At 50.4% G+C, this 526,772-nt stretch overlaps 13 protein-coding genes and 2 long non-coding RNA genes across 69 annotated transcripts; 7 read left to right on the top strand and 8 right to left on the bottom strand.

The window, feature by feature from the left end:
- Nucleotides 1-12,480: 12,480 nt before the first annotated feature.
- Nucleotides 12,481-14,650, bottom strand: LOC138847435 (uncharacterized). 2 transcript variants are annotated; one of them, XR_011385261.1, is made up of 3 exons: nucleotides 14,479-14,650; nucleotides 14,233-14,342; nucleotides 12,481-12,618 (listed from the first exon to the last, which is right to left on the bottom strand). It is a non-coding gene; the product is annotated as an uncharacterized lncRNA (long non-coding RNA). The 2 variants fall into 2 exon arrangements; XR_011385262.1 differs by lacking the exon at nucleotides 12,481-12,618 and adding an exon at nucleotides 13,606-13,742 and having other exon boundaries at nucleotides 14,479-14,612.
- A 387-nt stretch (nucleotides 14,651-15,037) lies between these two features.
- Nucleotides 15,038-42,879, top strand: BCL7A (BAF chromatin remodeling complex subunit BCL7A). Its single transcript, XM_002722735.5, has 6 exons — nucleotides 15,038-15,564; nucleotides 23,212-23,293; nucleotides 26,546-26,642; nucleotides 30,549-30,716; nucleotides 36,441-36,562; nucleotides 40,290-42,879. The coding sequence occupies exons 1-6, from the start codon at nucleotides 15,473-15,475 to the stop codon at nucleotides 40,359-40,361; spliced, it is 633 nt and encodes a 210-aa protein (XP_002722781.1). The 5' UTR covers nucleotides 15,038-15,472; the 3' UTR covers nucleotides 40,362-42,879.
- A 14,520-nt stretch (nucleotides 42,880-57,399) lies between these two features.
- On the top strand, nucleotides 57,400-121,754 carry MLXIP (MLX interacting protein). The gene is made up of 17 exons (XM_002722734.5): nucleotides 57,400-57,932; nucleotides 104,535-104,641; nucleotides 105,230-105,315; nucleotides 108,620-108,709; nucleotides 109,072-109,113; nucleotides 109,427-109,598; nucleotides 110,226-110,315; nucleotides 110,778-110,869; nucleotides 111,634-112,288; nucleotides 112,540-112,661; nucleotides 112,753-112,933; nucleotides 114,322-114,443; nucleotides 115,010-115,111; nucleotides 115,209-115,336; nucleotides 115,522-115,645; nucleotides 116,728-116,857; nucleotides 117,756-121,754. The coding sequence occupies exons 1-17, from the start codon at nucleotides 57,520-57,522 to the stop codon at nucleotides 117,875-117,877; spliced, it is 2,778 nt and encodes a 925-aa protein (XP_002722780.1). The 5' UTR covers nucleotides 57,400-57,519; the 3' UTR covers nucleotides 117,878-121,754.
- A 15,440-nt stretch (nucleotides 121,755-137,194) lies between these two features.
- On the top strand, nucleotides 137,195-166,537 carry LRRC43 (leucine rich repeat containing 43). Of its 4 annotated transcripts, none has more exons than XM_051837776.2 (12): nucleotides 137,195-137,330; nucleotides 151,205-151,316; nucleotides 155,331-155,570; nucleotides 156,421-156,531; nucleotides 157,785-157,927; nucleotides 158,537-158,775; nucleotides 159,216-159,403; nucleotides 159,634-159,869; nucleotides 161,885-162,026; nucleotides 162,151-162,258; nucleotides 162,341-162,541; nucleotides 162,764-163,168. In XM_051837776.2, the coding sequence occupies exons 3-12, from the start codon at nucleotides 155,364-155,366 to the stop codon at nucleotides 163,040-163,042; spliced, it is 1,854 nt and encodes a 617-aa protein (XP_051693736.1). In that variant the 5' UTR covers nucleotides 137,195-137,330; nucleotides 151,205-151,316; nucleotides 155,331-155,363; the 3' UTR covers nucleotides 163,043-163,168. The 4 variants fall into 4 exon arrangements, with proteins under 4 accessions (XP_051693736.1, XP_069922249.1, XP_051693734.1 ...); XM_051837775.2 differs by lacking the exons at nucleotides 137,195-137,330; nucleotides 151,205-151,316 and adding exons at nucleotides 153,301-153,515; nucleotides 166,318-166,537 and having other exon boundaries at nucleotides 162,764-162,797; XM_070066148.1 differs by lacking the exon at nucleotides 137,195-137,330 and having other exon boundaries at nucleotides 151,198-151,316.
- IL31 (interleukin 31) lies at nucleotides 142,568-144,766 on the bottom strand. Its single transcript, XM_070066154.1, has 3 exons — nucleotides 144,677-144,766; nucleotides 144,155-144,297; nucleotides 142,568-143,175 (listed from the first exon to the last, which is right to left on the bottom strand). Exons 2-3 carry the CDS (start codon nucleotides 144,209-144,211, stop codon nucleotides 142,792-142,794), a joined length of 441 nt encoding a protein of 146 aa, XP_069922255.1. The 5' UTR covers nucleotides 144,212-144,297; nucleotides 144,677-144,766; the 3' UTR covers nucleotides 142,568-142,791.
- A 1,506-nt stretch (nucleotides 166,538-168,043) lies between the features above and the next one.
- On the top strand, nucleotides 168,044-169,570 carry B3GNT4 (UDP-GlcNAc:betaGal beta-1,3-N-acetylglucosaminyltransferase 4). The gene has a single exon (XM_008250565.4). The coding sequence runs from the start codon at nucleotides 168,244-168,246 to the stop codon at nucleotides 169,303-169,305; it is 1,062 nt and encodes a 353-aa protein (XP_008248787.3). The 5' UTR covers nucleotides 168,044-168,243; the 3' UTR covers nucleotides 169,306-169,570.
- A 116-nt stretch (nucleotides 169,571-169,686) lies between these two features.
- Nucleotides 169,687-186,806, bottom strand: DIABLO (diablo IAP-binding mitochondrial protein). Of its 4 annotated transcripts, XM_008250551.4 has the most exons (6): nucleotides 186,511-186,806; nucleotides 185,975-186,101; nucleotides 177,951-178,082; nucleotides 177,143-177,253; nucleotides 176,360-176,456; nucleotides 169,687-170,147 (listed from the first exon to the last, which is right to left on the bottom strand). In XM_008250551.4, exons 1-6 carry the CDS (start codon nucleotides 186,558-186,560, stop codon nucleotides 169,945-169,947), a joined length of 720 nt encoding a protein of 239 aa, XP_008248773.2. In that variant the 5' UTR covers nucleotides 186,561-186,806; the 3' UTR covers nucleotides 169,687-169,944. The 4 variants fall into 4 exon arrangements, with proteins under 4 accessions (XP_008248773.2, XP_008248774.1, XP_017194163.1 ...); XM_008250552.4 differs by lacking the exon at nucleotides 185,975-186,101 and having other exon boundaries at nucleotides 186,511-186,637; XM_017338674.2 differs by lacking the exons at nucleotides 185,975-186,101; nucleotides 186,511-186,806 and adding an exon at nucleotides 185,388-185,521.
- Nucleotides 186,807-186,950: 144 nt separating this feature from the next.
- Nucleotides 186,951-187,825, bottom strand: LOC138847433 (uncharacterized). Its single transcript, XM_070066155.1, has 2 exons — nucleotides 187,697-187,825; nucleotides 186,951-187,089 (listed from the first exon to the last, which is right to left on the bottom strand). Exon 2 carries the CDS (start codon nucleotides 187,083-187,085, stop codon nucleotides 186,951-186,953), a length of 135 nt encoding a protein of 44 aa, XP_069922256.1. The 5' UTR covers nucleotides 187,086-187,089; nucleotides 187,697-187,825.
- On the top strand, nucleotides 187,066-191,072 carry LOC138847431 (uncharacterized). The gene is made up of 2 exons (XM_070066153.1): nucleotides 187,066-187,467; nucleotides 190,609-191,072. The coding sequence occupies exons 1-2, from the start codon at nucleotides 187,066-187,068 to the stop codon at nucleotides 190,861-190,863; spliced, it is 657 nt and encodes a 218-aa protein (XP_069922254.1). The 3' UTR covers nucleotides 190,864-191,072.
- On the bottom strand, nucleotides 190,574-221,837 carry VPS33A (VPS33A core subunit of CORVET and HOPS complexes). Of its 2 annotated transcripts, XR_515473.4 has the most exons (14): nucleotides 221,651-221,837; nucleotides 220,083-220,148; nucleotides 217,729-217,856; nucleotides 216,835-217,021; nucleotides 211,701-211,817; nucleotides 210,756-210,930; nucleotides 207,444-207,634; nucleotides 202,202-202,328; nucleotides 200,897-200,964; nucleotides 200,128-200,265; nucleotides 197,036-197,173; nucleotides 193,633-193,801; nucleotides 192,262-192,630; nucleotides 190,574-190,838 (listed from the first exon to the last, which is right to left on the bottom strand). XR_515473.4 is itself a non-coding variant. In XM_002722732.5 (13 exons), the coding sequence occupies exons 1-13, from the start codon at nucleotides 221,750-221,752 to the stop codon at nucleotides 192,449-192,451; spliced, it is 1,788 nt and encodes a 595-aa protein (XP_002722778.1). In that variant the 5' UTR covers nucleotides 221,753-221,837; the 3' UTR covers nucleotides 190,574-192,448. The 2 variants fall into 2 exon arrangements, 1 of the variants encoding a protein (XP_002722778.1); XM_002722732.5 differs by having other exon boundaries at nucleotides 190,574-192,630.
- Nucleotides 221,838-223,920: 2,083 nt separating this feature from the next.
- CLIP1 (CAP-Gly domain containing linker protein 1) lies at nucleotides 223,921-360,570 on the bottom strand. 37 transcript variants are annotated; one of them, XM_070066123.1, is made up of 29 exons: nucleotides 360,431-360,516; nucleotides 354,970-355,089; nucleotides 318,091-318,283; nucleotides 315,442-316,001; nucleotides 306,435-306,559; nucleotides 303,836-304,058; nucleotides 296,964-297,161; nucleotides 296,344-296,447; nucleotides 292,502-292,562; nucleotides 291,323-291,355; nucleotides 288,121-288,225; nucleotides 280,463-281,407; nucleotides 277,779-277,895; nucleotides 275,377-275,434; nucleotides 274,519-274,602; nucleotides 273,633-273,789; nucleotides 268,444-268,609; nucleotides 268,128-268,343; nucleotides 263,126-265,381; nucleotides 261,909-262,025; nucleotides 258,723-258,829; nucleotides 256,911-257,003; nucleotides 254,241-254,361; nucleotides 236,173-236,225; nucleotides 229,964-230,081; nucleotides 229,729-229,879; nucleotides 229,154-229,203; nucleotides 226,182-226,306; nucleotides 223,921-225,568 (listed from the first exon to the last, which is right to left on the bottom strand). In XM_070066123.1, the coding sequence occupies exons 3-29, from the start codon at nucleotides 318,173-318,175 to the stop codon at nucleotides 225,343-225,345; spliced, it is 6,654 nt and encodes a 2,217-aa protein (XP_069922224.1). In that variant the 5' UTR covers nucleotides 318,176-318,283; nucleotides 354,970-355,089; nucleotides 360,431-360,516; the 3' UTR covers nucleotides 223,921-225,342. The 37 variants fall into 37 exon arrangements, 35 of the variants coding, with proteins under 35 accessions (XP_069922224.1, XP_069922223.1, XP_069922234.1 ...); XM_070066122.1 differs by lacking the exon at nucleotides 354,970-355,089 and having other exon boundaries at nucleotides 360,431-360,570; XM_070066133.1 differs by lacking the exon at nucleotides 354,970-355,089 and having other exon boundaries at nucleotides 280,691-281,407; nucleotides 360,431-360,570.
- An 18,148-nt stretch (nucleotides 360,571-378,718) lies between these two features.
- Nucleotides 378,719-409,512, bottom strand: ZCCHC8 (zinc finger CCHC-type containing 8). 2 transcript variants are annotated; one of them, XM_070066147.1, is made up of 14 exons: nucleotides 409,178-409,512; nucleotides 408,205-408,247; nucleotides 405,087-405,161; nucleotides 403,580-403,685; nucleotides 402,135-402,212; nucleotides 398,573-398,676; nucleotides 398,391-398,456; nucleotides 397,775-397,835; nucleotides 397,178-397,320; nucleotides 396,769-396,911; nucleotides 393,146-393,267; nucleotides 391,602-391,688; nucleotides 390,583-390,700; nucleotides 378,719-384,127 (listed from the first exon to the last, which is right to left on the bottom strand). In XM_070066147.1, exons 1-14 carry the CDS (start codon nucleotides 409,377-409,379, stop codon nucleotides 383,364-383,366), a joined length of 2,112 nt encoding a protein of 703 aa, XP_069922248.1. In that variant the 5' UTR covers nucleotides 409,380-409,512; the 3' UTR covers nucleotides 378,719-383,363. The 2 variants fall into 2 exon arrangements, with proteins under 2 accessions (XP_069922248.1, XP_051693733.2); XM_051837773.2 differs by lacking the exons at nucleotides 398,391-398,456; nucleotides 398,573-398,676 and having other exon boundaries at nucleotides 409,178-409,435.
- A 52-nt stretch (nucleotides 409,513-409,564) lies between these two features.
- On the top strand, nucleotides 409,565-411,862 carry LOC138847434 (uncharacterized). 2 transcript variants are annotated; one of them, XR_011385259.1, is made up of 3 exons: nucleotides 409,565-409,854; nucleotides 410,369-410,545; nucleotides 411,507-411,862. It is a non-coding gene; the product is annotated as an uncharacterized lncRNA (long non-coding RNA). The 2 variants fall into 2 exon arrangements; XR_011385260.1 differs by having other exon boundaries at nucleotides 409,586-409,837; nucleotides 411,507-411,809.
- Nucleotides 411,863-412,302: 440 nt separating this feature from the next.
- Nucleotides 412,303-431,571, bottom strand: RSRC2 (arginine and serine rich coiled-coil 2). 7 transcript variants are annotated; one of them, XM_070066151.1, is made up of 12 exons: nucleotides 431,295-431,431; nucleotides 430,142-430,279; nucleotides 426,683-426,839; nucleotides 425,025-425,068; nucleotides 424,160-424,237; nucleotides 422,486-422,698; nucleotides 421,137-421,340; nucleotides 418,757-418,879; nucleotides 416,125-416,204; nucleotides 414,555-414,787; nucleotides 414,058-414,147; nucleotides 412,303-413,272 (listed from the first exon to the last, which is right to left on the bottom strand). In XM_070066151.1, the coding sequence occupies exons 5-12, from the start codon at nucleotides 424,165-424,167 to the stop codon at nucleotides 413,093-413,095; spliced, it is 1,131 nt and encodes a 376-aa protein (XP_069922252.1). In that variant the 5' UTR covers nucleotides 424,168-424,237; nucleotides 425,025-425,068; nucleotides 426,683-426,839; nucleotides 430,142-430,279; nucleotides 431,295-431,431; the 3' UTR covers nucleotides 412,303-413,092. The 7 variants fall into 7 exon arrangements, with proteins under 7 accessions (XP_069922252.1, XP_069922251.1, XP_017194168.1 ...); XM_070066150.1 differs by lacking the exon at nucleotides 430,142-430,279 and having other exon boundaries at nucleotides 431,295-431,457; XM_017338679.3 differs by lacking the exon at nucleotides 424,160-424,237.
- A 94-nt stretch (nucleotides 431,572-431,665) lies between these two features.
- KNTC1 (kinetochore associated 1) lies at nucleotides 431,666-525,146 on the top strand. 3 transcript variants are annotated; one of them, XM_008250528.4, is made up of 64 exons: nucleotides 431,666-431,803; nucleotides 435,192-435,362; nucleotides 439,457-439,577; nucleotides 442,403-442,518; nucleotides 443,168-443,246; nucleotides 445,547-445,624; nucleotides 447,251-447,285; nucleotides 447,528-447,638; nucleotides 450,867-450,960; nucleotides 451,548-451,600; nucleotides 451,783-451,898; nucleotides 452,260-452,314; nucleotides 453,826-453,924; nucleotides 454,929-454,972; nucleotides 455,065-455,130; nucleotides 455,227-455,302; nucleotides 460,100-460,225; nucleotides 460,316-460,405; nucleotides 463,084-463,137; nucleotides 464,103-464,164; nucleotides 467,062-467,173; nucleotides 467,881-468,024; nucleotides 468,203-468,259; nucleotides 468,352-468,453; nucleotides 470,927-471,046; nucleotides 471,131-471,274; nucleotides 472,333-472,431; nucleotides 473,155-473,258; nucleotides 473,402-473,501; nucleotides 473,865-473,999; nucleotides 475,208-475,327; nucleotides 478,324-478,396; nucleotides 479,305-479,372; nucleotides 484,316-484,557; nucleotides 485,302-485,474; nucleotides 486,556-486,653; nucleotides 487,404-487,542; nucleotides 488,003-488,059; nucleotides 489,214-489,377; nucleotides 491,874-491,978; nucleotides 492,377-492,505; nucleotides 493,409-493,525; nucleotides 494,342-494,451; nucleotides 497,466-497,673; nucleotides 500,393-500,482; nucleotides 501,787-501,958; nucleotides 502,046-502,104; nucleotides 502,219-502,435; nucleotides 505,611-505,684; nucleotides 506,177-506,387; nucleotides 506,834-506,943; nucleotides 510,040-510,086; nucleotides 511,967-512,045; nucleotides 514,263-514,381; nucleotides 514,742-514,877; nucleotides 515,961-516,056; nucleotides 516,443-516,499; nucleotides 518,110-518,164; nucleotides 518,245-518,308; nucleotides 519,698-519,827; nucleotides 520,784-520,873; nucleotides 522,345-522,490; nucleotides 523,205-523,292; nucleotides 524,226-525,146. In XM_008250528.4, exons 2-64 carry the CDS (start codon nucleotides 435,234-435,236, stop codon nucleotides 524,244-524,246), a joined length of 6,585 nt encoding a protein of 2,194 aa, XP_008248750.2. In that variant the 5' UTR covers nucleotides 431,666-431,803; nucleotides 435,192-435,233; the 3' UTR covers nucleotides 524,247-525,146. The 3 variants fall into 3 exon arrangements, with proteins under 3 accessions (XP_008248750.2, XP_008248751.2, XP_051693703.2); XM_008250529.4 differs by having other exon boundaries at nucleotides 510,043-510,086; nucleotides 524,226-524,910; XM_051837743.2 differs by lacking the exons at nucleotides 431,666-431,803; nucleotides 435,192-435,362; nucleotides 439,457-439,577; nucleotides 443,168-443,246.
- The last annotated feature ends 1,626 nt before the right edge of the window (nucleotides 525,147-526,772 follow it).

Genomic DNA, 526,772 nt, shown 5'->3' with positions numbered 1-526,772 from the left:
GGAGCTGGGTCAGGCCGAAGCCAGGAGCCTACAACTCAACCCAAGTCTCCCACATGGGTTCCAGGGACCCAAGTGCTTGAGCCATCACCTGCTGCCTCCCACAATGTGCATTAGCAGGGATCTGGGTTGGAAGCAGGGCTTGGACTTGACCCAGGCACTCTGATTTGGCACATGAGCCATGCACTGACCACAAGGCCTGATTTTAGAGGCAGTATCCCCAGATGCTCCCTCTAGAGCATGCCCTACCCACAGCAGGAACTTCCCCCAAGGAACCAGCATCTGCAGTGACATTCCTGATCTGCTTTACCTTCTTTCTCTCAATGAGAGTCTGTGAAACAGAGCAGCTGCCACTCACTGGGGCACAAGCCCTCTCTGCTGTGCAGAGTCCAGGTGGAAACTTGGAAACTTGGCACAGTGATGGTCACTGGAACACCCAGGGACACGCAGCAGAACCGTCTCCCCCAGGCCAGGCTGTCATGGCAACCCCAGGGCAGCCAGCCCGAGCCCAGGATCTGCAGCTCATCGGATCATGCCACCAGGGCTCTGCAACCTAGCTTACATCTTGTTCTTACAGGCACAAAAGGAAAAACAAGCGCTGTGGACCAATTTTGCAGCTGCTCAGGGCTCAGGAGCTACATTAGCAAGCCAGTTAAAAAGTTCTTGGGGACATCGAGGGAACAGGAAGCTCTCAAGTGACTTACTTTTTATTCTTTTCAAAATATAACTTGGAGTTGGTTGTGGCCTGGACACCAGTCAGGGACTTTTTTCATCATCTCTAGCATCCTTTGGTTTTGTGCTTATCAATGCATTCACTGGAAGTGTTTTCCTCGGCAGAACTGACCACTGACCAGTGAGGCAGTGAGCTGGGGCCACCGTCAGGCGTGGGCTGAACCAGTACTGTGTGTGTGTGCATGGATGGGGTCCTGCTAAAGACCCCAGGAGCCACCACCAGCGGGCTGGTGTCCGTGGCATCCCCCCCATTCACTTTGGTGACCCCTGTCCTGCAGGTGCTTGCGTTGTCTCTCATACTGCTTGACAAAGACAAGGTGTACCTGAGGTACCCCGTCCAGTCCCAGGAGGGCCCTGTACCTCTCCCCAGTGTAGGCCCAGCCTGCTAAGTGCTTGTGGAAGAGAAGAGGTTGGCGTTATTGCCCCATCTGGGGCAGAGGGTGGGGGTGGTGCACAAAGCTCACGCTCCCTGACAGCAACAACAAAGAGACAGAGACAGTGGCATACAATTTGTGCATCAGGACTTGGGATGGGGGTGGGCACTGTGATGCAGTGGGTTGAGCCACCACTAGGGATACCTGCATCCCATATTAGAGTGCCTAGGATGGAGTTTGCCTCTACTTCTGACCCAGCTTCCTGCTAACGTGCTTGAGAAACAGCAGGTGATGACTGAATGAAGTTCTTGGGTCCCTGCCACCCATAAAGGGAAACCCAAATGGAGTTCCAGGTTACTGGCTTCGACCTGGCCCAGCCCTGGCTGTTGAAGACATTTGGGAAATGAAGCAGCCAATGGAAAAGCTCTCTTGCTCTGCCTTTCAAGTAGGGAAACATAAATGAATAGATTCTTAAATGCCAGTTAAGATGCCCACATCCCATATGAGGGTGCCTGGGTTCAATTCCCGGTCGCAGCAACAGATTCCAGCCTCTTGCCAGGGCAGACTGTGGGAGTCAGTGGTGATGGCTCAGGTAGTTGGGTTTCTGCCACCCACGTGGGAGACCTAGATGGTGTCCTGGACCCTGTCTCAGGCCCCAGCCCAGTCCTGGGCTTTATAACCATTTTGGGAGCAAACCAGTGAATGGAAGCTCTGTCTGTTAATAATTTTCTAAAGAAGTATTTGTGTATTTGAAAAGCTGAGTTTACAGACAGCGAGAGGGAGAGACAGAGAAATGAATCTTGCATCTGCTGGTTCACTCCCCAGATGGTTGCAACAGCCAGAGCTGAGCCGACTCGAAGCAGGAGCCTCTTTGGGTGTACCACATGTTGCAGGGGCCTGAGGACTTGGACCATTTTCCGCTGCTTTCCCAGGTACATTAGCAGTGAGCTGGATTGGAAGTGGAGTTCCTGGGTCTTGAACCAGCATGCATATAGGATGCCAGCATTGCGGTAGTGGCTTAACCTGCTATGCCACAATGCTGGCCCCTAAGTAACTTTTTTTAAAGATTTATATATTTGGGAGCCAGCATTGTGGTGTAGCAGGTAAAGCCACCACCTGTAATGCTGGCAACCCATATGGGCACCAGTTCAAGTCCTTGCTGCTCCACTTCTGATCCAGTTCCCTGCTAATGGCCTAGGAAAGCAGTACAGGATTGCCCAAGTTCTTGGGTCCCTACATCCACATGGGAAACCTGGAAGCAGCTCCTGGCTTCTGGCTTTGGTCTGACCCAGCCCTGGTCATTGTGGCCATTTTGGGGAGATGAACTAGCGGATGGAAGATTTCTCTATCGGTAACTCTGCCTTTCAAACAAATAATAATAAAACTTTTATTTGAAAGGCAGAGTGACAGGGACAGAGATCTTCCATAGGCTGGTTCACTGTCCCAAATGCCTGCAAGTCAAAGCTCCTGCCAAGTCAAAGCCAGGAGCCCAGAGTTCCATCTGAGTCTTCCACATGGATGGCAGGGCCCCAGGTATTTAAGGCATCCTCCCCTGCCTTCCCAGGCACATTAGCAAAGGGCTGGATCAGAAGCTGAGCAGCTAAAACTCGAACTGGTGGTATGATATTGGATGCTGGTATCACAGGCAGCAGATTAATCCATTGTGCCACAACATGGGCCCTAAAATTTTTTTTAATTGTTAAAAAAAAAAAGACTTGTGGCATGATAGATTCCATCCTATATCAGAGTGCCAGTTCAAGTCCTAGCTACTCTGCTTCTATCCAGCTTTCTGATAACTCAGCCTCAAGAACTTGAGTCCCTGTTGTGTACGAGAGAGATCCAGATAGAATTCTTGGCTCCTGGCTTTGGTCTGACTCAACCCCTGCTGTTGTGGGTGTTTGGGGAATGAACCAGGAGATGGGAGATCTCTCTCTCTTTCCCTCTTTCTCTCTGCCTTTCAAGTAGATGTAAATAAATAAACATTAAAAAAAGAGAGAGACTTAGAGTCAGAATACTGAGGACCACAACGTGCTTTGAAAGAACACTCCTTCAGATGGGGCATGGGGCCAGCTGACCTGTGCAGCATTCTGGTGTTTTACCGCGGGATCAGGGACGTGCAGAGTGGTGTGGGTTTCCAGAAGCAGCTGAGAGCCAGCCCAGCCCAGCCCAGAGCCTCACTGAAGATGCCTAGGCCCCTCCTGAGGATGGTGAGCATCTATGTGCACTATGCATTCTCTGCTTCTGCCATTTAATGGCTACCTGTGTGCCCTTGGGTGTGACTCAGCTCTTAAACCTCAGTTTCCTCCTGAACAACTCCTGGGGCAGTTGTGAGGATTAAAAGAGATCACACAAGTAAAGCATTACTGGCACAGGGCGGCTCTTAAAATGTGATAGCAGCTGTTATTATCACTGGCAGGAGCTGTACCCGAGAATTGGGAAGACATTTGGTGGGAATTAACCTCTTCCAGTCCTGAGTTTGGGTGTCACTTGACACTTGCTTGAACAGGAGTCTCTGCTGGATTTGACTGCGTCCTCAGTAAATATTTGGAGGCTGCCTGAAGGAATGAACTTGAAGCTTCAGTGCTGTCTGAACTGGCTTCAGAGTCAGGGGAGGGCCAGGTCCTCTGAATCTCAGGGCCTTGTTCATCAGGGTGTGCAAAGCATCTTTCTGAAGGGTCGGCGTGCACTCTGTGAGGGCTCTGGGGTCCTGCTGCTCTGGCACAGGTACGGGCGGCTCTGGCTGCCTTCCAACCAGACCCATTATGTGCTCTGAAACTCAGATTTCATAATAATTCAATGTCAAGAAACAGTCTTCCTGGGATTTTTTTCCAACCATTCAAAAACAAAAAACAACAACAACAACAAAAAAACGTGAAAACCACTCTGAGCTTGTGGACTGCACTCAAGTGGGCAGCAGCCTGGGTTTGCCCCGCAGGCTATGGTGTGCAGATCCCACCGACCTGCTTCCCAGGCCAGGGTCACTCCTCCTGGCTGACTCTTAGAAATACAAAAACAGGCCAGCGCCGGGGCTCACTGGGTTCATCCTCCGCCTGCGGCACCGGCATCCCATATGGGCCCGGGTTCTAATCCTGGTTGCTCCTCTTCCATCCAGCTCTCTGCTGTGGCCCAGGAAGGCAGTGGAGGATGGCCCAAGTGCTTGGACCCTACACCCGCATGGGAGACCAGGAGAAGCACCTGGCTCCTGGCTTTGGATAGGCACAACGTTAGCCGTGGCAGCCATTTGGGGAGTGAACCAACAGAAGACCTTTCTCTCTGTCTCTCTCTCTCACTGTCTATAACTCAACCTGTCAAATTAAAACAAATTAAAAAAAAAAAAAAAAAAAAAAAAAAAACAAGAACAACACAACAGGCCCAGTCTCTCCAAACCACATGATTATGATGGACAAGAAAAGACTGAGAAACTCCCTGGACTAAGGAGACCCAGTGTAGCATGGGCACCTGGGTCAGCTCCTGAAACACAGGGCGTTGGTGGAAAAATTGGTGGAACCCATGTAAAGTCTAGTGGCTGGTGCCACACAGGGCATGCTTCTAACCCAGCTGTGTGACACTGGTTGTTAAGACACCAGCATCCCGTGTCAGAGGACCTGAACTTGATGCAGACCCCGGGAGGCAGCAGGTGCTGGCTCAGGTGTTGAGTTCCTGCCACCCCTGTGGGGGACCTGGATGGAGTTCTGGCTCCTGGTTTCAGGCATCTTTTCTGTCTGCCTTTGTCTCTCAGATAAATAAATATGCATTAAAAAAAATCAAGTATGACAGCAATGGTGACATCTTGGTTTGATAACTATATCATGGCTCCGTAAGGTACATTAGGGAAGCTATGTGAAAGGTCCCTGGGAGCTCTCTCTGCGGTCTTCCCAACTCTTCTGCAGATCTAAACCAGTTTCAAAATGTAGAGTTTTTCACAGTGAAGTCTGCACTGTCTTTCTGACCGCCACGCCTGGATCATGCCCCTGAGCCACTCCTGTGCCTTTCAGTCCTCAGGTCCCCTCTCTCATCACCTGTGCTGGCGCCCTGGGCTTCTGCTAGGCGTCAAGATGAAACCAATAAAAAGCATCTGAGCTTTAAACTCCTGGTTCCTCCAGCTGCAGCTGCCCCAGGCAGGCTGTGCCAGGCTTGAGCATGTTCCGTCGGAGTTTGGCCAGCAGTGCCCCTACAGGCAGCTGTTCATGTGTCACAAGACCACCCCTGTGGCTTAGCTTAAGGACTGCCGAGGGAGGGAAGAGACAAGAAAGAGGCTGGTCTCTGAGACCCCCTTCAGGGGCACAGCTTCAAGTGAGGGGCCGGCAGCAGGCCATGGGGCCATCAAATCATGTTTTCCTGAGTGTGCCTGTGTGTGTGTGTGTGTGTGGGGTCCCTGCCTTTGGCCAATAACAAAATGGTGTTTGTCAATCCCCAGGAGAGGGCCATGAGGCCGAGGCAGATCACTGCCTGCCGCTGGAACCACTTCCGTCCGAAATGCCTGAAACTGTTGGCAGTGCTGTGAGGCAGAGGTGGGGAAGTTGAGTACCAGAGTCAGCACCCCACCCTGCAGAGGGGCAAAGCCATCATCTGTCTCCCTGCTCCCATGCTCTTGTTTTGTTGAACAGAGGTGATAAAACATAGGTGTGCGGGCTTCCTTTGGGAGGCGAGTTCAGCTGCCCCTCACAAACAATTCACACGGCAAGGCGGTAAAGTGCTGTGGAAGGTGGAGTCACCCCCAGCCGCCAGCCAGTGTGTGTGTCCCGGAGCAGACTCTGAGTGGGGAGGACACGCCAGGCGTGTCCCGGGAGAGGTGGCCACTGCCCTCTCTCCTCTGGGAGTGTCTCATTTCCTCCTCTGTAACAGGAGAGAGATGGGCTTCATTCACTCCTCTGCACCTGAGCTCAGTGGATGTTTGCTGCATGCCGGGCCCTGTGTTAGTCCTGACTGCCCAGCACGGACAGTCGTGGCAAACAAGCACAGAAAAGTGCATTTACCGTCACACCGAGAGTCGTGCAGGGAAGCTGGGGTCCTAGGTGGGGAATGAGCTATAGACGAGGTGGCCAGAGAGTGCCATGCAGAGAGGGGAGTACTGCAGAGGGGACAGTACACCCACGCCAGGAGCTGCCAAGGTCTGTAGGGTCAGACCCTTGGGAGGACCCTGCTCAAGGTGAGGCCCTCAGGAGTCCACATGGTTTCTGCTGTTCTCTTACTGCTGCCGTTATGTGCTGCTTCCTTGGAACTCTGAAGAGCAATGCTTTCCTGTAGGAAATAGATGGCGGGAGGAACAGGGGGCAGCCAAGTGTGTCAAGTGACAGCCAGACAGTCTGCTGTGGGTCAGGCTGTCACACTGAGGATCCCAGGAAAGACCAGAAGTAAGCACAGGAGGCACCAGCCCCAAGCTGCACTGTTCTTTAGTCACAGTGGGTTTCAGTCCCTGGTATCTTATTTTTTCTTTATTTTTTAAAAAGATTTTATTTATTTGAGAGGTAGAGTTACAGACAGTGAGAGGGAGAGACAGAGAAAGGTCTTTTCCACTGGTTCCCCCACCCCAAAGGGCTGCAACCACCAGAGCTGTGCCAATTTGAAGCCAGGAGCGAGGTGATTCTTCCCAGTCTCCCATGTGGGTGCAGGGGCCCAAAGACCTGGGCCATCTTCTACAGCTTTCCCAGGCCACAGCAGAGAGCTGGATTGGAAGAGGAGCAGCTGGGACTAGAACGTGTGTCCATATGGGATGCCAGCGCCACAGACAGAGGATTAACCCACTGCGCCACGGCGCTGGCCCCAAGTCCCTTTTTTTTGACAGGCAGAGTGGACAGAGAGAGAGAGACAGAGAGAAAGGTCTTCCTTTTTGCCGTTGGTTCACCCTCCAATGGCTGCCGCGGCCGGCGCACTGCGGCCGGCGCACCACGCTGATCCAAATCAGGAGCCAGGTGCTTCTCCTGGTCTCCCATGGGGTGCAGGGCCCAAGCACTTGGACCATCCTCCACTGCACTTCCCTGGCCACAGCAGAGAGCTGGCCTGGAAGAGGGGCAACCGGGACAGAATCCGGCGCCCCGACCGGGACTAGAACCCGGTGTGCCAGCGCCGCAAGGCGAAGGATTAGCCTAGTGAGCCGCGGCGCCGGCCTACAGCTTTTTTAAAGATGTGTTTTATTTACTTGAAAGGCAGAGTTATGGAGGGGGGCGGGGGAGAGAGAAGAGAGAGAGAGACTGAATGAATGAATCTTCACCTGCTGTTTCACTCCCCAAATAGCCGCAGTAGCTAGGGCTGGGCCCGGCTGAAGCCAGGAGCCAGGAGCTTCATCCAGGGCTGCCACATGGGTACAGGGGGCAGGGACTTGGGCCATCTTCCACTGCTTTCCCAGGTGCATTAGCAGGGAGCTTGATTGGGAAGTGGAGCAGCCAGGACTCAAAACCAGTGCCCATATGGATGCTGGCATTGCAGGTTGGGGCTTTAACCCATCACGCCACAGTGCTGGCCCCATAGCTTTTTTTTTTTTTTTTTTTAATGGAGTCAGTCCCCCTTCTGGAGATCCTTGTGCTTTCTGTAAATCTCCCCCACGTGGCTGCTCATACCAGAAGGCAGCAGAACACAAGTGGCTTCCGCAGGTGCCCAACGTGCTGTCAGCACCTCTGCCTTTTCCAGCTTCCCAGGGTGAGTGACACAATGTCAGCACCAGATCCTCCATCTAACGGTGGTGCCAGTGCCGCCGTGTGTGCTTCCTCCCGGCCCGCTGAGCCCTGAGCTGCGAGTGGCACAGAGCGTGGTGCCTGCTCTGGAGACGCAGCAAGGGAGGCAGCCTCACCAATAGGAAGTACAGTGTCTGGTGATGCGACACCACAGGGAGGGCTTCTAGGGCCTCAGGCCGTACGATGGGAAGGAGAAATTCCAGAAATGAAGACACACCCCAGGCACAAGTCTTTTGAGGAACCCAAGCCAATGTGAGGGGTCGCACAGAGGGGTGGGGCAATGCAGAGGAGGCAGTGGTCACAGCCCAGGGGCTAATTCAGAGGTTGGAGCTGGACTAAAGCAAAAGGGAAGAGGTGGGATCCAGTCTGTATCCTGGAGGCAGGGGACAGTGAGGTGCACCTGCGGTGGGTGGCTGGGGAAGGCTGGTTCCAGAAAAGCCAGGGCCTGCAGCAGGGGCGGCTGGCAGGAAGTGTGGAGAAGCAGAGGGGAAGAGGAAGCTGCAGTCACTGTCCTTGGTGTGCAGTGCAGAGAGCAGCGCTGTGTGGCGCAGGTGGGGAGGGTTCCTGTAATGACCTTCAGGCAGCTCAGGGTCAGGGGCCAGACCAGAGAGGCAAGCTCTGAAAATAAGCAGGAGCCAGAGAGGGCCAGGCCGCTGACGGCTTTGCCACCATGGCCCACTTGACCTCAGATCCCCATGGGCCCTCCAGGGACTACTTCTGCTGCAAGTCACTTTTCCACTGCCACATTGTCCCTCAGAAACCGCAGCCAAGGAGCCAGCCGTGGGTGCCCTGGGTTAAGTTGCCACTTGCCATGCTGGCATCTGTATCAGAGTGCAGGTCTGAGTGCTGCTCCCAATCCAGCTTCCTGCTAACGTGCCTGGGAAGGCTGTGCAAGATGGCCCGAATAGTTAGGTCCCTGCCACCCACGTGGGAGACCAGGATGCAGTTCCTGGTTCCTGGCCTTGGCCCGGCACTGGCCCGGCACAGACCCAGCTGTTGCAGCCATTTGGAGAGTGCACTAGCAGAATAAAGCTCACTTTCTGTTGCTATGCTTTTCAAATAAATATTTTTAAAAACCACAGTAACAAACTACAGTGAGATAGGACTTCACTTCCACTGGCGTGGTTAAGATAAAAAAGAACAATCATAGCAAGTGTTGGCGATGACGTGGGAAGGCGGGGACCCTCAAATGTTGGTGAGAGTGTAGGATGGCGCAGCTGCTCGGCAGCAGGACAGTCGCTCCACGTGTTAAATACAGAGTCACCGCAGGACCCAGAAACCTCCCCAGGTGCAGGAGCAAGGGGAGGGGAAACCTGTGCACGGATGTTCACAGCATCCTTACTCACAAGAGCCAAAGGGCAGACACAACCCAGTGTCTGCTGGTGCCTGGACGGAGGGACCAGCTGTGTTCTCTCCATATAACGTGATGTGTTCAGCCAGAGGAGGGAATGAAACGTTAGTACACGCCGCAACATGGGCAAACCTTGACCGTGTGCTAAGGAAAAGAAACCAGACCCAAAAGGCCACGTATTGACATGAGATGTGCGGAACAGGAAATGCCTGGAGACAGGAGATAGGTGGTTGCCAGGGCTGGGGGATGGAGAGAGTGACTGTTTAATGGGTACAGCGTTTATTTTCAACTTGATGAAAATGTTCTAAAATTGATTGTGGTAATGGTTACGCCGCTCTGTAAATACTCTAAAAACCACAGAATTATATACTTCAGAAGGGTGAATTTTATGGTATATGAATTATAAAACATTTAAAAAAAATCAGCCAGCTAGCCCATCCATCCATGGGCAAGGCTGGGACCCACGCCCAGGCCTGAACTGCGTGGGTGCAGAGAGAAGTTGCCTTGAGCTTCTGGTGCCAGCAGCTGCTTCCACCCTCAAAGTCTCACCCTGAAAACTAGGAGGGGCTTTCAGATGCTGGAGAGCCCAGGCCACAGTTCCGAGGACGGGCAGTTTTCCGGGTTCCTGCCTTCAGAAGCCACCATGCCGGCATGGAGGGATCCAGCTTGACCGCCGCTTCCCGGGGCCTCCCCAGACCTTCTGTGTTTCTATCGTTGCACTTAGAAGAACACATGGATTGCAGTATCTTCCCCTGGAACGCCTTCAGATTTCAAAGCACAGGGGCCTTTGCTGTGGCGCAGTAGGTTAACACCCTGGCCTAAAGCACCGGCATCTCATATGAGCCCAGGTTCAAGACCCGGCTATTCCTCTTCCAATCCAGCTCTCTGCTATGGCCGGGGAAAGCAGTAGAAGATGACCCAAATCCTTGGACCCCTGCACCCACATGGGAGACCTGGAAGAGGCTCCTGGCTCCTAGCTCTGGGTCGGTGCAGCTCCGGCCACTATGGCCATTTGGGGAGTGAACCAACAGATGGAAGACCTCTCTCTCTCTCTCTCTAACTCTTTCAAATAAATAAATAAATAAATCTTTTAAAAAATTTCAAAGCACTTCATATCTCTCATCTACTTTTTTTTTTTTCTAGAGCTCCCATCTATTGGTTTGCTCCCCAAATGCTGCAGTGGTCAGGACTGGTTGAAGCTGGGTGGCAAAAACTTAATCCCCTACATGGGTGGCAGGAACCCAGGTACTTAATCCATTACCTACTGCCTCTCAGGGAGCGCTTTGGCAGGAGGCTGGAATCTGGAGCCAGAGCCCGGAATTAAACCCAGGTACTCTGATGGGGAATGCAGGCATCCTGACTGGCATCTTAACTGCTAGGCCAGATGCCCACCCCTAAATCATTAATGATTTATTTTGTGTTCATGGAGCAGGCACAGTGGTTAAGTCACTACCTGGTGTACCCCTACTGGAGTGCCTGGTTAGGGTCCTGGTTACTCTGCTTCTGATCCAGCTTTCTCCTGCACACACCCTGGGAGGCAGCAGGTGATGGCTCAAGTATTTAGGTCTCCCCACCACCAGCTGTGTGTGAGATCTGGGTTGAATTCCAGGCTCCTGGCTTTGTATTTAGGGGGTGAAGCAGATCTTCTCTCATCTATATATCTGTGTCTATCTCTCGCTCTCTCTGCCTTTCAAATAATGTTTGTAAAAAGTTAAATTTAATAACCAGGGAAAAGGGAGTAGTTTGGTTTCAGTATCTAGCCAGGGGTCACAATGGTGCAGCAGCAGCACAGGTCCTTTAGGTACAGATACGGCCTAGTACATCTGTCTGCACCCACAGTGCTCTGAGTGCAAACGCTGCATTTAGTCCTCATGACAATCCTGTGAAATCGGTGGTACTATTTTCATACCCATTCTACCTGTGAAGCAAACAGAGGTTAAGATATTTGACAGGCCAGTGCCGCGGCTCAGTAGGCTAATCCTTTGCCTTGCAGTGCTGGCACACTGGGTTCTAGTCCTGGTTGGGGCGCCGGATTCTGTCCCGGTTGCCCCTCTTCCGGGCCAGCTCTCTGCTGTGGCCAGGGAGTGCAGTGGAGGATGGCCCAAGTGCTTGGGCCCTGCACCCCATGGGAGACCAGGAGAAGCACCTGGCTCCTGCCTTCGGATAGGCGTGGTGCGCCGGCTGCAGCGTGCCGGCCGCAGCGGCCATTGGAGGGTGAACCAACGGCAAAAAGGGAGACCTTTCTCTCTGTCTCTCTCTCACACTGTCCACTCTACCTGTAAAAAAAAAAAAAAGATATTTGACACAAGTGGTAATCGACTTCTTTAATCCTGGGATCATTCTTTCACTCTTAACATGTCTAGAATAATAACTAACATTTGTAGAGTGCTTGAATTGTAGTTTCTGGTCAATAGTTATTAAGACTGTCAAGCTGAAGGACACTAAAAATGCTTGGAAAAGTTTTTTTTTTTTTTTTAATTTATTTATTTGAAAGACAGGGAGCAGACAGACAGAAATGAACAGAGAAATGAACAGAGACAGATAGACAGAAAGGGATCAGCCAAAGCCCGGAGTGTGGAACTCAGTCTAAGTCTCATGGTGGGAGAGACCCAACTAGTTGAGCCATCACCTGCTGCCACCCAGGGTGCGTGTTAACAGAGTGCTGGAATCAGAAGCAGAGCTGGGACCCAAACCAGGCACTCCCGTATGGGACGTGGGCATCCCAAGCGTGGCACAAACACCCACCCCTAGGGAAAGTATTTGAAACACTGTATGTTGACAGTATAGTAAGGAAGTAGCAGGGCAAGATGGGAGGAAAAAATTGCAGCTGGAGAATCCAGTGAGGACACTACTTTTGCCCTGCTGACAGTTGCCACCCCTGGCACATTTGAACTTGAGTCTGAGGGCCGCACCAACACCAACTGGGAGATGTACGTTGGTAAATGTTTCATACGAGCTCTGGGTGGGCTTGGGGAAGGCGAGTCCTGATGCGTGTGGCATTTGCCGATTTCCAGGGGGTAAACACCCTGCATGGTTGATTTCAAACTCATAGGAGGAGCCACAGAACCCAGGGGGGAAGCAGGAGCCTGCAAGCCAGCTGCAGCACATACCAGATGCAGAGTATGAAAAGTGGACCAGCCTTGCACAGTCACTCAGCCAGTGTTTTTGTCACTGCTGGGCAGGGAACCCAAGTCCTGAACTTGGATGAAGGTAGTCTTGGACATGCAGTGACAGCAGAACCTGGCAGAAACAAATGGAAATCATCTCTAGGGGAAATACATTTTAAATACAATTTGGGCATATAACAAGTAAGTATGACACCATGAGCGAGAACTAGGAAAACAGACCCTTAGATCCTTCATGTATTAGAATCATCAGGGGCTGGTGCTGTGGCATAACGGGTAAATCCACCTCCTGCAGTGCTGGCGGTCCATACAGGTGTCCGTTTGAGTCCCAGCTTCTTCACTTCCAATCCAGATCCCTGCTTATGTGCCTGGGAAAGCAGTGGAGGATGGCCCAAGTCCTTGGGCCCCTGTACCCACATGGGAGACCTGGAGGAAGTTCTAGGCTCCTGGCTTCAGATCAGCCCAGATTTGGCTGTTGTCTCTGCTTCTCTGTAACTCTACCTTTCAAATAAATCTTTTTTTTTTTTTTTAAATCATCAGACACAGATTATAAAACAACTGTACTTTGAACAAAAGTTTGAAAGATATAGAGGACAGGGAACTCTTAAAATGACATGATATTTATAAAGAACATTTGTAGAAAGCTTTATGCTTTAATCAGGGATTAAAAACACAAATGCCTTCAGGGAGCAGACAGGTAACACCAATGAGCCAATAGGCTGTGTGGGCACACGGTGCACTGGACAGCTCTGTGTGAGGCCGAGCTCCTCGGCTAAGGCTGTTTGTGCTACGTGACATCAGTCACCCAGGCTGCAGACCTGTTCTCTACAGAAGTTTGGTGTTTGGGTTCCTTTTTAAGGTGGTCAAATGCACATAGCATAAAACTGATCTTCATAGCCATTTTATTTTTTATTTGATGCACACAAACACACACGGAGCTCCCACCCAGCGGTTCACTCCCCAAGTGCCTGCAATGGCTAGGGTGCGGCCAAGCTGAAGCCAGGAACTGGAAGCTCAGGGAGAGCTCCCACCTGAGTGTCAGGAACCCAACTTGAGCTGTCACTGCTGCCTCCTAGAATACACTGGCAGGAAGCTGGAGTCGGGAGCTAGAGCCAGAGCCAAGAATCAAACCCAGGCATCCAACGTGTGACCTGGCATCTCACCTGCCAGGCTAAGTGCAGCCATGTCGAGGTATGCGATTCAGCAGCATTGAGTACCTTCACTGTCATGCAACTCTTACTGCTACTCTGTTCCAGAACCATTTTACCACCCACAAAATGAACCCCCAGGCCCGTAGCTGTCCCTCCCCATTGCCCCCTCCCTTCAGCATCTCCCCCCCCCCCCCCGTTTGCTGTTGCAGTGTTCGTGAGCAGTAAGTGGAATCAGATAATACTCATCCTTTGGGGCTGGCGCTTTCACTTGGCATGTCTTCACATGTCGCCATGGAGCATGGGGCCACGTTCCTTTCAGCGTGGATTCTTTCCCTCTATGGCTGAATAGTTTGCCACCATGTGGAAATACACACCCATTTCATCAGTTGATGCTTGGGTTTCTGACATGGTATCTTTCTATTTTAGTTTCAAACACATATTTCAAAGCTCTGCATGGCCCAAAGCACGTATCTGTTGGCCACATTTGTCAGGGGGCCTCTGACTTAGGACCTGCCCTTACATACATGTATTTTCCCATATAATTCTCAGGATGACTTGAGGTCATAAGCAGCTATATTTCAGGATGCTAAGAAGAAATGCCCAAGAAACGGCCTGCAGTCTCTCACCCCATTTCCCAAGTAGCTCGCCCCCCACAAATAAACTGGGAGCAGAGTGGATTGGGGGGGCAGCGGGTTGAGCCACCACTTGCTACACCCACATCCCTTCCGAGTGCTGGTGCAAGTCCTGGCTGCCTCCCTGAGCGATCCAGCGCCCTTCTAATGTGCCTGGGAGAGCAGAGGAAGACGATCCCAGTACTTGGAGCCCGGGTACCTGCGGTGAGACCCGGATGGAGTTCCAGGTTCCTGGCTTCCTTGTGGCCATCTGGGGAGTGAACCAGTGGGGGAAGATCCCTCTCTCCTTCTTCCTCGCTCTCGCGAACTCTGCATTTCAAACAAATATTTTTTTAAAACGGAGGAAACTCGAGTTTCCCATACTATAGTACCTACGGCTGCAACCTTGAACTTCTCCAGGACTCGGTGTCCCGCGTGCGAAGTGCGTGACGCTGGGCGGGTTTACCTCCAGCCAGCACTGGGGCCACTCGGTCTCCCGGACCGGCAGACTTTACATCTGGTCCAGGGAGCATCGCCGCATCCGAACACCTGGGTGACCCTGATCCGTGTCGTCCACAGCGCTCCGTTCTTCCGGATGGGGAGGGAACTCCGCTCGCAAGTCCTTGTAGGTGGGACCAGTCCATGTTTACCCGCTAGGGTCACTGGAGCGGCCGCTGCGGCGGGCCCGAGCCTGGTCCTACCTGCAGGAGGGCGACTTGTGGCCCCTCGCCCTGTTACGCCAGGGCCACTTCTCCCCGAGGGAAAGGAAGAGTCCCTGCTACCAGGAACCTTTTTTTTTTTTTTTTTTTTTTTTTAAACAAGCCTCGTTTTCCAAAAGGGCGCAGCACGGGGAGGCGCCGGCCCGAGGCCGCGCGTTAAACAGGGCAGCGGCTGCACAGAGACCCGCGCTTCCCGACTCTCTCCAGGATCACCGCGCGTACGGAACCGCTGCCGCAACTCCAAGAAGTCAGGAGCCCCACAGGAAAACTTGCATTACTGCACCCGCTGCCACGCACCCGGGCCCGGACCGGGCCGCCCCGCGGGCTCCGCAGGAATGCGCCGTCTCCGGGGGTCCCCGCCCGCACCTGCGGCCTCCCACGGAGCGACCGCGCGCCCCCGCGAGCCCGGAGCCCGGGACCACTGGGAGCCTCCGGCCTTCTCCCGGGGAGAGGCCCGGCGCCTCCCCGGGTGGAAGGCGGCTGCGGCGGCGCCTGGAGGCCGCGCTGCTCCCCCGCTCGGTGCAGCTGCCGCCCGGCGCGTGCGCACTGGGCCCGGCGCGGCGGCGGCGGCGGCGGCGGCGGCGGCGGCGGCTTTGTGTGCGCGCGTGTGTGTGCGCGGGCGCGCGGGTGTGTGAGCGCCGTGTGTGCCGGCGGCCGCGGGCGGGCGCGAGTGTGGCCGCCGCCGAGCGCCAGCAGGACCCGGCGGGCGCGCTCCCCAGCCTCTCCGTCCCCGCCAGAACCATGTCGGGCAGGTCGGTTCGAGCTGAGACCAGGAGCCGGGCCAAAGATGATATCAAGAGGGTCATGGCGGCTATCGAGAAAGTGCGCAAATGGTAAGCAGAGGCGCCGTCTCGCCCGCTCGCGGCTCGGCGCCGCAGCCTCCGGGAGCCCGGAGCCGGCGCGGAGAGCCGCGGGCGCAGCGCCCCGGGCCGCCCGGCCGGCCGCGGGCCCGCGAGTTGGCGAGGGCGGGCGGCGCGCGAGCCGGGTCACCTGCGCCCGGCGGGGGCCGCGGCCGCTGCCCAGGTGCGCTCGCGCCTGTCGCCCACCTGGCGGCGGCAGCCTGAGGGCGGCGGGCGCCCCGGGCCGGGCGGCCAGAGCGGCGGGCAGCCCCCCGCCGCGGCGCCCGGCCGCCGGGAGGGGGGCTCGGGGCCGGCCCCAGAAGCCATTTCGTTTTGTGCAAGTCACATGAAAGCGGCTTCCCGCGCGCCGGGGCCGCGATGCCGGCGGCTGCGTTGGGGAGAGCGCGAGCTCCATTGTGCAGGCACCGAGCGGGCCGCCGCCGCCTCCCCGCGCGCCCCGGCCCGCGCCGGGCCTCCCGCCCCGCCGCCCGCCCAGGCCCGGCGCCCTCGAGTCTGCGGAGTTTGCAGAGCGCGAGCCGTTTAAATTTAGCGCTTTGGGCTGCCTGGAGCTAGGGCTGCGGCGGGGCGGCAGGACGGGGGCGAGCGCCGGGCGCCCGCTCTCCGGGGCCGGGGCCGGATCCCGGGCCGCGTCCGCCGCTGCCCCGCGGCTCGCGTCTGTTTTGCGGAGGGAGCCGTTGTTTTGTTCTCCGCGCGGGGGGCGGCGAGGGTCGCCGTGGGCCGGGAGTGCTCCCCAGGCTCGGATTCGGCCCGGCGCGGCCAGGCCCGCTTGTCACGGGGCAGGATCGTGCGTTCTGCCGGCCTCGTGGGGGTCCGCTTTGCGGCCCCGGGGCCAGGCCCCGGGCGCCAGGTTGGGTCGGACTTGTTGGAAACTCCCAGCTCCCCGATTGCAACTTTATCGTTTTTTTTTTTTCCCACGGCTTCACCCGGGTCCGGGAGGGAGAGGAGCAGCAGTGTCAGCGCCCCCGGGGCCAGTAGTCCTTACCCGCAACCCCCCTCCACCTTTTTTAAAAGTCCAGAGCCTGAGCAGGCCCCACCGAGGTGCGCTCCCACTTGGGGGGTGTTATTTCTGGAGCCAGCCTGGGGCTCTGCAGCAGCACTGGGGCCAGCCCCGGCTCTGAGGGTGTCACAAGTTAGCCGTCCTTTCTGAGTCAAATCCAACAAAAAGGCAAGAGGGAAATCAATAAAGTCCACGTGCTCCCGGGCCTCCTATGGAAGGGCTGCGGCGCGGATGGCCGAGTGCCCGGCCGTGGGCTGGGCTTGGCTGCAGTGGGACAAAGAATTTTCAGAACCGTGAGAAGGGGAGGTTCTCCAAAGTTGAGATCCAAGCCGTGGGTGCCACAGGGGCTCCCCTGGCCCGCAGGGCACCTGGTGCCGTTGAAACGGTGGCAGAAACAGCTGCAGGCCAGAAGGCAAACCCCGGGAAACCACCACAGCCCCCCCTCTCCTTAGAAGTCCCAGGGGGAGGCTGGAGGTGTCCCCCTCCCCGTCTCAGCCCCTGTGCCTGGCGCTCCTTCTGTGCGCAGCCTGAGGTTAGGAGGGGGTCGTGCCAGCTGCCTCTCTGCTCAGGGAGGCGTGGTGGGGCCTCCTGCCCCAGGTTCCCAGCCGGGCAGACTCCTGCACCCTGACAGCTGCGCCCAGGCTGCCAGCTGCTCTTCGGCGCGGGCAGACGGAGGAGGGAGGGGGCCAGAGCAGTGGCCTGCAAGCTTCTGTCTTGCCCAGGCCACTGTGGGCCAGGCCTGGGGTTGGGAGGGGGCGGCTGCCCCCTTGCCTGTCCCTGGAGACCTCAGGCTTCCTTGCTGTGACCTTGGGTGCACCATGCAGCTTCTCTCACGGACCAGAAGGCCCGCGGCTTCCTCTGGCTGTTGGGAACCAGTGAGGTCACATGTCCAGCCACACCTGGCCCTGTGCACTGGAGTACCTGGTAAACGTTATCTGAGGTGCACTTTGGAGAAACTTGGCTCCCTCCCCCCCTTTTTTTGTTTTGATTTTTATTTATTTGAAAGGCAGTGAGACAGATTTTCCATCCTCTGATTCACTCCCCAAATGCCCACGGCACCCAGGGATGGGCCATGCCGAAGCCAAGAGCCAGGGATTCAATCCAGGTCTCGCACATGGGCGGCAGGGACCCAAGTGCTTGAGCCATCACCTGCTGCCTCCCAGGGTGTGCATCAGCAGGAAGCAGGATTGGAAGCAGAGCTAGAACTCAACCCTGGGACTGCAAACGTCCTAAGTGGCGGCACCAAATGTCTGCCCATTTTTTTCCCCTTTTAGGCAAAAAGCCTTGTCTTTATTGTGTGGTTCTCCCGCCCCTGAGTGGCCAGTCTGGCAATCAGTGGCCACTGTGCCTTCTGAATGGGCCATCGTGTCAGCCCTGGGGCTTTTGGGTTGTTTATTAACAGCACGCTTTTCCCCTGGGGCTGGGTTCCCCAGTCCCTGAGGTTGCCCAATTTAGCAGACAAAAATACAAGACACCCAGGTAAATGTGAATTTCAAATGAATAACAAAATGACTTTTAGAAATAGATGTGTTTTTTTTTAGCATAAGTATGTCCCATGCAGTATTTGGGACATACTCAGACTAAAAGAAGCACGTCCTGTGTCCCACCAAGAGGCGAGCTGGGAGGTCTGGCAGGCTGTGAGCCTAGGCTGTTGTTTCTGCACAGCCCCAGGGAACCCTAAAGCTACCCTTCTGCTGCCCCTCCCTGTTCACTGCCCCAGGAAACAGCCGGCAGCCAGCTGTGTGCTCCCTGAGTCGAGCTTTAGGCCTGAGCTGGTGGAGAGTCAGGTGGCCGGAAGATGGCTGGGGGACAGACAGGATGTTGGGCCCCCTCTGGACCACTGGGCAGGGTTGGAGAAGAGAAGGAAGTGCGGGAGTTGTCGGCTGGGACATAAGGGCTTCAGCTGTGAAGGGAGCTGGGCTGTAGTCCCGGGGTCCCGGGAGAGGCCTGCTCCCAGGGGACTCTGGGGGAGGTGGACGTTGGACTGTGCCTGGGGTTTTGCCTCCACTTCTCCAGGGGCTCCTTCCTCCCAGGCCCGTGCAGGTACCGTGGACCTGGGCCTGCGCCGGGCCTCCTGAGGAGTCAGGGACTCCCCTGGACAGAGGAACTCAGGCCTTTCTTTTTGAAATTGTCTATTTATTCTCATCTACTTGAGAGGCAGAGTGGCAGAGAAGTAACCTTCCATCTGCTGGTTCACTCCCCAAATGCACGGAACAGCCAGGATGAGCCCTGTTTTAGCAGAAGCCAGAAGCCAGGAGCTCCATCCAGGTCTCCACGTGGTGGCCACACCCAAGCACTTGAGCCAAGGCAGAAGACCTGCTGGCTCCCAGGATGCATTAGCTGGGAGCTGGGTCAGACGCACAGGGCTAGGGCTTGAACCGGCGCTTGGTATGGGACGTAGACATTTCAGGCAGTGGCTTAACCTGCTTCACCACAATGCCTGCTCTCCTGAGTTCTCGTTGAGGGGCTCCTCAGGGTTCCCTTGGGTGGTAGATGACTCCAAAACAGTCTCCTTGCTTGGCCTTTGGACCTGAAGCCAGGAGAACACTGGAAGTTGGACTTGGCCTGGAGAACCTGGGATGGGTACTTGTAGTTTATGTAGGAGCCCGTGCTGGGACTGTGTGCCTGGAGCTGGGACCCAATTTCATTCTTTTGTCCCAGGCACTCAGTTCTGAGAGGGACCAAAACCAAGCTGGCTACCGTGGCTACCAGTGGCCATCAAGGCAGAAGGGACCAGGGCCACCCAGGGCAGCTTTGTGGCAAATTGGGGGACAGCTTGATGGTTTGGGTGAATCCCAGCCCCGCGCCTGCAGGCCGTGAGCGTGGAGGAGTCTGGGGGAGCCATGGGGTCCTACCTGGAGCACGCGGCCACTCCACAGGGCATGTGGGCCCAGAGTGTTTCTGAGCATAGCCAAACATGGATTTTTATGTGGGGTTCAATTTATGTGTTTACGTTTAGCAGTTGATTCAACTAAATCTTTTTCTTTCTTTTTTTTTTTTTTTTTTACTTATTTGAGAGGGAGAGGAAGGAGAGGAAGAATGTGTGCCCATCTGCTGGTTTACTCCTCCGTGTCTGCAGTGTTCAGGGCTGGGCCAGGCTGAGGCTGGGAGACAGGAACCCGACCCAGGTCTCCCACGTGGGTGGCCGGAACTCCGTCACTGAGGCATTGCCTGCTGCCTCCAGGGTCTGCCTTAGCAGGGAGCTGGAGCCGGGGACCAGAGCCAGAATAGAAACCCAGTCCCCTGGTGCGGAATGCGGGCATCTTATCTGGCGTGTTCACTGCTTTTAAAAAAGTGCTGTGCAGGCCAAACAAAGCACCTGTTAGCCGCCTGTTCGCCACCCAGGAGGGTTCGGTTTACTGCCCTCGTTGGGGGCAGTGGGCTCTGGGGTGACCACTGTGGGGGAGTCATAGGAAGCCTCAGCGGCTCCCCTGAGCCCGTGCCCATGTGTCAATGAAACCCCGTTTCATTCTCCCAGGTGCTTGCTCAGTGACATACCTGAGTCCCGTCCCCTCTCCCAAAGTGGGCCCCGGGCCAGGCCTGAGATCGGTTTAAAACATTCTTGCCTATGGCCAGTGCCACGGCTCACTTGGCTAATCCTCCGCCTGTGGCACCGGCACCCTGGGTTCTAGTTCCAGTTGGGGCACCGGATTCTGTCCCGGTTGCTCCTCTTCCAGGCCAGCTCTCTGCTGTGGCCCGGGAGTGCAGTGGAGGATGGCCCAAGTGCTTGGGCCCTGCACCCCATGGGAGACCAGGAGGAAGCACTTGGCTCCTGGCTTTGGATTGGTCTAGCGCCCCGGCCATGGCAGCCATTTGGGGGGGTAAACCAACAGAAAGGAAGACCTTCCTCTGTCTCTCTCTCACTGTCTAACTCTGCCTGTCAAAAAAAAAAAAAAAAAAAAAAATCTTGCCTCTATCCCAAAGACCCCTGGTGTCAGCAGTTGCAAGTCTTGGGAGTGGCTCAAGGATGAAGGGGTCGCTGGCTGGGGCAGAGGGAGGCACGAGAGCTGGGCCATTGTGGCCCGAGACGTCTCTGGGCAGCCTTGGTGACGCCAGACTGCGCCTTGACCCGCCTGGTCTCTGCCCACTGGGTGGTTTGAAAGGTGCCCTGTGTGCTGCAAGTCAAACCCCCCCCCCTTTTTTTTTTAACACCATCAAGCCCTGAATTTGTTGATTTACTGGGGCCCAGGCCAGGGAAGCCGGTTCAGGGCGGCAGTAGGGAGGGCTTTGGACACTGGCACAGGATTCTCTTGCGGCTCTGTGCCCTCAGGTACCCACGTGCCCCTGAGGCGGGGCTCTTGCTTTGCATGGGCCCGAGGCAGAGGAGGGGCCCCGGGGTCAGAGCCCACGGCCAGCCTCGGTTCAGCTGCCCATCGGCTGTGTGCCGTGGTGACAGCAGCACTCCCTTGGCCCCTGGCTCTCTCTGAAGAAAGAGGGCCCTCGGCACACAACGGCCATGGTGACTGTGCCTGTCCCGTCGCCGACGCCATTCCTGCGACTGTCCCTGTTCCGTCCAGCACCTTCCAATCCTTCAGAGCAGAGGCGGTGAGAGGCCCGGCTTGTGGCTGGTCCATTCCACCTCCAGGAGGTAGGAGATGGGCGGGCAGTGACGCCAGCGCCTGCCTTCATTCTTTCTGGGCTGAACGGGAGGGCCCAGAGAGGCTGCCAAGAAACAGTGCAGCATCCAGGATGTGAATCCTGGCTCTGGCAAGAGTGCGTTTGCCACCCCATGCCTCGGTTTCTTTGTTGAGTGGGGAAGAGTGTGGTGCTGTGGCTCAGCGGGTAAAGCCGCCACGTGCAGTGCCGCCATCCCATACGGGCTCCAGTTTCAGTCCTGGCTGCTCCACTTCTGCTAATGGTCTGGGAAAGCAGCAGCAGGTGGCCCAAGTGCTTGGACCCCTGCCTCCCACATGGGAGACCCAGATGAAGCTCCTAGCTCCTGGCTATGGCCTGGCCCAGCCCTGACCGTTGCAGCCATCTGGGGGGTGAACCAGCGGATGGAAGATGTCTCTCTCTGAGTCTCTCTCTCTCTCTCCCTCTCTCTCTCTCTCTCTCTCTAACTCTGCCTTTCAAATAGATAAATAATTAAAAAAAAAAAAAAACAGGGAAGTGACATTTTCTCCCATACACAGTTACAAAGACCGCAGCCTGCACTGCAGGTGTTGGGGTGCCCCTGTCCCCTTTGAGACCACTTAGGATCGAGCCCCAAGTCTGGCTCCTGAATCCAGTTTCCTGCTCATGCAGATCCTGGGAGGCAGCAGGGGAAGGCTCCATCCTTGGGTCCCTTCCGCCACGTTGGAGACCTGGATTGCTTTCCTGGCTCCTGGCTCCTGGCTCCCGTCAACCCAGCCCTGGCCATTGGGGGTATTTGGAGTGAACCAGTAGATGGGAGCTTGCTCCGTCTGTCAAGTTTATACACGCACACACACACACACATACACAATGTGGTTGGACCAAGAGTATATAGTGCTGAGCACGCGGAAGCCACTGGGAACGGCCAGAATATGCTAATAAACACCAGGCCCCAGGGAACACGTGGGACCTGAGCAGGCAGCTTGGGGTGGGGGTGTCTGTGGTCCCGGTGGCAGGACCCCAGGCTGAGTTTGGGCCGAGGAGGGGCCAGAGAAGGTGCCGGCAGCTGGCGAGCAGAACAGAGGTCCCCGTGCCTCACGCAAGCCTCCGTCCTGTCGTGAGATCGCTGAGCCTTCCTAGTAGCGGCTCTGCCATCCGTGCCAGGTGCGCCTCTGGCCCCCGCATCCTCCTGAGGGTCCCCGAAGTAGCCTGTTTCCCAGCGAGCGGTCAGCAGCTTCCCCGTGGCCCCCGCTTCTCCGTACAAGGAGCCTGGGCTCTGGCGCCCAAGCTGTCGGGGTTCAGACCGCAGCTCTGCCTCTCGGGTCCAGAGCCTCAGCACCCCAGGCGTGTGTGGCCCCTGAGCATTTGGGGCAGGAAGTGAGAGGGCCGGGCGCAGCGTAACCTGCAGTGTTGATGGCCTGGGGCAGATACGTAGAGGCCTCGGTGAACGTGGACAAACCAGGCACCCCCTCCTTCATACTGCCTGTCAGTTTCTCTCCCGTGAGCCTGTGTCTGTCTGCCAGGAGCTGAGGGGTGCGGTAGGATTCAGGGTCTTCCCTTGCCCAGCCCCTCAGTGTCAGCCCTGGAGTGGAGTGCCCCCAGGGCGTCCTTGGTGAGGCCCCCCGTGCTCTGCAGCCTGCCCGGCTGCCCCTGGGGGCACAGGTGGGCCCGTTTGCAGGCTGCACGCCCCGAGCCGGACGGGGACTTGGCCCTAGTCTGTCTGTCCCTTCCTCTCGAGCCCTATCCCCGCCCTTGACCCTGTCAGCGTTCCCTTCCAATGGAAGCCCACAGAGGCAGACAACCCTGTGTGGTTTAACAGCTGGGGAAGCTGGGACCTGGGTCGGTGATGTGACTTTCCCAGGACCCCCCAGCGAGTGGGACTGGCACCGGAATCCCCACCTGCACCGATGTGACCCGAGTTCGTGCTCAGCCCCAGTGCCAGGCAGGTACCGGGCACGGCTGTCCCAAGGGAGCGCTGCCTGTACTGGTCCCTGAGGTGAGCAGGTCCTGCCCTGGAGGCCCCCAGTGATGGACTCTGCCTCGTCCCACAGGGAGAAGAAGTGGGTGACCGTTGGCGACACGTCCCTGCGAATCTACAAGTGGGTCCCTGTGACGGAGCCGAAGGTTGACGAGGTGAGTGCTTGGTGCTGGCCCCGGGGGCTGCTCCTCCACACTCCTCCCACCACAGGGAGAGGTGCCGAGTTCTGCCTCCTGCCACCTGGGACCCTGCAGTCACGGCTGCCCGCGGAGCAGAAGGCCCAAGTTGAAGCCTGCAGAGGCCGCTGGACTGTGTCGCTGCCCCTCGCAGAGCTAGGGGCTGTCCTTGGCAAAGTGTGTCTTCCGGGCCCAGAGATGCCAGTGGGGATGTGCCTCCGTGCAGAGGAGCCCCCTCCCCTGGCTCGGGACACCGTGGGTGGGCCCACAGACAGGCAGCCCGCCCTCATCCCCGTGCTGTGCTCCCGAGCCCTTGTGCATTTACCAGGCCCGGAGGGAATGCCTTTTGTGGCTCCTCTCACGTATTTCTCATCTGCAGTGTGTGCACTTGATATTTCGGGACGTGGGCCACTTCCCCAGAGTCTACAGCTGAGGGTGCGATCAAGAGTCAGGCCTCCGTCTCTCGCCTGCACACCCTGCGTGCTCTTGGAGAGACTTCTGGTGGTGCGGCTGCTGCTCCCAGGCGGCCCACCCTTGAGACTGTGGGCCCATCCGGACTGCGGCCACTAGAGGGCGCTGGAGCGGCTGCGCTGGTCGCAGGGAGACGTTGAGCAGGCACAGACAGGCTTGGTGGCCTCAGGCCAGCTCCCTGCAAAGACCGGGGTCGGCTCCTCTGATGTTCAGGGGAAATCCAGAGCAGTGGCATCTGTAGACCTGTGCGCGGCTGTCCCCCTGCCTCCCCTGTTCACCCGGACTCACTCGTCTCCTCCAGGAAGTTGGCTCAGACCAGCTCACAGGGCTCAAGCCACTCAGGGCTGTCAGGTGGTCATGCCTGGTGAGTTTTGGGAGGGGAAATCAGCTTCCTCCCTCCCCCACCTCTGTGACCTGCCCCGAGCCTTGGGGCCTCGGGCAGGGCACAGGCTCCGTTCTTGACCCCTGATTGCAGCTCACCTCGCCAGGGCCTCTGTTATCCATTCGGGTTCCAGCCTTGGCTCCTGACGCACTAGGGCCGCTGTCCCCTGGGGGACCAAGGCTCAGTCCATCTCTGTGCATCTGCAGGAAGAGCAGAGAAGCCAGGCTCTGGAAGGCAGCTCCCCGACGTGGCCCCTGCTCTCAAGGAATTCCTAATCTCATTGGGGAAGATAATTATAGCATGGCATGGAACAGACACCAGGGCCAAACAGAACACGCCCAAGGAGAAAGCGTAGCGTGCGGGCCGTCGGGAGGACAGGGCAGCGCCAGGCTGGACAGCCAGTGCCTGGATTTGGAGTCGGACAGGTGACCCACTCAGCCAGGCCTCAGCTCCTCTCTTGTGCAGAGGGTCAGTGGACATGGCTCATGGGGTTCCTGTACCAGGGCCAAGGCCACACAGCACTGGGAGGACACATCGCAAGTGCTGGCCACACAAAGCGGGCCGAGTGCTGAGTCCCTGCTCAGCTCAGAGCTGTGTGTGTCACACGCCGCCTCCCCCCTCTTCTCTCCCCACCGGGCAGTAGTTCCCAGCCCGGCTGAGCATCTGGTAAAATGCAGGTTCCCAGGGGCAGGCAGTGGTTGGGACCACTGTGCCCCACGTCGGAGTACCTGGCTTGGATGCCCAGCTCCGGGCCTGGCTCCGCCTTCTTGTCTTTTTTTTTTTTTTTAAAGATTTATTTATTTATTATTTGAAAGGCAGAGTTAGAGGCAGAGGCAGAGAGAGAGAAAGAGAGGTCTTCCATCAGTTGGTTCGCTCCCCAAATGGCCACAACGGCAGGGCTGGGGCTGATCTGAAGCCAGGAGCTAGGAGCTTCTTCTGTATCTCCCATGCGAGGGCAGGGGCCCAAAGAGTGGGGCCATCTTCTGCTTCTTCCCCAGGCCATAGCAGAGAGCTGGGTTGGAAGAGGAGCAGCTCATATGCGATGCCGGCACTGCAGGCGGCAGCTTTACCCGCTATGCCACTGCGCCGGCCCCCACCTTCCTGTTAATACTCCACTGGGAGGCAGCATTGATGGCCCAAGTAACTGGGTTCCTGCCACCCACATGGGACCCTGGATTGGGTTCCTGATCGTAGGCATTTGAGCAGTGAACCAGGAGATGGGCAATCTCCCATTCTGTCCTTGCTTCTCAAATAAATAAAAACTAAAAGGGGAATGCAGGTTCCCAGACCCCACCCCTGAATCTGAATCCCTGAGGACCAGGCTGGGAGTCTGCAGTTTGGAGAGACAGGAACACCCGATTCGTAGACGTTTACACCATGTTCTGTGCTTTAGAATGCTTGAAAATGTCCTTTCAAATAGGCAAAACCTGTTAGAAAGATTCAGACGTTACTTTCAAAACACTACTTCGGAGGCTCTCCATGTGCCATAAAATGCAGTCTGGACGTGTGCGATCGGAGCGTGTCCGCGTTCACTGCTCATGTGCGATTCTCGATTCCGAGCGTTCGCGGCCCGGGAAGAGCTCGTCCCGCAGCAGCCGTCGCGGCCTGTCCCCGTGCCCCTCTTCTCCCGTAAGCGTCTCTCCGCGGGTCTGCTTCTCAGCCGTCTTCTCTGGAGCAGCACCAGGTGCCCACCTCTGTTTATCCTCCCCGAGGGAGCCTGCACGGGCGCCTGCGCGTGCGTGGCCTTGGTGCACCCACTCTTGCTGCTCTCGCAGATCGCCCCGCACTCGTGTGCAGAGCTAGAGCTGCCTCGTGGAGTCACGTCACAGTGAATGAGTGCACTGTCCTCTGCTTAACGAGCCTTACCCACCGACAGGTCAGGCTGTTTCAAACACCATTCTATAATTCCCATTTAGAAAAGCCTGGAAAAGCACCCGAAAACCTTCCCTTCACCACTCCCTCCTCCTGGGGCCTCTCCTTAACTCTTCCTCCATTTTGGTGCTGGAAGCCAGCTGCCTGCTTTTGGAGAAAGGCTCGCTGGGGCCTGAGCAGAGCAGGTGGAGGTGGTAACCACCCCTTCCCTGGCTCACTGGCGTCACCCTGCACCTGCTCCGGGCTGACGCTGCCCCTGGCTTTTCTCTAGTCACTCCCTAGAGGTGGCGGCTGTTCCTGCCAGCCAGGGGATTGTGCACCTGCTCATGACGGCCCCGCCGGCAGGTGGGATTATTTCTCAGGGTGCTTGAGCTGGGCCAGGCGCAGTGCAGCCTCCAGAGGCAGTGGACGGAGCAGAGCATTCACTTCACACCACCCCCGGGGCCTCGCGCCCCGGGCACACACGCGATTCGCTGACTTGGTTTCTGCTCCGTTTTCCCCCGCAGAAAAACAAGAATAAGAAAAAAGGCAAAGATGAGAAGTGTGGCTCGGAGGTGACCACTCCGGAGAACAGCTCCTCGCCGGGGATGATGGACATGCACGGTGAGCTCCCGGCCGCCCTGGGCCCTGGCACAGCCTCGGTTGTGTTTCTGTTTCTCAGGCAGGTTTGTTCACATTCCAGGCCAGGGGTGGGAGGGCTGGGCAGCAGCAGGTGGCCTCTGTGCCAAGGGGAAGGCTGGGGAGGAGAGCAGGTTTCTCTTCCCAGCGCCCCCAAGCCAAGAAACACAAAGTAAACCAGAAACAGAGCCCCTCTTCTCAGCCAGTGACAGAGCCTGGCTCCCGTGTGCCCAGGAAGGCTCTGGGGACGCCCTCTTCTTTCTCTCTCGTCGTCCTGGATGTCATACGAAGACCAGATTCTCCATCTCCCATTTTTTCTTAGGCTGCTGGAATGGTCGCACACAGATTTCTGACTGCATGGCAGTGGCTCAAGGACCCCAGCCCGGACGTCCCCCGCCCACGCCCCCACGGGCTCCAGGCTGCCTGCCGCTGTCTCGCGGTGCTCGGGCTCCGTGAAGTGCTCACAGGCTGCACACGCCCAGGAGGCCCAGCCCAGATTAAAACACCATGGCCCCGCCAGTCCCCAGCCACCCTGCTCATCCCCTCTGTGTCCCTACTTGTCCTAGGAAGAGCGACTCAGGGACTCAAAACCCAAGGCTTTAAAAAAAACTGGGTGAGCCCCCAGGACTGCCGAGGCAGGACGTCCGCATTGTTGCTGTCCTGAGAACCCAGGTCTGGCAGCCTCTGGTGGCGGTCCCCTAGGGGGCTGGGCCCTCAGCCCACCTGGCTCACCTGTGCCTCCCCTTCCCGGGCCACAGGGACAGGCACTTGCTGCTCCTGCCTCCTCCATCTCTCCTCCCCCCCCCCTTCAAAGAGTTAATTATTTATTTAAAAGGCAGAGTGGCGGAGTGAGAGTGAAAGAGATTTTTTTCATCCACTGCTTCACTCCCCAAAAGGCCACAACAGCCAGGGCAGGGCCAGGTTAAGTCAGGAGCCAGAAGCTTCTTCTGGGTCTCCCACGTGAGTACAGGGACCGAAGCACCTGGGCCATCTTCTGGTTTCTCAGTCACCGTTAGCAGGGAGCTGGATCGGATGTGGGGCAGCCAGGATATCAACTGACACCATATAGGATGCTGGCACCGCAGGCAACAGCTTAGCCCATGACACCACAGGGCCGGCCTCTAAATTATTTTTTTTTTTAAAGAAAAAATCTTAGGGGCCGGCGCCATGGCACGGTAGGTTAATCCTCTGCCTGTAGCACCGGCATCCCATATGGGCACCGTTTCTATTCCCAGCTGCTCCTCTTCCGATCCAGCCCTCTGCTGTGGCCTGAGAAAGCAGTGGAGGATGGCCCAAATCCTTGGGCCCCTGCATTCATGTGGGAGACTGGGAAGAAGCACCTGACTCCTGGCTTTGGATCGGTGTAGTTCCGGCCACTGCAGCCATTTGGGGAGTGAACCAGTGGATTGAAGACCTTTATCTCTGTTTCTCCCTCTCACTGTCTGTAACTCTACCTCTCAAATAAATAAATAAAATCTTTAAAAATAAAAAATAAAGAAAAAAGAAAGGAAGAAAGAGAAAAAAAAATCTCGGCTCTCCAAGGATCTTGGGCTGTTATCTCATCTCTGGCCTTCAAGTCTGCTTCGTTTCCACCTGTAGAGTGCGGACAGTAATGCCTCCTGCATGAAGTCATCTGAGGATAAAATAGGCCGGTTCCTCAACAGCCGGGGCACGCCGACAGCGGGTGTGTGCAGCGCTGCCTCAGGGTGCCAGGCACCGTGGGGATGCTCCTCTTGCATTGTCTCCTTTGACTCCCACAACAAAGTCACTCAGGCTTAGAAAGGGGAGTGACCTGTCCAGTGAGGACGATGGGACTTCTGGTGCCAGTGCTCGTATTTGAGGCTCTGGGAGGATGGAATCCAGGTTTTCTGACCAGTAGCCAGGGCTCAGCGCTGCAGAAAAACTGAAAACGCCGAACGTACCAAGTGCCCGGGCACAGCGGCCATGTTTACCTTTCCTGTTTAGAGCAGGTGCAGCCAGAACCGAGTCCCACAGAGCGTCTGCGCACGAAGCGGGTGTGGGTCGGCACAGAGCATCTGCGCACGAAGGGGGTGTGGGTCGGCACAGGTAGAGGACGGGCACAGCCGGAGGTGAGGAGCGGGGAGCAGGCTCCGCCTTCCGCTTGTTGGTCTGCGGCTCCAGTGGGGTCACCTGTTACCTGGTTACCAGGCTGCACTCAGGCAGCCAACTCGTTACACATTAGGGCTTGCTGTCACTAATTAACACCGCCCCAGGCTGGAGCCCAGCGGCTGAGCTGCTTACACGCGCACACGCCTGTCTTGAGTAGGAGAGAAGTTCAGATTTTCTTAGGGAAGATCAGGAGCCTGCATTTTTTTTTAAGCCCCTGAATTCACAAGAGGATGCTTTTGTGTAACCAGCACTCCCCTAGACTGCTTAAAATAAGACCAGATTCATCAGGAAGGACGCGTGGCTGCCTGTGCTTCATCAGGTGGGGAGCCGAGCAGCCCGGCCTCCGTCTACCCGTCTGTAAAGTGAATGTGTGAGCATTCCCGGTGGTTTTTTGGGAAGGTCCGATGGAGTTACTGTAGATGCTCGCGCCTGGTGCCTGCTGGGCTGTCTGGCTTTCTCGCTCACTTTTACAAAAATTGCTTTGTTCCCAGGTGCAGCATGGCCCAGAAAGTCAGCGTCAGATTGCGGTGTTATTTTTGAAATCTTGACTTGGCTCTGCAGTCTGAAGTGACCCTGTGTACTGCAGGACATGGGGTGGGGTCCCCTGCACCCCAGCCCTGCCAGCACCAATGCTGCTACCACGTTAGCTTTCCTCCCTCTCCTCCATTTATTATGAAAACTTGTGTAAAGAGTGGCAGAGAGAGAGAGTGGGACAGAGCCCCAGATGCCCACCACCTGGGTTTTCATGAAACAGGGCGCTCTGTTTGCCTCCTTTTTTCCTTTTAATGTGCTAAGGTTTTTCACAGGAGTGGAATTTACCTAGAAGAATCCATAGCTCTTGAGTGTGAAGTTCAGGGGGTTCTGACGGTTGTTTGCAACCTGTGCCTGAGGCGTTTTAAAGAAATTTCCCTGTATTATGATATTGAAGTCTGTCCCTAAACACTAAAACCTGCATTGCTAAAAAACACCATTCTGGGGTCACCACTGTGGCGTAGCCGGTTAAGCTGCCACCTGAGATGCTGGCATCCCATATGGGATCTGGCTGCTCTAATTCCAATCCAGCTCCCTGCGAATGTGCCTGGGAAAGCAGCAGAAGTTGGCGCAAGTCCTTGGGCCTCTGCAGTCATATGGGAGACCCAGGTGGAGTTTCAGGCTCCAGGCTTTGGCCTGGCCCAGCCCTGGCAGTTGCGGCCATTTGGGGGCTGTACTAGTGGAAGCAAGATCTCCCTCTCTAACTCTACCTTTCAAATAAATAAATAAATAAATCTTCACAAGGAAACTAAAAAATGGCCACCCACTGCGCCAGCATCACCTGGAACTGACAATAATTCCTAAATAGCTGCTGAAATCCAGACCCTATTCAAATTCCCCAGTTGTTCCAACACGTGTCACGGCTGGCACGGTCAGAGCAGGGTCCTCTCCGTCTCTGGTTTCCTTCTCGGGCAGCAGCCCACCCTGCTGCTCCCCTGCCTCCTGCGGCGTGGAAGAGGTGGCCACGCGGCTGCCCACCCCGGACATCAGCCCTGGGGCTCCGTGGAACCACGTTCCCGCGCCAGGTGCCCGGGGTCTTGGCCCAGCATCCCCGGAAGCGTTTGAACGTGTTAGGCCAGCGAAGGCAGGCGGCTGCCGTCGACGCAGCCTCTCCTAAGGAGGACCCATGGGGCGGTCCCCGTGGGGTCAGCTGTCCTGCGGGGCTCCCGGCCTCCGGCCACCGGGAGCCGCCGCAGGGTCTCATCCTGTGGCTTTGTTCCCCTCACACAGACGACAACAGCAACCAGAGCTCCATTGCGGACGCCTCCCCCATCAAGCAGGAGAACAGCAGCAACTCGAGCCCGGCCCCAGAGCCCAGCTCCGCCGTGCCGGGGGACGGCCCCGAAGCCAAGGCGGACGAGGCGCAAGCCGACGGGAAGGAGCATCCGGGGACTGAAGGTAGGGGCGTGGCGGGGCTCGGGGCACCGCCTCCAGTTGGCGCGCGGCCAATCAGGGGGCGTATGGGGAAGGGGGCCGCCCCGGAAGGTGACAGAGGGGACATGGCGCCTGTGTTCTCATGGAGCGTGGAAACAGCGCGCGCTGTGGCCGGCCTTGCGGAGTAGCAGTTTTGTTTTGTACTTTTAAGATTTATTTATTTATTTATTTATTTTGAAAGAGAGAGAGGTCTTGCATCCGCTGGTTCACTCCCCAAATGGCCGCAGCGGCCAGCGCTGGGCCCGGCCGAAGTGTAGCCAGGAACTCCGCCCTGGTCTCCCACAGGGTGCAGGGGCCAAGCTCCTGGACCGTCTTCCGCCGCTTTCCCAAGCCTAGCAGGGAGCTGGATCGGAAGTGGAGCAGCCCGCACTGGAGCTGGCGCCCATGTGGGGTGCGGCCCCGTGACTCCTGCCCCGCCGCAGCGCCGGCCCCGCGGTGTTTCTTTAGACTTGCTTTGTGAAGCACACTTGACCCACTTATGACGTTGCCTGATCCCTGAGGGGACTTGAATTCCCAGTCACTGCTATGACAGATGCAGAGAAAAAAGAAAGGAGCCCGGGGCTCTCCATGCAGACCAAGTGGAGGAAATGCTGTCTGCCTGGGCTTGGGGGCAGAGCAGGTGTTAAGAAGGGGATGGCGTCCCGGGCAGAAGTGTGACAGGTGCAAGGAGTGTGGGGAGAGGAGGCTGCAGACACCAGGGACTGAAAGCCTCCCTGGTCTGCAGGGCCAGCGATCGCCCCTCTGGCTGGCCTGGGGAAAGTGTGGCCCGCACCCCGGGCCCTGCCTAGGGGTGAACGGGTTGTGGCCCCGCGGCAGGGGTCTCTGGCTGTCAAGGTGGCCGCCCCTTCCCAAACCTGTGAGGAGGGTTTGTACTGCTGGGTTGGCTCCTGGGCAGGTGTGTGTGTGTTGGGGGGGGTCTTGTCCCCCACCCCAGGCCCCCCGAGACCTCTCCCCCTGCCTCAGAGGAGAGAGCCCAAGTACCCAGAATCGTGTAAATGAGAATAAACCAGCTCTTGTGGAAGTGGTCGCCATGGAGCCCCCTTAGCAGCCTCTCCCAATTCACTAGCTCATTCAGGCGGCCCCACGGATGGTCGTGGGGCGTTTCCCACACACAGGGTCCCTCGGGGAGCCTCACCCACGTCTCTGTGTCTTTGCCCAGGTCAGGGTGGAGCTGCAGAGTCAGGGCCTGTGGCTCATCCTCCAGGGAGTCCTCGGGGAGAACAGCTTCACCCTGGGGCAGGGGCGCTCAGCCCTGGCTCTGCCCATCGGGTCGAGTCTGCATGGGGCCCGTGCTGTGCGTCGCAGGCTGTTGGGCAGTGTCCCTGGTCGCTGGAAGACCCCTTACCCCTGGGTGTGACCCCAACATTTTTCTAGACATTGCTCCGTCTCTGAAAGGATTGTAGCCGGGTGGGAACCAGTATCCTAACGGCTTTGCCTCAGCCTTCAGCGTACATCCAGCCCAGGGTCCCCACAGCCACGGCACGCCCACCAGCACCTTCCTGGGGGGTGGGAGTTGTGGTTACACCCAGGCTGGTGTCGGCTGGCTGTGAGGGCTTGGACAGGCAGTGTCACCTCTCACACCTTCCTGTTTATTTATGAAGTGGGCAAGTGGCCCCTGTCCGGCCGCTGTGAGGGTGAAGGCCGCAGCAAAGCACTCGCCCTGGAGGCCGCGAGGAGGAAGGGCCTGGGCGCTGAGGTGGGCGTGGGCCACATCGGTAGCCACGACCTGGCATCTTCCCCACGCTGGCTGCTCTCTGCCCGTGGCCTTGCTTCTTCCGTGTGTGGGGTCTGCGGCGTTGTTGCCCTGGAGGACTGGTCAGGGCTTGGCACTACAATTTGATTTGGGGTTAATGTTTCCCTAACTGCTGCATTTCGCTAACTGCCGCCTCCACCCACCCTCCCCAAACCCTGTGTATCCAGGTAAGGACCACACAAGGGTTCCCCTCCTGGTCTGCTTGGGCCACTGGGCCTGCACCCACCTGCCCACCACCCCAGGGCCTGCCCAGGTGGGTGCCAGCTGCCTGCTGGGACAGTGTGGCTTGGCCAACAGCTGTTGACCTTGCTTTGAACTTGTTTACTGCTAAATGAGTTCAGGGAGTGACATAATGTCCAAGTTCCCCGGACTAAAATTAGGCCCCAGGAAAATAATTTCCCCTGGGTGAGTTCCAGCATCACCACGCTCGGAGGACTGCTGCTGCCCCAGCACCTCGCGAGCTCCGGGCCCAGTTCCCGCCAGGCTGCCGGGGACCCTCTGGCTGGGGCAGCTCCAGGCAGGGGGCTGCTGCCCTCTCCGTTTCTTCTTTTTTTTTTCCCTTTTTAGATAAATATTTTAAACTTTTTTTTAATTTGAAGTGCAGAATTATAGAGAGAGTGGGGCAAGACAGAGAGAGAGAGCAAGCAGGCACCTTTGTCTGCTGGTTTACTCCCCAGATGGTCACAGCAGCAGGGTCTGGGCCAGGCAGAAGCCCAGAGTCAGGAACTCTGTCTGGATCTCCCACGTGGGTGACAGGGGCCCAGGCACCTGAGCCTCATCATCTGCCTCCAAGCGCATTAGCAGGCGGCTGGATTGGAAGTTGAAGTGGGACCCAGGCACAGGCACTCAGATATTGGGTGCAGTGTCCCAGGTGGCAGCGTAACCCCCTGTGCCACAGTGCACAGTAAAAAGTGTAAATGAAGCCAGACATATGCATTATGCAGAGAATATAGTATTAACATGGGGATAAAATTTATGGAGATGAAATTTACCTTTTAAAAACATTTTTTTAGAGAGATTTATTTGAAGGGCTGGGCAGTTGGCACAGTGGTTAAGATGCCATTGGGGGTACTGGCGCCATGGCACAATAGGTTAATCCTCTGCCTGCAGTGCCGGCATCCCATTTGGGCACCGGTTCTAGTCCCAGCTGCTCCTCTTCCAATCCAGCTCTCTACTGGGAAAGCAGTGGAGGATGACCCAAGTGCTTGGGCCCTGCACCCAAGTGGGAGACCGGGAACAAGCACCTGGCTCCTGGCTTCGGATCAGTGTAGCTCCAGCCATTGAGGCCATTTGGGGAGTGAACCAACAGAAGGAAGACCTTTCTCTCTGTCTCTCCTGTTGGTAACTCTACCTCTCAAATAAATAAATAAAATCTTTAAAAAAAAAATTGCCACTGGGGGGCCAGCGCTGTGGCATAGCCGGGAGCTGCAATGCCAGCCATCCCATATGGGCACCGGTTCCAGTCCCAGCTGCACAATTCCGATCCACCTCTCTGCTATGGCCTGGAAAGGTAGTGGAGGATGGCCCAAGTGCTTGGTTCCCTGCACCCGCGTGGGAGGCTGGAGGAAGCTCCTGGCTCCTGGCTTTGGATAGGCTCAGCTCCAGCCATTGCAGCCATTTGGGGAGTGAACCATTGGATGGAAGACCTCGCTCTCTCTTTCTCTCTGCCTCTGCTCTCTGTAACTCTGCCTTTCAAATCTTTTTAAAAAAATAAATAACAGATGCCACTTGGGCTCCCCCATGGCATGTTGGGTGGAACGCCTGGGTTGGGTGTCAGCTCTCCTGGGGACCGTGGACCAGGCTGCAGGTGCTCAGCCTCCCTGTCCGAGGACGTTGAGCTGTTGGCTGCCCTTTCCCAGACACTGCTGATTGCCAGCTGCTTGCTTGCTATGAATTTGTTCTGCTGCACCAGCACTGTGGCTGCTGCATGCAACGCCAGCATCCCATGTCACAGTGCTTGTCTGAGTTGGTGCTGCTCTGCTCCGATCCAGCTCCCTGCTAGTGCACCTGGGAAGGCAGCAGAAGACGGCCTAAGCACTTGGGCCCCTACTGTGTGTAGAAGACACAGCCCAATGCGTCACTGCCTCCTCTCCTCAGATGGGGACCACCTGCGATCTCAGAAATATGAGCCGACAAGATGTCTACACAGCATTCTGCCGCCCAATCACTTGTCAAAAGAATCCGCTGGAGTGGAGTTCCAGGCTCCTGGCTTTGGCCTGGGCCAGCCCCGACTGTTGTGGCCATTTGGGGAATGAACCTCCTCTCTCTCTCTCTGCCTTTCAAATAAATGAAAAAAAAATCTTTAAAAACGAATAAGTCAATCCACTTCTGGATGTTTTCCCTTTAGTTCTCTGCCTTGGGGACCCCAGGGAGTAAGCCTGGGTTGTTAGTCATTCTTTAGTACTAGTTTAGTGTACTTTTTAAGAGTCAGGGTCACCTGTTACTGGGCCGTGTGTGCAACAAAGGAGCCCCCAGGTGGGATTTTTTTTTTTTTTTTTTTTTGAAAGAAGACTCTTGCATCTGCTAGTTCACTCTCTAGACTCCCACAACAGCTGGATCTGGGCCAGGCCAAAGGCAGGAGCCAGGAACTCTTCTGGGTCTCCCACATGCGTGGCAGTGACCTCCAAGTACCTGCTGCCTCCCAGGGTGTGCATTAGCAGGAAGTTGAAATCAGAGCCTGGGGACCAGAACCCAGGTGGCCCCACGTGGGAAGTGGCTGTCCCAGCTGGCGTCTTCACTGCTTCACCGGGCTGTGCCTGCCCCTGGGGGACTGTGTTCTTCCCCCGTAAGTCTGCTCCGTGCCCTGTAAGCCCTAGGTGTAAGCTCTCACCTCCTTGACTTTCAGCTGCACTGAGAAACTCAGACTGGGGCAGTGGGGAAACTGAGGCCCGAGAAATGATCCAAATAAGCGGATTCTTTCGACAAGTGATTGGGTGGCAGAATGCTGTGTAGACATCTTGTTGGCTCATAATTCTGAGATCGCAGGTGGTCCCCGTCTGAGGAGAGGAGGCAGTGACGCATTGGGCTGCTGGCCTTGGAATCTGGGTGTCAGCCCTGTGACGTGTTGGTGGGGGCTGTCTCTGGCTGGCCTGGAATAACGGATGATTTGTACTTTATTTTTCCTTAATTCTGTGTCCTGTTATTCATTGCTGGGACAGCCAGAAACCCCCGTGTGTTTAAGAGCGCTATTCATAAAGGTGCAGTCCAGTCCCTCTGCCCCCGTACAGGGAAGTGCAGACCGAAAGGAACTGCCAGTCACCCTGGCTGCCTTCTCCCTGCTGGCGAGAGGAATTGACAGCCATGCTTGTCCTGGTGCATTGGGCCCACCAGAGGGCACCAGCTGCACGCAGCACGCTGTGGCATCCTTTAGTTCTTCCTGGAGCACTGGGCAGCTAACGGATGTGGGGAGGGCGGGAGACCATGGGGCTGGTGTGTAGCCTGGCTGCTTTTTTTTTTTGAAGGGGGGTAAGATTTATTGATTTGTTTGAAAGAGTCAGAGGGAGAAAGATCTTCCATCTGTTGGTTCATTCCCCAGATGGCCGCAGTGGCGAGGGCTGGGGGCCAGGCTGAAGCCAGGAGCTTCTTCCAGGCCTCCCACATGGGTAGCAGGGCCCCAGACCATGTTCCGCTGCTTCTCCCAGGCCATTAACAGGGAGATGGATGAGAAGTGGAGCAGCCGGAACATGAACCGGTGCCCACATGGGATGCTGTGTCACAGGCGGTGGCTTTACCCCCTATGTCGCAATGCTGGCCCCGCCCGATTGCTTAAAGCAACGTCACTGAAATGATAAACAAGAGACTTCCCAAGCCGCTGCCCTATCGCAGTCCTGAAAGATCCCGGGCCACAGAGCTACCCGGTATTTTTAGTCCTGGGCCCATCTGGCTCCAAATATCACGTGTCTGAAAACAGCTTCTGTTGTCTGCTTTTCCCTCAGATGCTTCTGACGAGCAGAATTCTCAGTCTCCGGTGGAAAACGCCATGAACAGCTCAGAGAAAGGAGAACGGCAACCTTCCGGGGACTCGGGTCTGGCCGCCGAGTCATCAGCAATCTCTCAGGTACCTCGATCAAGGCCTCGGGGCCAGCGCTAGTGGCCAGGCCCACTGGGTTGTCAGGAATGGTGGAATGGTGTTCTTGTATTGGAGCAGCACCCATGAGTATGGTCCTGTGTCCTGGCCTGGGTGCCAGGGCCATGGCCTCGGGGTGCCTCTGGGGGAAGAGGAGGAGGAGGAGGGGCCCTTCATCTCAGCCTCACCTTCACTTTATTTATTTATTTATTTTTTTGACAGGCAGAGTTAGTGAAAGAGAGACAGAGAGAAAGGTCTTCCTTCTGTTGGTTCACCCCCCAAATGGCCACTACAGCCAGCGCACTGTGCCGATCCGAAGCCAGGAGCCAGGTGCCTCCTCCTGGTCTCCCATGCGGATGCAGGGCCCAAGCAATTGGGCCATCCTCCACTGCCTTCCCGGGCCAGAGCAGAGAGCTGGACTGGAAGAGGAGCAACCAGGACAGAACCCGGTGCCCCAACCGGGACTAGAACCCAGAGTGCCAGCGCCGCAGGCAGAGGATTAGCCTAGTGAGCCGTGGCACTGGCCACCTTCTTCACTTTAAAAAAAAAATATTTATTTTAAGGGCTGACATTGTGGCATAGCAGGTTGAGCCGTGGCCTGCAGGGCTGGCATCCCATATGGGTTCTGGTTCATGTCCCGGCTATTTTTTTTTCCCCAAGATTTATTTGTTTGTTTGAAAGGTAGAGTTACAAGGCCGGCGCTGCGGCTCAATAGGCTAATCCTCTGCCTGCAGCGCCGGCACCCTGGGTTCTAGTCCCGGTCGGGGCGCCGGATTCTGTCCCGGTTGCCCCTCTTCCAGGCCAGCTCTCTGCTGTGGCCAGGGAGTGCAGTGGAGGATGGCCCAAGTGCTTGGGCCCTGCACCCCATGGGAGACCAGGAGAAGCACCTGGCTCCTGGCTTTGGATCAGCGTGGTGCACTGGCCGCAGCACGCCGGCCATGGCGGCCATTGGAGAGTGAACCAATGGAAAAGGAAGACCTTTCTCTCTGTCTCTCACTGTCCACTCTGCCTGTCAAAAAAAAAAAAAAAAAAAAAAAAAAGAAAGAAAGAGTTACAGGGAAGCAGAGGCAGAGAGAGAGTGATCTTCCATCCAGTGATTCACTCCCCCAGATGGCCACAATGGCCAGAACTGTGCCTATCCAAAGCCAGGAGCCAGGAGCTTCCTCTGGGTCTCCCACGTGGGTAGAGGGGCCCAAGGACTTGGGCCATACCGCTCTCCCAAGCCATGGCAGAGAGCGGGATCAGAAGTAGAGCATCTCGGGCTTGAATTGGTGCCCATGTTTTTTAAAATATTTATTTATAAATATAATACAAATAAGTATTTTTAAAAAGTATTTATTTGTAAAGATTTATTTGAAAGAGTACAGAGAGAGATGGAGACAGAGAGGTTGATCTTCTGTCAGCTGGTTTGTTCCTCAAATGCCTGCATCAGCCAGGTCTGGGCCAGGCCATGGATGTGAGCCCAGAGCTCCCTGGTCTCCCCATGAGTGGCAGGGAGCCAAGTTCTTGGGCCATTTTTTTGCTGCCTTCCCAGAAGCCTTTGCAGGAAGCTGGATGGATGCGGAGCAGCTGGGGCTTGACCCTGCACTCCCATGTGAGATGCCGGTGTTGCAGACTGTGTCTTACCCCTCTGTATTGCAGCGCCTGCCCCAGCCTCTTCATTTTCATTTCTTTGAATCCACAAAAGCCTTGCAAGCGTCCTCTGGAGCTGGGACGCCAGGGCGTCGCTGGGAATTGTGCAGCCAAGCCCCTCTCTGAGGCGTCATGGGGCGTCCTCCTCCGGGCCAGTCGCTGCAGATGTAGGGCCGGTGATGAGGTTAGGCGTCCCAGAGTCAGACCCCGGTTCCAGTGCCAGCTCCATCTCTGGCCAGCGCCTGGAGAGTTCCAAATTGGCATCCCAAAGCTGTGTGAGGGCGTCCCTGAGGACGACCCAAACCTCAAAGCTGAAACCGGGCCTCTCCCCTTGCTCCCCACCTCCACCCGAGCTCAGGATGTGAGCAGGAGGTGGGAGAGGTCCAGTCGAACAGACAGCCTGGCGTTCTGAGCAACACTTCAGGCCACACGTCTGTCTCCTGCTCTCTCCTCCTGACTCAGGGCCGTCAGCTCTCTGGGCCTGCCCGCAGGTCACTCACCATCACTTCGTAGTGGCCAGGCGCTCGGCCAGAGGGCCCTGCCCCTCACAGGGACTCTCCTAGGACACTGTGGAGCTTGTAGTCCTTTCAAAGTAGGGAAAGAAGGCAGACGTCTGGCTCAGCTGTTAGGATGCACCTGGGGCACCCACATCGCACGTCAGTCTGCCTGGGGCTGAGTCCCAGCCCTGCTTCCTGCTGATGGGTGCCCTGGGAGGCAGCCGGTGATGGTTCCACCCTGCTCCCCGCACGGGAGGCCTGGATTGAGTTCCTGGCTCCTGGCTTTCATCTGCCTCAGCCCTGGCTGCTGCAGATATTTGGGGAGTGAGCCAACAGATGGAAGATCTCTCTCTATCTCTCTTTCCTTCTCTCTGTCACTCTTTCAAATAATGAAAATAATGAGAGCAAGCTCTCCCTAGCTTCCTAACCCCTGCCTCCAGGGACTCAGAAACAGCTCACGTAGGCTTCTCTCCAAGGCTGACGCCACATCCCACCTCCAGGCCAGGGGCCTGTCTCACATCCCACACGGAGCGCCTTCACTGCCTACCAGGCGCTGTGCCTGGGTGACTCAGGCAGAGCGGCCCCTCCCCTCCCTCCTGGGGCTGACGGTGAGGCACAACCAGGAAATGGCAGGTGCCAGTGGGTGCGCGTCCCAGTGCTGCGAGAGGAGGACAGGGCCTCGGTGCCATCGCTGGCTGGAGAACAGACTGCACAGAGTCTGAAGCATGGGCTCAGGGCGAGCAGGGCAGGCTCCCTGGGCAGGCAGCCTGCGGTGCACGGGCTCCACACGGCCGCCGGCCCCAGTGGAGGCGGGTGGACAGCACAAGGCCGTACGACGAGGAGGTTGCCCAGGCGGGTCCCCGGGGGGTGGGATTTTGTTCTGGAGTCAGGGGGTTTTGTCTCCTGTGCACGGCTCATCATTTAGGAGGATGGCACAGGCTGTGTGGGGAGGCCACGCAGTGGTGGTGCAGCGACAGGTGGGCTGGGGAGCAGGTGTGCGTGGAACCTGCCAACTGGTCTGGAGGGGCAGGGGAAGGGGCTGTGGGCTGCCGTGCAGGCTCGGGCTTGGGCAGCATACTCAGGGAAGCAGCAGCACTGGTCAGGGCCCGGGGGAATTTGGTCGCAGGTGATGGGAACCTCCCAGATGCCTCAGGTGGTGGGGGCATGGAAAAGTGAGTGAAGGCATCACGTATTTGGGGGTCTTGGAACTTCTTGGAATTTGGGGACAACTAGAGACTCCTCCCCCAGAGTAACAAACAGGTATGGTCCGCATACACGCTGGGGGAGGGACAGCCTGTCTCCGTGCAGCAACCTTAGAGCTTGAGAGCTCAGCCCGACAGGTGCACGAATGACCGCTTCAGCCAGGGATTCGCAGGAGGGCTGCAGGGCAGAGGGAGCGTGCGGGGAGCCGTCCTGGGCTGGCCCTGCGCAGCCAGGGAGCTTTCAGACCCCGGGAGGAAGTCTCTGTCGCTCTGTGGACCCCCGGGTCCTCACGAGGGCACAGCTCCGAGTGGCACAGACGCTCACTCTTGCTTCCTTCCTCTGCCCCCATACTCACCGGCGCCTCTCGTTTTCCTTCTGCACTGCAGGATTTGGAGGGAGCACCGCCCTCTAAAAAGATGAAACTAGAGGTCTCCCAGCAAAACTCGGAAGAGATGTAGGCGCCCCCGGAACGCCTCCGACCCCCGTTTCCTGGAAGGCGCGTCAGCAGGCTTCATCCTAGGGCAGCGTGGCCCGAGCAATTGCTCTTGGGTGCGAACACAACTAAGAACGTTTTCAAGTTTACCAAGTGCAAATCCAAGACCGCCTAGACCGGCATCCCTTCGCAGACCCTGAAGAACTGCGCTGTGGAGCGGACATCGGACCTTGCAGTGGCCGTGCTCGGGAAGCGGGCGACAGCTCAGGAGTGACTGCACACTGTCTCGGAAGCCAAGAGTACACTTGTGTTGCTGCTGTATTTTTTCTTCCACTTCTCTATTTAACGAGATAAGCTATTCGAGGGTGGAACCGATCAGGAAGTCACTTTTCGTCGGAGGCTTTTCACTGTTCAATCGATTCCTTCTGCTTTCTTTTTTTGTGCCTTGTGCCCTTGAGGTGACCTCTGGCATGTTTCCTGGTTGTTTTGCATCTCCCTTTGCAAAGTGCCCTCTTGGTTTGGTTCAGGCAGCAGCTGCCACCATGTTGGCCTCTCTCCAGCCCGCCCAGGACTCCGAGGGAACAGGCAGGACGGAGCCACGGCTGCAGAGGGGTCGGTGCTCCTCGCCCACCTGACTTCCCGGTGAGGGGGCTTGGTGGGTGTGCCCCGAGCCCTGGGTGGGGTCAGCACCAGCCTCCGGGGTCCGAGGAGTCACAGGAATCAGGACACAGCCCCCGGGAGCTGGCCTCCTCCGGCCCCCGACAGGCCCCGCGGATGCACAGAGCCCTTGGATATTCCTGGCACTTGCACCCCATCGCCCCCTCCATCACCACACCACTTTGTCCCAGACCTCCGAAGAAGAGTCGGCTTCCCCGGCGGACTGCAGGGTGGTCTCCGTGAGACGGTGACAGGGCCGGGGAGGCCGAGAGCTGGCGGCAGGCAGAGCTGGTGCTGAACTCTCTCCCATAGGATGTTGCTTGGATTTCAAATCCACGGTAACCTGCTGCCCTCTGCCTCCCCCTTGCCCGCCCCCGCCCGAGGCAAGGTTGGTGGAAGTCCACTCAGCCCTCAGAGCCCGAGGCTGGGCCGAGGGTCATTCCCAGGACGTGCCTGTGGGGCCTTGAAGGCCGCGGAAGAGGCACCAGGGAATCGGGAAGATTTGCACACGCTCCGGACGGGAGGCCCCGGGCGGACCTGGCACGGCGTGGCCCTCCGAGGCCGGGCCTGCTCCTTGTTAATCTACACACTCCTCAGACCTTAAACCCCTTCCCAGCTTTCTGGGCCGCACTGGAGTTGTGTGTCGGGGGTGGGGCCGCGGGTCTTGTTCTCTTTGGCTAATCGGTGCATCTCCGGTACCACCTGTGCTGTGAGGCGCTCTCTCCTGACCACCGTGAGAAGTGTCTGCAGATCCTGTTTTTTTCTAAGAGTTTCTGAGGGTGAGGCTCCTGCTTTTTTCAAGGGAGCTTACTTCCTGCACTTCAAGAAGAATCAAAATGTTCCTGAATCTCAAATACCTCATGCAAAACGTCTCCTGAAATAAGGGAAGAAAAAAAAAAACTTTGGAAAGAAATCTCCATGTTGAAGTTGGCGATGCCGAAAGGTTTGTCTTCAACACACAATCCTCGGGCTCGCCCGCGCCCCTCGGGCGGCTGGTGCTGCTGCGGCCGGCGGGTCCCGGGCACGCTGAGCTCTGCAGCGAGACTCCGCGTCGGTGAGACATGAATTTGTGTATTTATTTCCTTTTCTTTTTTTGGGAAACGAGAGGTTACGACCCTGACAGCTGAAGGAACTCCAGCGCACACGTGGGAACGCAGGGTAGGGGGCTGCGGTGGCGGCCAGGCTGCCGGGGCGGGGGGCCGGAGCTGACGTCCACAGTGCCCGGGCTGTCATTTGTTTTTCTCTGAAGTGCCTGAAGGTAGGACTGGGCCGGCGGCCAGGAGCTCCGGCCCCGCCGCGCCCACGCCAGGCAACGTGCCAGCAGCCCTGCGCACCACGCTGGCCACGGAGGCCTTCCCCGGGGATAGTCAGACTGCAGAAATCGACGTGCTTCCTTCGCCGCCGCGGCTGCCCCCTTCCGCCCTGCGCCCCTCGCCCTCGCCCCCCGACAGACCTGTAACCGGGCTGGCCTGGGCGGGGGCCCTACGCGAATGCCTTCCGTGGACATCCGGCCCCGTGGCCTAAAGGGCTCCCAGGGCAGACTTACTCCCCCCAGAACTTGAAGCTGGGGAAGCTGCGGCTACACATTCCACAAAGTGCTGGCACTTAACACCCATCACCCGGAAGGCTGTTGACCGACTCACCCAGGGTGCCCTCCCATCCTCCGGCGGTGTCGTGGTTTGGAGTGTCCATTCTCGCCCAGGACCTGGTTAGAGGTATAAAGACCTTTTTTCACCGTCACCCAATTTTTTTTCCCTCTTACGATTTTTTTTTGGTGTGTTGTACAGCAGTATAATTTTTCACTTATTTATTCCATCAGTAGATATGGTTTGTACAATGTACAATGGTTCCATTTCAGAAAATTAAAAAAAATTTCAAATCATGAATGCCGTGTGGTTTTGTGGCATCCTCAGAGACAGTGAAACCAGGTCGGGGGGTGCTGTTCCTCACAGGCTACCGTGGCCTCTGCGGCGTGGTGGGGTGGCCCTGAGCGCACAGGGTGGGGTGAGCTGCTGGTAGGTCGCAGGAGTAGCCAGCTGGGCTGCTAGATGCTCCCTTGTGTGGGCAGGTGTGGTTGGCTGCCTTGTGCAGGTGAGCGATCGGGACTGTCCCTTGCCTCGCTTGTGTGGCCGCTCAGAGCCCCACCTGAGCCACCCCAGGCCCGGAGAGCACAGGGTTAGCCTCTCCCTCGACTTCAGGGGCGGTGGGCCCTCCCTTGGCATCTTAGCCGGGAGCCAGAGCCTCCCGGGACTCTGCGCTCGGCCCAGCCTCCCTCCCCTCTGTCCGTCTTCCAGCTGAAGTTCAGCCGTGGCCCTGGGTTAGCTGCCCAGAGGGGACAGGGCCGAGTCTCCCCGAGGACCGCCTAGAGACCGCCCTCTCCCCCTGGGGTCTTGTTTGCCCCCCTCCCGCCCCAGTCCTTTCCAACACACTCCCGTGTTTGTACCGGCGTTGGTTGTGTTCAGCGAAGTCAACTCCTGAAGTGGAAAGTTCAGCTCAACGAAACACAAATCACGGAGGCCTTGTTTGCTTGACAAAGCAAACTGCAGGAGCTGGCACCCTCTCATGCCCTCCCTTCTGTCCCCACGTGGCTGTGGCCTGGCCCCCGCTGCCCTGTGAACGTCCACTCCTCCCAGGCTCTGAAGCTTGCCCTTCCTCTGTGTGGCCTGGTCCCAGGCCCCTGGTCTCAGGCCTCTCACTGCTGTCTTGCTCTGTCTGGCTCGCTTTCCCATCTCCCTCATCAAGGAGTTGTGCACAAGAGCTGGAAGTCTGAGCTTTGTAGGCATTCATTCATTCCTTCATTGAGCACCGTGTGTGTGCTGGGCACTGGGCAGCCAGTGTTGAAACCCGACCGTTGGCCGGCGCCGCGGCTCACTAGGCTAATCCTCTGCCTGTGGCGCCGGCACACCGGGTTCTAGTCCCAGTTAGAGCTCCAGTTCTCTCCTGGTTGCTCCTCCTCCAGGCCAGCTCTCTGCTGTGGTCAGGGAGTGCAGTGGAGGATGGCCCAAGTGCTTGGGCCCTGCACCCACATGGGAGACCAGGAGGAGGCTCCTAGCTCCTGGTTTCAGATTGGCGCAGCGCGCCGGCCATAGTGACCATTTTTGGGGGTGAACCAATGGAAAAGGAAGACCTTTCTCTCTCTCACTGAAAAAAAAAAAAAAAAAAGAAACGCCGTCCAGGCAGGTAAGTGAGCCCGCCGCCCTCAGCAGGCTGCCTGACACGGTGTGGGATCAGAGGGGATGTGTATCCTGATGGCAGGGGTCAGGGCGGCTCCTGGGCTGGTGGAGGAACCCCAGCCGTGGCTCTGGTGGACCAGGGCGGGTGCTGCCTGTGAATAGCATGGATTGGAAAAGGCCAGCCTGGCGGCGTGGTTAGGGGAGGGGGACAGTAAGCAGACAGGAGGCCAGCCCTTGGCAGAAGGCCTGAGTCTCTCCAGGAGGGAACAGGTGGGCTGGGGAAGGCAGGCGGAGAAAGCTCGGGTCCAAGCGGATGCCAAGCCGACTGCCATGGGGGTCCGCGGTGGGGCAGAGCATGGACCGCAGACCCTGACGGCCCCTTTCTGAGCGCATTTTTCGCTCCAGACCAACTCTGGCACAGCCCCCGGCACATTCCCCTCTTCGTCCACTGGGGGTCGCCATCCCCCAGGCCCGTCCAACCAGCGCGGTCTGTCTCCCTCGCTGCTGTCATTGGTTCAGGGGTGGGCACATGACTCGAGATGGGCCAATGGGAGTCAGCCCTGGGATTTCTGCGGGAAATGGCGGGAAAGCCACAGCGGGAGCCTCGGCTGCGCTGGGAAGGAGCTGCGGGGCCGTTGTGGCTTCCACACGGGAAGAAACCTGCCTGAGTTGACCCAGCACAGGGAGGAGTTGTTGGACGGTGAGCCCGCGCTTCCGGTCGAGCTCTCGCTGCCAGCCAGGCCCGAGGCCAGCGCGGTCCCCGAGCTTCGCGGCTTAGCCTTTGGACGCCCGCGCGGGCTCGGGTACGTTCCCCTCAGCCTCTCAGAGCCTCGCCCCAACGAGAGCCCTCGCCCCGCCGTGCTAGACCGTGGGGAGTGCCCGCAAACCCAGAGGGCCTCCTGACCCCCGAGTGGGCGCCTCCACGTGACAAGGCCTCAGTCACGGGGACCTGGTTCTGAGCACCAAGGCCGCCAGGCCGGGGCTGTGTGGTCGCAGCATGTGCCTTGGCCTCTCTGAGCTCTGGGGCCCTTACCTGCTACGTGGGACGGCGGAAAAGCGTGCCCACTCGCGTTGTCGTGTCGGGGATTTAGGGGATTTAGGCGAGGGGATGTGACCGTGGTCAATCTGAATGTTAGCGTTGTCGTTGGTTATCCTCAGCGCGGCTACACCCCGGGCCAGCCTCTAGCGCCCGAGGCACAGGGGAAGGAGAGAACTGCCCACCCGCAGGCCCCCGCCCTTGACCGCCAAACTACACTTTACTCTCTCAAGGACCCTACTCTTCCCCAGTTGATGGACGCCGGAGGGAGCCTGGCATGATGCACAGCTGAGTTGGCTGGGGCCGAGCAGAAGCCCCCCACCCCCGGATGGGGGGGAATCGGGCGGAAGAGGAGACAGGGCCCCCTGGGCTAGGGGCTGGAGCACGCGATGCTCTCCCGGGGCCCCAGCAGGGAGCCGAGCGCCCCGGGTCTCAGAGACCAGCCCGCCGTGTAATGCTGAGTGGTGGCTTCGAGCAGGGACCGGGCCTGTCCATCACTCGGCAGGCACAACTGAGCCCAGCCTGTCTTCCACTGTGCTGGGGGTCAGGAACCCGGCCTGCTGCTCCCGACGTGGGAAATACGTAGGACCCGGCCCTTTACAGAGAGTGCCTGTCCCCGCCCCCGCCCTGCCGAAAGACTCTGGTTAGAATCGCCATCATGACGACTGGGCACCAGGCAAGGCTTTTCTGGATTTTTCTATCGACACAGAAGGGTGCAGCCCAACGAATCTTCACCCACTGAACACACCTGTGTAACCAGCACCCGACCAAGTAACAGGATGATCCTGGGAGGCTGTCATCACCGCTTCCCTGGCCTTCGCCTGCAGACAGATTTGAACTTGACATTCACGGACTCGCAGGCACAGTGTGTGCCTTTTGTGCCTTGCTGCTTCTGCTCAACACTGTGCGTGAGGATGCGTGACGCTGTCGCGTGCCCTCGGAGCCATTCTCGCTGCTGGAGAACGCTGGCGGCTGAGGCTCCTGGGTGGTGCTTATCCGTTCTCCTGCTGCTCTGTGTTCCCAGGTTGTGGGGGGCAGGAGGCCATTGCGAAGACTCCGTGGTCTCACTCCACCCTGGGTTGCAGCCTGGGAAGGGGTAAGAGCAGTGCAGGATGCCACGTGGGCCACCTGCGTCGCGTTGCACAGTGCCTGGGTTTGTTTGTGTTCTGCTCATGCCTGAGTCCAGCTTCCTGCTAACGTGCACGCTGGCAGGCACCAAGTGGTGGCTCCAGTACTTGGGTTCCTGCCCCCCGTGTGGGAGACCTGGATGGAGGCCCTGGCTCCTGGCTTCAGCCTGGCCCAGTCCTGGCTGTTGTGGGCCTTTGAGGAGTGAACCAGCAAAGTCTCTCTGCCCCTCTGGGTTTCAAATAAAATGAAAATATGTAAGTAAACTTGTTTTCTTTTTTTTTAACCTTAAGATTTATTTTATTTATTTGAAAGACAGTTACAGAGAGTGGTAGAGGCAGAAAGAGGTCTTCCATCCGCTGGGTCACTCCCCAGATGACCACAATGGCCGGAGCTGAGCTGATCTGAAGCCAGGGGCCAGGAGCTTCCTCCAGGTCTCCCACACAGGTGCAGGGGCCCAAGGACTTGGGCCATCTTCCACTGCTTTCCTAGGCCATAGCAGAGAACTGGATCGGAAGTGGAGCAGCCAGGTCTCGAACCAGCATCCATATGGGATGCCAGCACTGCAGGCAGCGGCTTGACCCGCTATGCCACAGCGCCGGCCCCTATGCCACAGTGCTGGCGCCAACTTGCTTTTTAGACGTGGAAACCGAGGTTTGATCCGGTGCTTCCTGAGGAAGGTGTGCTTTCTGTCCCCCTCTCGGAGTCTGGTGGGAAACCGGCTGCTGCCGCTGCAGGATTCTGCCGTTGCCAGGAGGTGCAGTTTCTAGATAGAAAGCCGAGCCTGGGCCGCCAGGAGCCAGAAGCAGGGACTCACCGCGGTGTGTGATGCGAATCTTCTCCGACTGGACTGTGGGCCGATGACTCAACCGTGTGAACTTGTCACAGCGCGTGGGGTTGCGCACTGACGGTGGGGGGTTTGATGGCGACGTTGGTTACACCTCGGAGCAGCTGTGGGCAGATCCTGTTTCTTCACCCACATGTGCCTCAGTTTCTCTGACTGTAAGCCGGGGGCAACCGGCCCCCCTTCGGGGTTGTGTGGGGACCCCTGAGACCGGGGCGTGTTAGGAAGGCCCTGCAGACTGCTCAGGGCTGGGGGCTCCCCCTGTGACTGGGTGCTGGCTGGGAAAGCCCCTGGGTCACTGCGGCCAGGGGTGACAGCCGAGGCAATCTTGGGATCCTGTTTGGCTCTGCTGCCGCATCCGACCTGCCGCCGGCGGGCAGGGGAGCCACGCGCGGCGGATGCACCGGCCCTGAACTCCTTCTCCGAGTGGTCCCCAGAGGGAGCCGCTGCCTTTCAGTTTCGGCGCTTGTTTATTTTCAAAGGGAGGTTGCCAGACCGCGGGGCCACCCCTGCCCTTTCATGGTTTGTTTTACGCAGGAGGCTTCAGGAAGAGAGAGAAGAGGTAACGAGAGCAGAAACAGAATCTTGAGCCAGCAGAGAACCGTAACAGACTCCAGCTGTTAGGTTTGGGGGGCACGCGGGGCAGGGGCTCAACTACAAAGCAGGGCCTCACATCCCACTACCCCAGCACCCTGAGGATGCTGAGAGCAGTACTCTTTTTTTTTTTTTTTTTTTAAGATTTATTTATTTATTTGAAAGTCAGAGTTACCCAGAGAGAGGAGAGGCAGAGAGAGAGACAGAGAGAGAGAGAGAGAGGTCCTCCATTCACTGGCTCACTTCCCAGTTGGCTGCAACAGTTGGAGCTGCGCTGATTTGAAGCCAGGAGCCAGGAGCTTCTTCTGAATCTCCCACGTGGGTGCAGGGGCCCAAGGACTTGGGCCATCTTCTACTGCTTTCCCAGGCCACAGCAGAGAGCTGGATCGGAAGTGGAGTAGCCAGGACTCGAACTAGTATCCATATGGGATGCCAGCATTGCAGGCGGTAGCCTTACCCACTACACCACAGCGCCAGCCCCAGAGAGCAGTACTCTTCATTGCAAAGGTTCCACACAGGATGCTGGGATGACCCAGCATCTGCTGGTCCACTCCCCAGGTGGCTGCAACAGCCGGAGCTGCGCCGATCCGAAGCCAGGAGCTTCTTCGGGGTCTCCCAAGTGGGTGCAGGGGCCCAAGGACTTGGGCCATCTTCCACTGCTTTCCCGGGCCATAGCAGAGAGCCAGACAGGAAGTGGAGCAGCCAGGTCTCGAACTGGTGCCCATATGGGATGCCGGCACTTCAGGCCAGGGTGTTAACCCACTGTGCCACAGCACCGGCCCCAATAAATAAATCTTAAAAAAAAAAAAAAAAAAAAAAAGGCAAAATGGTTGCCTGGACATTTCTTCATGGAATATGTCTGGAAGACGAATGAGTGCATGAAGATGCTGACCTACAGTGGTTGCTAGGAAGATGCAGATTTCAGCCATGCGTTTTCCACAGACTTCTGGAACACCCTGCAGTGTGCATGGATTTCAAAACTTTCCTTGCACCCAAATAAGTTACCTGTTAGTTCGGTTTTCCCCAGGCTTCTTGAAGTCCCTTCATAGTGGCTCATTCACCCTGTGAAGCAGGTGTGAAGGTCTCCCATGGGAAGGCTTTGTCCAGAGCCCTCTCACCTTCAATTCCCTCCTCCCTCAATCTGGCTCCCAGGCCCCGCCCCCGCTTCTGCAACCCTCGCTCTCCTGAACTGCTCTGTCTCCCACAACAAGGAGGAAAAGTTTCCATTAATTTGTTCCACTGAGGGACACACAGCTGATAAGAAGGCTTAGCAGGGATCTCCCACTCAAGAGCCTGCAGGAGCCAGAGAGGTAAATAAGCAAAGCAGCCTGGGTGATAGGGAGGGGCTGGGACTGGGAAGCTGGGCTGTGCTGTCCCTCCTGAGCTCCTGTGTGGACACAAGGACCTAGCCTTGTCGGATCTTCTGAGAGTCTGATAAACCCAAACATTCTAATGTTTATATAAAACATCATGCTTTGGGGTATGTGCTGTGGTGTAGTGGACAAAGCTGCTGCCTGCGAAGCCAGCATCCCATATGGGCGCCAGCTCGTGTCCTGGCTGCTCCACTTCCAATCCAGCTTTCTGCTGATGGACCTGGGAGAGGCAGAAGAAGATAGCCCAAGTGCCTGGGCTCCTGCACCCACGTGGGAGCTCCTGGCTTCTGGCTTTGGCAGTTCGAAGATCTCTCTCTCTGCCTTTCAAATAAATAAAATAAATCTTAAAAAAAAAAAAGTCATGCTTTATGAAATGTTAGCCAAGAGGGCTGGCGTTGTGCAGCTGGGTAAGCTGCTGCCTCTGATGCCGGCCTCTTTTATTGGAGCACCAGTTCAGTCCCAGCTACTCCACTCACAATCTAGCCCCCTGCTAATGGGCCTGGGAAAGTAGCAGATGACAGCTCAAATACTTGGGCCCCTGCCATCTACATGGGAGACCCGGATGGAGTTCTGTGCTCCTGGCTTTGGCTTGGCCCAGCCCAGGTTGTTGAGGCCATTTGATTTGTGAACCAGCAGATGGGAGTTTCTCTCTCTCTCTCTCTCTCTCTCTCTCTCTCTCTCTCTATATATATATATATATATATATATAAAACTGCCTTTCAAATAAATAAATAAAGTCTTTAAAAAATGCTAGCCAAAGCCAGCGCCACATCTCAATAGGCTAATCCCCTGCCTGTGGCACTGGCACACCAGTTTCTAGTCCTGGTCGGGGCGCCGGATTCTGTCCCGGTTGCCCCTCTTCCAGTTCAGCTCTCTGCTGTGGCCCGGGAGTGCAGTGGAGGATGGCCCAAGTGCTTGGGCCCTGCACCCCATGGGAGACCAGGAGAAGCACCTGGCTCCTAGTTTTGGATCAGCGCAGTGCGCCGCCGCAGCGGCCATTGCGGGGTGAACCAACGGAAAAGGAAGACCTTTCTTTCTCTCTCACTCACTGTCCATTCTGCCTGTCAAAAAAAAAAAAATGTTAGCCAAATAAATCAGATTTTTTAAAAAATTTATTTTGGTGTTAGTTTTTACTGCGGTAAACACATTTACCCCTTACTTTTTCTCTGTTACCCCCAAAGTACAAGAGAACAAGAAAGAAGCAGAGAACCTGCATTTAGTGAACCAAGGCCCTTTCTGCAGCCCCAGACCACAAGGCAAAAGTGGAACGGAGGATGGAGAGCATGAAGGAGCTTCGCAAGCCGAGGAGGAGCGGAAGAGCCGGCTGGTCCCTCCCAAGACCCCAGAAACGTGCAGGAGTCAGACGCAGCAGGTGGGGCAGAGGCAGGGCGCTGCAGGGAGGTGTGGCTGGAAGCCTGTGCACAGGACCTCCAGGTTCCCGCCCCATCCTGGGCAGGTTCATTGGCCCTGCTGCTCACTGCAGGTTTAGCTTCTGGAGAAATTAAACCAGCCCAGCTCCAGAACTGGAGATAGCAGTGTGGAGAGCAGGCAGGGTGGAGTTGCCAGAGACTGAGAGCAGGGAGACTTAGTGGCAGTGGGCAGAGCGGGCAGCAAGACCACACAGGCCCTTCCTGGCCGCTGGACCCACCCACAGAAAAGACGCCAGACAGTGTCACTGAGCCAGGGGCCACCTGCAGCTGCACCAGTCGGGGGCCATGGTGCTGTCCATAGCGTACTCTGACACTGTGAGTCTCCCAATGGATTGCATTCCAGAAAGGAAACCTTCCAACCTGAAGAGAGTTCAGAATGAACCAATAGAAAAAGAAACAGAATGCCACCAGCGGAAGATAACTTCAGATGAACGCAGTGTTTCTGAGGGGGAGGTGAGAGACAAGATTGCATCCATGAAACCAGAACAGGGTGCTCCATTAAAAAAAAAAAAGTAACACTTGGGAAATAAGAAAGACAAGGAATTTTTTGAATGAGGTATAATTTAAAATGTTAGTAAAATTTCCTTAAAAGTAGGTCAGAAAGACAAAAATCAGCAAATGTAATAAAAAATAGAGTGTTGATTCAACAAGTCCAACAACTAACAGACGTTCCAGAAAGACAAAACAGAAAAGATGAAAGGGAGAAAATGATAGTGTAAGAAAACGCCCCTCAACCAAGGACAGGAGCTTCCAGGTTAGAAGAGCCCACAGAGCAGGCATCTGGAGCAGCAGGTAAAATGCCGGGAGGGCCTGGGTTCAAGTCATCTCTCTGTTTCTGAGTCCAGCTTCCTGCTAATGTGTACCCTCGGAGGCAGCAGGTGGTGGCTCAAATTCTTGGGTTTCTGCCACCCACGTGGGAGACCTGGATGGAGTTCTTGGCTCCTTCAGCCTGGCCCAGCCCTGGCTCTTTCCAGCATTTGGGGGGTAAACAAGCAGAGGAAAGATTCTCTCTCTCTCTCTCTGCTTTCAAATAAAAATAAATTTTAAAAACTTTTAAAAAGAGCTCACAGGGGCTAAATCTCATTTAATTTTAAAAAGACCCATTCATGAATATCAATGATAAATAGGAAATTCTAAGTCTCAGGGGGTGAGGGGTGGGAACAGGTCACACAGAAAGGATCCAACATCAGAATCCCAAGAGCAGTACGGCCACGGAGCAGTTCTTTCAAATTCAGAAGACAAATGAGTTCCAGTTCATGTCCTCTACTTATCCAAACCAGTAAACAAGCGTGCAAGCAGATGCAAGCACTTTGAGTTGTGTGAGGTCTCAGAAGTTCTTCCCCTGACTTTCTGAAAAGGCTACTGAAGGATGTACTTCTGGGAAATAAGGAAGTACAGCAAGGACAAAGAAATGGCAGACTGGACACAGAAATGAGATGAGTTCCCAGGGTGATTAAGGGGCTCCCAGGACAACAGCTGTGCTCCTTTAGTTCAGCAGAGGGACAAAGCTCAAAGTTGGGGTAGGGGGACAGAACTGGACAGTGCTGACTGTGAAAATTATATTGAGAGTTTGTTTTTTTTTTAAGTTTTATTGCTGTATTTGAAAAGCCGAACACAGAGAGAGGAGTCTGTATCTGTTGGTTCATTTCCTAAAGGGCTGGGCCAGGCTGGAACTAGGAGCCAGGAGCTCCATCCTGGTCTTCCATGGGGGTGGCCGAAGTGCATGTACTTGAGCCACCAGCCAGGAACTGGATCTGAAGCTGAGCAGCCGGGACTTGACTGGCACTCAGATACAGGATGTCAGCTTCGCAAGCAGCGGCTTAACCTGCTGTGCCACAGTGCCCGCCCCATCTTTGTGGTTTTCAGCCGTTGAGTCTTGGGAGCAGTTTGTTACCACAGCACAACTAGTCTATATTTACAGATATAGCAGGTGTGTGTGCTAAGCACTGAGAACCTTTTCTTTTTTTTAAGATTTATTTATTTACATTAAAAGAGTGACAGAGGGGACCGGCACTGTGGCGTAGGGAGTAAAGTTACCGCCTGCAGTGCTGGCATCCCATATGGGTGCCAGTTCAAGTCCCGGCTGCTCCACATCCGATCAGCTCTCTTCTGTGGCCTGGAAAAGCAGTGGAAGATGGCCCAAGCCCTTGGGCCCCTGGACCCACGTGGGAGACCCGGAAGGAGCTCCTGGCTCCTGGCTTCAGCCTGGCCCAATCCCGGCTGTTGCAGCCATTTGGGGAGTGAACCATTGGACGGAAGACCTCTCTCTCTCTCTTTGCCTCTGCCTCTCTGTAACTCTCTGCCTTTCAAATAAATAAATAAATCTTTTTTTTTTTTTTTAAAGTTACAGAGGGAGAAACAGATAGAGAGCGAGCATCTGGTTCACTCCCCAGATGGCCACAGTGGAGCCAGGAACTTCATCTGGGCCATCTGCTGCTGCTTTCCCGGGTGCATCAGCAGGGAGCTGTATTGGAAGTGCAGCAGCTGGGACTCGAACTGGTGCTCATATGGGATGTTGGTGCTGCAGCCAGCTGCTTAACCCACTGTACCACAGTGCCAGCCAGAGCTGTACCGGTCCAAAGTCAGGAGCCAGGAGCTTCTTCCTGGTCTCCCATGCGGGTGCAGGGGCCCAAGGTCTTGGGCCATCTTCTACTGCTTTCCCAGGCCATTAGCAGAGAGCTGGATCAGAAGTGGAGCAGCCGGGACTTGAACCAGCACCCATATGGGATGTGGGCACTGCAGGCTGCGGCTTTACCCGCTATGCCATAGCGCCAGCATGGGAAATTTTCTTTTAATGCTGCTTTGGTTATTTCTTGTTTCTTCCTCTCTTGTCCATTGTCTTCTTTCTGGAACTGGGACTTTTGGATGTATGCTTCCTGTCACAACGTTGTTTTGGATGTTTTCTTGGAGAAATCATCAGTTTGATTTTGGAGCACATTTTGTTTGTTTGGTTTTTCAGTCTCACTTATTTGCTATTCTGCTAAACCCTTATTTGAGATCATAGGTTTGTATTTGTTTCCAACGACGTCTATTTGCTTCTTTTCCAGAATGGATTGTGGCTCCATAGGTACAGAATTCTGTGTATTCTTTCTAGGACTATAAAAGTTATTTTTCAAGCCTTCCGATTGTTACCTTTCCCTCCCTTGTTACTTGCTGACTGGCTGACTCTTGCTGTTCTGCCACTCTTTGTGTTTGGAATTCCTACTCCTCTGATTACTGATTTGGTGTCAACAGGGCGTTTCTTCTGATTTTTGGAGAAGAGATGGTTTACCTTATTAGGTTCTGTTTGCTTGTGGTTTGCCTGGATATGGGAAGTGCTCGTTAGCTCCCCTGGGCACTGCCTTGCAAGTCTGCCCTCTGTACACTTGCTGCCCCAGCAGGAGGGGAGCGCGGACCAGCAGCCCAGAGCCTCTGCAAGCATTCATGGTTCCCTGAAAACTGCCCCTCAGACCTCCTCTCTCTCCTTGGAGCCACTGGGCCTGAGCTTGGAGCGGCCTCCGTTACTGGGCCTCATTCCCAGTGGTCCACTGCTGCTGGCATTAAAAAAAAAAATCATTTATTTGAAAGGCAGAGGCAGAGACAGAGGGAGTCAGACAGACCTCTCATTCACTGGTTCACTCCCTAAATGCCCACAACAGATGGGGCTGGGCCAGGCTGAAGCCAGGAGCCAGGAACTTCACCCAGGCCTCCCACGTGGGAGAGAGAGGGCCAAGCACTTGAGCTATCCTCCGCTGTCTTCCCCAAGGCACATTCGCAGGAAGCACAATAGCTAAACATCTGGGATGTTTTTGTCATTAGCAGCAACTTAACCTGATGTGCCACACTTCCCAAGTAAGCTTATTTTCGTGCAAATTTTTATGATAAGCATTTTCTATGTCTTATGAACAAAATTAGAAAAAAATTATTTGGAAGGCAGAAAGACAAATCTTCCATCTGGTTTACTCACCAGTTGCTCACAATAGCCCGCGCTGGGCTGAAGCCAGGAGCCCAGAATTCAATCTGGGTCTTCCACATGGATGCCAGGAACCCAGCACTTGAGGTACACCCTCCTGCCTCCAGTGCACCAGCAGGAAGTTGGATCTGAAGCTGCGAGGTGGGAACTTGGACCAGGCACTTTGATATTGGGGAACTGACCAGCGGCAAATGCCTGCTTCTAATTTTTTAAATTAATATATAGATACCATTAATTCCTGTTTATTTTGGAAATTAGAAAAGATAGATAAACATAAAGAGGAAAACAGGAGTCACTCCACCTGTGTGGCCTGGTTTCCCCACTATCTGGTGACAGTTCCACTCTGAAGGATTATCATTTTTCCAAGAGAGGCAAGACCTTTTACCCTTCTTGAAATCAAATGACACATCCTGAAGGCACGCCGACACCAACCTCAGTGATGGGGTATGAAGAGCCCAGGGAAACGGGCCAAACTGACAGCACAGTCCGTGACCGAACACGGCACATCCCCAGAAGCAGTTTCCCAAATGGCCCGGCAGACACTGCACTCCCCAGGACACTGGGCAGTTCTGGGCGCCATCGAGTGGCCAGCAAGGAAGCAGAGGCTTTTCTCTGCAGCGGAGCCTGGGCAGCTGACGGCTGCAGGGCAGTCGCGGTGAGCTGTGTCTCGAGGGCACGGAGGGCACGAGAATCTTGAGCCCCACAGGACGTATCATCCTGGCTTCCAGATATCACCCGTGGGAGGAGAAGTCTGGATCCCAGACTATCTCTTCTGCAGACAGGTGCCCAGCTGTTAATGTTGCTGTGAAGCTGGGGGCCTGCTTGTTCTGTCAGCCCTTCGGTCCAGGGATAGCTCGAGTTACAGAAAGAGGAAAAAAGTCTCACGGGACCAGCGATAGAGGGCTCCCTTATCTGAGTAACTGTTGTCGTCCAGGCTGCTCTGCTTCTGATCTGGCTGCCTGCTAATGCACCTGGGGAGGAAGCGGAAGCTGGTGCAGGCACTTGGGCCCCTGCCATACACAAAGGAGACCTGGATGGAGTTCCAGGCTCCTGGCTTCATCCTGGCCCAGCCCTGGCTTTTGTGGCCATTTGAGAAGTGAACCAGTAGATGGAAGATCTCCCTCTCTGTCTCTCCTTCTCTTCAAACAAATCTCTTAAAAAACATAAAGTTCAAAATGGAGTTAGTGCTGCCAAAGTACAGTCTTGTTAATCATAATTGAAATGCCAACTTAATCGACTCACAGAAATCGGAACACAGCACAGCACCAATCCCATTTTGCTGCACTTTGTGACACACACAAAGACATGGACCTTTACAAATCAGCATCAACTTACTGATACCCTTTTTTCTCCACCCAGCACTCCGTCAAGGACATCCTCCTATGTCAGTACAATCAACTCAACATACAGTGCTGGGGCTCTCACATTCAGCGGAGTCCCTCTTGGTAGGGACTAGTGTTCACTGCCACAAATGATGCTACACTCCACTTGTACACAGCTCCTTGAACGAACTTCTAGAAGTGGAACTGCTGCATCAAATGTGGCCTCGCAGAAAAGCCGCTGCCAAGACTGCACTGGTTCGAGTCCCGGCTGCTCCACTTACCATCCAGCTCTCCGCTAATGTCCTGGGAAAAGCAGTGGAAGATGGCCCAAGTGCTCCAGCCCCTGCCACTCACGTGGGAGACCGGGAAGAAGCTCCTGGCTTTGGCCTGGCCCAGGGCTGGCCATTGCAGCCATCTGGAGAGTGAACCAGCAGAGGGAAGATCTCTCTCTCTCTCTCTCTCTCTCGGGTTCTCTGTAACTCTTTCAGTATAAATAAAAGCATCTTTAAATGTTGGTTGGGCATGGAAGAGCTTACCAAGGAGAAGCTAACTCCAAGGTGGACTTCAGACATCTGTAGCTGGTGTCGGGGCGTGGTGCTTTGGGCCAGGGGGAAACCTGGACTCACCCCAGGAAGCTGGGCATCCGGCCCACCCCTCCTGGCACACACACGGCCCGGCCAGCACGGCCATCTCGTCCCTGTCACTCTGCTCGCCCTCCCTCGGCTGCAGGGCACCCGGCCCTGGGGAGGCACGAGGGGGCCAGGGTGGATGCGTCGCGCCCCGGGAACCTGGCCAGGTTTCTGGCAGTGTGGGCTCTTAGGCGGAATCAGGAAGGTCCGGGCGGGGTTGAGCCGGTAGCAACCTGCGGACCCCTGGGCCGGTGCCACCCCCACCCTCTCCGCCCCCCGTACGTGGGTCTGGCTCCCACTCGGTGCCCGGCAGCTCGCCCAGCTCGGTGCTCCACAGGCGCGGCGACCCCTGCCCAGGGGAATTTCCGCTTGCGGAACGGTCCCGAGCGGCGAGGGCGCCGGCCGGGCTGCGCGCGGCCCGCGCCAGGCCACACAGGCTCGGCCAGAGGCGCTCGCGATCTCGGTCTCTCAGGAGGAAAATCCCCGCGCAGTGCGGCGACCCCCGTCTCCCTTCTCGTCCGCACGACGGCCACGGCCGACCCAGTTCCGGGCCCCCACCCCCACCCACCACGTGGAGCGCGCGCCCCGCCCGCGGCCGGGCCGGGGGACAGTCCCCGAGCGCGGGGCGGGCCGGGGGCGGGACCTGCGGGCCCCGCTCGGCCCACGCCTCTCTAGGACACAGCCCCGTGTGGGGCGCGGCCCTGCCTCCGCGCCCCTCATTCCCGGGGCTGCGCGTCGGAAAGGGAGTGAAAAGGGGGCGGGGCCTGGGCGGGGCCTTGGTTCCTGTTTTTTTTTTTTTTGTCTGGCTAGAAATGGAAAGGTTCCCCTGCGCCTTTAAGAGGCCGACGCGGGCAGCCGATTGGCCGAGACGCGCCGGTGACGTCACGCCGGGGCCGGCGCCGAGGCGGCCCGGTCGGCCCGCACCCTCCCCCTCCCGCCCCGCCGCGCGCTCGCGGACAGTCGGCGCGCGGGCCGGGCCGGCGGCCCTCAGCTTTGGTCCTCCGCGTCGCCCAGGGCCCCGGGGGATGCCCCCGGCCGGGTCCCCCTCATGGCCGCAGACGTCTTCATGTACTCGCCGCGCCGGCCCCGCAGCCGGGTGCGCTCGGTACTGCTCAAGCCCCAAGTGCCCGAGGACGACGACGACTCGGACACGGATGAGCCGTCCCCTCCGCCCGCGTCCGGCGCGGCCACCCCGGCCCGGGCCCACGCGAGCGCTGCGCCGCCGCCGTCCCGGGCCGGGTCGGGCCGCGAGGAGCCCCCGCGCCGCCAGCAGATCATCCACAGCGGCCACTTCATGGTGTCGTCGCCGCACCGCGAGCACCCGCCCAAGAAGGGCTACGATTTCGACACGGTCAACAAGCAGACGTGCCAGACCTACAGCTTCGGCAAGACCAGCTCCTGCCACCTGTCCATCGACGCCTCCCTCACCAAGCTCTTCGAGTGCATGACCCTGGCCTACAGGTAGGACCCGGGAGGCCGCGGTCGAGCCCCGCCTGGCCGGGGCGGGGGGGGGGGCTGCCTCTGACGGAGGGGACCTCCGGGTCCGCGCACCCCCTCTGGGTTTCACCCCTTCGGGAGGGCTTCTGGCTCTGCGGGCCCCGCCGTCGCGAGGGGCCCCGGCGTGCTGGCCTCGTCCCTGGTCGCCAGTGCGGATCTTCCGGCTTCAAGCGCCCCATCCTGGCCCTCCCCTCCGCCGCCCCAGGCCGGCGAGCTTGGACGTGAACGAGGCGTGGGTCCGGGCCGCACCTTCTGTTACCTGGCCCTGGCTTTGTGTGCTCCGGGCTGTGCCCAGCCGCGGCGAAGACCACCTGTCCGGGGAGGCTGGGGCGCTGGCTCGCCCCCCATTCGGGCTGCGGTGGTGGGGGTAGAGCGAGTTGGGTGAAGTGCTGACAGCCTGCCGTGGCGCTACCTTTCCTATTGTCCCTGGGCCGGGAAGCCGGGCCGGACCGTCCTGCCGGCAGGCCCTCCCCCATCTTGGAAGGGCCCTGGGTGCCTCCCAGGAAGACTTCTGGAGCCACAGCTGTCGGAGCCGCAGCCTGCCCTCCTGGCGAGTTGCAGGGTTTTCTGGCTGAAACACTAGATGAGGGGGCAGGCTGCGTGCAGGGCGGACACCCCAGACTGCCCGCGGACTCTGGGTGCTCTGGGTGCTGTCTCGGAGGTGCCCGGCTCTGTCTTCCCCGGCGTGTGGCGAGGTAATGGATCCAGGCGCTTTTCTTGCTGGCAGCAGAACTTCTGGGAGCCGCCGCCGTGGTGGGGTCGCTGCGGCCTGGCTCCTTTGCCTTAGTCACTGCCCCGGGGCAGGGGCGTCTTCGGTCTGCTTGGGCTCACAGGACGGGCTTCCTAGGGGACTCCAGAGAGAGTGAGGAGAGGGGGTTGTGCCCGCTCCTTTTTTGGAGGAGTGAGCTCTGGCAGGATGCCGTTACCTGAGTGGCATTTCCCCCTCTGATGAGCAGGTTCCTTTGTTAGTTCCTGACGTGCACCCCAGTCCCATTTCCCTGGTGATTTCTTCCCATAGTGCTTCCTCCCATCCCCGTTTGGGGCACGCTGGTCAGTCAGTCTCCGATTCTCTGGTTTTACCAGTTTCAGCTGGCACTGGGCTGGTGAAGATATTAAAAAAATAATAATAATAAAGTGGTCCTGAGGTTGCAGCCCTGTGCACCCCCAGCCCAGCCACCAGGGCATATGCTGGGCTCTGAGAGCCTTTAAACATAGCCAGAGGTGAGGGACTGGAATGTGCTTTATTAAGATAACTTAATCCTCTTTTTTCTTTAATATAAACTTCCACACGGACAGGGGACAGGGCGAGAGTGGATGAGTGAGTCACAGGAGGCAGGGACTGGGAAGGCCTCGCCTCGGGGAGCTCTGCCGGAGGAGAAATAAACCAGTCTCCCCTGGGCCTTCTGGTGGGATAATCTAAAGCCTTATAAATAGCACCAGAGAATTTTAGTAATGGCTTTTTTTTTCCATTTCTTTCAAAAATATTTGGCAGCTGGCCATTGCTCAATTAATTTTCTTAATTGCAAAATGCGCCATTAGTTTGGTACAGGACGCTTACCTGGCTCCTAGGGCTCCTCTCCAGGCTCACGCTCCCCCTTTTCCTGATGTTCCCGGTGCCTGCGCTGGGCTGCCGCCTGAGCTCTCCCGTGGAAGGAAGGGCCCCAGGTGGGATTTGCTGGTCGATTTCCCCTGAAGATGCTTTTTGTCTCCGCGTGAGGCTGGCTTGGCAGGCCCTGGATTTGGTTGGCAGTATGGAATTTTGGTACAGATGGACACAGAATGACTCAAAACCAGTTGTCTGGGCTGCAGCCTTTGGCCCTGCAGGAAGCTGGAGAAAAGTGAATTTCTGACCTCAGCTCTCCCACCACGACCGATCGCCAGAGCCGGGGCTGGGCGGGGGAAGACTCAGCCGTCTCAGCCAGTTGGAGTGTTCGTGGTGCTTTGCAGGGTTCTCCCCCTGCCCGGGCTGAGAGGAAGGCCAGCTGGGTCTCCTCTGTGAGTGTTTCTGGCCACTTCCTGTCTGTCGCCTGGCCTGTTCCTTCTAGCTGCCTAACTCTCCCTGGTACACTCTGTGCTTTTCTTTTTCTTTTGGTTTGGTTTCCTGTTAACTGCTGCCTCCCAGCTGTTTCCAGATGAGGTTCAACAGCTCTTTGGGGAGAAACTAAGTGCAGGGAAGTTGGGGTTATTTTTTCCCGTCTGCAAGGTGGTCCAGGATTCTGAACACGATGTGTTCCTGCCCAGGACTGTTGAGGGCCTGACTGTGTGAGTGTGCCCAGGGGCCTGCCTCGTGAGCGACTGGGCAGAGGGGCTTCCCATCCTGTGATGCCAAGTAGCCCGGTGGCAAGACGTCTTGATGATGGGACCTCTGGGAGCGGAGGAGGTGACAGGGCACAAGCCTGCCTGTCTGCGCCCCGGGGGGAGGGAGTGGGCTTACCCGAGATGACGGGAGTGTGTCTGGCACAGGAGGAGGGCTCCCGCTTGAGCCTGCAGGTGGGTTCCGTGAACCGAAGGAAACAGCGCAGCTCTCAGTGCCTGTGTGACAAGTCCCACACAGAAGCTTTGTTGATTAGGCAGGTCCTTTCTAAAGCCCACAATGGAGCTATGTACTCCAGAACATAGTTCATGGTGCTTGCCCTCTTAACATTTTAAGGAATGTCACACATGTGCATCCCCCACACAGACTCTGAACACATCTAGTGTGTAGCTTTTTTTTTTTTTTTAATATTTATGTGCTTTACTTATTTGAAAGGCAGAGAGAGAGACTGAGATCAAGATCTCCCATCCACTGGTTCACTTCCCAGATGCATGCAACAGCCAGGACTGGGCTGAAACAGGGAGCCAGGAACATAACCTGATTCTCCCCTCTGGGTGGCAGGGACCTAACCACTTGAGTCATCCAGCTGCTTCCCAGGGTAGGCATTAGCACCAGGCTGGAATCCAGAGCGAACCCAGGCATTCTGACCTGGGAAGTGTATCCCACTGGGTGCCTTAACAGCTTCATCACTTCCTGCTCCAAACGCCTGCCTCTGGTGTGTAGCTTTTTGTGGTTGATTTGAGTTTCACTTCTCTGCTTTTTAAAGTAGCTCCTTATCAGGGAGACTTGTGGTGAGTGCCTCTGTGGGTGAGAGATGGTCCTTTAGTGGGTATTTGAGAAGACGTTTTAAAATAGGAGCTATAGAGGTTGGCACTGTGGCGTAGGGGGTAAAGCCGTCACCTTCAGGGTTGGCATCACATATGGGTGCTGGTCCGAATCCCGGCTGCTCCACTTCCCATCCAGCTCTCTGCTATGGCCTGGGAAAGCAGTAGAAGATGGCCCAAGTCCTTGGGTCCCTGCACCTGCCTCTGCCTCTCTGTAACTCTGCCTGTCAAATTATATATATATATATATATACACACACACACACATATATATATATATACACACACTCTGCCTGTCTATATATATATATAGACAGGCAGAGTGTGTGTATATATATATATATATATATATATAATTTGAAAGGCAGAGTGGACAGTGAGAGAGAGAGACAGAGAGAAAGGTCTTCCTTTGCTGTTGGTTCACCCTCCAATGGCCTCCGCGGCCGGCGCACCGTGCTGATCCGATGGCAGGAGCCAGGTGCTTCTCCTGGTCTCCCATGGGGTGCAGGACCCAAGTACTTGGGCCATCCTCCACTGCACTCCCGGGCCACAGCAGAGAGCTGGCCTGGAAGAGGGGCAATGGGGACAGAATCTGGCGCCCCGACCGGGACTAGAACCCGGTGTGCCGGCGCCGCAAGGCGGAGGATTAGCCTAGTGAGCCGTGGCGCCGTTTTAAATAAATAAATCTTAAAAAAAAAAAAAAAAAAAAAAAAGTAGGAGCTATAAGATAGCCTTGGTATATCAGTGTATAGGATATGGCCACTAAACATATGCCCTGTAGAGTAACCCTTTCATGACTCCATGGGAGTCTGTCCCAGGCTCTTGGATTAGCGAGCACTAGGGGTTTAGCGCTGTCATTTATTGTGTCCTGTGAATTTAAAGTTTTCAACAGAGGCACCTTCAGGCTAGGCACTGTGATTAGTTGTAAGTGAAAGCCATTCGCACCAATGACTAAATTGGTTTTATTCTTTTATATCCACACTGATGATAAGAGTTTTCTTCTCGTGGTGTGCTATTAAAGGGTGTGCCGGAGGTGGGGCCCCAGAGGTGAAAAGGAAGTCTGTCTCCTGCTGGAGCTCACACACTGGGGTGGGGGAGGGGGACAGGTGCACAGACAGTTCTAGGCCTGAGTCAGGGCTGTGGTGGGGAGCAGCCCCAGGTCTGTGGCAGGATTGAAGGTTGTGTCTGCAGTAGACAGGGTGTGTGGTGTTGACACAGTACCTGTATGGGCCGCTTCCCTGACATCAGGATCCAATGTTAACCATCAGGAACTATGGATCCCAGTTCCCAGTAGGAAACCTCAGTGTTCTTTTTATTCTCTTAACACACTTGTGTTCTTTTTAGATTTATTTTATTTGAAATGTGGGAAAACAGAAAGATCTTCCATCCTCTAGTTCACTCCCCAAATGCCGACACACCCTGGATTGGGCCAGGCAGAAGCCAGGAGCCCAGAACTCAGCTTGGATCTCCCAGTGTGTCAGGGACCAAGGTACTTGAGCCATCATCTGCTTCCCAAGTGGTATGTATCAGTGGGAAGCTGGATCAGAAGTGGAGTAACCAGGACTCAAGCTAGGCACTCCCATGTGCAGTGGAGGTGTTTGAAGTGGCAACTTTTTAACTCTCTCTCTTTTTTTTTTTTTTTTTTAAGATTTATTTAAATCTTAAAAGGCAGAACAACAGAAAGAGAGCCAGAGATAAATAGAGAGATCTTCCATTTGCTGGTTCACTCCCCAAGTGGCCACAACAGTCGGGAGTGGGCCAGGATGAAGCCAGCAGGCAGGAGCTTCATCCAGATCTCCCACGTGGATGCAGGGGCCCAGGCATTTGGGCCATCTTCTGTTACCTTCCCAAGTGCATTAACAGGGAGATGGACTCGAAGTGGAGCAGCCAGGTCTTGAACCGGTGCCCATATGGGATGCTGGTGTTGCAGGTGGTGGCTTTACCTGCTATGCCACAACATCAGCCCCTCAGAATTCTTAGAATAAGTCACATCTTTACATACAGATAAAATTGCCAGAAACATGTAATTGTATGTAAACACCCAGAAACATGGAGGAGTGCTTCTCCGCAAGCCCTGTGTACTCCTGTGCCTATGTGCAGCGTTTGGAGACGGCATAGGGGCTTCCTGGCTTCTCTGTGGTAGCCCAGGACCTGTTGCCCATCCTAGATGGGGCTGACTGGGACATTGCCAACCCGACAGAAGGGTGAGGCAGGGCTGATGGAGTCGGGAAAGGAGACTCTCGTGGGCGGGGGGGGGGGGGGGTTGCAGGGAGGTGGTGTGCTCTGCTGGGAGGAGAGAGAATTCACTTGAGCATTCGCTTGAGTGGTTACTGTGTTCCACGGTCTGAAGCATCCCTCACATTAAGCCTCTAGGCACATGCTGGTGGGATCCTCATTTTCCCAACTGAGAAGGAAGGAAGGAAGGAGGGAGGGAGGGAAGAAAACTTGAGTTTCTTAAAGGTGGTTCGCTCTGTCGGAAGGGGCTCGGCAGCTGTCCAAGGACAGTCTCCTAAACTGAAAGGTCACCTCCCTCAGGCTTAGGAGGCCTGAAATCCAGCTGGAGAGGAAGTGAGAGTGCTGGTTCCTCTCAGTGTGAGCAGCCGAGATGGGGGCAACGAATGCCTGGGCCGCTCCACCTGCTGCCCTCCCCGCAGCTGAGATCCTACGCTCCCTTCAGGACTGAGCTCAAGCCCCAAGCCTGGGAAGCCTTCCTGGGTGGGGAGGGAGTGAACATCCCCTTCCTCCGTCAAGCCCGGCCCTGATTCAGTTCAGCTGCCGTTACGTGGCCTAACCTACCAGGGTCCACACTGCGTTCACCCTTGACTTCCCCATGGAGCTTAACTGGATCTAGCACTGATGGGCTGGCATTGTGGTGCCGTGAGTTAAGCCACCACCACCTGCCGTGCTGGCATCCCAGTGAGTGCCAGTTCAAGTCCTGGCTGCCCCACTTCCAATCCAGCTCCCTGCTGATGTGTCCGGAAAAGCAGTGGAAGATGACTCATGTACCCGGGTCCCCACTACCCATGTGGGAGACCCGGATGGAGTTCCAGGCTTCCAGCTTTGGCCTGTGCCAGCCCCAGCCATTGCCACTGTTTGGAGAGTAAACCAGTGGATAGAAGATCTCTGTCTCTGTCTCTGTCCTCTCTCTGAAACTCAGTTTTTCAAATAAATAAATAAACATTAAAAAGAAGAAGAAAAGGAAGAAATACATGTAGAACTCAGAAGGGATACTCAGGGACTTAGAAGCTAACTTGATAAATTTACCTTTAGCAAAGCTTATTTATTTATTTATTTAAAATATTTATTTATTTATTTGAAAAGCAGACTTACAGAGAGGGAGAGACAGAGAGAGAGAGAGAGAGAGAGAGAGAGCGAGCTCTTTCATCCATAAGTTCACTCCCTAAAATGGCTCCAATGGCTGGGGCTGGGCCAGGCTGAAGCCAGGAGTCAGGAACTCCATCCTGGTCTCCCACACAGGTGACAAAGGTCCAAGCATTCAGACCATTTTCCACTGGCTTTTCAGGCACATTAGCAGGGAGCTGGATTGCAGGTGAAGCGGCCAGAACCCAAACCAGGGCCCATATGGGATGCTGGCGTGAGTCACAGATGGCGGTTTAACCCATTGTGCTATAACACCTTCCCCACCAGATGCTTTAAGATAAAGATTGGGGGGCCAGCGTAGTGGTGTAGCCGGTAAGACTACATACCACCTGTGATGCCAGCATCTCATATGGGCACCTGTTTGTGTCCCTGCTGTTCTATTATCAATCCAGCTCTCTGCTAATGGTCTGGGAAGGCAGTGGGAGATGGCCCAGATGCTTGGACCCCTGCACCCACGTGGGAGACCAGGAGAAAACTCCTGGCTCCTGGCTGCAGCCTGGCCCAGCCCTGGCTGTTGCAGCCATTTGGGAAGTGAACCAGTGGATGGAAGATCGATCTCTCTCTCTTTCTTTCTCTTTCTCTAACTCTGACTTGCAAATAAATGAACCTTTAATAAAATAATACAAGAAAATAAAATAAAAAGATTATTCTGGATTATCTCTGTGGGCCCAGTGTGAGCACTGGGTCCCTACAAGAAGAGGACTCAGAACCAGAGCGTATGCTGAGGGAGGAGCCCACCGGCCTGTGTCACTGACTGGGCTGAAGAGGCGGAGCTTCCAGGAGGAGCACGGCCCGTGAGAGCCAGTTCACGCTTGTGAGCTCCGGGCTGGAGGACGATACGTTTGTGCTGTGGGCCTCTCCGCTGTGGGAATTCCTTACAGCAACAATAGGCGCCTCATACAAACCGGGTTCAACAGCCCCTTGAGACGCTGATTTTACACATGCTGCCCTGGCACAGAAGTCCTTCTTACCCTCCTTCCCTGCCCAGGGGTGATGTGAGTTCTGTGGGTGTATAAAGTGCTGGATATGGGATCTAGGAAAGTGGACCCTCCCCTTGTTTTCTGGCATCGTTGCCATAATGAGGTGTTACAGAAAGCATTTGACTGATGTGTAAGGCTCCCGTAATGAGTGATGAAAAGTTCAGAATGAGAGCTCCCATTGCTGTGAATTGAATCACTTCTTGGGTATAAAATGTGCAGCCTGGACAGCCAGTGTCTTGGGAGGTTATTTTCTATCTTGCTGGAATTCTCATGCCTGTAGTTAGAATTACAGGTCAAAGGGACCTGTGATTCAGGCAGCCCTTTTGGCTGCATGGTGGCAGCCCGGGGGGTAAGGGTTTGTTGCAAGGATCAGGCAGGATGCTGGTCATTTCACGCTAACTTCAGGATCTCAGCTGGGGAGATGCCCCTCTCTGCTGCTAGAGCACATGAAGGGCCAGCATTGTGGCATAGCTGATTAAGCCTCCGCCTGCGATGCCAGCATCTCATATGGATCAGTTTGTGTCCTGGCTGCTCCACTTCTGATCCACCTCCTTGCTAATGGCCTGGGAAAGCAGTGGAGGATGGCCCAAGTCCTTGGGCCCATGCCACCCATGTGGGAAACCCAGAAAAAGCTCTGGCCTCCTGGCTTTGGCCTGGCCCAGCTCCAGCCATTGTGGTCATTTGGGGAATGAACCAGCAGATGGAAGATTCTCTTTCTCTTTCTGTAGTTCTGCCTTTCAAATAAATAAATCTAAAACAAACAAACAAACAAAAACAAGAAAACAAGACCACGACCACTGTGAAGTGACTCAGCCCCTTCTCTCTGGCTCCACTTTTTTTTGCTCTCTCTTCCCCTGACTACTGGCCATCACCTGCTCACTGTCTGGTTGCTTCCTGTGGGAGCTCCTGTGTGCCCACCTTGAGCTTGCTATGGCTATGGCCTGTGTTTCACACATGGGCCTAGTTTAGATTTTCTTCTTCTTCCTCTTCTTCCTCTTCCTCCTCCTTCTCCTTCATATTCATCTTCATTTATTTATTATTTATTTGAAAGGCAGAGTTCCAGAGAGGCAAAGAGAGAAAGGTCTTCCATCTACTGGTTCACTCCCCAGATGGCCTCAACGGCCAGAGCTGGGCCTATCTGAAACTAGGACAGAACTTCTTCTGGGTCTCCCACGTGGTGCAGGGGCCCAAGCCCGTGGGCCATCTTCTACTGCTTTCCCAGGCCATAGCAGAGAGCTGGATCAGAAGTAGAGCAGCCAGGAATCGAACTGGCACCCATATGGGATGCCTGCCCTGCAGGCAGTGGCTTTACCAGCTATCATAGCGCTTGCCCTTAATTTTTCTTCTTATCTTCAGTGCTTCTTGCCAGTTCTTTAAATGAGCCCCGTGATGTCTAATGCAGATGTTTTTAACATCTAGGCTTAAGCTGGGAGCTAGGAACTTAATCCAGGTCTCCTAAGAAGGCAAGACAAATAGTGGGTGGCAGAGACCCAAGTACTTGAGGCATCATTTACTGCTTCCCCAGGTCTGCATAAGCAGGAAGTCAGAGGCAGGTAGCAAACCCAAGCACTGCAATGTAAGACACAGCTATGCTGACCACTAGGCCAAATGCCTACCCTGTATTTTTTTTTTTTTTTTTTAGATTTATATATTTTAAAGGCATAGCAAGAAAGAAAGTGAGACACACATACATGCATAGGGATATCTTCCATCCTCCGGTTCACTCCCCTAATGGCTATAACAACCAGGGCTTGGCCAGGCTGAAACTAGGACCCAGGAATTCTATCCAGGTCTCCCACATGGGTGACAGGGGCCTAAGCACTTGGACCATCATCCACAGCCTTCCCAGGCACATTACCAGGAGGCTAGATTGGAAACAGAGCAGCCAGGACTCGAATCAGCACACTGATATTGCATGCCAGCATTGCAAGTGACAGCTTAACTTGCTATGCCATGATGCCTCTACCCTACCCATGTTTTAAATTTTTATTTATTTGAGTCAGAGAGATAGAAAGAGCTCCCATCTGCTGGTTCACTCCTCAGATGTCTGCATTCTGCAGGGCCAGGAACAGAATCCAGATCTCTCGTGTGGGTGGCAGGAACCCAATTACTCGAGCTGTCCACTTCCTTCCAGAGTCTGCACCAGCAGGAAGCTGGAATCTAGAGCTGGAGGTGGGCGTCTGACTCAGGCACTCACTGTGGGGCCAAGTGCCCGTCCCAGTTCCGATGTTCAGAAGGGAGCCTGACCAGTCCTCCAGCTGAGTGAAACAGTGCCGCCTGGCTGTGCTCTTGGCCTGGCCACCCCACGCACAAGTGCTTCTTCCCTCGAGATGTGTATCACTTCTGCCGTGTGCCGGGCACGAGGGATTAGCCCTGACCTTCTCGGCGTTTACGTTCTCTCGGGCAGTCAGTAAGCAGAAGGGGCCTTGTGTCGGAAGCGCAGCGAGGAACATGAAGCAGGCTGGAGGAGGTGCGGGCAGAGATTCCTTCTGAGGAGGGCACAACCCTGAGCGGTGGGTACAAGCTAGGCAGTGCAGGGGGCCCAGGCCGAGCTGGGGTGGAGTGAGCTTGGCACATTCCTGGGGTGGGGAGAGGCCACCGTGGCTAGAACGGTGAGGGCGGTGGTAGGAGCCGCCCGGGGCCTCCAGGAAGATAGGACATCCTCCAGGCCAGCCTGTGATGGCGTTCTGTGGAGGCCGGGGTCTCGCAGCCTGGTCCTCAGGGGCCAGAGTGGAGGCTCCTTCTTAGACCAGAGTGCTGGCCGGTGGTGAGAAGCCGGTGGTCTTTGCACTTTCTGTGAGTTGGGCATGGGAGTTCAAGAAGGCAAGCAGTCAGCAATGACTGGGGTTTTGGGTCCCAGCGTGTGCGGCATTACTGAGGTGAGGGAGCGCGGGCAGGCCAGTGAGCTGTGTCTGCTGCTCTGCCCAGCACCCTGAGGTCACCTGGGCTGTTTCCCTGAGGCGGAGCTGAGGGGCTGGCAGCCGGCAGTGGGGAGCCCCTGGGTGTCCACTTGGCCCTGCCCAGTCCAGGAGCCTGGGTTTTCTTTGGTCCCTGCTGCTCCATTGGCTCTTTGAACCCTGCTGTGCCTGTGGAGGGTCTGGGGCTCAGAGACTGTGTTCTGAGAGGTCGTGTTTTCCCGTGAGCCTGTGTGCTGAGTGGTCGTGTTTTCCCATGAGCCTGTGTGCTGAGTGGTCGTGTTTCCCCGTGAGCCTGTGTTCTGAGTGGTCGTGTTTTCCCATGAGCCTGTGTGCTGAGTGGTCGTGTTTTCCCGTGAGCCTGTGTGCTGAGTGGTCATGTTTCCTCGTGAGCCTGTGTTCTGAGTGGTCGTGTTTTCCCATGAGCCTGTGTGCTGAGAGGTCGTGTTTCCCCGTGAGCCTGTGTGCTGAGTGGTCGTGTTTCCCCGTGAGCCTGTGTGCTGAGTGGTCGTGTTTCCCCGTGAGATATCTGCTGCCACCTAGCCTTCCTGTTACTGTTACTCAGGTGCACTGGTCATGGTTCTCCAGAACTGGTGCTCTGGTTCATTTGGGGTTAGATAGCAATATCCAAAGGGTCTTCTTGAAGGAGACAGGGTGATATCGGTAGCTCCGGAAGGGGGTCCAAGGTCTGGAGAAATAATTTTAGAAAGATTTCTTGTCATGAGGCTCTGGGTCTCCAAGGGGAGCATGAAGGACCCCCCGAGCAAGTGGGACAGAGTGGAAGCTGAGGAGAGAGCAGGCGGGTGCAGAAAATGCTTTGGGGGAATTTTCCCACTTTGGAGGGAAACCCTGGAGATTTGGGGGTACAGCTTCACTGTTGAGGAATATTCTAGAGGCAGATTACTATTCCTGCCTCCTGAGACTTGGAGGTAGGGGGGGTCACGAAGCACAGCTTCACATGTAGAAAATATGGGAACCGACCTGGTGTTCAGCTATCCCTGTAATCCTTTCTTTTTTTTTTTTTTTTTTTTTTTTTTTTTTGACAGGCAGAGTGGATGGTGAGAGAGAGACAGAGAGAAAGGTCTTCCTTTGCCGTTGGTTCACCCTCCAATGGCCGCCGCGGCTGGCACGCTGCAGCCGGTGCATCGCGCTGATCCGAAGGCAGGAGCCAGGTGCTTCTCCTGGTCTCCCATGGGGTGCAGGGCCCAAGCACTTGGGCCATCCTCCACTGCCTTCCTGGAAAACAGCAGAGAGCTGGCCTGGAAGAGGGGCAACCGGGACAGAATCCGGCGCCCTGACCGGAACTAGAACCTGGTGTGCCGGTGCCGCAAGGCGGAGGATTAGCCTATTGAGCAGCGGCGCCGGCCCCCCCTAATCCTTTTGAAAGAACACCCTGAAGATGGTCTTGATTTGCCCGTGTGGTTGCTGGCCCCTGTGCACATGGATCACTTCCTTTTAAGACTGGTGTTGGAGAGCCAGTGCTGTGGTGTAGCCGCTAAAGCCGCCATCTGCAGGTGGGTGCCAGTTCATGCTCCACTTCCAATCCGGCTCCCTACTAATGCACCCAGGAAAGCAGCAGAAGATGGCCCAAGTAATTGGTCCCTGCACTCACATGGGAGACCCAGAAGAAGCTCCTGGCTTCTGACCAGCCTAGTTCCGGCCATTGTGGCCATTTGTAGAATGAACCAGTAGATGGAAAAATCTTTCTGTCTGTCTGTCTCTCTCTCTCTGTAATTCTTTCAAAGTCTGGTGTTTGGGACCTGCTCAGAGAGCTCAGGACTGCTTTTACAGGAAGTTAAGTCTTTCACTATTTGTGTGTGTGTGCAACTTAAAAAAAAAATTATTTAAGGGGCCGGTGCTATGGTGTAGCGGGTAAAGCCGTCTCCTGCAGTGCCGGCATCCCATATGGGCCCTGGTTTGAAACCCAGCTGCTCCACTTCTGATCGAGCTCTCTGCTATGACCCTGGAAAGCAGTAGAAGGTGGCCCAAGTCCTTGGGCTCCTGCACCTGCATGGGAGACCCGGAAGAAGCTCCTGGCTTTGGATCTGCGTAGTTCCGGCCATTGCAGCTAATTGAGGAGTGAATCAGTGGATAGAAGATCTCTCTCTCTCTCTCTCTCTTTCTCTCTCTCTCTCCACTTCCCCCTCTCCCCCTCTCCCCCTCTCTCCTTCTTGCTCTGTATAACTCTGACTTTCAAATACTACTCTTGATCTTAGCCAAAGGCCAAGAAGCAATCTGACTTTCAAATAAATAAGTAAATCTTTAAAAAAATTTATTTAAGGAATACAAACTTCATGCATTTAAAATATACTAATTTGGGAACATGGTGATTCTTTTCCCAATCTCTCTCTCTTTCTCTCTTTTTTTTTTTAAGTTTTATTTTATTTATTTGAAAGTCAGAGTTACAGAGAAAGGTAGAGACAGAGAGAGAGGTCTTCGATCCGTTGGTTCACTCCCCAGATGGCTGCAATGGCCGGAGCTGTGCTCCGATCCAAAGCCAGGAGCCAGGAGTTTCTTCCAGGTCTCCCACGTGGGTGCAAGGGCCCAAGGACGTGGGCCATCTTCTACTGCTTTCCCAGGCCACAGCAGAGAGCTGGATCGGAAGAGGAGCAGCCAGGACTAGAACCGGTACCCATATGGAACACCAGCGCTTCAGGCCAGGGCTTTAACCAACTGCGCCACAATGCCGGCGCCTCTCCAATCTCTTTCACTTTTTAAAATGAAAACTTTCAGGCCGGCGCTGCGGCTCACTAGGCTAATCCTCCGCCTAGCGGCGCCGGCACACCAGGTTCTAGTCCCGGTTGGGGCGCCAGATTCTGTCCCGGTTGCCCCTCTTCCAGGCCAGCTCTCTGCTGTGGCCAGGGAGTGCAGTGGAGGATGGCCCAGGTGCTTGGGCCCTGCACCCCATGGGAGACCAGGAAAAGCACCTGGCTCCTGGCTCCTGCCATCGGATCAGCGCGGTGCGCCGGCCGCAGCGCGCCGACCGCGGCGGCCATTGGAGGGTGAACCAACGGCAAAGGAAGACCTTTCTCTCTGTCTCTCTCTCTCACTGTCCACTCTGCCTGTCAAAAAATAAAAAAAAAAAAAAAAAAGAAAACTTTCAGTGCATTCCTGAGACAGCATAATTACCTTAATTACTGTAGCTTACTGTTTTAAACAAGTGTTTTTTTTTTCTTTTTTTTTTTAAATATATTTATTTATTTGAAAGAGTGACACAGAGGGAGAAGGAAAGGCAGAAAGAGAGAGAGAGAGAGAGAGAGGTCTTCCATCCGCTGGTTCACTCCCCAGTTGGCTGCAACGGCCGGAGCTGCGCTGATCACAAGCCAGGAGCTTCCTCTGGGCCTCCCACGTGGGTGCGGGGGTCCAAGGACTTGGGCCATCTTCTACTGCTTTCCCAGGCCACAGCAGAGAGCTGGATCGGAAGTGAAGCAGCTGGGACTTGAACCAGCACCCATATGTGATGCCAGCCCTGAAGGTGACAGCTTTACCCGTTTTGCCACAGTGCCGGCCCCTACAAGTGTTTTCTACTTGAGTGGGTGTGTTTTCTAAATCGCTTCCTTTGTTCTTGAGATTATCAAGCAGACCTAGAAAGCACTCCTTGGAGCAGGATTCTGCCATCCATTTGTAGTCAGACAAGTCCCCCCCCCCCCCTTTTTTTTAAAGGAGCTCTTTTTTGGTAAGATTTATTTATTTATTTGAAAAAGAGAGTGACACAGAGAAGGATAGATTGAGAGAGGGAGAGAGAGAAAACAACATTTTCCATCTACTGTTTCACTATCCAAATGGCCAAGACTGGGGCTGGGCCAGGCAGAAGCTAGGAACTCCATGTGGTCTGCTACGTAGTGGCAGGGACCAAGCACTTGAGCCGTCGTCTGGTGCCTCCCAGCTGCAAGAGCAGGGACGGGATTGGTAGTGGAGTAGCCAGGACCCAAGCTGGGCTCTGTAGGGAATGTGGGTGTCCTAAATAATGCCCGCCCCAGACGCGTTTTCTTTTTGAGCAAGGTTATTAGGGCATAATTTACATACCTTAAAATATACCCACTTTAATGTACAGTTCAGCACTTTTTCAGCCATCATCACAATACGTTTTTGGGACATTCTGTCACCTCAGGAAGACCCCTGTGCCCTTTTACATTTAATCTCGGCAGCTGCCTCAGCCCCAGATAGCAGTGGTCCTCCCCTGCCTTACACTTTTGCTTTCTCTGAACATTGTGTACGCATGGGATCCTACAATATGTGGCTTTTTTTCTTTGACCTAGCATCATGTTTTCAAAGGTTATCTGGTCATAGTACACGCCAGGTGTTTTGGTTCTTTGGATTGCTGAGTTGTATTCTGTGGTGCGCGTATACTGCGTTGTGTTCATCTGTCACTGACAGACATGTTTTGTGAGGACTCCTAGTACCTTTGTTATCTGGGCAATGACTTTCCATTTCCTAGAATAACGTCTCTGTAGAGTCAGAGGAACTTCCTTCCAGGCCAAGAATAAGGAAGTGGCTGGGAAGCACGTGGTAGGATGATTGGGTTGGAAACCATGGGCCAGTGAGGCCAGTGATTAGCAAAATACCACTTGGCTCTTCTAAGTCATAGTGTCTATAGGAAAAAAAGCAAGAGAGATTGGAATGTTGGTTAGAACCTTATGGATCTTTTGTTGTTGTTGTTTTTAAGATTTATTTGTTTACTTGAAAGTCAGTGTTACAGAGACAGATGGAGAGATGGAGAGAAGTCTTCTATCTGCTGGTTCACTCCCCAAGTGGCCGCAATGGCCAGGGCTGAGCCGGGCTGGAGCCAGGAGCCAGGAGCTTCATCTGGGTCTCCCTTATGGGTAGCATGAGAACTTTCAGTGTGGTGCTGATAAGGGGTTATGTATGCATTGGTCAGGATTTCTTGAGTAGGACAGTTAAGATTTATGCATTTTATTTTATTTATTTAAAAGATTTATTTATTTATTTGAAAGAGTTACAGAGAGGCAGAGAGGCAGAGAGAGAGAGAGAGAGAGAGAGAGAGAGGTCTTCTATCTACTGGTTCACTCCCCAAATGGCCACAATGGCTGGATCTGGGCTGATCTGAAGCCAGGAGGAGCTAGAAGCATCCTCCAGGTCTCCCATGCAGGTGCAGGGACTCCACCACTTAGGCCATCTTCTACAGCTTTCCCAGGCCATAGCAGAGAACTGGATCGGAAATGGAGCAGCCAGGACTCAAATTGGTACCCATATGGCTATACCACAGCGCCAGTCCCTGTGGATTTTATTGTATGTAATTCCTATTAAAGCAAAGAGAACCATCAACAGATACTAAGCTGTTCTGGCACACATGCTGAGGGGTTAGGGACGAAGGGTCTGCTACCTGCATCCTGCTTTGAAAGGCTTTCTCAGACTTTCTGGTTGTAGGGCCACTTTACTCTGCAGTGTTGAGAACCCCAGAGAGCTCCTGTTATGTGAGTTCTCTCTGTTGATGTTTACTGTATTAGGAATGAGAACAGAAAAGTCTGAAGTGTTTAATAAAGTTTTTAAGAAATAAAAAACCCACCTTTTGTGGAAATAACTTTTCCAAACCTGTTTGAGAAGAGTGACATTGTTTTATACGTTGCAGATCTCTTTAGAGTTTGGCTAACGTTTGGTGAGGTGGCTGGATGCCACATCTGCCGGGTAGTTGTGATGTCACGTGTCTGGAAAGCTTCACCGTGAGCTCTTGAGAGTGTGAGAGTGAAAAAGGCAAAATAATCTCTTAGTATTATTCTGAAAGTAGTTTTGATATCATGCTTCCGCCTCACCCCCAAAAGGGCCTTGGGTTCCTTGAGAACCATACTATGAGAACCACAGCTTTGAAAGGAAATTAGATTGGGGCTGGTGTTGTGGTGTAACAGGTTAAGCTCCCACCTACAATGCCAGTTCGAGTCCCAGCCGCTCTGCTTCCTATCCAGCTCCTTGCTATGGCCTGGGAAAAGCAGTGGAAGATGGCCCAAGTCTTTGGGTCCCTATACCATGTGGGAGACCAGATGAAGCTCCTGGATTTGGCCTGGCCCAGCCCTAGATGTTGAGGCCATGTGGGCAGTGAATAGCAGATGGAAGATCTCTCTCTCTCTTTTTCTCTGTATCTCCCTCTCTATTTCTGTAATGCCACCTTTCAAATAAAAAAAAAATCATAAAAAAAATTGATTGATGGAGAGATGGAATTATGATGAGGTAAATAAATTAAAATGTTAATTGTAGAATCCAGGTGGTAGGTACAGTTATTTCAACTTTCCTGAGTGTTTGGAGGTTTCATAATAAAATGTTAGAAAAAAATGAAAAAAGTTACATTTATTTAAAGAATGATCATTGTGACTTTGTCCTGGGCAAATAAATGCTTTTTTTTTTTTTTTTTAAAGATTTATTTTATTTATTTGAAAGACAGGGTTACAGAGAGAGTTTCATAGAGACAGAGAAAGAGAGGTCTTCCATCTACTGGTTCACTCCCCAAATGGCTGGAACGTCTGGCGCTGAGCCGATCTGAAGCCAGGAGCCAGGAGCTGCTTCTGGGTCTCCCACGTGGGTGCAGGGTCCCAAGCACTTGGGCCATCCTCTGCTGCTTCCCCAGGTGTATTAGCAGGGAGCTGGATCAGAAGTGGAGTTGTTAGGGCTCAAACTGGCCCACATATGGGATGCCGGCACTGCAGGCCCGTGCTTTAACCTGCTCACCACAGTGCCAGTGCACAAATAAATACTTTAAAAGATATTGGGGCTGGTGTTGTGGCACAGCAGGTTAAGCCACCACTTGTGACACTGGCATGCTATATCAGAGTAGCAGTTCAAGTCCCAGCTGCTCTGCTTCCAATCCAGTTCCCCACTAATGTGCCTAGAAAGCAGCGGAAGATGGCCCAGGTGCTTGGGCCCCTGCCTCTGGGAGACCCAGATGGAGCGTTTGGCTTCTGGCTTCAGCCTGGCCCAACTCCAGCTGTTGCAGCCATTTGAGAAATGGACCAGCAGATAGATGATCTTCCTCTTTTCTCTCCCTCTGTCACTCTGCCTTTGAAATGAACAAATCTTTAAATAAATAACAAAATTGAAAGCTTTTGGAATGAAGTGCTAATACAGGCTGCAACAAGGACGAATCCTGGAAACGTTGCACTGAGTGAAAGCAGCCACACAGAAGAGCCACATACAGTGACCCTGTTGGTAGGAAAGATCAGGGGAGGCAAATCAGAAACAGCAGCGCTGTGGTTGCCGGGGAAGAGGGATGAGGGATGGTCCCGACTGTTCACTGACTGGTGTTTTGGAGGGGAGGATGAAAATGTTCTAAAATTAGAGTGGCGATGGTTGCACAACTCTGAATACAAAAGGGCCACAAACACTCTCCAAGGATGAATTCTATGGTATGTAAATTGTCTCGCTAACTTTGTTATTTTTTTAAAACAGTTACGATTTTCAACATTATCTTTAGGTGTCTGACTTAGAAAGCACAGGATCTCGTGACTCTAACCCTAGGCTTGCCAGTGTCCAGAAATTCTTCCCATGTCCAGGAAATAAAGGCATAGTGGTTTCTCTGGTTGCCACATCACCCTGTGAAGACTTTTTTTCTCTAGCATGTTTATTGGGGATCAGACTTCCTGCAAGGACTATAGAATGGGTGCCTGTAAGGCCAAGGGCTCTTTTTTTATTTTTTAATTTTCCCCTTCTTATAAAATCATGGTAACAGAGAAATATTTCTTCTTTGTGAAAACCGTGTAAACATAAGCTGCAACTGGTTTGGCCTTGGTGCTGGGAAGACAGTAGAAAGTGGTGGAGACTGTGGTGAGCTCTGGTGTTCACTGAGGGGCAGCTGCCGTCAACTCCAGGTGATTCTTGCTGTCTGAGGATGTGATCCCAGTGTTAGGAGATCTGGAATATTTGAAAAAGTAGGAAAAATCTGGATAAAAAATATTTTTAGGATTTATTTATTTGAGAGTCAGAGTTACAGACAGAGAGGGAGAGGTCTTCCCTCCACCGGTTCTCTCCCCAATTTCCTGCAATGGCTGGAGCTGGGCTGATCTGAAGCCAGGAGCCAGGAGCTCCTCCCAGGTCTCCCATGTGGGTGTAGGGGCCCAAGCACTTGGGCCACCTTTCACTGCTTTCCCAGGCCATAGCAGAGAGCTGGATCAGAAGAGGACAAGCTAGGACTTGAACCGGCACCCATATGGGATGCTGGCGCCACAGGTGGAGCCTTAACCTACTATGTATGCCACAGTACCTGCCCCCAAAAGCTGAATTTTTCTATGAACTGTACTTTGACATTTGGGCTTAATTTATAATTTAAGATCTGAGTTTAGGAATTACTGTTTTTGGTTTTGTTTTTTTTTGTTTTTTTTTTTTTTTTGTTTTGTTTTTTTGTTTTTTTGACAGGCAGAGTGGACAGTGAGAGAGAGAGAGACAGAGAGAAAGGTCTTCCTTTGCCGTTGGTTCACCCTCCAATGGCCGCCGCGGCCGGCGCGCTGTGGCCGGCGCACCGCACCGATCCGATGGCAGGAGCCAGGAGCCAGGTGCTTTTCCTGGTCTCCCATGGGGTGCAGGGCCCAAGCACCTGGGCCATCCTCCACTGCACTCGCGGGCCACAGCAGAGGGCTGGCCTGGAAGAGGGGCAACCGGGACAGAATCCGGTGCCCCGACCGGGACTAGAACCCGGTGTGCCGGCGCCGCTAGGCGGAGGATTAGCCTAGTGAGCCGCGGCGCCGGCCAGGAATTACTGTTAATCTGGCTTGAAGCTATCTTAGAAATGAGTGCTGGCTAAGAGATGAAGGTGGTGTGTTGTTTGCCAGTGGACAATCTTTAGGCCTTCTTGCTGTTCTTTGTCCTTTTGCCCCTGCTCTATTTAAAGTCACAGGACCATAATCCTATGCCCCAAATCTAGGTCTCTCTGATGCCCTAGTGCCAATGCGTGTTCCTAGGAGATGCTCCTTTGAGTTATGAGGAGCTAAGGAAGTCGTTTTAATAATTTTATCCTAGATATGGAGGTTGATTATTTTATTCTGTGAGAGACATAGAGACAGAAAAATCCTGCATCACTGGTCTGCTCTCCAAATGCCTGCAACAGATAGGTCTGGGCCAGGCTGAAGCCAGGAGCCAGGAACTCCATCCTGGTCTCCTGTGGGTGCCAGGGACCCAAGCACTTGGGCCATCATCCACTGCCTTCCCAATCACATTAGCAGGAAGCTGGATTGGAAGCAGAGCAGCTGGGACTCCAACCAGCTCCCTACCACGGGATGCTGGAGCCAAAGGCGGCTTAACCGGTTGCACCACAACGTGGCATTGTGCCCACCTCAGAGCCCTGCACACATTCCCGTGCGCAGATAGGACCTGTGCAGCCTCCTCACATGAATTTCCTTAGATTTCTTGCTCTGTTTCTCTGTTTTTTATCTGATTTGTAAAGGTGTTGGCAGTTACCTTTATGGTTCTTAAATGCTGTAAGTTCTACCTCTAATCCGGATTAAAAGAGAATTTGTATTTCTCAGAGATGTGGCGCTGCCTCTGCCAGGACATGTTCACTGACGTGTTGGGAATTCTTCTCAGCTTAGGACCTTACTTTTTGGAATTTGGCCACGTTTTCCAGGCCTCCTTCTAGATTTTACTCATCATTTCTCTCTGTCTGTTTTTTCTTTTACATTTTAACATTAAAGTTAACCTTTTAAACTGCATTTTTATATTGTAGAAAAACTAGGAAAATATGGGTAAAACTCAAGGGAAAAGTAAAAATCTCCAGACTCAGAGATAACCTGCCAGTGTCCGTGGTGTTCATCCTTCCAGCACTTGTTTTTAAATTTTCTTTGGCATGGTGAGTGTATTTTTTTCCATTTAATAGATTGTGAACATCTTTCCAAGCCCTGAAATAGCCATCTGCAGTGTTTCTGAGCGGCCGAACGGTGCTGGTGTTTATGGAATCCCTCCCTGTATCTCATGTGTCTCTGTCCCTCTATGTTGCCAGACCCCAGGCGACTCCTTTCTCCAGTTTCTCTGCACCACCTGCTTCCTGACAGGTCCTTGACCCGGAGAACCTTTCAGGGCCGGAGAGGGACAGAGAGCACTCTGCACGCTAGGCACACCCACCCCGACCTGGGCACCAGCCCCCCTGATAGTTCAGGGGTGTGTGGAGGAATGGTGTTAGCCGTCCGCAGCTCTAAGGAGGCCTTTGTTTGGTGCTCTGGGCTGCCTGTCTGAAAGCTCCCAGCAGCCTGCAGAGGGGCAGGAGACACCTAGATGGGCAGCAGCATGCCAGCAGGACTGAGTGACCCTGAGATAGTGACGGCAGTGACCGTCACAGTGAAAACTGATCCTTGGCTTTGCTTCTTTGTTTGAGAGACAGAGACAGACACAGAGAGAGCTCCAATCCACTGGTGCACTCCCCTGGTGCAGTGGTTCGGGGCTGAAGCCAAGAGCTGGGAGCTCATTCCAGGGCTCTCATGGGTGGTGGGGACATAGCTACTTGGGCCTTCACTTGCTGTCTGGCGAGGTCTGCTGTAGCAGAAAGCTGCAGTGAGGAGCCCAAGGGAGGAATTGAACCAGGTGCAGTGGTGTGGGAGGTGGGTCTCTTAACCACCAGGTCATACGCCTACCCCACCTTGACTCTCATCGCTGCAGGGGTGGGGAGGAGGAGAGCACTCAGTGTGAGTGTGCAGGGTGGCCGAGCGCTGTGGATGCAGCTTCCTGTGAGTTAGAGTGGGGCTGCCGGGACCATGGAAGGAAGAGCTGACTTGGTTCCCTGAAACACAGCTTAAGTACTTGTTGTCAGGTTGTGGAGTCCAGGGATGATGATCTCTGGTCTAGCTTGGCAGCCTTATTGGTCAGCTCACTCCCTTGTGGAGCTTTAGGGGTTCCCCTTACACTGTCAATAGAGTGCTGGACAGAGGGCTGGTGATAGAAGAAGTTTGGTTACACTTTAAGAATTGATCAGGGGATTGGTGTTTTGGTGCAGCAGGTTAAGCTGCTACTTGCAACACCCATATCCATATCTGAGCACTGGTTGGAGTCCCTGCTCCACTTCTCATCCAGCTCCCTGTTAATATGCCTGGGAAAACAGCAGAGGATGGCCCAAGTGCTTGGACCACTCCCACCCATGTAGGAAACCCAGATGCAGTTCCAGGCTTTTGGCTTTGGCCTGGCCCAGTGTTTAACTGTTGGGGCCTTTTGGAGGGTGAACCAGTGGGTGGAAGAGTGCTGTGTGTGTGTGTGTGTGTGTGTGTATAACTTTACCTTTCAACTAAATAAATCTTAAGAAAAAAAAAAATTGTGGAGGAGGGGCCCAGTGGGGTACCCTGTGGTGTTTTGATCTTCCTGCTGTCTTCTAGTTCAGGCTCACTCGCTCGCGCGCGCGCTCTATTTATTTATTTGATTGAAAAGCAGAGTTACAGAGAGGCAGAGGCAGGGAGAAGAGAGGTCTTCCCATCTGCTGGTTCACTCCCCAGATGGCTCCAGTAGCTGGAGCTGGGCCAGTCCGAAGCCAGGAGCCAAGAGCTTCTTCCTGGTCTCCCACTGGGTGCAGGGGCACAAAGACTTGGGCCATCTTCCACTGCTTTCCCAGGCCACAGCAGAGCTGGATTGGAAGAGGAGCAGCTGGGACTAGAACCGATGTCCATATGCAGGCAGCGGCTTCACCTGCTAGGCCATAGCATCGGCCCCTAGCTCAGGCTCTTTACTGAGAGCCCAAAGGGACTGGCTCCCGGCTGCTAGTTCTTTCAAGCTGGTCCTCTGTCTGTTGTACCATTCTCTGTTTTCCTTCAGTTTGGGAATTCTGGTGAGAAACCTGGCAAAAGACTTGTTTTGCATAGGAAGCCTGCCCTCACCAAAGTTAAGAACCCTGTTAGCAGCTCAGCTCCAGCTTGACCTTGACCTTGTCTTTGCACAATGTCTGAGAGCCAGAAGGCAGGTGAGGGTCACCTGTGCTGTGCATGGCCTCCTTCAGATCCTTCTCAGAGTAGCCCACTGGAGACTGGTAGATTAGAGCTGAGCTCCTGGCCCTGTGCAAGCTAGCTGCACTTCGTCTGATAAGTTTGTTTGCTTATCTTTGTTTTTGTGCTGGTTGCTGACTCCTTGGAGCAATGGGTGTGTTTGTGTAGTGTAGGAGATTATTGCCGCTGATTATTGGTAAACCGGGGATGAAGTGAGTGGAGCAGAGTGAGAAATGTTGTCATCTGCTCTTCCCCGGCCCTGCAGAGGGACTTTCCTTCTCTTTGGTGCCCTGGAGGGCCTGGGGTAGCAGCTTGTAGGCTCTCATGAAAATGGGGGCAGCCGTCCCCCGTAGCTCACACTGAGATCTTGGGGGTGCTTGGAGCGTGGACACTGGTGTTTCAGCGTTGTTCTCATCAGTCCACGAGCCCTGACTGTGTCCTGGGTGGGAGATCACAGCTCAGCCCTGCAGCTGGCAGCCGGCTCTTGCGTCACGTGGATTTACTGATGTTGGTGTATGTCTGTAATTCTTCACCTCCTTTTTAATGTGGTGTCTTGAAGTCATGGGGGACTAGTGGGTAGGGATGGGGAGGGGAGAGCTGGTTTCTTGGCTGGCCCTGTTGCGTCTCCTGACAAAGCCACCATTGTTTGAATAAGGTGCCAGTTGGTTTGGTTTGAATTGGTCCGGTGCTCTGCAACTGGCTCCTTTTCTTCCACCTCTGCGGCTGCTCCTGGGGGAGACGGGAGAGGACAGCCAGCGCTGGAGGGGAGAAGCCTCCCCTTTGGCCTCTCTGCTCAGCAGCTTGGAGTGATCTGTGAAGCATTCTAGAGCAACAGCCTGTCTCCTGAGCCAGCAGGAATCCCAGGGCCATCCTGGACCCCAGCTAGGTAGCAGCATTACCCCTTGGTAATGCCCCAGGAGCATTGAGTTTCCAGGAATCATGCTGCCTGCTGGTGGCCTTGGCCGGCTCCGTGCACGGGATCACCTGCTCTGAGCAGGTTCATTGTCTGCTGTCTGTCGCACCAGCTGACCTCTGCCGACCTTTATGGCCCGGCATCTGTCCCTATCATGTGTTTGATGCTTTGAGCTACAGATTTAATCTGCAAGAGTGAATAATTCCTCAGGCTAAGCTCCCTAAAGACTGGGAGCAGAGCCTCAGGGTGTCATCTCCCCACCCCTGTCAATGTCATATTTGTATGTTCAAGTGATCGTATGTATCTGGGTGGCTCTGGAGTCCCAGCCCTGAAGGGTAAGGACTGCAGGAACTCCCGTGGCTACGGCCATCACTTGTATAGGATGACCTTCATAGGAGATTGAGGTGCTATTTTCAGGAACTTTGCTTCTCTCAGTTGAATTAATAGCTGTCCAGATGCAGTACAGTTACAGTCTGACATTTGAAGTGCTTGGAAACAGAAAGTGCATAGTGCAAAAAATTTTTTAAATAAAATGTTTAATTTCTTAATCCTGAAAATGTCATATTTTCATTTAAAAAAAAGAATTTTTTTTTTATTTGAAAGGCTGAGTTAGAGAAGGGAGAGATCTTCGTTCCCTAAATGGCCACAGTGAGTCTCTGCCACCTATGTGGGAGACCTGGACAGAATGTTCCAGGCTCCTGTCCGTGGCCTGGTCCAGCCCCAGCCGTTGTAGCTGTTTGGGGAGTGAACCAACGGATAGAAGTCTCTCCTCTTTCTGTCACTCTGGCTATGAAATAAGTATGATAAATCTTTTTTTAAAAATGAAGCTGTGAAAGTGGGAGGAAATAGTCCATGATGGACAGGTCTCCCAGAGCCTCATGGTAGGGGGATATGGAGGAGCTTGTCCAGAGGGCTGGTGCTTATCCACAGATGGGCTGGGAGCCCCTGCACAGGAGGATCTGAGTGGATCTAAGGTGATTGTTGTAGGTCAGTCCTTTGAGTATTGTAGCATTGAAGTCAGCTTGCTATTAAAATATGTGGGCAAAAAGTACCTCCTTTATCTGCCCTGTTAAAGGAATGTACTTCTTTTGATATAAGCCAGTTTCCCAGATCTCTCTTGTCTATTTCATTAATCATCTCTTTTATAAAATTAAGTACTTTAAGTGGGAAGTGGATATTGCTCTCAAATGCATGATAATTCACTGTGTTCCTCAACACATTGAGTATAACTCGTGCTTTTTTTAGAAGCCTACTTCTGAGTGCTATTTTTTGTTGCTGAGGTGGCTTTGTGAAGGTGTGTTTGCTTCTCCCTCACGATCGTCCCCTCCGGGGTCAATCCCACTGGCTCTGCAGTGGCTTCCCCACTGCCTTCCTTTTTGTCTGGTGTCTCCCATTTTCCATTGCCTTGCAAAACTTATTAAATTGAGTGTAAAATAAGAGTAATTGACTTAGCGAGGGGTTAGGGGTTGTTCTGGGTCAAGTATGCAGACTTTTATTATCTCTCTCGGATTACTTTTGCTTACTTCTGGGTAGCTGAGTGAAGCTGATGAAGCCACAGTCTTTGGGACATGATGGTATCCTTGTAAGCTACTTTTCCCAAATAATCGGAAGCCATTCTTATCCAGACAATCACTGCACACTGATGAACTCATGTGCACGCTGGAAACTGTCTGCAAGTCAGGTGAAAGGGGAACGGTGCGAAGCTCTGGAAAAGCGTTCTGTGTTCTAGCTTACGGGGTGTGGCGAAGGAAACACCCGCTCGACAGGCGAGCTGCGGCCCCGGCGCCCTGAGTTCTATATTGTGTTCACTGTGAGACGGACACTCACCTTTCCCCTGACTCGCTTATTTTTTAAAAAAGATTTATTTTATTTATTTGAAAAGCAGAATTAGAGAGAGAAAGAGAGAGAGAGATTTTCCATCTGCTGGTTCACTCCCCAGATGGTCTCAACGACCCAGGCTGGGCCAGGCTGAAGCCAGGAGCCTGGGACTCCATCTGGGTCTCCCACGTGACGCAGAGGCCCAGGCGCACTGTCCATCTCCCACTGCTTTCCCAGGGGCATTAGCAGGGGGCTGGATCGGAAGTGGAGCAGCCGGGACTGGAACCGGCACCCATATGGGAGGCGTGACAACGGCCCCATCCCTGCTTTTCAAACAGAAACTGTTTCCAGGAGATTCCTCCTCTACCCCCACTCATGTACTCAGCTGTTGACTTGGGAAGTCAGGTGTTTCAGAAAACAGAAAGCAACAGGATCCTCTGAAATCCCCTCTTGGAGTAACCCTTATTATTCTGTCACAGTACCCTTTTGCTTTTTTTTCTGAGCCTATGTAGGTTAAGCTAGACCTGAACCAACACTTTAAGTTGTCCTGAAAAGCAAGTTTTTTTAAAAAAAAATTTATTTATTTATTTGAAAGAGTTAACACAGAAAGAGAAGGAGAGGCAGAGAGAAAGAGAGGTCTTCCATCCACTGGTTCATTCCCCAGTTGGCCGCAACAGCCAGAGCTGCGCCGACCCAAAGCCAGGAGCCAGGAGCTTCTTCCAGGTCTCCCAAATGGGTGCAGGGGCCCAAGGACTTAGGCCATCTTCTGCTGTTTTCTCAGGCCATAACAGAGAGCTGGATCAAAAGTGGAGCAGCCGGGACTAGAACTGGCTCCCATATGGGATGCCGACACTGTGGCATCAACCTGCTTTGCCACAGTGCCAGCCCTGAAGAGCAAGTTTTTAACTTTGATGAAGTCCAGTACTCATGTATCTCTGTGTTCTTTAATAGTTCATGCTTTTTATATCTTATTTTAAGGTATCTTTGCCAAACCCAAGGTCTAAGATATCCTTAGGACTATGATTCCATTTTGAGTTGATTTTTTTTTTTTTTTTTGACAGGCAGAGTGGATAGTGAGAGAGAGAGACAGAGAGAAAGGTCTTCCTTTGCCGTTGGTTCACCCTCCAATGGCCGCCGCGGCCGGCGCGCTGCGGCCGGCGCACCGCGCTGATCCGATGGCAGGAGCCAGGAGCTAGGTGCTTTTCCTGGTCTCCCATGGGGTGCAGGGCCCAAGCACCTGGGCCATCCTCCACTGCACTCCCGGGCCACAGCAGAGGGCTGGCCTGGAAGAGGGGCAACCGGGACAGAATCCGGCGCCCCGACCGGGACTAGAACCCGGTGTGCCGGCGCCGCTAGGCGGAGGATTAGCCTAGTGAGCCGCGGCGCCGGCCTTGAGTTGATTTTTAAAAAATGCTTTATTCAGGGACTGGCATTGTGGCACAGTGGGTTTAGCTGCCTCTTGTAATGCCAACATCCCATTTGAGCACCAGTTAAGTCCAAGCTACTCCACTTCTGATCCAGTTCCCTGCTAATACACCTAGGAAAGCAGCAGAAGATGGCCCAAATGTTAGGGTCCCTGCTACTCACGTGGGAGACCCAGATACAGCTCTTAGCTCCTGGCTTCAGCCTGGTTCATGCAGCCATTTGGGGAGTGAACTAGTGAATGAGGCCGATGCTGTGGCATAGTAGGCTCCCATATGTGCGCCGGTTCGATTCCCAGCTGCTCCTCTTCCAATCCAGCTCTCTGCTTTTGGCCTGGGAATGCAGTAGAAGATGGTCCAAGTCCTTGGGCCCCTGCATCCCTGCGGGAGACCCGGAAGAAGCTCCTAGCTCCTGGTTTCAGGTTGGCCCAGCTCTGGCCATTGGCAGCCATTTGCAGAGTGAACCAGGGAATGGAAGACCTTTCTCTCTGTCTCTCCTCTCTGACTGTAAGTTTGCCTCTCAAATAAATAAATAAATAAATAAATCCTTTTTTTTTAAAAAAATGATCTGTCTCTCACTCTCTCTCTCTCTGTACTCTGCCAGCTGGCCATGTCTAAAACCGGAAGCCAGGAGCTTCATTTGGGTCTCCCATGTAGGTACAGGGTCCCAAGGATGTGGGCCATCTTCTGCTGCTTTCCCAGGCTCATTAGCAGGGAGCTGGATCAGAAGTGGAGCAACTGGGACTTGATCTGGTGCCCATATGGGATGCTGGTGCTGCAATTGACAGCCTAACCCGCCATGCCACAGCGAAAGCCCCAATAAATACATCTTAGAAAAAAGAAAAATTTTCAGTTTTTTTGACAGGCAGATTTAGACAGACAGAGAGAGAGAGAGAGAGAGAGAGAGACAGAGAGAAAGGTCTTCCTTTCTGTTGGTTCACCCCCCAAACGGCCGCTATGGCCAGTGCACTGCGGCTGGCGCACTGCGCCGATCTGAATCCAGGAGCCAGGTGCTTCCTCCTGGTCTCCCATGTGGGTGCAGGGCCCACGAACCTGGGCCATCCTCCACTGCCTTCCCGGGCCATAGCAGAGAGCTGGACTGGAAGAGGAGCAACCGGGACAGAATCTGGCGCCCCGACCGGGACTAGAACCCGGGGTGCCAGCGCCACAGGCGAAGGATTAGCCAAGTGAGCTGCAGCGCCGGCCATCAGAGTGTGTTTCGTAACGAGTTTTTATTAGGCCCAATCCAGGCATGTGCTTTTCATTTAGTTTCTGTCGCTTTAGTCTCTCTTAACCTGGAATGACCGTCGTCTGTTCCTCGGGCATTGACTGCTGGAAGCGGGGGTCCAGTTGTCCCCCGGGTGCCACACATACTGGAGCTGCCTTCTGTGGTGGTGCTCACCCTTCCTTGTTCTCACGGTAGTCACATGCGAGGCCCGAGAGGCTGAGAGTCAGGCTGAGCGTTTTTGGAGGACGGTTCACAGTGGTCACAGGCAAGCATGCGTCACCTGGCTGTCCTGCTGCGAGTGACACTCAGTGTGGTCGTTTGGCTCGGCTCTCGACAGCCAGACAGCAGAAGGTGTCTTTCTCTACATTCAGTTCATAATCTGGAGAGTCTACCTGCTGTGTAGAGCTCCTCACATAGTAAAGACTGACTTTTTCCCCCCGATTCTTCCTCGGTTTGACACGTAGGTTTTAACTTTGCTTATTGAAGTTTGGTTTAAGAGACAGTCAGACTACCAGTGGCACAGCAGAGGTCTTGCTCCTTTGCTGCCCTCCCTCCTTCTCATTCTGCTTACTTTAATGGCTGGTGTGGCAGGCTAGCCCATTTGTCCTGGCACCACTCTGGGCTGTAGGTGCAGATCATTACACTTCACCTAAAGGTGAGAGGTGGCCAAACTGACTTTCTCACAGCCCTCTCTTCTTGTTCCAGGAACTACACTGTTGAAAGGAGCAACAGTGAGACTGAGACTTTGATCCTTAAGGCTCCAAACAATCCAAGGTGTTACCTGAATGCCCCTCTTTATGGTGCTGATAGTGGAGGGAGGGAGGGGAGAGGGCCAGAAGCCCAGTCTGTTGCATCTGGGGGGAGGCCTCTCCGTTCCTTTTGACCAGAAGCCCCTTCTCTCCTTCCCCTGTCCCTGGGTAGCTGTTGCCTGTCCTTGGAGACACATCTGGGGCATCCTTCTGAAGGGGCATGCCTTGGGCTGCACCCCCCACGTTTGCATTTCTTCTGTGATGCCTTGCCCCCACCCCCATACACCTTGTATTTGCATTGATTCCATGTGTGCCTCGCCAGCTCTGCCTTTCCTATTAGCTTGTCAGGTCCTGAGGACAGAGCGGGGACTGGCTTTGCCCCCAGCTCCCAGCACGTCGCCTGCCTGTGCCAGCTCCTGTGCGGCTTGCCAGGGTCCCTCACTTCCTCCTTATGATAAGGCTGCCCTTGATGCCCAGTGGTGAAAGCAAGATGGAGTCACAGGCACTTTTTAATCAAAACATGTTATTATCTGTGCCTTATAAACAGTTGAGGAATTAAGCCCCTTTGGCCTTTCCCTGGTAACTCCTGCCACTGCCCTAAAGCAGGCTTCTCAGCATTCGAGGGCAGCCACTTCTTTTATTACTGTTGGTTCCTGGAGGTCCATCGTGCTGAAAGCAACATAGCATAGCAATCAGCCGCACGGCCAGCAGCATGAGAGCCCAGGCCTGTCCACTGCCTCACAGCCTGGTCAGTGCTGGCCAGCCCAGCTATGTCTACTTGCCGTCCTCCTCGCAGGCCCAGCTGTGTCTAGCTCTGGGGGGATAGCAGGGCTGTGGCCACAGAGCTGGGGTGGGGACTGATCAACCTTTTTTTTTGCGCCATGTTCTTGCCTAGAGGCTAGGACAGGTCCTGGAGAGCAGAGGTTGGGGTAGCAGGAGCCCCCACCACAGTCCCCACTGAAGGAACGTCAGTGCCTCTTGCGCTGTGTGGATGCTCTCCTGTGGGGGGAGGGAAGTAGTGCTAAGGAAACAGAGAGAGCAGTGCTGCGTGGGCCGCCCGTCCTGGGTGTGGGGAGGTTCCCATTTCCCTGGTGGCTCCCAGCACTCCCGGACTTTGCTCATCGCTCCCAGCAGTCCCCTCCCTGCTGTGTCCGGGGTGGCAAGGGCTGGGCTGCTATGACCCAGAGCAGGCCTTTGCTTGTGCCTGCTCCAGGAGCACAGAGCCAGAGGAGGCATCAGCCGAATCGTAAATCCCTTTCAGTGAGGACTCCTGGGCTCTAGGTAGGACTGTCTGTCGGGGCCAGTGTTTGCAGTGGCTGGGGTGCTGCCTCCCGTGTCGCAGTACCTGTGTCGAGTCGCGGTTCAGCTTCCAGCCTCCTGATAACGCACATGCTGGGAAGCACTTCGAGTCCCAGACTGAGTCCTGCTTCCCGGATTCGGCCTGTCCCAGCCTCACCATTGTGAGCCGTGGGAGGTGAACACGTGGATGGAAGCTCTCTGGCTCTTTCTCTTTTAAATAAGCAGATACCTGACTTTATTTCATTCTTCCCATAGCTCTGTTAAGTAGCTTTCTTTTTTTCCCAAAGAGGAGTTGAGAGCAGCCAAGAGCAGCCACAGAGCTGGCACCTGGGGACACTGCCCCCTCCCTGCTCTCTTCTGGTTGGCAGGTGGCAGGGTGATTCTGAGAGTGACTTTCTGATAGAAAAAACTGCCCTTGGTCCTCAGCGTTGCCATGATTGGAAGGCACACTGTGTTTCCACCATGAAGGGTACCCTGGCCCAAGACTCTGCTGATAGATGGCGTGGATTTTTATGATTCCTGGAAGAGGGGCAACCGGGACAGAATCCCCACCAGTGTTTTTAAGTTTAATTGTGATGAGCCGGCGCTGTGGTGTAGCAGATAAAGCTGCCGTCTGTAGTGCCGGCATCCCATACGTGCGCCAGTTTGAGTCCTGGCTGTTCCACTTCCGAGCTAGCTTTCTGCTGTGGCCTGGGAAAGCAGTGGAAGATGGCCCAAGTCCTTGGGCCCCTGCACCCTCATGGGAGATCTGGAAGAAGCTCCTGGCTCCTGGCGTCGAATTGGCCCAGCTCTGGCTGTTGCGGCCAATTGGAGACCTCTCTGTCTCTCTCCTGTCTCTCATTCTCTCTCTCTGTATAACTCTGGTTTTCAAATAAATAAATAAATCTTTAAAAAATTAGTTTAATTGTGAATTACAAATTCTTGCTTTTGACAGGGAGGACTTAGTGGAAATGGTATGTCCTGAAGAAAGCGGTGTAGGTACGTGGCATTCCAGCAGAGCTGTAGCTGTTTCTATGTATGGGAGGCAGGAGCAGAAGAGCTCTGTGCCTCACTTGGGCTCAGCTGTGGGGTCACAGCGCGGAAGCCTGCTGAGGATGCATCGCTTGCCACTTCCGATGATGGGCGAGCGCCCACTCTGCCTACCCCCAGCTCCTCTGTTGCTTGGAAAGTTAACAGATTGATTAAAAGACACGCATGGGGGGCTGGCATTGTGGCATAGCAGGTTAAGCTGCCACCTGCAAAGCCCACACCCATATCTGAGTGTTGGTTCAAGACCTGGTTACTTTGCTTCCTGCTAATGCATGTGGGAAGACAATGGATGACAGCCCAAGAACCTGGGCCACTGGATGGAGTTCTTAGCTCTTAGCTTCAGCCTGGCCAACCCTGGCTGTTGTAGCCATGTGGGGGAATGAATGAGATGAAATATCTTTCTGTCTCTGTCTGTCTCTCTGCTTTTCAAATAAATAAATAAATCTTAAAAAGGAGAAACATGTGCATAGGAGAAGCAAGAAGAGAGGGAGAGATGTAGAATGGCCCTGACTCCCGATAGCAGATGTAAGGGAGGGCGTCCTTAGCAGGCATGGGGAGGACAGGTATTGTTTTGGAAGTTCTCTCCTGTGAGGAAGGCAGTGTAGAGTCATTTGTTTGCATGCCCCCCCCCCTTTTTAATATGGTGAAAAAGCATATATTTAGAATGAGCCAGCTGGACTCCGTTCAGATGATCCCAGTTTTGTTGGCAGCGTCCAGAGCATCCTAGTCGGGAGCCAGCACACACACGCCTTCTTCTCTCCGTCAGTCTGGTCAGGTGTTGACTTCGGCCACGTCAGTCATAAGTTTCTTCACAGCTGGTTTGATCTGGTGCTTGTTGGCCTTGACATCCACAATGAACACCAGTGTGTTGTTGTCTTCTGTCTTCATGGCCGACTCCGTGGTCGGGGGGAGCTTGATGATGGCATAGTGGTCAAGCTTGTTTCTCCTGGGGGCGCTCTTCCGAGGGTATTTGGGCTGCCGTCGGAGGCGTAGTGTCTTGGGCCGCCAGAAGGTGGGGGACGTGCGGATCCTCACTTTCTTGTGGCTGTGGACGCCTTTCAGCACCGCCTTCTTGACCTTCAAGATCTTTGCTTTGGCTTTGACTTTAGGAGGGGCAGGAGCTAAGAGAGAAGAAAACGAAGCTGCGTGATTTAGCCCTGCAGCAGGCGCCTCATCCACATATGCATCATGCATGCCCTTTCGAAGTCCCCTCTTATTATTATTATTTTTTTAAGATTTATTTATTTATTTTGAAAGAGTGACAGAGAGAGAGGATCTTCCATCCATTTGTTCATGCCCCAGATGGCCACAACAGTCAGGGCTCGATCAGGCTGAAGCCAGGAGCTTCTTCTGGGTCTTCCACGTGGGTGGCAGGGGCCCAAGCACTTAGGCCATCTTCTGCCGCTTTTCCCAGGCCATCAGCAAGGAACTAGATCAGAAGTAGAGCAGCCAGGACACACAAAGTGGCGCTCATGTGGAGTGCCAGCATTGTGGGCGATGACTACCCATTACATTACAACACTGCCCCTTGAATCCCTCTTCACTGCTAGGCCCAGAGTCATCCGTTGTCGAGGGCCGTAGACCCATCTGTGCTTTCTTGGGCCTAACGGTAGCTGGTGTGACCCAGCACACCCCACTCTGAGCACCTCTCATTGCTGTTTGGTGGGGCCAGCATCTCTCTCTGGGAAGAGGTGTGGTACTCGATCCTCAGAACTGGGAAGGGATTTGGAATTCTCTCTCATCTAAAAAAGGGAAAGGTCTATTTGAAGCCTATTTTTAGGTCTTGGCTACCTAGAGAGTGTTACCTTATCCTTTGAAGTGCATCAGACAGCTCGGATGTCTTGACTTTTAAGTAGGTTATGCAGCTGGCAGTGCCTCGGTGGGGACTGAGGGTGGTGAGAACAACACCTGTTAGTTGCTCAGACTCGTTTGCCCCTGTGATCCGTTTCTGGTGCTTCTCTGGTAGCCAGTTTCTAGTCTCAGCCCCAGGTAGGTACTCAGGCCACAGGACTGTTGATTTACTTTCTCTTTAAGCCAGATGCCCACAACTGGAGGGGAGATTTTAATTCTTTACCTAAAAATCCTACCTTGGTGAACATTTGAACGCACCTGTTCTTATCTACACAGATGGATAAGGGTACTAGGGAAAAGCTATGTCCTTTGGGAGAAGTTATTCCCAGTACAGAATGTAATAGAAGCTGTTCATTGTATCTGGAGCTGAGCCACTTGGTCAGGGGAAAGGTGGAAGTGGCTGTGTCAGCTGGGTGGGGCTCTTCTGAGTACAATGAAATACAGACAGTACTGGTATTTGGCTGGTGTAACTGTGTGACTGCATGGTTTGGTTTCTCTTTCTAAATTTTGTTTTTATGTTCTTTAAAAATATAGTAAGTATTACCATCAGAAATGTGAAGGACATATATAGAGAGAATAATAGAAAACCAGAGAGTTTCAAATTTCTGTTATTTTGTAGAAGGAGAAGTAGAGAATCACACCTGGGTCTGATCTGGGATGGAGAAGGCCCCGTTGCACAAGCAGGACAACAGTAATCAGATGCTGGGTGCAAGTGGGGTTGGCGTGGTGGTGAAGTTGGCCCTTGGGATGCCGCATCCCATATTACTGTACCTGGATTCAGGTCCATGTTCTGCTCCTGATTGCAGCTTCCTGCCAGTGCACACCCTGCGTGAGAGCAGCGCTGGCTTACGTAGTTGGGTTCCTGGCTCCCAGCTTCAGCCTGACTTAGCCCTCAACTGTTGAAGGTATCTGAGGGCTGAATCAGCAAATGAGATCTCTCTTTCTGTCTCTCTCTGTTTCTCTGCCTTTCTAAATGAAACAAACAAACCAAGGTAGTTTTCTTTTAAGATTTGACAGCCTGATTGGATAGTTCACATGGAAGAATAAATAGACAAGAATTATAATTAAAAAAAAAAATGACAGGGACTAGCCTCCCTAGATAGTAAAATATTTCACAAGATTGTGATTACTAAGTCGGTGTGATACCAGCCTAGGGTTGGACGAGAGCCAGTGAGACCCGGCCCAGACAGACTCTGGTGTGTGTTATGACTTTGCCTGTTACTGGAAGTGTCATGAATTAACTGGAGAGGATGGGGTGATCAGATAGCTAATTGGAATTTGTTTTGGTGAGCTGTGTAAAGAACTAAATCGGTTTCCCCCCAGATGGGTCGGAGTTAGATGTGAAAAGTAAAATCATTATAAACATATGCTCAAACCCCCTTATGAAATAGAGCATTCAGAGGGTCCCTTGTCTACAGGCGGCCAGATGGTGTGTGATGACGTGGAATGTCAGTCTAACAGGGCAGAGACGCACCATTTCGTCAATGAGATGGGGGAGCCCTGGCTAAAGCATCATCCCTGCCTCACGCATTCCACCAGAACAAATCCCAGGTGGAGTAAACTGTCGAATGTAAACAATAATCTGTGGGGGCCGGCGCTGTGGCGTGAGTAAAGCCGCTGCCTGCAGTGCTGGCATCCCAAATGGGTGGTTGGTTCAAGTCCCTGCTGCTCCACTTCTGACCCAGCTCTTTGCTGAGCCAGACTGAAGCCAGGAGCCCAGAGCTCTATCCCAGTCTCCCAAGTGGGTATCAGAGGCCCAAGTACTTGGGCCATCCTCTGCTGTCTTCCCTGGCACACCAGCAGGGAGCTGGATCGGAAGTGGAATAGCTGGGACTTGGCGCTTAGCTCACTGCACCACAACACTGGCCCAAGGAAAGTTTTCTTAACTGTGACATACACACAGACAGAACCATGGGAAGTAGATGGTTAGTCTAGCAGTTCAGATGCCTTGTCTAACATCAGAATGCCTAGGTTTAATTCCTGGTTTCAGCTCCTGATTCTACCTTCCTGCCCATGCAGACCCTGGGAGGCAACAGTGATGGCTTAAAGAACTGGATTCAGGCCACCCAGCTGGTCAACTTGGATTGTGTCCTCACTTTCAGCTTCAGTCGCAGCCCAGCCCTGGCCATTGTGGGCATTTAGAGAATAAATCAGCAGATGGGATGCCTCTCTTTCTCTGCTTCTCTTACAAATTAAAAATTTAGAAACACCAAAACTATAAAAAAGGACTTTTGAATTTTGACTACATTAATGAAAAATTTCTGCTATAAGTGACAAAAACAAAAACCCACCTTATATTAAAAAGTTAAGTAGCTTTTGCCCTGTGGGTTAACGCCCTGGCCTGAAGCACCGGCATCCCACATGGGTGCCAGCTTGAGACCTGGCTGCTCCACTTCTGATCCAGCTCTCTGCTATGACCCTGGAAAGCAGCAGAAGATGGCTCAAGGCCTTGGGCCACTGCACCTCCATGGGAAACTTGGAAGAAGCTCCTGGCTCCTGGCTTCAGATCGGCGCAGTTCCGGCCATTGGGGAGTGAACCATTGGATGGAAGACCTCTCTCTCTCTCTCTCTCTTTCTCTCTCTCTCTCTGCGCCTCTCCTCTCTCTGTGTAACTCTGACTTTCAAATAAATAAATATATCTTTTTTTAAAAAAAGTTAAGTAATGTAAAAAGTGAAACACTCCATAAATTGTCAAGACAGGTAACTAGGACAGAGTATAATGACTTTGCCAGGTGTTCCATCAGAATAAGCGCTCTCAGACCAACAGAGAAGCAAAACAAGCAAAAGATACGTAGCCATTCACTGTAGAAGATCCAAGAGGACCAGGCAGTTAGCCCAGGGTTTTGGAGGCCTGTGTCCCATATCAGAATAGCTGGGTTTGATTCCTGGCTCTGTCTCCTGGCTCCATTCCTGCAATGCAGACCCTGGGAGGCCTTGTGATGGCTCAGGGGATTGGGTCCCCGACTCCAGCCTCAGCCCAACCCCAGCCCTTGAGGGCATTTGGAGTGAACAAGCAGGTGGGAATGCACTCTCTCTCGGACTCTCAAATAATAATAATAATAATAATAATAAATACAACGGTTAATAAACCCAGAAAAATCCTGGTAAGTGAGAATCACAAGATCAGTGAACTAAAAACTTTCTTGTCTGATTAGCAAATATTGATAAAGATTAACATGAATAATAGTTTGGGGAAATAGAACTGTTCACTGCTGTTGGAAGTGTAAATTAGTATAAAAGTTGAAAGATTGTATTATTATGACAAAATTGCAAATGTGCTAGCTTTTTGTCACCATGGCGAATACCTGAGTGAAGCTACTTTGGAGGGAAGATTTGTTTTGTCTCATATTTTGGGAGGTTCACAGTCCAAGGTCGGGGGGGGGGGGGGCATTGGTCTAGTGTCTGAGTGCAGTGGCTGGTGGGACAGGTGCTAGGGAGGAGCCCACGATGAACAGGAAACAGGGAGACAGGAGCAGGCATAGCTTATGTGAACACCACTCCCTCCAGGCCTTAGGGAACTGCTTTCCAGGGCAGGCCCCTGGTGACCTGAGGGTTTCCCACTAGGCCCCCTTCCCACATGACACAGTCAGATCAAGCCTTCACTCTATTATTGTCATCGATCCATAGCTTTGGGACTTAACTGAATGATCCAGGGAGCCAAATCCTATCATAACTATCACAATAAATACTGTCCGATCACTTTTCTCTTTCTAGGAATATTCTTACAGAAAGTTGTGCAGTTGCCCAAAGATCTAAGCACTAGGGTGTTCATCACAGCACCGTTTATAACAGTGAAAAACTGAAGCATATGTCTGTTAATATAAATGTTTGTTGATGGTGAAATGGTTGATTATGATAAGTATGTACAGTGGAATATTCTCAGGTCAATGAAATTAATATAAAACTTACCAGAGTTAGAAGGTGTCCATGACAAACAACTGAAAAATGGGTTAAAAAGGGGCCAGCCCTGTGGCAAAGTGGGTAAAGCCATGGTGTGCAACACTGGCATCCCATATGGGCTATGGTTTATGTCCCAGCTGCTCCACTTCTGATCCAACTCCCTGCTTAATGGCCTGGGAAAAGCAGTGGAAGATGGCCCAAGTGTTTGGGCCCCTGCCACCCATGTGGGAGACCTGGATGGAGTTCCTGGCTCCTGGTTTCAGTTTTATCCAGCCCTGTGTTAGAGATATTTGGGGAGTGAATCAGTGGATGGAAGATCTTGCTCTCTTTCCCTCTCTCTCTCTGTTACTCTGCCTTTTAGATAGATAGATAGATCGATCAATCGATCTTTTTTTAAAAATGTGGGCTCGTGTGTTTAAACATTTTATTCATCTATTTATACCTTTATCTGTATACGTGTAGTCAGATAAATTGTATTTTGAAAACTTGAGGACCAACTCCAAAGTTGAATGGAGCAGTCCCTGTGATGCTTTGACTTGCGACACTGATTACAAGGTTCCTGAAGCTATCCTTAGCTTCAGTAATTCACTCAAAGGTCTTAGAACACGCTGAAACCTGTTACACTTGAGGTTATCATTTATCACAGAGGAAAGATTCAAGCTAGAATTGGCTGAGGGCGATGTTGTCAGGGCTGCCTCCGTCCTGCTTGTGTGGCTGACCTTCAGCGGGAGACGCTCCCAGAGGCCTGGCTGATGACGTTCGTCATCACTTCCTCTGGGGGCTGGCACTGTGCACCTGTATTCCAGAGCCCCACCCAGATCACGTTAGACTGTCCTGTGGCCCAAGCCCCCAGCTGAACAGACACTTCTCTCAGGATAGTCCTGGGACCTAGAATTAACTCCCTGGCTTTTGAGAAAGGTTGTTTATTACACAGCTTTGTCCCCCAGTGGTGGGATCACCATGCCTTGGCTTTTGCTCTGTGTTCTTCTGTGTTGTTGGACTTTTCTTCCAATGCGGATATATGATTTTTTAAAAAACAAGAATAACAAAGCTAGAAAGGACATAAGAGTGAGCACTGCATCTCTGGAAAGGGCGGGTGGGCAGGCAGGGAAGCAGTAAACGCAGTATGAAGAAAGCTCTGCGTAGCACATGTGAACTTAACTTTTCTGAAGACATGCTCTGAGGACAAGTACAACACAGTGGAAAACCCAGGATTTTTAGGTCGTTAGGGGCATGCCTTTGGGCTGCTGTTCTCGAAAGAGGGATGGTTGTGGAAGCCGGGCTTGCTCCCTGCCCCTCTGCGCACACCCATGGCCAGCCTGTACCCATTACACCCTAGACCAGTGTGACCTTGGCCTCCTTCCCTCCCAGCTAGCTGAGTCTCTCAGCTGTTTCAGTTGTAGGGATGGAAAGCTGACCAATACACAAGTGATGCAAATTGAAATGAGACTACCAGCCTTTTCTGGTTGCAAGTCTGTTCCCATCCCAAACCAGAGCAGGCAGGACCAGCTGGGGGCCTAGATTCATGACTGCTTTCCTGCCAAGGAGGCACATGAGTGTGGCTGTACCAGGTGCCCAGCCCTAGGGCTGCTGCTGTCCACTGAAAGCTCAGTTATGGCTGGAAGCTGTCCAGGCTCTCACATTCAAGAACATGCCCAAGAATCCCCCAAAGTGCCCAAGCCCCACACCATGACCCACCAGCCCTCTCTGTTGCAGAGTGACAGCTCAGGCAGAGCCTGCGGCTCGTCCAGAAACGTAACCACCCCACCATCTCCCTTTGCTTCAGGTGAGACGGACATGATGGCGTCTGGGATGTGGGTGTCCCAAGTGAAGGCAAGGCCTCAGGTCACTCGAGGTCACAGGGTGAAGGGAGAGTGGCCATTGTAGCAGGCAGATGTTTCCTGGTTCCCACTCCGACACGTTGCCCTACTTTTGTGGTTGTGGAAATGATCATTGGCTGCTTTTCACACAAGCACAGAAACGTTTGCACACACTGGGCACATCCACACCTGTGTGCACTGTGGGGGAGTGCTGGCTCTCGCTCACCTTGTCACTCGGGCATGCCTGACGCAGGACCTATGGAGCCCTGTTCCTGCCTTGTTCGGGACTTTCCTTGAATCTAAGAAAAAATGCAGATGTGGAGGCCCCTTGAGGAGGATGAATTCAGGATGCAGGGTTGGTGTCTAGGTCTGGGCCTGGGAGCAGGGCCTGAGCACCTCCTGGGCTTGCCCAGCAAGAGGTGCCCTGTGCCTGGCCAGATGGTTCTGTGTGTAACATACCCCTGCCTGTCACTCGCTCCTCAATGAACCTTTTGTCCCTCTGCAGCCTGTTGGTTTTGGCTCTGAACAGCCTGTGGGACCAGGCCCAGTTCCCAGGAAAAGCCAGTGGAGACCGTTCTTTTGAAGAAAAAGAATCTGAGCCCTGGAAGAGATGGGACTGAACATTATCCCGCCGCTCATTAAAGTCAGCCTCTTATGGGCCATTGTCCTCACGGCGGGTCTGGCTGTAGTGCCGACTTCTCATGGCAAGTTTGTGTCTATTAGGGTGGCTCGTTGCCTTCCCCAGCTAACTAGAAGCTCCATAAGGTCCCAGCTGTGCCTGGTCTTGTTTAGTTTGGAAAAGTAATGCGATCCCGTGTGATATCCAAGCAGCACAGTGGTAAACAGTAGAACTCCATCTCCCCAGACCCCTTCGCTGGTCAGGTCATCTCCAAAGGGGGTGTTGCTTGCGGCTCTTTCCTGAAGCGGCTAGCCATGTGTCCTCCTCCTTCCTTCCTTCCCTGCCTCCTTTCTCCCTGTTAAAAATGTGCATGGTACCATACTGTATATTTCTCACCTTGCTTTTCTCACTTAACCATGCATCTCATAGATTTTATGTATTAAATATAGCCCATATAAATATATGTTATTTTTAAAACTACCCCATAGTGTTTCACTATATAGATGTATCCGTTTTTTTCACCAGCCCCCTTTTATGTGCTGCCACGAACAGTGCTGCTGCTTAACTGTGCATCCAGTTATGTCCTAGTGCCCGTGACAGGTGGGCATCACTTCCTGGACCCTGTGCACACAGCACATGGACAGACAGTTGGCATCTTGCCCCGCACCAGGGCTCACAGTTGTTGCTGCTTGTCACCTCCAGTGCCAGCTCAGTGACGACTCCTCTCCCCTGCCAGTATCTCGGACTGACTGGGAATAAAGCAGGAGTCAGTTGGTGGCAGCACTTGCCACAACCGCCCCATTGCAGATACAGCCCTGATGTCCCTGGGAAGGAAATGTGGCCTGTCCATGCCGTGGGAAGTGATACAGCCGTAAACAGGGGCGACATTCTGGCACCGGCATCCCATATGGGTGCTGGTTCTAGTCCCGGCTGTTCCTCTTCCAGTCCAGCTCTCTGCTGTGGCCCGGGAAGGCAGTGGAGGATGGCCCAAGTACTTGGACCCTGCACCCGCATGGGAGAACAGGAGGAAGCACCTGGCTCCTGGCTTCAGATCGGTGTGGCGCCAGCTGTAGCGGCCATTTGGGGAATGAACCCCTTTCTCTCTGTCTCTCTCTCTATCACTCTATCTGTCAAAAAAAAAAAAACAACAACAACAAACAAACAAACAAAAAAAAAACAGGGAGACATTCTGAAACTGCCGCTGCCTGGGCGAGCCTGGGAAGTGCTGTGCTGGGTGCAAGAAGGCAGCACGGAGGCCACCTGTGGTGTGACTGCCTGACAAGAAGGTTCCAGAAGGGAGACGTCTGTGGAGGCACAGAGCAGACTGGTGGTTGCTGGGAGACGGAGTGCGGCTGCAGGCAGGTGCAGGGCTTCCTTGTCAGGTGACAAACGATCTAGAACCAGAACACTGTGAATGTGTGCAAGGGCACTGAACTGTGTATTTTTAAATGGTAAATGGTGTGGTTTATGCATTTTACCATAAAAAAGTAGCAGATGGTGGCCAAAATATTTCCTTTGCATTACAATAAACAGATAAATAAATTTATTCATTTATTTTCAGTATATTTGAAAACAGAGAGATCTATATTTGCTGGTTCACTCCCCATTGCCCAAGACAGCCAGGCTCGGCCAGAACTGAGCCCAGAACCTCATCCTGCTGCCTCCCAGGGTACACCTTAGCAGGAAGCTGGAATCAGGAGTGGAGTGGAGGCTCAAACCCTGGCACGCTGACTCGGGATGCGGACAGCCCAGCGGGCGTCCTGACCATGCCAGGCACCTGCTCTGCCCTTACTGTTGACCAAGCTTAGTGTGGGATTCATGAGTGAGCCCATAACAGACGATCCACTTCCCACACCCACAGTGGTGAGTGAGCAGGGTGGACGTGGGCAGCTTGCTCCAAGAGGGAGCTCTGCTGTCTGTTGGCAGCAGGAGGCAGGCCCGGGGACACATTGCTCACGGGTGTCCTGGAAGCCCAGGGCCATGAAAAAACGTCCACAGTAAACAAACGTAGCTGAATGAAGAAGTGAATGGACTCTGCTGCTGGCCTGGGACCTGGAGCAACAGGCCCCAAGCCTTCTGGCCACTTCTTTTGGAGAGAAGGTCGGCGGTCGGGAGTCGGAGAGTCTTCCCTGGGACCAGCAGAGTCTAGAATCTGAGTAGCCCCCTTCACTTTGCCCCGCTGCTCTTCCTGACTCCACCCTGGTCTGTGCGGGGCTCACCCCAAGAGGAGCGCCGTCCACACGGGACTTCAGATGGATGTGTGTCGTCCCAGGATTCCCTGTCTCGTCAGGAGCCTGCCTCCTAGGAAGCGCAGCCCTGGCAGGGTGCTATGAGGAGTTGTCTTCATGGAAAAGTTTAGCATTTGTTGACAGACTCTGTGTTTTGTTTTTGGAAGATTTATTTCTTTGTTTGAAAGGCAGAGGGATAGAGAAGAGAGAGAGAACTTCCATGTGCTGGTTCATCGCCAAGTGCCCACAGTAGCCATAACCAGGAGCTCTCCCACGTGGGTGGTGGCCAGGGTCCAAGGACCTGGGCCATCATCTGCTGCCTTAGTAGGAAACTGGATCTGAAGTAGAGGAGCTGAGAATCGAACTGATGCTCTAGTACGGAATGTGGGTGTCCCAAAGTGGTGGGTGGAGTGTCCACATCCCAAAACAGAGTGCTGGGACTTGAGTGTCTGCTCCACTCTGATTCCAGCTTCCTGCTGAGGTGCACCCTGGGAGCAGTATGGAGTTCTGGGCTCCGGCTTCAGCCTGGCCCCAGCCCTGGCTGTTTCAGGCACTGGGGAGGTAACTCAGTGCTCCTCGATGCCCATTGCATGACCTCCAGCGCACCATGCCACCTGTCCTAAGATGAGCGAGACCAACCTGGACACAGCCTTCCTGCAGCCGGAGTGGTGGGAGAGGGCTGAGCAAGTGGTCATCGTGGTCAGGGGTCACTGTGCCAGCGGAGCCAGCCAGGAGGGGGCAATCCCCTAAGGGCTTTGTTCATGCTCGAGAGAACTGGGTGCAGTCCTGAGCAGGGCTGGGAGCTGCGCAGCCGCAGTGGGCGGGGGAGCAGAAGTCTGGTCAGAGGGTTTCAGGGGCTGGGCACGGAGGGCTTGGCCAAGGAGTGCTGCACTCCACCTGCTGTGTTTTCCCTGTGAGCTTTCTGGAGCAGCCTTCCTTGTAAACTGGGTACCCCTGTGGAAAGGTGCCGTCCAGATGTGAGCTGTGGGTGTCTGCTAGGAAATGCCCCCTCTTCCACGTTAGTGTCATGAGGACTTTGAGTACCCCCCCCCACACACACACTTCCTGGAGATCTGTCTAGGGTGTCCTTTGCTCGCCGTCACGCCCGATTTCGTGGAACTGTGCAGACCCGCACCTGTTGGTTCTTCAGAGCTTGACCTGTGATGGCTGCTCTGCGCAGTCGCCCCGTTTCTACGTCTGGGCGTAGTTAAGTCTGGTTTGCTTTTGGATTCACTTCCTTGTGTTTGGCGAGCGCCCCCTGGTGATGGGGGGATGCCAGTTGGACGTCTGAAAGTCTGTGCGTTCCAGCTGGCGTCAGATGGTGTTTGACGTCAGCATCGAGGGAAAGGGAAGTGTTTCCGCGAGCTGGGAGGAAGACCCCAGGCCGGACCTGCCAGGTGTGCTTTCTGCCTCAAGGTTCAGTTTCTCTGTCTGTACCTTCCCGTGGAGGGGAAGCTGTCGGGTAACCTGCTCACACGAGCCTACAGCAAGGGGAAGATTGGGTTTGTGTTTTAGCCCGACAGTTAGTTCTACAGTTTTTTTAAAAAATTAATTAATTTGAGAGATGCAGAGGAAGAGGCCACTAAACAGAGCTCTCTTCTACTGTTTCACCTCCCAAATGCCTGCAGCATCTGGGGCTGGCCTGGGCTGAAGCCAGAGCCAGCAGCTCAACCCAGGTGCGCCATGTGGGTCACAGAGACCCAAGTATTTGAACCATTGCCGCTGCCTTCCGGGGTCTGCTTTGATGGGAGCCAGAGTCCCCAGGCACGCAGTGTGGAATGGGGGCATCTTGACTGCTGGGCTAAACACCTGCTCCCAGGGGCTGAATGCTACACACATACATTACTGGAAGGCTACAAAACCCCAAGGCTGCCCTCTGCCCAGGGCCTGCTGAACATGCAGCGTGACCTTTGACTTCTGGGTTTCCATGTGAGGAAGGTGTGTCAGTTACAGGTAAAGGTAGTTTGGGTTTTGTCTTTTGTTTCCTTCAGGAAATAAAAAGATCAGGACAGTTGGGTTTCCTTGAACTACCTGCTGGCCAGACATCAAGGTGCTGGTGATCTTGCAGAAGAGAGATTGCTTTGTGCAGGACAGGTACACGTGACCTCTGGAACGCACTCTGCTCCAGCCTTGTTGAGAGCTCTCCCTTCCCCGGGCGCCAGCCACATGGTGGTCTACTGCCCTGAGCAGTCAGCCTTCACACTCACCGGAGGGCCACGAGACCAGGTGGGAGGCGCAGAAGGGCCTCCCCGCCTCTCTACTGCTAGACTTTATCTACAGTGCCCCTTCCTCCAGAGAGCCTCCCCTGACTGCCTCTGCCTCTGTGTAACTCTGCCTTTCAAATAAATAAATTAATTAAAAAAATAAGCAATCATCATTCTCTTCATTTCTCTCTCTCTCTGCCTTTTAATAAAAATATTTGTTAGAAAAGGAGGTGGCAGGTGTTTGGTACAGCTGTTTTCTTTCTTAAGATCTATTTTGTTTATTTGAAAGACAGAGTTACAGAAAAAGAGAAACAGAGAGCAATTAATTCATTTATTTATTTGGCAAGCAGAGCGACAAAGAGATCTTCCATCTACTGGGTCTCTTAAATGACCACAGCATCCAGGGTTGGGCCAGGCCAGAGCTAGGAGCCAGGAACTCCACCCAGGTATTCCATTTGGGTGGCAGGGCCAAGTACTGAGGCCATTATCTGCTACTTTCCCAGGCACGCTAGTAGGGAGCTGGGTCAGAAGTGGAGCAGCCAGGACTCAAACTAGCACTCTAATATGAGATCGAATCAATTCTGGTGTTGTAAGCTGTAGTTTAACCTGCTGCACCACACCACCACCTCCAACCCCAAGGTGGTTATTAATTTTTTTTATATTATCAAGTGTTTGTGTGTATGTGTACACAGTCATGTGTAATTTAGTGATGGGATGTGTTCTGAGAAATGTGCTGTCAGACAAGTTCCTCTTGGTGTGAACGTCATGGACTACTTACTCAGAGCTAGGCCCTAGCCATCGAATCTTATGGGGCCATTATATATGACTTATTTATTTATTTATTTATTTATTATTTGAACGGCAGAGCAACAGAGAGGGAGAGTCAGAGAGAGAAAGAGATGTTCTATCCACTGATGCACTGCCAAATGCCTGTAACAGTTTGGGGCTGGGCAGGTCAAACCCAGGAGCCAGGAACTCCATCTGGGTCTACCACGTAGATGGCAGGACCAGAGTACTTGGACCATCACCTGCTGCCTCCCAGGGTACACATTAGCAAGAAGCTGGATCAGAGGCAGCTTGGGGACTGGCATTGTGGCACAGCAGGTTGAACTGCTGCCTGTGATGCTGGCATCCCATATGGGTGCTGGTTCGTGTCCTGGCTGCTTCACTTGCCATCCAGCTTCCTGCTGATGTGCTTGGGAAAGCAACAGAAGATGGCCCAGGAAGTTGGGCCTCTTCTACCCATGTGGGAGACCCGGATGAAGCTCCTATCTTCAGTCTGGCCCAGTCCTGGCCATTGCAACCATTTAGGGAATGAATTAACAGGTAGAAGATCTCTCTCTCTCTCTGTCTCTCTCTTTCTGTAACTCTGCCTTTCAGATAATTAAAATAAATATATATAAAAAAAGCAGATTATCTGGGACTTGAACTGTCACTCTGATATGGTATCCCAGGTGAGACTTCTTACTGCAGGACATGGAAGAGCCAGGTTTTATTCTGGTTTTCCCAGGGAACTGTGAACAGAGTCACAAAGCTGGTATGTGATCATACAGTAGAGGCCCTAAAATCTTGCAGCCAATGAACCAGCGCAGAGCTGGGTTAGGTGAGGCTTTGCAGTAGGGAGAGAGAAAGAAGAGTGTGTGATTGTCCTGAGACCCCAGCCCTTCGGATGGAAGCTGCTATGTGTCTCTCGTGTGCTGAGAGGATGTGCAGTGACGGCATCCCTGCCGCCCAGGTCACAGCCTCCTGGCCTACATAACCCACAGTGGGCTCCTTGCTGGCTTCCAGGTGGAGGTGTGGGGATGAGTGGGAGGTCACTGCCAAGTGCACAGCCAGGGGCTTGTGCTTTACAAGCCAGGGTTCACGTTCATTGCCTGGTGTTGCTTGGGTGCCACCTCTGGGGACTGCAGCTGTTGTCGCCATGGAACCACCTCTGACGCCTAAGTGGCCTTTCTGAGTGGCTTTGGAATAAGGGCAGGCTGTAGCCTGCAGTCAGGTGGGGATGCCTAAGTCCCCTTTGATTTGCTTGTCTCAAGCCATCTGAGAAAGGGAACCCCTGGCAGCTGCTCAGTGGCTGCTGGCCTAACACTCAGAAAGTGAAGCTCAGGAAAGCTGTGCCACCAGGAGCCTCCCTTGCCTACTGTTAGCTAGGTGTGCGATGCTCCGGAGTTATCTGAGGGAGAGCTTAAGGGCCTATGAAAGGCGCCGAGGGACTTACAGAGTCGTCCCAGAGGCTGCAGCCACGTGTGTGCACACGTGCTAGCATCGCTGTGTGACCACTCTCCCAGAGGTGGCCTGGAGCTGGAAGGACCGTGAGGGAGTCAGCAGCGCAGGGGAGGCCAGTGCCAGCTCCAGGAGCCGGTGCTGAGCAGCTCTGGAAGGAGGAGTCAGTGGTAGGCGAGGCATTTCCCTTGAGAGCGAGGAACCACAGGTGCCACGGCCACTGGGACACTGGGCGCCTGGACTGTAGGCGCCCAGGGCACTGGGCAGGGGAGGCGAGAGGGGCCTGTTTTAAATCAGGTGCTCTGCAGACTTCTTTCTAGTTTTATATAGAAATGTTCTAAGATATGGGAAGGCAGACAAATGAGGGTAGTAAACCTCACGTAGCGTCACTCACTCTGGGGAGTAGAAGCCGTGGCTGGCCCTGTTTCCTGTATACCCTGACACCAACACTGTGCCTGGTGTTCCCAACCAAGGCTGCAAGCCCATGGCTGGTAATGGGTCAGTCAAGATTCTGAGGCCGGGGCCGGCGCAGTGGCTCAATAGGCTAATCCTCTGCCTTGTGGCACTGGCACCCCAGGTTCTAGTCCCGGTCGGGGTGCCGGATTCTGTCCCGGTTGCCCCTCTTCCAGGCCAGCTCTCTGCTGTGGCCCGGGAGTGCAGTGGAGGATGGCCCAAGTCCTTGGGCCCTTCACCCCATGGGAGACCAGGATAAGTACCTGGCTCCTGGCTTCAGATCAGCGCGATGCGCCGGCCGCGGCGGCCATTGGAGGGTGAACCAATGGCAAAGGAAGACCTTTCTCTCTGTCTCTCTCTCTCACTGTCCACTCTGCCTGTCAAAAAAAAAAAAAAAAAAAAAAAAAAAAAAAAGAGTTCTGAGGCCGGGAATGACTGAGTACACTCCTCAATTTCACTTTTCCGAGGTCCCCCTGAGTCCCCCTCTTTGTCTTGTTTTTCAGTGGGAAGTTGGTGTCTCCAAAGTGGAAGAATTTCAAAGGCCTGAAGCTGCAGTGGAGAGACAAGATCCGGCTCAACAATGCCATCTGGCGGGCGTGGTACATGCAGTGTGAGTGGGGCCAGAGTCCTGCTCACAGGACTCGATGTCCCTGACCGGCAGTTTGTGGAGAGGGAAACTACACCCACCCCTAGGAAACTGCACACTTGCCAGCCTCAGGCACACAGGCCAGCACTGCAAAGCTGCCACTGTCCGGAGGAGACAGGCACCGCACTCAGCATCTCCCAGATGCTCTGTCTGGGGTGGGGAAGGCAGAGGAGTCCGGAGGGCCAGGCAGTGACATTTGAGAGCAGGGAGTGTTCCCATTTCCAGCTGATCTAAGAAAGTGCAGGCTCAGGCCTTCTGTCTCCAACTGGCCTTGGGCCTGGTGGAGCAAGTGGCTTCAGAGATCCGGAGGTGGGGGCTTGTGTTCGGCTGTCCTTGGCTTGGCAGGCCAGACTCCTGGTTGTGCCTGTGCGTTAGCACGGTTCTTTTCCTTTAACTGGAATCCATTATTTCCCTGAAACCTCCAGTTTCGGAGGGAAGGAGAAGGAAAGAGTGCTTGGGAAGGCCCCGCCATGGCGGGGAGTGGGGGACAGATGGTGCAGGGCTCCTCCAGGGTCTGGGCCACAACGGTGATGTCATCCTCTCTGTGCCCAGACTTGGAGAAGCGCAAGAATCCTGTGTGCCACTTTGTCACTCCCCTGGACGGCTCCGTTGACGTGGATGAGCACCGCCGACCAGAGGTATTCAGCAGGTGGCTGGAGGCGGGAGCTGGGGGGGACGAGTCACTAGCTGCTTGGCCTTAAGAAGGGACAGGGGCCTCTAACACCCATATCACAGAGGTCTCCGTCCTCAGACTGACCCAGGTCACAGAGGTCTCCATCCTCAGACTGACCCAGGTCACAGAGGTCTCCATCCTCAGACTGACCCCGACCACAGAGGTCTCCGTCCTCAGACTGACCCAGTGGGGACTTCTCCCTGCTTCCATTCATCTTCCTTTCTCTCTCTCTCTCTCTCTCTCTCTTTCTAGAAAAAAGATTTATTGATTTATTTGAAAGACAGAGCTACACAGAGAAAGAGACCTTCCACCCACTAGTTCATTCCCCAGATAGCTATAATGGCTGGGTCTGGGCCAGATTGAAGCCAGGAGAGCAGCCAGTGCTCCAATATGGGTTGCCGATGTTGCAGGTGGTGGCTTAACTTGCTGCACCACAACACCAGTCTCTGCTTTGGTTTAAAATAGATGTTTCTTCTGGAAGTCAACGGGGAAGAAGGTGGCTCCTCATAAGGCGGACATCTTTAAAGAGTAGCCTCAAGATTGTTCTAGAGTGGAGAGCAGAGCCAGTGTGGGGATGCAATGGATTAAGCTGCCACCTGTGACGCCAGCATCCCATATGAGTGCTGGTTCAAGTGCCAGCTGCTCCACTAATATCAAGCTCCCTGCTAATGTACCTGGGAATGCTGCAAAAGATGGCCTGAGTATTTGGGCTCCTACACCCGTTTGGGAGACTTGGATGAAGTTCCAGGCTCCTGCTTCCACCTGGCCCAGCCTTGGCCATTGTGGCCATTTGGAGAGTGAACTAGCAGGTGGAAGATTTCGCTTTGTCTCTCTCTTTCTGTAATTCTGCCTTTCAAATAAATAAATCTTTTTTTTTAGAAATTGCTATAGACCTAGATGGATAACAGCTGTGAGGAAAGGGTAACTTGTTACAAAGCCAGCAGCAGCACAGCTGTGTTTTTGATGTCTTTGTGTTAACCCTGGAATTGTGTGTCTGTGTGACCACACCTCCAGGAAATGTCTAGAAGGATTTTAAAAAAGCTTTTTCTTTTTTAAAGATTTATTTATTGGCCGGCGCCATGGCTCACTAGGCTAATCCTCCACCTTGCGGCGCTGGCACCCCAGGTTCTAGTCCCGGTCAGGGCGCCGGATTCTGTCCCGGTTGCCCCTCTTCCAGGCCAGCTCTCTGCTATGGCCCGGGAGTGCAGTGGAGGATGGCCCAGGTCCTTGGGCCCTGCACCCCATGGGAGACCAGGAGAAGTACCTGGCTCCTGCCATTGGATCAGCGCGATGCGCCGGCCGCATCGCGCCAGCCGCGGTGGCCATTGGAGGGTGAACCAATGGCGAAAGGAAGACCTTTCTCTCTCTCTCTCTCTCTCTCTCTCTCTCTCTCTCACTATCCACTCTGCCTGTTAAAAAAAAAAAAAAGATTTATTTATTGAGGCCAGCACTGTGGCATAGTGGTTTAAGCATCAGCCTGCAGTGCCGGCATCCCATGTGGTGCTGGTTCGAGTCCCAGCTGCTCCACTTCTGACCCAGCTCCCTGCTGATGGCCTGAGAAAGCAGTGGAAAGTGGCCCAAGTGCTTGGGTCCCTACACCTGTGTTGGGGACCTGGAAGAAGCTCCTGGCTCCTGACTTCAGATCAGCCAAGCTCCAGCCGTTGCGGTCATTTGGGAAGTGAACCAGCAGATATGTGTCCAGAGTGTCCAGAGCTGGGCTGATCCAAATCCAGGAGCCAGGAGCTTCCTGCAGGGTCTCAAGTATTTGGGCCATGTTCTGCCACTTTCTCAGGCACATTAGCAGGGAGCTAGATCGGAAGTGGAGCAGCCGGGATTTGAACCAGCACCCACATGGGATGCTGGCACTGCCAGCAACAACTTCACCTGCTATGCCACAGCACCAGCCCCTCAAAAACATTTATCACAGTGGATTCCTCTGGGGGCACCCAAGATTGATCGGGCTGCTAGATGAGGGAGAAGTTTTGAGTCTCTTTTTTCACTTCATATTCCTCTGCAGTGTTTGAATTTTGGCTAAGCTTGCTTACTGTTGTGATAAAAGGGGAAAAAAATAAAAAGTTATCTAATGAAAGAGTATTGACACTGTTGTATGTACTATGTCATGCATTAGACACTATCAAAGAGTATGTTTTTATTAGATATAATAAAGCAATATTGCAAGCCTAGTTTTAAAAAATTATTTACTTTATTTGAAAGGCAGAGAGAGAGACCTTCCATCTGCTGATTCACTCACCAGATGCCCCTGACAGCCAGGATTAGACTATTCCAGGCCAAAGTCAGGAGCCAGGAATTCCATGTGAGTCTCCTCTATGGGTAGCAGACCTTTAAGCACTTGGGCCATCCTCAGGTGCCTCCCAGGTACATTAGTAGGGAGCTGGATCAGAAGTGGATCCGCAGGGCTAGTGCTATGGTGTAGCAGGTAAAGCCACTGCCTGCAATGCCAGCACCCCATTTGGGCACCAGTCCAAGTCCCAGCTGTTCCACTTCCAATCCAGCTCCCTGCTGATGCACCTGAGAAAGCAGCAGAGGATGGCCCAAGTGCTTGGACCCCTGTACCCATGTGGGAGACCTGGAGGAGACTCCTAGCTCCTGGCTTCTGACTGGCTCAGTCCTGGACGTTGTGGCCATCTGGGGAGTGAAGCAGCAAATGGAAAATCTCTCTCTGTCTCTCCCCTTCTCTCTATAACTCTGCCTTTCAAATAAATAAAATAAATCTTAAAAAAAAAAAAAAAAAAGAAGAAGAAGAAAAAGAAGAAGTGGACTCAAAGCAGGCACTCCAAAAGGAGCAGGTGTCCTAAACGGCATCTTCGCTGCTGGGCCCAGCGCTCACCCCTCTGGTGTTTGCCAAGCACTCTTGACGGCTGGAGAAGTATTTGTAGGTCAGCTGAGGGGACCAAGGTGGGCCCCTCCAGGAGCGCCCCCAGGCTTTCCCGTCTCCCTAGTGAAGTGGAATTAGGTGCTGGTGGGGTCGCTTTCCCCCTCAGGCCCCGTACCTGGCTGTGCAGTTTGCTCTTGGGACGGGAAGCAGAGGCTGCTGGAAAGGGCACTGTGGGCTGCCTATGAGTTTGTTCCTCCCCTGCCCAGTGTTCTCTCTGGCCCTGTGCCCTCCTCACACAGGGTCCCAGAAGGCCCCTGTGGATATGGGAACACACAGTGGGGCACATCTGTGGCACAGCGGAGGAGGCAGGTTGTCTGAGGCCTGAGGTGGGCTGCTCCCCAAGCCACCCTCTCCTCTGGTCTCCATGTTGCAGGCCATCACCACGGAAGGAAAGTACTGGAAAAGCCGCATCGAGATCGTGATCCGGGAGTACCACAAGTGGAGGACCTACTTCAAAAAAAGGGTATCTGGCCGGAGCGCCCCGAAATGTGTTCAGGAGTACTTGGGATTAGGTTTGAGGCTGTGGGCCCCACAGCTGCCCTGCATGGGCAGGGGACCCACAGGAGGGCACAGCCCAGCATCCTAGGCCAGTCTGAGCGTTGCCGATGTGGGCGCCAGCTCTGTGCTGTTTCTATCTCCTCACTGGGAGTGGGGCTGGGAATCTCCCTTGTGTGGCATCAGCCTGGGGATGGCAGGGAGCAGCACCCTCTTCCAGCCTGTCCCCTGAGACAAGAGGCCTAGAAGCTTCTGAGAGTCTGCCCACGTGTAGAAGTGGGCCAGGACCTCGTGCCCTGCTGACGGCTCGTCTGCTCCCTCTGCTCACAGCTACAGCAGCACAAGGATGAGGACCTCTCCAGCCTGGCCCAGGTGAGCGGCGTCGAGCCCTGCAGCAGGAGAGGGCAGGACACGGCCTCCCCAAGGCTGGGGCTGGTCAGCCCCTTCGCACATGGAGATCTGTGAGCGACAAAGGGAAGAGTCCTGGCCTCTCTGGTGCGGGGTCTGGGGGAGCTGCTGTGTGCACGCCACCCCACTGCAGGGTCTGGGGGAGCTGCTGTGTGCACGCCGCCACCCTCCTGCCTTTCTCTGAGAGAGCAGCCATGGACAGCCCCCCAGTGCGGTGTGACTGGGAGTTCTGCCTTCTGCTGCCACCCTTTGATCTCTCCCCTGTCTGCTGGCCCAGGATGATGACATGCTGTACTGGCACAAACGTGGCGATGGGTGGAAGACCCCAGTGCCCATGGAGGAGGATCCGCTGCTGGACACAGACATGCTCATGTCAGAATTCAGTGATACCCTCTTCTCCACACTGTCTTCACACCAGCCAGTGGCCTGGCCCAACCCGCGGGAGATAGGTAACCCTAGCTCGAGTCCATGGGCCTGGAGCACCTGCTGGCTTCCTCCTTGACCATGCACCTCTGGCCAGGCTTTGCTGTGGGCCATTCCTGAGCTGTCACAGGTTTCTTGTCTGGGAAGTGGGCAGCCTCGGGTGACATGGGTTGGGGGGAGCAGGGCAAGGACTACAGACCAAGCCTTCCTGGGGCAGTGTTGCCCCTGGTACCACTGTGAGAGCTGGTGTGCTCCTGATACTGCCCCCCGGCAGGACATGAGGCAGGGCCGTGCAGCTCCAATGCCTCAGGCATGGACTCCTCCTGACAGCATTCGAGAACTCAGGGAAGACCCCCAGGTGGAGACTGGGAATGGGGAGCTGGGAGGGTGCTTCTGCCCAGCTGACTGTAGCTTGTTGGCACCTCCACCGAGTTACTCGATTCACCTTTCGTGTAAACTCCCACATCTTCTCTGTCCTCGGAGGAGGAGAATGGCTGTGAACCTGCACAAAAGCAGAAATCCCAGCCGTCCGCCTACATGTCTCCTTCTGTCTCTGGAACGTGAGCAGGGCCGGGAAGATCCGTCCAGGCCTCGCACATGTTCCTGCAGCCTTACCTGGGAAGGCAGACGATGCTTCTTTCTGGTTCTTGCAGCACACCTGGGAAATGCAGACATGATCCAGCCGGGGCTGATCCCTTTGCAGCCCAACCTGGACTTCATGGACACCTTTGAGCCTTTCCAGGGTGAGCATGGGGCAGACAGCGTGGAGCTCAGGTTCCGTGCCCAGCACGGAACAGACTGGTGCTCCTGGCCAGAAAACTGTTAGAATGGGCAACGGAGAGGACTTGGGATTTTCCAAAAAGTAAACTTTTTTTGTAGTAGCAGCGAGGTCTGGAGAATTTTTCTGGGACCTTCTCTCTCCAAGGAGGGTGTGACCATCAGCAGTTCTCCCTGTAGGCAGCAGAGGGTGCTGTGACACAGCCCCCGCCTGGCAAAGGCTCCTGCCACCATCAGAGCCGGGGAGACGCCAGCCTGGGAGTGTTTCAGTGCCGGGACTTCTTGCAGCCCAGGGCCCCTTGCTACAGTAAAAGTTCCCCTGGGAGGGGTGGCTGACCCTGGCCTCCCTCTGGGCAGCAAAGGCTCAGTCTTACTTCCTTGGATCTGAATTCCCTGGCACTCAAAAGGCCCCTGCTGTTGTTTTTCAGACCTGTTCTCTTCCAGTCGCTCCATTTTTGGCTCCATGCTTCTCACACCTGTCTCAGCACCTGCCCCAGATCCCAACAGCCCACCTGCTCAGGTAGAAGCTGGGATGTGGGGGGCAACTGGTATAGGGCTGGGCTAACGGCGTGAGTGGTCACGAGCTGGAGCTGGGCGTAGCTAGACCACTCAGGTGTGTCACAACGCCGTCCCAGCAGTTGTTGGAAGCGGACTGAGGTGTGTACGGGGTAGGGGCCGCCTGCAACCGCGTGCTGCTGCCTCAGGCTCTGGTAACCTCTGTGCAGCCACCAGACAGAGAAGAAAGGCAGATCATTCAGAACCCTGAGTTCTGGGTATTTCTTCCACTTCTTACTTCATAGTCAACAGAAGTTAGCTACTAGACACATGGCCACAGAGCTGGACAAAGTGGGCTCTCAGGCTGCCGTCTCCGGTAGGACAGTAACCCAGCACCATCCTGCCATGGAGACTGAGACCTGCACGGCTGATGCTTCAGGTTTTCCCTTGTAGGAAGAGGTGGCCTGACTAGAAGTTGATACTGTCCTGGGGGACCCACAGCAGCTGCGATCCAGGCCACCTCTGTCCTGTAACAGAAGATGGCAGAGACTTTGGGGACAGTCCTGTCGGGCTCCAGAAACCAGATCTGCCCAGGCTGCTGTCCAGCTGTGTGGCAGCCGTTGCTTTGTCTGAGCTCTGTGTTATCATTTAGTTCCTGCTGGAAACGAGAGCCCTGCAGGTTCCCCCGGGAGATACAGATCTGCTCCCTCGATCAGCAGCAGTGGGCATGGAGAAACGGGCTGGCCGACCCCAGCCTTAAGTCCTTGCCTCTTTCTCTTCCTTCCCCAGGGGAGCGTCCTGCCAACCACCACCCTCCCTGCTGTGAACCTTCCCGACAGCCTCATTGTGCTCCCCACGGCCCCCTCCCTGGATCCCGCAGATGGGCAGGGCTGTGAACGCACCTCCAGGACAGGGGACCCCTTTATGCAGCCCACAGATTTTGGTCCCTCGGAGCCACAGCTGAACGTCCCACAGCCCTTCCTCCCCGTCTTCACCATGCCCCTGCTCTCCCCCAGCCCGGCCCCATCACCCGTCTCACCAGTGGTGCCGCTGGTTCCTCCTCCCGCCACTGCCCTCAGCCCCCCAACACCCCCTGCCTTCCTGCAGCCACAGAAGTTGGCAGGAGCTAGCAAGGCACCCTCTGTCATCACGCACACAGCCTCTGCCACCCTCACCCATGACGCCTCTGCCACCACCTTCAGCCAGAGTCCGGGTCTCGTGATCACAGCCCACCCCCCTACCCCCTCAGCATCCCCCTGTGGCCTGGCGCTGTCACCTGTCACTCGGCCACCAGCTGTTGGCCCTCCCCAACCCTGTTTAACTTTTGTGCCCCCTAAACCTGTTCCCTTGACTGGGGGGAGACCCAAGCAGCCCCCCAAAATAGTGCCTGCTCCCAAGCCAGAGCCTGTGTCCTTGGTGTTGAAGAATGCTTGCATCGCCCCAGGTGAGTCAGGTGGAGTGAGCCGGCTCTGAGCACCCCCACCCCACACATGCACGCCTCCATGGAGCAGTGAATCAGGCTCCTGAGAGAACAGCTGTGGCCACCTAGTCTCCTTGTTCTTCTGTTTGTCCGCTTCAGAAAGTGGTTGGTTCCCTGGTGGCCTTGTCGTCCCCAGGCAGAGAGGGCTCGTGAGCTGTCCCCAGGGAGCCCTACTGCCCAGGCCCACAGCCCTCACCTCCCGCCTGTCCTGGCAGCTGCCTTTCCAGGCCAGTCACAAGCAGTGATCATGACGTCAGGCCCTATGAAGAGAGAAGGGATGTTGGCATCCACCGTGTCCCAGTCCAGTGTGGTCATCACGCCTGCTGCCATCGCCAGGGTGAGGAAGCCCTGGACGGACCTGTGGTGTCCTTCTCATTCCACAGTGGTGCCCCCCGCCCCGGTGTGACCTCTCTCCCATGTCACTGCAGGCTCCCCCTGGCGTCGCAGAGTTCCACAGCGGCATCCTCGTGACAGACCTCGGCCGCGGCACAAGCAGCCAGCCCGCACCCGTCCCCCGTCTCTTTCCCAGCACAGTGCAGGACGCCCTGGTGAAGGGCGAGCAGGTGCCGCTGCATGGGGGCAGCCCCCAGGTCCCTGCCGCGGGGTCTGGTGAGTGCTTACTCACATCTGGGTGTCAGCACTTTGTGGGCAGAAGATCCCAGCCTGCCCTGGGATCGAGCCTGGGCTTGTAGGACATGTGCAGTGAGGTCTCATAAGCTCTCCCTGGCCCAGCCTCAAAACATGAGGGACAGATGGCCAAGTGCCTGAGGCAGTGCCACTCAGAGCCAGAAGCATCCACCTGCTGGGGCGGAGCCGCCACTCTCCTGTCCTCAGAAAGCTTGACTCGGAGCTGCCAGTTCTTTATTTTTTTTAAAGATTTATTTTATTTATTTGAAAGACAGAGTTACAGAGAGAGGTAGAGGCAGAGAGAGAGAATCTTCCATCTGCTGGTTCACTCCCCAGATGGCTGCAACGGCTGGAGCTACACCGATCTGAAGCCAGGAGCCAGGTGCTTCTTCCGGGTCTCCCACGTGGGTGCAGGGGCCCAAGCACTTGGGCCATCTTCTACTGCTCTCCCAGGCCATAGCAGAGAGCTGGATTGGAAGAGGAGCAGCCAGGACTAGAACCAGTGCCCATATGAGATGCCAGCGCTTCAGGCCAGGGCTTTAACCCGCTGCACCACAACGCTGGCCCCATGCCAGTTGTCAATCAGAAGAGGGATGGGGACATCACTGCCAGCCTGGTTGCTGTGGCCATAGAAGCTGCCAGCCTTGTCTGGCATTAGTGTGGCTGTCCCTCGTGGCTCCAAAGCCCTGCAGACCTGGGAGCCCATTCCATGTCCTGGACCTCGCACTGGTGGGATGATCAGGCCAAGACTGCTGGCACTCCGGACCGTCTGCGGAGCCGGCAGAGCCGGGATGAGTGACTGCTTGAGGCTGGGCCACTGGGCCAGGGCTGCGGGCTGAACTGGTTCCATCCTTTCCAACACTGCGCCCTGAAGGGGGTGGGAAATGTCCTCTTCTTTTAGCTGAAGCTGAGTGTACCTGCCCCCCTCCCGCTGGAAGACACAAGCCAGGAGATCTGTCACTTAGAGGTCAGGCAGATGGGCACTGGCATAGTCAGGCAGTCTTCAGTCTGGAACAGTCCAGAAAGATAAAGACTGGGAAGAGCTGCGCTAGGTGCCCGGCGTGGTCGCAGGCAGGTGGGGTCCACATTCCTTGTCTGCACAGTCAGAGTCCAGCACTGCCCGCTGTGAAGCCCTGATTTACCCAGGCCAGAGTAGGTGGCCTCCAGGCATCCGTCACCCAGCGTGGGAGGGCTGGACAGGCTGCCGGGGACAGTGCTAGAGTGGCCACCAGACCCCAGGGCTGGGTCATCAAAGGGCGGTGTGGTGTTTTAATTTAAAATGTTGTGGAGTGGGTAAGATGCTGACAGAAGAAGGCACGTACAGAAATGCACCTTCTCTCTTAAGTCCCTGAGAGGAGTCTTCTCTGCAGGTCGGGACGACCCCAGCTCAGGGCAGGTGTCTCCATGTGCGTCTGAACAGAGCCCCAGTCCTCAGTCTCCCCAGAACAGCTCAGGGAAATCTGCAGGGCCCAAAACCATGGCTGCATTGAAGGTATCGTACATCTCTTGGCAGGGAGGTGGAGGGAGAGCAGCAGCAATGGGGGCTGCAGGTGCGGCTGGGGGAGCATCGGGAGCTTTGCAGCTGAATTCCCCTCACAGGGCCCCTCCCATCAGTCAGCCCCATGGTGATGGGGGCGGTTAGAGAGCTCTGGGTTGGTGCTGAGCCCAGGACCAAGTTGAGTCCCCTAGGTGTGGTAGTGCAGCCTCGGCCCCTGGCGGTTGCAGGAGGGAGGTGATAGCGGGAGGGACTGAGCAGCAGAGGGGACGTGCAGGTGGGCTGGAATGTGCCCAAGCAGACAGCGCTGCCAGCATGCGTGCCCCCGTCTTCAGTATTTCCGGTGCCCTGCCCTGCCCTGCCCTGCCCTGCCCCTCAGGGTGCTTCAGCACGGCCTTCTAGCTCTTTGCCAGCCTCTGCATAGTTCTTGCCCTGGCCCGCTGGGCACCCTACAGTGCTAATCTCCCCCGAGCTGCTCACTGTCAGAGTAGGTGGTGAGGCGGGATGAGCTTATGTGGCCGTGGTAAGGCCCGTGTCTCAGGGACTGGGTGATTCCCTGACAGAATCGGCAGATGAAGCACATTTCGGCCGAGCAGAAGAGGCGCTTCAACATCAAGATGGGCTTCAACACCCTGAACAGTCTGATCTCCAATAACTCCAAGCTGGTGAGCAGCCGGAGCACACTGAGGGCTGGGAGCAGGGGCAGGCGGCCTCCCCCGTGTGCCCGGGGGCTGCCGCCCTGAGCCACCTGCCCCTCCACAGACCAGCCGCGCCATCATGCTGCAGAAGACCGTGGAGTACATCACCAAGCTGCAGCAGGAGCGCAGTCAGATGCAGGAGGAGGCCCGGCGGCTGCGGGAGCAGATCGAGGAGCTCAACACCACCATCATGTGAGGCCCTGGGCCTGGGCTCCGTCACCAGGCGCAGGCGCAGAGGTCACCTTCCGTCCCCTCCTCCTCACACTGCCCTGCCTGGCCTAGCTGCAGTCCTGAGAAGGGCCAGCCCGCCCACTGGTGCCCCGGGTCCTCGTTTGCCAGCAGCTGCCCCAAAGCATCCCTGACTCCTGTTGTTTCAGCTCCTGCCAGCAGCTGCTCCCTGCCACGGGGGTCCCCGTCACCGTGCGCCAGTGCCACCGCATGCGAGACATGTTTGACGAGTACGTGAAGAGCCGGACGCTGCAGAACTGGAAGTTCTGGATTGTATCTTTGGCCGTCTTTGTCCCTCCTTCCTCATGCCAGCCGCCATGGTATGCTTGTCACTGCGTCCATCAAGACAGCAGCCCAGGTGTCCCACAGCCGAGGGGATGTGGCCTGCGGGGCGCTCTGCAGGAAGGGCTCTGCTCTCCGCATCTCTGCAGGTGCAGCTGGCGGGGCTGAGGGGGTCCCTCAGCCCGGGGAAGCTAGCGGGAGCGGCTGAGCAGCCGAGCCCAGTTTGAAGCCTGCGCCTCAGACTGTGCTGTTTGTGCCGCATGGCCCCAGGTGTCCCAGTCGAGTGAGCTGGCCTGCGTGCCAGGGTCTGTCTCTGACCAAGGCTTCTGAATGCCAGGGTGTCTCTTAGGGATCACCTCTGACCTAGTCACTCTGTCCTGCCACACTGACCCTGTGTGAGCTGTTGGCATGCATGACGAGTGGCCATGACACGGGGCTGTGGGCAGAGAGGCTCCCTGCAGGCATCCGGGGGTCAGGAGCCTGCGCTCCTGTGGCGATTGTTAAACAAAGATGAACACTGGCCCTGGTCCCTGTGTGCCCTCCTGTCTGCTGTCTGGCCCAGTCCTCCCCCTGTCATTAGTGGAGCTGGGTGGTGTCTGGAATGAATTGGGACCTGAAGTGGGCATTGTCCCAGACCAGAGTGCAGGGGAAAGGGGGCCTGCAGGGGTGGGATGAGCAGCTGGCAGGTTTGTGTTCAACTCAAAGGACAGGCGTCATCTCCAGACTGCTCTTGCTTCCCCCTCTGGGCACCCGCAGTCTTGGAAAACTTCTGTGCTCTTGTCATCATGCAGACCAAAGAACTCCCTGTGCTGGCTCAGGTACTGTTAGCCAATGTTAGCCAATGTCTCAGTCAGGCAAGGTTGGGGCCAGGGCACCTCATGCCCAGTGAGTGTTCCCACACTAGCACTCTGTCTCTCCTGCTTGCTTGCTCGCTCTCCTTTCACTTGCTCACTCTCTCTCCCGTGGGCAGTTACCTGCCAGTCCCAAGGGGAGTCACTGGGCTTTTCTCCCTACCCTGAGCTACGAGCCCCCCAGCCCTTCATACCTACTCGTCCTTAACCCACGTCGTGCAGTTCAGCATCATCATCAAGCCGCTGTTTGAGTCATTCAGGGGGGTGGTGTCCACCAGCAGCCTGGAAGAGCTGCACCGGACGACCCTGTCCTGGCTGGACCAGCACTGCTCGCTGCCCATTCTCAGGCCAAGTGAGTAGGGGCTGTGCTGGGGGCTCGTGGTGCTCGTCCTGGTAGGGGGAGGCCCTCAGCTGGGGACAGTGCAGAGGTAAATGCAGATTCCTCTGCAGGCAACCTGGCTGGCAGTGCCAGGGGCATGGAATGTGCTAGCTGGGAGGCCGTGCCCAGAGTAGCCGCTGCAGGGCCAGCAGCTGGTCTCCGGGCTCCTGAGTCAGCACCTGCCAATCTGGTCAAGTTCAGCGTAGAGTTATTGAGCTCCTGCTCTCTGCCAGGCTCTGTGGCGGATGTTTCTGGAAGGTTTTTTCTTGTTAATTCTTCCAGTTACTAATAAAAGTATTTCCGCCTGGTGCCGCGGCTCACTAGGCTAACCCTCCGCCTGTGGCGCCGGCACACCGGGTTCTAGTCCCGGTCAGGGCGCCGGATTCTGTCCCGGTTGCCCCTCTTCCAGGCCAGCTCTCTGCTGTGGCCAGGGAGTGCAGTGGAGGATGGCCCAGGTGCTTGGGCCCTGCACCCCATGGGAGACCAGGAGAAGCACCTGGCTCCTGGCTTCAGATCTGCGCGGTGTGCTGGCTGCAGCGCACTGGCCACAGCGGCCATTGGAGGGTGAACCAACGAAAAAGGAAGACCTTTCTCTCTGTCTTTCTCTCTCACACTGTCCACTCTGCCTGTCAAAAAAAAAAAAAATTTTCCATGTTATGGTTGTCAAGGCTTAGTATTAAAACAAATGGAGCAGCCTTGGAGCAGCTGGAACAGCCTGGAACCTTCTGGCTGTTTGCAGCCCCTGTGGGGTTGGAGAGCTCGCCCACGGGCAGAAGTGGGAGTGCACGGGTCCTCTGTGCAGCCCAGCCCCCGGCTGTCACCTGGGGCTGCTCTCGGCAGGCCCTGTGGGCTGACCCCCTGTGTCTTGCAGTGGTGCTGAACACCCTCCGCCAGCTGAGCACCACCACATCCATCCTCTCCGACCCGTCCCGGCTGCCGGAGCAGGCGTCAGAGGCCGTCAGCAGGCTGGGCCAGAGGTCGGGGGAGTCTTAGCTGCTGGACTGGCCTGTGGACACGTGAGCTGCTGGGAGACCTCTTCCTGCCTGTGGAGAGGAGGCCACGCACCCTCTGCGCTGCGGCCCTGTGCCGCTTGGGATGCCTAGCTCAGGTCTGAGGCAGGGTCGGACCTGCCCCAACTCTGGCCCCTCTGGGGAGCCCCTTGCTGTGACTTCACTCGCAGACCTCAGTCACCCACCGCCCCTGCCCTCCTGGAGGCGCGGAGGCTCAGATTTGCCCCCGACCCGGGGTTCTTTGCAACCTGTGCTCTCTGGTGCCCCCTGCAGGGGCAGTGGAGGGCATCTTTCTCCCTGCCCCGCTCTGACAGCACCTGGCCCTCGTGGGTGGATCTCGACTTCATTCCAGGCTTCTGCACAGCGATGGCCTCCTTCCTGCGCATGGGCCTCTGGGGGGTGATGCTTTCTTCAGAGACCCCCAGAACACATGGGTGCAGAAGCAGTGGGTGTGGACGCTCGCAGGACAAGAACAGAAGCACAAACCACGCAGAGCTGCTGTCTGGCTCGGAGGCCGTCCTGCTGGCGTTTCGTCCGTTGTGGTTGAGTTCCTTGTGGCACGGCAGAGTCTGCAGTGTCACTGTGAGAATCTCATGGCAGGGACTTGGCCCAGGCCCTTCTCAGGCGTCCCCGGGCACCGTGGCCCTTCCGCCCTGCTCGCCGCTGACTTCCAGGCTGCAGACCGGGCCGCGGCAGGTGCGCCCCAGGCTGCTGACCCACCTTTTTGCCGCCAGCCTGCTCGCCACATCGGACCTTCATTGGGAAGCCCTGAACCACGCAGTTTTCAGACCAAAGATGCCGCCATGCCCACGTCGGTCAGTGCTTGTGTTTGCAGAGACGCTGAACGTCGACAGGCAGAGCTCGGAGCCCGGGCCTCGGGCTTTCTCTAAGGGTTGTCTTCAGACTTGGTCGGACTGGGGCTGGAGCGGAGGGGGCCGTGCCGGAGAAGCGGGGCAGCCCAAGCAGTCCTCACCCTCTCCAGTGGCCCTGTAAGTGGCAGACGCTCTCCCCAGCACAGGGGATGCAGCCAAGGCACCTCCTGGCAGGAAGAAGGGGCTTGCCAGGCTCCTGTGGTACACAGACCACAGGTGTGTCCTTCCACACCTGCCTGCTAGTCCTGGGAGGGCTTTGAGGGAGCCCTAGCGTTCCCCCTGAGGTTCCTGGAGACCTGAGGAACTGGGGTTCGGAAGGGCAGCCCCTCTGCGGTGGCCTCAGTTGTCGGGGGTGGGGGGAGTTTCTCTCCCAACCCCCATCTCTGCCGCGGGGCCCTGCGCAGCGGCCCGCTCCCATTTGCCTCAGCCTGTACAGGGCAGTATGGTGGCGCCTTGCCTGCCCACCCCGCGTTTACAGGCCTGCCTGCCCCCTGCTGGGCGAGCCCCTGGGAAGTGGGACTAGAACTCGTCCTTTGCACACAGCTCAGGACAGATGGGGAGTCACCTTCAGAGGGTGAAGGTCACTGTAGTAAGAATTCTACCGGGGTCAGAGGAAAGAAGGGGTCTGGGGGACGGTCCGGAGCCCAGCCCTGCCCACTCCTGTGCCTTGTAGCATTTGCAAATGACCATGTGGCTGGTCCGGCTGAGAACGCTCCTAAAGCAGTGGCTTTCTCCCCATCCTTGCTGGGAGGACTTTGTTTTTTTTTAACTCCATGGGATATAAAATTGGCCTTCTGCTTCCTTGGCCTACCTCTCCCTTTTGCTGAATTACTGTTCACTGCTGTTCCTGACTGTTGTCATATTTAAGGCTGTTGGGTTACGTGGGACTTGAAGTGTGTGTGTGTGTGTGCGTGCGTGTGCGTGCACACCAGCAGACCCTTAACAAGATGCATGTTTTTGTCTTTAGATACTGACTTAAGTTCACTTCTCTTGGTGCTCATGATTGCTGTGGCAGGGAGGCCATGATGCTGGACCTCTGCTGCAGCGTTGTGCGTGTGGCCAGGCTGGGGTCTAGCCTTGACCTCCGTGCTGCGCTCCTGGCCCGTGTTCAGGGACAGCTGAGGCCCCCGGGCAGCGGCAGCCTCACGAGGGTGCTGAGTGCCCTCATTTCCACCGTCACTCTTGTCCCCACTCCCAAAGAAGAAACTGCGGAATGCTGGCACTTGGAGAACAGAGACTCATTCAGAAGAGACCAGAACGCCCGCCTCCACGTGCCATGTTGGATGCCATCAGCAGCCAACACCCCCCCCCTTGGCTCTTTCACTATGAATGGGAGGTGCAGGTGCAGGATGGGGCTGCCATGGGGCTTTCTGAGAGCACATGGCAGCGCTCCTCCCTTCGGGGGGCCCACGCCCGGGGCAGGCCGGCGGCGGCGCCGAGGCTCGTGGTGGAGGAGGCTGGAGGGCAGGGGGGCCGTGGAGGCTGCCGTGTGCTCTCCGGCCCTGACTTGCACATTTCCTCCCTGAAGACCCGGTCCCCCCGCTTTCTAGAGGTCAGTCCTGGAGCTTGCGCTGGCCCAGAGTGAGGGGGCTTGGGTTCTTGGAGGACAGAGCACCCAGCACCCCAAGGTGGTGCCCAGCCCTTGTCCCTCCCCGGGAGGGGCCACGCCCACCACCTGCCCCCGCAGTCTGGGCTCAAGAGAGGGTCTTCTGGGGAGCATGAGGGTGCAGCTCAGTGACTGCAGTGGCCCTGGCCGTCTTCCCGGGTGAGTCCTGAGGCGGCCTGCTTGCTGCTGCTGCTGCTGCTGTCCCCACTGAACAAGACCCTGCACTCAGCAGAACTCTCAGAGAGCAGCGCTGGTCAGCGTGGGCTGGGCTCCTCCCGTGCTCCCGTGCGTGCGTGTGTGTGTGTGTGTGTGTGTGTGTGGAGGGGGCACTGGCCTCACGCTGCACACCTTGCCCTGGCTCAGGACTCCGTCCTTTCAGTACATCCAGCGTGGGCAGGCTGAAGACATCCCCTCCTGTCCTGCCTTCCTGTGCTGTCCCCGCTCCTCGGTGGTCTCTGCCTGTCTGCCTGTGGCCTCCCTCTGCCTGTGGCCTAAGTTGAGCCTCTCTTCCCCCAAGGAGAAAGGAAGTGGTCCTTCCTCAGATACCCTGCTCCCAGGGAGCTGTGAGGCAGCCACCCTGCTCGTCCTGCGGGGCAGAGGCCCGGGAGAGCACGGGCCTGAGCGGGTGTCTGGGGTCCTGCTCAGCGGGGGATGCACCCTGTGGTTCAGTCCCCTTGGCCCTTGGAGCACTGATCTGGAACAGATGAGCGAAGAGGGGGTGGCGCGCAAGGACGCCCACCTGGCCGTTTCTTCCTGAGCACGTGGCCCACACCCACCACACGGAACAATCTGCGTATCTGCCTTGCAAAAATTAGCCTTTGAAAACAAAAGGGAACTTCCGTTGAATGTTGACTTGCTGTGTGCGTGCGCTTGCACCAGCCTGCGCGTGTGTTTACTTCATGGAATTTCATCGTCCTGAAATTCCTTTCCAGTTATGTAGCAGAATTCAAAACCCTGGCCGTGGCTAATTTGGAGCGCTTGTGTTTCTCAGTGGAGCAGGGAGGTGGTGGAAGGTTGGCAGACACTGAGGTTTTGCTCATTTCCGCTGTTTCCCTCCGTCTGGGAAGGGGCCGTGGGCTCCTCTGCCTCCTCTGTGGTGCCATGGCTTGGCAGCCCCCCTCTTCCGTTTTCAGGCTTCGGTTTATCGCATCAATGGCTGGTGTTTTTCTGCTGTGAGCTTTGGAGCCGGTCACACCTCATGGGCTGAAAGACCCACCCGGGGAAGACTCTGGTTTGACCGGGGGCCCCTCCTCCGGCCTGCGTCCCTGAGCACGCCTCTGCCATCACCAAGCGTGTCCCCACCGCCTGTATTCAACACTACAATGCATTTGTAAAACTATATTTGCATCCAAGACAATAAAGAAAACTTATTTTTTTGAAAAGCCTGTGCTGTGTGGTTTTAAGTGTCGCCCTGCAGAGCAGATGGCAAGAGCCATGCAGGTGTGCTGGCTGGCTCCTCTCCAGGGTCGCGGGGTCAGCCTGAAATGGAGTCAGCGTTGGGGAAGAGACACGAGGTGGGTCCAGAGGAGTGGTGGTCCTGGAGAGGCCTCCATTCGAAGGGCCAGTGACAAGCCCCTGATGTGACAGACTGCCTGGGGCTCCCCAGGGTTCAGTAACCCATGGAGCAGTGCCAAGCAAGTGCAGGCTGCCGAGGCATGGCCAGTGTGGGTTCCAGATCCTGGCGATAGCCTCGGTCATCATGGTCTCCCTGTGGACCCTGGGAAGCTGGCCATGGAGTTGTCCCTTTGTTTAGGTGCCTGTGCCCTGTGCCCTCCACTGCAGCTCCCAGGGCCTCCACAGGGCGACCCAGCGTGGAGCCAGCCCTCGGCGGCCTGTTTGCTCCCACAGCTGCCCCAGTTCATCTCCTGATGACTGTTGTGTGAGCAAGCCCACTCCTGTCCCAGGGGAAAAAGGACTCATGACACAAAGCAAGACCTTGGGCCCAGACCCGGTCCCTGGAAAGGTGAGTGGTTCTGGGGGTTTCCTGGGGCTGGAAGGAAGTCCTTTCCCATTGAGCCAAGCAGCAAGCATCTGTCTTGTTCTTTGCAGTGTTTGGAGTCCAGCTCCACGTACATGGAGTCATAAGACATGCTAGGGGCGTAATTTGAACAAGTTTGAACGGGCCGGGGAGGGCATCGCCGTGCGAGCGCCCAAGACAGAGGCAGAAGTGTCAGGAAGGAGTGCAGCCAGGCCAGGATGTCAGCCCCAAGCTACGCGTGGCAGCTGCAGCCGTAGCCCGTGCCTCTGAGCCACCCGCACACTGCTGCAGCCGATCGCCCTGTTTCACAGAGGAGGAAACCAAAGCCGTTCCCGAGGTAACCCGACAGAGAGAAGGCCACAAGGTCCTGTCTGTCTTGCCCGCGACAGTGCCCTCTCTGTCCTGCTGCTGCTGAGCCGGGTCCTGGAGAAGCATGCTCTGTGGCCACCCCTCCCCTGACAAGAGCTCCCATTAGGTTTTCCTAGGCAACCCCAGGGCTCTCCCAGGGAGACCCCGCCCACCGCCTTGCTCCCTCCCGCTCCGTTTTCTGAGCACGTCGGGTTTGCTCTAGTTCTGTTTCTCTTTTAAGGTTTTCCCAAGGCCTGTTTCCTCCAGCCAAGCCCTTCCCCCATCTCTAATTCTTTTCCCAGAGTTCCTGTTTTTCTTCAGGTCTTTCCTTAACCAGCCATGATATTCCTGGCATGCGTACACTCACGTGTGTGCACACACAGGGGGTCAGGTCACTTGGTTTCTCCTCCTCCGCACAACTCTGAGCCCACGAGGACAAGCACAGAACTAGCACGCGGCAGATGCCAGCAGGCAGAACCAGCGCTGCCCCAGGCTCACATCCTTCGGGAGGATGGGCTGGGGGAGGGGGTTCTGGGCAAGACCTCAGGATGGGGAGACGGGGATTCGCAGGGCAAACTTCAAGGTCTGAGACGCCACAGTCATTTTAACAACTTCACTCGAGTGACTCAGCTTGTAGACACAAGGGTAGTCTGAAGCGTTCCTCGCGACGTGGACTTGATCCTGCAGAGTGGTCACCTGCAGTGTTGGTCTCTCTCTGTGGTCTGTCGGGATCTGAACTGAGACGTGGTGTGGTCACACTTGTCCTAAGTTGTAGTAAGTACGCTTTCTGCCTTTCCAGTTGAGCAGAGCGTCAGCGTACGTGGAAGTAGAGAGCAGTGTGACGAGCCCCGCACAGCCTTCATCCGCCTTAGCAAGCTGGGGCCGACCCGGCAGTGCCACCTCCTCTCTGCCCACCCCCCGCCTCCCGCCCCAGTCATTCCAGAGCCTGTCCCCGACCCCGTGTGTCCCCAACAACAGTGTTCCTTCCAGAATTGCAAGAATCCTGCAATGTTGGTCATGTAAACTCTCCCCAGGGCTGTGAAAAGCCCCAAGGCCACAGTCAGGTCACTGTTTAGAGGGAGCGGCTTTTGAAGCTAAGAGGCAGCTCTCCTGCCTAGATGGGTTTGGTAATCCCTGAATCCAGTCTGGAGACACCAACAGGCTGGTTGGTTCCATTACAGTGGGGCTGGGGCAGCGGTAGCAGATCTTCCTCCCCGTTCCACTCACCTGTCCACTGCCCTCGTGCCATCCTGGTGGTGTCTCCCCGGTCCCCCATGCCGGCCAGCCATGGCAAGTAGCCGAGACACCCAGAAGTTTCCCCGGTTTCTGTCCCTGCTCCCCTAACACTCGCTGTGCTCGCCAAGATTTCCTTCCCTCCCCGTCCCCTCATCAAGACGTACATCCCGAAGTCTGGATGCACATCTGTCTCCATTCCAAGCGCGGGGCACTGAGATTGGATAGGAGCAGCGCTGACCAGCGCCGAGGGGGCGTGGGGGCGAGGACTGAGCCAGGAGGGCAGGATGACAGCGCTGAGTAGGGAGCGCAGCCTCCACTGCTCTCAGCCTCTCTCTGAAGCCCTCCTGGGTCCTGCCCCTGGGGCTTTTTGTCATTTGTTATCAGTTATCTGCTCTGCCTCTTGCATTCTTCTGTTCCAGTGACTCATTTCTCTGTGTTCATGTTTCTCTTTCTCAAATCTCTGCTTCACACCAACTTGCCACTTTCAGCCTCCCCTCCCGAAAGCCTGGCTGTCCTCAAATGCCCAGGCTCTCCCTGCCTCCCCCCACAGCCCCCCACCCCACTGCCATCCCAGAAACCTCCTACCTGGACAACCAGAAGATTCTCCACGTTTCAGCTCTTGCTTCCCGTTACTCAACCCACCACCAACTCAACTAGGATGATCTTTCTTTATTATTATTATTATTATTATTATTATTTAAAGATTTATGCATGTATTTGAAAGGCAGAGTTGGGGGAGGGTCTTCCATTCACTGGTTTACTACCCAGATGGCCACAACAGTCAGAGCTGAGCCAGGCCAAGGCCAGGAATCAGAAACTTCATCTAAAGCCGGCGCCGTGGCTCAATAGGCTAATCCTCCACCTTGCGGCGCCGGCACACCGGGTTCTAGTCCTGGTTGGGGCGCCGGATTCTGTCCCGGTTGCCCCTCTTCCAGGCCAGCTCTCTGCTGTGGCCAGGGAGTGCAGTGGAGGATGGCCCAGGTGCTTGGGCCCTGCACCCCATGGGAGACCAGGAAAAGCACCTGGCTCCTGGCTCCTGCCAGGATCAGCGCGGTGCGCCGGCTGCAGCGGCGGCCATTGGAGGGTGAACCAACGGCAAAAGGAAGACCTTTCTCTCTCTGTCTCTCTCTCTCACTGTCCACTCTGCCTGTCAAAAAAAAAAAAAAAAAAAAAGTTTATAAAAAAAAAAAAAAAAAGAAACTTCATCTGGGTCTCCCACGTGGGTGGCAGCGACCCAAGAACCTGGGCCAGCTTCTACTGCTTTTCCAGGTGCGTTAGCAAGGAGCTGGATGGGAAGTGGAGCAGGCAGGACAGGAACTGGTGCCCATGTGGGTTGCCAGCATCACAGGTGGTGGTTTAACCCACTGCACCACAAGACCAGCCCATAAGGCAGTCTTTTTCAAGATGCTTACAATGGATTACAGCCTTCCCTGCTTAAACACCTCAGCGGCTTCCTGTTGCCTTTTTTTTTTTTTAAGGTTTACTTATTTATTTGAAAGGAAGAGTGAGAGAAAGAGAGAGAGGGAGGTTCCATCCACCTATTCACTCCCCCAAATGGTCACATGGCCAGGACTGGGACAGACCAAAGCCAGGAGCCAGAAGCTTCTTCCTGGTCACCCATGTGGGTGGCAGGAGCTTCAGAACTTGGGTTATCTTCCTCTGCTTTACCAGACACATTATTAGCAGGGAGCTGGACCAGAAGTGGAGCACTGGGACTCAACCCGGCACTCATACGGGATGCAGGCATCGCAGGCAGTAGTTTAACCCGCTGTGCCACAATGCTGGTCCCTCCTGCACTTAGAATGAAATTCTGATCCTAAGCTATCGTCTCTCATAATCTGGCTCCTGACTCCCCTGGGTGAGTGACAGCTGTCGTGCACCTGGGTGTCTCCGGTGAAACGTGGGCGATCATCACAGCTGCTCGACAGCCTGGCCTGGCCTGACCCCTGCACTTTGGACTCCCAGCAGCCACCACTGCGCCTTACTGTGCCTTCGTCACTCGCCGCCTTCTGCTCAGTAGTGCAACTGCTGGTCCCCCTCCCCCCCCCCAACAGGAACCACGTCTCCCTCTATCAGCTATCTACCATCGCGCAGCCCCTGCCTCCTGGGCATCCCGTAAGGGCGTGATTTAAATCACATCTACTGCTACCTTGCCAGGGCGAGGAGCAGCAGCCTACGAAGTAGATGCTATTAGTGTGCCCACTCTAGAGATAAGGAATCGAGGCTCAGAAGGTTATGCAACTCGCCCAGCATCCCTGCCACCCAGTGCGTAGCTGAGCTGTAGTCCTGGGTGTGTCCAACCAAAGCCGAGAGCTGCGCCCTCCTCCAAGTGCGCCAGCCCCCACCCAGACATCTTCAAAGGAGCTGGTAGAAGTGGGATTATCCTCCTGACTTTACCCATCACAAGGGCACTCAACACCAGGAGCTGATATTGCATGTGATGGAGGAAGATCAAGGAACAAGACAGGCGTGGCCACGCTCCCATGCTGTCCTGGGCAGCTGGGCAAGACACAGAAATGCCAGGCACTCAAATGCCAGGCACACAGATGGGAGAGGAAGGAGTACAACTGGCTTCTCCCCTCCAGTTCCTCACTAGGCCCAGTGCCTCTTGAGAGTGGCGCGGCTGTAGACAGTGAACCCATCTCTCTGTACGCCGACACGGGGCTGGCGCCCGTGAGCCCTGGGGGCCACGCCACACACACACCGACCTGTCAGAGCTAGGGAACGCGTTTGGCAGGCTGTAGGGCACAGATGAGCGTGGAAAATCGCTGCACAAACTGAAGTGAAGAAAGCAAGTCCGTGCACCAGGTACTTGGAAAACTTCATGGGAAATGGAATTCAAAGATAAGTTTATTTTTGTGCAAAAAATTTTGAAATTCATGCATCAGAGGTGTCATCAGTTCATGGAAGCGCATATTAGGGGAAAAAACTAAGCATGGAGTTCAAACATGTTTTACACCAAAGTAAATTTATCTTTTAACGAAATGTTTCTTGGGCCAGCCTTGTGGTACAGTGGGTTAAGCCACCATCTGCCACGCCGGCATGCCATATCAGAGCTGTGGTTCAAGTCCCAGCTGCTTCACTTCTGACCCAGCTCCCTGCTCTTGTGCCTGGGAAACCAGTGGAAGACGACCTGAAGACTTGGGCCCCTGCTACCCACATGGGAGCCCTGGAAGAAACTTCTGGCTCCCGGCTTCGGCCTGGCCCAGCCCTAGCCATTATGGCCATTTGAGGAGTGAGCCAGCAGATGGAAGATCTCTCTGTGTCTCCCTCTCTCTAACTCTGCCTTGCAAGTAAATACATAACTCTTTTTTAAAACATGTTTTTCCCCCCCATAATTTGAAAAGCAGGGTGACACAGAGAGAGAGAGAGATCTTCCATCTCCTGGTTTACTCCAGAGCCAGGAGCTCCATCTGGGCCTCCAACTTGGGGGCAGAGACCCAAGTGCTTGAGCCATCACCTGGTGCCTACCAGGATACATTAGCTGAATCAGAGGCAGGGGATTCAATTCCAGGAGCTTTAATACAGGATGCAGGCATCCCAAGCCACAGCGTAGCCCACGGTGCCACAATGCCAGCCCCTTAAACTTATCTTTCAATTCATTTTTCCACAAATTTTACTTTAAAACAAATTTTTAATTTGAAGGAATTTAATACATTATATTCTCAGGGTCACAGGAAATGCATAATTAATATTTTATCATTGTCATTGATTCTCATGTTGATGTGATACTAATACAAAGACAACACCGCCTGAGTCCCAGCCTCTCCACTTCTGATCCTGATATTATTGGGGCTGGCGCTGTTTTGGCGCAGCGGGTTAACGCCCTGGCCTGAAGCGCTGGCATCCCATAGGGCACTGGTTCGAGACTCGGCTGCTCCACTTCCAATCCAGCTCTCTGCTGTGGCCTGGGAAAGCAGTGGAAGCTGGCCCAAGTCCTTGGGCCCCTGCACCCATGTGGGAGACCCAGAAGAAGCTCCTGGCTCCTGGCTTCGGGTCAGCTCAGCTCTGGCTGTTGTGGCCATCTGGGGAGTGAACCAGTGGATGGAAGCCCTCTCTGCCTCTCTCTGTCTCCCTGTCACCACCTCTCTCTGTAACTCTGTCTCTCAAACAGATCACCCACTACGTCACAGTGCCGGCCGCTTTCCTTCCTTCTTTTCCTCCCTCCCTCCCTTCCTCCCTCTCCCTCTCCCTCTCCCTCTCCCTCTCCCTCTCCCTCTCCCTCTCTCTCCCCTTCCCCCTTCCTTCCTCCTTCCCTCCCTTCCTTTCCCTTTCCGTGTCCATGAGCCAGCTGCTGGGGCGGCTGCCTACTTCTGCATTGGCTCCAGGAACCTGGAAGTAGGGTTCTGCTGCCTCCTGGGGAGGCGCCGCTCCCCTCGGGTCACAGCTGCGGAGCTGTGTCCACCTTGGTTTTCTGTACACCTTGACTCATTCCTTATCTTGGCTACTATGAACCATGCTGCTATAAACATGGTGGGGCAGGTGTGTCTGATACAATGTGTTCATGTCTTGGGTATATACCTGGTGGTAGAATCATATAGCAAGACTATTTCTGTGTTGTTTTTTTTTTTTTTAAGAAATCTCCATATTGTTTTCCACAGTGGCTGCACTAATGTACATCCCCACCAGCAGGGTATAAGAGCTCCCCTTTCTCCACACTCTCGCCAGCATTTGTTACCGTTTTTGGGTAATAGCCATTTTGACGGGGTAACGTGATATCTCATTGTGGTTTTCCTTTGCATTTATCTGATGGCTGGTGATATTGGGCATTTTTTCATATATTTGTTGGCCATTTGTATTTCTTCTTTTGAGAAATAATGAGGTCCTTTGCCCATTTCTTCTTCTTCTTCTTTTTTTTTTTTTTTTTTTTTTTTTTAAGATTTATTTGAAAGGAAGAGTTACAGAGAGGAGGAGTCAGAGAGAGAAAGGTCTTCCATCCGATGGTTCACTCCCCAGATGGCCCAAACGGCCAGAGCTGCACCGATCCAAAGCCAGGAACCAGGAGCTTCTTCCAGGTCTCCTGCGCAGGTGCAGGGGCCCAAGGGCTTGGGCCATCTTCTGTTGCTTCCCCAGGCCACAGCAGAGAGCTGGATCGGAAGTGGAACAGCCAGGACTTGAACCAGCACCCATACAGCATGTCAGCACTGCAGGCAACGGCTTTACCCGCTACACCACAGCGCCAGCCTCACCCATTTCTTAATTGGATTGGTTTGGGTTTTTTTGTTGTTATTGTTAAGTTTTTTGAGTTGCTTATGTATTCTGGATATTAATCCTTAGTCTGGTAGCTTGCAAATATTTCTCTCAGTCTGTTGGGTATCTCTATTGATCATTTCCTTTGCTGTGCAGAAGCTTCTGAGTTTGATATAATCGCATTTGTCTAGTTTTGTTTTTGTTGCCTGTACTTTGGCGGTCTTGTCCAAGAAGTCGTCCCCTACACCAATGTCTTGGGGTGTTTCCTCTATATTTTCTTCCAGCAGCTTCATAATGTCAGGTCTTTTTTTTTTTTTTAAGATTTATTTATTTATTTGAAAGAGTTACACAAGCCGGCGCCGTGGCTCAATAGGCTAATCCTCCACCTTGCGGCGCCGGCACACCGGGTTCTAGTCCCGGTTGGGGCGCCGGATTCTGTCCCGGTTGCCCCTCTTCCAGGTCAGCTCTCTGCTGTGGCCAGGGAGTGCAGTGGAGGATGGCCCAGGTGCTTGGGCCCTGCACCCCATGGGAGACCAGGAAAAAGCACCTGGCTCCTGGCTCCTGCCAGGATCAGCGCGGTGCGCCGGCTGCAGCGGCGGCCATTGGAGGGTGAACCAACGGCAAAGGAAGACCTTTCTCTCTCTGTCTCTCTCTCTCACTGTCCACTCTGCCTGTCAAAAAAAAAAAAAAAAAAAAATTCAGGTCTTTGTTCCATCTTGAGTCGATATTTGTATATGGTGAGGGGTAGGAATCTAATTTCATTTATATATATAATAATATATAAATATGTATATACATAGTTTTTGCTGGCACCATCAAACCTTTTGAAATATTCTCACACAACAACACTGAACAGAATGAAGTATTTAGGAGGAGATTTAACCAAGGAAGTGCAAGACTTACACGGAAAATGACACCGTGTTGCTGAAGGGTATATTGAGCCACAGAGAGGGGTGGTAGCCTGACAAGGATAAGCCTTGCAGTGTGCTGAGTGAAAGAAGCCAGACGCGAGGTCCCGCGCAGTACAGACAAACTCACAGAGGCACAGCAGACTGGTGGCAGCCGGGGACCGGGCGGAGGGTAGAGAAGGACCGCCTAACGCTCCTGAGGTCTCTTCCCGAGATGACCCCAGTGTTGTGGAACCTAGCACAGGTGGCGCTTCCACAATGTTACAAAAATGCCCAATGCTGCTACTCTACACTGCAAGATGTTCATTCTACATAATACAAAAATGCTGAAAGAAAGAAATTAAAGACCCAGATACGGGGAAGCCCCCAGTGCTCGCAGTTAGGAAAACTCAGTGTCGGCACCTCCCCCCCCCTCCCCCCCTGCGACTGGCAGATTCCCGGCCAGCGCCATCAAAGCTCCAACTGCCTTTTTTTTTTTTTTTTTTTTTTTTTTTGCAGAAAGGGACGAGGTAATCCTAAAATTCATGTAGCCACTGATCTTGAGAAAGAAGGAAAAAGGTGAAATCCCATTTCCCAATTTTAAAACTTACTCTAACTCTACAGTAATCAAGGAAATGTGGTAGACTTGTAGATCACGGAGTAGAATTGAGAGTCCAGAAATAAAACTGTGAATCTGTCATCAAATGATTTTCAGCAAGGGAAAGAGCAGGCTTTTCAGGAACAGATGTGGGGAATTAGAATAGGGTAAGCCTTCATAACAGTTTTTTAGATATGACATCAAAAGTATAAGCAAAGGAAAAATAGGCAAATTTTACTTCATCAAAAATTAAAAAGCTTTATGGTACCGGTGCGTTGGCATAGGGAGCAAAGCCCCTGCCTCCTGGCTTCAGATCTGCGCAGCTCCGGCTGTTGTGGCCACCTGAGGAGCGAACCAATGGATAGAAGACCTCTTTCTCTCTCTCTGTCTGCCTCTCCTTTTCTTCTCTCTCCTAACAGTGACTTTCAAATAAGTAAATAATTGAAAGCTGGGGCCGGTGCTGTGGCACAGTGAAAACCCTGGCCTGAAGTGCTGGCATCCCAAATGGGCGCCGGTTCGAGTCCCACCTGCTGCTCTTTCAATCCAGCTCTCTGCTATGGCCTAGGAAAGCAGAAGATGGCCCAAGCCCTTGGGCCCCTGCACCCATGTGGGAGACCTGGAAGAAGCTCCTGGCTCCTGGCTTTGGATCGGTGCAACTCTGGCTGTTGCGGCCATCTGGGGAGTGAACCAGCGGACGGAAGACCTCTCTCTCTCTCTCTTTCTACCTCTCTCTGTAACTCTGTCTTTCAAATAAAATAAATCTTTAAAAAAATTGAAAGCTTCCGTGTATCAAAGGACACTTCCAAGAAAATGAAAAGAGAACCCCCAGAGTGGAAGAAAGTATTTGTAAATCATACGTCTGATAAGGGACTATAACCCAGAGCTCACAGAGATCTCTAACTAATCAACCATAAAATGACAACCCATTTTTAAAAAATGAACAGAGGATTTGAATAGATCTTTCTCCAAAGAAGAGCTATAAGTGGCCAATAAGTAGAAGAAAAGATATTCAGCATCAGTAGTCACTAGAAAAATACAAATGAAAACCACTTCACACTAACTAGGAGGCTACAATAAGCAAACCAATAAGCAAACCAATGGAAAAGGAAAGTCAGTGTTAGCGAAGGTGCAGAGATATTGGAATCCCATCCGTGGCGACTGGGAGTGTGGAGCGGTATGGCCACTGGGAAGACTCAGGCAGGTCCCCCAGAAGCTGAACAGGGAGTGGCCGTGTGGCCCGGCAGTCCCCAACCCCAGGCGTCCACTCAAAATGATGAAAACAAGGTCTCAAACAGAAACATGTCTGCTGAGGGTATAACATTTCATTTTAAAAAATTTATTTATTTGAAAGGCAGAGAGAGAGAGAGAGAGAGAAAGCTCCCATGCTTTGGTTCACCACCCAAATGCCCACAATGGCCAGTACTGGGCTGGGCTGATGCTTGGAGCCCAGATCTCAAACCGAGTCTTCCACGTGCTTGAGCCTGCTGCCCCCAGGGTGTGTGCATTAGCAGGAAGGTGCATTGGAAGTAGAGCTGCATCCCAAGTAGCATCTTAAGTACTAGGTCAAATCTGCCCTGAAGCATTGTTTTTAATGGCCACATGTGGAGACAACCCAGGTGCCTTTGAGTAGGTGAACCGATAAACAAATGGGACGCATTCCTGCAGCGGAAGGTTATTCGGCGTTAGAATGAAGTTCCGGGGCTGATCTTGTGACACAGAAGATTAAGCTGCTGCTTGCAACACCAGCATCCCGAATCAGACCACCAGCTGGAGTTCTGGCTGCTCTGCTTCTGCTCTGGCTTCCTGCCAAAGTGCCTGGGAAGGAAGCACTTAATGGCCCAAGTGCCCCTGCCACCCATGTAGGACACCTTGATGCACTCCTGGCTGCTGACTTCAGGCTGGCCCAGATCTGGCTGCAGTAGCCATTTGGGGAGTGAACCAACAAGTGGAAGATTTCTGTCTCTGTCTCTCTGGCTTCCTCCTCCTCTCTGTCACTCTGCCTTTCAAATAAACAAATCTTCAAAAGAATGAAGTTCTGACAACTGCTATGACATGGATGAACCTTGGAAGCATGTTGCTAAGTGAAAGAAGCTACACACAGAAGGCCACAGAGCACATGGCTCTGTTTCTGTGACATGCAGAACAGGCAGGGACATGGGGACAGAGGGAGACTGGTGGTTGCCTGGGGCTGGAGAAAGGAGAGTAAGTGTCTGGTAGCAGGATGACAAAAACATTGCAGCATTAGGCAGTGGTGATGGTTGTATGCTCTGTGAGCACACACACAGCTAAACTGTGCATTTAAGGGCCAGCAATGTGGCGTAGCAAGTTAAGTATCCATCTACAACACCGGCCCCTGATACGGGCACCGATTTGAGTCACTTCTCGGCTGCTGCGCTTCTGATCCAGCTCCCTGCTCATGGCCTGGGAAAGCAGTAGAAGCTGGCCCAAGTCCTTGGGCCCCTGCACCCGCGTGGGAGACCCAGAAGCTCCAGTCTCCTTGCTTCAGATCAGCTCAGCTTTGGCCGTTGTGGCCATTTGGGGAATGAATCAGTGGATGGAAGACCTCTCTCTCTCTAACTCTGCCTCTCATGTGAATAAATAAATATTTTCTTTTTTAAATTGTGCACTCAGGGGCTGGTGCTGGCGCATAGAGGATGAAAGCTGCCACCTGCAGTGCCGGCACCATGTGGGCGCTGGTTCAAGTCCTAGCTGCTCCACATTAGCTCTTTGCTAATGGCCTGGGAAAGCAATGGAGGATGGCCCAAGTCCGTGGGCCCCTGCACCCACGTGGGAGACCCAGAGGAAGCTCCTGACTTCGAATTGGCACAGCTCTCGCCATTGCGGCCAATTGGGGAGTGAACCAGTGGATGGAAGACCTCTCTCTCTGCCTCTCCTTCTCTCTCTGTGTAACTCTGACTTTCAAGTAAATAAATAAATCTTTTTTTAAAAAAAGCGTGCATTCGAGAGATGAAGTAATTTGCCTAAGGTAGCACAATATGTAGTAAGGAGAGGACCAGACACGGAACCCAAGAATTTCTGTTCCTCACACAAATGCTATAGGAGGAAGACATTTCTGGGATCATTAAATAAAGTAATAATTTTTAAAAAATGAAGCCTCAGAATGGTCACTCTGAATATTCTCTTTATAAAGTCCTGGAGTTTTGGGTCATCAATTAAAGGGCTTGGTTATACTGAGAAATTTGTTATTCAAGGAGTGGTCTGCCCCTGGTGGGCTGCCCTGGTTGTGCCATTCTGCGGGGGGTGTAAAGTAGCTGCACAGGGGCTGGTGCTGTGGTGCAGTGGGTTAAGACGCCATCTGCAGGGCTGGCATCTCATATGGGCACCAGTTCAAGTCCTAGCTGTTCCACTTCCCATCCAGCTCTCTACTAATGTGCCTGAGAAAGTAGCAGAGGATGGCTCAAGTCCTTGGGACCCTGAACACACATGGGAGACCCAAAAGAAGCTCCTGGCTCCTGGCTTCATCCTGGCTCAGCCCCCATCCTTGTGGTTATTTGGGGGGAGTGAACCAGCAGATGGAAGATTTCCCACTGTCTCTATTTCTGTGTCACTCTTTCAAATAAGTACATAAATAATAAAAATGTTTAAAAGAGAGTAGATGCAGAGTGGACCCTCACCCGATTTCAGAAATCAGAGAAAAGAAACACACTTATAAACCCACTGCTCCACTGAGAAGCCAAAGTATTTTACCTTTGCCAGTACCTCAAATTCACATTGCTCACTTGTCATCTTGTTTTCTCCAGCTGCTTTTATTTATTTATTTATTTATTTTAATTAAGAGATGGGCATTTGGTACCACAGTTAAGATAGTACTTGGGATGCCTACACCCAGTATCAGAGTGCCTGGGTTTGAGTCCCAGCGCTGCTTCTGATGCTAGCCTCCTGCTGATGTATACGCTGGGAGGCAGCAATGGCCCAGGTGCTTGGATCCCTGCCACCCCCATGGGGGACACAGGTTGAATTCCTGGTTCCCAGCTTCAACCTGGCTCAGCCCTGGCTGTGGCAGGCATTTGGAGAATGAACCAGTGGATGGAAAACTCTCAAATTAAAAAAAAATTTCTTTAGAAACTGAAATCTTGTTCATTTTACTGATTTCCAAAATATACACTAGATACAAAAATTTAGTAAAATACATAAAGTAAGCTATCCTCTCTCAGAAATTATTGTTTCTGGTGTTTCAGTCCGTATGTGTTACACGGAGTTGCATGACTCTATCTCTCCCTCTCTCTCTCTCACACACACACACGTATTTTTAACTCAGCGGGGATTATAATCATAAATATAGTTTTTGTTATTTATTTGAAAGGCAGTGCTACAAAGAGAGAAGGAGACAGAGATCTTCCATCAGCTGGCTCACTCTCCAAATATCTGCAACAGCCAGGGCTGGGCCAGGCTGAAGCCAGGAGCTTCTGGGTCTCCCATGAGGATGGCAGGGGCCAAAGTTCCTGGACCATCCTCTGCTGCTCTCCCAGGTGCACTAGCTGCTGCAGCTAGGACTCAAACCAGCGCCTATATGGGTTGCTGGTCGCAGGCAGCAGTCCAACCTGCTACGCCACAATGCCAGCCCCCCTTTTTTACACTTAGCCAAAAGGCAGAGAAGTGATTTTTTTAAACTATTTATTTGAAAGGCAGAGTTACAGAGAAGCAGAGAGAAAGAGAGAGAGATCTTCCATCTGCTGGTTCACTCCCCAGAGGGCCACAACGACCAGAGCTTTGCCGATCCGAAGCCAGGAGCTTCTTCCAGGTCTCCCACGTGGGTGCAGGGGCCCAAGGACTTGGGCCAACTTCTGCTTTCCCAGGCCACAGCACAGAGCTGGATTGGAAGTGGAGCAGCCCACATGGGATGCTGGCACTGCAGGTGGCAGCTTCACCTGCTACACCACAGCACCAGCCCCATACTTTTGTAACCTGCTTTCATAAATTTTCAATGTTTTTGGAGCATTTTACCATGCCAATAGATGCTCTTTGAGAAAATTATTTTGAATGTAGTCTGCTCAGTTGCCACATTGTTTTCAGTCTGGGTTCCTGGATAGCTGAAAATTAGTCTCTCAGATCTCCCATTTAGGGAAGCGTCATTGACCGGGGGCTCCCACTGCTCTATCCTGAACCCTGTGTCCCCTCCCTGGGGCGGCCTTGCTTCCCACCAGCTTCTGGCTTGCGCCTGGGGAACGGGTGGCTCCCTGCCAGGAATTGGCTGGGGGCCTTCCCACACTCCTTGCTGAAATCTCTCAGGAAGCCCGTGCAGGCTGCGAGCTGCCCCCTCTCTCGCCTGCTCCCTCCGCTGGCCCCACGGCCCTGCTCGCTGCTGCTGGCTTGGTGGGCTGTAGGGGTCCCCCAGTGCTACTCGGAGCACGCAAGCGCCGGTGTCTTCGCGCCTCTGTGGTCCTCTCCTCCGAAGGCTGAGAGCCCCCCGTCGGGGCACAGCCCCGCTACAAGCCTCTGTTGCGTATTTCTGCAAAGGGACTTTCTCGGCGCAGCCCCCCTCCGCCGTTATCTCCGGAGAAACTGCTCCTGCCGCGAGGGGCCTGGCGCCTCCTGTTTATCTGCCTGTCTCGGTTGCTTGGTGGCCCCGCGGAGTTTCGAATTGATTCGCTGCTTGATTTCTTGTTTCCTTTCAGCTTTGTTTTTCCCCCCTCGGTTGCCTTCTCTCCTTTTCTCTCTGTCATTACCTGATTTCCTCTTCTGTTTCCTGTCTGTGTTCTCTGTGGCCTCTTGATTCTGCAGAATCAGAAAATGAAATGGTTGTCTCACAGCCCGGGTATCCCCCGGTCTTCCTTGACGGCCTGGGAAAGTTGGAAGCTTTCGCTTCACCTCTGAGGGAAGCAAATCGCATCGTCACATCACTTTTTTGCTTCTCTGCGACCCTTGGTTATCTGGTTTGTCTCGAGTCACTGGCACTTGACTGACTCATTTTGGACTGTTTGGCCCTGGAAATTGCTCGGTGAGGAGACGACCTTGATCACAAAATGCCAAGATCTGCTCGTGGTTTCGCCCCTCTCCAGGCCTTGAGTCGCTCACAGAGCGTCAGGCCCCGGGGACGAGTGGCACCCCGCGTGGGATCGGGTTTTCCCCCCTGCTGGTGCTGCGGCAGGTGGGTGGTCTTGGCTCTGACGTGAACCTCGGCCCCTAATCTCCCCCATCTCCCCTCTGTCTTGTTTCTGAGAATCTGTGAAGGAAGGGAAGCATCCAGGCTAATGTCCCCGTCCTTGCGGGCCGCCCACACCAGGCCTGTGGGCCTCGCGTGGGGCACACCGAGCCAGCGCGTCCTGACGCCTGCCGCCGCCCGCAGGGGCGCAGGAGGCCCCGCGCGCCCGGGACACGTCCTGACGGGAAATCCGTGGGGCCCGGAAGCACAGCGAAAGTTGCCGGGGCCGAGGGAAGAGGGGCGCGAGGCGCGACGGCTGATCGGACGGCTCGGGGGTTCCTGTCAGGGTGGAACGAGACGGCCGCTGACAAGGTCACGTGGGGCGCCCCGAGGCGCCGCCTCCTCAGACAGGCGTCGTCAGGCGCGCACGCGCCGCAAGGCCCTCTCGGAGTTTGCCCGCGTGCCATCGCGCCGTCGCGCCGTCGTGCCGTAAAGGCAGGAGGCGAAGTGCTGCCGACTCTCCCGGCTGGGCCACTTTTCCAGCGGAGGAACCGCGGTGAAGGGCTGTGGTGGCGGGGACGCCTCAGCGGTGGCCTGGCTGTTGGTTGTCGCCATTAGGTTAGTCACTTCACGCGACTCGGCCCCACACGAGCGCGAGGAATGCGGTGCGTGATGACGTCACGACCGCTGTGTCTGCAACGGAGGTTTTTCAGGCCCATTGTAATTATTATTTTTTAAAGAGATTTGTTTATTTAAGAGGCAGAGAGAGAGAGAGAGATCATCCATCCGCTGGTTCACTCCCCAAATGGCTGCGCCGGCCGGAGCTGGGCCTGGCCGAAGCCAGGAGCTTCTTCCAGGTCTCCCACGCGGGTGCAGGGGCCCAAGCACTGGGGCCACCTTCTGCTGCTTTCCCAGGCGCGTTAACGGGCACTTGGATCGGAAGTGGAGCAGCCAGGACTTAACCCGGCGCCCAGATGGGATGCCAGCCTTGCAGGGAGCGGCCTAACCTACTACGCCAGGACCGGGCCCTCCGTGGTAATCTTACTTGGCTGCCGTGGTACACTCAGCCTGCCCCAAATGTCCTTGTGCATGATTGCACTAGGAAAGAATTAGAATTGTACATTAAGGGGGGCAGACTATATCAGTAAATTGCGTCCGCGGGTCGCTGAGGGCGGGTGCCCTGCGTCCCGGCCGCTCCCTGCCGATGCCGGTGCACCTGGGAGGGCAGCAGAGCAGGCCCTGGTGCTTGGACCTGCACCCAGGCGGCCTGGCTCTCGGCTCCACCTGGCCCAGCCCTGGAGGTTGAGGGTGTTTGGCGAGCGAACCAGCAGATGGAAGGTCTCTCCCGGTTTCTCTCCGTCTTTCACATAAAGTGAAAATAAGTTTTCAATCACTAGGACTTTTAAGACCGTGACAAGCACAGCGTTAAGATAAGTTGGGGGCCCTCTGAGCACAGGGCCCTGGCACTGTAGCCCCCAGAGTGGAGTCTGGGATGCCGTGCCCCGGAAGGGAGAGGCACGCGGCTGGTCCCTGGGCCTCCGCATGGAGCAGCTCAGCCAGGGGCCGGCCAGGAGCTCCAGTGTGGTTTTAGTCAGAAGTGGGCCGCGGACTCCGCATAGCACCGGGGCCAGCGGCTGAGTCATCCCTAGAAGCACTGGCTTTCGGTGGAAAGCTGAGAGATGCGAGGCTGCCACCAGGTCCGTGGAGCCCCAGGTTCCCCCTCAGAAGCAGACCTGGGGTGGGGGGTGCTGGGAGCCTGTGACTCACGGCGGAGTCCGCCCGTCGCTGCCAGCACAGCTGCAGCCTGGCTTCCCTGGATTCCCCAGCCTTTCCCGGGGCCGCCTCCTGGAGCACAGGCTGCCAGCCACCCTGACCCTGCACAGCCACGCCTGTCAGGGAGCCGGCAAGGCCCGGAGCAGTCTCTCCTGGCAAAACCATCAGACCCCTCTTCTCATCCAGCAGGGGCACACCTCCGGGTTTACTTAACTCATTTATGAAGGACTGAGTGCAACACAGGGGAGCCCAGGGAGGGGAGGGGAGGAGAAACTGGTGTCCAGCTCTCTTCTGTCCATCAGCGAGGAAAATGACTCAGGGGTAAACAGCTCTGGGCATGTGCTCGGGGCCCGCAGCCAGTGTAGCCTTGGGAGTCTCCATCGGTGGAAATCAGTTACATTCCACTCCCTCCCGTTCTGGGACAGAGTGCCAGCACGTAGCAGGTCTGACCAAAGTCCTCTCTCCAGGGCCAGAGCCACGGACGGAGCACCCAGGGATGACAAGAACTTCTGTCATGTGTGGTCCGGCATGGCAGCCACCGGCCCCATGGCCACCAAGCTCTTGAAACGTGGCCAGTTGACTGAGAACCGAGTTTTTAAAAAATGCCTCCATGTGAAATTATTTTAGATTTATGGAAAAGCTGCAGACGGTATGGAGCGTTCCACAGAGCTCACCCAGCTGCCCACGCCTGAGCACCCTCCAGGGCCCCGATGCGTTCATCACCACCGAGACTTAGCACTGCCCAGTGTTAGGAACTAGACAGTAGGCTTGGATTGGGTTTTTATTTCTTGATAAAGATTTATTTGAAGAGCAGAGTGACAGAAGGGGAGAGACAGGGAGAGACATCTTCTGTCCTCTGGTTCACTTCCCAAATGGCTACAGTGGCAGGACTGTGCCAGACTAAAGCCAGGAGCCAGGAGCCTGGAGCCTGGAGATCATTCAGGGCTCACATGGAGTGGCAGGAGCTCAAGCACTTGGGCCGTCTTCACTGCCTTCCCCGGACCGTCAGCAGGGAGCTGGATCGGAAGCCGGCAGCCAGGACTGCACCGGAGCTCGGAGACGAGATGCTGTGCCACACCAGCACCTTGCTTGGGTTTTGACAAGTTTCTCTGCTAACGGCTGCTGCCCAGGCCAGGGTGCGCCCAGGTCCCCGTGTGCTGTTGAGTCCCCAAATCCCCTGGTCTGTGGCAGTTCTCAGCCCTTCCTTGTTTGTCACAACCCCGACATGTTTGGAGTAGGGGTGTTGTCGAGGGCCCCTCCCTGTGGGTCTGATGGAGACAGGATTGGGGGTGGGGGATGGGGTTTGGGGCAGAAGGCCACAGAGGGAGTGAGGCGCCCATCACCTGGTCAGGTTGGCACAGCACCCATGGGACTGATGATGTCCACTTGGCTTGCTGGCCAAGGTGGTGTCTGCCAGGGCCCTCTTCTGGGCTCTGGTCACAGGGAGTGGGTCCTTAAGTCCAGCCCACCTTCAGGGGGCAGGGAAAGCTGAGTTTCCCCTCCTGGAGTCTGAATCTGGAACCCTTTGAAGGCTGTTTGCAGTGCCTTCCCCACTCGGTTCCTTGGTGCATGGCAGGTACTTGGAGGCTGTGCAGCTTCCCTGTCTCTCCTTAAAATCTCACTGGCAGGGTGTGCCTTGCTCCAGGGAGCTGTCCACACTGTTGTATCCTGGGCCTCTGTGCGTCACTCACTCATTCAAGTTCACCATTTCAGGTATCTGTCAATCATTTACTTTTATCATGATAGACTAGAAGAGGCTGATTTTATTCTTTGAAAGGATATATTATCTTTTTTGAGAGTTCCCATATGCTAGTTTACTCTCCAAATGCCCACAGTAGCCAGGAGTGGGCCAGGTCAAAACCAGGAGCTAGGAACTTAGTCTGGGGTCTGAGTTTCCCACATGGGTAGCAGGGACCCAACTACTTGAACCATTTCCTGCTGCCCTCCAGGGTCTGCATTAGCAGGAAGCTGAAATTGGGAGTGGACCCAGAACTTGAACCCAGGCACTCCAATATGGATGCAGGTGTCCCAGCTGGCGTCTTAACTGCTAGGCCAAATGCCTACTCTGGGGGATTTTTCTAATAAAAGTGAAGGTTTTCTGATAAAGAACAATCAGAGTGAGTGTGTGCACCACAGGGGACGTTTCTGGAAGGACTGTCCTCAAACTCCACCTTGTTGCAAAGGAGGTGTAGCCCAGTGTGGGAGCTGAGGAGAAACACACCTGCGAGAGAGAATGAGGAGTCTCAGAGTCCGAGCCACTTCCCCCGTTTGGGTGAACTTACACAAGCCACGCGTTCTCTTTGGGCCTGGGTTCTCCCAAAGATGAGATTAGATGAAGGTGCCGATTGGCTTAGGATCAGCGGTTCTTGGGCTTGAGAGTGCTTGTTAAGACAGGCTTGATGTGGGGCCGGCGCTATGGCATAGTGGATAAAGCTGCTGCCTGCAGTGCCGGCATCCCACATGGATGCCAGTTCAAGTCCTGGCTGCTCCACTTCGGATCCAGCTCTCTGCTATGGGCTGTGAAAGCAGTAGAAGATGGCCCAAGTGTTTGGGCCCCTGCACCCGTGCAGAAGACCCAGAGGAAGCTCCTGGCTCCTGAGTTCAGATCAGCCCAGCTCCAACCATTGCGGCCATCTAGGGAGTGAACCAGCAGATGGAAGACCTCTATCTCTCCCCCTACCTCTGCCTCTCTGTAACTCTGCCTTTCAAATAAATAAATCTTTTAAAAAATCACTAAAAAAAAAAAAAAAAAAAAAAAAAAAAGACCTGCTTGATGGATGGGCGTTTGGCACCATGATTAAGATGCCACTTAGACGGCTGTCCCATGGCCACAGTGCTCAAGTCAGCTCCACTTCTGATTCTAGTTTCCTACCTGTGTGCACCCTGAGGGGCTGCAAGTGATGCCTCCAGCACTTGGGTCCCTGCCACCTGTAAGGGAGACTGGGATGACGTTCCAGGCTCCTGGCTTTGAACTGCTCAAGCCCTAGCAGTTGCAGGAATGTGGGGAGTGAACCAGTGAATAGAAAATCTCTTTTTCCCTTGTCTTTCTGCCTTTCAAATTAAGTTAAGTAGATAGATAGATAAAATTTAAAAAATCATGGGGCCAGTGCTGTGGTGTAGCAGGTAAAACTGCCTCCTACAACACCATCCCATATGGGCGCCCGTTCAAGTCCCGGCTGCTCCTCTTCCAATCTAGCTCTTTGATATGGCCTGGGAAAGCAGCAGAGGATGGCCCAAGTGCTTCGTCCCCTTTACCTGCGTGGGAGACTCCGAAGAAGCTCCTGGCTCCTGGCTTCAGGTTGGCCCGGCTTTGGCCATTGCGGCCATTTGTGGAGTGAACCAGCAGATGGAAGACCTCTCTATGTCTCTCCCTCTCTTTGTAATTCTGCCTCTCAAGTAAATAAATACATCTTTTTAAATAATGTAAAAATTACAAAACCAATTGCTGACTGCGCTCAGAAGGTCTGGTTCTGTAGGAGGGGCCCAGGATGTGCATTTCCAATGTGATGTCACCCTCTGCTGCCACAGCCGGGCCAAGAACCAGACCATACTTCCAGAACCACCCATCCAGTTTGTCTCCAAGAACCCTTGACAGCTTTGGAGCCCACACTTACTCAAATGGGAAGTTCTGTGGGCCTGGCTGTAAAGGAACCCCTGGTGGAAAGATGGAGCAGACCCCTGGGACCCTGGGCATGCTGTGGGGGCCGTGCACAGGACACTGACTGCTCTGTGCCAGGTGTGGCTGGGAGGGGCCGGGCTGGGCAGAGCAGTGAAGCACTAACTGGGCCTGGCTTCTACCACTCAACAGCGCATGGGCTAAGTGGCTGCCTGCCTCAGTTTCCCACAGGGAGATCAGAGATGGCACTGTCATGACGTAAAGAAAACGCTCAGTAAATGTTTATTGCTGTTGAGATTATTTTTGTTACCAAGTTTGTCTGGTGGGGGAAATGGTAGTGACACAAATAATGTCTACTGTGTGCGCATGGGTTTCTGGAACCTTCCTGCACTCCCTCAGCCACGATACCACCCAACTTGGATTCCCATTTGCTAGTTTTAACACCCTCACAAAAATCCAGAACAGATGACAAGAAAAATTCAATATAATTTATTAAATAGATTCTGAGGGGCTCCTCCAAGGAGCACAATAAATAGCAATAAATTAATGCAGCCCCCTCCTGCCTTCGAAAGGGTATTATGAAAATAAATAGAATTCCATGCGCAGGAGAGAAACACTCCTTACACACCAGGGCTGGCAGCAGTGGACTGGGGAGTCCTCAGCCTTCCTGGACCCGGCACTCCGGCTTCACTAGAACTCTTCATCAACAGTGTGGACCTCGTAGCTTATGGTGATGGCCTCGCACCGAGCTCCCAGGCTTCTCAGGCCGTCATGAACCTGGGCCATGCACCGCGAGAACTGCTGCAGAACGGCCAGCGCGAAGCTTTTGCACTCCAGGACAGTAGGCGCCGACTTGCAAGACGTGCCAGCTTCCGGCTCGTCCTGGGCTGGTTTGTCCTTGAGTTTGTCCAGGTGTTCTGTGATGATCTCAATGAGAGTTCTGTTGCTTTGATCTTTGATGGCCTTGAGATGCATCTGGATCGCTCCGATGCTGCTTGATGAGTGGGCACCGGGAGCAAAACACGGCAGCGAGGGTTGTGCTTTTGCCTGCGGCACGTTACTCTCTTTTATTTTCTGTGGAACGGGGAGGAGAATTGGCAAACATTAGGTTTGCAGTAACAGCCAGAAGTCCGGCGGCTAATGGAACCAGCCAGAATCACCCTCAGCTGCCTGCTGGGATGACCTCCTGGGGCTGTGGCCGTCGCACTCCCTTTGCAGTTGCTTGTCAGAGCTGGCTCGAGATGCAGCAGCAGCCCCGGCACCTGTGCCCTCTGCCTCCTGCCCCATCTCACTGAGGCCTCTGCAGCCTCTGCAGCCTGCCCCTTGACAGCCACCCCAATCAACGTCCTATGCTTGTCCCTCGGGGCCTCCCAGATGCCAAGGGAGGGCTTTCCACACCAACCACGGACCCCAGACCACCCCCAGCCCTCTCTCTTCCTGCAGACTGTTAGCCCTGGGGGAGGACGAATGGCTAAGAGCACCCGTCAGCCTGAGCCGTCTGTCACTGTGTGCGCCTGGGTTGTGTTGCTGAGGCCACGGCTACACAACCACCAGAGTAGATGCGAAGGGCAGTGCCAGTTTCTCCAGCTGCGTCCAGGTTTTGATATTTGTTTGCTTGTTTACTTAGAGCTACCTGATCCCTGAGTACTGACACCTCTTTAGTCCCACCCTTGACTCCTGACAGCCAGGCTCAGCTGACACGGACAAGCGGCTGGGACGTCTAATCCAGCCAGCTGCCCCCCCGGGCAGCGAGACATCCTCCTTGGACATCTTCCAGCTTAGATGGGCTGGCACTGCCCCTGCGTGTGAGGTGGCCCGGCTGAGGCAGGACAGCTCATTTCCTAGTCCTGTGGCCACTAGCGTAGGCCCCACACCCCAGGAGAAATCACCAAGGCTGTGGCTCTCTGGGCCGGCCTCTGCCTCTGCTGCTTTCCTGAGTGCACCTGTGCCCTCCGGAGACTCTGAGCCTGCAGCTTTCAGCCCTGTCCACAGCCGGGGTAATGGAAGGCATTGCAAACAGATAGTTTGGACAAGAAATCTTGAGGGTACTTACATATTCTTCCAGCAGCTTCTTAGACAAGGTCTCTAATTCTCTGAATATCTTTTTCATGTCGCACGGTGATGGCGTAGGTGCCGTTCGGCACAACAGCCAGCTTCCCGCATAGCAGAACAGGAACAGAGCAGACTTCGTGAGTCCTGGAGAAAGAGCCACTGTGTGAGGTGACCAGTCAGACCCCCGCCCCCCACCCCAGCTTCAGTCACTGAAGAAGCCCTTCTTGAGCTCTGCAGGGTGGAAATCTCCCAGAGCTTTCCACCAGAGAGCAGCAGGCCGGGTACCTGTATGAGAGGCCATGGCAAGACAGCAAGCAAGGCCTACTTGGGCAGCAGCTCCCAGAGCCAGACGTGCTCGCCATGGCCACCGGGAGATATATAAAGGGCCCAAGCGAGGCAGAGGGAGTCAGTGTCCCGCCCATGGCAAAATCATTGCTCAGCTCTTCTCCAGAAAACTCTTTCAAGATGTGGCCGCCAGACCATGCTGAGTGAAAGTAGGGCTGGAAGGAAACAGTGAGGTTACCCTCAAGGTAGGCAGCAGCCTGACTCAGTGTGCACACACACTGTCACGACACAGGAAGACACACACATCTGGGCCATTCTTCTTGGAAAGGGCTCGTTGATAATGACTAAAGGAAATTCTGCAGCCGGTTGCCAGGCACAGCCGCCAAGGATCAGATGACTTGCAGGAGCTGAGGGTAGGCACCTCACAGGGAGTGTCTGTAGGATGCACGGATGGGGTTATCTTTGGAAATTTCTGAAACTGGGCCCATGCCAGGCTGTGGGGATGGCCCGGCTAACCGCTCTGAGCGTGGTGAGTCTAAGGCTCCCCCCACACTCCACCCTACCTCAGGCACCCCTGGACTGTGCTGCACCTTTGCAATCTAGGCCCTAGAACCAGGGATCATTTGCTGAAATCATTTGTTTTTTTTTGTTTTTTTTTTTTTTTTTTTGACAGGCAGAGTGGACAGTGAGAGAGAGAGAAAGGTCTTCCTTTTGCCGTTGGTTCACCCTCCAATGGCCGCCGCGGCCGGCGTGATGCGGCCGGCGCATCGTGCTGATCCGAAGCCAGGAGCCAGGTGCTTTTCCTGGTCTCCCATGCGGGTGCAGGGCCCAAGGACCTGGGCCATCCTCCACTGCACTCCCGGGCCACAGCAGAGAGCTGGCCTGGAAGAGGGGCAACCGGGACAGAATCCGGCACCTTGACCGGGACTAGAACCCGGTGTGCCAGCGCTGCAAGATGGAGGATTAGCCTATTGAGCCACGGTGCTGGCTATCATTTGTTCCTATGTTGAACACTATCCTTGATCAGGCTGTCTTCTGTGGCCTTGGGAATGGCCAAGAATAATTTAGACAAGGTCTAAGGACCAGACCTAGCAAATCAACACAGGGGCGGGCTGGTGATCTGCTTTAAGTCAAGAGGTGGGGAAAAGCCTGTCTGAGGAGGTGACATTTAAGCCAAACCCAACAAATAAGGAGGAGCCAGGCCCCGGGACATGTGGACACTAATACCAAAGGCCTTAGGCAACAGTGAGCCTGTTGTCCCTCCAAGAGCAGGGGCTGGAGTGAAGTGGGAGAGGGGAGGGCATCAGAGAGGTGGGCAGGGGCCGGATCCCGGAGGGCCTTGTGGCCATGATGAACTTGACTTTAAGGGGCTGGTGTAGACAGCAGGTTAAGCCCCTGCCCCACAGGAGAGTGCTGCTTCAAGTCCTGGCTGCTCTGCTTCCAGTCCAGCTCCCTGCTAACGTGCCTGAGAGGCAGTGCGTGATGGCCCAAGTATTTGGGCCCCTGACACCCATATGGAAATTCCTAGCTCTCGGCTTCAGTCTGGTCCAGCTCTGGCTGTTGAGGCTGTTTGGGGACTGAATCAGTGGCTGCAAGAACTTAGCTTTTATTCCAAGTGTGGCGAGACACCATTGAATGGCTTCAGGTAGTGAAATGTAGACTTTGTGTACTTTAAATGAGAGAGAAAGATAGGCTATGAGTACAGAGTAGAGTGGGAGAAGTCTACAGCAGCAGGAGGACGTGGGGAGAGGCAGCTCTCGTGGGAGGGGATGGAGGCCGCAGACCTGGCTCACAGACTGAGGCAGAAGTGAACCAAGGGTGGCTCCTGGGATTTTAAGAAAGCAAATGGGTGAGTGGTATGCAGTGAGGAAGATGGGAAATCAGGAGTCCTGCTGGGAAGAGGTGAGGTTGGGATGCTGGTGTGCATCTGTGCATCACCTCAGCCCCTGGATGGAGTCCAGAGCCAGTGACGAGGGCAGGTCTGGGCAGCCCACAGATCCCAAGATGCACTACAGGGACCTCCTGCCACCCTGAGTCCCCCTCTCCCGCCAGCCGCTGCTGTCCTCTTCTTTCTCGTCCCATTCCTGACACAGCGGCCTGCAGCACTGCAGTGGCTCCCACCCCTCTAGCAAAATCTGGGTAGGCACGGCTCTTATCCCATAATTATGCCACATTGCAAGGCAAAAGGGCTCTGTAGATGCAGTGTTACTAGTGAGTTTACTTTAAAATAGAGAAATTAGAGGCAGGCGTTTTGCCTTATGGTTAAGACACTGGTTATCATGCTTGTGGCCCACAGTTCGAGTGCCTGGGTTCAGAGCCTGCCTCTGGCTCTTGACTCCAGCTTCCTCCCAATGCTGACCCTGGGAGACAGCAGTGATAACTCATATAGTTGGGTTCTTGCCACCCACATAGAAGACGTGGATTGAGTTTCCAGCTCCTGGCTTTAGCTTTGGCCCAGCCCCAGCTGTTATGAACATTTGGTGAGTGAACCAGTTCCCTCTCTCTCTCTCTCTCTCTGTCTCTGTCTCAAATTCATTAATTAAAATGTAAATAAACAGATAAAATAGAGGAATTATCCTGGATTACCCAGGTGGGCTCTTTATACGTTTTTAAAAAGATCTATTTATTTATTTAAAAGGCAGAGAGTTGCAGAGAGAGAAAGATCTTCCATTCACTGGTTCACTCCCCAAATGGCCAAAACAGCCAGGGCTTGAACTGGACCAAGCCAAAGCCAGGATCCAGGAACTCCATCTTGCAGGGGCCCAAGCACCTGGGCCATCTTCTGCTGTTATCCCAGGCCATTAGCAGGGAGCTGGATGGGAAGTGGAGCAGCCGGGACTTGAACCAGTGCTCACAGTTTGCTGGTGTCACATTGGGCAGTGTGTGACACCGCTGTGTCTACAATACCGGCCACCATAATCAGCTGAGCCCTTGAAAATAGGAGGGCAGAGTCCTGAGAAGCACTCAGTTGTCCTTGCTGACAGAAGGTGGAGGGGCTGTAGGAAGGCCGAGGAGGAAGTGCGTTTGGGCCGCAGCCAGTGAGCTCGCCAGGGAGGCCTGAGCCCAGGAGGAGGTGCTGGCCAGGCAGCACCTTTACGTTCACTCCTGGGGACCCTTAGCAGAGGCTGTCCACAACGGGCCTCTGACCTACAGAAACTGTGAGACTGTCAGTCTTGTGTTTTTGAAAGTGCTAAGTTCATGGTGTTGGTCCTGGCAATGATAGAGAGCTGATACTTCCAGAAGTTCATGAAAAATATGTATTTTGGAAAGTGATGCATGGATTTCATATTTTTGCACCAAGATAAACATATTTTCCCCCAAAGAAACCTTTTATTTAATGAATACAAATTTCATAAGTACAACTTTAGGAATATAGTGATTCTTCCCACCATACCCGCCCTTCCACCCTCACTGCCACCCAATCTCCTCCTCCCTCTCCCATTCCCAGTCCCATTTTTCTGTTAAAAAAAAAAAACAAACAAACAAACAAACAAACAAAAAAAAAAAACAACACTGTTCCTCAATAGTCAAGACAAGGGCAGTTCAAGTCATTGCTTCTCGAAGGGTCAATCCTAGAGAAGGTTCCATGCCCTGCTGAGAACAATGTCTATTCTGCAACTGTGGAACAGAAAGTTCTGTAGATATCTGTTAGGTCCACTTGGTCTATAGTGTTGATTAATTCTGCTGTTTCCTTGCTGATTTTCTGTCTGGTTTATCTGTCCATTGCTGAAAGTGGGGTATTGAAATCCCCCATTATTTGAATCTCTGTCTCCCTTTAAATCTCTTTTTTATTGTTGTTGACAGGCAGAGTTAGACAGTGAACAAGAGAGACAGAGAGAAAGGTCATCCTTCCGTTGGTTTACCCCCCAAATGGCCGCTATGGCTGGTGTGCTGTGGTCGGCGCACTGCACTGATCTGAAGCCAGGAGCCAGGTGCTTCCTCCTGGTCTCCCATACGGGTGCAGGGCCCAAGCACTTGGGCCATCCTCCACTGCCTTCCCAGGCCACAGCAGAGAGCTGGACTGGAAGAGGAGCAACCAGGACAGAATCCGGCACCCCAACTGAGACTAGAACCCAGGGTGCTGGCGCCGCAGGCGGAGGATTAGCCTAGTGAGCCATGGCACCAGCCTCCCTTTAAATCTCTTAACATTTCTTTTAAATAGCCAGGTGTCCTGTAATTCGGTACATATACATTAGTAATAGTTATATCTTCCTGACTTTTAACAGTTTTTTTTTTTTTTTTTTTTTTTTTTTTTTTTTTGACAGGCAGAGTGGACAGTGAGAGAGAGAGAGACAGAGAGAAAGGTCTTCCTTTGCCGTTGGTTCACCCTCCAATGGCCGCCGCGGCCGGCGCACCGCGCTGATCCGATGGCAGGAGCCAGGAGCCAGGTGCTTTTTCCTGGTCTCCCATGGGGTGCAGGGCCCAAGCACCTGGGCCATCCTCCACTGCACTCCCTGGCCACAGCAGAGGGCTGGCCTGGAAGAGGGGCAACCGGGACAGAATCCGGCGCCCCGACCGGGACTAGAACCCGGTGTGCCGGCGCCGCTAGGCAGAGGATTAGCCTAGTGAGCCGCGGCGCCGGCCGACTTTTAACAGTTTTTTGCATTAAAGTCTATTTTGTCTGATACTAGGATGGCTACACCAGCTCTTTTTTGGTGTCTGTTAGCATAGAATATCTTTTTCCATCCTTTCACTTTCAGTCTGTGTGCATCTTTGTCTGTGAGATTAGGCAGCAAATAAATGGTTTTTTTTTTTTTAATCCATTCAGCCAATCTGTGTCTTTTAACTGGAAAGTTAATGCCATTTACATTCAAGGTTCTATTGATAAGTAATGACTTTGCCCTGCCATTTTTCCATAAATATTCCTATTTTTTACTTTGGATTTCCTTTGAACTTCCTTCACCCTTTCCATAAGGATGACCATGTTTTTTGTGTTTCTGTGTGCAGCACGTCTTCTGCAGGGCTGGACGTATGGTGACAAATTCTTTCAGTTTCTGTTTATCGTGGAAGGTCTTTATTTTATCTTTGTTCATAAGTGAGAGCTTTGCAGAGTATAGTATTCTGAGTTGACAGGTTTTTTTCTCTTCGGACTTGGAATAGATCTTGCCACTTTCTCCTGCCTGTAGGGTTTCTGTTGAGGAGTCTGCAGTGAGTCTAATTGGAGCTCTTCTCAAAGTAATCTGGCATTTCTCTCGTGCGCATTTTAGAATCTTTGTGTTTTACTGCGGAGAGTTTGGTTACAATGTGTTGTGGTGGAGATCTTTTCTGGTCATGTCGATTAGGAGTTCTGTGTGCTTCCTGTACTTGGATGTCCCTTTCTTTCTCCACATTGAGGAAATTTTCTGTTACTATTTCACTAAAAAAGCCTTCTGATCCTTTCTCTCCTGCCACACCTTTGGGAACTCCTATATGTTGGATGATTTGATAGTATCCTACAGATCCCCACAGTGTCTTTCAGTTTTCTAATTTCTTCTTCTTGTGTTTGGTCTGACTGTATAATTTCCTGTGCTTTATCTTCTAAGTCAGATATTCTTTCTTCTGCTTCACCAGTTCTGTTGTTAGGCATCTTTTCTGCAGACGTTCTGAATTATCCTGGCACGTGGCCAGTGACCTGGTGTTTCCAGCCCTCCTGGGTTCCCCTCAGCTGTCATTTGAATTGACCACTCCTGGTACCTCATGGTGCCAGCCACCTCCAGCTTCAGGACCTCCTCTTGCTCCTCTGTTGTGATGCTGTCCTGATGCACTTTGCCACTCTGTGGCACCTGTTCTCTGTAGGCTGGATCACTCCCTGTCTCCCTTCCCCCACTTTTTTAAATTAAAGTTTTTGTTTCCCATTTACTTATTCATTTGAGAGAAAGAGACTGAAACTGGCCTTGCATCTGCTGGTTTGCCCCCTGAAGCTTGCAATGGCCAGGGCCGGGCTGGGCCAAAGCTGGGAATTGGGGACTCAGCCCAGATCTCCCGCGTGGATGACGGGGACACAGTAACTTGACTCCCACTGGTGCCCCCAGGGTCCGTATTAGCAGGAAGCTGAAGGCAGACATGGAACCCAGGTGCTTTGACGTGGGATGTGGGCATCTGAACCCTTGACTTAACCAGCAGGCCAAATGCCTGCCCGTTAATTTTTATTTTTTTAATTACTAATGTATTTGAAAGGCAGAGATACAGAAACGGAGACACAGAGAGCTCCTGTTCACTGGTGCTCTCCTCAATGCTGGGTCAGGCTGAAGCCAGGAGCCAGGACTCAGTCCAGGACTCCCCTATGGGTGGCAAGAACCCAGCCACTTGTGATGACTGCTTGTCGCCCACGGTGCACACGAGCAGGAGGCTGGAATCACGAACACAGCAGGAACGTGAACACAAGCACTTGAATGTGGAATGCGGGCGTCCCAAGTGGGACGTTAACTGCTGAGCTGAACTCCTGCCCCTGGCTCTGTTTCAGTGACCCCCTAGTGCTTGTATGCATTTTCGGGGTACAGTGTGATAGTTTGGTCCATGCGTGCAGTGTGTCGGCATTGCCATCCCTTTAGATGTGTCTCACTTCATGACTTGGGACCTTTGACCTCTGCCAGTTATTTAAAAATATACCATAAACTGTTAGAGACCATTCTTAGCCTACTGTGCCCTCCTGTGGTCTGGAGCATCAGAACTAGCCCCTCCTGTCCCTGCCCGCCCCGTCTCCTGTGCTTAGCCCTTTAATTAATGCACATCCAGCGTGCTCACCCCTGACCTCTATTCACTACACTCAAATGCCTTTTTCCTTCAGGATCTCAATGTCCTCCTGAATGTCCCACCTGTGCTCAGGCTCAAGGATCTACACAGAGCCGTGATGACAGTGGAGATGGGGGGACGCGGATGGCTGAGGACCTGTTTGGGAAGTAAGCTTCCAAGAGGTGGCGATGGAAAGGGAGGGTTGAGGGTGGCTTCTGGGTCTCTGGTTTGGATGGATGGTGGTGCTACGACGAACAGTGGGGCTTGCCCGAAGTGACGAATCAGACTTCTAACACGGAAGTTAGAGCTAGTACGTGATGCTTGGGTGACGACACACTGCAGGCCATGGAGCCTGAAGGAAGGTACTCGAGACACAAACGTGGCTGCCATCCGTGTATTGTGACTGTGTGCCTGTGGAAGACCACCGTGTGAGACCCAAGAGGGTGTGCAGGCCTGGGGCGTGCCTCGGTGATGGGACCAGGAGAGGAAGACGGTTTCGTCCACGACACTGAGCAGGGAGAGAAAAGTACCAGGAGAACATGCTGTCATGGAACGAGATGAGTAGTTTTTCGACAGAGGAAACGGTTGGCATCCTCCTAAGCCACGAAGAGGTCAAAGAAGATAAGGGCTGAGGAGGTTCACTGGGTTGGGTGACATGAGGTCACGGGAACTCCACAAGGGGAATTTGAACTTCACTGGGGGAGTCTGAATGCTGTAGGACACGGTGGGAGCCACGTCGGTGGTTTGGAAAGTGAGGAGAAGAGAGTGCAGGCTGCTGTGTCAAGAGCCGGGATGAGGGGCCGCCGCCGTGGCGCAGCGGGCAAAGCCTCTGCCTGCAGGGCCTGTATCCCATGTGGGCGCCGGTTTGAGTCCCCGGCTGCTCCACTTCCGATCCAGCTCTCTGCTGTGGCCTGGGAAAGCAGTAGAAGATGGCCCAACTCCTTGGGCCCCTGCACCCACGTGGGAGACCTGGAGGAAGCTCCTGGCTCTTGGCTTCGGATCGGCACAGCTCTAGCCATTGCGGTTATTTGGGGAGTGAACCAGTGGAATGAGGACCTCTCTTTCTCTCTCTCTGCCTCTCCTCTGTGTAACTCTGACTTTCAAATATAAAATAATTCTTTTATTTTTTTATTTTTTATTTATTTTTTGACAGGCAGAGTGGACAGTGAGAGAGAGAGACAGACAGAAAGGTCTTCCTTTTGTCGTTGGTTCACCCTCCAATGGCCGCCGCGGCCGGCACACCGCGCTGATCCGAAGCCAGGAGCCAGGTGCTTTTTCCTGGTCTCCCATGGGGTGCAGGGCCCAAGCACTTGGGCCATCCTCCACTGCACTCCCTGGCCACAGCAGAGAGCTGGCCTGGAAGAGGGGCAACCGGGACAGAATCCGGTGCCCCGACCGGGACTAGAACCCGGGGTGCCGGCGCCACAAGGCGGAGGATTAGCCTAGTGAGCCGCGGCGCCGGCCTCAAATATAAAATAATTCTAAAAAAAAAAAAAAAAAAGGCTGGGCAGATGTGGGAATAGTGGGCTGCTTTCATGGGTCCAGGGTTTCCTTATGGGAGGAGAAAAATGTTGAACATTAGATTGTGGTGAGTTGTGCTGTGCAAAGCCCATGTGTACACTTAGACACGTATGTGTATGTGTACATATATTTATTTAAAAGGCAGAGGAGAGAGAAGGAGTTGGTTCATCCACTGGGTCAGCCCCGGATGCCTGCCTGGGCTGTGCGCGTGGCCGGGACCACATATTTGAGGTTCCCAGGAGTGCAGAGCTGGACTCGAACCAGCCACTGGGTCATGAGATGTGTGCGGCCCAAGCGGTAGCCCCTTAAATGGCACCGTTTAAGGGATGTAAATCACACCTCCGCCACGATCTGCCTTTCCCGGTTCTAGAAGCCAGAATCTAGGAGACGGAGACCTCAGGCTTGGGTCAGGCCGCAGCGGCCCAGCCCAGGACGCCCTGCCTGGAGCGGGGCGGAGGTGGTGACCGGCACAGGGAAGTGCTCAGTCCCGCTGGGAGCCCCGGGTGTGAGGCTGCGGGCACTGCTGCCCCAGGTTTAAACATGAGGGTGGGGGAGAAAAGCCAGGTGATGTGGGGGAGGTCTCTGACCCCCAGCCTGGAGGGCTTTTCCTCCGCGGAAAGTTGACAGCCCGCGGAAGCGCGGGTCCAGCGGTTGCCCCCTCTCGCGATTTGATCAGCGCTGGATCTGGCGCGCTCCCGCGGCTGACGGTCGCCTAGCAACGCGGACAGTGGCGGACAGCCATGGAGGGGCGCTCAGCGTCCGGGCCGGGGACCGTGAGCGCGGCGGTGCGCGAGCACCTGCGGCAGCTGTGCCTGCGCGAGTTCCCCTGTGGCACGGGCAGCTGGGTGCGCGCTCCGGGGCCGGGGCCGGGGCCGGGGAGTGGCTGTGGGCACCGGGACGCTGCGGGGCTGCCCGGACCAGGCCCCCACCTGGGCCTGGCTTGAGCAGGGCTGTGCGCTGGACTCCAGCTTCTGGACGCAGGTTTCCCTGTGGGGGCAGGGCTTCTGTCTGAGCACGATTTCTCAACCTGCAGGCACCGGTGGGCAGAGGCTGGGGCTTCCCTTCCTGGGAGCCGGGTGTCGAGAAGGCTTTCCACCCCGCGGTCCCCTCCCTGCCCCTGGGGTCACGGACCTTTCCCCCATGGCTTTCAGAGGGAGGGGAGCCTGACGTGGCTCAGGGGGCTGGAGCTGCTGCCCCCTGCTTCCCAGGCTCAGGGGAAACAGAAGGAAATGAGTTGCTACAGCTGTAGAAGGAAAGTGGTTTCTCTGCCCACGAATGGCCTTCCCCTCTGACTTCAACCTGGGCACGGGTTGCACAAATGTGACCCTGACTCTGTGTGGCCAGAAGCTCTGGGTCATCAGTCAGGTGCCCAGGATGGGGACAAAAATGGTGACATGGAGAACCAGGGCCCGGAGAGGTCTGAATGGTCTTGGTGGCCTTGGTGGAAGCTGGACCTCCCCACAGAGAAGTGGGCAAAACCCCTTTTTGCTTCCTGGTTCCCTTCTGTAGGAAAGCTGAGCCACAGCCAGGGGTGCACAGAGCCGGGGCAGCGTGCTGGGCGCCAGGCAGGGCAGGGGCACTGAGGCTTCGCAGATGCCTGGAGCAAGGGGTGGGAGGGAGGCTCGCAGGGTGCATCGCTTCGCACCTCGGGGTCTGGGTTTGCCTCTCCAGCCTCACAGCCTCTTCAGAAAGCTTTTCTTGTGATCAGAGCCCCCACAGGCTGCCTGCAGTGCCTCCGGGCCCTTACGCAGCGTGCCAGGGCTGCAGGGAGTTCTGGGTTTGGGGATATTTGCAGAGACACAGTGCAGCGTCCTGGGGACAGGACCCAAGCCTGAACTTGAAATTCGTGTTTGCTGGCTGTGCACCTTGCACACGTAGCCTGAAGGTCTCTTAAACAGTATTTTAAGCAGTTTTGTGCTTGGCTGTGACGGCTCACGCAAGGTCAGGTGTGGAGTTTTCCGCTGGTGATGTCATGTCAGTCGTTGCTAGGAAAGTTTCAGGTGTTGGAACATGCTGGACTTTTGGGTTGGCAGTTTAGGGATGCTCACCCTGTACATAAATGTTTGTAAGTTTAGTGTGAAATATATCATCACTTTTACTTTTTTTTTTTAAAGGATGTATTCATTTTGAAAGGCAGAATGTTAGAGGGAGAAGGGGGAGAGAGAAAGAGCTTTCATCTACTGGTTCACTCCCCAGTGGCCACAAGAGCCAGGACTGGGTCAGGCTAAAGCCAGGGGCCAGGAACTCCATCCAGGTCTCCCATGTGGGTGGCAGAGACCCAAGCACCTGGGCCGTCTCCTGCTGCTTTCCCTGGTGCATTAGCAGGGAGCTGGATTGGAAGCAGAGGGTACAGGCCTGGACCAGGCACTCTGTGTGGGATGTTGGTGTGGCAGGCGGCAGCTTACGCCGCTGAACCCCAGCACTGGCCTCTTCAGCACTTTTACTCCAACTCCAGAGGAAACCTGTACGGGCAGGAGTTGGACTCCAGGCATTTTGTGTCTTCCCTCCTCTGAGGTCATATCCACAGGCAGTAGTTACTCAAAATTATCTTCCACTCATTGTCCAGAGCTCCAACCGTCTCACCCCCAGTTATCCTCCTTTATTGTCTTTCGGGTTTTGAGTTTTGGACCTAGAGAGAGGCATCGTATCCACCCTTGCAGAATAAGTCTCGCTTTGGTCCTCGAACTGGGCAAATGTGGAGGGAGCTGGACCCCAGAGAGGAGGAGACAGTGGAAGCCCTGCTGGACCTCGTGCGCAGCCCCCACTCGCCCTGGGCTCTGCCGAGCGGCTCCAGCACGGAGGACCAGTTCCTGCGAGAGCTGGCCATCCAGGACCCGCTGCAGCTCAAGGACTCCTTCTTCTACTCCTACTTCCGGACCCTGCGGGTGGTGGACAAGGAGGTGAGTGTGGCGGTGAGGGTAGGGTGGCCGCTCCAGAGTTTTCCACAGCTCCTTGGTGGAGGCCGGAGGAGGTCTGCCTCGGCCAAGGGCAGCTGTGCCCTGCCCTCTGATGGAGCCCACCGGCTTGTCACCATTCTTCATGCCCCCAGGAAGGAGTGCCTTGGTGTGCCCTCCTGGGTCTCAGCAGAGACCTTTGGGAGGGCCTGCCATGGGCTTCATGTGGCCTGAGGGTCGGGGCCTGGAGGGCTGGCGGCACAGTGCTGGTGTTCACGTCTGCTGTTACAGCGCCTCTGCTTGGCTCGGTAGTAGCCCAGCGCTGGCACGGAAACTCCGTCTCAGGCTTCCTTCTCCCTGGAACCGGGACATGGCACGGTGCAGGGAGGAGGGGTGGCCGAGCCATGCCGGGTTCCTGGGTTTGCTTCCAGCAAAGCCCTTCCACCCTGGGAAAACTAGCCTAGTTGGTGGCCCCCAGGGAGAGAGGCCCAGACAGGAAGGGCTCCCTGTGTCTCTGAGACCACCAGGCACTGACCTGCTCTGTGGAGAGCAGGGTGACGACTGTCGTCCCCACGCACCCTCAGTGCCAGCCCACCAGGAGGCCGGGGGATGTTCTCTGCCCTCCCCAGTGGCACGGGCCCCAGCAGAAGGCAGACAACACTCCCAGTCCAAGGAGGCGAGGGTGGCAAGAGGCCCCTGAGTCGGGGCAGAAGGAAGCAATGCAGGACAGGCTTCTGGGGAGGCCAGGGTGGCACCAGGGCTGGGTGCGGGAGCCCCGGTTTCCCTGATGTGGACTCGGCTCTGCCCACGCCGCCCGGCCCCGCCCCACCCCCAGCCTCCTGTCCTTCCCTCCCAGGTGAGTCTGGTGGATAAAGACCTCCTGAAGTTTCTAAAGCTGGAGGAGTTGATTCTGAGCGCCAATCATATCAAGGAAGTGGATGCGGCCAATCTGCCCAGGACACTCAAGGTAGAGGCACCAGCTCTGCTGGAGGCCCTGCCCCTCAGCAGCCCTGCGCAGGCTTGCCCAGGCCTTCAGGATGGAGGCCACTTTCCTCAAGTGAAACACGGAGCCCTCCACCCAGCAGTTCTCTCCCAGGCAGACACCCCAGAGAGGCAAAGGCAGGGCTTCAGACTCTGGTTCGCCTGTGCGCACAGCAGCCAGGAGGTAGAGATGGCCCGAGGGTCTGTAGGCAGGCAGCCAGCAAACATGGCCCATCTACCGTGGCACCGAAGGAACGCGTGACACCAGCTGCAGTGTGGGTGAGCCTTGAAATCGTGGTGCTAAGTGAGGGGAGCCACTCACAAAACGGCAAGTCACATGTGGCTTGTGTGTGCAGACACGCAGAAAGGAGTTAAAGGCTCTGGGGGCTGGGGAGAGACCCAGGCACTGCCGCTCTGCGTTTCGGGGGCTTCCAGTCAGAAGGGTGAAAAGGTAGTGAGAGTGGTGTAGCATTCTGGATGTAACCAGTGCCACTGAGTTGTGTCGTGTGCAGTGGGGTAGGCTGTCGCCGCAGGTGCCTGCACCCCAAAATGCAGTGCCTGTACCCCAAAATGGAGTGCCAGTTTGAGTGCTTACTCTGCACTTAAAAAAATTTTTGTTTTATGCACTTGGAAAGAGTGACAGAAAGAGGAGGAAAGAAAGGTCTTCCATCTGCTGATTCACTCCCCAGTAGCCACAATGCCAAGGCTGGATGACTGAAGCCAAGAGCCAAAAACTCCATAGGGGTTTCCCACATGGGTGCAGGGGTCCAAGCACTTGAGCCATCTTCTGCTGTTTTCCCAGGTGCATTAGCAGGGGGATGGATCAGAAGTGGAGCAGCCAGACTTGAACCATTGCCCATCTGGGATGGCAGCGTTGCAGATGGCAGCTTAACCTGTGCTTCTGATCCAGCTTCCTGCTAATGTGCCAACTCACGTGGGAGACCTGGATGGAATTCCTGGCTCCACTGGCCTGGCCTGCCCTTGGCCATGTAGGCACTTGGGGAGCGAACTAGCGATGGAAGGTGATCCTTCTGCCCTGTCTCCCTCTCTTCTCCTCTTTCTCTGTGTTTCTGCACTCTACCTTTCAAATACATAAATAATACATAATTTTTATAAAGGGAGTCCGGTTGGCCCAGAGGGGCAGGGCGCGAACACCTGAGTTTTCTCCTCCTGAGTGTCCCAGGCAGAGGAAGCAGCCAGTCCTCTGCTGCCCAGCCCCGCTGTCCGCTCTGCTCGCAGGTGCTGGAGCTATACGGCAACGAGCTGGCCAGCATGGAGTCTCTGTGTGTCCACCCTCCGCCCCCGGGCCTCCAGCACTTGGGCTTAGGCCACAACAAGCTCCTGGGCCCACTGGAAAGCCTGTATGTCACCGCCAGCCACTGGTAACTCAGAGCCCCCGTGGGAAGGGCTTGCGCGAGTCCGCCCCGGCTGCCCACTCCCCGCGGGCCTCAGTCCTGGGCATTAACTAAGACAGTGACGACAGCACCCCCGGAGCCCAGGGAAGGATCCCGCAGGTGTCAGCCGGGGCTCTGCTCACCGCCGGGTGGGCCCACCGCTCGGTGTTGCTGGGACCGTGGTGGGCATCCCACCTCTGCCTTCTGGACGCCAGGAGTGCCCCCGCGCCCACCCTGCTCAGCGCCCAGTGTCCCCGCAGGGACCACCTGTCACGGTGGGAGCCACCGCCCGGGACAGATCTTCAGGACGCTCCACTGTTCCTGAAAGCCCAGCGTCCCCGGGAGGGGTGCGGAGCAGTCCGCGGCCCATGGTTCCTGCCCCTTGTCTCCTTGGGGGGTGAGCCGTGGGACGCTCAGAGCCCGGAGGTGCAGCCACGTGGCAGGCCCCACGAAGAGGGCCTGGGTACCAAGGCGAGGTAGAGGCAAGCCGTGGAGCCCTGAGGTCAGCCAGGCCGCTGTCCTCTGCCCTGGACGCAGGGTGCTGGCCCCTTGCTCCACAGGCTTCTGAACTCCCTGGGGTCTCGCCCCCACCCCCAGGCCCAGCCTCGTCTCCCTCGATCTGGGCTTCAACGACCTGACCGACCTGCAGAGCATGATGGCTGCCCTCCGGAGCCTGCGGCGCCTGCGGCTGCTGGTGCTGCAGGGGAACCCGCTGGCCCTGGTGCCGTACTACCGCGGCTTCACCATCGACAGCCTGGCCCCACTCTGTGTGCTGGACGACATCACCGTGTCCCCCAACGAGAAGCACCAGTTCCGGGGGCTCAGCCTCCACGGGGGTAAGGGGAGCTGCACCCCAGCGCCTGCCCTCCTGGGTACCGGCGCCTGTGGCCCCGAGACCCCCTACCCGGACAGGTGCAGTTTCTGAGATTTGGGGACAGGGCCTTCCGTTTCTCCACCTCTGCGGTAGCTGTAGATCGCCCCCTAGCGGCCCATGGCGCGAGGTGCATCAGCGCCAAGGTCGGAGTAAACTATAAAGGAGAGTGGTGCCTGCAGTGTGCCGGACACGTGCTGAGGTCACCCTCTGTGACCACCTGTGCCAAGTGTCCCATGAGACCTGGAGAACAGCCGGGGAGGGGTACCGTGACTGACCCCACCGTCACGCGGTTGATCGTGGCACAGCCGAGCTCTGGGGCCCTGCCCGGGGCGCCCCTCTCCTCGGGTGGGGTCTGCCGGCCTCTGTTCCGTGGGCCCCTGAGTCCCGCACTCTCCCTGGCAGATCTCTTGGCACACGCGGCGCAGTTGGTGGTGACCATTGGCAATATCAGGGGGGTTCTGGACAGCTCCGTCTTGGACCCCGAGCCAGGGCCCGAAGGCCCGTTCGCCTCTTACACCTATTACGTGACCTACGACTTCGTGGAGGATGAGGAGGGCGACAGGAAGGAGTACAGTGGCGTGCTGGCCGAGGTGCGCCCCGCGCTGCGCCTGCAAGCGTGGGTGGCTTTGCACCTTGGCGCGGCCCTCTGATTCCTGGCCCCCTCCCCCGGGCCCGGCGATTCCCACGTGCATACCGCCCCTCCCCGGCCCGCCCTGCGATTCCTGCACCCGCGCCCGCCTGGGTTTTCACCCTTCTGCGGGTTCACGCAGAGCTGCGGCCCCCGAGGTGCGTGAGGCGAGAGCTCTCGTGTCTCCCGTAGATCGTCCAGCCGTCCCCCAGCGCCGAGCTGCTGGGTGAGGACTTCAACGAAGACTTCCCGGAGGAGTTGGGCGGGGAGGCCTCCGAGGAGGCGGAGTCTGCAGAGTCGGCCACCACCGAGCTGCTGGACTCGGAGCTGTCCTTGGTCTCGGCCGCCCTGCCCAGGTCCACAGACTCGGCCGAAGAGCTGGCGAAGCTGCGGCCCCGGATGGATGACCACCTCTGCCTGTCCCCAGGGTGAGGGGACCGCCTGCGCGGGGCCTGCCCTTCAGGCCCAGCTGCCGCCGGTGGGGCTGGCGTTCTCCTCCCCTCCTGGGCTCCAGCACCTGCACCCAAGCAGCGGGTCCCGGGTCCCCAAGGGGCCGGGTTGCTCAAGGCCTGAGACGGTAAAGGGCGGAGCTCTTCATTCATCGCTCCGCTTGGAACCCTTTCTGGTTCAAGTCCTTGATCCATCGGCCCAGTGTGGTTAGCGCCCCCCCACCCCCAGGCTGCGTGTCTGGCTCTGCCAGCATAATGAGCCCCATCCCATGCCTTCCCTGAGCTACTTTAAACAACAACAACAACACTTATTTGAAAGGAGAGAGAGAAGTCTTCATTTGCTGTTCACTCCCAGGACGGCTGCAGTAGCCAGGGCTGGGCCCACGTGGGTACAGGGGCAAGCACTAGGGCCGTCTTCCGCTGCTTTCCCAGGCCGCAGCAGGGAGCTGGGTCGGAAGTGGAGCAGCAGGCAGCAGGTGGCAGCCTTACTGGTTACGCCGCAGCACCAGCCCTTCCATGAACTTCTTATGTGCCCTGCATTTTGTCTTATTTGATAGGAATCTTCTTTAAATGCCATTTTTCTTTTTAGTTGATACATAGTAATTATATTTAAAGAATTATTTTAAAAATTTCATGGAAAACATGCATTATTTTTAGGCTTTTTTTTTTTTTTTTTTTGACAGGCAGAGTGGACAGTGAGAGAGACAGACAGAGAAAGGTCTTCCTTTGCCGTTGGTTCAACCTCCAATGGCCGCTGCGGCTGGTGCACTGTGGCCGGCACACCGCGCTGATCCGATGGCAGGAGCCAGGTGCTTCTCCTGGTCTCCCATGGGGTGCAGGGCCCAAGCACTTGGGCCATCCTCCACTGCACTCCCTGGCCACAGCAGAGAGCTGGCCTGGAAGAGGGATGACCGGGACAGAATCCGGCGCCCCGACCGGAACTAGAACCTGGTGTGCCGGCGCCGCAAGGCGGAGGATTAGCCTAGTGAGCCGCTGCACCGGCTTTTAGGCTTCATTTTCACACAGCATTTTTTTTTTATTTTATTTTTTTTATTATTTTATTTTTTTTTATTTTTTCTTGACAGGCAGAGTGGACAGTGAGAGAGAGAGACAGAGAGAAAGGTCTTCCTTTGCCGTTGGTTCACCCTCCAATGGCCGCCGCGGCCGGCGCGCTGCGGCCGGCGCACCGCGCTGATCCGATGGCAGGAGCCAGGAGCCAGGTGCTTTTCCTGGTCTCCCATGGGGTGCAGGGCCCAAGCACCTGGGCCATCCTCCACTGCACTCCCTGGCCACAGCAGAGGGCTGGCTTGGAAGAGGGGCAACCGGGACAGAATCCGGTGCCCCGACCGGGACTAGAACCCGGTGTGCCGGCGCCGCTAGGCGGAGGATTAGCCTAGTGAGCCGCGGCGCTGGCTTTTAGGCTTCATTTTCACACAGCATTTTTAAAATTATTTGAGAAGTGGAGAGAAGGAGAGGGACACGCTGACTGACAGCTCTTATTGTCCACGTCTGCAGTGGCCGTGGCTGAGCCTGGCCGGAGCTAGGATCCAGGAACTCATTCTGGTTCTGCGTGTGGGAGGCAGGCACACGACTCCTTGGACCAGCTCTGCTGCCTCCTGGGGTCTGTGGTGAGCAGGAGGCTGGAGCCAGGCTTGAACCCCGGGCACTGAGATGCGAGAGGTCCTAACTGGAGTCTCAGCCAGGAGGCCCAGTGCCTGCCCCGGGGATGCTTGCTGGCCTTTGGATCGCTGAGAGGCAGTGGGGCTGCCTGTGGGAGTTTGTAACATTTGCTGCTCTCCTACTCTGACTTGGCTGAACTTCTGAAAGCTGCCTCACGGGGCCGGGCCGTTTCCCTCGGTTGTGAGCTCAGTCCAGCCCCACAGGAGGCCTCTCTTCGCCTGACCTCCCCTCCTGGGCTTCTGGTCCCGTTTCCTGCCGGGGTCCTGCACATGCTGGCACCTGCATGATGAGCCCTTGGCTGCACCGCCCCCCAGGACAGTCCTGTTCAGCACGGCCCGCAAGCCCTGGAGTGAGGTGATCGCCTGTGGCTACGAGATGCAGCACGGCCTGAAGGACCTGGTGCCGCTCAAGGCCTTCCTGCTGGCGGGGACCACTGTGACTGTCATGGAGGAGAAGGTGGGCCCCTCTGCCCTGCCCGGCCCACTCCGGCTGCCCCGTCGCCCACTCCCCGTTGGCCGTTCAGCCTCCCCAGGGGCAGGGCCCGGCGGCCACAGCCTGCTCCCTTCCTTGCTCACTCCAGATCCTGTCTTGGCCCTTGATGTCACCCTCTGTGGACAGTTCCTTGCCTACCAAGAAAGGGAAGAAGGAGAAAGACAAGAGAGGGAAGGCAGAGAAGGAGTCTCCCAAGGTACCAGCCGGGCTGGGCTGGCTAAGCCAGGGGCCCCCGCGGGGTGACCCCGGCCTCACCTGGCCCCACCCCACCCTCCCAGCCTCCCCCACAGGAGCGAAAGGGGTCCAGGAGGAAGAAAGAGCCGTCCAGCGAGCTCCGGCAGGACCCGCCCGTCACGCAGGTGCTGGGCAGCTGCCTGGTGGTCCTGGAGCCCCTGCTTGCAGGGGAGCCCCTGGTGTCCACTGTGTGCAACTTTGGGGTGGTCCGCACCCCGGAATCCGACAGGCTCACGTTTGCCAGGGTACGGGGGCCCGGGCCACGTCCCTCCACTGTGCCCTCCCTCTGCCCACAGAAGCCCTGCGCCCAGTCAGGGTGGGGGCTGGAGGCTGCGGGAGGGGCCTGGCACTGGGAGTCACCCCCTGGGTGCTGGCATCTTGGGCGCAGCCTGCCTCAGGTGTGTGCCAGGTCCCCCTCACGGCAGCCCCCCACGCCAGTAAGTGTCTCGTTTCCTGTTCTCTCTCAGGACTCGAAGAAGGCTAAGAAGGGTGCCAAGAAAGGTAAGTGCCGCGGCGGTGACTGTGGGTGCAGAGGGCTGGAAGGAAGGAGGTGGCATCTTCCGGTCCCTGGCAGGGCCACGTCCATCAGAGGACCAAGTCCTGGGCCTTGCCTGCAGCCCCGAGGCCCTGTGGTGCGAAAAGGCAGGGGCATGGGCTGCCCCGGGAGCCGCAGTTTGCCCAGACAGAACCTGGACGTGCTCCGGGGCCAGCAGGCAGCGGGCAGTGGGCAGCTGTTGCAGCTCTGAAATAGCGAAGTGTCGGGCTTGAGTTTAGAGGCTTGGAGGCCCAGCCAGGAAGCGGGGAGGCGCCAGGAGGCTGCCGGGGGACACAAGGCAAGATCCGCAGAAAAGCCAAAGCCACCGCAGTGTGCACCCGTTGTCGACTGAAGAGGCACAGGGCTGGCCATGCAGCACGAGGCCCTGGAGCGCGGCTGCGATCAGCCAGGCCCAGGGCCGGCCGCCCGCTGTGGGATGTGTGGGTGTGATCAGCGAGGCCCGGGGCCCGGCCGCCCGCTGTGGGATGTGCCCGGGACGTGCGGGTGTGATCAGCGAGGCCCAGGGCCCGGCCGCCCGCTGTGGGATGTACCCGGGATGTGCCCGGGACGTGCGGGTGTGGTCAGCGAGGCCCAGAGCCCGGCCGCCCGCTGTGGGATGTGCCCGGGACGTGCGGGTGTGGTCAGCGAGGCCCAGGGCCGGCCGCCCGCTGTGGGATGTGCCCGGGATGCGCAGCTGAGCCGAGTGGGTGTGCGGTTGCCCGGGGCTGCAGGAGGGGAAGCGCAGTGACGGCTCGTGAGTGCAGGATTTCCACTTGGGGTGATGGACTTAGGTGGTGGGGGCGACACAGCATTGAGAATATACTGAAAACCACTGCATTGTGCATCTTAAGGTGGAGAATTTTATGTTTTCCGAATTTTTTTTTTTATCTCAATGAAAAACAGTAACTTTCAGTGTCAGGTATGAGGTGAGACCGGAGAAGGGCTGAGCCCGCAGCTGGCACCCCGGTTAGGGGGTGAGGTTGGCCAGGCCGTGAGGCGCTGGGCTGGGGTGCACATCCGAAGCCTTTTCCACAAGGACCCCTCCCCTTTTTCACCTTCTCCCCTCGGCCCCGCCTATCACCGACAGCAGGTGGATGGGGGCTACTCTAGCCGCCCCTCCCCCACTCGTGGCCTGGGCCTCCTGGTTAGGGCAGCCCTGCAGGAAGCTCTGTGTGTGTGGTTTAATTTCGTCTCCTCTCCCACGTTGCCAGCGCTGGGCCGCCAGAGGGCAGGCCCTGGCCTCAGCACAGTGGCAGTGGTGCGCAGACCCCCACTGAGAGACCGCGCCTGGGTGGGGGGAACGCCACAAAGATGAATGAGCTCGGGCCACAGTCCCCTAAGAACAAAGGCCTGGATTTTTTTTTTTTTTTTTTTTTTGACAGGCAGAATTAGAGACAGAAAGGTCTTCCTTCCGTTGGTTCACCCTCCAAGTGGCTGCTGCGGCCGGCGCACCGCGCTGATCCGAAGCCAGGAGCTGGGTGCCTCTCCTGGTCTCCCATGCAGGTGCAGGGCCCAAGCACTTGGGCCACAGCACAGAGCTGGCCTGGAAGAGGGGCAACCGGGACAGAATCCGGCGCCCCGACCGGGACTAGAACCTGGTGTGCCGGCGCTGCAGGCAGAGGATTCACCTAGTGAGCCGCGGTGCCGGCCAAATGCCTGGATATTTATAGGAAGACAAAGAGTTGTGAATGTGTGCCGTCCGTCATCCGGTAAAGCGGTAACCGAGCCGACAGCACAAGGAGGCAGCAGCACAAGGCTTCCCGTGCCATCCCTGCTGTGTCCACACCGGCCCGAGAGCGAGATCGGACTTGCAGGGCCTGAGGGCTGGCCGGGGTCACGGGAGCAGTGGGAACCCCAGGACGTGCCCTGGGGAAAGGGGAGGGCGTAGGTGACCAGGCAGAGCCCGGCCTGGAAGGCAGGAAAAGCCCCGCACTGCTGGGGGCACATGCACTTGCAAGTAAACTGGATCCAAGGAGGAAACAAAAGGGAGAAAAGCGAGACTAAAGGCCTGCATAGACGCCCTGTGCTGTGCCCGGGGCGGGGGGCTGGGGGTGGCGGTTTCCCGGGCTCGGCACCCTCTCAGGGTCACCTGTCTCGGGCGGGGCTGGCCGTCAGCAGGCGGCTTCAAGCAGATTCTGAGTTCTTTTTTTTTTTTTTTTGACAGGCAGAGTGGACAGTGAGAGAGAGAGACAGAGAGAAAGGTCTTCCTTTGCCGTTGGTTCACTCTCCAATGGCCGGCGCGCTATGGCCGGCGCATTGCGCTGATCCAATGGCAGGAGCCAGGTGCTTCTCCTGGTCTCCCATGGGGTGCAGGGCCCAAGCACTTGGGCCATCCTCCACTGCACTCCCTGGCCACAGCAGAGAGCTGGCCTGGAAGAGGGGCAACCGGGACAGAATCCGGCGCCCTGACCGGGACTAGAACCCGGTGTGCTGGCGCCACAAGGCGGAGGATTAGCCTAGTGAGCCGTGCCGCCGGCCCAGATTCTGAGTTCTTAGGGGGCTAAAGTGGGCTGAAGCCCTGGCCTGAAGCGCTGGCATCCCATATGGGCACTGATTCTAGTCCTGGCTGCTCCTCTGACGATCCAGCTCTCTGCTGTGGCCTGGGATAGCAGTAGAAGATGACCCAAGTCCTTGGGCCCCTGCACCCACGTGGGAGACCTGGAAGAAGCTCCTGGCTTCAGATCAGTGGAGCCGCGGCTGTTGCAGCCATCTGGGGAGTGACCCAGCGGATGGAAGACCTCTCTCTGTGTCTACCTCTCTCTGCAACTTTTTCAAATAAATAAAATAAATTAAAAAAAAAGAGTTCTTAATACTTAAAATAGCCAAACAGCGGGAGAAAAATGACTTCCTCCCCTGGACTGCGAGACCAGGCGCACAGGGCTCGGTGACTGACGATTGCTGCGGCCTGAGACAGGTGGGCTGGGGTGGGTGGTTTTAGTAAACGTCTTTGCGAATCTCCCCCACCCGGTTTAACTGGACACAGCTGGGTTCTCGCGGCGGCTCTGCAGCTGGGGGCGACGTGGCTGTAGTGGTGAAGGAAGTCAGCCTCACGGGGCGCCGCACTGGCTAAGAGGGAGTCGGGCTGTCCAGTAACTGCTTTGTTGTTTACTGGTGGTGTTACTGGTGTGACACCAAGCTCGAGTAGAGGTGTTCACAGTGTGAAAGCCGAGCCTGATCCGTGAGCTGGCCAAGGTCCGCCCGCTACCCCCTACTCCCACGCCGGCACGGACTGCACGGGCGCAGCCCTGGGTCGCCGGGCTGTGCAGAGGCTCCAGCCGCGGGCGCGCCCGCCGCACGCCTCCCGGGTCGTCGGAGGTCCTCTGAGCACCGGGAAGCTGCTGAGTCCGCCCGAGGACGCAGGTGTCCCCCATGCCCACCCGAGCTCCCCGCCGTGCGAGAATCCGTTCGCAGGCGCGCTGCTCTCGGGGCCGGCAAGCTGTCCCCCGCGCCTCTCCGCACTCACGCGCGCGTCTCTTGCTTTCTCAGAAAAGCCGAAAGCGGCGGCTCCGGCCAGCGAAAGCCAGTACCAGCCCGAGGCGCTGACGGTGGAGGTGCAGGTCCAGCTGAGCCAGTGCCGCACGGCCGCGGAGGCGCTGCACAGCTTCGCCTCTAGCGCGGCACAGTAAAGCGGCGCCCAGCCCCGAGCCTCGCGTCTGCTTGGCGCGCGTCGCGGGCGGGAGGGCGTGGCCGAGACCCGGGAAGGGGCACGCGGTGGCCCCAGGCCCCGCCCCTTCCCCAGAGACCCCGGCCCCGACGCGGGGGCGTGGCCAGTCCGGCCCACGGCCGGAGGCCGCGAGCGCCCGGCGTGCTGGGCGTTCCGGGCAGGGCTGGCCGCCGGAGCTCGGCCGGTGGTGCGGCGCGCAGGTAGGTCGGGAGGGGCGGGGAGGCCGCTGGGCCTCGAGTTCGCCCCGCCGAGGGCAGCATGGTCGGAGGCGGGCGTCGTGGACCCGGGCTCTGGTAACCCCCGCTGATGGGCCCTTGCTCCGGCGACCGCGGTCCCGTCTGCTCTCGACCCCTTCGCAGGCTGCGGCGCGGGCAGAGCCGCAGCCCTGGGCCTTGGCGGCCTCCCGCGCCCAGGGGTCCTGCATTCCACTCGGAGGGGTCGTGCGCCGCCCCTCCCTCCCGGAGCCCGCAGGGAGCGTGGGCGACGTCCAGGCCGAGGAGGGGCTCCGCGGGGCGGCGGACGGGGCCGGGGCCGAGACGCCATGGGCAGGGCCCGAGCAGAGGCCCCGCGGCCTCGCCCGCGGATCTGCTCGCCACACCCGGGGTCCCGCCGCCTTCCCAGCCGCGGCAGGCGAGAGCTCAGGAGCCAGCTGCCCCTCCCGGAGCCTCCGCTCCCCCGCGCGGCCGCGTCCGTGCGCCTCCCCCGTCACCGTCCCGCCTTGCGCCTTGGTTTCTCAGTGCACGGGTCCAGTGAGTCTGGTCTGCGCCCGTGGCGAGGGCAGTGGCCCGTCGGCCTCGCCGCAGCGGGCTCCGTGCACAGGTGAGAAGGGAGGACGCCCGGCTGCCTTGCGGGGCACCGGCGGCGGAAGGCCACGGGCCTGGCTGTGCGGCTGTGACCCTGGGCGAGTTCCCGGGGATGCGGTTTCTCTCCCTCCTTTGGGTCGCTGCGAGACTTCACGAGAGAAAACCAGAATTGAGTAAGCGGTGGGAAGGGGAGAGGCTGCAGTTCTCCCACTTCCTGGCCTGCACTGTGCCGGGCGCCTGCCCCAAAATCCCTGGCGGAATCCCGAGACCGAGACCGCTGCCCGCAGAGGCGAAGGGCGCGCTCTCCGGCCGCCGCTGCCGCCTGCTCCCCCCCCCCCCCCGCCCCGTCCCGGGCTCGGTAGCTGGGGACACCCAACACCCCGCCACGTGTCGGAGCAGCAGTTTTTCTGGGAAATGGTCTGACTTACTGGAAAGCCCAGAGTGACTAGTTTACTCTCCAAATGCCCCCAACAGCCAGAGCTGGGCCAGGCCAGTCCCCGGCTGCCTTCCCAGGGTGTGCGTTAGCAGAGCCGGGGCTGGAGTCAGCCACTCCCACGTGGCACGTGGGGGTCCCACTGCGCCAGACACCCACCCCTAGAGTGATTTTACTTGGGTGAAGAGCTCCCGGTGTCCAGAGTTGCGCTTAGAATTTGACCCAAAAGCTAAACGAAGTCTGTGCTGTTCACACGGACTCAGGCGGCTGAGCCCCGGGAAGGGGGGGGCCGTGTTTGTGGCGTCGGCTTCAAGGCAGCTGTCAGTCATCGGGGGGGGGGGGGGGGACGTTGGCCCAGGAGCCCGCCTGCCGGGTGCAGCAGGTGTGCTGTTTCTCTCTGGGGAAGGCCTGGAAAGCCAGAGCCGCAGCGGGAACTAGGCTGCCGCCGGGTGGCAGACAGCTTGGTCAGCTTCTGGGGACGCGACCCAGGCGCGCTCCTCGCAGGCCTGGCGATGCCCTGCAGCCTGGGCTGGCTGCTCCTGTGCGGCCTTGCAGTGCTGCTGCCCGGCTGCCTGCTCTTCCTGAAGAAGGAGGCCAGGCCGCTGGGGGCCCCCGCGGCCCACCCGCCCTTCTGGGCTCCCCCCGGGCCCCGCCGCAGCCAGTGCCCACCCAACGACACGGCGGCCAACGCCTCCCAGTTCCTGCCTGCTCGCCACCGCCTCTTCCTGACCTATCGCCACTGCCGCAACTTCTCCGTCCTGCTGGAGCCTTCGGGCTGTGCCCAGGACACCTTCCTGCTCCTGGCGATCAAGTCCCAGCCGGGCCACGTGGGGCGCCGGGCGGCCATCCGCGGCACCTGGGGCCGGGCGGGGGCCTGGGCTAGGGGCCGGCGGCTGAAGCTCGTGTTTCTCCTCGGGGTGGGGGGACCTGCCCCCGCAGCCCGGCTGCTGGCCTACGAGAGTGGGGAGTTTGATGACATCCTGCAGTGGGACTTCGCCGAGGACTTCTTCAACCTGACGCTCAAGGAGCTGCACCTGCAGCGCTGGGTGGCCGCCGCCTGCCCCCAGGCACGCTTCGTGCTCAAAGGGGACGACGACGTCTTCATCCACGTCCCCAACCTGCTGGAGTTCCTGGACGGCTGCGACCCGGCCCAGGACCTCCTGGTGGGAGATGTCATCCGCATGGCCACGCCCCACAGGGACACCAAGCACAAGTACTTCATCCCGCAGTCCATGTACAGGGCCCGCCTCTACCCGCCCTACGCTGGGGGTGGCGGCTACGTCATGTCCAGAGCCACCGTGTGGCGCCTGCGCGCAGCCGTGGAAGCGGCTGAGCTCTTCCCCATCGACGACGTCTTTGTGGGCATGTGCCTGCGCAAGCTGGGGCTGAGGCCCACCCACCACGCTGGGTTCAGGACGTTCGGGATCCGGCCGCCCCTGGACCCCCTGGACCCCTGCCTGTACCGAGGGCTGCTGCTGGTGCACTGCCTCTGCCCCCTGGAGCTGTGGACCATGTGGGCGCTGGTGACAGATGAGGGGCTCGACTGCACAGCTGCCCCCAAACCCCAGCTCTGAGCACCTGCCTGGAGGACGCCGGGTGTCGCTCTCCTCCTGTGTGAGGAACAGGAACTCTGAACACGGACTCGAACCCCTTCCCACCTTGTTCGCTCTAAAACCCTGGAACCTGGCGCACGCCGAAGCACAGCAAATGCTGTCTCCTTTTTAAATGCAAAAAAATAAATTCTTCTTTGGGAAGGAGCGGAAGGAACACAAGGCACGTGTCAGAGTCCTGCTGAGAGCAGCAGGTGGGCACTGCCTCACCCTCCCGTGTGCCGCTGACCCCTTGGCTTCATGTCCTTTTGGGGGTGGTGGACCCATCACAAAACACTTAGAAATCTTACAAACCCGGCAGGCTCCCCGCCCCCAGCAACTCACATCCTTACGAAGAGGCAAGTGTGAAATCACTTTGAAAATTTAAGATAAAACAGGTTAAAAAGCTACTGAACTTAGGGCATAACAAACAAGGCCCCCTCCGGCTCCCAGTAGCGCTGGGCGTGTGAGGTAAGAGCAGGGAGTGGGAGCGGCTGTGCGGGAGGGGTGGGCACTCACAGTTCACAAAGGCCTCTGCCTCACTGGCCAGGGCGGGGCCTCTGGCTCTGGGCGGGGCCCTGGTGGCGCGGGGCAGGAGGGCATTCACGCCGGGCGCGGGCGGCCTCAGTCCTCTCGCAGGTAGGCCTCCTGCTCGGGCTCGGGCTCGGGCCTCCCCTCCCCGCGCTCCTGGGTCTTCTGCCGCAGCTCCTGGGTCTGGGCTTCCGCCAGCTTTATCTCCGCTTTCTGCGAGAGCTGGCGCACCTCCTGCACCTGGGACTTCACCAGCTGGACGTGGCTCCTGGCGGTCACCGAGGCCTGATCGGCTCCTGCGAGGACGACACAGCTGCTGAGGCTCCCGCCCCGCCCCGCCCCCTGCTGTCCCCCAGCAGAGCAGCCAGCCTCCGGCTGTAACTGTGAGTGCAACTCGGTCATCTTTACAGCCACAGGGGCTCGCCCTTTACGGATTTAACTTCACTATACGACTCATACATGTCTTTTTCACAAATTAAGAGATCACTAATAGGGGCTGGCACTGTGGCATAGCGGGTTTAAGCCCTGGCCTGCAGCACCAGCATCCCATATGGGTGCCGGTTTGAGTCCCAGCTGCTTTTTTTTTTTTTTATTAATTTATTTACTTGAAAGTCAGTTTACAGAGAGAGAGAAGGAGAGGCAGAAAGAGAGAAGTCTTCCATCCGCTGGTTCACTCCCCAGATGGCCGCACCGGCCAGAGCTGTGCTGATCTGAAGCCAGGAGCAGGGGCCCAAGGACTTGGGCCATCTTCCACTGCTTTCCCAGGCTACAGCAGAGAGCTGGATGGGAACTGGAGCAGTTGGGACTAGAACCGGTGCCCACACAGGATGCTGGCAGTGCAGGCGGGGGCTTTACCTGCTGTGCCACAGCACAGATCATCCTGCATGATCTCCAGAGACAACTGCCCAAAGAGGTTACCTTCCTCATCTTTAAAAATGTGACAACATCCACATGGAGTGCATAGGAAATACCATTAACATAAACATATATGGCATAGCAGCATTTATTATTTTTTTCATTTAAAAACGTGTTCCGAGCTCTGTGGTTCCCTGCTGCCAGTGTGATTCAAGAGGATATGCACACTGTACTGATTTGTTTCGAGACCATTTGCCTTAAGTTACTCATTAACAAGACGCTCTGACAACGCTGACAGGGACTGAACACCTTCCTTCCTTCTTACCCCGATGAATACATGTGTGCATGTATGTTTGCATGTATGTACGTGGCAGAGTTACACTGAGACTTCCCATGCGCTGGGCCACAATGGCCAGGCTGACGCCAGGAGCCTGGAACTCCACCTGAGTGCCCTACCTGGGTGCAGGGGCCCCAGGACCTGGGCCTGCAGCTCTCCCAGGTGCACTGGCAGGGCTGGATCAGAAGTGGAGGAGCTGGACTTGAGCTGGCATCCATATGGGACGCTGGCATTGCAGGTGGTACCTTAATCCACTATGCCACAACACTGACCCATCTTTTATTTGACTTTAATAGAAAACATTTCTGATGTTAAGCCAGATTAGTTAATCTTTATCATGTTAAGAAAATTTTCTCTTCATAATTGTAAGTTGTGGATGCTTTATTTTTTTAAACTCACTTATTTGGGGGCTGGCACTGTGGCATAGCGGGTAAAACCAGTGCAAGTCCCGGCTGCTCCACCTCTGATCCAGCTCCCTGCTAGTGTGCCTGAAAGCAGCGGAGGATGGCCCAGGCACTAGGGCTTCGTGCCACCCAAGTGGGAAACCTGGAAGCAGCAGCTCCTGGCTTCAGATCAAGCCAGCTCTGGCTGTTGTGGCCATGTGGGGAGTGAACTGGCAGATAGAAGATCTGTTTCTCTTTCAAATAAATATTTTTTAAAAAATTTATTTATTTGAAAGGTAGAGTTACAGCAAGAGAGGGTAAGACAGGCAGAGAGAAGTTTTAATCTGCTGGTTCACTCCCCAAATGGACACCATAGCCAGGGCTAGACCAAGGCAAAGCCAGGAACTTCTAACTTCCTCCAGGTCTCCCACTTAGGTGGCATGAGCCCAAGGGCATGGGCCATCTTCCACTGCTTTCCCAGGCACGTTAGCAGCGAGCTGGATCAGAAGCGGAGCAGCTGGGAATGGAACCAGTGCTCATATGGGATGCTGGTGGCTTAACCTGCTGCACTACAACAATGCTCCCCACCTCCGCCCTAAACAGCTAAGTGCATTTTCCACAAAATTTCTGAAACCTCTCTCAGGTTTTTCTTTTGTTCTTGACAGTTAGATAGTGAGACAGACAGCAAGGTCTTTCTTCCGTTGCTTCACCCCTCAAAAGGCCGCCATGGCCGGCACGCTGCACTGATCCGAAGGCAGGAGCCAGGTGCTTCCTCCTGGTCTCCCATGGGGTGCAGGGCCCAAGCACTTGGGCCATCCTCCACTGCCTTCCCGGGCCACAGCAGAGAGCTGGACTAGAAGAGGAGCAACTGGGACAGAATCTGGTGCCCTGACCGGGACTAGAACCTGGGGTACTGGTGCTGCAGGTGGAGGCCAAGTGAGCCGCGGCACCGGGCTTTTTTTTTTTTTTTTTAAAGATTTATTTACTTGAAAGAGTTACAGAGAAGGAGAGGCAGAGAGAGAGAGGTCTTCTATTCGCTGGTTCACTCCCCAACTGGCCGCAATGGCTGGAGCTGGGCCGATCTGAAGCCAGGAGCCAGGAGCTTCCTCTGGGTCTCCCATGTGGGTGTAGGGCCAAAGGACTTGGGCCATCTTCTTCTGCTTTCCCAGGCCACAGCAGAGAGCTGGATCAGAAGTGGAGCAGCCAGGACTCGAACTGGTGCCCATATGGGATGCCAGCACTGCAGGTGGCAGCTTTATCTGCTACACCACAGCACTGGCCCCTCATGGTTTCTTTACTTCTAGAACGCATGTTGGATTTACACAGATCCTAACAGTCTGGGGTCGGTGCTGTAGCACAGTGGGCTAAGCCGCTGTCTACAGCACTGGCATCCCATATGGGCCCAGGTTCAAGTGCCAGCTGGTCCACTTCCAATCCAGCTCCTGCTAGTATGCCTGGGAACGCATCAGAGGCTGGTGCAAGCGCTTGGGCCCCTGCACCCACATGGGAAGACAGGGAGGTTCCTGGTTTCTGCCTGGCCCAGCCCTGGCTTTTACGGCTATTTGAGGAGTGAACCAGCTGATGGAAGCTCATTGGTTTAATAAATTAAAAAGTCAGACTAGTCTCATACAATTAAAAAAAAAACCTCCAAATTCTACAACAGCCCTTTCTGATGTTACTTTTGCTCTAAAAGTTATCCTTTCCATCTTTCCCTCATTTTTTAATTTTCTCATATTGTTTTTTCACCTTTTATTTAATTCCTTCTTATATTTTTATTCTTTTGTTCTACTTTACTCTATTTTGCTGTTTTTATAACTTAAGACTACTTTTAATATTTATTGCAGTGAACATCATTCATGGTCTTTGTGTATATAACACATGCCTTTATTTCTTTTTTTTAAATTAATTTATTTAAAAGCAGAGTTGCAGAGAGAGAAGTCTTCCATCTGCTGATTCACTCTGGCCAGAGCTGGGCCAATCCAAAGCCAGGAGCAGCTTCTGGGTCTCCCATACAGACACAGCAGCCCAAGGACTGGGCCAGCTTCTACTGCTTTCCCAGGCCATTAGCAGGGAGCTGGATCAGAAGTGGAGCAGCTGGGACTTGAACCGGCACCCACAAGGGAAGCTGGCACTGCAGGCGGCATCCCTTTACTGGCTACGCCACAGCACTGGCCCCAACATATACCTTTATAAAAAGCTATAGATTTCTCAGGGCTGGCGTCATGGCAGAGCAGGTAAAACCACCACCTATGATGCTGGCATCCCATGTGGGCACCCGTTTTATCCTGGCTGCTCCACTTCCAATCCAGCTCCCTGCTAATGGCCTGGGAAAAGCAGCAAAAGATGGCCCAAGCACTTGGACCCTGCACCCATGAAGAAGGACCTGGATGGAGCTCCTGGCTTTGGTCTGGCCCAGCTTGGCTGTTGTGGCCACCTGGGGAGTCAACCAGCAGATGGAAGATCTCTGCCTCTGCCTCTAACTCTTCGAAATAAAAATAATAATTTCTCTTTAACAGCCACTTTTGTTTATAACTCCTTGGTTCTGCTATATATACTGCATTGATCACAGTTCTAAATATTTTCAAATTTCCATTTAAATTTTAAATATTTATTTGAAAGAGCTATGGCCGACGCCGCGGCTCACTAGGCTAATCCTCCGCCTGCAGCACCAGCACCCCAGGTTCTAGTCCCGGTTGGGGTGCCGGTTCTGTCCCAGTTGCTCCTCTTCTAGTCCAGCTCTCTGCTGTGGCCCGGGAAGGCAGTGGAGGATGGCCCAAGTGCTTGGGCCCTGCACCTGCATTGGGAGACCAGGAGGAAGCACCTGGCTCCTGCCTTCGGATCAGTGCAGCGTGCCGGCCATGGCGGCCATTTGAGGGGTGAAGCAACGGAAGGAAGACCTTTCTCTCTGTCTCACTATCTAACTTTGCCTGTCAAAAACAACAACAACAACAAAAAAAAAAACTGAGGACAGAGAGAGAGGTCTTCCATCTGCTGGTTCACTCCCCAAATGGCTGCAACCACCAGGTCTGGGCCAGGCAAAAGCCAAGAGCTTCTTGCAGGTCTCCCACATGTGCATCATGGGCCCAGCACTTCGGCCATCTTTTGCTGACTTCTCAGGCCATTACTAGGGAGCTGGATCGGAAGAGGAGCAGCTGGGACTCGAATCAGCAACGTGACCTGTATGCTGCAACACCGGCCCTAACGATGATGTCTTTAGAAGCACATTCTTAAATATTTTAAGAAATTTTGTTGGTAATGGAGGTCAATGAAGGTCAGTGAATACCAGTGAATGATTTTGTCTTTCTTTGTCACTTAAATTTTGTATATATCTGTGTCAAAATATTTCCTTTTGGAGGGAGAAGGTTATAAATATATATAATCAGTTTTTAAAAAGTTTTAGTCTTAACTAATTTTTTTGGTGCTCTTGACCTGTGAATCTGAGATGTGTGGGAAACTCAATTTCTCCTTGGGAGTCTATCAATTTTTGCCTTAATAGTTGTACATTTCGTGACTGATGTGATCTTGACGAATACTGCTTTTTGCCTTGAATCCTTTCTCCGCCTTTTAACAGAGCTCGGTCAGCTTTTATGGATAGCTTTCTTTTTTCTAATTTTCCATCTTTTTGTTTTGCATCTGCCTCTATTAAAAATTTTTAGCAGGGGCCGGCGCTGTGGCTCAGTGGGTGGGTGCTGGCTGGAGACCTGGCTGTTCTACTTCCAACCCAGCTCTCTGCTTTGGCCTGGGAAGTAAAAGATGGCCCAAGTCCTTGGGCCCCTGAACCTGCATGGGAGACCTGGAAGAAGCTCCTGGCTTCGGATTGGCGCAGCTCCAGCCATTGTGGCTAACTGGGGAGTGAACCAGCGGATGGAAGACCTCCCTCTCTCTCTCCTCTGTGTAACTCTTTCAAATAAATCTTTAAAAAAAAGTTTTAGCTAGAATTTTCTGAACACAATATGAAAGTATTATTTTAATAAGTATTCTTACTGTAATCACTGATGTTTGAACTTGTTCTATTCATTATGTTACAGCTAGATCGGAAGCAGACCAAATGAGACTCGAACCAGCACTGACTGGGATGCCAGTGTCACAGGTGGCATCTTAACCTGCTGTGCCACAACACCGGCCCTCAATATTCTGTGTTATTTTCTGAGTTCCACTTCTTCTTAAGCCTTTACTGCCTCAACTGAATCTATAAAGTTTTCTTTTTCCTTTTCTCTCAATTTTTAAAAACAACAAAAACATTTATTTATTTGAAAGGCAGAGTTACAGAGAAAGGCAAAGACAGAAATCTACCATCTGCTGGAGCACTTCACAAATAGCCATAATGACCGGGGCTGGGCCAGGCCAAAGGCAGGAGCTGCTTCTGAGTCTCCTACATGGGTGGCAGAGACCCAGAGTTGTCTGCTTTCCCAGGCATATTAGCAGGCAACGGGATCAGAAGTGGAGCAGCCAGTACTGGTGCCCATATGGAATGCTGGCCCCCTACTAATTTTTTATAGTGTTTAACAATTCAAGTTTATTCTTCTGCATGCTTTCACTTCTTTGACAGACTGATCTGACTACTTAAAGGCTTGTTTTACACAATGGCAGTCCCATGTTTCTCTTGAGACCTCTCTGTTACTCTGCCTTTCAAACAAATCAGTCTTTAAAATGGTCCATGACAGATTGATGACTTCAAGTCTCATCCAACTGTCACTGTGACTATTAATAAATTGGGTTATAAAAAAATAAAATTCTTAGAGTATCTGGAAGCAATCGGATTTTCCAACTGTAGTGGTTCAATTGGTTTTTACAGACAACCTAAATTCCTCTCTAGTTTATTTGTACATAGGGAAAAAAGATGAGTGCTCATGAGAAGTACTGGTTACTACATGGAAACAAGGAGAACTTCTCATAGAGAGCCCCTCACTAGCACGCAAAGCCTCTAACCTACCAGTGTGGTACGCAGCTTCTGCGGCCATTTCTGAAAGACTAAGTGCTGTCATCCAAGTCGTCTCCAGTTTCAAATATTCTTGTTGTTTTGAAGTCATCTATAAATTGTTTCAGAGAATATGAAGAGAATTTACACATAAGAGCACATTTAGGAACAGTTACTAATTAGACACTTTTATTAAATTTTTTAATACTTTGAGAGGTTGAAAGGCAGAGTTACAGAGAGAGGGAGAGACAGAGAGGTCTTCCATCCACTGGTTCACTTCCCAAATGGCCACAATGGAACAGCCAGGATATGAACTAGTGCCATGTGAGATGCTGGTGTCACAGGCAGAGGCCTAGCCTACCATGCCACAGCACCAGTCCCCAGTTAGACAATTTAATTCAGGAATTAAGATAACCACCGTGAGGGGCCCGCACTGTGGCTAGTGGGTAAAGCCGCCGCCTGCAGTGCCAGCATCCAGCATGGGCACTGGTTCAAGTCCCAGCTGTTCCACTTCCGATCCAGCTCTCTGCTATAGCCTGGGAAAGCAGCAGAAGATGGCCCAGGTCCGTGGGCCCCTGCACCCACGTGAGACCCAAAAGAAGCTCCTGGCTTCGGATTGGCGCAGCTCTCACTGTTGCAGCCAATTGAGGAGTAAACCAATGGATGAAGTCCTCTCTGTGTCTGCCTCCTCCTCTCTCTGTGTTAACTCCGACTTTCAAATAAATAGTTTAAAAAAAAGGAGATCCCACCGTGAGGTAGGAACGCTGACACCAAAATGCCTGGTAAATTTTCGCTCACCTCAACCCTGGCTCCTATGATCACCTGCCACACTTCATCTTCCTCCTGGGAGTTCATTTTACCAAGTAAACTTGCATATCGTCGGTACAGAGAAATCAGGGTGTACACAGCCTACACATAGAGAGTAAGTCTGAGTAACGTAAGTGAGGCCTGCTGGAAGGGTTAGCAGATTCACTGCCCTCCACCCCTCACTCAAATGGCACAATCCTTAGAGGAAGAACAGGCATTACCCCAGGACACCAGACTCTCCACTGACACACTGTCTGAGTTTGTTAGCAATCAGTCATACAGAACACATGAAAGAAAAGTCTGAAGATTAAAATAAAAAGCTACTACAAAATATAAGTAAAATAAATGTATAAATGAGACAGTAATTTGATTTTGATTATATATATACTCTTATTTCTATTTGCATCAGTGGTTAATTCTCAGTAAGTCTCTAGTGGTAGGCTCTGGATGATTTTACCCGTAATTAAACCAGATCACAACCTGGTTTTTTAAAAAAATACTGGGCTGCTATATCTGAGATTTCCGTTTTTGTTTGTTTTTTTTTTTAAAAAAAGGTTCCCGGAGAAAGTAAAAATCAGTGATTTACCAAGACTGAAAAATATTTTTGTCAAGGGCCAAACAGCGAGTATTTCAAACATTGTAGGTCTTGCAGTCTCCGCTGAAACTATTCAAACTCTCAAAAGTAGTCACAGACACACTATAAACCAGTAAGTGCCAATGCGTTTCAGACACAGCTACGGGGCTGCATCCACCTGTGACCTACGGTTTGCTAAGCCCTGGCCTAGAAGAGAAGACATACCTTAGTATACTCAGTGATTGCTTCAATCAGCGCATAGGTGGTTTGAGAGAGAAAGGTAGAGGTGCTGTCGGTCACCAAAGACACGGCCCTCTTCATCAGTGCGTCATTACTCAGAGAATGCGGTTCTGATTCCTGAAAGAAAGTTACTCAACTTTAAAAGAATTCATTCGTTTGAAAGGCAGCCCAACGGAGAGAGGGTAGAAGACAGATCTTCCACTCGCTGGTTGACTCCCCAAATACCTGCTAGTTAGGGCTGGACCAGGTCAAAGCCAAGAGTCTGGAACTCAATTTGGGACTCCCACATGGACAGCAGAAACCCAGGGACTACTTGGGCCATCTGCTCTCCCAGGACAATGGTGGGAGGCTGGAACGAAGCCGCAGAGGCAGGACTCATCGGCACCCAGAAATGGGATGTGGGAGTTCAAGTAGCTGCTTAACCCTCTGTGCCACAACACCTGTCTGTTATTCAATTTTAACTCAAAGCTCAAGTTGAGAACTCTGTCACAGTCAGCCATGTTAAAAAAAATTTTTTAAGATTTTACTTATTTATTTGACAGGTCGAGTTACAGATAGTGAGGAGAGACAGAGAGAGAGAGGTCTTCCATCCACTGGTTCACACCCCAAAGGCCTGCAATGAATGGAGCTGGACCAATCCAAAGCCAGGAGTCAGGAGCTTCTTCCTGGTCTCCCACATGGGTGCAGTGACCCAAGGACTTGGGCCATCTCCCACTGCTTTCCCAGGCCACAGCAGAGAACTGGACTGGAAGAGGAGCAGCTGGGACTAGAACTGGCACCCACATGGGATGCTGGCACTGCAGGCAGAGGATTAACCCACTGCACCACAGCGCTGGCCCACTAAGTCGTTTTTAAGTAGCAACTGCACTGTATTTCTCTGGATTAACTTTTATTTGGGGGGATTTATTTTGACTAATTAAGGAAATATAGGGAAATAATTCCAGCATATGCTTTCTTGCTACTTTCAGGAGCAAACAGTATTTCTTAAATAAAATCCTAGTATTATAACCAACAAGTTCATAAAATTATGATTCATTAACAATGGTAGATGCTTGAGATACCGGAAAACACAGCTGCACTTTCTGCTCTACAGATTTCAGACACGTGAGGGGCAGGGAGAGAACGAGAGAACTAGGAAAGCATGCCACCACATCTCATGGGACTGAGGCAGAGGTCCAGGGGCACACAGGGAACACCTAGAAAAGGCTTAGGGATGCGATGAGGACTAAGCCGAGTCTAAGGGTGGAGGGGTGGGGACGCCTGCATTCCGGATCAGAGGGCCTGGATTCAGGTCCCAGCTCAGCTCCTGACTTCAACTTCCTGCTAACGCCCATTACCTTCATGCCACCCAGGTGGGAGACTCGATAGCATCCCATCCTTTGCTGTTGTCATTTGGGGAGTTCATTAGCAGACGAAGATACATATATCTGTCTCTCTGCCTTTCAAATACAAATACATTTTAATGCCGGCGCCGGGCTCACTAGGCTAATCCTCCGCCTGCAGTGTTGGCACCCCAGGTTCTAGTCCCGGTCGGGGCGCCGGATTCTGTCCCGGTTGCCCCTCTTCCAGGCCAGCTCTCTGCTGTGGCCAGGGAGTGCAGTGGAGGATGGTCCAAGTGCTTGGGCCCTGCATCCCATGGGAGACCAGGAGAAGCACCTGGCTCCTGGCTTCGGATCAGCACGGTGCGCCGGCCACAGTGGCCATTGGAGGGTGAACCAACGGTAAACGGAAGACCTTTCTCTCTCTCTCACTGTCCACTCTGCCTGTCAAAAACAAACAAACAAACAAACAAACAAAAAACACCACACAACAACAACAACAACAAAACCATTTTAAAATGATCACAATTGGGGCTGGCACTGTGGCACAGCAGGTAAAGCCACTGCCTGTGACACCAGCATCCCATATGGGCACAGTTCAAGACCTGGCTGCTCCACTTCCGATCCAGCTCCCTGCTGATGCACCTGGGAATGCAGCATTAGATGGCCCAATGCTTGGGCCCCCGAACCCACGTGGGAACCCACGTGAAGCTCCTGGCTCCTGGCTCTGGCCTGCCTTAGCCTTGGCCATTGAGGCCATTTGGGGAGTGAAATAGTGGACAGAAGATCTCTTTCTGACTCTCCCTCTACTGACTTTCAAATAAATTAATCTTTTTAAAAAAAGTTTGAGGCCGGCGCCTCGGCTCACTAGGCTAATCCTCCGCCTTGCGGCGCCGGCACACCGGGTTCTAGTCCTGGTTGGGGCGCCGGATTCTGTCCCGGTTACCCCTCTTCCAGGCCAGCTCTCTGCTGTGGCCAGGGAGTGCAGTGGAGGATGGCCCAGGTGCTTGGGCCCTGCACCCCATGGGAGACCAGGAAAAGCACCTGGCTCCTGCCATCGGATCAGCGTGGTGCGCCTGCCGCAGCGCGCCGGCCGCGGCGGCCATTGGAGGGTGAACCAACGGCAAAAGGAAGTCCTTTCTCTCTGTCTCTCTCTCTCACTGTCCACTCTGCCTGTCAAAAAAAAAAAAAAAAAGTTTGAGAAATTGGAATTAAAAGATAATTTTATTTTGGCACAAAACTTTTTTGAAATCCATACATACCTTTTCCATAATAGCATTTTTCATAAAATTTTTCAATATCTGTATGCATGGATTTCAAACGTTTTTGCACTAAAAATTTTTAGGGATTAGCATTGTGGCATAGTGGGTAAAGGCACTGTGTGCAATGCTGGCATCCCATTAAGGGCATTGATTCAAGTCCCAGCTGCTCCACTTATGATCCAGCTCCCTGCTAATGGCCTGGGAAATGCAGAAAATGGCCCATGTATTTGGGCACCTGCCACCCATGTGGGAAACCTGGAAGAAGCTCCTCATTCCTGGTTCAACCTGGCCTAGCCCCAGCCACTGCGGTCATCTGGGGAGTAAGGCAGCAGATGGAAGCACTCTCTCTGTAAATCTGCCTTTCAAATAATCTTAAAAAAATTATTACGTGAGAGGCAGAGACTGAATGAGAGGGATGAAGACAGCTTCCACCCACGGTTCACTCCCCAAATGCTCAACATGGGGTGGGGGGGGAGGCAGAAACTGGGAACTGAAAACTGAATCTGGATCTCCATTTTTCTGTGAACTTTCTGAAGCACTTGTATGATTTTGAGGGAAAGTTAATACATCGGGACCACAAACGAAATCTCACCCCCAAATCTGCTGACTCAGGAGATACCACAGGATTATCATCAAACATCAAAATATACACTATTAAATGGCCAGAAGAGGGGACTGTATTGGCCAGAGGCTAGGAAGGGGTTAAAGAAATGTGGGACTTGGCAGTGAAGACAGCTAGGCCTAGAATGGTCAGGCATTGTAGGGGAAACTGAGGAAAAGAATACATTAGCTGCATGCAAGCCACGTCTGGGAACCCAGCCTGGTTGGAACAGATGGATTAAAGACAAGACAGCCAGGGCAATGGTGGACAGAAGAGCTCGGGTTTCAGTTCTGTAACACGTCCCAGAGCCTTTGGGGTTTTGAACAATGGAAGAAGGATGTCCGTGTGCCAGGAAAATGAACGACTAAGAGGGTCCAGTCAAATGGCCCAGACCTCAAGCATTTGGGGCTCAGAAAAGTAGTACGTGACCCTAAAAATCTTCCCAAGGAAGGAAGGTTGTCCTAATTATGGATGAAAATGGCCTGTTGTTCAAGTGAGGGTTTAGGACTAAAGATTCCTCAGCATAAACACATGACAGCAAGAGAGACACATTCAGGTGGGTTTGTGAGCCTCAGAGGATGCTGGAAATATCTGTCATAAATGCAGTTAATATTACTATAAACACATCCCACAGGAAAAATTGCTGAAATGAGGCTTGCTAATCTTTTATCTAGCTCTTTCCCATTAAGAATATAACCAGGGGGGGCCGGCTCTGTGTCGTATCAAGTTAATGCCCTGGCCTGCAGTGCTGGCATCCCTTATGGGCACTGGTTCAAGTCCCAGCTGCTCCACTTCCAATCCAGCTCTCTGCTACGGCCTGGGAAAGCAATGGAAGATGGCCCAAGTGCTTGGACCCCTGCACCTGCGTGGGAGACCCAAAGAAGCTCCTGGCTTTAGATTGGTGCAGCTCCAGCCACTGTGGCCAACTGGGGAGTGACCCAGTGGGTGGAAGACATCACTGTTTCTTTCTCTCCATCTCTCTCTGTGTGTAACTCTGACTTTCAAATAAATAAATAAATAAATCTTTAAAAAAATTAAAAAAAAAAAAAAAAGGACTATAACCAGAGGCCGGCACTGTGGCATAGCAGGTAAAGCCACACCGCCTCCAGTGCCAGCATCCCACATGGGCACCAGTTCGAGTCCTGGCTGCTCCACTTCCGATCCAGCTCTCTTCTACTGCCTGGGAAAGCAGAAGATGGCCCAAGTCCTTGGGCCCCGGCACTCGTGTGGGAGACCCAGAAGAAGCTCCTGGCTCCAGACTGGCACAGCTCCAGCCGTTGTGGCCACTGGGGAGTGAACCAGCAGATAAAAGACCCCTCCATATCTCTCTGCCTCTCAAATAAATAAATCAATTTCAAAAAAAAAGAGAATATTACCAGTTCATTTTTTAAAATGAGGTGCCACTTTCAAATCTAATGCCTCTGTGACATCTTTGCCAAGTTGTCTCAGACTGACATTTCTGAAACTGAACTCTTGATTTCTTTTCAAAACTCACCCCTGGGCCGGCGCCGCGGCTCACTGGGCTAATCCTCCGCCAAGTGGCGCCAGCACACCGGGTTCTAGTCCCGTCGGGGCGCTGGATTCTGTCCCGGTTGCCCCTCTTCCAGGCCAGCCCTCTGCTGTGGCCAGGGAGTGCAGTGGAGGATGGCCCAAGTGCTTGGGCCCTGTACCCCATGGGAGACCAGGAAAAGCACCTGGCTCCTGCCATCGGATCAGTGCGGTGCGCCGGCTGCAGCGCACCGGCCGCGGCAGCCATTGGAGGGTGAACCAACGGCAAAGGAAGACCTTTCTCTCTGTCTCTCTCTCTCACTGTCCACTCTGCCTGTCAAAAAATAAATAAATAAAACAAACAAACAAAAAACTCACCCCTGGGGCCGGCGCTGTGACGTAGCAGGTAAAGCCGCCGCCTGCAGCGCCGGCATCCCATATGGGCACTGGTTTGAGTCCCGGCTGCTCCACTTCCAATCTAGCTCTCTGCTGTGGCCTGGGAAAGCAGTAGGGGATGGCTCAAGTCCTCGGGCCCCTGCACCCACGTGGAGACCTAGAAGAAGCTCCTGGCTTTGGACTGGCGCAGCTCTGGCCATTGCAGCCAATTGGGGAGTGAACCAGCAGATGGATGACCTCTCTCTCCTCTCTCTCTCTCTGCCTCTCCTTCTCCCTCTGTGTAACTCTTTCAAATAAAGAAATCTTAAAAAAAATAGAAAACTCACCCTTTTCATCTCAGTAAGTGTTCCAGATCCATTCTTTCAGATGCTTAAGCTTTTTATTTTTAAAGACTTATTTATTTGAAAGGCAGAGTGACAGAGATGGAAAGAGAGCTTCCATTCAATGTTTCACTCTTCAAACAGCCACAACAGCCAGGTCTGGGCCAGGGCAAAATCAGAACCCAGGGACCGCACTACACGCAGTGACAGAGGCCCAGGTACTTGGGTCGTCTTCAGCTGCCTTCCCAGACTTATTAACAGAAGCGGAGCAGCAAGGAGCACCAGCATTTGGCTATGGGATGCCAGTGTCACAGGCGGCAGTTTAACCCACTGCAACTCAATGACCACCACGTTTAGATCTTTAAAAAACTGGAAATCTGGCGCCAGCGCTGTAGTGTAATGGGTAAAGCCACCACCTGCAGTGCTGGCATCCCATATGGGCGCTGGTTCGAGGTCCTGCTGCTCCACTTCCGATCCACAGCTCTCTGCTGTGGCCTGGGAAAGCAGAAGATGGCCCAAGCCCTTGGGCTCTTGCACCTGCTTGGGAGACACAGAAAAAGGTTCTGGCTCCTGGCTTCGGATGGGTGCAGCTCTGGCCGTTGAGGCCAACTGGGGAGTGAACCAGTGGATGGAAGACCTCTCTCTGTGTAATTCTGACTTCCAAGTAAAATAAAATAAATCTTAAAAAAAAGCAAACTTGGAATCTAAGTTATACATCCCACGTCCCATCCATCAGCAACGGTGTTGGCCACATTTAGCCAGCTGCTTGCCACCTCCTCTGCTATCATCATCTCACCCTTGGTCTACAGCAGTAGACTCTACTGGTGGTCTTAGTTCCACACAAAAACTCTTAAAAAATTTTAAAATTCCTATCAGATGGAAAAAGGCCCTTAAAACCTATAGCTGCTTTTTCAGAATAAAACCAAAGCCTTCGTGGCGCCGGCGCCGTGGCGCAGGTTAATCTTCCACCTGTGGTGCCGGCATCCCATATGGGTGCTGGTTCGAGTCCCAGCTGCTCCACTTCCAACCCAGCTCTCTGCTGTGGCCCGGGAGGGCAGTAGAGGATGGCCCAAGTCCTTGGTCCCCTGCACGCACATGGGAGACCAGGAAGAGGCACCTGGCTCCTGGCTTCGGATCAGCACAGCTCCGGCCGTTGCAGCCATTGGGGAGTGAACCAGTGGATGGAAGCCCTCTCTCTATTTCTCCCTCTCACCGTCTGTAACTCTACCTCTCAAATAAATAAATAAAATCTTAAAAAAAAAAAAAAAGTTACTGTAGGAGCTAGCTTTGTGGACTAGCAGGTTGCTGGTTCGAGTCCTGGCTGCTCTGCTTCTGATCTAGTTCCCTGTCAGGGGACCGGGGAAGCAGTGGCGATGGCTCCAGCACTGGAATTCCTGCCTCCCGGCTGGGAGACCAGAGTCCCTGGTTCCTGGCTTCAGCCTGGCTCAGCACTGGCTGCTGTGGCCACTTGGGGAGTGAACCAGTAGATGCAAGACCTCTCCCCTTCTGCTACTCTGCCTTTCAAACATACAGCAAATCCTTTTTTTTAAATAGAGGTAACATTTTCCCTCTATCCCTAAATACTACTTAGAAGTCTTCAAAAAGTTAATGAAACATAGGTATTATGAAAAAAATACATGGATGTTGAAATTTTTGGCAACAAAACAAACATCTTTTAATTCCACTTTTTCACTATTTTATTTAAAGATTTCTTTATTTGAAAGTCAGAGAGAGAGAGAGAGAGAGAGAGAGAGACAGGGACAGAGGGATCTTCCATCCCCTGGTTCACGCCCCAAAGGGCTGCAATGGCCAGGCCTGACAGGAGCCAGGAGCTTCTTCCAGGTCTCCCACGCAGGTGCAGGGGCCCAAGGACTTGAGCCATCTGCTGCTGCTTTCCCAGGCCACAGCAGGGAGCTGGATCGGAAGTGGAGCAGCCGGGACTCGAACCAGCAGCGCCCATGTGGGATGCCGGCATCACAGTCGGCAGCTTTACCAGCTAAGCCACAATGTCACCCCCTCCACGAACGCTGACATACCTTCACTGTCGCCCCCATTCCACTCGTCACACGGGCGTCCCTCTGTCTCCCAGGCCTCTGCACCAAGGGCTCCCCCTGTCTGGAAGCGCTTCCCCTGCCAGACGCCATCACGGCTCACTGTAGCACACCACTCAGGGCCTTCCTCAGTGGTCCTTCTCGGAGCGGCTCCTCTTACTTCTCTTAGGTTTTGTTTATTTGAAAGGCAGAGAGACAGACGGCTGCCTCCCATCCACTGGCCTACTCCCCAGACGCCACCACAGCTGGGGCCCGGCCAGAACGCAGGCCAGCCTCAGTGTGCATCAGTGGGGTGCGGCGTGGACGCACCGGCGGGCGGGGCTGGAACCGGGCCCTCCAGAGCGCCAACTGCCCCCAGCAGCTGTTCCCGCCGCCGGCACTCGCAGCCAGCTCACATTTACCTTGGCCTGCTTCCGCCCCTTCATCTCCCGGAACTCGGGTGCTGCTCCCTCCACGCGGCAGCGGGCGGAGGGTATCCGGGAAGCTCTGTGCACTGACCGCCCACTTCGCCGACAGTCCGCCACGAGCCCCTCAGGCCCTCCCTGCCCACCCGGGACTTCGAAGCGCCTTACCTGGGCGATGGGAACCGCACACAGGGTGACCCCAAGTCCAACCGCCGCCGCCCTGCGCCAGGGTCTCACCAGCTCCGAGAAGCAGCGCTTCGGCCCGCCGGCCGCGGCAGGAACACATCGCCCGCGCCTGCAGGGACCACGGCGCCGCGTCGGGACGGCCGCCGCAGCCAGGGCAGCCCGGGCTCGGCCGCGGGGGTCGACGGCGCCGCGCCATCGCCGCCGGGAAGGCGAGCGCCCAGGGACCCGGCGGGGCTCCCGGGCCCCGGTGCCTCCCGGAGCGGACGCGCCGACGGGCCGGGACTCGGCTTTTGGCGGCTGCAGTAACTGACCAGCGGTCAGCGAGAAACGAGCCGCCGGCTGGACCCGGGGGCGGGGCGGGGCCGCCTCAGGCTTCCGAGGGGGGCGGGACGCCGGGGCCCAGCCCGGCCGACGAGGGAAGCGCACGCAGGCAGGCCAGCCCCGCGGGCCCCGCCACAGCGCCCTCCTCGTCGCCTCCCTCCCTCCGCTCCTACCACCCAGCACGGCCGCAGAGGTACCTGAGCCAGGCGGACGCACTGCGCGACAGCCAAATCCTCAGAGCCGCCATCCCGCGGCGAGCGGACGCCGGACGCACGCGCCGGAAGTGACGCAGCTCCGTGAGCGGGGAGGGGGGAGCGGCCTCCGCTGGAGGGGACTCGGCCTCATGGGCACGCCCCCACCGGAGAAAGCAGCCAGGATTGGACAGGCCGGAGCGAGGGGCGGGACCTAGGGCAACGGCTGTAACGATCGCGCCCGCTGCCCAACAGCCGGAGGTTCCGTGTTGGGTGGGACGGGCGGCGGGCCTGGGGGCGCAGAGCCTAGTCGGGCGCGAGAAGCTGGCGGGCGGCCTGGGGCTTGGGCCGGGGCCACGTCTCGAGAGGCGGCCCGGGCCCGGACCCGAGGCGGACGGGTCCGGGGTCAGCTGCTCCGAGGCGGGGCGGGCGCGGCGGCGGCGCTGTCACTTCAGCACCAAGAAGTAGGTGGTCCAGCCGGCCAGCAGCAGCGCCCCGATGAGCACCGTGTAGCTGAGGAGCACGAAGGCCAGCAGCTCCCGCAGCAGCTGCAGCGCGTGGATGGCGGACGAGCCCGGCATCGCCCTGCGCGGGAGCCGGGAGAGCCCCTGGAGCACGGCGGCCCCAGCCCCAGCCCGAGTCCCAGCCCCGGCCGTTCCACGCGGGACGCACACGGCAGGAACCGCCGAGGCCCCGGCCTTGGTCCAGCAGCAGAGCGCTCAACCCAAAGGGCCGGCCTCCCCCAGAGCCCGCCCGGACCGCTCTCGGCATTCGCCCCCGGAATTCCTCCCACCCCAAAAGTTGTCCGCCTTCTTCGCTGATCTGGGTTCCGAGAAGCGTGGCGCGGTGGGAGCCTCCTCCCCGGCCCTCTCCTGCCACTCCTGCGTTTTTCGTGCTGCCAGAGGCGCTAACGGGCGGGTGCAGCGACGCCTTTCCTTGCCCTCGCTCGAGCTGCAGCCCCAGGTGTGGGAGGGATGGGAGCCCCGTGGGCCCTCCCTGCAGCCCCTCTGCTTCCCCGGCCGGCCGGCACCTGCTTGGTCCTGGGCTCACCTTCCCCTGGGCCCTGGCGCACCTGTCCTGGCACTTCTTAGCCCAGCTCGGGCGGAAGCAGGGGGGATGCACCACCAGCCTGCTCTTGGCTGTTCCACTGCTGTGGGCCCTGGCCTCCCCTCGGCACGCCCATCCCACTCACTTGGCCAAGTTTCCGAGTCCTGCCCCGCGCGGCTCGCCTTCCTCCGGTGAGAGCAGCAGCACGGTCAGGCAGCAGCGCACACTCAAGGACTAGGTGTGGTCCGGCGGCAATTACACCCCAGAGAGGTTCCCAGCTCGCAGAGCTGCGCAGGCGAGCTCAGCCGGGCGGGGCACTGGCGACCCCGCCCTCCATGTGGCCGCCTGGGCTGAGCGAGCGGGCGCAGACGGTACTTCCAGCCCCTTCTTGCTGTTCCAATCACTGAGGGCGGGCTAGAGGCCAACAGTTCCATTTCTAACAAACTCCCAAGGGGAGCAGCCCAGCCACTCGGTCTGGGAGCCAGAGCCACAGCAGGTGCACTCGGGACCACCCCACTAAGGTCGAAGTCCTGTCTTCAACGGGCCAGGGCAAGCGTGCGGGTGAGAGCTCGGCTCAGGGGGCGAGAGCTAATTTACAGAACCTGCAGCTTACAGGCACCTTCTTGGCCTGCCCACTTCCAAGTCCAACCCTGCCACATGGGAGGCAACAGGACACAGCTGGGGTTTCAGCAAGCAAACAACAGTTTCCCAGGTTAACAAAGGAAAGCGCGAACTTTGTGCTGCTCCCTGACTACCTGCTTGTTGTACTAGTTTTCCTGAGAGGCTGTTTTTTGACCTTTGAGAAACGCAGGCAGTGTGGCCATCAGGCCTTTTATAAACATCATCATCCAAGAAGCAAATGGCTCCCTAATCCAATCAGGATCTCCCATTATCGAATCATTGCCTCGGCAGACGCAGGGCTAACAGGAGCAGGACATCATCAAGCTGCTCCCCAGGGGACGGGGCGTCGGAAGGGCTCGCAGGCCAGGCCGGCTGCGGCGTGCACCCTGACCCCAGCCCACGGTGCAGCTGGCTGTGGCTGTGCAGAGCCGGCCCAGCTCGGCTCCTCCTCGGCATCAGGCCTTCCCGAGGCGGCCCCCACTCACCTCCCAATCTGGGGTATCTGACAGCAGTGGAGTAACAAGCCTAGGAAGATTACATCCCTTGAAGTTCAAGAAATCCTGCATTACTGCCTTTCCCTTCCACTGTTTGATGAAAAGGCATCCAGCCATCCACAGCTGTGCGTCATCAGTAAACCACACGGCTGAACACATCACACTTGAGGAGTCATTCAGCTGACAGGGGACAGTCTAAGGGATATCTGCGATTCGATGCCTTGCTGTCTTTATGATGGCCCCCTTCCTGTCTGCTTCAGACACCTCATTCATTTTGGTATTCTTAAATCTGGGGGCTGTCATTGCGGAGTAGCAGATAAAGCCGCTGCCTGCAATGCTGGCATCCCATATGGACACCAGTTCGAGACACAGCTGCTCCATTTCTGATCCAGTTCCCTTTACTATGCCTGGGAAAGCAGTGGAAGATGGCCCAAGTCACTGTGGGAGACTCGGATGAAGCTCCCAGCTCCTGGCTTCGGCCTGGCATAGCCCTAGCATTTGCAGCCATTTGGAGAATGAACCAGCAGATGAAAGATCTCTGTCTCTCCCTCTCTCTCTGTAACTCTGCCTTTCAAATAAATCCTTAAAAAAAATTTCTTCTTGGGGCCGATGCTGTGGTACAGTGAGTAAAGCGGTTGCCTGTGACACTGGCATCCCTTATGGGCTCCAGTTCGAGTCCTGGCTCTTCTACTTCTGATCCAGCTCCCTGCTAATGCATCTGGGAAAGCAGCGGAAGGCAGCCCAAGTGTTTTAGGTCCTTGCAACCTACACGGGAGACTCAGTGGACTTCTGGGCTCTGGCTTTGACCTGGCTCAACCCTTAGCCATTGAGGCTATTTGGGGAATGAATCAGCACGTGGAAGACCTCTTTCTCCAATTCTCTCTCTCTCTGCCTCTCCTGCCCCCCCTCCCCCGCTCTGTAACTACTTTTTTTTTTTTTTTTTTTGACAGGCAGAGTGGACAGTAAGAGAGACAGAGAGGTCTTCCTTTGCCGTTGGTTCACCCTCCAATGGCCGCCATGGCTGGTGTGCTGCGGCCGGCGCTTCGCACTGATCCGAAGGCAGGAGCCAGGTACTTATCCTGGTCTCCCATGGGGTGCAGGGCCCAAGCACTTGGGCCATCCTCCACTGCACTCCCTGGCCACAGCAGAGAGCTGGCCTGGAAGAGGGGCAACCGAGACAGAATCCGGTGCCCCGACCGGGACTAGAACCTGGTGTGCTGGCACCGCAAGGCAGAGGATTAGCCTAGTGAGCCGCAGCGCCAGCCCCCAAGATCTTTACAGTTCTGAGAACTAAGTGTCCTTTTTTTTTTTTTTTTAATATTTATTTATTTATTTTGAGAGAGAGAGAGAGAGAGAGAGAGAGTCTTCCATCTACTGGTTCACTCCCCAAATGGCCACAACAGCCAGCAAACAGGAATGGGCCAGGCTGAAGCCAGAAGCTTATTCTGGGTCTCTCACACGGGTGGCAGGGGCCCAGGCACTTGGGCCGTCTTCTATGGCTTTTTCCAGGAACATGAGCAGAGAGTGGATCAGAAGTGGAGCAGCCAGGACATGAACTGGCACCCATATGGGATGCCAGTGTCACAGGCAGTGGCTTAATCCATATGCCACAATGTCCTATTTTTAACATTCCCTCTTTGAATTATTACTCTCTTGCTCCACAATTAAACCACAGTTACAATACTTATTTTGTGTTGGCTAAAACTCAAAATGTATAGTAAGACACAAGACAATGTCTATGTGGATTTCTCTGTTAGGAGCATTGCTGGTGTAGCAGAACTCTGCGTACCGCGCCAGACGAGAGCCCAGACAACCCACCCTCCCTAGGATACAGGTCCCATCCACACACCCTTGCTCACAGAGACAAAGACGACTTCAAGCAGTAAGTGAACCTACACACAGGCGTCTAATAGTTAACTTTCCACTCTGTATTTACATACAGATGAAGCAACTGCCTCATTCCTTCTGTGCCGCGTGCACTTTGGAGCTGACTGAGCGAACACGCGGAGCCCCCGGTGAGCGGGGACACACGAGGCTGCAGCTGGCATCTGTTCACAGGACAGAGGGAGGCCTGAGCAGACTTGCGCTGAATCCCACGAGCCAAACACACCGAGGGACAAGGCGGGCTTTATCCTCTAAAGCAGCTGAGGCTGGAAGCATAGACGAATCTCCCTGGGAGAGCAAGTATTGGAAATAGGCTTTCCTAAAGAATGGTTTTCCATTTTAGAAACAGTTTGGCATGTCCAAATACTAAATGTCAAAGCCAAATTAATTTCATGAGAAGCTCATATTTTAAATATTACCTCCACCACACTTCATTCTTATAATAAAGTGATTAAAAACAAAAAACAAAAACAACATGGGGCGAGCTTTGAGATGAAGTTAAGCCACCCCTTTGGTCACCCCGCATCTCATGTCAGAGTGCCTGGGACTGAGTGCCATCCCCACTTGGGATCCAGGTTCCTGCTAAGGCACCTGGGAGACAGCAGATGGTGACGGCCCAAGTACTTGCAGTCCTGCCACCCCTGTGGGAGACCCAAATGGTCTAGTTTCAGCCTGGCCCAGCCCTTGCTCTTGCAGGCATTTGGGGAGCGAACCAGCAGATGGAAGATCTTTCTCTAATGTTCCTTCTCTCTGTCACTGTGCATTTCAAACCAATAAATAAAGCTTAAGAAACACAGAACTTCTGTCCTACTCATCAGATGCAGTGTAGTGCACTCATCAGAACTCCACCCATGCAAAGGCAGGGGAAATCACGTGGTTCTGATGAGGGGCATAATGTGCAAAGGCCCACCTGGTTCTGGGGACGTGGGCAGGGGCCATCAGCGTGGCCCCCTTCTCCGTGCTCTTCACTCCTCCAGTCCCTGCTGTGGAGCAGGAGGGAGGTAGGGACACACAATGGATTCCAACACTCCACCAACCCCACTCTCAACCACAGCCTAAGAGTCTCCTGCAGCAGGAGCAGGAGCTGCTGAACTCCAAGGTCACGGAGGGGACGCATAGCAGAAGCTGAGGTCACCAGACCAGGGACGGAAACACTGGGCTGGATGTTTACAAGCCAATGGATGTGGGGAGAAAGGCAGGAGGTGGTTACCAGGGAGACGGACCTGCCAGGCGCTGAAGCAGCAAGAGTCATCCCTGTTGAGGGAGGGACGAGCTGGACACTGGGCCCAGGATGGATGGACACAGAGAAGGACTGAAGGCTCAGCAGAGGCACCTGCCACGCCCAGTTCCGGAGGCAACATCGCGCCTCACTGGACGGTGGCATCGCAGAAAGCTGCTCCCTCAGCACCATGTTCTTGAGTTTAACCTCCGGACACGCAGCTTGCTTTCTCAGAAGGACACGACAGAGACTGGCGACACGGCATACAGTGTGCCGCCCGAGGGAACTCTGCCCAGTGCAGGAGGAGCTCTTGCCCGAACAGCGCTGTGTGCTGGGGTGGCCCTTCCACTCTGAATCTCACTTTCACCCGGGCCCCTGCGTGCAGCCTGCCTGCAGCCCAGGGGCCGTCTCTCGCTACCCCCCTCCCGTATTTCCAGCCACCTCTACTGAAGACCCTCAGCTGGGAAAATGCAAACTCAATTTCTCTTTTACCTTCTATTTCTTTTCCTTCCTATTCTTCTTTCTTCAAGAAATTAGGAATATAAAGAGAGAAGCAGGAAGGAATACGCAGTAGTATAACGGAGGAAGCTGGCCCCAAAGTAAGTGCTGTGTTCCTGTTTTCTTCCACGGGGTTTCATTTCCTCTCTGCAACTTCTTCAAAAAGGGTTTCCTGCACGCGCTAGAACGGTCTCTCCATCAGAGCCTCCAGCCAGCTGGTGCCGTTCATTAGCTTCGTGGTGGCGATGACGTACTCCGTCCCTCCATCCTCCAGCTGGGAGAGGAACCGCAGCGCCGCGATCTCAGCGAAGGTCACACCCCCGAGGAAGAACACCAGGGTGACTCGGTTTTCTCCTGGTTGACCTAAAATGTGAACATTTCAGAATTAGAAACTATTATTGGTGCTTCTCTTTCCACTTTTTATTTATTTTTAAAAGATTATTTATTTATTTGCAAGTCAGAGTTACAGAGAGAGAGGAGAGGGAGAGAGAAAAAGAGAGAGAGAGAGGTCTTCCATCCGATGGTTCACTCCCCAGTAGCTGCAACGGCCGGAGCTGTGCTGATCCTAAGCCAGGAGCCAGGAGCTTTCTCCGGGTCTCCCATGGAGGTGCTGGGGCCCAAGGACTTGGGCCATCCTCCACTGCTTTCCCAGGCCATACAGAGAGCTGGGTTGGAAGTGGAGCAGCTGGATCTCGAAGCAGCGCCCACATGGGATGTTGGCGCTTCAGGCCAGGGCGCTAACCTGCTGCACCACAGCGCCGGCCCTTCTTTCCACTTTTTAAAACATTTTATCACTAGGGCTGGTGCTGTGACATAGTGGGTAGAAGCCGCCATCCCATATGGGTGCCAGTTTGAGTCCTGGCTGCTGTGCTTCTGATCCTGGTCCCTGCTAACGCACCTGGGAAAGCAGTGGAAGATGGTCCTACTGCCTGGGTTTGTGCCACCCAAGGGGGAGACCTGGATGAAGCTCCTGGCAAACGGCTTTGGCCTGGCCCAGTGCTGCCCTTTGTGGTTATCTGAGGTGAGAACCAGTGGATGGAAGATCTCTCTCTCTCTCTGTCTCTCCCTCTCTGTGTAACTCTTTCAAAGTAAATAAATAAATCTTAAACAAAACCATTTTGTCCTCCACATGGATGAAAAGGCAGATGCGTCTTGGAAGACGCTGCGTTTGAACCTCACACACACCGATCTGCAGCTCCAGGCTTTTCCTAACTGCGGGTTCCTCCACGCAGAGGCGGGGGCTGCTGCTCCCGAGGGAGTGACGTGGTTCTCGCACTTAACGACCACGAGAGCGGTCCTGGTCCCAAGCACGTGACGCAGCAACTGCACGACACACCCACCGCGCCACACCTGGCCGCCACTCACGTTTCTTCTGCAGCCCTGTGGGCAGGGGCTGCCGCTCCTCGAAGTGGGGCCCCGGGAGGATGCGGAGGACCTCCTCGATGCTGCGCCAGCCGGGCCGCGACAGCAGCTGGGCCAGCCGCACGCTGAGCGGCGCGTAACCACTGTACACGTAGGATATATCAGTAGGGTTCTGTTAAAGAAACAAACGGAAGCTCGGAGACTCGGAGACGTAGACTACGAACTGCGGCTGTTTGGGCAGTCCAGAATTATTTGATTTGTATTTGAAGGCAGAGATACAAAGCCTGTCCCCCTCTACACACACGTACACGCACACGCACACACACGCACACGCACCCTGTGCTTGCTCCGATTCGCTCCACTCCAGCTGCGCGGTTCTTGGCAGCCAGAGCTTCCCTTTCGACTCCGAAGCCGGGCAGTCAGCCCCAGGTTCCGCACAGGAGAACTTGCCATTCTGCTTGACAAGAAATTCCCTGGGGGTAACTGAGCGCACTCTCCCCAAGTAACATCATGCACGACCTTTGAACCCAGCACTGTACTTTTAGGGTACTTTGGGCTTTTCTCCTACAGAAGTGTTTGTAGGCCCTAAGACAGTGGACAGAGTGAAAGCGCAGGAACTGAAACACTGTATGGAATGGCAAAAGGCTGGACACAACCTCAACCTCTATCTGCTAAATCCTAAGCTATATCCTCAAAACTACTAAGTAGCCAGCAACTACAAAGAAATAAGGAGGAGAAGGGGGAGACCACAGGAAATCTTCAAGACCCCGTAAGCGGTGGGGAAGTTGAAGACAACCGGAGGCCGTCCAGCGGGGCTGGGTCTGTGAGCCCCTGGCAGATGTGGGCAGCAGGCGCATGCCGAGGCTGGGAGGCGGGCATCCTCCCCACCGCAGCATCCTGTCCCGTAGGTGTGAGCCGGTGCTTCTAACCACATCTTCAAGCTAGTCGCAATTTTCCACCCAGAATTCGCAGAAGGGGCTGAGCCCACCCAAGAGGAGCCAGGCTGTCTCCAAGAGACTCCCACTGTCTCCATGGCCCCAGGCCAATCAGCATACACAGTGAGAAACCCCGTCCACGGGGCACCTCCATAAACACCCAACGAAAAGACAGTAAAGCCTTTGAGACCCCGGCACTTCCCGAGACCCAGAGTCCTGCGCAGGCGTGCATCTGCTCTCCTCTCAGACGAGGTGCTTCACTGCCACTTTGCAAAACAAAAATAAAGTCTCTGCTTTTTCACAAAGCGTTTCCCAGCTTTTTAATTCTATACTAAGCTGAGGAAAAGAACCCACCAACTTGCTCCGGGAACCATTGTCCCCTCCGGGACAGTAACACAACCCAAACCAGCAAGAAGGGACTTCAAAAAGTTGGTGGAAAATGAAATCTGGGGCCAGCGCTGTGATATAGCAGGAAAAGCTGCTGCCTGCAGCACCAGCATCCCATACAGGCACTGGTTCAAGTCCGGCTGCTCCACCTCTGACCCTGCTCCCTGCTAATGTGCCTGGGAAATCCCGCAGCAGAAGATGGCCCAAGCACTCGAGCCCCTGCACCCAGAAGCAGCTCCTGGCTCCTGGCTTGGGCCTGACTCAGCCCTGGCCAGTGTGGTCATTAGGGGAGTGCACCAGCGAATGGAACTTGCTCTCTCTCTGCCTCTGCCTCTCTGTAACTCTGCCTCTTATAAATAAGTAGGAAACAGAAAGAAAAGGAAATTCAACAAGTTCATTTTGGGGCAGTAAAAAACTGAAACCCATGCAGTTTTTTCATATGTATTTTCCACGAATTTTACTTATTCAAGAGGAAGAGAGAGAGAGAAAGTGAGAGGGAGACAGACGTACTCTGAGAGCGCTCTCATCTACTGGCTCATTCCCCCAAATGCTCCCAGTGCTGGCTAGGACTGGCCAAAGCTCAAGTTGGGAACTCAACCCAGGTCTCCCACACAGGTGCCAGGACCCAACTATCTCAGCCATCACTGCTGCCTTGCAGGGTTGGCATTCGTAGGAGCTGGAGTCAAGACCCAGAGCCAGGTAGTAAACCCAGGACCAACAATGTGAGACACAGGTTTGTTGTTGTTTTTTTTTTTTTTTTAATTTTTTTTTTTCGACAGGTAAAGTGGACAGTGAGAGAGAGAGACAGAGAGAAAGGTCTTCCTTTGCCCTTGGTTCACCTTCCAATGGCTGCCACGGCCAGCGCGCTGCGGCCGGCGCACCGCGCTGATCCGATGGCAGGCAGGAGCCAGGTGCTTAACCTGGTCTCCCATGGGGTGCAGGGCCCAAGCACTTGGGCCATCCTCCACTGCACTCCCGGGCCACAGCAGAGAGCTGGCCTGGAAGCGGGGCAACCGGGACAGAATCCGGCGCCCCGACTGGGACTAGAACCCGGCGTGCCGGCACCGCAAGGCGGAGGATTAGCCTAGTGTGCCGCAGCGCCGGCCAAGACACAGGTTTTAACAGGCGTCTTAACTACTAGGCTACATGTCCAGCCTTCTGTGAAGTTCTTGAAGCTCCCTCATTTATTATGGACATAATGAAACAGAAAGTAAGGGTACTACCACTTTCAGGGAGAAAAAATTTAATTTTGCTATTGAAAGAGGCGACTGTCAAGTTATGAACCTTTATTTCCTTTATGACAAACCAAAAAGAAAGAAAAAGAAATCTAGAAACGTGCACCATTTGTGTAAAAATGTTTGTATATGTACACCACCTTTCTGGAAAGAGATTGAAAACTGGCTACAGTGGTTGGCTCCCAAAACCAGGGTTCACTGTGGCAGGAAACGGACTTTTCAAAAGCTGCCTGCCTCGCCTTACTCAAGCTACCTTGCTTGACTGTGGACGGGAGCTGGACATCCACCATCTTCCCAGGCTCTGGGCCCAGCAGGCACCTGCAGGCTGTACTCGCCCCTTCCCAGGCTCTGGGCCCAGCAGGCACCTGCAGGCTGTACTCGCCCCTTCCCAGGCTCTGGGCCCAGCAGGCACCTGCAGGCTGTACTCGCCCCTTCCCAGGCTCTGGGCCCAGAAGGCACCTGCAGGCTATACTCGCCCCTTCCTAGGCTCTGGGCTTCCTCTCTGACCCTGCGGAGGCAGCGGGGTGCCCTGACCAGTGGCTCCTCATCCCTGGTTCTGCCTGCTGACTCTACACTGCTCCTCTCCAGTTCCAGCAGAGGCTCGGGAACACCTCCCTGCCCTTCGGGCCTGCGCTGGCGAGGGCTCTCCACTACACCGGCCGTAGTCCCACCCTGACCATGTCTACGTTCAGTTCTCCTCAAGACACCCACTCTGAGGACATTCTCCTGCCTGCTGGGATTCTGATGAACACAACACGTGAACACACGCCTTTTGCAAAACGTCAGGAAGTTCTTTGTAGAAAATAAGGCAGATGTCACAGGGAGTCAGATAACAGAGAGCTGCCTTACTTGCTCATTGACGTCATCCATCCAGAGGCGCAGCGTCTTCCGGATGGTCGGGTAGTTGTTCCTGCCTCCCGTCTGCGGTCTCAGCAGGCCGGCCTTTTCCAGGTTGTGCAAGGTCAGGATGTGCTCGTAGCCGTAAGTCTACAAAACATTCCGTTTGGCCTTGATGTCAGATCAGGAAAAGCATTTCTGCAATTTTTGTTTGTTTTTAATTTTTTTTATTTATTTGAAAGTCAGAGTTAGAGAGAAAAGAAGAGAGAGAGAGAATGAGATCTTCCATCCACTGGTTCATTCCCTACAATGGCCAGAGCTGTGCCAGTTTGAAGCCTCAGGAGCCAGGAGTTTCTTCTGGGTCTCCCACATGGGTGCAGGGGCTCAGGCACTTGGGCCACCTCCTACTGCTTTCCCAGGCCATTAGCAGGGAGCTGGATCGGAAATGGAGGAGCTGGGACTCGAAAGCCAGCGTTTGTATGTGATGCCAGCATCACGGGTGGTGGCTTTACCTGCTATGCCACAGCGCCAGCCCTGCACAAAGGGCACCTCTGACAAATCCGTTTGTATTCCAAAAATAACTAGTAACTACTGAAGTCCAGCCATAACCGCCAGTGCACACAGCAGACAGGGCAAAGGATGAAACTTGTCCTAACATGCTTGCCCATTACTGTGAACACAGCTCACGGCTGCAGAGTGATTTAACACTTTCAAAGTATTAAAATAGCATCAAGTAAATTACAGCATATTTATACACGGGGTATAATTAGTTCAAAAATAAATAAGGCAGACCTACACTTCCTGATAGGAAAGACTTCTAGATATAGTCTTTTTTTTTTTTTTTTGACAGGCAGAGTGGACAGTGAGGGAGAGTAGGGAGAGAAAGGTCTTCCTTTGCCGTTGGTTCACCCTCCAATGGACACTGCAGCTGGCGCACCGCACTGATCCGATGGCAGGAGCCAGGTGCTTCTCCTGGTCTCCCATGGGGTGCAGGGCCCAAGCACTTGGGCCATCCTCCACTGCACTCCCGGGCCACAGCAGAGAGCTGGCCTGAAAGAGGGGCAACCGGGACAGAATCCGGCGCCCCGACCGGGACTAGAACCCGGTGTGCCAGCGCCGCTAGGCAGAGCATTAGCCTAGTGAGCCGCGGCGCCAGCCCTAGATATAGTCTTAAGAACAAAAAAGAGGTAATATCATGTATAGTTGGATTTTGTATCTGTTAAAAAACGTAACAGCAGCCACCACTTTCTACAAGGGACAGGCGCTTGGCGCAGCGGTTAAGATGCGCTTGGGACAGCCTCATCCCACATGGGACTACTAGCGTTCAAGTTCCAGTTCCCTGCTGATGCATACCCAGATGGCGGCTCCAACACCTGGGCCCCTGCCACACAGGCTGGAGGCCCAGGTGCAGTTTCTGCCTCCTGGACCTAGCTCGGCCCAGCCCCGGCTGCTGCAGTCATTTGAGGAAGCAAACCAGCTGCTGGAAGAGCTCTTTCCAAATGTCAGAATGTCTGTTACTTTCTCTCTTTCAAAAGAAAATAAACAGGCCAGCGCCGCGGCCCACTTGGCTAATCCTCCACCTGTGGCGCCGGTACACCAGGTTCTAGTCCCAGTTGCCCCTCTTCCAGCCCAGCTCTCTGCTGTGGCCAGGGAGTGCAGTGGAGGATGGCCCAAGTGCTTGGGTCCTGCACCCCATGGGAGACCAGGAGAAGTACCTGGCTCCTGGCTTCGGATCAGTGCGGTGCGCTGGCCGCGGCGGCCATTGGAGGGTGAACCAACGGCAAAAGGAAGACCTCTCTCTCTGTCTCTCTCTCTCTCATTGTCCACTCTGCCTGTCAAAAAATAAAATAAAATAAACAAAGAACGTGAAGAAAAGAATACTGTCTAGGAGCGGGGCACTGCTCTGATCGAGCGCTTCACTCAGTTCACTCTGCCATCTGCGCCACGACCCCACGAGTGGGCAGCACTGTCAGGTCCCTTTCACGCACGCCACCCAGCTCACAGCTCATGAAGAGCAGAGCTGGGCCTGGACTCAGCCAGTCCCACTTGGGTGTCTGCAAACAAGGGAGTCTGGAAGTGGCTGACGCTGGTGACATCTGGGGAGCGAGACGGGGTGTCGCAGAGTACAGAGATGGTCCCATTTTGCTCCAGGTGCTTCTGCATTGTTTGACGCACCTTATGTAAACTTGGAAAACGGTAAAAATAAAAACAAATTTTTAATTTTAATAATAATGTACTCAGGGAAGGCACTGTGGTGAAGCAGGTAGTCACCACCTGCAGTGCCGGCACCCCACCTGGTGCCAGTTCGCGCCCCAGCTGTGCTACTTCCTAGCCAGCAACAGAGAATGGCCCAAGTGCTTGGCCTGCACCCATGTAGGAGACTTGGAAGAAGCTCCTGGCTCCTCGCTTCGAATTGGCCCAGCTCCGGCTATTGGGGCCTTTTGGGGAGTGAACCAGTAGATGCAGGACCTCTCCCCCCACAGCCTCTGCTCTCTGTATATCTGTCTTTCAAATAAATACATAAATCTTTAAAAAAAATAACGCGCTTAAACACTGTCTCTGATAGCTTCAAACAGAAGAGACATTTTGTAAATAATGGTGGGCTTTCCCCATTATGAAGTAAAACAGACTTAGTATAAGTCAGCCTGCTACGGAACTGTTACAAAAATTTGTAAACAGCTCCCTTTCTCCAGCTTAGGACCACGCTGTCAAGAGCACAGCACTAGACCCAAGTTGCCTGAGTCTTTTATTTATGAGTTGGGTGACTGTGGATGACTTCACAAGTCTGTGCCTCAGTTTTTTCATCCATAAAATGGGGACAGTGACAGTATCTAACTTGTAGGGATGTCGTGAGGATAAACAAATGTACACGTGCAAACCTCTTCCAAAAGACCTGACATGCAGTAAATGCTCAGTAAAGGTTTGCCACTTTACTGACATGCAGAACAAGAACAGACGTCAGAACAGTTACTCTAGTATGACAAGAATTAAAGGCGGTGGTAACAATGCAACATTAGAGCCGTTTTGTGAAGTATTTTTATTTTTAAGCACCTTTATTTTTTAAAAAGTGCTTTCCTCTTGGCAAGTTAATAATTTACACTGACCTGGAGAATTTCTCGTTTGTAATAATCCAGAACTTTCTGTTTGAGTCCACTATTGCACACGGACTGCAGGCAAACCAGCCTTAACACCTTGACCAACGGGTGCTTCTGGGCAATGCAGTCCTCGATGTAGCTGTTGGCCTGAAGCAGAGATGCACATGAGCTCAGCATCTGCTCTGTGATTTGAGAACTCCAGGCTTATTAATTTCCAAAGTCAAAGCCGGGGACGTGCAGGAGAATGGCTCGGTATTGTCTCCTCCTTCCCTACCCCCTGCCACGCATGCCAGCGGTCACCCAGGAGCCAGGGCAGTCACGCCACTGGTCAGCCCCAAGGCAGTCTCTGAGGACAACCTCCGGAGAGGCTGCCCAGGGCCAAGTCTACCTCAGGAAGGCCAGGAATTTATTCAGCACTAAGCAACAGGAAGATTTTTAGAAGCTGGGAATTTTCATAAATGAATAGTGAAAAATTTATTAACAGAGCTGGATATTTAAAGGAATTGTGAGACAAAAAGCAAATATCTCAATTTCTCCATTATTCCCTTTATGAGCTTTGACTTTAGGGGCTGAGTCTCATCTCCACGCAGTGCAGAAGGTGTCATGCAAAGAAATGTGAAATATCCGTTCCTTGACAAAATCTGCATTTTTACATTTTGCATTTGCTCCGAAAAATATTTATGCAAGGCATGAGAATCACAGCAGTCCTTTTCCGACTGCGATTTTATGTTTCATACGCTTTCAACTATTTGTTAGAACAGCTTTATTGTCTACATACCTTATCAGTATCTATTCCAGACATAAACTCCTGTTCCACTGTTAATTTATCAAAGAAGTCTTCAGAAGCTAAAATATAACAAGCAAATTTTCAATTTAGAAATTAAATAAATGTAATCTGAGTCAGGTGCTTTCACACACACATACACACACACAAAAAGTATGGTTAAGAAATAAGACGTGTAAAAATGAAAGTGATGCCGGCGCCGTAGCTCAACAGGCTAATCCTCCGCCTAGTGGCGCCGGCACACCGGGTTCTAGTCCCGGTCGGGGCACCAGATTCTGTCCCGGTTGCCCCTCTTCCAGGCCAGCTCTCTGCTGTGGCCCGGGAGTGTAGTGGAGGATGGCCCAAGTGCTTGGGCCCTGCACCCCATGGGAGGCCAGGAGAAGCACCTGGCTCCTGCCATCAGATCAGCGTGGTGCGCCGGCCGCAGCGGCGGCCATTGGAGGGTGAACCAACGGCAAAGGAAGACCTTTCTCTCTGTCTCTCTCTCTCTCATTGTCCACTCTGCCTGTCGGAAAAAAAAAAAAAAAAAAAGAAAAAGAAAAAGAAAGAAAGCGAGCGAAGGCCAGACCATTTCCCGAAGAGAATCTTCTAAGAAGCATGGAAAACCCCAGAATGTTGAACTCCTAACTTTCGTTAGATGCAGCTGACAACCGGCACCCTGAGGATTTAAACACAGACCTCAGCATTTTGCAGAATGAGCCTTGTTCAGCAAAAGTGCTTGTAACTTTCATCATCAGACCCAATCTAGGTTCAATTGTTTTCCATTTCTATTAATGCTAAAACTGGGGGGGGGGGGGGGGGGGCCTGATTTTCCAACACTATGTTTTATTTAAGAATTGAAGCACACTTCATAAAACAGGACAATGAACAGTCTCCCACGCAGCTTTGCCAGCCCTATGTTTAAATGAACAAATGCTCGTGTTCAGCTTAATACACCTCTCTGGATTTCTTTCAAAATACTCAACATACGCTCTTGTACTAAGAAAGTTTTCAAGAGAGAAAAACCCAACCACACTGCTATAATTAACACTTTACAACCAGAAAAAAGTTAGACCAAAAATTAACTAATTTCATCTTACTCTGGGCAAACTCTTGGACAAATTTTTTATCTGTATCCCAAGTATTTTGTCATATGGTTACTAATGAAAAAACTGAGTTGAAAACAAATGGAACGTTCTTAACTATGGACACGCGCACAGCTCCCTCATGTTGCAAATCTATGAGATAGTAACACAGGGCTGACTCTGCCAGGTGGGCTCCTGGCACTGCCAGCCGAGGCCCCGGCCCCGGGGTACTCACTGGTGACGTCTTTGATCAGCTCCGCAATCGAGGTGTGGTTTGCCAGGGAGCCTCTTGCCGCCTGCATGTGTGGCAGCTGGGAGACGAACTGCTTGATCTCCCCCACGGTCTTGGCGTTGTGTCGCTCCTGGAACGGGCGGGCAGGCCGTGCCATCAAGCAGGGAAGAGATTCCACTTGGAGCTTTAATTTCTTTTTCTTTTAAGATTTATTTACTTATTTGAAAGAGTTACAGACACAGAGGGACAGACAGAGAGGGAGAGATCTTCCAGCCTCTGGTTTGCTACCAAACAACACCAATAGCTGGGGCTGGGCCACGCTCTCTCTCTCTCTCCTCTTTTTCTCTCTCTCTCCTCTCTTTCTCTCTCTCCTCTCTCTCTCTTTCTCTCTCTCTCTCTCTTTCTCTCTCTCTCTCCTCTCTCTCTCTCTGCCTCTCCTCTCTATGTGTAACTCTGACTCTCAAGTAAAAAATAAATACCTATTTATATAAAAAAAAAAAACGGCCGTTTTTTGCTTGTCATTATTCTCTAAGCAATAAGTAGCATTTACACTGTATGAGGGGTCTTTGAAAAGTTCATGGGAAAATCATACCACATTGTGGTTCTTTTTCTCCAGGAACGTAGGGACGCATCCTTATATTTTGTATTGTAAGTAACCTAGAGATGATTTAAAGTATACAGGGAGGGAGAGGCATCGGTCTAGCAATTAAGTGACTGCGCTGGCGTCTCCGCTCCACACCAGGTCCCGGCTCGCTGCTAACGCACACCCTGGTGGCTCAGGTAGTGGGGTCCTTGCCACTCACATGGGAGATCTGGACTGAGTTCCAGACGCCTGATTTCAGCCTGGCCCAGACCTGGCTCTTGGTGTATTTGGGGAGTGAATCGTGGATTTTCAATAAATTAAGTTGGAATTTTAAGGTATGTAAGAGATGCACACAAGCTGCATGCATGCGCTGCCCCATTTATCTGAGGGAATCGAGCATCCCCAGATCCTGGTACCCGCAGGGTCCCGGAAGCCACCGCCCACCGCCCACCGCCCACGGACACCGCGGGGCGGCCACAGCAGGGACAGACGGGCTCCTGGTGCCTGTCTCCCACGTGAGCACTTCACACGACAAGCGCCTTTGCTCCGTGCTGCCCACCCACTGTGTCAGTATCTAGTGAGTGTCAGTGGAGGCTAGCACTGACTAAATCACATAAATTCTGAGTAAGAAACTAAGATGGAGAAGTCACATTGTGTGCAGAGGGGAGTAAACAGGACAATTCCTGTGTGACAGAAAAGAGCCTTTCTGCTCTCAGTCTTGATTTCAGCCCACGAGCAAAGTGATAAGAAGATCTGTAGGGTAAAATTTAATAATTTAATCAAAGGTAACTTTAGTAATACAGAAATCAGGGGCTGGCATTATGGTGTAGTGGGGTAAGCCACTGCCTGCCAACAGCAGCACCCCATACTGACACTAGTTTGAGTCCCGACTCCTTCACTTCCAATCCAACTTCCTGCTAATGGCCTAGAAAGCAGCAGCAGCAGATGGCCTAAGTGCTTGGCCCCTGCACCCACATGGGAGCTCTGGATGAAGCTCCTGGCTTCCGCCTGGCCCAGCCCTGGCCATTGGGGCCATTTGGAGAGTGAACCAGCAGATAGAAGATCTCTCTGTGTGTATATATCTCTCTCTCTCTGTAACTTTGCCTTTCTAATAAACAAAATAAGTCTTAAAAAAGGAGGGGGGCTCTGATGCTGTGGTGTAGCAGGTAAAGCCACTGCCTGCGATGCCGGCATCCCATACAGGCACCAGTTCAGGTCCCGGCTGCTCCACTTCTGATCCAGCTCTCTGCTATGGTCTGGGAAAGCAGAAGATGGCTCAAGTCCTTGGGCCCCTGCACCTGCGTGGGAGACCCAGAAGCTCATGGCTCCTGGCTTTAGATTAGTACAGCTCCAGCCACTGTGGCCATCTGGGGAGACAACCAGCAGATGGAAGGCCTCTCTCTCTCTCTCTTTCTGCCTCTACCTCTCTGTAACTCCACCTTTCAAATAAAATAAAAATTTTTTTTTTTTTTTGATAGGCAGAGTGGACAGTGAGAGAGCGAGATAGAGAGAAAGGTCTTCCTTTGCCGTTGGTTCACCCTCCAATGGCTGCCGCGGCCAGCACGCTGCGGCCGGCGCACCGCGCTGATCCGATGGCAGGAGCCAGGAGCCAGGTGCTTTTCCTGGTCTCCCATGGGGTGCAGGGACCAAGCACTTGGGCCATCCTCCACTGCACTCCCGGGCCACAGCAGAGAGCTGGCCTGGAAGAGGGGCAACCGGGACAGAATCCGGTGCCCCGACCGGGACTAGAACCCGGTGTGCCAGAGCCGCAAGGCGGAGGATTAGCCTAGTGAGCCGTGGCGCTGGCCAAATAAAGTAAATCTTAAAAAAATAAAATAAAGGGAGGGAGATGTCAGTGCTGTAGTGTAGTAGGTTAAGCCTTCTCCTGAGGCACTGGCATCCCATATGGGCGCTGGTTCCTGTCCTGGCTGCTCCTCTTGTGATCCAGCTCTCTGCTGTGGCCTGGGAAAGCAGTAGAAGATGGCCCAAGTGCTTGGGCTTCTGCACCCAAGTAAGAGACCGGAAGAAGCTCCTGGCTCCTGGCTTTGGATTGGTCCAGCTCCGGCATATGCAGCAATTTGGGGAGTAAACTAGTGGAGGGAAAACCTTTCTCTCTGTTCTTCGTCTCTCTCTCAAATAAAATAAATAAAAATCTTTTAAAAAAAAAAAAAGACAGAGGCCGGTGCTGCAGCTCACTAGGCTAATCCTCCGTCGGCGGCGCCGGCACTCCAGGTTCTGTCCCAGTTGCTCCTCTTCCAGTCCAGCTCTCTGCTGTGGCCCGGGAAGGCAGTGGAGGATGGCCCAAGTGCTTGGGCCCTGCACCTGCATGGGAGACCAGGAGAAGCACCTGGCTCCTGGCTTCAGATAGGCACAGCGCTGGCTGTAGCACGCCGGCTGTAGCAGCCATTTGGGGGGTGAACCAACAGAAGGAAGACCTTTCTCTCTGTCTGTTTCTCTCACTAACTCTGCCTGTCAAAAAAAAAAAAAAAAAAAGACAGAAAGCAATCATAACTATAATAACTCCTACTAAAGTAAAATCTGGGACCACATACACTCAGTCAAAAATCATTTTTCAAAAAACTCTCCCAGTTTACGCTTCCGGCCCAAATACCCAGTCATGTTGCTGAGTCCCCGTGTTTCAAAAGGGAGCTTAACACACCAAGAACTGAGCACAGGCAAGTGGAGGCAGGAAGGCGCTATCAAAGCCGCGACTTCAGAGCACTGGGCTGCGGGGATTTCATCCCATTATCACCTGCCAGTCTCGTGGGAAGGACTCGGAGTCCGCACCACGAATGCAAGTCCTACTACACAGGATCTGTTATTTATCGCACAGCTGGCTGCTTCTTTGGCAACGAAGGAAATAATTTAAAAGAAGATAAAGTATATATGATGAAAGCTTGTAAACTGCAAATATTTGTGTCCCCATGTCTCCCCAAAATGGAGGAAAAACTTCGCATAATACCTTTTATTATGGGTCTAGGAAAGACTTAAAGAGAGAGAAAATGAGGCGGGACTTAAGCTGGCAGCTAAGATGGGGGTAGTGTTGCGGTGCAGCAGGTCAAGCTGCTATTTGGATCCCATACTGGAGATCCAGTTTGAGTCTTGGTTTCCTTGTTTTCCACTAATGCATGTGGAAAACAACAGATGATGGGTCAAGTATGCAGGTGCCTACCACCTACATGGGAGCCTGGGACTGAACTTGGTCTTCTGGCTTTGACCACACCCACTCCTGGCTGTTGTGGGCATTTGGAGAGTGCTCCAGCATATTAAAGATCTCTCTCTCCCTTCCTGTCACTCCGCATTTCACATTAATAAACATTATAAGGGAGGGGAGCGGTGTTGTAGCCCAGTGGGCCAGGCTGCCACTGGGATGCCCCATCCCATACGGGAACACCTGGGCTCAGACCTGGCTACTCTGCTCTTCTTCAAGGTTTTAACTAATTTATTTCCCTGAAAGGCAGAGTAACAGAGAGAGAGGGGGAGAGAAAGAAAGTTTTCTTCCATCTGTTGGTTCACTTCCCAGATGGCTAAGCAGCCAGGTCTGGGCCAGGCTGAAGCCAGGACCCAGGAATTGCATTCTAATCTCCAACGTGGGTGACAGGGGCCCAAGTACTTGGGCCATCTTCTGCTGCTTTCCCAGGCCATTAGCAGGAAGCTGGATGGGAAGTGGAGCAGCCAGGATTTGAACAGCACTTGGGATGCCAGCGTCATAAACAGCAGCCTCCCTGCACCACAGTGCAGGCTCCTCACTCCATGCTTCTGATCCAGCTTGGTGCTCATGCCCCTGGGAGGCAGCAGGTGATGTCCCAAGTACTTGGGTTCCTGCCACCCGTGTGGGAAACCCGGATACAGCTACTGGCTCCTGACTTCAACCTGGTTGTTGTGGACATTTGGGAAGTGAATACGTGGATGAAAGATCTCTGTCACTCTACCTTTCAAATAAATCAATCTTTAAAAAAATGACTTCGGGTAAGACAGCTGCATCCCACATCAGAGTAGCTGGGCTCCATCCCCAGGTCTAGCTCTCGACTTCAGCTTCCTGTGAAAGCACTCGCTGGGAGGCAGTGATGACGGCTCAAGTGACTGGGTTCTTGCTACCACACAGGAGACTTGGATTGGGTTCCTGGCTCCCAGCTCCTGCTCCAGCCCTGGCCCAGGCCCAGCCGCTGCAGGCATCTGGGGAGTAAACCAGCAGATGGGGGTGTCCTCTCTGTGTTCCTGTCTGCTTCTCTGCTGTGGTGCAGGGGGTAAAGCTGCTGCTCACAATGCTGGCATCCCATGTGGGTCAGTGCGTGTCCCAGCTGCTCCACTTCTGATGCAGATCCTGCCCAATGGCCTAGGAAAAGCAGGGGAAGATGACCCCAGGTGTTGGAGCCCCTGCCACCCACGTGGGAGGCCTGGATGAAGCTCCCGGCTCCAGGCTTTGCCCTGGCCCAGTGCTGGTCATTGCAGCCATCTGGGGAGCAGGGCAGCGGATGGAAGATCTCTCTGTGTGTCTCTCCCTGTCTGCAACTCTTTCAAAATAAATAAATAAACCTCAAAATCTGAATAATCCACAAAAAGGAAACAAAAAAGCAAACCGTGGGGCCTCCCCGGTGGGCTCTGCCGCTGCAGCAAAGCCCTGCCCGGCCGGGGCCCGCGCTCGCTCCCAGGCCGCCTCACCTCGAAGGCCGCCGAGATGACCTTGGCTTTCTTGCTGAGCACCGAGCCCACCGCGTTGAAGTTCTTGTCCCGGATCTCGGCGTAGAGCTCCTCGGCAGAATTCAGCTGCAGCTTCTTGGCCTCGGCGGGGAGGTCCTTGCCATCGCCCTGCTTCTTGGGGGCAAACTTCTCGGGCGGCAACTTGACGTAACCTGGCAACAGCGGGAGGGAGCAGCTCGGCGAGCCGCACAGACGTGCAGTCAGCAGAGGAGGCGGGGCGCTGCAGCCTCTGCCTGCGGTGCCTTTTTCACGTCCCTTGGGGCGTCTACAGAAACCACGGAGCAGCGCCCAGGCCCTAAACTCCGACTCAAGGATTAGGCCACCTTTCCAGTCACAACCTTGCAAGGCTCTCGCCGCTGTCTTTCTCGGGAAATGCCCCACTGGTGGGTCACGACATCACGCTGCTGGGTTTTAAGTCCCATTTAAAAGACAACTCAATGGCGACAGAAACAGCAGGGGAAATGCCATAATACACCACACAGGCTAAGAGAAGCTGCTTTTTAAAAAAATAAAACCTTTGCTTCGGCGTTATGCACACATGCACATGTGTACGACTGCGTCAAGCTATATGATGCATTTCATTCTGTGGGTTGCAGTCCAAAACAGTATGAAAGCCACTCCAGAACAAGGGTCAGAAACCCTGGCCTCAGGGCCAAATGCCACGCACTGCCTACTTTTACACATACAGTTGACCGGCCCAGGCCATGGCCATTCTTTGTGTATCATGTGCGGCTGCTTCCACACAAGGGCAGAGGCAAGGGGACTGCTCTGTGCAACCTGCTCTGAATAACACACAGAAGCCTAACGTATTTATTTTCTTGGTCTTCACAGAATCATCTAGAATAAACTCCCACATGTACTGGTGCCTTAGAAAGTCAGCACCTTTTGACCCAGAACATCCCGTGTTAGACGCCGGTGTGGCCAAGCTGCCACCGTGACTGGTGCCCCACCCGGGAGCAGCAGTGCTGGTCTTGGTTGCTCTGCTTCCAATCCGGCTTTCTGCTAACGTCCCAGGGAAAGCAGCGCAGGATGGACGAAGTGCTTGGGCCTCCACCGTCCATGTGGAAGACCCAGACGGGGTTCCTGGCTCCTGGCTTCCTGTTGCAGCCATTTGAGGAATGAACTAGCAAATGGAGGGTATCTCTCTTTGTTACTCTTTCAAATAAATAAGTAAATCTTAAAAAAAAAAAAAAAAATGCAGGGGCCGGCGCTGTGGTGTAGCGGGTAAAGCCACCACCTGCAGTGCTGGCATTCCATATGGGCGCTGGTTTGAGTCCCGGCTGCTCCACTTCTGATCCAGCTCTCTGCTATAGCCTGGGAAAGCAGTAGAAGATGTCCCAAGTCCTTGGGCCTCCACACCCACATGGGAGACTGGGAAGAAGCTCCTGACTCCTGGCTTCAGATTGGCACAGCTCCAGCCGTTGTGGCCAACTGGGGAGTGAACCAGTGGATGGAAGACCTCTCCCTCTCCCTCTCCCTCTCCCTCTCTCTCTCCCCCTCTCTCTCTCTCTCTCACTGCCTCTGCCTCTCCTCTGTGTGTAACTCTGACTTTCAAATATATAAATAAATCTTTAAAAAAAAATACTGCATCAGGTTATGCAGGGAAAGAAAGTAACTGGATCTCTGAAACAAATCTCATGTTATGGCTAACTTTATAACCACAAAAATAAAACAAGCTAAAATGCTCCACATTAGGGAAATTACTACACCCCAGAGCATAACAGACACAGTGGATTTTAGCCTAACTAATAAATTATGCATATGTGGGGAAATGCCCATTATCCTACCAAGTAAAAAATGAAGTTCAAAACAATTTATACCACCTGATTCCATGTTTTTAAAAATTTACTTGAGAGGCAGAGAGTGAGCAAGACAGAGCATGCTCATGTGCTGGTTCAGTTCCCAAATGCCCCCAGTGGGGGGCTGGGTCTGGCTGCAGCCAGGAGCCTCATCCAGGTCTTCACATGGGTGGCAGGAACCCCATTACCTGAGCCATCGCTGCTACCTCCCAGGGTCTCATGAGCAGGGAGCTGGAGTCACGAGCTGGAGCTGGGAATCGAACCCCTGTCCTCCGACGTGGGACGTGGATGTCTTAACCAGCAGGCCAATGTCCATCCCTGAGGGAAGGAGGCCTGGTGGACAGGGCACGGTAGGGTCTGTGGTGAGCTGGGGGCAGGGACACTGTCCACAGGGACAGCTCCCCTGGGAACCGCATGCCTCATGGGCACATGGCCTCGGGGCTGCCAAGCTGCTAATATTTTTAAAGATAAGGCATAAATCAGAATTATTAAAAATTTCTCAATTTATAAATGGTGACACCAATAAACATCACGTGGGCCCAAACCAAACACAGTGCACTTGTGACCTCTGACCTTGTAAGCTGCCAAGCACGGACTCCAGGGCCCTGCTGAGCCTTTGCTCGGTGACCCCAGGCTCCTGTCTTAGTCTTTTCCCCAGAGTGTTTCTCCATCTGTGCTCTCTGCTCCAGCAAGAGGCTGCCCGGTGGCCCATGTCCCCCGTGGCAGTGCCTCCATAGAAAGTCACCCTACTTTCCAAACCCAGACGGACGCTGCCTCTTCCCCCGTGCCGCGGATCTGCAGTGCTGCCTGTGCCAACCCTCGGCCTCTGCCAGCAGGGGCCCAGCACTGTCCTGGGCCCTGAACGCCTGGCCAGCCCTTGGGTCCCCGACCAAGCAGTGTGCAAAGCCAGGCCAGCACTTTCCTGTCTTCAAGTCCTCTCTGATTTGCCTGAGAAGGACGCCTTCTGACAGGGTCACTGGGGCACGGCCACGTGCTCTCCCTGCAGGGTTTCTCTCCCAGGGTCCCGTGTACTCTCTCTGTACAAGTGCACCACGTGTGTAGTCTGGAATACACAGGCACACCAGTGCGTACACATAACACTTACAAATAAGTGTGGTTACAGTGTCTTGTGTCCCACATTTATTACTCTAATGGCTCCATGCATTTTATTATGTTCTCAACTTCTGGATAATTTATAAAATTCCGATACAGAAGTGGCAAGACAAATTTTTACACAAAATCTGTGATCTCCTTTTCCAGATTCCTAAAGGGACATTCTGGGGCTCCGGACTCTCGGGCCAAGAGGTGGAAAGTCTTAAGGTTGCCACATTGCTTCTGAGACGGCTCCTATTAACCCGCACTTGGCAGTCATCACTAAAGCCGGCTCTCTGGCTTCAGACAGTGCTTACCTCTGCAGCATAACCAGGGGACTGCCACGCGCCACCCACCAGTGGGAGCGGCAGTCCTTACTTACTGTTCTGAATGCCGTAAATTTCGTCGATGAGTCCTTCATACGTAAGCTGAGTGGCGAGAGGTGTTAATAAGTCCACGTTCCGATCAAGCAGCAGCAGGTTATCAAAAACAGGAAATACTGAATTTTGGCTTCCAGTGAACTCTCTCTTCATCCGGATCATCATGTTGGCCACTTGCTGGAAAGAAAACACGGGATCAGCTGGGGCCCTTCTGGGAACTAGCAGACTGCAGGATTTAACTAAACAAAAGGAGACGAGCCAGGGGGAGCAGGACGGCAAGAAAGCCATGGCTACGGAGGAGCACTCGGGGCGGGCTGCCAGCGCCAATGCTGCAGCCAGCGTGGCTGCTGCTTCCTGGTACGGCATAAAATCTGACACCGTGTGTTCTTGTCACCGGAAGCAGTTTTCCTAAAGTTTTCCAAAGTCACTGCAAACACTGCATTAACAATGAGCCATCTTTCTCCACTGATCGACACATGACCTTAGTTCATGCATGTTTCTGCTGAATGGAACCGGACTTCGTGTATGCTGCCCGTTCATTCCCGTCCTGCTCTCCACCACTGGCCGTGCCACCCGGGGCCGGACGGCGCTTCTCCAGCACCTGTGTTAGCCCCAAAGGGAACACGCGGCGGCACTTCAGCGCTATGCCCAGGGGCCATTTTAATCAGCAAAATCAACAAGAAGCACAGCTGCGTGCAAACTGTGACACTGGGTTCACCGTGTTGGGGACTTGTCCACAGTCTGAAAGGGCAAACGGGAGGCAGAGGGGCTTCGATCCTCACCACCTGGCCTGGCCGCGAAGCCCTGTGAGCGCTGATCCAGGTGCTGGAAGTTCACCTAAGCCAGAGGGCACATTCTCGAACAGAGACTTCGAGAATGGAGAGGCTCTGCTGTGTGTAAGAGGTTCCCACTGGGCCTGGTTTGGGGAGAAAGCAGCAGGTTCTCACCCGAGCGCAGTCTCCTTTCCCGAAGATCTGGGGGATGGTTCCGTACAGAGCTTGCAGGGTCATCAGCCCCTTGGCCGCATGGTACAGGCTCGTCTGGTCACCGTCCAGGTAGCACTCCTGTAGGGTAGGAGGACACAGGCTGGTACTGTCAGGCCACCGGGTGCTGCTCCTGGTGCCAGGGTTCTGCCCCGACACTGCATCATTTCCATTCTTCCCCGCACTGCTGGGGACCCAAGTCCACTTCACAAGGCTGCTGTCTGGGGTCTCGGCCACGCAAGCAGCTTCCCCGGGCAGCGCTTCTGGAAGAGAAGCACTCACCTGCACGTCCACTCAGTTCTGAGTTTAAAAGCTCTTAGATAGCCCGGCGCCATGGCTCACTAGGCTAATCCTCCACCTGTGGTGCCTGCACCCCGGGTTCTAGTCCCGGTCGGGGCGCCGGATTCTGTCCCGGTTGCCCCTCTTCCAGTCCAGCTCTCTGCTGTGGCCTGGGAAAGCAGTGGAGGATGGCCCAAGTCCTTGGGCCCTGCACCCACATGGGAGACCAGGAGAAGCACCTGGCTCCTGGCTTCAGATCAGCGCAGCGCTGGCCGTGGCGGCCATTTTGGGGGTGAACCAACAGAAGGAAGACCTTTCTCTCTGCTCTCTCTCTCTCACTAACTCTGACTGTCAAAAATAAAACAAATTAAAAAAAAAAAAAAGAAAGAAAGAAAGCTCTTAGATAGGGACAGGCGCTGCGGCGTAGCTGGTAAAGCCACTGCCTAAGACACTGGCTTCCCATTTGGGCACTGGTTCGTGTCCCCGATGCTGCACTTCTGATCCAGCTCCCTGCTGATGGCCTGGGAAAGCAGCACAGGATGGCCCAAGTGCCGGGGTCCCTGCCACCCATGTGGGAAACCCAGATGAAGCTCCTGGCTGCAGCCTGGCCCAGCCTGGTCATTGTGCCCATTTGGGGGATGAACCAGCAGACAGAATCTCTTTCTGTCTCCCTCTTTCTAACCCTGCCTTTCAAGTAAATAAATAAATAAACCTTTTTATTAATAAAAAAAAGATCTTGAATAAAAGGTTGATGAATAAAAATTACATCAGCAAATGAGTTCTGTCATTCGTAACTCTGGTAGGAGAGCGTGGGACCACCACACGCTAACACACAAAACGCACGTATTCTCCGCACCCCGCCAAGTCCCACGCAAGAGAACACCTGGCTCTTTCTACAGCAGACAGCAGGGTCCACACGTGCTGACCACAGATGAAGGCCACACGCGGACACACACACACACATGTGGACATGCACATGTACACGCGCACACAGAACTCAAGGCAGATTAAAGACCACATAGGAAAAGCAAAACTTGAAAAATTTTTAAAGAAATGAAAGATTTTCAATGTCTTTATGGTGGAGAAAGATTTAGTAAGATCCAAAAAGCACAAACACCCAGCAAAGGCGGTATATGCATCTGCGTGAGGACCAACAACTCACCGCCTGACTTCAGTTTCCAAGAAAGCTACAGCAACCGCCACGGTGTGGTGGTGCCGGCTTACAGACAGACACGTCAATCAGTGGAACAGAACTGAGACCAGAAATAAACCCGTGCATCTGCATTTGTGGGCAACTGATTCTCAACGAGGATACCGAGACAATTCAAGGAGGAAAAACAGCCTTGTCAGCAAAAGGTTCTGGAACAAATTGATGTCCACATACAAAGAATGAAGTTGGACACCCACCTCACACTGCACACAAAAGTATGCAAAAGGCCTAAATGTGAGAGCTACAATTATAAAACTCTTAGAAGAATACAAAGGAGGCCGGCGCCGCGGCTCACTAGGCTAATCCTCCACCTTGCAGCGCCGGCACACCGGGTTCTAGTCCCGGTTGGGGCGCCGGATTCTGTCCCGGTTGCCCCTCTTCCAGGCCAGCTCTCTGCTGTGGCCCGGGAGTGCAGTGGAGGATGGCCCAAGTGCTTGGGCCCTGCACCCCATGGGAGACCAGGAAAAGCACCTGGCTTCTGCCATCGGATCAGTGCGGTGCACCAGCCGTGGCGGCCATTGAAGGGTGAACCAACGGCAAAGGAAGACCTTTCTCTCTGTCTCTCTCTCTCACTGTCCACTCTGCTTGTCAAAAAATTAAAAAAAAAAAAAAAAAAAAAAAGAATACAAAGGAGTCAATCATGTGACTTCAGATTAGGCAACCATTTCTTGGATACAACATCAAAAGCACAAGTAATGAGAAAAGAGATGCAGGAAAAACTTGCGGGTTGAAGAGCAGGACCCTCCCCGAGTAAGTAAAGCAGACTCACAGAATCCCACGTCTGTAAGAGATCTGCATCTAGAACAAATCTTTAGGGCAGTGAAATTGGCACCTTTTGCTCAGTTTTGTTGGAAACCAAAAACCGCGTCAACAAAGAGAGAAACAAGTCTGTGCAACACTAGTCTGGTGGAACACACGAGGGGACTTGGAAAAGTTCACGGGAAAATGGAATTCCGAGAGCAGTTTGCTTCGCTGCAAAGCAGCGCTGAAATCCACACACTGTTCTCTCATCGTACACGTTCTCCATGAGCTTTCTGAAGACCCCTTGCATCGGTCCCAGCCCACAGAGCATGCACCAGCGAGAGTGAGCCCCAGGGTGAACTGCAGACCCAGGGTGCCGATCGTGTGTCACTGTGCCACTCTGAGGGGGACGGGGGTAATGAGGCGACCACGCGTGTCGAGGAGAATATGAGAAACCTCTGCACCTCCTGCTTACTGTTGCTGTGAATCCAAAACTGCTCTTTTTCTTATAAGAAAACCAAAATAACCCAAGTTTTTAAATGGGCAAGTGATCCCAAGAGAGACTTCTCCAATAGGAGATAAACAGCTATTAAGCACATGGAAAGACGATCATTTCTCAATATGGAAATGCAAATTAAAACCAAGGAAGAGGCCGGCGCCGTGGCTCACTAGGCTAATCCTCCACCTAGCGGCGCTGGCACACCGGGTTCTAGTCCCGGTCAGGGCACCGGATTCTGTCCCGGTTGCCCCTCTTCCAGGCCAGCTCTCTGCTGTGGCCAGGGAGTGCAGTGGAGGATGGCCCAGGTGCTTGGGCCCTGCACCCCATGGGAGACCAGGAGAAGCACCTGGCTCCTGGCTTCGGATCAGCGCGGTGCGCCGGCCACAGCGGCCATTGGAGGGTGAACCAACGGCAAAAGGAAGACCTTTCTCTCTGTCTCTCTCTCTCTTACTATCCACTCTGCCTGTCAAAAAAAAAAAAAAAAAAAAAAAAAACAACAAAAAAACAACAAAAAAACAAGGAAGAGGGGCTGGTGCTGTAGCACACCAGGTTAAATCACCATCTGCAATGCTGGCATCCCACAGGGGTGCCAGTTCAAGTCCTGGCTATTCCACTATCAGTCTAGCTCCCCACTTGTGCGCCTAGGAAAGCAGTGGAAGATGGCCCAAGTCCTTGGGCCCCTGCACCCAGGTGAAAAACCTGGAAGAAGCTCCTGGCTCCTGATTTTGGCCTGGCCACTGTGGCCATTTTGGGAGTGGACCAGCAGACAGAAGATCTCTCTCTCTGACTTTCCCTCACTGTCTCTGTAACTCTGCTTTTCAAATAAGTAAATATTTAAAAAAAAATTTAAAAGACTGATTTATTTATGAAAGGCAGAGGTGGATGGCCAAGTTCAGAAAGCCAGTGACAAGTGTCTGTGCTGGGGCCCCTCACTGCTGCGGGAGTACGAGGTGGCTCTGCCGCTGTGCAGTTTCCTCAAACTGTTAGCACGGTTACCACACGCCCAACAATTCCTCATCCAGGTGCATGTAAGACAAATGGAAAAACCTGCTGCATGTTCATGGCGCCATAACACTATGGGAAAAACCTGTCAAGTGCCCAAAAACTTATGAAGGACAAATAAAATATGGGCTATCATTATAACAGAGTCCTATTTGGCCTTATATAGGAATCACATTGACACAGCTGCAACATGGATGAACCCTGAAAATATTCTGCCAAGTGAAAGAAGCCAGACACAAAAGATCACATATTATATTATTTCATTTATAAGAAATGTGTAGCATAAGCAATTCATACAAAGCAGATGAGCGGTTGGCAGTGGCTGCAAGAAAGGATAAGGATGGACCACTAACAGTGCAGGGTGGGGCTGGCACTGTGGTATAGCAAGTAAAGCTGCCGCCTGCAGTGCTGGCATCCCATACGGCTGCAGGTTCAAGTCCTGGCTGCTCCACTTCCTATTCAGCTCTCTGCTATGGCTTGGGAAAGCAATAAAAGATGGCCCAAGTCCTTGGGCCCCTGCACCCACATGGGAAACCTGGAAGAAGCTCCTGGCTCCTGGCTTTGGATCAGCGCAGCTCTGGCCATTGCAGTCATCTAGGAAGTGAACCAGTGGAGGAAGACCTCTCTGTCTCTCTCTGTCTCTCTGTCTCTCCCTCTCTCTGTAACTCTTTCAAATAAAATAATCTTTAAAAAAAAAAAAAAGGAATGGATCTTATGCTATGTGAAATGCAATAAAGCTATTGTTTTAAAAATTTAACTATTTTTAATGGAAAATGTCTACATAAAAAACATTAAAAAGTTAAAAGACCATAGACTAGGAGAAGATACCTGCAACTTTTATAACCCATAATGATTAATATTCAAATATAAAGAATTTTCGGGGCAGTGTCGTGCACAGGGGTTAAGCTGCTGCTTGTGATACTGGCGGCCCATATCCAAGGGCGGTGCCGGTGCCAGCCTTCTGCTGACGCTCCTGGGAAAGCCCAGAAGATGGCCCACGTGCTTCAGTCCCTGCCACGCACGTGGGAGACCTGGATGACGCTCCTGTCTCCTGGCTTCAGGCAGGCCCAGTACCGGCTGTTGCTGCCAAGTGGGGAGTGAACCAGCAGATGGAAGATCTCTCTCTCTCTGCCTCTCCTTCTCTCTCTGTCACTCTGCCTTTTAAATAAATACATAAATCTTAAGAAAAAAATAATTTTCAAGAAGAAAAAATGGCCAAATACATGAAGTCGTTTGCTTGCTCAGACAATATGAACACTCAGCCTCACAGCAATCACCGAATCTGACTTGGAACAGTTTTGTGACACTTCCACACCCACCAGTTTGGCAACAGTTAGAGGCTGACGTCAGGAAGAGGACAGACTTACTTTGAACGCGCCCTCTGACTCCATGGATAAGAGATCCCCATCGAATGGGATGAGGTCTAAGCTGTACTCCTCCCTGTGAATAAAAGAGCCCAGAACACCCAGGTCCTTCAACCGCTGTTCGCACAGCAAGCTCCGGCGTGGCACAAACAAGATGTGGAAGTCTCTGGTTGGGCCACGTCTGTCTTCGCTGCAAAGGAAACACAGTCGTTACTTCACGGGCTCCTCGGAGGTGCGATCTATTTTGCTTATTTCACCCCCACTGCCTGGCACCCAGCAGGCACCAGCTGAGTGCTGGCTGGTACGCCTATGGCTCCTGACTCTCCGACCCAAAGCAGGACAGCCGCGGCTCCCTCTCCACGCGCGCCAAGGAGGGCAGCGCTCAGTCACAGCCCGCACTTCAGCACTCTTGCTAAGCATGCATGGGACACGAAGGCTCCGAGGCTTACTGACATAGGCTATGTGTGTCTTAACTGAAAACAAGCAGATCTTCACCCAAACCGATGCAGCCACACAGCCTCACGTGTGCATGGAAGACCACCCCAGCTCCCACCTCGACTCCCCTTGACAGTGAGCTGCCAAAAATAGTCTGTATGCTTTTAAGACTTTAGGGGCTCCATCGATCAACTGCACCACAGAGTGCAGACTGTAGACCAAGCTTCCTTTGAAGACTGGATGCTATATGAAATTTTAATCAGCCCTCGTTTTGCTTATGCAATTCATATATAATTCATTAACAATATACTGAAAAATAACCATTAGAGCTTTGTTGGTTTCTTTTCTTTTTTTAAATCAGAGTCCTTTTTATTGATATAGGTTCAATTTCCAGCTCAGGACACGGAAGCTATTCTAAGAATCGATCTAATTTCTCCTAGACCAAAATGAGCTCTAAGATACCTGAGCACATTTTCAGCGATGATATCCATTAATTCTAGCCGGGGTCTGACAAAGAAAATAATATTCTTGACATCAGCTGCTGGCAAACGACTTCCTTTAAGTGTGAACATTTTTTCTACTTCATGTTCCTGGAAAACATACACAGAAAAAATTAACAAAAACCTGAGGTTGACTTGGCATTTCCAAACCCAGAAAATTATAAACACTTCCAATCAAATGCATATCAGCATTTTATTACTAAAATTTAGAATCCCCCCCAAGCCGGCACTGTGGCATAGCGAGTAAAGCTGCCATCTGCACTGCCGCATCCCACATGTTTGCTGGTTTGAATCCCAGCTGCTCCACTTCCAATCCAGCTCCCTGTTAATGCATCTGGGAAAACAGTGGAGGATGGCCCAAGCGCTTGGGCCCTGCACCCACATAGGAGATCTGGAAGCTCCAGATCAGCTCAGCTCCAGCCTTTGCAGCCATTTGGGGAGTGAACCAGCAGATGGAAGAGCTCCAACTCTTTCAAATAAGTGAAATAAATCTTAAAAAAAAATTTAGTTCCCCCCAAACCAAATATGAAGGTACTTCGAAAAATTTGTGGAAAACAGAATTAAAAAATGAGCTTATTTTGGATAAAAAAAAAAGATTTGAAATTCTTGTGTACAAAGGTCTTCCTTCACAAAGTTTTCAGAGGAGATGGCATGGTAATGGTATAGCCAGTCCAGCCACTACTGACATCCTGGCACCACTGGCATTCTGTATCAGAGCGCTGGTTTGAGTCTTGGCTGCTCTGCTTCTGATCCAGCTCCCTGCTGTGGCCTGGAAAAGCAGCGGGAGTTGGCCCCTGGCCCAAGTGCCTAGGTCCCTGCACCCGCATGGGAGACCTGGATGAAGCTCCTGGCTTTGATCTGGCTCTGCCCTGGCAGCTGCAGCCACTTGGGGAGTACACTAGTGGATGGAAGATCTCTGTCTCTGTCTCTCCCTGTCTGTTGCTCTGCTTTTGACATAAATAAAACAAAACCTTTTAAAAAGGGGCTGGAGCTGTGGCACAGTGGGTTAACGCCCTGGCCTGAAGTGCTGACATCCCATATGGGCACCGGTTTGAGACCCGAGACCCAGCTGCACTACTTCCAAACCAGCTCTCTGCTGTGGCCTAGGAAAGCAGTATACGATGGTCCAAGTCCTTGGGCCCCTGCATCCACGTGGAAGACCCAGAAGAAGCTCCTGGCTCCTGGCTTTGGATCGGCACAGCTCTGGCCGTTGCAGTCAACTGGGGAGTGAACCATCGGATGGAAGACCTCTCTCTCTCTCTCTCTCTCTCTCTCTCTCTCTGCCTCTCCTCTCTGTGGGACTCTGACTTTCAAATAAATAAATCTTAAAAAAAAAAAAAAAAGTTTATAGAAGGGGCCAGCGCTATGGCACAGTGGGTTAAAGCCCCAGGCTGCAGCACCAGTGTCCAATATGAGCGTTGGTTTGAGTCCCGGCTGCTCCACTTCTGATCCAGCTCTCTGCTACGGCCTGGGAAAGCAGTGGAAGGTGGCCCAACTCCTTGGGCCCCTGCACCTGCATGGGAGACCTGGAAGAGGCTCCTGGCTTCAGATCAGCACAGCTCCAGCCGTGCGGCCAACTGGGGAGTGAACCAGCAGATGGAAGACCTCTCTCTCTCTCTCTCTATGGCTCTACCTCTCTCTGTAACTCTGTCTTTCAAATAAATAAAATAAATCTAACAAAAAATTGTATGGAAAATGCTATTACAAAAATTTTGGGTTTCAAAAATTTCTTGCACCAAAATAAATTTATTTTTTAATTCCTCTTTCCATGAATTTCTGAAGAGCTTCTATGCATAAAAGACAAAATTTCAGGATAATGTCACTATTGGTGCACCAGCATTCAAATGACTGTCATTCGATAATCTATCAAAGACATCAGGTAATGGTCACACATTATAATGCTAGAACAGCACAGACCACTGAACGGAAAACGTCAATCACACAACAGATTCAGTGTTTTGTTTATTCTTCTGAGAGGCAGAGAGAGACAGAGCTCTTGCCTGCTGGTTCACTCCCCAAGGCCTGCGACAGCAGAAGCCAGGACACAGGAATTCATCCCAGGCCTCCCACCAGGGTGGCAGGAACCCAACCCCCTGAACCATCACCACTGCCTTCCAGGGTCTGCATCATCGCCAGGCGGAGTCAGGGCAGAGCCGAGTGCCGCAATCAGGCACCCTGATACGGGCTGCAGGTGTCGACCGCGACGCCAAACGCCTGCCCCACGTTCAGCATCAAACAGCTGTGCAAGCCACATACTCAGATACCGCTAACGTCCACAGTTACAATCCTGGAACGAACCCCAGAGAGCTCACTTACCTTCAGTAGTGAGTACTGTGCAATCAGGCCAAATGGTCCTGTTAAGTACTCATCCCAAACTATTGCCTGTGAGAGGGGAGAAACATTGCTGTTACAGCCAATCTCGGGAATTTCAATAACACCAACGCAAAACAGCGATCCTGCACAGCAGGAGTATTTACGTCAAACTCTCGAGTCCAAAACTGCACTGGGCTCTGACCACATCATTAAGGAGCAGGTCATGCTCCCGCAGCCCTAGGGAGGCTGAGCTGGCCACTGCTCCCACAGCAAGAACAGTTGGTTGTGCACCTGTCACTGTTTGACGAAACTGTATGGGGGGGCCGGTGCCCTGGCTCACTTGGTTAACCCTCCGCCTGCGGCCCGGCATCCCATATGGGCGCTGGGTTCTAGTCCCAGTTGGGGCACTGGGTTCTAGTCCTGGTTGCCCCTCTTCCAGTCCAGCTCTCTGCTGTGGCCTGGGAAAGCAGTGGAGGATGGCCCAAGTGCTTGGGCCCTGCACCCGCATAGGAGACCAGGAGAAGCACCTGGCTCCTATTTGGCGAGCGAACCTACAGAAGGAAGACCCTTCTCTCTGTCACTCTCTGTAGCTCTACCTGTCGAATGAATAAATAAAATCTTTAAAAAAAAACTACACGGGGAAATGTCAGTTACACAGCACCATCAATCTTACTTTGACGGGCGGCCTCGGGGTTTCGGCACCTGTCCAGGTCCTTGGACCTCATGAACATACTGACAGGGAGCCAAAGCCCCAGCCCGCGACCTCGGGACACCAGACCATTGCTCCGGGGCCGCCCGGGCATCTCTACGCTACACTCCAGCATCATGCCTTTTTCTAACTGAAAGATCTTAAACAGCTGGAAACCGACACTCAGTTGACAGACAACGGGGATTTCTACGCACAGAGGAAGCAACGTTTTGCAGAACTTGAATACGCAGCCAGTGCGCAACCCGCGGTTTTAGATTTCTGTGACATTTGCACCCCTACGGTTTAGCCTGCTTTATTCGCTCAACCTCCTGTCTACCCAGGCCTGGTTCCTGAGGCTCCCGGCTGCACCGCCAGGCTCTCGGGGAGAGGAAACACCGCTTCCGCCCCGTGAAGCCCCGGGCTCCAGTTCTGAGCCCGGCGAGCTTCCCGATTCAGGCGGGCCAGGTCAGAGCCCCATCGTGCGTGCACGGAGGCTGTGGGTGCTGGTGCTTCAGGGGTGCTGCGGGAGTGGGAGCCCTCAGAGCCCCCTTCTCTGAAGGGCTGGGGTCCTCTGAACTCAGAGACCAGGAGGCAGGGAGGGGAGGGAGGGTACGCCCGGCGCCGGCACTGCCAGCGGAGGGCCTCGGGCCGGGCTCCGATCCGCTTCTGCAGACCCGGAGGGCGCGCGACGCGCCCCCATCCCCCGCGCTGCGGCTCCCTCCGCGGTGTCAGAACACCGACTGCCGGCTGTCGCCCAGGCTCTCTCCGCTTTGCACGCGGGCGCGGGGCTCCTTTCTCCGCAAGCCCCCGGGAGCTCAGGCGGTCAGGGGCCGGGTAAGACCCAGCCGGACCGAGGGCGGCGGCGCTGCCTCCGGCCCCTCACCTTGCTTCCCGCGCACTTGTCCAGGAACTCGCGCAGCTCGCGGCGCACTGCCTCGCGCAGCACGTTCAGGTTCACTCGCCCGTAGGACAGGTGCGCCGCCATGTTCCCCCCGCCCCGCCCCCGACTCCAACGGCGTCGGGCCCCTCAGAGCGCCGGGCGCACGCACCCTGGTCACGTGATTGACCTGTCCACGTGACCAGAGCGGCTGGCGCGCGCCAAAACCCGGAAGTGACACTCCGCCTTCCTGCCGTCTGGCGTCCGTCCCTTTCCGCTTTGTCGCAGCCTCAGAAGTTGGCCGGGGCCGGCCCGTTTCAGATCCTACCTTACAACGGGCGCTGACGAGGGGGGTTAAAAAATGAGCTGCTGTCAGGCGACCCGCCTAAAAATTGCGACTTCTTTCTCAGCAGCAAGGGTACTTGGTATAAAGTGGCAACTTAAATGGAAGTGTTTTGAATTATGTTCCTCAAAAGGCCCTAAACTTCGCACTAGTTAAGGCTCTTGGGGCTTGGGGGGCTTCTTCGGCCCGGGGCCGTCAGCGCGGGACTGCAGCACCAGCTGGGTCAGGGAGGTGCGCTGGTTGCCTGGCCTAAGGCTGTGAGGCCCCGGGGGAGGTGAGTGCGATCCTGCCTGTCAGTGACAGGCTTAGCGGGGGGCCGCGGAGAGGGGGACACTGAGGACCCGCATTTCGAGACTTTGGGGTGGAAACGGGCCGTTCGGGATCGGGTCTCGGAGGCTGGCTGGGCGGTGGCCGCGGAGTGCCCAGCAGTGAAATGGAGGCGACGCAGGCGGGCAGCCAGCCGGGACGTCCCCCTTCCAGAGTGGCTGGCGAGCCGTCACCCGCGCAGACGCCTCTGGCCTGGGCTTTTGCTCAGCGGGGACTGCCATGGGGACATCGTGAGAACACACGTGGAGCTTAGCGGGCCAAGTCTGAGCTGTCAGGAGGGTGCCAACGGCTCCCAGAGGAGACCTGCGCAGGGTGAAGGAAGCCCACGCATTCCCTCGCTTAACCGCCGCACCACAACGCAGCCCCTACAACGGATTTTAAAAGCATCTACTTGACCGCAGGGACCCTGCAAGCTGACACCCACTGGCTCACTCCCTAAATGCCTGCAGCGCCTGGGGCGGGGGGCGGGAGGGGCCCAGGAGCTCAGTGCAGGTGTCCCACGTGTGGCAGGGAGGGGACCCCGGCACCCACCCCACAGGCCCGCAGGTGGTCAGGTCTCCCAGATCAAGAGAGATCGCTGTGCTGCTACAGGTGGCGTAGAAATAGTACTCGTGGCCGGCGCCGCGGCTCACTAGGCTAATCCTCCCCCTTGCGGCGCCGGCACACCGGGTTCCAGTCCCGGTCGGGGCACCGGATTCCGTCCCGGTTGCCCCTCTGCCAGGCCAGCTCTCTGCTGTGGCCAGGGGGTGCAGTGGAGGATGGCCCAAGTGCTTGGGCCCTGCACCCCATGGGAGACCAGGAGAATCACCTGGCTCCTGGCTTTGGATCAGCACAGTGCGCCGGCTGCAGCGGCCATTGGAGGGTGAACCAACGGCAAAGGAAGACCTTTCTCTCTCTCTCTGGCTCTCTCTGACCACTCTGTCAAAAATAAAAAAAAAAGTACTCGCGTCCTCTGATCACCTGAGGTCAACACTGAATTGAGACCTGACTTTAGGGTATTATATAGGAAAGGTAAGATGTATGCAAATGAGCAAGAACTCTTCCATCTGCTGGCTCCTCCCCAAAAGGCCACAATGGCCCTGCTAGGCCAGGCTGAAGCCAGGAACCTGGAATTCCATCCAGGGGCCCAAGTACTTGAGCCGTCATCTGCTGCTCACGGGCGCAGTAGCAGAGAGCTGGATCGGAAGTGGAGCAACCGGGACTCCGGCGCCCTTGTGGGATGAGCCCCGTAACGTTCTCGCCAAAGTAGTAATTCTGCTTTGGAGACACGGTGGATGGACCCGTCTTTATAAAACCCATGTTCATAAGTTTGGCACTGAAATGGTTCAGTGATCATTTTTGTAAATTTCCATGGGTTAATAAAAATAGTCGCTACTACATGGTACCAATGGTACCACATATGTTTGTCATGTAATGGGATACAACAAGGGTAACAACCTTAGGTATTTAATGCTAAATGGGTCACAAAACACTGATAAAACCAGTTTCTTAAAAGCTATTTAGCAAAAAGACTGCAACAGAATTGCTATTCGGACCTGCAGAGTTTGCTTATTTGAAGAAAAACCACTGTAGAAAATACAGCAGGTAATAATGAATTTACTACCACTGACAAAAAGAATACCCATTTATTAAAGTAGATACAGAACACTTTTTTTGCTCAAGTTTTAATACTGCTTTACATGTTTTGTTTGTGAAACAGTTCCTATTATCTTCGTAACTAAAAATTTCACTGGCAATAGATGTATTTAATATTCACTTGTCCAGCACACAGTTGATCATCTTGAGGGGAAAATACAACAAAGGCATATATACAGTTATAGAAGTTCTTATTTATTATACATGTAGCGTGGAATACACATTTGATGACTTTGTACATATTTTAGAAGACATTCAAATGAAGAGAAATGGATTCAGATTGGTTGATGAACTGTTCTGATGGTTGAGGTCCTTCATTTTTTTTGTGATAAGAAAATCCAAAATTATTGTTGAATTTCTCATCATACATTCATCTAAAAACACAGTAAAAAACCTTGTAAAGGAAGACTGTAGATTGTTTAATTTTGGTGCTGTCTAGTGGCTTAACTGACTGCTGGAGATATCTGCTAAAGAAAGAAAATGGAGAAAATTCTTCTAGTTGGGGATGGTAAACAAAATAAAAAGGGAAAAACAGTTGCGGAGCCACCTGATGCTATTTTTGTCCTAGTCTATTATGTCGCAATGCTCATTTTAAGTATTTTCTTTTTCTTAAAGGTAAAAATCTGAAAAGAAAGACACGTTGTGTATGTTTTTTCCCAAAATATAGATTTTTTAAAAAAATATGTACATATAATATATGGAAGCTGAACTTATGCAAAACCAATAAACAGGACAGCACAGTAGAGAAGTGGGTGCAGCATATAGAGTATAAAATGGCCCACAGCAGGCGGGGGCCTCTCCCTCCCTTCACCTGTTCCATGATTTTGTAATCACACCTGCTTGTCATCAAGCCTGATAAAAAGGCACTACTGATAACAGGTAGTGCAAAGAGCTCAGGTATTTCTTTGATTAGCAATAAAATACTTTAAATGAGTCAATGAAAATGCAAAATGGTACATTTTTCAACTCATTCCAGTGTCAAAGCTTCACCAAAAAAAAAAAAAAAATCTAAATATACAAAAAATGCAGCCTGCAAATATTTTAGTGCAAATACGAAAAGTAACGGCATAATTTAAGTTACTTAAATAGGGCGTCGTGAGGGGGAGGATGGTTCTGGGAGGCTTCTCTGGGGACAGCAAATGCAACGGCATCTGGTGCAGCGTCTTCAACCGAACAAGCAAGAAAACAAAGTCGGGGTGAAGACTCACCTACCGAGTGTTTATCAGTCTAACTTACGAGGGGGGACTAAAGGGCGATTTGTTCAAGATCAAAATACTTTCTTAGGTTTGTTGGTGGGGGTCGAAAATATCGCGAGCTTTCGCGCAGTCTGCGCCGGTGCTGGTGTGGGCTGCCTCGCCGCGGAGTCCGAGCGGCCGTTCGGCCCCAGACGCCGTCAGAAGGTCTCGTCGTCGTTGCAGTTGGTTGCCCAGTGCCCAAACATCTCACAGATCTCGCAGTACGGGCGCTCCTCGCTCCGGCTGCCGTGGTGCGTGGAGTGCGGAGGGTCTTCCGCCATCTGTGCCTGGGTGGGACAATCCTCCGTGTCGTGGAGGTCGAAGCAGTCACAGATGTCACAGAAGAGGCGGGGTTTCTTCTTGGACTGTCTCTCCTGGTCATCACTGCATATGTTAACGGAAAAGCGGGAACTCTATCAGGACGAATTCTAGGGGCAGTTAACACTTGGAAATAATTTTTAAAAATAAGCAAGAACTAATTACAGCCCAGTCTGTGAGTCTCGGGTCTTAGAAGCTTCTCTCTGGCCAGGTTTGCAGATGTCTACTTGTGGCAAAGAAACCACAAGCAGTTTCTGTTTTCACAGTCTACTAATGTAACTTTTAAAGCACACTGATTTCAGGGCCAGCGCTGTGGCACAGTGGGCTAAGCCTCTGCATGCAGTGCCGGCATCCCATATGGGCACCAGTTCTAGTCCTGGCTGCTCCTCTTCTGATCCACCTCTCTGCTGTGGCCCGAGAAGGCAGTGGAGGATGGCCCAAGTGCTTGGGCCCCTGCACCCCGCCACGTGGGAGACCCGAAAGAGGCTCCTGGCTCCGGGCTACGGATCGGCTCAGCTCTTGCCACTGAGGCCGTTTGGGGAGAGAACCAATGGAAGGAAGACTTTTCTCTCTGTCTGTCCCTCTCTCTGTCTGAACTCTACCTCTCAAATAAAATAAAGAATAAAAAAATAAAACATTGATCTCGATGGCTGCAGTCCACAGGGCCTATAAATGGTACCTGTCATAGCTGTTCAGGTCCTCGCCGTTCCCGTTAAGGGCTGCTTCCGACATCATCTCCACCTTCATCTTGAGGTCTTGGTTCTTCCTTTGCAGGTCTACTATCACTGAATTTAGGAAATCAATCTGATTTAAAAAAAAAAAGAAGATATATAAAAGTGTAAAACACACTCAACCTTGAGTATGAGGAAGTCGTAACGTTTCACCCTCACGCTACAGAGTGTGGGGGACATCACAGAGGGGCCAAGGCGGCCGTTCCAGTCTCTGTGAGGATCAGGGACGCGGGGACCGTTTTGGTTGAAGAGCTGCGCTTGAACCAGGGCACCCCTACGAGAGGTGCTGTAGAGATTTCTCTTCCCCTTCTCCCTTTCAATCCCCTGGAAGTGTTTAACGCAGCAGGTGCTGTGTTCCATTGAAAAGCACCGAAAATTCCATTTCAGTATCTCGCACTCTTCAGAAGTCAATCTTAAAATCTAGACACATGGGCTTACGTTCTTCTCCTTCTGCCACATAAAAAATATATGCACAATTTTGAAAAGGCTTGAGAGGTTAGTTCTTCATTTTACACTAGAACCAACCCAGGACTTCAGATTTAAGGCTAATGGGATTTCTAGCCAGACACTCATTGGTAGTGGCAAGGGAAAAGAGCCTGTCATCAAGGTGCGGGTGGCAGGTCTTCAAAGGGAAGCTGAGGACGGACACTGCACAGGCCGACTTGGACGTGCTCAGAGCACCTGTGCCACGACAGGGCAGGGGGACGGTGAGATGGGCCTCCCAGCAATCGCTTCTGAACCAGAGGTGCTTTCATTTCTCTAAAAAGAGGTCTTGGGGCTAGTGCTGTGGCCTAGCAGGTTAGGCCTCCACCAGCAGCACCGGCATCCCATGTGGGTCCCGGCTGCCCCACTTCTGAACCAGCTCCATGCTAATGTGCGTGGGAGAGCACTGGAAGATGGCCCAAGTCCTTGGGCCCCTGCACCCATGTGGGAGACCTGGAAGAAGCTCCTGGCTTCAGATCGGCCCAGTTCCAGCCGTTGTGGCCACTTGGGGAATGAACAAGAAGATGGAAGATCTCTCTCTCTCTCTCTCTCTCTCCGCCTTTCAAATAAATAAATAAATATTAAAAAAAAAACCTTTTTCCCTTTTCTACAAATAATAAAAAGATCTCATTTCTCTAAGTTGAAAGACCCGAGTTTACAATATTAAAATACGCATCTGTGCAGTCACACGCATTCATCCATACACAGCGCTGTGTCTGACTTTACAGGGGCGCATTTGGCCTCCCGTTGGGCAGGCTCCCAGCTGCACTCAGCCGCCTCTGTGGTCTGCCCCGGCACAGCACTGGCACGGCACCCTCCTGGCATCGCCAAGGGCACTTCAAAGACTTCTTGGAAAAGTATTTTGGTGCAAAGAAGTTTTGAAATCTAACCGTGGCTTTTTCACCATATGCACTTTCCACGAACTTTTTTGAAGGCTCCCTGCATTTTCACTTCTCAAGCTGCACTTTCTAAAGTCATTCTCCTGCTACAAGCTCTGTTTCAGGAAGAAGAAAAAGCCACAAAACAGACGGAGAGAGAGTGGAAACCACATGCACACACATACACACACGTGTACACACACAAATTAGGAAACGTAAAACAAACCATTTGCTGATGGGAAGAAAAGTGTTGTCGGCAGCGGATGAAACGAACGGAAGCAGAGAGGCAAGGAGGGAGAGAAAACATGGTTAATACACGTCACAGCTGTGAGACACACGGTGCGGGACAGCGCAGGAACGCAGCACCCTGCCCAGCCCTTTCCTGCCCCTCCGAGGAGACGACAGATAAGGAAGCAAGCTCACATCAAGAGCGTGTGTTTGATCTGACTTCTGAACAGGATGAAAATGTACAAAATACACTGTTACGATGGCCCCAGTGCTTGGGCCCCTGCACCAGTGTGGGAGACCGGGAAGAAGCTCCTGGCTCCTGGCTTTGGATCAGCCCAGCTCTGGCCGTTGTGGCCATTCGGGGAGTGAAATCAGTGGATGGAAGCTTGCTCTCTCGCTGTCTCTCCCTCTCTCTGTAACTCTACCTCTCAAATAAATAAAATCTTAAGGGGGAAAAAAGAGATGCGCAAAGCACCCGTTGGCAGAGCAGTTCTACTTCTTGGACTTTATCCTGCAGGAATACGAGTTCAGGTACAAAATGACAGCTGCCGAAGACAGCTCCTCTCGGTGTTTATAACAGACCTACATTCAACCAGTAGGGAGCAGACTAAATTAGGCAGTCTGTGTAATGGAATACTACACAGCTACAAAAAGGATACAAGCGGTGTATGTAGTATGCCATGATCATGCAAACAACAGGGAGGGAGACTGAGCTCGTATGGCTCTAACAGGGAGGGAGACTGAGTTAGTATGGCTCTAATGCACATTTCCTAAAATCTCCGGGAAGGAGACAGCTATACCAGTACCGACCTGTTTGGGGCTTGGAAATCGAGCAGAAAGGAGACAGGGTTTGGAGGCAGGTGTTGCACTGTCTATTTTTAATACTCGCTGTGTGGAACAGGAATGCACTGCCCTTTCCAAATATTAAGTGGTTTTGAAAGAAACAAGATAGCTGGCGCCGCAGCTCACTAGGCTAATCCTCCGCCTTGCGGCGCCGGCACACGGGGTTCTAGTCCCGGTCAGGGTGCCGGATTCTGTCCCGGTTGCCCCTCTTCCAGGCCAGCTCTCTGCTGTGGCCCGGGAGTGCAGTGGAGGATGGCCCAAGTACTTGGGCCCTGCACCCCATGGGAGACCAGGAAAAGCACCTGGCTCCTGGCTCCTGCCATCGGATCAGCGCGGTGCGCCGGCCGCGGCGGCCATTGGAGGGTGAACCAACGGCAAAGGAAGACCTTTCTCTCTGTCTCTCTCTCTCACTGTCCACTCTTTCTGTCAAAAATAAAATAAAATAAAATAAAGAAACAAGAAGGAAAGCGCGAGGGAGCAGTGACTACCTGGCTCTCCTGGGCTCTTTCGTCCTCTTCTGCCTGAGTGTCCGTGTTACCTGACATCACACAAAGGAGACAGAGGGGAGGCGGGTTTTAACTCTTCACCTGGACTTCCTGGGAGCGCCACAGCCCTAAGGGGTCGCACAGACCCCAACCCCGCCCGCCCGTTCAGGCTTCTCCCTCAGGCCAACCGCCCTCTGGGTGAGGCCACCTGTCCCCCAAAGGGCTCCCTCTCCCCCAAGGCCCTGTGCCCTCAGAGGCCAGGGGTGCTGCTGGAATGGCGGCTGTCACCCACCCTCTCAAGGTGACAGCACTCACAGAGCCCAGGACGGCCCGGGGCGGGGGACAGCCGGGGAGAGCCGAGGCCCGCGCCGCCCGGCCCGGGAGGGGACAGCCGGGAGAGCCGAGGCCCGCGCCGCCCGGCCCGGGAGGGGACAGCCGGGGAGAGCCAAGGCCCGCGCCGCCCGGCCCGGGAGGGCACAGCCAGGGAGAGCCGAGGCCCGCGCCGCCCGGCCCGGGAGGGCACAGCCGGGGAGAGCCAGGCCTGCGCCGCCCTGCCCGCGGCCGTGCCGCTGCCTTACCGGAGGAGCTGCTGAGCTGCCTCTTGTTCTCTCTGAGCTGCAGCTCCAGGTTCTTCACCTTGAGCTCGAGCTTGACCTTGTCAGACTCCAGAGACTGCACCACGGAGTGCAAGGACTTGGCCGAGGCGCTCTCCCCCCGGAGCACCGTGACCTGAAACACAGGTGTGTCCTGCTCAGGCCGGCCGCGGCGGCACACACACACAGAGGCCGGGCGGGGGCCGCGCGGGGTCCCCACCTCGTTCCTCAGCTTCTCCAGCTCGGCGTCCTTCTCGGTGAGCAGGGCACTGGTGGTACGGATGGATTTCTGCAAGGAGGCTTTCTCTTCATCTGCATCTTGGATGTACTTGGATTCTCTAGAAGACCAAAGAGTTAAACGTCCCGCAGATCAACAGAGTGGGCCGTGTACCCCTGCTCTACACAGACTCGCAGCTTTAACTTTGGTGAATGTGGACAGGGAGAAAAAAAAAAAAAAAGTATGACGGGGGAGTTTTATAGGGGATTAGGGCTATTAAAGGCTCGCAAAATGTCACTTGAAATTTTACTTACTGTGAGGGGAGAAAAAGTGTACCTACGCATAGACATGCCACAGTCTGCGTATCATTTGAACTTAAAGACACAAGTTAATAAGCCTGGAGGATGTAGAATTAAAAACAAAAACCGTACTGAGCTCTAACCCCAAGGTGGATCCTGTTACTTCTGGAGAAATCATTACCAAGCAGTAACAAGTAAAATACAAACATGCAAAGCAGTTGTACAGATGTCATGCAGAGCAGTTTTATGCTGGAAATATCGGTTGGTTCTCACTAATTTCAGTAACTTTTTAGCAAGTTCCGAGAACGTGTTTTAGGATCTCGTGGGCCAAAACGGGCACGCAGGTTATCCCCAGCCTCCCGCTGAGGGGCTGCTCCTCCACAGCCACAGACTCGGAGGAAGACAAGAACTGCTGGAAGGAATGGAGGGTGGCTCCCTAAAGGCTAGGACAGGAGACGCTCACGCGGTCCTCCAGGTGCGGGCGGGCGAGCACGGGGCTCAGGGAGAAACGTCTATCTGCAGTGTCTGGGGAGTGGGACAAGGTTGAGGGGAGAGAAACAGGGATGGGGCGAGCCCACACATGACAGAAGTCCAGGGGCGGGCGGGCGGGACCACTAACCCCAGTGTGGTTTCCCGGGAGAAAAAGGCGTCAGTGGAGATGCTGGGAACGGCTAAACAAAGCCTGTCCAGATCCTGCGCCCTGGGGGTGTAAGATGTTCACAGTGGGTGGGCTGAGTACAGGGCATACGGGACCTGGCTTCATGGCCTTTGCAACTCTCCCGCAAATCCAAAACTACCTTAAAATAGAAGGTGTTTTGTTTTAAATTGCATGCATTGTGGAACACAAGAGAAGAAAACCTGTATTACAAAAATCCCTTAGGACAAACAAAACTGGAGAGAACCGTCACAGGCTAGCCCACAGGCCGTCCCAACCCAAGGCCCTGGTAAGCACAGAGCGTGTAATGGTTCAGCCTATTTTCAGACCGGCTGGAGGAACAGGAGACTGAGGCCCCGGTTAGAAATGGCAGGATGCACTGTCTGGTTAGTGAGACCCAAGATATCCGGCACATGAACTACAGAATTCTCATGGCTCATGGTTAAGTTGAAATTCTACATAAAGGTGGAAATAGAACGTGTCGCGCTTATCTCATTGTGTGGCTTACACTTATACTACAGAATGATAAGTAGTAAGAAAAGAATCTAAGACTGATGGCAATTTCTTGAATTAAAAAACCCAAGCACTTCATGCACACCAGGAAGGGGTGTGCGTCAGTGCTGTTACACCACCAAGTAACACCTCGAGAGGAAACGGGACCCTGGTGAGGTTCAAACAGAGCAAATGTAAATGTTTAGAATTTGTTTTCATTATTTATTTGGAAGGCAGAGACAGATTGCAGATCTGCAGATTCTCTCCCCAAACGCCCACAACAGCTGGGGCTGGGCCAGGTCTCCCATGTGGGTGGCAGGGGCCCAGGCTCTTGAGCCACCACGTGCTGCCTCCCAGGATTCGCTTTAGCAGAAGCCGGAATCAGGAGCAGAGCCAGGACTCAAACCCAGGCCCTCCAATACGGGTGCAGCTGTCCCAAATGGCATCTTAGCTGCTATGCCAGACATCCACCCCCAAACAGCACCACGAATGCAAGAAATGGGGGGCAGGGGTGAGGTGCAGTGGGCTACGCTGCTGCCTGCAATACCAGCATCTGATACCAGAGCAGCAGCTTCAGTCCTGGCTGCTCTGCTTCCAACCCACCTTCCTGCTAATGTGCCTGGGAGGCAGATGACAGCCCAGTAGTTGGGCCCCTGGCACCCATGTGGGGGACATGGGTGGAGTTCCTGGCTCCCGGTTTCAGCCCGACTCAGCCCTAGCTGTTGGGTCCTTCTGCAGAGTGAACCAGCAGATAGAAGATCTCTCCCTCTCTCTCTCTCTTTCTCTCTCTGCCTCCTTCCCTCCCTCCACCTCTGTCACTCTGCCTTTCAAATAAATAAATAAATGAAGAATGCCAGGTATTTTTGGCCACATATCTGATGCTATCCAACGACACAGTATGTCTTGGGCTCCTCAAGTTCCTATTAAACTTATTTAGCTGTTGATTCTACTATAAAAACAATTTCCAGAGCTTCACTCATTATGAATGCAACTGAAATTTTAACAATGTGACATAAGTGTTTCAGGGAGCAATACCAAGGACTGAGGGCTGTTGATACATCTCGATTCCCTTACAATCAGGAGCTGCTGGCTGAGATCCCAGACACTTGGTGCTGGGGAAGGATGGGCAAGCTGCCAGCTGGCTGAAGGGAGCAGGGATGGGTGTCCTCCCGGGCTCCTCCCCGCCTGCCTGCCTGCCCCGCACACACCTCCCAGCCGGGCTGCCTCCACAGCACAGCAGACACACGATGAAGGGACACACCAAAGGACAGGACAAGCACACCAGAGCAGCTCACACTCGCAGATCCTCGCTGCTGGCTTCTGTGGCCATTTCTAAGCCCTAATTTCTCAGCACAAACCAGGAGGGGCTAAATCAAACCATTTATGCCGACATTACACCCAAGTCCCATGTCCTATTCCGTTTGAGCCGGTTAAAAGGACTCAGTATTACAAAAACACAAAGAGGGAAGAGAAAGCTAACGTGGAAGAAAAGCTACAGGGCGAGAGATCTTTCCCTCTTCCCGGCCAGAGGGACCAGATCACCCAGATTCTTTTCTTACTACTTATGTAAGAAATAAATTCCAGTAATGAAGCAAATTCCTTAAAGTGTTACTGGGCAAGCTTTACAAATGCAAGGTAACAGGAACCAAATATTAGAAACATGAAGAGAAATGCAAATACAGTGAGAACTAAATTTGCACTGAGTTCTTTGCTGTGTGCAGGTACCAAAAAGAAAATGTGTGTGTGTGTGCACGCGTGTGTACTGCTAAGAATATTTTACAAAACAAAAGCAAGACACAGAGGGACAAAGGCAGCCAAAAAATGTATACAACAATCTGGTTTACTAAAAATATATGAAATTTATTTATCATAACGTGGATAGACTTTCTTTAGTCTTACCATTAAAGACACACAGATATAGCAAAGGAAGCAAGAGTAGGAAAGGGAAAAGAGAGGGGTGAGGTGAGCATCGATCGCAGCGCAGGCTCGGAGACAGTCAGACAGTCAGCAACCCACAGAGCGCGGGGGGCGGGGGCCCGGGGGCCGCCATCCTGGGAGACCCGCAGTGACTCCAGCACAACTAATCCTGACCCCCGAAAGCCCAGGCCCAAGACCTTGGTGTCCCTTCGCTGACAGTGACCAGCCAGGGGAAAGGAAGGGGCAGGGGTGCTCAGAGGCAGGGCCCTCCCACCCCAGCCAAGTCCTGGGAGCCACAGTCCCGGCTGGCCCTGCTCTCTTGGTTACGCATCTTGTAGTCTCTCTGGAGAGAGGTTTGCCCAACTTGGAGATCAGTTTTCAAAGAGATGGTTATACTCTTATGTTTGGAGAAAAACTTTCACTACGTATTGCTTGCAATTCAATGTTTGCAGACACCAAAATAACACAACAGATACAGGAGGACGCTGCTGACTTCTTAAGGATAACTAGTCTCTGCGCTTCAATGTCACGGCCTCAGGTAAGTGTTACAAACTGTCTCACCTACTGCTGGGCGGTTACCACTTCTCAATTACACTGTTACTTCAACGCTCCGTGTTTACCTGAACAGCCACATGTCAAACACTCTAATGATTTAAGTACTTGCAAAGCTTTTTAATTAAGAGCACATCAAGTTCTTCCTGATGCTCTATGCTCAATAGATTTACTTAACCATAGACCTAAATAGGAATCCTTTACCAAACTGACTTTTAGAAGGCATTTAAAGGTCCAAATTAGCTAAAATACAGTATCATTTTTATCTACGTTTTCTGGTCAAAATAAGCAGTAATTTTCAAGAGAGAGGCCCCTAAACATCAGGGACACAAAAGGGGAACAGAGAGAACAGAGAGAGCCAGGCCAGGGCAGGCTTTCAGTCCCCAATCTGTCCTCTCTCAGAAGTCACATGCCTAACTGTGTTCTGAAAAGCATGCAAATCAGTTAAAGTCACAGGAGGACTAATGGAGCAAGTATCCTGTTTTGTCCTAAAGGCAAACAGCAAATAGCAGTCCCTGAAGCACAGTGAGAGGGGAACTGCACAGAATCTGGAGACTAAAGCCGCATCTGTCACATTAGCCCTGAGTCCCTGGCCAAGCGGCCTAACCTCAGTTTCAAGGTTTTAAAACACAAGCCCTTGGGGCTGGTACTGTGGCATAGTAGGCTAAAGCCTCTGCCTGTAGTGTCAGCATCCCATATGGGTGCCAGTTCTAGTCCCGGCTGCTCCTCTTCCCATCCAGCTCTCTGCTATGGCCTGGGAAAGCAGTGGAAGATGGGCCAGGTCCTTGGGCCCCTGCACCCGCATGGGAGACCTAGAAGAAGCTTCAGGCTCCTGGCTTCGGATCAGCTCAGCTCCAGCTGCTGCAGCCATTTGGGGAGTGAACCAGTGGATGGAAGACCTCTCTCTGTCTCTCCCTTTCTCTACCTCTCAAAATAAATAAAATATTTAAAAAAAGAATACCTTCTTTAAAAAAACAAAACAAAACAAAACAAACAAACAAAAAAAAAACAATGCAAGCCGCACCATCTAATTCACTTCTGGGAACTAGGCAAGGGGAGGGACCCTGTCCCTCGGCCCCTCGGCCCCTCAGCTCACCAGCCTGTCTCCACGTGTCTGTCTGCAGAAAGCCACAGGGCAAGTCACTGCCTCACGTACCCTCGATGATGGCTTACGTGAGATTTTGTTTTTGTTTTTGTTTTTGTGTTTTTAATAAAACCTTAACTGTGTAAAATTAAACACCCCAGGCCCACAGGGGGCAGAGCTCTGCTTGGACAGAGGAACAAGGCCAAGGCCCAGCAGACTTGTCCTGGAACCTGGCCAGGCTGGCAGCGTGGCAGTGGTGAGACACACGTGCGCTATGGAGTGTCAACATGGCCTCAGTGAAATCTGAAAGGAGAATTAATCTAAGTCTGTCTTAACTGAAGACAGAACGGAGGAGCGGCACCCACGGACCACGGCTTGCTGTCCTTTACGAAGCAGCTTATGGAACCCAGGTGTCTTTATGGGCCAAATCAAAGAGGTCTTCAACCCCTAAGTGACCGCCATGCTGGCAGGAGGGGACATGGCCAGTGGAGACACACATGTCCGGCATCAGGAGGACGGGGAGACCTGCCCTGGCCAGGAGAAATAAAACACTTTGGCAAAGCATGGAGGAATTCTATTCCTATTCTTAAAGGTTTGCTTTTTCATTTTTAGTTCTGTTTTTAATAAACAAAAAGCAGGCGCACTCTCGTGATGCACGTCCTGCAGTAACTTATCAGGTAGGACGGGCTGTGTTCTCAGAGACAGCTTTCACTGCACCTGCCAGGCACACAGGGAAGGCACTGAGTGTCTCTGGACAAAAACTGCACACAGTGGAAGGGGGTGTGCACAGCAGGCCACTCTCACCCTTACTCAGACAGGACTGGAAAAGCTACCCTGCATTTCCATTTCAATCTGAATATCAGGGAAGAATAACAGCAGCTATTTCTTTGAATATAAACAGAAGCATTTGAAACAGTGTTACCTATGATTAAACATTAAGCTTTTTATATAACTGAAATTGGTGTTTATATGCACATTGACTACTGTATGTAGAATTACAGTATTTTTAGTCACTGAAACTAGGAGGGAACAGGGTATTAGACAGTCTGATTGCAGAACACTTCTGAATAAATGCACTGAACGTGGCTTAAATATTGAAGTATTCCCACATCAGCAACAGTGAGACTTCTGCAAATGAACTTTCACAACCTTGTCACACACACACACACACACACACACACACACACACCGTGAACACAGAAAGCAAGCCTACCTCTTTTTCATTTCTAACAACTGATTATTGAGCACAGATCTTTCTTCTTCCAGCTGGAAAAAAAAAACACACACAAAAAGGTTCAGTTTGTAGTAAAGCCGCAGAGAGGCCATTTCTCCCCCACACCCCCAGGCTCAGGGCAGCTACGGCAGGTGCTCTCTGCCCAGACAACGATGCAGAGTGGGTGGTCACGAGGTCAGAGGGCATACAGCTATTAATCTCTGCGTCACTCATGGCCAGACGGACTCCCATTCCTCACGGACCTGAAGAACAACGCCCTGAGTAGCACGTGGCACACCCTGAGCGCTCATGAGTGAGGAGTGGGTGAGTGAAAGCTTCGCTGGTGACACGCTCTTCCTTTCTCAAACCACACAACGCGCACAGGGCTGGGGACAGGGGCCTCGCCTGACCCACACGTTAGGTCAGCACCCACTTACGGACTGGCTACCGTATTTCCAGCATTTGTTTCTTACAGGAGAGTTACAGGAGAAATTACCAGTGGCCGTTTGCATCTAAAATCCTATTCTTAGTCCACAAAGGAGCAGAAAGCAGAGAGTCAAGTGGTTCATCGTGAGAAAGAGGAGTCAAGTTTATCCCAAGCCTGCACCACAGCACCGTTTTATCAAACAAAAATTCCAAACCACAGAAGGGTGAAGAGGCTCTCGCTGTGGCTCTGCTTCGTGAATCATGGCCTCAGGAGGGGGTGGTTCCCCAGAGTCCAGAAGCAAAGCCACTAGCTCGTCTGAAGTTACAGATACCCACAGCAGGCACCACCGATGCCCACACTTTAAGGTCTTTTTTTTTTTTTTTTAAAGACTTCTTTTATTTATTTGAAAGACAGTTACAGAGAGAGGTAGAGACAGAGAGAGAGAGAGAGAGAGAGAGATCTTCCATCTGCTGATTCACTCCCCAAATGGCTCCAACAGTCAGAGCCGGGCCGATCCAAAGCCAGGAGCTTCTTTGGGGTCTCGCACATGGGTGCAGGGTCCCAAAGACTTGGGCCATCTTCTACTGCTTTCCAAGGCACATTAGCAGGGAGCTGGATTGGAAGTGGAGAAGACAGGACAAGAACCAGCACCCATGTGGGATGCTGGCACTACAGGTTGGGGCTTTAACCCACTACGCCACAGCACCGGCCCCACTTTAAGGTCTTTTAAAATGACTCTTGGGGCCAGCGCTGTGGCACAGTGGGTAAAGCTGCAGCCTGCAGTGCCAGCATTCCATGTGGGTGCCAGTTTGTGTCTCTCGACTGCTCCATTTCCAATCCAGCTCCTTGTTAATGTGCCTGGGAAAGCAGTGGAAAATGGTCCAAGTCTTTGGGCCCTTGCACCCACATGGGACACCCAGAAGCTCCTGGCTCCTGGCTTCGGATCAGCCCAGCTCTGGCCATTGTGGCCATTTGGGGAATTAACCAGTGGAAAGAAGATCTCTCTCTCTCTCTTTCTCTCTCTCTCTCTCTGCCTCTGCCTAACAAATAAATAAATCTATAAAAACAATTCTTAAATATGTGTATATTTAACATAAACATGCACTTATCATAAATCTAGAGGTTAAAGTACTGGTTTTCTACTGCAGATTCTTTGCTTTCCTAGTCCACTAAGTTTCTTTTTTCTTTTTTAAAGATTTATTTATTTATTTGAGAGTCAGAGTTACAGAGAGAGGGAGAGACAGAGAGATTTTCAATCTGCTGTTTCACTGCCCAGATGGCTGCGATGACTGGAGCTGAGCCGGTCTCAAGCCAAGGAGCCAAGAGCTTCTTCTGGGTCTCCCAGCCCAGCAATTGCATCCACCACTGCTTTCCCAGGCCATTAGCAGAGAGCTGGATCAGAAGAGGAGCAGCCAGGACATGAACCAGTGCCCATATGGGATGCTGGCACTGCAGGCGGAAGCTTAACCTACAACACCACAGCGCCGGCCCCATCCTCTAAGTTTTTGCTACATGAATAATTCACAGAAATATTTAGAAATTTTTAGAAGGAAAGGAAACAAAAAGCGTAGAAGGCAAATGTTTTTAAGATTTTTTTTTTTACTTGAAAGGCAGAGTTACAGAGATAGAGGGGAGAGATGGGGTTGGGGGGAGAAGGAGAGAGAGATCTTCCATCTGCTGGTTTGTCGCTCCCCCTCTTCATGGAGGAACGACACTAAGCCCTGCCTAGGCTTCATATCCGAGTCACGGCACCATTATGTCGCTCCCCATCTTCGTGGAGGAACGACACTGGACCCTGCGCTGTTCTTTTGTCTGCTCGGCCCTCCCCGGGTTTGCTGCTGGTTCTTCCCGGGTTGGCTACCGACCCTTCCACCTCCGTGGAAGGGCGGTTCCCCCTGCCACACTCCCCACTTCCGCGGGGGAGCGGCACACCGCCAGCCGGCTCTCTCGGGGGCTGCACAGGTGTTCCCCTTAGATGTTCCTGGTGCATGCCGTCTCTCTCCTCCTTTATAGTCCTCTTCCGCCAATCCCAACTCGGCTGCCCACACGCCGAGTACGCTGCTCTCCTCCAATCAGGAGCAGGATCAGCTCCTGGAGGTCATCACTCAAGTTGGCAAGAGGCAGCTGCATAGAAGCTGTTTTCTTCTCTCCCAGCGCCATATTGTGGGAGAGCAGATGCATAGAATAAGTCTTAATTCCAGTAACTCAGTCCAGTCCGAGTTGCTCCCCACAGATCCCCCTTTCTTTTTATTTTTTGGCGTTGATACGCGCCTGTCTTCGGTGTCCCGCGGCACACACTCTGCTCTGCTTGCTAGAGTTGCCCACAGGTGCTTACAAGTCCTACCAATCAGGCAAACCGAATCCGGGTCCTCTCTTCGCCATGTTGTGAGGAGGTTTTTAGGCGCTGATGCGTGCCTGTGTTCGGTGCCCTGCAGCGCATGCTCTGCTCTGCTAGAACTGCCTGCAGGTGCTTACAAGTCCTATCAGGCAAACCGAACCCAAGCCTTCTCATTGCCGTATTGTGGGGAGACTTATTGATGTTAATTCGTGCCTGTCTTCGGTGACCTGCGGCGCATAAGCTGCTAGCCGCCCGCAGGTGCTTATCGTCCTAATCAGGCAGACCGAATCCAAGCTCTCTCATTGCCGTGTTGTGGTGAGGCCTTTCTCTATTTCTCTATCTCCGGGCATTCCTATCTCTCCTATTTTACTTCTATCTGCCAGCATTCCTATTTCTCTCATTTTACTTCTAAACTTGTATTTCTCTTATCCCCACGGTTTCCCGGCGCCCGCCCCAAGGCTGCTTCTCGGCACCCGCCCCGCGGCGGCTTCCCGGCTCTGAGCCGCTTCAGCCCGCGCCGGCGCCCGCCCTGCGGCGGGCTCCCGGCTCTGCACGGCTTGGCTTCGCGCGCACACTCCGCAATCTCCACGCCCTTCGCGTCCGCACCACGGCCTCGTGCCAGCCCCGCGTTCCCTATCTATTCACGCCCCGTGCTCTCTCTGCACACGGCGGCTTCCGCAAGTCACACAGCCCCAGCTCACGTTTCCACCACTAGTATTCAATCTAAGTTCCCCGGGCTAACCTGGCGAATTCAACCTAGTTCACGCGTCTGCGCCTTTCGGTCTGGCTTCCCGTCCTTTGCTCCCCGGGCTAATCTGACGGATTCCAACCTGGCGGCCCACGTCTCTGCCTCTGGTTCCAGATTTTCGCCTTTTGCCCCCCGGGCTGACTTAAAAGAATCCCAAGATAGCTTACGTCTCCGCTTCAGCCTGCACTCGCGGCTTCATCCTCCCTAACATTTTTCTCTACCCGGTATGTTTCCCTAAGTTTTCTTCCAACAATATTCCTCCCTCATTTCTCCTGGCCTCTCCCCACAGTCCGTATCCAAGTCTAAGTTTCTTATAGGTTTCACTTTCACTTTCAACCTGCAGTCCGTATCTGAGTCTAAGTTTCTTCTTGCTTTCACTTTAAATCCTAACTTCTTTCCCACAGTCCGTATCCGAGTCTATGCCTAGGCTTTCGATAGCTTCTTCCGGCACCTTTTCTGTCCGGCTTTTCCCTAGGCTCTTTGCTAGTCTCTCTCTCCGGTATTTTCCACTTCTTCCCGTTTCTTCCCTCCTAAGTTTCCTATCCGTGTCACGGCACCATTATGTCGCTCCCCCTCTTCATGGAGGAACGACACTAAGCCCTGCCTAGGCTTCATATCCGAGTCACGGCACCTTTATGTCGCTCCCCGTCTTCGTGGAGGAACGACACTGGACCCTGCGCTGTTCTTTTGTCTGCTCGGCCCTCCCCGGGTTTGCTGCTGGTTCTTCCCGGGTTGGCTACCGACCCTTCCACCTCCGTGGAAGGGCGGTTCCCCCTGCCACACTCCCCACTTCCGCGGGGGAGCGGCACACCGCCGGCCGGCTCTCTCGGGGGCTGCACAGGTGTTCCCCTTAGATGTTCCTGGTGCATGCCGTCTCTCTCCTCCTTTATAGTCCTCTTCCACCAATCCCAACTCGGCTGCCCACACGCCGAGTACGCTGCTCTCCTCCAATCAGGAGCAGGATCAGCTCCTGGAGGTCATCACTCAAGTTGGCAAGAGGCAGCTGCGTAGAAGCTGTTTTCTTCTCTCCCAGCGCCATATTGTGGGAGAGCAGATGCATAGAATAAGTCTTAATTCCAGTAACTCAGTCCAGTCCGGGTTGCTCCCCACACTGGTTCACTCCCCAAATGGCCACAACAGCTGGGGCTCGGCCAGATCAAGTAAGCTACCTACCACTTGCAACACCAGCATCCCAGATGGGCACTGGTTCAAGTTCCAGCTGCTCCCCTTCCCGTCCAGCTCATTGCCAACGTGCCTGGGAAGGCAGCAGAGGATGGCCCAAGTGCTTCGGCCCCTGACACCCATGTGGGAGATCCAGATGGAGTCTCTTGGCTCCTAGCTTTGGCCTGCGCCAGCCCAGGCTGTTGTGGGCATATGGAGAGTGAACCAGCAAACCCAGGAGTCTCTCTCTCTAGAGTTGGTCCCCTATTGACAAATTAATAAAATGTATAATATTAAAAAGACAAAAAAAAGTGAGTCTTGGGCAGTATGTGGGATGGCTGGAAATCTCAGACTGCTGGTGGGAATGTAGGACAGTAGTCAGTGTGGGAAACAGGTTGACAGTTTCTCACGGAACTAACCACACACACAGCAATTCCAAACTCCTAGGTGCTTCCCAGGATAAAGGTAAACATACGTCCTGCTCTGTGCATGAATCTTCAAAGCAGTTATATTCATAAAAGCTCCGAAGTGGAATCACCCAAGTCCAAATGGATAAAAGATGCTGATGTAATCGCAGACTACCAATCAGCGACAACCAGGAGTGACTGCTGGCACACGTAACAGCATGCATCAGCCTGCCCTGCACCACGCTGAGCGGCAGAAGCCACGTGACAGGGTGCATTTCCCGGGATTCCCGACTCCATGCTCTGTGGTCAGAGATCATACTTTACAAGATTTCAACCCGTTCTAATTTAGTGGACTGCCTTACAGTCCAGCACATGGTCTGTCCCGGAGAGCGTTCCCTGTGCATTTGAGACCAGCGTGTATTCGGCTGCTGCTGGACGGCCTGTTCTAGAGGTGACTGCTGGGTCTAGCTGGGTCTTGGTCGAGCTTCCCATTCTGTGTTGACCTTCTGTGTAACGGTCTGTCCATGACTGGAATCAATGGAGTACTGAAGCACTGAACTACTATTGCTGAACTGCCTGTCTCTGTCATTTTTTGCTTTGTGTAGTTTGGGACTGTTATTAGATGAGTATATGTTTATAATCATTACATCTTCTTGACAGATCAACCTTGTTATCATTATAAGATGTGTCTCCCTACCTCTAATAACAATGTTTGCCTTAAACTCTATTTGGGGGGTTGGCACTCTGGCATGGTGGGTTAAGCCTCTGTCTGCAGCACTGGCATCCCATATGGACATCAGCTGGAGTCCCAGCCACTCCACTTCCTATCCAGCTCCCTACTAGTGGCCTGGGAAAATAGCAGAGGACAGCTCAAGTGCCTGGGCTCCTGCATCCACGTGGGAAACTCCGAAGAAGCTCCTGGTTCGCCCAGCCCAGCCATTGCAGCCATGTGCAGAGTGAACCAGTGCATGGAAGGCTCAGAGCCCGAGACTCAGATGGGCCCTCGATGGGTGCGAGTGAAGCCGGGATGCTCACAGAACGGACAACTCTCTCTCTGAGCGCGTCTCATCAGGCCATTGCTCACCCATTTCCCCAGTGGGGTGGTTCACATCTGGGCTACCCCAGTCTCTTCTCCAAGCAGGCATTCTGAGCTCCAAAATAGCAGCTCCACCTTGACAGCACCGAACACACTCCCTCAGCCTCCCACACACGGCCACCTGCTCTGGGAAGGGGAGAAGGTAGAGGGGAAAGGAAGAGCAGGGCTCAGAGCACAGAGCAGGGCGGGCAGGATGCAGCCGTGCACTGCTCACAGCCCGCTTTCAGGGCTGGCCTCGGCGCCCAGCTTCTGGGCGTGTCGGCAGACAGCTCAGCAGGACACCCCTGCCGGGATGGCCACAGCTGCAGTCACCTCTGCCAGGGTCATGCCCCCTCCCCATGACCGACCCACATGGGCTGATAAAGGCTGGCCCTCGGAGTCCAGCCTGGGACAGGTCCGCAGGGCCTCTCCCGCCCCAGAGCTGTCCATGGCATCGGTCAAGGCTGTCGGTGCACCTGCGTCACGGCTCAACTTCTCCCTCTTCCCGGTCCTGTTTCCGTCCCCTCCTCCCCCTCAGGTGCAGCCCTGGGGGCTGTGACACACTGAACACTCAGCCTGCAGCAGTGTGCTTGGAGCCCTTAGAGGATGCAGAGAAAGGTGACACGTCCGAAAGACTGGTTTGAGTTCATACAGATACACACGTGTACTGTAAGTGCACAGACCTGAGTGCATTTATACCCTGAAAACACACACACACACACACACGGAGCACTGTCTCATGTACGTAAAGAAGGTTGCTGCTGATGCGGCCACAGGGTGGGGGATTTGCAGCTGACGAAGCCAATGCATACAAAATCACGTCACCTCAGCTTTAAATCTTCACTCCGAGGGCACTAAGACAGCAGCTGCTCTTGGCTTACGACTGCAGTCTTCGGTGCAGCGAAGTGCAGCTCTGTCCATTCTGCACTATGCACGGGCGAAGCGCCAAAGACCCAGAGCCTCCAGCCGAGACCCTTGGCCGCCACGGTCTGAAGGGACCACAGTGCCAGGCAAAAGCTTTCTACAAATCCCCCCCTGAGAGGCTGAAGACGACTCCGGAGAAGTCTGGAGGGATGGGATGCCACAAGCAAGAAACAGAAAATGTGCAGAAAGATAACAGGCAGGCTGAGAGAGACCCTCAGGAACTAAACCTCTCTCTCAGCCCACTTCCCACATAGAAAGCTCGGATGAAGGAAGATGCCCACGGAACCCAAGCAGACCACGGTTCCCTAAGTTGCAGATAAAATTCTAATTTTTTAAAATTATTATTTTTTAAATTATTTAGCTATTCTACTTTATTTGAAAGCTGGAGAAACAGAGACGTTATATCCATTGGTTCACTCTCCACACTTCTGCAACAGCTAGGCCAGGCCAAAGCCAGGAGCTGAGAACTCCATCCAGGGGTCCCACATGAGGGGCAGGGACCCAAGTACCCGAGTTGTAACTGCTGCCTCCCAGGGTGTGCACTAGCAGGAAGCTGGGATCATGAGTGGAGCCAGGACTTGAACACAGGATACAGGCATCCTATGCAGCATCTTAACCACTGTACAAATGCTTATTCCTTTCTATATCTTTTTTCTTTTTTTTTTTTTTTTTGGACAGGCAAAGTGGACAGTGAGAAAGAGAGAGACAGAAAGGTCTTCCTTTTGCCGTTGGTTCACCCTCCAATGGCTGCCGCAGCCGGCGTGCTGCAGCCGAAGCATCGCGCTGATCCTTAGCCAGGAGCCAGGTGCTTATCCTGGTCTTCCATGGGGTGCAGGGCCCAAGCACTTGGGCCATCCTCCACTGCACTCCCGGGCCATAGCAGAGAGCTGGACTGGAAGAGGGGCAACTGGGACAGAATCCGGCGCCCCGACCAGGACTAGAACCTGGTGTGCTGGCGCCGCAGGCAGAGGATTAGCCTATTGAGCCGCGGCGCCGGCCTCTATATCTTCTTGAACTGCAGTAAGAACCATGGTTTTTATTTATTTATTTTTTGGATAGTAGTTATTGTGCATCATTTTTTCCCCAATGGGTTCTCTTACTGGATGTCCATACAACCCACTATAAGTTTTATTTATTTAATTTTAAACATTTATTTATTTAAAAGGCAGAGTTAGAGTGTGTGTGGAGAGGGAAGGAAAAGGGAGGGAGAGAGAGAGAGAGAGAAAGAGATAATCTTCCATCTGCTGGTTCACTTCCCAGATGGCTACAATGGCCAACGCTAAATCAGGCTGTTCTGGGTCTCCCACTTGGGTGGCAGGGGCCCAAACACTTAGGCTATCCTCTGATGCTTCTCTAGGCCATTAGCAGGGAGCTGGATGGGAAGTGAGGGAGCTGGACTCCAAACGGAGCTTACAAGGGATGCCAGCATCACAGGGGTGGCTTCCTGTGCCGCACCACAGAGCTGCCCGGTGGAAATCTCTTCATCCCATCTCCCTTCTCCCAGTGCTGTTATTGAGTCCTGGCTCAGGGAGGCTAACGACGCACATCTGCATTACCTCTGTTTTCCACGGTTACTATCTTTCCTTTAACTGCTTTAATATCTCTGCTTTCTTCTTCATTATGGCTTTTCCTTCACATTTCTGTTTCTGATTTACTTGGAAGTTCTGATATGTTGTGGTTTTGGTCTTCTGGTTGTTTCCTTAACTCTTCACTCTGTGTGTTGCAGGGCCAGAGTTGTGGAGCAGAGGGTCAATCTGCTGCCTCCAATGCATCCCACATGGGCAGGTTCGAGTCCTGGCTGCTCCACTTCTGATCCAGCTCCCTGCTAATGTGCTTGGGAAAGCAGCAGAAGATGGCCTAAGTGCCTGGGTCCCTGCACCCACATGGGAGACCCGGAAGAAGCTCCTGGCTCCTGGCTTCAGCCTGGCCCAGCCCTGACTGTTGCGGCCACTTGGGGGAGTGAACCAGTGGACGGAAGACCGTTCTCTCTGTCTCTCCCTCTTGAGTGGCTGTTCTACTCAAACAACTCGAGTTTCCACGCAGCACAAGGCACTGCTTTCCTTCGGCTGCCGTGCTCTCACAGCCTGGATTCCTCACCTCCTTCCGCATTCCTTTTTTCTGCTTTGGTTCCATTTCTTTTCTTTCTATTTAAGATTTATTTATAGCTGGCACCGCGGCTCACTAGGCTAATCCTCCGCCTTGCGGTGCCGGCACACCGGGTTCTAGTCCCGGTCGGGGCGCTGGATTCTGTCCCAGTTGCCCCTCTTCCAGGCCAGCTCTCTGCTGTGGCCAGGGAGTGCAGTGGAGGATGGCCCAAGTGCTTGGGCCCTGCACCCCATGGGAGACCAGAAGAAGCACCTGGCTCCTGGCTTTGGATCAGCGCGGTGCGCCGGCCGTGGCGGCCACTGGAGGGTGAACCAATGGCAAAAGGAAGACCTTTCTCTCTGTCTCTCTCTCTCACTGTCCACTTTGCCTGTCAAAAAAAAAAAAAAAAAAAAAAAAGATTTATTTATTTATTATTTGAAAGTCAAGAGTTACACAGAGAGAGGAGAGGTAGAGAGAGAGAGAGAGAAAGAGAGAGAGAGGTCTTCCATCCGCTGGTTCACCCCCGAATTGGCCGCAACAGCCGGAGCTGTGCCGATTCGAAGCCAGGAGCCAGGAGCCTCCTCCAGGTCTCCCGTGTGGGTGCTGGGGCCCAAAGCCTTGGGCCGTCCTCCACTGCACTCCTGGGCCACAGCAGAGAGCCGGATCAGAAATGGAGCAGCTGGGTCTCGAACCGGCGCCCACATGGGATGCCAGCACCTGAGGCCAGGGCGTTAACCCGCTGCGCCACAGTGCCGGCACCTCCATTTGTTTCCAAATGTTCATCTTACTGCAGACAGCTCTACCTGGAATTCCTATGTGTTCACACAGGGAAGCAGCAACCGTCCCCATACCCTCCCCTCCTCTGAACTTCATCTCCAGGCCACAGCTGAACAGCTGGGCTCGTTGTACCTGGGCCAGGCCAGGGTGGGCAGAGTGAGACCAGCCGAGGCTGTGCACAGACACTGCGGGCCCTTCTCCTGCGGTTTCCCTGAGGGCCCCGAGTCTAAGCAGAGGCCTCCCCGTTCCCACAGGACACTGAGCTCGGCTTCAGCCTCAGGGCAGGTTTTGCGGCTCAGCTTGGGCAACACTGGCTCTCACCAAGGGCCCCGGCTTCTTCTGTGCCTGGAGGGTGGCTGTGCGACCCTGTAAGAGCTCTGGACGTCTTCCCGTGCAGGAGGACAGACCACAGCAGACCCCTGCTCTGGCCTCGCCCTGGAAGCCTCCACAGTGCTTGCAGGAACAGCAGCCACCTGGGGGCTGAGTGGACGGAGGCCACATGCTGAGGGTGGCAGCAGGCTGTCCCTGCCCTGCCCACCCGTGGACCTAGGATCACCTGGGAAAACAAGCCAGGTGGCCTGCCCCTATCTGGGGCATGAGCAGCTTTGGTAAGGGCTATGGCAGTTTTCCCCGCCTCTGGCCGAATTCCGAGGTGGCTGAAGGCTTCCAGTTATAGACTTCTTGACTTTTCCCAAGGCAGCCTACTCACCTCCTCAGGCTAATTCTTTCCAAACTGCACTGGACACAGGAAGGGGAAGTACCAGGATGAAAATTCTCAGAGGGCTGGTGTTGTGCAGAGGTCAGAGGTCAAGCAGTTGTTTGCAAAGTCAGCAGCTCAAACAGGGGCATCAGTTTGAGTTCCAGCAGCTCTGCTTCCAATGCTGCTCCCTGCTAATGTGTCTGGCAAGGCAGCAGATGATGGCCCAAGGACCTGGGCCCGTGGCACCCACATGAAGGGACCCCAGTGGGAGTCCCTGGCTCCTGGGTCAGCCTGGCCCAGCCCTGGCCACTGTGGTCATTTGGGGACTGAACCTGTGGATGGAAGATCTCTCTCCCTCCGTCTCCCTCCCTCTCAGTCATTCTGCCTTTCAAGTAAGCAAATCCTTAAAAAAACTGCTGACGATCTTGCTCTTCATCTTCTTTTCTACGTACCCCAGGAACACAGGGGTCAGAGGTCAAGTCATATTTGTGTTTCTCGTTTGCCAATTTCAAAGTTCACACCTTGGGACCAGCATTGTGGCACAGTGACACCAACACCCCGTATAGGAGGGTGGGTTTACATCATGGTGCTCCGCTTCGGATCCAGCTCCCTGCTAATGCTACTGGGAAAGCAACGAAGGACGGCCCAGGTGCTTGGGCTCCCGTCACCCAGGCGGTAGACTCGGATGGAGTTTCAGGCTCCTTGTTCAGTGTGGCCCAGCTCTGGTCACTGTGGCCATATGAGCAGTGAACAACAAATGGAAGGTTGGTATCTCTCTCTCTCCCCCTCTCTCCCTGAAATGCTTTCAAATTAATTAAATAAATAAATCTTTTAAAAGTTTACAGCTTGGGGCCGGCACTGTGTCACAACAGGTTAACGCCCTGGCCTGAAACGCTGGCATCCCATATAGGTGCCGGTTCTAGTCGCGGCTGCTCCACTTCCCATCCAGCTCTCTGCTATGGCCTGGGAAAGCAGTAGAAGATGGCCTAAGTCCTTGGGCCCCAGCACCCACGTGGGAGACCTGGAAGAAGCTCCTGGCTCCTGGCTTCGGATCAGTGCAGCTCTGGCCATTGTGGCCAATTGGGGGGTCTCCTAAGTGGGCGCAGGGACCCAGAACCTGAGGCATCACTGCTGCCCCGACTGTGTGGAAGCAGGAAGCCGGAGTTGGGAATGGGCTGAGAACTGAACCCAGGCACTCCCACAGGGGATGAAGACGTTCTAGCCACTGGGCCAAATGCCTGCCCCTGCTGAAGGCATTTCAGTCACCAAAGAACCACGTTCCCACCACGAAAGGAAGGGAGGGAAGGGGATTCCCTGATGAATCCTGTGCACCCAGCAGCCCCTCCCCGCCCAAGCCTCGAGCAATGACACCAGACGATCTCCACTTCCCAGAAACAAGCCGCGGCCAGCAGAGACTGCTTTCCCCGACACTCAGGTCTGGGAGCTGGGGGGGCGGGGGCTGCAGGCACCAACCTAGTTTTGTGTTTGCAGCTGACCTCTGCCAGGCAACACCACTCAGGACACGCAGGCCCCGCCCGCTGATGCCCGTCCACGGGGCAGACTGTACCCGCATTTCACACAGGAGCAGGGGAATCAGCGCTGCCCCCACCGTTAGTGGTCATCCTCCCAAAGTGGGGCACCGGCGAGGTCTGGAAATCATGAAAGCAGGCGTCTCAACAGGGGCTTCTGCAGGACGCACGGGGCTATTTTTAGGATTCTCTATGAAAAGAAAAGCAAAGAGCGCCGTGTGTGGCTTCCATTGTCCACACGCAGTGCCCGGCCTGAATTGGCACCGGATGCTTCTACCATCCCCCTGCAGCACCTGCGGCACTCATCTGGGGACTGGGCTTCCGGCGGCCACAGCTCAGCCACCAAGCCGTGAAACCGGAGGAACTGGAACCACGTGGGGAAGCAGAAAGCGCAGTCACAGGCTCTGCTTCCTACTTGCCGCCCTGCCCAGGCGCTCATTCACACAAACCCGCGTCATGTCCACTATCCCTCCTTCTCTTGGCCTGGGTGGGGACAGCAGAAGCCAGGGACCACCCCCGCCCCCAACACAGCAGAGAACTGCAAAGCTCTCTCCTGGAGACAAGAGGCAGGTGCCGGAAAATGAGGAACCCCACCCCGCCTTGCTCACTGCGGTAGGGGGTGGGAGGGAGGTGTAAGAGCAGACCCATGATTGGCGAGTTAGCCAGGAGAGGCGGGAGGTGCAGGAGAAACGTGAGCAAGCTGAGTGGAAGAGGCAATCGAGGGTGCGAGGATCACAGGCGGCCACACCAGTGTCCACAGAGGACGCAGAGGGAGCCCCTCGTGTGTGATGACTTCAGCAGGCGTCACTCCCAGAGTGCCCCGGTGGTGGCAAAGAGCAGCCAGGAGGGGACGGTGCAGATGTGAGCGAAACGTAAAGGCAGCAAACGGATTACTCTTACAAAAAGTTTGCAAGAAAAGAAAAGAAGATAAGGCGGTAAGAGTGTGACTGGTGGGGGAAGATTCAGAACCACTGTCAGGGAATGGGCAGCGTCTCCCATCCCACAGAGAAGCCACAGTGGCCTTAGAGCGGCTGCTGGAGGCAGGCCTGCACATCTCAGGGGTGAAAAACCACGCAGGCACCGGCAGGAAGGCATCCAGCCACGGGGTGGGACGAAGGGCTGATGCTGCCACCTATGGCCCTGCTGCACCTCACAGACACATGGCACTAAGTCAAAGAAGCCGGCCACAGGAGGACACCCAGCGTGGGACTCGTGTGAATGCAACATGCGCAACAGGCAAATCCAGGGAGACACAAAGCACACCAGTGGCTGCCAGGAGCTGCACGGGAGGAGAGAATGGGAAGTGACTGCCTCGTACGGAGGTGATGAAAGCGCTCTGGAACGCAAAGCAGCAGTATTTGCACAGAATTGTGAGCATCGAATTGAATGCCACGGAACCGTGTATTCCACCACACACACACAAATGCACGTACACAAAACCAACTCAAAGCGCAAGAAACTGCACGTGAGAGTGAGCAGTCAACAGTGATTCTAGTGACAACTTTCCTGTGGCTTAAAAGAAAGAGAACACGCTAGCTAGCTTCCATCTGCTGGTTCCCTCTGTCCTTGATGGCCAGGGCTGGACGGGGCTGAAGCCAGCAGCCTGCAGCTCCATCTGGGTGCCTCAGGTGCACGGCAGGGACCCCAGGACTTGAGCCATCACCTGCTGTGCATCAGCAGGACATTAGATCAGCAGCAGAGGAAGGACTCGATCCCAGGTCCTCCAACAGGGGTGCGGGCGACCTAACCCCCTGCACGACGCCAGCCCGAGTGCACTTTTGTAACACTGTTGGACCTCCCACCACATGCCTAGCTCCCGGGTACTTTATCTTAACAATAATTATGAAGTAAGTAAACATAATTTCACTGGGTGCCGGGATAGTTTACTAGCAGGGAAAACAGGCTTCAAAGTTAATTTTATTTCAGCTCTCATCTCCTCCTTGGCTTAACTGGGTGTCCCTAGCAGCAAGCTGGATCAGAAACAGCAGCTGGGACTTGAACCGGCACCCACTGGGGATGCCAGCACTGCAGGCAGAGACTTAGCCCATTAGACCACAAGGCCGACCATGCTACTTCACTTTTTTTTTTTTTTTGAAGATTTATTTATTTATTTATTTGAAAGTCAGAGTTACACAGAGAGAGGAGAGAGGAGAGAGCAGAGAGAGAGAGATCTCTTCCATCCGCTGACTCACTCCGCAATTGGCCACAATGGCCAGAGCTGAGCCAATCCTAAGTGAGGAGCCAGGAGCCTCCCCTAGGTCTCCCACGCGGGTGCAGGGGCCGAAGCACGTGGGCATCTTGTACTGCTTTCCCAGACCACAGCAGAGAGCTGGATCGGAAATGGAGCAGCCGGGACTTGAACTGGCGCCCACACAGGATGTTGGCACCGCAGGTGGCGGCTTTACCTGCTACGCCATGGCACCGACCCCATTACTTCACTTTTGAGCCACTGCTTCCACATCTATAAAATCTTCCTATCCCAGAGGCATACTGCAAATATTTTATGAAACAACAGTAACGCAATCAGTTCAGCAAATGAACCAATCACAGTGCTACTCACGGAATAAATGAAACGGAGCACAGCCCGAGGTCACTATCAGGCTAAGTCAATCTAGTCTGCATTGTCCTAATTTTAGAATGAAACACCCCATATTGTGAAAACACTAGAAATGAGATTTTTTTAAATAACATTTTTTTAAAGATTTGTTTATTTGAGAGGCAGAGTTACAAAGAGAGGGAGAGACATAGAAAGAGGTCTTCCATCCACTGGTTCATGCCCCAAATAGCTGCAGCAGCTGGAGCTGGGCCGACCCAAAGCCAGGAGCTTCTTCCGGGTCTCCTACATGGGTGCAGGCATCCAGGGATTTGGGCTACCTTCCACTGCTTTCCCAGGCCAACAGCAGGGAGCTGGACTGGAAGTAGAGGAGCTGGGACTTGAACCGCTGCCAAGAGATGCCAGCTCCACAGGCAGAAGCTTAACCTAACTACTCCACAGTGCCAGGCCCCAACTTTTTTTGGACAGGCAGAGTTAGACAGTGAGAGAGAGAGACAGAGAGAAAGGTCTTCCTTCTGTTGGTTCACCCCCCAAATGGCCACTACGGCTGGTGCGCTGTGCCGATCTGAAGCCAGGAGCCAGGTGCTTCCTCCTGGTCTCCCATGCAGGTGCAGGGCACAAGCACTTGGACCATCCTCCACTGTCTTCCCGGGCCACAGCAGAGAGCTAGTCTGGAAGAGGAGCACCTGGGACAGAATCTGGCACCCCAACTGAGACTAGAACCTGGGGTGCTGGCGCCGCAGGCAGAGGATTAGCCAAGTGAGCCGTGGCGCCGGCCAACATTTTTTATTTTAAAGTAACATTAGGGTCCAGTGCTGTGGTGTAGCAGGTAAAGCTACTGCCTGAAGCACCAGCATCACATGTGGGCACTGGTTCGAGTCCCAGCTGCTCCATTTCTGATCCAGCTCTTTGTTAATGTGCCTGGGAAAGCAGTGAAGGATGGCCCAAATGCTTGGGTCCCTGCACCCACATGGGAGACCTAGAAGAAGCTCCTGGCTCCTGGCTCCCATCTGGCCCAGCCCTAGCCATTGAAGCCATTTGGGGAGTGAAACAGAGAATGGAAGCTCTCTCTCTCTTTCTGCCTCTACCTCTTCTTATCTGTAACTCTGCCTTTCAAATAAATAAATAAACCTCAGGGGGAAAAAAGTAACATTTCTAAGATGGGTATTTGACATGGGATGCCCACATCCCACACTGGAGTGCCTGGGTTTGAGTGCTGGCTCCGGCTCCCAACTGCAGCTCCTGATAACACACACCCTGGGAAGCAGCAGCTGATGGCTCAAAACCTTGGGTCCCTGCCCGCTGCGTGGGAGACCTGGGTTGAGTTCCTGGATTCAAGCTTAAGCCAGGTCAGCCTCAGCCTTTGGCAGACACTTGGGGAGTGAACCAGTGGACCAGAGCTCTGTCTCTGTCTCTGTCTCTGCCTCTCAAAGGAAAGAAAATCACTAACATTTCTCCCCAACAGCATAGCCGTGTAGTACATTTCCCAACACAGCTGATCAACAGTTTGACTTAACTCTAGAAAGCAACTATGCAAGAATTCATAGTTTACAGAAAATACACAGCACTCTCGATTCCCGGAAACTGATCACACAATAGGGGTAAGAAAAGCCCAATGAGGTCCTCAGTCTTTCTTTAAACTAAGGTTGCTGCTACGTTACTTTAAATGGGTGAACCTCTCCACTCTTGAAATGTCTGTATCAAGGGAAGAGTGTGATCTTTCCTGATAATCTGTCATTTGTAGCAGTCTCCACCATCAGAGCCTGTCGCTGTCAGTTCATATCCATTTGTTTCTTTCTTCAGAGGACAACACAGAAAACTACAAACAGCAGAAGGATGCATCCCTCTCTGTAAAAGGAAGTCACTTCCTCAGCTGTTCTTATTTTCTAACACCCTGCAAATGGCTGGTTTTAAACTTTTAATCACAAAACCTTCTCAGCAGGAAGCCAAGGGAAATCCTTCCTGGGAAAGGGTGTGTGTGTGTGTGTGTCAGGACGGAGGGGCCTGAGGAGCCGCTGCCAGGGCGCCCATCTGCTCCGAGCCCCTTCCACTCAGCCACAGAGACCGGAGTCCAGCCAGGGCCACAGCGTAAGAGGAGGCGACGACCTCTTCGCCTCACTCCTGTTTTCAGAACCCACTCTCCGCAGAGACGTTCAGTGAAGTGACAGAGAACAAGACGAGAACAGACTCCATGCTCAGCCAGGCCCTCACCGACACGCTGGGTCGGAGACGCCAGACACAGAGGGTGCTCCGGCCGGCCTCTTCAGGTCCAAGAGCGCCTACTTCACAGGGCTCGGGCCCTCGCGCAGAGAGGAGGAGACCCTAACGAAGTCACACCCCCTCGATGCGCCGGCTAAGTGAGGCTGCGCACGTTGCCACCTCTCGCTGCTGCCACGTCCCCTTCTCTGAACGAGGATAACGTCCGTGCCGCCTCTTTACAGGGCACGGTAGGGATGGGCTTATTTGTTGTTTGCGCCTGTCGTGCAGTCAGAGCCACAGAACGCTAGCAAGCACTCCCAACGGCAGCAGCGGCAGCAGCCTGGCATGCCTTTCACCAGCTACGAAAACCGTGGAAAGCTACAATCAACGCTGTCACGCCTGGAAACAATTCTCCAGAAAGTGTCTTCACAAACCAAACCGAACTGCATCAACGAGCTGCAGCAGCCCAGGTGGGAGCGGGGGAGAAACATCAGTGCCTACCCAGCAGAAGTCTCTCGAAATTGTAACTCCAGGTGCTGCTCTGAGGACAGATGTGAGTGACAGCTCAGCACTCGGACTCGACTGTCAGAGGGAGGCCCGGGCGCCCCTCGGCACCACGTCTGTTCCCTGGCTTAACCATCTTCCGCGGCTCACACATGGAAGCAACGGGCTGTGGGCTTCCTGCGTTCATTCTGGCTATAACACGCATTCCACATGTACCAGCGAGCACCAGCGCCCGGGCCACAGAATCCCATTAAGAACTGTGGAACATTTTCATAACTTAAAAAAAAAAGAAAAGCAGGGTTCTATTTAAATCAGCTGCCAGTCCTCGCACCAAATCCATAGTCCTGGACACTGTTTCAAAAACTAATTTTGATGACCAAAAAAAAGTAAAAAATCTCAAGAGAAAAATGACGCTGAAACCTCAGCATCGTGGGGAGCAGACTCTGCCCTTCCCCTTCAGAGACAGGGCTGCTCCCAAGTTCCCGGGCCCTGTGCTTTCTTTTCTCCCCCAAGAACCTGCCAGTTCCCTCCCGCCCTGCCTCCCAGGCGACTCCCCGGGCGGACCCAGCTCCAAGGAGCCTGCTGGCCCAGGACGAACATCGGTGTCAGCACGGCACACAGCCCCCACCAGCCCACTGACCTTCTGGTGACTGGTGACCTCGTCCCTGCTCCGCCCCAGCTCCTCGGCAAGTCTGACGTTCTCTTCTTGCAGCGCCGAGAGCTGCTGGGACTTCTGAGCGGCCGCCTGCTTCAGGGTTTCGCTGCAAGGTTACCATGGAAACGAGTCAGGCAGGGAAACTGGGGGACACAGCCAGCCCCACAGCGCCGAGGAGAATTTATCTGGGTCACGTGCCGCAGGAGCCACAACAGGGAGGCTGCACGGCGGCAGCCCCTCAGACAGGGCTGTCGCCCACAGTCATTGTATTTAAAAACCTGACAAACAGGACGCCCCCTCCCACCGCCTACGCTGATCCCATACGAAAAGGAATCCTGCTATGAAATACATGACAAGTGAGGTGGTCAGCATAAGCCCTCTTGTCTCTAGAAGCATCTCCATGAGATAATTACACTAGAGCGCACCACACTGCTAACGTCAAGTAGCTTGCTGCCAAGGCACTCGGTCGAACCGCACAGAGCTGTAACCTGTGTTTCTCTGGCAGAAATAAAAACCCACCAGTCCCATTTACCAGTACCTGCCAGAGTTAATCCCTGAGGGGAATCTGGGTACATTTGTAGAACTAGAGGTTAAATTCCCAAAGGAAACATGATTTTCTAATTAAATAACAGGCGTCTTGTGTTGATAGTACAATATCAATTTGCAATTAAAAGAACCAAATGAAAATATAATAGAGCCTGCTAACCTGTACCCAAGAATACCAGCACATGAAACAGGAACAGTTATAGGATCTAGTTATTTAAATATCTTCCCATTATTAAAAGTAATCTAAAAATACATCCTGAATTATTACCCTTTACATACAGGTATTTACAATACTAGATTTGGGCACTGGATTTTAGTTTTATGCCATAGAAGGCTTTGACGCAATTACGAATTTTTAAAGAATTCGGTGCTGGATAAACTCCCTAGCAAGCTGTCGTGTGTGGCTGAGTTCTGGATCCAGTCATCTGGGCGTGAATCCACCTGTTGATTCATGAACACATCTATTTTTAACTTCAATTGTCTTATGGGTGGCAGTGCTTGGCATCTGCAATTTTCTCAATTTTTAACTCCCCATCTACCTATAATACCCATACTAGATGACTTCATGAATTTGGGGGAAAAAATCTTTAGAAAAATTCTCTTACAACACTGACTGAGGCTTTTTACAGAGACGTTTTCAGCAAGGAAATCTGAGAAGGAATTTCAGTCTCAAGGGTTTAGTCATTCAAAGGCTGGGAGCCTCCATCTCAATTCGGGATCTTGGCACACACACCTGCCCCCCCCCCCACTCCCAAAAGAGTATTACGAAAAAGATGTGCCTGTATGGCAAGTTTTGCACCAAACTGAAAGTATCTTTTAATTCCACTTTCCATGAGCCTTTTGAAATAGCTTCGCTGCGTGTATGTGCACACGCAGTACAGCTAAAGTTCTTGTCCTGGCCAGAGCACACGCCTGAAGGAACAGGAGAGATGGACTCAGCCTGATCCGGACGTCCTGCCTCCCAGGTGGTCACTGCCTTCGGCAGGCCTCTCTGGTCTCGCATTTACACGGCCTTGCAGAGGGGCAAAGCCTGTGCCCAGTTCCTTCTCTGTCTTTTAAAGATTGGTTTAAAGTCCTTGGTTTATAGTAAGACCCTGCGGTAAAGGAAACCGAAAGAGTCAAAGAACTAAAATTTTAAATGGCCAAAATGACCTAAAAAAATGACATTGGACGTCTGACAACCCAGACCGCTCCCGAGCGCGTTTCGGCATTTCTCCCCAAAGCGAAGGAGGTGATGTGGTTCTTTATGTTCCAAGTTGAGAAAACGGAAGCTCAGAGAAGTGCAAGAATTTGACCTAAATCAAAGCCAGGAAATAGCAGAACCAGAAGAACTGCGGCTGCCGCTGGGGGCGGACTCAGTTGCGATCCAAACACGAGGACACTCAGTCTCTCTCTAGCGGGTCGTGTGGAACGCATTTCACAGAGGAAAAAGGCTCCTAAGGCCCAAATTCCGAAAACACTCAAGGGAGGATTCTGAAAATAGCTATAAAAATATTTCTACCGATGTTTAAAGAAGCTACATTTCTATCTATAGGACAGGGTATCTTCAAAAAGAAAAGGCTAAAGTAAGTGGCAAAATAGGCATTATTAACACTGACCTACAAACATTTTACTTATGAATCCATAATAAATCTGTAATCATGCTAGGAAAAATGGAATTAAAAGGTAAGTTTATTTTGGGGGAAAAAAAATTTGAAATCCATAGTTTTCTCATAATACGCATTTTTCACACTTTTCCAAGACCCATGTATGCATGGACTTCAAGGGTCTCTGCACCAACATAATCATTTGATTCCATCTTCCATGAACAAGTTGAAGTATACTTGTATATTCTAGACTCTGTTACTGTGCCAGATGAGAAATTAAAGATAAAAATCAGATTGTTTGTACTGTTTTTCCTAACATCCAAAATTATGCATCAGTGAGGAAGCATTTCACGGTCACTCTCACTGAAAACAGACGCTGGCTGGCCAAAGTCAAGAGCCTTCCTAAAGCCACTGTGCTAAAGGGCACAGAGGGAAAGAACAGCAGGTCCCAGCTGCAGGCAGGACGCTCTGAGGGAGCCTCCGGGTCTATAACAGATCCACTCTGGCCCGGCCCCCTCATTACCTAGTGTGGCCCAGAGAGCTCAGAGGTGGGGCTATGGCAGTGGGAGGTTGGGTAGGGGATCTTCTGCCGCTCACATCCTCCCTCACCAGCTGCCTGTGTAACACAAATGAACTAAAGTCAGCTCAGTGTCCGTAACGGCCCAGCTTAGCAAAGCTACTGTGTCCCGGAGACAAGAAATCCTGACCGTAACTGAACCGTGAGATGCAATCACCCTTCTCCTGACCCATTACCTATCCGGATCATTTGGCTTTGGAAGGGCATAAAAACCTAAACCTCTCCTTCCGGCCATAACCACAGGACTGTGGGGAAATGTCTGGATGTAGTTTAGGGAATCCGTCATCATCATCTCTTCAATAAATGACACAACCCCTTGGAGGGCAGGAACTGTATGTGATTCACCTTCCGATCCTCCCTAGCTTGACTGCACCTGACGCAGAGGACATACTCCAACACCCACGGGATGACTGGCTTTGGATTGTCAGGTTCATGCACTGTGCTTATCAGAAGTCTTAGCAGAAGCTTCACGGTAACCATCAGTTAAAATGCCAGATAAATACCAATCTGTAGCCACTACCGTAACTAAATGTGAAAGGCAAAGACTGAAGTCATCATCAACGAAGAAAACATGAACAGCCCACATGCCTGAAAAACCAGTCAGCAGGCTGACAGATAAAAACTAAGGCCCCCAAACGCCGAGACTTAATTTCCAAGCCATCAGATTTAGTTACTCTTAAGATCAAGATATGGAGGGGCTGGCGTTGTGGTGCAGTGAGTTAAGGCGCCACTTAAAGCGTTGGCATCCCGTATCAGAGGGCCGCTTCGAATCCCGGCTGCACTGCTCTGTTTCCAGTCCAGCTCCTTGCTAATGTGTTTGGGAAAGCAGTGGAGGGTGGCCCAAGTGCTTGGGCCCCTGCACCCACAAGGGAGACCCGGAGTGAGTTCTTGGCTCCTGGCTTCAGCCTGGCCCAGCCCCAGCCGTTGTGGCCATCTTGTGAGTGAACCAGTGGATGATGGAAGATTCTCTGTCTCTCTCTCTCTCTCTCTGTCACTCTTTCAAATAAGTAAGTGTTTTTTTTTTTTTTTTTTTTTTTTTTTTTTTTTTTTTTTTTTGACAGGCAGAGTGGACAGTGAGAGAGAGAGACAGAGAGAAAGGTCTTCCTTTTGCCGTTGGTTCACCCTCCAATGGCCGCCGCGGCCGGTGCGCTGCGGCCGGCGCACCGCGCTGATCCGATGGCAGGAGCCAGGAGCCAGGTGCTTTTCCTGGTCTCCCATGGGGTGCAGGGCCCAAGCACCTGGGCCATCCTCCACTGCACTCCCAGGCCACAGCAGAGGGCTGGCCTGGAAGAGGGGCAACCGGGACAGAATCCGGCGCCCCGACCGGGACTAGAACCCGGTGTGCCGGCGCCGCTAGGCGGAGGATTAGCCTAGTGAGCCGCGGCGCCGGCCTCAAATAAGTAAGTGTTTTTAAAACATCAAACCACTGAAAATCCTGAACAAGACACCCTGGTTTTTGTCCTATAGGAAGTCTTTAGGGAGTTAGTAAACATCTCTGAGGGTTGAGACCGGTGTCCTGCCCACGAGTAACTCGCGCCTGACTCTGCCTGGAACTTCACGAGCTTTACAAAGCCACCACTCAGGAGCGAGCACGCAGCCCCCCCGATCTCTTCCCGTGGCTGTGGGGACAGTTCTGGGGGCAGGAGGGTGGCAAGGACACTTTACTTTTTCTCTTTTTCATATATTAGAAAAAAATCAGCACCGTTTCCACTTATGCAATTTAAAATAAGTTCTGAGTCTCAAGGAGAAGCAACTTACATTTCTTTCCTAAATTCTTCCAGTTTTTGGTTCTCTACAGTCAGAAGTTCTTTTGACTTGTTGAGCTCTTCCACATTCTTCAGGTTGTTTTCTTTAAGTGTGTCCAACTTAAACACCAAGAGAAAAACACTTGATGAAATTATCCAGTTTCCGCGTGGCATGACTGGGTCAATTATTCATGAAAATGTGTGTTAGGAAAAAGATGAATCAGTCACTTGGAAAAAAAAAAAAAAAAAAAAACACCAAAAACAATCACCTGGGTGAAGAGATTACAAGTGAAAGGCTATTATAGAGCTCAAACCTGGTCCTTGCAGGCATCCCACACTTCCTGTGTGTGGCCAAATGGCAAACTGAACTGCTACAGAAATTCAAACGCAAGCTTCCTTTTATCTTACGCACAAGCCTCAGTATTTATCAGCGAATCTGCTAACGAAGTATGACCCATCGTCAAAAAATAAATAATTAAGAAACTAATGACATCAGTAAGAGTTAATCTTGGTAACAAAACAAATCCCCTTTGCTTCCCCACAGATTAGTCATTTAGAGTATGACATTTTTCAGCATCAGTAACAATTTATATAGTCTTCAATTCAAAATCTGTTGACTTGAATCAAGATATTTGTAGACTGGAAAAAAAATTTAGTTATCTCTCTGAACTTTGAAGCGCAAAAAGCCATGCAGTGAGGGAGTGCATGTCTCCCACACACAGTCCCATGGGAGACACGGCCAGCTTAGGGCCTGGACCCTGGTGGGAAAGCCACACGACTGGGGCCTAGAGGGGTGTCCTGGACCACAGCCTCCAGCAGGTGCCAGACCCCCAGGTGCAGAGCTCCTGTCGAGGCTGGGGACTCGGACAGCTGCCGCAACACGGAGTGTCCCCGGGCCTCGTGCACTTGTCTTCTACAGCCAGAAAGGGAGCCGTGTCCTGTCGTGTCGCACGCCCCCATTCCCTGCTAGTCTGAATGCTACCACCTCCCCTTCAACGCCTCTCACATGCCAGGTGCACGTCACCACCGGCCCAGGAAACGGCTCATCCTGTCTGTGTCTGGCTTCAACAGAGACACCAGGGTTAAGCTGCAGGAGGACACGACTCCGTGACTCATTCCAAAGGTCAGCGGCTTCCCCTGAGTTTTCCGTTTACTCTCTGCGCCAGTCCTGATCAGGATCTCTGACCGCTTTTTAATGCTCTCACATTTTCAGGCTTCTCTTGGGCTTGTCAGTTCCCATAAATGTACTCTTTTCTAGGCTTATCTATCCGACAATTACTTCAAAACACTCCTGTCTTTGTAGACTTTGAACTTTGACCTTCCACAACAAGGAGGCCTCATATGCAAGCTGCCATCATGTGGCCACTCCTTTCCTTGTTTCAGCTCCTTACTGTCTTCCCTGCCTATCACGTTAATGAGCACCCAAAGTCTCACAGAACTTCACACAGCCGTTTTGGCAACAGGTTTCCAGGAAAGAAAGGGTTGGTGGAGTGGGCATTTGGCAGAGCAGCTAGGACGACGCTTGGGATACTCAGAGTGTCTGAGTTCAAGCCCCAGCTCCACTCCCAATACCAGCCCCCTGCGAATCTGCACCCCTGGGAGGCAGCAGGTGATAGATTAAGTACTCGGGTCCTTGACACTCACATGCAAGACCCGGATTGAGTTCTGGGCTCTAGGGCATTTGAGAGAGGAACTAGCATATGGAAAATGTCTCTCTCCCTCCCTCTCAAATAAAATTAAAATTTAAAAATATGGTTGGTGGGACCGGTGCTGTGGCATAGCAGGTAAAAGCCGCCACCTGCACTGCTGGCAGCCTGTATGGATGTTGCTTTCAGTCCCGGCTGCTCCACTTCTGATTCAGCTCTCTGCTGTGGCCTGGGGAGCAGTAGAAGATGCCCAAGTCCTTGGGCCCCTGCACCCATGTGGGAGACCCGGAAGAAGCTCTTGGCTCCTGGCTTTGGATCAGCACAGCTCTGGCTGCTGCGGCCAATTGGGAAGTGAACCAGCAGATGGAAGACCTCTCTCTCTACCTCTCAAATAAATAAAAGGGAATCAGAGAAGGGAACACCAAGGAGAAATCCAAGTTAGAGAGAGGCAGAGGCTGAGAGGGAGGTTCTCCATCCACTGGGCTACTGAAGCCAGCAGCCAGGAGCTCCTTCCAGGTCTCCCATGCGAGTGCAGGGACCCAAGCACTTGGGCCATCTTCTACTGCATTCCCTCGGCCACAGCAGAGAGCTGGATTGGAAGTGGAGCAGCCAGGACTTGAACTGGTGCCCATATGGGATGCCGGTACTACAGGTGGTGGCCCTACCTGCTACGCCACAGCACTGGCCCCCAGTCCAATTATCTTGACACCACAAATCCATCCCCAGTCCAAAAAATGACAAAAAAGGGAATTTGGCATTGAATTAGGCCAAGAAAATGCCTACCTAGATCAAGCTCAGGGCTAGGGAACAGAACCCAGTGGCTCAAGGTAGAGAGAGATTTGAAGAGGGAAACGTGTGTGTGCTATGAAATAAAGGATATGGGCCGGCGCCGTGGCTCACTTGGTTAATCCTCCACCTGTGGTGCCGGCATCCCATATGGGCGCCGGTTCTAGTTCCGGTTGCTCCTCTTCGAGTCCAGCTCTCTGCTGTGGCCCGGGAAGGCAGTGGAGGATAGCTCAAGTGCTTGGCCCTGCATGGGAGACCAGGAAAAGCACCTGGCTCCTGGCTTTGGATCGGATTGGCACAGCGCCGGCTGTAGCAGCCATTTCGGAACTGAACCAATGGAAGGAAGACCTTTCTCTCTGTCTCTCTCTCTAACTCTGCCTGTTTAATAAAAAAAAGAAAGAGAGAAAGAGAGAGAGAGAGAGAGACAGAGACAGAGAGAAAGAGAGAGAAAGGAAGGAAGGAAGGAAGGATACGTGAACTAGACAGTGCCACGAGGACCCTCTCTCGCCAGGGCTGTCACTCAACAGCTCCCTTGGAAAGCCACGCTGTAAGGACTTCCCTGTTTGTAAAGGTTGGTCCTAACAAATAATTGATGAAGTAATACATTTTATTTAATATTATCGCAGCTCTGATGTACATTTGACTCTACTAACATGGATCAAACCTGCATAAGGTCACTTAAAATAAGCATTCCTGCGTTAGTGATCAAACATTCCGCGAAGCTGATAAGCGGTTCTCTGTACAAAAAGCCATTTAAATCTGATTACTTCATTCTGTAGTTGTGCATTTGTTTGCTTGGTGTCCTCCAGGGAGGCCAGAGTCTCCATCTTCTCTTTGGTCATCTGTTCCGCTGTCTGCATGGTGTCGTCTGCTGTCTGCGTAGCCTAGACACAAGAGAACACCGTGAGACAGGAAGGCACCCGCTGGGACGCTGCTGGGTCACTGTCAGGCAGTCTGCGAGGTCTGTCTGGGGAGGGGGGCACACAGAGAGGACAACACGGTCATGGCCCCACGCAGAAACAAACACACCAAGACACAAGAGGTCTTCCCTCTCACGCAGAACGACGTTCAGGCCCTTTCCTTGCCGTCTTCCCACAGTCAACTAATACGCAATTTGTCCATTTTCCAGGGCCCTCTACACCTGCAGCCTCCAGGGAAAGCAGCAACCTGCCCCGCCAAGCGCGCTCCCGTCACTCTGGCTTACGGCTGAGAGACCGCGAGACCGCTCGGCGGGAACAGAGTGGAAACCCCCTCCTCTGCTAGTCTGCTCTTAGTCATATTTGCTGCGAGTTTAAGGGACTGGTCTTGCCGTTTCAAAACTGGGGCTTCTGGAATTACCTGGAATTTAGGTTGAGATTTTTTTTTTTAAGAACAATACAAATTATTTGGGCAGTGACAGCATAAGGCTCAAGTGTTTAATGAGAAGTTGTAGATAATGAATGTAAACATGGCTGTGAATGAAACAAGACATGCATATGGAGACAAGTTCTTAGGTGTTATACACAAAAATGATTTAAAAATTCAAAGATTTTAAGGCACTGGCTTATGACTTAATTTGGTCTCACATTTACGGGAGTTCTGAATCCTACCTTCCCTACTGTCAGTCACGGGGAGGTCAGGGCACTCCTCCAACGCAGACACACAGACACAGCTGAACGGTCAAAAGCCAGAGAAGACACTGTTTCAGCGTGTGCCCACCTCACTGAGGCCCTTCCAGGCTTAAGAGCCACAGTGAACTCTTTCCACAATGTTTTCCCTTAAATTAAAAGATAAATCCTTTTTTTTCCCAAACGGGGAGACTCCAGCGATTAGACATTTTGCAGAGAACTGCCCGTTCAGACTGCGGTGCACAGCAGGAGGCACACAGCCGCTGCCTTAACGGGGAGGGTTTTCCTAAGCAGAGTGGGGAGCCGTCACCTATGCCGCTAGGTAGTGCCCGTGTGAGTAAGGCGTCCGGCGCTCAGCAGCTGCCCCCTCACTTTACCGTGAACGAATGAAGGGCCTCGAGCTCTCTAATCCTAAGGGCGAGCTTGCTCTTGTCTTTCCTCAGAGTGCGGTTTTCCGCCTGCGACTCGAGCAGGCCGGCCGAGATGCGGCTGTTGGCGGTGGCCAGCTGGCCGAGCTCCCGCTGCAGGACGAAGTAGCTCTCCTCCAGCTTCTCCTTCTCCTGCAGCAGCTCGTCCCGCCGCTGCGCCGTCTCCCGCTGCTCGGCCAGCAGGCTCTGGTTGTCTTGCATCACCTTGGCCCTCTCAGCCAGGGTCACCTCGTGGTTCAGCCGGAGGTCGTCCAGGATCTTGGTGAGGTAGCTGTGCAGCTCCTGGAGCTCCAACTTGGACTTGGACAAGGTGGCGAAGTCGCTCTTGAGGGTCTCTATGTTGGCGGCCAGCTGCGCCGTTTCCGCACTCAGCAGCTCCTTCTCCTTGATTATCTCCACCACCCTCTGCTCGGACGTGGCCTTCTCCTGGATCAGCGCAAACTTCTCGGCCTGCAGCTCCTCGGCGCGCACTCTCAGCTCCGCCACCTCCTGCTCCAGGAGCACCAGCCGCCCGTGCAGCTTCTTGTTCTCGTACAGGGATGACTCGCTTTCCTTCGCTCTGGCCTCCTTCTCCAGGGCCAGCGCCTGCTGCGCGGCGTGGATCTCCTCGCTCAGCTTCTGACACTCCTCCTGCAGGTTCAGGCCGTCTCTCAGCAGCATGTTCTTCTCGCAGCAGCAGGCCTGCAGCTCAGCGTTCAGACTCTCCCGGGCGTGCAGCATGTCCGCGCGCTCCTGCTCCAGACGCTTCCGGGCGTCCTGGGCCTCCTTCAGCATGAGAGAGAGGTCGCGCTTGCTCGCCGCCAGCTCCTGGCTTTCCCTTTTCGTCTCGAGAAGCTCCTTCTTGAGGGCGTCGACGCTGCCCAGCAGCTTCATCTTCTCGTGCACGGCGAGTCTTCGGTTGGCCGACTCCTGGTCGTACTTCCTTTTGAGGTCTCCTAGGGCTTTGATGGAGCCCTCTCTCTCTGCAAGTAGGTCTGCATTTCGCTTCTCCAACGCCGACTTGTCTTGCAAGAGGCCTTCCTGCTGCCTTCTGAGCTTGCTCAGCCTCTGGCACACGGCCTCCTTCTCGGAAGCCAGGCAGGCGATCTTCTCGCTCAGGCCCACCTCGGCGTGCGCGGCCTCCTCCGAGCGCCTGCTGAGCCTCTCGGTGATGGCCCTGCTTTCACTCGCAAGCTCCTCCTTCTCAGCCAAGAGCCTCCGCTCGGAGGCGGCCAAGGCCTCCTTCTCGTGGAGGAACTGGAGGCGCTCGGAGTCTGTGATCGCCCGGCTGGTCTTGGTCTCCTGCAGGAGCGCCGTGAGGCTCGTGTTCGTGGCCTGAAGCTGCCGCGTCTCCAGCTCGGCCTTCCTCAGGGCTTTGCTGGCGCAGTCCAGCTGAGCCCGCAGCCCGGCGGCCTCCGAGCTGAGCAGCTCCTTGACCTGCAGGGCGGCCTCCAGGCTGGCATTCAGCTTCTCCTGGCCTTGGAGCAGCGCGTCCTTCTCCAGCTGCAGGTCCCGCTGGCTCTGCAGGAGCCCGTCCCGTTCCACCTTCAAGGCTACGCACGCGCTATCCAGGCTCGACTGCTTCTCTAAAACCGACCTCTTCTCACTCGTGAGGTCTTCGATCTCCTGCACCAGGGCCTTCTGGTCTGTGGCCAGCTCCTCATAGGAGCTCTGCAGCTTCCGAATCACGTCATCCTTGTCTTTAGCCAAGGCAAGGTTTTCGGTAAGCAGCTTCCTGATCCGGCCCTCCAGGTGGTCTTTCTCCTCCCGATCCCTCTTAGCCTCGGCCACCAGGGCATCCTTGCTGACCTGGAGCTCCCGGACGAGCACCTGCAGGCTCACCCTGGAAGCCTGCAGAGAGTCGTTTTCCACACTCATCTTCAAGACTTCTTCCTGGGCAACGTGGATTTCCTGAAGCAGTTTCTCTCTCTCCACAGCCAAGGCTTCTTTGTCGAGATACTCCTGTTGGTAAAACTGCTTCTCCTCTAAGACTTTCTCCTTCTCCGAAGCGAGGGCTTCGTTGACTGACCAGAGCTTCTGCTGGTCTTCCTGGAGCAAGGTGACTCTGGCCTCCACTTCTACAAGCTCTGATAAGAGCGAACCTTTCTCCAGCTTTAAAGCATTTCCCTCCTGAGCAAGAAGCTGCTTCTCTGACTTCAGGCCCCTCAGCTCCTCTGACATTAGCTCAATTTCTTTTTTGGCTGATGTTAACAAATAGGTTAGCGACTACAGAGACAAAAGGTGGAAAGAATGGAAACAAAGATGAAATCGAGCAGACAAATGCAAGCCCAAATAACTTACGGCGGCCTAAATCATCAGTGGTTAGCATTCTCTACAGTAAACGTCATAGGAACTATCTGACTAACTAGGTAAACAGAGCCCAGGAAGGGACGGCATTAAGCAAGGTGGCTCTGCGAAGGACTCATATGTCTGTTGGCTGGAAACGACTTGTGAGATTACTTCCTGACAGCTACCGAAAAGATGAAAATGGTAGCTTGATCCTGATGTCAGCACGAGACTCTCTGGCCACTTCAATTACCCAATTATTCATTTCTTTGGTAGAAGGATTACCAAAAGAATATTTTTTTTAAATACGATTCAAAGAACTTTAAAAATTATTATACTTTAATTTTTAAAAAAGGAAGCGTAACAAGGGAAAATAAATTGATACTTATCAAACTTCAGCCCTTTACTCACTAAAGGCAGCCACTAGGATGAGAATGAGTGAGTCTTAGTATCACAGAACATACTAAAAATACAGATGGGGCTGCAGCTGTGGCACAGTGGTTGAAGCCTCTGCCTGCGACACCACACCACACCCCTGAGAGCCCAGTCTGAGTCCCTGCTGCTCCACTGCTGACCCAGCCCACTTGCAAATGGCCTGGGAAAGCAGCAAAGGATGGCCCGAGTCTTTGGGCCCCTGCCCTCCACATGGGAGACCCAAATGAGCCTCCTGACTTTGGCCTGGCCCAGTGCTGGCTGTTGTGGCCATCTGGGGAGTAAACCAGAGGATGGAAGATTCTCTCTCACTTTCTCTCTCTCTAACTCTCCCTCTCTCTAACTCTAACTTTTTTAAAAAAGATACAGACCAATTTCTAGGCTTTGGGAACTGAAATGAATAGATCATTTCTGTAAACATATTAGTTTATATGAAAGTTTGACCTCGGTGTCTACACTAGTGCCATGTTGTGCAATGATGTGAATGTTCCTACCTAAAACGTCCCATCTAAAAGCCGAGTGAGTAACTCCTAAGCGTTTGGAAAGTGGTGAGTGTAACCAAGGAGCAGAATTTGTAATTTCATTAAGTATTCCAAGTTCAGATTGAGGTGGCCTCACGTGGCTAGTGGCCGCTGAAGTGGACAGCACAGTTCTAGACCATGGGCTCCTGAAATTAGGAGCACGGGGCTTTGAGGGTTCTGTGGGCCTCCTGAAATTGTGCATCAGACTTGGGGTGCACATGGCAGCACTCCTGGGAAAACACCTTTGGGCTGCACCAGGCTCTCCAAAAAAGCCAGTGTCTCACTAAAACCAGATGTCCAGAAGGCTTTGGACAGGGAGCAAGCGCAGCATTTTGACCAAATGACCTTGGGACAGCAAAATGAATGGAGAATTTTCCACAAGCCATGGAATGCTGTAGTTTGGTCAGGCTGCAACGTTTTAAAGGAAATGCTACAAAACTGCAGACTGTCCAGATAAGGGGGACCATAGAGAGAAATGACCAGAGAATTACATCCTGTTTCATGGGAAGAAAAGCCTGGACTGCCCGCAGGTAGTCGAGGGCACACGTGGCCTCCTACATGTTCCAAGGTCCACTTAGCAACAGCGGGTTCTCAACAGGACAGGTGTCAAGTCCTCTTTTAACATTTGTTCCTACTACTACGCCCCCGTAGAAACATTTCTCTTAAAAATAAAGAAAAGCATTTACTTTTCCTTGATCAGTAAGAAACTAAAAAGAAGACAGACTGAACTTCATCAAGTTACTGGGGTCAAAAGCTACACCGGGAAAGCACTCCTGTCCAAGACAGACGGGGCTGCGCCCTCTCCTGAGATGCCGGCCTGGTCTGCCAGGTGGTGGTTTCCCCTTCACACGTCACCACCTCACCTACCACTAAAAACGAACAAAAGCTGCACTGGGCACAGGTACAGTCCCCACACCATAAAAGAAATTCAACGTATCAAGGTCTCCTGCATTACAAGATTTCCTCACTACCAGCAGCCAGCCTCCTTATCCACAGGCTCACAGTGCCAGGGTGTACGTGTGGGCGTGTACATGCACACACGTGTGTGTGCGCTTCTGTATGTGTGTAGAGCTGCGTGTGTACATGCACACACGTGTGTGCACGCTTTGTGTGTGTGGAAGAGCTGTGTGGATACATGCACACACGTGTGTGCGCTTCTGTATGTGTGTAGAGCTGCGTGTGTACATGCACACACATGTGTGCACGTTTCTGTGTATAGACGAGCCATGTGTGGATACATGCACACACGTGTGTGCGTGCTTCTGTATGTGTGTAGACGAGCCATGTGTGTGTACATGCACAGACGTGTGTGTGCGTTTCCATGTGTGTAGAAGAGCCGTGTGTGTGTGTGTGTGTGTGTGCAGGAGCCCTCCCTGTGGGCCTCTCTTGCAGGTGGGCTCTGCCCAGTTCTCACTCTGTCCGTCTGCTCCCCTTGGCCTCTGCCTCTCACTTTCTGTCCTCAGCAGACAGGAGGAACGTGCTCTCCAACACCAGAGAGCCTGCAGCAAGCAGGAAGAGGAAGCGCAGGCCACAGGACAAACACAGCGGGGAGCAAGCAGCACAGAGGGTGGTGACAGCGACACGGTCCCCCTTCCGGGGAAAGACCTGCAGCTGTCGCCACCCTGAGGAGCAGCAGAGGGGAGGGAGTGCCGCCGTTCAGCACCCGGAGCCGGCTGTGTGCGCTCTGACCAGCCCTGCAGCCGCGGCCCGACGCACTCCCTGCAGGGACGCACTCTGGCCTTGTCGGCTTGCGCTCGCAGCTCCTCCACCTCCTGTAGCAGCTCTCTGCTCTGCGCCTGGGCAGCCCTCAGCTCCTCCTCTGTGCCCAGCAGCACCTTCTGCAGGTTCTGCAGGGCCTCCTCGTGCTTCGCGTTCATCTCGGAACTGGCTTTTTCGTACTGGGCCTTCAGGTCCTCACACTGGTTGTGGCTGGTCTCCACCTTCTTTTCCTGCAGGAACCGTGGGGGAGAGGTGAGTCACCCAGCCATGTTCCGACCCCCCCCCCCCCCGCCTTCCGTGCCAGCAGAAGGGCCCATCCACCCTCCTTACCAGGTCCAGCAGTTGCTTCTCCAACTCCTTCTTTTCCCCCTCGTGTTTCACAGCTGCTTCGCGCTGGCTCTGCTCGGCTTTGAGGGCTGCTTCTCCAATGCTCTTCTGCAGGAAAGTTGCATTCTCATTGGCCTTCGTTAGCTTCAGCTGTAATTCCTCTACACATCTGGAATAAGTTCCAATACAAAGTGTCAGATTTTTCACAAAAATATATTTAAGAATTAAATTGAAAATATATTACTGATAATAATTGTATTAATGATGACTAAAATTCACAAATAATTAATAACATCCGAAATAGGCTAATTAAATGACAGGGGTGAATATTTAGCCTTGCAGTTAAGATACTGGTTAAGATGCCTGTAAGGCCCAGTGCTGTGGCATAGCAGGTAAAGCCGCCACCTGCAGTGCTGGCATTCCCATATGGACGCCGGTTCAAGTCTCAGCTGCTCCACTTTTTTTTTTTTTTTTTTTGACAGGCAGAGTGGACAGTGAGAGAGAGAGACAGAGAGAAAGGTCTTCCTTTGCCGTTGGTTCACCCTCCAATGGCCGCCGCGGCCAGCGCGCTGCGGCCGGCGCACCGCGCTGATCCGATGGCAGGAGCCAGGAGCCAGGTGCTTTTTCCTGGTCTCCCATGGGGTGCAGGGCCCAAGCACTTGGGCCATCCTCCACTGCACTCCCTGGCCACAGCAGAGAGCCGGCCTGGAAGAGGGGCAACCGGGACAGAATCCGGCGCCCCGACCGGGACTAGAACCCGGTGTGCCAGCGCCACTAGGCGGAGGATTAGCCTAGTGAGCCGCGGCGCCGGCCAGCTGCTCCACTTTCAATCCAGCTCTCTGCTTTGGCCTGGCAAAGCAGTAGAAGATGGTCCAAGTCCTTGGGCCCCTGCACCCACATAGGAGAACTGGAAGAAGCTTCTGGCTCCTGGCTTCAGATCAGCACAGCTCCAGCTATTGCAGCCAGGATGGAAGACCTCTCTCTCTCTCTCTGTTTGTAACTCTGTCTCTCAAATAAATACATCTTAAAAAAAAAAAAAAAAAAAAGATGCCTGTAATACACATAGGAGTACCTAGGGTTCAGGCCGTGGCTCTGGCTCCTGACCCCAACTTCCTGCAAATGTAGACCCTGAGAGACAGGACTAACGGCTCAAGAAACTGGGCTCCTGCCACTCATATGGGAGATCTGGATTGAGCTCCCAGCTCTAGGTTATGAACTAGCTCAGCTTTAGCCTTCACAGCCATCTGGGGAGTGAACCAGTCAGTGAGGGCTCACTCTGTGCATCTCTCTGCCTCTCAAATAAATAACATGATTTGCCTGAAGAATGAATTTTAACAACTGTAATGGATATAAATACATTAGAGTCCCAAGCACTGATTGTAAATGTTAATTATCTTATCTAAATACATCAAGAAGGAAAAATTAGTGCAAAATAAACATATTAAAAAAATCTGGGGGCTGGTGCCATGGCACAGTAGGTTAATCCTCCACCTGCGGCACCAGCATCCCATATGGACACCAGTTCTAGTCCCGACCACCCCTCTTCCAATCCAGCTCTCTGCTTTGGCCTGGGAAAGCAGTAGAAGATGGCCCAAGTCCTTGGGTCCCTGCACCTGCATGGGAGACCAGGAAGAGGCACATGGCTCCTGGCTTCAGATCAGCACAGCTCTGGCCGTTGCAGCCACCTGGGGAGTGAATCAATGGAAGGAAGACCTTTCTCTCTGTTTCTCCCTCTCACTATCAGTAACTCTACCTCGTAAATGAATAAATAAAATCTTAAAAAAAAAAAAAAAAGAAAATTAGTCTAGAAAGTTTCAAAATTATAGCAAACCAGATTACTAAAAGCCCACTGTAGTGGCCGGCGCCGCGGCTCACTAGGCTAATCCTCCGCCTTGTGGCACCGGCACACTGGGTTCTAGTCCTGGTCGGGGTGCCAGATTCTGTCCCAGTTGCCCCTCTTCCAGGCCAGCTCTCTGCTGTGGCCCGGGAGTGCAGTGGAGGATGGCCCAAGTGCTTGGGCCCTGCACCCCATGGGAGACCAGGAGAAGCACCTGGCTCCTGCCATCGGATCAGCGCGGTGCGCCGGCCACGGCGGCCATTGGAGGGTGAACCAACAGCAAAGGAAGACCTTTCTCTCTGTCTCTCTCTCTCACTGTCCACTCTGCCTGTCCAAAAAAAAAAAGGCCACTGTAGTACAAAATGGTACGCAGATGACAACTTAAAGATCAGCTTGAAGAGATGCAGGCAGAGATGAACAGAGATGAACAGAGGTGACTAAAACAGGCCACCAAATGCTTCAGAGAGCACGGGAGGGAAACCGGGCAGGGCAGCTCTGCACTGTATCCCCAGAAAACACCTACAAAGTGCAGCTCCCTGAAGGCGCTGCTCGGAACCACAGGCTCTGAGCTGCACCCGGTGAACGGAACTCTCCAAGGACCAGCTCTTTAAGAAACAGTTCTAAGGATCCTGAGGACCTGAAGTGACGCCCTCCATTTCAGAGCACCTGCGACTCCTTCTTGCGAAAGCATCCCTGACCGTGAGACTCTGGTCTGAAACTGACCTACAGCACTCAGACAGCAGCACCCCACCACAGCACACGTGGCAAAGCACAGAAATCCCCAGTGTGATCGCTCAAGCTTGGAAACAGATACGCTGCCGCAGGGTTAACAAGAGTGGAATCCATGTCCCACATATGATATAGGCCAATACCTGGATTAATGTCACGATTATAATTGAAATGGTTAAGATTGTAACTGGTCTTGTTAAGATTATAATTGATGGTAGTTTCGCATAGGATTTAGGTTAGCTTGACCCCAGTAACAATGTATTTCCCCCTGATCCTAGCAACCATGTATTCCCCTCCCGGTTCTGTGTTTTTTGTCTTTATAAACCCTGTTGCTGGCCAGCTCTGTGGCTCACTTGGCTAATCCTCCACCTGCGGGGCTGGCACCCCGGGTTCTAGTCCCAGTGGCTGCTCTTCCAGTCCAGCTCTCTGCTGTGGCCCAGGAGGGCAGCGGAGGATGGTCCAGGTCCTTGGGTCCCTGCACCCGCATGGGAGACCGGGAGGAAGTACCCAGCTCCTGGCTTCGGATCGGCACAGCACCAGCCGTGGCGGCCATTAGGGGAGTGAACCAATGGAAGGAAGACCTTTCTCTCTGTCTCTCTCTCACTATCTATAACTCTCTGTCTCTCTCTCACTGTCTAACTCTGCTTGGCAAACAAACAAACACGTTGCTTTGAGCTTCAGGGTCGAAAGTTCTTCAGGGCACGAGCCTGCTTTCCACCGCTGGAAATAAAGGACCAGCAATTTTATCAATCTCTGGTGCTCCTGGGTTTGCGCTCGCTCAGGTACAACAGACCCTCTAGGAGTTACTGGCTTATAAATTCAAGCATTTGGGGGCTGGCATGTGGCCTACTGGGTTAAGCCTGCCTGTGGGTCAGCATCCCATATGGGCACCAGTTCGTGTCCCAGCTGCTCCTCTTCTGATCCAGTTCTCTGCTTGTGGCCTGGGAAATCAATGGAAGACAGCCCAGGTGCTTGGGCCCCTGCACCCACGTGGGAGACCCAGAAGAAGCTCCTGGTTCCTGGCTTGGGATCAGCTCAGCTCTGGCTGCTGCAGACATTTGGGAAGTGAACTGGCAGTTGGAAGACCTCTCTCTCTCTGTCTCTCCCTCTCTCCGTAACTCTGCCTTTCAAATAGATACATAAATCTTTTTAAAAAATTAATTAAAACATTTGGTTTTTATATGAAAGCTAGTAAAAGGAAAAAAGTCAAACCAACAAAGAACTTCCGAATAAAGAGGAGAACAGATGTTAAAAGAAGCTCCAGCACTGAGAAGTACAAGGTAGTAAGAACAGTGAGGGCTCTGGGACCACACTGCCCGGACCCGAACCCTCAGGCACCTACTTTAACCCTGGTAAGCGTCAGTGTCTTTTCCTTTAAAGCAGGAATAATACACTCATCTTGTAGGATTATCATGAGAATTAGAACACATACTCCATATTAAGCTGCAAAGTAAGCCCTTAATAAATGTCACTTTTCATTTCATTTAAAGAAGTTCAAAATATTTTAACTGTCTATACAAAAGATATTATTGCCATTGGTAAACCACAATCTATTCTTTTTTTTTTCTCCAAAGAAACCTTTATTTAAGGAGTACAAATTTTATAAGTGCAACTTTAGGAATATAGTGAGTGTTCGTTCCCAACATAACCGCCTCCCATCCTACCTCCTCCTCTCTCTCCCATTCCCAGTCCCATTCTCCATTAAGATTCATTTTCAAATCACTTTATACACAGAAGACCAACTTTATACTAAGATTTCAACAATCTGCTCACAAACGCACACACACACACACACACACACAAGTTTTACACTAAATTCTCACAGTACAACTCCTTGAAGACAGATGGCCTGCATGGGAAGTAAGTGCGCAGAGACTCCTGTTGTTAATTAACGCTCTTATGTATGACATCAGTGATCACCCGAGGCTCTTGACACAAGCTGTCACGACTATGGAAGCCTTTTGAATCCACAAACTCTGTCAGTATTTAGATAAAACCACAAGCAAAGTCAAAGTTCTCTCCTGCCTTCAGAGAAAAGTATATCCTTCTCTGATGGCCACTTCTTTCTGCCAGGTTCTCACTCACAGAGATCCTTCATGTAGGACATTTTTTTGTCACAGTTTCTTGGCGTTCCATGCCTGAAATGCTCTCATGGGCTTTTCAGCCAGACCAAAATGCCTTAAGGGCTAATTCTGAGGTCAGAGTGCTATGTAAAGCGACTGTCATTCTATGAGTCTGCTGTGTAGACTGCTTCCCATGTTGGAACACACAACCTGTTCTTAAAAAGAAAAACAGTTTATTTATTTCAAAGACAAAGTGTCAAAGAGAGAGGGGGAGAGCTTCCATCAACTGGTTCACTCCCCAAATGGCTGCAACAGCCAGGGCTGTGCCAGGCCAGAGCCAGGAGCCAGGAGCCAGGAGCCAGGAACTCCACATGGGTGGCAGTGGCCCAAACACTCGGACCATCTTCCTCTGCATTACCAGGAGCATTAGCAGGGAGCCGGAGTGGAACAGAACTTAAACCAGAACTCTGATACGGGATGCCAGTGTCTCAAGCAGAGGCTTAACCCACTGCACCACAACACAGGTCACAGGCACACATTCTAACTGCCAAAGCCACAGGTACCTCTCTTTAAGTCGCAGCTCATCATTCATTCTGCTCAGCTGGGAAGAATTATCTCCTGACATCTTCATTATCTCTGCAATGTCGTTTTCCAATTTTTCTTTTGCCTTGACCAACTGCTCCTCTCTTTCATCTCTCTCTCTGAATTTTGCCTCCATATCTGAATACAAATAGAAAAACAAGTAGCACTGCTGTGTTATCATTGACATAAGTAAACTGAATACATCCTTGCTCTGGGAACATCTGCATAAAAATCACACGCTAGCAAAGAAGACGAACAATCAATGAGATAAAGAAAAGAAGCGGTAAGATAGAGAGTGGTGAGGGCAAGAGCTGGGAGGTTAAAATCTGAGACGGTTACATGGCAGAGAAGACTGAAGGGGGCAAAGGCACGGGGGCAGGAAGACGCTGGACGCGTCCCAGCGCCACCATGGAGTGCACGAGCAAGGAGGGGAGGCTGAGAGGAAACCAGGAGGTAGGGGGCCTGACCGTGGCAGGAACACGGCTCTGACTGAGGGGGGTGGGGGCCCCCGGGCAAGCCGGGGCAGAGAAGAGACAGGTCTGACTTCACTCCAGCTGCCGTGCTGAGAACAGACGGGAGCAGGACAAGGGCAGAAGCAGGGTCGGCAGTGAGATGTTATGGATGGCTGTGGCCTTGGCTCAAGGACAGCAATGGGAATGGGGAGACTGGCTGAATTCTCTTTGGAAACAGAGTAGAGACCTTGTGGAAGGTTACATGTCTCAGACAAGCATTTCGTCACATTATACCACCACGAAGAGTGAGCAGGCTATGCCTGAACAGTGGGTGTGTAGTGCTAGACTACAGTGATCTCAAACCCTGGGAAGGCTACCACACACTCAACGCTTAGCGCCAGCGCCACCTCCTTACCTGTTAAATTCTCTCTCAGCCTCTCCAGTTCAGAAGACAGCAGGTTAAATTGTTCCTCTTTTTGGTGTAACTTATTGACAGTTTCTATTGAGGATAAAAAGTTTAATATATTTCATGATTAATAAGCCATCTGGTCTTGGCTGTCTTACAAAACTAAATCATACACTTGTGAGAGCTGAGAATACAGAAATACAGAAGTCCCACTGCAAACCACGTCACTCACTGTCCGTGATCCTAAGGACCCAGCATTCAGCCCCTTTGCCTCACCCCTTTGCACTCAGCTCTTTCCTCTTGTCAGTGAAAACTCAAGAAAGTTATCAATGATGAAAGTTTAAGTGGCTGCCATCATGGAACAGTGGGTTAAGCCACCATTTATGACACCGACATCCCCTATCAGAGGGTGGGTTTGAGTCCCAGCCGCTCTCTTTCAAATTCAGCTCCCTGCTAACATGCCTGGGAAGGCAGCAGGTGGATGACCCAAGTGCTTGGGCTCCTGACACCCACACAGGAGACCTGGAAGAAGTTCCTGGCTCCTGGCTCCAGCCTGTATCAGATGTGGCTATGGTGGCTATTTGGGAAATGAACCAGCAGAAGGAAGAGATCTCTCTGTTTCAAAGAAATAAAATAAACCTTAAAGTCAAAACACTTCCCCTAAGAACACTGACATTTTAATATGGAACAAGCCTTAAGTGAAAAGAAGAAAGAATCAGCTGGGGGGTCTGAGGCTTCAGGAAGCCAGTTCCTGCGCACGGCAGGGACCTGGGGGACCCTGGGATAGGACTGCAGGCAGCATCCGCTCCGTGCGGGCAAGGCCAAGCCCAGCCTGACGCGCTCACACTCGCCCCCCGCAGGACGCACCTTGCATACTTCTCTGAACAGAGACCGCCTCCTCGGAAGCATCAGCAAACTTTTCTTTCTGAAGAGAAAGGAACGGACACTCAGAAAGACCTCAAGGGAGGCAGTGATCAGTCACAGCCACAGTTCTGTCTGCATTCCGCTGTGGTTTTGTCTCACTGAAGTAACAAACGTGGGGGCCGGCGCTGGGGCGGAGCAGGTAAAGCCACCGCTCGCAGTGTCCCAGTGTCAGCATCCCACACGGGCGCCAGTTCGAGTCCCAGCTGCTCCGCTTCTGATGCAGCTCTCTGCCGTGGCCTGGGAAAGCAGTGGAGGATGACCCACGTGCTTGGGCCCCTGCACCCACGTGGGGGACCTGGAAGAAGCTCCTGGCTCCTGCCTTCGGATCAGCTCTGCTCCAGCTGTTGCAGCCATCTGGGGAGTGAACCAGTGGATGGAAGACCTCTCTCTCTCTCTCTGTCCCCTCCTCTCCCCCCACTTCTGCCTCTCTGCAGCTCTGCCTTTCAAATAAATAAATAAATCTTAAAAAACAACTGTAGGCCACAATTCTACCACATGTCTACCCTGCACATGTGTGCACATACATGCCAGTGACGCTATCTGTGCGCGTGAATGAATGTGCACACTTATGTACGTGTATGGCTGTGCGTGTGCACTTGGCGCATAGCACACTCTGTAATACGGTCACTCTCAGAGAGCAAACCTTCTTGTCAGAAACCTGCCCGAAAGAGCAGAGAGCTCCAAATGTGCTCACTTCTGGAGCAGACTGGGTCGGGGTCAAGGCCAGCTGCTGTTTCACAGCAAGAGGTCCACTGCTCCACGGCTGATCAAGGTCTTGCTTCCTAAACACGACAGCAGACAAGGCAGAAACACTCTCCCGGCGTCCTGAGATGAGTCTGGAGCTAGCCACACCACGAGGGTTTGTAGCGAGTATTTCTGGGGGCCGGCATTGCGGCACAGTGGGTTAATCTGCTGCCTGTGATGCTGGCACCCCCAGAGAGCACCAGTTTGAGTCCCAGCTGCTCCACTTCCAATCCTGCTTCCTGCTAATGTGCCTGGGAAAGCGGCGAAAGACCGCCCACGTGGGAGACCCAGATGGAGTTCCAGGTTCCCGGCTTCATCCTGGCCCAGCCCCGGCTCTTGAGGCCATCTGGGGAGTGAACCAATGGGTGGGAGATCTCTCTCTCTCTCTCTCCCCCCAACTCTGCCTTTCAAATAAATAAGTCTCTTAAAAAAATTGAGTGTTTCTAACTTATGGTGTTTATACAAAGACGGCACTGGAGCCGCACGTCCGTCGGTGCACACAGACTGCTCCGCTGTGCCCTTCCCGCAGCTGGACGCTCGAGCTGTGTGCTCTCTGATGAGGTCAGAGAGGAGAGGACCGAAACTCACTTTAAAGAAAGGCTGGGCATCCTAGACACTTAGGGAGGAGGGCAGAGAAACGACACGAGCCTAAAAACATTTTCTTATGGGAAATCAAACGGTGATTCTCAGGGCGCTTTCTTAAAATGTAGCTAAGATATTACACGTGGGACCGCCCCGTAGAACTTTGTGCACTGGTGGACACGCCCTCCATGCACGCGTGGCTACTGAGCACTTACCACGCAGCAGGAACTGAATCTACACCTGACTTAACTCAGCTCAATCCACACAGCTACAGGTGGGTGGCAGTTAGACACCCACCACAGAAAAAGGACAAGTTTGTATTGCCACAGCCAGACAACAGAGCCACATACTTCCATTCCCCGTCGTTATCAGCACACTGGTGTGAGAAACGGGCCCAGGAGGACAGGGCCCAGGAGGACAGGGCCCTGGAGGACAGGGCCCTGGAGGACAGGGCCCAGGGTCTCCACAGCCCTGACCTTCCTCTGCCGGGATGCATGAGGGCCACTGCTGCTGTTCGCTAGGCTCGGCCATGATGCAAGAGGCAAGGTAGAAAAGAAGCAAACCCAGAAGAGGTCAGGAAAAAGTACGTCTAGCTTGAGATTCGGGAAAAGGACACACGTGAAAGGAAAAGTAGTTTCATGAGATGGAATAAACTGAGTCATAGAAAGCGTGTGTTTTTTTAATTCGTTCAATTAGGCAGCACCCGGCCCCGCCAGCAGAGGGCGCTGATGGTCCCGGCCGGCCTGGTAAAGACAGGGAAGGCCTCCCTGTGCGGTGAAAGCAAGCAGTCGGGAACATACCAGAGAAGAGCTTAAAAATTAACAGATAAAAAGGTAACACCTACCTTTGTGGCTAGTTTGGGTTTTGGTCGGCCTCCTGTCCAGGTCATTACTAGCCAATAACTAACAGTCAATTTAAATAGCATTGTCAAAGAGAAAGAAAATGGCTGCAGTAATGGTTTGTTTCAACGGAGAATTTTTTTTCTAACCGAAAGCAGCCAGCCACCTTGCAGTACTCACCAAGACCCGCAGTTCCGTCTCCAGAGCCTCTTTCACTCGACTGACTCCACTCAAGTTTTCCTCGAGTGTAGTAAGCTTTAGCTCCTTCTCCTGGAGCTCTCTGGCAATGCCACTAGCCTAACACACAGTCACATGGCACAGGAGCAAATGAACAAAAAGGAAACAAAAAGGAATGAGAAAAAATAAAGTAGAACAAATGTGATAAACTTAGGAGAACAAATACAACACAACAAAGCTGGGAGGAATAAAAAGTTGGGTTTTTTAATCCAAAGAAGTCAAGGACTTTTCAATCAGTTCCGGTTAGGATTGTCCCAGGGCTGCTGCTTTCTCCACCTGTTGTGGAATCAGAGCAGGGAGCGCACAAGCGGACAAGCCCCTGCTCAGCCTCATCTTCTGGACTTTCAAGTCTTAAACACAGGAGTGGACATGTGATCTCCATTGTTTCCCTGTATTTCTGGACATGCTTCAAGGAGCTCAACATTTAAAATAAAATTTTAAAAACCACTAGGCGATAGTCACAAGAATTTGGCTTTCGTTAAATCTTGAGGTGAGAACAGGTAGTCGGTTTGTGCCCTGACTGGCATGCTGGACCCACATGAGGAGATCTGAGGAAAACGCGCTGTGGCCAGTCTGCCACCGCCAGCCATGGCCTCCCGGCAGTCTCTGCCATCGGTCTGCCTCCCTGCTCCCCGGTGAACCATCACAACCCTTCCTTCTTTGCCACTAGGGCAGCTTCTCCCGCAGAAAGCTCCAGAACCTTCATCATCAAGTCAGCACTCAACTAGTGACAGAACCAGAAACAACCCTTGACGATGAGGACGACATTGGACAAGGCTGTTTGCGAGAAACGGGGCTGCTGGGTGTTTCACATGGTTTCCTATGCCTTGACCAAAAGCACACCTGTCCAGTCTTTTCTCAGAACAGCCAGACTTGGGCCGGCACAGTAGCACAGTGGGTAAAGCCACTGCCTGCCACGCCAGCACCCCATATGGGCACTGGTTCAAATCTTGGCTGCTCCACGTCCAAACCAGCCCCCTGCTAATGAGCCTGGGAAAGCAGTGTAAGATGGCCTGACTGCTTGGGTCCCTGCACCCACATCGAAGACCTAGAAGAGGCTCCTGGCGCCTGGCTCCTGGCTTTGGGTCAGCCCAGCTCTGGCCATTGCAGCCATTTGGGGAGTGAACCAGCAGATGGAAGATCTTTATCTCTTTCTAACTCTGCCTTTCAAATAAATTTTTATGGTGCCTTTTTTTTTTTAAGATTTATTTATTTATTTGAAAGAGTTACACAGAGAGAGGAGTTACACAGTGGATAGAAAACCTCAGAGAGAGAGAGGTCTTCTATCCACTGGTTCACTCTCCAGATAGCCACAACGGCTGGAGCTGAGCCAATGCAAAGCCAGGAGCCAGGAGCTTCTTCCAGGTCTCCCATGTGGGTACAGGGGCCCAAGGACTTAAGTCATCTTCTACTGCTTTCTTAGGCCATAGCAGAGAGCTGAATCAGAAGTGGAGCAGCCAGGTCTAGAACCAGTGCCCATATGGGATGCCAGCACTGCAGGTAGCGACTTTACCTGGTATTGCCACAGTGCCAGCCCCTCAAATAAATTTTTAAACAAAACAAGAAATAGCCAGACTTAGAGCATGTTCTTGTGACACAGAAAAGATTCCCATAAAATCTTAGAGGCAATGCAAAGGGCTGCGGGCTCTCAGCCTTCCTATGGGGGAACGTTGTTTATCATAGCACGTTCATTCATCAAGTCAGAGCACTCCGTTCACGTTCTGCTTTTCTATGGAACCCTACCGACAGGTGGGAAAGGAGAAGACTGTAACCTCTGCCCTCTGTGGGTGATCCTCTGCCTGGCTGGGAGACTGCCTGCCTAGCCCATGCAGGAGGTTAGGAGGGCACGGCACACCATGCCCCCCGGAAAAAACCTGGTTGAGAGCTCAGCACACTGGGACCCCCACACATGACCTGGCTTCTGGCACACAGCAGGGACCCCAGGCACATTTCCCCCACCCCCACTTCCTGTTGTAGGCCTTGTAACTGTCAACTAGGTAACTGGCTCCAGACCCATAAAGACCATCTGGAAGGCTACGTAGGCTACGTGACCTTCAAGCTGATTGGAGAAGGGTGGAGGCACCAGTATCTGCTTTATCCTGTACAATTAGTGTCCCTCACCTGAGCCAGCTACTCCCCCTTGCCTGCCCTATAAAAGCTTGTGCCCGAATGTTACTGAACAGACATGTTCACCAAAACCGACTCTGGCACTTCTTCTCCAAGAACACAGTCGCCCCACCATCCCGACAGCGTGGGCCTCACAGGACGAGCCCACACACCTGCTCTTTCTTCATTTATCTGAACACCAGCGTGCTGGGGAATTCTCTATTTTAAACAGAGGTTACAGCCCAGAGCTAAGTTTACACAGCATAGCCCAGTGACAAAGTGACAGATCAAAGGAAACCAAAATAAACGCCCATGTTTGGGCCACGATTTCCTCTAATCTCCTCAGGTGGAGCCAAGCTCAAGATTCTCAGATGTTACCCGGGAGCACCGGGCACTTCCTTTACTTCCTTCTGATTAAATAGGGAATGAGGAGGATGGGTCACCTCAACTCAAGAGGAACACATAACGCGACATGATAACGGTGGAGGGAAAGACAAAAGATGGAAGCTGTGGATACAAACCTTGCCGCTCTCAGCATCCTTTTCAATCTCTAAATTTTTAATCTGTTTCTCAGCCGCCTCGAGCTGCTGTCTGAGCTGCTGGATTTCCGATTTACCTTCGGAACTGGCCTTCCGAAGGGCATCAAGATCCAAGAGCTTCTCTTCGGTCGCCTTGAGCTGCGATGCAAAGTTATCGATAACCTCGGTCTGCTCGCTGCATCTGGCTCGCAGCGCCTCTAGCTCCTTTACCTTTGTCTCAGCCTCCTGCAGTCTGTTCAGCGTGTCCTCCATCTCCACCAGATGCTGGTCCTCCGCTCTGTCCAGCTTCGACTTGAGGGCCTCCAGACTGTCCTCCTTCTCCTTGATGACCTTCAGCAGTTTGGCCCTCAGGGCTTCGACCTCCTTGGCGTGGGCAGAGCGCTCAGAGTCCTGCTGGCTCTGCAGGCGTTCTATCTCGTGCTGGTAATCCAGCCTCACTTTCTCTATCTGCGCCTTCAGCTCCGCAAACTCGGCCGACTCGGTCCCCAGCCCTTTGCTGAAGGACACCTTCAGCTCCGCCATGGCCTGCTGGTGGGACGCGATGGCCGTCTCCAGCTTGGACTTCCACAGCGCGATCACGTCCGCGTTCTCCTTGTTGGCGTGGTCAAGCTTGCTTTTCAAGGACTCGTTCTCCTTGGAAAGCTTCTCCGTGGCGGCCTGCAGGCCCCTGATGTCCCTCTGCAATGCTTCTTCCTGGGTTCCGAAGTGCTCCTTCAGGGAAGCCACGTCTCTCTGGTGCTCGGCCTGCGCGGCTGCCAGCTTCTCTTGCAAAGAGCTTATCTCTTGCAAAAGGGAAAGCGACACGTCCACATCCGCAGAGGGCTTACTGCACTCCAGCCTCCTCCGCAGCTCTGCCACTTCCTGTGCCCTCAACGCTAGGTCCTTCTCTAGCTCCATTATCCGGGACTTTTCTGACACCGTGGCCACCTAGTGACAGCAGTCCAAAGAAAAAGAGATCACTTACGTAGCACATCACTGATGAGCTTCCTTTCCTGAACCCTGGAGGCCTGCAACTCCCCCGCATCCCGCAGCACTCAAGCTCTCGGGAAGGTTCACAAGCCAAGATGTCTCCAACTCTGACCACCAGGGAAGCCCAGTTCTGGCAGCTCCAACTCAGAGCTGTCATCTTTGGTAAACTTCCACCCTTTTGAGATGCTAAAGCAATGTAAAACTGACATTGAGTTTAGCTCACTCCAAATTTACTTTTTTTCCCTAAAGAAACAGATCAAGGAAGTACCCATTACCCGATCGTATGTCATCCCAGAGCTCTCAGCCCTAGCTGCCCTATCTGGCCGGTTTTCCCCACCGCGCCTCGCCCTGGCTGCATGCCAGCTGAGCTAACTTCTGGGGGGCCTCCCAGAACTGTGTGTGCAGGACAGCCCTGTGCGGCACCTGAGATCTGAGGGACGTGCTGGAAGCACACAATACACATCACATTTTGAAGACTTGGGGAAGAGAAGAGCTTACGGTATCTGGCTAATAATTGCTTTTAGAGTGATTACACGGTGAAGTGATAATACTTTGTGTAGTGTTTTAAGTATATTAGTAAACTTAATTTCACCTGTAACTTACTAAAAAGTTAAGTGAGTACCAGAAAACTGCAAATCGCACATGTGTGGCCCGCATCATACGACTCTTGAATAGTACTGGTACACAAGGTCTAAAATTACCCATCGAACGTTTCAATGAACAACATATCACCTGTAGAATAAAAAACCTTCGACTGGACAATGAAGAATTACTTTACTAACCTTTCCTCTTAAAGACAAAGAAAGATAATTACTTACCTGAAGTTACAGGTAAGACTCTTACAAAGAGCCCTCTTTTGGACTTTACAGTTCTATCAGCACTGTGATGTCCGCATCGCGTTCCCTAACCCAGTGGTTCTCAGGTGCCACTATTATGCACATGAATCACCTGGAATGTGAGTCTGCCCTCAACTTCCCAGCTGCCCACACTCATTTTGATTCCATCTGAGCTCTGGGGTTTGAAAAATAAACATCCCAGGGCTAGGAAAAACACTTTCTCAACCTGCGCCTTTTAGTCTTAAAGAATCAGTTCTGACTACCACCTGTCAAACAGTTTAGTCCAGCAAGTACGTGGAAAATGGCTTCTTCAGGTATAAAAATCATTTGACTAACCTGGGAAATAGAAGGGAACATGAATCATTTTTAAAACATCAATGAGCCCCATATTTCAAGCATCAAAACTCCGAATTTAAGACCCCTCTCCCACCTTGCCTTCATCGGAACAAAAGTAACAAATGTGTTCCTTTCATTTCTTCTGCCCACCTACAAGTTGTGATTCCAGTAAAAATCCACACGGGAAGAGGGAGAGGAAACACTTAGGTTTCCGAAGCAGCAGAATCAAGTCATCAAACAATGAAGGGCTGACTCTAATTGCTGCCCTTTGTGGTTCTACAAGGACAGAGTTTGTGGAAAACTGAATTAAAAGATGGCTTTAGGGTAGGCGTCTGGTGCAGCTATCAGCATGGTGCTTCACCTACATTTCATGTCAAAGAGCCTGGATATGAGTCCTGACTTCCCACCAGCACACAGTCTGGGAGGCAGCAGTGACGGCCCAAGTGCCTGGGTCCCTACCACCTACCTGGGAGACTTGGATTGAGTTCCAGGCTCCTGACTTCAGCCTGACCCACATCTGTTGCAGGTATTTGGGGAGTGAACCAGTGGATGGGGTTATTTCTTTTCTGCCTTTCAAAAATATTGAAATCCATTTTTTTAAAAACTTTTTTTAAAAAACCTATTTAGGGCCGGCGCCGCGGCTCACTAGGCTAATCCTCCGCCTTCCGGCGCCGGCACACCGGGTACTAGTCCCGGTCGGGGCGCCGGATTCTGTCCCGGTTGCCCCTCTTCCAGGCCAGCTCTCTGCTGTGGCCCGGGAGTGCAGTGGAGGATGGCCCAAGTCCTTGGGCCCTGCACCCCATGGGAGACCAGGAGAAGCACCTGGCTCCTGCCATTGGATCAGCGCGGTGCGCCAGCTGCCGTGCGCTGGCTGCAGCGGCCATTGGAGGGTGAACCAACGGCAAAGGAAGACCTTTCTCTCTCTCTCACTGTCCACTCTGCCTATCAAGAGGCCGGCACCGTGGCTCACTAGGCTAATCCTCCGCCTTGCGGCGCTGGCACACCGGGTTCTAGTCCCGGTTGGGGCGCCGGATTCTGTCCCGGTTGCCCCTCTTCCAGGCCAGCTCTCTACTGTGGCCCGGGAGTGCAGTGGAGGATGGCCCAAGTGCTTGGGCCCTGCACCCCATGGGAGACCAGGATAAGTACCTGGCTCCTGCCATCAGATCAGCGCGGTGCGCTGGCCGCGGTGGCCATTGGAGGGTGAACCAATGGCAAAAGGAAGACCTTTCTCTCTGTCTCTCTCTCTCACTGTCCACTCTGCCTGTAAAAAAAAAAAAAAACAAAAAAAAAACAACAAACAAACAAACAAAAAAAAACAAAACCTATTTAAGGGGCTGGCGCTGTGGCATAGCAGGTAAAGCCGCCACCTGCAATGCCAGCACCCCATATGGGCGCTGGTTCTAGTCCCAGCTGCTCCTCTTCCAATCCAGCTCTCTGCTGTGGCCTGGGAAAGTAGTAGAAGATGGCCCAAGTCCTTGGGGCCCTGCACCTGCGTGGGAGACCAGGAAGAATCTCCTGGCTTCAGACTGGCACAGCTCCAGCTATTGTAGCCAATTAGGGAGTGAACTAGCAGATGGAAGACCTCTCTCTCTCTCTCTCTCTCTATTTATATATATATATATATACACACACACACATGGCTCTCCTTCTCTCTCTGTGTAACTGTCTTTCAAATAAATAAATCTTTTAAAAAAAAAAAACTTATTTGAAAAGCAGAGAGATGGAAAATCTTCCATTTGCTGGTTCACTCCCCCCAAATGCCTGTACAGTCAAGGCTGAGCGAGGCCAAAGTCAGGACTGCATCCCGGTTACCCACACGGGTACTAAGGTCTCCAGGACTTGCGCCGTCCTCCGCTGCCTCCCAAGATATGCATTAGGAAGCTGAATCGGAAGCTGAGCAGCCAGGACTTGAACCAGCACTCCAAAATCAATGCCTCAAGCCGTGGCTGAATTCACTGTGCCACACACCCATCGCAGTATTGTTTTGCTTTTTTAACTAATTTTTTGAGAGGCAGAATTACAGAGGGGGAGGAAGAGAGGGGAGGAGGTGGATAGAGAGAGATTTTCCATCCACTGGTTCACTCCCCAGATAGCTGCACTGGCTAAAGCCGGGCCAGGCTGAAACCAGGAGACCAGAATTCCCTGAGTCTCCCACATGGGTGGTGGGGCTCAAGCACTAGGGCCCCCACTCCCTTCCCAGGTGCGCATTAGCAGAAAGCGAGATCAAAGGGCTGGCGCTGTGGCGTAGCGGGTAAAGCTGACGCCTGCAGTGCCAGCATCCCATGTGGGTGCCAGTTCTAGCCCCGGCTGCTCCTCTTCCAATCCAGCTCTCTGCTAATGCACCTGGAAAAGCAGTGGAAGATGGCTCAAGTCCTTGGGCCCCTGCACCCGTGTGGGAGACTGGGAGAATCTCCTGGCTCCAGGCTTCGAATCAGCGCAGCTCCGGCCACTGTAGCCATCTGGGGAGTGAACCAGCGGATGCAAGACCTCTCTCTCTCTCTCTCTCTCTCTCTCTGCTTTTCTGTAACTCTGCCTTTCAAATATATAAATTAATCTTAAAAAAAAAAAAAAAAAGTGGAGCAGCTGGGCTGGAACAGGCACTCATAAAGGACGCCAGGGTTGCAGGAAGTATCTTATCCCACTGTACCACAACACCTGCTCCAAGCTTGTTCATAATATGCATCTTCCATGATTTTTTTTGAAGATCTAGTCATTAGCACCGATTTTCAAAATTTTTGCATTGGGGCCGGCACTGTGGCGCAGTGGGTTAACGTCCTGGCCTGAAGCACCGGCATCCCATATGGGTGCCAGTTCTAGTCCCGGCTGCTCCACTTCTGATCCAGCTCTCTGCTGTGGCCTGAGAAAGCAGTGGAAGATGGCTCAAGTCCTTGGGCCCCTGCTCCCGCGTGGGAGACCCAGAAAAAGCTCTGGCTCCTGGCTTCGGGTCGACATAATTCCGGCTGTTGTGGCCAATTGGGGAGTAAACCGTTGGATGGAAGACCTCTCTCTCTCTGTCTCTCCTCTCTCTGTGTAACTCTGACTCTCGAGTGAAAAATAAATCTTTAAAAAAATTTTTTTTTCTTTTTCTTTTTCATTTTTTTTACAGGCAGAGTGGACAGTGAGAGAGAGAGACAGAGAGAAAGGTCTTCCTTTTGCCGTTGGTTCACCCTCCAATGGCCGCCGCGGCTGGCGCGCTGCGGCCCGTGCATCGTGCTGATCCAAAGGCAGGAGCCAGGTGCTTCTCCTGGTCTCCCATGGGGTGCAGGGCCCAAGCACTTGGGCCATCCTCCACTGCACTCCCTGGCCACAGCAGAGAGCTGGCCTAGAAGAGGGGCAACCGGGACAGAATCCGGCGCCCCAACCGGGACTAGAACCCGGTGTGCCAGCGCCGCAAGGCGGAGGATTAGCCTAGTGAGCCGCGGTGCCGGCCTGCATTAACTTTTAATTCTGTTTTCCACAAACTTTTTGAAGCACCCTTGTCGTTCTTAGCCACAAAGCAGTTAAATGCAGAAGATGTCATATAAAAAAGTGAAAAGAATAATGTGATTATTCTTTTTATGTCATTTTCATAAAGAAGAAAAGCATTTCCATTTGTTATTTTACTTCCCAAAGTCTGTCCACCTACAGACTAACCTTCCCATGTGTCTGCCTCTCCCACTAGTCCGAGGCCAGGCCAGGCAGGAGTCACTTCTTACTCCCAGCTAATGCTGCCACAGCGCTGGGCACACCTGGTGACGCCCTGCGGTTACGGGGTGGACCGCCTGAAGGGAACTGTAAAGCGCTTCCTAGGAGGGACGTGGGTGATACCAAACTACGTGGGTTGCTGGTTGTTTCCACACTTGACATAACAAGAGTGGGGACCAAGACACACACACACGAGTCGAGGGAAGACAGCGGCTCTCCTCTGCAGGGCTGGGACACCCCTGCTGTGAATGCTGGCCTTGTATCCAGAGCAGGAAAAAAGTGCCAGAGTTGCTTGCTGACAATATTCAGATACAGGAGAGGGGTCAAAAGTTTACAAAATACATCCTCACTTTGTCAACAGGCCTCGGCCCACCTGTCCCTTCTATTTCCCACATCAAGTCTTTGCCTCTTGGGTAACAAAGAAATAGCACCAATTCTCACTTTTTCCCCCACCAAATATATAGGAGAAATCTTAGTTTTAAGGCAAACTGAGAACATTCTTTCTTCTTAAAAAAAAAAAAAAAAAAAAAAAAAACTCATAATTTAGGGAAGAAAAAGTATTCCATTGTCTAGATTTTTAGATAAGTCAGTCAGTGATCTCTCGCCAAGAGAAACTTCCACAAATATTAATAATTCAAAAGAAAAAATCAAGATCCCAAATTTGATCAGAGACATAGTTTTTCAAATTTTAAAGTTAATATTTGGGCAACTTAGCCGATCACAGTCCTGATTTCACTGTGTGAGCACTTACTCTGCATGCAGATGAGTGATTATGTCTTAAGGCTTTTGGCACAAAAGCCATTTCCATAACGGCTCCACCCGTGGTCGGCGAGCGTCAGCAGCTGGAGCTGCATGGTGACCTGGGACACGACCTGCCCTCGGAGTCAGCGGGAGCAACACCACCTCCTCCCTGCTCGGGCTGTGCTGAGACTCAATCATTCTTTCAAAACACTCAGTGCTGGGTGGGTGTTGTGGTGCAGCCGGCTGTGGGGGTCCTGGATGCTCCCCTTCCGGCCCAGCTCCCTGCTGATGCAGCCACCCACGAGGGAGACCAGAAAGAAGCTGCAGGCTTCTGGCTCTGGCCTGGCACAGCCCCAGCCGTTACGGCCATCTGGGGAGTGAACCAGTGGATGGAGGACCTCTCTCTCTAACTCTGCCTTTCAAACAACCAAATCTTGGAAAACGACAACAAAAAGCACTTAGCATAGTGCCTGGCAGGAAATGAAGCAACACTGGCGTCCTGGCCGCACAAGCCGTTCTGATCCCAGCACGCGCCTCCCTCCTCAACACTGAGACTCCTCTTCTGGGTGGAAAGGAGAGAGACGCAGAGAGACCAGCTCCCCAGAAAAAAGAAAACCGAGGTCAAAGTCCTCGGGGTCACCACGTCCTTCTCCCAGGGGCCAGGGAGGACAGCAGGAAAAGATTTCTAAAGCAAAACAACGGTAACAAAAATCATTTAGAAAACCCAGTAGCCAGGAGGAGGAGAACAAGAGGACAATTGACTGCTTGTGGCAAACTGGAGAAAGGTATTTCAAGGAATTAATACAAAGAACCTCAAATTACATGGTTGGGACGGTTCTGATCTTGATTCTGGTTGAGCCAACCATAGGACTAAGTCTTTCCTTTTGACAAAAGGTTTGATAAAAACACATCTGGGCCTCCTGCAAATCTAAGCTCATGAACACTACAAGGTCCCAAGACCAAATTCAGGTTGAACCACTGGGTCAAGGCTCAGGCCAACTGCAGGGCAGGTCTCCCGAGGTGTCCACCGTTCACACGCATGGGGCTGCTCCATGAAATAGCGAAAACCATTACCCTAGTGTCTTCTAACTCCCTCTGGAGTTTGTCAGCTTTGGTCTTTTCAAAGAGCAGGCTCTGTTCAAGCTCCTTAATGCGGGCATGCTCCAGTTTGGTCTGCGTCTGTTAGTGAAAAGGAAGAGGAAGAGAACACCACAGTGCTACCACGACATGCCAGCACGAGAGAGGGGAGCGCAGCATGCAGCTGGGCCGCCGGCACCTTCCGCCAGAGGACGGACAGAGAGGGCGTGGAGGAGGCAGGGGAGGCTACGGACAAGGGTGACGGTGGGCGGGGCACAGGAGCTGTCTGTCGAGAAAGGAGAAATGGAAAACACATGAGGCAAGATGAGGTGTCAGATGCATGCAGCCAAATAGGTTACATTGATAAGTGAAGTTTATCAGCACACATTAGAACAGTTAATGCCCTCTGAGCTGTGGTCTCCCTCCCGCCCAGCAGTCAGTGGCCATTTGAGATTAACGCGTACATGACGGAAGGGAGACCAGCCGCCATCACAGGACAACATTCTGGGCCTCAGAGCATCCCCCACGTCCTGAGTGCAAGTCCACAATCTGACAGGAGCAAGGGTCAAGGGTCAACCCGCAGGACCGGACTCCCGAGCGCAGGGCTGGGGACAGCCCAGCATGCCTTGGCCGAGACAGGAGAGCAGGGTCTGGGGGATTCTCATCTTGTCTCCCAGGGCAAAAAAAAAATGGAGTAAGAATTAAAGGGAAGGTTCGGTCATGATTACCCTGCATGGCCGCCATCTCAGGAGCAGGGGCTCCCCGCGACTGTAAGGCTCTCGTGATTCTTACCCTAAGGTACAGCAGCTTCCATCAGCTCAGATGTTAGAAAGGTGGGAAATGGGGGCCGGCGCTGTGGCACTGTGGGGTAAAGCCCCGGCCTGCAGCGTCAGCAGCCCATATGGGTGCTGCTGATTCCAGTCCTGGCTGCCCCACTTCCGACCCAGCTCTCTGCTTCAGCCTGGGAAGGCAGCAGAAGGCCCAAGTGTTTGAGCTCCCGCACCCACGTGGAAGACCCGGAAGAGGCTCCTGGCTCCTTGCTTCGGATCAGTTCAGCTCTGGCCATTGGAGCTATTTGGGGAGTGAACCAGCGGACAGAAGACCTTTATCTCTCTCTGGCTCTACCTCTCTCTGCAACTATGTCTTTCAAATAAATAAAATAAATCTTAAAAAAAAAAAAAAGAAAAGAAAAAGAAAAGAAAGGTGGGAAATGGTGACTCAGCACAAAAAGCGCTGTTAGGTCCTGACGTGGTCTCACTGGTGCTGTGTGCTTGCTCCCCTCCGCTGTGCAGACATGCCTTGATGGAGAACAGGGGAGGCCGGCTCCTTCTAACAGGACCAAGCGCAGCAGATCTGCAACCTTCAATGGTCTGTGCCTCTTTCCCCACCCAACAGGTTAGCACAGTGAGCAGCTGGCAAAACCTAAGGTGGAGCTGCTCTTGGTAGCTGTGGGTCCCTCGTAAAAACTGAGTATCTTAGGGCCGGTGCTGTGGCGTAGCGGGTAGACCCGCCACCTGCAATCCCAGCATCCCACATGGGCGCCGGTTCGACTCCCGGCTGCTCCACTTCCTATCCAGCTCTCTGCTGTGGCCTGGGAAAGCAGAAGAAGACGACCCAAGTCCTTAGGCCCCTGCACCCGCGTGGGAGACCCAGAAGAAGCTCCTGGCTCCTGGCTTCGGATCGGCCCAGCTCTGGCCATTGCGGCCAATTGGGGAGTGAACCAGGGGACAGAAGACCTCTCTCTTTCTCTCTGTCTCTCCTTCTCTGTGTAACTCTGCCTTTCAAGTAAAATAAATAAATCTTAAAAAAAAATTGAGTATCTTGTGGTTCTCACTGGACCATTACAGACAATGTAAAGATGATAAAGTTGACACAAAGTAGTGCAGAGCTCAAGTAGAAGGTGGGGCAAGACACAACCACCTTCACTCCCCCCAGGGCCTCCTGGGGCCCCTGGTGCATTCAAGAGGTCACTTTTATATATAAACCATCACCGGATACTTACAAATGAACACAAAATAAAAATTTTTTTAAGTTTTTTTTTTTTTTTCAGCTTTTTAAACTCCAGGAAAATAATGAAATAAAATCCAAACCTAATTGTCTGGATAGCCCCTTTGGCCTTCAATTTACCGATTTCCAGGAAAAGAATCACTCCAGATCTGCATCCTCCGGGTCCCAGCCTCGGGAAGTGAAACCAGCAGGAAAAAGCAAAAGGCGACTGCACACCCTCCCTCTCCGCTGAGCTGGGCGTCCTCTGGGCAGAGGTCACTACTCCCAGGTTAAAAACCCAACCCCGGGGGTCGCAGCAAGGCCTCCTGCGGCGGGCCCGCCCTCCTCTGCACACTGTCCCTTTCTTAGAATACGGCACAGAGTATCCCAAGACGGGGGTCGAAAGGAAAGCGAAGGCTTTGCGGGAAGCGCGCGGGGAGGCGGGAGGGAGGTCCCATGCAGAGTGACACCGCCAGCCAGCCTGGTGCGGGGGCAGCGGAGAGACCCAGACCACTGCAGCAGCTGCGCAGGAAGGAGCCCTTCAGGAGGCCGCTGGAGAAGCCCGGCCTTGAGCTGTCCACTACAGCTGCCAGGAGGCGGGGCCGAGACAAGTCGCCCCTCGCTCTAGTGTCGTCCCCTGGTGGCGGCCACTGGGAAAACCCCTCATCTGTAACTAGACTCTCAAAACACACGGGTGCACTGGTGTGCAGCTGGGTCCCACGGACGGGCAGCCCTGGAGCAGCCACCGCGGGTGCACGCACTGGCGCGCACCGGCCAGCAGGGGGCGCGCGCGACTGCCGGGTTCTCCCGCGTGGGAAGCTTCGCCCCGGGGTTCCCGCTATGCCGGCACCTTGGTGTTTCGGGCTTCAGTCAGCTGCCTGCGCTTTGGGGAAATTCCATCAAAATTAGAAGACACTGAACTGGGGGAAGGCAGCCGGGACCCCAGATAGTTTAAGGTGGGTATTTTTTTTTTTTGTAAGATTCCTTAAAAGCAAACATTTGCCTATTTGTTCATTAAACAAATGAATTTACAAAGCCTCGTCATTAGATACAGTTTCTTCAGGGAACTAATGTAACTGCTCGGAAAGCCACATGCACAAAAATATTAAGGTCAGAGTATGCAGTTAGTGTTTGAGTGTATCAATAAGCGTTTTAATCTGTAATCAATCTGTGTTAACAAGGGAAATATCCACACAGTTAAGTGCCCTCTTACATTCTCAGGATCTTCAGAAATCTGGCTCTTTTGCTATCAGTAAAAAAATAAAAAAAAAATTAACGACAAAAAAGAAATTCAGCTAATGTCCCAAAACGTGTTAGGGCTTCAGGATCACTTTATTTGATTAATTTGAGGTGAGTGTATCAGACAGACTACGCTAGCCCAGCGCTGATGTACTCGGCCCTTCCTACAATGCCACAGCCGTGTTTCACACAAATTAGATGATGACACGGAGCTTCTACGGAGGCTCCGCGTGTTTTTAAATGGATGAGAACAACACAAAAGCCAACTAAAGGAAAGTGACTGGTTATGAAATGAGTGGAGGGGACACCTGTTAAACCGCTAGTGAACCATTGACCTCTGGGCGCTACGTGACTAGAGCCTACACTCTCTGTCGACTGAAGATTTCCAAAGAAATCAGAGTTCTGTTTGCAAAGATGGTGCAAGCGGCCGACAGACCCCAAAATCATAGTAGTAGCAAAAACGTATATTCATTCTGAGAACTGCACAGACTGCAATTTTCACTAAACTATTAAAGAACAAAAAAAGATCTGCAAAATTTGAAAAAGCTACTTTACACTGTAGATCCAGCAGTGGTATTTAATACAAACACTAATGTGAGTAGTGGTGTTTAAGGAAAACCTTTTCTAAAACAGGAAGAGGCCATGGACGTAAACAGAAGCTGAAATGTAAACTGCTCTTGTCTGTTAGGCTGGCACTTACTGTTTGTAGAAAATGACCCACTAGAACATTCGTTTATCCCTCTACAGGGTTATAAAGGATCGGCCCTGCCAGCCTGACGAGCTACCTGAGATGAAGCCAAGGGCTTTGTTCTGCAGGATGGTGGTGCGGAATGTCCTCGAAGCTGCCACTTCTCACCATCAGAGAACCACAGCCTCCCTGGGGCTGCGTAACTGCACACGCACTGCCAGATCTATGACTTGACTGACTTCGATTCATGGTTTTGAATTCAGTGATGAAAAAAGAGTAGCAAACACTGGACCCCGCCACAGGCACAGGACACCAGAGCCACAGAGCTGCCAGAGGGGGCCGGGGCTCCTGCCACTCCCGTGGCTGGCTGTTCTGGCCACACCCGTGGGCGGGCACATGACGTCACCCGCGTTTCCCAGCACGGGAACCCACAGGAGCTTGAAGAGGGCTGGAGGAGGGGTTTACCTCGAGATCGCCTTTGGTAATCGATTCTTCTTCAACCCGGAACTGCAGGTCCTCAACCTTCCTGTGGAACAAACCCAAACCGGGCGCTCAGCAGGGAGCTAGACGAAGGCCTCACGCCCACCCCCGGCCCTAAAACAGAGCAGCAACACGCTGGCGCGCTCGGCAAGTGCTGGTGGGAAGAGATGCCTGTGGGCGCAGACCGGCATCGGCAAGCCTCTGCTCTGGGTCTGGAAGTCCCCTGATCACAAACCCAGACAAGACGAGCCGAAAAGGACACGTCTGACCACTCAGGTGGAAAATGGGCTTGCAGGAGCGCGGCTCAGCGGGCGTCTCAGAGTGAGGCTGGCGGGGTCCACGTGCAGCAAGCCCCAGCCCCAGAGCCCCCAGGACCACACCAGCACCTGCTCCAAGTCTGAGCTTGAACGATTTAGGGGGGAACCAATCAGGGATCCTGTTTCTTTGACTCTGAAATTCACATTTGAGAATCTCTGATACTGGGTTTGGGTTTTATGGATGCCATCACAAAGTTAGTGAAATAGAAGGATATTCTGGCCGGCGCTGCAGCTCACTAGGCTAATCCTCCGCCTTGCGGCGCCGGCACACCGGGTTCTAGTCCCGGTCGGGTCACCGGATTCTGTCCCGGTTGCCCCTCTTCCAGGCCAGCTCTCTGCTGTGGCCAGGGAGTGCAGTGGAGGATGGCCCAAGTGCTTGGGCCCTGCACCCCATGGGAGACCAGGAGAAGCACCTGGCTCCTGCCATCGGATCAGTGCGATGCACCGGCCACAGCGCGCCAGCCGGGGCGGCCATTGAGGGTGAACCAACGGCAAAAGGAAGACCTTTCTCTCTGTCTCTCTCTCTCTCACTGTCCACTCTGCCTGTCAAAAAAATTTTTTTAATAAAAATAAAAAAAAGAAATAGAAGGATATGCTGAAGACTGACAAAATCCAAGTGACAATGATGTCATGACTCTAAAAATCTGGGTGTAAGGCAAGGAGGAAGAGGGGGACACATTTGTTATCTACATGTAAAACAACACAAAATCCTTTAAACTCACTAGCACTTCCAGCAAAAGTAAGACTAAAAAATGCTTTTCAGCAACAGGGCAGGTGTTGTCGGTTTGCTGGTTAAGTTGAAGCTGTACTGCCAGCGTCCCAGATCAGAAAGCCAGTTCCAGTCCCTGCTGCTCCATTTCTGATCCAGCTCCCTGCTAATGCACTTAGGAAGGCAGTAGGAGATGGCCCAAGTGCTAGGGCCCCTGTACCCACTTGGGAGACCAGGATGGAGTTCCAGGCCTTTAGCTTCAGCCAAGACAATTGCAGCCATTGCAGCCATTTGAGGAGTGAACCAGCAGATGGAAGACCTCCCTCTCTCTCTCTCCCTCTCTCCCTCTCAATCTGTCACTCTGCCTTTCAAATAAATAAATATTTTTAAAAAGTATTTCAGGGACTGGGGCTGAAGTGTACTGAATACAGCCGTCACTTCTGATCCAATTCCCTACTAATGCACCTGGGAAAGCAGCGGAAAATGGCCCAAGTGCTTGGGCCCCTGCACCCACATGAAGACCTGGAGGAGGGTCTTAGCTCCTGGCTTCAGATCTGCCCAGCTCTGGCCATTGTGGTCATTTGGGAAGTGAACCAGTGGATGAAAGATTTCTCTGTCTCTCTCTCAATCTCTTTTCAACACTGCCTTTCAAATAAATAAATAAATCGTAAAAAAAAAAAGTATTTCAAACTGACCTAATTCTTGGATTGTCTTACATGTCACCATTTTCTTCTTTCTTTTTTTAAGATTCGTTTTATTTATTTGAAAGTGAGAGTTACAGAGAGGGAGAGACAAAAGAGATCTTCCATCTGCTGGTTCATGCCCCAGGTGGCCACAAGGGCCAGTAGTGGGCCAGGCCAAAGCCAGGAGCCACGGGCTTCATCCTGTGTGGTCTCCTATGTGGGTGGCAGGGGCTGAAGGACTTGGGTCATCTTCCAGCGCTTTTCTTAGGCCATTATCGGGAGCTGGATTGGAAGTAGAGCAGCCAGGACATGAACCGGTGGCCATCCGGGATGCCGGCATCACGAGTGGCAGCTTTACTTACTACACCAGCACCAGTTTTCCTAGTAGAGTATTACACTTTCACAGACAGGGGCATTCTGTCACCCACCAGACCTAATTCAGTTTCCTAAGCATCAGGAGACGTGCACCTAGCATCTGCTGTTTCCCAGGACCTGCTCCTGGAGAATGGAGGAGGACTTCCACACACTGACAAGGCTGTCCAGGCAGCAGGTGCCAAGACATGCTTTTTAGATTACTCAGGCCAACTCGAAATAGTCCTCATTTCTTGGAAAAAGGCAGATCAGAGCAAACTCTCCTATCCTAGCACACTACACAGAGTCCACTTTTTGCGGAACACACATTCTTTGGTTCTAAGGATTAACACAAACAGATTGTTAATAGGGAATTCTTTGTAAGCTTGTTAAAAGAAGAAGGCCAGGGGCCCGCGCCACGGCTCAACAGGCTAATCCTCCGCCTTGTGGCGCTGGCACACCGGGTTCTAGTCCCGGTCGGGGCACCCGATTCTGTCCCGGTTGCCCCTCTTCCAGGCCAGCCCTCTGCTGTGGCCCAGGAGTGCAGTGGAGGATGGCCCAAGTCCTTGGGCCCTGCACCCCATGGGAGACCAGGAGAAGCATCTGGCTCCTGCCTTCCGATCAGCGCAGTGCACCAGCCGCAGCGCGCTGGCCGCGGCGGCCGTTGGAGGGTGAACCAACGGCAAAGGAAGACCTTTCTCTCTGTCTCTCTCTCCCTCTCACTGTCCACTCTGTCTGTCAAAAAAAAAAAAAAAAAAAAAAAAAGAAGAAGGAGGAGGAGGAGGAGGAGGAGGCCAGGGTAGGTATGTGGCACTGTGGTTAAGACTGCACGGGGTGGGGGGGAGGAATGGTGGTGGTAAACGGTCAGTGTTGTGATTTAACAGGTTAAGCCACTGCCTCCAACGCCGACATCCCATATTAGCACCAGTTCGAGTTCAGGCTGCCCTACTTCTGACCTAGCTCCCTTCTAATGCACCTGGGAAGGCAGTGGAAGACGACCCAAGTATTTGGGCCCCTGATACCCATGCCAGAGACCTGGATGGAGTTTGAGGAGTGAGCCAGTGGACAGAAGATATCTCTCTCTCTCTCCATGTCTCTATGTAACTCTGCCTTTCAGATATACAAGTAAATCTTTTTTGTTTTTTTAAATATTTGATTTATTTATTCGAGAGGCAGAGTTACAGAGAGAGGGGAGGCAGAGAGAGAGAGAGAGGTCTCCCACCCGCTGGTTCACTCCCCAGATGGCCACAACAACCAGAGCTGTGCTGATCCGAAGTTGGGAGGCAGGAGCTTCTTCCCAGTCTCCCATGTGGGTGCAGGGGCCCAAGGACTTGGACCACCTTCTACTGCTTTCCCAGGCCACAGCAGAACTGGACTGGAAAAGGAGCAGCTGGGACTAGAACTGGCACCCAACAGGATGCTGGCACTGCAGGCAGAGGAGTAACCTCCTGCGCCACAGCGCCGGCCCCCTGGAGACCCCACATCCTGTATCAGAGGGCCGGGGTGGGGAGGCCAGCTCTGCTTCTCCCTGCAGCTTCCTGCTAACATCCACCCCGGAGGCAGTGGTGACAGCTGAAGGAGCTGGGCCCTTGGCACCCACGTGGGAGACTCAGGTGGAGCTCCTCGCTCCTGGCTCTGTCCTGGCCCAGCCCCCGGCTGCTGCGGGCATTTGGGAGTGAATCAGGAGGAGGGAAGCAGCGGGAGCTGTTCAGTAAGGCTGAAGAGGAAGGAACAGGCCGGCCTTGCACCAGGGACAGCCCGCATCACCTCTTCTCCTCTTCCAGCTGGTTCAGAAGCTCCACCTTCTCCCTGTCAGCCGCCTCCACCATCGTTCGCAGCTGGTCCATCTTGGCCTCCAATTCCAGGACATGCTGGGGGAGCAAGGATGTCAGTGAGTGGCTGCTTTCTGACCCACACGCAGGCCCAAGAGTACCTCCAAGGAGCTACAGGTGCGTGCTACCGGGGTGGGGCACTGCTCTAAAATCCTTTCTACCTACAGGTTATTCTCGGCGGCTTTCCTGGAAGCAAGATGACAAAAAACCACACCACTGAAGCCATCGAGGGCAGTGTGGAAACAACTCTCACCTTCTCTGCAGGTGAAACACACACGACAAATAACCTGCACCCAGGAGCCCAGTGAACGAGCTGGCCTGACACGGACAGGCCCGAGACCCGGCCCTCAGCATCCAGAGACTGGGGTGGGGTCGAACAGAATGAAACTTCATCTTTGTGACCTGGCACCCAGGTCCCAGCTTTCAAACAAGCCCAGCCAAGACGTCTACACCCATTTCCTGCGCGTGGCTCCGAGAGCCAGGGATGCCTTCGGCCTCCTCACTCCACCTAGACACCGTCACCATCTCCGCACCGAGGTCGGCGCCAGACTTCACCTGGTCGTGGCCATCCCGGGCCAGGGCTAGCTCCTGCTCTATCTCCCCCACGTGGCTCGTGGCCTTGGCCACCTCCGCCCTCTCCAGGTCCCGTTCGGCCAGCAGCTGCTCAATGTGCTGCTGCTTCTCCTTCAGGGCCTCCTGGAGGGCAGTGGTGCCGGAGATCTTCCTGGCGTACCGGGAGGAGGTCTCGGTCAGCTGCAAGGTAAAGTCAGAGACGTGAAGAGCGACGGCGCTACCGGGGGTACAGCATGCACGGCAGCAGGCCCTCGGCGAAGCACGGACACGTCTGGCTCGCGGGCCACCGGCGACCAGAAACGGCTTCTGAGCAAGCAAACGAGACAGCGCGCGCCCCTGTCTGCAAACTTCACAAGGAACACACCAGTGTCAAGAGCTCACGGAACCTTCAGGAAAGTGATCGCAAGGGCAACAAGTGGCTTAAATCGCAGCTGCCCTGAGCGCAGGTGTCAAGGCCTTGGAGGAATCAAGAAAAAGTCCACAGGACCCCCTGAAGAATTTCCTCTATTTCACTCTACTTCCGCCTGAGGTTGAGTTCTCCTCCATCTTTTGACTTGAGGCTGACGCTTTTCTAAGCTTCTCAACACCAGTCAGTAACAGAGAGATCACCTTTGGGGTCACAGATCTTCTTCGACTGGTTTATTGGTTGGATCGTTAGGTTAGCACTGTCTTCACCTTCCTCTCAAAGGGAAAGCCCTGGGAGAACTCAGCCAGGAACGCAGCCCTTGGGACTTGAACCTCAATCACCAGAGAGACTCACAAGAGTAAGGGGGAAACTCTGCCTTCCAAAGCCTGAGCGGGTGAGTGAGCATGCGTGTGAACACGTGTGGCAGGTCTGCACACCAGAGAAAGGAAGGGAAAGGAGACAGGGAGAGGGAGAAGAAGGGAAAGAGAAGCTTGTGAAGAAGTAGGGAAGGAAGAGGGCACAGAGAGAGAAGACAGGGGAGGGGGGAGAGGCGGGCGGGGCCTGGGTACCGAGAGGGATGTCTCAGCACCGCCGTCCACTCATCGCTGCTTCACAGCCCCCTCCCTGCGGCTCGAGGCCGAGGAACACTCCGTGGAAACCCCAAGAGGGCAACTTCTGAGGGTCGGCAGGGCACCGGGAAGGTGAACAGTCTTCTTCCCGGCTGGGCTCAGAGGCTGGCGGGTGGTCAGGAAACGGCCTCTTCCTGGGCAAGCACTGGACCACGGCCATGCGCTTAGTGCCTGCTGGCTCCAGCTCAGCTCCACCTCTCTCACCTCCCACGGTCAAAGCCTCACTCATCATCTGGACGCTCTCCTCTTAACACCCTTGTCACAGGACGCGGACGGACAGTCATGATCTTCCATCCATCAGTATCTGCTATCTGATAGCCACGAGAGTAAAAGGTTCCAACCCAAACCAAACTGCCCTCTCAGGTGTCGTTTAGTGAACATTTTTTTCCATTTAGTGTATTATTTATTGAAAGGCAGAGGGTGGGGGAATAGAGAGATAGAAATACAGAGGTTCCATCCCCTTGTTCATTCCCAAAATGCTCACAATAGGCAGGACTGGCCCAAGTGGAAGCCAGGAGGCTGGAACTCCATCTGGGCCTCCCACCTGGGTGGAGGGAACCAAGTGCTTGAAAGATCACTTGCTGCCACCTCCCAGGTGCATTAGTAGGAAGCTGGACTGGAAGCAGAGGAGCCAGGACTTGAACCAGCACTCTGACATGGAATGTGGGTATCCCAAGTAGTGGCTTAACCCCCTGCACCACAACACCTGTCCCTAGTGAAATTTCCTGAAATACTTAAACATATTGGAAAGAAATTCCTACTCTCTGCTTTAACCATTTGACCCTGATTTTCCAATTTCATTATATAGTTAAATTGTACTTCCTCTTACTCACACTCCTTCCTGAACACATGAACAAAAAGTTCTCAAACCACAGAGCCAGTGTTGTGGGGTAGCAAGTCAGACCGTCACATTTGCATACAGCATCCCATAAGGACACTAGCTGTCCTGTATTGCTGATTCTGATCCACCCCCCTGCTAACGGCCTGGGAAACAGTGGAAGACGGCTCAATCATTTGCACCCCTGCCACCCACGTGGGACACCTAGGTGAAGTCCCTGGATCATGGCTTCGGCCTGGCTTAGCCCTGGCCATTGCTGGTCATCTGGGGAGTGAACCAGTGGTTGGATGATCTCTCTGTCTCTCCCTCTGTAACTTTGATTTTTCAAAAAAATAAATAAATCTTAGAAGAAATAAAAAAGGTCCCCAGCTAGCAGAGATGCCCCAGGGCACCAGGGCAAACTCACAGGGAAATGAGTGGTGTTTTCAACTTGCAAGGGGGGGCGGGCATTTGACTATGCAGCTCAGTCAGTCCCTGGTTGGGAATATAACAGTGTGCTGGTTGCAGTCCTGTCCACTCCTGATCCTGGGGTTCCTCCGAATGCGCCTAGGAGGTGATGGCTCAAACGGGTTCCTGATGTCCACATGGAGTCCTGGCAATCACTGGGGAGTGAACCAGCCAACAGTAGAACTCTTTCTCTCTCTCTCTGTCTCTCCCTTTTTCTCTCCCTCTCAAATAACTAATAAATAAATAACTTTAAAATAAATGAAATAGGGGGCCAGCGCTGTGGCGCAATGGGTTAACACCATGGCCTGAAGCACCGGCATCCCATATGGGCACCGGTTCGAGACCCGGCTGCTCCACTTCCTGTCCAGCTCTCTGCTATGGTCCAGGATAGCAGTAGAAGATGGCCCAAGTCCTTGGGCTTCCGCACCCACGTGGGAGACCCGGAAGAAGCTCCTGGCTCCTGGCTTCAGATTTGCACAGCTCCAGCTGTTGTAGCCAATTGGGGAGTGAACCATTGGATGGAAGACCTCTCTCTCTCTCTCTGCCTCTCCTCTCTCTGTGTAACTCTTTCAAATAAATAAATAAATCTTTTAGAAAAAAATGAAATAAAATTTCCAGGACACACAACATCTGTGGGACACCACAAAAGCCACTGTCTCAAGACAACTCAGTTTCGGCGTTGGATCGCACCACGCTCCCTTCTGCGACATCTGTCTTTGCAGGGCTGGGTTTTGCCTACTGTCACAACAAAAAGTGGGCCAGCGCCGTGGCTCATTTGGTTAATCCTCCACCTGCGGCTCCGGCATCCCATATGGAGGCCAGGTTCTAGTCCCAGTTGCCCCTCTTCCAGTCCAGCTCTCTGCTGTAGCCTGGGAAGGCAGTGGAGGATGGCCCAAGTGCTTGGGCCCTGCACCCACATGGGAGACCAGGAGGAAGCACCTGGCTCCCGGCTTCGAATCAGCGCAGCGCCGGCCGTAGAGGCCATCTGGGGGGTGAACCAATGGAAGGAAGACCTTTCTCTCTGTCTCTCTCTCTCACTGTCTATATCTCTTCCTGTCAAATAAATAAATAAAGCAAGAGCTGTGTGAAAAGCAGCACAGCACAGGCAATGAGGGTGGACAAGGTGGACAGAGCCCAGCTGCTCACACACCACGACAGGAAGTCACTGTGGTTACGGAGAACGGGGAACAAAGGAGGCTTCTTTCAATTTCTTTGTTTTCTAGGACAGAAATATGTTGACAGCAATAATATTGAAATCACATTTTCAATTATTCTATATCCTTGTCATTTTTTTTTTTTTTTGACAGGCAGAATGGACAGTGAGAGAGAGAGAGAGAGAGACAGAGAGAAAGGTTTTCCTTTGCCGTTGGTTCACCCTCCAATGGCCGCCACAGCCGGTGCACTGCAGCCAGCGCATCGCACTGATCCGAAGGCAGGAGCCAGGTGCTTCTCCTGGTCTCCCATGTGGGTGCAGGGCCCAAGCACTTGGGCCATCCTCCACTGTCTTCCCGGGCCACAGCAGAGAGCTGGACTGGAAGAGGGGCAACTGGGACAGAATCCGGCCCCCTGGCCAGGACTAGAACCCGGTGTGCCGGCGCCGCAAGGCAGAGGATTAGCCTAGTGAGCCGCGGCGCCGGCGTCATATTCTTTTATGGTCACTTCTTGATTTAGAAACTACATTAAAGGAGCTGGCGCTGTGGCATAGCAGGTTAAGCCTCTGCCTGCAGTACTGGCATCCCACCTGGGCACCGGTTCAAGCCTTGGCTGCTCCACTTCTGATCCAGCTCCCTGCTAGTGAGACTGGGAAAGCAGCAGAAGACCAAGTCCTAGATTCCCTGTACCACTTGGGAGACCAGGAAGAAGCCCCTGGCTCCTGGCTTCAGCCTGGCTCAGCCCCAGGCATTTCAGCCATTTGAGGAGTGAGCAGGGGACGGAAGATCTCTCTCGCTCTCTCTCTCTCCCCGCTCTCTCTGTATAAATAAATTAAATAAATGCCTTTAAAAAAAATAAAGAAAAGAAACTACATAAAGACACACAAACTAAGCTGTCTCACAAGGCAAGGGGCCATCGTCTCTTTCATCAATTATCCTCATTGCATCAGGTGAGCTGGGGGAATCAGAATTAGTCTGAAAAGAGGAGGGACTAGCAGAGCAGGGAGAGCCTGATACTTCCCAGAGAAACGGATCAATCATTTCAAGGTGACAAAAGTTCCTCAAGAGATCAGTCCTGATCCAGGGAGGACATGCGTGAACTGTTCCTACGACACCCAGACGGACACGATGCCCGCAGAAGAGTTTGCTGAGCCACTGTCCACACTGAGGGCTCTGGGTTTCTCCTCCTCCACTGTTCTTAGTGCTCTGCCCATAAAGTCCATTGGTAATTTTTCTGTTAAAGACGTAGACTTCCTTGGGGCCCACACTGTGCTTAGAGGGTTAAGCCAGTGCCTGCACTGCCAGCATCCCATATTGGCACCAGTTGGAGATTCGATTGCTCCACTTCTGATCCAGCTCCCTGCAAATGCACCTGGGAAAGCAGTGGAGGACGGCCCAAGTGCATGGGCCCTGCACCCATGCAGGAGACCAGGAAGAAGCTCCTGGCTCCTGGCTCCACTTGTCACAGCCCTGGCATTGCAGCCATCTGGGGAGTGAACCAGCAGATTGAGTATCTCTTCCCTCTCTCTCTGTAATTCTCCCTTTCAAATAAGCAGAAAATAAATCTAAATCTAAAAAAAAAAAAAAAAAAACAAAAAAAAACAAGGATGCAGGGGCGGGTGCTGTGGCATAGTGGCTTAAAGCCATGGCTTGAAGAACTGGCATCCCATATGGGTGCCAGTTCTAGCCCTGGCTGCTCCTCTTCCTTTTTTTTTATTTTATTTTATTTTATTTTTTTAGATTCATGCTCCTATTCTGATCCAGCTCTCTGCTATGGCTTGGGAAAGCAGTAGAAGATGGCCCAAGTCCTTGGGCCCCTGCACCTGTGTGGGAGACCTGGAAGAAGCTCCTGGCTCCTGGCTTCAGATCAGCGCAGCTCCAGCCATCGTGGCATTTGGGAAGTGAACCAGTGGATGGAAGACGTGTCCATCTGTCTGTCTGTCTGTCTCTCTCTCTCTCTCTCTCTCTCTATATATATATATACCTCTTTGTAATTCTGTCTTTCAAATCAGTAAAAATAAATCGCCAACTGCAGAGTCTCACAAGCTGCAGGAGGAAAGCCCCACTGGCTGGCAGGGCACACAACCCCCACTGAGGCCCCCCTCCTTTCCCTACCCAACAGCAGCGGAAGGGACGGCACAGAGTGGTCAGGGCCCCGCCACCCTGCTGCTCGACCACACCCCCGGCGGGTCCGGCTCCCACCTGCACTTCACTATCCTGAAGCTGAGGCCCTGAATCTAGCCTGGGCCGGAGCCTCCTGCTGTAATTCCAACAACATTCAACAACATTCACATTGCTTCAAGTAAAATAAGCTTAAGGACGGGATGAGGTAATAACAGTCAGTGCTTCTGACACTAAGAAAATACCGTGTTAACAAACAGAGAACGAGGCACTATTTTACTTTAATTCTGATGACTCTACTGTCGCTGCTCTAAATGGGAAGGCGGGAGAGGGAAAAGGAGGAGAGGTAAGGAGAAGAGGAAACAAACAGGACAGGGCTTTCCCCCGCACCCGTTCAGGTTCCAGGACCTTCTGTGTCCTCGGGCCACATCAGGAACACGCCACACACACACACTATTTTCTGTTAGGCTGTATTAACATAACACTAAACTTCTAAGAACATGATTGTTTTCAAAGTATTTTAGTTCCTAAAACTGTTTGAAGTTTAAATGGAAAAAGACCTATGTACCTGAGGAAAAGATCCCTCCAATTTTCCTGACATTTCTGGCCTCAAGTAATTTCAGGTCAAAGAAATCACCCCAAAACGTTAGGCTGAGCAGTACTTATTACAGTCAGCAAAAGCTGGTACATTGGTAAGCCTTTTTCAATTTGGAGAGAGCCAAGAACAGCACTTTCCTGTTTTAAAAAATCGCATTCCTGCCGGCGCCGTGGCTCAATAGGCTAATCCTCCACCTTGCGGCGCCGGCACACCGGGTTCTAGTCCCGGTTGGGGCGCCGGATTCTGTCCCGGTTGCCCCTCTTCCAGGCCAGCTCTCTGCTATGGCCAGGGAGTGCAGTGGAGGATGGCCCAGGTGCTTGGGCCCTGCACCCCATGGGAGACCAGGAAAAGCACCTGGCTCCTGGCTCCTGCCAGGATCAGCGCGGTGCGCCGGCTGCAGCGGCGGCCATTGGAGGGTGAACCAACGGCAAAAGGAAGACCTTTCTCTCTGTCTCTCTCTCTCACTGTCCACTCTGCCTGTCAAAAAAAAAAAAAAAAAAAAAAATCGCATTCCTGCTGGAGTTCCGCTCCTCAAGACTTACTTGCAAGGATTTTCACAGCAAGCTACGGGCAGCAAGCAGCACAAGGACAGGCAAAGCAGGTGCACTGTGCGCGCGCATCTGTCATGCCAGAGAAGCAGGGACAGACTGAGAGGGTGGCTTACTAATCCTGTCCGGCTGGGCTTGCTGCTCACGGACGAGGCCACCGAGCTCATGGAGCTGAGGGAGGAGGCCGAGGGGCTGCGCTTCAGGCTGGCGGGCGTGGTCGCCATCACTCGCCTCACCGCGGCGGCCTTGGCCTTGGCTGGCGTGGTGGAAGGGAAGCCGATCTTGGTCACTTTGTGGACGGGCGCAAACAAGCCGTATTTGGGCTGACACTGAAAGTACCTTTGGGGAACAAGAAGAACAGTGACAAAAAACAACTTAATTATAAGAAATAGCAGTTATAACCCAAAGGCTCTCTCGGCTCCTATCTTGTGACTGGACTGCTACAGATTCCCTGCATCGGCACCCGGCATTCGCAAGCACATGAGCCGATAACCCACCAGACAACGCACCAGTGACAGCACGGTACACGGAGGCACGCATCTGCAGCCCAGGTTCCGTGCACAGGGCGTAGCTAACAACTATTCCTGCCCCGTAAACACGCAGCAGAGGAGCTCAGCACGGGAGCCCCGCTCGGTGAAACTGCCAGAAAAAGGAGGAAACCCAACAAGCACCGACCTCTGGCAGAGCCACTAAAGCAGAGATAAAGAACTACCAACCAGCGATGCCGGTCAGCTGTTCCTCTCAAGAGTTGCAATGCTTCAATACCAGGAGGGATGGCCGCCAGCGGGGCGACTGTGGTTCACAGTAGCCCCCAGTTAGGAGGGGACAGCAGTTTGTGCAAGGGTATACTGTGAAAAAGCTACGCGTGAATTTCTTTCGCACCAAAATAAACTTGTCTTTGGACTCCCTGGACTTTCTGAAGTGCCCTTGTGTTTGGGAACTTGGAGGCTCCAAACGTAAAGGGATGATAAGGAGATGAAAATGTCAGTCACTATGACTTGATCACTACATGCTGGTGCAAAAGCCAAAATATCACAGAGTAACCCATAAATATATACACCTGAAACATGCTAATCAAAAAAGGCGAATAACCCTTGTAAATGTTTTAAAAAGTTTTATTAAAAAAAAAAAAAAAAAAAAGAAGGGGGGGGCCAGCGCCATGGCTCACTTGGTTAATTCTCCGCCTGCGGCGCCAGCATCCCATATGGGCACCAGTTCTAGTCCCGGTTGCTCCTCTTCCAGTCCAGCTCTCTGCTGTGGCTCAGGAGGGCAGTGGAGGATGGCCCAAGTGCTTGGGCCCTGCACCCGCATGGGAGACCAGGAGGAAGCACCTGGCTCCTGGCTTTGGATCAGCCCAGTTCCAGCCGTAGCGGCCATTTGGGGGGTGAACCAATGGAAGGAAGATCTTTCTCTCTGTCTCTCCCTCTCACTGTCTATAACTCTCCCTGTCAAAAAAAAAAAAAAAAAAAAAAAAAAAGAAGAAGAAGAAGTATTTTTAAGATTAATTTTAAAAGATTTATTTATTTACCTGGAATTCAGAGTTACAGAGAGGGAGAGATACAGAGAGAGGTCTTCCATCCACTGGTTCAACCCCAAAATGGCCACAATGGCTGGGGTGGTGCCAGGCCAAAGCCAGGAGTCCAGAGTCTCCTCAGGGACTCTTGTGTGGGTACAGAGGCCCAAGCACCCAGGCCGTCCTCTGCTGCCTTCCCAGGCGCATCAGCAGGGAACTGGATTGGAAGTGGAGCAGCCAGGACACAAACGGGCACCCATATGAGATACCAGCAGCACAGGCGGCAGCTTTACCTGCTACGCCACAACACTGGCCCTGAATTAAAAAAAAAGAAAGAAACTTATTTATTTAAAATGTAGTGTGACAGAGAGAGAGGGAGAGAACTTCCATCCACTGGTTCACTCCCCAGATGGCCACATTATCTGGGTTTGGGCCAGGCTGAAGCCAGGAGCTCTGAACTCCATCCTGGTCTCCCACATCAGTGCAGGGACCCGAGCGCTTGAGCCATCATATGCTGCTCTTCCAAATGTCTTACCAGGGAGCTGGATCAGAAGTGGAGCAGCCAGGACTCAAAACAGGGCTCATAAAGGATGCCGGTGTCCCAGGTGCCAGCCCAGGCGAGCTTTCTAATCACTGCAGCACCAAGATTCGTATCTGAAGTCACTGGCGTTGTAGTTGGTAGATAGAGCCCATGTGCTCATTATCAATTTGTGTGTGTTTCTAAGTAACATGCTAGCCTACGTTTTCATAACCAAGCCACACATTCATACACTGTCTACCATACTCCTGCTAAGGCATCACGCCGCACACGCATCTCACAAGAAGCGTAGGAAACTCTGTATTCCTCGACCCTGGGGGCAGGGGGTCTCCTTGCAGTGGCAGAAGTCTGCTTGCCGGTCTACTCGCTCGCCACGGGGTGCGATTCTCACCAGACAGGGAGGCTGTTTTTCCTAACAAAGCTGCTCCTCACTCCAGCCCCACCCTGGGGAGAACCACCACTACCAAAAGGGAGAGAAGCCAAAAGGCTGCCATGGTATTTCCTCTCTGGTTCGAAAAATAAGCTGCATGCTTGTGTGTACGATATCCACGCAGATGGAGAGAGAGTAGATGGAGGCGATCAGAGAGCAGCTCTCGGGAACGCACACTTCCGTCTCGCCACACACTCGTGAGACCCGCGAGATGCTGTTCAAGCGCCAACTAACCTCGTCCCGGCGACGGCACCATCATTCTTCCCGAGCGGCTCGTCCAGCTCCACGCCACACCACTCCCCCTTGGCAAAGTCGGTCTCCCCAAGAAAGCGCACTACACCAGCCTTGGTGCCTCCAACCTGGAGGAAGAAAAGGTTAGAGTGAAGAGACGAACCCACTTCTTGCACTTGCTCCAGCTGCTCATGAAGTACTGTGTCCCAGCACTGAACACTGCCATCACTGAGTACTGCGTCCTCCACATGAGTACTGTGACCACCATGTGAGTTCTGCATCCCATGTGAGCACTCCATCTGACCACTGAGTACTGTGTCCCCTCACCGAGCACTATGTCCCACCATTTGAGTACTGCATCTTACCACATGAGTAGTGTCCACTACTGAGCACTGCATCTCACCACTGAGTACTGCATCCTCCACATGAGTACTGTGACCACCATGTGAGTACTGCGTCTTACCACATGAGTACTGTGACCACCACGTGAGTTCTGCATCCCATCTGAGTACTGCATCTGACCACTGAGTACTGTGTCCCCTCACCGAGCACTGTGTCCCACCATGTGAGTACTGCGTCTTACCACATGAGTACTGTGTCCACTACTGAGCACTGCGTCTCATCACTGAATACTGCATCCCACCACTGAGTACTGCATCTCATCACTGAGCACTGCATCCCACCACTGAGTATTGCATCTCATCACTGAGTACTGTGTCCCGCCACGTGAGAACTGAGTACTACCATGTGAATACTGTGTCCCACCACTGAGTACTTCATCCCACATGAGTACTACATTTGATCATTGAGTACTGTGTCTCGTCATTGAGCACTGCGTCCCACCAAATGAGTACTGAGTCCTCCACATGAGTACTGTGACCACATGTGAGTACGGCATCCCACAACTGAGTACTGCACCCCATGTGAGTATTGTGTCTGATCACTGAGTACTGTGTCCCATCACTGACCACTGTATCCCATCCAGTGAGTACCGAATAGTACCACGAGTACTGTGTCTCATTGCTGAGCACTACGTCCCACCCATGTACCAAGTCTTACACATGAGAACTGGGTCCACCAATAAGTACTATATCTCACCACTGAGTACTGTGTCCCATGTGAGTACTGCATCTGATCATTGAGTACTGCATGCCATCACTAAGTACCATATCCCAACACTGAGTACTGCGTCCCATCATTGACTACTGAGTCCCATCACTAAGCACTGCATCACACCACTGAGGACTGCATCCCACCAGAGTACTGAGTGCCAGCACTGAGCACTGTGTCCCATCACATGAATAATGCGTCCCATCACCGAGTACTGTGTCCCACCACTGAGTACTACATCGCATCACTGAGCACTGCGTCCCACCACACAGGTACTATGTCCCACCACTCACTGAGTACTGCGTCCCATCACTGAGGACTGCGTCCCTCACTGAATATTGTATCCCATCACTGAGTACTGTGTCCTACCACTGAGTACTGCGTCCTCCACCGAGTATTGTGTCCCATCACTGAGCACTGCGTCCCACCACACGGGTACTGTGTCCCACCACTGAGTACTGCGTCCCATCACTGAGTACTGAGTCCCACCACACGGGTACTGTGTCCCACCACTGAGTACTGCGTCCCATCACTGAGTACTGTGTCCTCCACTGAGTATTGCATCCCATCACTGAGTACTGCGTCCCACCACTGAGTACTGCATCCCATCACTGAGTACTGTGTCCTCCACTGAGTACTGCATCCCATCACTGAGTACTGCGTCCCACCACACGGGTACTGTGTCCCACCACTGAGTACTGCATCCCATTACTGAGTACTGCGTCCCCCACTGAGTACTGCATCCCATCACTGAGTACTGAGTCCCACCACACGGGTACTGTGTCCCACCACTGAGTACTGTGTCCCACCACTGAGTACTGCATCCCATCACTGAGTACTGTGTCCTCCACTGAGTATTTTTTTTTTTATCTTTTATTTAATGAATATAAATTTCCAAAGTACGACTCATGGGTTACAATGGCTTCCCCCCCCATACCGTCCCTCCCACCAACAACCCTCCCCTTTCCCACTCCCTCTCCCCTTCCATTCACATCAAGATTCATTTTCGATTATCTTAATATACAGAAGATCAGCTTAGTATACCTTAAGTAAGTATTTCAACAGTTTGCTCCCACACAGAAACATAAAGTGAAAAATAATAGCTCCACTGAGTATTGCGTTCCATCACTGAGTACTGCGTCCCACCACACGGGTACTGTGTCCCACCACTGAGTACTGCATCCCATCACTGAGTACTGCGTCCCCCACTGAGTACTGCGTCCCACCACGTGTCCCAGGGGCTTCTCACCCCATCTTCTCTGAGTTCTCTTGAAGATCGATCAATAAAGTTGCCTGTGTAACTCACATAAATCAGTGGTTTGATACCTGGTATATCCCAATAATGAAACAGCCTTTATAATATTTAGTCTTTAAGATGTCTACCAAATTAATTATTCTCTCCCTTAGAAAACTACTTTATTACCCCAGAGCGATTTTCCTACTTCCAAATAAATATTTTTGATAAAAACAAAACTTTTACAACACAAAAGGAAGAGAAAATTCATCATAATACCTACACTTCACCAACTGGAGTTTATCTTCCCATTCTTCCTTTGCACCTTTATCCACATGGAGGACAAATGTCCACTATCCACACAGCATGTTTGGTTTGGGCCTCTCTGTTATAGGAAAATGTAAGCACCCCAAGTGGGCATCAATTCAAGTCCCAGCTGCTCCACTTCCGATCCAGCTCCCTCCCCACTGGCCATCTGGGGAGAGAACCAGCAGATGGAAGACTTTCCTCTCTCCTGTTGCCCCTCCCCGTAATTTTGACTTTCAAATAAATAAAAAAATAAATTTTTTAAAGGGGGGGGGCTTTAAAATACTTGATGCTGTTGATCTTTTTCACTGAGAGCCACCGTGTCTTCACAAAAGTTAAAATTACCATTCTTCACATTTTACTTCACATCAACAGTTCAAAGCTGTGAGTCTTTTGTCCTAGCCACTGCTTGATGTCAATTATATTCAAACGTCAATTATCTTCAAAATTATTCCAGCAGCACTTGTTAATTATCCCTCTTTCACCACTATTTTCCACTACAGAGAATCCCACTCTCGTAGGTACCTCAGAGCACATAGGGGTGTGTGAGTCTCCACAGGTTCCAAAGGCACTCAGTGTGCGCCATGTTCCTCCACCTCCACTGACGCCACAAAGGCACTCAGTGTGCGCCGTGCTCCACCCTCTGCACTGACGCCACAAAGGCACTCAGTGTGCGCCGTGCTCCACCCCCTGCACTGACACCACAAAGGCACTCAGTGTGCGCCATGTTCCACCCCCTCACTGATGCCACAAAGGCACTCAGTGTGCGCCGTGCTCCACCACCTCCACTGACGCCACAAAGGCACTCAGTGTGCGCCGTGCTCCACCACCTGCACTGACACCACAAAGGCACTCAGTGTGCACCGTGCTCCACCCCCTCCACTGACGCCACAAAAGGCACCCAGTGTGTGCTGCTTTCCACCCCCTCCATTCCTGCTGCTTTTCAGCTGGATCCTCACAGCCTGCACCAGCTCCCTCCAATCACCGCACTACTTCAGAAGATTATCTGGTTTTCTGACATTTTTTTCTAAGCATATCTTTCAAACTCAATTTCTTTTTAAAAGTTCCTCCATTCATGGCCAGCATCGTGGTGCAGCAGGTAAAACTACCACCTGCAAATCCAGCATCCCACAGCCAAGCACCAGTTTGAATCCTGACTGCTCCCTGCTAATGCGCCTGGGAAAGCAGTGGGAACCTGCCCCAGAGCTTTGGCCCCTGCACCCATGTGGGAGACCCAGATGAAGACCTTGGCTCCTAGCTTTGGACTGGCCGGCCCTACTCTAACCATTGCAGCCATTTGGGGAGTAAGCCAGATGGAAGATCTTTCTATCTCTCCCGTTCTTTAACTCTGCCTTCAAATAAATATATTTTTAAAAAAATGTGCCAATAACTCCTAATTCTAGTTCTGTGGTGAATCTAAGACAGAAGTAGAAGATCTTCTGGAGACTAAACCAGCAGCTCAGCTACTGGAAAACTGAGTGACTAAACTCTCACTTTAGCAAATCTGGGATTTTTAAGTTCTCTCATTCATGCAATATGTATTTCTTGAGTGTTTAGGCCCTTGGAATACAAAGATAAATAGAATACAGGGTTGGCCGTTGAGTGAGAGAAAAGTCCAGATAAATGTAATTCCTGTCAAAAGTGGTAACCAGAGCCGGTGCTGTGGTGCAGCAGGTTAAAGCCTTGGCCTGTGGTACCAGCATCCCATACAGGCGCCGGTTCAAGACCCAGCTGCTCCACTTCCGATCCTGCTCCCTGCTAGTGTGCCTGGGAAAGCAGTGGAGGATGGCCCAAGTCTTTGGGCCCCTCCACTCGCGTGGGAGACCTGGAAGAAGCTCCTGGCTTCGGGTTGGCACAGCTCCAGCCGCTGGGGCCATTTGGGGAGTGAACCAGCAGATGAAAGACCTTCTCTCTCTCTCTCTCTCTAACTCTGCCTTTCAAATAAATAAAATAAAGCTTTTTTTTTTTAAGTGGTAGCCATTTTGAGAGATTTCTGCAAAATGCTGTGGGAACAGAGACACATCCTTCCTGTAAGCTCTTATGAAATAAGAACACTGATGAATTCTGCTGGGTCAACAAATGTGGGTACACACAAGAGACTCTTAATCCCTCTACACCGCCCATCTATTCATTATCAGCTCAACAAGCTGTCTAATCTCCTGTGCCTTGGTTTACAAGGCCATAAAATGTGCAGTGAATGCTAATGAGGGATTGCGCTAGAGGAATTTTAGGAGCAATAAAATTTTCTAAGGTGGCTTCCAACCTGCCACACTCTAAGCTAAACAGCTATTTTTAATTTGTAAATGTGGCTAGAGGGTGTGTGCCAACTACCCCATGCCACTCCACCCCACCCAACCGGACCACGGTGAGCAGGTGCCAGCTGCTCTGGGCCCTCCACCCGGCAACGCTCTGCACAGGAAGACAGGTCCTTCACAGGGCTCTCCCCGTGGACTCTGATTCTGCCCCTGGCGTCCCAGGTCACAGTACTACCCTTCCCCCTCAAGGGTACCACGTGACAGCTGTGCCCCTTCCAGCAGCCTGTACTGAGCAGTGGCCTAAGGGCTGGGAATGCACCAGTATGAGAGGGAAGCTCCATGTCTTCATGGAGTTCCAATTCTGTTCCAGGAGGAGTGGATGGAAGCAAGAGGGCTCCACAGTGAAGGTGCTGCCGAGGACGCCTGTCCCGAGGGCCATCTGAGCCCCGACCCGAGTGGCCGCAAGGGGGCAGAACATCCCAGAGTGGGGCCGGGCCTGGGGTGTTTAGGAACAGCTGGAGCTGGGGGGCACCTCCAGGAAGTGGGGTTCAGTTCCTAGGGGGTCCTCTGCACCACGCTGATCCGATGGCAGGAGCCAGGTGCTTCTCCTGGTCTCCCATGGGGTGCAGGGCCCAAGCACTTGGGCCATCCTCCACTGCACTCCCGGGCTACAGCAGAGAGCTGGACTGGAAGAGGGGCAACTGGGACAGAATCCGGCGCCCCGACCGGGACTAGAACCCGGTGTGCCGGCACCTCTAGGTGGAGGATTAACCTAGTGAGCTGTGGCGCCGGCTGCAGGTGGTTTTCTAACTACCTTGGTGACTTTCACGTGGAACCAGAAGCAAAACCCCATGTGTTGGCTTTCCTAACCTGCTGTGATCAGAAGATAGAAAGTGTTTCAAGATATTTTCCTAGTAATGCTTTAAAAAGTCACAGGATCAATAAAGTTGTTGGGAGTTAGGGGAAGTGATCTCACATTCAGCCCTGAGGCCTGCACAGTGGTCAAACTTGTCTGCCTCAAATTCCAGAACAAGACTCCCCACTCCTCAAACTCCCAGCCCCTCAGGCTTACACAAGGTTCCTGAGGCTGGACAGACGCCAGCCGTGGCACGCCTGGCTTAGGTTTGCAGAAAGAAACCACTGCCCAATTACTGAGCCCCAAACACCACGAAAACCAAGCCACTCCTTTAAGCAGTTGGGCACTAAGGGATTTTACCCTGGAGAACCTCCATCACTGAGACGACATGTCATTTTCTAATTTTTATTTATTTCAGAGACAGAAACACACACACACACATACACACACACACAGCACCGTAGTTCATAGTTCACGGGCTCACACCCCAACCCCCTGTGAGGGCAGGCACTGAGCTGACACTGCTGCCTCCCAGGGTCTGCATTAGCAGGAAGCCGGAGCCGGGAGCTGGAGCTGGGCACTGAACCCAGGCCTCCCAAAATAAGAGACGGTGACTGAACCAAAGAAATCTATCTTTTAACTTCATTGCCCTGTGCACTTTCTGAAGTACTTTTGTACAGTAAAAATGAAAGAAAAAGTAAACACAAAAACTTCCTATAATGAGGAATATTTGAAACAAATCCAAAATTGGTACAGCAGGCGAGTACTAGCCAAACATCAAGATTCGGGCTGAGGGGGGTGCCCGGTGCTGCAGTGAAGTCGCTGCGGAGACACCCCCGTCCACGTCAGAACCTCCGGGGTCAGACCTGGCTCCACTTCCGACCCAGCTTCTTGCTAACGCAACAGGTGATGGCTCAAGTACTTGGATTCCTGCCACCCAGGTAGGAAACCCTGATTCAGTCCTCGGCTCCTGGCTTCAGCCTGGGTCAGCCTAGGTACCAAGGGCACCTAGGGAGTGAACTAGCAGATGGAAGATCTCTTCTGCCTCTCTCTCTCTCTGCCTTTCCAATTAAAAATAAAATAATAAAAAAAAACCATTAAATCAGTACTTTAGCTGCAATAACGAGAAAAACAGCTAGCATTTCCTGAATGTTTACTGTATCCCAGGCACCACAAAGAATTTTACACGCATTACCTAATTTATTCCTCACAGCAAAACTATGAAGTTAGTAGTATTATTAACTTCATGCTTATAGGCTAGAAAATTTAGAAGTTAACTATCAGGGCCAGTGCTGTTATAGTGGGTAAAGCCAGCACATGCAGTGCCAGCATCCCATATGGGCACCAGTTCGAGTCTCAGCTGCTACATTTCCGATCCAGCTCTCTGCTGTGGCCTGGGAAAGCAGTAGAAGATGGCCCAAGTGCTTGGGCCCCTGCACCCATGTGGGAGACCCAGAAGATGCTCCTGGCTCCTGATTGGCCCAGCTCTGGCTGTTGCGGCCATTTGAGGAGTGATCCAGCAGATGGAAGACTCTTTCTCTCTCTCTCTCTCTCTACCTCTGCCCCTCTACAACTGTGCCCTTCAAATAAATAAATAAATCTTACAAAAAAAGTTAACTATCTTGCTCAGGTCACAAAGGCAAACCTGGGACTCAGCTTATGTTCTTAGCACAACTGCCACTCTGCCACTCTTGCCAAAATAAAAAGAACAAATCAATCACTGGTACAAACTCAGAGATTCCAGAATGCACAGCATACAGACCTTACACCCTGTGTTCCCTGCTTATTACTAAAAGAGAATCCACTCTACATTTCCTCTTCTTTCTAGATATAAACCCGATCATTTAAAAGGCCCAAAGGGACACTGGTTAGGATACCCACATCCCGTCAGGGTTCCTGGGTTTGAGTCACAGCTCTGGCTCCTAATATCACCTGCCTGCTAACGCAGACCCTGGGAAAGCAGGTGCGGACTCCAACAGCCGAGTCTCTGCCACCATGTGGAAGACCTGGATGGGGTTCCTGGCTCCCAGCTCCATCCCCTCCCCCACAACCAACTCTTTGCCACCTCCCACCCCCACGGCAGTTGCAGACATTTGGGGAGTGAACCAGAGGATGGGAGCTCTCTTTGTCTCTCTGCCTTTCAAATAAATAAATAAAAAACTCAGCAACTCTAAAACAACACCCTCTCACGTCTGAGTTTTTCAAAACATTTATGGAAGCAGGATCTTGTTATATTTATACACTACTATCCTTAAAACCAAAGTTAAAGGGCTGCATGTGGCACAGCAGGTTAAGCTGAGGCTTGCGACTCCAGCATCCTATATAGCAGCCCCAATTCTGATCCAGCTCCCTTCTAACGCACTTGGGAAAAACATCAGATGGTGGGCCAAGTACTTGAGCCTCTGCCGCCCACGTGGGAGACTTAGATGGAGTTCCTGTCTCCTGGCTTTGTCCTGGTCCAGCTCTCATTATTGTGGCTATTTGGGGAGTAAATCAAAGGATAGAAAATCTCTGGGGGCCAGTGCTGTGGCGCAGTGGGTTAAAGCCCCAGCCTGCAGCGCTGGCATCTTATATGGGCGCCAATTCTAGTGCCGGCTGCTCCTCTTCCCATCCAGCTCTCTGCTATGGCCTGGGAAAGCAGTAGAAGATGGCCCAAGTCCTTGGGCCCCTGCACCCACATGGGAGACCTGGAAGGAGCTCCTGACTCCTGGCTTCGGATCAGCTCAGCTCTGGCCATTGCAGTCACTTGGGGAGTGAACCAGCGGAATGGAAGATCTCTCTCTCTCTGGCTCCACCTCTCTCTGTAACTCTTTCAAATAAATAAAAAAATTCTTTAAAAAAAAGAAAAAGAAAAAGAAAATCTCTGTCTCTACTCCCCTGACCCATTCCTCTACTTTTCAAATAAATAAATAAATCTTTAAAAAAATAAAAAAATAAAAACCAGAAGGAAAAAAAAAAAACCCCACAAATGTTTATAGAAACCATATTCTTTTGGCTCAAGTGGAAAATAAAACTAGCGTATCATTGCAAATCTATGCTTGTGGCCATGCCCTACACAAAATGCAAGACAGTTTGGAATTTGTTTATGTATTTACACATAAACTGAACCAACAGAAAATCTGATTAATTCTTCTGAAAGCGAGTGGCCAGACTGTGGGCCAAGCAACACCGTAACTGTGTGTTTCACCCCCTCACAGGGAGTCTGACTCAGTTCGGCACCACAGCCAGAGGATTGTCTCATCAACTCACCAACACCCGGTCTCCGATTCTGAGCTCTCGTTCTCCTTTCTTGATTGAGCCAGCTTCTGAAAGGTTGGAGATGGATTCACTGGTGGTTTTCGTAAGGTTGCTGATCTGGGATGTCGCTGAAGGGTCCTTTGCTGTTGGCTGGGGAGACTTATGGGAAATGTTTGCCGGGGTGGCTGGGGAGGACACCACGCTGCCGGCAGACGGCGACGTGGCTCTGGGAGCTTGAGTCGTCTGCACGCCATTGGCTTCGTCTTCCGCCTGGACCTTCCGTGTTAACTTTGACGGTCGGGTAAAAATGCCCTTCAGAGGTTCACACTGGAAATAACGAACTCCAGCCACCGAGCCATCGTTCTTGCCTATGGGTTCATCTAAGACAATCCCAGCCCACTGGCCTGGTGCAAACTGGGTCTCTCCAAGAAACTGGATAAACCCAGGCTTGTTGCCGTTCACCCAGACGCGCTCCCCAACACGGAAGTCATCGACAAATTCCTCCTGAGCCTCAGAGGATGGGACGCTTGATGCTTTTTCGGTGGATACTGTTTTTTCTACTGGAGCTGCAACTGAAGACAGAAGACAGACAAGGTTCAATTTCAGAACTGGGCAGATGACCTCTAACTTTAAGGAAAATAAGCCAGGCAAAGCCCACAGCGAGAGAAGCTGCCCACAACTCCCGCAGAACTGTTCTGGTTTTGTTTTTTAAGCAAAGAGGCAAAGAGCACTTGATCCATCACACCACTGTCTTTCCTTCTCTCCCAATTTTAATCACGATGAGTGATTAATCACTGATAATGACTCCTTGGCAATACACATCCGCAGATACAAATTTAAGGTGGATCAATGTGTGGCACAGCAGGTTATGCCACAGCTTGAAGCCCAGGCACCCCAAATCACAGTGCCGGTTCAAGTCCCAGCTGCTCTGCCTACAATCCAGCTCCATGCTCATGTGTGTGGGAGAGCAACCCATGACAATCATGTGGGAGACCTGGAAGTAGCTCCCGGCTCCTGGCCCAACCCAGCAGTGGCCATATGGGCCATCTGGGGAGGGAGCAGTAAATGGAGGACCTCTATCTGTCTCTCCCTTCCTCTCTGTAACTCTTTCAAAGTAAATCAATCAATCTATTTTTTAATAATAAAAACTCTTCATTGATTAATATTGCCAAATATAAAATCCTATGTCCTTTTTTTTTTAGATTCATTTATTATTTGAAAAACAGATTGACAGAGAGACAAGGAGAGACAGTGAGAGAAAAATATTCCATTTGCTGGTTCACTCCCCAAACAGCCACGAGGGTTGGGGCTGGGCCAGGCAGAGCCAGGAGCCAACAACTCCGTCTGGGTCTTCCACCTGCGTAGCAGGAGCTCAAGCACTTGGGCCACCTTCCACTGCCTTCCTAGGCACACTAGCAGGGGCTGGAATTGGAGGCAGAGCAGCCCGGCCTTGAACTAGCGCTTTGATATGGGATGCTGGTGTCCCAGGAGGCAGCCTAACTCACTGTGCCATAAGGCCAGGCCAGAAACTCTATCTTTTAATTAAACTCTTCTCAAAAAAAATTTTTTTTTTTTTTTGACAGGCAGAGTGGATAGTGAGAGAGAGACAGAGAGAAAGGTCTTCCTTTTGCCGTTGGTTTACCCTCCAGTGGCCGCCGCGGTCCGCGCACTGCGCTGATCTGATGGCAGGAGCCAGGTGCTTCTCCTGGTCTCCCATGGGGTGCAAGGCCCAAGCACCTGGGCCATCCTCCACTGCACTCCCGGGCCACAGCAGAGAGCTGGCCTGGAAGAGGGGCAACTGGGACAGAATCCAGCGCCCCGACCGGGACTAGAACCCCGTGTGCCAGCGCCGCTAGGTGGAGGATTAGCCTATTGAGCCGCGGCGCCGGCCTCAACTGTTTTCAAGAACATGAATTTTTATAAAGCTATTTTTTTAAATAAAAATTTCTAACTTAAGTTTTCATACAGGATCACTTGTTTGTTGTTAAGAAAAAACATGAGGGGCTGGTGCTGTGGCTCGCTTGGTTAACCTCCACCTACGGCGCTAGCATCCCTTAAGGGCACCGGGTTCTAGTCCTGGTGGCTCCTCTTCCAGTCCAGCTCTCTGCTGTGGTCCAGGAAGGCAGTGGAGGATGGCCCAAGTGCTTGGGCCCTGCACCCCATGGGAGACCAGGAGGAAGCACCTGGCTCCTGGCTTAGAATCAGCGCAGCGCTGGCTGCTGCAGCCATTTGGGGAGTGAATCAATGGAAAGAAGACCTTTCTCTCTGTCTCTCTTACTGTCTATAACTCTGTCAAATTATTAAAAAAAGAAAGAAAAAACATGCGGGACAGGCAATGGGCACAGTGGTCAAGACCCCTCTTAGGACACCCGCATCCCACACTGGAGCGCCTGAGTGTGAGTTCTGGCTATTCTGCTTCCAATCCAGCTTCCTGCTCATGTGCCCGGGAGGCAGCAGGTGGTGGCTCAAGTACCTGGGTCCCTGCCGCCCACCTGGGAGACAGGCAATGAGTCTCTTAAGACTCCTAGCTTCAGCTGGCCCAGCCCTGGCTGCTAAGGGCGTTTGGGGAGTGAACCAACAGACAGAAGATCTCTCTGTCTCTCTGCCTCTCAAAATAAAGTGAAAAGAGGAGGAAAGGAAAGGCAAGACACAACGCATCACCAGCAGCAGGTGTCTTCAAGGCGGAGCTCCCTGGCTTGAGGATCCTGCTGGGGGCCTTTAGCCCGCTGGGCTTCAGCATGCTCATCTTCCCAGGACGTCAGCGCTCTTTCTCTCTGCCTCTGGTCACTATCTTTCCCCAACCATCGATACAACTGTGGGTGTTTCTATTGCAAAGTCGGCCTCTGGAGTGAATCTGAAAGAGAAATACAGAGATTGTGGACGCTGCAGGACAAAGGAAGCAGGAGCACAGCTATTATTACAGCAGCTTTCAGGGCTTGAACTTCCCCTTACGCTCGTTTATGGTAATAAACCGTCTCTACACAGAACCTAAAAAGTGGAATAAAAAAAAAAAAACACACGAAAATGCTGCTGAAATGGACTTAGAGGTGACTGTCCCAGAGAGAGGTTAAGGCGAGCAATACTTCCACTTTGCTTTCTATTACCTAGTCCTGCCAGACCAGTACAGACTCAAGCAATCCATACAAGGGGGTTCAGAGGAACTCGCACCAAGCAACGGAGGAAGCGGAAGGCAGCTCTCAGTTTTTCTTTGCCCATTTCTATGCTGCCTATGTTTCAGCACCAGCAGTCTGTATTAGCTGAGTATTTTTAAATATGCAGCATAAAATTATGTACAAGTTAAACCACAGGAGGATTCAAACCCTAACAGAAAGTCTCTTCTGGGAAGAGACGCAGGAAACTTATCTTTGTTCTGTCTGGAAAAACACAACACAGTTCTGCTTTACACAAGACTAGGTATGCGTCCTGGGAGCAGGCAAGAGTGTCTCCTCACCTTCTTGCAACCCGCACAGGAAGTGAATTGAGGCCTCAGAGAAGGGGAAAAAAAAAAAAAAAGGAAAGAAACGGCTGACACCATGAAGTAGCAGGTAAAGCCGACACCTGCAGTGCCTGCATCCCATATGGGCACCGGTTCGAGTCCCGGCTGCTCCACTTCCAATCCAGCTCCCTGCTAATGTGCTTGGGAAGGCAACGGGTGATGGTCCAAGTCCTTGAGCCCCTGCCACCCATTTTCGAGACTTAGATGGAGTTCCTGGATCCTGGCTTTGGTCTGGCCCAGCCCCAGCTACTGAAGCCACGCAGACATTTGGGGAGTGAACCAGTGGATGGAGGATCAACCAATCAATCAATCTCTCTCTCTGATCGATTTCTCTCCGTGTCTTTCTGCCTTTCAAATAAATAAAATAAATCTTTAAAAAGCAAAAAAAAAAAAAAAAAAGAGCCAGCACTGTGGTGTATAAGGTAAAGCTGCCACCTGCAGTGCCAGCATCTCATATGGGCATCTCATCGAGTCCCAGCTGCTCCACTTCCAATCCAGCTCTCTGCTATAGCCTGGGAGAGCAGAAAAGTGCTTAAGCCCCTGCACCCGCACAGGAGACCCAGAAGAAGCTCCTGCCTCCTGACTTCACATCAACTCAGCCCCAGCCATTGCAGCCATTTGGGGAGTGAACCAGCGGATGGAAGACCTCTCTCTCTCTCTCTCTGTGCAACTCTGCCTTTCAAATAAATAAGAAGAATGGGAAAGGATGAGGGAGGAGGAAGAAAGGCAGGAATATGGGTGGGAGGGAGGTGGGGGGAAGAGTCTTCAGGTTCCCAAATCTGTATATATTAAATGCATGAAATTGTATTCCTTAAAAACATTAAAAAAAAATCCTGAAGAGAACACAGGCGAGCAGGTCATGGGGAGAGGGAGGCGGGGACGGGGAGGATGGGTCCAGGTCTGACTCATAGACTGCGGCAACCACCACAGCTAGGAGCGGCGCCTGGGGCGGACTCTCCCTGAGCCGCAGAAGCAACCAACCCCGTCACCGTCAGTGCCTCCCCTCGGACCTTGGGCTTCCGGAACAGTGAGAGAACAAAGGTCAGCAGCTCCTGGTAACTTTTTATGGCAGCCCAGGAAACAGACACAGTCATCTAAGTTTCTCCGCTCAAAATTAATCAGAACTAGGGGGCGGGTGCTATGGAATAGAAGGTTAAGCCTCCCCCTACAATGCTGGTATCCCACATGGGTGCCAGTTCTAGTCCCAGCTGCTCTGCTTCAGATCTCACTCTATGCTAATGCCCCTGGGAAAGCAGTGGAAGATGGTCCAAGTACCTGGGCCCCTGCACCCATGTGGGAGACCCAGAAGAAGCTCCTGGCTCCTGGCTCCAGCCATTGCAGCCATTTGGGGAGTGAACCAGCAGGTGGAAGATCTCTCCCTCTCTCTATTTCTGCCTAATAAATAAATCTTTTTTTTTTTTTAAAGTAATTAGAACAAATGGAAATCAAACCAAAGCAGGTGCCTCATCCGTCTCGCTGTGCGGCCCATGCTTCCTGAAAGGGCTCGGATGGTAGGTGTTTTTGAAGAGTCAGAGATAAATTGTGTTGTTGGGAGAAGACTCTGATTAACAGAGAAAACCGCTGGGTTGTCTGTCCCGCCGGCTGAGCAGCAGGTTCCCAGCTCCTCACGGCCACCACTGCTGTGGCTGCCGAGTGGGTCTGGGTGCGAGTCTGAGGGCCAGGCGGACAGTCCCTGCTTACTGTCAGATCCTCAGCACACGCAGCCTCAGACCTTCAAGCCGCGACTGGCTTCTGCTCCTGCACTGGTCAGGCCTCCTCCGGACACAGCTGAGAAAGGTGTGCAGTGTTCAAAAGACGCGAGAAGGCCGGGGCTGGGCCAAGCGCAGAAACTAGGCTGGCACCTTCCTTACTCTTCACGCTGGTCCAGCATCAGAGTGCCCTGGGTCAGGGGAGGACAGCGCAGACAGAGGAGGCATGGGGGAAGCTATTATGACGGCAAGAAGAAAGGATGAAGTCCAGCAGTTAAGATGCCCACATCCCATTTCAGACTGACAGGGGTCCATGCCCAGCGCTGGCTCCCAGCTCCAGCTCCCTGCCAGTGTAGACCCTGGGAGGCAGCAGTTGGCTCAAGTGCTTGGGTTCCTGACACCCATGTGGGAGAACCTGACGGAGTTCCCAGGCCTGGCTTTTTGGAGAATGAACCAGCGGATGGGAGATGGGAGCTCTATATATCTCTCTTTCTCTGTCACTCTGCCTCTCAAATACAAAAAAAAAAGAAAAAAGTATATATGTGATTTTAAATATTTTACTCAGGCAAATCAGTGAGCTCTTGGGTTCAGGTCAAGCACTCCCTAAAGAAAAATTTTTAAATCTACCACAGTGAGCAGCTACGCAAGCCTCAGCCAAATTTTTCAGCTCAACATCATAAACTCTCAAAATCTGACTACCTACAAGCCTCAGCCTGAGACATAGAACCAAAACATGATGACAGACTATGACTTCACTGTCTAATCCCACACCCTGGCTCTCAATCCATCCGAGGTATATGAATCCCAAAGCAGGGAACTATAAACAAGATTTAACGAAGGAGAAAAATCTAGTCTGTCTCAATAACAGCTAGGAGCAACAATTCCAATGCTGGTTTTTTAAATCCTCCAATTTAAGTTTCTTCTTTGTGAATTACTAATGCCTGGCATGTCAGGCTTGCTTCAAAAAATCAGGGTGGCGTAGCGAGTAGAGCCGCCGCCTGCAGTGCCGGCATCCCATATGGGTGCCAGTTCTAGTCCCAGCTGCTCTTCTTCCCATCCAGCTCTCTGCTATGGCCTGGGAAAGCAGTAGAAGATGACCCAAGTCCTTGGGCCCCTGCACCCACATGGGAAGACCTGGAAGAAGCTCTTGGCTCCTGGTTTCTGATCGGTGCAGCTCTGGCCATTGTGGCCAATTGGGGAATGAACCAGCGGATGGAACACTTCACTCTCTCTCCCTCTCTCCCTGTCCCTCTTCCTCTCTCTCTCTTATTCTGATTTTCAAATAAAATAAATAAATCTTTTAAAAAAATCAATTCACTGAGACATAAAAGAGCAAAGTCTTGGCCACGGTACCCATAAAGTGTAATGACCAAGAAGAGACATCTCTGCACTATGTTTCAAAGTCAGTCAACGTGAGGCCAGCACTGTGGCACAGCAGGCAAAGCCACTGCCCTGAGACACCGGCATCCCATATGGCTGCTCCACTTCCCATCCAGCTCCCCACTAATGCACCTGGGAAAGCAGCAGCAAATGGCCCCAGTCCTTGGGCCCCTGCATCCACATGGGAGACCTGGAAGAAGCTCCTGGCTTCAGATTGGCCCAGCTCCAGATGTTACAGCCATCTGGAGAGTGAACCAGCGAAAGGGTAACACCTCCCACCCTGATAACGCTGTCTTTCAAATAAATAAATTAAAAAAAAAAAAAAAGCAAATGTCACACTGAAACTAATCAACCCCAAAAAGCATGCGAAACGGAAGAAAAAGATGTTCTAGCCTCAGAAATAAGCTGAGCACATTTGAATTGCTGATGCTTGTGCTCACTGAATCGAGAGATTTAGACCTAAAATAAGACAAATCCCCTTCCTCCACCCTCCCAACAGGCAAGAACCATTAACACAATAGAACATTACAATTTAGAAATAATTTTGGTCCATATAATTATCCCAATTAAGCTTCACAGAACCACAGATACTATTACGCTTGCTTAACAAATGAAGAAACGTCCCAGAAATCAACAGGAGTGTTTCCTCATTTGTTAGTCACCTGCCATTTTAGTCATTCTGCTCAGAAGCAGAGAGGTAAACATAGATACTGTGATTCCTAAGCCCAAGGTCTTTCCACTAAATCTAAAATCCAAGTTAGGAGATACCACAGGTCAGGGGTTAACTCGCCCCTAGGGATGCCAGCATCCTGCACTGGAGTGCCTGCTTCAACTCCCCACTACTCCACTTGTAATACAGTTTCTTGCTAATGCGCGCACCGGGGGCACTGGGGGACAGCAGTGATGGCTCAAGGACTTTGGGTCCCTGCCACCCACATGGGAGACCCGGATTGAGTTCCAGGTTCCTGGCTTTGGCTTGCCCAACCTCAGCTGTTGTGGGCACTTGGGGAATCAAGTAGCCAATGGAAGAGCTCTGTCTGCCTGCACCTCCCCCGCCTTTAAAATGAAATGAAAACAAATAAATAAGTTTTAAAGATTTATTTTATTTATTTGAAAGGCAGGGTGACAGAAAGGGAGAGATAGAGATCTTCCACCTGTTGGTTCACTCCTCCAAAGGCCAGAAGGGCCAGGGCTAGATCGGGCTAGATCAGGCTAAAGCCGGGAGCCAGGAACTCCAACCAGGTCTCCCACGTGGGTGCAGGTCTCCAAGCACCCAGGCCATCTGCTGCTGCTTCACTGGCCACATTAGCAGGGAGCTGGACTGGAAGCAGAGCAGCTGGGACTGGAACTGGGGTCTGACAGGGGATGCAGCTCTTGCAGGCGGCGACTTAACCTGTGCGTAACTTGTGTGTCACAACACCAGCTCCATGATATTTTTTAAAACATAAAATGCTTAAGAAACAAGTGGGGGCACTCTCCTGGTACTTGGTGCTGAGCCTAACATACAAGATGCCATCTATTCATTCCGTAAGTATTTCCTGAGAAATGACTGTGCAAAGGGCACTGTTCTGTTTCTTCACCTTCCCAAGGGTACGGCAGGACCAGAGAAACCCATGGGAGCCTCAGAGAGTCCTGACACACAGTTTTGTCTTTGAGCAAAGGAAAGAGTGCTCACTAGGGAAAGGTAGTAGGGTCGTCAAGCAGCAGTACCCAGGTTTGCGATGGGCTGTGCACCCCGTGTCTCCCACTGCTTCTACCCCTCTCCCCTGTAACAACTTTCTACTCAGGCTCAGTTACACAGAAGGTCCCTAGCTATATTCAACCACTATCAACACTTTGTCAGATAAGACAAAATGGAAGGAAAAGCAAGGGAGCTTACGGTGATTTTAAAGGAATAACTAAAGAAGTGTTAACATGGGACAAGGCCTCTGAGATGGGAAGCAAGGGAAGCCAAGAAGTGGAGTGGGGCTGACAGTGAAGACACAGGGAGAGGCCAAGCAAGGAGACCAGATACGCTGCAGCCATTCGAGGGTAAACCAGCAGATGGAAGTCTCTCTCTCTCCCTCTCTCCATGTCTCTCCTCCTCTCTTTATAACTGGCTTTCAAATAAATTAAAAATAAAATAAAAAAAAAATTTTAAAGAGTTGGAGGGAAAAGGAATAGAGAACTAAGCTCAGTTAGCAGTAGAATGTAGCAGTACTGGGATGAATAAAGAGAATGCCTATCCTGCATTGTAATCAAAACATGCACACTGGGGCCAGTGCTGTGGCACAGCAGGTTAACACCCCAGCCTGAAGCGCTGGCATCCCATATGGGTGCCGGTTCCATAGCCGGCTGCTCCACTTCCAATCCAGCTCTCTGCTGTGGCCTGGGAAAGCAGAAGATGGCCCAAGTCCTTGGGTCCCTGCACCCACGTGGGAGACCCAGAAGAAGCTCCTAGCTCCTGGCTCCTGATTGGCACAGCTCCGTCCGTTGCAGCCAACTGGGGAGTGAACCATCAGATGGAAGACCTCTTTCTTTCTTCTCTCTCTCTCTCTCTCTCTCTCTCTGCCTCTCCTCTCTCTGTGTAACTCTTTCAAGTAAAATAAATAAACCTTTAAAAAAAAAAAGTGCACACCTTAGGGTTGGTGCAGTGGAGTAGTGGAGTAGTACCCCATCTGAGGAGTAAACCAATGGATGAGATTCCTCTCTCTGCAACACAGAGACAGAGAGAGATCTTTCATCCCCTGGTTTACTCTCCAGGTGGCCACAAGGGCCAGGACTGCGTTAGGGAAAGATCAGGAGCCTGGACTCCACCTCGTCTCCCACGTGGGAGACACAGGCACCACTGGATTGTCTTCCGCTGCTCTCCCAGGTGTGCTGGAAGGCAGCCAGGTTGGAAACGGAGCAGCAGGGACTTGAACTGGTGCTCATGTGGGACGCCGGTGTCACAGGAGGTGACTTAACTCGCTGCACACAAAACTGGCTCTGAGGTCTGTATTGAGCGCCTGGCTCCCAGCTCAGTCTGCTGCAGCTCTAGCTGCTGCAGGCACCTGGGAAGCGAACAAGCTCATCTCTCTCTCTCTCTGTCTTAGAAATAAACAAACATTTTTGAATTTTAAAAATTATATTTTAGGGCCGGCGTGGCGGCTCACTAGGCTAATCCTCCGCCTGCGGCGCCAGCACCCCAGGTTCTAGTCCCAGTTGGGGCGCCGGATTCTGTCCCGGTTGCTCCTCCTCCAGTCCAGCTCTCTGCTGTGGCCTGGGAAGGCAGTGGAGGATATCCCAAGTGCTTGGGCCCTGCACCCCATGGGAGACCAGGAGGGAACACCTGGCTCCTGGCTTCAGATCGGTGCAGTATAGCAGTGCGTAGCAGCCATTTTAGGGATGAACCACTGGCAGGAAGACCTTTCTCTCTGTCTCTCACTGTCTAACTCTGCCTGTCAAAAAAGTTATATTTAAAAAAAATAACCTAGGCCGGCGCCGCGGCTCACTAGGCTAATCCTCCGCCTAGCGGCGCCGGCACACTGGGTTCTAGTCCCGGTCGGGGTGCCGGATTCTGTCCCAGTTGCCCCTCTTCCAGGCCAGCTCTCTGCTGTGGCCCGGGAGTGCAGTGGAGGATGGCCCAGGTGCTTGGGCCCTGCACCCCATGGGAGACCAGGAAAAGCACCTGGCTCCTGGCTCCTGCCATCGGATCAGCGCGGTGCGCCGGCCGCCGCGCGCCGGCCGCGGCGGCCATTGGAGGGTGAACCAACGGCAAAGGAAGACCTTTCTCTCTGTCTCTCTCTCTCACTGTCCACTCTGCCTGTCAAAAAATAAAATAATAAATAAATAAAATAAAAAAAAAACCTATACATAATGAACCTAACATTTAACATGGAAAAATAATGCTGTTTTGTAATAATGTTATAAAAACAACACAAACATGCAACAGTACTGGTAAGGCTTGATTCTTAAACTGGCTGGGTGTACCTGAGTATCTGCTTTATTGTTCATTATGTGCAAACAATGGCGATCTTGTTAAACTGTAGATTCTTATCTATACATGCTCGCCCACATTTATTTCATATGAATTCAAGTTTTTAAACATGAAAATGAATCAAAATGAAGAAAGGTGACTGTGTACTGCCAACCTAAAGAGAAGCACAGCCCAGTAAAGTCTGGAAAGGAGGCTAAAACCAAAATGTCCAGGGGCCAGGCAGCTGGCACACAGCAGTTCAGACACCGCTTGGGACTCTCAGACCCCACACTGGAACCCCTGGGTTCGAGTTCCACCTCTGTTTCTAATCCAGCTACCTGCTCACGTGCACCCCGGGAGGCTCAAGTACTGAAGTCCCTGCCACGCACACGGGAGACCCAGACGGAGCTCCAGGCTCTTGGCTTCAGCCTGATGCAGCCCTGACTTGCAGGCATTTGGGAAATGAATCAGCAGATGCGAAGATTTCTGTGTGTGTGACTCTTTCAAATAAATGATATTTTTTAAAAAAATTTTAAAGAAAATGTCTAATTAACTGACATCGGAAACAATAATTCTCTGGAAAAGAGATCCAGCGAGGGGTCGGCGCTGTGGTGGACTACGTTAAGCCTCCACCTGCAGCGCCGGCATCCCACGTGGACACCTACTCTAGTTCTGATCCAGCTCCCTAAAGGCCTGGGAAAGCAGTGGAGGATGGCCCCTGCACCCACACGGGAGACCCAGAAAGAAGCTCCTGGCTCCTGGCTCCTGATCGGCCCAGCTCTGGTGATTACTGCCATCTGGGGAGTGAACCAGCAGACAGAAGACCAACCTCCCCCTCTCTCTAACTCTTCCTCTCAAATAAATCCATCTTTTGAGAGCGAGCGAGCGAGCCAGTGAGTAGGTGGAGCAGGCACACTGCTGCTGCGGAAAAGCAGTGTCACGGTCACGAGGCGGTTAGGACGTCCAAGACAATGCTCCAGAGCTCCACGCTCATGTTCCGGTTCTGGCTTCCAACAGTGACCAGAGCATCTCTGGCACTCCTCTCATAAACACACAAAGCTATATTTTATAAACTGCAGTCTCTCAACTAGCAAAGTATGAGTCAAGGGTCTAATCGCTGAATTTTAGAAATGATTTTTGGAGCTGACAAACCCGAGGACAGATCTGTAAGGCGGCAGTGACAAAAGTCACCTCCTGCACCCCAGATTTTACTCCCATAATGCAGCAGCTCTCAAAGATCCTTTCAGGGGATCAAAACCGGCTTCCTGATAATACCCAGATTTTATCTGCATTTCACTTTGTTGCTCTTTGCACTGACGGCAAAAAACCAATTGGTGGATAAAAACTGCATGCTCTCTTGAGGCAATGGAACAAAACCATGCTATTCTTTCCTGTATCTTATGCCAACAGCACTTACAGGGGAAAAAACGCCACTTTCATTTAAGAATGTGATGAAATGGGGTCGGTGCTGTGCTACAGAGGGCTAAGCGGCCAGCTGTGACACCAGCATTTCATATCGAAGTGCCAGTTGAAGTCCCTGCTGCTCTGCTTCCTGCTAACATGCCTGGGAAGGCAGCAGATGGTGACCCAAGCGGAGCCCGATACCCAAGTGGGGGACCAGGATGGAGTTCCTGGCTCCTAGCTGCTGGCTTTGGCCAGGCCCAGACCTGGATATTACAACCATCTAGGGAGTAAACAGGCAGACATTAAGACCCCTCTGCCTCCCCCAACCCCACCAGGAAGACTTTCAAATAAATAAATAAACATTTTTTAAATAAAAAGAATGTGATGAAGTACTCAATAGAGAAGAAAAATAATTAAATTTCAACACTTGGGAGCAGCTGTGTGGCAAAGCAAGTTAAGCTGCCACGTGGGATGCCGGCACTCTATAGTGCAGAGCCTGGATCAAGTCCTGGCTACTCTGTCCTTTTTTTTTTTTTTTTTTTTTTTTTTTTTAAGATTTATTTATTTATTTGAAAGAGTTACAGAGAGAGAGAGAGCTATCTTCATCCACTGATTCACTACCCAAATGACAGCAATAGTTATGGCTGGGCCAGGCCAAAACCAAGGGCCTGGAGCTTTATCCAGGTCTTCTATGTGGGTGACAGGGGCTCAAACACTTGGGCCATCTTCCACTGCTTTTCCCAGGCCATTAATTAGCAAGGAGCTGGACTAGAAGTGGAACAGCTGTGGCTGGAACCAGTGCCTATGCAGGATGTGGCGTTGTGGGCATGGCTTTACCCACTACGCCACATCACTGGCCCCTACTCTGTACATCTGATCCACCTTCCTGTTAATGTGCCTGGGAAGGCAGCTGAGGATGGCCCCTATGCTTGGGCACCTGCCACCCATGTGGGACACCTGGAGGGAGTCCCTGGCTCCTGGCTTCAGCCTGGCCCAGCCCTGACTCATGTGGCCATTTGGGGAGTGAACCAGCGGACACAAGATCAATGTCATTGACAGGGAGGAGGAAGAGGAGGAGGACAGAGAGAGAGAGAGAGAGAGAATCTTCCCCACGTGGGAGATCACGTGGGTAGTAGTCCCCAGACGCTTGGGCCATCCTCCACTGCTTTTCCAGGTGCATCAGTAGGGAGCTGGAACAAAAGTGGAGTAGCCAGGACAGGAACTGCCTTCCATATGCGCTACAGGCAGTGATTTACCCACTACACTACAGTGCTGTCCCTAAGAAATAAATCTTTAAAAAAACAAAACACACAAAAAACTAAGCTTTCAAGAGAAAGTGAGAATTTTGAAAAACACAGCTTCCTGTCAGCCTGACAGCCTCCGTTCAATACTAAGGAGCTTGGAGATGAGATCAACGGCATCAACAAACGCGGTTCTTAAATATCACACGATGAACTGTGAAAACAGTCAGGAGACTGCATAACCTTGGATCCACATTTTCCAACAAAATCACACATGTAAAGGATTATTAATTCAAAGCACAAACCAGACCAATATGTTTTATTTATTTTTTAATGGCTTTTTGTTTAAGGAAAAAAAATTCATGGGGCCAGTGCCGTGTAGTAGTAGGTTAAGCCTCCACCTGCAGCACCAGCATATCCATTTGGCCACCAGTTTGAGCGCTAGCTGCTCCACTTCCGATCCAGCTCCCTGTTTGTGGCCAGAGAAAACAGCGGAAGGTGGCCCAAGTGCTTGGGCCCCTGTATCTGCATGGGAGACTGGGAAGAAGCTCCTGGCTCCTGACTTCAGATCAGCCCAGCTTTGGCCATTGAGACCATTTGGGGAGTGAACCAGAGGATGGAAACCTCTCTTCTCTGTCTCTCTCTTTGTGTCTATAATTCCGCCTCTCAAATAGTAAATCTTTTTTAAAAATTCATTCATGTCATTTTGGATTCTAAGAAACTATGACATATTAAGTTTTGGAGTGGTATCAAAAAATAAAATCCACAATTATCTGAAAATTCTGCTAAAATATGTTTTTCCTGGCCTATATATCTGTGTGACACCAATTTTTTTCATATAATTCAACCAAACAACTTATCACTACAGATTAAATGCAGAAGCAGATGGGAAAATCAAGTTTTCTTCCACTAAACCAGAAATTAAACAGATTGCAAAAATGTAAAACCATGCCATCTTTTGATTAAATTTTTGTAGTAAAAAATAAGAATAAAAAAATAGGGACCAGCACTGTGTCAGAGCAGGTAAACTGCCACCCACAGTGCCAGCACCCCAAATGCTGCCAGTTCAAGTCCCAGCTGCTCCACTCTGATCCAGCTCCCGGCTAATGCACCTGGGAAAGCAGAAGATGGCTCCAGTACTTGGGATCCTGAACCCACAAGGGAGACCCAGGAAAAGCTACTGGTTCCTGGCTTCAGCCTGGCCCAGCCTGGCTGTTGAAGTCATCTGGGGAGTGAACCAGAGGATGGAAGATCTCTCTCTCTCTCTCTCTCTCTCTTTCTCTCCCCCTGCCTCTCTGTAACTTGGCTTTTCAAATAAATAAATATTTTTTTAAAAAAATAGTTATTCTGGAATGAGTATTTGGAGTAGTGGACAAGTCACTGCTTAGAATGCCTGTATCCCATACTGGAGTGTCTGGTTCAAGTCCCAAATATTCCACATTTCTGATCCAGCTTCCTGCCAATGCCCCTGGGAGGCAGCAGATCATGGCCCAAGTACGTGGATCCCTGCCACCCACATGGGAGACACAGATGGAAATCCTGGCTCCTGGCTTTGGCCGACCTAGGCATTGTGGCAGTGAACCAGCAGATTGAAGATTTCTCTTTCTCTCTCCCCCTATCTCTTGCCACTCTACCTTTCAAATAAATAAATCTTTAAAACTTCCATTTCATTAGGGCTTCAAGAAGCATGTCATTCTAAGAAGTTCAGAAGTGTAAAAGACTTGAATGCCAAATGAGCCAGTTTAGTATTTACTACTTTTTTAGAAGATTTATTTTATTACTTATTTGAAAGGCAGAGTTACAGAGAGAGAGAGAGGTCTTCCACCTGCAGGTTCATTCCCCAAACGGCCACAACAGCCAGAGCTAGGCCAGGCTGAAGTCAAGAGCCTGGAACTCCATCCCGTCTCCCACTTGGCTGAGAGAGACCCAAGCATTTGAGCCATCTTTCACTGCTTTCCCAGGTGCATTAGCGGAGAGCTGGATCTGAAGCAGAGCAGCTGGGACTTGAACATGTGCCTATATGGGATGCCAGTGACACAGGCACTGACTTAACCCACTGCAACACTGGGCCCAACGATTGCTATTTTGTTTTTGTATACTTGGTTGTTACAGCAATACATTAGGAGACTGAGTAACCCCAACAGTCTGACCTGAGCAATCCATGAGAAAACCTAACGTAAGGACACAAGCAATAGAAACCTTTATGCACTAACACTTGAATATCTATACATGGAACAGGCCATAGCGCACCGGCCGCGGTGGCCATTGGAGGGTGAACCAACGGCAAAGGAAGACCTTTCTCTCTGTCTCTCTCTCTCTCACTGTCCACATTGCCTGTCAAAAAATAAAAAATTAAAATAAAATAAAATAAAATAAAATAAAATAATGCTCACTAAATAAAATGAATGAGAAAAATTAGTCTCGAGTATTTTAGTAACTCTACAAACCAGGAGGGTGAAGTGTATCCAGTATTAACAGACGCTTGCTACAGATGACAGAAACATGGCACAGATCTAAGCTCAAAAAACTTACACTGCGGTGGGGAGAGAAGACCCCACAGATGAAAAGTGACCCAGACTACAACACAACTCAAGAGAAGTGCCTCCCTGTGGTGGCCCTGGAAGTGCTCGAGAAGACCAGAGGATGCAGTGGACGGGCAGAAAGAGAAGGCTGTACAGTGAGTACAGGAGTACAGGAGTTGCCACTCCAATTTTTAAAAAGAAAAAAAAAAAGTTTCAGAAAAGACAAAAGAAAGGGGGATGCATAAGACATGTGGACGGAAGAGTGAGCTCAGTGTGACCAACATCAGAAGATCTCCGTAAGACATCAAGTTACAAAGGTCAGGGCTCCAAGATTCTTAGAGATCAAGCCAAGACATTGGCTCTATCACCGATTTTACTTGCCTTACACTTCAAATGAGCAACTTCCTTTACCTCAAGATTCTACTGGTCCAAAATAAAACATGTCCATTTCTAAGGGCAATACCCAGATACACAGCTGCCCTAAAGCAGTGGTTTGCACAATGTGTGGCATCAGCATCACCCAGGAATTTGCTAGAAATCAGCGTTCAGCTTACTGGTTAGGACGCCCACATCCTGTATCTGAGTGCCAGGGTTCTCTGTTCCTGATTCCAACTTCTTGCTAATGTGTACCCTGGGAGGCAGCAGTGACGACTAAAGTGATGGATTCCTGCACCCACATGGGACACCTGGACTGAGTTCCTGGCTCCCACCTTCAGCCTTAGCCCCAGGCCTTTGCAGGCATTTGGGAGTGAACCAATGGATGGCAGCTCTCTCTGCCTCTCAAGTAAACTTAAGACAAGACATTAAATAAATAAATAGAAAAGACATAAAGGGGCCCAATAATGCTGGCATCCCATATGAGCAACGGTTCATATCCTGACTGTTCCACTTCCAATCCAGCTCCCTGTTAATGTGCCTGGGAAAGCAGTGGAAAATGGCCCTAATCCTCCTCCTTGCGGCGCCGGCACACCGGGTTCTAGCCCCGGTTGGGGCGCCAGATTCTGTCCCGGTTGCCCCTCTTCCAGGCCAGCTCTCTGCTGTGGCCAGGGAGTGCAGAGGAGGATGGCCCAAGTACTTGCTCCCCTTCCAGTCCAGCTCTCTGCTGTGGCCTGGGAAGGCAGTGGAGGATGGCCCAGGTGCTTGGGCCCTGCACCCCATGGGAGACCAGGATAAGTACCTGGCTCCTGCTATCGGATCAGCGCGGTGCGCCGGCTGCGGCGGCCATTGGAGGGTGAACCAACGGCAAAAGGAAGACCCTTCTCTCTGTCTCTCTCTGTCCACTCTGCCTGTAAAAAAAAAAAAAAAAAAGATGCTGGCTAAGAAGCCCACGTCCATGTGGGAGTGCCAGGCTTCGACACCTCGCTCCAACTCCTGCTTCCTGCCCATGTACAGCAGTGATGATTCAGATAGTTGGGTGCCTGGCACCCACATGGGAGACCTGGATTGAGTTCCCAGTCCCTGGCTTCTGCCTAGCCCAGCCCCAGCTGTTGCAGACATTTGGGGATCAAGTCAGCAGATGGGCATTCTCTTTGCCTCTCAAATAAATAAATGAAAAAAAATCTTTTTTTAAAAAAGGAACATCTACAAAAAACAGGCTGTGGAGTCTGGTACCAACATGCTTCATGGGGGGTAAAAAGAAACAGCAAAACAAAATTGTTATAGTTTGGGGGAGAGATTAATTCTTTCAGCTTAAACGCAGGAAATCAAATAGAGAAGAAGACTCCAATTCCGACTTCCTGTGCCACTTCAACAAAAGAGGGGAAGGCCTGACCCAGTCTGCCCTGGCCCCTGCCCTCTCGGGTGGCACGAACGCTCCCAGCCAAGGCCTCACCTGGTCGGCCCTGGCCCCTGCCCTCTCGGGTGGCACGAACGCTCCCAGCCAAGACCTCACCTGGTCGGCTCTGGCCCCTGCCCTCTCGGGTGGCACGAACGCTCCCAGCCAAGACCTCACCTGGTCGGCTCTGGCCCCTGCCCTCTCGGGTGGCACGAACGCTCCCAGCCAAGGCCTCACCTGGTCGGCTCTGGCCCCTGGCCACAGTGTTCCCTCCTGGCACAGGTTTATGTCTGGAGATGTGAAAGAGCAGACTTACAAAACAGGCAAAAGGGGCCAGAGTCCCTCACAGCTGGGGTGGTCCTGACACACACCCTTGATGCTGCCGCCCACACAGGGTCTGTGAGGGGCGATGAAGCCTCGGGGAGCCCTAAGACCACAGGACTTGCTCCTGACCCTCCCAAGGGGCTCAGCATTTAACCAAGAAAGCAGCTGCCGTTCGAAAGCATCGTGGGAAGAGAAGCACGAGGATGCGCGCGTGCACCTGATCCCGGGAGAGCTGAATTTACGACTGCCTGAAACGGAGACGGAGCAAGTCGTCCCCACCACAGGTGCAAGCATGAGTCATCACGGGCTGTGCCCTGGCAGCATAAATCTACGTACTCAAGCGACAAAACCATTCGTCTGAAAGAAAGAAAAAGGTGAGAGGAGATGATTTATCAAGTGCCTGCGCCTGGCACCCAGGAACCACGGGGTCCTGGAAGTCTCCATTCGTCAGGAGAAGGGGCGATCCTGGGGAAAAGTGCATGCAATGGCCTTGGGCTCCGGCACATTTGGATGAACCAGCACCAACACCCTGTCTTCCAGCTCCCACAGAAACAGGTGCAGAGAGCGAAGCAATACAATGAACAACAAACAGTGACAGCAGCTGAACCGTCACATCACATTTCTTACCTCTGGGTAAGAAATAATTTTTTATCACTAATGATCAAATCCAATCATCTCAAATTGTTACTTGCTTGGTGTTGCGGATATCAGGTATATTTTCACAAAACAAAGAACGCTACATCCACATGAAGGGAGTGTTGATAGCAATTACAGAGCAGAGAGCCACTGACCTACCACATGATCTGCTCTCAGGGAAAATATTTTTGTTGCTCAACCTCCCAGTTTTCTGCTTTTAAATGTCCTGCCATAAGATGTTTAAAACAATGATTTTCCTATCATTATAAAATATCTTGGGGCCAGCGTTGTGGTGCAATGGGTTAACGCGCTGGCCTGAAGCGCCAGCATCCATATGGGTGCAGGTTCTAGTCCCAGCTGCTCCACTCCCGATCCGGATTTCTGCTGTGGCCTGGGAAAGCAGTAGAAGATGGCCCAAGTCCTTGGGCACCCACGCAGGAGACCGGGAAGAAGCTCGTGGCTCCTGGTTCCAGATCAGCACAGCTCTGGCTGTTGTGGCCAACTGGGGAGTGAATCAGCAGATGGAAGACCTCTCTCTCTCTCTGCCTTTCTCTCTGTGTAACTCTGACTTTCAAATAAATAAATAACTCTTTAAAAAAAAATAAAGCACAACAACTATTAAAAAATATCTTTTCACTAAATACAGAGTGTCTGACATCAACGTGTTTATTTTTTATCTAGTGAATTCACAGAAGTCCACACAAACCTAGTAAGACAAGACAGAGGGTACCTCATGGTGTCTGCAGACTTGGGCCAGGCCTCAGCTCACATCCTGCTGGAAGATGGCAACACATTCGAACCACTTGGCTACGAGGTCACGATGATGACCTCACAAATAGGAATTCTGAGGCTGGTCTGTATCTAGGCTAAAACTTGCTACTTAAAAAAAAAAAAAAAAAAAACTCCAAGGTTCTCTATCCCTGGCTGTGGAGCTGCTGACTGGAGAAACGTACTTGTTCCCTTGAAAGTATCCTCCCATTTGAGATGAGCAGCACAGCTCCTACAGCTCAAACCAGCAATGTACACAGAGGGGCGGGTGCCGTGGCTCAGCGGGCTTTGGGTTAACCCCACTGGCCCATTCCTTGAACTTTTTGAAGGCCTCGTATTTACATAATTCAAGTTTGCAAGTTTTTATTTTGGCTCAAGTTTCAAACTTTTTCTTAATATTCTCTACTGGAAAACTAGTCTCTGTGTAAGAACTCTGAAAACTGAGCAGGAAGTAGATCATAAATCCAAAATATCACCCATTACCTTGCCATTCTACTACACTGGCAACTTCACCAGCCCCAATATTTAGTTACTTACTAAGAGGAGAGGCAGAAGTAAGACATTCACTTTGAAAATCCCCAAAGCAGAAACCCTCACTACAGCTGTGGAGCCGTATCTTTTACTCAGAAAAGGCAAAATGGCCAGGTTGTTTCTTTCCCACTTTTCTGAGTTCTGGAGCTCACAGGCCAGTGCAGAAAAAGCACTAGTGAAATCCGGGCAGTGCTGGGTACAGTCTGAGTCCCCGCTACCCCCTTTCTGACCCAGCTCCTTGCTAATTACCGGAAGCAGCATATGACAGCTCGAGTGTGTGAGCCCTGCCACCGACGGGGGCCACCTCCATGCAGTTCCTGGCTCTGGGCTTCAGCTTGGCCCGGCCCTGGCTGTGCTGGCCATCTGGGGAGTGAACTGGCAGATACACAATCTGTCCTTCTGCCACTCTGCCTTTCAAATAAATAAATCTTTAAAAACAAAGAAAATAACTAGTGAAATTTTACTGTGATTCCTAAGAAGTTAAAAATTCCTATATTGAAGGAACTCTAATGAAGAATTAGCAATAATCAACTCCACCCGTTGGGCTTCTGGTAGGTTTTGCTTGTATACATAAACCTTGGGGTTTTGGGGGTCTTTCTAATGTAATTTAAGAATAATTAATTTCTTTTAAAAAAAAGATTTATTTACTTATTTGAAAGTCAGAATTATCCAGAAAGAGGAGGAGAGGCAGAGAGAGAGAGAGAGAGAGAGAGAGAGAGAGAGATATCTTCCATCCACTGGTTTATTCTCCAGATGGCTGCAACAGCCAGAGCTGCGCCAATCTGAAGCCAGGAGCCAGGAGCTTCTTCCAGGTTTCCCACATGGGTGCAAGGGCCCAAGCATTTGGGCCATCTTCTACTGCTTCCCCAGGCCATAGCAGAGAGCTGGATCAAAAGTGGAGCAGTTGAGACTTGAACGGGCGCCCATATGGGAAACCAGCACTGCAGGTGGCGGCTTTGCCCACTATACCACAGCACTGGCCCCAGGATAATTAATTTCATAATCAGGAAAAAATATCTAATGATCTTTGAGTCACATTAAATTGGCTTCAGGGGTTGGCGCTGTGACATAGCGGGTAAAGCTGCTGCCTGCAGTGCCAGCATCCCATATGGGTGCCAGTTCGAGTCCTGGCTGCTCTACTCCTGGTCCAGCTCTCTGCTATGGCCTGGGAAAGCAGTAGAAGGTGGCCCAAGCTCTTAGACCCCTGAACCCGCGTGGGAGACCTGTAAGAAGCTCCTGGCTCCTGGCGTCAGATCAGCGCAGCTCTGGCCGTTGCAGATGGAAAACCTCTCGCTCACTCGCTCTCGCTCTCTCTGTAACTCTGCCTTTCAAATAAATAAATAAATATCTTTAAAAATTGGCTACAACTGAAAAAGTAAGGAATGGACCCTATGGTGTACAGGACCATGAAGGCAGTGCCACAGGGACAGGACGTGGGCACACGTGGACAGCGTCTGGCCACTCACCATGCCCGTTTACCTTCCATGTCAGATTCCCACTGTGTGGCCCTGCTCCCTCTGCAGCTGAGTATGAACCACATGCCTGAGTTCTAGCCAATGGAATGAGAGTAGAGGGTGAGCTGTGTGCTATTCCCGGGCCAAGCTCACAAGAACCTCCCACGTGGCTTCCAACAGCTTGATGGGAACAGCCTTAAAGGCACAAACTGGGGATGGTGGAATCGCAGTGGAGGACGCAAGCGTGGGCCCCCTCTCCACATCTCCCCACCAAGAAACAACTACTCTGGGTTCCTCCAGAACTGAAAATAAATTTTTATCACTTCAAACTCTAAAATTAGTAGGGTTATTTGTTAGAGTGGCCAGATTCCCTTACCGAACACTTGTACAGTGACAGAGATAAAACCTCTGCTCAGAGCTCTGGAATCCTCCAGGCTAAGTAAACTACTTCAAAAAACTAACTTTGAGGACACACATCTGAGATGGAAATGCTTCAGACCAAAAAAAGCATAATAATATGAATAAGTAAAAGTAAAAAGTCATTTCACTGGCAAGAATGAAACTTTATTTAAAAATTTATTTATTTATTTGAAGGCAGAGTTACAGAGAGAGGAGAGAGAGAGGTCTTCCATTGGCTGGTTCAATTCCCAGATGGCTGCAATGGCCAGGAGCTGTGCTGATCCAAAGCCAGGAACCAGGAGCTTCATCCGGGTCTCCCACATGGGTGCAGGGACCCAAGGACTTGGGCCACCTTCTACTGCTTTCCCAGGCCATAGCAGAGAGCTGGATCGGAAGTGGAGCAGCCGGGTCTTGAACCAGCGCCCATATGGGATGCTGGCACTGCAGGCAGGGGCTTTACCCACTATGTCACTGTATCTGCCCCGAAGCATGTTTTTAAAACACATGGTTTGGGGACAGGCATGTAGCTCAGTGGTTAAGGCACTACCCACATCAGAGTAGGTGACTGGACATCCGGCTCTGGCTCCTGACCTCCTGACCTCCAGCCTCCTGCTGATAAAGACCCTGGGAGGCAGTGCTGATGGCTCAAGTAATTGGTTTCCTGCCACACTTGGAGATCAGGACCAAGTTTCCAACTCCCAGCTTCAGCCCAGCCCTGTACTGGCCAAGCAGGGTGTGAGGAGAAAACCAGCAGATGGAAGCACTCTCTTTGTCTCTCTCTCAAATACATTTTTTAATTAAAAAAATAAACTCAGGTTTGATTGCAGCACACTGAAACTAAGGCTGACAATGACATGGTAACTGTTCAATATGATTGAAATTACCCATAATAAAAGGCTTTTATTACAGAAGACACATATTTTAATCAAATCTGGTTATCCCCCTTTTTGCTGACCTCCTGCAGTCTTCCTTTTTTTAATATGCATTTGAAAAGTAGAGTGACAGGAGGAGGAGAGACAGAGATCTTCCATCTGCTGGTTTACTTCCCAAATGGCTGGTCCATGCGGAAGCCAGAAGCCCAGCACTGGATCTGGGCTTCCCAGGTGCACTGGCAGGGAGCTGGACAGGAGCGGAGCTGGCAGGACTCTGACGCGGGAAACCACCGTTGCTTAACACGCTGCATCACAACACTGACCCCAACCCCTGGCATTCTAAAGACACGCTTAAGCGATTTACAAAAACAAGACATTCCTCAAAACGAGCCATTCCCTAAAACAAGCATGGTGTAAATTAGGCTCAAATGATTCTGCTCTGATTCTTTCAAGCTTTGTTTATTAATTTTTTTTAATGCCATGGCTCCAAAAAATAGAAGTATAGAAAGAGCTAGAGTGGGAAAGGAGCCGGCTGGATTCTGTCCCAGCTACAGGACCCTCCCAGACCCTAGAGTCCGCACGACCACCTGATGACACTCATCAAACCCCACCCTTCTGAATTTCAAATTCAAAACCTGTAAGTGAAAGTTCAAGGACTCAGGTGAAGCCGCTGTGGCTCTAACTGCCGGCAGTGGAGAAGGAGCCCCGTTCTGATAAGATCGGCTTGACCAGCTCTGCCTCTCCTGGCACCCGCAGCCGCCCTGGATGGCCCCCAGCAATCACAGCTCCCTGGCGAAGGCAGGCCCTTTGCGGTCAGCTTCCCCCAGCAGCAGCGGGAAAACAAACCTGGAGATTCTGCTGGGAGGCAAAGTGGAGCTGAAGGATGGGCAGTGAATTTCACCTGCCAGGAGAGGGAGTTCCAGCTTCCAGAACCCAGGGTTCCGCTCGGCCCTGCTGCAGGAGCGGCGCCAACCCAGCCCAGACAGGTGGAGGGACTTACCTGGAGCCGCCCGAGCTCCCTTCTGTCCTAAAACAACTTCCTATGTCCGTGAACTTAATCACAGAAGGGAAGGGGAGCCACGTGAGAGCAGTGTGAAGTCCAGTGAGAGAGAGAGACTTCTGCAGCGACCTCGCACTCAAGCTGAGAGGAAAAGCCGAAGGCTGCGCTCTCAGCTCCGTCCTGGGACGGGGCAGTTCATTCACAGCGGTGCGTCCTGTGAAGTCACGCTTATGTAAGTGCTGCACAGTGTGCCACTCGCTGCCCCACCCCCAGCGAGGGAGACGCGAAACCTGAGCTCCTTGCCTGCCTTACACAACACCCGGGCAGCTTTCCAAGCTCAGCGCTGTCACTGAAGAGGGGCAAGTTATTTGATTTTTTTCCCTTCTTTGTTTTATTTCTGTGTATACAGAAAAAACAAAACTGAAGGGTACTGGCATCTTTTCTTCAATTCCTGAATGAAAACAGAGGAGGATCAAGTCCTTCAACTGCACCTGAGACCAGCAAAACAAATCAATGGTGAACTGAGCTCTCTTCCTGGAGCCAGGCCTGGTATCCCGGGCCCAGGCGCGTTCTAGCCCCACTCCCGAGGTCACAGGCAACAACTCAGAACAAGGAGACACGGGCACTCTCTGGCCCTATCTCTTCCTTCTCTCGGCTGCCCCAGCCACTCGCAGGCTTGTGTCACTGGAGGATGAAGCGCACCGCTCCCCTCTTGTTTGCGCCATCACGCTATGACTACGTTCCTCGTGGCCAGCACTGAGATGCGGTTTCTTTTTTCAGCCACAGGACTGTGGCACACAGAGTTCAGAAGAGTTCTTAGCTGACTCAACACCAAAACAAGAATCCACAGAACTGCAGCACCAAGTAACTGTGTCTTCCTCCCTAAGCACACGAGCGTGGCGCCCGCAGGCGGCTTCCCATCCCAGGGCTGCTCAGCAAGCTCGGTGCAGCCGTGGCAAGATGCCCACCACCACCCGCCCAGGGTGCTCAGAGGTGCAGGCCTCAAACTGCATGACTGCACTTGCTGGCGCTGCTATGCTTTCTTAGAAGGACGCTGTCTGGCCGGCGCCGCGGCTCACTAGGCTAATCCTCCGCCTGCGGTGCCGGCACCCCGGGTTCTAGTCCCGGTTGGGACGCTGGATTCTGTCCTGGTTGCCCCTCTTCCAGGCCAGCTCTCTGCTGTGGCCCGGGAGTGCAGTGGAGGATGGCCCAAGTGCTTGGGCCCTGCACCCCATGGGAGACCAGGAGAAGCACCTGGCTCCTGGCTTCGGATCAGCGCGGTGCGCCAGCCACAGCGGCCATTAGGGGGTGAACCAATGGAAAAGGAAGACTTTTCTGTCTCTCACTGTGCACTCTGCCTGTCAGAAAAAAAAAAAAGGACGCTGTCAGGCCGGCGCTGTGGCAGGGGGTTAAAGCTGCTGCCTGCAGTGTGGGCATCCCACATGGCAGCAGTTCAAGTCCTGGCTGCTCCTTTCTTCTCCCTCCCTTCCTTCCTTTAAAAGAGTTACACACAGAGAGGAGATGCAGAGAGAGAGAGAGACAGAGAGAGAGGTCTTCCATCCTCTGATTCACTCCCCAACTGACCACAACGGCCAGAGCTACACCAATCTGAAGCCAGGAGCCAGGAGTTTCTTCCGGGTCTCCCACACGGGTACAGGGGCCAAGGACTTGGGCCATCTTCTACTGCTTTCCCAGGCCACAGCAGAGATGGGTTGGAAGTAGAGCAGCTGGGACTTGAACCGGCGCCCATATGGGATGCCAGCACTGCAGGCGGCAGCTTTACCTGCTACACCACTGTGCTGGCCCCTGCTCCATTTCTGATCCACCTCTCTGCTAACGTGCCCGGGAAAGCAGTGGAGAAGACCCCAAGTGCTTAGGCCCCTGCACCCACGTGGGGGACCTGGACGAAGCTCCTGGCAGTTTGGGCCATTTGGGGAGTGATAGATCTCTCTGTCACTCCTTCTCTAACTCTGCCTTTCAAATAAATAATATATAAATCTTTGAATAAAACCAGAAAAATGCTAACAGAAACAGATTGTTAGACAAATGGGTAATTTCAAATTTCCTGATAATGGCATTTTAGAAAATTTAAAAATATAAGTAAAAACTGTTTTAATAATTCAATTAAGTCCATATCTAAAATATGCTATCTAATATACTGTCTAATATACTGTTTCAAAACATAATCAAAATAAGATTAAACATTCTTTTTTCATACCAGGTCTTTGCAACTCATTGTGTATTTTCTACTGTCACCACATCTCCATCTGAACTCTTCAAATTTCAAATATTCAACAGACATGAGGCATGAGGCCTGTGTAACACAGGCCCAGAACACACTGTGAAGGCACAGTACCAAGTAGGCTCCTCTTCGCAACAACAGTAAGGCTCCCAACCAACCAGCCCAAATCGCAGTGGCTACGCAACACACTTTCACACTCCACGACGACACACGTGAGGGATACGGCAGAGGAGTGTAAAACATCAAGTTGTTTATAATTTAATTGTTCTTAGGCTTCATAAAGGAAAAAGTAGCCCTTACAGAAAGAGGAACTTTAAAATATCTGACAGGGGACATTTATGAATCAGGAAGCCCTGTGGGTGAAGGGCCAAGCTAAGCCCGCTGAGTCTGAAAACTGCTCACACGACACTCAAAACAGAGACGGGAGCTGCAGGTAAGAAAATATGGGATGTGTGTCTCAAGACCAGAGACAGAGCCGGGGACGGCCGACAGAGCAGGAGGCAGCATCTCGAGCGCAGAGAGGGGTGAGCGTGGTGGGGCCGGAGCTACGGGCGTGCTGGCTCTCCTGCCCTTCTGCTCACAGGACACCAACGCCAGGTCAAGGAGAGTGTGAGCAGAATTCGGGGAAAGAGAGGCTGGGGACGGCGGGCAGACCTGCAGGACCTGACTGCAGTATCAGCTCTTCATTTCTTCATGCAAACTAATAAACCGCATTAGAAATAGTCTAATAGTCATGATTTAAGATGTAGACCCGGGGAAGAAGAAGCCTCACTCTCACTGTCTCAGCCCACTGGCCTTTTTTTTTTTTTTTTTTTTAAGATTTATATATTAATTTGAGAGACAGAGTTACAGACAGAGGGAGGGAGGGAGGGAGGGAGGGAGGGAGGGGGAGAGAGAGAGAGAGAGAGAGAGGTCTTCCATCTCCGGGTTCACTCCACACAGATGGCCACAATGATCAGGGCTGGGCCAATCCAAAGCCAGGAGCCAGGAGTTTCTTCTGGGTCTCCCATGCAGATACATGGGCCCAAGCACTTGGGCCATCTTCCACTGCATTCCCAGCCACATTAGCAGTGAGCGGGATTGGAAGTGGAGCAGCCGGGACTTGAACCCACATCCGTATAGGATGCCGTCACCACAAGCTAAGGCTTAACCTACTACACCACAGCACGGATTCAACAGTCAGTTCATCTTAAGGAAGCAACAAAGAGAACACTCCTTGGCACATTTACACACTGTAATCAAGTGATGTGAAACACCGTGCCAGCTATCTGAACGTGTGCCCTGACAACCACCCTTGACCCTGGGTGGACAATGTTGTCCAAGGCAGGGCACCTGGAAGGCTCAGGCGCGTCAGGCAATGCCAGCTGACCATGAGTGACGTGAAGCCACCTGAGGTCGCTGCCAGCTCTGGGTCCCAGAAACCTGCCCCTCAGACACAAGGGGAGTGTGTGTGATGTCCCCTAACACAGCTCAGGGCACAGGCCACAGGGAGCCACGGCATGCTAAGTGAGACAAGAGGGAGAAGGCAAGCAGGGCCCGGGTCACTGGTTTCAGCTGAGTTAGGGGAGCAGGACACGATCTTGAACACGGCGGCGGGCAGGGGCCCGCCAGCAGCTCTGCTATGGGAACAGGAAGGGAAACTCCACACTGCGCCTTCATCCCGCCACCTCAGCAGGACATTCCAAGGCTCAGAAACAGCTGGACGATTCAACAGGGGAAAGGCCGCATGGCCCTGCCAGGAACAAATGCTCCGAAGTGCAAGAAAACCATCTCCCAACGCGGGAAGAGCAGAAAGGCAATCCGTCTCCCAGAGAGCTGGCCTGCTCGTTGGAGGAACAGCCACGAGAGGGCTGCAGGGCCTCGACCTGTTCAGGAGTCCAGAGCCCTGGGAAACACGCAAAGGCCTTCCTGAGTATCACCCAACACTAGGACACAGTGCAACGTCTCAGATTTCTAAATGTACGGTAGCAGGAGCCTAGGACTTGAAGTAACTAAAAATCCCTACACAGAGTGAAAAATCAAATTAAGAAAACTATTTCACTATTTAATTTTTCAGATAAAATGGAAAAAGTGGCATCTTAGTTGAACTTGAAAATGACCACCAAAAACCTCCTGGCTGAAAAACAGATCCTCACAGGACTGAGAGCTGCCTGATGCCTCTCTCAAGGTCATCCAAGTCATTTCTGTACCACCTTTTATGTGTTTTTAAAGGTTTATTTATTTATTTATTTGAAAGGCAGAGAGGCAGAGAGAGAGAGAGAGAGAGAATGAATCTTCCATCCGTTGGTTCACTCCCCAGATGGCTGCAATGGCTGGAGCTGCGCTGATCAAGAGCCAGGAGCGGCACCGTGGCTCACTAGGCTAATCCTCCACCTGCGGTGCCAGCACTCTGGGTTCTAGCCCCAGTTGGGGTGCCGGTTCTGTCCCAGTTGCTCCTCTTCCAGGCCAGCTCTCTGCTGTGGCCCGGGAAGGCAGTGGAGGATGGCCCAGGTCCTTGGACACTGCACCTGCATGGGAGACCAGGAGGAAGCACCTGGCTCCTGGTCAGCACAGTGCACCGGCAGTAGTGGCCATTTTTGGGGTGAACCAACGGAAGGAAGACCTTTTTCTCTCTCTCTCTAACTCTGCCTGTAAAAAAAAAAAAAAAAAAAAAAAAAAGAGAGCCAGGAGCTTCTTCCAGTGTACCTCTTTTTATAAACTTAGTTTAAACACAAGCTAAAGGCAGAGTTGATAACTTATACATTTCAGAAATCATTACAAAGTATGACACAAAACAATACAATAAGGGGCCAGCACTGTGGCACAGAAGGTTAAGCCTACTTCTGCACTGCCAGCACCCCATATGGGCACTGGTTCAAGTATTAGCTGCTCCACTTCCAATTCAGTTCCCTGCTAATGCACCTGGGAAGACAGCAGAGAACAGTTCAAGTACTTGGGCCCCTGCATCCACATGGGAGACCCAGAAGAAGCTCTTGGCTCCTGGCTTCAGACTAGCCCAGCCCCAGCTGTTGTGGCCATGTGGGACGTGAACCAGTGGATGGAAGATCTCTTTCTCTTTCTCTCTGCCTTTCAAATAAATCTATTTCAAAAAAATAAAGGAAGAGAAAAGGAGATATGGAGATGCAAGCAAAACTACAATGTGAAAAACGGCAACTTAACCGCGGTGCCGCATGTCCACGCCTGCGTTCAGTTCCACACGCCTCCACTGAGCTCATCACCTTGCTTTCACAGGATTTACCACAGCAACTCGAGAGAGCCAGGCACCAAGGCAAGAGCACTCACAGCTGTCTGCTAAGGCAAGGCCCCCGCCTGCCACAGTGATGTCCTTGTTCATTGTGGTCAGAGCGTCCTGCACAGGGTAGACTCTTCATTCCACTGTCAAGATCATTAACCAACATCAACATTTCTTCAATGACCTCCAGCTCCCCTGGAACCCCATCAAGTGTTCCATCACTGCCACCGGGAGCCCATTGCTGCCATCACCCCGCTTCACAGGGAAGCCCCACCGAAGGATGTCAGGTAAAGTGACCCTGGGGCACACACTGTGACGCAGGTTAAGCCGCTGCTTGGGACATCCGATCCCCGTTATCGGAGCGCTGGACTGAAGGCCTGGCTACTCCGCTTCTGATCCAGCATCCCTGCCGATGTACCCGGAAGCGGCAGGTAACGGCTCAAGTCCTTGAGTCCCTGGGGAGTGACTCAGCAGCTGTCAAGGCATCTTTCTTTCTGTCTCTCCCTCCCTCTGTCAATCTTTCAAATAGGTACATCTTTTTTTTTTTTTTTTTTTTTTTTTTTTTTTTTTGACAGGCAGAGTGGACAGTGAGAGAGAGAGACAGAGAGAAAGGTCTTCGTTATTTCACCCCCTAATGGCTGCTGCGGCCGGCGCACTGCACTGATCCGAAGCCAGGAGCCAGGTGCTTCTCCTGGTCTCCCGTGCGGGTGCAGGGCCCAAGCACTTGGGCCATCCTCCACTGCACTCCTGGGCCACAGCAGAGAGCTGGCCTGGAAGAGGAGCGACCAGGACAAGAACCCGGAGTGCCAGCACTGCAAGCGGAGGATTAGCAAATAGGTAAATCTTAAAAAAAAAATTAATAAAGTGTGGGGCCCACGCTGTGGTGTAATAGCTTAAACCTCCACCTGTGGTGCCGGCATCCCATATGGGCACTGGTTTGAATCCCGGCTGCTCCACTTCTGATCCAACTCTCTGCTGTGGCCTGGGAAAGTGGTGGAAGATGGCCCAAGTCCTTCGGCCCCTGCACCCATGTGGGAGACTCGGAAAAAGCTCTTGGTTCCTGCCTTCGGATCAGCGCAGCTCTGGCCATTGCGGCCATCAGGGGAGTGAACCAGCGGATGGAAGACCTCTCTCTGTAACTCTATCTTTCAAATAAATAAAGTAAATCTTTAAAAATAAATAAATAAATAAGTAAAAATAAAGTGAGCCAGAGTCCTACATCACGACTGCGGCTTGTCTTCAGCCATCTCTCACCTTACTGGACCAGGACCGCGGGATCTATTTGCACTGGTATTTCTCTGCATACCCATGTGTAAGTATTTATGCACATTTCAGTTACAATACATAGCTTTTTAAACAGGTCAGACATTTGGCACAGTTGTGTTTTTTTTTTTTTTTTTTTTTTTTTTTTGACAGGCAGAGTGGACAGTGAGAGAGAGACAGAGAGAAAGGTCTTCCTTTGCCGTTGGTTCACCCTCCAATGGCTGCCGCGGCCAGCGCGCTGCGGCCGGCGCACCGCGCTGATCCGATGGCAGGAGCCAGGAGCCAGGTGCTTTTCCTGGTCTCCCATGGGGTGCAGGGCCCAAGCACCTGGGCCATCCTCCACTGCACTCCCTGGCCACAGCAGAGGGCTGGCCTGGAAGAGGGGCAACCGGGACAGAATCCGGCGCCCCGACCGGGACTAGAACCCGGTGTGCCGGCGCCGCTAGGCGGAGGATTAGCCTATTGAGCCGCGGCGCCGGCCAGGCACAGTTGTTAAAGACTCCACTTGAGATGCCCACATGCCACCTTGGGAGTCCCGGGTTCAACTCCCACCTGAACTTCTCATCTTTCTGTAACTCTGCCTTTCAAATAAATAAATAGATCTTTAAAAAAAAGAAAGAAAAGAAAGATAAGTAGTGTTTCCACTATATGTTTAAATATGAGTGTAGGGGCCAGCACTGTGGCACAGCAGGTAAAGCTGCCACCTGCAATGCTGGCATCCTATATGGGCGCGGGTTCGTGTCCTGGCTGCTCTACTTCCTATCCAGCTCCCTGCTAGTGGCATGGGAAGAATAGCAGTGATGGATGAAGTGCTTGGACCCCTGCCACCCATGGAGATCTGGATGAGGCTCCTGGCTCCTGACTTTGGCCTGGCCCAGAGTCGGCTGTTGCAGCCATTTGGGGAGTGAATCAGCAGATGGAAGATCTCTCTGTTTCTCCCTCTCTATACATCTCTCTGACTTTCAAGTAATAAATAAATCTAAAATCTTCAGAGTGAAAGCTTACTTAGACACTGAAGGACTGACTCAAGACATTAAAGATCAGAAAGTTAATTGGCTCCTTAATTTAAAAGGTGCTACAGGGGCCAGCACTGTGGCAGAGGGAGCTGAGCTGCCTCCCGGGGTGCTGGCACCCCATACAGAAGTGTTAGTCCCGAGTCCCAGCTAATCCACTTCTGATCCAGCTCCCTGCTGATGACCTGGGAAACCAGCAGAAGACGGTCCAAGTGCATGGGCCCCTGCAAGCATGCGGGAGACCCAGAAGCAGCTCCTGGCTCCTGGATTCTGGCTGCTGATTGGCCCAGCTCCAGCTGTTATGGACATTTGGGGAGTGTACCAGCAGATGGAAGACCTCTTTGTGTCTCTCCCTCTGAGTGTAACGCTGCCTTTCAAATAAAAAAAAAAAAATCTTAAAAAAAAAATAAGACGCTGTCAGCAAATAGGAACACTTAAAGTGATAGGGTCACCACTGTGGTGCAGCAGGTAAAGCCACTGCCTGCAATGCTGGGAGCTCTCTCTGTCACTTCCTCTCTCTGTGTAACTCTGACTTCCAAATAAATAAATAAATCTTAAAAAAAAATTAAAGTATGTGTGACATAATACAGAGAAGAAACTGCACCCAGAGTTTCAAAGTCCACAGCAGTTTAACAAAGCAGCCAGAGAGGGTTACAGACCAGCCCAGGCAGAGAGCTGGGCCCTTAGACAACATTTTTACAAAGATGGAAACAAACTCTGTGTTATGATGCAACTGCCTGCAATTAGGAATGTCTGCACAGCTCGGTTTGAGTGAAGATTTATTTTATGTTCCTACAACTTACAGACACAAATCAGCAGCTGCCCAAAGTTCTTCCATCTACAAAAGTTTTTTTTTTTTTTAATGTAAGGCTGAATAACGTGAGCTATTTTGCAAATTTACACAAAATTCTATAAAATTCCTATGACTTTGTAACTCCAGTGTACACCAAGAGCTTACAGACGGGATCTTCAACGGGACTGAAATGACCAGCCCAGGTTAGTCCCTCCCAGAAGAACGTAATGGGTCGGCAGTGGTCAATTACACTCATGTGTAAAAGGGAGCAGAGTGCTTAATACAGCGTCAGAAGACTTCAGACTCAGAGACCTTAGCAATCCAGTTCAGCTTCCTCATTTTATCACTGAGGAAACAGGTTTTAACAGTGAAATCACTTGGCGAGGTCACAGTTACCTAACAGTCTGGGACTTACACCCAGATCAGAGACTCCTGACCCTGAACTTGGCTGCTGAACACAAGGTGCACAGCCGTGAGACGCATCCGGCAAGCAGGTGCCAGTCTCCCCGGGGAGAAGAGGGAGCGCACTGCTGCTTGTCCTTCAACAGTCAGGCCCGGCCATGCCGAAAGCAAACGCCCACCAACTGTTTGTTCTGAACACGAAAAGGGCACAAGGAAAGCTCACAGAGAAACCAAGAACTTCCTGATGGGCTTTTTTTTTCTTTATGAAAGCTTTCTTGTTTTTCCTTTGCCAGCGAGCAAATGGGCTGCTGCAAACCCTCAGAGCCAATGGAGAAAACCACCACCCTTCTCCCTTCACAATACTGTGAAGCACCTGGCTATTTCAAGTATTCCAGTCGACCAAATTTACTCACCAGCCCGTCAGACTGTTTCCATGCAACCCCCACTAGATGGTGTAAGTGGAAACTAGGAATTGGCTTCATTTCAATTTTAAAATGCAGCTTCAGGAGCCGGCACTGTGGCACAGCAGGTGAAGCCGCCGTCTGCAGCACTGGCATCGAAATGGGCACTAGTTCGAGTCCTGGCTGCTCCACTTCTGATCCAGATCTCTGCTAATGCACCTGGGAAAATAGTGGAGGATGGCCCGTGTGCACCTGCACCTATGTAAGAAATGCGAATGAAGCTCCTGGCTTCAGCCTGGCTCAACCCTGGTCATTGCAGCCATTTGGAGAGTGGCCCAGCAGATGGAAGAAATCTCTCTCTCTGCCTCTGCCTGCCTGCCTCCCTCTCTCTCTCTCTGCCTCTCCTCTGTAACTGTGCCTCTCAAATACATAATTAAATCTTTTTAAAAAAAATGCAGCTTCAATGTTGGTTATCTGTGTGCAGGTAACCTGCTACACAGAAACACAGGAAACAGTACCAGACCCTACAAAGAAAAACCCCACCTTTAATTAAATTGTGGGAAATAAACCGACATACACACACAGAAAGGCCTAAAACTTGGCCAGGCACACGTCTGACAGCAGCAGCATGAGTTGCTCTTCCATGCTGAATACTGAACTCCTCATAAACCACAAGTTCTTCATTAAGAACGTGCCCTTCAGTAACAACTCTGCCACTCAAACCAACTTCTAAAACATGACAGGGAGAGAGAGTTTTAATTTCCAACATTGGTAAAAGTGTTTTTCTTTTTTTTTTTTTTTTTTGACAGGCAGACTTATACAGTGAGAGAGAGAAAGGTCTTCCTTCCGTTGGTTCACCCCACAAATGGCTGCTACAGCCGGCATGCTGTGCCAATCCAAAGCCAGGAGCCAGGTGCCTCCTCCTGGTCTCCCATGCGGGTGCAGGGCCCAAGTACTTGGGCCATCCTCCACTGCCTTCCCAGGCCACAGCAGAGAGCTGGACTGAAAGAGGAGCAACCGAGACAGAATCCAGCACCCCAACCGGGACTAGAACCCGGAGTTCCGGCGCCGCAGGTGGAGGATTAGCCTAGTGAGCTGTGGCCCCGGCCCTCCATTCTTAAACTACAGAAAAAAAATGCAAGGTTGAAACCTAGCTTCCTTTAGTACTAGGTGAGGAAGACTCAGAGACTACTGGAAATAAGAAAAAAAAAAAAAAAAAAGAGTTCCAACATTTACTGTGTTTAGCATACATTAATTCACATAATCTTTACGACCCTCACGTGAACCAACTATCACCCCCACTTTACAGAGGAGGAAATGGAACTCCAAAAGTTGAATAATTCATACAAAATCTCCCATAAAGTGCCAGAGCTGGGATGTGCTGCCAAGCAAAGCACTAAATTCCTGATCTTTTTTTTTTTTTTTTTTTTTTACTTTTTTTTTTTAAAGGCAAAGCAGACAGATGTTCCATCTGATGGTTCACTCCCAAAATAGCTGCAACAGCTGGTTCTGGGCCAGCCCAGAGCTAGGAGCTTGGAACTCCTTCCAGGTCTCCCATGCGGGAGGCAGGGAGTCATGGACTTGAACCACGGCCTGCTGCCTCCCAGGGTGCACCTCAGCAAGAAGTTCGATCAGAAGCAGAGTAGGAACTGGAATCGGCACTCGGATACGGGAGGCAGGTGTCCAACAGCATGTGAACTGCTGTACCGGACACCCACCTCTGCGCTAAGGCTCCCACTCTGTGTTCCCTCAGTAGCTCTGGGTTCCTCAGGAGCAGGGCAGTGCCTGCTTCCCTCTACTTTGTATCCCCAACGTCTTAGTATAGTGTCTCCCTATTGTGGGTGCTCAACAAGTATCTGATAAATACAGAATTAAAAGACAACTGGGGCCGGCGCTGTGGCATAGCGGGTAGAGCCACCGTCTCCAGTGCCAGCATCCCCATATGGTCACCAGCTCTGGCTGCTGCAGCCAATTGGGGAGTGAACCATCGGATAGAAGATCTCTCTCTCTCTCTCTTTCTCTGACTTTCAAATAAATAAAGCTTAAAAAAAAAAAAGACCCCACAGCTCACACACACTCACTAGGACAACTACAATAAACAAGACAGACAATATCAGATAACAGTAAGTGTTGGTGAGGATTTGGACTAACTAGAGCCTCATTCAGGAGCCACAGGAGCCATTCAGATTCCGGCCCATCACGTCTCTGTTTTTAGCCATACATCCTCTACCTATGGCAGCTGTTTCACCCCGTGGGAAAGACAGCTCCTCCACCCAGCTGTCTTCAAAGCACTCAACAAACGCTAGACAGAGGGCATTTCAGGTGATTTCTCCCACTCCACGGGATGCTGTCCACTGCAACCCAAAAAGCTTTACTACAAATCTAACCATGCATAAAATAAACACAAGGGGGCCAGCACTGAGGCACAGCATGTTAAGCGGCTGCCTGCAACACCAGAATCCCCTTCAGTTCAGCTCCCTGCTGATGTACCTGAGAGCAGTGGAAGATGGACCAAGTGTCTGGGCCTCTGTCACCCACGTGGAGACCTGGAAGAAGCTCCTGCCTTCAGCCTGATCCAGCCCCGGTTGTTGCAGCCACTTGGGAAGTGGAAGAGTGGATGGGGCCGGCGCCGCGGTTCAATAGGCTAATCCTCCACCTGCAGCACCAGCACCCCGGGTTCTAGTCCCGGTTAGGGTGCTGGATTCTGTCCCGGTTGCCCCTCTTCCAGGCCAGCCCTCTGCTGTGGCCCGGGAGTGCAGTGGAGGATGGCCCAAGTGCTTGGGCCCTGCACCCCATGGGAGACCAGGATAAGTACCTGGCTCCTGGCTTCGGATCAGCGCGATGCTGATCCAATGGCAAAAAGGAAGACCTTTCTCTCTGTCACTCTCTCTATCCACTCTGCCTGTCAAAAAAAAAAAAAAAAAAAAAAGAGTGGATGGAAGATTGATTTCTCTCTTGTTCTTTGTCATTCTGACTTCCAAGTAAATAAATATTTAAAAAAAAATAAGATAAAACAAATAAGGGCCATAGTAAAACTACTTTATAAGGGAAAAAAGAGGGGCCAGCACCTTGGTGTAGCAGCTAAAGCTGCCACCTGTGGTGCCAGCATCCCATATGGGCACCAGTTCAAGTCCCGGCTGCTCCACTTCTGATCCAGCTCTCTGCTATGACCGAAGAAAGCAGCAGAAGATGGCCCAAGTCCTTGGGCCCCTGCACCCATGTGGCAGGCCTGGAAGAAACTACTGGCTCCTGGCTTCAGATCAGCACAGCTCTGGCCACTGCAGCCAACTGGAGCGAATCAGCAGATGGACGACCTCCCTCCCTCCCTCTCTCTCTCTCTCTCTGCCTTTCCTCTTCTCTGTGTGTAACTCTGACTTTCAAGTAAATAAATAAATCTTTTAAAAATAAAGAAAGAAAAAAAAAAAAAAAAAACAAGACAACCTCACAGAAACTTCACTGGAAAATTTTTTTAAAAAATATCTATTTATTGGCCGGCACCGTGGCTCAATAGGCTAATCCTCTGCCTTGCGGCGCCAGCACACCAGGTTCTAGTCCCAGTCGGGGCGCCGGATTCTGTCCCGGTTGCCCCTCTTCCAGGCCAGCTCTCTGCTGTGGCCAGGGAGTGCAGTGGAGGATGGCCCAAGTACTTGGGCCCTGCACCCCATCGGAGACCAGGAGAAGCACCTGGCTCCTGCCGTCGGATCAGCGTAGTGCGCCAGCCGCAGCGGCCACTGGAGGGTGAACCAACGGCAAAAGGAAGACCAGTCTCTCTCTCTCTCACACTGTCCACTCTGCCTGTAAAAAATTTCTATTTATTTATTTGAAAGAGTTACATAAAGAGAGAAGGAGAGGCAGAGAAAGAGAGAGAGGTCTTCCAACTGCTGGTTCACTCCCCAATTGGCTACAATGCCCAGAGCTGTGCTGATCCGAAGCCAGGAACCAGGAGCTTCCTCAGATTCTTCCCACATGGGTGCAGAGGCCCAAAGGCTTGGGCCATCTTCCACCGATTTCCCAGGCCATAGCAGAGAGCTGGATCGGAAGTGGAGCAGTCGGGACTCGAACCGGTGCCCATATGGGATGCCAGCACTGCACATGTCAGCTTTACCCACTGTGCCACAGCGCCAGCCCCTGGAAAGCATTTTCTAAAATCTAAGCTAGGGGTAGGTGTTAAAGATGCCACTTGGGACGTCTGCATCTTATATAGGAATGCCTGAGTTTGAGTCCTGGCTCCCCTTAGGACTGAAGCTTCCTGCTAATGCGCACCTTGGGAGAAAACAAGTGAGGGTTCAAGTTCTTGAGTCCCTACCACCCATGCAAGACCCTGAACTGAGTCCTGGATCCCAGCCCAGCCCAGCCCTGGATGCTGTGGGCATTAGGGGAATGAACCAGAAGATGGACAATCTTTCTCTCTCTGTCTTTAAAATGGAAAAAATAATTTCTTTCACTGGATTCTATACTAGATTCTCTACGTAGCAACCTAAGCAAACTACACGAGCCTTACAATAGGAATCAGTGATGCAGTTTCATCTGACAAAGACACACACCTCCGTCTAATTGCCCAAATTCTTGTACACAGAGTTTTCATGATAAAAGTTTTCTTTCGGCCGGCGCCGCGGCTCACTAGGCTAATCCTCCGCCTAGCGGCGCCGGCACACCAGGTTCTAGTCCCGGTCGGGGCGCCGGATTCTGTCCCGGTTGCCCCTCTTCCAGGCCAGCTCTCTGCTGTGGCCAGGGAGTGCAGTGGAGGATGGCCCAGGTGCTTGGGCCCTGCACCCCATGGGAGACCAGGAAAAGCACCTGGCTCCTGGCTCCTGCCATCGGATCAGCGCGGTGCGCTGGTCGCAGCGCGCCGGCCGCGGAGGCCATTGGAGGGTGAACCAACGGCAAAGGAAGACCTTTCTCTCTGTCTCTCTCTCTCACTGTCCACTCTGCCTGTCAAAGAAAAAAAAAAAAAATAAAAGTTTTCTTTCATTAGGCTATAAAAGTTACGCAGCCTATAAAGTTTACTTACTCTATTGTCTGGAAAGGAAAAGTCTAAACAGGTTCCTTCCTGCCTTGGGTATTAGAACCTAACATCTCCACTAAGAAATCAGCATGTGGGTTAAATCAGAGAGCAAGCAGGAGGTCAAAAGACTTCATTGAAAGATTTTCAGGGGCTGGCACTGTGTCGTAGTAGGCTAAGCCTCGGCTGGCAGTGCCAGCATCCCATATGCGTGCCAGTTTGTATCCTGGCCGCTCCTCTTCCAATCCAGCTCTCTGCTATGGCCTCGGAAAGTAGCAGAAGATGGTCCAAGTGCTGGGGGCCCTGTACCCACATGGGAGATGTGGAAGAAGCTCCTGGCTCCTGGCTGTTGCGACCATTTGGGGGGTAAACCAGTGGATTGAAGACCTTTCTGTCTCTCCCTCTCTGTCTGTAACTCTACCTTCAAACAAATAAATAAAATCTTAAAAAAAAAAAAAAGCTATTTTAGGGGTCAGTGCTATGGTGCAGCAGGTTGGAGCCCCTGCCTGCAGCACCAGCATCTCATATGGGCACCAGGTTCAAGTCCTGGCTGCTCCACTTCCGATCCAGCTCTCTGCTATGGCCTGGGAAAGCAGTGGAGGACGGCCCAAGTGCTTGGGCCCCTGTACCCGAGTGGGAGACCTGCAGGAAGCTCCTGGCTTCTGGCTTTGGATTCACTCAGCTTTGGCCATTGGGGAGTGAACCAGCAGATGGAAGATCTCTCTGTTTCTCCCTCTCTCTTTAACTCTTTCAAATAAATAAAATAAATATTAAAAAAAAATTTTTTAACAGTGTGGGCTTTTAGTCCAGCCATTGAGACACGGGTTAAGATGTCTGCATCACTTATTGGAGTGTCTGGGCTCAATGCCTGGCTCTGGCGCCTGGCTCTAGGTCCCTGCTAATGCAGACCCTGGGAGGCAGTGGTGATGGTACAACTAATTGGGTCCCTGCCACCCACATGGGAGACCTAGACTGAGTTCCCAGATCCCGGCTCTGAAGAGTCAATCAACAGATGGGAGTCTCTGCCTCTCTCTGCCTCACAAATACATTAATTTTAAAAATTATTCACAGGGCCAGGGTTGTGACACGGTGGATTCAGCTACCACCTGCAACACCCGCAGCTCATACAGGTGCCTGGCTGCTCCACTTCTGATCCAGTATTCTTGCTAACGTGCCTGGGAAGGCAGCAGAACATGGCCCAAGCACTTGGGACTCTGCCACCCATATGGGAGACCCAGATGGAGTCCCTGGCTCCTGACTGTGGACTGTCCCAGCTCTGGCTGTTGTAGCCATTTGGGGAGTGAACCAGTGGACAGAAGACCTCTCTCTCTATCTCTCCCTCTCATGTCTGTAACTTTACCTCTCAAATAAATAGAAAATCTTAAAAAAATTCACTTTAAAAATGATATATTTTTCAGGAAAACATCCCTATTATTGCTTCTCTTTCCTGAAAACAAAGAGGAAAAGAAGGCACCTGCAGACCAGGAGGGGGGACCTCGTTAAAGCCACCTTCGCTTCTGACATCAAACCCGAATTTCAGACGATTTGCACATCCTGAACATCTGGGTCTTCAGGCCCTTAATTTGAGAAGATATTATAAATCAAGAACTCAGCGATTCAAGTGTAAAAAAAATAGGCAGAAGTTAATCTGGGAACTGATCCAAGCTATACTTAGACATAAGCAAGCAAAGCAGAATACAAAAACCAAACTACTTAATTCATGTTGGTAGCAGATGAGAACTCACGCTTATGTAAAACACCAGGGAGGCAAATGCCTGCCTGTGGCCTCGGTGGGATCCCCGAGAAGCGGCGGACGGAGATGCCGGAGAGGGTCCCCAACAGGAATTCTGGGACACGACTATTTCCTCTTCCCAAAGACACACAAAGAATAGTTTTAAGATGTTGTTGGCAATAAACAGACAATTAGAACACAGACCCACCCATTGAGTTAGTGCGAATGGAATCCGTCCTGGGAGTGCCAGATGGAGACTTAAAAAAAAAAAAGCTCTTTTACTAACTGTGGCCAAGATTCCTTGGTACTTAGTGCCAGAGCCAGGATATTAACCCAGATGTCCTAGCCAAATTCAAGGTTGGTTATGTGCAGTTTGCCAAGCTACAGAGGGGGGCAAAAGACTTCCTACTGTTCCCCTCATTGAAATCTGAAGAGGTCACTCTTCCTTGAAATTCTTGCACACTGCCATCAGCCAACATGCTCTCTCTTAGAAGTCCACTGTGAATTCAAGGGCTGATGTGAAACTATGGATTTTTGGAGTTCCACCTCTGTGGGAAACACATTATGTGCATTAAATGCATATAAGAAACCCACAGTAGGCTGGCTCAATAGGCTAATCCTCCTCCTGTGGCGCCAGCACCCCAGGTTGCTGGTTCTGTCCCGGTTGTTCCTCTTCCAGTCCAGCTCTCTGCTGTGGCTTGGGAAGGCAGTGGAGGATGGCCCAAGTGCTTGGGCCCTGCACCTGCATGGGAGACCAGGGGGAAGCACCTGGCTCCTGGCTTCAGATCAGCGCAGTTCGCTGGCCGAAGCAACCACCTGGGGGATGAACCAACAGAAGGAAGACCTTTCTGTGTCTCTCTCTCTCTCTCTCTCTCTCTCTCACTGTCTAACTCTGCCTATCAAAAAAGGAAGGAAGGAAGGAAGGAAGGAAGGAAGGAAGGAAGGAAGGAAGGAAGGAAGGAAGGAAGGAAGGGAGGGAGGGAGGGAGGGAGGGAGGGAGGGAGGGAGGGAGAGAGAGAGAGAGAAAGAAAGAAAGAAAGAAAGAATGAAAGAATGAAAGAATGAAAGAAAGAAAGAGAAAAGGAAAGAAAGAAAATGAAAGAAAGAAAGAAAGAAAAGGAAAGAAACCCACAGTAGTTTAAAGCCTCCCTAAACAGTTATCTAAGAAATTCATATCCAGGGCAATACTGACACTGCTTTCCAATTAAGACTGGAAAGACAATATAAATGTTTACATTGAACATAAATTTGAAACTTAAAAGGCAAAAAAGGGAGTTGGGATGGGCATTTGGTGCAGACAGCCACAAACCACACCCGTGTGCCTGGGTTCCAATCCAAGCCCTTTTCCGGTCCCAGCTCCCTGCCAGTGTGCGCTCTGGGAGGCAGCAGGTGTTGGTTTAAGTGCTTGGGTCTCTGCCACCCAGGTGGGAGACCCACATTGAGTTCCAGGCTCCTGGGTTCTGCCTGGTGCAGCCCGGACTGTTGCAGCCATTTGGGAATTGAACCAGGGAATGAGAGATCTTTCTCTGTCTCTCTGCCTTTCAAATAAAATGAAAATTAAAAAAAAAAAATTTTTTTTTTGTTTTGTAAGAGAGCTGTGCTGCCAGAAGCACAATTCCAGAAAAAAAAAAAAAAAATATGTACACACAAACATCAGGTGCAAGGCCTGCCAGGAAAGAATACACTCAGCAGCAACTATGACTCAAGGTTTCACTGCCAAGGTGGCCTGTGCTTTGCTTAAAATAACATAAACCAGGGTTCAATTCTAAGGCTGCATTCACTTTACCTTCATCAAAACTAACCACAGGACATAAACCATCACCTATCGTTTAGGATCTCTAAATATTGTAACATAGACCTATCCAAGGCCTACAACTCAGGAGCCGTGAACCACTGCCTGCTCCCAGGCACGCTGCTCCCTCGGGGCGCCACAGCCCCTCACAGGCTGCAGCTCTCAGCTCTAAAGCTGCTTCCTCCGCCGCTGCGTCTCCTCTGGCTGCCCCCCCAACACGCCCATTACCCTCACCTCTATTCCCAAAGCTTCACACCGCCCAGCCGCCAGCCACGCGTCACTTTGTGTTCAGACCTGAAGGGGAGTTCCAGGAGACTGGGGTTTCTGCCTGTCTTAATCACGGCTGTATCAGCAGCATCTGGAGCTGCACCTGACACACTCTGGAAGCTCCCTAAGTACCTGCTGCAGGAGTAACAAACGAGACCTAATTACAGCCCACAGGTAGGTCCACCACAGCTCCAGAAACTGCCTTGGGGGAGAATATCACTGCACGGGAAACCAGAAGCACGACTAACAAACACTACACTCGACCTCCCACCTCCTTTGCACAGGGAAGGGGAAATAAGTTGATTATTTGAATAGTGGAAAATTCAGTGAGGTGAAAAGCCTCACTTTAGTTAACACAAGATAGACGAAGCTTTCATCTAAGGTCAACAAATATTAAATCACCCTCCTGTGACTTTACAATCCTTCCTTCTGCTTCTTCCTTTAGATTTGACCTAGAAAACCAGTCTCAGGGCTGGCGCTCTGGCGTATCAAGTAAAGCCGCCACCTGCAACACTGGCATCCCATATGGGCACCAGTTGGAGTCCCGGCTGCTCCACTTCTGAGCCAGCTCCCTGCTAATGTGCCTGGGACAGCAGCAGAGGTGGCCCCTGCACCCACCCGCGTGGGAGACCTGGAAGAAGCGCCTGGCTCACGCTTGGCCCAGCTGTAGCCATTGTGGCCATTTGGGGAGCGAACCAGCAAACTCTCCATAACTCTACCTTTCAAATAAATAAATAAAATCTTAAAAAAAAATCAAAATTTATACTTCATGGTTTCAATTAATTAAACAAACACTGACTGAGCATGTGGAATTCTGTAGAATTCTACAGAGGATACCAAAACTGGAAAGCAAGGTTCCTGCCCTAGACAGAAAGACATGCACACACATATATATGCTAATATATGCATATATATTAACATGTATTTAGGAAGATCAAGAAATCTAGCTGTGAATACTAATGAAGAACCAAATGGCCAATATTCAAAGCTGCCTCTCTTTGTAAGACAAATCCAGCTCTTAAGACACTAATCGGGCCGGTGCCTCGGCTCAATAGGCTAATCCTCCGCCTTGCAGCACCGGCACACCGGCACCCCGGGTTCTAGTCCTGGTCGGGGCGCCGGATTCTGTCCCGGTTGCCCCTCTTCCAGGCCAGCTCTCTGCTGTGGCCAGGGAGTGCAGTGGAGGATGGCCCAAGTGCTTGGGCCCTGCACCCCATGAGAGACCAGGAGAAGCACCTGGCTCCTGCCTTCAGATCAGCGCAGTGCGCCGGCCGCGGTGGCCATTGGAGGGTGAACCAACGGCAAAAGGAAGACCTTTCTCTCTGTCTCTCTCTCTCACTGTCCACTCTGCCTGTCCAAAAAAAAAAAAAAAAAAAAAAAGACACTAATCACTGAGTTTTCAATCACATCATCAGACAGTAACAGACAACCATTACTGAATTAACTCATATGCATTATGGATCATATACAATGTGGTGGACTCAATGTTAGACACCAGGTAAAAACTAAAAAAAAATAAAAATAAAAATAAAATAAAAATTAAAAAAAATTAAAAGCTGCACCAAATTCTAAATCCTTGAAGGACAGAAACCAGGTTTCCCTAAGTTGTGCCTTAGCAGAGGCTGGAGCGCAATGACTCCTGAGAATCTTGATTTTCAGACAAAATATTCATGCAGGGTCTCACCGAGTTTGCCCCCCCTCCTTTGAACTAGGCCTAGTGGGAAGCCAAAGATGGACTTCACCACTTTCTATGAACCTCCAAAACTGGGCACACGGTGGCATTTAGCCTATTCAGAGTTCCTGGGTTTGATTCTCAGCTTCCTAATGCAGACCTTGGGAGGCAGCAGGGTGGCAGGGACTGGGCACCTGCCATCCACCTGAGAGACCTGGATTGACTCTGGGCTCCCAGCTTCAAAGCACCCAGCCTCAGCCGCTGCAGGCATCTGGGAAGTGAACCAGTGGGTGCAGCTCTTTCTCTCAAATAATTTGGGGTGGGGAGGGGGTCTCACAAGCCCCTGGCCAAGGAGTCACCCATTTCCTTTGCCTCACTCAAGTCTGCCCTTGCTCCTTGCCAGATTCACTGTACTAAGCACTCAGACTCAGAAGACCTGAGTTCAAATTCCAGTCCCACCGTTTATGGGTTCCTTGTCACTTGCCAGCCACCTGACCTGTCTGTGCCCCCTCCATAAATGGGGACAATAATAACACCCTCATTGGGTTAGCCGGATGAAATGACATAGACGCAACACCTGCCCGAACCCCACAGCCTTCCATAAATGTTCACTGTTATTATTTACAGAGGGAAAGAAAAAAAAAAAAAAACCCACGCCTCGGATTCTTGCCACAGCATTAAACCTAAAAGTCACAACGCTGCTCCCCGGGATGGAGAACGCCATCGCTGACAGCAGGCACCCGACTCAGCCTCTGCAGCGAGCCGAACTCACCGAGCTCCCGCGGCCACGCCGCGGGCCCTGAAAGAGGAAGGAGGCCAGGCTGCTGAATCACACCCGGGCACGACACACGCCGCCTCTCCGGCGCCCTCCGCCTCCAGCGCGGCCGCGCGCGCCGGAGTTTGGCCGGAACCAGGTATCTAACCCGATTACCGGCTCAACGTGCCGTTTCTCCCAGCGCAAGAGCAGGGCCGGCGCTCGGCGCCTGCCAGGTGGGAGAGCCACACGACGGGCCGAAGCGGCCGGAACCGTCCAAGTCCCGCTTCTGCTCTCGGAAAACAGCTCCGGGAGGGACGAGTCACCTGCCGCGAGGCCCCGGCCCCGGCCCCGGCGGAGCGCTCGGGTCACCGGGCGGCGGTGTCAGTCCAGCGGCCCCGGAGCTCCGGCCGCGTCCCCCCGTCCACCCGCTCCGAGAATCACAGCCCCGCTCGGCAGGAAAACAAAAGCCGGGCCGGTCGGGCAGGGCGCGCCGGGGCAGCCGGGGAGGCCAGGCCGGCCGGCGCGTCCTCCATGCCGGCGCGCGGGCACCGGGCGCCCAGGGCCAGGGGACGGGCGGCGGCGCCCGGGGCAACAGGTCCTGGCCGGCCCGGGCCTCCCGGCTGCCCGGCCGGCCCCCAACCCTCCACCCGCCAAGGCCGAGGGCAGGGGAGAGGGCGCCGGGGAGGGAGCGGCGCGGGGGCAAGGAGTCCAAGCTCCATCTTGAGGCCGGCGCAGGGAGGGAAGGCCCGGCGCAGCGCTGGCAGGGCAGGCCACTTTCCCGGCTCCCGAGGGGGCGCCGCAGGGTCCCGCGGCCTCCGGGGCCGGCCACCGGGAGCTTCCAGGGTCCCCTCGGGGGCGGCCCCCGGCGCGCCGGGGCTCCGCTCCCCCGACCCGGCCCGGACGCCGGGCCCCACGCCGGCGGGGCGGGAGCCGGGAAGGGAGGACGGGATGGGAAGGGGAGAGGGCCCGCGCCGCGCCCCGCTCACCGCCTCGGACGCCGCCGGTCGCCGCCACCTGCCCCACTGCAGCAGCAGCAGCCGCCCGGCCGCGCCTCCCGCCTCCCGGTCCGTCGGCTCGGGGCGGGGGAGAGCGTGACGCGCAGCCACCGCCGCCGCCGCGGGGCCGGGCGGACGCGCGCCGCCAGCAGAAGACGCCGCGCGGCTCCTCCTCCCCGCGCCCGGCCGCCGCGCCCGGGCCCCCACCGGCCCGCGCCCCCGCCGCCGCCGCCTCTTTTGTCTGCGGCCCCCGAGAGGGGGACCCGGGGCCCCGGCTGCCGCCGCGCCGCCCTCACGTCCTCGCGAGCCCCGGCGTGCCGAGCAAGGTGCGTGGGGAGACCCGAGAGGCCTGCGCCGAGGGGTGGCTCATCATTTGGGTTTGTGCCGAGTTTTCTGCCAAGTGTTCCCAGAATCTGCAAGTCACCCCTGCTAGCTCCCTTCGGTCTAGACCATTTGTTTGACCTGCCCTTCCCGCCGGACTCGGGCGAGAAAGCCTTTGAAATCGGCTGGAAGGAGCTGCAGGTTAGGTTTGGGGAGAACCTCCTCAGCTCTCCCATTCCCTTCGGGAAAGATCCAGGGTTAAAAATCCCCTGAAACAAGCCCACCGCTGGCTCCCTTCCTTGCAAAAAAAAAAAAAAAAAAAAAAAAAAAAAAAAAAAAAAAGTCTCTTTTATACGCCCCGGTGGCTTGGACGAAAGCCCAGGTTACTGCCCGTCCCCACTCCTCCCCCCAGGGACCTCCTTTCAAAGCTTTTGAACGGGATTGGAGAGACACGGCCACAGCCTGCTTGCGGGTGCGGTAGCAGAGGGCGGCCAGCGTTTCGCTCCCACGGACCATGGAAACCCCAGAAGCCCCGCAGCCCCGGAGAATTTGCAGCTGTCAGGAAAACCCGGGATTCTGCACGGCTCAGGGTGGATCAGGGTTCCCCACCCTGGCTTCCTCCTCCTCCCCGGAAGAGAACAATCGGGAGGATGACCCCCTCTGCTTGACCTTTATTCAAAGCACAGTGCTGGCCTGGACCAGCAGGCCCGCACACAGCGGGGGAAGGAACTAGTTGGAAAAGCACCTTGGTCTGAACAAAGTAAATTCGTCTACGGCCCCTCCCTTCCATTCATGTCTTAAATCGCAAAAAGAAATCCACTACCCAGCTCCACTCACCCCAGTTTATAAGCTGCAAGGTCAGGTGGTGGTGGCACCCCAGAAATCCAGGGTCCCCATTCCTCGCCCTCTCACCTGAACTCCTGGCCTATGGAATCACAGGGACTGCAGCCTGGGGCAGAGACCCAGCCACCATGGGGTGCAGCGGTAAACACTTCTGGTGTTTCTCCTTTACCCATTCTGCCGTGTCTGTCCTTATGAAAAATGTGTTTTGCTCATCATGAATTTTTAGCATTAATTTTGATTTTTCAGAGATATTGTGGGGCTGGTGCTGTGGTGTAGGAATGCAGCGCCAGCATCCCATATGGGCGCTGGTTCAAGTCCCAGCTGCTCCACTTCCAATCCAGCTCCCTGCTGATGGCCTGGGAGAGCAGTAAAAGATGGCCCAACTGCTTAGGCCCCTGCACCTGTGTGGCAGACTCAGAAGAAGCTCCTGGCTCCTGACTTTAGATCAGCTCCGCTCCGGCTGCTGCAGCCATTTGGGGAGTGAACCAGCGGATGGAAGATATCTACCCGCTCCCAAGTCTGTAACTCTACCTCTCAAATAAATAAACAAATAATGTGGGAGTTCAAGTCTTACCCCCACCTCTGACCCAGCTCCCTGACCCTGCGTACTTGGGTCCTTGACACCATGGTGGAAGATCTGGATTGAGTTCCATTATTCCTGGCTTCTGCCTGGCCCAGCGCTGGCTGTTACTGGCATTTGGGAAGTGAATCAGTGGATAGAAGATTTCTCTCTCATTTTGCCTTTCAAATGTACATGTATAAATTATAAATTAACATATGTATAAAATTAACATATGTGCATATATCACATCACAATATTATTTACCCTGACTGCCAAGTTTTTAAGACCCCGTACAGTGTTGGGACCAAGGCCCAGTCCCAGTCTACTACCAGGGTCTCATAGCAGTGAGGCCAGTGTTAGTGAAGTAGTCAGGCATACAGGCTAAAATTGATCAGATAGGTGAACTGGAAGACCACGCCTTTGCCACGCCCCTGTGTGACCTCATGCCCCTACCTGATGCCTTCGCCACGCCCTTGTGTGGCCTCATTCCCCTACCTGGCCACACCTGGGTGCCCACCAGCCAATCAGGTTAATTAACCACTCCCCTTTGGAAGTGGGTTAAAAGCCAGGACACAGTGTGGCCCGGCCCCTTTCTCTTCTTCCCTGGCCTCTTGCCAGGAGGTGGCTTACTGTAGCCCCGCGCCTCCAAGGCACATGGCCTTTGGGCCACATGCTCCAGGCTTCCTGGCCTAGATGATCATCCATGTGGCTGGTTCTTGGTGCTCGGTAAGAACCCCTATTCACCTCTCTCTTAAATAAAGCTCTCACTCTCCTATGCATCTTTCTTACTAAATAAAAGCCTAAAATGTGTCATGCTGCCTTGTTTATCTGTGCCAATATTTAGAATTCTTCTCTAAATGTTAGGTAAGAACTCTCTTGGGCTTATTAATATTGGGGATTTAGTAATAAGCCTATGGTGAAATCGTATAGTACCCCAAATTCCGGTAGCATATGTGGCACCCCAGATAGCACTTCGGGTGAACTCTAAAGGGTCACATTTCAGGGTAGATTTTAGGAGGTCTTCTCCGATTTTATAAGGACTAAGGAAGTTGCCCGAACCTACTTCAAAGTAAATGTTGACATTGCATTTTCAGATTAAGCCACTGTGATTTTTTTTTAGGTTTATTTATTTAATTATTTGAAAGGCAGAAGGGGTCTTCCACTCCCTGGTTCACTTCCCCAGAATGGCTGCAATGGCCGACCCATCCAAAGCCAAGATCCTGGAGCTTCTTGCAAGGTGTCCAGCGCATAACAAATCTTCCCAGGCAGACAAATCAATTCATTCCAGGATTTTATTGGGGTTCCGCTCCCGGGCAAGGTTCCACGGCCAGTGGGAGGGCTCCTTTTATAAATTCAGGGCGTGGGGGTTAAAGGTTGAGGCGGGTCTGATCCTCATTGGTTGACCTTTAGGCACCCGCAGGGACCTTGACAAGGACTTTTCTTCCCTGGAAGTACAGGGAGGGACTCTCCATTCCCGGAAGTGTAGGCCTTCCCTCCATGCGGGTCCCAAAGCTACCACTTCTGGGTCTCACGTGGGTGCAGAGGCCCAAGCACTTGAACCATCTTCCGCTGCTTTCCCAGGCACATTCAGAGGGAGCTGGATCAGAAGTGGAGCAGCCAGCACTCAGACTGGCACCCGTATGGGATGTGGGCACTGCAGATGGCGGCTTACCCGCTGTGCCACAGCACGGAGCCCTCTGTTGTGAATTTAAAATGCATGCCTTTTGTAAAAGTTAAGAACAACGCAACTGGCCAGGCTTGGAAGCCTGAAGAGAAGTGGCCAAAGGAGAAAGCCAAGTGGAGAAGTTGGAGAACACTTGCTTTGTTTTGTTTTTGCTTGTTTCTGGAACAAAAAAATAAAAGTTTAGCTATGGCATTAATGTATCCAGTAGGGAAAACTAAAAATAATGGTGAAACTCAGAAGAGAGGAGAGGTCCGTGTGCCTTAGCCATAGCAAAAAGTCAACAGATGATGTCTGCTCTTGATACATAAATAACAACACGTTTTTGGAGATGTGGAAGTTGCCTTCAGAAGAGCTAAAAGAAAAAAGTTAGTGGTTTCTGGGGAGCAGCGCAGGAATCAGGAGGGATGGGGCAGGTAAAGCTGTCGCCTACAATGCCCGCATCCCATGTGGGCCTTGGTCGGAGTCCCGGGTGTTATGCTTCCAATCCAGCTCCTTGCTAATGCGTCTGAGAAAGAAGTGGAAGATGGCCCCAAGTACTTAGGTCCCTGCACCCACATGAGAGACCTGGATGAAGTGCCTCACTCCTGGCTTCAGTCTGGCCCAGACCTGACCATTGCAGCCATTTCAGGAGTGAACAGCAGATGGAAGATTCTCTCTCTCTTTCTCTTTCTCTCTCTCTCCCCCAATGCATGACGATGCCTTTACAGATTATTCTGGACCAAAAATTAATTTTGTCACTGAAACCAATTAAGACTGCTGTATCTCCCCTTTCTAGAAACAAAGCTGATGGTGGGGTTTCATGGAATTTTTAAAAAAGCAAAATGATAAGAGAATAACAAACTCTTAAATTCATACAATCCCTTCTCAGAGAAACCGTCTTGTGACAACAGAAGCTGCATTGTAGGCGCTCAGCTAACAAAGAACAGAGTCAGCAGGGCACCACATATCATGATGTAGACTGTATTGGGGCCTTCTAAATAGACTAGTGCTTTGAGTACGTGCAGTTTCCCGATGCGGGGGCTGAACAAGATCACTTATAAAATTCTTGCCATAAACATTTTTGAGAGTCTGTGACTTTTATCCAAGGAAGCAAAACATGTGTGACATCAGGGAGTGATCGAATCTGACAACTATTTGTCGAATACATGAATAGCTGATTTTATCTTCAGCAACAGTCAGACTGACTCAAGTGCATGGGCACACATGTTCGTTCACAATAGTCAATAGGTGGGAATCACCCAGATGTCCCCCAGCTGGTGAGTGAGTTATGAAACGTACATACCTCCAGTGGGGCACAACTCAACCACTGGAAGGCAGGGTGGGGTGGGAGTTTGACATAGGCCCAACTTCCCATATCAACTGCTTGGGTCCCTGCCACCCATGTGTGAGACCTGGGTTGAGTTCCTGGCTCCTGACCCCACCCAGATTGTTGCAGAAATCTGGGGAAAGAATCAGTGGAGGAGACTCTTTCTACTGGCCTTTCAAATAAATATTAATCAAAATTAATTTTAGAAAAGACTGACAGTCTTGAGGACCCTGGATGGTCCTCAAAAACATTAGGTTAAATCAAAGAAGCCAGAAGCAGGTACAGATTGTGAGATTCATTAATAAAGTATTCAGAATAGGTAAATGCCTGGAGGCAGAGGCAGCTGGGGGATTGCCAGGGCCTGGGGCAGGAAGGCGTTGGAGCAAGTGTGTAACAAGTATGAGGCTTCCTTCTCTGGGATTATATAGAGGTGGTGGGTGCAGGAAACTGTGAGTGTACTGAACGTCACTGGAGTGCACACTTTAAATGATTAATTTTGTGACTCGTGAATCTCATATAAAAATAACCAGTGGGGCCCACGCAGTGGCACAGTGGGTTTAGCCGCTGCCTGCAGCACTGGCATCCCTTATGTGTGCCAGTTTGAGTCCCAGCCACTCCATTTCTGATTGAGCTCCCTGCTAATGTGCCTGGGGAAACAGTGGAAGATAGCCCAAGTCCTTGGGCCCCTGCACCCACATGAGAGACCCAGAAGTTCCTGGTCCAACTTTGGCCAATGCAGCCTTTTGGGGAGTGAACCAGCAGATGGAAGATCTCTTTCTCTGTCTCTCCCTCTCTCCCTCTATTAAAAAGAAAAGAAAAACCTCTGCCTTTCAAATAAATAAATCTTGAAGAAAAGTATACAATTCAATGGTTTTTGGTATATTGTATAATTATTTTTTAAAATTGTGGTTAATATATAAATAATACAAAATGTGTCATTTTATCCACCCTAAAGTGGCACTGATTTCATTCAGTGTTGTACCACTCAAAATAGGATTTTTGCAGGAAATAACAAAATGACTTGAGATGCTGTAATGGTCAAGTAAGAAAGGATTTTTTTTTTTTTTTTTTTTTTGACAGGCAGAGTGGACAGTGAGAGAGAGAGAGACAGAGAGAAAGGTCTTCCTTTGCCGTTGGTTCACCCTCCAATGGCCGCCGCGGCCGGCGCGCTGCGCTGATCCCATGGCAGGAGCCAGGTACTTCTCCTGGTCTCCCATGGGGTGCAGGGCCCAAGGACTTGGGCCATCCTCCACTGCACTCCCGGGCCACAGCAGAGAGCCGGCCTGGAAGAGGGGCAACCGGGACAGAATCCGGCGCCCCGACAGGGACTAGAACCCGGTGTGCCGGCGCCGCTAGGCGGAGGATTAGCCTAGTGAGCCGCAGCGCCGGCTTCCTACAAGGAATTTTTAAAAAATCCTTTCTTGGGCCGGCGCCGTGGCTCACTAGGCTAATCCTCCACCTTGCGGCGCCGGCACCCCGGGTTCTAGTCCCGGTCCGGGCGCCGGATTCTGTCCCGGTTGCCCCTCTTCCAGGCCGGCTCTCTGCTGTGGCCCGGGAGTGCAGTGGAGGATGGCCCAAGTCCTTGGGCCCTGCACCCCATGGGAGACCAGGAGAAGTACCTGGCTCCTGCCATGGGATCAGCGCAGCGCGCCGGCCGCGGCGGCCATTGGAGGGTGAACCAACGGCAAAGGAAGACCTTTCTCTCTGTCTCTCTCACTGTCTACTCTGCCTGTCAAAAAAAAAATAAATAAATAAATAAATAAAAATTCCTTGTAGGGTAGCATTTGGCCTAGTGGCTAAAACTGGTTAAGATGCCCACATTCCATGTCAGAGTACCTGAGTTCAGTACCTGCTTCTGACTCCTGCCAATGCACACCCAGGGGGAACTGGGTCCCTGCTGTCCCTGTGGGAGCACAGGTTGACCTTACCAGCTCCTGGGTTCAGGCTGGCCTTGCCCTGGCCTCTGTTACTCTGGGGAGTTGAGGTTTAAACTAGGGGAAGGAAGACCTCTGCCTCTCTGCCTTTCAAATACATTTTTTAAAAAATGTTTAAAGGACTGTATCATTCAGTGAGGTTGAGATTTGTTTTATTTCTTAAATTGTCATTATTCTATCAAAAATCGTAAACTAGTGTTAGAACTCATCAGCTTGAATTCTCCATTTCCCTGTTTGTGCACAAAGCCCTAAAACTCATGACATTTCTTAACATCTTTTATTTTTTTAAAGATTTATTTGTTTATTTGAAAGTCAGAGTTACACAGAGAGAGAAGGAGAGGAGGTCTTCCATCTGCTGGTTCACTCTCCAATTGGCCGCAATGGCTGGAGCTGTGCCAATCCGAAGCCAGGAGCCAGGAGCTTCTTCCAGGTCTCCCACACAAGTGCAGGGACCCAAGGACTTGGGCCATATTCTACTGCTTTCCCAGGCCATAGCAGAGAGCTGCATTGGAAGTGGGGTAGCTGGGACTCGAACCGACACTCTTGGCATCTCTATTTATATTTATAAAGATTTAAAACTCAGAGTTACAGAGAGAGAGAGAGAATCTTCCATGTGCTGGTTCATTTCCCACATGGCTGCTATCATCAGGGCTGGGCTGGGCCAATTCAAAGTCAGGAGACAGGAGATTCATCTGGATCTCTCTCGTGTGTGGCAGGGTCCCAAGTTTTGGGCCATTTTCTACTGCTTTTCCCAGGCCATTAGCAGGGAGCTTGATTGGAAGTATGGCAGCCAGGACTCCAACCAGCACCCATATGGGATGCCAGCATTGCAGGTGGCAGCTTTAACCACTATACTACAATGCCAGCCCCTTTCTTGGCATCTTAAATCAGTTTTCTATCCATCATATCTCGTGTTTTTACACTTTGTAACTATGTGAAAACTGTAAAAGCTAAACTTGGCACCTTAGTGAGAAAGTTAATTTTAGTTTAGTGCATTTCTTTTGTCATCGTGGAGCAAGGCTTCGGCTATTCAAGTCAATGCTCCCTTCTCTGTTTATTTCAAGGAGCTTAAGTACAGAAGAAAAGGAATTTGTATTTTTTCCATTATACAGTGCTTTAGGTTTGACAGTAAAAAATACAAACAAATCAGCAAATAAAATATATATTCCTGAAATACACATACATATATATATATATGAACTTTAAAAATTCAAATTCAAATAAAAGTTTATTTTGGTGCAGAAGAATTTTAAATTCATGCATTTTAGAAGTCTTCAAAAAATTCATGGAAGATGCATATTATGAAAAAAAGCTTCATGAATTTCAAATTTTTTGTACCAAAATAAACATTTTAATTTGATTTTCCTATGAGCTTTAAAGAGTTTTTAAAATTTACTTATTTGGGAGGCAGAGAAGACAGGAAGAAAGATAGAGAGAGAGGGCTCCTATCCCCTGTTTTATTCCTCAAATGTCCACAACAGCTAGGACTGGGCTGGGCTGAAGTGAGGAGCCGGGCACTCCATCCAGTCCTGTATGAGTGACAGGAGCCCGAGAACTTGAGCCATTACCTCTGCCTCCCAGGGTCTACGTTAGCAAGAAGCTGGAGCCAGGGACTGGTGTTGGGGCTCCGCAGGTTAAGCCACTACCTGTGGTGCCCACATCCTGTGTTCCCCTCTGCTGCTCCACTTCTGACCCAGCTCTCTGCTGTGGCCTGGGAAATCAGGTGAGGACGGCCCAAGTGCTTGGGTCCCTGCACCCACATGGGAAACCCAGAAGAAGCTCCTGGCTCCTGGCCTCAGACAGGCCCAGCTCTGGCTGTTGTGGCCATTTGGGGGGTGAACCAGCAGATGGAATCTCTCTCTCTCTCTCTCTCTCTCTCTCTCTCTCTGTCACTCTGCCTGTCAAATAAATAAATGAATCTAAAGAAAAAGAAAAAAGAGGACACTGGAACCAGGGATGGAATCCAGGCTCTGTGATGTGGGACATGGATGTCAATTTTCTTTTAAAATTTTTCTTTATTTTATTTATTTGAAAGGGAGAGAGGGAAGGAGAGAGGGAGGGAGAGAGAGTGAGAGAGAGAGAGATTTCCTATCCACTTCTTTACTTCTCAAATGCCTGCTATAGCCAGAGTTGGACCAGGCTATGCTAGGAACTCAATGCAAGTCTCCCATAAGGGACTCAAGTATTTGAACCATCACCTACTGCCTCCCAGAATGCACCACAGGAAGCTGGAATAGAGAGTGGAGCTGGGACTCGAACCCAGATACTCAGGTATGTGATGTGTAGTGCAGAATCCCAAGCAGCGGCTCAACCCCTTTACCAAACACCTGCCCCCCCACCACCACCGTGTAGGTGTCTTAACTGATGTTCAACTGCGTCTATGCCAAATACCCACCCCCAGGGACCTTTTGTTGCACCTTGTGCATATATACCAACCTGTATATTTGATGGCTCAGTGCCCAAAATCATAAAATAAATTTTATCACTTATGCTATCTCCATTAGAAAACATCAAATGAAGTTGATCAAAATAGTATTGCTCGAAGGAAATTAAAATGCAATTTCTTCCTTGTAGACAAGTTACCCTTCAACTGTGGGCTCACAGGCCACTCAAGCCACTGGCAGCAGAGGCAGCCACTCACGTTCTCCATGTCTCCGAGCTAAAAATAAATCCAGAGCTGCACCGAGCAGGCCTCCCAGTCTGAAGAGCAAAGGCTAATTGCTCGTTACAATACTGTGTCCTTGGGAGAGCAGCAGGCAGAGTGTTATTATCCTCATTGCATAAATTAAAGAGCTGAGGCCAGGTAAATCAAATGCTCAAGGCTGCTGGAGTCAGGTTCAAATAAGAGCTAAACTTAAAGTTTACAGGCCAGCCTGGGAGTTTGGCTGAGTGGTTAAGACACAGGGTTGGAGCTGTGTTGTAAGGGCCGTGGGTTAAGCCACTGCATGTGATACCAGCCCTCATAAGGCGACTGGTTCAAGTTCCACATACACATGGGAGGCCCAGATGGAGCTCTGGGCTTCTGGCTTCAGTCTGGTCCAGCATGGCTGTTGCAGTCACTTGGGGAGTGAACCAGCAGATGGAAGGTCTCTCTCTCTTCATCTGTCCCTCCCTCTCTCTGTAATGCTGCCTTTCAAATAAATAAATAAATCTTAAAAAAAAAAGACACTGGGGGGGGGGGCAGTGCTGTGGAGAGTGGGTTAAAGCCCTGCCTGTCGTGCCGGCATCCCATATGGGCGCCAGTTCTAGTCCCAGCTGTTCCTTTTCCGATCCAGCTCTCTGCTATGACCTAGGAAAGCAGTAGAAGATGGCCCAAGGCTTGGGCCCCTGCACCCAGGAGAAGTCCCTGGCTCCTGGCTTCGGGATAGACGTAGCTCCGGCTGTTGCGGCCATCCGGGGAGTGACCAGCGGATGGAAGACCTCCCTCTCTCTCTCTACCTCTGCCTCTCTCCCTGCCTCTCTGTAACTCTGCCTTTCAAATAAATAAATAAATCTTTAAAAAATTAATTGTGGTATCACAAATTATTCTAAAACTGAGAACTTAGAACAATAAACGTGACCCCCACAGCTTTGAGGACCACTGACCTGCGTCCTCTGGCTCAGGGTCTCTCAGCAGGAGGCTACCCTCATTGAGGACTTGAGAGGAGCTAGAAAAGGTATTCTCAGTGAGTTTTTTTTTCTTTTTTAGAAAGCTTTTATTTAAGAAATATAAATTTCATAGGTACAGCTTTTGGAATATAGCGGTTCTTCCCCCCATACCTTCCCCTCCCACCACACTCCCATCCCCCTTCCCATCTCTCTTTTTTTTCTTAAGATTAATTTAATTTATTTGAAAAACAGAGTTACAGAGAGAGGTAGAGACACAGAGAGAGGTCTTCCATCCTAGGTTCACTCTCCAGATGGATACAACAGCCAGAGCTGCACCGATCTGAAGCCAGGAGCCAGGAGTTTCTTCTGGGTCTCCCACAGGGGTACAGGAGCCCAAGAACTTGGGCCATCTTCCACTGCTTTTCCAGGCCATAGCAGAGAGCTGGATTGGAAGAGAAGCAGCTGGGACTAGAACCGGCGCCCATATGGGATGCCAGTACTTCAGAACGGGGCTTTAACCCGCTGCGCCACAGTGCCGGCCCCCTGTCCCACCTCCTACTCCCTCTCCCACCCCATTTTTCATTAAGAGTCTTTTTTTTTTATAAAAGATTTTATTTATTTGAGAGATAGAGTTACAGACAGTGAGAGGGAGAGTCAGAGGAAAGGTCTTCCATCCATTGGTTCAATCCCCAAATGGCCGCAACTGCCGGAGCTGTGCCAATCCAAAGCCAGGATCCGGGTGCTTCTTCCCGGTCTCCCATATAGATGCAGGGGCCCAAAGACTTGGGCCATCTTCCACTGCTTTCTTAGGCCACAGCAGAGAGATAGATTGGAAGAGGAGCAGCCAGGACTACAACCGGCACTCATATGGGATGCCGGCACCGTAGGCGAGGGATTAACCTAGTGCGCCATGGCCCCGGCCCCTAAGAGTCATTTTTAATTGACTTTACATATAGAAGATCAACTCTATACTAAGTAAATATTTCAATAGTTTGCACCCACATAGACACACAAAATATAAAGTACTGTTTGAAGACAAGTTGTATGGTTAATTCTCATAGTACACTTCATTAAGAGGCCCTACGTGGGGAGCAAGAGCACAGTGACTTCTGCTGTTGATTTAACAATTGACACACTTACTTATGATGTCAGTGAACACCCAAGGCTCTTGTCCTGAGCTGCCAAGGCTGTGGCAGCCTCGAGTCCTCGGTGAGGCTGTAACAGCAAACATTGTTTCCTGGCAGGGACCACAACATGCTTAGACACTACAATGGCTGTAGCCCTTGAAAACCTGCGGGGCCACAGTTCAACCCAGTGTCCTGGGGAAAGCCACACTCTCCAGTGATAACAGTTTCACAAAACTTAAATTGACTCTGATTCTTTTTTTTTTTTTTTTGGACAGGCAGAGTGGACAGTGAGAGAGAGAGAGAAAGGTCTTGTTTTTCCATTGGTTCACTCCCCAATGGCTGCTGCGTCCGGCACACTGCCCATCCGAAGCCAGGAGCCAGGTGCTTCTCCTGGTCTCCCATGGGGTGCAGGGCCCAAGCACTTGGGCCATCCTCCACTGCACTCCCTGGCCACAGCAGAGAACTGGCCTGGAAGAGGGGCAACCGGGACAGAATCCGGCGCCCCGACCGGGACTAGAACCCGGGGTGCTGGCGCCGCATGTGGAGGATTAGCCTAGTGAGCCGCGGTGCTGGCTGACTCTGATTCTTCTGCTGACTGTGGGAAATATCCTGACCTGGCCACTCAAGAGATGGACACAGACTCAGGAAGCGCAGTGAGAGGGAGACTTTATCATGAGCCTTGCAAGATCAGGTGACTGGTGAGCAGGCACACAGGGAGCAGGTACAGCACACAGGCCCCTCCCCTAGCTCCTCATTGGCTGAGTACTATGGGGTGTGCAACCTTCCCAGATGTCTAAGTGACAAAGTTACCTTCCTCCTTTGCACTCTAATTTCCTCTTGTGCTTTGGCTATTCCACAACATCCTGTTTACAGAGTGAGTTTTGCTACATCTGCAAGTCAGTTCACAGTAATTTTCCATTCTGTGTTGAAATGGACCATGAGGGGCGGGCGCTGTGGCGTAGCTGGTAAAGCCACCGCCTGCAGTATCAGCATCCCATATGGGCGCCAGTTCAAGTCCCAGCTGCTCCATTTCTGATCCAGCTCTCTGCGATGGCCTGGAAAAACAGTAGAAGATGACCCAAGGCCTTGGGTCCCTGCACCTGCATGGGAGACTCGGAAGAAGCTCCTGGCTCCTGGCTTCAGATCAGCTCAGCTCCAGCCATTCAGCCATCAGGGGAGTGAACCAACAGATGGAAGACTTCTCTCTCTGCCTCTCTGTAACTCTGCCTTAGAAAGAAAGAGAGAAAGAGAGAGAGAGAGAGAGAGGGAAAGAGAGAAAGAAAAGAAAAAGAAAATGGACCATGAGACATTTTCCTACAGAATATTGCATAGGGACACAATCCAGCCCTCGTGCTTGTAACCTATGTCTAAGGGCCAATTCTAGTCATTAAAGCCATTTATTTCAGTGTGTTTTATTTATTTCCACTGCACTGTGACCTCAAGCAGTTTCATCATTTCCTGAAGCGACCCTTGTGCTGTTTGACCCATCTTGTCTCTCTTGGACTAAAGTCAAATGCAGGGGCCACTGTTGTGCCACAGTGAGTAAAGTTGCCACTTGTATTATTGACATCTCGTATCAGAGCAGGGCTTCAAAATTAAGTCCCAGCTGCTCCACTTCCAATCCGGCTCCTGCTAATGTGCCTGGGAAAGCAGCAGAAGGTGGCCCAAATCTTTGGGCCCCTGCACCCACATGGGAGACTTGGATAGAGTTCTGGGCTCCTGGCTTCAGCCTGAACCAGCCTGGGCCACTGCAAGCACTTGGGGAGTGAACCAACAGATGGGCTCTCTCTCTCTCTCTCTCTCTCTCTCTCTTTCTGTCACTCTATCTTTTAAGTAAATAAGTAAGTCTTTAAAAAAGATAAAGTCAAGCGCATCCTGATTGGCGGTTACATTTTCAGCCTGCTTGAACGTGTACCGTGCTCTGCCTCCACTAGCAGTTAATCCCATACCTTCTCCTATTCCTCCCTCTCTACAGGAATCTCGGGCAAGTAGATTGCCTGTGGTAGGTAGTGTATAAGTGTTTGTGCAGTCTCTTATTTTGTTCTTATGAATAAGATTCAATTTGTTCAACTTTAAATTTTATCAAGCTGATGACTATTAATGATAAGTAGCACAGACACAGAAGCATTGACTTGAACTTGGTGCTTGGGGCCAGTCATGAGAAAAGCAAATCCTGAGTTCAGTGTGCCCTTGGAGGGCTAAACATGTGGTGCACTAAAATTAGGTTGCTTTGTTCATGCTACTATTTGACATTCTTATCTTAGTAGTTTCTGACGTTAGGACAGCATCTTATTTCACTTTTTTTTCTCTTCTAGAAGTTACCTATTTTTAGTCTCATATAGTCAGTTTTAAAAATAGTTTTAAGACGTATTATTATTCACACATGTTAGATTATATGGGTTCCACTAAGTAATGACATGATACACGAGAAACCTCAATTTAAGACCTGAAGAGACTTACAACACTGCCTAAAATACTCAGTACATACCGGCAGCTTGGACCACACAGACCCGCAGTACTCTGGCTGGACTCATCAAGAAGTGGGATCTCCTTCCCGCTCTTTGACCTGGGCTTCCGGCTTGCTGTAGAATGTGGGGGAGGGGCCAGTGCCAGGATGTGGAAGGTAAGACTGCCTGCAGTGCTGGCAGTAGAAGGTGGCTGCCTGGCTGCCGCACCCACGTGGGAGACCCGGAAGTAGCTCCTGGCTCCTGGCTTCGGACTGGCCCGGCTCCGTCTGTTGTGGCCATTTGGGAAGTGAACCAGCAGTTGGAAGACCTCTCTCTCTCTGTCTCTCCCTCTCTCTGTAATTCTGCCTTTCAATAAATAAATCAATCTTAAAAAAAAAAAAAAAAAAAAGGAATGTGGGGAAGTGACATTGTGTGAGTTCCGCAGCTCAGCCTCAAGAGGCCTTGTGAGTTCAGCTTCCCCAAGACAGCAAAGAAGTTGAGGCTTGACCACAGCCAGTTCTAAGGCCCCGGACAAAGGAGTGAGGCACCTGGGACCCTCGATCCCCAGTCACGTGACCGAGTCTAGGGCCTCCAGCCAACTTGCAGCATCACGGGAATAGGAACTAAGGATGTTTTCAGTCGCTAAGTTTTGGGATGGTTTGCTGCACATGAGATTTGAAAATGGAAATATCCAACTTACAATTTTTCAGAAATTGAATTTTTGTTTTTGACAGGCAGAGTGGACAGTGAGAGAGAGAGACAGAGAGAAAGGTCTTCCTTTGCTGTTGGTTCACCCTCCAATGGCCGCTGCGGCCGGCGCACCGTGCTGATCCGATGGCAGGAGCCAGGAGCCAGGTGCTTCTCCTGGTCTCCCATGGGGTGCAGGGCCCAAGCACTTGGGCCATCCTCCACTGCACTCCCTGGCCACAGCAGAGAGCTGGCCTGAAAGGGGCAACCGGGACAGAATCCGGCGCCCCGACTGGGACTAGAACCCAGTGTGCCGGCACTGCAAGGCGGAGGATTAGCCTAGTGAGCCGCGGTGCCGGCCTCAGAAATTGAATTTTTTAACTCAATGCCGGCATCCCATAAGGGCACCGGTTTGTGTCCCAGCAGCTCCACTTCCGATCCAGCTCTCTGCTAAGGCCTGGGAAAGCAGTGGAAGATGGCCCAAGTCTTTGGGCCCCTGCACCCGCGTGGGAGACCTGGAGGAAGCTCCTGGCTCCTGGCTTTGGATTGGCACAGCTCCGGCTGTTGTGGCCAACTGGGGAGTGAACCATTGGATGGAAGACCTCTCTCTGCCTCTCCTCTCTCTGTGTAACTCTGACTTTCAAATAAATAAAATAAATCTTTTAAAAAATCTTCATTTATTTTCATCTACCTATAAGGCAGGGCAAGAGAGACAGAGACAGAGATAAAGATCTTCCATCCACTGGTGAACTTCTAGAGTGAACACAACAGCCAGGGCTGGGTCAGACCAAAGCCAGGAAGCTAGAACTCCATAAGGTCTCCCAAGTGGGCTGCGAAGGTCCAAGCACTTGAGCCATCATCTACCTTAGCAAGAAGTTAGATTAGAAATGGAGTAGCTGGGACTTGACCAGCACTCAGATGTGGGATGCAGGCAGCCCAAGCAGTGGCTTACCCTGCTGCGCCACCACACCTCTCCTATTTATTACCTTGTAGGGGCTGGCTGACATCTTGCGAGAGCATCAGGGTGTGAGTTTGGAATCTATGATCTGTAAGGCCTCTTCCAACTCTTGAATCTGTTTTGCCCTCATGTAAACTTCCTTCATCAGAAAATGTTTCATTTTTTGATGAATTAAAGCAATTTTCTAAGCTCTTTATTCTGATGTTCATAGTAACATTACCAATATATTTAAATGCTTTGTGTAGGTGTAGTTAAGATGGAAAGGCAAAGATGTGCCTGTGCTCTTTTTTTTTTTTTAAATATTTATTTATTTGAAAGGCAGAATTACAGAGAGGAAGAAGCAGAGAGAGAGAGGTCTTCCACCCACTGGTTCACTCCCCAGATGGCCGCAAAGGCCAGAACTGACCCAATCCGAAGGCAGGAGCCAGGAGTTTCTTGTGGGTTTCCCATATGGGTGTAGGAGCCCAAGGACTTGGGCCAATTTCTACTGCTTTCTCAGGCCATAGCAAGAGCTGGATCAGAGGTGAAGCAGCCAGGACTCAAACCAGCGCCTGTATGAGATGCCAGTGCTGCAGGTGGTGGCTTTACTGGCTATGCCACAGCGCCGGCCCCTACTGTCCTCTTATTTTTTTTTTTTTTTTTTAAGATTTATTTATTTATTTGAAAGTCAGAGTTACACAGAGAGGAGAGGCAGAGAGAGGTCTTCCATGCAATGGTTCATTCCCCAATTGGCCGCAACAGCCGGAGCTGTGCCAATCCAAAGCCAGGAGCCAGGAGCTTCCTCCAGGTCTCCCACGCGGGTGCAGGGGCCCAAAGACTTGGGCCATCTTCTACTGCTTTCCCAGGCCTTAGCAGAGAGCTGGATCGGAAGTGGAGCTGCCGGGACACAAACCGGTGGGAGACCTGGAGTCATCTGGGGAGTGAACCAGCTATCGGAATATCTCTTTCCCTCTCTCTCTAACTCTGCCTTTCAAATAAACTAAAAAAAAATCTTTAAAAGGAAAAAAAAAAAGCGGGCCTCAACTTTTTTTTTTTTTTTTTTTTTTAATTTACTTGAAAGGCAGTTACAGAGAGAGGGAGAGACAGAGAGAGATCTTCCACCCACTGGTTCACTCTCCAGACAGCTGCAACAGCCAGGTTTCAGGCAGACCAAAGCCAGGAGCTTTATCGGGGCCTTCCACATGGGTGCAGGGGCCCAAGGACTTGGGCCATCTTCTGCTGCTTTTCCCAGGCCATTAGCAGGGAGCTGGAATGGAAGTGGAGTAGCAGGGACACAAACTGGTGCTCATATGAGATCCTGGCATCACAAGCAGTAGCTTTGCCCACTATGCTGTCCCCTCCACCCCTTTTTTTCCTTAAAGTGAGTGGTCTTTACTTCTTTTTTAACGTTTTATTTATTTATTTGGAAGGGAGAGAAAGAGAGAGAGAGAGAGAATCTTCCAACTGCTGGTTCACTTGCAACAGCCAAGGGTGGGCCAGGCTGAAGTCCGGAGCCTGGAATTCCATCTGGGTCCTGGAGTAGCAGGGACACAAGTACTTAAACCACCAGGCACAATAGTAAGGAGTTGGATCCAATTCGGAGGAGCCAAGACTTGAACCAGGCACCGCCATATGAGATGTGGGTCTCCCACACGCGGGCGGAACTGCTGTGGCAGGACTCCCGCCCCTAACTCGAGATTCTTACCTGGAGGCCCGCGCAGGCTGTGGATACCATTCAGGGAAGCTCACATCTCCTCAGTCACGACTGTAGGCAGCAGGGCCTACAGTGCAGCACGTGCCTGCCTGCCCTCCTGATCACTCCTCCAGCAGGGCTGGGAATTCTCCCACAGGCTCCTAAGTAAACACTTCCAGCTGGACCAGTGCAATGACACGACTGTAATTGGTTACAGAATCCAGATCTGAACAGATCCAGCCGGCAGGTGGAAGAAGCAGGAATCGTGTAACCAACCCCTGAGAAACTGGCCCTGGCTCTGCTCCCACAGCCTGCCCTGATGCACTTTCACTCATTCTCACTTGTGATGAACAAATCCGCCTCACCACAAGTCGGAGGTCAATCCCAGCTCAGACAGGGTTACACCTCTTGTACTTCCAGCAATTTCTTGTATTCCAGATATTCCAAATATACCCATAGTGTTGAGTGAATCTTGTTGGGTTTTTTAAAATGCATTTCTACTGTCCAGAATTCCTGGTATACACCATTTCCCATTATCACAGATAAAAGGTTGGGACCATAACTCTTTTTTCAACATTTGTTCTTGCTCTTGGTTAGGTTCTAAAGCATTTTTTTTTTTTTTTAATTTTGTTTGAAAGGTAGAGGGACATAGAGAACAAAGATCTTCCACCTGTAGGTTCACGCCCCAAATGCTCACAACAGGCAGGTCTGGGCCAGGCTGAAGCCAGGAGCCAAGAGCTTCAGCCAGGTCTCCTGGGTGGGCGGCACGGATCAAGGACTTGGGCCAGACTGCTGCCTCCCCGGGCACATTAGCAGGGAGCTGGATTACAAGCAGGTTAACCAAGAACACCACAATGCTGGCCCCTCTTTGAAAGCAGAGTGACAGAGATCTGCCATCCATTGGTTTCACTCCTCAAATGCCTGCAACAGCTGGGGCTGGACCAGGCTGAAGCCAGGAGCCAGGAACTCTGGGTCTTCCATGTGGGTAGCAGGAAGCTGAATCAGAAGCTCCAAGCCCCCAGGACCCTATCCAGGCACTTGGATCCGAAATGCCCACACCTCAAGCAAAAGCTTACCCCGGGGCCCATCCCATTTCTGTAGATTTTTTTTTCTCCCCATTTAATCCTTATGTTAAAAAATCCAACAAAAGGAGTCTTACCAGTTTATTCATAAAGAAAATCCAAAAAAATAGTCATCTGTGAGGACACAGTGAGGAATCTGAGCAGTAATTAGCATAATCACCTACACAAGAAGAAATGGGAGAAGTGCTGAGACTTCCATCCACGGCTCACGCCGCTAAACACCAGGGAGGAGTGGAGCCCTCCGGATCAGAGGGCCAAGGAACAGGGAAACGAACCGTCACGACGGCGTCCAGTCACGAAGGAAGCGCTTATATACATAACTGAAAACAGGGTTTTGCAGCATACCCAACAGAAGATAGGCTTTTTTTTATAATTACAATATGAGAGGTCTTCAAAAGTTCACGGAAGATGGGTATTATGAAAGAATTATGCATGGATTTAAAAAATGTTTGCACCAAAATATCTTAGTACCATTCTCCATGAACTTTTAGAAGCTGCCTCCTATATCAAGTAACCAATTGAAAAGATATTTAAAAAAAACGCATGTTAGAAATAAAAATGGCCAAAAAGTAACATATTTCATCTGGTTTATAATCATGGAATGCATCCTATGCATATATTTCCACAAAGATTCAAAGGTTTACCTTTAAAAACATTCACTGCAGCATTGTAAACAAAATATTATAGTCAATATTGTAAACAAGATTCAGTAAAATGTGGCATACCACTGTCTGGTCATTAAATAATAATTAGTTCCAAATACTGACATGGAAAATACAGTAACCTCACTTTGATTAAAAGCTACTTATAGATACATGTAAAGAAAACCTTTAGTTACATGTATTTGCTCAGGAAAAAGACAAAGCAAACTATGAACACTGATTTTTGTTTTGAAAGTTGTTAAAAGGACCTTTACACTGTTGTTTTGTTTAAATTTGTACAATAAACTTGTGCTACAGTTCTAATCAGCAACAGAATCAAGAATTTTTATTTTGAGAACTAAAAAACTTTTAGGTTTAGAAAATTGGTGAAAAAATAAATTTCTATACTGTACGAAGGAAAATGATGTGGCATCCTCTATGGTTTCCTTCAAATTTATGGCTTTATTATTCCTTCTGCTTACAAAGTAAACACTTAAAGTGTTTAAAAGTAAAAACACCTACTTTACTCTTTAAATGACTAAGACGGGTGTCATTTAATTACAAATGAAAATGTACCGGCAGTAGGATCTGTGTTGCATGTCTAACAGAAAGGTCAGGGATATGGACTTTAAAGAGGTGGTTTGCCAAGGGAGACAATCCACCAATTCAGGACCTAAACGTGGATGACAGACACAGGCTCTGAACACTGGATGAACAGAGAGGGAGTTGTTTCCATGTAACTGGATCTTGCTTGCTCACTGCCTTCCCTCTACCCCAACCAAATGCACTTCATTTTAGGAGACCAAGAAACCACGTTTTAGACAGCTGTGGTACTCCTCCCTCCCACTCCCACACAGACATCCTAGTTAGCTGCTGGTGATTTACAAACCGTGCCTTGTTCCAAGATGTCTCATTTGCCAAGATTATTTAAGTGACTCTAATTCAGAAGTATTTATAAACACTTTCCTTTAACAAAATGATCCTAAACAATTTGAAGTGAATCTATACCATTAAATCAAGTGAAGCTGCTTAGGCTAAAAGGAATTTTCCTAAACTCTGCAAAAAAAAAAAAAAAAAAAAACACACCACCGTGTGAAGATGTTCTTGGGAACTGAGTCATGCCTCACAAACCACTTCGGTTCTAAAAATTGTTACAACACGCTTGCAGGTTTTTCCTGCTAATGATAACAAAGTCCAGGACAAAAACCCAAATGATTCCAGCAGAGAACTTGGAGAATAAAAGCACTGGGAGGAAGCCTCTGGGTAGCATAAAGTAGGCAGAACTTTCGGCCCCTTAAAGAAATGCAATCTTTCTCAAAAACAGCAAAGGCAGTGCCTTCTTTCCACTTACCTGCTTAAGGACAGGACAAAGAGCTGGCTTTGTTTTAGCTGCCCCTATTACTAGTCACACCCCTCTTGCCCCAAGGCAAAGGCGGGAGGCAGCTCCCCACCCTGTCCCAAATCCATCTTGAATTACCAGTATTTGGCTATTACCTCACCTTCCCACACCTGGAGACCTGTCATTGCACGGACAAGTCCAAACAGCAACCTTTCCTCCACCCATCATATCTTCCTAATACTCGAAAACAGCAAACAGAATGTATTTCAAAAATAGGGCACCTCAAGAGGCAAACCCTTCCCAAGGTCACGCGCTCCCTTCTGTAAATGGTCTCCACTCTTGACTCAGTCTAAATTCTGCATTAGGGTTTATCTTCTGCAAATACGGCTGGGATGAGGTCACTCCACAGATCTTTCCGGATCCTTTTCCCTAATGAATTCAAATCCTGGAGTGGGGACATTCCAGTTCCCAGCACCAGGAATAAGCATCTTTTAAGAGTTTTTCCCCTCCCATCCCACATTCTTGTGCTCCTGTTTCTTTGGCTCAGGCTGTTAACCTGCGTGTCACTGCTTTATGTCTGTGGAGCCCTCCTGCCTACTTTTAGGGTTCACTCAAGGGTTATGTTTTTCCAGAAGTCTTCAAACATCCTCTAACTGAAGAGGTTAGCCGTGCTCTGGACATCTGAAGGCCGCCCCACTCCTCACGTGGCCACTTTCTGAACTGGACGCAAACTAAGCAGGAGCTCTCTCCAAGTGGACTCTGTCAGTGCTTCTCACTGCCGCAAAGCACAGGAACACTAACCAGGTGAGCGCGCAGCAGGGGGAGCGCAGTGCTTTCACAGAGCTTTTGACAGGGAGAGGCCGTGTGGGGGTTCAGGGCCTGCGCGTGGAGATCTGGATTCAGGTTTGCGAGGTTCACAGCATTTAACCGTGAGGAAATTCTGGCATTCACAGACAGCTAGACCAGCGCAACACTTAACGGGGCATCTGAAGCACTCGGATGATTCAGCGAATAGCTAAGAGGTTAGCTGAAGACCACCCTCTCGAGAACCACTTCTCTTTTTTTTTTTGACAGGCAGAGTGGACAGTGAGAGAGAGAGAGACGGAGAGAAAGGTCTTCCTTTTGCCGTTGGTTCACCCTCCAATGGCCGCTGTGGCCGGGGCACCGCGCTGATCCGAAGCCAGGAGCCAGGTGCTTCTCCTGGTCTCCCATGGGGTGCAGGGCCCAAGCACTTGGGCCATCCTCCACTGCACTCCCGGGCCACAGCAGAGAGCTGGCCTGGAAGAGGGGCAACCGGGACAGAATCCGGCGCCCCAACCGGGACTAGAACCCGGTGTGCTGGCGCCGCAAGGCGGAGGATTAGCCTAGTGAGCCGCGGCGCTGGCCGAGAACCACTTCTGGAATGCTGACAAGTCCCTTCAACTTCTGTGTGCCTCCCTGTCCTTACTTCCACGTGGCGATAATGCATTTGTCTGACAGAAATGTTGAGTAAGATAACGTGTGTGTACTTCAACTCAGAGGAAGAAAGGCCACGGTACTTAACATATCCCCCATTTCTAGCGCTCTGTAAGGGCCCTCAAAATAAATTTACTCCCTTCCACAGAATTCTCTTTCCCATTATTGTCTATAGAACAGTAAATCTGATTACCCACGTTCTCAAGAATGAAACCCATATCCAGAATGGTTGGTTCTATTTTGCTTGCTCTGTTGGTCTGAGAGCAGGATAACAGGACCTGAGACTAAGAATTCAAGATCTCCACATGTTCACTTTCACGACCGTGACCAAGTATAAAGCATAAAGATGGAATGGCATTCTACATAAAGACAAAACCATAGTTTCAGCTCTGTTCCCTACATCTGATAGTTAAAAAGCAGTTTGTTTATGTCTACTTTTTAATTTTTAATGATCTTAGGATCCAAATCTAGAAAATTATTTTTTTATAAAGGCTAGCTGCCCTCCACCTTGTTTTTTTTTTGCAAAATAATATTTTTAAAAATTTGCTGTTTATTTAAGGCTTAAAATAGTGAAAGCACCTAAACTTGCAATTTCTTGTAGTATGACTAATTCTTAGTCACATAATTTACTTCCAAACTTAAAAGGTTATATACACTAATTTAACTGTGAATTCCTTTTACTGTACTCAAAATCTTAGATTATGTGTGTGAAAACTAATTTATTAAACCTTTGTACACAAAAATGAACGCACCTGTATGGAAAGCTTAGCTGAGGAGTGACGTTACAAACAAAGCAAAAGTGTTGTTAAAAGTGATGCGTGCACATCACATACTAGAACACTCTACATGGCGAAAGCTGCTCATCCCTGATTGTTCTCATTTCGTTGCTGGAGCAGAAAACATGAATCTGAAATGGGTTAGAATTTTTTCTTTTAAAAAAGTGATATATTAAACTTGTATACAGGATAATTAGCAAAATGTAGAAAGGGAAAACAATGTACAAAAGACAGATAAAAACCAGTACTCTTGATGGACACAATCCAAAAATAGTACAAACCTTAACAAACTGTCTCCAAGCCATCGCAGACTTACAGCTCCCTCCCGGGGTTCTGTCAGTGAGGATAAAACACAGTAAAGTAGGGAGCCTAGTCTCCTCGCTCCTGGAAATGGGCTTGTGGACCACCATTTATCTTGGAGAGATTTTCAAATGTGGCAAGGACAAACAGGAAACAAGTGCATCTGAGTACAATGAAACAGCTTTCGGGGCTCCGTGAGCAGTTACTCAGAAGCCTTTTTGTTTTTCTGCTGGTTGCGGGGAGAGTTCTTCAACAAGTTCCGTATCCTGAGGTACATTCCGGTGGACTCTGCCATGTTCTCAAACTCAAACGGTGTGATTCCAGTTGCAAACTTGCTCATGTCAGGGACGGGGCTGTGAACTTTAGTGGCCGTAGAAGGCCTGGCGTCCACCTGTAGGGGCACCTGGCTGCCTCCGTTCCTAATGTCACAGTCTGACGTGACGCTGCCGTTATCCAGAGCACCTTTCGAATCCAGCTGAGCAGGCTCCTCCTCCTGACGAAGCAGCGTGGCCTCAGAGTCTGGACTCGAGCAATGTTCAACTTCCGCTTTTTTTGCACAAACGTCAGGTACTTGAGGTTCCAGCAGATCCAGCTCCTGCTTGTCGGACGTGCTTCCTTCCGGCCCAGGGAGGTCCAGCTCGGTGGGACCAGGTGACGAGGCAACCGAGTTCCCAGTTAAGGGTGTGTCCACAGGGAGGTCGGAGTCGCTGTGGGTGCTCTCGGCCTGCTCGAGGGCCGCCCAGATCCGCCTCTGCTGCTCTTCAAGTTCTTCCAGAGTCAGCGCGTCCTCATCCACGGCTGCGGACGCCGCGCGGGCCTGGGGCGAGGCGCTGGGAGTCAGTGGGGGGGTGCCCTTGGGGAGCGGAGGAGTGAAGACGGGAGAAGGAGCCCCCTGTGGGAGTGGAGGGGGAGTGTCCGGAGGTAACGGAGGCTGAAAGTGAAAACCTCCACTGCCCCGCGAGCCATCTGAAATGATAAAGGTAGCCGGTACTTCAGAAGTTGGAATAGCATTCGTTTTTTTTTGTTTGTTTGTTTGTTTGTTTTTTTGACAGGCACATTTAGACAGTGAGAGACAGAGAGAAAGGTCTTCCTTTTTCCACTGGTTCACCCCCCAAATGGCTGCTACGGCCTGCGCATTGCACCGATCCAAAGCCAGGAGCCAGGCGCTTCCTCCTGGTCTCCCATGCGGGTGTAGGGTCCAAGCACTTGGGCCATCCTCCACTGCCTTCCCGGGCCACAGCAGAGAGCTGGACTGGAAGAATCCAGCGTCCCAACCGGGACTAGAACCTGGGGTGCCGGCGCTGCAGGTGGAGGATTAGCCAAGTGAGCCGTGTCGCCAGCTGCAATAGTTTGTTTTTAAAGAGTTATCTTATTTATTTGAAAGAGTTACAGAGAGACAGAGAGGTCTTCCACCCATTGTTCACTTCCCAATTAGCCACAATGGCCAGAGCTAAGCCGATCCAAAGCCAGGAGCCAGGATCTTCTTTTAGGTCTCCCACATGAGTGCAGGGGCCCAAGGACATGGGCCATCTTCCACTGCTTGATCAAAAGTGGAGCAGCCAGGACTTGAACTGGTGCCCAAATGGGATGCTGGCACTGCAGGCTGGGGCTTTAACCCGCTGTGCCATAGCACCGGCCCCAACATTAGGTTTTACTACAATTTATTGTTTGACCTCAGGATGTCCAGTGACTCAATGGCCAGAAGGAACAGGCCTGGGAGGGGGAAAATTGGATTTGTAGGTGCCCCACCTGTCACCTGGAAGATGCTCTGCAGGGAGGGTTGTTAGGATCTTCGGGGGTGGCCCTGTGACCACACCCCTTGAAGGATCCACTTCTGTGCCATGCGTAGGAAGTAAGGCATGGAGATCCAGAAGGGGTCCCAGATGGGGCGCTACAGCTGACAAATCAGCAGGAAGTGTGGCTGCAAGTACAGGCTGGCTACTGAGAGGAGGAGGCAAGGATTCGGCAGAAATCCACCCTGGGTCACTTCCCATTCTGCAGCTCTGATCTAGACTGTTCGGCCCCTCTGTGGGTTTGGGTTTTCACCCTTTCACCAATCATTACCACCTCCACACCCTGCAGTCACACTCCGTCCAAGACAAAAAGTCTCCTACATCTGGGCCCTCATCTGCTGCGGGTCCGCCCCTTCCTCCTGCATCATGCCCAGGTCCTGGCTCTCTAGGGTATACCCTTCCTTCTTCCCTCCCTTCTTCCTTCTTCTCTCTCTCTCTTTTAAAGGTTTTTAATTATTTATTTGAGAGGTACAGTTACAAACAGAGAGGGAGATCTTCCACCAGCTGGTCCCCAAATGGCCACAATGGCTGGAGCTGAGCTGATCTGAAGCCAGGAGGCAGGAGCTTCTTCTGGGTCTCCTACATGGGTGCAGCAGTCCAAGCACTTGGGCCATCCTCCACTGCTATCCCAGGCCATAGCAGAGAGCTGGATCACAAGAGGAGCAGCTGGGACGTGAACTGGAACCCACGTGGGATGCTGGAGCCACAGGCGGAGGCTTAGCCCGCTACTCCACAGTGCCAGCCCTGGGCTACACGTTCTCCTTGATGCCGCCACAGCCTCTACCTTATTTCAGGCCCGCTACCATCGGCTGATCTTGCCTCTGGATTCATCTTCCTTGTGTTTGTCCCCCAAATTCTTGCCAGATTAATTATTTCAAAACACAAATCAATCTGTTCTTTTAAATGTCTCACTCAGAAAAGCTCAGTGTCTTCCCAACCCCCCAGAATGCAGCCCAGCCTTCCCTCATAGTCTGGACGGCCCTCTGTGACCACGAGTCACCTCTTACTGCCTGCCTCAAGCCTTAGCTGGCACCCAATGGGCCGCGATGCTCCACGCTTCCGCATTTCCTTTCCCAGGTCTCAGATGCCCTAACCGGTAAACCCTGGATTCATCTCAAGACAGAGCTGTCACTCTTGGCAATCTCTGACCTCAACCAACTGCTGCTCGGTTTTCCTTTGTGCCACTGCTGGATCTGAGGCAGCTCTCTTACGCAGAACCAGACACTGAGGAGGCAGTGAAGTGAGGCTGGAACCGAATGGCAATTACTGAGATATCGATGAGGGCAGACTTGAAGGGTGGCTGGTTTGAAGACTAATCAGTTGTAACACAGGCAATTTTAAGAACTTGATCTATTAACTACAATAAGCAGTAGGTAAAGGAGGAAGAGCAAGTGGCAGGGAACGGAGAACACCGAGTTAGTAATGACCCCTTTCCAGTGTATGTGTACTGTGCTTACATGAATCAATTCTAGGGACTGGCATCGTGGTGCAGTGGGTTAGCTGACGTCTGGGATGCCAGCAGCCCTTATCTGAGTTCTGGGTTGACTCCTGTCTGCCTAGGAAAGCCACAGAAGATGCCCCTCTCATGAGAAACCAGGATGGAGTTCCTGGCTTTGGCTTGGCCCAGCCCTGGCTGTTGCAGTTTTTTGAGGAGTGAACCAGCAATAGAAGATCTTTCTTTTTCTGTCATTCTGCTCCAAATGCCTGCAACAGCCAGGACTGGTTCATGCCAAATCAATGAGCCAGGAATTTGGTCCTAGTTTCCCACGTGGGTGGCAGGGGCCCAAGTTCTTGGGCTTCCAAGACAGGAAGTGGGATTGGAAGCAGAGCAGCCAGGACTTGAACTAAGCAGTCTGACAGGAGATGTGGGCATTCAAGTGGTAATTTAACCTGCTACACCACAACGCTCCATCTGGTGTCACTCCTGGTAAAGAGGCAGAGACTTTAGCCTCTGCAAAAAGTCAAAGGGAGTGGGGCCGGTGCCGTGGCACAACAGGTATAGCTGCCACCTGCAGCGCCGGCACCCCACATGGGTGCTGGTTTGAGTCCCAGCTGCTCCACTTCCGATCCAGCTCTCTGCTATGGCCTGGGTGAGCAGCAGAAGGTAGCCCATGTCCTTGGGCCCCTGCACCCGCGTGGGAGAGCCGGAAGTTCCTGGCTCCTGATCAGCCCAGCTCTGAGCACTGTGGCCACATGGGGAGTGAACCAGCAAATGGAAGATCTCTCTCCCTCTCTCTGCTTTTCAAATAAATAAATAAATCTTAAAAAAAAAAAAAAAAAAAAAAAGAGGCAAGGGGACTGTAAACAAAAGCAGCTGCCTTTGCTGATGTGGGCCCAGGGGGCCTTTAGCTGCCCTTCAGGGTGAGCAGGAAGCCAGCGGTGGCAATGGAGGCCAGCAGAGGCTGGGTAAACGAGTCTCCAGTGCCGCCTGGAGGGTAAGAGTGGCCTAGGGAGGCAGGGCCCAGACTTTCAGACTCTGAGGCCCTGGGAAGGCACTGCTGTGGCAGGAGGGATGCAGAGACAGACACCTGACATGGTGGAAATGAGTCATTTCAAGCATTTCAGGCACTATCTGCAAAGCTCCCACAAGACCAGGGAGAGGCGAGTGCTCACCTCATCCGCCTCTGGAGGGCGAGCCCAGGAAGGAAATGGAGGTCACACGGGACCCCAAGGCTCTGGCCTCTGATCAAGAGATTCACTTCACTGTTGGGCTGGGAGGGGTTGGCAGGGAAGCACTAGAAGATGGGATTCTCAGGATTCAGCAATTTTCCAAGAAAAAGAGGAAGAAGCCCAGGGGAGGACAATGCTTACACAGAGATGTGTGGACCTGGCGACAGGGGCGCCGACCCCTCAGCTGCTGCACACGGAGACAGCACCATATCTCCAGTAAGTCAGCAGCACAGCTGGCTCTCCGCCTCACTACTCCACGTGCAGAAGACCAAGTTCACTTTTTCCTGGGAGAGCCCACCTGAGTTTAAGTTCACAGGTAATGGAGAAAAGACGCTGGCATTGACTAGCATCTTTGAGACTAAACTCAGACTTTTACCCTCACTCAGAAAATACTGATTCTTGGTCCGGGTAATACAGAGCTGTCCTGGGCTCTGGGAATAGCATTTTGAGTGGGATAACTGCTCTAGAGTTTTGGGGAATTGCTTATTTTCAAAATGTCATGGCTAAGTACAAAGGCTGTGATAACTCCACATTTCCTATTAATAGCCTTGTTAAAATGAAGCTGGACTGGCCAGCGTTGTGATGTAGCAGGTTAAGCTACTGCTTGCGATGCTGGCATCCCATATCAAGAGTGCCAGTTTGAGACCTGGCTACTCCGCTTCTAATCCACCTGCCTGTTATTGTGCCTGGGAAGGCAGTGGAAGATGGTCCAAGTGCTTGGGCCCCTGCCAGCCCTGTGAGAGACCAGGACAGAGTTTTTGGCTCCTGGCTTCAGTCTGGCCCAAAACTGGCTATGGCAGCCATTTGGGGAGTGAACTAGTGGACGGAAGATTTCTATCTCTGCCTCTCTGTTGCTCTGCCTTTCAAAATAAGTCTTAAAACAACAACAACAATAACAACAAAACACAAAAGCTGGAGTGTGAAGTAAGCCTCTAAGTCCTGGAAGTTCTGGAAGCCCACAATGTATTCAGAACCCCTGAGGCTGAGACTAAGTGGGTTAAGACATTTGGGAAAATTTGAACTTTAAAGGGACTTAATCTGTATCTGTGACCTTTATAAATTCTTCCTGGGAATTAGAAAATGGGAGAGGGGTTCAAAAATTGGGCAACCAACATTACTGGCATCTGTTATCATGGTATCTTTATATATTTCATGTTTTTGTTTTTGTTTTTTTTTTTTTTTAAAGATTTATTTATTTGAAAGAGTTACACATAGAGAAGAGAGGCAGAGAGAGAGAGAGAGAGAGAGAGAGAGAGGTCTTCTATCTGATGGTTCACTCTCCAGATGGCTGCAACGGCCAGAGCTGTGCTGATCCGAAGCCAGGAGCCAGGACCTCCTTACCAGTCTCCCACGTGGGTGCAGGGGCCCAAGGACATGGGCCATCTTCCACTGCTTTCCCAGGCCATAGCAGAGAACTAGATCGGAAGTGGAGCAGCCAGGTCTCGAACCAGCGCCCATATGGGATGCTGGCACTTCAGGCCAGAGCATTAATCCACTGTGCCACAGTGCTGGCCCCATATATATTTCACCTTAATATCTGCATTTTAACTCATGTCACAATGTCTGACACGCTATATAGGACCAAAACAGCTGGGTATCATTTAGCATGGGAAACAGAATAAGTTGCAAATTTTCAGCTTTGGCTTTCAAGTGTACTTGGAATTGATCCAATGAACATAAAGTTCAGATCCATTCCAGAGCCTTCTGGGGACAGAATCTAAACCACTTATCAGCAGTCCCAGGGGAAAGCCCGGAGGCGTGGTGGCTGGCACTAAGGAAGAGGGCGGGCTCAGAAGGTGGGTGCAGACTGTCCTGCTCACCTGCTCCTCTGCTCAGAGGGACTGTCACAATCCTGGTAGGCCACAGGTTCCATGGTCACACTCAGAGCTTAAGAACAAAAAACTTACAATCCAGCTCTCTGCTGTGGCCTGAGAAGGCAGTGGAAGATGGCCCAAGTCCTTGGGCCCCTGCACCCACATGAAGGACCTGGAAGAAGCTCCTGGCTCCTGGCTTGGGATCGGCACAGTACCAGCCGTTGCAGCCAACTAGGGAGTGAACCATCGGATGGAAGACTTTTTCTCTACCTCTCCTCTCTCTCTGTAACTCTGCCTTTCAAATAAATAAAATATTAAAAAAAAAAAGAACAAAAAACTAGGGCAGTGTCAGAGGAAAAGGACTTTGTGCCACTGGCTACAGGCAGGACAGCGTTCCTCATGGTCCCTCTTTCTTGGGGAGAAAGAGTGATCTACTGGATTGACACGACTGTGGAGAGAAGTGAGAAAGCTCGGATCAGCTCTGCCCCTGAGACTGAGCTGCCCATATGGCACAGGGCACAGGGTGTGCACTGCTTGCTCCTGAGTGCTGCTCTGATCAGTCCAGAGGCAGCACAGAAGAGCCTGGGTCAAGTACTTATAAATCAGGAATTCAGCTAGCTCACCCACTGGCTCACCCCATGCTGTGGCGTCCAATTCAGTTTATTTATTTATTTACTTGAAAGTCAGAGTTAGAGAGAGGGAGAGACAAAGAGAGAGAGAGAGAGAGATCCTCCTTCTGCTGGTCCACTCCCCGGATGGCCGCAATAGCCAGGGCTAAGCCAGGCCAAAGCCAGGAGCTCCATCCAGGTCTCCCATAGGTGGAAGAATCCCAAACTCTCGGGCCATCTTCTGCTGCTTTTCCCAGGCCATTAGCAGGGAGCTGGATCAGAACTGGAGCACCTGGGCCATGCACCAGTTCCATATGGGATGCTGGTGTCCCAAGTGGTGCCTTTACCCACTAAGCAATCACGCCAGTCCTCCAATTCTGTTTTGATCAGTGATAATGGCAATGTCCTGATCTCCAAGAGTAAAATAAAGATTCAGCAGTCAATGCTCACAAAGACCTTCCCCTTTCCTGTGGAAAACAGAGCACAGAACTCGCTGCACCTTCCCAGTGAAATCAAAACTACAGGAGGAAACCAACCTGAGTCGAGATCCATGTCGGCGGGGGACGCAGCAGAGCTGCCTTCCTTCTTCTGCTTCTTTGGGCTCCTGGGGCTGGACTGAGAGGAAGACCTCTTGCTGCCAGACTTACCACCAGGCTACAGGGGAAACCAAACCAGATACAAAGTTAGACGAGGTAGACACACAATTAAGTTTCACCCCTTCACTTAAATATCGCATAAAAACTCCTCTAGGGACCAGCACTGTGGTGTATCGGGTAAAGCCACCACCTGCAGTGCCAGCATCCCATATTGGCACCAGTTTGAGTCCTGGCTGCTCCACTTCCAATCCAGCTCTCTGCCACAGCCTGGGAAAGCAGTGGAAAATGGCCCAAGTCCTTGGGCCCCTGTGACTGTATGGGAGACCCGGAAGAAGCTCCTGGCTCCTAGTTTCAAATTGGCTCTGCTCTAGCCATTTAGGCTGTTTGGGGAATCAACCAGCAGATGTAAGACCTCTTTCTCTGCCTCTGCCTCTCTGTAACTTTGCCTTTCAAATAAATAAGTAAATCTTAAACAAAAAAAACAAAACCTATGGACTTAAGTATAAGTATCTAGGGGCCAGCACTGTGACAGTGGGTTAAAGCCACCATCTTACAGTGCTGGCATCACATATGGGCTCCAGTTGGCAGCTCAGGTGCTCCACTTCTGATCCAGCTTCCTACTAATGCACCAGGGAAAGCAGCAGAGGATGGCCCAAGTACTTCATCTCTTGTACCCATGTGAGAGACCCAGCCTGGGTTTGGCCTGGCTCAGCCTTGGCCATTGCAGTATTTGAGGAGTGAACCAGAGGATGGAAAATCTCTCTCTCTAACCCTGCCTTTCAAATAAATTAAGTAAATCTAAAAAAAGAAAAAAAAATTCTAGGCATCTGCAGAATTGAACTGTTTTCTCCTTGATTCAGATACCAAGAATCTTTTATATATACAGCAAGAAAAGGCATTAAGGTGCCTCACAGATACATGCAATCAGCTGTTAGAGACCACACCCTTAGAATCTTTACCGGCTGGAAGTTGGAGGTGAGGTAACTGGCAAACACCTCCTTCTGCTGACAAGCCTGCATGGGGATGGAACCGAACATCCTCCATTCCTAGTGATGAAACACAAAGTGGAACACGTATTTGGAAAACGTCACATTTTGAGATTTTGCTGAAAGGAAGTAAAGTTCTCAGATTAAAACTCTGTTTTATGTGACTTTTCCTTTATTAAAGATGCCTGCGATGTTTGGCATCCCAGATGAGTGCTGGTTCATGTCCTGGCTGTTCCCTTCCGATCCAGCTCTCTGTTAACAGTCTGGGAAAAGCAGCAGAAGATGGCTCAAGTGTTTGGGCCCTTGCAACCCATGTGGGAAGAGCTGGCTGAAGCTCTTGGCTCCTGGCTTCAGCCTGGCCCATTCCTGGCCATCTGGGGAGTGAACCAGTCGGTGGAAAATCTCTCCCTGACTCTCCTCTTCTCTGTAATTCTGCCTTTCAAGTAAATAAATAAAATCATTGTTTTTAAAAGAAAGAAATAATTGTGTGTTGAAGGGAAACAAAAGCCTGCCTGCGAAACGACCAGGATGGTAAGACCGAAAGACGACTTGACGTAACTGCTCAGTCTACTGTGTGCCGACTGGGGGCAGTCAGAGTGCAGCCTCTCCTCAGGTTCCAGGGCCCCAGACTTGCTCCCATCATGCTCTGGCAACACCACCAGGACTGTCCACTGTTCACTTCTGGTAACATACTTACTGGCTTCTGTTTCTTCCCTTCCCAAATAAAGTACTGCTCTTCAAGGTTTAACATTGTTTCTCTCTAATCTCCAGTAACACATTCAACAGTGGCTCCCAGAAAGGATCCCGCTGAGCTCTCAGCTAACAGTAGGTCCCAGGCTCTGACTCTCAGCTGAGTGCTGGACTCCGCATGTGCGTCTCTGCCCAGAACTGGGCTGGCACCGAGACCCACCCCCAGAAACTCTGATGTGGGTGTCCTGAAGTCAGCCTTCACTGAAACACACCCTGTTTTGTGTGAGCTCATTACTTGAAATGTATTAAAATACAATAATTGTTGAACTTTGAAACATAAGATGAAAGTTGGTAAAAACCATTCATATACAGAATGAGAAATTGTCATTTGGGGGAAAAAAGAAAGAAAGAACAGGAAAAAGTTACAGCATACTTAGATTTATTAGAGACAGAAATTTACTTCCCAAATAATTCTTGGAAATAATCTAAGTTCAGAATAGTTTCAGATTTACAAAATTTGATCTATTTCCTCTACTTTTAAGGAAGTAAATTTGGCATAAAATCCTAAAAAATTGCAATTTTGATTAATCATTTTAAGATTCTAATCAATGTATAGAAATTTAAAATTAAATAACAAATTCACTTCTTTATGTAACAGTAACTTATAGTTAACACTTATCAGATAAGTTAATAATCCTTTTTCTTTAGAGATTATTTATTTGAAAGACAGAATTACAGAAAGAGAGGAAGAGACAGAGGGAGAACTTGGAATAATCTTTAACATAATATGTCATATCCTATAAGAATAAAAAAACCAATATACTTACATCTGGAATTCCTCTGGGCGTAGATATATTAAAACCTGGATAGTTTACCAATTTCGAGAGATCGTACGTGACACTTTTATTCTGCTGCACTTCTCCAACCTCCGTTTCACCATCAGCATCATCTGTTACAGCCCACCAGAAAAAAAGCATCAATACTGCTAGATGCTGCTATACATCCCTCCCCACATCAAACACACACCTACAAAACGCTTATGCTCATGGCTCAGATTCAGTCTGGCAATGGTTTTAAGTATCAATTTTTTAAAACAATGTGGAAATGTTTCTTTGATAAAAATGTTTAAAATCTCAGAAACTGGGCTGGAGTTGTGGTGCAGTAGGTACAGCAGCTGCCTGCAACACCAGCACGTCATATGGGCACCAGTTCGTGCCTTGTAGTCCCACTGCCAATCCAGCTCCCTGAGAAAAGCAGCAGCAGATGGCCCAAGTGTTTGGGCCCCTGCTACCTACGTGGGAGATCCGGAAGAAGCTCCTGGCTCCTGGCTTTGCTTTGGCCCAGCCTTGGCCATTGAGGCCATTTGGGGAGTAAACTGCCAGACAGAAAATTACAGAAACTTTGGTTCCTCTCTAAGTTGCTTAAAAGTCTAGCTTACACTGACCTTATTTGCCTAATGCTGCAGTTCAATGCTTTAGTTTCATTTAGCAAACAATTTTATAGTGCTTATACTGTGGGCAAGATTGCATTTTTTTTTTTGACAGGCAGAGTGGACAGTGAGAGAGAGAGAAAAGGTCTTTCTTTGCCGTTGGTTCACTCCCCAATGGCGGTGCACCGTGCTGATCCGAAGCCAGGAGCCAGGTGCTTCTCCCATGCGGGTGCAGGGCCCAAGCACCTAGGCCATCCTCCACTGCACTTCCGGGCCACAGCAGAGCTGGACTGGAAGAGGAGCAACCAGGACAGACTCTGGTGCCTTGACCAGGACTAGAACCTGGTGTGCCGGCACCGCTGGAGGAGGATTAGCCTATTGAGCCGCGGCACCAGCCAAGTTAATATTCTTTATGACTCTAAAAAAGTACATACTACAAGACCGGCATTGTGGCATACTGGGTAAAGCTGCTGCTGGTGATGCTGGCATCCAACATGGGCGCCAGTTCATCGCCCAGTTGCTCAACTTGCAATCTAGCTGCCTGCTAAGGGCTTGGAAGGGCATTATAAGATGACCCAAATCCTTGGGCCTCTGCTAACCATGTGGGAGATCCAGAAGAAGCTGCTAGCTCCTGGCTTTGGTCTGGACCAGCACTGGCCACTGTGGCCATCTAAGGAATGAACCAGCAGATGAAAGAGCCCTCTCTGTAGCGGATTTTCAACATAAAAAATATATTTTTATACACGTAAGTCTCCAGAACATAGTACTGATTCATGCGCATTTTTCCTTTTATAAAAAAATTTGACATCCATAGCACCATCACGTCTAAGATATTCAGAAACATGGTTTTTACTTAGCATTGCAAAAAGATGTTGTTACGTCAGTCTGTACAGATTTACTCTGCTTTTTCAATGTTGCAGGCCTTCCACAGCCAAAACCTACAAATGTAAGTCACTCTTCTTTAGGGCCTTACTGTTGCTTTTGAATTTTTATTATCATATTCAAGGCTACAAAGATACCTTGTGTACAGATGAATGTGTTTCAAAAAGTTCTTGGAAAACATAATTAGAAGATAAGTTAATTTTGGTGCAAAAATTTCTGAAATCCATGTACACAAGGGATCTTCAAAAAGTTCATGAAGGGGTGGGTTCTGTTGGTTGGGTAAACCTTGATCTCATATTAAAGTGCAAAGGATGGGGTGCAGTCATGGTGTCACCAGCATCCCATGTGTCCTGGCTGTTCTGCTTCTGATCCAGGTCCCTGCTAATGCACCTGGGGAAGCCACAGATAATGGTCCATGTGTTTGTGGCAGCCCCACTGCCTCTACTCTGATCCTGCACCCATGTGGGAGAGTCGGAAGAAGCTCCTAGCTCCTGGCTTCGGCCTGGCCTGGGCCCAGCACTAGCCATTGTGGCTATCAGAGAGTCTGTCTCTCCCTTTCTCTGTAGTTTTTTTTTTTTTTTAAGATTTTATTTATTTGAGAGGTAGAGTTACAGACCGAGACAGGCAGAGACAGAGAGAAAGGTCTTCCATCTGCTGGTTCACTTCCCACATGGCTGCTAGAGCTGAGCTGATCCGAAGCCAGGAGCCAGGAACTTTTTCAGGATCTCCCACATGGGTGCAAGGGATCAAGCACTTGGGCCATCTTCTACTGCTTTCCCAGGCCATAGCAGAGAGCTGGATCGGAAAAGCAGCAGCTGGGACTAGAACCAGTGCCTATATGGGATGCAGGTGCTGCAGGCAGAAGCTTAACCTACTAAGCCACAGCACTGGCTCCATCTCTCTGTAACACTTTCAAATAAATAAATAAAAATCTTTAAAAAAAAGAAGTTCCTAGGATGGAGTCTTGCCTCCACTGTTTTTTTGTTTTATTTATTTGAAAGGCAGATTTACAGAGAGAGATCTTCCATCTGCTGGTTCACTCCCAAAATGGCTGCAGTAGCTGGAGCTGAGCTGATCCAAGGCCAGGAGCCAGCAGCTTCTTCTAGGTCTCCCACATGGGTGCAGGGGCCCAAGGACTTGGGCCATGTTCAGCTGCTTTCCCAGGGGCATTAGCAGGGAGCTGGATTAGAAGCAGGCAGCCAGGATACAAAGCAGCACCCATAGGGGATGCTGGTGTTCTACGTGGCAGCTTTACCCGCAATGCCACAGTGCCAGCCCACCGCCTCTACTGATGCTGCTGCCTCCTAATTTGCCTGGCAGACAGCAGCTGATAGCCCAAGTACTTGGGTTCTTGTCACCTATGTGGGAGCCACAGATGGCATTCCTGGTTCCTGGCTTTGGCCTGGCCCAGTCCTGGCTGTTGGAGGCATTTGTGGAGTAAACCAGTGGAAAGATCTGCCTCTCCTTTGTCAGTCTTTCAAATAAAAAAAGTAAGTAAATAAATAAATATATAAATCTTAAAAGTAAAAAGTTCATGAAAAAACTCATGGGCTTCAAATATTTTTTGCACCATTAATTCTACTTTTTCCATGTACATTAAAGAATGTGTTTTTTAATTTATTTATTTCAGAAGGAAGGAGGTAGCGAGAATAAGCTCCCATTTCCTGGTTCACTCCCCAAACACCCACAATGGCTGGGGCCAGTCTGAAGCTGGGCATTAGAAACTCAATCCAGGCCTCCCACATGGCTGGCAGGAAGCTAACCACTTGAGCCCTGACCACTGCCCGCCAGGGTCTGCATTCGAAGGGTCCTGGACTCAGTAGCAGATGCAGGCACCCTGGTCTGGGGTACTGAGGAGCTGAATTCTGGACAGAGTTTCATGAATCCGCTGGCACTGGAGGATCTCTCTCTGCCCCCTTACTGAGGAGGTAGACTTGTGAGGATGAGCTGGAGAGTTGACACTCAGGCTACGCAGCCACTAAGCAAGTCCAGGTAAGCACCTGGTAATCATGGATACAGTGAGGCTCAGTTCCTCCTTACAAACATAGGAAACAGTTAATTCAGCACGCAATGAACAAGCCAGCCATTCCTATAGCATTTTGTTGTGATTTTAATCATAACAATAAAGGTAACATATACCTTTCCCGTCATAGAGGGCCAGTCCCGAGTGCTCCAGTTCAGCCTCCTTGAGCCACCCTGGCGGGTATCCCAGCTGACGCATCCGATAGATAAAAGGGGGAAGACTCCTGTCTGTCACGCCCAGTGCATCCTGAAGTTCCTCACTAAGCAAAAAAAAATACCGAGTTCCTCTTTGCACAAATACATGTGACGTTCTGCTATTTCAAAACATTCGTTTTCTAGTACATAGCAGGTAACATGGTCCTAACAAGTAGTTAAAATTTCAACAAATGTGTATGAATGACCCAATGCATAGTCCTGTGGGACCCTACTAGGGCACACTTACACCCTGGTGAATACCTGAGGGTGCACAGTGTTCCCAACACCAGGGAAGTAAAAACGGGGTTCTGTGGCAAAATGACAGCACTACCTGATAACTCCTGGCTTGAATCTTCCAAATCTTTCTTCTACTTCCTCTGCATGATATCGCTGCTGGAAATTCTGATTGTTTGCCTCACCACAGGCGTCCATATACTCTTTTCTCTTTTCACTGATTCGAGCAGCATTCCGAGGCTAAATCGTATTTGGAAAGAATGGTGTCAAGCAATATTTCTGAAATAGTTCAGAAATTAAGTAAAACTGTTCACTGGTTTTTAGATCAAAAAGATTTTTTGGTTTTAATGTATAAGGAACAAGTATAAAAGAGGATGGATATTTTAGAAAAGCAAGCAAGGAAGAGAACCAGTCACTTTAATTTGTTTTTACCTAAGTATTATCATAATTTAAGTTTTTAGAATAAGCTGTAAAAATTAACTCATGATTCATTCACTTCAAGTTATAGTCTTGTATTATTTTTTCAAAATAAATGCCTTAAATATGCATGAGTTTGAACAGATTTTAAATTAAAGAATTATAACAAAGTAACAGAGGAAGTTTCTTCCTATCACACAACCATAAATGCGTTGAAAACATGAGCCAGTTCTGATGTGTAGTTCAAAGATGTGTTTTTTATATGAGAAGAATTTACCATCGGGCAATCTTTCATTTGATGTTCTTCAGAACCACAATTGAAACAGTGAGGCTTTGGCCTAGTTGGTCAAAAAAAAAAAAAAAAAAAAAAGAAGATTTTCATAATGTAAATGATAATATAAATACAAACCGATAAAATTCTGTACAACAGCAGAGTGTATCAGAGAGACAAGAAAGCAAGCAGGATCTGCAGTAGTGAGTACACTGACAGGTCTTACACGGAGTGGTTTAAGCAAACAGTGCTGCAGCCTTCTAACCAAGAATCAGTCTGTTCCTGACTGATCTGCTCCCTTGTTTGTTTTCTAGTGATTAATAACAGAAGAACCAAGCAAACAGACTTCCTGCTTCCCTTAGGTAACACGGAAAGAAGGCAGGAGGCTCTACGACAGCAATCATACCTTTCCACCCTCCAGGCCCCTCAGGCATAAACTAATTCCAAGAAACACATGACCGATTTAAACATTTACTATATTCCTGTATACAGAAATTCTAGCTCAATCTGTAATTTACTTTACAGTAAACCAGCAATAAAGAACATTAACTTTTCAAGCTAAAAGAGTTTATGGTTTTGGTTAAGAAAAAAAAAATAACACAGAACAACTGCCCACACAAACCTTTTTGCCTTTACTTGTATTTCTTGCCCTTCTAGAGAAACAATGTGGCTGAAGACTTGCTGGTACCTTTAGTGAGTTTTATTAAGGAACAGTTATCATAGTCTGCAAAATTTGGTAAACTTTTTAAAAGGTGAGCTTAGTGGCAAGATGCATAAATGGTCTTCATTCACTAGGTAGGATACTTGGGTATTTCCCATCCTTCGGTAAGCTGAGGGTTTTCATTTAGTAGCGGTTGCCCCAATTTATCAAGGCAAAAATTAGTAAAATACAGGACACTTCCTACAACCTGCAGAAAACAAGTCAAAAAATATTGCTATTTAAGCAGGAAAAAGAAGACATTGAATAATGTAAGACTATGATTAGTTGTTTTAACAGTCCATTTTTGGATGAAATTGTTAGAAATAATTAACTCCCTGGTTAAAGGAGCCAGGATTTGGATGTGTAAGGAAAAGCTACATCTGAGTTTTTCTTCTGTACTAGGTCATAACTATCAGCTATATTCTCTCCAGAATTCAAAAAATAAAAGCCTTGACTCTCACAATACAACATTTCTTTGATTCTCTTTGAAGATCCTAAGATATATTTACTGTTTCCATTTCCTTTATTTTCATTGATTCTTTTCTTTTCCCTCCAATTTCTGGGGAAAATTTCACAGACAAGTTGAAAAAAGCAGTGTATGAATGTTCACATCCCTTTTACCTAGATGCAACCAACATTTGTTCATTGCTGGACACTTCTGGTCTGTGTCTGTACACACACACCCATACACACACACACCCATGTGAGAAGTCAGTTGCATAGACCATGACATTTCATCTATAAGTACTTCAATCTGAGCTTTCTAGATTATTAACCTATAAACCACAATATCTTGTTACACCTAAGAAAACTAATCAATAACTTTAAGTTTCACCTGTAACTAAGCTATATTTAGTTTTCCCCAACTGTCACCCAAATGCCTTTTATAGTTTTTGGGTTTTTTCCAAGTCAGAATTTGATTAAAGTGTATGTATTACATTTAGATGCTATATCTTTTTAGTCTCTTAGTCTAAAACATTCTTCCTATGTCTTATAAATGTCACTGCCATTCTCTTGTGTTCCTGTCACGGCACTAAGCTACCTGACAGTGGAGCTCCCCAGTGACCTCCGCCCAGCAAAATTCAATGGACGGCTCTCAACCTTCATCTGACTCCATCTATCAGCAGCGATGGACATAGCTGAGTCTGCCTTCCTCCTCTGGCTTCCAGGCCACCTGCTCTCATTCTCCTCCTATCTTGCTGACCATTTATCCACCTTCTTCGCAGATCCTTCTCTTCTCTCCATCCTCTACACACTAGGGTGCGCTAGGGCTCAGAACTTACTCTTTCTCTCCACTCTCACTCCCCGAGTGACGAACCCAGACCCAGGCAGGAAATACAAGGCAATACCGACAGCCTGCCAAGGACAGGTTCTGACCCCTCCTCAACTCCAGCCCCCTCCAACTTGCCCCTCCTCCAGCCTCCTCCAACCTGCCCCTCCTCCAGCCTTCACCAGCACAGAAAGTCAACGACGTCCATCCGACTGCTCAGACCAAAGCCTGAGTTCTACTTCTGCTCTCACAGGCTACATCCAGCTGACTCATACGTTTGATCAGCTCCGCTTTCCAAGGATATAGGGTTCTTCTCACTTCTCATTGCCACTGTCACTGGGGTCTCTCAGCAGAGAGAAAAAGAACACTAAATAATAACACATACAATAACAACTTCCTAGCTAGTTTACAGCTTCTGTGAATAACCAGCCACAGACTACATTCCACATAAAACCTCAAGTCCTATCACGTCACATTTCTACCTAAATCGTCAAACGCCTTCTCATCTTACAGTAAAACCCAAAGTCCTCACCATGGCCTCTCGGTCAACACAGGGACTCAGATCATATGAGGGGACTTCAAAAATTTGTGGAAAGGTGAAAAGCTAAGTTTATTTTGGAGTAAAACCCATGCATGTTTTTTTCTAGAATATATATATATTTTTTTCATTAACTTTCTAAAGAATTTTCACATGGATTTCAAAGCTTTTTTGTACCAAAGCAGATGTATCTTCAAATTCCATTTTCCATGAACTTTGTGAAGTACTCTTGCACGCTGGGTCAGACCTTGGCTGTGCCACTTACATCTATAAAATACACATAGTAACAGTATCCAACTAGTAACATCTACAATGAACTTACAACCCACATCCAGTGCTTCAAAAAGTTCACAGAAAGATGGAATTAAAAGATGTTTATTTCGGTGCAAAACACTGTAAAATTCAAGCATAAGAGGGGTTTTCTCCTGGCTTCGGATGGGTGCAGCACTGGCCGTAGCGGCCATTTGGGGAGTGACCCAACGGAAGGAGGACCTTTCTGTCTCTCTAACTCTACCTGCCCCCCCCCAAAAAAGGAGGGGTTTTAAAATAGTTCATGGAAACGTGTATTATGAAAAAACTACACATGGATTTCATAATCTTTGTACCAAAATAAACTTATCTTCCAATTCCACATTCCACGAACTGTCTGTGGCTCTGGCTTGCAGTGGCACTGGCCGGGCCTCTCCCTCTGGGCTTCTCAAGTACTGTTCTGTGGTCTGCAGTTCCTGCTCCCTCAAAGCAGCCAGGCCGGGGCTCAGAGATGCTGTCCCTGTGTCATCTGCCTTCCCCAGCAGAACGGGACAGCAAGGAGCTGGGGCCTGGCCCTTTTTCTCACTGCTGTGTCCCTGGAACCTAGAAGAGTTCCTGGCACAAAGCAGCCTTCAGTACATACTTATCAGCATTTGTTAAAAGACATTAATAAATACACAAAATACTCAATTTCTAGGTAGATACCACTTAAAATCCCAGAACCTTAACAGTTAGAAGGAAAAAGAAAAGCTACCTAGCTCAAAATCACAAATTTTCCTTTAAAGATAGCATTTTGGTTTTTATTTAACTCTAGTAAAAAATGGAGTTCACTTTATTTAGTAAGATGTTGCACTTCACTCTTTACATCTCTGATAGAAAGTTCAGCTTTCTAGAAGCTGAGTTGAAATGTCTCTGCTTATACTCAGTTTACCCGCTGGTTCTGCCTCTGGCATAAAGGCTGATCTAAAAAACCACCTCTGTCCCATCTGCAGAGAGATGACAGCCACTGCAGATCTTTTCAGTATGGCCTGTGGGCCTGGCACCATGCAGCAGCCCCATGTCTTCAACACTGTGGTATGTCAATCAGGTGGTAATAGCCCATGAACACGGAAACTGTTGTCATCTTTTAACAGATCCTACAATGATGCTGTCTTCTAAAATATCATGCCCCCACGTTGCACTGACACCACAGACACTGAAAGGTCTCCACGTTTGTCTTCTCTGTTAAGCTGCTTCTGTTTTCCACCTACCAGTCACGTCAATCAACATTTTAACTTTCAGATCTGCCGTTTATTTTATTAGTTATCTATCCCTGTGCCAGTCTTCTGTAAGCTCAACAAGCAAGCTATCTAGTCCTTCATTCAAGTTCTTGAAAATAAACAGAGAGAGGTTGGTTAGGACAAAAATGAAATCTTCCAAAGTGTGTCTCCTGTGCGTGAGATCACAATACAGTAGTTATTAAAAAGAAAACTATAATAGTTAGACTGAATCTTCATTATGGTTTATTATGAAAGAATGTAGTGGTCACATGAAGTGTGCCTACACCACTATTCACTTAATGCCACCCAGCTGAAAGAGGAAGTGCCCATCTGCCGGATTCCCAACTTACACTGAAAGCTTCCTTGCTGTTTTTAACGACACAGGATTCTTCTACTTTGTGGTCCTCTTCTAATACAATACTGGATGGCTGAGGCAAAGGAAAACACACATCACAAAAGGCCATCAGTGCTTAATAAACCAAAATCTCAAATCTTAGGAATCTGGACACACACCTCTATTTCCTAATACACAACACTAAGGCACATCAAATTTTGGACTTGTTGCTTTCATGATTAGTGAGCTTAGCAGGGAAGCTCAGAATGGTCAGCAGTAGGAAGAGATATAAAGAGCTTTTTCTAGCTGGCGCCGTGGCTCAATAGGCTAATCCTCCACCTTGCGGCGCCGGCACACCGGGTTCTAGTCCCGGTCGGGGCGCCGGATTCTGTCCCGGTTGCCCCTCTTCCAGGCCAGCTCTCTGCTGTGGCCAGGGAGTGCAGTGGAGGATGGCCCAGGTGCTTGGGCCCTGCACCCCATGGGAGACCAGGAAAAGCACCTGGCTCCTGGCTCCTGCCATTGGATCAGTGCGGTGCGCCGGCTGCAGCGGCGGCCATTGGAGGGTGAACCAACGGCAAAGGAAGACCTTTCTCTCTCTGTCTCTCTCTCTCACTGTCCACTCTGCCTATCCAAAAAAAAAAAAAAAAAAATTTAAAAAAAAAAAAGAGCTTTTTCTGAAGTGCTAGCATACATTATGACTTGTGCTAATCAATGCTAATTAGAGACCTTTCAACACTTAAAGTAGCAAGGCAGGCATGACTATACCTTGAAATTGTATAACCAGAAAGATTAAAAAAAATAGGTAATTTTATATTACTGGCAAATACCAAAAATATAACCTTCAGAGTTCACACACTACTATAAAAGTTTGAAGTGTTCCTTGAAAAAAAATTAATGATGTTCAGAAAGGCTACAATTGTTAAAAATTTTACATGATGCATAAAAACTAAGGATGTTTAAAAATGTAATCAGCATGCTCCATTCTCCAACTCCTGAGGATGAGCAGCTGGAGATCCTTATTTGACAGAATCTACTTACCTGCATTTTTAATTGGAAAAAGTTCAGACATATAAACTCATGCTCTAATGTTCACAAGTGAAATTTCTCAAGATTCAATTTTTTTGGACACAGTACTGACTTTTGAAAAACACACACAGCACATGATTCTGCTGGTAAGATTTTTTTTATAAACCCCAGAAACAGAGAATTTTCTTTTCTGTCCTGAAATTAACTTTCTGCCCCAATCTATGTGTCCAAGCTAAGAAACCAAGAGTTCTAAGTGAAGCTGGATCTGAGCATTTCTACCCTGACCAAAACAGCCACATCCTCAATCAAGTCAGGTCCTGGCTGTTCCGATTCCTAAGTGGTGGAGGATGGGAACCAAAGAGGATCCTCATGACCTAAGAACCGGCAGTGAAAAGCACAGCCTATTAATCTTAAAGTCTTTTAAATTAGAAATACCTGGGGCAAAAGATTAAAGGACGTCTTTTCCACATCATTTTTCTGCTGTTCCTCAAATCTTTTTACTAAATTTGATACAAATTCCTCTATTTCTTGATGATACTGCCTGTATAAGAAGACAAAATGGTTAGAGTCCAGACAGTAAAACATGTAATAGATTGAGGTCTTACACATTATTATGTTATTTTTTTTTCTTATTTTGCTTTTTACAGGTTAATAAATCACTGCCTCTAACACTCAGGAACCTATTCCTTATGAAAAAACACACACTGTTGCCAAGTCAATGAAATGATTATGATAATCTAACACAGTGCTAGTACTGAAGAGCTGCTGTACAGTTGTAAAAATAAATGGCTTTTATTTATACGCTTTATGTACTTAACTTTTGAATACATACTACATGTAAATGGCTCAAAATCCAAAAGAAGTAAAAGATTACATAATTGAAAGTTCCCTTGCTCTCCTGTCTCCTGGTCAGCTATGTCTGCAACACGCATGAACTGAAGTGCTCAGGTGTTCTGTGTCCTCCTCCCAGAGACTCTCCATGCATACAGAAAGACACACTCATAAACATGAAGCTGGAAAAAATAAAACCAAAATGCAATGCAAGAAAGAATATTGAGGTCCACTTCCTCTAGCCCTCTAGGGCCAGGAACCATGCTCGTTAAGCACTCCGCAGCCCTCAGCTGCGCCCAGGCCTTGCCAGATGGCAGTGAGCTCCCTCTGCATAGACTTGATGACATTCTCCTAACAGGAGGGCTGGACAGAAGCCGGACTATCATGAGCTGATCCTAATGAGAGGCGGGGACAGCAGTGCCAGAGCCCTTGCCCCGCCCTCACAGCCCTGGGTTCCACTTCAGTGATAAAATGGGTTATGGGCCTGGCATCCATTCTCTTTACCTCGGCCAGCCCAGAAGGAACAGGAACTGTCTGAAGTGCCTACGACCATGTGCTGAGGTAGCAACAGGGCGAGGCCTCAAACCATCTCAGAACACTCCAGAAGCACTGCAGGAATGCACTCTAAACCCAAGCATGCTGGGAAGCGTGCAAGGGTCTAGTTTAGCTAATAGAAAGGAATCACGTGGGTGGGCTTCAAAGACTCAGTACGGAAAACTCAGTCACCTCATCTGGGAGAGAAAAGGCCAACACCATTACGACTGATACAATGGTACGGTATCTTTATTAGAAGCCATTGCCTGGGCTCAGACAGGAGCTCATTCAGCTACCTAAGAGGCAGTTACCAACAGCATCCTGTTCTCCTGTGCAGAAACGGAAAATGCAGAAAGGTTCCCGAGCCTGACCAGGTTCACAGGGTCGAGAGTAAGAGTCTAGACCCCAGTTCAGCTTACAAGAGTCCCACGTCCTTGTTCTTAATCCTAATTCCATAACTTTAACTCCAAGAGCATTTTAAGTAAACGAATAAAGATAAAAGCAGCATCTTTATGGAAGACATTGTTTGGTAAACATATTAGCTCATATTTTTTATGATAGGGAAAGAATTACTTACTTTGAAATAGCATTGTTCATAAACAGAATTTGTAATAGAGGTCCATCTAGCTTAGTATTGTTCACCAGTATTCCACTAAAACAAAAGTTACAACATATTCTTAGAAGACATTAAAGTAAAACTTGCATATATATATGTAAAAAGAAAAAATTTATAACCTTTTGTCTTTAACAAAGATTTATTTGAAAGATGTAGTGACAGAGAAAAAGGGAGAGACAGAGAGAAAAAGGTCTTCCATCTACTGGTTCACATCCTACATGCTTGCAACAGCTGGGGCTGGGCCAGGCTGAAGCCAGGAGCCAGGAACTCCATCCAGGTCTCCCACATGACGGCAGGGGCCCCAGCATGCAGGCCATCTGCCTCTGCCTTCCCAGGCACAGAGCAGGCAGCTGGATGAGAAATGGGGCAGCAAGGACTTGCATTGGCACTCTGATGTGGGATGCTGGTGTCTGAAGGGCCAGCTTAACGACTGCACCACAGCACAGGCCCCTCTAATTCTTAAGGAACAAAGATTGCACAGTATCTCATAAACAAGACCAGACCACCAAGAACTCCAGTCCTCAAGGAAAATCTAAGTCTTTGCCAATTTGATTTCATTTAATGGTCTTACCCAAGGGTATCCTTTACTTAACATATAAAAAAATTAAGGGGACTGGTAATGTGGTATAGCGGGTGAAGCCGCTGCCTGCAGTGCTGGCATCCCATTATGGGTGCCAGTTCAAGTCCCTGCCACTCCACTTCTGATCCAGCTCTCTGCTATGGCCTGGGAAAGCAGTGGAAGATGGCCCAAGCCCTTGGGCCCCCGCACCCACATGGGAGACCTGGAGGAGCTCCTGGCTTCGGACTGGAGTAGCTCCAGCCACTGTGGCCACCTGGGGAGTGAACTAGCAGATGGAAGATCTCTTTCTCTCTCTCTCTACCTCTCTGTAACTCTGCCTTTCAAATAAATAAATCTTTAAAAATAAATATATAAAAAAATTAAGAACTGTATTTAATCTTTCAGTTTTCAACCAAAAAAGTTTCTTTACCTGATTGGACAGTTTTTCTACAAACTAGGGAGGAACTGGATATACCAGACAATTACAATAATTTATTTCTAGAGGCCTGCGCTGTGGCGCAGCAGGTTAACGCCCTGACCTGAAGCGCCAGCATCCCATATGGGTGCTGGTTCTAGTCCCAGCTGCTCCTCTTCCAATCCAACTCTCTGCTATGGCCTGGGAAAGATGGCCCAAATCCTTGGGCCCCTGCACCCATTGGGGAGACCTGGAAGAAGCTCCTGGCTTCGGAATGGCACTGTTCCAGCCGTTGCGGCCATCTGGGGAGTGAACCAGCGGACAGAAGACCTCTCTCTCTCTCTCTCTTTGCCTCTCCTCTCTCAATTTAACTGTGACTTTCAAATAAATCTTTTAAAAATTATTAAAAAAATAATTTATTTCTAAATGAACCTGAGTGTATTTAACTTTGAGTATGCAGGAAGTGAAACCCCTTATAAATACATGAACAGACCCTGGGAGGGCAAGGTATGGTGTATCAAACATCTCCAAACCAGGATTCTAAAACAGATGTCAGAAAACAGCTGACTCTCAAACAATATGGAGGTTAGGGTGTGATTACCACAACTTTTTTTTTGACAGTCAGAGTGGACAGTGAGAGAGAGAGACAGAGAGAAAGGTCTTCCTTTTTGCCGTTGGTTCACCCTCCAATGACCGCCGCGGCCAGCGCGCTGTGGCTGGCACATCGCGCTGATCTGAAGCCAGGAGCCAGGTGCTTTTTCTGGTCTCCCATGGGGTGCAGGGCCCAAGCACTTGGGCCATCTTCCAGTGCACTCCCTGGCCACAGCAGAGAGCTGGCCTGGAAGAGGGGAAACCGGGACAGAATCCGGCGCCCTGACCGGGACTAGAACCCGGTGTGCCGGCGCCGCAAGGCGGAGGATTAGCCTAGTGAGCCGCGGAGCCGGCCACCACAACTTTTAAGATAAACACTTAATGTTTAAATGATCAACTCTATCAGGAAATGTATTTAAAATAGAGTATCTTTCATTTATGTTAAATTTTTAAGTTTATTTTTATTTATTTGAAAGAAAGAGAATCTCCCATTTGCTAGTTTACGCTGAAACAGGCTGAAGCCTCCAGCCTGGCTCCCAGTCAGCCCGAGTCTCCCACGCCAGCGGCAGGGACCCAACCACTGGAGCCAGCACCGGGCTCTGCTCCCAAGAGTGTCTCTAACAAACAAAAATGGCGGCTTCTTCTTAAATGAGGAATCCTTGTTACATTTAACACATTTTATATCTAACCAAAAAATAAGATATTCAAAGTGTAGTCATATAGAGGAACAAAGGTCAGCCATGAGAAAGTTATTCTCCAAGACTTTTAAATGAAAGGTTTTAGTAACCAATGTAGCCAGTTACTTCAACCAGTATGAGGGACAAAACTGTGCATGTAAAATTACATCAGTTTCTCTCTGACTCTCTCACTGTCCACTCTGCCTGTCCAAAAAAAAAAAAAATATATATATATACATATATATATACACACACATACATAAATTACATCAGGGCACCCCCAAATTCTGAAAGATGTAAAGTACCATTCCACATAATAAAATCTCTACTTAACTAGTGACCTGCTAAATTTATATTAGCAGAACAAGCCTTTAATCTGTTGAAATGGGATGCTGAAATCTGCTACTTTTTTTTCAAAAGCGCATTACCTGCTTCTTTTAAAACACTGTATCGTGCACGGTTTCTACTAAGAACAGATTTCGATTGTGTAAGCACATCTCCGCGAGAGGGACACGGGAACCCTAGCCTTAACTTCCCAGGAACAGGAACGGCGGGGCGGGGCTGACAATCCGCCAGTTCTAAACATTAAGTCAAAAGGTCCTGGATTGTTTCACAAATACTTTCACTCATCAGCCGGTTAAAAAATTGAGCGCGCTCAGAACTTCGATTTTACCCCCCCAGATTAAGAACGAAGGATAATTACTGATTTCTCAAGTGTGCTGAACAACTAAAAGTGCTCCAAAAATCCTGTACCTTTTATACAAGGAAATAGTGATTCAATATCGGTATCAGGATAAATAAGAAGGGAAACTATAGGACAGCTGTAAGACCTCATACCTCGGTCGAGTCAGAATGTTCAATTTTCTTTTAAGTTCTTGATGTTATTAGTTATTAAGGAATAATAGTCCTCATTAAACAAAACCACGCACACCATAAAAGTCAACTGGCACACTCTCGCTAACGTTACAGGAGATCGCACGGCACACACGCTGGGCCCCCGTGCTGCTGCGGGGGCTAGGCGCTGGACGTCCACGTTGAAACGGAATGTCCACCCCCTCGGACACAGGTCTAAGACAGGACAGTAAAAGTTAAGGGACTACCGGGCGGAGCCAGACACAGCGGTGCCCTCCAGGAAAGCCTACACAGCCAATTAAAAACTTCCAAGCCAGGGTCCCGCGCTAGGAAGAAAGCAAGCAGCACCGCGTCGGCGACGTGGGCTCTGCGATGCAAGCCACGGAGCCCACGGCGCAAGCTTTCCACGGCTCTGCGCTTGCAAGCAGGTCGAGGACAGCGGCCCCGGGGCACGAGAACCAGCCTCTGACAACCACTTCCAGGCGGCAGGGGCAGCCGCTTGAAACAGAATTATCTGTATATGGCTTTAAAGCGAACCCCCCGCCACCGGCAAAGCCCTCACCCTCACTCGCGGAAACGCAAAGCCGCTTGGCGCGTTTCCCGCAGCGCGGACGCCGGCTCGGAGCTGCGTGAACTCCAGGCTGCGTCCCGACCCGCAGCGCGCAGTCCGCCACGCCTCTCGGCCCGGCCGGCTCCTCCAGGCCCGCAGCCCTGACCGCAGGGCTGACCGCGACCGCGAGTGTGACAGCGAGGCCGCCCGGCGGTGACCGGGCCAGCCCGACCGCGGGGCACTCGCACGACGCCCGCTGGGGCCGGAGAGGGGCGTCTGGTCCCGAGGCGGCCCGCGCTGGCCAGGCCCGCGCCTCGGCCTGCCCGCGGGGCGCGGGAAGTGACTTGGAACCCGGCCCCGTTGGAACCCCACGCCGCGGGGACAGGGCCCGGCGAGCGGGAAGGATATTCTCGGCGCGGAGCTGCTCGATGGTTTCCTCGCACTGCCGGAGCCGCGCCTGCAGCTCCGCGTCGCCAACACCGTTTTCGTCCTCCTCCTCGGCCCCGTCATCGTCCTTGAAGCGGGTGTGGACGGGCTTCGGAATCGACTCCTCTGGGTGGTCAAACGCCTCAAAGAGCTCCAGGTCGCCGAAATCCACCTCCGCCGCCATTTTGGGTTGCGAGAGAGATTCGCGAGGAGGCGGAGCCAGCCACCTCGGAGGAGGGCGAAGGTCGCAGGGGCGGCACCGCTCGTCAGGGCCTCGGTTTCTCCTACCGCAGGCCGCACAAGGGGCGTGGCCAGCCCCTGGGAGACTACAAGTCCCGGCATGCAACGGCTCCACGCAAAGGCACTTCCGGGCTGCGTGGGCTCACTGCATGCTGGGCCGGGTGGTTTCTAAGCGACTGTTAACTCATTGTTCGCGCTGCAAACGCGAAGCCCGCCGGACCGGACCAGACCAGGTGTTAAAACAGCCTGGCTGCAGGGGCTGCGTGGCCACCAAAGGCAGGGCCTACAGCGATTCTCGCGTCCGCGATACACAAGAGGACAAGGACCTCCCGCCTTGCCTACGACTTCGTTTGTGATCACGGGCGTGCGACCGGAGTGCATTGGGCTCGTTTTCGCGTAAAAGTAGCTCGCTCGCTGGGGTAATGGGTGTGTCGTTCCACCAGCCGGTCACTGTTTACCGCCTGCAGTGTGTCGGGCCCTGTCAGGAACCTAAGGAAGCGGAGTGACCCCGATTCCCAGTCAGGAAGCCTACAAATCACGAAAACACCACCAAAAGCCCCGTTTCCCACACTGAAAGGGGAACCCCAAGTTAGACATGTGACAAGGAAGCCCGCCGGTCTGTGCGAGCCGGGCGCTCTGGAGGACTGAGCGAGCAGTGCTGGCGCTGGGTGGGACCCAGGGGCGGTGCCAGGCGGAAGCCGGACCGACTCAGTCCACACTGGGGGTCCCTGCAGCCACTGGAACAGGCAGTGTGTGGGTGACCAGCGCATCTACATTTTGGTCATAGAGCTCTGACCACAGGGGGAAAGACTGAGGATGGAGCCAGAGCAAAATTCCCTGTCTATTTGGCAGGTTGGCTTTGTTTAAAGTATCTGAAAGGGAGAGGCGGATTCCCCATCCACTGCTCACTTCCCAAATGCTTCTAACAGCCAGGCCTGGACATACTGAAGCTGGGAGCCCGGAGCTCCATCCTGGCTGCTCACAGCACCTGAGCCATCATCTGTAGCCTTCCCAGGCGCATGAACAGGAAGTGGGACCGAAGAGGTGTGGCCAGGACTTGGACATCTCGAGCGGCAGCTTAATCGGCTGTGCCTCAATGCCTACCCCTTGGTAAGATTTTTATAGTTGAGGGTGTTCACTTGAATTAAAGTGTCAATAGTCGTGAAGTTAGCTAAGTATGGAGAAGTAGAGAATGTTGAAAACTAGAGCAACAAATCTCATTCAGGAATGCATTCAGGTAATGGAGAAGGTCTTGACTTAGCATTCGGACTTAAGCTGGTTGGATAAACGGTCATTTCAGAGAACAATGGGTGTGGCCAGCGCCGCTGCTCACTAGGCTAATCCTCCGCCTTGCGGCGCTGGCACACCGGCTTCTAGTCCTGGTCGGGGCGCTGGATTCTGTCCCGGTTGCCCCTCTTCCAGGCCAGCTCTCTGCTGTGGCCCGGGAGTGCAGTGGAGGATGGCCCAGGTGCTTGGGCCCTGCACCCACATGGGAGACCAGGAGAAGTACCTGGCTCCTGGCTTCGGATCAGGCGGTGCGCCAGCCGCAGCTGCCATTGCGGGGTGAACCAACGGAAAAGGAAGACCTTTCTGTCTGTCTCTCTCGCTGTCCACTGTCAAAACAAACAAAAAAAACCAAAAAAACAAAAACCGGGTGTGGGGCCAAGCCCCAGTGGCAAAGAGCAGTTCCATTTTGGTTATCTGATGGTGAAGTAACTGGGCTGCTAGAAGGCATTGTTGAAGCATTTTGGTGAGACACTGCTGGAATAGTAGATTTGAGGCCTGTTCTGGGCCAGACCAAGGCCAGGAGCCACTTCTTGGTCTCTGACAAGGGTAGCAGGGGCCATTTTCTACAGGACCAGCCACATGCCTGGACTGTCATCAGTCGTCATCTCCCCTGATGCTGCGCAGGCAATCAGCTTTGGTGGTAGACAACTTTGGATACCGCCCACCTTACTTCCTTAGGCCGCCATTTTTGAATTGCCTCTTGTGTTTAATTTCCCCACAGCATACCTCCATGGCATCTTTTTTTTTTTAAAGATTTCATTTATTCTGCTGGTTAACTCTCCAGATGGCTGCAACAGCTGGAGCTGCACAAACCCAAAGCCAGGAGACAGGAGCAGCATCTGGGTTTCCTACACGGGTGAAGGGGCCCAAGGACTGGTGCCATCTTCCACTGCTGTCCCAGGCCACAGCAGAGAGCCGGATCAGAAGTGGAAGAGCCAGGACTAGAACCAGTGCCCATATGGGATGCTGGTGCTTCAGGTCCGGGCTTTAACCCACTGTGCTATAGGGCCGGCCCCTCAATGGCATCTTAGAAATGGCTCTTAGAAAACTACACCTTTCCTAAAGCACATTAAAAAAATCTTAATTACTTGAGTTTCATGTGTAACAAAAAAACATACCTAACAGTAATTTTTGTTAAAAGAGTAGGGTGTTGTATCTTTTTTGAAAAAATTTATTTGAAAAGCAGAGTTACAGAGGAAGAGAAATCTTCAATCTGCTATACACTCCCCAAAAGGCCTAACAGCCAGGGCTGGGCAAGGCTGAAGCCTGGAGCTTCATCCAGGTCTCCCACGTGGGCAGCAGAGGGCCCAAGCACTTGAGTCACCTTCTGATGCCTTCCCAGGCTCATTAGCAGAGAGCTGGATGGTAGTGCAGCAGCTGGGACTCACATCAGTGCCCATACGGGATGCCGGAGCTGCAGTCAGTGGCTTAACTGCTGTGCCACAGCGCAAGCCCCTAAATGTTATCCTCATTCCCAGATTTAAGCTGCTCTCATTTTCGTGACAATGTTATCTTCTAATGTTTTAGGTCATGCTAGAGAACACTTCAAAGGGATAACGAGAAAAGGGAATACAAAGGACTTGTTATAAGGCACTTTATTAAAATAAAAGTGCTTACATCCCTTTAATGCATTAAGCTATTTCCTGAATAACATATGGAATATTTGACAAATACTGTACACCAATTCTGCCCTTATAGTAGGAAAACAGTATTATTTTAATAAACTTATTTGCTCCTCCCACCTTCCTCTTACATTGTTGCTCACCATGGTGTTACCTACAGCATAGTTGACTGTTCTTAAAGAAAAGTTTCTAACCAGTGTTTTCTAATAGCAATTGCAAAATGCTACAGAAACCATAAAACAAACAAGAATTCCAGGTGACTTAAATTAAACACCAGTTTTGAGAAAACCATTTTTATTATCATCACCACCCAGCTTACTTGTGCTGGATTTTATACCAAATGGCCAGATCTTCTAAAGCACACCTACATAACATTTCTTTCATGTTTCAAGAGATGAAAATAACTGTACAAGGTTAAGTACAAAAGTACACAAGACAGTGGACACGAAAAATCTATGTATGAGATTTTACCCCACCTGAAGCTCTTATATATTTGAAAAGTAGAATTCATGAACTAAAAAATATTGTCCTTCTATAGTCCTGTCAAGTTTAATGGAAGTGGGTTTAACCTGATTACAACACTAACACCAGTATCACTGATCTGATATTTACAAAAAAATTGTATTTTTCAATAAATTAAAGTCAATGCAACACCCATGCAAGCTAGAATGCTAGCTGTTTGGTGAACAAGGACCCGACATCAGAACAAGAAGTCTACGAAGTCCCAAACTTTACAAGTGTGATCTTCTCAGACTGCATCCATTCCGCGCATTGAGGATGTGAAACCCAAGCCCATTCCTCTCTGTGTGTGGGTCTGTGACCTTGCCATTTCATACTGAGCATCTAGATTTCGGAATACTTCTTCTTGCTGCTTCAAAGTCTTGTAACTTTCTTCATCAACTGAGCTACATCCAGCTTCATCTTCACTCTAAGTATTAGACATAAAATATTAAGTGAGTACAGAGGGTAACAAAATGTAATTCTCTCCCTTCATAATATCCCTAAGTCTCCCTTGATAGGTATTTGCCCTCAAGGACTGTCTCCATTCTTCAGGCACCTACAAAGTACAAGACAGTGTTCTTCCAGGTCTGCAATAGAGGATGTAACAGCAACAGGCTGCATTTTAGTGGGGTGGTGAAGAGTATGTTGGACAGTATATAAACCCCACAGAGAAAAATAACACACAAATTGCCAACAGGAATGCTCGCTGTTTTTTCAAGTGACATCTGAGCAGAAACCAGCACTGGAAATAGGCAGGTTTCTGAGGGAGGAATAGTGCCAGGAGGGCTGACAGCAAGTCCAAACTCCAGTGCACGCTCCAGATTCGCAGCCAGCTTAGTGCAGCTTGACTTAAGCCAAATACTGCCTCAGCGAACAACTAATCCTCTGCCCAGCACTTGTGGACCTCTCCATGTTAACACTGTGCCTGCATTCAAAACCCAGTTCTCTACAACTTAAAACAAAAGCTCTTCCCCCATTAAGCACTGAAAATAAGAGTATATTTTCCCTAACAAACTCTTACCTAAAATGTCAGTAATAACAAACAAATGTGCTAATTTAATGGATAAATAGTGACAACTAAGGGTTTAAGTTATGAATTTGGAGAATATAAAGCACGACAAAGTATCCACGCAGACTTACCACTAGAATGTTTTGACACTGAAAACGGTTACTGTGAAAACAGTATAAATTTTAATACAAAGTGTAACTCACCTTAATACCCATTAATTTCCTAAATTTGACATTTTGGTCCTTGTTTCCAAAATTCAATTTTTCCCATATTTCAGCAGACTGGGATCTATCCTGTGAAGAAATACTAAATTTTACAACTTATAAAATTTAAGTATTTTTTGTCCAAATACCAATTTTCTCAATATTTCAAATAAAAGAAACAATACCACTTATGGCAGTCTAGCAACAGAGTTTACTAAGATTATGTATTATGGATTAATGAAGCAAACAAGCATCTCACTTTTTTTTGGTAAAAATGCCTCATCTAAGCAGCCTCTTTTCCCATCATGGCGATACTAGTTTTCATGGAAAGCCTCACTGAGATCATGCATGCCTTATTCCAGTATGGAATAACTACGGCATATTACACTACTCCAGGAGGTTTTCAGAGAAAATCCAAACTAATCTTTTTCAATTCACACTTGTCTTTCTATGCAATTGCTAATCAGAATGATAAAACATGGAATAAAAGAACTTACCCCTTCTTTCTTGCCTTGCCAAAGCATTTTCCTTTTTTTCTCTTGTTCGGCAAATTTCATGGGATTCACAGCAGCTGGGTTATAGTAGCTGGGAACAGCTATTCCGGTCTCGGCCAGCGCTTTAGCCTGCAGGGCTGCCATCTGAGCTGCCATAGCTATCTGAGGAGTTACCTGCGTTCCTGATGCCAACAGGGCGGCAACATTCAGAACAGAACCTCCAGTAGCGGCAGCGGCTGAGGAGGACAAAAGCATGGACTTGAAAACAGACCTTCTAATGTACATTAACATGTTATTCACATATAGAAACCCTCTAATCTGCAAATAGGCAGAATTATTTTCCCCAAATGAAGGTACTTCAAAAAGTTCCTTTAACAATTAAAAGGCTAAATTTTATTTTGGCGTTTTGGCTGTTTCATTTACAGTTTATTCATGACACATTTTCCATGAATTTTTGAGATCTTCTGGTACAAGAAAATAATCAAATATTAGTTTTTGTAAAGTATTAGCACTTTAGCAAACACTAAATGCGTTCACCACCAGACATATGTCTGCACATGAATACTAATATATTCTCAAACCTCATCTACTTCTCCAAGGATGAAGAGAAGGTATGATCACAGAACCAATAAACTATGGTGCTCACAGCTGTAATACAACAATGGTCTCATCTCCCTAGGGTTCTTTATAAACTATGAAATGTATCTCATCTACATACTATGAAATCCTAATATGTCATGTTAATGCGCATATAAAAGAGAGTAAGGCCAAGTAGTTATTCCACTGTAGTGGAGTTGGTTACCTCTACATAGAATGACTGATTACATGTTTTTGTCCATTCAGAACATGACCATAAAAAACTTAGAAGTTACAGATATTATAAGGAATCAAATTCTCAAAGTACTTTTATAATTATGTGCTCTTACTAAAAACAGAATTGCAGTTTTGTTAAATTTTGGAATATTCAAATGGGTACCACTAGGGTGGAGGGAGTCTGACCCAGCAGTTTTTAAGAGTAAACCAGCAGATGGAAGACCTTTCTCTCTCTGCCTCTTTTTCTGTGCAACTTTCAAGTAAACAAACAAATCCTTAAAAAAAAAAAAAAAAAAAAAAAGGCCGGCATCTCATACTCGAGTGTCAAGTTTGAATCTCAGCTTCCCTGCTTCAGAGGGCTCAAGTGCTTGGGCTCTGGCCAGGCACAGCACTGGATGTTGTGCGAATTTAGGAAGTAAACCAGAGTATAGAACATAACTCTCTTCTTCCTTTCTGTCATTCTGCTTTGCAGATGAATAAATAGATAAATCAGGAAAGACAATGCATATTTCTGATCAACTTCTTCTTTAAAAACCTGCATAAGCAGAAGACATTTGCAGAGACAACCAAGTTATTACTCAATATCTGCATGGATGTAATGAACAATACCACCGCATAAAGAATGAGGTAGAAAACACTGAAATTACTTAGTGTATTGACTGTCAGTAGCTACCACAAGTGACTTTCTTCCTGTTACCTTTGTGTACTTTCAAAAATTTCCACAAACATAACTACAATTCTATAAAAAAGAAAAAAATACCTGCAGCCATTTCCTGTTGTTTTTGTTTTTCAACCATTTCCTTTTCTCGCTGTTCTTGTAATTTCTTTGCCCTTTCCAACCTGTCAAAGACAAATTAAATAAATTTAAAATAAAAAAATTTAAAATAAAATACATATATCTTTAACTAGAGACAAAATACATTATGATTTAAAGTTAGCTTAACACCCCTTCCTCCAACTGATAGAGAAAAAAAGTTAATTACTAGACTTAAGCATTTTTGAATGAATTAAAAAAAAATTTTTATATATAGTAGTCAAAGAAAGTGGTTAACAGTTTAAAACTCCACCATTCTCCATAATCTATTGAATAGGGGAAGATAGGAATGTACTTTTTAGCCACTGAAGAAATTTATCACCAGCAAAGGAACTGGTAACCAAACACAGTATTTAATCCCCAAACAAATAAATCCTATTTCACATTAAATTTAATAACAAATATGTGTGTAGAAATACTCATCACCATCGCTTCCTATAGAATAAGTAATACTATGTTTATAATCAGTTCCTGAAATTAAATACCTTTTCTTTCATAACTTGATTTACCAATCTTAAGTTAAAATGCCACCATTCCCCTTCTAATGTGGTATAAAGTGGCAAGAACTGGGTCACTGTGAATAAAAAAATACAGTGACAAATAACTGGCATGTTTTAAAAACTGCTGTAATTTACATCAAAGGAATTTTAAAATCTAGAATTTTATTCCTTACTGAGCTCATGTGTAGGGAGGACCATATAGCTTCATCTGATTTCAGCCTTGAGAATCAAAGTTTTAAGGGTAACAATAAAATGGAGGCCACAGATCAGAAAAACATAGCGGGTTAAGTCACTGCCTGTACCCCCAGATTCCCACATGAACATGAGTTCAAGCTCCCTGCTAATGAGCCTGGGAAAGCAGTAGCAGATAGCCTGAATGCTTGGGCCCTGCCACCCAAGTGGGAAACTCAGATGCACTCTTGGCTCTTGCCCTTGGTCTGGCCCAGGCCTAGCTGTGGCAGCCGTTTGGGAAAGTGATACAGTGGATGGATAAAAGATCTTTCTGTCTCTCTGCCTTTTAAATCAATGTTAAAAACAAACAAACAAAAAACCCCAACAAGTCTATATGCTATAATACGTAGTAGGCAAAATATTTCCCTCATCAAAATACCCAAAAAACTAACCTGATGTTCTGAAATCACAGGATTTCACAGAAACTTTTCACACGGGAGATCACTAAGTCAAAGATGTTTTACATTGGGCTGGCGCTGTGGCACAGTGGGTTACAGCCCTGGTCTGCAGCACTGGCATACCATATGGGTGCTGGTTCAAGTCTGGCTAATATGCCTGGGAGAAGCAGGGGAGGATGGGCCCCTGCACCCACATGGGAGACCAGAAGAAGCTCCTGGCTTCAGATGGATGGGCTCAGCTCCAGCTGTTGAGGCCATTTGGGGAGTGAAACAGTAGATGGAAGACTCTACCTGTCTCTGTTAACTCTCTTTCAAATAAATAACAATAAATCTTAAAAAAAGTTTTACATGCTAGTAATTTCACTCATAAAATTTCAACAAAAACTTAAGACATATAAAAGTGAAAACAAACATTCTGGCTTAGGAAACACTTGTCAGAACTTAATGGACCTTTCATTATACACTACATCAGAGTTTGAAGTAAATCATTTCAGAATTCTGTTGCTTTTAGTTTCAGAAAGAAACTATGAGTGCCTACTATTGGTTGCATTAAAACAGCCACTGCAGATTTGGAATTAACACCATTCACTGAGGTGAATGGCGTGAAGAACGCGTGAGCTCACACCTTTGCTGCTGCTGTTCAGCTGGAGTTTCTTCCAGGCTGGGTTCACAGGGCAGCAGCACATCAGGTGACATTGTGATAACTGCATTATTGTAATGAAAAAAAAATACAAACTCAATTTTGTGAAGAGGAAAAAAACACCCAAGATTGAAAGACCATAATTTTCAGAATTCGTACGAGAAAACCTGCCAAAACACGTGAGGTCTGTTCTTGCCTCCTGTGAGGCAGTTCTCAGAATCATGTTGCAGGTTTCCCTCAAAAAGTCCTGCTGTGAAGTACCACAACCACTTGTCCTTGAAACAACAGAAAATTAAAAAAAAAAAAAAAAAAATTTTTTTTGTTTGCTATGTTTTCAGTAGTAATACATGCAAGATCAAGTACACTGGGTTATAATGCATAACCATTATTTGCCATCTTCAAAATAAAAACTGACAGAATTCTTAATATTTCAGGTATTTGGTCTTAAGAAAAAAAGTAGAGGCAAAGCCATTTTGAAGGCAAAATTAACAGCTTCTGTACCAGTTTAAGGTTCAAAAAAGTTCTCAGATGTAGGAATCTAAATTTCTTGAGAAAAATGAATCAGTTAATTATGAAGAAAGAAAAACAAAAAACAGGAACTATTCTTAGACATCTCAGCCCTCCTAGTTGTACGTAAATGAACGTATGAGAATTCAAAAACCACTGAAGCAGTTTGCTAGCAGAAAAGCGCCACAGCACTAACAGATTTAATTATTTAAATTACCCTGACTGAAAACATTCATTTCCATCCACATAACTCAGCATCTATTTAAAGTTAAAAAGGAATAATGAATTAAATAAAGACACACCTCCTAGCTAAAGCTTCTTGCGCATCCATTGCTGTGTTTCTGCCTCTGAAGGGAGGTGGACTAGGAGTTCGGCTTAAACTTCTGCTAAATCTTCTCGGCTTTTCAAGTCTCTTCTTTCTGTCTCTGCAAAAAACCGTATTACGCATGTTTCACTGTAACAAGGGGCAATTATTTCGAGTAGAAATTAAGTATATCATGGTTGCGCTTATGTACTATTTAATAAAAACCAAAATGACATAAACATGTAGCACCACTTCCTTCTTTACCTGTTGCACGTCTTCCACAGTTATACTAAGTTTCTTGCTTGCACTGCCAATTTATTTAATCATCTATGCTATAGCTGGACAGAACAACAGTGGTTGTTTCCAGTCTTTGGCATAGTACACACAATGTTGCAAAATCAGCACAAGACAGTTATTTTGTTCGGAAGTCAATTTGTTCGGAAGTCAATATGCATGCAACAGGGATTGACCAGTCAACTGTTTCTAGTATTTACAATGAAATCTGTGTTTCTAAAACACAAAATTAGTAACTAAAACAAAAGAATTAGCAGAATTAAACACAAAAATATTCACTGATCAGAATCAAAGTTAACAGCGAGAACTACGAATGTCATTGTGACTAACTGTCCAAAAGGTGACTGAAAAGCTTAACGCCTCATTTATATTTGATTCACTTAATTTCTTATTTGAGAATGTTCCGTTACTCAACTACAGATCAGAACCAAAGGGGCAGGCAGTTGGTTTCTCTCTCATTGGAGTCCCTGGCTGTGAGTTTTGGTTCTGTTATATATATATAATTTTTTTCCCAAAATAAACAAATGGAAATGTAGCCTACCAGCGAGATGCTGGTTCAGACCCCCATCCGACACTGAAGCAACACACTTTAATTCACGCCACTCCTGACTTCCAGTTACAGTAGACTCTGGGAGGCAGAGGTGATTGCTCAAGTGCTTGGGTTTCTGCCAGCCCTGCAGAAGACCTGGATTGATTTCCTGGCTCCTAGCCTTAGCCGCAGCCCTTTCGCAGCACTGGTATGGGAACTAGTGGATGAGAGCTCTCTCTCACAGAAAAACAAAATCAAGCTATATGACCAAACACGGACTTAATATTTATAGCTAATTTTTTTTTTTTTTTGACAGGCAGAGTGGACAGTGAGAGAGAGAGAGAGAGAGAGAAAGGTCTTCCTTTGCCGTTGGTTCACCCTCCAATGGCCGCTGCGCTGCAGCCGGCGCACCGCGCTGATCCGATGGCAGGAGCCAGGAGCCAGGTGCTTCTCCTGGTCTCCCATGGGGTGCAGGGCCCAAGCACCTGGGCCATCCTCCACTGCACTCCCTGGCCACAGCAGAGAGCTGTCCTGGAAGAGGGGCAACCGGGACAGAATCCGGCGCCCCGACCGGGACTAGAACCCGGTGTGCCGGCGCCGCTAGGCGGAGGATTAGCCTAGTGAGCCGCGGCGCCGGCCAATATTTATAGCTAATTTATCCTCTTTTTTTTTTTTTTTTGACAGGCAGAGTGGATAGTGAGAGAGAGAGACAGAGAGAAAGGTCTTCCTTTGCCGTTGGTTCACCCTCCAATGGCCGCCGCAGCCGGCGCACCGCACTGATCCGATGGCAGGAGCCAGGAGCCGGGTGCTTTTCCTGGTCTCCCATGGGGTGCAGGGCCCAAGCACCTGGGCCATCCTCCACTGCACTCCCTGGCCACAGCAGAGAGCTGTCCTGGAAGAGGGGCAACTGGGACAGAATCCGGTGCCCCGACTGGGACTAGAACCCGGTGTGCCGGCGCCGCTAGGCGGAGGATTAGCCTAGTGAGCCGCGGCGCCGGCCAATATTTATAGCTAATTTATCCTCTGATGCTCTTTATTGTACTTCTCTTCCACAAGAGTTTGAATTAAGTTCGTTCATCTTGAAAATGTGATATGGGATATGCACTAAAGTGGACTAAGCATATCCCATGGACTTTGTATCCAGATTTGTTTGGAAACTGGACCTGACTCTTGCACTTAGGATTTTTGGCTTCTTCGTCAAGTCATCTAACCTCACTAAAACTTACAACATGGTTGTTTTGAGGGTTTGATGTGCTAAAACAGGCAAAAGCTTGGGAGCACGTGGAGTCACACAATCCATGTTTGCTCTTTTCACATATAAAATGAATCCAGTGTTGGGAAAAAAAAGATGAATTTAATAGGTTTATTCAGGTTGTTTCTTTACAGATTACCCGAAAACATATGAATTCACTTGCTCTGTATTAGGTTATGATTAAAGCAGTTTTACTGACGTCTGCAAATAAAATTATGATGCGCAGTTTTAACATTCTGACTGAAGATGAACAGAGCCTCTAAGGGGACTTCACAGATTCCACTCAGGGTGACGAGCACCTACCGACTTCTACTCCTTGTCCGACTCCTGCTTCTAGTCCTATGCCTGTGTCTTGATCTTGAGCGTGAGCGAGATCTGATCCGCCGTTTTCTTTCCCTGCTTCTGGATCGTGACTTCTTCCTGTCTCTGCTTCGAGATCTTGATTTCTTCCTCTCCCTACTCCTGGACCGAGACTTCTTTCGTTCCCTGCTTCTACTACGATGGCGCCTGAAATTCAAGTACACAAATTTGTAGTTACTCATAGTTGTGTTTTTCTAATTATCCACACCACATAAGTTACTTAAGTACTGCAACCAAGACAAGCAACAAAACTACTCTGAACTGCTTACAGTTTTCAAAGGATTTATAATTTACAAAATGACCTCCATTCTTTCTTGATGCTTACTAAAGAACACAGTGAAGATTTCACATGTGGAAAATGTTCAATGCTTCTTATTCCAATTAAAGATTGCTGGGGAGTGGGTGATTGGCTTGGTGGTTAAGACCCTGGCCTCCTATTTTTGAATCCGTGGGTTTGGTTCTTGGTTCCACTCCTTCCTTCAACTTTCTGCTAATGAAGATCCTGGGAGGCACAGGTGATAGCTTAAGTGACTGGGTCCCTAACACTCATGCAGGAGACCTGAACTGAGATCCTGGCTCCTGGCTTTGACCTCCACATGAAGGTCGTATCAGGTATTTAGAGGAGTCAGAGGATGGGAGCTCTTTGTCTCTAAAAAAATATTAAAAAAAAAAAAAAAAAAAAAAAAAAAAAAAAAAAAGGGTGGGTGGGTGGGGACACATTGTATAGTTAAGTCTGTATCTTACCAAAACATTTTTTAAAGCTTAAGTTAGTACCTGTTAGAGAATCTACCGAAAAATTTTTGACTGCATGTGATACCACATGTATATATCCCTCACAGAATTCTTCAAATAAAAATGATTTAACACTGCCTTCTTAAAGTAAAAATACCCACATACCTGAACCATGATTTAGTTCCTCAAAATTAAAAAAAAAAAAGCCTACACATTAGCAATATGCATTCTAAAACATGACATGAAAGTACTATTTACTGACAGCAATACATTTTAAAACCTGACTTTTTTACACTGTAAAACCAATAAATCAAAAGGTTAAAGGAAATCCATTCATTAACTGAACATGTTAACCATCCTTTTCCCCAGTCTTGTAAATCATCTTTGGATTAAACAGAAAGCAAAATGCTCCAGCTATTTGCAGGAAAAGGAATAGATGAAATTAGCCAAGAAGTATTCATTTCCTAATTAACATTTATGGGGTAATGCTGAATCACTGAGCTCCTTTATGTAACTTAGCTTGCTGGACGGCATTAAGCCACAGCACCAACACTGTTTACCTTTCACGGGACCTGGATCTTGAGTGACTTCTTCCTCTGGATGACTTCCTTTCTTTCCTTTTGTGTCTGTCCTCACCATTTTCAGATGAATTTAGTCGCTCTCTTCCTTTATCAGAAGAATGTTCTTTGTCATTGTGTTCCTCAGACTTGTGTTTCTTAGAGGATTTATCTTTGGATTCATGTCTTCTTGCCTGTTTTAAGAAGAAGTTGGTTCTTTCAGGAAAATAGTGCAACAAAAAGAGTTAGTATGGGTATCAGTAGACAAAAATGCTGTGATGCAACATTAGTAACCTTAGGAGTGTGTGGCAAATAAAAAAAAGATCTAGGTTCACATCACCCAAATGTTGCAGAATACAATTACTAATTTTTCTTTATAAACACCCGAAAGATTCCTCCCGAAAATATTTTCAAATACCACAATAAAAATATTTTCAAAGTTGAAATATTGAAAGACCATTAAACAGACTCCCTGATGTTTACCTTGCCTAAAAGAATATAGACCACATATATATATATATATATCAATTTCTAGATACAGAGTATATAATTTAGGTTTAAAAAGTAAATAAAACAGAGATAATAAAGAAATGAAGAAATGCATCAGAAAAAAACATTTCAAATTAGGTAGCTAGTATAATTTTACTAAACATTTTCTGCAACTTCAAATTATGCAGAAATGCAGTGTCCCTTTTATAGCTGTACTGCCTGCTATATCCTCTCTAAAAAGACGGTCTACAGTTTCTGTCCTATTGTCTAAACTACAAAGAAATTACTCATCATCTTGTAATTTCCTAAACAGGCTTGGAGTTCCACTACACTTCATGTACTTAGGGTAGGAAATGGGAACCGTCTCTTAATTTTTAAGAAATCAAACCAGGGATAACATAGTCAATCCCTGGGCCAACACACAATACACACTTTCCACATTTTGAAAGATTAAACCAAGGCTGTCACAACGTACGCATTTAGAGACTCAGCTACAATTAACAGTATGATCAAGTCTCCATCCTCATAATCATGGAAAGTAGGAATCGCTGAGCATCATCTTTCCCCACATTAAGATTTGTCTAAAGTTGCAACGTCCTGGACATCTGAGGATTACTAACATTTAATCTGGAAGAAACTCATCTTCTCTAATAATTCCTTTATGTGTCATTAGCTAAGATCTAAAGTCACAAAGCTATAGAGCAGCTGAGCTGGACCTAGACCCCATGTTCTTCTGATGCCCAAGTCACCACCTTGCCACCACAATTGGATACTTGTTTCCCCAAATAGGCCACGGTATATTTCTTCTTATTCAAGATTAACTTTTCTTAAAAACAAACAAACAAAAAAATCCTTAGCCAATCATTTTTAGAACATGCATGATGATATATTTGAAAATGATCACAGTATGTAATTTATTGTTTTATAGAAAAACAAGAGACCTGGAGACACAGCTAAATCTTAGTTTCATTGCCAGTTCTCTGAGCTTAGAAAATTTCTTTGATTTTGCCATATAGTGGCAGACTGAAAAACTTTAAGTGGTTAAACTTCCAAAGGTTTTAGAGTTTTATTTCAAACCAGTTTTCCAAACATAACATTACTAGTAATTAAAAAAAAATAAAACATTAAACCCTTAACTGATTTAAGATATATTTAAGGGAAATAGGAGTTTGAATGACTAATAGTTACCTTATCATGAAGTAGGCTTATTATTTTGCTATCTGAGTCTGCAGCGTCTTCAGTTCAGTCTCTTCGCGCATTAGCACGCTGAGTATGATTTATTATAGAAATGTTATCATGTGAGCTAAACAAAATAGTCATTTTCACAAAAACTCTCCTAAATTAAAAATTTAACAGAGCTTCCATTAGGGGAGGAGGTGAAGTCCCTGGCCACATCGTCTTAGGAGTCCCCTGCCCAGCCCCGTTAGACTCTTCTTGTCCCTTCTGTCTTTACTTCTGCTCTTCCAGGGCTCACTGCTTGTCTTCTCGGGAGGGTGAGCTGCAATACAGCTGCTGCCTTTCTCTTTCCTCACGTCTTGCAGTCAAGGCCACCTTTTCAGCTGTCCCTCACACCTTTACTTCAAAGTTCAGTGTTACTATTAAGGAAATCACACTAGTGCACTACAGAAAAGAGAACTCTTGTTATCTTTCATAAAGAAAAAGTAGCCTGCGGGTATCTAGGGTATTGCTACTTAGAGATGACTGCTATTTAAAAGTCCTGAGCAGCTGTCAGGCATAAGGAGACTCGGGACCTCAGGTTAATGGAAGCTCTGTGCGACAGGCCTAAAAAAACCAATTATATTCTTCATATGAAATTTTTGTGAATATTTTCACAATATCATAAAGTTAATAGTTTTTGAAGGTACTTTTCATACAAACAACTATCTTCTTGAAAAATGATGAAGCCAAATCATGCTTATTTTATAACCCAATTAACCTTTTAAATTTTAAGTTTTGGTACTTACCTTGACAAAGTCCTATATTCACACAAATATTTCTACCAGATATTTTACAAGTATTTTAAAGTACCTATTCACTACAAAGTGTTAATTACCTCTTTGCTTCTGCTCCGGCTCCTATGTTTTCTTCCTTCATTATCTGTAAATGCACACAAAAATTCACCATAAACAAGGACACAGAGACATCTCATTTAAACATATATCCCAGATGCTCTATAACAAATTTCCAGTCCATGTGGCTAACTAGATTCTATTTGCTACTTATCTTTCAATGACTATATTTTTACAGCAGGGGTGGGATTCTTCCTCTGTTAATACTATACCTATGTTAATCAAATGAAGTGATTCAAACAAGTCGGAGTATAACCAAGAACAAACATTTTCTTTTCAAGAGTTACAGGTTCTTAGTGGTTTATAAAATAAAAATATTCCAACTAGCCCATCTTGTTTCCTAGTCCACAGCAAACTTACAAGGATGTTGTTACAGGTAAATAAACTAATTAATGTGAAAAAAATAAAAATAAAATAGGCTGAATGACATCTGATCTGTTATATGAGAGGAATTTAGGGGCCGGCGCAGCGGCTCACTAGGCTAATCCTCCGCCTTGCGGCGCCGGCACACCGGGTTCTAGTCCCAGTTGAGGCGCCGGATTCTGTCCCGGTTGCCCCTCTTCCAGGCCAGCTCTCTGCTGTGGCCAGGGAGTGCAGTGGAGGATGGCCCAAGTGCTTGGGCCCTGCACCCACATGGGAGACCAGGAGAAGCACCTGGCTCCTGCCTTTGGATCAGCGCAGCGCACCGGCCATGGCGGCCATTGGAGGATGAACCAACGGCAAAGGAAGACCTTTCTCTCTGTCTCTCTCTCTCTCTCACAGTCCACTCTGCCTGTCAAAAAAGAGAGAGAGAGAGAGGAATTTAGGAAGTTTGTGGGAAAGGGAATTAAAACTAAATTTACTGTTATGCAAAGATATTGAAATTGATGCCTACTTTTGTCATAATATGCATTTCCAAGAACTTTGTGAAGAGCCCTCATTTATGCAGTCAGAATAATGTTATTAGTTTAGAAAATCTCTACTCAAAATTGTTCTTGAGAATTCTAAACAATTTCAAATATATAGGTAAAAGCTACTTTTGTCAATAACTATTTGTAGGCACAAAGGATTAAATGACTAAGTCCAGGTCCACTTTTATACCTAGCATTATTCTACTTCCCATTCAACCTCTTTAAACTGCCCCTTTCCCCAACCCAGCAAGTCCTTGGGCCCCTGCACCTGCACTGGAGACCTGGAAGAAACTCCTGGCTGCGGGATCAGCACAGCTCCAGCCATTGCGGCCAACTAGGCAGTGAACCAGCAGATGAAGACCTCCCTCTACCTCTCTTTGTAATCCTGACTTTCAAATAAATAAATCAATCTTAAAAAGAAAAAAAAAAGTGAAAACAATCTAAGATATCCATTAAAAAAAAAAAAAAAAAGTTCAGAATGTGTTTTTGTCCAGACTATATATAGTTTGGACAGCTATAGTCTGAAAATACTAACTTTCCATATTTTTGCCTTTGGACAATTATACATTTTTGCATTAGTTAACACCTGTATTCCTCACAATTGAAAACAACTTCATTATCATTATACTTTCACTACCCACTGGGACTGGGAAGAACATTAACTTCACCAACAAAATAAATAAATTTTTTGCAATATATGTCTGTATGGAGAACAAAGTCTGATAATTTTAATCACCTCTAAGAATTCATACCTGATTTTCGTTTCCTTTCTCTTGACCTTGACCGTGACCTTGAATAATGGTGTTTTGAGGCTCTAGGAGATGCAGATACATCTGACTGCTCTTTTTTCTTATCTCTATCTGGGGATGTCTTTTCTGGGGCTAGTCCATCTCGTTCTGTATCACTAGCCTGTAAATTTAAAGAAAAATAATTTAGAGTTTTTCATTATATTTAAAATGCTTCCCATCTCTTAGAGATAATGTCATCTATGAGCTCCATGTATTTCCAATAAACATTTAAGCTGACTCTACAAGTTCTTAAACTAGCATACTTTTGGGAAAAAAAAAAAGAAATATTTTGAACTAGTGATCAAGGGTTGAAAAGACTTAATACTACAAGATCTTAAAAGAATCGAGTACTTCTAGATTATAAAGAGAAAATATGGGAGAACTCAATCTTGCTTCTCCTCACATATGCTGTGCTATAGAAACATTGTTTATGCTTTAAAGCTTTTTTTTTTTTTTTTTGACAGATAGTTACACCCTGAGAGAGACAGAGAGAAAGATCGAATCCAGGAGCCAGATGCTTCCTCCTGGTCTCCCACAAGGGTGCAGGCGCCCAAGCACTTGGACCATCCTCCACTACCCTCCCTAGCCACAGCAGAGAGCTGGAATGGAAGAGGAACAACTGGGACTAGAACCTGGCGCCCATATGGGATGCCAGCGCCACAGGTGGAGGATTAACCAAGTGAGCCGCGGCGCTGGCCCCTAAAGTATTTTCAAGTATTATGATCTTCATCTCAGTATCAGCTGTTTTCCAGTTGACAGTAGGACAGATGCGAAAGGAAATGTATCTGCCCTTCTCATAACAAAGCACCCAATACAAAAATCCATAAACAATGGTTTCAGAGGGCTGGGTATTATGGCAGTGGGTCATGTTGCCACTTGGAGGCCCATATCCTAGAGCAGTGTTTGTTCAAATTCCTACTCCTCTACTTCCAATCCAGCTTCCTGCTAATACAACAGAGAAGGCAGGGGAGAAAGGCCCAACTACTTGCCACCAGGGGAAACTGGGATGGAGTTCTAGGCTGTTGGCTTTGGCTTGGTTTCAACCCCAGCTGCTCTAGGCATTCAGGGAATGAACCAGCAAATGGAAAATCTATTTCTTCCTGATCTGCCTTTCAAAAAAAAACAAGCCTTCAAAAATAGATGTTTTACGAAGAAATGAATTTTACTTATCAGTTTTTCAATAAAACGATTTCTGTGACCCTGTCAAACTATGTGGTCCAAACTACAAATGACAACAGCACTATACTGGAGGCTACGACGTGCCACAGTGGGTTGGGCCACTGACTGCACCGCCAACATCCCACATGCGTATTAGGTTAAAGTCTTAGGTGATCCACCTCCTACTAATGAGCCTGGGAAACCAGTGGAAGATGGCCCAAACGCTTGGCCCCTGCCATCCACATGGGAGACCCAGAAGGCTGGCTCCTTGATTCAGTCCCAGCTGTTGCAGCCATTTGGGGAATTAACCATCAGATGAAAGATCAATCAATCTCTCTCTTCCTCTGTACCTCTGCCTTTCAAATAAATAAATAAATCTTGGGGCAGCAAGGAAAAAAATAAATTGATTTAAGCTGGAGTCACAGAAAAAGCTACAAGGCTAAACTAGAATCTGCAAACTCTTCATTCAGATTTTGATAAAAGGGAGCCAAAACTGTTTCAAATGTGGAAGGTGGACACTGATGAGGTAATATGAAAATACAAGTCATCTGGGAATGTGATGACTTAAGACAGGGATTGGCAAACTATGATCCCGTTTTTGTAGGGCCTTTGAGTCACGAACAGTTCTCCCATTCTTAAGGCAAGCATATAAAGAACGTGAAGGAGAGAGCATGTGGTCTACAAAGCCAAAAATATTTACCCTTTGGCCCTTTAGAAGAAGAGATCACTAACTTCTATCTTAGGACATCAGAAAAAAAAAATCTGGATTCGATAAACAGGGAGCACCCCATATTCTTCAGAAAGAATCACACAATGATCTTTTTCCCACTGAAAGATTAGCCCAAAAAATGATCAAGCAATGTATATGGAAAATTTTTAATAAATGACACAAAATGCTGAACTATTTCAATCAGTATCTGAGTTAAAATGTGTCAAACTGCTAGTAGATTCCAGGAATAAAATGATACATTAAAAAGGAATGAGTTATAGTTTAGTTGGGGTGAAAGACTAAGTGTTAAGCCTCTAAGAAAGGTACAAAAAGAACACTGAGAAACAGAAGGAAGCAACTACAACCGGGAAGTACTCATTCCAGTCTCCATGGGTGACTTCTGGAATCATAACATTTTGTGCTGAAAGGCTTTCATTCCTTAGAATAGAGCCCAACTTTCTCATTTTACAGCTAAGACTTAGCAACACTGGTTGAGTTGGCCAAAATCTTTTGTTGTGTCTCCTACTGTATGCTGTACCAGGCAGGTAAACAACTCTGATCTGCAAAATTCATTCTTGTTTCCATCGTTACCCCTAAGGTGTATTTCAGACAAGTCCATTACACGCTAAGTGTTTGTACAGCTTATACTGCAGAAACACATGCTTGAATTGACTTCTTCTCTGTAGGTAAAATAAAAGCATTTTAAAAAACTTTAAGCACTGCATCACTCTCTCAGCACATGACACTTTTCTGCAGAACAAACAGCATAACAGAATTACTGGTCTTTCTAATTTATTTGTGCAGAGAACAATCAAATCAAAACTAGAAGTGACAATAAGTTCTTAATCAAACAGCCATTTTCAACTGTGAAGCAATTAAAAAAAAAAAAAACCACCCCATTACCAAACAGGTATGGAATGACAGGTGGCCAGTTAGCCCTGGCAAATTTTTTTTAACTTCCCTGAGGATATTTTACAGTAGCACAATGGCGATATCTTGAAACTGTATAATTAGCTGAATATTGATATTGCTCTGAAAAAAAAAATCTTTTTTACTTTAGTAGAAACCTACATATAAATGCTAACTTGAAAACCATCTTCTACTCCAGCGTCAGCTCTGTCAGAAAGCTCCCCTGGTTTCCTCCAAGTTACATCTTGTTGAAAACCCCTTCACGCTTGAAACACAGTATACAAATCTATCACCAGCGCAAGGCAGGCGAGCACTGGTACTAGGCCACTTCTCAAGGGAAACGTCTCTTTACTGCACCAGACTCTTTACTGCATTCACCTCACTTTTAAAACCTTGGAACCCAAGTAACACACAGTACTCTTGTAAAGTATTCTAAGAGGTCCCAAACACTATGAAATCAATTAGCTCCACAAACAGCTTACCTACTGTTAAGAAATCTTATCAAAAACTGTTCTTGTCTGTGTGGGGGAGGGGGAAGTTGGGCAGAAAACCATCAGATTCTTCATAATTCCAGATATTCCGATTGTAAGGAAGCATAAACTTTTTTAGTAGTTCTACTTAAAAAAAAAAAAAAAAGATTTATTTACATGAAAGGCAGAGTTACACAGAGAGGCAGCGGGAGAAGTCTTCTATCCGCTGGTTCACTCCTCAAATGGCCGCATCTGCCGGATCTGGGCCATTTTGGAAGCCAGGAGTCAGGAGCTTCACCCAGGTCTCCCACGTGGCTGCAGGGGCACATTAGCAGGGAGCTGGATCGGAAGTGGAGTAGCCGGACTAGAACCAGCGAGGCCACAAGCAACAGCCTTACTCTCTAAGCCACAGCGGTGGGCCCAGCAGTCCTATTTATTCTCGAAAATGAGAAAGCATCTTTTTGGTCTGCAAACAGGAATGCAAAGACGCTTACGTTTTTCTTTTACGAGAACTACAAACGTGGCCACCACAGCGTCCCGTCGGAATCGGGCAGCTTCCACGCCAGGCGGCTAGTTACTGCGCACAATGGGTTATTTATGAACTGCAGTTCTTGTGCAGGTCAACGAGGGGTTTCGAAATTTAAAGGAAAAAGGCCAGTGAAGGGACTTGATTACGATGCTGCTCAAACACTTAAAAGTGGCTCCGTCAGCGGTCGCTTCGGAAACCAACAATGTCAGAACTGGTGGTTCCGAAACGTTCTAAGTCGGTTTCCTCGCCCCTTTCGGCAACGCCACCCCAAGGGCCCTAGCTGGGAAACACACTAAGGTTTGGAGAGGCGAGCGCCAATCCAAATTATGCAACCCTGAGCACACGCGAAAACAAAACAAAACGCAGCGACAAGACTGCCCTCCTCTCTCTCAGACACATCCTTCCCGACCCAACGCTTGGCAGAGCCGCTCCTCGGCTCGTCTCTGCCCCATCGCTTCTCCACCTCGATCCCAAATGCCCGAGCCCCAGGGAAACTTCGAATCAGTCACCGGTCGGCGTAACCAAACCGGAGGCAGTACAAGGGGCCGAAAGGACACCGTGCCAGAGAAGCGATGAGGAAAGTTCTGGAAAAAACGGCACTCCCTGCGGCTCCCCACCCCCACCGACACCGCCTTACTTCCCCCTCCCTACAGCAAACAGCCATGATGGCGGGTGCAGAAGGCGGCAGCGGCGCCATTTTGTCCACACACACACACAGGCGGACAACAGCTCCGGGAGCCGTCCACCCCTGCAAAAGTGCAGAAAGAAATCCCCGGCTTCAAATTCGGATTCGGCACCTACCGCCATAGCCTAGAGTCCTGGCCGCTAGAGCGGCGCCTCCGCTTTCCGCTTTTCAACACTACCGGCCGCTCCGAAGCTTCGCCACAGACTAAATCGTTCGTGCGAGAGACCCGGATGGCACAAAGGCTATGAGGCCCGGTGCGCCGCGCAGCTTGCTGGGAGGAAAAAGGGGTGGCGATAGGAGTTTCTATGGCAACTCGGTTCGAGGCGGTGATTGGGTGAACTTCTGAAAGGGGCAAGTGAGGCCAGTGAAAAGGGCGTGGCCAGGGATACACCCTAGAGAGCGCAGGCGCGAGATGAGACTCAAGGCTGCTTAGGGTGGGGCGACTTCCTGTTTCGATTCTGAAGCAAGCTTGGCCTCCTGCAGCCACCGTAGCGGGGGTTGGGTTTCCTCTTCTCCCGCCAATTTAAACTGGCGGGATGGAGCCTGAGGAGGTTAGGGGCTGTTGTATGAGTGAGGAAGGGCACTGAAATAGTTGCGCGCTCCTCTTTAGTTCCGTCAGCTTCAGGTGAGGATGGGGAGCGTCCTTCTCGGCGGAGGTGTGGGTGGGCTCCGGCCGAAGCGGCAGCGGCGTCAGCCCGTGTGGAGGCACTTTCTCTGGGCGCTGGCGAGAGAGGCCGGAGTCGGGGGTGGGTGGCTGCCGCGGTGTCCAGCTGAGAGCCTTTGCGTGTGCGGGCCTCGCCGACCTGTCCGACTCGCCCGCCGCCCCGGCGTGGTCGCAACGCGTCCACCGAACCATGGCTTCGTCTAGTTGAGTGTCCTCCCTCCCCGCGCCGAGAACGGAACCGGGCGCGAAGCCGAGATTTCGTGAGGCCCCGCCTCGCCTGTCCCGCACAGCTTTCGGCCCCTGGCCCGGGGCCTGCGTGGCGGTGCCCCTGCACTGCCTGTCACCCTCTTCCCTTGCCAGACACGGCCCGAAGCGACCCCTCCCGCCCTCCGTCTGCGCATTAAAAACCATTACTACTGTAATTATTTGTGCACTTAATTTTTTTGTAACTTTAAAACATTTTAAAGAGATCTCTCATCCGCTAGTGCACCCCCAAATGCCGGCAATTTCTTCTCCTTTTTTTTGGTAGGGAGGCAGCGTACGGTTAAGTCAGGCATGGATTCGAGTCTCCGTTCGCGTTAGTGTTTTCGGCCGGTTATTTCATCCCTGAGCCGTGTTCCTCGTTTTAAAACGGGTTGTGCAGGTGAAGGGAATAAAGCGTGTGGGCTCTCGCGCTCGCCCTTCTTCCCGTCCTGTCCACCAGAATTCTTAGTGCCGAGACGTTTCTGTCCTGGTCACAGCCGGGTTCCCAGGCCTGGAAGAGAGCACAGCACGCGGTCAGCTAGACACTGGTGACCAGTGAGTGACGCGTGTGGCAAAAGGCGACCCCTAAGCGTTCACTACAGCTTACTCCTCTGTTGTTGTTTTGTTTTTTTTTTTTTCCCTTCTGTCTTCATTTTGTCCCGTTCCTGTCCAAAGAGCCGCTGAACCTGTTCTGACTTGTTTAATGTCTGGACCTTGGCTTATGCTCTCAGCTAAGAACACTTCTCTTGTGTTTAAATATTTTTTTTTTATTTTTATTTATTTGACAGGCAGAGTGGACAGTGAGAGAGAGAGAAAGGTCTTTCTTTGCCGTTGGTTCACCCTCCAATGGCCGCCGCGGCCGGCACACTGCAGCCGGTGCACCGCGCTGATCCGATGGCAGGAGCCAGGTGCTCCTCCTGGTCTCCCATGGGGTGCAGGGCCCAAGCACCTGGGCCATCCTCCACTGCACTCCCTGGCCCCAGCAGAGAGCTGGCCTGGAAGAGGGGCAACCGGGACAGAATCCGGCGCCCCGACCGGGACTAGAACCCGGTGTGCCGGCGCCGCAAGGCAGAGGATTAGCCTAGTGAGCCGCGGCGCCGGCCTTCTCTTGTGTTTAAAAAGCCTCTGTTGCCTCAGATTCCCAGCCCGGATGCTACCTGCTTCCACCCGCAATGAATTAAACTTTTGAGTCTTTGCCATGGACTAAGTGTTGTCCTGTGAGCATATAAAATGGCCACAGTCTTGCTGTTTCATAGATGAGAATTGATGAACAGGAAGATGTTTCTTGCCCGAGGGCAGACACTGTAAAAGACACCCAATCAAAAGTGGCTCCTTCCGTCTGTGGTGTTTTCCATAGATTTAGAACATAATTCTGTTCTAAACCTTCTCAACACTTGTAATCATTTGGAGGCTGTTCCCCAGCAGTCTTGACCCAGCGGTGGTTTTTCATCCTAGTCTCTGCCCCCCCCCCCCCCCCACCTCAGATAATAGGAACTGGGGAAATCTTTGCTAGCGGAATGGTTCAGTGACTCTGCTGAGGTTTTACGTGTAGTTTTTGGTCCATTCAAAAGCCTGATCCACTTTTTTTTTTTTTTTTTTAATAAGAATTGCTTATTTATTTGAGGCAGAGGTCTTCCATCTGCTGGTTCACTCGCCAATTGGCTGCAATGGCCAGAGCTGTGCCCATCTGAAGCCAGGAGCCAGAAGCTTCTTCCAGGTCTCCCACATGGGTACAGGGGCCCAAGGACTTGGGCCATCTTGTACTGCTTTCCCAGGCCATCAGCAGTGAGCTGGATTGGAAGTGGAGCAGTCAGGATTTGATCCGGCGCCCATATGGGATGCCTGCACTGCAGGCGGTGGGCTTTACCCACCATGCCACAGTGTCGGCCCCAGCCTGATCTACTTTTTTTCCTTCTCCCCTCATCATTTTTATCCCCTCATTCATTATTGTGTAATGATGCTATCAAAACATTAGTGAACATTGTTCTTAGTTCATCTAGAATCTCAAAGATACCAAAAACTGTTGAACTGGAGGCCAGTGTTGTGCAGTGGGCTGGCATCCCATATGGGTGCTGGTTCGAGTCCCAGTGGCTCCAGTTCCAGTCCAGCTCCCTGATAACGTGCCTGGGAAAACATCAGAAGGTGGCCCAAGTTCTTGGACTCCTGCACCCGTGTAGGAGACCCAATTGGAGTGCTAGCTTGCTTTCAGCCTGGCCCAGCGCTGGCTGTTGTAGCCATTCGGGGTTTTTAACCCGGCACATGGAAGATCTCTCACTGTCTCTTCCTGACTCTAACTCTGTCTTTCAAGTGAATAAATAAATTGTAGAAAACAAGCAAACACTCTCTATGTATGAAATACATAAAATTTGTTCCCTTTATGTACATACAGAAAAGTTGAACTTTAGAGCATATGCTTTTTTTTCCCCAAAGATTGCTTGATTGATTGATTTGAAAGTCAGAGTTACACAGAGAGAGGAGAGGCAGAGAGGGAGAGGTCTTCTGTCTTCCTTCTTCCATCTGCTGATTGACTCCCCAGGTGGCTGCAACGGCTGTAGCTGGGCCGATCTGCAGCCAGGAGCTTCCTCTGGGTCTCCCACATGGTTGCAGGGGCCCAAGGACCTGAGCTGCCATCTACTGCTTTCTCAGGCCATAGCAGAGAGCTGGATTGGAAGTGGAGCAGTTGGGACTTGAACTGCCACCCACATGGAATGCTGGCATTGCAGGTGGTGGCTTTACCTGCTATAGCACAGCACAGGCCCCAGAGCCTATGCTTTTTATTGTTACTCTAGTTAAAGTTTCATTTCAAATGAAAATTTGGTATAATTTCAAGCTATTGAGCAAACAGAGTACATTGGTAAAATAGGAATTGTTGGTTTGTGTGTTGTATGTAATTCAATATGTTTTTATCTCTCTATAATCATAATTTAATTCCATTTGTTTTATTGGCTCAAGGGGTCTACTGACCACAGAAGTAATATGAAGACAACTCCTTATGTGTTGATATTAGTTTTTGTGATTTTGTTTTTTGAGTAACCCTTTTTATTTTCCAAGGAATTGAGTTCTATGCGACAAGATAATTTGGTCTCTAATTTTACATGTTGTCCAGGAGAGACAGTGCTTCCCGACCAAGGAAGACAATCTCAGAAACATGTGGAATGATATTGAACTGCTGACAAGTGATGATACAGGAAATGGGTACCTAACTGTGGGTTCAAGAAAAGAACATGGAACTGCTTTATATCAAGTAGATTTGCTAGTCAAGATCTCCTCTGAAAAGGTAATAATTATGACACTGTTTCAGCCACACGGTTTTTACTGAGTGCTAGTTGTCTTTGTAGCCTCTGGTTAGTGCTTTGTAAATGAATCAAAGTTCAGTCAGATTGCTGGAAATTTCCATGTAAATTGGCATCCTTTGAGGATCAGTTTTTTGTTTGTTTTTTTAAAGGTTTATTTGTTTATATCAAAGGCAGAGTTAGAAGGACAGAGAGAGGGAGAGATTGTCCATCTGCTGATTAACTCCTCAAATGGCCACAACTGCTGAAGCCAGGAACCTGGAGCTTCTTCCGGGTCTCCTACATGAATGCAGAGGCTGAAGCACTTGGGCCATCTTCTGCTGCTTTTGCAGGCGCATTAGCAGGGAGCTGGATAGGAAGTGGAGCATCCAGGACTCAAACTGGTGCCTATATGGGGTGCTGGCACTGCATGCTGCAACTTAACCCGCTGTGCCACAGTGGGAACCTCAGGATCAGTCTGTCTGTCTTATTTAAAAGATTTATTTATTTATTTGAAAGTCAGAGTTACAAAGAGAGAGGAGAGGCAGAGAGAGAGAGAGAGAGAGGTCTTCCATCCGATGGTTCACTCCCCAAACGGCTGCAACGGCCGGAGCTGCGCCGATCAGGAGCCAAGAGCTTCTTCCGGGTCTCCCACACTGTGCAGGGGCCCAAGCACTTGGGCCATCTTCTACTGCTTTCCCAGTAGAGAGCTGGATTGGAAGTAGAACAGCCAGGACTTGAACCTGCACCCATATGGGAGGCCGGCATCACAGGCAGTGGCGGCTTTACCTGCTAAGCCACAGTGCCAGACCCCTGATAGGGTTTTAAAAATAGAAATTGGGCCTGTGCTGTGGCGTAGTTTGAAAGGCCGCCACCTGCAGTGCTGGCATCCCATGTGGGCGCCAGTTAAAGTACCAGCTGCTCCTTTTCTGACCCAGCTCTGTGCTATGGCCTGGGAAAGCAATAGAAGATCGCCTAAGTCCTTGGGCTCTACACCTGTGTGGGAAGACCTGAAGGAAGCTCCTGGCTCCTGGCTTCAGATCAGCTCAGCTCTGGCCGTTGTGTCATTGGGGGAGTGAACCAGGGGAACGGAAGACCTCTCTCTCTCTCTCTCTCTCTGTCTGTAACTCTTTCAAATAAATTTTAAAAAGTAAAATAATTCTTTAAAAAAAAGAAATTATTCCTTTATGGAGTGTTAAACTTGCATCCATTGAACTATATGACTTTAGCCTACCATACATAAATCACATGACATATAAATACTATTTTATTAGTAGTATGGATATTTGACATTGAATTGCTTATGTTAAAGACAAAAATGTAAAGTATGCCACAAGTACTTTAATGAGAAAATGGCTTTTCGTTATTTTTTAATACTACCAGGAGCCTTAATATGTGGACCCCACCTGACCTCTAAGGGCTCCTGTGGGAAAATATTAGTGCATGTCTTGACTTCGAATTAAGTTAAGAACTAAAATTCTGTGTTATTAGCTTGGGGAACATACCCATCAACTTATTTTTGAACGTCTATGTTTGAAGCCCTGTGCTAGGCATACATTTAGAACATCTTTTAGGATCTTAAAATTAGGCAGAGCAATAAGATATTTTTTTAAAATGTATTTATTTGGAAGGTAGAGTAACAGAGATTTTCCATCCTCTGTATCACTGTGGTCTTGACAACTGGGGCTGGGTCAGGCTAAAGCTGGGAGCCCAGAACTCCATCGAGGCTCCCATGTGCATAATAGAGACTCAAATATTTGAGCCATCATCCACTCCTTTCCAAGTGTGTTAGCAGGAAGCTGGATCAGAAACAGAGCAGCTGGGACACAAACTGGCAAGTCTCTATGGGATGTAGGTGTCCAAACTGGCAGCTTAGCTGCTGTACTGCATGCCACGGTAAGAGATATGGAGCTGTGCAAGTCAGTGTATGCCAATTGAATGGTACAGCTACTGACTGCTGTAGCAACTCGGAGGTTGGAGATCTCGCATGGGCAGTGGGACTACCCTTGTCTCGGGCTTTCATCAAAGGAGAAGAAAGTCTAAGTGCAGGGAACAGCATGAGCAGATCCCTAGGGGATAGAGTGCAGTTACTTTACAGTGCTTTGGTCTAACTTTTCACTTCTTGAAGAAGCAGGTGAAAAGAGTAGAACAATGATCAGAATGCGGTAGAGTATTCAGGAATTACACGTGGATTAATGAAATAGGCATAAGATGTAGCAGCAGGGACCTGAACCAGCACCCAGATGGGATGCTGGCATCGCAGGTGGTAGTTTTATCCACTACGCCACAATGCAGGCCTGTTTTGTAACTTTTTATTTAGTTGATTCATCTAGTTGATGGGCAGAGAGAGCTCTTTTGCATCTGCTAGTTCATTCCAGAAGTGCATTTGATGACTAGGGCTGAGCCAAGGCTGAAGCCAGGGGCTGGGAACCTCATCCATGTCTTTCACATGGGTGTCAGGGACCCAGCTGCTTGAGCCATCACCTGTTATCTCCCAGGGTGCGCATGAGCAGGAAGGTGGAGTAGGCACACAGAGGCAGGTATCGAACCTAGGCAGTGTGGTATGGAATGTGGGTGTCTTCACCACTAAGCCAAATGCCCACCCCCCCCCCCATTATGTTTTTTAAAACGTTGACTTAGTTGCTAATATTGAAAAATGAGAAGTGGGAGGGCCACTGTTATGGAGAAAGGGTTAGGCCACTGTTTGTAACGCTAGCATCCCACATCAGAACGCCAGTTTGAGTCCTACCTACTCCACTTCCTATCCAGCTTCCTGCTAATGCACTTGGGAAGGCAGCAGAAGATGGTACAAGTACCTAGGCCCCTGCTACCCATGGATGGAGTTCCTGGTCCAGACCTGACTGTTGGGACAGACAATCTCTCTATCCCTGTCTTTCCCTCTCGTTCTGCCTTGCAAATAAATCTTCAAAAAAAAAAAAAAAAAAAAAAATCAAGGGTGGGTATTGTGACACAGCAGGTTAAGTCCATGCGTGGATACCTGCATTCCATATCAGAATACCTGGTTTGAGTTCTGACTACTGTGTGCTTCTGATCCAGCTTCCTGCTAATGCACCTGAGAGGCTGCAGATGATGGCCAAGTTGCTGGGTCCCTGCCAACCATGTGGGAGACCCAGATGGATTTGCTGACTCCCATCTTTGGCCCCTGGCTATTACGGTCATTTGGGGAGTGAACCAGTAGGTCAGAGATTTCTGTCTTTCCCTCTGCCTTCCAAATAAATAAATACATCTATCTTAAAAAATAAGATAAAACTCACACATTTTACATAAAGATTCAGCTTTTCCTGACAAATTAGAAGGGTGGTCGTGTCAGTGTGTTTCCTTGGGCTGGTGTTACAGATCCTGCTCTCTTTGATTTCTCTGGGGACATTTCTCCTCCACCTCATAGTTCACCAGGGTGCTGCTTGCTAGCACGTCCGTGACACTGAGACTTTAGGCTGGTCTTGTTCATTTACATATTATTATTATTATTTTATTTATTTGACAGATAGAGTTATAGACAGAGAAAGAGACAGAGAGAAAGGTCTTCCTTCCATTGGTTCAACCCCTAAATGGCCGCTATGGCCGGCCCTGCTCCCATCCGAAGCCAGGAGCCAGGTGCTCCTTCCTGGTCTCCCATGCTGGTGCAGGCGCTCAAGCACTTGGGCCATCCTCCACTGCCCTCCCGGGCCACAGCAGAGAGCTGGACTGGAAGAGGAGCAACCAGGACTAGAACCCAGCACCCATATGGGATGCCGGCACCGCAGGCGGAGGATTAGCCAAGTGAGCCACAGCGCTGGCCCCTCATTTACTTATTAACATCTGGTTCCTATAGCTCAAATATGGCCCTTAGGAAGCAAGGATATGTGCATGGAAGTCTTTTGCCCTTTCCAATCCATCCCAGACTCTTTCCCGGCTTAGGATCCTGGAGAGATTTAAGATATGTCATGTAAAGAAAAACTTGATAATTACACTGAAAGGAAAAAGGTCTGTCAAGTCAAGTTTTAAAATTTGGTGTTTGGGACTGTGATACTATTGATAACAGTTGGTAAACTTGTATAAAATGCTTTAATTTCAGTTATGTTCCCCCCTCTCTCCCCAGGCTTCATTGAATCCAAAGATACAAGCGTGCAGCTTAAGTGATGGGTTTATTATTGTGGCAGACCAATCAGTGATACTGCTTGACAATATCTGTCGATCCCTTCAATTGCATCTTATATTTGGTGAGTCTGGTGTCATGAAATGAAATAAATTAGAAATCAACTATATCTTACTACCAAATTATGCTGTATTACCTTTTCTTTTCTCTGTTGTTCCTAAGAATCAAAATTAGACTAATTTCAAGAAAAAAGTTCTTTTTTTATGTTGGGCTCTAGACTCAAAGGATACTAAGATGAACGATCCTTTCTTTCAGTATGTCCAAGGAGAAACCTGTAAGTAGAGCAATAATACAGTTACTTGCAAGGTTTTTGAGTTAGAATTCTGAACATTTGAGCCCACTTGTCTTCAGGTTCCTCAATCTTGTATATAAATTAAATATCGATACATATTGAATACTTGTAGAATGTATAGCACTGTAAAAATCTTTTGAAATACTTAGTAACTATTTCTTCAGTGATTAAAGGGTTTGCTTTAAGTCCATATAGACCTGGACTTAAGTGTGAATTAAGAAAATCAGTGATTGTGCTGAAATTAGCTTTCTCATAATGTGTTGTGTGTGTTTTTTGTTTGTTTTTTTTTTTTTTTTTTTTTTTTTTTAAGATTTACTTTATTGGGGCTGGCACTGTGGCGTGATGGGTAAAGCCACCACCAGCAGTGTCAGCATCCCATATGGATGCTGATTTGAGTTCTGGCTGCTCTACTTCCGATACAGCTCTCTGCTGTGGCCTGGGAGAGCAGTAGAACGTGGCCTAAGTCCTTAAGTCCCTGCACCCAGTCTGAAGAAGCTCCTGGCTTCATATCTGCCCAGCTCCAGCTGTGGCATCCAATTGGAGAGTGAAGCAGCAGATGGAAGCTCGCTCTCACTCTCTCTCTCTCTCTTTCTCTCTCTCTCTCTGCCTGCCTCTGCCTCTCTGTAACTCTGCTTTCAAATAGTAAATCTTTTTTTTTTTTTTTTTTTTTTTTTTTTTTGACATGCAGAGTGGACAGTGAGAGAGAGAGAGACAGAGAGAAAGGTCTTCCTTTGCCGTTGGTTCACCCTCCAATGGCCGCCATGGCCGGCGCGCTGCGGCCGGCGCACCACGCTGATCCGACGGCAGGAGCCGGGTACTTATCCTGGTCTCCCTTGGGGTGCAGGGCCCAAGTACTTGGGCCATCCTCCACTGCACTCCCTGGCCACAGCAGAGAGCTGGCCTGGAAGAGGGGCAACCGGGACAGAATCCGGCGCCCCCACTGGGACTAGAACCCGGTGTGCCGGCGCTGCAAGGCGGAGGATTAGCCTAGTGAGCCACGGCGCTGGCCGTCAAATAGTAAATCTTTAAAGTAAATCTTCATTTAAAAAATTAAAAAAATTTTTTTAAAATTTATTTGAAAGGCAGAGTTACAGAGAGAGGGAGGGAGACAGAAAACGAGGTCTTCCATCCGCTGATTCACTCACCAATGGCTTCATCGGCTAGGGATAGGCTGATCAGGAGCTAGGAGTTCCATTTGAGTCTCCCACATGGGTTGCAGGGGCCCAAGCACTTGGGCCATTCTCCACTGTTTCCTAGGCATGTTAGAAGTAAGCTGGATTGGAAGTGGAGCAGCCAGGACAACTGGTGCCCATATGGGATACTGTTAGCGCTGATGGGGGTTAACCCGTTATGCCACCACACTGGCCCCATTTCAACATATTTTTTTTAAGATTCCTCAAGTGCATGGATTTCAATATTTTTCACCAAAATAAGTACCTTTTAGTTACATTTTCCACAAACTTTTTGAAGTGTACTTTTGTTAGTGTAAGAACAGCTAGAAAGGAATCAGGTGTACATTTGAGAACTTGGTCTTGAGCACAGTATGGAAGCAAGAAATGCACATTTTGTGGAATTTTAATGTATCCACACTGATCGATCTGCAAGATTCAGTTTTCATCTATGAAGTAGTGGACAGTTGTAACCTATAGTGGTTCTGTGTCACGGTGGTTGTTTAATGATTTCAGCTCACGAGCTGGTTATATGTGATTGCTTTTGTCTCAGTCTTTCCCCTCTCTGCGTCCATTTCAGTCACTGGTTTTCTGGCCAGTGCATAAATGCAGATGTTACCCTGCTTGAGCTGTGTGTACTTCAGGGAACGTTCTTCCTCTTGATCCCCGCAGTTAACTTCCTCAATCCTTCAAGTCGTCTCTGAGCACCTTAATCAATATTGCAAAATATGTGGTACTTTGGTGTTTTCTGGCCCTGTTCTCCTTTTTTTTTTTTTTTTGCAGAATATTTATCACCTACTTGCACATTTTATATTGGTTTATTATGCTAAGTGCTTATCATCTGTTTTTGGAGCTTGAGCTCCATGATGATGAGAATTTTTGTTACCACGCTCAGCTACACCTAAAAGGCCTTTCTCAGAGCTTATTGTGTAAATGCCTGGTGAAATATTTGCTGACTTGAATACAAGTCAGTAGACTTCTTCTTCTTTTTTTTTTTTTTTAAGATTTATTTATTTGAAAGAGTTTCAGAGAGAGCTTGCTCTCATCTTCTGGTTCATTCCCTAAATGGCTGCAATGGGTAGGGCTGGGCGGATCAGGAGCCAAGAGCTTCACCCAGGTCTCCTACATGGGTGCAGGGGCCCAAGTACCTGGGCCATCATCTTCCACTGCCTTCCCAGGCATATTAGCACGAGCTGGATCAGAAGTGGAGTAGCTGAGATTTGAACTGGTGCTCATTGTAAGCAGCAGCTCTAACTGTTGTGCCACAGTGCTGCCTCAGTAGCATTCTTTTTCACTTTTATCATGATTTTTTTGAGATACTTAGAAGCAGCTTAAATCATTGGCTTTCTAAAGCCAAAGGTTGTTTTGTTTTTGTATTGGAAATAAATGTTTTCAAAGGAAGTTTGTAATTTTATTTGAAATTTTCAGATACTGAAGTGGATGTAGTTGGTCTATGTCAAGAAGGTAAATTTCTTTTGGTTGGGGAGAGAAGTGGCAACTTACATCTTATTCATGTGACATCAAAGCAAACATTACTCACCAATGTAAGTACTTGGTATATTTTTCATTTTCATTATCTAAATCCTAAATAATCTGATAGACAACTACAACACTAGCAAATCATTGTGTTTTAAATTAAAGAATAATGTTTCTTTATGCTGTTTAGAAATCATGCTTTAAAAACATGGAATAAATGCAGAAATGAAAAATGAAGCTTTGGAAGTATTTGGATTGCTTGTCCAAAACAGGTTTCCATTTTAAATCTCAAATATTGGGATAGAGGCAGAATTATTGCTAATGATATTTGATAACTCTAGGCTTTAAAGTATATATTTTTTTAAAGATTTATTTTATTTATTTGGAAGGTAGAGTTACAGAGAGAGGTAGAGACAGAGAGAGAACTCTTCCATCTGCTGGTTCACTTCCCAAATGGCCTCAACAGCCAGTGCTGGGCCTATCCAAAGCCAGGAGCCAGGAGCTTCAACGACTTGGGCCACTGCTTTATCAGGCACATGAGCAGGGAGCTGGATTGGAAGTGGACCTGTCAGGACTGAAACCGGCAGCAATATGGGATGCTGGTGCTGCAGGCTGGGGCTTTAACCTGGTGTGCCACAGCGCCGGCCTCTAGAATATACTTCTTGTTTGTATCTTTTCTGAGTTTAATCTTCTCATCTGAAATTAATTTACAACTAGGCTTTTGTTCAGAAAGCTAATGATGAAAACCAGCGTACTTACCGGAACCTTATTATTGAGAAAGATGGTTCAAATGAAGGTAAGTTTTCTTGAATGTTTTTTGAATGGCATCTGACAAAAAGTCAGAAATTCAAATTTGTGCTAATAAGTATCACTTCACTGCTCTGCTGCCTATCTTCTTTTGGTTTTCAATTGATGCAGTTAATATTATGTGAAAAGTTTTTGGTTTTAGCTTTTTTTAGAAGTTTAAATGTATACATTTCCTAAATATAATATTCTAGATTAAAATTTACAGCCTTATTTTTTTATTTTTTATTTATTTATTTTTTGACAGGCAGAGTGGACAGTGAGAGAGAGAGACAGAGAGAAAGGTCTTCTTTTGTCGTTGGTTCACCTTTCAATGTCCGCTGCGGCCGGTGCGCTGCGGCTATTTTTAATTTTTTAAATTTATTTGAAAGGCGGTTACACAGAGAGAGAAGGAGAGGCAGAGAGAGAGAGGTCTTCCATCTACTGGGTTACCCCCCAATTGGCTACAATACCTGGAGCTGTGCTGATCTGAAGCCAGGAGCTTCTTCCGGGTCACCCACATGGGTGCAGGGGCCCAAGCACTTGGGCCATCTTCTACTGCTTTCCCAGGCCATAGCAGAGAGCTGGATTGGAAGTGGAGCAGTGGGGACTCGAACCGGCACCCATGGAATGCTGCACTGCAGGCTGTGGCTTTACCTGCTATGCCACAGCACCAACCCCATTATTTTATTTTTTTAAAGATTTATTTATTTATTTGAAAGTGAAAGAGAGACAGAAAAATTTCTGTATGCTGGTTTGTGCCCCAGAAGGTGGCAGTAGCCAGCATTGGGTTAGACCAAAGCCAGGAGCTTCATCCAAGTCCTCCATGTGGATGTAGCAGCCCAAACACCAAGGCCATCTTTCTCTGCTTTTCCCAAGCCATCAGCAAGGAGCTGGATAGGAAGTGGAGCAGCCAGGACTCTTAACTGGTGCCCATATGGCATGCCAGCTCTGCAGGTGGCAGCTTTATTTGCTGTGACACAATGCCGGCCCCAAAACTTGTATGTTTGATGTCACAAAAGAGACACTATATTCTTTTAAAAGTTTTTGTGGCTTTTAATATATTTATATTTTTGTAGGTTTCAGCATATTTATATTTTGGTTGAAACAAATGTTAGCTGAAGTAATTTATTTTGGCATATCTGAGAGCTTTTTTCTGGAAAGTGATTTTTATTTTTAAAAAATTTTATTTATTTATTTGAGAATAGAGTTACAGACAGTGAGATGGAGAGACAGAAAGGTCTTCCTTCCGTTGGTTCACTCCCTAAATGGCTGCAATGGCTGGAGCTGTGCCAATCAGGAGCCAGGAACCAGGAGCTTCTTCCTGGTCTCCCCTGTGGGTGCAGGGGCCCAAGGAGTTGGGCCATCTTCTTTTGCTTTCCCAGGCCACAGCGGAGAGCTGAATTGGAAGAGGAGCAGCTGGGACTAGAACTGGCAACCATATAGGATGCCAGGGCCACAGGGGGAGGATTAACCTACTGCGCCATGGCGCCGGCCTCTTTTTTTTTTTAAATTTTATTTATTTGAGAGAGTGCATGCTCCCCCCATCCACTGGCTTACTCCCCAGATGTCCCCAACAGTCTGGAGCCAGGAACTCAATCCAGGTCTCCCACATGTGTGGCAGCAGCCCAGCCTCTGAGCCGTTGCTGCTGCTTCCTGGAATCTGCTTCAGCAGAAGGATTGAACCTGGAGCCAGAGTTGAGTATCAACTGCAGTATTCAGCGTTGGGGTGGGGTTGTCTTAACTACCAGGCTAAGTACCTACCCTAAGCTTTTTTAAAAAAAAAAAAGTTCCAAAGAGGTTAACATTGTTTTTGCAAATAACGTACTAGTCCTTTATAATCTAAGGTTTTATTTATTTATTTATTTATTTGACAAGGCAGAGTGACGTTGGAGGTTCAGGGATGAGGTAGGGGGAAGTGATCATCCATCTGCTGGTTCACTCTGCAAATGTCCTGTGGCCAGGGTGAAGCCAGGAGCCAGGGACTCCATCCCTGTCTCTCACATGGGTGCAGGGGCCTAAGTACTTGGATCATCAAGTGCTGCTTTCCCAGGCACATAAGCAGGGAGCTGGATTGGAAGCAGAGCAGCTGGGTCTTGAACCCTAGCACTCTGATGGGATTTCAGCAATTTCACCCACTGTGCCACACACTGACCCCATTAATTCTTTATAGATAAGCTTTGTATCATCACTATATTATTTGATTAGAATTTAAAAGAGCCGATTGATATATTTTTTAAGCTACTTCCAGATACCGGTTTAAATTTAAAAACGTGCCTTTTAAAGAAACTGATTTTGATTTTATTTTAATAGGTACCTATTATATGCTGCTTCTTACACACAATGGATTTTTTTGTATTACAAACCTTCAGCTTGTAAAAATTCAACAAGGTAAGTAATGCATTATTATTTTATTTATTTATTTATTTATTTATTTTGACAGGCAGAGTGGACAGTGAGAGAGAGAGACAGAGAGAAAGGTCTTTCTTTTGCCGTTGGTTCACCCTCCAATGGCTGCCACATCCGGCGCGCTGCGGCCGGCGCACTGCACTGATCTGATGGCAGGAGCCAGGAGCCAGGTGCTTTTCCTGGTCTCCCATGGGGTGCAGGGCCCAAGCACCTGGGCCGTCCTCCACTGCACTCCCTGGCCACAGCAGAGGGCTGGCCTGGAAGAGGGGCAACCGGGACAGAATCCGGCGCCCCGACCGGGACTAGAACCCGGTGTGCCGGCGCCACTAGGCAGAGGATTAGCCTAGTGAGCCGCAGCGCCGGCCCTATTTTCTTTTTTTTAATAAAGATTTACTTATTTGAAAGAGTGACACAGAGGAAGAGATAAAATTCTTACATCCACTGATTCATTCCTCAAATGCATGGAGCAGCCAGGGCTAGATTATGTGAAAGCCAGAAGCCAGGAACTCTGTCAGGGTCTTCCAGGTGGGTGCAGGAGCTCAAGGACTTGAGCCATCTTCCACTGCTTTCCCAGGCACATGACCAGGGAGCTGAATTGGAGCAGCTGGGACTTGAACGGGTGTTGTACCATAGTGCTGACCCCAATAATAAATACCTTTTTGGAATGAATTGATCTAGGAGTGGAAATGATTGTGTAAGAGTTAATAAAGGGGATGGTACTATGGTGTAGCACGTAAAGCCACTGCCTGCAGTGCTGACATCCCATATGGTGCTGGTTCGAGTCCCGGCTGCTCCACTTCCTATCCAGCTCTCTGCTATGGCCTGGGAAAGCAATAGAAGACGACCCAAGTCCTTGTGCCCCTACCCCCACTTGGGAGACCCAAAAGAAGCTCCTGGCTCCTGGCTTCTGACCAGCGCAGCTCCGGCCACTTGGGGAGTGACCCGGCAGATGGAAGACCTTTCTCTGCCTCTCCTCCTCTCTCTGTAATTCTGACTTTGAAATAAATAAGTAAGTATGTAAGTAAATGAATGAACGAACGAACGAACGAACTCTTTCAAATAAATGAATGAATGAATGAATAAATAAATAAATAAAATTTAAAAATAGAATTAATAAAGCCAAGCAACCTTGATCTGTATATTTGTGAAATGTGTGTTGTTGACCCTGTGTTCCTCTGAGCTAGGTGACATTGAAGAATTGATTTAGGGCATGTATTCAGCAAACTGCTAGGTCCTAGGTATAACAATATTTGAAATGCATGCTTTCCCATGGTTATGAAGAAAGCTAGAGAAGTAAAATCTATTCCTAATAAAGTGAGAAGAGATGGAGACTTCAGAGTTTGAATACAAGTAGGGGTGTTGAAGCAGGGAGAAGAGTCTTTAGGTAGGGAGAAACATGGAAGGGGAAGTCCAGTGAGGCATGGTGGGGTCTGCAGGGCAGCCTGGCTGGTGTCCTATTAAATATGACATGTTGACCGCGTGTATCACTGGTCGAGGACAATTTATTATGACCAGTGTCCTTTGGACTAGTCTGCGTGTGATTTTACCTTGACACGAAAGGGGTGACATTGATGCTGTAGATTTAGTCTGCTTTCTTTTTTCATGTAGCGATCGAGGACGTAGACTTTGATACAGCAAAAAAGGTAAGAAAACCAACCACATTGTCATATTTGTTCATATTTGCTATAAAGGTAGGAGAGTATTTCTGTTTATAATTGGTCCACTGGTTGATATTTTAGAATTTACCATGGTTCAACATTTTAATAATGTTTCTGTTTAAAAATGCATTTGTAACTGGATGATGTAAACTGATTTTTATGAAGCATAAGTATGTGTATGTATTTTTACATACCCCCAAAGCATTCTCATTTTTTTAATTTTGCAGTTACAAGGACAAATCAAATCCAGTTTCATTTCTACTGAAAATTATCACACTCTGGGTTGTCTCAGTCTCGTGGCTGGAGATTTAGCGAGTGAAATTCCTGTGATAATTGGGGTAATTATTCTTATAAAATCTTATTTTTTGTTGTTTGAATTGTTTATTCCCCAAAACATTGTGATTTCGGTTAAATTAAAAATTAATTTGTAGCATGTAACAGAAATTAAAAATTTTGGTCATAAAATTAATTCAATAAGTAAACCTAGATTTGTACCTTTATTTTCCATCAGCTCTCCCTGAAATTTCTTTAAATTCTGAGTATAGACAAAAAAAGCAAAACCAAAAAATTCCACATGCAGCAGTACCTGTTACTGTGCCATTAAGTAGAAATGCAGCTACCTTGAGACACTTGAAAATTATGGTGGTCATACCAGCCAGAGGTGTGTTTGCCATTGGTGGAGAGTAGCAGTCACTACTCACTGTGCTGCTTTTTTTTGCCTTCATTTGTAAGTGACAGAAATGCTAAGTTTCAGATGAGATTAATGAAAATAAAAATGTACTTTTTTCCCCATCCAGGATCACAGATTCCTCAAATCTTGAAATAATTCTAGTTAAAAACTTTAATTGTGTTAGAAAATGGTCCAAAAGTGTAAAAAATCTTTTAATTTAATCGCTCCCTCATTGATTTTACATTATTCTTAGTTTTGGCCAGCTAAGCTGTTTGTAAGAGTATATTATTAGTAAAATGGAAAGCCAGACAATATATATGGAAGAGCATAGTTCAGTTCTCACCATTGAAAAGATAGCTCAAAATGTATATCTTACTGTATGATGTCTCATGTTCTATGTGGACACTTCAACAAATTCTTGGAAAAATAGAATTCAAATATGTTTATTTTAATGCAAAAAATTTGAAATCTGGCATAATTTTTTCATAATATACATTTACATGAACCTTTTTATTTTTTTAATTTTTTAAAATTTATTTATTTATTTATTTATTTTTTGACAGGCAGAGTGGACAGTGAGAGAGAGAGAGACAGAGAGAAAGGTCTTCCTTTTGCCGTTGGTTCACCCTCCAATGGCCGGCGCACTGCGGCCGGCGCACCGCGCTGATCCGATGGCAGGAGCCAGGAGCCAGGTGCTTTTCCTGGTCTCCCATGGGGTGCAGGGCCCAAGCACCTGGGCCATCCTCCACTGCACTCCCGGGCCACAGCAGAGGGCTGGCCTGGAAGAGGGGCAACCGGGACAGAATCCGGTGCCCCCACTGGGACTAGAACCCGGTGTGCCGGCGCCGCAAGGCGGAGGATTAGCCTAGTGAGCCGCGGCGCTGGCCCTTTTGTTTTTTTTTTTAAAGATTTATTTATGGGGGCCGGCGCTGCAGCTCAATAGGTTAATCCTCCACCTGTGGCGCCAGCACATGGGGTTCTAGTCCCAGTCGGGCGCCGGATTCTGTCCCGGTTGCTCCTCTTCCAGTCCAGCCGTCTGCTGTGGTCCGGGAGTGCAGTGGAGGATGGCCCAGGTGCTTGGGCCCTGCACCTGCATGGGAGACCAGGAGAAGCACCTGGCTCTTGGTTTCGGATCAGCGCGGTGCGCTGGCCATGGCAGCCACTGGGGAGTGAACCAACAGTACAGGAAGACCTTTCTCTCTGTCTCTCTCTCTCTCTCACTGTCCCCTTTGCCTGTCAAAAAAAAAAAAAAAAAAAAAAAGATTTATTTATAGGGTCTGACATTGTGGCTTAGTGGGTAAAGCCATCTCCTAGGACTCTGGAATCCCATGTGGGCATTGGTTCTAGTCCCAGCTACTCCATTTCGAATCCATCTCCTTGCTCATGGCCTAGAAAATCATCAGAAGATGGCCCACATACTTGGTCCCATTCTACCTACAGGTAGATCTGAATGAAGCTTCTGGCTCCTATTTTTGACCTGACCCAGTCCCAGCTCTTGTGACCATCGGGGGAGTGAATCAGTAGATGGAAGATCTCTTTCTCTGTCTCTGCCTCTCTTTCACTGCCTTTCAAATAAAAATAAATCTTTATTTATTCAAAAGGAGGCTGAGTGACAGAGAGAGAGAGATCTTCCATCCACTGGTTCTTTCCTCAAATGGCCAAAACAGCCAGGGCTGGGCCAAGTTGAAGCCAGGAACCTTATCTGGGTCTCTACATGTGTGACAGGGGCCCAAGTACTTGAGCTATTGTCTGTTGCCATCCCAGGCACATCAGCAGTGACTTAGTAGGAAGTGGGTGAGTTGGGACTGAAACTGGCACTCACAAGCAGTGGCTTAACTCACTGTGTCACAAGGCCTGTGCTTTCCATGAGCCCTTTGAAGTCTCCTCATATTCAGGGATTTCAAAATTTCTCATACTTAAATAAACTTGTCTTTAGATTCCATTTTTCTACTAACTTTTTGAAGTATCCTTATAAATCAAAAATAACATTTTATTTTTTACATATTACTTCTAATAACTCTGGTCATAATTTCCTTTAAGTTGAGGGGAAAACATCAAATATTATATTCAATAGGTAGGCAGAAATTCAATATAATTACAGCATTTACAACATTTTTACTTACCAAAATTATTTTATACATCAAAGAAACTTATTTTTCCACATTGTGCATATCTAGTTTAATATTTCACTAGGGTTTTTTTTTTTTAAGATTTATTTATTTATTTGAAAAAGTGACACAGAGAGAGGAGAGGCAGAGAGAGAGAGAGAGGTCTTCTATCCACTGGTATACTCCTCAATTGGCTGCAACAGATGGAGCTGCACCGATCCAAATCCAGGAGCCAGGAGCTTCTATTAGGCTTCCCATGTGAGTGCCAGGTCCCAAGCGCTTGGGCCTTCTTCTACTGCTTTCCCAGGCCATGGATCTGAAGAGGAGAAGCCAAAACTGGAACCAGCACCCATATGGGATGCCGGCGCCGCAAGTGGAAGATTAACCCAGTACACCACAGCGCTGGCCCCAGTGGGTTTCAAATTTAGTGAATATTTATAGATTTTGCTTCTAAAGATTTATGGTTGTTTTAATGAAAATATTTAATAGTCAAAGAGTAAATTCATATCATAATGCTGGGAGAGATCTTAAAGTTCCCTCTTTGTCTTTAGGGGAGTTGCCTGAATGTGACTATTTCATATGAAATATTCAAATGGGAACAGTGAATATCAACAGTTTTTCTTTTCATTCTCTTCTGAAACTAGGAGAGGAATTGGTTGATAAAAGCTGGTTGGGCTCAAATGTGTAAGAATATTTCCAAATTAGTGATGTGTAATTTAACATGTTTCTGCTTTGGAGAAGATTCAGGTCTAAACCAAACTGTTTTGATGTTGTTATCACTCTTGTAGGGGACTGGTAATTGTGCATTATCAAAATGGGAACTAGATTCTTCCAAGAAAGGAATGACCATTAAGAACCTTACAGATGCAGAGATTATTAAAGGTAAAATAAAACTAAACTAATTATGGTAATTATTAGTTATCATTTCCATGTCAGTGTGTTTAGGCTGGTATATGGGCCATTTTACCCTACCACTCTTTATTGTTGTCATTATTTGTTTAGTTAGTTAGTTTATTTGAGAGGTGGAGAGAGGTAGACAGAGGTCTCCCATCTGCTGGTTCACTGTGCAAATGCCCGCAACAGCTGGGGCTGGGCCAGGCTGAAGCCAAGAGTCAGAGATCGAATCACTTAAGCTGTCACCTGCCACCTCCCAGGATCTGCATTGGCAGGAAGCTGGAATTGAGAGCTGGATTGAGCCCAGCCATATTAGCAGGCCAAATACCCTGGCCTCTGAACTTTTCAAAATACCCTTGAATTTGTTCTGGAGATGTTGGAAGCTGTTACTCCTCATTTTGGGGAGTTTTACATTTTATTGGTCACTTTAAAGTTGAGGCAGGAATAAATGAAAATGGGAACTTTTTATTTAAATGTAGTCCTGCCGTTGTACAAATATGTTAGTTTACTTTTTAAATATGACCCTATGTAACACTGAAATAAAATCCTTACACATCTTCATTTCTCTTTTGTAGGTGCCGAGAAATTCCAGCTGATAGACAATCTACTCTTTGTCCTTGATACTGATGTATGTTTCTGATTTTTCTGCTTCTGTGTTTCCACTTGATACTGTGTTTAACAAACTTATTAGCAAACTTAGAAAGATTACCACTGTCTTGGGTACTGTGCTTTATTTCAGTATAAATATGAAAAATGCATCCTGCAATATAAACTTGTAATAGACCAGTAAAGGAGATATCTCTGTTGCAGCACGTGCTGAGTTTATGGGATAGTTTCACCCTTACTCCCGTTTGGAACTGGCCCTCTCTTCACATAGAGGATTTTCTTCTTACCACTGAAGCAGACACTCCTTCCTCAGTAACATGGTGCGTTCCACCTTCTGCTGGTCGTCATTTGCCTTCTAGCACTGGGCTTCTTGTCTGGTTTTGTTTGGGTCATCATTTGTTATGTTTTACGTTCTAAACTACATCGTGGAACAGTGTGACAGAGCAAAGACCTATTTGTCAGTTGCCAAATTCACTGGAGACAAATTGACAGCAGTACTCTCTCCAAGTGATTGTATTGTAAAGAGAGTGTCAGTCTGGGCCATGAACTTGCAGAAATAGAGTCCATTATCTTCTATGTAAACGCTATTCAAATTCTGTGCAAGAATATCACCTTAAACTCAGCTTGTATCACGGTGGGCAAAATTCGTTTGATTAACTTAAGTCCTTTTTTCTCTTTTAGGCAAGGCATCACAAACCTCAAGTTAGTAGCTCTGACAAGTACAACTAATAAGGAGGTATTGGAGAACACTTTGCATGCTTGTCCACATTGTGTGTTAGAAAGTGTTTTAATACAGAAGTAGATGCTTAGTGCTCGTAGCATATTCTCAGTTCACAAGATTCTAGACAAATCAGAAATAACTCTATAGTACTCTTTTTTACCATTTTTTATAGCAGAAATAAGTCTCAACTACACTTTTTTTTTTTAATTTGACAGATAGAGTTATAGACAGTGAGAGAGACAGAGAGAAAGTCTTCCTTCTGTTGGTTCAATCCCCAAATGGCCGCAATGGCCAGAGCCCACTTTTTTTTTTTAAGATTTGTTTTGCTTATTTGAAAGTCAAGTTACAAAGAGAGAAAGAAATCTTCCATCCACTGGTTCTCTCCCCAGATGGCTGCAACCACCGGGGCTGGGCCAGGTAGAAGCCAGGAGCCAGTAGCTTCATCTGGGTCTTCCACATGGGTATAGGAGCCCAAAGACTTGGACTGTATTCTGCTGCTTTCCCAGGTGCATTAGCAGGAAGCTGAATTGGAAGTGGAGCAGCAGGTCCTCAAACTGGCATGTGGGATGCTGGCCCCCACAGGCAGTGACCTGTAATCCACTATGCCACAATACTGGCCCCTCAGCGCTAGATTTTAAACGTGGCATTGTAGGAGTCAAAAATGTCCATAAAAGGGGTAGGTGTTGGGCGTTAGTAAGACACCGAGTGGAAAACCTGCGTTCCTTATCAGAGTGCTTGGGTTCAAGTCCAGATTCCACTTCTGATTACAGCTTCTTGGGAGACAGCAGATAATGGCTCAAGTAGTTGGGTCCCTGCCACCCAGTTGGGAGACCTGTTGGTCCCAGTTCCTGGTTGTACCCTTCCCCAGCCCCAGCTGTTGGCAGTTGGGGAGTTGACCAGTGAATGGGAGCTCTCTTTGTGTCTCTGCCTCTCAAATAAATTTTTAAAGTGACTATAAGAAAGTGTTTATTAGAGTGGTTCTTAAATAGTTCTGGCACTGAAGACTTAAATTCACCTTAGATATCTTAGAGTGGATTTCAGATTTTTATGGATTTTTACTCTACAGAATTGAAAAACATAGAACTTAATTTTTTTTAAAAGATTTGTTTATTTGACAGGCAGAGTTACAGAGAGAGGTAGAGACAGAGAGAGGTCTTCCATCCACTGGTTCACTCCCCAGATGGCTGCAATGACTGGAGTTGTGCTGATCCCGGGCCAGGAGCTGGGAGCTCCTTCTGGGTCTCCCATGCGGGTGCAGGGGCCCAAGAACTTGGGCCACCTTCTATTGCCTTCCCAGGCCATGGCAGAGAGCTGGATTGGAAGTGGAGGAACTGGGGCTTGTACTGGCGCCCATGTGGGGTGCCAGCACTGCAGGTGGCGGCTTAACCCGCTACACTACAGCGCCAGCCCCCTGTTTTTGTTTTGTTTCATTTTTAGCTTTGTAGCATGTGCTTTAATATGTGCTGTTTTGTTTGTTTTTGTAAGCTTATGTTGATCTAAATTAATTGCTGTACTGTTATTCTTAGATGAAAAGTCTCATGGTTTATTCATTACCCACAATGGAAATTCTGTATTCTTTGGAAGTATCCAGTGTTTCTTCTTTGGTTCAAACAGGGATTAGCACAGTAAGTTTATGCATATTTTAACTTACTTTATAACTTTTAGAAAATTCTTAATAATCGAGTTAAACATGAGTGAAATCTAGTGAAAGGCATGGACAGAGCTCAAGTTTATAACTATTATTCTCAGACGTCCTCAAATACACTTACCTTGCCCAAGGTCAGTCTTTGTATAAAAAGAAAAAAGCAAATTAGTTCAATGAAATGTCAGATGTCTTTTTATTTATCTTTCTTGTATCCTCTCAAGAAATAGATGAAAATTAATTTGGAGGTTATTGCTTTTTTTTAAATTGTATTCTTAAAAGTCTAATCACATTTGTTTCATTTCTGCTTTACATACATAAGCAATGTTTTTCCTAATCATTGGGAAATTGCTTGTAGACATCATGACCTGTCACCTCTATACGCTCTTTTCAGTAGGTAACTGCCAAGAATAAGAGTGTTTTTCTGTAGTACAGTTATTGCACTAAGAAAATCTATTGTTCTCACACTACTATAATGAAATGTGCCTTTTACATTTTACCAATTATGCCAATTACTTTAAAGCTGTATATTTTTTCCTTATCCAAGAGCCCATTGCCCATCACTTGTTGTATTTGGTTATCATGGCCACAGCGCTGTCTTTGTAGAGTAGCTCCTCAGCCTTTTTTTGTCTTTTTTTTTTTTTTTTTTTAACTTTTTGACAGGCAGAGTGAACAGTGAGAGAGAGAGAGAGACAGAGGGAAAGGTCTTCCTTTGCTGTTGGTTCATCCTCCAATGGCTGCCGCGGCCGGTGCACTGTGCTGATCCGATGGCAGGAGCCAGGTACTTCTCCTGGTCTCCCGTGGGGTGCAGGGCCCAAGCACTTGGGCCATCCTCCACTGCACTCCCTGGCCACAGCAGAGAGCTGACCTGGAAGAGGGGCAACCGGGACAAAATCTGCCGCCCCCTGAAGCAGTTGTTTCTATAGTAATTTTAAAAAACATTCCTGTTATATTTGAATGTTAATCGTGTTTTTGTTATTATTGTAGGATACCATATACCTGCTAGAAGGAATTTGCAAAAATGATCCAGAGTAGGTTGTTTTGTTTTATCAGATGCGTTTTTAAAATTTACTTATTGGTGTAAAATGATACATGCTCTTACAGTGAGGTCTTTTTTTTTCAGGCTACCTGAAGGCTCTGTATCTGTTTTAGTCCTCAGGTATCTCACAGAAGCTTTACCAGAGAACAGGTAAGTTTTCATTTTCTCTTAAGGCTTCCCTGTTAACAAAACATTTTAATTTCCCAATTATTCAACATTAACGAAATTTGTTTTCCAACTTGCCAGACTGAGTCGTTTACTTCACAAGCACAGATTTGCTGAAGCTGAGAGTTTTGCCCTTCAGTTTGGACTTGACGTTGAGGTACTCATTCATGTTGCTGGGGGCCTGGAGGCCCCATTCATGTCACAGATGTTTGAGAGGATGTTCACTGGAGGTAGGGAGCCACTGACAGTCTAAGCAGGGAGAGTCTTATGTAGGCTGTCGTTTCGGACAGATGGAAAGGGATAAATCAAGAGGTACGAATGTTAGAATAAGCAGGTTTCTATGGGAGACCTAAACCCATGCTGTGATGTGGAGAGAGATGTCCTGGAGAGAGTGGCTGATGAGAGAGATGTGCAGGCAGCAGAAACAGCAGGACTTAGCTATCGAATATGGGGGAGGCACAGAGGTCTTGGGGTTCATGAGCAGGACTGCAGCTCGGTATTCATGCTGGGTGGTGACGTCATCACTTAAGATGAACAGTATGTGCGGAAGAGCAGATTAGGGCTACGAGATGAAGAGTTCTGCTTTATGAACACTGGATGTGAGGAATCTGGGAAAACAGGGTTGTCTGGTAGGAAGGTGGAGGTGACCTAAGCTGACCCTGAAGAAGGTAACACCAGAGGGATAATAGTGATAATTGTCTCTCAGACAGTACTGAGAGAGTGTATAGGATGCAAAGACATCTGCAGATGAGATCCAGGGGCACTAGCATACAGGAGATGGAGGGGAAAGCGCTGTCCACATACTGGGGAAGAAAGAAAGTAGGAAAACCAAAAATATATGTGGCTACAAATGCCAAGGAAGGAAGGAAGCTGTAAGTTTAGGAGAGAGTGATCAGTTGTTTCACACATTACAGAGTGGATCAAGTATAAAATTTGAAAGATGTCTGGTGGTTTTGGCAATTAGGAGGACATTGAATCCCTTGTAAAGTCAATTTCCTTGGAAGCTAGGAAAGAGAAAACCTGATTATAGTTGATTAATGAACACTAATATTTATCAAATGAATGATAGGTACCCAAGTGTTTGTTGTTTTAAAAATACACAGTGTCAATACATGGAGAACAATTCTGATTATGGTTTAGAAGCTTATATGGGCAGAGGCAGGCATTTGGTGCTGTGATTAAGATACTGCTTGGAGGCCGGTGCCGTGGCTCAATAGGCTAATCCTCCACTTAGCAGCGCCGGCACACTAGGTTCTAGTCCCGGTCGGGGCGGCAGATTCTGTCCTGGTTGCCCCTCTTCCAGGCCAGCTCTCTGCTGTGGCCCGGGAGTGCAGTGGTGGATGGCCCCAGTGCGTGGGCCCTTCACCCACATGGGAGACCAGGAGAAGCACCTGGCTCCTGGCTTTGGATCAGTGCGATGCACCGGCCGCAGCGCGCCGGCTGTGGCGGCCATTAAAGTGTGAACCAACTGCAAAAGGAAGACCTTTCTCTCTGTCTCTCTCTCTTTTCACTGTCAACTCTGCCTGTCAAAAAATTAAATTAAATTAAAAAAAAAAAAAAGGTACTGCTCGGGGATGCCTGCAGTATCACTCACATCCAGAGTGCCTGATTCAGGCCCTGGCTCCTCCACTTCCAATCCAGTTTCCTGCTAATGCACACCCTGGGAGGCAGCATGTGATGGTTCAAGTACCTGGGTCTCTGTCATCCACGTGTGTGACTTAGATGGAGTTCTGGGCTTTCTGGTTTAGCCTGCCACAGCCCCAGTTATTGTGGGCATTTGTGGAGTGAACCAGTGGATGGAAAGTCTCTGTCTCTCTGCTTTTCAAATAAAATGAAAATAAATAATTTTTTTTTAAATAAAGATATGAGTAAAGGGATAAAGAAATTAGTGAAATCATGACTACCAAGAGCAGAATAATGGATGTTTGTGGTTAGCAGGAGGAGCACGATGTACTTTGGAGGAGGGCAGAGACTGGGCGTTTTGGCGGGGAATCACTGTATCTAATTTTCTAGCAGTGAGTAGGGGTGGGTGTTTGGTGCAACAGTCAGGTACCACTTGGGATGTTTGCATCCCACATCTGAGTTGAGATCTGCCTCTGCTTCTGATTCCACCTTCATGCTGATCACACTCTGGAGGGTGAAGTCTGAATTACCTGTGTCCCCACCACCCATGTGGGAGACTCAGATTGAATTCCCGGCTCCTGGATTCACCCTGGCCCAGCCCTGGCTGTTACAGGCATTCAGGGAGTAAACCGAGTGAATGGTTTGATTATCTCTCTGCCTGTTAAGTAAATGAAAACTAAAAAGCAAAGAAATAGTAAAAATGAGCAAATCTGTGAAAGAAATGAGAAGCATTATGTGTTAGCATTTTTTAGCTTTCAAGTCCAGTGAGCCCCTTTCAGTGCTTATTTAGGAACAGCAACCTGAAATTCAGTGTATTTCTAACTCTAGCCCCTGAAAAAGCTCAAGAAAACTGTACATTAAATGTTAGTTGTGTGGTTGCTTCTTAAAACCAGCTCCATCATTTTTGGACTACTTAATTTCAGACATATTACTTAGTGCATCATAGGTCTCAGTTTTCTTGTTTGTGAAATGAAAATATCCATTCTTAGCCCCTCCAAGGTATGATGAGGTCTCAATGTTTGCTTAATACATTTATATGAAAATTAAATGTGATAATTCTTATAAAGCTCTTTAGGAGTCCAAGAGAAAGAGAGTGAGCTCCCATCTGTTGGTTCACTTCTCAAATGCTCGCAGTGATCAAGGAGCTGAAACTGGGAGCCGTAAACTTAGTTCAGATCTTTCACGTGGAAGGCAGGAGGCCCATTACTTGAGCCATCACTGCTGTCTCCCAGTGTCTGCATTTGCAGGAAACTGACATCAGTAGCCAGAGCCAAGGATCAAACCCAGAACTACAGTGTGGTACCCAGGTATCACAAGCAGGGTCTTAACAGTTGTCTGAAAGCCCACCCCAAAACTCGTTTTTTAATGCTGATAAATGTATTTATGAGATACACTAAGATCTCTCGATATATGTTTACATTATGTAAGGATTCATTTAAGCTAATTTAGCATGTTTGTTGCTTCACCTACTTACCATTTAATGATTTTTTGACAGGCAGAGTGGACAGTGAGAGAGAGAGACAGAGAGAAAGGTCTTCCTTTGCCGTTGGTTCACCCTCCAATGGCTGGCGCGCTGCGGCCGAGGCACCGCGCTGATCCGATGGCAGGAGCCAGGTACTTCTCCTGGTCTCCCATGGGGTGCAGGGCCCAAGCACTTGGGCCATCCTCCACTGCACTCCCGGGCCACAGCAGAGAGCTGGCCTGGAAGAGGGGCAACCGGGAAAGAATCCGGCGCCCCGACAGGGACTAGAACCCGGTGTGCCGGCGCTGCTAGGTGGACGATTAGCCTAGTGAGCCACGGCGCCGGCCTCCGTATTTGTCTTTCTGGGTTTGTTTTTCACTTAGCATTATGTCCTCTAGGTTTTCCCATGTTGTTTCAAATGACAGAATTATCTTCTTTTTAACATCTGTAGAGTATTATTTTGTGAGTGTGTAGCCTATTTTCCTTATCCATTCATCCATTGATGGATACTTAAGTTATTTATCTTAGGTCATGTAAATCTCTTGATACATTGCTAGACACATTAGTAAAGACTCAAAAGGAAGGGTTTCTGTAACTTTTTTTTTGAAAGATTTATTTATGTATCTTAAAGACAGTTACAGAGAGAGGGAGAGACAGGGAGAGATCTTCCATTTGCTGGCCCACTCCCGAAATGACTGCAATGGCTGGACCAGTGTCGGCTCCTTTCCATAATTCTTAATCATCTAAATTACCTTTCTGATACTGAGCATTGCCTTCTTTAAAAGTTGTTCCTGGGGCCGTCATGTGGTGTATCTGCAGTGGCCAGTATCCCATATGGTTGCCAGTTTGAGTCCTGGCTGCTCCACTTCTGACCCAGCTGTCTGTTAATTCACTTGGAAAAGCAGTGGAAGATGGGCCAAGTTCTTGGGCCCCTGCACCTGTGGGGGAGACTCAGAAGAAGCTCCTGGCTCCTGGCTCCGGATTGGCTCAGTTCTGGCCATTTTGGCTATTTGGGGAGTGAATCTGTGGATGGAAAACTCCCCTTCTCTCTGCCTCTGCCTCTCTAACTGCCTTTCAAATAAATAAATAAATAAATAAAATTTAAAAAGTTATTCCTGGGCCTTTTTCCATAACAGTTTTTTTTTTTTTTTTAATGATTGTTTTATTTATTTGAAAGAATTATAGAGAGGCAGAGAGAGAGAAGTCTTCCATCCAGTGGCTCACTCCTTAGATGGCCGCAACTGCTGGAGCTGTGCCAATCAGGAGCCAGGAGTCTGTTCTGAGTGGTCGCCCATGTGGGTGCAGGGTCCAAGGACCGGGGCCATCTTCTAGTGCTTTCCCAGGCCATAGCAGAGAGCTGGATGGGAAGTGGAGCAGCCGGGACCAGAAACCGTGCCCATGTGGGATGCTGGCACTACAGGCAGCAGCTCTACCTGCTGCACCACACCACTGGCCCCTCATATAGCTTCTTTTTTTTTTTTTTTTTTTTTTTGATGCAGAGTGGACAGTGAGAGAGAGAGACAGAGAGAAAGGTCTTCCTTTTTTGCCGTTGGTTCACCCGCCAGTGGCTGCCGCGCTGCGGCCGGCGCATCGCACTGATCTGAAGCCAGGAGCCAGGTGCTTCTCCTGGTCTCCCATGCAGGTGCAGGACCCAAGGACTTGGGCCATCCTCCACTGCACTCCTGGGCCACAGCAGAGAGCTGGCCTGGAAGAGGGGCAACTGGGACTAGAACCCGGTGTGCTGGCGCCGCAGGCAGAGGATTAGCCTATTGAGACGTGGCACTGGCCCCTCATGTAGCTTTTTATGAAAATAATTCATACTTGCATATCATACTTAAATTTGCTTCATTTGGCATGATTATATTACAGCTTGTTTACAAGGTGAAATCTAATGATATATTGGAGAAACTTGCTTTGAGTTCTGTGGACACCAGTGAGCAGATCAGATGGCAAAAGCTAGTAGACGAAGCTAAGGAAAACCTACATAAAATCCAGGTATGTTTCCCTTGTTGCTTACTGCAATATTAAGATTGCTGTGTTGATCAAGATTAGATTGCCTCACTATATCTGACATTTGTAAAACAGGACGATGAATTTGTGGTTAATTACTGCTTGAAGGCTCAGTGGATTACATATGAAACAACCCAGGAAATGCTCAATTATGCCAAAACCAGGGTAAGTTTTGTTTTTGCTTGTTTCTTTTTATGGAGAATCTGCTTTAATCACTCATAATGCTGCCATCTCAAATACATTTTGATTTTCTTCTCTGTGTGTACCATTAAGAAAAACTTTTAGTAACAACTTTATCTAGAAAATGTATTCACCATACAGTCCACTCAATTAAAATGAACAGTTCGGTGATTTTTAGTGTATTCACCAATTTGTGCCACCATTACTACAATCAATTTTAGAACTTTGTCATCGCTTCTCGGCCTTTTGGCTAAGATCAAGTGTGTAGAACTTTTTCCCAGGAAGCCACCCAGACCCCATTAATGGTTACTCCACATTTTCCCCTAGTACCAGCCTCATGTGACCACTGTTCTGCGTCCTGTCTTTGTGGATCTGCCTATGCTGGACATTTTAAATCAGTGATATCATATGATTTTTGTCCGTTGTATCTGGTATATTTCTCTTCGATTAAATGTCAGGATTTATCCATTTCATTTTGAGTTATATATCAGCGCCATATTTCTTTTTTTTGCCAAAATACTTCATAATAGAATAGATTACATTTTGTTTCTCCATCTATCAGTTGATGATAGAAAATAAATTTTTATTATATTAAAACACATGTAATATAAACTTTATCATCTTAGCCATTTTTAGGTTTAGTAGAATTAAATGCATTCATGATGTTGTGCCACCATGAGCTCCATCTCCAGAACTCATCTTGTAGAACTGAAACTTGGTACCTACTGAACAACTTCCTGTTTTCCTCTTCAGCAGCCCCTGGCAACCACCGTTTTAAATATCTCCTTTGGGTGGAATCGCGCAGTGTTTGTCTTGTTGGGACTGTCTCAGGGTTCATCAGCATAGTGGTGTCTGTCAGAACCTCCTTCCATTCTGAGGCTGAGTGATGTTGCGTCATATGTCTACTACCACAAGCGACAGATCCATTCGTCCACTGATGGGCACGTGGGTTGCCTCTGCATGTTGGTTATTGTGGGTGATGCTCTGAAAATGGTTGTACAGATATCTCCTGGAGTCCTTGCTTTCAGTTCTTTTGAGTGTATATACAGAAGTGGAATTACTGGATCATATGGCAATTCTGTGTTTAATTTGTTGATGAATCACATAAATGCACTCAATGCATAAGAATTCTGATTTCTCTACATCCTTGACCATTACTTGCTGTCTTCTGTTCTTTTGATAGTAACCATCCTAATGAGCATGAGTGGAAGTTAAGATTTTATGTTTCTACATATTTGTCTTGCACAGAAGAAATAATTTTTAAATTAATTTTTCTCTTGCAGACCTTTGTAATAAACATTTTTTTGCTATTGTGATAATGCCTTTTTTGTAATAGATTTTTTTTTCAGTGAACAATAAGTGCAATAACTAGATATATTTCCTAAAATCAAGGTATAACATATGGACAAAATGTTATAGGTTGTTTTCTTTTTCTTTTTTGTTTCTTTTTTTTTTCTTCTTCTTCTTCTTCTTCTTTTTTTTTTTTTTTTTGGCAGGCAGAGTTAGACAGTGAGAGAGAGACAGAAAGAAAGGTCTTCCGGGCTGGCGCCACGGCTCAATAGGCTAATCCTCCACCTAGCAGCACCAGCACCAGCACACCGGGTTCTAGTCCCTGTCGGGGCGCCGGATTCTGTCCCGGTTGCCCCTCTTCCAGGGCAGCTCTCTGCTGTGGCCCGGGAGTGCAGTGGAGGATGGCCCAAGTGCTTGGGCCCTGCACCCCATGGGAGACCAGGAGAAGCACCTGGCTCCTGCCATCGGATCAGCGCGGTGTGCCGGCCGCAGCCCACCAGCCGTGGCGGTCATTGGAGGGTGAACCAACGGCAAAGGAAGACCTTTCTCTCTGTCTCTCTCTCTCACTATCCACTCTGCCAGTCCAAAAAAAAAAAAAAAAGAAAGGTCTTCCGTTGGTTCACCCCCCAAATGGCCGCTACGGCTGGCGCTGCACCGATCAGGAGCCAGGAGCCAGGAGCCAGGTGCTTCCTCCTGGTCTCCCATGTTGGTTCAGGGCCCAAGCACTTGGGCCATCCTCCACTGCACTCCCAGGCCACAGCAGAGAGCTGGACTGGAAGAGGAGCCACCAGGGCAGAACCGGTTCCCCAACCGGGACTAGAACCCGAGGTGCCGGTACCGCAGGTGGAGGATTAGCCTAGTGAGCTGTGGCGCTGGCCCTTTTGTTTCTTTTTTAAAGATTTATTTATTTCTTTGAAAGGCAGAGTTAGAGGTCTCCATCTGCTGGTTCACTCCCCAGATGGCTGCAATGGCTGGAGCTATGCTGATACAAAGCCAGGAGCCAGGAGCTTCTTCTGGGTCTCCCGCGAGGGTACAGGGACCCAAGGACTTGGGCCATCTTCCACTGCTTTCCCAGGCCACAGAAGAGAGCTGGATGGGAAGTAGAGCAGCCAGGACTTGAACCGGCGCCCATATGGGATGCTGGCATTGCAGGCAGCGGCTTTACTTGCTGTGCCACAGTGCCAGCCCTTTTTTTCCATTTTTTAAAAAATTTATTTTTGTTATTTAAAATGTATTTTAATGTATTTATATACTGTTCATTTTAGATTTAAGTGGAATTTGTTTTCTAAGATCTATTATTGACAGAAGATCTATCTTTTATGAAAAGCCTAATATAGATGATATTCTAACTATTTCTTATTGATCATCCTTAGCTTTTGAAGAAGGAGGATAAAACTGTTTCTGTCTATTCTGATGGCTTGATAGAGGTAATTACATTAGATTCATATATTAATTAGATGGTGAATGTACCTTCATGATGTGGTTTTTCTGTTCAAGATATATTTGTTTTTCAAGAGCATGTTATCATTTTTATACCTCAATTTCCTTATCTGAAAAATGGGATTGTTGATAGTATTTACCATATAGGGTCATTTTAAAGTCAAAGAATATAGTTCCTAGAAGCAATTTGCATTGTAGTCTCTGTTAGTCAGCCCATTGTAAACCGTAACAATTTTTTTGATGATGCCAGAATACATGTGTGCATGAAAATGAGCACATATATATTTACATTCTTTTTTTTTTTTTTTTTAGATTTATTTATTTATTTGAAAGTCAGAGTTACACAAAGAGAGAGGGGAGGCAGAGCGAGAGAGGTCTTCGATCCGCTGGTTCACTCCTCAATTGGCTGCAACAGACGGAGCTGGGCTAGTCTGAAGCCAGGAGCCAAGAGCTTCTTCTGGGTCTCCCACGTGGGTGCAGGGGCCCAAGGACTTGAACCATCTTCTACTGCTTTCCCAGGCCATAGCATAGAGCTGGATGGGTAGCGGAGCAGCCGGGTCTCGAACCAGTGCCCATATGGGATGGTGGCGCTTCAGGCCAGGGCATTAACCCACTGTGCCATAGTGCCAGCCCCTTAAATTCTTACAGTCAATGTTTGGTTTAGTCCAGCTAAGTTTTATCAGAGGAACACTTATAAATCAGTGGCAAAAGTAATTTTGAATGGTGCCTTTAGTTAAAGTCCATATGTCTTTGTAATTGAATATGATTGGAAATACTTTTACTATTCTATTTTATATGTGTTAAACAAAGATAGTCACATTTATGGAAACTGATAGCAATCTGGAATAAGAGGAGACTATGTAAGCTTTCTGACATGGAATGCCTGACTTTTGGTGTTTTTATTTTGATGTTAATGCATATAACATTTAGATGATCCAGTTCTTTTTTGTAGGTACTCAGGGCTCATGCAAAACTGACTACATTTTACGGAGCATTTGGACCAGAAAAATTCAAGTTTGTGCATTTCATTTTTAATTTTTAGATTATGAGTTAGCCATAAATTTAGAATGTCACAGAAAACTCTGTTCATTTTAGGTGAATTTATGGATTTGGGGGCCCAGGGACTGAATGATAGAAAATACTCTCTTTGTGAACAAAAAATTGGCTGGACAACCTTCTTGTTTCTTTTACACAAATCTTTACACCATTACTCATACTCTGATACATCTTCTTTTTAAAAAAACTTTTCATTTAGTTAGTTTTCACTTTATGTGAAAGGCAGAGAGACAGAGATCTTCCATGCTCTAGTTCACCCCAAAATGTCCTCAACAGCCAGGCCTGGGCCAGGCTGAAGTCAGGAGTCCAGGAGGCAATTCTGTCTCCAGTCTGAATTGCTGGGATCCAAGTACTTGAGCCCTCACCTGCTGCCTTCTAGGATACATACTAGCAAGAAGCTGGATTGGAAACAGAGGGGCTGGTACTGAAAAGAGGCACTACACTATGGGGCGCAGGCATCCCAAGTGTCCACTTGGTTAATCCTCCGCCTGCGGCGCCGGCATCCCATATGGGCGCCGGGTTCTAGTCCCAGCTGCTCCTCTTCCAGTCCAGCTCTCTGCTGTGGCCTGGGAAGGCAGTGGAGGATGGCCCAAGTGCTTGGGCCCCTGCACCTGCATGGGAGACCGGGAGGAGGCACCTGGCTCCTGCCTTGGGATCGGCGTAGCTCCAGGCCGTGGCGGCCATTTGAGGGGTGAACCAAAGGAAGAAAGACCTTTCTCTCTCTCTCTCTCTCTCTCACTGTCTAACTCTGTCAAATAAAAAAAGATCTCTGTCTCTTCCTCTCTTTGTCTCTCTCCTGTAACTGTCTCTAAATAAAATAAGCCTTTTAAAAATAATTAAAATGGTAACATTTACCATATCCTAAAAATCGCTGATGTATTTAAATCTATCTCTGGACTTTAATTCTGTTTAGTTGATCTCATTCACCTCCCGTTCATTCAACAATAGCAAATTGTTTTAGTTAATGTAGCTCCAAAAGGACCTCCTGTCTTGGGCAGGCTCTACCATATTTTTCTTGTTTCAGGGACTGTTCTCTCAAGTTTATTTTTCTGCATGACATTTAGAATCAGAACCAGCTTGTCCAGTTTAAAGATAACCTGTTTTTATGGTTTTCTTTTTCTAAATGTTTATTTTGGTGTGGGAGGGGAATGAGCTGGGAAACCAATATCTGATATGTTGACTCTTCCCACGTAGGCTAACATGTTCCTTTCTACTCCTTCTGTTCTCTTTCTCCAATGGTCCTGAGTGGTCTCTAAGGCTAAGAGAACTTACTAAGTTCTTTTTTAGCATCATATTTTCTAAAGGGTATAGAGAGGTATTGAGTTTTTAAAATTTGAAGCTAGCTACCTTATTGAATTTCTTTGCTGTCTGTAGTAATATTCCACTTTGTCTTGTTTGTTTCAGGTATATAATTATATATTCATATAATGATAAATCAGTTCTGATTTTGCATTTTCCTTGCCTACTTTCATTGGCTGGTACTCCTAGAATTCGTTTTTTTTTTTTTTTCTTTTTTTTTTTTACTATTTATTTATTTGAAAGGCAGAGCATCAGAGAGAAGGGGGGAGGGGGAGAAAAGAGTGAGGTCTTCTATCCACTGGTTCGTTCCCCAAGTGGTCACAATAACCTGGGCTGGGCCAGGCTGAAGCCAGGAGCCAGGGACTCCATCCTTGTCTCCCAACATCGGTGGCAGGAGCCCAATCACTTGGGCTATTTTCCACTGTGTTCCCTGACACATTAGCTTCTCTGGCACGGAAGAGGAATTAGCCAGGACTTGAATAAGGACTTCCACATGGTATGCTGGCATCGAAAGCAGCATCTTAACCCACTGCCACAAAACCAGCTCCATAGAAATATTATTAAATAGTGGTGATAACAGACATCCTTCTTTTGTTTCTGACTTTAACAGAAATGTTTCTTTTGCTTTATCATGTAACAATGATACGAACTTTTGAGAGTTCTGTTTATCTTTTTGTCTTTTTTTAAAAAGATTTACTTATTTATTTGAAAGGCAGAATTACAGATTGAGGAGAGAGAGCTCTTTTGTCCACTAGTTCACTACCCAAACGGCTTCAATAACTAGGACTAGGCCAGGCCGAAGCCAGGAGCTCCTTCTGAGTCTTCCACGTGGGTATAGGGGCCCAAGCACTTGGGCTATCTTCCACTGTTTTCCCAGGTGTATCAGGGAGCTGGATCAGAAGTGGAGCAACCAGGACTCAAATTGGCATCCACATGGGATGCCAGCACTGCAAGCCATGGTTTAACCCACTGTGCCACAGTGCTGTCCCCATCTTTTTGTCATTTTAAGGGATAGTCATTTATTTCTAAGCTTTATTCAGAACTGATGGTACTAAGAGGTGGGCATTTGACCTATTGGTTAAGACGTCCACATTACATATTGGTTTGTCTGGGTTTAGTTCCCATCTCTGCTCTCAGTTCCATCTTGCTGCTCACACACGCCCTGGGAGGCAGCTGTGATGGTTCAAGTGAGCTGGTTCCTGCCACCTATATGGGAGACCTGGATTAAAGTTCCCAGCTTTTGAATTTGGCCTGGCCCAGCCCCACCTGTTGGCAGTCATTTGGGATGAGAGCTTGCTCCTGTTCTCTCTCTCAAATTAAAAAAAAAATTTAAGTGGTTGTTTGACAGTGATTGAAGAAGACTTAATGGCCTCTGAGGAAGAAGACAAGAGTTCTAAGTCTGGGATAAGAAGGACACTGCCTTTGCATTGTGTAATCTTTGGAACTATTTTGTTTAATTTTATGAGAAGAAATAGCTAAAATGCATAATGATGTCTACTTGTAAAGTATAACATCAGTTTTTAAAAAGCTACTTATTTTTTCTTCTGACTCCTTAGTGGTAATTCTTGGATTGAGTTTCTGAATAATGAAGATGATCTTAAAGATATTTTTTTACAACTAAGAGAAGGAAACCTTGTTTGTGCGCAGTATCTCTGGCTTCGACACCGGGTAATACTTTTTGCTTTTTTTTCTTAATGGCTTTCTAGCGCCTGTCAGAAGTGACTGAATCGGTATTGAGGCCTGTCAAGCTGATTGTCAATAGAGTGTTTCCAGACTGTTTGATATTGATAAGATGTGATCTGTCCCAACATAAGTTTTCCTTTGATGATACTAAAACAGAGGAAGTACTGCAAAGATGCCATAGAACTATATTTTGTGTCATCATTGTTTAGCTCCTAATCTTAGCTAAACAGGCAACAGTTTACTACATGACTTATTGATGGATTTTCAGTAGGACTGGTGGAGAGGATGCTCTTACTGCAGTGTGGATTGGCTATTAACATTACTCACCTAGGTTTCCTTAAAGTTAGCTGATGCTGGCACAGTTGTGTCCTGGTGTGATGCTGTTAGTGGATACATTGTATGTTAGATTTATTCTGTCATCTTCCAGTTACATTTTCCATAGAATATCATCTCTGCTGGTTCCTGTGTTTCATACTTTATTGTTCGGCACTCACTTCCATGATATTTCATGGAATTTGTGTCTCTCACCTCAAACCCTTTATATGAGGTGAGTCACCGTTATGTGCGCTTTATTAAATCAGAAGGATACTCCTTGCAGTGACTTCCTGATGTAAGAAGTCTTTGTCTTTTGGGAGGCCGTCAGTTTAAATGTGTTGGATAAATCTTAACTTCTCACTCACTGTGTAATGTAGGCCAACTTTGAAGACCGGTTTGATGTGAAAATGCTTGAGAACTTGCTCAACTCCATTCCTACACCAGTCTGTCTGCAGAAGCTTTGTCCATGGCTTAAAAATGACGTGATCCCATTTGTGAGAAGGACTGTGCCTGCGGGACAGGTTAGTTCCCCTCTGTACTTCTTGATTCAGTTTTATTTTCTACATTACAGCCTTAAAGATTAAGTTGCGCTAACAACAGTTAGTTGTTTTAATTGTCTGTTTTAAAAGACACTCAGAGTTGGTTATTTCAATGATTCTCCATCTACAGTTTTATTTTTAAACAATTAATCTATTTCAGAAAATTCTTGCAAAATGGTTGGAGCAAGCAGCCAGGAACCTTGAATTAACTGATAAGGTAATACCAATGTAATTAACATGAAAAAGCCATTTTACATTCTCTCAATTGCGTAAAACATTGTTTTTAATTATGTATGATATTTTTTAAAGGCAAACTGGCCAGAAAATGGACTTCAACTGGCAGAGGTATTTTTCACCACAGACAAAACAGAAGAGTTGGGACTAGCATCATCTTGGCATTGGATTTCCTTGGTACGGTATAGTGAGTTTTCTCATAATTAAATAGTTCATTTATGTCAAAGTTTGTCTACTTGTACTTAGAGAAAGTATCTAGAAATATGTCCACTTCCTAAATTTTCAAATTTTTCAAATTTTTATATTCCTGTCTTTTGTGGTATATTTTTCAAATCCACAAAAAGGAAAATATGCTCATTTTTACTTTTCTGACATTTCTGTTACAGCTTCACCCTGTTTTAAGGCATTATCCTCCCTTGAACCATCCAGGACCTGAACAGGCGCTTTAAATAGGATGCAGGTGGTCCAAGCAGTGGCTCAGCACACTGTGCCACAGCACATGCCCCTCATTTTATTTTATTTTTTTTAAGTCAAATTACAAAAATTCTGAGAGAGGGAGAGACAGAAGAGAGAGAGAGAGATCTTCCGCTGGTTTATTCTCCACATGGCTGCAACAGCTATGGCTTGGTCATTCCAAAGCCAGGAACCTGGAGTTTCATCCGGGTCTCCCTTGTGGATGCAGTGGCCTGAATACTTGGACCATCCTCCATTGCTTTCCTATGCGCATTAACAGGGATCTATATCACAAGTGGAGTAGCCAGGACTCGAACTGGAACCCAATGGGATGCTGGCACTGCAGATGGCAGCTTAACCCACTATGCCACAGCACCAGGCCCTCTACATTTCTTAAGTTCATTTCTTCTCCCCTTCAGGTTTCTGTAAACTAGAAAACATTTATTATATTGAAAAACATATATAATTCTTTTGTTTTATAAATAGTTTGTTGGGAGTGCTTAATTTAGGTAGTGAATTAATATAATCTGGGTTGCTTAATGACAGGGACATGTTCTGAGAAATGCATCATTAAGTGATCTTTATCATGCAGACATTGATTATACTTCCACAAACCTAGGTGGCATGGCCTACTGTACATCTAGGCTATAGGGTATTTATATATGGTATATTCTCTTGCTCTTTGGGTCTTGATGGACAAAATAACATGAGATTAAGTCAGGCATAAGAAAATTGCACTATCAAGACACCTGGTAAGCAGATGTGTGCAGCAGCTGCTGGCATAAGACAGCACACTGACAGTAAAGCTTTGTTATAAGTAGGAGTATACTCTGACATAATGACAAAAGTATAGTCTAGGCCACACATAAACCAGTGACACAGTTGTCCATTATCAAGTTTTATATACTGTAGATAATATGTGCTGATGTGCTATAAGTTTGTTTACACACCTGCATTGCCACAAACATGTGAGTAATAAGTTGAGCTATGACCTTGTGACAGCTGTGACCTCACTGGGCCATAGGGGTTTTTCAGCTCCATTATAGATTGTTCAGCTGTCATATGTAGTCCATCGTTGACCACACTGTCAATATGTGGCTTGTGATTGTGTAGGGTTCAGGTGGTCTATTGATCGATTATTTCTATATTTTTCCATATCAGAGCTTTTTCCTATTGCTATGTAACAAGACTTTGTCTTTCGGCCAGCGCCGCGGCTCAATAGGCTAATCCTCCACCTAGCATCACCGGCACAACAGGTTCTAGTCCTGGTCAGGTCGATGGATTCTTTCCCAGTTGCCCCTCTTCCAGGCCAACTCTCTGCTGTGGCCTGGGAAGGCAGTGGAGGATGGCCCAAGTGCTTGGGCCCTGCACCCCATGGGAGACCAGGAGAAGCACCTGGCTCCTGCCTTCGGATCAGCGCGGTGTGCCGGCCACAGCGCGCCAGCCGTGGCGGCCATTGGAGGGTGAACCAACGGCAAAAGGAAGACCTTTCTCTCTGTCTCTCTCTCTATCCACTCTGCCTGTCAAAAAAAAAAAAGACTTTGTCTTTCATCAGTTTCAAAAGTTCTGTTTCTAGTATATAGGTGAGGCATGAGGATTGTCTGATAATTCTGTACCTGAGTATATTTGGGCTTTGACAAAGTACTATCAATATTATTTTTCTACTAAATTAAATTTACTTCAGAGGCAGAGAGAATGACAGATTGAGAGGGAACTCTATTTGTTGCTTTACTCCTCAAAAGCCACAATGGCCAGGGCCTAGATAGGTCAAAGCTGGAAGCTGGGAATGCAGTCCAGTTGGGTGGCAGAACCCAATTATTTAGCTATTATCACTGCCTCCCAGAGTCCACATTAATTGGAAACTAGAGTTAGGACCCACAGCCTAGCACTGAACAGAGGCACTCCTGTGTGAGATGCAGGATGTAGGTGTCTTAACCATTAGGCTGAACACCTGCCCCTCTATTTTTTTTTTTTTTTTAAGGGAAACAAATTCTTTGAGATTCTGACCTATGTTAGTTTGTACCAGTTAACTTTAGTTAAAGTTCTACAAAATTTGAAGTATCAGTTGCCTTAGAATTGCAGGTTTCCTCTTAGTGTGCATAGCCATGGTCACTTCTTTTTTTATTTGCAATAAGCCTGACTCTGTTTCTCACACTCTTATTTCATATCCTTAACGATTATCGCTTTTTTGTTTTAGAAGGATTATCAGGACACAGACGAGGTGCGTCAGTTACAGACTTTGGTCAATAACTTACGAGAGTTGATCACATTACATAGGAAATACAACTGCAAATTGGCCCTTTCTGATTTTGAGAAGGTAAAAGTTCATCAGAATTATGTTCATTGGATCCAGTTGTGGCTGGAGTTTTTATTTAAGCCATTCGTCTTTTCTATTATCCAGGAAAATGCAGCCACCATAGTGTTCCGAATGTTTGATAAAGTGCTGGCCCCGGAACTCATTCCATCCATCTTAGAGAAGTTTATACGGGTTTACATGAGAGAGCACGACTTGCAAGAGGAGGAACTTCTCCTGCTGTACATAGAGGTGACTTTTTCTTTAGCTCTTGCTTTAGTCTTGGATCGCTGCGGCATTTCCCTGTGTTAAATGTTTAACTCCTGGGCTGGCGCTGTGGCGTAATGGGTGCTAGTCCCGGCTGCTCCACTTCTGATCCAATTCCCTGCTAATGTACCTGGGAAAGCAGTAGAGGATGGCCCAACTGCTTGGGCCCTTGCACCCATGGGGGAGACCTGGATGCAGCTCCTAGCTCCTGGCTTCAGCCTGGCCCAGTCCTGGTCATTGCTCCCATTTGGGAATTGAGCTCCCTCTCTCTCGTAACTATGACTTTGAAATAAATAAATTAAAAAAAAAAAGTTTAACTCTGAAAGGGAATTATGGTCTACCCTTAGGACTTAGCATATGCTACTGATGAAGAGCGTGGGTTAATTCTGCTATTAACTGAGGATCTTGAGCAAATGGACTCAATATTAAGACTTTCTCCAAAGAGTATTGTGAAATAGTAGTATCCTGTGCTCAATGTTAGCAAATATTTTTCTGTAAACATGAACATGCTGCAATAATCTTATCTGTAGGTTCTTCAAGAATGTTTCTTCTTTTTTTTTTTAAAGATTTATTTATTTATTCGAAAGGTAGAGTTACAGAGAGGCAGAAACAGAGAGAGAGAGAGAGGACTTCCTTCTGCTGGTTGACTCCCGAAATGGCCACAGTGTCTGGAGCTAGGCCAATCCAAAGCTAGGAGCCAGGAGCTTCTTCTGGGTTTCCCACATGGGTGGGATCAGAAGTGGAGCAGCCAGGAATCAAACCGACGCCCATATGGATACCGGCACTGCAGATGGTGACTTTAACTGCTACACCACAGTGCGGACCCCAAGAATGTTTCTTTCTTTGATGTGCCTTATCAACTGACAGTTAAAATTTTGGCAGTTTTGTATTTTTTGGCTATTGTTCAACATTCATGACTGATTAGAATAAGATTTTTGTTTTTTGTTTATTTTTACTTAAAGTTTGTTTGTTGCTATCTGTATGTGTTTACTTTTTTTAGTGAGTTTTTAATTTTTTAAAAAACATGTATGTTTGTCTCTTAGGATTTACTGAAGAGATGTAGCTCAAAGTCCACGTCACTTTTTGAAACAGCATGGGAGGCGAAAGCCATGGCAGTGATTGGGTGTTTGTCTGACACAGACGTACGTACGGGGACCATCTGGGTTTTCCTTGGGAATACGGGAGCTGTCTTAAAGCTTTTCTTCAGATCATAAAGCAGCACATTTGTGTTAGGAGAGCTTGTGAAGTACAGGGAGAAGTAAAGAAACCACCTGTAATTCTGTTTTCTCTAATTATGAGAAGTAGAGTAAAAGTTTTCTCGTTCTCACCTCAGGAGGACCTCCTCGGAAAACTGGATGCATCTCTTCAGTTTCTTCTGTGCTTAGACAAGCCTGGGGATATTTTTTTATGTTGTTAATAGGCCTTTATTTTGGCTTTACATTGTTAGTAGTCATCATTCTAAAATATGAATAAAATCATATTTTAAACAGAGACTGAGACAGAAAGAAAGAGATCTGTCCATTGGTTCACTCCTCAAATGCCTGCAATACCCAGGAGCCAGACTCCATCTGGGCCTCCCATGTGGGTGGCAGGAACCTCAGAAATACTGAGTAAATGGGACTTGAACCAGGCATTCTGAATTAGGACGTAGGCCTCCCTAGCAGTGACTTAACCTCCTGTACCACAACGCCTGTTCCTCAGATAGTTTTTGTGTGTGTGACAATTGGACGAAATATGTGCTTTTGTGGCCAGAAGGTGACTACAGTGTGGTTGGTGTTGTACCTTTGCTGAATGGCAATGCCAGTAATGTACATGAAGTGTACCTCTGATTTCTGGTTGTTGTCCGTGTGTGCTTCTCTTTGTAGCTCATATTTGATGCTGTGCTTAAGATCATGTATGCAGCCGTGGTTCCATGGAGTGCAGCTGTGGAGCAGCTGGTGAAAGAGCATCTAGAGATGGACCATCCCAAGTAAGAGTCATCCACCAGAGAGCTGTTTGTGCACTGCACACACGTTCTGAGATGACATTCTGTTAGGCATTTATGTCATGGACTGTGTCCCACGGCCTTCCGTAAACAGGGAAATCTATATTAATATCAATACTTGCTTTCAGAGTCAAGTTACTACAGGAGAGCTACAAGCTGATGGAGATGAAAAACCTTTTACGCGGCTATGGAATAAGGGAGGTGAACCTCCTAAACAACGAGGTGATGGTGAGCACACTTCCACAGTCCGTGTCCTCCAGGCTGTTTCTAGGACGTTGTGGGAAGTTCGGGATCTTCTGTGTTGAGAGGTTAATAGAGCTGTGTTCTCCCATGCCTTTCTCTTGTTATATACAGTGTAGTAGGGTGTTCAGTTGCTTATGAATGTTAAGGACAACAGATAGTAAATAAAAAAGCTGAAAGAGAAGGGCAAGACGTCATGAGATTCAGGATAGAAATCATCCTGTAATTTTTCACACAATTGGGTCTTTTGCTTCATTATTTAAATTTTGTAGCTATCCACTCTCTTAAAAGAAATGATTTCTAGATTCTCTGAGATTTCCTGACGTGGAAATTTTTGTGTCTCTGTTTCAGAGGGTGGTCAGATACATTCTCAAACAAGATGTTCCATCTTCTTTGGACGATGCATTAAAGGTGGCCCAAGGATATAGGTTGTCTGATGATGAAATCTACAGTCTTAAAATTATTGACCTGATTGATAGAGAACAGGTATGTATGTATGTATGTATGTATGTATGTTTTTTTTTAAAAAGATTTATTTTATTTATTGGAAATACAGGGTTACAGAGGGGTAGAGACAGAGAGAGAGGTCTTCCATCGCTCGTTCTCTCCCCAGATGGACACAACAGCCAGAGCTGCACCGATCCAAAGCCTGGAGCTTCTTCTGGGTCTCCCATACAGGTGCAGGGGCCCAAGGACTTGGGCCATCTTCTACTGCTTTCTTAGGCCATAGCAGAGAGCTGGATCAGAAGTGGAGCAGCTGGGTCTCAAACTGGTGCCCATATGGGATGCCAGCGCTTCAGGCCAGGGCGTTAACCCACTGTGGCACAGCACCGGCCCCTGTATTTATTTTCAATTTGAGAAGCACAGAGACAGACAGATCTTCCATCTACTGGTTTACTCCCCAAATACCCAGAACAGCTGGGGCTGGGCCAGTCTGAAACCAGAAGTCTGGGACTCACTCTGAGTCTCCTATGTGGTGGCAAGCGCCCAGGCACTCCCAGAGTGTGCATTGACAAGATGCCTGATCGGAAGCAGAGGAGCTGGGACTCGAATCAGGCTCCAGTATGGGATGCAAGCATCCTACGCAGCATCTTAACCACTGTGCCTAATACCTGCCCCCTTTATGGTACTGTTAAGGGTCTTCTTTAAAAAAAAATTATTTTAAGAGAGTTACAGAGAGAGAGAGAGATCTTACGTCTGCTGGTTCACTCCCCACATGGCTGCAGCAGCCAGGGCTGGGCCCAACTGAAGCCAGGGGTCAGGTGCTTCTTCCAGGTCTCCCATGTGGGTACAGGGGTCCAAGCACTTTCCCAGACATATTAACAGGGAGCTGGATGAGAAGTGGAGCAGCTGGGACTCAAACTGGCACCCATATGGGATGCCATTGTTGCAGGTGGCAGCTTAACCTGCTGCTCTGTCACCATGTCAGCCTCAAGAGTCTTTCCTTATATATAGCTTTATAACAGTAGGTGTGCCTAAGACATAGCTAATCTTCAGTACCTAGGGTTACATTTAAACTTTATTTTATTGTTTGCTTTTGTCAAAATGGAATTTTCAGATTTTAAAAATATCAAATCATAATCTTTTCCAAAATGATGCCTTTTCATCTTTAAATAGAAAAGAAAGAGGTTGAGTCCAAACTGTCCTGTTGCAGGTCCCAGCTGTCTTTACTTCCTTTCCAACATTTTTTTTAGGGTGAAGACTGCCTCCTTCTGTTGAGGTCTTTGCCGCCTGCCGAAGCAGAGAAAACTGCTGAGAGAGTCATCGTATGGGCTCGGCTGGCATTGCAAGAAGAACCGGATCATTCCCAAGAGGTGAGAGTTTCACCAAATAAAATGTGAGTTAGCCCAGTTTTTATGGATTACTCAGTAAGATGGAAAAAGACTTTCAGATAAGATCTACTTTCTCCCTGCTAGAGTACACATTGCTGTGTGATTTTACTCCACAGGAAGAAACCAAATATGGCTGCCTTGGAGCAGTTGCTGCAGACCAACAGTGAATGACCCACTGTCTGCAGATTAGAAGGATTTATTGCTATAGCTGTTGTACATAATGTCTTGCAACAGTGTCTTGTTAAAAATAATCATGTTGAGCAGGCGCCGTGGCTCACTAGGCTAATCCTCCACCTTGCGGCGCCGGCACACTGGGTTCTAGTCCCGGTCGGGGCACTGGATTCTGTCCCGGTTGCCCCTCTTCCAGGCCAGCTCTCTGCTGTGGCCCGGGAGTGCAGTGGAGGATGGCCCAAGTACTTGGGCCCTGCACCCCATGGGAGACCAGGAAAAGCACCTGGCTCCTGCCATCGGATCAGCGTGGTGCGCCGGCCGTGGCGGCCATTGGAGGGTGAACCAACGGCAAAGGAAGACCTTTCTCTCTGTCTCTCTCTCTCACTGTCCACTCTGCCTGTCAAAAATAAATAAATAAAAAATTAAAAAAAAAATCATGTTGCACACAGAGCCAATGTGTTTCCAAATAATCTCAATGCATTGAAACTTAGAAATGATTTCAAGACAGCTAGTTTACTGGTTTTTGTTTTTGTTTTAAAGATGTTTTAATTTGAAAGGCAAAGTTACAGAGAGAGAAGGATGGACAGATATCTTCCGTCTCCTGTTTAACTCCCCAAATGATTGCAACAGCCAGGACTAGGCCACACTGAAGCAAGGAGCCTGGAACTCCATCTGAGTCTCCCATGTGGGTGACAGGGTGCCATCCTCTGTTGCTTTCCCAGGCACATTAGCAGAGAGCTGGATCAGAAGTGGAGTAGTTGGGACTCAAACTGGTGCTCTGATATGGGATGCTGGCCTCCCAGGCAGCCGTGTAACCCGCTGTGCTGCAACACTGGCCCTGGTGTACACTTCTTAACTGCTAGGCAAACACCTACTCCCAAGAGTGCTGCTGCTGCTGCAGCTCTCCTTTTTTAAGATTTATTTTATTTGTTTGAAAGGTAGAGTTACAGAGAGAGGGAGAGGCAAAGAAAGATCTTCCATCTATTGATGGCCAAGGTTGGGCCAGACCAAAGTGAGTAGCTTCTTCTGGGTCTCCCACATGGATTCAGTTGTCCAAGCACTTAGGCCATCTTCTGCTGCTTTCCCAGTTGCATTAGCAGGGAGCTGGATAAGAAGTGGAGCAGCTGGGACTTAAACCAGTGCCCACATGGGATGTGGACATCACAGGTGATGGTTTCATGCTATGCCACATGGTGACCCCCAATAGTCTGCTTCCTTTTCCTTTTTCTTTTTTTTTTTGGACAGGCAGAATAAGACATAGAGAGAGAGACAGAAAGAAAGGTCTTCCTTTTTCCATTGGTTCACCCCCCAAATGACCGCCACAGCCGGCGCACTGTGCCAACCCGAAGCCAGGAGCCAGGTGCTTCCTCCTGGTCTCTCATGCAGGTGCAGGGCCCAAGCACTTGGGCCATCCTCCACTGCCTTCCCAGGCCACAGCAGAGAGCTGGACTGGAAGAGGAGCAACCAGGTCAGAACAGCGCCCCACCGGGACTAGAACCCAGAGTACTGGCACTGCAGGCGGAGGATTAGCCTAGTGAGCCATGGTGCTGGCCCAGTCTGCTTCTTAACTAGCATCTTGCACTGCTCCTGTCGTGTATATTTGAGTATTTTTATGGGTTAGCCATTTAGAAAGCATGTTGCATGCTCGATGTCTTTTAAAACTTCTCTTTTTTCTTTCTTTTTAAAATACTTTTTTTAGTAAGCATTGAAAGATAGTGATTATTAGATTTTCTCTAAGCTATGTATTAGACTTCTTCTTAACTTACTTCTTTTTAACTTTTCCTTGGAACTTTTCCAGATATTTTCAAATAATAAATAAATTTTAAAAAGGAGTAGGAGTTTATTATAGTGCAGTTGAAGAGTTACTTGAAACGTTTGCATATTTTATGATATTTCTAAATTACACATCCAAAAATCCACACTGGTGTTTTTCATATTTAGCCTAAGACTCATTTATGACCCATTTTTCAGCTACCCAACTCCTTCTCACATGGACCACTCATTTTTTAAAGCATTTTTAGGAGGTTGTGGTATAGTGGATTAAGCCCACACTTGTAATGTTGACATCCATATCAGAGTGCTGTTTGAGTCCCAGCTGCTGTGCTTCCAATCTAGCTTTCTGCTAATGCACCTGGGAGGGCAGTGGAAGATGGCCAACTGCTTTGGCCCCTGCCACCATGCCACCATGCCAGAGACCAGGACAGAGTTCTAGGCTCCTGGTTTCTGCCTGGCCCAATACCGCTGTTAGGGGCATTTGGAGAGTGAAACAGAAATGAAATATTTCCTTTCCCCTGCCCCCTCTCTCTGTTGTATGCCTTTCAAATAAGTCAGTTTTTTTTATTTTATTTTATTTTTTATAAAAAAGGCATTTTGGGCCGGTGCCAGGGCTCACTTGACTAATCCGCCTGCGGCGCTGGCACCCCGGGTTCTAATCTTGGTTGGGGCGCCAGATTCTGTCCCTGTTGCTCCTCTTCCAGTCCAGCTGTCTGATGTGGCCTGGGAGTACAGTGGAGGATGGCCCAGGTGCACGGGAGACCAGGTGGAAGCACCTGGCTCCTGGCTTCAGATCGACGAAGCGCGCCAGCTGTGGCGGCCATTTGGGGGATGAACCAACGGAAAAAGGAAGACCTCTCTCTCTCTCTCTCTCACTGTCTAACTCTGCCTGTCTAAAAAAAAAAAAAAAAAAAAAAAAAAAAGGCATTTTGGTTTTTTCCCCTTGGTTGTGTGGTTTTTATTTTCTTGTCTGTATTTGTACAAAAGTGGTTGCTTAAAGGAGGTAGATCTCATTTTGCATTTCTTCCCCTTAGGACAAGGCCTGGAGAATGTCTGTAGCGAAGACGTCAGTGGACATTCTGAAAATGCTGTGTGACATTCAGAAAGGTAGCTTCTGTGTCTCTGCCCCTTGCTTATGTTCCAGAGCTCATCCTCTTAGGAGGGCCACAGTCCTTGTGCCTCTGCGTGTCTGTATTGATCTTACCCATTTTCCTTCATGAAAAGTCTGTCTTGTTCTATCAGTAGTAAAAGCACAGAATTGTGTAAGCCTCACCTCACCATTCGTTCATATGCTTCAGCAAGCTGTTTACTGCTAGGTGTGTTTGGTGCCTTGTGCTTACTACATATTCTCAGTGATCTGTTGGTTGTGATAGGGGCAAGAACCCATTTAAACTTCAAACTTAAAATAGTTCAGAAAGTATCTGTCTTGGAGGAACAAAGCTACAGCTTATTTTAGAATAATTACCATTTCTTATAACCCATAAACTTCCCTTTTCTACCACCAGAAGGAACAATTAGATTTCTCTTTTCAAATTACTGTTTCTGTACTTAAATTATCTTAGGTCAGCATTTAAAAAGAGCCACAGAGATTTGATATTAGAGAACCAAATCTCATTCATATTTTGGCTCTTTAAAATTCTGGTAATACGGTACATTAATCTGTTTTCTATAGCCAAGACTGGGTAATTTATAAGGAATAGGGCTTATTTAAAGCTGTGGTCCTGGAGGCTGAGGAAGGCCAAGAGCATGGTGCCAGCATCTGGTGAGGGCCTTCTTCCTGTGTCACAGTCACCATGGCAGAGGGCATCCCATGGGGAGATAGAGCAAGCTTGCTCCACAGACTACTCCTTTACCCATCATTAATTCACTGGGCAGAGGCCCCCTGATCCAGTCACTTCCCCAGTGTCCCACCTCCAGATAACATTAATGTATGAATTTGTGTATTAAGTTTCCTGTAAATGAAATCCAGCCTGTGGGAATGTTACATCTGCTATAACTTAGAATTCTAATTACAGACAATCTGCAGAAGAAGGATGAATGGGAAGAAATCTTGAAACTATTTAAAATGGCTGCTAGCTTACAGGTAAAGATGTTTTGCTACATTGCATGTTAATGCTTTTGACTAAGAGGTCTCTCAGTATTTCTGCATTAGCCTTCAACAATTTCACCTCCTGGTCTCCATTCTCTCAGCAGTTTTATTTTATTTAAAGATTTATTATGTAGTTATTTGAATGGCAGAGAGGGAGAGAGAAAGAGAAAGAGGTATCTTCCATTCCGTGGTTCACTTCCTGTATGGCTGAAACTGCCGTGCAAGCTCTCGGGCCATTTTCCAGTCTCAGTGTGCCGCTTCCCAGGCACATTAGCAGGAAGCTGAACCCGAGGCGCGGCAGCGGGGACTTGAACCTGCACTCTGATACAGGATGCCAGCATCTCAAGCTACAATGCCAGCTTCTCTCAACAGCTTTATTGAGATATAATTCATATTCCATATAATTCATCCTTTAAAAAGAGTGATTCAGTGATTTTTTTATATTGCATTAAGTTTTTTAATTTGTGGGAAATAAATAAAATTTTCCCTTGTAATGATTTTTCTGTGTTCAGTTCAGTGGCATTAATTATTTTTGCTACTTTTTCATCACCCCCAGCAGAAGCTGTAGGTATTGGATGGTAAGTCCCCACTCCTCTCTTGTCTTATCCCGTGGTGACATTTAGTCTACTTTCTGTCTCTACAAATTTGCCTATCTCAACTATTTCATGTTAAGTGGAGTGTAATAAATATGCCTATGTCTAGCCAAAAAATCTGAGATCCATTGTAATAAGCAAGTGCTCTCTTGGCGAGAACATCTAGGGAGTGAACTTGTATTAACTTTTCCATGTTTTTCTTAGATTTGAATACGAAAAGCATTCTTTTACAGATTTATTTATTTGAAAGGCAAAGTTACAGAGATAGATCTCCCACACTAGGTTCACTCCCCAAGTGGCTGCAACAGCTAGGGCTGGGCCAGGCTGACTTCAGGAGCCAGGAGCTCCTTCCAGGTCTCCCATGTGTGTGGCAGGGGCCCAGGTACTTGCACCATCTTCTGCTGTTTTCCCAGGCTCATTAGCAGGGAGCTGGATCAGAAGTAGAGCAGCTGGGACATGAACTGGCACTCATCCCGGATGCTGGCATCAGGTGACAGCTTAACCCATGATGGCACAACACCGGCCCCAGTTAAAAGCATTTTTAAAGTGTTGTTTTTAATCCAGAAAAAGTCATGTACATTTATCGTATACCCAGTTATTGAGCATTGATTGGGTTAAGTCTGGTGTGTATCCATAATCACATCGGGCTCACAGGTAGCTCCTATCCTCATTCTACAATCGAGGAATCAGAACCTCAGTAAGCTTGGGTAGCTTGGCCTGATCTCACAGCGGATCACTGGATCTGCTACTCACACCCTGGTCTGATTTCAGCACCTGTACTATTCTGTTAAATGCTGTCTCACTAGCATTGTAGAGATAAAATAAGATTACTAAAGATAAAAACTACGAGGCCGGCACCATGGCGCAGTGGGTTAATCCTCCACCTGCAGTGCCAGCATCCCATGTGGGTGCTGGTTCTGGTCCCGGCTGCTCCTCTTCCTATCCAGCTCTCTGTTGTGGCCTGAGAAAGCAATGGAAGATGACCCAAGTTCTTGGGCCCCTGCACCCGCATGTGAGACCACGAAGAAACTCCTGGCTCTTGGCTTCAGTTCAGCGTAGCTCTGGCCGCTGCGGCCATTTGGAGAGTGAACCAATGGAAGGGAGACCTTTCTCTCTCTCTCTCTGTCTGTAACTCTACCTCTCAAATAAATAAATAAAATCTTTAAAAAAAAAAATAAAAACTACATTCCCTGTAAAACTTAGGATATCTGTTGACTGTGCCTAGAAACTGCTTTCCTTTGGGAAAAGATAGATGTTGAAGGAAGGTAAACCTTTGGTGATCTCTTTAAAAAGAAGACATTTAATCGTTTTTTTAGATATTTATTTAATTGAAAGTCAGGGTTACGGAGAGAGGGAGAGTCAGAGAAAGGACTTCTATGTGCTGGTCCACCACCCGAGTGGCTCCCATGGCTCAGAGTTGAGCCAGGCTGCTTGAGGAGTGAACCAGCAGATAAAAGACCTCTCTCTTCCCCTCTCCCGCCTACTCTCTCTCTGTTTTTGAACTCTGCCTTTCAAATAAATAAAATAAACATTTTTTTAAAAAAGATTTTGTATTTATTTGAAAAGCAATTACAAAGAGAGGGAGAGCGAGATCTTCCATCCAGTAGTTCATTCCCCAAAGGGCCAAAATGGCTAGGGCTGGGCCTGGGCCTGGTTCTAGTCCCGGTTGGGGTGCCGGATTCTGTCCCGGTTGCCCCTCTTCCAGGCCAGCTCTCTGCTGTGGGCAGGGAAGTGCAGTGGAGGATGGCCCAAGTGCTTGGGCCCTGCACCCCATGGGAGACCAGGATAAGTACCTGGCTCCTGCCATCGGATCAGCGCTGTGCACCAGCTGCAGCGCGCCGGCCGCACGGCCATTGGAGGGTGAACCAATGGCAAAGGAAGACCCTTCTTTCTGTCTCTCTCTCACTGTCTGTCCACTCTGCCTGTCAAAAAATAAATAAATAAATAAATAAATAAAAACAAAAGGTGGTTCCCAGACCAGAAGCACCCTTGTCTCCTGGAAGCTTCTTGAAGACAAAACAATCTTAGATCCCATTAAAAAAAATTATATAACTCTTAAAGATTTATTTATTTATTTGAAAGGCAGAGAGAGAGAGAGGTCTTCCATCAGCTGGCTCACTCCCCAAATGGCTTATCGGCCAGAGCTTGGCTGATATGAAGCTAGGAGCCAGGAGCTTCTTCCTGGTCTCCCACATGGGTGCAGGGGCCCAAGGACTTGGGCCATCTTCTACTGCTTTTGCAGGCACATAAGCAGAGAGCTGGAATGGAAGTGGAGCAGCCAGGACTCAAACTGACGCCCATATGGGATGCTGGTGCTGCAGGCCAGGGCTTTAATCTGCTATGCCACATTGCTAGTCCCTAAAATTATATAACATTTTTTAAAAGTTTTTTAGCATTTATTCAGTGAAAGAAATGTACAGGAAAGTGAGGAATTTATTTAGGGTAGAAAGAAGTCTAATAGCGTAAGCTGGGTCCATACCTGGCAGAGAGCAGGCTGGGAGCCACGTGGAGGAAAGCTTGCAGTTAGGAGCAGCCACAAGTAGTGAGCACAGGCAGGAAAGCAGAGGCCATGGCGGCGTTTTTTATAAGAATTGACTCCACCATAGATTGTGTGTAATGCAGGTATGAAAACTAATACGTAATGGCAGGAGAAAGGGAAGCTATGTAATGTTAATTGGGGAAGGTAATTATGAAATTATACAATGCAGCTATCAAATGCTAATAAAAGAAACTGAAAGGAAATACCAAGAAAATTACCCATGTTTATTAGATTAAGTTCTTTTCAGTGAAGTGGGGGGCAGTTTTGTGTTCAAGGGATATTGGTCATTTCTGGACAGAGATCTTCCATCTGCTGTTTCACTCCCCAAATAGCCGCCGTGCCAGCGCAGCCAAGTCTGGGATCCTGGAACTCCATCTGGGTCTTCCTCATGGTGGCAGGGATGCAAATACTTGAATCAACCCTGCTGCCTCTGCAGGTGCATCTTAGGAAGAAGTTAGATTGGAAGTGGGGATAGGACTTGAACCCACACACTCCGGTATGGGATGGGGGCCAGCACCTGCTCCTGGAGATAATTTTGATTGTCGTAATTGGTGTGGGGAGGGTGCTACTGGCATCTATGGGTAGAGACCAGGGATGCTGTGAAACATCCTGCAGCACCCAGAACAGCCCCAAGGATTCTCCAGCCTGAGGTGGTGCCATGACTGAGAACCTGCTCTAAGAATGGCGTCAGAGCAAAGGGTCTGACTCACTCCTGCTACCTCTTGATATCTTTCTCTGGGTTTCTGTAGGATTTTTTTAATTGGGTCGGAGATATAAATCTTAGATCTAGAGCTGGCAGCCAACCAGGAATAACAGAAAAGAGCAAAGCTGAGTTCTTTAAACCTGAGGGTAGATGTGCCCAGACCTACTTGATCTCTCCATATTGTGTTGTATTGTATTTTACTTTACTTTACTTTATTTCACTCTTTACTTCACTCTTTACTTCTTTTACTTTTTTATTTTATTTTACTTATTTTAGTTTATTTTAGACATTGAGAGCCAAAGGGAGCAAGTTTCCATCTCCTGGTCTATTTCCTGAATACCCACAACAGCTGAGGCTGGGCCAAGCCAAAGACAGGAGGTAGACTCAGTTCAGGTTTCCCTCCTGGGTGGCAGAAGTTCAGCCATTTGAGCTATCACCACCGCCTCCCAGGGTATGAGCAGGATCCGTGTGGTGAACTGGCATTCTGATGTGGGAGGCAGGTGTCCTGACCGGCATCTTAACCATTAGACAAGTCACTTGTCCTTCTCCCTCCTTCTGTTCAGTCTTCTCCACAGCAAAGCATTCACGGACCCAAAATATCAGTAATACTGAAATTGACAACACATGAGTTAATTTCCTGTTTTCCAAACTTTATTATTATTGGTTTTATAACTTGAAACCTTAAACCTTAAATTATTATTTTTTTAATTTTCATTTATTTATTTGAGACAGAGAGTGTGCTTATCTGTTTCTTCACTTTCCAGAAGCTTGCACAGTCCCTGTTGGGGCCAAACTTGTGAGTCAGGAACTACATGCCAGGTCTCCTAATGAGTATTAGGAACCCAATCACTTGTTCCATTACTGCTGCCTCCTAGTGTCTGCATTAGTAGGAAGCTGGAGTCTGAAGCCAGAACCAGTAATCCAGCTGCTCTGTGAAGTGCCATCTTAACCACTAAGCCAAACACCCATCCTTACTAGATTCTCAGTTTAGGAGGAGTTGTCTTGAGGGGGAGGTGAGAAAGCCAGGTTTGAAATGCAGCAGAGATTTCTGACAGCAGATATGTGGAGCAGACTGGGACTGTCATGCTTCCCTTTGCTACAGGAGAACTTCGAGGTCTTCCTTCCACTCGAAGATTACAGCAACAGTGCCCTGGTAGCAGATCTCCGTGAACAGCACATCAGAGCTCACGAGGTTGCCTCGACTGCTGAGAAGGGCCTGAGCACCAAGTCCAAGCTGCACCGACAGGCGCTGGCCCTGCAGGTGTCTGAACAAGAGCTGGAGGCAGAGCTGACCTTGAGAGCCTTAAAAGACGGGAATGTCAGAACAGCCCTGAAGAAGTGCGGGTAATGTCCATATCCCCAAAATGCACAGCTGGCCTGAAAGTAACGTTGTTCTGTGTACTTCCTCAGTGACAAGCGGAGAGCAGGTGACACTTGTTTTCACAAGAGCATTTCTTTGTTGTTGTTTTTTTTTTTTTTAATTTTATTTATTTATTTATTTGACAGATAGAGTTAGACAGTGAGAGAGAGAGAAAGGTCTTCCTTCCATTGGTTCACTCCCCAAATGGCCACTGCAGCAGGAACTGCGCCGATCCCAAGGCAGGAGCCAGGTGCTTCCTCCTGGTCTCCCATGCGGGTGCAGGGCCCAAGCACTTGGGCCATCCTCCACTGCCTTCCCGGGCCACAGCAGAGAGCTGGACTGGAAGAGGAGCAGCTGGGACTAGAACCCAGCGCCCATATGGGTGCTGGCGCTGCAGGCAGAGGATTAACCTAGTGAGCCACAGCACTGGCCCCTCACAGGAGCATTTCTTAGTTGTCACCTTGAGAGCCTATTTTGGCCTGGTAGCAGAGAAGGCAGGACTGTGTACTTTTGGGTTAGATAGCGTAAGCACTGGCTCTAGGTTACTGTTCACTTTGACACCGAATGACATACCAAATAATTTGGAAAACAAAGCATGCTATATACCATGAACATATTTTAAAGACATTTGATGTTGATGATGGTGCTTATGTATTAATACAACAACAGCCAGTGTGTTTGCTTTCTGTGTGAGTATTCTAACTTCCAATGCTTCCTTTCCTCCAAAGGGACTTATTCAGGTATCACTGCAACCCCCACACAGGGGAATTGCTGTTTCTTGCATGTCAGAAGCTGTGTCAGATGTTGGCTAATGACATACCAATGACCGCACCTGTGGGACTAAATCTTCCTTCTGAGATCCATAATCTAGCATGCCAAGCTGCCACCATCTGTAGTCCAGGTGAGAAGGTCTATTTTGTACAGTTTTACATTCTCTGGTTCATTTTATACTTGTTTCCCAAATGCTTTTTTTTTTTTAAATTTTTATAACTGGACATCATAGTAGCTACACAAGAGGCAGTATCTCTTTATAATTTATTTTGAAGATTTATTTATTTCAAAGTCAGTTACAGAGAGACAGAGATCTTCCATCTGCTGGTTCACTCCCCGTATGGTGGCAACAGCAAGGGCTGGACCAGACCGAAGCAGGGAGCCAGGAGCCTCTTCTGGGTCTCCCATGTGGGTACAAGGGCCCAAGTACTTGGACCGTCTTCCACTTTCCCAGGTGCATTAGCAGGGAGTTGGATCAGAAGTGGAGCAGCTGGGACTCGAACTGATACCCACGTGGGATGCCGGCATTGCGGGCGGCAGCTTTACTTGCTATGCCACAATGCCAACCCCAAGGGATATAGGTTTTTTTTTGTTTTTTGTTTTTAGTATTTATTTATTTATATAAAAGATAGAGACAGATCTTTGATCCGTTGTTTCACTCCCCAAATGGCTACAATGGCTGGGGCTGGACCAGGCTGAAGCCAGGAACTAGGAATTCCATCTGGGTCTCCTACATGGGTGGCAGTGGCCAAAGCACTTGGGTCGTCTTCTTCTGCCTTCCCAGATACATTAGCAGGGTGCTGGATTGGAAGCAGGACAGCCAGGACTCGAACAGTTGCTTCCGTATGGGACATCAAGTCGTAGGCGGCAGCCTAAGCCACTGCACCACAATGCCAGCTCCAAGGGATGATTATAACTGATTGTCTTTCGGATTATGGCTTCAGAATAGTTCAAAATATTAGCGATGTCATTTCTGACTATTGATGAGACTCATTTTCATAGGATTGTGAAATTCCTTGCCTCTTCTTCTCTGATTTATTGTGAAGTTGAGCCTAAGTAAAGTGATAATACTTATGGTGGTAGAAACTACATGGAAATGATCTACTACATGACCATCCTTAGAATTTTGAATGGTAATTTTAACAAGGTTGTTGTCAGTATTCCAAAGGCATGAACTAGGAGCTCAATGGATTTTCTCCGTTTTCTTTCAGATCTTTTACTAGATGCTGTGGAACTCTGTAAATACACTCTAACGGCGGTGGAGCTTTCCCGGCAGTGCCAAATGGATGACTGTGGAATTCTAATGAAGGTAAAGCTCTTCAAAGTTTTCTTCTCTCTAAAGCAAACCCCCTGCCAGCTGCAGCACACCTCACTTTGAACTCACTTGCATGGTTTGCAAAAGCACTGACTCTTACATTGTCTTACTTTACTCCAAAAAGTAACTTAGGGGCATGAAGCCACATCCCTTTTGTAGTCACATTTATTGGCTTGAATTTGTGCTTTTTAAACATTGGGCCTCAAAAAAAAAAAAGCTTCTATGAAAATTATCCTTCTGTTAGAGTTTGATTTAAAATGACCTTTCCATAAGCCATAGACCAGAAGAAAGACAACATTTGTCCCTTGGTATCTGTGAGGGGTTGGCTTAGGATTCCCTGTGGTTACCAAAATCTGAATTCTCAAATCTCATGAATGAAATGGTGTCAAGTTTACCTATAACCTATGCATGTCCTCAATCTGCATTAATTATCTTTAGGTCACTTAGAATACCAATTCATTGTGAATGCTATGCAAATAGTTATTATACGAGGAATAATTCCAAGGAAAAATAAGTATGTCCATGTTCAATATAGACATTGTGTTTTCCTGAGTGTTTCGATCCATGAGGTTGGCTGGGTCTGAGTTTCTGGAACCCACTGATAGTGAGGGTTGCCTGTACATGATTGTATTAGCTCATCAAAATGGTTTGGCTGTAGTTGATGGGATTCTGGACTATGCTTGGTCAGGCTGCTGTCTGTATCTGGAAGTATCCTTACTTCCGTCTTTGCCATATTCCTGGTAGACTTCCTTTGGAACGCATAAAGATCCGTATGAAGAGTGGTCTTACAGTGACTTCTTCAATGAAGATGGAATTGTTCTTGAATCACAGACCGTGCTGCCTGTTATTTATGAGTTGATCTCATCGCTTGTGCCTCTCACTGGTGAATCTCATTTGTGTCATTATTTTCTATGTATTTACACTTTAGGCAATTTTAAACTGTGGAGGTTTTGTACTACAATTAGACACAATAATGTAGATGAATTTTTTAAAAGATTTATTTATTTATCTGAAAGAGTTACACAGAGAGAGAAGGAGATGCAGAGAGAGAAAGGGGTCCTCAATTCTCTGGTTCATTCCCCATTTGGCCACAATAGCTGCAGCTCCACCAATCCGAAGCCAGGAGCCAGGAGCTTCTTCCGGGTCTCCCACGTGGGTGCAGGGGCCCAAAGACTTAGACAGCTAGGGCTCAACATCTCTCATATAGGATGTTGGTGTCAGGTGGAAGCTTAACCCACTGCACAATACCAGCCCCTGGCTCGTGCTTACATATCTGAGGACATATGCTTTGTAAGTGAGTTATTTTTTTTACTGTAATCTAATTTATTATTATTTTTTTGTAGAAAAGAAGAGACTTCCCTTGGGTTCCGTGAGTTTGCCATACTGCTCCGTTAGAGAAGGTATTTGTCACTAGATCTGTGTAGCATCGTATTGAGACTTTGTAAATTCCTTGAAATTCCAAATGTGAATCTAACTGAATGTAACTACTTAGTTATTACTGTTACCTTGTTATTCTTCCAGAAGCTGGGGTGGGGATTATGTGTTTTGCCTGATTGTGTTCTTTCATAAATCAGCTCGTAGATTTTAGTCTTCCACATCTAGAAATGTTGCTTCCACTAATTATAGGCAAGGTACAATTAAAGTATCTCATTATCTAGTGGACATAGATATTTTTTTTTTTTTTAAGATTTTATTTATTTGAGAGGTAGAGTTACAGACAGTGAGAGGGAGAGACATAGAGAAAGGTCATCCTTCCGTTGCTTCACTCCCCAAATAGCTGCAACGGCTGGAGCTGTGCCAATCTGAAGCCAGGAGCCAGGCATTTCTTCGTGGTCTCCCACGTGGGTGCAAGGGCCCAAGCACTTGGGCCATCTTCTGCTGCTTTCCCAGGCCATAGCAGAGAGCTGGATTGGAAATAGAGCAGCTGGGACTAGAACTGATACCCATATGGTATGCCGGCACTTCAGGCGGAGGATTAACCTGTGCCACGGTGCCAGCCCCCATAGATATTTCCTATTAAGTCCCTCATTAACTGACTTCGAGAAGGAATTCTATGACTGCTGCCTGTGTTGACAGAGATTGTGTCTGAAAAGTATTTTTTTCTTCTTTCTTTTGTGTTTTTTCTTTTTCTCTTTTTTCTTTTGTTCTTGTTTCTCCTGAAAATTATTGCTGATAATGTAATCCTTCTTCATTTAAACAAATCTAGAATCCTATTTATTTTTTAAAAGAGCTAGAGAGGGGGAGAGAGAGAGATCAGTCTTCTATCCACTGATTTACTCCCCAAATGGCTGCAATGGCCAGGGCTGGGCCAGGCTGAAGCCAGGAGCCAGAAACTTCAAGTCTCCCATGTACAGGGCCCCAAGAACTTGTGCCATCCTCTTCTGCTTTCCCAGGTGCATTAGCAGGGAGCTGGATCAGAAGTGGAACAGCTGGGACTCTAACTATTGCCCAAATGGGATGCCAGTGCTGCAGATAGCTGTTTAAACCACTGTGCCACAGCACCAGCCTCTCTAAAATCCTTTTACTCAGATGAAACCCCTTTGTCCCTTTGCAGGAGACAGCTGTATTTTACCTGTTGTCAACTCCATCTCTGCCCTGCTTCAGAACCTGCGGGAATCTAGCCAGTGGGAATTGGCCCTGAGATTCGTAGTTGTTTCCTTTGGAACCTGTCTTCAGCACTCTGTTTCGAGCTTCATGGATACCAGTTTGAGTGAAAAGGTATTGTTCAGACAACAATTCGTTGTTGTTTTTTTTACTTTGCCAAGCAATAGAATTTGGAGTTCCTATTTTCCTATTTGTTTCTGAAGCAAGGAAATGGATCATTTGCCATATTTAAGAAAGATTGAGTGTCTGCTGAGACTAGGTGCTTGCATACATTTTCTTTTCTTTTTTTTTTTTCCTTCAAAGATTTATTTATTTGAAAGTCAGAATTACACACAAAGAGAAGGAGGGGGGGAGAGGGAGAGGGAGAGGGGTGTCTTCCATCTGCTGGTTCACTCTCTAATTGGCCACAATGGCTAGAGCTATGCGAATCTGAAGCCAGGAGCCAGGAGCTCCTTCTTTGTTTGCAACGTGGATGCTGGGCCCAAGGACTTGGGCCATCTTCTGCTGCTTTCCCAGACCATAGCAGAGAGCTGCATCAGAAGAGGAGCACCCAGGATTTGAACTGGCACCCGTGTGGGATGCCAGCATTGGAGGCGGTGACTTTACCTGCTGCGCCACAGCGCTGGCCCCATACATTTTGATAATCTTTAAAACAACCCTGAGACATAGTCCATTTTGCAATGTGGAAACTCAGATTCAGCAAGGTAAATTGAATTTCCTTAGGTCCTGATAGAATGTTTTTGTACTCCATGCTCAGTACAATTTTGACTAGACTACTTACTTAGCTCAGAATATCTATTTTATTGTTTTATATAATTTTTTAAAAAGATTTATTTATTTTAAAGGCAGAGTTATAGAAAAGCAGAGGCAGAGAGAGAGAGAGAGGTCTTCCATTCACTGGTTCAATCCTCAGATGGCCGCAACCACTGGAGCTGCACCAATCCAAAGCCAGGAGCCAGGAGCTTCTTCCAGGTCTCCCACACGAGTATAGGGGCCCAAGCACTCGGGCCACCTTCCACTGCTTTCCCAGGCCATAGCAGAGAGCTGGATCAGAAGAGGAGCAGCCAGGACTAGAACCAGCGCCCATAGGAGATGCTGGCACTGCAGGGGGAGGTTTACTGCTAAGTCACAGCGCTGGCCCCTAATTATTATAGTTATCTCCTGACAGCATCATTGAAAACTTTCTAGCAGACAGATTGTGCATGCAAAGCTGTGTGTGACTCTGGGCCTCAGAGAGAATTGCCTTTGTTTCTGCTGTTACGATGATTTCAGTGCCACTGCTTAGTTTTGTTTCAACCTTACTGAGGAATTACATTAAAATGCATGTGTTTTAAGGGTTACAAACAATGTATGTACCTTGATACCAGCACCACAACTGAATTTTAAAGTTCCTAATCAAGCACCCACTCTCAGCCTTCCATCACTGTAAATTTAATGGTAATACTTTTTGCATGTAATGTTGAGTTTTCAGAGCTCCTTAAAAGTTGATAAAGTGGAGCCCAGCATTGCAGTGTAGCAGGTAAAGTCACCACTTGCAACGCCAGCATCCCATATGGGTACCAGTTTGTGTCCAGGCTGCTCCGCTTCTAATCCAGTTCCCTGCTAGTGGCTTGGAAAAAGCAGTGGAAGACGGCTCACACGCTTGGGCCCCCACCATCCACATGAAACACCTGAGTGACGATCCTGACTCTTGACTTGGCCTATCCCTGCAGTTGAAGCCACCGGGGAAGTGAACCAGCAGACAGAAGATTGATCGATTGATCGATCGATCTCTCTCTCTCTCTCTCTCTTTCTCTCTGAAACTCTTTCAAGTAAATAAATAAATATATATTTTTTAAAGATTTATTTATTTGAAAGACTTACAGAGAGAGAGAGAGATCTTCTATCTGCTGGTTCACTCCCCAGATGGCTGCAATGGCAGAGCTGGGCCAGTCAGGTTAGGAACCAGGAGCTTCATCTGGGTCTCCTATCTGGGTGCAGGGGCCCAAGCACTTGCGCCATCTTTTGTTGCCTTCCCAGGTGTATTAACAGGGAGCTAGACCAGAAGTGGAGCATCAGGGCTGGCTCTGTGGCACAGTGGGTAAAGCAGTCACCTGCAGTGACTGGGCACTGTTTCAAACCCCAGCTGCCCCACTTCCAAACCAGCTCTCTGCTATGGCCTGGGAAAGCAGTACAAGATGGCCCAAGTTCTTGGGTCCCTGCACCCATGTTGGAAAACCAGAAGAAGCTCCTGGTTCCTGGGTTCAGATTGGCACTGCTCTAGCCATTGTGGCCATCTGGGGAGTGAACCAGTAGATAGAAGATTTCTCTCTCTCTCTCTTCTTCTGCCTCTCTTTAACTCTGCCTTTCAAATAAATAAATAAGTCTTAAAAAAAAAAAAAGTAGTAGTAGTAGTAGTAGTAGCAGCAGCAGCAGCAGCAGCAGCGGAACATCCGGGACTCAAGCCAGTGTCCATATGGGATGCCAGATTTCCAGGTGGCAGCTTTACCCACTACACCACAGCCCCAGGCCCTAAATCAATCTTAAACAACAGCAACAAAATAGTTCATGAAATTTTCAGGATGATATTATAGATGTCAACCTAAAGATTGTTTTATTCTTTTCTAAAAGCTGTTTGGAGAGACCGCATTAGTTCAATCAAGGCATATTGTTACGGAATTGAAAGAAAAATCTGTTATGTTCATCAGGGGAAATGCTACAACACTTTTGCACAAAGTAAGTTTTTGTTCTTGGTAAAATCTGTGTTTTCTCCTTTTGGGTCTTTAACCACAGTCAACGCTGCATATGCTTGAATAGTTTATGATTCAGGGCAGACATTTGGCATAACCATTAAGACATCACTTGCGATGCCCACATTCTGTATCACAGTGCCTAGTTTGAGTCCCTGCTGTGCTTCCAATTCTAGCTTCTTGCTAATGCAGGCCCCGGGATGCAGCAGATGATGGCTTGAATATTTAGGTCCCTGCCAGCCATGTCAGAGACCTGGATTGAGTTCTAGAGTCCTGGCTTTCGTAGCATCTATAATTTAGTTTTGTGACAAATGAGTCTTGAAGTACTTTTAATTCTATTTTGACTGTGAAGAATTTGATTCTGTTTATGCCTTTTTCCCATAGGTATTTAACTGTCGCGTTGTTGACCTTGACCTGGCACTGGGTTACTGCACTCTCTTACCTGAAAAAGACGTGTTTGAAAATCTCTGGAAGCTCATAGATAAAGCATGGCAGAATTACGACAAAATTTTGGTATGCCATAAGGAAGCACACCTTCAGTTCTTGAACAATTAAAGATTTAGGGGACAAAACAAAGTTGTCTTTGCCACCTTATCTCAGTTATTTAATAAAGTAACATGAGACTAATGCCCGTGACTGGAATGTTTATGCACGTCATAAGCATTGCTCAACCAGAAGAATTAAGATGTTTCTTATTTCTTAAAATCTGAAGGACACCTTAGGACCTCACATATTATGCTTATTCCAGTGTATTTGGACATCAAGACTCATGAGCTTGTTCTTTTTAGACAAGTTTAAAGGACAGAAAATGTACTATGACTATTATTTGTTTTAAAATTTGTCTTTTGTGGCTGGCGCCACGGCTTACTTGGCTAATCCTCTGCCTGGGGCGCCGGCACCCTGGGTTCTAATCCCGGTTGGGGCACTGGATTCTGTCCCGGTTGCTCCTCTTCCAGTCTAGCTCTCTGCTGTGGCCCAGAAGGGCAGTGGAGGATGGCCCAAGTGCTTGGGCCCTGCACCTGCATGGGCGACCAGGAGGAAGTACCTGGCTCCTGGCTTTGGATCGGCACAGCACACCGGCCGTAGCGGCCATTTGGGGGGTGAACCAACGGAAAAAGGAAGACCTTTCTCTCTGTCTCTCACTGTCTAACTCTGCCTGTCAACAACAACAACAAAATTGTCTTTTGTGAGATGTTGCCTTCAGGATAGATAATACTTATGAAGGAAAGCCAGACTACATTTATGGTATCATATAAAAAACTGATTTATCTGAATAATGTGTAAGAAGTCATAACGGTGTAGGAAGCCCTGTTATCACAAGGAGAGCCTGATTTTATTATTAGGCTCTACGTGGAAGATGCTGGAAGCACTTACTCTTTTTGCAACAGAATTTCAATCATATTTTACTATTTTTAGGCAATATCTTTGGTGGGCTCTCAGCTGGCCAGCCTCTATCGAGAAATTGAAATGGGGCTTAAGTTCCATGAACTCAGTACTGATGCCCAGTGGGGCATTCGTCTTGGTCGACTTGGTGTGAGTATTTGTGGTGTTGCTGTGACAGTTCATCCATCCTTGCAGTTACCCAGCTGGACATGTAAACCGAGGTCTTGTCCCTTACTTTTGGAAAGAGAATGTGTGGACTATCTTAGTTGTTGTAGTCATACCAAGTACCCACATTGGTGTAGAAGTGAGGACTTTTTGCTTTGTTTCCTTTTTTTCCATATTTTTAAGGAAATTAAAAGGGGCCTGATATTTTTATCTGTTTAGCTAACCCATTTATAGGTGCCTAACTGGTATCAGTTGACATTTATGCTATTTCAGGCCTAACCTTTAGCCTCACACTTTTGGTTTTTGCCTCTGTTATTTGAGCAAAGATATTAAAATGTGTACACAGGTAGAACCTCTAGAAGGTAAAAATAAACAGCCCTTATGTTTGACTTTGCCGAAGAATAGACAAATAAAACTTTGTTTTCTTTACTAAAAATATAGAATGCTGTATTTGCAAATAGTTGATTTATACAGAAGGTAGGCTCTGTAGAAATGGCCTGTGTTTTACAGCCTGATTCCTGTGCAGTGCGACCAGTGTTCCATTGACCTTACCCAGCCTTTCCTGGTGAGGCAGCAAAGGCTAGGGTGGCTGAGAGGGATTTTTGAACCCACAGCCAAGTCCATCTCAGCTCTCAGAATGACAGTTGGGTTGGGTAGCATGGTGCAAATAGAAGTTGGAGGAGCTACAGAAAAATGTATCTTTTCCAAAAAAGATAGTAAAAAGGCAAATCATGATGTTGTCCTTATTCTGATCCATTTCAATGGAAAGCATTATTTTTGTTTTGTTCCTTTTATTTCTAGATCTCCTTTCAACCAGTTTTCAGGCAGCATTTCCTCACCAAGAAAGACCTCATTAAAGCACTTGTGAAGAACATAGATATGGACACAAGCCTCATTCTGGAATATTGCAGGTAAGTCTTTAAGCTTTAGTGGTATTTATGCTGTTAGTTTAGCCAACTAGTAATCCTTACTTTGAGAAGTCATGAAGATAATTACATGTGACCCACAAGCCTTTGGTATTTTCTTTTACTCACCCCCAAACTTTGTAAATTCAAAGCCAGAAAGAGAGAGATCTTCTATCTTCTATCCTCTGGTTTATTCCTCAAATGTCCATAAGAGCCAGTACTGGACCAGACCAAAACCAGAAAAGCCCAGAACTCCATCCTGGTCTCCTATGTGGGTGGCAGGGACTCAGCCATTTGAGCCAGCATTTGGTTTCTCCAGGGTTGCACATTAGCAGGAAGCTAGAATCGGGAATGGAGCTCAGACTCAAACCCAGCTACTGCAGTATGGAGTACAAGCAGCCCAAGCAGCATCTTAACCACCGCATGAAACTTCTAGCCCTCCATGAAATTTTTCAACCCCCTTGTACTGTGATTTTTCGATTTGGTGGCTGAGATAGCTACTAAGTACCTAGCAAGCAGGTGGTATATACAGTGTGAATATGGTGCACAAAGGATTAAATCACATCTCAGGCAGTACAGAGTGGCTTGCACAAGATTCATCAAACTACTCAGAACAGAGTCCAAATAAAACTCAAAACTTATGGAGCAGGCATTTGGCACAGTGCTTAAATTGCCACTTGAGACAACTCCATCCCATATTTACATTCCTGATTTGAGTCCCAGTTCCTCTAGCTGTGATCCAGTTCTGGCTGGCAGGTACCCTGGGAGACTGCCGATGATGGCTCGGGTACTTGGTTCCCCGTCACCCACCTCTGAGACCAAGACTCAGTTTGAGTTCTTGGCTTCAGCCTAGCCCAGCCCTGGCTCTTGCAGGCATTTGGAGAGTGAGTGAGCTGATGGAAGATCTCTCTGTCTCTCAAGTAAAATGAGAGTAATATTTTTTAAGATTTATTTATTTATTTATTTGAGAGGTAGAGTTATAGAGGGAGACAGAAAAAAAGGTCTTTCATTCCCTGGTTCACTCTCCAAATAGCCCTATGGCCAGGGCTATACCAGGCCGGAGCCAGAAGCCAGGAGCCTCTTCCAGTCTCCCATCTGGGTTCAGGGCCCCAAGGACTTGGGCCATCCTCTGCTGCTTTCCCTGATGCATTCACAGGGAGTGGGATTGAAGTAGAGCATCTGAGACTCGAATCAGCATCCATATGGATGCTGGCATTGCAGGTGGTGGCTGCACAGTGCTGGCTCCAATGATTTTTACTTTACATCAGACATTTCTGTCCAGTAAATTCAAACATTCGTTTGCTTATACATTATTGGTTTTAAAGTGTTCTCACACACATCGTGTAGTTTTTGTTTTTTTCTTTTTTTTCTTTTTATTTGACAGATAGACAGAGAGAGAGAGAAAGGTCTTCCTTCTGTTGGTTCACTCCCCAAATGGCCGCTACAGCAGGAACTATGCCGATCCGAAGCCAGGAGCCAGGTGCTTCCTCCTGGTCTCCCATGCGGGTGTAGGGCCCAAGCACTTGGGCCATCCTCCACTGCCTTCCCAGGCCACAGCAGAGGGCTGGACTGGAAGAGGAGCAACCGGGACTAGAACCTGGCTGCTGTATGGGATGCTGGCACCACAGGCGGAGGATTAACCAAGTGAGCCACGGTGCTGGCCCCACATCATGTAGTTTAATTGTCAATTTTTTTATTATAGTATTGCCTGCTGACATAGGAGAAAAGTCCTGTGACATGACCTACTCAAGATCAAATTGTGACTGCTACAAAAATACCAAGGGTGCCAAAACCCCCATCCAAATTGTGACAGATTAATAGAATCTGAATTATTTATAATGAAGCTGCTTAGTGAGTTTCCTGTTCGAAGAAGACATCCTGTTCTTCATGTAATAGATAGTGAAGAGTAGAGAAAGGGTCCTAAACCTACTAGTCAAGGCCATGGGGTGCCCACAGCTCCAGTGAGCCCTGACTTAAGGTTAACTTTGAAATAACAAAACTAAACTGTTTTTTGGTTATTGTTGCCAAAGATCCATAAATCAGTGCATGTACTCTATCTTCTTTATTAACTCAAACTCCTGGTTGATTGTTATGTGTTGTTTTGTGGTACAGAACTCTTTTCTGAAATTTAAGTAGGTGTAATATTAAGTTCATTTCAGGATTATTCTACTCACATGGCATTGGTGATTTGTATTTGAAGGATAATGATACTTTAGCCTCAAGCAATCCATTTAAATAAATTTAGATGGCCTTTAGAACATCAGAGAATGACTTTAAAAGGAGGGTTCCTAAAGCTTTTCTTGACATTTTTGTTATTTTGAATTGTAAATTAAAGTATTGGTATTTTATTAATAGGACCTAGAAAGGCATTTCAGTTATTACAAATTTTTTTCACTCAGCAGAACATGTTAAAATCAAAATCCGCATGTTCCCTATGCTGAGGGATAACACTGTTAAACGCATTTGGCCTGTATTGATCTTTTCTTTTCCCTGTGCACATACTGTTTTGCATTTTATAAAATCTGTCGACAGCAGAATTATATTTTACATATCATGTTATAGCATTTCATTAAGTTAACAGTATGTCTTTCAAGGTTAGTACATATAGATCATCCTCATACCTGTTAACTCTGGTATTTCTTTATGTGGGTAAGTTATTGAATCAGCCCCTTATTGATAAGTGGTTGAGTTGTTTCCAGTTTTTTATTATTGCAATCAGTGGAATCTTTATTGCATGTCTTTGTCTACTAACATAAAATTTGTAGAAATGGATGTACATATGTTCAATTTTATTACAAATTTCTCCAATATTTTCCCAGTTTACACCCCTCCAAGAGTACTGTCTGATAAAAGGTAATACTTAGCTTTGATGACAGGAGGTTTAGCTGATTAAGAAACCTGACAACAGGAAGATTAATATCATGGAGTTGGTGACAGGAACAAGTGCCTGGGTATTCTGTCAGAAACCACGCGGAGCGGCAGGCATTCGGGAGTGAGTGTGTCGTGAATCCTTCTTTCAGCACGTTCCAGTTAGACTGTGACGCAGCTCTGCAGCTCTTCATTGAAACACTTCTCCACAACACGAGTGTCAGCCACAGCCAGGGAGATGCAAGCACGGAGCTTCCGAGGCGCCAGCACTCCAGACTCCTGGCTAAAGCCATCGAAATGGTTCCTTTACTGACAAGCACGAAAGACTTGGTCATCAGTCTTAGTGGGATACTACACAAGGTGGGTGAGCGGCGCGAAGAGTGTGCCCAGCCATCTCTCCCATCTTCCCTCCAGGATGAATTATATACTTTTAGTAACAAACTGGATGTGTAAGTCCAGTTAACTTTTAATTTTGTTAACTTTTAATTTTGAAATGATTCCAGATATCTCTTTTTTTTTTTTTTAAAGCAGAGAAATGGAGACAGAGGTCTTCCATCCACTGGCTCACCTTCCAAATGCCTGTAACAGCTAGGGCTGGGTAATGCCAAAGCCAGGGGCCTGGAACTCTGTCCAGGCCTGCCACATGGGTGTCAGGAACCCGAGTACTTCAGCCATTACCTACTGCTTCCTAGGGCACATTAGCAAGAAAATGGAATCAGGAGTGGAGTCGGGACTTGAATCCAGGTACTCCAGTGTAGGATGCGGTCATCTCAAACAGTGTCTTAACCACTGCACAAAACACCTACCCCAATTCTAGATTTAGATATTTTCTTTTTTTTTTCCTCCTTCTTTTTTTTTTTTTTTTTTTTTTTTTTTTTGAAAGGCAGAGTGGACAGTGAGAGAGAGAGAGAAAGGTCTTCCTTTGCCGTTGGTTCACCCTCCAATGGCCGCCGCGGCCGGTGCGCTACGGCCAGCGCACCGCGCTGATCCGATGGCAGGAGCCAGGTACTTCTCCTGGTCTCCCATGGGGTGCAGGGTCCAAGTACTTGGGCCATCCTCCACTGCACTCCCGGGCCACAGCAGAGAGCTGGCTTGGAAGAGGGGCAACCAGGACAGAATCTGGCATCCCGACCAGGACTAGAACCCGGTGTGCCGGCGCCGCAAGGCGGAGGATTAGCCTAGTGATCCGCAGCACCGGCTCAGATTTAGATATTTTCAATACAGTTTAATAAAACAATTTTCTTCTTATCTTTTTTATTTTTTTTAAATACAAACAGGATTTTTTTCCCCTTGGACTTTTTTTAGAAATTTATTTAAAAGGCAAAGTTACACAGAGAGAGAGGGAGAAAGAGCAAGATCTTCCTTCTGCTGATTCACTTCACAAATGGCTACAATGGCTGGGGCTACCCAAGAGGCGACTCAACTTGTTATACCACAACACTTGCCCTCTGAACGTGTTCAGTTTCTACAGTCCAGGGGAAGTTGTTGGCATTGTGGCACATCCCAAATGAGTGCTGGTTCATGTCCCAGCTGTTCCACTTCAGATCCAGCTCCCTGCTAATGTGCCTGGGAAAGCAGTAGAAGATGAACATGCCTGGGCCCCTGCCATCCATGTGGGAGATCCACATGGAATAATAGGCTCCTGGCTTCAGCCTGGGCCAGCCCAGCCATCCTGACCATTTGGGGAATGAACCAGCAGATGGAAAGTCTCTGTCTCTCTCTTCATCACTCTGTCTTCAAATACATGAAAACAGATAAATAGACGTAAAAAAAAAAAACACATGTTCTTTGAAAATGGATCAAACTACAGAGAAGGTGCAAACGAAAAAGATTTCCCTATAATCCTACTCCTTAGAAATAAAAATGATAATAGTTTGTGTACTGCCTGTCCTACACGAAATCTACTGTGCTTTTTTTGTTAATTACATGTCAGTGCATGTACATCTAATTTTTGACATATGCATATTTATTCCACTATACAGATAATATACTGTATTTAACCAGTGTTTTCTGGATAGACTTAAATTATTTGTAAATTTTATTATAAATTGTTAAAGTGTCTTCATGCATACATTTTCACAATCTGGTCTTTTTTTTAAGACATTTTCTGATAATTAGGAAATTTTTTTTAAAGATTCATTTATTTATTTGAAAGGTAGAATTACAGAGGCAGAGAGAGAGAGAGAGAGAGAGAGAGAGAGAGAGAGATCTTCCACGTGGTGGTTCACTCCCCAAATGGCCGCAATGGCCAGAGCTGAGCTGATTCAAAGCCAGGAGCTTGGAGCTTCTTCCTGGTCTCCCACATGAGTGCAGGGACCCAAGCGTTTGGCCATGCTCTGCTTCCTTCTCAGGCCATAGCAGAGTTGGATTGGAAGTAGACCAGCCAGGACTTTAAACAGCATCCATATGGGATGGTGGTACTGCAGGCAGGAGTTTTACCTGCTGCACGGCAGTGCCAGCCCTGAGAATTAGGATTTTTAGGTCAAGGGATAGTTTGGGGAAATGAAAGTAGAGGCAAAGGACATAATACTGAAATGAAAGAAATATTTGCTTTATATTTTGCCTGTGATTCAGCCAATATAGACTGACAACAGTTGAGTGGGCAGAAAGGTACAAAGAGAGCAGTCACTCTGTTTTCTTAGCGCCTATGGATACCCCCAGGCTAAAGCAGAATCCTCTGAGAAACGTTTGCTTGGAGGTATAAAATTTTGGTGATTTTCAAGAACGGGTCAGTCTCTTCCTATTTTGATTTTTCCGTCAAATATGGAAGAAATAGAACTTCCATTTAAAAGTCTGGTACAGTTAGGAAATTTTGACAGTATGTTGGTTTTTTTTTTTTCTGTTTGTAGTACTCTTAAACCTTCTTTCTTTACTGAAACAATATTGCCTTGTGTAGCATTTTTGTTAGCATTTGACACATTTTAAAACACTTAATATAGGTAATTTTAAAGACGAGAAAATTCTAGTTGATTTAAAAAAATTGCATAACGTGCACTATCATTTGTAAGCTGTACTGATAAAAATTATTGAATAAAATAATCTGGTGATATCTAACCAAATTTTAATATTTTTAATACAGTTGGATCCCTATGACTATGAGATGATTGAAGTTGTCCTGAAAGTTATAGAAAGAGCTGATGAGAAGATAACCAATATTAATATTAATCAGGTATGATAAATGCATTAAGAATTTTAAAATCTTTGTTTTTATTTGGATCATAAAATTATTGAGTATCTTTTTAGATTATCATTTGAACTCTCTCTCTTTTTTTTTTTTTTTTTTTTTTTGACAGGCAGAGTTAGACAGTGAGAGAGAGAGAGAGACAGAGAGAAAGGTCTTCTTCCGTTGGTTCACCCACCAAATGGCCGCTACGGCCAGCATACTGCACTGATCCAAAGCCAGGAGCCAGGTGCTTCCTCCTGGTCTCCCATGCGGGTGCAGGGCCCAAGCACTTGGGCCATCCTCCACTGCCTTCCCGGGCCACAGCAGAGAGCTGGACTGGAAGAGGAGCAGCCGGGACAGAGCCGGCAGCCCAACCAGTACTAGAACCCAGGGTGCTGGCCCTGCAGGTGGAGAATTAGCCTAGTGAGCTGCGGCACTGGCCTGAACTCTGTTTGAACTGCATTTTTCTAGATGTTTTTCTTTAAAAGGAGTAGATTTTTGTGCATACATATTTCATCATCTTCATCCTATTTTTGCTGTGTTGAAGGAATTTAAATCTTTCCATGAGTATGAAGTTACTAATGGACTAATTATTAAGAATTTAGACAACATTGCATGCCCCTAAATAAAGGATATAAAACGGGGGTGGGGGAAAGATATTCAGAATTAATTTTAGATCGGTAACTTCTGTATTTAACATGAAGTCAAGTATGTTTGAAGTACATATCAGGCTATTTGAAGAGCTTGTCAGAACTGCCAAATTCTCATTTGTAAAACATCCTTCCAACAACAGATACTGCTGATTTCTCCTGCTTTGGCTTTTTAAATGATCATATTTTTGAATAACATTACAGGGAAAATTAGAAAATAGTTTGATTATCTTTTTTTTTTTTAAGATCTATTTATTTATTAGAGAGGCAGAGAGAGAAGTCTTCCATCTGCTGGTTCACTCCCCAGATGGCCACAATGGCCAGAATTGGGCCAATCCGAAGCCAGGAGCCAGGAGCTTTTTCTGGGTCTCCCATACGGATGCAGGGACCCAAGTACTTGGGCCATTTCTACTGCTTTCCCAGGCCATAGCAGAGAGCTGGATCAGAAGTGGAGCAGCTGGGGCTTGAACCAGCGCTGTATAGGATGCCGGCACTGTAGAAGGCAGCTTTAACCACTATGCCACGGCGCTGGCCCCTTGATTTTCTTTTGAAAATAAGAGCATCTCAGGAATGGAACTATAGTGATGTAGAATTAGACAATTTTGAAACTTTTAGGATTGAGTTACTCTTACCAGAAAATATCTTCTTCTTCTAATACAGGCATTGAGTCTTCTGAAACATTTGGAATCATACAAAAGAATTTCTCCTCCGGTGGACTTGGAATATCAATATATGTTGGAGCACGTCATAACTTTGCCACCAGCTGCCCACACTAGACTGCCTTTTCATCTGATATTATTTGGCACAGCACAGAACTTCTGGAAGATTCTCTGTAAGTTCATTAACTTCCTAGGAGTTTTACTGGGTAGCTGAAATTTCTTTGCCTAAGCAAATCATACTCTGCTTGTTTCATTTTTAGCCACAGAACTCAGCGAGGAGTCCTTCCCCACGTTGCTGTTGATCTGTAAATTAATGAAGGTAATGGGGTCAAACTTTGTAAGATGTTTCTTTGTCCTGTAGTTAGTTCTAGCCCTGAGTAGCAGGATTCTGTGCTGCTTTCATGCCAACCCTTACCTTTCCTTTTGTTGGAAGTTCTCTCTGGATACTCTGTATGTATCTACGGCCAAACACGTTTTTGAAAAAAATCTCAAGCCAAAGCTCCTGAAGTTCACACAAGCCAAACCATCCACGCTGATCAGCAAGGAAGTAAGCAAGATCACTCAGACCATCGAGTCCTACTTACTGTCTATAGTCAACCCGGAGTGGGCTGTTGCAATTGCCATCACTCTCACCCAGGAAATCCCAGAAGGTATGGACTGCTCCTGTGTTGTTTTCTGAAATCATGCTAAGCAAGATGTTCTCCATTTGTATCTCCTCCGAGATGCAGGCTGATAGATTGATAATGCCTGTGCTGGCCTGCTAGGCGTGAGGCACTGCTGAATGTTCCAGGCCTCAACTGAAGGAAGCAGGACCCTCTGCTGCTGGGCCACGGGGCAAGAGCCATAGCCTACCTCTAGTTTGTTGGTAGAAGTAGGAACTTCCTAATGTCCAGTCAGGCTTTCAGCAGTGACCTCAGATGTTCTCACTTAGCAGGCAGGTACACAGAGACATTTATTGCCATATTTTTGTTACAACATAAGTGAAAAAATTTCTTAAAGCCTATGTGGTTAGAAACTTGTTAAAAAATAGGGAATATTCATATACTGTGTAGCTAATTTGGAAAATATCGTTTTTTAAAAAATATTTATTTACTTGAAAGAGTTACACAGAGAGAGAGAGAGAGAGAGAGAGGTCTTCTATCTGCTGGTTCACTCCCCAGATGGCCACAATGGCTGGAGCTGTGCTGATCTGAAGGCAGGAACCAGGAGCTTCCTCTGGGTCTTCCATGTGGGTGCAGGGGCCCAAGGACTTAAATCATCTTCCACTGCTTTCCCAGGCCATAGCAGAGAGCTGGATTGGAAGTGGAGCAGCCGGCATAGAACCAGCGCCCATATGAGATGCTGGCACTGCAGGCGACGGCTTTACCGCTATTCCACAGCGCTGGCCCCAGACCTTTTTTTTTTTTTTTTGACAGGCAGAGCGTACAGTGAGAGAGAGAAAGACAGAGAAAGGTCTTCCTTTGCCGTTGGTTCACCCTCCAATGGCCATCATGGCCGACGCGCTGCGGCCGGCGCACCGCGCTGATCATGAGCTAGGTGCTTCTCCTAGTCTCCCATGTGGTTGCAGGGCCCAAGGACCTGGGCCATCCTCCACTGCCTTCCCAGGCCACAGCAGAGAGCTGGCCTGGAAGAGGGGCAACCGGGACAGAATTCGGCGCCCTGACCGGACTAGAACCCGCACCGCAGGCAGAGGATTAGCCTATTGAGCCACAGTGCCAGCCTTCAGTCATCTTTAAATTGTTTTTATTTAATTTATTTTTCTAGAGACAGAGAACGCTCCCATCTACTGGTTCGTTACCCAAATACCTGTAATGCCTGGGGCCAGGCCATGCTGAAGCTTAGGGCCATGTAATCCAGGTCTCCCAGAAATGTAGCAGGGAACGAGCCGGCGCCGTGGCTCAATAGGCTAATCCTCCACCTTGCGGCGCCGGCACACCGGGTTCTAGTCCCGGTTGGGGCGCCGGATTCTGTCCCGGTTGCCCCTCTTCCAGGCCAGCTCTCTGCTATGGCCAGGGAGTGCAGTGGAGGATGGCCCAGGTGCTTGGGCCCTGCACCCCATGGGAGACCAGGAAAAGCACCTGGCTCCTGGCTCCTGCCAGGATCAGCGCGGTGCGCCGGCTGCAGCGGCGGCCATTGGAGGGTGAACCAACGGCAAAGGAAGACCTTTCTCTCTGTCTCTCTCTCACTGTCCACTCTGCCTGTTAAAAAAAAAAAAAAAAAAAAAAAAAAAAAAAAAGAAATGTAGCAGGGAACAATTACTTGAGCCATTACCTACTGCCTTCCAGGGTCTGCATCAGCAGGAAACTGGAGGCCAGAGCCAGGTATTGAACCTAGGTGCTCCTGTGTAGGACATAGGCACTTAACCAGCTAAACACCCATCCTGGGGCCAGCGCTGTGGTGCAGCCGGTTAAGCTGTCTGCAGTGGCAATATCATATGGGTGCCAGCTTGAGTCCCAGCTGCTCCACTTCTGAACCAGCTCCCTGCTAATGTGCCTGGGAAAGCAGCGGAGAATGGCCCAAGTGCTTTGGCCACTGCACCCACATGGGAGACCTGGAAGAAGTTCCTGGCTCCTGGCTTCAGACAGCCCCAGCTTTGGCCGTTGTGGCCACTTAGGGAGTGAACCAGTGGATGGAAGTTCTCCTTTTTTTTTCTGTCTCTCCCTCTCTAACTCAGACTTTAAAATAAATAAATAAATCTTTAAAAAAAAATCCCAAGTCTTTATTTGTATACTTTTTTTTTAAAGATTGATTTATTTGGAAGGCAGAGTTACAGAGAGAGAAGAGATAGAGAAAGAGATCTTCCATCTGCTGTTTCACTCCCGACATAGCCATAACTACCAGCACTGGGTCAGACCAAAGCCAGGAGCCAAGAGCTTTATCCTGGTCTCCCAAGTGGTGGCCAGGGCCCAAACAATTGGGCCATCTTCTGCAGCTTTTCCCAGGTCGTTAGCAGGGAACTGGGTAGGAAGTGGAGCAGCTAGGGCACGAGTTGTTTTACATATGGGATGACAGCATTGCAGGCAGCAGCTTTATCCACGATGCCACAATACTGACACCCATTTGTACACATTTTAAAAAGCTTACTGGAATGGGTGTTTGGTATAGCATTTAAGATACTACTTAGGGAGCCCCATGTCATTTCAGGTTATGGGTTAGAATCTTTTTTTTTTAAGGTCTATTTGTTTATTTATTTGAAAGTTACACAGAGAGAAGGAGAGACAGAGAGAGGTCTTCCATCTACTGGTTCACTTTCTAATTGGCTGCAACAGCCGGAGTTGCACCAATCCAAAGCCAGGAGCCAGGAGCTTCTTCTGGGTCTCCCACGTGGGTACAGGGACCCAAGGACTTGGACCATCTTCTGCTGCTTTCTTGGGCCATAGCAGAGAGCTGGATTGGACGTGGAGCAGCCAGGACTCGAACCGGCACCTATATGAGATGCTGACATTGCAGGCAGCGGCTTTACCCACTACGCCACAGCGCCAGCCCAGGGATTAGACTCTTTAATTCTACTCATGATTCCAGTGTCCTGCCAATTCACTTCCTGGGAGGCAAGAGGTGATGGCTCAAGTAATTGTGTCCCTGCTACCCACATGGGCGAGCCAGACTGAGTTTTGGACTTGTGGTTTCAGCCTGGCCTAACCCTGGCTGTTGCAGGTATTAGTGGAGTGAACCAGAGGATGGAATATATATCTGTGTCTCTCTCTGTCCTGCTTTTCAAATGAATAAAAATAAGTAGATCACAAAAGTTTTAAAGGCTTGTTAATTTGAGTAACATCCATTGTGTTGAGAGGATTAAGATTTGCTTATTACTCTGTATCTTTTCAGGCTCCTTTAAAATGTCAAGTTTGAAATTCTGCCTGTATTTAGCTGAGAGATGGCTAGAGAACGTCCCGCCTCAGGTGTGTCTAAATTACGAGATTGAGAGCCTCTCTTTTCTCTACTTCTTTTTTTTTTTTTTTTTTAATTTATTTTTATTTACAAGGCAGAATGATAGAAATCTTCCAACTGGAAATAAATTACCCAAGTGCCTTAAATAGCCAGAAGTGGGCCAGGCCAAAGCTAAGAGCTGGAACTCCCTCTGGGTCTTCCTGGTGGCTAGCAGGGACCCAAGTGCTTGAGCCGTTATCTGCCACTTCCCAGGCACGTTGGCAGGAAGCTGGAGTGGAGGTAGAGAAGTTGGGACTCAGTCCCACCTACTCTGGTAGAAGATGTGGACGTCTCCCACCGCTCTTTTTATTGTGGTAGGTAGTGTCTTCCTCCTCCTGCCCTGGTACCTAAAGGGCAGAGCAAAGCTCTCTAAGGACAGAGCTGTGGAAGGGAGGCCTGGGCTAATAGAGATGTGCTTAGCCTCACTGAGTTCTACAAAGTAATTTTTTTGAATTGTTTAATAGGATGAAACACGGGAAAAGGCCCAGGCTTTGTTGAAGAAGCTTCATGTCCAGTTCCGGCGATCAGGCACAGAAGCCGTGCTCATAGCCCACAAGCTGAACACTGCGGAGTATTTAAGAGGCATAGGGAAGCCGGCACATCTCATCGTCAGTCTCTACGAACATCCTAGCATAAACCAAAGAATTCGGAACTCAAGTGGTAACAGTTATCCTGGTGAGGACAAAACTTTTTATTGTCCAAATATAATGATCTTTTTTGTTTTTGAGTGGGTGGTATTTCCTTTGTTTTGTTTTGTTTTTGTTTTTGTTTTTCTTTTGAAAGGCAGAAAGAAAAACAGAAGTCTCCCATCTTCTGGTTCATTCCCCAGAATCCTCTAGTCAATGGGAGCCATGGCCAGGAGCTAGAAATTCAGTCCAGATCTCCTACCTGGGTGGCAGGAACCCAATTCCTTGAGCCAACAGTGTTGCCTTCCAGGGTCTGCAATAGCAGGAACCTGGAATCAGGAGCCAGGCACTCCAAACTGAGACACAGGTGTCCTAACCAGCTTCTTATCCACCAGGCCCAGTGCCCACCCCAGAATTATCACTTTGAATCTCAGTTACCTTATATTGAAAACTGGAGTTTTTTCTGTTCTTAATTTTTTATCTTTAATTTCTTAGATATTCACGCAGCAGCTAAGGAAATTGCTGAAGTCAATGAAATTAATTTGGAAAAAATCTGGGATATGTTGTTGGAGAAGTGGTTGTGCCCTTCAGCAGCACCTGGTGAGGTAAGTGCTCCAGGCCAAGAGCGTCTGCTTGTTGGGTCTGAGCCAAGGGCCTCCCTCCGAGCCTGGCTGTTGGCCCCCACGCAGCACTTCCTTCTATGGACGCAGTCTTCAAAGAAGGTGCTAGTGCTTATCAAAGTACCTTCTGTTGTCTGATGAGTTTCAGTGAGGTTGTTTACCTTTTCTTTTTGTTTGAATACTGTTTTCTAGCTATTTTACCTTTCAGTTGATGATCTTCAGTTCAGGTTCATGTAATTAACTTTTTATTTGGAAATAATTTAAAACATACAGAAAAGTTGTAAGAATAGTGTAAAAGAATCTCTACATACCCCTCACAAGATCCATCAGTTCTTTTTTTAAAGATATATTTATTTATTTATTTATTTGAAAAGGCAGAGAGAGGCAAGATGGTCTTCCATCTGCTGGTTCACTCCCCAGATGGCCACAGCAGCCTGAGCCAAGCCCGTTAGGAGCCAGGACCTTCTTCCTGGTCTCCCACATGGATACAGGGGCCCAAGGACTTGGGCCATCTTCTACTGCTTTCCCAGACCATGACAGAAAACTGGATTGGAAGTAGAGCAGCTGGAACTCGAACCCGCACCCATATGGGATGCTGGCACCACAGGCGACAGCTTTACACACAATACCCACCCCAATGCATAAATTTTTTTTAAAGATTTATTTATTTATTTGAAAATCAGAATTACACAGAGAGAGAAGGAGAGGCAGAGAGAGAGAGAGAGAGAGAGAGAGAGAGAGAGGTCTTCCATCTGCTGGTTCACTCCCCAGTTGGCCACTACGCCGATCTGAAGCCAGGAGCCAGGAGCTTCTTCCAGGTCTCCCATGCAGGTGCAGGGGCCCAAAGACTTGGGCCATCTTTCACTTCTTTCCCAGGCCATAGCAGAGAGCTGGATCGGAAGTGGAGCAGCTGGGACTTGAACCAGCACCCGTATGGGATGCCAGCACTATAGGCGGTGGCTTTACCCACTACACCATAGCAGTGGCCCCAATGTTTTTTGTTTTGTTTTGTTTTGTTTTGTTTTGTTTTGTTTTGTTTTAATAGAAGGAGAGATCTTCCATCTATTGGTTTACTCCCTAAATCGCCACAACAGCCAGTGCTGGGCCACGCCAAAGCCAGGAGGCAGGAACTGTGTCCTGGTTCTGCACATGGGTGGCAGGGGCCCAAGCTCGTGTGCCATCTGCTGCTGCTTTTCAGGCGCATTAGCAGGGAGCTGAGTCAGAAGCAGAGCTGCTGGGACTCAAAGCAGCACTCTGACATGTGATCACAGCGTCTCACGCATTGGCCTAACCCGCTGTTCCAGCCTGTCCCAACGTGACATTAGGGTTTTTTTTTTTTTTTTTTTAACTTTTTGACAGGCAAAGTGGATAGTGAGAGAGAGAGACAGAGAGAAAGGTCTTCCTTTTGCCGTTGGTTCGCCCTCCAGTGGCCGCCGCGGTGGGCGCATCGCACTGATCTGAAGCCAGGAGCCAGGTGCTTCTCCTGGTCTCCCATGGGGTGCAGGGCCCAAGCACTTGGGCCATCCTCCACTGCCTTCCCGGGCCATAGCATCCGGCGCCCCAACCAGGACTAGAACCCAGTGTGCCGGCGCTGCAAGGCGGAGGATTAGCCTATTGAGCCACGGTGCCGGCCGACATTAGGTTTTAATTAGTAATTTTTAAATCACTTAACTTTCAACTCAACAAATATTTTTAAAGTATTTCCCAGGAATAATGACAGAGGAGTCAGAAGCATGTCTAGACCACATGCAATGTTTGACTCTTAGAAAACAGCATTTATAGATTTTTTTAAAAAATTTATTTTATTCACTTGAAAGAATTAGAGGGAGAGGGAGAGAGAGAGATCTTCCATCTGCTGGTTCACTCCCCAAATGGTCACAGTGGTCAGCACTGGGGTCCAGGCTGAAGCCAGGAGCCAGGAGCTTCTTCCAGTTCTCCCACGTGGGTGTAGGGACCCAAACACCTGGGCCATCCTCCGCTGCTTTCCCAGGCACATAAGCAAGGGGTTGGGTCAGAAGTGGAGCAGCCAGCACTTGAACAGACACCCACGTGGGATGCCAGTGCTACAGGTGGCAGCTTAACCTGCTATGCCACAGAGCCAGTCCCCATTTATATTTGTTTTAACTTACATGTGAATTTGAAATGAAAGTATGTAGCCTATAGATAGCACCTAGCTATGTAATTCCTAATATATTCCGAGCTGATGAATGACTCATTTAAAATTCACGGAGTCCTTTCCTTTTAAAAATTGCCCAATTGGGGATGGGCATTTGGCACAGCAGTTAAGACCTCGCATCCCGTATCAGAGTGTGTGGTGTCAAGTTCCAGCTCTGTTTCCTGTTCCAGCTTCCTGCTCATGTGAGCCCTAGGAGCTGGCAGGTGGTGGCTCCAGAAGTCGGGTCCCTGCCACGCATGCAGGAGACCCAGATGGAGTCCCTAGCTTTGGCCTCGCCCAGATCCGGCTGTTTCAGGCGCTTGGAGAATGAACCAGTGCATGGAAGATCTCTGTCTTTCTGCCTTTAAAATAAAATTAAGATAAATAAATAAGTAATTTTTAGAAAATTACCCGAAGAATGCAAGCTCCAGGAGCGTTTGTTTTGTTTGCTCAGGCAGCCCCTGGGCTGAGGTTTGCCTGTCACAGTCTGCTGTCTTGGGTGTCTCATTGGACAGATATTTTTTTTTGACAGGCAGAGTTGACAGAGAGAGAGACAGAGAGAAAGGTCTTCCTTTGCCGTTGGTTCACCCTCCAATGGCCGCCACGGCCAGCGCGCTGCGGCCGGTGCACCGTGCTGATCCGAAAGTAGGAGCCAGGTGCTTCTCCTGGTCTCCCATGGGGTGCAGGGCCCAAGCACTTGAGCCATCCTCCACTGCACTCCCTGGCCACAGCAGAGAGCTGGCCTGGAAGAGGGGCAACCGGGACAGAACCAGACTAGAACCCGGTGTGCCGGTGCTGCAAGGCGGAGGATTAGCCTATTGAGCCGCAGCGCTGGCCATCATCGGACAGATTTTTTAAGGTGGAAGTTTGTATAGTCATAAACTCTTTGGTGATTCACTTTTTTTCCTATTTTTTTATTTCCAAAGAAGCCATCAGAATTATTTGAACTTCAGGAAGATGAAGCCCTCCAGAGGTATTCTTTTCCTTTTCTTACATTTGTCTAAATCTTGATGCCTAGCAGGACTTTTATCAATACATTTTTTAAGAGACTTCTTGGTATAGCTGAGATTAGAGTTTCAGAAGAATCAAGTCATTCACATTCAGCTGTGAGAAGACAGTCAACACTCGAAATTTCCAAACCTTCCATGAGGATTCTTAGAGCATCTATAGCAGGAAGTGCATCTCGAGCAGAGGAAAGTTCTGTGTGCTAGGACTTTGCTCCCAGGCCCCTAGAAGTTCTCTTATCCTGGTAAACTAGAGATTCAGATTAGGGCCACCGGATTCTTCTTGTCCTCATAACCTGAGACCGAGATGAGGAAGGCATGTTGATTTAATCAAACGTGCCAAGTCTGATTGGAAAGATTGTGGCATTCCCTTAATGCTGCCTGGCATAGACACAGGGGAGGGTATGGTGGCACACATGCCAGCTTTTTGCCTTTCCTGGCCTAGACCAGAAGTTAGTCAAGCGGCTCATTAGGCCACATACTCCACCTCAGCATGGAGATCTGATAATGAGAAGAGATGTAGAAAGACAAACCCAAGGAAAGAATTTCTTATGGCTTGGAGCCGAGCTGGCCTAACCACTCAACTCCACTGCTTCTCTGGACTCCACCTTGTCATTGTATAGTCTTGTTGTAAGATTTATTTTATTTATTTGAAATGAAAAGTTACAAAGAGAGATCTTTCATCTGCTGGTTTACTTCCTAAATTGCCACAACTGCCAGGGCTAGGCAAGCTTCAAAGCCAGAAGCCAGAAACCCCTATGGGTCTCCCAGGTGCGTGGCAGAGGCCCAAGTTCTCTGGCCATATTCTGCTACATTCCCCAGGCACATTAGCTGGGAGCTGGATCAGAAGCAGAGCAACCAGGAGTCAAACCAGTGCTTTTGGGATGCCAGAATCTCAGACAGTGACTTAACTCACTGCACCAAAACCCCAGTCCCTCTTGTTTAGTCATTTAAAGGCAAATGTACCTTTGTTCAAGTAGGATGTAACTGCTGGAGTATTTAACTGATTCAGCTATGTGAGAAGTCTTAGAAACAATCCAGGGAGAAGAAAAAAATGAAGTCCCCAAAGCACTTTTTTTTTTTTTTTTTTAAGATTTATTTATTTATTTGAAAGAGTTCCAGAGAGGCAGAGAGAGAGAGGGAGGAAGGTCTTTCATCCGCTGGTTCACTCCCCAGATGACTGCAACAGCCGGAGCTGTGCCAATCCAAAGCCACGAGCCAGGAGCTTCCTCCGGGTCTCCCATGTGGGTGCAGGGGCCCAAGGTTTTGGGCCATCTTGTACTGCTTTCCCAGGCCGTAGCAGAGAGCTGGATTGGAAGTGGAACAGCCAGGACTCAAACCAGTGCCCAAACGGGATGCCGGCACAGCAGGCAGCAGCTTTACCTGCTACACCACAGTGCCGGCCCCAAAGCACATTTCATGTAAACTTCAGACCTTCCTGCTTTTCCTACCGAAAGCCGTGCCTTCCCCTCCTCTGGTCTGCTGATTCCTCCTGCCGAGGGAGGAGCCCGCCAGCCCTAACAAGTGCATGTGCAGCATTCACTGTAGTTCACTCTTCAGTTTCTTCAATACAGAGAACTTAAGAATCATCAGAGACTGACCAGTATTTTACCGATGAAGAGGCTGAGGCCCGGAGCTTGCTGGGTGTGTGCTCCCCTTTAGCTGTGAAGGAACTCAAGACACGATTAAACTTCCTTTAAAGGGAGAGCAAAAAATGTCATTGACCGGGATCCTCTGGCTCACGTTCGGGATGTGATGCCTTTTACTGTGGACAGAAGCACTGGTCTATTGTTTTGGTGAGCTCTCACCAAATTTTAAACATGAATGTAACTATAATTTTTTTCCCCAGAGTTGTGTATCTCCTCCAGTCCCGTCCACTGGACTATAGTTCAAGAATGCTGTTTGTATTTGCAACATCAGCTACAACTGTAAGTTCTGGACACTTGATAGAAACCTACCTATGCATCTCAGCTTACCATTTTTCCCCTGTGTGTTTACCATGCTTGATTTCAGATAGTACTCACATACTTACTCAGAACAACCTGACTTTATAAACAAAGACTGTTGCATCCACTTTACACCCTTTACAGCTGGCCTCTGTGACGTGTGCTTTGTTGCTTGAACTGTGTACCTGTTGCCAGTTTCCACAGGCAGGCTAGCTTCCAGGTTATTAATTCCCTGGTCAGTCGAGATTCCTGATCCCGGGGGACCAAACATAGGGAGCTCTGAGAAAAGTCTGCGTGTTGGCCTTAAGGCCCTGCATGATCTGCCTGTCCCTACTCAGCTGCCAAGTCCCAGCTAGATTTCAGCCTGTGTGGCCTTGGGGCTTTCGCACCTACAGATGTCCTCGGAGACATCTGGAGCAGAGGGGAGGCTGAGGAGCTAGCAGGCCAGTGGTTCCTGGAGAGAAGGACAGGGAAGAGGCTGAGGTGACAGGAAGAAAAAAATCTCTTTCCTGGCCCTCCCATGTTACTTGGCTTGAGGTCATTTTTTCAAAGAAAAAAGGGATTCCATGACAAGTGGCTAGTTAGCTCACAACTTCCCCAGGGAAGTACTTCTCACTGAAACACTATGCTGCAGGATGTTTTATGTATACATAGCGTTTTGCCCTGTAGAGTATTAGTGACTGTTTTAATTAATTGATTGATATTAACATGTATTCAAAGGTTAGTTCATATTAATATGGTAAGCAAGGGTACTTCTAAAAGTTCATGGAAAGTAGAATAAAAGGTAAGCTTATTTCAATGCAAAAAATGTTAAGATCAATGCAGATGAGGGGGCCACAGAAAGTTCATGAAGAAAATTATTAAGAAAAAACTATGGAGGCTGCTGCTGTGGCATAGCAGGCAAAGCCACTGCCCGCAGTGCCAGCATCCCACCATCAGATGGAAGACCTTTCTCTCTCTCTCTCTGGCTCTGGCTCTGGCTCTGGCTCTGGCTCTGGTTCTGGCTCTCTGTAACTCTGCCTTTCAGATAAATAAATACATCTTTAAAAAAAAAAAAAAAAAAAAAACTATGGGAGCCAGTGCTGTGGTTCAGCAGGTTAAAGTTGCAGCCTACAGCACTGGTATCCCACATGGGTGCCAGTTCAAGTCCTGGCTGCTCCACTTCCGATTCAGCTCCCCACTAATGCACCTGGGAAAGCAGCGGAGAATAGCTCAAATCCTTGGGCTCCTACACCCACGTGGGAGACCCGCAGGAGGCTCCTGGCTCCTGGCTTTGACCTGGCACAGCCCTGGTCATTGCAGCTATTTGGGGAGTGAGCCAGCGGATGGAAAATCTCTCTCTGTCTCTCCTCTCTCTCTAACTCTGCCTCTTAAATAAATAAATATATCTTTGAAAGAAAACAAAAAACTATGCATATTTTAATTCTTTTCTAATAACTTTTGAAAGTACAAATATATATAAATTATGTTTTAATAAAATTAATTTTGTCTGCTTCATCATGAAACTGGCATGACAATCCTTATAGATTTTCAATCCTGCATGATATATGGTGGTTGTGACAGCAGCCAGGCCTTGCCTAGATTCTGCCAGCAAATTTCCTTCTGTTGCGCCATCAGGTGCAAATATCGACACGGAGTGACAGGCACATAACATCTTGATATTACTAGGAAAAGAGCCTCAAGAACGCCCTTCCAGGGTCCATGGACCACCGCCTGTCAGGTACCACTCTTCTATACCGAGGGTTCCTTAAGGGCAGAGGCTGACTTTTTTTTTTTTTTTTTTTTTTTAAGATCTATCTATTTATTTATTTGAAAGGCAGAGAGAGAGAGGTCTTCCATCCGCTGGTTCACTCCCCAGATGGCTGCAACAGCCGGAGCAGGGCTGATCTGAAGCCAGGAGTCAGGAGCTTCCTCCAGGTCTCCCCCCTGGGTGCAAGGGTCCAGGCACTTGGGCCGTCTTGTACTGCTTTCCCAGGCCATAGCAGAGAGCAGATTGGAAGTGGAGCAGCTGTGCCTTGAACCAGTGCCCATATGGGATGCTGGCACTGCAGATGGTGGCTTTACCTGCTACGCCACAGCGCTGGCCCCAGAGATAGACTTTAATTGTGTGTGTTTGTGTGTGTGTGAGTGAGTGTGTACTACTTTTGTTACTGCTGCAGCATGCAGGTGTGCAAGCCTCTGCCCTTGTTTGATTTCCAGACACTGGGGGCACGCCAGTTAACCTTCGCCCACCGAACACGAGCTCTTCAGTGTCTCCTCTATCTGGCTGACAAGGAAACTGTAGAATCTCTCTTCAAAAAACCCATTGAAGAAGTGAAGTGAGTAGAATTAACTGTTACCAAAGAGAAACCAGAGCATTTTTCAGAGCTTCAGACTGCATTAGAGTAACTGTGCAAGTGTAGTTCTGCTGCCTTGCATATCCCTGACATTTTGGCAAAGGAGAAATCGGCCTTTGAGAACATCTTGTTTCCAGCACTTCATAGAGATGATTAGAAATGGAATGTTTTCTTCATTTTGCTTAAATTGATTCCTGTTTAATGTTACAGTCAATGAATACATTTACAAGCCCAGAATGGACATGTGAAAACAAACCAACCCCTACTTTCTGTATGGTGGCTTTATTTTAAATGTAAAAATGGCTGATGAGAGTGGTCCTTAGAAACTCCTCTGTTTTACAGATCCTATTTGAAATGTATAACTTTCCTGGCATCATTTGAGACTTTGAACATCCCCATCACCTATGAGTTATTTTGCAACAGCCCGAAAGAAGGAATGATCAAAGGTCTGTGGAAGAACCACAGCCATGAAGCCATGGTGCGTACTCCAGGTCCTGCAGGGGTGGGGTCCACTCAGATTCCCCAAAACTCTATCCCTGGTCAGCTGTGAGTGGCATGTGGATGACCATCTGCCTCTCTCTAAGTCCATGGGTTAAGGTCATCTCTGCCTGCAAGAGAGAACTTTCGTGCAATCCCTTCCTGTTGTCTACAGGAGTTTAGTGTTTTTGTTTGTTTGTTTGTTTTTTTTAAGGTTTATTTATTTATTTCAAAGAGTAACAGAGCAAGAGGGAAAGACACAGAGAGAGATCTTCCATCCACTGGTTCGCTCCCCAGAAGGCTGCAACAGCCAGGGATGGGCCAGCCCAAAGCCAGGAGCTTCTTCCACGTCTCTCATGTGGGTAGCTGGGGCCCAAGCATTTGTGCCATCTTCCGCTGCTTTCCCAGGCCATTAACAAGGAGCTGGATCGAAAGTGGAGCAGCCAGGACTCAAACTGGTGCCCATATGGGATCCTAGCATCACAGTGGCAGCTTTCCCCACTAAGCCCAAATGCCAACCCTGGGAATTTAGTCTTGAGGCAGTTGGAGCCCAGGGCACAGGAGTTTGAGGCAAACAGGCAAATTCTTCTTAAGTCTGTGATGATGCATTTGGCCCACATCCCATATCAGAGTGGGCAGGCATTTGGCCGACATCCCGCTTCAGAGTGCATGGGTTCAGTTCCGGGCTCCAGCTCCCAGTTCCTGCTAATGTACATCCTGGGAGGCAGCAGTGATGGCTCAGGTAATTGGATCCTGTCACCCGCATGGGAGACCTGCATTGAGTGCCCTGCTCCTGGCTTCAGCCTGGCCCCACCCCGCCCTGGCTGTTGCAGGCATTTGGGCAGTGAACCAGCTGATAGGAGCTCTCTTTTTCTCTGTTACTCTCCTGCCTTTCTGTCTCTACCTATCAAATATAAAACAATAATAAAGATGGGACCTTCATTAAAATTAGGCAATGCACATTTGCAGATTAAGTGCGTATTTTGTGTTAAACTGCCCTACCTTTTTCAATGACAGTCTTATTTACTGATGTCTTGAAGCGGTGTGACTTTCTTTTCTTTTCTTTTTTTTGGGCGGACTTCAGGCAGTGAGATTAGTGGCTGAGCTTTGTTTAGAATACAGAGTCTACGACCTGCAGCTTTGGAATGGACTCTTACAGAAACTTCTTGGTTTCAACATGGTAAGTCAGACTCAGCGCCCACGACTGAGAGTCCTTCAAGCTGTGGCGCAGCAGCCCCTAAGCCTGTGGTGTTGACACTTGTTACCCAACAGGTAGTGCTGAAAATGTGTCTGCTGTCACTGGGGTCATGCCGAACTTCAGAACTTAGTGCTGGCCAGGGAAAATGCACGCTCCAAACTGACACAAATTGTACTGGAAACAGTTGGAAGGTTCCCTGGCCTTTTTTGGAATTTATGGGCTTGAAAGTGAAATTCTCTGGCAGTTCCCATGGCAGATAAATTTGTATGACTCCTCCTTTTGAAACGTTAAGAACCCAGTATCTCCTGTTGAAGTGTTCTATTTTGGTGATCGTTAAAGCATTTTAATTTTGTTTTGTCTTTTTACAGATTCCTTATCTAAGGAAAGTTTTGACAGCCATTTGTAGTATTCATTCTTTATGGCAGGTATGTAGCTTTATAGTCATTTTTATTGAATTTAGTCATTACACTTACTGGCCTTACCTCACACAAGATGAAGCAGTCAGCTCCTCAGTATAGGACAGAACTGACCGCCTAACAGGGTCATCTGGAATTTTCTCTTCTGATGCGGCCTCCTGCCAGACATCGCCTTTCTGAACTCTCCAGGCCTCATGAGTCATGTCTTCATTTATGGCTGAGGACACTTTGGCTCCACCCTTCCATTTGTCAGCACGCAGTTTATCCTAATGATGTGTCGGACGGTCTGTTCCCTCAGAGACTCAGGGCATTCAAAGTCAGAGGCCGTGTCTTCCTCATCTCTGATTTCATAAGCTGTGCCCCATGGAGTCGTTATAATACCGGGGGTTGTCAAAAAGCTTGGGAACCAGAATAATTTATTCTTGGTTTAATAAATTAGAACAGTATGGAAACAGGCTGAGTAAAACATGGACATTCTTCTTTACTGTTTCTCGTCTTGATTATTTCCCCAGGGATAATCACTAGTTACCCTTTCTTGTGTATTCTTCTAGAGCTTTCCTACTATTATCCAAGCATATACGCATGCACATGTGTGTTTGTGTGCATGCACATTTTTGTATGCATAAGTGGGATCACATTCTAGACAAAATGTCATTTCACCTAACAGTGGTATCTGAAAGGTTATTCCATTTCAGGACATTTGGATCTCTTCTGTAATTGAGATGTAATTCTCACGTCAAATTTACTCTTCTAGAATCTAAAATTAAGTGATTTTTTTTAGTATATTCACAGCATTTTGTTACCATTAACCATTATCTAATTCCAGAACATTTCCCTTGCTTTCTGTTTGTGGATTTGTCTCTCCTGGACATTTCTGTCAGTGGAATCCCACAGCGTGTGACCCTTTGTCTGGCTTCTTTCAGTCAGCAGCGTGCTACACTGTGGCACGTGTCAGACCTTCACTTTTTACTGCTGCAGGACGTTCCATTGTATGGGTAGACCACGTTCCCTTGTATGGGTAGACTGTGTTTTGTTTAGCCTCCCATGAGTAAGGAACATTTGGGTTGTTCCCCTCTCTCCTTCATGAATGTGGCTATAAACATTGCTGCACGTGTTTTTATGTGGACTTCTGTTTTTGTTTCTCTTTTTTTGGGTATACCCAGGTGTGAGGTTGTTGAATCTTACAGTAACTCTGTTTAACCTTTCAAGGTATCTCATTAAGTTCTTAATTATTCTGCATAGTATGGACTGAAATATATCCTCTGTTGATGGAAGTTGGATGACCTTTTCTTATTTATGTTCTTGAATTCTATGGTCCCTGTCCCCCTTTCCTGTGGCCCTGGAATGTATTAGGTTTAGTATTAATTTTGCTTCATGAGTTGAAATGAATTCTGACACTGTTTGCCAAATGGAACAATAATGAGTCAGCCAGTACTGTATAACAAGATCCTGAGAAGGACAATTCTGCAGAAAATTACCCTAGAATGTGAATAATTTCAAACAGGGAGGTACTAATTTATGATTTTGTCTTAGCATCCAGAATGTATATTTAGTGTACAGTTGTGTGACAAAAAGACTTTGTCATATCCCAAGTGTGAATCCTTGCACTATTTCCACAGATTCCCTACTTCAGCAAGGCGTGGCAGCATGTGATACAGATCCCCCTGCTTTCAGGTATTTGCCCTCTGAGATGTTGACAGGAGCGTTTTATATAGCTGTGTGTGTCTATATCATTGTTGTTTTTTTATCTTCAGCCTGTTGTCCTTTGAGACCCAGTCAGCTATCAGATTGTTGTGAGAGTCTCATTGCTGTCCTAGAGTAAGTAAAATATTTGTTTTCTACCAAGAAAATAAAATGTGTGCATCACGAAATTCCTTTCTAATAGACACCTCTATGAGCGCAGTACACTCTCCTTATCTGTGGTTTCACTTTCTGAGGTCCCAGTTACCCGCTGCTATGCAAAAATGTTAAAAGGAAATTCCAATTTTAAATTGCACTGTTCTGAGTAGCGTGGTAAAATCTTGGGCCATCTCACTCTGTGCCACCTGGCACCTGAATCATCCCCGGTCCAGCAAACCCACATTGTATGCCCTACCTGCCCATTAGTCCCTGTGTGACCATTCCAGTTATCAGATCAGCTATCCTAGTATTGCAGTGTTTGTGTTCAAATTACCCTTGTAATATTCATAATATTCCCGAAGCTCAAGAGCAGTGATCTGACAATTTGATTACAGAATATTGGTATGTATGTATAGGAAAAAACAAAATATCTATAGGGTTCAGTTTTAGGCATCCACCAGAGATCTTAGAACACAGTCCCCTTTGAAAGGGAGGGCAACTATAATTCCTTTTTGTTGGAAAGTTAAGTATAATACTCGTTTCATAATAAAATGTCTCCATGATTTTTGGTACCTGATGTTAATGTAAGTATACTTTTTGTAGCTACCTAGATCTTGCAGTATTGTCTCTTAGATATTGAGTCTTCTGAGAATTTATCTTTAGGCATCTATAGGCTTTTGGGAAAATAATTTCCTCACACTCTAGAATAAATAGAACAGAGCGTTTTGAAATGTTATTTCTCTCACAGGTGAATGAGCCAGTAGATAAGAGATCTAAATAAATGAAACTACATATTTCCTATTTGATATATTGCATTTTTCAAAGCCGTCTTCTGAGAATTTATCTGTAGGCATCAGTAGGCTTCCAGACATCATAGTGGTAGCAAAGTTCTCTGTTCCCCTAGGAAGATTCTTTTATCCGAAGTAAAACATACTATGAGCCGTCATGAATGTTTGAAATTATCAAAGGCCTGGACAGATAATAGCTGTGGAAACTAAGAAAGGTTGAATGTCTCTAATTTGAAAATCTGAAATCCAGTGTGCTCCAAAATCAGACTTTTTGAGTGCCCCTCATGATGCTATAAGTGGAAAATTTCACTTTTGGCCTCACGGTGGATAACAGTTAAAACATGGGTACACAAAATAAGCTGAATAGAATTACCTTCAAGCTATGTGTATAAGGTGTATATAAACGACATAAACGAATTTCATGTTTAGACTTGGGTCCCGTGCCCAAGATAATCTCACTATGTATATGAAATATTCCAAAATCCAAAGCATTTCTGGTCCCAGGGGTTTGAGGTAAGAGGTGCTCACCTGTATCTTCTAGTAAGTCTGACAGGGTTTTAACTATTGTGCTCTCTCAAAGATGTCCAGTTTCGGATGATCTTGACATGATGGGAGTCGCCAGACAGTATGTCCAGTTAGAGCTTCCGGCTTTTGCATTAGCTTGTCTGATGCTCATGCCTCACTCAGAAAAGAGACACCAGCAAATCAAGGTATTCGTGCACATCGTTCCCCCGGGGCTGCCAAGGACATGGGAGGTCTCGTACTGCGTATCCTGGCAAAGGTTGCATTTTCTCTTCACGAAATCTGTAAAGCAGGTGTACCTCAGGATGGGTGAGGCCAAAGGTTGTGTAGGGGCTCAGTGGGAAGCAAGACGGAAAGATGGATAAAGGCCCAACAGAGGGATGGCTAACGGGAATTTGGGCTGTATTCCTTACAGTGGGAGCGATTGATTTCCTTGGAGGAATGAAATGAGATGGTATAGACACTGTTAGGAGATCAAATCTGCCAACCCTGTAGGTTTGATCAGCGGGGAGCAGGGACAAGGAGGGAAAATGTTGGGGAGCCATTGCGCTTCAGTAGAAGATTGGGTGGTGGAGAAGTGGAAACAGTGAGGGAGGCAGTCCGGCTTAGCGGGAGGAGAGTCAGATTCTGTGTGGGAGCTTAACAAAAGGAGCCTCAAGCGTTTTGAGGACGGAACTTATTTAAAAATAACTAAATAATTTCCTCACACTCTAGAATAAATAGAACAGGGCATTTTGAGATGTTATTTCTCTTACAGGTGAATGAGCCAGTAGATAAGAGATCTATATAAATGAAACTACATATTTCCTATTTGATATATTAGTTGCATTTTTCAAAGCCATCTGTGCTTGCCTTACTTTTTTCTTTTTTTGATTATTCATAAAGTCACCCTTGTTGCTTTTAACAGTTCTGTATTTAAATAGATTCATTTTGACACCCAGCATGACATGCCTCATAAACAGCTTTTGCTGTTAGAATGAGTGGTTGTAAAATACTTTTACCCTTTGTTTCAATCATTTATGATCAAAGTGGTTTTTCCCCATGTTATAAATTATGTAAGATTGTTCAAATTTAAACATTTAGACATGACAGAAAAGAGTAGTAATAATACTTTTCCATTAATTATACTTTGATTTTTCTCTAGAACTTTCTGAGCTCATGTGATCCTCAGATCATTTTACAGCAATTAGAAGAACATATGAGTACTGGCCAGTTAGCAGGATTTTCACATCAGGTAAAAGACTGTTTCATCTCTCTCTCTTTTTTTAATATAAGGCAGACAGATGGATAGCCAATCTGTTGGTCTACTTCCTAAATGCCCAGAACAGTTGGGACTGGACCAAGCTGAAGTCGAGAGCCAGGAACTCAGCGTGGATCTCCCACGTGAGTGGCAGGGACCCAAGTACTTCAGCCATCACCTGCTGCCTCCCAGGGGGTCCATCAGTAGGAAGCAGGACTCGGAGTTGAAGGAGCCAGTATTCCAACCAGGCTCTCCAGTATGGGATGCGGGTATCACAAGCAGTGTCTTTTTTTTTTTTTTTTTTTTTTGACAGGCAGAGTGGACAGTGAGAGAGGGAGACAGAGAGAAAGGTCTTCCTTTGCCGTTGGTTCACCCTCCAATGGCCGCCGCGGCCTGCGCGCTGCGGCCGGCGCACCGCGCTGATCCGATGGCAGGAGCCAGGAGCCAGGTGCTTTTCCTGGTCTCCCATGGGGGTGCAGGGCCCAAGCACTTGGGCCATCCTCCACTGCACTCCCTGGCCACAGCAGAGGGCTGGCCTGGAAGAGGGGCAGTCGGGACAGAATCCGGCGCCCCGACCGGGACTAGAACCCGGTGTGCCGGGCCACAAGGCGGAGGATTAGCCTAGTGAGCCGCGGCGCCGGCCACAAGCAGTGTCTTAACTGCTATGCCAAATGTCCGCCTCTCATCTCCTTTTTGTCCTAAAAGATTTGATATTAGAAATTAATCACTTCCTCCAAAACAAGATTAAGCTGGAAACTACTTCTGTCTCTGTATGTTAGTATAAAAAATTATCTGCTTGTTAAGACCTCAGTAAGATTTTTAAAAGACAGGGATCCTGGCTGACTTGTTCACCACTCTGCTCATTGGAAAATTTGTAGCCTTAAAGAGCTTGAAATTGTAAACATATCTTCTTCTCTATAAAACGTTCTAAAGGGGCTGACATTGGCATAGAAGGTTGGGCACCACCTGTGATTCTGGTATCTCTTATGGGTGTCGGTTCGATTCCTGGCTGCTCCACTTCTGATCCAGCTCCCTGCTAATGTATCTGGGAAAGCAGTGGAAGATGGCTCAAGTCCTTGAGCCCCAGCACCCACATGGAAGTCCAGGAAGAAGCCCCTTGCTCCTGGCTTTGACCTGGCACAGCCCTGACCGTTTGTGGCCACCTGGGGAGTGAACCAGCAGGTGGAAGACCTCTCTCATTCTGTAGCTCTGACTTTCAAATAAATAAACAAATCTCATTTTTTTTTTTTTTAAAGTTCAAAAGTGCTTAACAACAGTCACTTCTTAATTATTTACTGTATATCACAGTGGGCCAAAGCAGTCCCCTTCCTTAACCCACCACCTCACAAAGGAGGCTTAGTCACAATACAATGAGAATTCATCTTCTGGTCCACATAAGTGTTTCACTGTTTAATGAGGAGCTGGAATTTAACCCATTTTTAACATAAAGATACCTGTTCTATAGGTTAGAAGTCTGGTCCTGAATAATATCATAAATAAGAAGGAATTTGGGGTTTTGGCAAAGACAAAATACTTCCAAGTGTTGAAAGTACACATGATGAATACCAACAGCATCACTGAGCTAGTGAACTATTTGGCGAACGAATTCAGGTAAGTTAACTTTTGGAAAACACAACAACAACTTAGTATTAAAATTTATCTTTATTTTAGAGGAAAATGTAGTGAAACGCCACATCCCGAGCTGTGGCATCTGAGCTTTCACAGTAGCTGGTTGTCTGGCAACCCAACCCCCTGGGAGCCTGGAACCCAGCAAGCTGTCTGAGTCCCCGCAATGAGTGTCTCCCAGCCCTGCTCCACACCCTAAACGACAACTTCCTCCCTGAGACACTTGCTCAGAGCACCGGTGGCCTTGTGTGACACATAATATTTGCTAAACTTGCTTTTCTGATGCCCCAGCACCCGCAAGTTCAGAGGCAGTCAGGTTTTGGGATGGAGCTGGGGTAGTTACGGAGCAGGAGAAATGGGATGACACGGAGAAAGGGAAAGTGCGGTCAGGATGCAGTGTGCTCCCTCCCCTCACTGCCTTTGGTCTGCCCTGCTGGCCACTTGAGGGCCGTCCTGCTACCATGCCCCCAGTTTCTTTCTGCTTGTTTAATCACGTGGGTCTGCCATGATTCTGTACCGCCATTTATGAGTGAATGTGTGTTTGGAGGCATAACTGGTGCATGTCATATGCTGTGCATACTGGAAATACACAGCTTGATAGATTTTGACCTTGGGAAGTCTCCCTGCATTCCACAGAGCAACCATATCTGTCTCCCAGGTGTTTCCTCATGCCCCTCTTTTCTCTTTTGGATCCCACAGTGTGGATGAAGCGTCAGCCTTGATAACTGAATATTCAAAGCACTGTGGGAAACCTCCACTGGACGCTGCTCCCTCTGAGGTTCTGAAGGTAAAGCTGGCTGACGGCAAGTCCTGGCCTGACGCCACCCACAATTCTACGGTCTTAAAATGGACTCGGCTTTGTCCAGTGTTCTGGAGAGAAGTGTCTTTATGTGTGGCTGCATGTATTTTGTGTTTTGCTTTTTGCATTGGAGAATCCTAGGCCAGAAATTACTCCAATCCAGTCACTTCATCTCTGGCTTCAGTCTTCAGAGCTGGACCCCGGGGTCTCTTGGGAACTTAGTGTTGTGAAGGGTTCTTTAAATAATGAAGCAAGTGAAAAATCACGTTTTAAAGGGTTTGGATACTGTCCTGCTCGGGGACTTGTTGCTTTTATTTCTTCTCTTTTTGAATTATATGTGACACATGTGTTTGCTACAGAAAAAGAGAAATACAAAAGAGGTGGGGAGGGAATCCCAAACTGATTTCCTGAAATCTCGCAGCCCAGAGATGGGCCTGGTGTCAGTGTTTCCTGATTTCCTTCCAGGTTTCTCTCTCTCTCTCTCTCTCTCTCTCTTTCTCTCTCTCTCTCTCTTAAATGCCCATCAATTACTTTGCTCCTGCTGTGAACTTAAATGCAGGAGTGAGTACACTCTGGCTCTGACTGTGCTCTGGCAGACTTAACAAGCCTGTGTGTGGTGGTCTTTCCTCCTTTGGTCCTGACAGCTGCCTGAAAGTAAGCCTGCGTCTGAGCGCCCCAGCATAGCCTCCAGTCTCACTGCAGTCACGTGCGCTCAGTGCCATAAGATTATTCTGTTCAGGAGCCACAGATGGCCCTTAAAATGTGTCTTTCACTCTAGTCGCCTCTGCCTAAAACACCCAATAGTTGTCTGTGTAGATCTTTATCACAACAGGTAAGTGTTTAGTTCCGTAGCTTATCTGACCTTTCCCATTTATAAAACTGTGATGCTCACAAAATATGCTTCTGTTTCTTCTCATTTAGATGTTCCTTGCTGGATTATAGCAAGTCAAGAAGCCCAAGAAGCTTGGAGTCTGCTATGAACTGACTTACTTAGTACCATTCCCAGATGTGCAATCTGTATGTTACAGCTGTTTGTCAGAAATTGTCCCCCACGTCATAGCTAAAATGCTTGATATAAGCAGGTCCATACCTTGAATTAATGAATCTTTTTGTTGCCAGTCACTTAAGTAATTTATAGACTCTCGGTTTTCACTCTGTATTCAGAACCAACCAGTGTACAAATAGTTTACTCTCCCCTTCAAGAAAAGCAACTGCTACTTATATCCTGTTTCTTCTGTATATAAAAATAAGTAATCCGTCTTTTCAAGGTTATTCTAAGTAAATATTCACATAATATGAGTGGCGGGGTTTGTCAAGTGGAAAGGTAGAAACTACCCTTGATATGCCAAGCCGAGGAAGACTTAATGCCGGGCCTGGTTGTAAAGATGTTGAAAGGACCAAAGCAAAGGGAGCTGGAGGGGAGAGCTAGAGAAGGGAGCAGCGTCGGCAGCCGGGAGGAGCCTGAGCTGCTTTCGGCATTGAGCTGCTGGAGCTGCCACCGCCACGCCTGGACGCGGAAGCGAGTCTCCTCCTGCCGGCGCTGCCGCAAGCCTGTGCTGCTGCTAACCAGCCCCACTCAGAAAACGCTGCTGCTCCCTTTCTCCACCCTTCTGATTCTGTGCCAGTGCCAGCAGGGACAGATTCAGACAGAAAGTCAGCTGGCAGTGAGTTGGAAGGGGCAGTGTACGGCTGTGAGGGCCGAGCAGCCCAGGAGGCAGCCAGACGGGTGGTGCAGAGCCGAAAGCCGGCCTTGAAAACGTGGACTCCGCTGGGACTGCCTGGCTGGCCTTTTGCCCTGCTTGTGAATAACAGCTTGAATAAACTGATTTGGTCTGACTGCAATTAGTTTGCCTTTCTTTTGCCAGTTGAGAAAAATAGTTTCTGTATAGAAAACTCATTGCAGCATGATGATTAAACACACAGGTTTGGGAGAACATAAAGCATTGGCTGGCGCCGCGGCTCACTAGGCTAATCCTCCGCCTGTGGTGCCAGCACCCGGTCAGGGCGCTGGTTCAATCCCAGCTGCTCCTCTTCCAGTCCAGTTCTCTGCTGTGGCCCAGGAAGGCAGTGGAGGATGGCCCAAGTGCTTGGGCCCTGCACCCGCATGGGAGACCAGGAGGAAGCACCTGGCTCCTGGCTTTGGATTGGCGCAGCACACTGGCTGTGGCGGCCATTTGGGGGGGTGAACCAACGGACGGAAGACCTTTATCTCTGTGTCTCTCTCACCGTCTAACTCTGCCTATCAAAAAAAATTAATTAATAAAATGCACTAAACCTCTGCTTTTATATATTAAAAAAAACATAAAGCATCTAGCACCATACTCCTAAGTGCCCAAAATGCTATTATCCTTATGTAGATCAGGCCCCTGCGGCACATGGGAGACCGGAAGAACCTCCTGGCTCCTGTCTTCTAATCTGCCTCGCTCCAGCCATTGCGGCCATCTGGGGAGTGAACCAGCAGATGGAAGACCTCTCTGTCTCCCTCTCTCTAACTCTACCTCTCAAATAATAAAGAAAATTTTTTAAAAAATGCTTACTGTTTCTCATTAATTACTTGGAAATGCAAATGTTAGCTTGCAATGATGCTTATTAAATAGGGTTCACCTATATTTAAGACATAGTCCTGTAACTATTTGTTGATCTTAGACCAACTTCTTGTAAAGACAATATGGAGGGGCTGGCGAGGTGGCAAAGCTGGTTAAGACATTGCTTACATCCCAAATGGGTGCTGATTTGAGTCCCGGCTACTCCACTTCCCATCCAGCTCTCTGCTATGGCCTGGGAAAAGCAGCAGAAGATGGCCAAGTCCTTGGGCCCCTGCACCCATGTGGGAGACCTGGATGAAGTTCCTGGCTTCTGGCTTCAGCTTGGCCCAGCCTTGGCTGTTGGAGCCATTTAGGGGTGAACCAGCAGATGGAAGATCTCTGTCTCTCCGTCTCTAACTCTGCCTTTCAAATAAATAGTCATTTGGAAAAATAAATAAATAATAAGAAAAGCCATGTGACTAAGTAATAAGGGAAGATTAGGCCAATTGGATGTTAAAACATTTTAGGAAGCACCTGGCTCCTGGCTTCGGATTGGCACAGGACGTAGCGGCCATTTGGAGGGTGAAACAACGGAAGGAAGACCTTTCTCTCTCTCTCTCTCTCTAACTCTGTCCAAAAAAAAAAAAAAAAAAAAAAAAACTTTATGAACCCTCTGGGATTAAAATGGTGTAGCACCACCAATTTTTTTTAAAAAGATTTTATTTATTTATTTAAGAGAGTTATTGACAATGAGAGGAAGAGACAGAAAGGTCTCCACTGGTTCACTCCCCAAATGGCTGCAACAGCCAGAGCTGTGCCAATCTGAAGCCAGGAGCTTCTTCGGGTCTCCCACATGGTTGCAGGGGCCCCAAGGACTTGGGTCATCTTCTACTGCTTTCCCAGGCCATAGCAGAGAGCTGGATCAGAAGTGGAGCAGCCGGGA

Source organism: Oryctolagus cuniculus, chromosome 21, assembly GCF_964237555.1.
Source record: "Oryctolagus cuniculus chromosome 21, mOryCun1.1, whole genome shotgun sequence".
Lineage (NCBI taxonomy): Eukaryota > Metazoa > Chordata > Mammalia > Lagomorpha > Leporidae > Oryctolagus > Oryctolagus cuniculus.
Note: the sequence above shows the minus strand (reverse complement) of the source record. Positions and strands in the feature narration are given on the sequence as shown.

Excerpts from the sequence above, each read along its gene's own strand:
- BCL7A (XM_002722735.5), top strand. The coding sequence starts at position 15,473 with ATGTCGGGCAGGTCGGTTCGAGCTGAGACCAGGAGCCGGGCCAAAGAT. Across the intron at positions 23,294-26,545 it reads CGGAGCCGAAGGTTGACGAG|AAAAACAAGAATAAGAAAAA; the intron begins GTGAGTGCTTGG and ends TTTCCCCCGCAG. Across the intron at positions 30,717-36,440 it reads GGAGCATCCGGGGACTGAAG|ATGCTTCTGACGAGCAGAAT; the intron begins GTAGGGGCGTGG and ends CTTTTCCCTCAG.
- LOC138847431 (XM_070066153.1), top strand. The coding sequence starts at position 187,066 with ATGGCGGACGAGCCCGGCATCGCCCTGCGCGGGAGCCGGGAGAGCCCC. Across the intron at positions 187,468-190,608 it reads CGCTCGAGCTGCAGCCCCAG|ATGAAGCAACTGCCTCATTC; the intron begins GTGTGGGAGGGA and ends ATTTACATACAG.
- B3GNT4 (XM_008250565.4), top strand. The coding sequence starts at position 168,244 with ATGCCCTGCAGCCTGGGCTGGCTGCTCCTGTGCGGCCTTGCAGTGCTG.
- MLXIP (XM_002722734.5), top strand. The coding sequence starts at position 57,520 with ATGGCCGCAGACGTCTTCATGTACTCGCCGCGCCGGCCCCGCAGCCGG. Across the intron at positions 105,316-108,619 it reads ATGAGCACCGCCGACCAGAG|GCCATCACCACGGAAGGAAA; the intron begins GTATTCAGCAGG and ends TCCATGTTGCAG. Across the intron at positions 115,112-115,208 it reads TCTCCAATAACTCCAAGCTG|ACCAGCCGCGCCATCATGCT; the intron begins GTGAGCAGCCGG and ends GCCCCTCCACAG.
- ZCCHC8 (XM_070066147.1), bottom strand. The coding sequence starts at position 409,379 with ATGGCGGCGGAGGTGGATTTCGGCGACCTGGAGCTCTTTGAGGCGTTT. Across the intron at positions 402,213-403,579 it reads CCTTTAATCTTTTGCCCCAG|CCATCCAGTATTGTATTAGA; the intron begins GTATTTCTAATT and ends CCTTTGCCTCAG. Across the intron at positions 384,128-390,582 it reads CGACATGGATCTCGACTCAG|ATGGCTCGCGGGGCAGTGGA; the intron begins GTTGGTTTCCTC and ends TTATCATTTCAG.
- IL31 (XM_070066154.1), bottom strand. The coding sequence starts at position 144,211 with ATGAAAAAGATATTCAGAGAATTAGAGACCTTGTCTAAGAAGCTGCTG. Across the intron at positions 143,176-144,154 it reads AGAAGCTGCTGGAAGAATAT|AAAATAAAAGAGAGTAACGT; the intron begins GTAAGTACCCTC and ends CCCGTTCCACAG.
- CLIP1 (XM_070066122.1), bottom strand. The coding sequence starts at position 318,175 with ATGAGCATGCTGAAGCCCAGCGGGCTAAAGGCCCCCAGCAGGATCCTC. Across the intron at positions 229,880-229,963 it reads TGGAGAAGCTGAGGAACGAG|GTCACGGTGCTCCGGGGGGA; the intron begins GTGGGGACCCCG and ends CCTGTGTTTCAG. Across the intron at positions 229,204-229,728 it reads GCAGCTCAGCAGCTCCTCCG|GTAACACGGACACTCAGGCA; the intron begins GTAAGGCAGCGG and ends GTGTGATGTCAG.
- DIABLO (XM_008250551.4), bottom strand. The coding sequence starts at position 186,560 with ATGGCGGCTCTGAGGATTTGGCTGTCGCGCAGTGCGTCCGCCTGGCTC. Across the intron at positions 186,102-186,510 it reads AGTGCGTCCGCCTGGCTCAG|GCGCGGGCGATGTGTTCCTG; the intron begins GTACCTCTGCGG and ends TGGTCCCTGCAG. Across the intron at positions 170,148-176,359 it reads AGAAGCTGCGTACCACACTG|GAGCCGATCAGGCCTCGGTG; the intron begins GTAGGTTAGAGG and ends TCGTCCTCGCAG.
- VPS33A (XM_002722732.5), bottom strand. The coding sequence starts at position 221,752 with ATGGCGGCGCACCTGTCCTACGGGCGAGTGAACCTGAACGTGCTGCGC. Across the intron at positions 211,818-216,834 it reads AGTCAGAGGGCGCGTTCAAA|GAGTGCTACCTGGACGGTGA; the intron begins GTAAGTCTGTCC and ends CCTACCCTACAG. Across the intron at positions 193,802-197,035 it reads TGGATGACGTCAATGAGCAA|AACCCTACTGATATATCCTA; the intron begins GTAAGGCAGCTC and ends TTTCTTTAACAG.
- KNTC1 (XM_008250528.4), top strand. The coding sequence starts at position 435,234 with ATGTGGAATGATATTGAACTGCTGACAAGTGATGATACAGGAAATGGG. Across the intron at positions 445,625-447,250 it reads GCTTGTAAAAATTCAACAAG|CGATCGAGGACGTAGACTTT; the intron begins GTAAGTAATGCA and ends TTTTTCATGTAG. Across the intron at positions 488,060-489,213 it reads ATACTGCTCCGTTAGAGAAG|GAGACAGCTGTATTTTACCT; the intron begins GTATTTGTCACT and ends GTCCCTTTGCAG.
- LRRC43 (XM_051837774.2), top strand. The coding sequence starts at position 153,411 with ATGGAGGGGCGCTCAGCGTCCGGGCCGGGGACCGTGAGCGCGGCGGTG. Across the intron at positions 155,571-156,420 it reads TGCGGGTGGTGGACAAGGAG|GTGAGTCTGGTGGATAAAGA; the intron begins GTGAGTGTGGCG and ends CTTCCCTCCCAG. Across the intron at positions 159,870-161,884 it reads CACCTCTGCCTGTCCCCAGG|GACAGTCCTGTTCAGCACGG; the intron begins GTGAGGGGACCG and ends ACCGCCCCCCAG.
- LOC138847433 (XM_070066155.1), bottom strand. The coding sequence starts at position 187,085 with ATGCCGGGCTCGTCCGCCATCCACGCGCTGCAGCTGCTGCGGGAGCTG.
- RSRC2 (XM_002722741.5), bottom strand. Across the intron at positions 422,677-425,024 it reads GCCGGAGCAGAAGCAAAGAG|GCAAGAAGACATGAATCCAA; the intron begins GTAATTAACACT and ends TTCTTAAAACAG. Across the intron at positions 414,148-414,554 it reads GGCAAGGCAAGAAAGAAGGG|GATAGATCCCAGTCTGCTGA; the intron begins GTAAGTTCTTTT and ends ATTTCTTCACAG.